Source organism: Chaetodon auriga, chromosome 8, assembly GCF_051107435.1.
Source record: "Chaetodon auriga isolate fChaAug3 chromosome 8, fChaAug3.hap1, whole genome shotgun sequence".
NCBI lineage: Eukaryota > Metazoa > Chordata > Actinopteri > Chaetodontiformes > Chaetodontidae > Chaetodon > Chaetodon auriga.
This window is the reverse complement of record NC_135081.1, coordinates 5033427-5610142: the sequence shown is the minus strand read 5'-3', so window position 1 is coordinate 5610142 and position 576716 is coordinate 5033427. Positions and strand designations below refer to the sequence as shown.

At 42.2% G+C, this 576716-nt stretch overlaps 15 protein-coding genes and 1 non-coding gene across 28 annotated transcripts; 8 read left to right on the top strand and 8 right to left on the bottom strand.

The window, feature by feature from the left end:
- Nucleotides 1-1629: 1629 nt before the first annotated feature.
- Nucleotides 1630-5232, bottom strand: id4 (inhibitor of DNA binding 4). Its single transcript, XM_076737350.1, has 3 exons — nt 4434-5232; nt 3817-3882; nt 1630-3098 (listed from the first exon to the last, which is right to left on the bottom strand). Exons 1-2 carry the CDS (start codon nt 4809-4811, stop codon nt 3835-3837), a joined length of 426 nt encoding a protein of 141 aa, XP_076593465.1. The 5' UTR covers nt 4812-5232; the 3' UTR covers nt 1630-3098; nt 3817-3834.
- A 109833-nt stretch (nt 5233-115065) lies between these two features.
- cep76 (centrosomal protein 76) lies at nt 115066-127639 on the bottom strand. Of its 2 annotated transcripts, XM_076736285.1 has the most exons (13): nt 127396-127639; nt 126831-126986; nt 126501-126585; nt 126186-126410; nt 125877-126062; nt 123616-123713; nt 123251-123379; nt 122717-122908; nt 119103-119269; nt 118449-118608; nt 117743-117916; nt 116715-116932; nt 115066-115499 (listed from the first exon to the last, which is right to left on the bottom strand). In XM_076736285.1, the coding sequence occupies exons 1-13, from the start codon at nt 127456-127458 to the stop codon at nt 115361-115363; spliced, it is 1992 nt and encodes a 663-aa protein (XP_076592400.1). In that variant the 5' UTR covers nt 127459-127639; the 3' UTR covers nt 115066-115360. The 2 variants fall into 2 exon arrangements, with proteins under 2 accessions (XP_076592400.1, XP_076592401.1); XM_076736286.1 differs by lacking the exon at nt 125877-126062 and having other exon boundaries at nt 115072-115499; nt 127396-127590.
- A 694-nt stretch (nt 127640-128333) lies between these two features.
- Nucleotides 128334-139108, bottom strand: ptpn2a (protein tyrosine phosphatase non-receptor type 2a). 2 transcript variants are annotated; one of them, XM_076738048.1, is made up of 9 exons: nt 138883-139108; nt 137483-137573; nt 137281-137381; nt 137026-137124; nt 134745-134882; nt 134159-134368; nt 132070-132234; nt 130463-130665; nt 128334-130141 (listed from the first exon to the last, which is right to left on the bottom strand). In XM_076738048.1, the coding sequence occupies exons 1-9, from the start codon at nt 138937-138939 to the stop codon at nt 129952-129954; spliced, it is 1254 nt and encodes a 417-aa protein (XP_076594163.1). In that variant the 5' UTR covers nt 138940-139108; the 3' UTR covers nt 128334-129951. The 2 variants fall into 2 exon arrangements, with proteins under 2 accessions (XP_076594163.1, XP_076594164.1); XM_076738049.1 differs by having other exon boundaries at nt 130463-130662; nt 138883-139104.
- A 618-nt stretch (nt 139109-139726) lies between these two features.
- Nucleotides 139727-146819, top strand: seh1l (SEH1-like (S. cerevisiae)). Its single transcript, XM_076737043.1, has 9 exons — nt 139727-139921; nt 140490-140540; nt 140787-140933; nt 141182-141393; nt 142820-142918; nt 143038-143178; nt 143265-143419; nt 144124-144277; nt 145612-146819. The coding sequence occupies exons 1-9, from the start codon at nt 139811-139813 to the stop codon at nt 145691-145693; spliced, it is 1152 nt and encodes a 383-aa protein (XP_076593158.1). The 5' UTR covers nt 139727-139810; the 3' UTR covers nt 145694-146819.
- A 1102-nt stretch (nt 146820-147921) lies between these two features.
- On the top strand, nt 147922-183620 carry cep192 (centrosomal protein 192). 2 transcript variants are annotated; one of them, XM_076737042.1, is made up of 52 exons: nt 147922-148049; nt 148630-148868; nt 149233-149343; nt 149738-149895; nt 150116-150177; nt 150444-150594; nt 151196-151311; nt 151443-151532; nt 151810-151962; nt 152160-152310; nt 153582-153784; nt 154031-154153; nt 158127-158276; nt 158410-158692; nt 158799-158948; nt 159069-159133; nt 159444-159668; nt 160004-160145; nt 160275-160357; nt 160467-160751; nt 161402-162248; nt 162450-162567; nt 162858-162990; nt 163207-163897; nt 164052-164222; nt 164638-164786; nt 164960-165190; nt 166774-166899; nt 167354-167494; nt 167692-167755; nt 167967-168106; nt 168998-169090; nt 169512-169630; nt 169923-170120; nt 170572-170662; nt 171173-171352; nt 171486-171746; nt 171888-172009; nt 172594-172703; nt 172949-173108; nt 173454-173544; nt 173709-173787; nt 173965-174088; nt 174460-174565; nt 174676-174904; nt 175142-175218; nt 175519-175614; nt 177641-177760; nt 178924-179036; nt 179395-179521; nt 179899-179957; nt 181677-183620. In XM_076737042.1, exons 2-52 carry the CDS (start codon nt 148696-148698, stop codon nt 181807-181809), a joined length of 8373 nt encoding a protein of 2790 aa, XP_076593157.1. In that variant the 5' UTR covers nt 147922-148049; nt 148630-148695; the 3' UTR covers nt 181810-183620. The 2 variants fall into 2 exon arrangements, with proteins under 2 accessions (XP_076593157.1, XP_076593156.1); XM_076737041.1 differs by having other exon boundaries at nt 164052-164243.
- An 887-nt stretch (nt 183621-184507) lies between these two features.
- LOC143324388 (low-density lipoprotein receptor class A domain-containing protein 4-like) lies at nt 184508-394348 on the top strand. 4 transcript variants are annotated; one of them, XM_076736784.1, is made up of 7 exons: nt 248928-250499; nt 262438-262570; nt 262774-263636; nt 289600-289740; nt 382158-382312; nt 383892-383942; nt 387233-394348. In XM_076736784.1, exons 3-7 carry the CDS (start codon nt 263597-263599, stop codon nt 387815-387817), a joined length of 972 nt encoding a protein of 323 aa, XP_076592899.1. In that variant the 5' UTR covers nt 248928-250499; nt 262438-262570; nt 262774-263596; the 3' UTR covers nt 387818-394348. The 4 variants fall into 4 exon arrangements, with proteins under 4 accessions (XP_076592898.1, XP_076592899.1, XP_076592900.1 ...); XM_076736783.1 differs by lacking the exons at nt 248928-250499; nt 262438-262570 and adding an exon at nt 184508-184623; XM_076736785.1 differs by lacking the exons at nt 248928-250499; nt 262438-262570; nt 262774-263636; nt 289600-289740 and adding an exon at nt 353480-354964.
- trnak-uuu (transfer RNA lysine (anticodon UUU)) lies at nt 343062-343134 on the bottom strand. The gene has a single exon. It is a non-coding gene; the product is annotated as a tRNA-Lys (tRNA).
- Nucleotides 394349-401417: 7069 nt separating the features above from the next.
- On the bottom strand, nt 401418-405457 carry fam210ab (family with sequence similarity 210 member Ab). Of its 2 annotated transcripts, none has more exons than XM_076738099.1 (5): nt 405306-405439; nt 404583-404617; nt 403312-403781; nt 402969-403080; nt 401418-402756 (listed from the first exon to the last, which is right to left on the bottom strand). In XM_076738099.1, the coding sequence occupies exons 3-5, from the start codon at nt 403734-403736 to the stop codon at nt 402442-402444; spliced, it is 852 nt and encodes a 283-aa protein (XP_076594214.1). In that variant the 5' UTR covers nt 403737-403781; nt 404583-404617; nt 405306-405439; the 3' UTR covers nt 401418-402441. The 2 variants fall into 2 exon arrangements, with proteins under 2 accessions (XP_076594214.1, XP_076594215.1); XM_076738100.1 differs by having other exon boundaries at nt 401424-402756; nt 403312-403761; nt 405306-405457.
- A 16956-nt stretch (nt 405458-422413) lies between these two features.
- LOC143324847 (melanocortin receptor 5-like) lies at nt 422414-448462 on the top strand. Its single transcript, XM_076737611.1, has 5 exons — nt 422414-422530; nt 434488-434717; nt 435118-435224; nt 440007-440195; nt 444399-448462. The coding sequence occupies exons 2-5, from the start codon at nt 434550-434552 to the stop codon at nt 444967-444969; spliced, it is 1035 nt and encodes a 344-aa protein (XP_076593726.1). The 5' UTR covers nt 422414-422530; nt 434488-434549; the 3' UTR covers nt 444970-448462.
- A 572-nt stretch (nt 448463-449034) lies between these two features.
- mc2r (melanocortin 2 receptor) lies at nt 449035-451827 on the bottom strand. Its single transcript, XM_076737540.1, has 2 exons — nt 451459-451827; nt 449035-449593 (listed from the first exon to the last, which is right to left on the bottom strand). The coding sequence occupies exons 1-2, from the start codon at nt 451809-451811 to the stop codon at nt 449035-449037; spliced, it is 912 nt and encodes a 303-aa protein (XP_076593655.1). The 5' UTR covers nt 451812-451827.
- A 12642-nt stretch (nt 451828-464469) lies between these two features.
- Nucleotides 464470-478310, top strand: zdhhc3a (zDHHC palmitoyltransferase 3a). 3 transcript variants are annotated; one of them, XM_076736497.1, is made up of 7 exons: nt 464470-464683; nt 466039-466480; nt 466710-466834; nt 467129-467225; nt 467568-467649; nt 469414-469544; nt 477177-477383. In XM_076736497.1, the coding sequence occupies exons 2-7, from the start codon at nt 466139-466141 to the stop codon at nt 477381-477383; spliced, it is 984 nt and encodes a 327-aa protein (XP_076592612.1). In that variant the 5' UTR covers nt 464470-464683; nt 466039-466138. The 3 variants fall into 3 exon arrangements, with proteins under 3 accessions (XP_076592612.1, XP_076592613.1, XP_076592614.1); XM_076736498.1 differs by lacking the exon at nt 477177-477383 and adding an exon at nt 471750-474560; XM_076736499.1 differs by lacking the exon at nt 469414-469544 and having other exon boundaries at nt 464504-464683; nt 477177-478310.
- On the bottom strand, nt 477268-481153 carry tmem42a (transmembrane protein 42a). Of its 3 annotated transcripts, none has more exons than XR_013077445.1 (4): nt 479965-480163; nt 479154-479300; nt 478512-479014; nt 477268-477396 (listed from the first exon to the last, which is right to left on the bottom strand). XR_013077445.1 is itself a non-coding variant. In XM_076736503.1 (4 exons), the coding sequence occupies exons 2-4, from the start codon at nt 480124-480126 to the stop codon at nt 478871-478873; spliced, it is 453 nt and encodes a 150-aa protein (XP_076592618.1). In that variant the 5' UTR covers nt 480127-480128; nt 481032-481153; the 3' UTR covers nt 478388-478870. The 3 variants fall into 3 exon arrangements, 2 of the variants coding, with proteins under 2 accessions (XP_076592617.1, XP_076592618.1); XM_076736503.1 differs by lacking the exon at nt 477268-477396 and adding an exon at nt 481032-481153 and having other exon boundaries at nt 478388-479014; nt 479965-480128; XM_076736502.1 differs by lacking the exon at nt 477268-477396 and having other exon boundaries at nt 478362-479014; nt 479965-480200.
- Nucleotides 480538-482964, top strand: kiaa1143 (KIAA1143 ortholog). The gene is made up of 3 exons (XM_076736501.1): nt 480538-480738; nt 481095-481245; nt 481450-482964. Exons 1-3 carry the CDS (start codon nt 480625-480627, stop codon nt 481665-481667), a joined length of 483 nt encoding a protein of 160 aa, XP_076592616.1. The 5' UTR covers nt 480538-480624; the 3' UTR covers nt 481668-482964.
- A 485-nt stretch (nt 482965-483449) lies between these two features.
- On the bottom strand, nt 483450-543831 carry LOC143324487 (dolichyl-diphosphooligosaccharide--protein glycosyltransferase subunit STT3B-like). Its single transcript, XM_076737029.1, has 16 exons — nt 543232-543831; nt 509070-509178; nt 507500-507787; nt 505448-505513; nt 504273-504372; nt 497641-497739; nt 496833-496979; nt 495074-495122; nt 493926-494080; nt 491310-491521; nt 490206-490393; nt 488802-488973; nt 487654-487827; nt 487263-487376; nt 486888-487097; nt 483450-486315 (listed from the first exon to the last, which is right to left on the bottom strand). The coding sequence occupies exons 1-16, from the start codon at nt 543507-543509 to the stop codon at nt 486235-486237; spliced, it is 2442 nt and encodes an 813-aa protein (XP_076593144.1). The 5' UTR covers nt 543510-543831; the 3' UTR covers nt 483450-486234.
- A 12578-nt stretch (nt 543832-556409) lies between these two features.
- LOC143325280 (acidic amino acid decarboxylase GADL1-like) lies at nt 556410-565395 on the top strand. Of its 2 annotated transcripts, none has more exons than XM_076738252.1 (15): nt 556410-556456; nt 558957-559147; nt 559321-559447; nt 559717-559807; nt 559916-560025; nt 560191-560306; nt 560765-560844; nt 561102-561156; nt 561248-561364; nt 561479-561543; nt 561674-561755; nt 563394-563593; nt 564047-564098; nt 564292-564381; nt 564486-565395. In XM_076738252.1, exons 1-15 carry the CDS (start codon nt 556426-556428, stop codon nt 564657-564659), a joined length of 1581 nt encoding a protein of 526 aa, XP_076594367.1. In that variant the 5' UTR covers nt 556410-556425; the 3' UTR covers nt 564660-565395. The 2 variants fall into 2 exon arrangements, with proteins under 2 accessions (XP_076594367.1, XP_076594366.1); XM_076738251.1 differs by having other exon boundaries at nt 556413-556456; nt 558954-559147.
- Nucleotides 565396-567327: 1932 nt separating this feature from the next.
- Nucleotides 567328-572752, top strand: LOC143325011 (voltage-gated potassium channel regulatory subunit KCNG4-like). Its single transcript, XM_076737861.1, has 3 exons — nt 567328-567404; nt 568622-569401; nt 571254-572752. The coding sequence occupies exons 2-3, from the start codon at nt 568673-568675 to the stop codon at nt 572046-572048; spliced, it is 1524 nt and encodes a 507-aa protein (XP_076593976.1). The 5' UTR covers nt 567328-567404; nt 568622-568672; the 3' UTR covers nt 572049-572752.
- Nucleotides 572753-576716: the final 3964 nt, after the last annotated feature.

Below are 576716 nucleotides of genomic sequence, written 5' to 3'. Positions count from 1 at the left end.
CACCTGTGCTCTAACAGTTTTTTTTTCATTCTATTTTTTTTTTTTTTTACCTTTTATCACTCACACAGACACACACACACACACACATTTCACATCACAAGGACAGTTCTCGTCAAGGGCAGCGAGGCCCGGCTCTCTTACTGTGGACTATAAACACACACAGGTGGCCTGCACGGCCTGCTTATCCTCAGATGGCCACAGAGGAGCAGGATGTCTGAAAGGTGTCTGGAGCACCCACATGGCATCTCTGTCGCTGGGCTTGTCGGTGTCAAACAGGTGCTTTAACCCGCATTCAGCAGGTTGATGTGGGGACAGCTAAACAAGGGTCAGCGTGTCCACAAGAAAAAGCTGCAGCTCCGTGGGAAAGAAGGATGAAAGGAAGGATATCACTGGAACTAATAACCGTAAGATGGATACATGTGTGGCTTAAGGACAGTAATTTCAGACAGCTGTGATTACAGTAATGGTACTTAGGGTAAATTTAATAATTATTTCAGTACTTTTAAATACTTTGCCTCAGAAAATCAGGATAATATTTGAAAAAGAATGAAGCCAAATGAAGACTGAATTTTACATTTAAGATATTTTTTTTTATAACTTTCCCGACCCTTCAAAATTATAATATAAATCACTCATTTCTCACATCTTTGAAACATTTGAAACATTAAACTTTTCCAGCCGTTTATGCTCCAATAAACCTGATGAGGCCTCGTACAGAAGCCCGCAAGTTTCTTTCAATTAGAAGTGTGAATATGATTTGCTGTCTTTCACCCCAGCGATTTCTTGGTGAGTTAGTATTTTTAATATCATACTTCCTTACCAGAATTCTTTTAAGGGAATGGAGAAATTTTTTTACCCATGAACTCTACTTATTGGCGATGCTGCTAATCTAGAAGGTTGTTCTAGTTGAAGCTAAATGCCAGACACCTAAAGTAAGAATATACATTTAGAGTTTACCTGAATACTGTAAATGTTATATTTGTGACTTCATATTCATTTATCTACAGTAATGTAATTCTATTCGTGGCTTATGCTACTTACAATGTACTTGCCACAGAGGCCTATATAGAGTCCATGAGATGAATGAAGGCAGTGATGTCTCTATACAGTGAAAATAGACAAACTGTTCATTGAGTGTTTTTATTTTACGTTTCTGCAAAACCATTCTTATTTAAAATATTACTGATAACTTTTTCATCACTGCTTTAAACATCTTAATGTCCGCACAGAGACATCATTTGCAGCTTGCATTATATTGCTTCTAGGCTTTCAGACGAACGACACTTGGTTCATAGTTTAATATGAATCGGACTTCTTGGCTGTCACTTGCGAAACTGCAATCCTGCTGAGGCTGTGGCCATGTTTGTGATGGAATTAATAAAAAGCCCACAAAACAAAAAGCTTTATCCCTAAATCCTGCAAAACAGGTTTACGGATTTAGATGACATCTGCAACATTTTAATATCTTTATCCACCCTTTATTTTCCGTGAGACTCACACACTGCGTTCTGTTTGGTTTATTTTACCCTGCACCTCCCTCTTTTTCCACATTATTTCATGCTGCAGCGTTGCCACTGAAAATAATGAACAGTAAAGATGCCCCTTGAGACAAAACTTGAGACGACACAATTCTTCCTGGAAACTTTAATTGTTTTGACAACTCCTCACAAGCCAGTGAAGGTCAAGTCCAACAGTGCAGCTGACAGAAATGTACAAGTGCCCTCTCACACTGGCAGGAGGGTGGTGAGGTAAATTCGGTGTTCAATGTCATGAAAAATAAAGGCTTTTTTCCCTCTTTACATTAACAATGGCTGCTGACTCTCCAAACAGGGAAATCATTTCATATTTATCTAAAGACATCCCCTGTCTGAATATAATTGGTTGTTGTTCAAAAGGAGTCTGTTAATGTTCGTATATTTCATCAATTCATAACCAGAGTTGAGTGATTTCATGGTGTCAATCATTCACTTCTCAAGGAGAAGCTCTGACTGCACAAATGTAATAGAGACATTATTTGCAGTGATTTTTTTTTTCTTAAGGTTTTACATTATAAACACTGTCAGAAGTGCTGTAACTCTCCGATTCAATTTTCAACAAGAGTGCAACGTAACAGAATCAAATCAGGCCTTTTTTTTAACAGATCAAACAGCAGACCAACCCTTCGCTCCGAGCGGGTCAGAGTTGTCATAGTTAATGAGTACAAAACAATTCAAGAGAAAGCTAAGCAGGGCAAATAAGAAAAGAACTCGTGTTGAACTCCACCACATATCTACAGAGGGAGGGCTGCTTCAGTGCACATTCAACATCTCTGCAATGAGCCTGACATGCTACATATTAAACTATTCCAAAAACACTGCAAAGAGTTAACCAATATCATCATGTGAGGACATTATTGGCAGAGCATAACCACGTAGACTTACTAAAGACTTAAAAGTGGAAACACAATATTTACAAACCAACAAAAAAAGGTTTTAATAAAAATATCTTATAATTACAATAGTCTATTTTAAGCATATAAGTCTTCTTTTCACATACTTTTATAGAACATTTGTGTCTCTATATGTACAATCTTAATTGTCTCGAATCAGAATTGTTCTTTTTTACAATATCAAACATTTTAAGATTCCAGGGATGACATCCCTGTTCAACACAAATCATCTATTTTAAACAATAGATGTCCAAAACATGTACAATGATTTTCGCAGTTTAGTAAAGCTTTAAACTGGAGTCATTTTTAGTTATTCTTTAAGCACAATTCACAAACAGGTTTCATAGCTGCTGACAGACAGCTTTCCAACAAAAATGTGTCAGCGAGGAGATTCCATATTTTCACTCTTTTAGAAAAATGTCAAATGACAAGAGGTGAAGTCAGAGCAACTTAAACAGGAGGAAGGAGAGGGATATGTCTACACACTGATTCCTTGTTCAATGGAACCAAAAAAAAAAAAAAAAAAGAAAAGCTGATATGAATTGTGATTTTATTTGGGTTGAATTCCTCCCAGCGGTTTTGAAATCCCCTTGTGATTGTGCCTCCAGTTGGGTGTGAGTCCCTGGCGAAGCTTTGCTGGCTTTGGAGTGGCTCTGTGCAGCCTGCACACCTGTGGAGGGGATGAATAGCAGCGGGGGGGTGAGCTACAGAGCTCCAGACTGACTGGCGCCACCGACAAAACAGAGGCCATGCTTGATCAACAACCCAAAACAAACCAGGTCAAACAACAACCACACAGCTCCTCAGGCTGTTGGGCAAGGCTGCCGAGAGGCAGCCGAGGATCTCAGCAAGACTGCAGAGAGTCTTACTGTAACACACACCAGGTTCCTGCTCTTAGCCTCTCCACGTGTGTTGCTGTAAATCTAACTTTAAAGCCAGAACAGCAGCTTGACTGGAATTGTGAGGGTCAGACCGAGAGTGAATGAGCGAGAGTGTGAGAGGGAGGAAGGAGTGTGTGTGTAAGAATGAAAGAGAGGGCAAGCTGAGGTTTTAACCCTCTCTTCTTGCCAGATTGCTTCACCAGTGACAGTTATTGCGCAAAGCACAGCTGCCTCTGAGGTTGGTGCCAATTTAATGTTCCTCAATCATTATTTTCCCTGACATCTACTGGCCTCCCCTGAGCACTCTAGAGATTGACAATTCACACCACATATAGGCTACAATAATCAAGCAAATGGGGATGCCTCAATGACCCCCACTTATGGTGTTTTATACTGGCCACATGTGTCTCTGTGGTAGAAAAAAAAGCATCAATCAAACTTCTAAGAGTAAACAAAAAATCCAAAAACATTTTAAATATTGACTCGTGATATTTTAAGTCAACTTACCGATGCAGTGCTTACATCTCAGCGGCATAAAATAGAGTCCTCCGGCTTTTTGACTATTGACGTCCTCTACAAAAAAAGAAGAAAAAGGAACATGTAAAACGATTTGGCTTCCATGAATAAGACTAAATAAAAGCAAGGCCTAAAGCCCTGCAAAATAAATGATATACAGCAGAGCAGCAGAAAATTAGCTGGCTATATCTCCCATAATAAATTCTCCTATAGCCTATTGAATAACAAATTGCCCTTATTGTGCGCAGTGGAGTGGGCTGCAGGCTGAGGTACTTCACCAATCCTAGGATAAGGTGGGCCTCTGACACACACTGTCATTATCATGCAAATCATAAAGCCCGCAATCAAGTGCGCAATCTAACCCACACCAAAAGCGCTTTTGCGCCTGATGTTTCCGGCTGTGATATGCGGTGTACAGCATTTTCATTTTTTGCTGTCTTCTTTTCCTAACATTGAAAGGACAATGACAGATAACGGGCATGACGCGCTTTGTCTGAGTCTGACTGGCGGAGGGCAGTCTGGCACGGGGAGGTACAGTAAATCGGGGTCCCCGGTATGTCCCGGTGGAAAAGAGGAATGGAGAGCCGTCTCCGCTCATTAAAGCTTACCTGATGGTGGTCAATGTTGAGCACCGTCAGCGGTGTCCGGCTGGGGTTGGAGGCTGGAGGAGGGCAGGTCCCGGTCTGTTGTGGCTGTTGTTTATGGAGAGAAGGGTGCGTCTCCAGGGCCAGCTGCAAGTCCAGGATGTAGTCTATGACATGCTGGAGGATCTCCACTTTGCTGACTTTCTTATCCTGTGGAATGGTGGGCACCAGGCGCTTCAGCCGGCTGTAGCAGTCGTTCATGTCGTACTGCAGGCAGTACAGGTCCTCCTCTTCCATCCTGCACCGGGCGATGTTGAGGCTCTGCTTCGACAGATAGTGCAGGGAGAGCTCGCTGCTGCTGGAGGAGGAGTCCTGGGGGCGGACTGGAGTAACAGCCTTCATCTTAGATAACCAACGGCTCAGAGAGAAGCAACAACAACAACAACACAAAAACCGAAATAATTACACTACTGGTAGCAGGAGGTATTTGAGATTACACCACGGCGCTGTAAACACAGCAAAAGCTACTCTAATACAGCCGCAAATTAGCGAGAGAATAAGATCAACTCAAAGGCGGAATTCTAGTCTGTCAACATATCCCGTAGAGCCTCACAGTTCTCCTTACTTCAGCAGGCTCGATGTGAAAGGAATGAATAGATTTCCTACATTTATAGAGGAGAGGGGAGGCGCCAAGCCAGCCGGCTGACAGATCAGGGAGAGAAGCTGGTCAATCACCGGCAGCCCGCTGCCCACCGACCCCACAACGGAGCCGAGAAAAAGGCGTGTCTCATTCTGTGTGCGCTGCGGTGGGCTGCCTGTTGGTAGGAGAGATGTTTGCATGTGTGTGTGTGTGTGTGTGTGTGTGTGTGTGTGTGTGTGTGTGTATGTATGAGAGAGAGAGGGAGGAAGAAAAAGAGAGGTATAGAGAGGCGATTTTAAGCAGTCAATTGCGCATTACCATCGCTGTACAAAGGAAAAAGTCTCAAGTATCTTAACGTCCAGCCATCAGGAGGCATATCTTGACAATTTTCTGATCGACCCAGACAGAGGTGGTGGCATATTTGCACAATTCACCACGCTGATTAGCGTCGGATTGCTTCGTTAGTGCCGTAGTCATTGATGCGTAATTACGCACAGCCTCGCTCGTATTGATCACCCCTGTGACAGATGATCCGGAGCCGAACCACGTGCTTAGCTGAGAGGAAGAAACCTGTCTTACCTCACTGAGGAAACGGGAATCAGATCGTAAACTGACAGCGGCCACAATATAATTCAAGTCGTCAATAAATAAAATAACCAACATGGCCTAATAATATTTTAGTTCGTTTTAGGACTTGGCTACACACGGCTGAAATGCTATTGGCTGTTAACTTGGTTAACTAACTAAGCCCTAACCTCATTGCAGTCTACTATTACAGTCTTATGTATGCAGCATTCCTTCATCGAATTGTAATTTTGCTTTGACACACATATATATATTTTATCAGATTTATTACTAGTACTTCATGAATGAAAATGGGATCTCAAGGACATATACTTCGAGCTTATCATCATCTCTGATTGAATAATTTGATATTAAGACTTCATATAATAAACATTTTCATTTTCACAACCCTGACTGCAGCTCTAGGGGAGCAGGGACAGGCCAATTTAGCGGCGCCTCCTTGCCATTCCTTACTCCAGCTGTGTGTTATTGTGCCCCCACATTCCTCCGCTCTCGGGGACGCGTCGCCGCTCCGCTCCCTCCCTCACAGCCGCCTATTGAGTTGCCCCGCCGGGTAGACTGCCTGGCGCCACACGTGGGGAGCTCATCCATTCACACCCAAATCCTCTCCTCTCCTCTCCTCTCCTCTCCTCTCCTCTCCTCTCTTGTCCTGTCCTGTCCTTTTCTTTCTTTCTTTCTTTCTTTCTTTCTTTCTTTCTTTCTTTCTTTCTTGTCAGGCAGGTTGCCAAGACAACATGGAAGGGGTGGGGTGGGTGGTGGTGGTGGTGGGGGTTCTCAGGTCTGAGTCGAGCAGGGATGACACCCACCTCATTGCTCCTTTGGAGGTTTAATGTCCCAAACTTTATGGGAACCACCACAGTCTCCTCTGTCATGAATGTTGAAAAGCTTAAATGGCTTTAAATGGCTATTTTCCTCTTCTCTCAGTCTCTCTGTCCTCCTCCCTCTGTCTCTCTCTTTCTGTTTTCTGTTGCCATGGGAAGTGACTGTTCTGCTCAGTAATGTGTGCAACAATGTTTGGTTCAGGGACAACTTCAAAGGGGTCAGTGGTATGAATCTTTGATTGTAGCCTTTCCACAAGCAACATGGTGCATGAACCCTGCCCATGACAAGCAGATGACGGACTAGTTCTGCGAGGAAAACACTGTCCAGTTTTGCCTTCGCAGTGACTCACTAATGCTTCCACTTTGACCATATATGTCCATAATAAAACAGAATGTTGGAGATTTTACACTGTGAATTTCAAGCTTTTGGCTCCCTCACTGAAGGCTAATGGGCTGAAAAAACTTGCTGCCAAGAATAGTTTTTCCATATAAAATAATTCATTTGCAGATTTCACAGAAATGTTTCAAACCAAATCAAAGACTGTACAAAGCTGAAACGAGGCGTGCCGTAAAGTGCATTTCCATCCACCTGTTTTTATGCAAATCTTCCAATTTGCACATAAAAACCTGAGTGGAAACACCGGAAATTCATCACTCAAGCTTCCACTGAACAGACGGAAGCATCAAATCTGTGTGGAGCGACTACAAGAGACTGCACCTTTCCTCAAAGTGGTACACAAATCACACATTAATGTCTTATTTCCATCACATTTTGCACGCGCGTCTCCATCCTGTAAGGTTCGACTGGCACTCTTAATTACGTCATCTGGTCGCGCCCTCCTCTCCTGCGCTTCTAACACTGACCGCGACACTCACGCAACTGACGCTTTTCACTGTCACATGCGCATTTTCTTACGCAGTGGAAAACATCTTCATAAAGAAAGAGGACAATGACAGAGAACAGAGGGCCGGGACAGAGCAGCAGCGTTCCTCGCGCTCCTCTCGCGCTGTGCGCACGCAGACAGGACTGACAGTGGGTTGCTATGGTTACAGGGACGCTCTGTCTCTGAAACTTCTCGCGAATAACAGGCGTTCAGGTTAGCATGTTGATGCTAAATCATGCATGCCAACGAATCCGACGCGTTCAGACGCCTCAAAGCCTCCTTCCTCTCCCCTCCTGCCTTCTCTGCGCGGTGTGGTTTAGTTGACAGGGCACACACAAAAACAAACACAAACAATAAAATAATGCCATGTAGGCTATACATAGAGTTTTGAGTACTTTTGCTCTTCAGTTTCACATCTATGACAAATGGAAACATTCACAAACATAAAACTTTTAATGTGATTAAGACAGGCTAAGTTAGACTCACTAACAATGTCTCCATCCTGAGTGTAACCTGGACTTGCCAAAACATGGATTGTACTGAAGTGGTGTTACAGTGGACTGTGTTTTATTTACATGTGTTTTGAATGTTTTGCTCACCCCAGTTACAATCACCAGCTCCAAAGATGGCCTCAATAATAAACACATAGTTGAGTTAATATCTCTGTCACAATGATAACAAAAACAACAAAATAACATTAAGAAAACATGATAAATCCAAAGAAAATGGTTCAGCTAAGAACTGTTTCCCTCTCTTCTATCAGTTGAGTGACTTTCTTCAATACAATCTAGTTTGTTTGCTTTCTAGACAATATTAACTTATCAGTTTTCAATGTCTCCTCTGCTCTTCTCCTGAATCCACATTTTGGCAACAAATTAAATCCATAAATTAACTACTTGGCAGGAAATTTCTCTCTGAAATTAGCTGGGATAGGATCCCCAGATAGATGTCCTGGTTAGGTTTGGTCACTCGATTTAAGCTATGATGTCTACAGGTTGGCAAGTCCGCTAATCAACCATATCTATTCACCATTAATCAGGATTATTGACTTGGCTTTTCATCTATAACTGCTTTAAAATTGGGAATTTAGCTGCTAACCTTTTGAAACCAAATTCCTGGTGGTTGAGGAGTGATGACCCTGACCCCAGCGGTGGGTCACAGCAAACCACTTCATAAAATTCACTGACTTGACCAATACCCAATCGCACTCAAAAGTAAGAGTTGGCAGCCCTGATTTGCACCACACAATCTTTTTCTCAGTGTGCGTAACTACTAATATGCACGTAACAGGGATTGAATGAAAACACAGTTTCATTTGCATTTTGGATTGCAGATTTTCTGGACATTTGGTTAAAATTTGCCCCACATTTATTCCCCCACAAACTCAAATTTTCCCAGAATTCTTCTCGTCAGGTGCTCATTCCAGACGTGTGAAAGCCTGCACAGCAGCTGCCAACATTTTGGGTACAAATCCATTTATTCCCAGTTTGTATATAATGTATTCAACTTCATTGAACTTTGATCCACAAATCAGCGGCATTTACCAGTGGCGAGCCATCGTGACAGGGCTGAACGGAGAGCTGGAGTCCATTATTAGCTGTGCTATGTTGCAACATCCACTTTTATTTAACCTCCTTTGTTGGAGTATGAACGGTTCCACAATAGAGGAATTGCTTGTTGACAGCTATGGAGAAACTAAACGAAAATAAATGTCATTTAGGAAGCTTTTTGCTTGGTCAGCTATTGTCCCCTTTTACTAACTCTTTTTCGGAAGAGCAGCTTTGACAGCTGCTGAGAGCGACTTGTGATGGACTGGATGGTTAGCGTGTTAGCTTCAGTAATTTACCTACTGACCCTACAAGTTGTCCCCTCCAGGACCACATATTTCCTGAGGACAGATCAGTTTTCCTGTGCCACTTGACCAGGCCATAATATAACCTCTTCCTCTTCTCTTGTTAAGGTATTTATGGTTTCTAAAGATCAAGGAATAACCTTGATAATGGATTGGTGTGTCCTGTGTATGTAAGCAGGAATGTCAACAAAACTCTCTGAGCTGAGTAACCTTGTAACATTCTGTTCTTCTTTGTCTTTAGCCCTGCGCCCAGTCAACGATGCACAGATCAAGATCACTTTTAACACAAGCAATACTTCAAATGTGGTCAGAGCAAAGGAGGAAACATGAGTGTGCATTATCTCTGTGCCCTTCTGTCGTTGTGTTTGCTTTCTTGTGCTTCCTCCACATGTACTTCTCTAATTGTGGCCCTTCTGGTGCTACTTCCCTAAAGGTTTATGGCAGTGCTGACTGGGGACTGGAGCTGGGTAACTAGAGACTCATTACTAGATAAGATGAAACTCACTGTTTGTTGTGGCTACACAATGTGGAGACAGATACCAGACTACTAACTTAACCAGTCTGCTCTTTCTAACACAACTCTGTGCTGTTCAGAGAAACTCAGAGTCAGGAGAGGAAGTCTGGCTTTAGTAGTATTTCAGCTGCTTTTTTTGGTGGTGGCCCAACAGCACGGCAACTATTTACAAAGTGGAAATTGCATGATGGCCACATCTGTGCATCAGGTTTCCCTGGATGTGGTTGAAGTTGTGAAAGGTGGTGACACACTTTTTCAGGTAACAGAAGTGGCCCAATGCCTCTTCTTCCCTCCTGGTCTTAAAACAAAACACAATATCATTTAATTCAGCATTTAATGATGGTAGCCAGTGGTAAGTACCACCTTTAAACCACCTTTTAAAAGAAAAAAGTTAGATTTTGGTTGAATGGAAATTTTTGTTTTTGCTACTCTGAGGATGACAATGGGGTTTTTGAGCATTCAAATCATCCAAAACTGAAAAGAATGAGATAAAACATAGAAAAGAAGCCCTAATTAATGCATAAACACATTCCAGAAACTTTTTAACTGAAGCCATCTATGATTCAGGATAGATTTTAAACTAATATTTAATTCCTTTGGCAAGCAAGGTTACATGGAAGGCTGACTCATAGCCACAAAGATAACATTTTTGATCCCAATGTACACATTTACACATGTTATATCCACAGTTAGGGGAGCAAGGTAACACAGTTAATAGTATTCCAAAGCTTAAAAAAACCTCAAAACACCATTTCATTTCAAACTGAACCCTGTCTTACTATCACGCTTTCCTAAACTACACGTGTCGACTTGGTCACAATATGTCCACAGCTTAATGAACAAAGAAGCCACATTCTCAGCCTGACCATCACACTTTATCAGGTTTATTCAGCAAGGCCTCACAAGGACTTTCATAAACACAAAGAACTCAAAGATGACCATGTAATCTTGAAACTATAATTTATTTGGAAAGTTCAGTTCTGTCGAATAGGCGTGACTCACAGCAGACATTTTGTCTTGTCATAGTAGGAAGAGCACAGGTGTTACTAGTAACATTAGAAACCTTTGAATGGAGGCTCTGATTCAAAGAAGGGGGTGTACATATGACACGAACAAAAACTGCTACGACTCACATTTAAAGGGCTGATTCTTGTCAATAATAAAATGTACACTGTCAATAGTTACATTGCTTATTTAGTGTAATGTAGGCATGCCCAGTTGACAACTTTAAATATTCTAATGTGAAATACTGTCAATTAAAAGCTGCTGTCTGTAACTCCAAACTGTCTGTAGCCATGGACACATTATGAGACAATGCACCCCTGGAAACTAACAGGTTAAGCCCCCCCACCCCTCCTCCACAGGAGCAACACACCCAGCCTGACAGAGACTGTAGTCACACAACATGCCTCTGTCCCCCATGACCCATCATGGCCACCTCTGAAACTCTGCTATCTCTTATCTCAACTCTCACATTCTCAGGAACTTTCACCATCACATGACTCCTGAACGCAACCCCAGCTGTGCAGGTGAGCTGTCTGGTTGTGGTTTTGATGGGTGACGGAAAAGTTTCCCCAGAGTGTAGCTTGTAAATAATACCCAACAGGTGGATTGGCTTTCTGTTGTGTGGTGTGTGTGATTGTGCTGGGTGGTGACACTCTCTCTGTGTCTCAGTGCACCAGCTTGCACAACAGCCCCTAATCTCTCAAAGTATGTCCAACATTTGCATGCACAGTATTTGCTATCTCTGTACTTATCTGTCTGTCTCGGGAGTAAGGAGAGCTGCTGGTATATCTTCTGAGCCCAGATTCGTCAATGTCAGCTGGCTCAGCTGTGGCTGTGATGGGCGGTGCCACACTTTTTCTTGTTCTCTCCAGGTGACACAGTTTGCACAACATGCCTTATTCCCTGATGGCTTCCCAGCTAAACACAACAGCTCTCCCTCTGTCATTTACACAGGTGCATTAGTGTTTACACTGTGCAACCTGAGTAACCATCCACACACACACACACACACAGACACACGCACACACACACACGCACACATGCACACACACTTACTTGCAAACACACACCAGTGCATCATGAGAGATACCTGAGAGACAGAAGTTACATTAGGTAGAAAGAAAAGAGTGATTGACGAAAAAAAAAAAAAACCCCCAACAGGATGGAAAATGTGCTTCAGGGTAAAAATAGAGTAAAAAGGAAAGAAACTCCATTTAGACAGTTCTCTCCACAGACAGGTGTACCGTGTGCCTGTCCACCTGTGCAGTTTGTGTTTAGTATCCATGATCTATTCTCACATTAACTGTGCTAAAAGTGGGAGCTGTGTTCTGGGCCACACTCATTTAGGTCAGAAGCAGTTCAGTCAAGTTTAAAAGCATTATTCTCTGCTTTCTTGTCATTGCCACTGGGAGTTTTTCATTATTCCCCCAGCTGCTACTTTCACTTCCCCATTTTCCACCGTGGTCACATCAAACACTCCTGACCTGGCGTTTTGGATGCTCGCTCAGTTTTGCCCTGTCGTGTTTGTACTCCAAACTGTGGAGAGACCCAGCGACATGTAGGTGCAGACAGGTATTTGTGTGACTGTGCTTGGGGTTCCCTTTGTGTTTGTGATGGCCTGTGTGTGCGTGTGTGTGTGTGTGTGTGTGTGTGTGTGTGTGTGAGTGACAACAGGTGCACCTTTGTTGCATCCTGTTGTGCAGCTGCTGCCCTGCTTGTTGTCTCTACTGCTACGATCAGAATCTAAATCCTCCTCTCTTTCAGGTTAAGCTTTGTACAGCATTTTACCAGGATGTTTTTTTTCTTTTTTCTTTTTTTTTTTTTTAAATATTTGGCTCATTTCCCAGACCTGAGCAGACAGTCAGCTGAACACTTGCTTCCTTTGCTGATGATGCAAGTTTGGTGACAAATTGTTGATGTGAGCCAAAAAGAGAGACAGAGGAGGGCACAAGGACAGAGGACACAACGTCAGGTCTTTGTGTTTACAAGCATGTCAAAGTGAGAACTGAAGAGCATCAGTACAGTTGGACTGTAGAATCATTTTAAATGTTTACATCACCTACGACTTTATTAACCCACAGCAACCCTCCATAACCATGCTCTCATGCATTTCTTCTCACCCTCACCTCATGTAACACACATATATATGAACTAATATTACACTGCATGATATAACAAATTCCCATTCTCAATCAGAAAAGAAAGAGAGAAAAGAGTGTTTCTGTATGCTGCAGTGCAGATTTGCAGATTAATACTGAATATAAATTAAACAGGGAAAAGTAATTAAGTATACTAGCTGGTTCAGTGTGTTTCTTTTGTAAGTACAGGACAGTTTATGTTTTGAAAAACAAAAAGAAGATGCACACGTGTATGTTGTTTTTCATTTACCTCTTCGTCACTAAGCCTAAAGAGCCTCATTGATGAGAAAGGAGAGATTTCAGTGCAGGGCAACAATCTTCCCTTCTCCATAAAAAGCTCTAATACAAGTAGCTTTGACTGCACAGTCTGATTTGAGTTTGTTCAGTCATCTCAGTCCCTCTGTTCAGGTGTATCAGCATTTCTTTGAGCTCTATCTGCAGCGATAAACCTTTCCATCAGTCCTTATATCTGACTGCTGTGCACATGGAAAGTGTGCATGCTGGAAAAGCATGCTGTGTTACTATGACAACCAGCAACTGTGAGCTGTGGTCACGAGTCTCAGTTATGGCATAACTTTGAGTTTTTAATAAAATGATTCCAGTGTTAATTGCTTACTTCTTAAACTTTAGTGTTAAAAATCTGATTAAAAAAATGTAGTTTGTAGTATGTTTTTGATGTGGTGATAGTAAATGTAGAGTAAAAAGGATGGAAACAAATATTGTGGCAGACTAGACCCTTAAAGCTGCAGCACACACTTTGGGAACCGCTGCTGTAGACTACTATGCTTCTTTTCCAACATGATACATTACTCTTGCAGATGTGGGCCAATCAAATGCATTCCTTGAGATTTATCTTTTCTCCAGTCACAGTCATGGAGGACAGAAGAGCACACCTGAACTGAGAAACTGCACAAAGTTTCCATGAGATTTGTTTTTTTTGGTGAACTTGTCAAAGTGCTGGGCACATAGAGTACACTCTAAAACTCAACCATGTGTGATAATAACACTTAAGCATACGGTATGTTAGAAATAGTAGGAGACTAACATTAGCTCAGCAGTGAAATATGGGCTCTAAATGAGCTCCATTTCGCTATTAAGCTAATTGTAAATGATGAGTAGCCCAGTCTTGTGGTTTTGGTGGAGAAATCTTGTTAAAAAACTAGAAGAAAATAAAAGAAATGACAAAATCTTTGAATGAGCAGCTCATATATTCTCTGAGGCTGGTGAGCAATCGGGTTGAGATTACTGTGTGTACAGCTAAAACTGAATGAGAGGATCATCACTGAATATTAGTATGCATCATTGTATGTTATTTTGTTTTTCAAAATGTGTTCATCTGCACGGCCTCATGTTGAACATTACTGAACACTCCCACAAGCTTAGGGGTAAATGCACAGTAGCGTGGAGGAAATGACTGACAAAGGACCTGAGGGTGATTTTAATGACTGTGCTCTTAATGTTAAGTTATATTGACCAACATCATAATCTCTTCAAATTTTTGGTGCAGGCTGTCAAGTTGGTCAGAATTCACTTCTTACTGCACTGTGATCGAAGAAATTAAGAATGACCCTGAATTACATTTAGAGAGGGCTTCTTCAGCTACTTTAGTTTCATACCAGAGCCACATTAGTCTTGGGTAAGCTCGGTCCTTAAAACGTAAAGCTGGTGATATTCTATCTTTTTCCCACAAAGAGACAAATACCAACAACAAATTCACCCTAATAACAAGCATTGTGTGTGTATCAGTTGTGTTCCTCTATGTCATAGAGCACATGTCCTTCATACCATGAACACACAAACACTGTAGTTTATTTGGAATCAATCCCACACACTTTGTCCTACTGCCCTAAACACTAGATAGTCAAATGTGTAATAATCCACAGCTGAAAATAGTGCCCAACAAATGCAGCAGTTTCTCTTGATTGAGTAACGTTTGCTAAGAACTACAGTGACCACTGAACCTTTTCTGAAAACTATTCATTTGGGACACATTTGTAAAGATTTATGTCTTCAGCAGGACCACGTGTAACACTGTACACATCATTCTGGTCAGACAATCTTTGGTCTTTGTAAGACTTCCTTATTCAGTCACCTTATGAAAAGTTAGTGCTGCCACTTGTACTCTGCAGTCATTTTCAAGTATCTTCAGACTAACCGTTATCCACAGACCGTCATCTGATCAGAGTGACCAGTCTGAGTGATGCTGTGAGCTGTACAGGAATATCCCCAATGTACTCTGGGGGTGGTGGTGAAGGGATGACAAGCAATGTTGTTGCAATGTTGTTGGACTTGTAATGGGCTCACTGGAAGAACCAACTGGGAGGACTGGTTGTGATGAAGACTGATGGTGTAAGGGGTGGGGGAGAGTTGCATCGTTCTGATGCTGAAATGACAGCTGACAGCAGCAGAGCGAGGGATAGTTTTTAAACTTTGACATCAATGAGCTGATTGGCTCACAGAGGGGAGATGAAATAATAAACAGAGGAAGCATTCATTAGATCACTGTACTCCAGGCCTTGAGACCTCTGAGCTGTTTCTCCTGCATCTTTTGTTCCACCAGTCCACACCAGGGATGTTTAATCCAAAGGAGTGCGAATGAGAGCAGTGGAGGAAATAGAAGAGTCTAATTCCTCAGAGAAAGTGTCCAGAGAAAGGACTGATGACGACACCAGTGTCAGAGTTAATGAGGGGCTCGACCCTGTGACCTGCAGGGTCATTAGGGGGTCTATGATGCAGTGTGCTGACAGATTACAGCCCTTATGTTACTGCTCGCCTACTTTGCACAACAGACTGTTAGACCTGAAAAGGCAGCAGTTGATGGACAGATTGACTGATATGTCGATTGATCGCTTTGGACAGCTAACCATTTGACAGACATGGTGATTGTTGATCATAATGGTGCGATGAAGACATTTTTATTTGTGATTTTCGTCTCATTGATAAAGTCTCCGTTATTATTTGCTGTGGAATGTGGAAATTCCAAAGTGGACCCTCGGTCCCTTTTCATTAAGAAAAGTTCCCATACTCGCTCTCATACTTTTCGTGCACTTTTCTTGCCTGGATAAAAACCCTCCCTTTCACTCTGTTCTTCCTGGAACCTCCCACCCCAGGCCCCCACCTCCCCACCCTTCTAAACTTTTTTTTTTCTTGGAGGGACTTTAAGGAAGAATGTCATTCAACACATTCAACCGCGCGCCCCAAATCTCTGCTGCAAACATGTTCCCACTGATTCTCTCAAAGAATTAATTGCTCCAAATAATCTCACCATCTGGTTGCGGAGGTCCATACCTACGAGGCTGCTTGCATTGCAGAGGTTGGGGCCCATTCAGACGCCTGCAATGCTGCTGTGGTGCAGAGAGAGAGAGAGAGAGAGAAAGAGAGAGAGAGAGAGAGAGAGAGGTGGTGAGGCTTGCCAGGAGGCTGAAAAGGAGAGGGAATGACAAAGACCACCATCTGCTCCTTGTCTTTCTTGTCAGCGACCCCGGACGCCAGCAGAGACCCTGAATCTCTATGATCCAACTGCAGACCACTGACTGGAATGTTATTGAGAGAGAGGATGGGGAGAAGGAGGAAGGCAGTAAGTGGGAAAGAAAGAAAAAAGAAAGAAAGACTGGGGTCTTGAGAGCAGGAGGATCCTACTTCTCTCATCATCGTTTCACTGTTTTTTGTTTTTTTTCCTCTCCTGGTATATCTTTCTTCCTCTTTTGCATTCCATTAAACCCCGTCATCCAAATGTTATGCAAACTTTTGAAACATTGCAAAAGATAAAATGCAAATATGCAGTGTTTTCACAAGCTGGGTTGAAGGTCGAGTCTCTCCTGATGTGAAAAAAATACACATCCACGAAAATGATGCTCACAGCTGGTATATATACATTTTCAGTATTTGATTTGACATACAATCAAAAAGATTTTCTTTTTTGTTTTTAATTTCTTTATCTTCCAGGGGTTGTGAACTTTGGGTTCTGACCAACTATGCCGGTTCTGTAATGTGATTGGTATAATATCTTTGTGAGTGGGCATGAAAAATAGTTTGTTTTAGGACATCAATTCCAATAGGCACACAGGCACTCAACCAGCTGAGGCTGAGGTCTTGTTAGCTGTTGCTTAGTCCCATCTGTGATTTAGCACTCCCTCCATTACTTTGTGACTCCATATGCTACAGTTTGGTTTTCTCCACAGCATGGTATGGCTCGGTTTGACTCGGCACTGTCTTCGTATCGTCTTTGTCGTCATCCTGCACAAAGCTGACATTTTTAAATAGTCAACCTGCCATCAAGAGCGACCGCAATTTTTACTCACCCAACCCAGATAAGCAAGCTGAGCCCATACTGAAAGGCGATGTACACCATTCCTTCAATATCCTCTGTTATAAGTAGCTTAGCTTAAGTACCATAGCTCATTTGTGTTCATAGTGAGTGTATGTTGAACAAGTGAGAGAGCGAGCAGCAGAGAGTGACGGTGAACGTGCGGACGAAAAGGTCAGCAGTGAAGTGCTCAGTTAGCAGTGAATGTGCAGTGTAGGCTACAGTTTGTCAAGAAGTCAGGCTCCTGTGTGGCGTTTCACCAACTGCTTGAAAAGTGCGTGACTATGACAATCAGCTGAGGATCAGCCACCTATGCTGAGGGAGCACTGGGAATTCTACCTGCAACAGAAAATGAAAGTAACGACCTAAGAAGAGAAAAGTACCTGGAAACAAAAGCGAGCAGAGTCAAGTCAAGCTGTACAGTGTAGTGTTATTTCTACGGAATGTCCCAAAAAAGTTTTATCTTCTTCTAAAACTGGGAAAATCTATTTCAGAGCCACAGTCTTGTTATTTGTCCTTACAGAAAGGTGAGCCAAATTCAAAGTTCCATTGAACTTGAAACAAATTTCCTCAATCATAATTTAAAGTCAATACAATTTGAAAAGAAGGTAGAGCACAGAGAGAACAGGAGGCCCATGCAGGTTGAGCGCCTCCTATCAGGAACCCATCCTCTCTTCACTCCTTCACATTTCTTTTTTCATCCCTTCGTCCCAGCACTCTATGGGATACGACTCATCTGACTTACCTTATTAAATCCCTGAATCAATCTGAATAATTCATTTCTTTTTTTCACTTTTTGACCTTGAGGACCAGGATTATCCCAGTGACATCTCTAAAATAGCTACATCATTTGTCACACCTATCCTACTCTCACCTCCTGCATGATTTTTTTCTCTTTTTCTTGTGTTCGCTTGGAAAATATAGATTTTCCTCTGTGTATCTCCACACAGTGAAGCATCCATCCCCCTTTCCCATTCAATTAAGACTTTACAAAAAGAAAAACAAGTGTGTGTGTGTGTGTGTGTTGTAGGGGGTGGAGGTTCAGATACACTTGTGGTGTAGGAATGTGCTGCGGTATGTGGTGGCAATGATAGAGGCTGAATGGAGGTTGCGTGCCCTATGGTGTGTGCTGTGTGGGCGGCGGCTGTTGCTGCCTTTCTTGTGTGAGCGGTGTGTGTATGTGTGTGTTCTTTGTGCTGCTGGGTGTTTGTGCCCTCTCCTCCTCCACACCCCTGGGAAAGTGTAACAGGTGTGCTTTGCAGCAGCAGCAGCAGCAGTAGGGTTGAGGGGCTAAAGGTGGGCACGCAGGGTGCTCTGACCCCCCTCTGGGTGCTGTGGCCTAGCATGCATTGTGTCCATGAAATCAGCCCTTGACCACCAGCCTCTGGCTCCACTGCCACTTCTGAGAAAGAAGGCAAAGAATGCGGTAGCTAATTACCAAATTAACATGTCAGTCAAATAGGCAGATCACACACAAACCAGATATAGTTTCACCGGAGCGCTGTGGGCATCTGGAGGCAAATTCACAACACACTTCATCCCTCTATACCTGCTCGATGTCAGACCTCGTTAGGGTCCTGTCAAAGCACCTACAGAACAAACCAAAAACCCAAATGATGGTCGAGAATCTTGCTTTTCTGGTGTAAGAATGTGCTGCCTCTTCTGTTTTCTATCACTGGAAACCACCATGTGGTGTAACTATGGCTTTGGGAGTGTTGGTGTGATGAAATTGTAGGACTGTGGGCCCAGGGAGCTTGCCAGTTTTCACATTTTATCAACTAAACAATTGTTACAATTGATCAGTTGTAAAAACAATCAAAAGATGAATCCATCATGAAAACAATGTTGTTGACAAAACCATTTCACCACAAGGTCAGTTTAGTGGCTTTCTGCTGCTTTCCATTGTGTTATTTGATCTCCCTCAGAAAATGGGTTTGCCCAGTTATCGCAGAGCTTCTAGATGAGCACTTTAAGTACATCATTCATATTGGTGAAACAGTCAACAAAACAGTGTACGTCCCCTCCCCCACCTTCTTCCAATGTTGGAACTGTAACTTTCTGAAATCAATAGTCCAACGAACACACCCACTTGTGTACGGAGGTGAGGAAGCAGGCGAAGTTATTCTGTTCTCTTTCAGGGTCTCTTTTTCAGTCATTCATTCCTCTCGTGTGTCTGCTCTGAACCACTCTGAATACTTCTCTGACTACAAACACAATTCAGACGAGGCTTCGTACGAACTAATTTGTTTCAAGCATGCCCCAGCCTTCAATCTCAAGTTTGTGTTACTGTTCCAGGGACAGAAAATGAACTTTCCAACTCAAAAAACTCTTAGTTGCTGCCCTAAATAGATGTTTTTACTGACTGCGTCTGCAGTAATTAATGACTGAAAATGTAACTCATATTATTATGAAAATGAAGCTGGTGCTATTAATTTTCTCCCACAGCCTACTTCAGGCTTTACACAATCTGCTTTATTGAGGTCTAATCCTAAAATTGTGAAATGTTAAGACAGTTTGATGTACTTTGGAAGGTGCAGCTTTCCTCCACACTCCTGTGTTTTATATCCCACCACACTAGTAGTTTGCTTTGGCAGAGCATCCACACATAATCACAAGAGAACCTAGAGATTTTCAAAAATGGACTTGTCATGGAAAATTGCCTGCTTGGTCTTGAGTCCAAACAGCTTTATTTGGATGGAGTGAAGCACTGGAGCCTATCTGAATTAAAAGATGTGGCATAAGAAAGGCTTATTTTCAGAGGCAGGGCTCAAAGTATGTGCCGTTAGTACCCTGAGCTCGGGGCGGCTCCTGAGTCGTGTTTGCAGTGCAGGGAGAGGAGCCAGCACAGATGGTTAGGTACCAAAGGCAGCGGACTTTTTCTCATGCCTTTAAATGGGAGCACTCTCTTTCTTAGCTAATATTTAGCTCCTTCAAATGCTAATGGAGTGGCTTCGCTCTCCAAGGTTAGCATAACAACTATGGGAAAGCCTTTAGATCTCAGACATTTGTTTACCAGATGAAAGAGCCTGCACATCGTAAGAGCAGAGAGGGAGAGAGTCAGGCCTCTCGGCAGTATATCTCCTGAACTACCCCGAGTCAATTTCAAGTTACAAGGCTCCACTATTTGGGCTGTTTTCTAACAGTTTATTTCCCCCAACTCTTATTTTCCTCTCTGATGATTTGGAGAGGAAACTGTTACCATGCTTTAATGCGATGTCACATTGCGTGTGTGTGGGAAGTGGGATTCTGTATCATAATAAATAAAGGCTGGGAGAATAGATAGCTGCATAACTTGAATGGACTGTTATGATCCCAAAAAGTTAGAAAAATAAAGCCGAAATGCTCTGTATGTTTTTGCATCACAGATTATTTTGATAGGAGCAGGAAACAGTGTGCTTGATATTGTGTCATTTTTGTAATTTGAGCTTTTCTTACATTTTTTTTTGAATGTACTGAGGTAAAAAATACATTTGCATTTTCAGTATAAACAAGGGAATCTGGGCTCCAGAACATTTCTTCTTATTTAAAGAAAAACACAGTTTGTGCTGTATCCACAAGCTGCTTTGATTCTGTTTTTAGCTCCATTTGATCCATTGTTAAGTGGAAGAAAAATGATTTATATCACCATGGAAACACCAATAGTGAGCACAAAAAAGAAAACCAAAATGCCCCATCCAGAAAAACAGCAGCTTTAGTTTTGATCAGAGCTCATTGACGTGTGCTAGTTCTATGACAATTCTCCTATGTGAGAGATAACTTGAATTATTAAATATGTATCAAAAGAGAAAAAAGATAGAATGGCCCATTAAAAGGTCCACTATAAGTAGCAGCATTTCCCCCACTGAACAGTTTCAGAGGCAAACAACTCATATTATACTTCAAAACTGTAATAAAGCACTATCTTTCCAACATCTCCATGATGCATTATTCACTTCCAGTTGCCAAGAGGAGACTCTAGAGGATGGTTAAGAACCCACTACAATATTTATGTAGTATGCTGCAGTGCTGCCACATACACACACACACACACACACACACACACACACACACACACACACACAAAACCCTATCAAACCCTAGTGTTTGCTGCCAAGAATCCATATGGATAGACTACCTACTGTATATCTCGGTGGATTAACGACATAAAACTCTTAACACCTATCTGATACTGTTAGTATTTTTTTTCTGTGTGTGTCGGACACTAGTTGGTGAAAGCAGAGAGTATTATGCCTTTAGGATTATTCCCTTTTATGTCACACTATCACTTTCTCCCTGGCGTTGGCCCACATACTGCAGATTGTTTATGTCTGTTTCAGGATCCAGGCCAGCCATGACTTCTTCTTTCACTTGGGATTCCTATACTAGGAGCATTCTCAGTGATGATCTATTTGAAAACAGGAGATAGAAAGCACATTCCTTGGAGATGCTAAATATATTTCTGAGAAGGCTCGGAAAGCATGTTTGATTAAAGAGTGCAGCCCTGCAGCCTATGTAGTGCATCAGACTCCTCAAAGTAACAGAGCAGAGTTCAACTTTGCGGATCATTAATGATAATGATGCATGCTGTATGGTAATGATGTAGACATTCCAGGTCATCAGATGATCATGATGATGGCTGCTCTACTTGTCTAATGAGATAGAAAGCTCGGGATCCTGTAAGTGCACGGAGAAAAGTCCTCACTGGGTTTTATCCTTCACTTGTGTCTGTGCAGCAGAGCATTTGTCTTGGGAAAATCGTGCCTGAACCCAGGTGTTCAGAACATCAATGAAATGTGGTGGATTCACTTTTAATAACAATTGTGCTTTTTTAATCAATGATAAAGAAAAAAAGGAAAATGATGAAAGGAAAAGCAAAAATCCTGCGGTGAACTGAAATGATTCGACCTTCCACACTCTTTGTGTGTAAAACCTCTTCCACAGCAGACTGCTGACCCGGTAAGTGTGCAGGTCCATCACTCGTGTGAAAGGGTCCATCTGGGTTAAATCGATCCCACAAAACAACTGTGGTCAAGATCAGGGTTGTGAGCTGGGTCAGGGTTTGCTCTGCTTAGTGTAAAAGTTCAGATTGTAGCTGTGACACTTCTTTTGCACACCCCAGCCAGTGTAAGAGGAATTTTACAGTTGAAGTCCTAATTTGAAACCATTAAAGGATCAGTTGTACCTTAATCTAATACTACATGTACATTATGAATACGATGTGGGTATGTACGTCTGATCAGACCCAGTTGATGGTGTTGACAGTTTGTGCAGATAAAGTCATACAGCGTGTGATATGTTACATTCTAATCTGAAGTCTTCAGATCCACTAGCTGCCAGTCGTTGTCAGAAAGATGTCTTTAAACATGGTTTTAAAAACACCTTTTTGGCGTAAATGTCACAGCATATTAGTGCAAGCTGCTGGTTGCTGCCCATGTTTGTTTTAGTACAAGAACACGCAACAGCTGTCGTTCCCGTGGGATTTGCAGAGTCGTCTGTTGCCAGAACTCCAGACCTGACTGACCACTGGGTCAGTCAGTTGTCTGGTGCATTTACCAGGTTTCAGCTAGTCTTCAGGTTTGTTCCGAGCTTAAGCAGGCATTCAGACAGAAAACAGCCCTGTGTTAAACATAAAAAATGTCTAACATTATAAGGAAGGATTCTCCTGCTCTGTAAAATGACCAAGTGACAGTCATGTTCTCATCATTGCTGATGGCCAGTAAAGAACAGAAATGCAGCAATTATATTACAAAGTGGTCTACTGTGTGATTGGCCAATGCAAGGCCTGGCTGGATGATGTTGATCAGGAGTCTGGTTGAACAGTTTTGCAGGATGAACCTGTGTTTTTTACCCACAGCCCTCTTTGAACCGGCCTCATTGTAAATGCCCATCTGAACAAAGCCTATGCGATTACACAATGTGCTTATGGAAGATATAACCATAGCATTTACCAAACATGTCATACAGATAAAAATATTTGGGCAATTCTCAGAGGGAATGAGATAAGATTTTCTGAAGAGGTTTTGAAGAGTTGGATAGATGCAGTGGTGTATCCTGATGAGGTGATGGTGCATCAACCAGCAATGACATTGCTTAAGATACAGGGGGGAAAAATGACCTATACACATCACCTGTCCTTTGTCCTTGTACTTCATGTAGCTTTATTCTCAGTATTTGGTTCTGCAAAAAGAAAAAAAATCCTCCAAGTATAACTAGATCATATCCCCCACCACAGCTCAGAATGGAAACCCAAAGTGAAGAGAATTTCATACAACAAAGACCCTAACTCGTAAAGATCCCCATTTGAATTGACTAACTGAGATTGCTGATGCTTCCATTAGCTCAGACTAAACCTTTAATTGTATTTTTGCACAAAACAAGGACTATGGATCTCTTATAATGTAGTCACAGCAATAAGGGAATGTTTTACAGCCCATGAGAAGAGGAGGAATTATTACAGCACCCAATGACTCTTTCAAACTTCATATGGCATGTTAGTATTGCATTAAGATGAATATGAACAAAACTCTACCTATTTTTTCAGTCAAACCAATGCTAATATCAATATTAAGACTAATATGGAATGAAACACTAATGGCAAATGTATAAAAATGGGCTGAGTTGAGACGACTTTAATAGGTGACTTGTTCAGTGCCCTCATCTAATGACGGGAGAGGTATATGATAAAGTTTTCTTCATGCTGTGGCTGTCTTTCATAACCCGACAGTCCACGAACCCAATCTAACAATGTGATCAGCTCTCTACACTCTCCACATCCTGATAAATAGAAGCTCTGAGTCACCGAGTCCAGATTGAGAGGCCTGATATTTTGTAGTCAGGGAGGCTATTGTGGCTATTTCAGCGCATTTGAGGTCAGGGCATTCAAGGAGCTGTCTGCTCATGGCTTGTAGAGTGAATGAATAAGAGAGAGTGACTGCGGCACAGACTGTGTGTGTGTGTGTGTGTGTGTGTGTGAGGGAGAGAGCTAGGCAGATAGAGAGAGTGCACACACTCACACACGGACAGAGAGCAGGAGATAGGGCTCTTTGTGCTGATGTGTTTGGTGACCTTGCGCTCTCAGTGATGGGCTCTATCTCCACTCACACAATAGAACAGCCAAAAAGGATCCTTAGATACATCAGCACACAGTAGAGCCAGAGACTGGATCTCACTGATGCAGTGGGCCCAACACCAAGCATGTGTGTGTTCTTGCGTTGGTGTGCATGCGTGTGTGTATGGTGCGATAGTGGAACAGCAGAAATAGAGAAAAAGGAATGCCATCTATCACAAAGGCTGAGAGGCCTTGGCAGAGCCTCGGGGTGCTTATTATTTTGCCCACAGTGTGTGGGCGAGCTGCAGCACACAGCCTGGTAAGACAGCACATAGATTTAGAGCCAAGGTGTTGTACTCCAGTCAAGGTGCAAATCGTGTGTACAATGGCAAGAAAAGCTTATTCCAAAACTAGCCATATAGAAAAGCCATTACTGTTCAGAACAGCTCCATGAAACTCAGTTGGAAGAGATTTCACCAGACAGTTTGTCTGCGTGCACTATGGAGAGTGACTGCTATGTCAGTGCTATGAAAATTTATATGATTTATATGATATGAGGATGCAATATATGTAATGATATATTAGATGCTCACCTGCTCAGTCGTAAAAATAATCCAGGTATGATGCTCAGCAATAGCTGAAATCTAAAAAATACACTGTCTCCCATACTTGAGAACTGACTGGCAGACCAAACATGCAATAAAACCTGTCAAACCTTTGTAAAAAAATCAGAAATATTAGACTTTCTTTTCATTTAGGCCTTAGCATATGGCATTTTAGACCGCTATTTTAAAGAATTAACCCATGAACCATTCAAATGTCCTGGCATACCTCAGCCTTTACTGTAAAGTGATGAATGATTCATTCAGATTATTTTTTTAAACCACAGAGACTGTCCTCCCCAGACGTTTACAGTCAAATGACAGTGAAACTGTAGGAATTAAGGTGGGAGCAAAGGTGGAGGTGAGGTGACGTTATTATAGAGCGTAGGGACACTGGACTGTAACACGTAAACTGCTGTTTGTTTTCCTGTTTCCTGTCTACAGTCAACATGTCACAGCATAAAACAGATTTATTGTTCATCTGTGATTTGTAACAGTTTTGGAAGACACAGACAAATGATGCTATCTTGCGGGTACAGGTGTCAGATCAGAAACTGCACCTATGTGTCCTCCCAGAGGACATGGACAAATGATGTGTTTTGCATTGCAAATGTTCAGTGCAAGTGCAATAAAAGTCCTGCATTAAAAATGGAACTCAGGTAAAAATGGAGTGTTATCAGTAGCAAGTATGAAATGCAGGTTCCTGTGTGCTGGATGGTCCCTTTTCAAAGCATTATGTTTTAGTATTATAGGATTAGTAGTATTTTGATACTGCAGGTGGGGGTGAAGCTTATTTTAAATACTTTGTAAATCTCTAATAATAAATTATTTTGTATGAGATCATATATTTGGCGGCTGTGGCTCAGGAGGCTCTGGAGGTAGAGCGGTCGTCCACTGACCAGGAAGTCGTGGTTCGATCCCTGACCTCGGCAGTCCACATGCCGAAGTATCCTTGGGCAAGATACAGAGCCCCAAGACTGCCCCCGATGCTGCGCCATCAGTGTGTGAATTTTATACATAAAATCTGAAGAGGTGAACTCCACTGATCCCGCTAACCCATCCTCTCAGTTTCATGTGTAATGGAATGTGCTCACCTATATTTAGTGATGTACATTCTACACATGATACCAGGACAGATGTTTTTATATGCTTTGGCACAAGAATAGACCTAGAAAAGCTTGAACTTTCAGGGCAGCTGTTATGTAAGAAAACAACAACCAAGGTTGAAAAATAGACTGATTCACCTAAAGCCTTGAATGAAACACAACACACAACATGGATTCATTCTCTCTTCACTGCTGTTCAATTTGTGTTGAATACAAGCAGCGTAACCCCATCCAACCCCCTCTCCTCTCCTCCCTCTGCGCCCCGTCTTCCTTCCATCATCTGTCCGTTTAGCCGTGATGCGATAAGACAGGTATGGCTACTCCCACGCCGGATACATCTTGATACATGGCTGACTCTGTGGCGCGTAAACCCCAAGGTCTTTGTGCTCCTCACGTTGCGCAGATCAATCTCTTAGGCAGGTTCCCAGGAGGAACACAAAGCCTTACAGCTGAGACACTACTGTCCCTCAGCAGCAGCAGCAGAGAGAGAGAGAGAGAGAGAGAGAGAGAGAGAGAGAGGGGCATGGGCAGCGAGAGGACGACTAGGATGGAGAGAAGGGAGATGGTAAATTGGGGGGGGGGTGATGGTGGTTAGGGATTAAGTCTTTTCTTCCAGGATAAGGACCTGTCTCTGTGAGAAAGACAGAGAGAGGCTCTATTGGAGGAGGAGAGGGTTTGATCCCTCAGTCTCCCCCTCCTCCTCTTCCTCCTCCACTATCCTCTTCCCTCCCTCGTTCTCTTCTTCTTCCCCCTTTTGTGTTTCTCTCCCGCTCACTGTAATCCAACGTGACACAGTTACAGATGGTCTATCAATGCCATAGCCCATCAGAGCCCTGTTGAGGGGCCTGCTGGGGGCCTGTGGGGGTCTGATAGGCTGTCCAGTACCCTGCCTGCCTACATGCCTGCATGTGTGTGTGTGTGCATGTCCATGTAGGCATCTGTGTGTGTGTGTGTGTGTGTGTGTGTGTGTGTGTGTGTGTGTGTGTGTGTGTGTGCCTTCTGCTGCTCCCCCTTTGCTCATCTGGGACCAACCAAGACGACCAACACATCAAACAGCCATGGCTTTGATGTCAGTCACAGGACGGATATATGTGATATATATATGCTACAGGGCTACAAGTCACTACAACTCACGACGGCAGGATTCTGCCCCCACAGAATGGATTTCTTGGGAGGCAGGAGGGAAGAAACCAGCCTGACACTTTGACGGATAGATGTGTAGTGGTGTGTTTGTGAATAAGGGCCTCCTGTGCCAAACCCGCCATGGTAATGGCATCCCAGAGGAAAGGCATTTGACTATATGTCTTGTCCCATACATCCACTCCAAGTCTCAGATCTCATCGCTATGTACCTGAATAGGTGCAGTCTCCTAATTGAACCTGAAGGTAGAAAACACATAGCTCTTTCTTATGTTAATCAACCATGGAGCACAAAGTATGCAGCTTATTAGACAGATGTTATATCAGAAGCATATAGAATACAACCTGTACAATGGGACATTTTAATATTCCTGAATATGGTAATGAAGATGGTAATATTCTTTAATAGAAATGTCCTTTTGTAGTCAAGAGCACGTGATGAGACATATGCTTGTTAGCATGGTAGTGAGAGTAAATACTGTAGCGTTTCATATTGATCATGTCACGATCCAGTGTGATTCCTGTTTTCTTTTGGTATTTCTATCATTAAATTTTCATTAGAAATTTTTGTGTAGTATTTTGAAATGGTACTCTATGCAATTCAATACTGCACTTCAGTGCAGCTGGGGCACGTGGTGAAGCTCCAGAAACACCTGATCCTACATTTCACATAAAAACTCAAAAGCCATGTTTCTATTAGAGCCTTTCATCAGGTAAACGTCCACATCTTTCAAACTCTATGACTCCAATTTACAATGCAGGCTTTCTGTTACAATTATTTAGTCTCCCAGCCCAAAGTGAAATTACCTTGATGACATCATCAGGGTTATTTTTAGGAATTCACAAAGGTCCTTCAGTGCAGCAGAAGATGTTGTAGAACAGAATAGCACACCACATGAAAATCATACTGCTCTTTATTTTCAAAATCAGTGTCCCTGCGAACATTATCTACTTTTCACATATCACACAGGTGATGAGGTGAGAAGAGGTTAGTCTACCCTTAACAGTGGCCACATAATCCACACTTTGTGCATGAACTTGAGACAAGTAAGAGTTCAAAACAGACCACATAGCTGGTCAGTTGCAAACAATGACAATGCATGTATATGAATGTGTTGAACATCACAATTTCTGATACCAAACACAGTTAAAAAGTTGTTGCATGAAGAGACGGTGGCAACAAGTTGCACCTCAACAGCAGATAGACAGACACCACACGCCAAAAAACTAAAAGTGACCACATTATTGAATCAACACCTCTGTGACACAGTCTCAACAAATACTGAACTTTGAGAGCTCACGAAGTTGCTATTTATAGCAGGGCTGCTACTTGGAACACGGAGCATAACCAGAAGACACACCAAGCCTGGATTCCTGCAACACTAACGGGAGGACGATCTCACACATCGTCCTCAGCTCTGTTCATATTGTACTATATGGGTGCATGCTTTCCTGAGCAACGTTAAATGTAACCTGAGTAAGCTCCACTGAGTGCTTCAAAAAGTGTGGGTGCATTTACATCTGTATTTTGATTATGCTGACAGGCATGTAGATGTTCATTCAGACTGATGATTGGCTCATATGGTTAAAGAACAATTAGTCAACACAAGAACGATAACATGCAATATAAATTATGGTTGGGTCATGATTTTAGAAATTCAAATACTCATTAAAAAAAAAACAAAAAACAGTTGAATAGTTGATGTGACTGATGTCTTGTCTTAAAAAATATATTTTCCTCTGTTTTTAACCTGTGTGGGTGTGACGTAGTTCATCAGATGTTGACGTGAAGTGTATTTGAAAGTGAAAAGTTATTGTTATTGCAGCCACTGTAAAGTACATGCTACAGGCGGTGTAAAAGTGTGCAGATGAGCTCAGATTGCAGCTGAGAAGAAGGCTGCAGTGGAAATAAAGTTCATGTTTATGAACGCCATTGTGAAGATTACAATGTTTTTGTTGACAGTGTCAGGGAGGTGTTAACTATGTGTTTATTACTGAGGTCATAGTTAGTGGTAGTGTAGTGCTGGACTGCGTCATATTGAAATTTGTTTCTAATGTTGGTCCCCGCCTCATGTTTGTAGATTACATTTGAACATTGAGAAACACGTCCCTCAACAATGCAGTCCATTTCAACACCGCTGCAAACTACAAACTGATAAACACATTGAATCAGTAACTTTCTAACAGTGTCAATCAATCTGTCACGTATGCAGTGAAGATGAGGTTAACCACAAATTTATAGGGAGCAAAGGGTAATGAGAGGGAAAGTGAGTGAGGAAGAAAGAAAAGAAGAAACTCACTGACACAGTCATGTGAACTTTGCATACTGTGTGTATGTGACCGAGTGTGTCTGTCTGCATTAGTGTGTGTGTCTCTCTGTGTGTGTGAGTGTGTGTGTGTGTGTGTGTGTGTGTGTGTGACACTGAGGCGTGGGGCGTTGTCTGCCACTCGGGGCCCCTGTTGTCGACTGCTGGCGTATCCCAGAATCCTATTAGGAGCAAGTCACACTTGGGTGGCACATTCATCATGGGCCCTGCACATTCAGATTGCTGTTATGAATATAATTAGAGAGGAGCACAGAGGAGATGTTCAGGGCACTCACTCACACACACACACACACACACACACACACACACACTCACACACGTCATATGTGAGTGCACAAACACATATGTCAGCACACACACAAACACACACGCAGTGTATGCAGGTTATTGTCATACATATGAAACATGATCACTCACACACATGGACCAACATGTACTGTGCAAATGACACTCAGGGGTGCACATCCTTTTCACACAAACACTTTCCCTCTGACTTGTATCACTCTCTTTTTCTAACCCTCAAACATTGACACACACATACATACGCATGCACACACACACACACACCTATCGGGATGCCAGACACTTCATTTTCACCCCAGCGTTCAGTGTGCCTTGTCTCACCACTTCAAGTACAGGCCAGCCAGCTCACTTGGGACCAGCCTCAACTACTCTGGTACCGTTGGATCAGACTGCCTGTGCAGTACTTTTGTATGACACACACACAGACACACAGACACACAGACACACACACACAGGCACACATAAAATAAAAAAATAAAACAGAATATAATAAAACAGGTGACAAACATGACTCTCTAGATGAGCTGGTCAGAGCCCACAGACATGCAACATATTGCTTTGTTTAAAGGAGTCACAAAGGGGCCACAAATGCTGGAAGTCTGGTGGTAGTCTATAATTTTCTCATTGTCACAAAATTCCAAAAAAGATTAAAACCAACAATGAATGTGTCTTAGTGCCAAAGTATTATATGTGAATCAAAGCCTGATATATCTTCGTCCTCTGTGCCATAACGTTACATTACTATTAAAAACACATGAATGAGCCACACTGTTGCACTGGCTGACATCTTCCTTCATTACTATGAAAACACACACACACACACACACACACACACACACACACACACACACAGTGTTTTATTTTGACTCAGTCCCACACACACCGTCCTGCTGCAGCACTAATTAAGCTACTTAAGCACTAATTGTATATAAATCTGCTGTTAAAAATAGTCCCCAACAAATTTCCTCCTGCTTCAGAAACACTGAAAACTACAGTGACCAGCTGCTGTTGGAAATTATTTAGATTTTTAAGAAATGAAAGAACATATTCTTGAGCTATTTTTACGTCTTCAATTCTGTTTCTTTCATTTTAGTTCTGATAGAAATGATCTGTTGAGTCTGTCGAGGCTTTATCTTATTTTGTTGTTGGATATTTTATTCTTTTTCACACTTTGTGTTTTCATTTTCATTAAGCTGTAATGGATTCAGTATATACAGGTTATTGTTCCACTCGTTTCTTATAAAATTGCATTCTCAGTTCTACGTAGGCTGTAAACACACTGTTTCTCCGCTCCAACCTTCAGCTGAAAGGTAACTATTTTATGCTCAGTATTTTTTCAGTAGCTATGCAGCAGTTTGAAGCACTGCAGGTCTTCAAGGCTACTAATGGATTTAAAGTGGGTGGTAATGCAAGGCCACACACAGAGCAACAGAGAGGTCCAGCATGGAGAAACTAAGCAGAACTACAGTGAAAAGCAATATTATCAAAACCCTATAACAGTTCCAATCTTTCAGCACCTCTGCGAGTGCGGCTCAGTTATCAGCTGCTTAACATATTATGTGTAAAATAAACACATGTTCTCCCCCGTACACTTAGAGGTGTGGTGAGAGGACAAAGCACTCTGATAACACTCTTCAAAAGACACTGACCTGCTCACTCACAAGAACAGCAAAAATGGAGGTGAAATCATCTTTGTGTATGTGACAGCACAGCAAAGCCTTCAAGCAGCTTAACAGGTCACAGAATAATCAGAAAATGACTCTAAACAGCCCTTGAAGTGTAATCCAAAACTTCTGAAGCCAAATGTTCACACTGTGGTTAGCACAGATTTGTCGGCTCTTGTTCTGCAGGGTGCCAACAGTCACATCAAGCAGATGCTGCCTGTTTGTTTCTGTGAACTACTCCTTTAAACATGAGCGGACCGTGATGGGGTCTTTTGAATATTACACATGCAAACTGCTGAGGATATAAAATAAGCCAATCAAACTGCCTGTTAAAACAATGCTGTTTAGACAACATCCACACCTGCTTTTACTTTATATGGAAGCGAGCAGGCTGGATTAGTTCATTAAATTGAAAAACAGAGACCGCTGGACTTGGATCAAACATATAAGCACCCGATTTGACATATTTTGTTGTTCCATTGGTTGAGGATAAATTATGGACAACTAAATCTACTACATGTCGACAGCTGGGGAGGTTTCCAAAAAAGCATTGCTCTGTATGATTTGATGGAAACATGGAGACAGTGACTGTCAGATGCTTTATAATGTTTTTAACGACATATACGGACGAGCATATATCTCTCCCTCTAAGAGATAACACGTCTGGGCTGACATCCAGACGTCTGAGGGCAAAAAGCTTCATTTGTCCACCTCTGACATTCCTCATGAGGACGATGCAAAGCTCTAATTAAATGCTGAAGGAACACTGGACCTCTGTGATGGCATGCTCTCTCTTTTCTTCCTTCACACACACACACACACACATACACACACCTTTCTCTCTCTCTCCCCCATCTGTCTCTAGCTCTCTCACCCCTTCGCTGAGTGTTAGCAGGAAGCTGGCCAAGACTCTCGGAAAGCCAGCATGTGTTTACCACCCTCTGAATGCGCGCCACGTCGAGAGCTCTGCCTGCCATCTGAATGCTCTGTAATATCAATAATTGATGCTCTTGAGGAGTAGTAATTAAATTAGTTAATTATGCCGGTAAAATTACATGTAATTATGAGACTGGAGGGTATGTTTAGTAAATTAGTCTCATCCACGCTTACTGTGTGTACTGCTGCCAAATTTTATTCCTTGATGATTAGGTAATTTTGATACCCTCTCTGTTTTTTGGAACAAATGCATCATTTACACGGAGACACTGTCTGATCTGGATTAGCTTTTATCACTGGAGGTATTTCCTCTTCATCCTGAAAAAATCTGCTGCTCGATAACAACATGATAAGTGCTTTTGGCAGCGGTTTCAGTATTTTACTGCACAGATTTAAACATTTGCTGTACAAGCCTAAGTAATTGTACATCTTACATGTTTGGAAGGTAAATGAATGGGACACTCCAGCAAAAACATCTTAGTGGTATGCAGCCATGTAGAACCAGGAACAAGGCTGGCCTATGAGGCAAGCCCAGGTCCTTTTTTCAGTCATCACGAGAGCAACGGCTCAGAAATTATTTGAGTATCGCAGACCCAGTGAAATCTCTTTGCATGATCAGAATTTGATCTATTAGATTCAATTAAAGAAAAAGGCTTGCAGGGCTGTATCAATATATGTGTGTGTATATATATATATATATATATATATGGTGATTGATGTGTACAGGGAATCAAGAGGTCAGCAGGGAATCAACTAATTTTAGGCGAATCAGCTGTTGTTTGAAATTCAGGGGGGTCACAATGCCTGATTAAATGTCTGAACAATCAACAATCTGGATTTTGGATGATTGGTTGGGTTTCTGCCGTGTTAAAAATTTTGGTGGTCTGTCTGTATGTAGTATGGTAGTCTGAGCAGTCTGATTTCCCACATGGCTTCTGTCAAAAGACCTGTTACATGGACTGTGCTTGTTTTCATATTATTGGAGTAGCACTTCATGTATTGTGGTTTGCTGTAGTCAACTGAACTCTGATGCAGAACAGTCAGACCATATTTTCTGCATCTTCCAGACATCTGTGGAACCATATTTTCCTTTTTTTTAATTCTTGCTTTCAGCTAAAACTAGAATCACACAAAGTAAGGAAATAGATACAAATAGACAAAACACACAAAGAGTGAAAACACAACCAAATACAGAAATCTTTCAAGTAACACTGGCGACAACAGAAACTGTTTCCAGGATGCACTAAAAAGTGATGCACAAGGCTGGGACGCACTTGCCATGGTGTTTTAGTTGCATTGCATTGAGCTCTCAGGGCCACTGTATGGCACAGAATCATGGGGGCCTGAGGAACCCTTTTCAGTGGATGCACCTGGTGAGGGACTTTCACCGGAATAATTGGAAAATGGTATCCAGCTTTCTTCATACACACACGAGCTGCACAAACAATCCCATTCAGCTCTGTTGTGTTGTGAATGTTGTGTGTGATGAAAGACAAACATTTAAAAATCTGTACTGGTTCATGGTTAAACCTCACTTCTGTAAATGTGTTTGTAATTTGGATGTGCAAGCTTTTTAATAAAACTGCAGGCAGAGTACACATTAAAACACTGTTTTGGTGAATGTAAGGCTGAATGGTTATTTATTATCTATTCATCTGCGTATTATTGTCCTGATTAAATACACAAAAAGTTAACAATAGTGAAAAATGACCATTGTCTTCTCCCAGAGCCCAAAAAAGGCACCTTAAAACAGACAATGACACAAAGAGAATCCATTTTCTATGACATAAAACAGAGAAAAGCAGCAAATCTTCATATTTGAAAAGCTAGAATCAAAAATGTTCTTTTTCCTTTTGCTTAAAAAAGATGGATGAGAATACAATTCTTTACAGCCCGCAAATTCATGGACATAATTCTCCATAATTCATGGGCTGCATGCTCGTTTCAGTGTAAGTTGCTGTTGAGTCCCATAAAAGGACATGGGAGGCACCCAGTCGAAATAGTAGCAATACCAATAAATCAAGTCTCACACAAATATACGCTCAGAAAATGAAACTTCATCTCAGCCATCTTTCTGTAAAAACTTGTCTAAATATGGCTGTGTGCAGGGTGGAGGCTCTGTGTCAATAACACCAGCGAACGCCTGCAGGCTGTGGACCAACTCTCTCTTGTTTGACTTTGTGCTATGGAGGGAGGCTTATCTGTAAGCCCTGCCATATTGCAGCATCGCATTTCCCCCAAGATCTCCTAAACAGCTTGTCGTGCTCCTACTTGTGAAATAGATGGCATATTGTCTAGACCAGGCTGAATGCACAGACAAATAACAAAGCTTAAAAACACTGTGTACTGTAGTTAATGAGATTAAACTCACTGCCAAGGAAGTTTTCCCCCAATTAATTGCTTGTGGATCATCCCAGAGTCGTGCGGAGGTTCCCAGAAGCGTGATCTGTGGTTCTCACCATAGGCCGAGATGTCACTTTAAAGTGACAGCTGATGCTTATTGATGATTACAATGCATAATATTACACGAGTGTTTTTTTCAGAAGTGCCACAACTGCAGATTTTAAAAGTGGGAGCTATGCAAATGCTCACACATCAACACACACGGAAAGCATATTAATGATTGGCAGAAATGCTGGTCCACTCGGCGTGATGGGAAGGCTGTGGAGGCTGTCAGGCCTAAGAGGCTGTCAGTGTCTAACTTTGCCTCAGGCTGGATCCATTTAATTTATGTTGGTAAAGAATCGCAAAGTGCTGCCGTCTCTCCAGAGATGCCCTGGCAAGTTAATTGCATTCTTCCACTTGTTACCGACTCAAACACTTCCAATCACACACATGCACACAAGCATGCACGCACGCACACACGCACATAACACAGAGAAGTACACTTTTCCTCTGGGATCATAAACACTTTTTGATTTATTCACTTAAAAAGGGTCTTCCCCGAGACAGCCAAGTTCACAGAATCAAACAGACATTGGAGTTGGAGAACAGATTCAGTTCGACTGCACAGGAACCATCACGCAAACACACACACACATGCTGTCGTATAGATGCACATGTGCTTTGACAGGCAGAATAACAGGCTGATTGAGCAATGAGGAAACAACTGACACAGAAATCCTTCTCTCTACCTCTTTCCCTCATCTCACCTTCCACCCACATGTCTCTCTCCGAGGTTCCTCATGATGTTCATTTTGGGTGACTGAGATGTGACCTCACCCATCATATGTGACACCAAAGAAAGCAGCTTTACTCCTATTTTCCTTCTTCCCTCGCATTTAGTCAGAGAACAGGTCTATAAGGCACGGACAGCTTTGTGTTCCTTCAGCCTTAATTTTGTCTGTTCCTTTATCGTCATTGCAACTGTTTTCTTCTATTTTTTTGGTCTGTTCTGTTGTTCTTGTATTCAGGACATTTACAAAATGCTTCTGATAGCTGGGACAATGACAGTGACAGTTTAAACCAGCAGATGTAAAAGCTTCCTGAACTAAAGATTGAATATTATTATGTTAGATGACTTGGTGACAGAAAAATGGAAGAGCAGACTTTGATTTAAGTCAAACTGTTGAAATGTAACGTGATACGATCCATTTTGAGAAGTCTGGCTCAGCCTTGTCTCTCGGTTAGCACCGATTTTTGTACTTCACGTGAAATCAAACCCAGCGATCACTGCTCTTCTCAAAGCCTTCAGTATGGTTCACTTAGCTCTAAAAACTGATATGCATTTTTCAAGGTTGCTTACAGTACACTGCTGTTATCGCAGGTGAGCTATGAGCTTTAGCTACTCCCCCATACATCTGTTCATCAGGGAGCAAAATTTACTGCTACGTTTCTGGAGATGTGGGCGAGGCATGCGACACGGTCCTGTGACTGCACATCACATGACTGTCTGAGTATACTTCAGTGTGAAGAGTCTGCTGGTAGCGTCATCTTGATTGTAAATTTAGTAGGCTGGATGCAGTACACTGGTGGAGTTTGTAGGATACAGTACATTAGTATGTGATTTCAAACAGCCATGGACACCTGCATGGACGTCCAGCAGAGCAGACAGACACAGACAAGAGAGGTCACGGCTGCACCAAAACACTCCACTGGTATGAAATGAGTGACAAATATTGATCAGAGAAGTGCTGGTTTTGGTACTGATGTTGGAAATGCTTGTTATGTAGTAATTTAAGTTGAAGCAGTATTAAATAATGAGCCGGAATGTTTAGCAGCAAACGTATCAGTCTGGCCTGCTTGATTTATGGTTGTACTTTGTAGCTCTGTTATGACCTGACTTCAGTTATGAGTGATGTGTAAACTACTGTTTCAGCGCAATGCTGCAGACTGACAGTTTACACAATTCAGTTTTTTCTATTTCAAGTATAATCAAATAAAGATACTATGAATGTATATTTCAAGGGAATAGATGAATAAGAAAATATCTCATTTGAGGAGTCTTTGTTCTGAAAGTGCTGTTTGTGTACATTCTCCCTTTGCTTTCTTTAAAGGTTATCATCCTTTCTCTACTGCCAATGTCACAAAGTAAAGACAGCAGAGTGGAAGTGGACTAAAGAAGAAATGAGGACAAGAAGAATCAATTGCCCTGTTTGTCCTTTTAAGTATTGATTTCATTTATTTAATATTCTAGTTTTTTTTTTTTTAGTTAATTTAACTATACTTTTAGTTGATGGTTCTGAACTTTTGCATGTTGCAAATGTTATAAACCAAAGATAGAAATGTTAAGTTGTTTACAGTAAATACATTTTCTACTCGTTTATTTTGTCACTTGTCAGATTACAATGTTCAGTTTGCCACTTCCTACTGTATCACAGCAGCAATGAATTTATCTTTCTCACAAGGACTGTCTGTGCATCCAAAGCCTGACGTGTCATTCCTCAGCTCCATTCAGGTCCACAGCTCGAATGGCACCTCCTCTAGCTACCACCGAGTACACTGTAGTGAAGTGATCAGTATTTTTCTCTTTTATTGGGGTCATTTAGGAAACTGCAGGCGGTTCTTTTTACAATGAAAAACGTAGGTAGAGAAGAGTTTGTCTGCAAACTGAAATATCAGTGTGTGGTCAAACTTTTCCTTTGGATGCTGTTTTTTTCTGCTCTGCTCTTTCACCAAACCACCATTCGATGTCCACACTACAAACGTTATGTTTTTGAAAATACATATAGGCTGATTCTAGTATTTGGCTTTATGAACTGAGTAATCATTTTCTGAGGGGTGTGGAAGGGCTTACATTTACAGCTTCCTTAATTCTGAAATTAATACGAGGACTCTGCTTCTATTGTATTGCTGTTCACAAGCACCATCCTGATGCTGGAAATACTCACAAAAGCATTAAATATGTATTCATCCACAGATGATAATAGTCCCAAATAGATACACTATTTCCCCTTGTTTGAGAAGGTTTTGATAAAAACTACAGCACCCAGATGTTTTAGCAAATAACTGAGCTTTTTCTGACATTAAGACAGATCTAGAATTGCACCAGCCTTATTCTTTAATAAGTGAGTGATCCTTCCATTCAGGCAAGGCAATATCCCATACAGAAGCAAATCATTATTTTCTGAAAATTGGTTTAACAACATTTTGCTTGTAAAACAGCTCTTCACTGTGTCTGCTGATGAAAGCATAGTAATGTAATTAAAGCACTGTCAGCTGGCATTATATGCTCATCGCGTGGCAGCTCAGATACATGTGACATTGTTATTTTAGCCAGTCGCAACATTACTGTTGATGTTACTTAACAATATCAAAGCACTGTTAAAATCATGCATAGAAATTACCCAATAAATTTCATTATTTGTAAATACATTCACAAGACAAATGCTCTTTTGTAATGATATGGATGAAATGACACAGACAGAAACCTGACAGTGACATGATATGGATGCAGGATGATAGAAAAGAATGGGCAAATGAATAAATAAAAATTTCTCAGTTTTAGAGCCATAATTGTGAAACTAGCACATTTTGTGCTGTGGCGTAGCTATTGCAGTAGTCCTAGGCAGTGTAAGTCTTTCCTACATACTTGAATTGAATGACAGCGCTGTCTAATTTGGAAAAAAAAAGAGAGAAGACAATAGACTCCTTATTAAAGCAAGCTGATGCTGCTGGCTTTAATAAATATTCTGAGCTTTATAAGCCGTGGTAATTATTCAAAATTGTCCAATAAAAATCATAGACATGTGGCTTAAATGCTTGCATATTACATTTATTAGATCCCTCTCGCTGCGATGCCCTGTTTATACATGTGTGTCCGTGCGTGTGCACAACTGTGTGCGCACACACACACACACCCAAACACGACTGTGTGTATTTGTGTGTGGTGTGTACATTAAAAATGAGCACATGCACACCATGTGCACATGCCTGCTGCACACACGTGTAATAATGTGCATGGATGTGCCTCGGCGACGACTGTCGCTTTTATTTTATGAAGACCTTCCCCTCACAAACGATGACAAACATTAAATAACCCTCTTAATTACATCCCATAATCCTCCCATGATCCGCCCTCATGGATCCTATCATGAGGCTGTGTGTTCACTGTGGTAAACCTCGCATCTCCAACTTTGCCTTTATGTGTCCTCATTTTTATCATCAAGCGGGGTATTATATGCCAAAGTATTGATCATAAAATCACAAAATGTCAAAATACATCACTTACCACAGTGATAAACAAGCAGCTTTCCTTGTTCCTTGATGGGATTACAGTTTACTGCATGACAGTATGAGTCATGAATCCCTGCTAAAGCTAAAATACAGACTGTGATCTTTGATGACACTTCACATCATTTCATCTTTTGCATACATTTGCTGCATCCCATTGAAAGGATTTATTTGACAGAAATATGCTTCTTCATTGAAGGACAGATGCAGTCTGTTTGTCTTGCATGTGTATGTATGTATCAGAGTGTATAATAGGGGCTAGCAGTCACTTCTTGTGTGTGATTGAGTAGGGCAAGGGCTGATGGAGTGTTAAGGGGGTTGAGTCCATCTTCACCGCTGTGTCCTGCTACCACAGCTGTCACTGTTTGTTGTAGTGCATGGCGAGAGGCGGAGGGTGCGTGTTTGACTGTGTGTGTGAAGAAAAGTGAGTAGACAGAGGCAGACGGAACAAAATAAAACAGAGACAGAGTAATGTTACCAAACCAAAATCCTGTCAATTTGTCAGAAGTGCCACCATGTTCTTCTCCAGCCAAGCAAAGAGCCACATGAACCAATAGACTGCTCTGCCATAAATTCACTGTGTGTGTGTGTGTGTGTGTGTGTGTGTGTGTGTGTGTGTGTGTGTGTGTTGTGGGGAGACAGCTGACAGAATCACAGGTGACAGACGATGAAAAGAAACATCACTCTCAGTAAAAAATGGAGGTCGCCCTGTGGAGGACAGGAGAGCTGCCTTAGCTCAGTTAACCTGCAGAGAGTGTGAGAATGAGTCAGAGAGGGAGGGAGAAACACAGAACAGAGAACAATGGAAATGCACAGGTATGAACACACAGGGAAAGAGGATACGTTGGAAAAATAGGAGGAAGAAAACAGAGAGTATGAGAGATTTTGTATTTGAAAGAGAGACTTCAGAGGAAAATATGATGCACTGGGATTCATGATTTTATCAAGGGCAATGATGCAAAGTGAAGCAATCCATCAAAAGGGGGAAAAGAAGAAGTGTCAAAGAGAAACACTGCAGGTTTACGATACCGCAGAGAAAAAAAACACAACTTCACTGAGAAACAGGAGAGGAAACTCCAGCATTTAGATGAAGAAGAAACACTTTGAGCAAGTCTGATGTAATGAGGAGAAATATGCGCTTGAAAAAGGTGAAAATGGACAAGGACAATTACAGACCACAAAGAATGGAGCTCTAAGGTTTTTAGTGGAGAAAAAAGTATATTTTGTATTTAAGGTCGAACCAATGAATATATTTCTGCTCTCATCTATTAGAAAGGCTTTGTGAGCAGTCATAACGTAACACACCTGGAGTTCACAAAGTATTCATATATGTTCAGGGCCAGTATCTCAGTCTGTTGGAGGGACTGAAAGAGAGGATGACAGACACAATGAGCAACTTGTTTAATATATTGAGGGCTTCAGAAACAGGATAGTTTCTAGTGTTAATTAACCTGTAGATCCTGTACTTATTCATTATACAGTTATACAACAATAACTGTCTCACATTTGAACACATGATATGAATCCTATGACTGTGTCGACAGACGGGTGGAGTATTAACACTCCTCCTAGAGTGTTAGAGGGTTTTCACCATGAATTATGTTTACTGTACATTTTGACCATGAAATTGACATGTGAGCTTCTCTTTAAATCATGAACTGAATAACTGCAAAACATGAGACATCTTGCATACTTCACATTCTTTCATTCAAGGTTATAGCTGAAAGTGGGAACTTTAACTAGAGATTTATCACTCTTAGTATCACAGCAGTAAATATAACATCATGGTCACATATCAGAAAGGAAAATCCAAGGTATTTGTGGCACCTCGTGTCAGCAGAAACACTGGCTGCTATGGTTAGCCCCAACTCACCCAGACCCTACCCAAAGTGTTAACTCTTAGTGTTCAGGGCCTTGAATAACCTCTTTCACTTCACATAAGGTATGCTTGACATTTTTAACAAAGTCATCCACTACAACTTGTTTTAGTTGAAGTAGATCTGAACTCGAGTAGCACTCGTTGTTTGTTTAATCAGTACTGCCAAACTTCTACCTGGCGGGAGTGGAGCTTATTTCCCCTCTCCAGTTGGAAGTCTGCATTGCCTGACAGAGCCAATAAGACTGATCTCTTTGCAAAAAAAAAAAAAAAAAAAATACTCCAACACACTGTTTAGCAAAAATAAAAATAATTAAAATAAAATTTTAGAGAGCCCAGATCCTGACCAGGTTACAATAACTAGCAGGCAGATGTAATTCAAACGTTGAAAATAATTTTCAGTCCTATAGCAAAAATAATGAGAAAGAAAAAGAAAAGTTTCTCTCCTGTGATTTTGCTAACCTGTATATATAGGAGACCCCAACAGATGAATATCAGGCATAGTGTCATTCATCTGAGACAGACAGAAGCTGTGTGGAACGAAGCGAATTTCAGAAAATGAAACGTCCAAATATTGCCCTGTGAGAAAGACTTATGAGCTGGGAGATGTGCTAATGTTGCATTCCCTAAAATCATTTAAATTAATGTGCCATGAAATAGGTCATTAATGAGGATGCATGGCCCATACATGGAGACAGACAGATGAGGAGGATGCTGCTGCTGCTGCTGCTGCCATCATATAGCAGACATCATTACACTAGACCAGGCACAGCCACAGTAATAACTTCAAGAGAAGAAGAACTGCATCGTGAAGGTGGAAGATATAATCTCATTCAGCTCCTTTAGGCCCTTTGATTTTATATATTTAAAAGCAGTCTGCAAAGAATACATAGATTTTTTTATACAGGGTGTACTGTTGAATACATGACAATAAAAGAAGAGATAGAATGTAATGGAGGTAATGCTGTCTCTGTGCATATATTCAGCATATGGCTGAAAAATACTCCCCATCACAACAGAATAGTGAGATAGACCCAGAAGAGATCATTAACACTGACGTTAGTGAAGGTGACAGTTGTAGCTTTTCTACAAACATTCAAATATGTCCCCACTACATAATGGAAGTCCGGGAAATGTCTCCTGGAAATAAAATGTTGTTTACTTCACTCGCCGCCCTGCAGTGTCTCCTGCAATCACCCAAATAACCAATTTCCGCCAGTTTTCAGCCTGTACAGTGAACCATGAGTGTGTTCCTTCTTCCTTCTGGTCTTCCTGTGGAGCCAGCATTAAAGTTTACCAGTTAAACGCCCTGCTTTTACTGCTGTCCAACCGGTGTTTTGTGGTGAGTAATCACCTTCCCACCTGCAGACAGGCTCGCTGTACGGAAAGGGAGTGTATGTGTGTGAGTGTGCATGCGTGTTGTTGTTCTGCATGCTTGTGTGTGTATGTTTGCATGTGATTTACGAGCACAGAGCTCAGAAAGGGCTCTGTTTTCCTACCTCACAGGCTGCCTGTTGCCCACGCTGCACCACTCAGAGTCTTTAACCCTGATGCCCAACAATTGCCATACTGTACGGATGGAAAGGTTTCTGTGGTAATAAAATATTGACTGTGCACCCACGTGCTGATGCATGCAAGTTATACTGTTGATATATGTGTGATTTAAGCATATTGAACATATTAAATGACATGCAGTGGAGTCAAATGAACCACATGAGCTTGTTGTTATGATGATATAAAAACATTAAATAATCACATATGCCTCATTATACCAGATATATTCTATATGGCCAAAAATATATTGGCTGCCTATATTACTTGTGCACAAAGCCAGCTCCATTAAGAAAATCACAGTTTCCTGTAGAAAAACTGGCCTTCACAGAGGCTTGACTTGATCTAAACTGGAACCCCGACGGTGAACCATGCAACATCAGCATTGGACCTCACAAATGTTCTGCTGTCTGAGTGGGAGGAAATCCCGACAGCCAGGTTCAATCATGTGGTGAAAAGCCTGAAACCAGAAGAGTGGAGCCTGTTATAGGTGGGTGTTAATTCCCATGACTTTGAAATTAGATGTTCAACAATCACATACTACACAGGTGTAATGTGTAAGGTGTTGGCGTACTTTTGGCGATAATGTGTATCTTTATTTATTTAAAAAAAAAAAAAAGGGTAACATTTAAAAGTACTCTAATTTTCTAAAACAGTGGCAACATAATTATGATGTTTTTGTTAAATACATGTCATTCATGTGTGAAATTGATTAGAAAATAGTGGAACTGAGTGTATGAAACAAAATTCAGCACTAGAATCTCTCATGTGGACACAATACCGTGTCTTTAATGCAGTGTGCTACATATCAACAGTGGCTGCAACTAATGATTATTTTTATTACTGATTAATCTGCTCATTAGCTTGTCGATTAGTCAATTAATCTTTAGGTCTACAAAATGTCAGAAAATAGAAAAAACAGTGATCCTCACGACTTTCCAAAGCCCAGTGTGACGTCCTGAAAACACTTCCCAGCATTCCCTCAGCCAGAGATATTCAGTTATATAGTGATGTAAATCAGAGAAAAGCAACACATTCTCAAAATTGAGAGGATGGATGGCTAATATTTTCTCTTGAAAACCGTCAATGTAGGCAATGAATTTTTTGTCAATGGTCCCGTTGATTAATAGATGAATACTGACAAAGAGCAGTAGAGTCAATTAACAAATATACACACATTCTGGCCCCTCTTCCTGTTTGCCTCTTTTGTATTAACCAGGATCAGTCTCAACAGCTGTGCTCTTCCGCTGTGTCTGCTAACAACCAGTCCAGGCTAAAGGAACACACACACACACACACACACACACACACACACACACACACACACACGCACACACATTTCCAAAGTTGTGAAAAGAGTCTTTTCACCAGTGGTAAAGAAGAGGTATGAAGAGGTATCTGTGATGACAGGACATGTGATGTGCTGTGACAGTGCTGTCGTGGAAGGTGTCGGTGGAGACAGAGTGTCATCCAACAGGAAGTGTAAATAAGACACACAACAGTGAGAACAATCATCATCCACCGAGGACATATAACTGTTCCACAGCTCTCACTATCATGTCACTAGTGATGGCAGTGGTTGAGGAGAATGAAACCTGGGTTAGTTTATTTATTATATTATATTATATTATATTATATTATATTATATTATATTATATTATATTATATTATATTATAGTTGACTAATTTCATAGGTTATACCACAATGACAAGTTTGCGACAAACACGTTTGACACGATCCTATTTGTGGTGCTGTGAATTGCAGATGGCGAGGGCGCTGACAGGGAATCTATTCTCTCTGGATCGGGGCTGACAAATTTCTAACAGTTGTGCCTGCTTTTCTGGTGCTTTGTGAAAAGAGCATTTTCAGGTAGGACACAACATGACACGACTGCCATGACACCCCTGTCAACTGATACTCTGAAAGCTGATGAAAACACTCATCTGAGCTGTAATTAACATCAAGCTAAGCTACTCACAGCCCTGTAGAGCTATACAGTCAGTTTGTGTCATCTCAAGCTTTGTCCTTAAATTATCAAATGAAGCACATGTGCTTTGCCCCTTTACAGCTCTTATTCGGAGCTGATATTGATATATGATGGCACAATATCAGCTATAAAGAGGGGTATAAATTACATACATTTTTGTATAAACATTCTGCAATTGCTGTTCAGGCCAGATTTTGGTGCTTCACTGTGCAATATGAGCCATTACGCGTCCTAATAACCACATAAATCACTAATCTGTTTGTAGCATGCAGTGTTAAAAATGAACAAACTGTTTCATTGTTGGAGACTCTTCAACGGCCCTAATTACATCAAGCTATCACACATGCATTGTTGGCAAAGCCATGGCAGAGGAGGCATTTGGGAGTGAGGAGGGTTGAAATGCAAAAGGATTACGTCAAACTGTTGCAAATCTTTTTCAGGGATTAGGAAGGCTTAAAGTCAGGAGAAAACCCAAGGGTGTCTTCTTGTGGTCTCTGTGTGTGATGTCTGCTTACTCTACAGATGACACACAACACAGGTGCACATGCACACACACATACACACACAAACATATGTGTTGTGCAACAAATCATTATTTTCACATGGTGTGTAGACCCGCTTCCCATCCTGCACACACACACACACACACACACACACACACACACACACACACACACACACACACACATATGTGATGTGATCAAATCCTACTGTATGTGCTGGTGTGTGTTTGTGTGTGTGGGGCTGTGTTATTGAGGTGTGAATAGGCTGTGAGTCTGACCCACGCTGTCTCCAACAGGCTTAATCTGCGAGATGACCCGCAGGGTCAAACCCATTCTCTCGGACGTGTCCCTTATTGTAGCAGGCAGTTTAGAGGCTCATCCACAGTCAAGCCCAGTTAAAGCGTGAAGGATCTGGGGGCTATCAGACAGTGTGGCCATCACATCACGTCTGCGTCTGTCTCAGTGTGTCTGACAGGGAAGGCAGAGAGGTTTCAGACAGAGAGAGAGAGAGAAAGCTAGCCTGACAGCTGTCAGACATGTAGTGTAAATGACAGGTGGGAGGACAGACAGGTAGATGGAAACACAGACAGGCTGATAGACTGATTAATGAACATCCGTGCAGGCAAAGATGGACGGATATACAGACAGGCAGGCAATACAGATGACACACACACACAGGGGCACAGGTGCATCAGTTGTAGCTGCAGTCCCGTCGGTTGTGTGCTGCATGAAAACAATAGAGATGACAGTGGAAATACAGTGGAGAAGGGAGCCATTACAATGAATGATAAGCTCTTAATATGGGCCCAGGCAGACAGGGAGTTTGCCCAGGTGCTGCTCTTTGTGAAAGTGTGTGTGTGTCTACGTTCAGAATTTGTTTGCACTGGGACAATATGACAAGTCATATCCATGTGAGAAATGTTTTGTGTCCCATAGGCTGCACCTCCGTACACTGTAAATACAACACTGAATCACAATCTCCATCCCTGGATATGCAGTCAGCAGTCAGATTTCATCCTCTCTCCTTTCCATCTACTTTTCCTGTCGCAGAAAAAGAAACATTTTTTTTTTCCTCTCTCTCAAATTTGTTTAGCAGTTTTTCTTTCTTTTCTCCTTCCAGAATAATGATGCCAGTTCATTTCGGTGGCCGGTGGTAAAAAGCATCTGAGCTGAAGCATTAGTTTTCCCAAAGCCTTCCCTGATAGAGACAGATGGTGTCCATTTAAAAGGTCCCATGGAAGTGTGTTATTTCTGGTGCTTACAACCCACACAGATACTGACACATGCTGGGAAACACACACTCACGCAGATGTAGACACCCAGTGGTGTCTGCATCTGCGTGTGTGCATGCAAACAGCCATAAACATGTACAATCCATGCACATACACACATAACATGCAGATCATAGATGTGTCTCTGTGTGCACAAACAGGGAGGTGGAGGGAAGCAGCAGGATATGGGGTATCTATCTATCTTTGCTGTGTGTGAAAGTACAATGTCACACCTTTCACGCTGCCCCATTTCAGGAGCTGGGCGTAAATATCAGCGTTTATGGTACCCCCCCACCACCCCCCCACCCCCCTCCTGTTTTCCAGCATTTGAGCTATGAAAATAAGGGCAAACGAAATTCTGCTGATGCATAAAATGAGGATGGGAAAGGCACACAGTAGCACCTGGTGGCATAGCATCAATTGGTGGCTGTTAAATAGCTCACTGTTTGTGCCAGCTGCTGCATTGTTGGACTGAGACAATATGAGAGTTCCAGTAGCAGGGCTCGCCACTGGTTTATCTGTGTGTGTGTGTGTGTGTGCGTGTGTATGTGTGTGCAGCCTGACCTCAGCCCCCCTCAGGGTATTTTCGTGTTTTCTAGAGCTCATTTGACCAGCGTGGGAGACTTTCTGGATTCAAGTAACAACAATTGCATTGAGATTCAAATAGTTTATACAAAACAGCAGGGTTTACCTCAGGGTACACAACATCAGGTGGTATCACCCCAGCTCCACACACACCGCACCAGACATCAGCTGAGTTCAGATCAGTAATTCACGACGCTTCTTATACGCAGGCGTGGTATGTGCGCTGGAGTTTCTCTGCAGGGGCTGTGGGAGGAGACGGTAATTGCTGTTTGGCAATGCATGCTTTCATGCTCCATTGGTTTGTCATTTTTCAAAATGTAATATTTTCCCTCTCATGATGTGATCCACACAAGGGCTTTCTCCACAGACAGTGTTTGTCTCAAACTCATTCTCCACAATATTACTGATGATGATGATGGTGATGATGATGATGCTATAAATGATAAATGTGAGGTCATTTGGGGGTCTGTCTCTCTCCTTTAGAGTGGTTTAGCTTTTTAAAATCAACTTAAGATTTGAAATCAAAGTCAAATTTTACTTCCATAGCACGTTATATAATAATGCAGCCCGCAGTTGTTTTGAAACCTAGTTGAAAACAATCCAGGGTCAGGAAGCAAACTCTAATATAGAAAAAATAAAACCAACCATCACATAACACAAAAGGAAGTATCAAGCATCGACCCTGTCTGCTTCAAATCATGCTGAAATACAATCATTTTCAACAGCAAATATGTTGTGAAGGAAGCACCCACATTACATTTTTTATCAACACAATGAGGAAATGTTAAGTAACGTGTCTGGTATCTGGCAAAAATGTTGATATTTAACGTGTCAGTAAATTGTTCATCGGCAACATGTTTCGTTTGCTTGCACTGCATTGGATATATTGCAGACGATCGCATTATTAAACTTTTTTTATGGCACTTGGTTTGATTTGGTCTGATGTAATACAGAGAAAGTCTGTGGTGACTTGAATCACAACAAAATAACAATGTGAATGTCAACACTTAGCCAAAACTACAGTCGTTCCCAAACCTTAACCAAAGTGTTTTTGTTGCGTAAACCAAACCCTGGACTCTGTGGTCAGGTCGAAGCCTCGCACTCCGTATGCCCATCTCACTGCTCCTCTGCTGCAGCATGTGGAAAAACATGCCTGTGAACATAATGCAGGCAGCTGTTACATTCGTAAAGTAGTAAGAGTGGATACTAAAAGCAGCATATAAAGGCAGTATTTAAAGATGGATGTTTGACACCGTTGTGGAAAGGATTTGTTTTTTCCAGAAAGGAAAACAATCTACAGAAAAATATAAAGGTAGAGACACACAACATGGCGGTCTAATGTTGTGTTGGTGACATCAGAAGCAGCTGTTTAAAGTGATATTTTAAAGCTTAGATTTTGGTTTACTTTTGGCCGCAAACAGTTACTGGAGCCACAAAATCAACATCTGGTGAATGGGGAAGTTGTCTGTGTGGTGCAAGTGCTACACACACACGCACGCACACACACACACACACACACAAACACATTAGAAGAAGTTAAATTAACATTTGAGACCACACAAGCAAAACATTGTTATTGTATCTAAAAGCTTCATTAATTCATCAGGATTTTTTTGGCCACTCAGCAGAATAAACTATGAACACTAACATATTCATGTCTTGTCGGTAATACGGTGAAGCTTGGAGATAATTCTTTGCAGGCTCATCATTACAATCAACCCTGATCACCTTATGAAGTCATCTGACCCATTGCTCATGTAAAAATATGGATTAGTGCAGCTTTAAAAGACAGCCTTTCTACATTTGAAGACATGTCGTAGGTGGTCTGTCACGTCAGGACGCCTCTGCTTGCCTGTGGCTGCTGGCTGTGGCCCTGTGTGCCTGGTTTGAAATGGACTCATTGAAATGGACTGAGAGCACAGTATGCACCTCCAGATTAAGTTTTATCAATGCGAAATCTCTGACCCCCGACACAGTCTCATATTCAGGCCCCCCCCCCCACCCCCCCACCCCCCCCCACACACACCTTCTCATTAGTGGTCCCCGCCAACCTTCCAACAACACAGACTCTTCCTCTGCCTGCTATTAATGAGGGAAGTGAGGATTCCTAATAAGCAGTTTTTCTTTTAATTAAAAAGTCTCCATAAATAATCACCTCATAATCCATCTGTCAGATTCCATCCAGCTCCTACTTAGTCAGACTCCAAGATTAGAGACCAGGGCAGGAGATGAGCCATGGAGGGAAAATCTATCTATCTATCAGTCAGTCTGCCTTTATGTTTGTCCATCCGTCTGTCTGTCTGTCTGTCTGTCTGTCTGTCTGTTTGTCCATCCGTCTGTCTGTCTGTCTGTTTGTCCATCCGTCTGTCTGTCTGTCTATTGACATCCACAGTGTGTCTCTCTGCAGCTGAGAAGAATATGCTAATAACGTTAGCGTGTGTTAATAATTGATGGTCATATAACACTTGGCCCTGCTTTGCTGATTTGGCAGTATTAGTGAAGGCGGCCAGCCGCGGTAAATGATTTATCGTGGCCAATATTCTTCCTGTAGGGATTTTGAATTTCTAATAAGGAAATATTCCTCCTGCGCCAGTGTGTATTTATCAAACAGTAAGCTGTTTTCTTATAGGCCCAGCAGGTCTCTTGGTTTCCACTGCGGAGACAATACACAGCTATAGTCAGTGCTTACTCAATATTTCTGGGACTCAATTTCCTTAAAACCAATTTTCTGTGATCCCTTTTGCATGTTTTTTTTTTGCAAACGGAGACCATTTACCAGCTGCTGAGCTTTTGTTTTAAGCAAACAAATCATCACTATAAACATTTTTAGCCCAAGCTGGCGTTGTCCGGTAACCTGATACCATCCCTGAATTACATTTTCAAGGCTTAATTTCATTATTCATTACCTCAGATATACATAAAAGCCCACAAATCTACAAAACTGAGTGGGAAGGACACACTGAAAGCTTGAACAAGATGCATCTGCCGCCGGTCCACAAGGCCTGCAGGTGCATTATGTGTATGTGTGCGTATTTACAGAAAAGGTTCTCCATTCTTCAAGCTTTCAAAGCAGAACAGCGCGCAGGTGTGTGGTGGAATGTGTGTGTTTAGCACTGTTACTGTAACACCTCGGCCTGGTAATGTTTGTTCACATGGGAGGGCGGGATGGAGAGAGAACACAATGTTAGATAAGGTCACACTCTGAAAAGAAAGTATGACTACACGAGCCATTATTTTCTCCTTGCCTGCGTTCTGCATGTATACGATAAGCTTGTTTGCACAGAGAACAAAGGCATGCGAGTGATATTTAATGATCGGAAAAAAGAAATGTTTGGTCAGCTAGAGCTCCTAGAATCCCTCTTTTGTGTTGCTGCATCCCTTAAAAACAATCATGTTAGCCAAAGGTGAAGTCCCACACTGCCTTTGACACTAACACACTGGTCGCTCTCACCTTTACTCACATTAGGTACCGAGTGAAGCTAATGACACCTTACTGTGTTGACCTGAGGATTAACTGATACTATAGCATGTGGCCGAAAATAAACCAGCTCAAAACAGCGGCTGACACAGGAAAGTGATGGATGTCGTGATCAGGACTTTGCCAACTACAATGAATTGTTTAATCTGTAGGATAAACTCCACCCATCTGCTCATTCAGCCATTTCTTAAAAACGATCGCTCAGTCAGGTCTGCTTGCATTTGATTGATACAAAGTTCAGAAGACTTATGTTGCGTTGAGCTAACCTGAAGAAAGCAAATGGCCTGTTTTTAAAGGGACACTCCACTAGTTTTGCACATCAAAGTCAGTTTACAAGTCATGAAGAGTCCAGCTCAGCCTGTGAAGCTGTCACTACCAGTAAGGTGATTAGTACAGCATCAGAGAGGACATTAGTGCTGCTCTCGTACATGTCTAATACACACCCGCGGCACAACAATATATGAAACCATAAGATAATGCTGATTTTAAAGGTCACATTTGCATTTAAAACAAAGTGATGATGATGATGTTTTATTTAAATGTCTTAAAGGTTTTTAAGTATAATTTCTGAATCACAACTCTCAGAAAAATAATTCTATTCATCACATCAGTTACATATTTAGACAGTTTACAGTTTCCTCTGTGTCGTTATGCAATCAGGGATGTGCTCTCGCTCATCTTATGGGTTGCTGTTACAACCACTACTGCAAGTGTACTTCTACTATTATAGTTATAGCTATTACTGTTGCTATTGCCAGTGTGGCTGTAGTACTATTGTTACCACTACTACTGCCATTTGTACTACTATTAGTGTTGCTGCTGTTACTAACACTACTGATGTTAGTACAGCAGGTTAAGTCATTTTATTTCAGATATTTCATTCTACCATCTAAGTTACTTTTCATTCCTCTCTCTCCCTCTCTCTTTTTCTGTGTGTGTGTGTGTGTGTGTGTGTGTGTGTGTGTGTGTGTTGTAGTGAAACCTGCTCAGCCTGCTGTGCAAACTCAGTTTGTAATAACAGAGAACATCCACTTCTCAAGCTTCACTGTGGGCTGTGTTGATTGAAACACAGCTGTGTAACAGTGAGCGTAACCCAACACTAGATACACTGTGCTCATTTCCACACTCCCACCTCTCACTTTGCACCACATATAAATAAGCTGGGTTACACCCTAGGCCACACACACTCTGCATGTTCTTATCTAGTGACATCAGCTGTTAACACTCTCAACACTGTGTCTTAAATTCAACACTGCGTTTAATCTGGTACATTAAAGCATGCATACATACATATCTATCTGCACACAGTGTGTATTTGCTTTTAAATGTACATACATGCAAATACACGCACACATGCTCACACACAGTTTATGACCAAGGTTACAGAGTCATGCCGGGCCCTCCCTCCACTCACACCTGTTCATCTCATCCTGACCGCACCCCAACCTGCCCCGACTCAGCACCAGTCTACGAGCTGACTGACAGGAGCTCCATCTGTGACCTCTAAAGGTCATCACACTCTACATGGACAACTTTTTACAGCAGCTCAGGGGGATCAATGTTACCTTCATCAGGGATGGAACTTGGTCTCATGGATAAAATCTGTGTGAAGACCGCAGGTCAACACAGGTGCATCGTTAAAATACAATTGTAACTTATACACATTATCTTGATTAAATTTTTTTCTAGGAATTGCTGACTGTATTTGAACAAGAATCAAAGTCTACAGTCTGCTAAAGTCAAGTCACCAGTATTTAGTATTAATATGCTACTCATCATTTCTGTATATTAGTTTAATATCATTAATGTCTGGAGACTGGAGTTGTGGCTGATGGGATTGTAATTGATTTGGATGTATCTGATCATAAACCAAAGTACTGGACAAACTTAAAGTTTGACCTGATGGTGCTGGAGGTAAATTCAAGGGAGCAGCAAGGTCATTAGGACACATATTTCAGGCACCATAGATCTGTAGCCATCTGTACAAATGGCTTGTACAGCTGGCTAAAGCACAGACTGGCAGATAGGCAGGCTGCTGCTCAAGAGCCAAGAAAAATGACACAATTGAAGACAATTCTTGAAAAAAGCCCATTTTCATCGGAAACTGGTTTATCCCTTATTTTGGGAAAACACGACTCTGCAGAAGCCGGCGTTATACTATAGCTGTCTCCCATCTCCTTCCAGCTCGTTTGGGAATTTCAACCAGCAACCTCCTAATAACTATAACGTTACCACATGTGTCTCACTGGTGCATGGGCTGGCTGTTGGAGAGTGACTCAATTAACAATCATGAACCAATAAGGAGAAACCCAACCCCTCATTAGATCTCTGATACCAATATTAGGCATTATTCTAACAGTGCTTAAGCAGAAGAGGCCCCACTTAATCCTGTGGCGTTACAAATGGTATTATTGAAGTGTGTGCACAGTTGCATCAATATTCATCTCTCAGAGGAATATAGGTTTCAAAGTTGCATAATGAAACGTAACAATAGCTTTTGCCAAAATATGCAAATACCTTCTGTTTCCCATTCGGATGTTAATTCATATCCAGTAACCTGGTATCTGCAGTATGCATAATGTACCAAACTCTGTCCTACAATATGTCCTATGGGTATGATATGGGAGGAGGCGTTATGAATGTGAATACAAATACAATGGCTGCTGTAAAAACAAAGTAGGGATTATGATTGGAGGAAAATAAACCTCGCCTGGACACAAAGGAATACAAACAGGGTCCATTTGCTGTCCTGAGAAGAATCTTCACACAGGCCCTGTTTAAACACTGGCTTTACTTCAGTTGGGAAGCTGATTTTAAGGTCAGGATTGAGAAAATATTTCATATTGGGATTTTCCATTCAACACTCGAGAGGCTGTGTATCATGGTACATCTGGTTTTCAGACAAAGTTTAAAATATGACATGATCCCCGATCTGAGAAAAATCTAATTTCTTATTTGCAGTGTGAACACGGCCAAAAAGAGAAAAAAAAGTCACGAGTAAGGATATCACAGCAAAGGCCATTTCAGTTCTCTTCACTAAAACTTAATCAAATAAATATAGGCACACTATAAACCAGCAGGATGTTTATTTGTATTTGAGATGAAAAGCCATTTCCCATCAATATAACGTCCAGTGTTTCCAGGCCTGGCCAAGAGGAAGTGCAGGGAGGAGTTCTGGACCAAAGTTCAGGACAGGACTCTCGATGAGCCATTTCACACTGGTGTGTGAAAATCTGACTGTATTCAAAATCAAAAAGGCCCAGAGGTAAAAAATAAAACCTAATCTTTACAGAAGTTGCTAAAAAGCACCTTTTCCCTAAGTTTTAATGGCACGCATGCAAGCTGTACATGCAGACGCACATGGCTGCACTGCATTGGCAGCGTGCTGAAATTTCCATTCTTAAACACGGCTCCATTTTCACATTTACACCTGCTCTTTCATGCCGCCTCCATAATGTGAAAAGATTGCATACAAGAGTAGAAAAAGAGAGCGGCATGCTGAACAGGCCCACTGGACCCAGCGATTACCAGGTTCTGAACAGCAACCAGAGTGCCCGGAGTCCCTCCTCTGATCCGAGCGCCATACACGCGGGATCTGCCGCTCGCTAATAGAGACATTTACACCTTAGTAAAAGTTGGCAGGTGTTACCCCGCCGTTGTCGAGAGCAGACGCATGCCGGGCATCATTAGGCCCCGTGCCAAGCCTATTTTGGCTGCCAGCCTCACTCGCTCATTCTGGTAGAGGCTGTGTGCGTCAGTGAGTGTTTGTGTGTTTATGTGTGTGTTTCAGCGGAGCAGCGGAGGAAAGTGTCCTCTGTTGTAGTGGCATACTAAGAATGGCTCCTTACTGTGATGGAGAGTGAATTACTGCTCTCAATGCAACATGTATCTGTTTGGACAGTTGGTCTGCAAGTGGAGCGAGAGGAGCGGGAGTTCACAGCGTCTGCATGAATACAGGAAACACTGAGAGATTATATGTGTCACATTTAATAAGCTTAACCTAAAAATCACGTTCATACTGTGTGCAACTAATGTGCACAAGCAAATCAATTTTATAGGACACATAATGCCACATTGTTTTTACATTAACAGAATGTGGACAATTTGGCAATGGAAATGTATTCTAAAGCTTTTTTTTCTTCTCATAGCTTAATAGAGGGTGAATTAACTGTTGGTCTGTGATGGGACTCTTTGGGCCACGTGAAAGGAGGATGTAATAAACAACCATCTACACTCTTACTTTCCACCTGCTACAAACAGGGCATTTCGTATAAAATGTATGAGGTGAATTAACAGTATATAAACATACCTGAGGAGGTAGGTTGAGCCATCATATGTATATGACAAAGCTACGATCAGAGACAGAGGTTTCTGACAAACTTCTTTTGATACTACGATCATTTGAGAATTTGCAAATTTTCTATATTGTTATTTTGATATTTACATGCAATGTTGTGCTTTTGCACTGCAGATCCTGACTGATCAGTTGTGATCAAAGCAATTATGAATCAAATGTGAGTGTGGAACTTGTACTGTGAGTCTTTTTTTGTCCCCTTTGTTCTCGTTCTTAGAGCAGGGGAGAAACAGTCTTTCTTTCTTTCATGGTTAACTAAACACATTTTCTTTCCTGCACACTTTCATTTTAGTTCTGTTCTCCTCTGTTATTTCTCTTCATTAACCATGACTCTTGACTCTTGGCTTGATCCTGCGCACGTCACAGTACAGTGAAGAGACTGATTTGATCAGCTGATCAGTAGTCAGACGCCCCGGTATGTTCTGCAGCCGCATGCACACACACACACACTGCACATACTCTGAGTAATGAAGTGTTGGTACTGCAGTCACCCTCCTCCATTTACATATAGAATACATTACTGAAAGGTTTATATACTGTACGGCTCCCATAGTTCGCAGTGTGATTTAATAAATTCTGTGGCCACGGAGCCGAGGCCTCTCCAACGGAGAGAGAAACGAAGACAGAGAACTAAAACATGAAGGCAGGAGGGGAAATGATGTTGCAGAGATCCAGACGCGTCTCCTCCACTCAAGGAGTGGGATGTAAATTGACTACAAACAGAAAAGCCATTAATAATGATAATGGCAATAATAATTTAGGAGCAGGGGATACACACATTTAGCCAGGCAATCAGAAATCCATCTGCAGAGGTGTTAATATTGAAGAGATGCTGATGGCACAGAAAAAAGTACACCAGCATCTGAATATGTAATGACAACCGGGAGGCCATAACAAACACTGCTTTTATGTAGAGAGTATTACTTATTAAAATTGCATCTTAAATATTTATCACTTTATAGATGGCCCCTGTCACTGTTTCCTTATTTGTCTCCCTGAAGATTACCGTCTGAGGCGAGGGGAATGTATCAGCTCCATTCAGATTATCACAACCCCCCTTTTCTTCAGAAATGGCCTGATTAAAATCAACTGCCACAGTAGATTGTGATGAATTATGCAGACTTTGGTAAGGAAACGAAACAAAAGGCGGTAGTTCATTTAAAAATTTAATCTTGGACCTCTTAGGTAGATGTTAGCGTGCTGGAGAACACTGCATATTGATAAGGTGTTGTTATTAGCAGCGTGTGAAGCATTGTTTTACAGGTGAGATGTTTGCACGTACAGATGTACCGCTGTGGCTGTTACCTCTGTGGTTTGTCTCTGTCAACCGTTTGGTGCAAAGTTGTTGGATTTCAACAGCAGAGAAGTTGCTGCAACAAATGATCATTTATCTCTGTGGTACTTTTTCATCAAGTCATAAACAAAATGAATACCTGCCTTCAGCTTACCTCACAGAAGAGATGAATCAACGCTGTAAACAGGTTAGCTATTCAAAATGGAAGCGTAATGATCTATCATTGTTACTTGCTGTAAATGAGATAAAGCAGTTGAGGAAACTTTGAGGAAGTACATGGAAGAAATATAACTGCTTTCTGGGTGTTCATCCTGTCTCTACGGCTCATGTGCTGTGCAGAGACATCCTATGAGTCTCACCAAAGAGACGGCCTCAGCAGTGAAGCTGTGTTTACAGTTGACACAGTACGACGTGCCCAAAAATGAAACTCTATTTTGATGATATGATGTCAGAAAAATCAGAAAAGGATAAAGACTCTGCAGGCTGGTCAAAAATGTCCAGAACAGGAGGCAAAAAAATTACAAGTAATTTTTAAAATTCTTATTACTACCCATTGATTTCTCATATTTACAAGTCAGAGAGACCACTGTAGGTGAGAAAATGTATTCACTGTATGTTTGTTTTTGCATTTTAGCCTTTACTGATAGATCGAAAAGACAGAAGGGAAACATGGAAAAACAGGACTCACTGCTGTCTCCTGGACGTTTCATTCATAAACTACTAATTTACTAATTTTCACTTTGGGAAAGATATCGGTTTTAATCAAGCATTAATAAAGTGAACATGCCTGTATAGTTCTTCAAAGCAGCAGAGGTCTCCCAGAATCAAACTGGGGACATCGCAGTTACATGTATGCATCGGGAAATCAGGACGCACTGAGAACATTTCTTTTGATCAGAAAACAGCTGTGCATGCAGCTTGACGGCGTCAGTGTATGATTCTAATTGTGTATATGAATTAAAATAAAACAAAACTATATGCCACACAGTGCAAATGTATTACTTCACAGCATCATTAATATTAGCCATGAAAAGGTCCAAAAGTAAACAGAGCATGGTGGCAAAAATACTACTCGGAAGAAAAATAAAAAGCTATTCATGTCTTACATGGCAGAGACTCTGGAAGACCACAGAAAATGTGGCTTTAGACTCAGACGACTTTTCAGCACTGGCATGATGAACAGTATTACAGTTTCTGCAGGGTGGTCAGAATAATATGACAAGTTTGAGATTCAAGGACCCTGTTGAAGTCAACAACAAAACACAGCAGCGGTGAACCTCTTAGCTCCAATAAATTGAATTCCTAGAAGCAGCAGAGCTCCTTTATTTCACAGGTGAGGCCGAGTTTTCTAAACTCTGCGTGTTCCTTTTTTCTCCATCTCTCTGTGTTTTGATCAGGCTATAATATCCTATGCAGCAGGGGTGACTGCTCCTGCCTCCTCTCTCTCCTCCTCTCCTCTCCCTGTCTCTGTCCTGCCTAAATAAAGGAACACAGAGGAAGAGGTTTTAATGAGATCAACACAGAGCGCCAGTTACATTGATAAGTAAATACTACAGCTTTAAATGCTTCTCGCACTCAATTGGCTCCCTGCTATTGTTGCCGAGCGTACGCCTCAGTGAACACTAAATTTTCACTGTCACACTTCAATAACCCTAATTGTCCAAAATAAATGAGCTAATTTCTGAAGTTCCATTTTCATATGCAGGAGATAAGGCAACTTTGCTGATTGATTGGATTCCTTTCTGTGCATGTGGGTATGAGTGTGTGTGTGTGTTTCTAAGCCTGTGTGTGTGTGCGTGAGTGAGCGTGTGTGGATATGTGTGGAAGTGCAGCTCTCATAATTTGAGTGAAGGCTTCTGTTTATTATGCCTCTGTTATTCACTGCAAGCATTTCTCTGACCCCTGCTGATATTCATCCGGCTTCCTCTCCCCATAGCAAGAAAGAGAGACGAGAGAGAGAATAGATGGAGAGAGAGAGAGAGAGAGAGAGAGAGAGAGAGAGAGAGAGAGAGAGGGAAAGTTAAAGATGGAGAGCGGAAGAGCAAGTGCATGAGACACAGTTTGTTTGCGTGGTTGTGTTTGTGTGTGCGTGTGTGTGTGTGTGTGTGTGCACGTCTAAGGGGTCCCTATGGATTTGGTGCTGGATCTAGCCTGATCATTTGCATTTTTTCATTTGAGCTGTTATTTGCAGCATTGCGTGCAGCACAAACCCCTAAGGGCCCGCCGAGTAATTCAGTAAAAAGGCAGGTAAGACATAAATTAATCATAAGACGTCTGAGAATTATCACACACACACACACTCACTCACACACACAAAGCATGCATGCACGTGCACAGATGTAAACAGACATATATAAATATATATATATATATATGCATACATACATAAGAACACACAAAAGCAACTGCACATACAAACAGGAAGAGAAAACACACCCACACACACATCACTGAGATTCAGACTGAATCTGAAAGGAGACCAAGGTCGAGTGAGAAAGTTTTCAACTCCATCAAGCAGAATTACTGAGCTGGATGGAGAGGAGTAACTTTTAATGGACCAATGTTTTAATACAAAAACTTTTTCAAACTCAAACATGACTTGCATATCAATGTGATAATTCACTTTTCAGTAATGTATATTGGATTCATTAGAAGGAAAACAGCAACTCATTTTTTTCTGTAGCTGTGAGTCGAGTAAAATGGGAGGATTTGAGAACACAGTTTTAAGAATGAATGCATGAGGATTTGGTGATTTATTAGCTTTGAATCTGCAGATTAAACGCTGTGTGGTTGCTTCTTCAACAAAACACATGATCAAATAATCCTTGTTAAACATTAGGCAATATAAGGTTTTTCAAGGTTTAAATTTCCTTCCTTAAAAAAGGAAGTTGGTTGAATTTAAACAAATCACTCTGTGAAAGCATCCATAGGTGACAAAATGTTTCAAAACACATTTGAGAGTACAGTACAGCAGTGCTTTGAGCTAAATGCTAACATCAGTATGCTACCATAATCACAATGACACTGCTCATGTCGATGTTTAGCAGGTGTACCATGTGCACCGTCTTATTTTTGCTTGTGAGCCTGCCAGTGTTTCCCTCTGAAAGGCAAAGTACAGCTGAGGCTGATGGGAATTTCACTAGTTTGGGCAATTATTCAGAAACCAGCTTTGTGATATTGGAAAAATTAAAATTTAGATCTGTTCATGGTGGTAGATGAGGAGTCAGGGGGAGCCTGCAGCTATGCCTCTGGCATGGCTTAAAATTTACTGGGTTTCTTTATGGTGCAAAGGGAAAGTGATTTATGGCACAACACAGGAAAACACTGTTGCCACAGAGGCAGATGGAGAAACGAGTAAAAGAAGAAAATGAAACAATTCTGGCATACAGCATTTCAGATTTGTTCAATGTGCCATTTCAGCGATGTAGGAAATGTTTTGTATTGCCTTTGTGATAACCACGCAATATATTGTTATGAAGGTGCAATCAGAAATTGGTCTTTTAAACATGGACTATTCACAACATAGCTGGCTATTCAAATGCAAAACCCTGACTTTATGTTACTCAGTGACTGGGTAACTAAAGGCTGGGCTCATGCATGGAAATAAATGTTACCTGACATCGTGTAGATATTTACATATTGTAATGTTAGATCTGATGTTTTCTTTTGGTTTTGTATGTGTGTGTCTCGTTATATCGCATATTCTGTTTGATCCACGTCACAAATGTTTGGTATGATACTATTGTGTTTTAAACTGAAAAACTGAAAATAAACGAGTGCAATGAAAAGTGACCATGAAACGAAGCGCTTTCTGAGAGATTCACTCACTCAGATTGATATGACATCTCAACCATGGTCTCATCTGTTTGTGGTGATTACAGTATTTTAAATGCCTGTGAGATTCCATTTATTATTTAAGCTCACAACACAGGATTACAGTGTCTTATTTCAATCCCTCAGCCGCCATCCAGCCAACCTAAAACCTTCCCTGTGTACCTTCACTGTTCTGCTTCTGTATCTGACGGTGAAGCAGAAAGTCCTGCGCTCTCATTTCACCTCTAACACTTGTTTTATTTGATGACACCCTGCATGTGACCCATAGTGACCCAAACACAGCAGCTTTGAATCATCTTCTCTGAGCTTTCTTTCTTTCATGCTGTAGCAACCATTCAGCTGTAGCCTCGTGTCTTAGACTTCTGCCTGGAGGTGAGCTCTATTATTTCACATCTCCAACCATTTACAACACAAATGCAGGAGTGAATTGGTTTTTTTTTTTTTTTTTTTAGTGCTTTAAATCCCCCGTAGTCCTCTGCACTCTCCTACCATACTTATCAGTGCCTTTGTTCCTGAATTCAGCAGTCTGAGGCAGATTGGCCCATCAATACACTATCAGAGAAGGTAGGCTAGATAAGAATTCTGCTGCTATCTGTCTGCTGTGAATAAGCTGTCTAGAGGTCTCCACAGTCCGGGTCAACGCACATATACTAACACATATATGGTGTGCCTGCACACACACACTCGCACACACGCACGTTCAAACTGAATAAGCTGTCTGGAGCCTCTATAGTGTAATCCAGCACATGCACAGACGCACAGCGTTATCAGTGAGAGAGGAGGGATTCAATGCAGCAAGGTAAGATATTACTACATCTAGTGTATCTCAGCTACAACATTATGTTACTCTAATAGTTTAACTTTGGCTGAAAGAAAAGTTGTCTTCAAGTAAGACAGTGAGCAGGATGAAACAAAAGCACCACCCAAGTGTACTAAACTAACCTACCCTGTAAAACTTCACAATCAACTTCATAAAATCAGCTCATCTGTGAGACGAGGAAGAAGGTTCTTTACTGTCACGTATTATTAACTCTGTGTGAAGCCAGGTGGTAGACCTCATCAACTGAACATCAAGCCCATCACCAGGGACATCTTCCTTCTCAATAAGAGAAGTTACCATTGCAAAAGGAGATGAGATGAGCAGATGACCTCACTTTGCATCGTTTTGCCTTGTGTGTAGGAGTTAATACTGGGAATAACTTGGTCCATTGCATACTGTCATCTTTGCTGTCAGTTTCTTGGTGCTATATTGCACCAAGAAACCGGCAGCTTTTTCCAGTGATGCACACTAAACAACCCAACTGAAGGAACTAGCATCGCCATGTTTCTTTTTGTCACGCTCGTCCCGTACCTAGCAACAGTTACTAAAAGGGGGGTGGGACTTTGGATCAGCCTGTGAGTTTGTCATTACAAGAGACATTTACATTAAAACAAACAATTAGCAAATCTAATGGAGTATGTAGTACTTGCCGAGTATTAAGACAGCCTGTAAACTCGTATTCTTATGTTGAATCAACTCAACAGTGTATGTAACCTCTGCGGCAAATATTAAGTCAAACAAAACACATCAGGTCACATTCTGCTCACCGTCGGGGTCACATTAAAACACTCCAGCTATGTTCTGTATCACTTTTGCCTACAGAAAATAACCGCCAGTGATTCAAGACAAACATATGACTTAAAGGTCGTTTTCATGAATTATTCTGGACCCATGCCCAGATGTTGAGAACGTCTTTTATTTTAGCAGGAAAATTTAAGCTTAGTCATCAACGTGTCCCATCTGTGCTGTGTTTAAACGAAGCATCCTGGGACTGTGAAGGTTAAAAGAGGATGAGCACAATGAGCACCTTCCTATTCGAGCCACAGATCAGAAAGAGCAGGACGGGGAAAGCGGTGAAACGGAGGCAGCGAGAGACTGATTAAAGACAGTCGGGTGGAGTGTCAAATGGGTGAGAGAGAGACTGAAAAGAAAAGAGGCAGAAATAAGGAGGCTTATCTTTGACTGTGACCTGAAACAGCTGTTTCTCTGCCGTGCGTTGAAGATGGATCCTCGCTCATTTCCTCTCCATCCTGCCACTCTATTTGTGTTGCTAGTTTACTGTCTTCAGAGGGACAGAGACCTACTTCTTCCCTGGAGAGAGAAAGAAAATCAATTTGACTTAGCGATCAATCACTGCGGTGAAGAATAGTGTTTTACAAAAGAATGCCATCATGCAAGCATCTCCTTGTGCTTTTATTTTGCAGGCCTTGACAGAAACGGGAGGTGCTTTTTCACATGATATTGCTTCTTCAAGATGACACTGTGGCAACCAGGATTCTGTTCTGACACTTCAGATTTGACATTGAGCCAAAAGTCTTTCCTGAGCCCGGTTTTAGTGGTGATGTGGAGGTTTTGGCCTGTCATCAGCTGCTGAAGACTCCCCCCTGCTCACCACAGCTGTCACCCAGAAAACACATGAGGAACAGAGGAGAGGAGAGGAGAGGAGAGGAGAGGAGAGGAGAGGGTGAAAAGAGGAGAGGAGAGGGTGAAAAGACGAGGAAGATGTTTCTCTTTCTTGATGTCAGAGGTCAGTGAGGGCAACTGTGCTAGAAGCGACAATCGCACAATCCTTCATTTTCTGTCTCTTTCTCACAAACACAAACACACACACACACACACACACACACACACACACACACACACACATACGAACACACACACACATGCCCTGCACTTCTTCAATTTCTAGCAGAGGAATTTTTACATGCAAGTACTTTCTGTGAGTGCAGTGGATGGCTGCGCAGGAGGAGAGCTGTAGGCTTGGACTGGAAATTGGCCAGAGGCGAGAAGGAGAATGAGGAGGCTGGAAAAAGGAGACATAGAAAAGTAGCAGCGCTTACATTCTTGATTTTAACAACAAGTAGATGTAAACAAGCAGCTTGAACATGCAAGGCTGTAGCCAGGACTTAAGAACTACTGAGATCAGGGGTCTGAAAAAAGAAGCAACCAGTAAACTTACTATTATATTATATATTAAGCAACTTAAGACCTTATTTTTTAATGTATATGCTACAAAAATATGTATGGAATTGAAGAAAGTAGAACCTTTAAAACAAAGCAGAAAGTAAATTATATTTAGTTTATATATACCACTCTTTATACCTTTAAACTCCAGGAGACTGTTAGGGAAATGGCTAGCCTGGCTCTGTCCACAGGTAACAAACCAGCACGTCTAAAGATGACTCATTAAAATCTGATATCTTGTTTGTTTGATTCACACAAAAAACTAAATGTGAATAGAATAAATTTCTTGGCTTTCTTCTAGCGAAGTCACTCCAGGAAATAGGCTGTGACTGAAATCACTCCGTTCATTCGTTCAGCGCGCCCCATACAACACATTGTTTACTCTTCAGTTTACAATGAATCGAGATTTCGGACATTTACGTATCACCGTTATTTTGTGTCATCGTTCACACTTGCAGAGTCACACAAATGTCTATCTATAGAATCTATAGATGGTGGAGCGTTGTGCTGTGGGATTGCAGAAAGTGGTGACCTTCATCTCATGGACAGTACTTTTTTGTTCTTTTGGAATTTTACTTTTCCACACTCAGAATTTGCACACCGAAATGAAATGGCAGAGTAAACAGTGCATAATAAAATAAATAGGGAGTAATTGCAGACATGGCCATGGCAGGACCGTAAAACCTCAACTTGATGTTTTTGCTTCTCCGCTTTTGTAGAGCTTAAGTGAGCTACAGAAAAATTTAGTTAACTTTGAACAGAGCCAGGCTGGCTGTTTCCCGCTGTTTCCAGTCATTATGCTAAGCTAAGCTAGCCATCTCCTGGCTGTAGCTTGTTTACTGTACTGACATAAAAGTGATATCAAACTTCTCATCTACCTCTCAGTAAGATTAAACGTATTTCCCAAGATTTTGAACCAGAAGGAGAAAGGCTGACGGAGAGGAGGAGAGACAGGGTACAGGAAAATAAAGCAAGGATGAATATGGGAGAGAAGAGGAGGTTTGGAGGAGAACCTGGAAGAGGAGAGTTAAAGGACAGGACTATAGAGAGGAGAGACGGAGCGGAGCGGCATATGACTGGTCGTCTATGGAGGTTGATGACCAGCCCCTGTCAGTCAAGCTCACACAGAGAGAGCAGGGCCCTGCCATCTGCTCCAAAGTTAATGGGAAGGAGACAAGGTGGGGAGGTGAGATGTGTCGACACAGCCCAGAGAGGCTGGATGGAGGGAGAGGGGACGGTGAGAGGATGGAGGTCTGAGTGAGACAGAGAGGAGAACGGAGGTGGATGGAGTAAAGCAAGGTGGAGACCAAGGACAGGGAAGATCATTTAATGAGATGGAGGGAGGAAGAGATGGCTGATGGAGGTGGAGAAGAGTCGATGATGGATTAAATGAAGGTGGAAGCCAATAGAGCGAAGAGGACTTTGAGTGTAGAGGGTATCCCATCTCAGCCATATGGTGTGGGTCTTACTATGGCTTTTAATGTGCTTTTACAATCCATACCGTCCAAATCACAATTAACTAATGGGTAAAAGCATTCACACAATGTCGTCAGTTAAAGGAATTGCCACCTTGATTCCGTTCAGTCACAAAGTTTATTTTCCAGGAAGTCTGACATGCTCACACTGCACAGAAATAATATGTAGAATGCTGTGGTTGATTGTTGGGAGTGTACCCTGTCAGAGTGGCGTTTAGGAGAAAAATGCTGTCCAAAATCTATATATTTCAATGGAATCACTGCAATCAGTAGATTGTTAAACCTTGTTGATCTTAAGTGTGCAAATGGTCATGCCACTGCTGTCCTTTGAAGGAAAATATCCTGTAATAGTCCAAAATGGAAAACGCTATCATATTAGTTGTGTCCTACCATCCAATTTCATTCAACCCTGCTCTGCTGGAACTGCTGCATAACAGGAGGTGCATCAGGTTTGGCAGTCAGTCATGATAGAGGTGTGGATGGATGGCATTCCTTTAAATTTACTGTTTTAGCATACTCTCAGGTTAGAAACCAAGAGTGCACATAGTCCCTACAACACCTTTTGCAAGAATGTACAAATGACTTCTGTTGTGTCACTTTATGGACTGACTACACACTAAAGCACAGGATTCTAGAGACTGGGGTTCATGTCCCACATGTTGACAAGTTTAGGCTGATAAAACACTTTGTTAAAGGAATAATTTAACATTTTGGGAAATACATTCATTTGATTTTCTACTGAGAATTAGATGAGAAGATTGATGCCACTATCATGTTTTTCAGGCAATATGAAGAAAGAGCCAGCAGATGATTAGCTTAGCTAAACATAACGACTGGAATCAGGGGACAAAAGCTAGCCTGGCTCTGTCCAAAGGTAACAAAATCCAACAACCAGCACTTCTGAAGCTCCCATAACCACAAATTGTTGTTTTTACACTAAGGTTTTTGTAGGCACATTTTATTTTTTAATCTTATTTTTTCAGTCTTCATGCTAAGCTAAGCTAACGGTCTCATGGTGGTATCTGCTTATTGAAATGAACAGATATCAGAGTGTTATCCATAGTCCCTTCCTGAGCTTCAAGTTAGCTCTGGCTTTTTTCAGTACTTTTCCATAATCTTAACAAATTGCTTTGAGCTGTCTAAACATAACAATAAAAGCATTAATCATGCTTTAGGTGCCAGGAGAGTATTATGTAGTAGTGCAGGAATGCAAACGTGTTCGGTATCAAAGTTTACTCATTACGTTGATCCAAAAAAATCCTTGTGGGATGGCGTTTCCTACAAAACATATTTAGTAATCCAAATTAGTTGTATATGAACATGACTTTTAAGAGTTAGTGTTCTTAAGACACCAGAAAGTTGTGGTGAACCTCCGCTAAAAACTGAAAACTGAAGAGCTGGTAACAAATAAAGACAAAGAGATGAATTTATTTACTGCGTGCAGGTGGTGCTTTATGCGACCATATTGTTTTTTGTAAAGGCAGAAGGGTGGAGCAAGGACCACCAGCCATTCTTGATCTTCAGCATAATGTCAGAGCTGGTGCCAGCCCTGCATTCCTCACATACTTTGGGGTTTTCAGTGTCCTGTAGTGAATGTGAGCTTAATGCCTAATCAATTGCTTTTGTGATCCTCTGAGAGCGTCATAATAGACCATGTAGTGACACCCTGCTGAGGTCACAGACCTTTAACAGTTCAATTACGCCTCCCCTTTCACAATGGGATAGATGGTGACACACAGCAGGATCAGAATAACTTTATCGGACAGGCGTCTGAAACATCTGCTCAGTATAATTTATGGAAGCACACATGAAGACGCAGTTTATCTCAACATTCACATAGGGTGCATGTTCTGGAGAAAGTCATCAGGTCACAGCAAGTGTGGACACTGATGGTCAGAGTGCCCCAGTGTGTGTGTGTGTGTGTGTGTGTGTGTGTGTGTTTCTAATTCTAATTTTGATCTATAAATAAACAAAATGAGAACGGGGTCAAGTTAAAAGTCTTTAAATTACTAAACATCACTGAGTTTGTGGGGTTGTTTGGCTGAGCATCACACCACCTGTTCAGGAAAGTAGGAACTAGGTCACAGCTAGCCAAAGTCACAACCTGGCAAAGTTAGCGAGGCCCGGGTTAGAATTCAGGTCTCGGTACAAGGCTTTCCTCTCAGTCTTCACACTCACTCCACCCCCTGCTGTTGGACATGAGCGATACTGGGAGTGTTTCCTCTGAGGTCCACCCCCCCCCCCCCACCAGGTTCACCTCCTGACTGGACAACAGATGGACTGTAGTGGAGCCCAGACAACAACACCTCCTGCTAGCGTGTGTGTGTGTTTGTGTGTGCGCCTGGCTGGCTGTGTGTTGTTAGGTCAACGTGGCTGCAGATGCAGGTGTGATCCTTCATGTCTCTTGTTGACACCGTTATCAGTCATTGTCCAAACATGGACGGTCTAGTTTGCCTTTGTTAGCGTACGTCTTATTCAGGGTCAGTTTAGCTGTAAGTCAGTCAAGCCGAACACCAAACCTGAAACCCACGAACAAGGATAGGTTTGCTGAGTTTATGAGCAACTTTTTCAAATATGCTTTTTAGGAGTTTAGAAATTTTTGCTTTTAATCTCAATGAAAATTTGTTTTCTTTGATAGCTTGAATGAAAAAATAATTGAAATCATCAATTTATATCGATGTTGATAAGACCAATGTATTAATGGATGATTCAGTTAAGAACACAATTTGCAGCTGACAAAAAGGAACAACAACAAAAAAAAAAAAGTGCAATGCTTTCAGAGGTACTGATCGATGTCCACCAGAATAAATCTGGATTTTTGTTCTTTTCTTCTTTCATCTTTCATTCTGTCAAAAATCAATGCTTATGTTAAGCTTATGTTAGACTGTATGTACATACGAAAGACACACAGCTAATGGGTGGAGTAGCAGCGCGCGCAGCTCATCAGGGTGAGGACGTCAGGGTTGGCTCCATTAAACCTGTGCTCACAGAAAGCATGTGGCAACCCCACGAATCGCTAGAGACAGAACTTACACTGCATAATTCCCCCTAAAAACACAACTTGGTGCTTTGCATTTAGATTAAGCAAGCATGATAAAATGTAAAAAGTAGCGAGCTTTGAAAGTGTTGGTGGGTGTATTTCTCTCTTTGTTCAGAGGCAGGCTTTGCTCCTGACTCAAGCTCCATTTAACACACAGTGGATTGATACTGATATTCAAATATTATGGTCAAATTTCCTAAACTATGATATACCGAGTCAACTCTATTTTCAGGCCCTGATTTATGGCGCTGTTCTTCTCTCATACAGTAATAATACATAGTTCCCTTTGATATGAGAACGCAGTACTGCAAAATAAGACAGCTCACCATGAAAAGCTATGGAACGTTTTACAGTTAAAGACAGATGACGGCTGTTGCGCATCATAAATGAAGACAGTGACTGTTTGATATTGTCACTGCTTCTCAGTGAAAACAATCAGACATGTGCCTCTTGGAGTCAAAGCAGCCGCTTATCAATCAATCACTGTCAGTAAGTTCATAGATTCCTGTTGTGTCGCTGCTAAAAGTTGAGAATATTTGGAGTTTGAGGGCTTTGTAATGACAGAGCACTGTCTTCCACAGTTTGTTGTTCACAATCATCACTCAGCCGCTGAAGACGTGCATATGTTATGGCAACAAATTAGACATTCAAAAGAACAACAAACATTTAGCGCCTCGTCAAACAGAGCAGCCCTGTCTGCACCGACTCCTGCTGCGTGGCGCTACTGTTCTCAAGCTGCTCCAAGGCTCTGCTTTATATAAACTGTACACACACACACACACACACACACACACACACACACACCCCAACTAATATAACTAATATGAGTGCACACACACAAACAGGCAGGAAAACATTTAAATAGCACAAAAATGTATCCACTTACACAATTAGACACACACACACACACACACACACACACACACACACACCAATACAAACACTCCCACACACACTGGTCTCCAACAGTGGTGAGAGTCTATCAACACTTAGTGACATCTGGCAGGGATGCTGCCTCGTGAAGACAGGCTTTACTGAGCCTGCTTGCTACACATGCTATTCACTATGTGTGTGTGTGTGTTCGCATTCATGTGTGTGTATGTAGGTGTGTGAGTGGGTGGGTGTGTGCTGGGTTATGTTCTGCCAACATCTGGAGTCTAGACTGAATGACTCTGAGCCAGTGGGCAATAGTCAGTCTCCCTATCACCCACTCTGTTGACTTAAGTGCTATGTTCCTGCACCTGTATGTGTGTGTCTGTCTTAGTGTGTGTGTGTGTGTGTGTGTGTCCTCTAGGTGCCTGCTTAATATTATTAATATTATTAGTTACACCTGTGCCTTTCCTGCTGTGTCAAAATAATAGGAATTGCTTATTAAAGGTGCAACCTTTTCTTCCTGAACCAAACTTCTAATTTAATTTGCTGCAGACATACTGCATGTTTGCAGCATGGGAGCAAACGGCTTACAGCATCAAACTGGTCTCTAAAACTACACCTGAGGGAAATCTATAAAGCACACACAGTCAGTTCCTGTGGAATTTTTGACTGACCTTTTTTGTGTTTTTTTGTGTCTTGTACGAACACTACACATTGTACGCATCGCATTTTAAGGCCATGTACAGGTAACGGCTGGTAGCTGCATGTTAGTGCAGTAGTTTCTCAACTTCACAGCTTGGTTAAATAAACAGGCTTTTTATTTCATTATCACATGCCACAGTTGAATTACAAAATTAATGACGGCTGAAGTTTGGTTTGTAAAGCTAAAGCTAAGACCAGACAACTTACTCAGGGAAAGTAACTTAGGTGCATTTATAACTTTAAAGAACATACTTAATAATCACATTACTCATGCAAATGCTTTTTAGGTAGGTCAGTCTTAGCTGGCTCATGTTTGTAGCGGATATTTAAACACACCAAACACACCACAGCAGGATTGCACGTGGTTATGTGGATTATTTTGTCTCATTGCCTTCTAACACTTCAGTTTACTGTGTAAATCCAGGTATTGAGAAGCACCCCAACTATTTGTCACCATCAAAGAGAGATTTTTTATTTTGTACTTATCCACACACACACACACACACACGCACACACACACACACACACACACACACATATATATATATAAAACACATTGTGTCATGTGCCTGAAGTTATTGTTTGTTAATATTTAACAAAGACCACATTCTTTCCCATTAACCGAGTGGTGTGCCTGAACATAGCCATAAATCTAGAGCTGCCACAAGCACATGCTGTAGGGAGAACAAAATAAAACATGTTGACAACGAATGATTTAGTTTAAACAGTTTGCAACTTTGCAGATGGAGGAGGGTGAAGGTGGAGGCTTCCTGTCACAGAGGATTGAACATATGCTGGACTGTGCTGTATGCCACCCTGCTGCATTAAATGCCCTAAATATTGGATTGTATTCATCAAGTGAACATTTAAACCAAGGACGGAGCAGCCCCTGTGTAGTGACCGGCACTCAGCGGCCAGGAGGAGCTCTCTGTCTCTGGTCTCTCCGTCCTCTTCTTCCAGTCAAGCACTTGAGTTAATTAAGTCTGTAATTATACAGCGTCGTGTTTGTTTACACCTCCAAATACCAGAACTAGACAAGTCATTTCAGGGGTGCTCTCTGAAATGTCATGTAATGAGCAGGGCAGCTGACATTTGGGCTTTAAATGTTTTGTTTCAGCTTGAATCTACGAAAGCGGTTTGGTAGTAGAGTGATCTTTGTCAGTTTTTCATAACTGGAGTGAAATGGTGAGGTTCATATTTCTGTCAACATCCAGTCAGTAGTATGTGAAATAATGATGATTTGGGATAAAGTGTTGCTGTGGTGAAATGCGCCATTATCCCAAGTTTCATCAAAATACGATCAGCAGTCGTGGATTTGTGTGTGACACATTTGACAAATAGAAGTGTGACTCGGGGGGGGTGTTTGCTCATTTGTTCCTCTGTTCTCCTTTGGATTTTTGTAGAGTATTCCTATGGCTTGGATGCCAGTTATTCATTAGCTTTATCCTCTGTCATTGGGGTTTCACCGTGGGGGAGAAAAGATGGTAATTTTTCAGGGGCAGATCATTAGAGCACAAGCCTGAAATGTGTGCATAAACCACATATGTGTAGAAAATTGCCAGAAAACGGCGCCTGACTCCAACAATCTGAGCTCTATTGTTTTAAACTCTCTTGTTTAACAAAAGCAGTGTTTCTCTCTATTTCCATGGGAACAATTTGCACTTGACAGAGAGCAAAGGCGCTGCAGTGGAGGAGGGCAGTGAGGGAGGCGGCGTGCCAGCAGGCAGCAGGTGATGTGTCTGCCTCCTGAATGCCTCCACATGCTCTGTGTCCGTGGATTTATGGTCGTGCCACTGTCGGCCCGGATCCCCCACCGGCCAGGGATCAGAGGGCACCGTGGTGCCCTGTACAGCTGGCCAGCTGGTCCTGCTCAGCCCTGCCACCCACCAGCTGAAAGGGAGAGCTACCCATGGACACACAGGCATACAGTGTACTTACAGACACACACACTGCACACACTCCTGGCCATATAACAGCACAGACGCCCATGCAGGACAACCGTGTCAGCATTGATGCATCCTTGAGCGAGTTTGAAAATGCAGTGGGGAGGAACAGGCTGGTAGCAGACGTACTCAACAGAAAACTGGAAACATAAGGCCTCACACTCGTATGAATTTAAAAATGAGTGGTATTTGATTTCTTCATGAGCACAGAAGTGTTGTTTCCACCTTCTTGCTGCACTGCAGTGTTTGTTTCCAGCTCGAGGATGTGTAAAGAAAATGCTGCATCACTAACAGAGTAGCAGAGTGGAAGGAGTTGTTTCAGGTGTACAGGGCTCCTTAAGTAAAAGTCCTGTCCGTGTTCTGCGTTGACAGTTCTAGGTGAATGACAGCTGGAGCTCTTCACAGGTCATAGTGGTCCCGTAAGAACCTTACCTGAATTCACACCTCTGACTGGCCTCCTCAGCACAGCTATGATGGCTGAGGCTCACGGATATCGTGTTTAGAGGCATCTGCCATATCAAGCTGGAGAAAACATGATTCATTTGAAACATTGCTGAAACATTTAAAGCTGATACCATTACATAAACCTATAGTATCATTAAATGATCTACATTGAGGTCACATTCCAGCTGTTGCAGCTGCTGGAGATGATCTGCTGTCATTGTAGCTGGTGTGTCCATGGGGTCAGTGTCCACAGCATCTTACATGCTGCTCTTTTCCCTGTTCTGCTGTCTTTACGCTGTAGGTTTATTTTGCCAGTGCAGCTTGCGTCCCTAAAATATAAAAATTCATTGGCAAATGTTTCAATGCTTGTATTTATTGCCAACTGTCTCAAATCTTTTTTTTTTTTTCATTTGTAGAGTCAAGGTTCAGCTTTATTGTCATTGCATATATTTACACATATAAAGACGTAAAATATGTGCAAAATCAGTGTAATATGCACATTATGGTTCCAAAATCTTGTCAGTTATGGGCATCAGAAGGAGAAGAGTGAGGGATAGAAAGATGAAGAGCTTGTTAATTCTGTCCAGTCTCCTCCTGCCTTCTGTCAATAAACACCTGGACGGTGTTTTACTGCAGTCAGAGTCATGATATTGTTCTCATTTACATGTTTCTTCTGTTTCTGTTGTCAGATAATGAAAGAAGTGTGAAATTTGATCACGCTTCATACACACTGTGTTGACCAGTAGTCATTCCCAAGCTGCTGAGCTGCACATAAAATCATTATTTCACAACCATGACAGCAACAGACAAAGCAAATATACAGGTTCATGAGAGCTGCTCTTGAAATCTAAACCGAGAGATGACTCAGAAAGTTAGAAGCAACAAAAGATTGTCATATATATCAGGTACAGCCAAAAAGCATCTGTTACCATCTAAATGACCTGCAAAGGTGTATTAATGTCTGCAAAACAACAACAAGCTATAAGACAAATGTGGCTGCTGAAGGCTTCTAAAACTTTCCAGTGGACATTGGACAAATGCTTGAGGATTTCTACTCATTACTGCTGTGTTTTTCTGCAAACTGAGGCACTGCACGCAAAGCATCTATTACCTAACCTTCTAGCTAACCTTCGGCCTGGCACATGCAAGGACAGATCCTTTCAGCTCAGGTCACATGCTGGATGATAGTAATATTGTGGTTCATATACAGGAACTGAACACCACTGTTGTCTTTTTCTTTCTGTGTCTCTTTCCCCTCTATTCTCTTGGTGTTATTCTAACCAAGTGGATGTACCCTCTCTCAATCAGCCAGAGTGATACTATCCTCACTCCTGACACAGTGCCACAATCAGCTCAAAGGCAGGCCTGCCAGAGACAGAGAGAGAAATTAAGATCTATCCGGAAATCAGAGGTGAATGTTAGGAAGGTGATACTGGAGTATTGTGGAGTCACTTTTTGACAGCAAAGATCCCTGCCAAGAACCGAGTCATTGCAGAAGGACACACACACACACACACACACACACACACACACAAAATGGAGAGAATGTGGAGGAGTCCAATTGTAGTTCAGGTCAGGGTGCATCGGTTAATAAATGAGTCTCTAGTGATCAATCTACTCAGATGGTGTGTGTTTGTGTGTGTGTGTGTGTGTGTGTGTGTGTGTGTGTGTGTGTGTGTGTGTTTGTGTGAGTTTTTACATCTGTATGAATTTGTATGTGCCAATTCATACAGATGACTCCCCCCCCACACACACACAGGTCAGTGTCTTAAACCCAGCATAATAAACAAGGCTGTATGTATCCACTTTATAACATGACATTCTCCATTCACAGCGCTGTCATCATGGAGGCAGTTACCGCCTCCCATAGCGTTTTGCTGACAGACATTTTAAATTACACTAATAAATTGCCTAGAGCTCTGCCTCGTGCTTTCTAAAAGCCCTGTTACCCGGAGACAAATTAGCACGCTGCAGGTATAAAGACTAGATTCTGCACAAAAGGCCAAGTTGTTTTTATGAGGCGAGGCCTAAATATCTGAATGTAGATGTGAGGGTCTTCGGAGGAGGTCAAACGAACAGAGAGGAGCGACGATAAGAAGCAAGAAAACAGGCTTTTATACATTAATGAGGCGTCGGTGCCTGTGTGTGGTGAGGTGAGGTGTGTGTGTCAGTATAATGCATCCTGCGCTGATAGGATGGCTGTGACATTTCAAAGCCAGTCAGAATAGGAGAAAATGTGTTTTGGTTTGATATGTGATCTGAGGTGGGAGAACAGGATATGTGTGGGTAAGCTGGCTAACACCCAGTCAAAGCAGTAAAACAGTGAGAAACAGTTTGAAGTCTCTTTCTATAGAGCAGATTCTGTTGTTGCAGCCGTAGTCTTTGTCAGTGCTCATTTAGTAGTATTCTTTCAACTCTCAGAGCAAGCCTTAACATCCTCTCCAGATGAATTGAGCTGCACTTAAGAAGAGAGTGGATGGAAATTAAGCTCCTACACAATGCGTAGGCAGCGCTGCCAAGCACATGACAAAGTGGAAAGTGTTGTATTTCAAACCATATAATGTTTCTCAAATGTGAGGCAATGCGGTCAAAGCGAAAAAGGGAAAGTGGAGAAAGAAAGGAAAAGCAGAGCGAGCTATATAGCCGGCCAGATAATTGACACTCTCAGAAAACAAGCCACCACTTCTCCTCTTCCTCTCGTCGGCTGAGTGCCGTGCTGTTGCTGAAGTTATTGTGCCCATTGTAAGTCACAAAGCAGGGAGGAATGTTTGGCCGGCTCTCTGGGAAACGCCACTTCAGGGCCCACAGCTGTCACAGCCTGGGGACTTGAATTCTGCCACAGAGAGTTCAATGGTGAGGAGCTGGCAGAGAGAGATATGTTTTTTACTTAAGGATGGCAAGCTGTGAGAGAACTTGATGTGAAACCAAAACTGGCTGCTCTGATATTCGCTTACTCACACACTCTCTGAGCTTCCCCCGCTTTCCCAAATCACACACTGTCGCTATCATTCGTCCCCATCGCTCTTACTCAAAAACCTTTCCCTTTCTCCTCTTTTTTTTTTCTCCATCTTTGTCCACCCTCGCTTATAACTCCTCTTCCTTCCTCTTTTCAAAAGCTCTGTCTCATTCTGTATTGGGCCTAAACTTGAATAAACAATCGTCTCTCTGTGGTGAGAGCTTCCCATCCCGCTTCCTAAAGGAATGCTGCTTCCCATCCTCCATCTCACCATGGTTACTGGGAATCTGCTGGAAATCACATTTTACACAGAGGTTAATATGGGCACTTACTTCAGAGAGGCGCCAACGACTGATCAATGTGCATTTTTTAATCCAGCATTCACTCATTTAAATTCAGGCTTTGATTAAATCAGAAAAACAATGTTTTTTCACGGCAGCAAAATTATGAGAAGACAAAATGCAGGTGCAGAGTTGATCCGCCATCAATTCACTGACATAATTGCCAACAGTGAAAATGAATTAAATCGAATCACTTTTATGACTCCTTCACATTAATAATGATTTTCAAACATCAGCCTTTTGAATTAAGTGATCAGAATTCCACAAGGAGTCTGCTGAAATAAACATGATCAAAATGCATTTGTTAGTCTGAGCTCTCACAATTATCCATTGACTATTTTTATAAAAAAAAAAAAATCAGACTTTCTGGATAAAACACTCCACAGGTCGTCTGGCTTTTATTCTGTGCTGGTGGAGTTGTGTTTTTAAAGGTTGCACCCTTCAAAACTTTCCAAAAAAAAAAAAAAAAAAAGCTTTTTAACAGATCACAGAGTGCTTCAGATCTCCCCTTTATTCCTTGTGATCACTCGAGGACCCATTTTTGTCCAAAAAGTGCCCGATGCCACAACCACAGCAGCAATTCAGCCTCCTATGTTGTTGCTGAAATAAAATGGTCCCTTTCTTCGAGCTGCCTTGAAATCTAATCAAAAACGTTGACTCAGTCATTGTGTTGATACTTGAAATACTTCTAGGACTGAAGCCTGGCTCTGGACCACATGTGTTTTGGTTGTAGTTTGTGTTGCAGAGCCTCTTCTTTCCCTGTTGTCTTATTATGATAATGACCAAACCCCCACATTCTTCAGCAGTGATCTCATTTTATAGCACAATACTGCGTGACACCGACGGTGTACTGGCACCCTGAAGGCCTTGGAGATCTGAAATGTCTTGCCCACTCAGAGGTTCCCAAACTTCAGGGATGGTGGGAGAATTGGAGGGAATGGAAACAATGTACTTTGCAATCTCCATCTATTTGTCTCTGAGCAGCCTTGGTCCTTTCTGCCAAAGTGACATTGTCTTTCTCTGCTTTAATAGCCTGGCAAGGTCGTCTCCCTCCACCTACCAACATTTACAGCTCTGCTGTGGGATGTGAGACATTGTACCAAAATTGTACCATTGTACCATTGTCTTACTGAGTCATAGAATTAATAATTAGGCTATGGCCATGATTATTAGGCAAGTGTATTTATGACAGAATCTTTACTCTGTGTAGAGAGAAAATATATACAATGTTTTCTAAAAAAAATGTTTTGTTGAATGTCATTATAACCAAGAGTAATTGCAGAATACAAAGTAACAAATTATAATGGAAATGATGAGAGACGTATTCAGATCCTTCACTAAAGTAAATGCAGCGCAAAAATCACTGTACGAGTCCTGTTTTCAAAATCACACAGAAGAAAAAGTGCAAACAGCAAAATGTACTCTAGGTATCAAAGATGGCCGATATGTTATTATATAAAATGTTATTAGGTTGTTAATGTTAATGCGTCAATATGGAAGCAGCATTTTACTACTGTAGCTGCTATGTGCAGTTATGTAGTTTAGTCCAGTGGGTCCCAGTCTCGGGGTCGGGCCTCTGAAGGACCGCAAGATAAACCTGAGAGGTGGTGAGATGAGTGCTGGGAGAAGAAAGAAGAAAAATCTGAAGGTTCTGATCTACAAATTTTTACTGGCTTTAAAAAAAAAAAAAAGCTTTTGTCTTTTCTGTGAACTTTCAAATCATTTCACCTTTTATTTATGCAGAACTGTTTAAAACAAAAAGTGCAAACACTTACTGCAGTAAATGTACTTACATTTCACCACTGTGTGACCATGTATTAAACTATATGTCATATTTGGATTATATACAAAATCCTCAACAGCATATTTTTAAAATGCTGTTAGATTTCAATAAAGGGTTTCGGATGGACAGTATAGAGACGTTTCACAGCCACTAATCCCAGAGTGAAACCGATTTTATTATTATTATCTATTTTTTTCAGTCTATCTAATGAACTGAAGGGAGTTCTGAAGTTTGGACTAAAGGGAAATATAAATGACTCAAGCAGACCCTGAGGAATCACACACACACACACACACACACACACACACAGAGAGAGAGAGAGAGAGAGAGAGAGGCTCAAAATAAAACATCCCCCTCCTCACACAAACACTTGCATATTTCTCTAACAAAAATGCAAATCTAATTTTGTGCACTTCCATCTCTCCTCTTTCCTGCCTTTACTCCCTCCCCTCCCCTCCCCTCCCCTCCCCTCCCTCTCTCCCCCAGCTCTAGCTTTGCCATTAGAGCTATTTGCATCTGACTGAGAGGCCATTAGAATAATAATTAGCCTGACACACCAGAGAGGGAAGGCCTTCGTCAGCTCTACACCAACCTGGAGGCACACACACTCGCAGGCACGCACACAAGTATACACACGCATGCGCGCGCACACACACACACACACACACACACACACACACACACACACACTTTATTGGCCGACCACATACATGTAATTCCATTAGCCAAATACGTCTCCACAATCAATCTGCACAAACGAGGTTTCTGGGTTTTTCATTTTTGCCCAGGTGGCCTTGAAAGTTTCTTCATTTTTTTCTTTTTGTGAGTGTTACAAGAAGAAGCGGCAAGCGTGAAACATTTTGGCAGTGCTGCAGTTTAGGAGGGGACTGAAGAGAATGTAAGAAAAGGTAGCATGACATCTAAAGAAATGAAATTACTCTCAAATTACTGAGCATGATTTTTTTTTTTTTTTTTTTTTTTTGTGAAATTGCTGAACTAATAGTACTCCATACTGGCAGAATACACTTCTGGCAAATGGGATGAAAAATGGGTGTCACATGCTTTTAGCAGATATGTGCTAATGTGCCCAATTTCCAGCCTCATTATGGCATTAATGTACAAATCTCTGGCCTGGATGGTGATTATTCACGTTGAAGGCAAAAATAATCACCAGTAATTAGCTGTGTTTGAGTATTGCAGTGACCAGATCCCTGTTTGTATTGTATGAACCAAAAGCTACACCTTCATCATAGTGAGCGAGTGAATATTCACTGCCTTTTCTGCAGCAGTAACACCACTGTATCTATTCTATTGACTATTTCCATGGTGGCAGTTTGAACGGATTTTGAGTTTGGAAAAACTTGCACTAATCAATATTATTTCTAACAGCAATGGATTGCATGAAATAACTGAATATAATGTGAAATTGGTCACTTAGAATGACAAACCAACAAGCTGCAACAACATACATCACTTGTCCTCTAGAAAACAGTGTATGTGTTTTCTGATCTGAAGCCTTTATCAGCACCATGACATTGCCAGTGTCCTAAACACTATGGTTATATTTTGGTCAGGCTCAAAACACAAAGCTTTGGTTGAGGGAAAGATCACAGTTTGAGTTAAGATTGCAATTTCACTCAGGTTAGGGTACCGTCAATATCATGGTTACTGTAACCACTTGATCAGAGTTAGGGAATGTTAATGGTTGTGAATCCGACGCTGACATCCGACATCTGTTAACATTTTGTTCCTGAAGGACCAGTCATAATTTTGAGTTGTCAGCTGAAGTAAATGAGTTATTGTCAAATCTTCATCATAAAAGTAAGTAATAGCTAAAGACGTCAAATGAATGTAGTAGAGTAGAAAGTACGATATTTCCCTCTGAAATATGATGGAGTGGAAGTATAAATTAACATAAAATGGAAATACTTAAATACCTCAAAATTGTGCTAAGTAGAGTACAGTGCTTGAAAAATGTAATGCCTCTGTGGATCTGAGGCCGCATTCATAAAGATTCCAAGTGTAAGGACGATATTCTTCGAAAACTCTCAGAATCATGACGTTTTCTAAGAATTTTCCCCAAGAGTTAAGACTAAAGACGAAGACTATAAAAGTTATTCACAAAGCATCTTGGCCCTTAAGAGAGCTCCTAAGGTGAAAAACTGTTAGGAGTAGGGAGGATGACTTTTAAGAGGCTTAAGAGTTTCTTAAGCAGAGGAGAAAATGGTGGAAAGAGAAAAAACTGTCCAAACCCTGAATGACAGTGAGTTAATGAAACCCTACAGATTAGATGGTGCAGAGATAATGTTTGTGGTCAATCTCATTAGAGATGCCCTCACATCTCCCGTCCGACGCAATAATTCTGTAAGGACAGAAATGAAAGTGATCACAACGCTAAGATGTTTGGCCACCGGGAAAATGCAGCAGTGCAGCAGTGAAGACTTGGGTCTGTCACAACCTTCATCAGCAGAGTGATCACACAAACAATTCCAGCGCTGTCACAGCTTCACATTGTGGTGCAGTTCATCTCATTTCCACTGGATGTCTGCACTTTGCAGGCTCACAAAAAGGCATTCATGGACGTAACAAGCTTCCTCGCTGTTGTTGGTGTAATTGATGGGCGGCTTATGTTTACGGTAGAGTTATGTCAACTAATGCAGCTACTTATAGAGGCTAGCCAACAATCAACATAAGCAAATAAATACAACTATCAGCATGTTAACAGGTTACTGCACAGGTCAGCCTGTGTTTTCAAACATTTTAAAGTATGGCTTACCATTTATTCACCAGAGATGTTCAGTACATTAAATAGAATTCATAATTCCACCATGTCTTAGCTGAGTCTTAGGCCTGTCGCTGTCACTGTCCATTACCACTAAGAATGCATGTGTTGTTATCAGCCAATCACACCTTTAAAAGAATGCGTCATACCTAGCAACAGGGTCAAACACACCTCCTCACTCAGGTAAAAGCTTCTGTCCCTTCCTTGCTCAGAGTTGCTCTGAGAGATGGGACTCTTTGCTATAAATTTTTAGTCAGGAGCTCTTTGAGAGGACTTCACTGTTTGTGAACATGGCCTATGGCGCTTAGGGTCTGTTCTTGTGCTGCCATGATCAGAGCCTGTGTGCTGTTGATCCAGCCGTCCTTTTCTAGGCACTGGTAGCTGTTCATCTTCTGGTACCATCTTCCTGATGTATTCAGCTTGATGGCCACCATGTGCAGGAGGAAGCATATGGTCACAAGAGCGAATCTTGTCCGGTCCTGCTGCAGTCCTTCATGCCTGTGTCTCGTTGTTGAATATCTGCCTTTGTGCTGTTGCCTGGTTCATGTTCTGGGATGCTGCTGTGGTTTGCTCTTAGGTTCACCAGCCACTTGGTATTGGTGTTGTATGATGCCTCCTATATGCCCTTCCAGCATTGCTTAGTCTCAGCTGGGTTGGCCTGTCCTTGTGCTGGTTTTCCCTTGCAGCTCAGAGTATATCCTGGAGGGATCTTTGGAGAACAGGTCTGTTATTCTCTGCTTCTCTGGTGTATCTCTTTAGCCTTGCACCTTGAGCTGTGAGTCAGGCTGCTTGGGTACCATGCATGCAATGTCTACCCTTGGGCCTGCTGTAGCATTCCATTAGTTCAGTATTCCCAGTCCTTGTCCATGTGTGTCTTGTTCCAGTAGCTCCCTTCTAATCAGTCCTGGTCCCCCATTATCTGACGCAGACCTTGTTAATCCAGGCAGTATCCGAGCCGGTATGGCTTTAGCAATATTTCTCTCTCTCGTGTTCCAAGGCAGGCTCATGTATGTGTGTATATGTATTAACTACTACAAGTGTTTGAATTTGGTTAGTCCACTACTTCTATCTCTGCAAGACTTTGTGAGTTTTGGTGGACTCTTGAGAAAACATACAAGACGTGCAAAACCCAACCTAAACCCTAATCATAACCTTCTTCACAGGACATGAGCTGCACTTTGATGGCCAGCCAGCCAATATTCATTTTGCCTAAAATACTGCACACGTATAAGGAGTATGGAAAAGCAGGACATGCTTCCGTTCAACCACTAAGTTAAAATCCCATGCACAGGTTATGGCCTCCGTGGTATCCTTAGATTAAAAGGACAGCAAACCAGGACATCCAGCAAAGCTGTCTGGTGTTGGAGGCACCAATCAGAGCGTCCCTAATAGGCCTACTCTAGAGTAATGTGTGTGAGCACATGTCTAAGTGTGTCATGTGAGCCTCCGTCTGTGTACTGTGGCTATGGTGTGCACAGTTTACACGCATGAAACCTTGCATATGTTTTTGTGTGTACAGGTAAGTCAGTCCTCAGGCTGGCTGGCTGATGTTTGCAAGTGCATGCATGCAATTATGAATAATTTTGTGTGTGTGTGTGTGTGTGTGTGTGTGTGTGTGTGTGTTGAAATATGTGCAGCAACATTTGCGGGCATGTGTGTATTTATTATGTACATGTACAAACATCTAGTCAGTATCATTTCTACTATACACATGCATGCCTGTGTGTAGCAGGCTGCTGAGCGGGTGTGTGTTTGTTTATGTGCGTGTGCGGTTGCTGCAGGCAGGTTGAAGATTGTCTCCCCCCTGAGGGCCTCTCTCTCCCTGCAGCATGTGGGAACCATGGCGCGTTGCCAGGATACAAGCCCCTCGTCTGTACTGACAAGAAGACATGAAGAGCAAAGATTAATTATTTACAAGCAGACCCCTGTACACCACGTCTGGCTTGGCACTTCTCCTGCATTAAATGTCACTATCTATGAAGCCATCCGTTTTATTGCTTATTCTATTTAAGCACTGTGGAAAATCTGTTGCATCGCCCCGCACACTTTCTCATATGGAATTCTTACATTTAGGGAAATTTTTCATTTTTAACAAGGCTGCTTTATATTAGAATAAACAGCTATGGCTGTGCATTTTTGAAGACATCGCTGTACAAAAGCCGCTTCTGAAAACTAGTTGTTAAACAGGCCAGAATGCTCCCTAATGGTCCCTGCACTCTCACAGCTATTTTCAGTGTGTTTGTAAGCTGGGATCACCAGTGTCCTCTGGGCAGCCTTCTCCCCAGCTTCATCTAATATTTATGGGGTCTATACGCCACTGACTGGCTAGCAGATCTGCTTTCTGAGCGCAAGCAGATATTTAGAAAATATATTAGAATGATTCATTTACCATCACATTCGTCTTCGGCTCTGCCTTCCCTCAGCCCCTGCCTCGCTAAATGACAAGAAATCCAGAGGCACTGGGGGGGGTGATTGAGTGAGCTGTGAGTTTATCGCTGTGATTGTTTTTTACTGTTCTGTATGAACGATATAAACATGCAGACTAAAACACACCATGCTGTATCAAAAGCACCAATAATGTCAGGTCCACATATATTACAGTAATATTAAGTCATTTATTGCGGCAGATATCCAGACATGTGCTTGCTGGTTCTGGCTGTGACAAAGCTGGAAGTGAAGGCATCTGTGCTGCTTCAACCCGGACTGGTCCTTTGTTCTCATTTCCTACCACCTCTTTGTTGTGCTGCTCACTGTCTGTCTGCTCGTCTGTCTGTCTCTCTGTAGCCGACCAGGGTTTATTTGCATTCTTCCAACACATCTATATTCATGATGGAAGCGGGTCACTCCACGTGGAGATGTGTGTGCGTGTCTGTGTGTGTAGGTGTGTGTGCGTGCAGGATTTAATTGGGCTGTGGTCAGAGGGGATCCTCCACACTGAGTCCCAGGTGGAGAGGGAGCAGGGATCCCACTGTTCTGAGCATTATGCATTTTCCATTGTTTCTTTCCCCCTCCTCCTGTAGACATCAGCGCTCCTGCGGCGACGGCACAAGACGCCTTTTCATCAGGCTAAATTCGGTCTGATCCAGCGCTAATTCTACTCATATCTGTCAAATTGATTTCAAGGACCACAGGCTGGGAAAGATATATCTTGCTGTGTTTTTCAAAGAGGAAAAAAACAATGGACTACAGATTTCAGCGTGACATTCAGTTGTTCTATTTTAGTAAACACTGTGGACTTTGGATGTTGCTTTTAAGAATTCCAATCTTGTTATTGTTGTGTTCAAGGTTATATGCAATTGTAGCCAAAATGTTTCTTTGTTCAGAAAGAGGAATAATGAATGCAAATCTTGGCCTTATCTGCTGTATATTTTTACATTTCCTACAGAAAATAACACTAATATTCAATATGTTACATTTGAAATGACATTGATGGCTGACTGAAAGATGTCTCATCATAAAAGCAAAGCCACCTTCCCCTACAGCAAGCGTTTGGCTTCGTGCAAGGGCTTTTATTATCATCAGAAATGTAATTGCACTGTTGTGTTTGAAGGACAGAGGACAGGGGGAAAAAGGATCAGGCTCAGAGATATAAAGTACGTGCCGAGCATTAATGGCGAGCCCACTTCTCTCCTTTATATTTCTCCGCCAGTCTCTGTGACTTCCTTACATGATGGAGCTATTGTATCCCCTTAACCCCCTGTATGTCACATGTCAGGAAGCACAATTCACTGCTGCAGCCTCCATCACCCTACAGTGGAAATGAGCATGAACACCAGTCTGGGGTTGTATAGCAGAACAAGCTTTATTACGGAGGTCAATAGCTCGGGATAACACTGTTTCAATGTGCATTCTCAGCAGTCTGTGGAACGCGCTGTAGAACAAAGCCTGGTTTTATTTTAAAACCAATTTTAATATTGATTTTAAATACAGAGGGAAATCAGGGTATATAAACTCTAAAATAAATGTGATCCTGCTGTATTTTTTGTATTGCTGCAGAATGGCTAAAGCGTTAGGGACTGTATGAAAATTATTAGGAAGGGAGGGGGCATCAAAAAGGTGGTGGGTTATGCTTTTTTTCCTCCCTGAAAAAAGTTTCGTATGAATTTTTCTGGAAAAGTAGGAGAGGCTCTTTTGTCACATTCACAATAACAGAGAATGCTTAGTGAGCAAAACAAGCTCAGTCTCCTCAATACAAATTGCTGCTCATGACCAAAACTTAGGCTGAGGATGACCATTCCTTCACAAACCCACCTAAGCTCCTTGCAACACTCTGACTCATGAGGAAAAATGTATTTATTACACCACATTAATGAAGAAGGTGGATGCATATCAAACCAAACACGCAGGATTGAGAGGTATGCAGCATACAACATGATTAACAATTTTCACTAACACCAATAATGCATATGTTTGGATCAGTTACTATTATAAAGCTTTAAATTATACAATTTTTTAATCTCTCTTTAAACTGCAGATCAAAACATTGTGATCAATAATGACCACCACAAATGAAAATAAGGGCCAGGTAGTTTTGGCCACTTTTGACACACTGGAGAACATGAATCATCATATTTAATACACGCAGGAGTCACATGCAGTTTATTAATTATCTGGTATTATGTTTCATGTTATTTATTTGATGTAGTGATATTTTTTGGGACGCTGTACAAAACTGTACACTGAGTCTGGTCATTTAGATTAACACCAAAATCCTGTTCCCAGCTATGTTTGGTATTCATTGCAGTCTTATCATTCATAATGTGAAAATATGAAACGTCTCAGAAATTTCAATGTATCACCCAAATATATATCGAGATGTTTTTGTAACTCTGGCAGTCTCCAGTCACTAAACCCCACATCTGTATATTCAAAGTGATTGATCGTGATTATTAGTAATAGGTTCTAGGAATGAATATTGGTTTATTTCAAAGTATTTTTGTATGGAAATCAAAACCTTGTATATGCTTCTAACTGTAAAAGTAGCTTTCATCTTAGCTCACAGCTCTGTGGAACATACAAAAGGAAGACCTAACACAGAGAGGATTTTCAGATGTTCTCATCTCAGACATGTATTCTGTTTCAGCCTTCTCATGAGCTTCAAGAGCTGCTGTCTGCGCTAACAACTGTTCGGTCAGTAGGTCTTTGTTTAAAAATAGACCTACTGACATGTTTTTCTATGTTGGTCATGATTTCTATTGGTCCATTTACATCTTAAGTTTACAGTTGTACAATTTTAAATTCCTTATTCAAGTTTCTTTATTTTTTGATGAAACAAACTATCAATTCATGTCTGCTGAGATTTTAGTGAGGAGAGTGTTGTAGCTTTGTCTGTTGAATGTTTGATAAAGCTGGGCATGGCCTCCCCACCCAATTCATTTTCATACAGTCCCTTATTATGAGCTAACTTTTTCCCAGAAACACAGCTATCCTCATCTCAATTTTTCCAACCTCAAACTTTCTCTAAGTAAACAATGAAACCAAATGGAAAAAAAAAAGAGAAATGCTGAAATCCATCTCGCCCGTCTCCTGCCAAACGCCCAAGCTGTGCATATTATGACACAGACTCTAGGTAATTTCACATGAAATGCTCACAGTCGGTCTTAAAACAATTAGCGGCTTTGTTTGATGGGAGAGAGAAAAGAGTCTATGAGAACTGATTATTGCGATGGGATTTTATATTGCTTTTTAAAAACCAATTAACTCCTGAGAGCTTAGTGGCTTTTCAACAAACGGCACATCGTTAAAGAATTGTTGAGAAACATTGTTGGGCAGGATAATTGGCATCCATTCAGAGCGGCCCTGGCAGACTCTTAGAAAAGGGTCTCGTTGAACAATCAGACACTCAGAGACAGAAGCCTGAGTTGGCATTTCTCTGGCCTTTTCCCCTCATCGTGGATTCTCCCTCACAGCCATTCCTCAATCCTTATCTCTGCTCCAGCACTGCAAACGCTCACATTTAACGGGAAACTGAAAGAATACTTTCAATGTAGTCGTTTGACACACGGTGCGAGGGACATTAGGTGCACGTATTGTCCATTCCCTCTCGACATTGAATTTAAAAGAGCAATTTGAATCAGCCTGCTGTTTCACACATTTCTTAACAAGCCCAGGAAATAATCTCAATGTCCAGCGAGAGTAGTGCAAATGTCAGCATTCTTATTCTTTTGATAAAAAATCCTGATATAATCTACTGTCCTGAAAACCTCAGCAGGAATTTATTGAAAGTCAGTTTATTTCAGCACAGAATGAAACAGATTTTGTGGATTGAATATGTAAGCACAGTCAGCGGCTGTGGTTTGGGCGCTTATGAAACAAAAGTCAATATGTTCTTTTTGCTTTTTAAAAAAATTCATGTTGATGGAAAAAAATGATTTTATTTATTTTGTTAGTTTATTTAACAGGGACAGCGCTCGTTGAACAACAGAGGAAAAAAGCCCAGCCTAGCCTTTTATGTGACTGGTTGACCTGGTCAGATCTTAAAGAGAAAACAGCACATCTAATAAACTACACAACATAATAAATACACACAAAATGACACACGCAGCACACATCCACAATACAATACTAAGTGAAGCAAAGGATCAGGAATAAGAGAGGACTGAGAGAGACAAGAGGAGGAAAACTAGTATCCTAATGTTGACATGTTTGATTATTAATGATCTGGCGACAGAACAGCGCTGACGTCTCTGATATGCACTGATAGTGACTTTTGTTCTTTTCACACTCTTATAGAAAATAGCGACTGACTGAAGGAGTGTCCTCAAATGAGAATGATACTCTGGTGACCTGCCTGCTTGTTCTGGATGTGATACGATGATATGAATTTCATGTGAATATGTGTACTTCATATATTTGACAATATAAGAAGTGAAGGTATGTGTCATCAGCACTACAGACAGCGACTAGCAAAGATCGCAAAGTTAACAACATTCTCTTGTTTATCTAAGTTTCCAGTGACAAATTCATAAATAACATATTACATATTATTGAAAAACACTGCAGTCATCCACTCTCCTTTTGAAAACATGTCATGTCATGGCATTACAACAATCAATATTAGAATCTGTTCACGCCGTATTGCTGTCTCTTTCTCCGAGGCATTCGCTCCTAAATGTAATTTTCCTGATCCTGTTACATCTACTCTTGTGGTTGAACATTTTACTGAGCTGTTCTAAGGAAATATCACACAGTTTACAGGAGGAAAACAACAGTCTGCGTCCAGTGGAACTTTTCTCACATAAACACTGGAACTGGACCGCTGTGAACTTGAAGGATGTCATAACAGGATATTACAGAAGATCCGTGAAGCTCTCATTTTGACTACAAAATAATCTACCTTTTTTTATGGGATATGTAAAAACTGGACAGGGTGTGACTGCTGGCTGGGATTGCATTATGATTAAATTTAACAGAGTAATCATTGAAACCCAGAACGTCCATTCAACTGGCTTGTATTCAGTCAAATACATCCAGTGCACAAAAGCTTAGCATAAGATGGTATTTTCTAATTTACTCTGTGTTGCACACTGTAAAGCAGTGAATGAAGACTCTGAGAGGGAACCATGAAGACAAACTCCCTTCGCTGGGGTTCACACAGAGGCTGAGGTGAGTAGATAATCACTAAAAGCTGCTTCATCGAACTGAAGCTGTTTGGTTGGATGGAGATTAGTCCTCGTATACCTTCACTCACAGACACAGACTCACACCTGCTGGGTTCCTCTCCCTCTAATCGAACAGCCATGTCGAGCTGCTCTCTGGGGTTTTCTGAGGCCTGGACTCTGCTTTCTGTATAGAGCATGCAACAGACACACAGACAGACGGTCTCCTGGGAGCTTGGAGACACATCAATTCCACAGACAAACCCACTCTTCTTCCATCTACACGTTGTGTACTTCACATTCTTTCAATCAATCCTGACCTCTGCGTGGAGACTTTGTATAGCTGATATAAACATCTACCCTGTCTTTGTAATTTGGATATGAAAGTCTTATGGACAGTGAGAGATCACATTTTCTCCTAATTTTTCTGACAAAATATGTTACTCATTTTTCCCAGAAATATACTCAAATGTAAATGTTCAACACTTGAGACATGGTTAAAAACTGTATTCATCACACAGTAAATACACATTTTACTACTTACTTACTGCCTTATTTAACTGCTGCCCCACAACTTCTACACAAAAGGAACATCCACAAACATGCACACAAACTTATGTCAATACAAACATAGACATGCCTGCACAAATACATCCACAAGAATCCACATATATGAACACACGCACATGCGCTCAGAAATTTAGTGTCTGCAGAAATACATCCAACATACTTTTCTTTGCATATGCACATACTTACATGCATGCATAAAAACACATGCAAACACATACATCGGAAGTCACAGTATCTGCACACGTTGTATATTCCAACCCATGAAACAGTACGTATCTATGCAGCATATTTTTCTATATATCTCCACCAATATGCATGTGTATATGACACGTGAAGGCCTTTCTTCTTCTCTCCTGCAGTAAGTTCGTGGTCTGCTCTAACATTTGCTCAGCTCTCATCAGTCTCTTGCTTCTTTTTTCTATTCTCCACAGCTCTGTTCCGCTGTGTTGACATATATAAGTAATATTTCTCCTCCGCAGATTGCATTAATATATGCTAATACATTTAACACTGAGTGCTTTGGCTTGCTTTCAGAGTTACGTTCATATACAAATGGACTGTATTTGAGGTGGAAGGATGAGATTTAATTGTGTTAGAATGGACTACCGTGCTCAGAGATGGATTCAACTTTAGTGTTTTTATTATAATATTGGACGTGTTTTATTCAAAATCACATTTGGATATATGCTAATTTTGGATGGAGAGGAGTGTATCGTTGCATGAATCACAGACAACTTTCTCTATCTCAAGTGTTGCAGAGGGAAGAAAACAATATTCCTTTGTGCTACAAGTACTGTGTAATGAACCCAAATGTTTTTGCTAGTGGCTGAACCTACTGAGAGAAAAGAGATGAATAAAAGATGAAGATACAATAACACGCAGAAGAAAAAAACAAAACTTTGAACACACCAAAAGTTTGCATTAAAGAGTCTTGCATTAAAAAGACATGAAAAATTCTGTTGTTTACTTGAAGAAATGGGCTTCTCTTTTCATCACGGCTTTGATCAGAGTGACACAAACGGATCCAGAGAGAGACAAACCGAAAAAAAAGAAAGGAGCTAGTCCCACTCCTGATTGACAGCTTTAATTAACAAAAGCAGAGCGGGCTCTGTGCATTTCCTCTCGCAGCCTCTGGGGGCCGAGCTGTGGTAACAGGGAAATGCCAGAAAACAATACCTGACTTTTCAAACAAATTATCTATTCTCCTAGCGGTTGTATTCATGTATGTTCATGTAGGATTTTTTAATGAGGATTTGAGCTAAATCAAACTGGAATCCAGCATGATTGTGTGGAGGTGCTGCCGTAACATATTGTCTTAAGGAAGTTAGTGAGATACCAAATGTTTCTCTCAGTAAAAGGTTCAGGTATACCGTGTTATTTATAATGGAATTTTCACCCTCAGCACCCGTCAGCCTGTCAATCAAGCAAGTTTACTTGTCACAGATAATCATATAAGGTAATTCCACCGCTTCCACCCTCTTCCTTCCTGCTGTTAAGATAGAGGGCGGAAGAGCTGAGTCTGGCCCACGTCAAGCACCTCGGCTCTTCCTGTTAGGAAGTCAAGGATCCACATGCACAGTGAGGTGTTTAATCCCAGGTCCTTGAGCTTTGTGATGAGCCTGCGGGGTACTGTGGTGTTAAATGCTGAACTGTAGTCAATGAACAGCATTCTCACGTAGCTCCCTTTCTTGTCCAGGTCAGGTAGGGTGGTATGGAGGATGCGTGCTATAGTGTCTTCTGTTGTTCAGTTGGGACACTGTTAGTAGTCATTCAGGCAGGCTGGTCTTGTTTTCTCGGGCACTGGAGTGAGGTGGTGCTCATGAGCAGGACATATTAAGCCAGTGGCAGGTTGACTGTCATTGCGTCACGCTTGAAATCTGTCCAGGCATCATGCTCAGACAGGATGATAGGATGTGTAGTTCCCACCATGACACATGGAGGAGGAGGTGTGATGGTGCATTGCTCGTGACACCACTGGCACTTTATTCATAATTCAAGGTACTCTTGACCAGCATGGCTACAACAACATTCTGCAGCCACATCCCATCTGGCTCTTATGACCCCTCGTCTCAAGTGGACAATTACAAGGACTCAGTTTTCAAGTAAAAAATGATGTTATCTTCTCAGATTGTTTCATTTAAATTATTCTTAGAGCCACCATAAGGTGAAAACACGCAAAGGAAAAAGTCAGAAACATTAAACACAGTTTTGCCAAACAGAAATGTGTGATTTTCTTTTTTGTTTCTTTCATGATCTTGTGACCCTACAGATTTATCTTGAGATCTCCTCTGAGATGATGACCTCCAGGTTAGGAGATACTGCATTATACTAAGGACCTTCTAAAATCCTGGCTACAGCCCAGAATACATTCATTTCTAAAATAATACACAGCTTGATCTAAAGTTTCATTTAAAGTTCCTCTTCAATGGAACTTCACTTCACTTTATTTGTATAGCACGTTTAGAATACAATAAGGCTGAAAATAAAGAGGATGCTAAGGCCCTAATTACGTTGTAATATAATAATACACTTGTTTTTTGGAGTAAAATCTTTCCTTCACATCAACACAAACCCTTTCATTTCTATTATTACTATTATTATTACTATTATTTAATCTGCTTCGATATATAGTCTGCCACTTATTTGTAAGACATACCATCTTTATATGGATGCTAAAACATTTTTTTTGATCATGTTTTAGCTTTCCTCCCCCACATTTGTTAAATGGTGTATAACACACCAGAGTATTCTATTTCAAACAGATCACATTTATCATGAATGCAGACCGGCTGCTGAAAGTGTCACATTATGCCCAAAGTATGCATCCCTTCAACATGCAGCAAAACACAATTCTTATCTAAAGACAAAGTGGCTCAGTGATCATGGTGAAGGGTGACACGTATTTCAGGCAATAGCATAGAAGACTTAGACTTAGACTTAGACAGAATATAGTGACACTGAACTCCCTGTCACTGTATGTACTTCCAGTGTATTCCCTGCATCTGAGTCATTATGTGCAGCGCAGGGAGGTGGGAAGCAGTCACTGATTGTGGTGTACGGGAGTGGAAATGGCAGGCATTAGCACACAGCAACATTACCGTTGTCCCAGACAGCTTGTTAGTTGAAGTGGGTTTTAATTAGCTATTTTCCAGTTAGTAAATGGAGGAATTATCAATGGCCCAAAAACAAGATTGAAACTGGGCAGGCAACCTACACACACCACACAAAAACACAGTCACACACAGAAAAATGTTGCATTCATCTCTGCTTGTGCACGATCATACACTCTACCTGACACACACACACACATACAAAGACTGCCAAGTACAAAGACAAACACTCCAAGTAAATGACAGAAACAGGCATATCATATTAGCATAATATGTGGCTCACAAATGGAAAAAAAAACCCATTATCTCGTTTTAGGGACAAAATGTTTTTTTTCCACCTGCTTCCAAACAAATCAGAGCCGGCTCACACAATGCTATGCTTTCTATAAGTGTTTACAAATAGAAGATTGCTCTCGATTTCAGTCGCTGCTGGCTTTCTGTTCCTCCTTTATGGACCTGCTCTGAGCCGTCACGGCCAAGGCCGTCACATCAGGATGATAACACAACACTGAACTTATTAGCCAGCTTTTTAATTAGATTCTGCCCTGCCACCCTGTCTTGTCCCCTCTTGATTTTTTTTTTCTTTTTATATGTGGGTGCACCACCGAGGCATTATTAATATTTAGATGAGAAGCCCATGCTCTTGCCTCAGAGGCTCTTAGTAAAAGCAGCCTCCCCCCAGTAGTGTTGTATAGATGGATGGTTGGATGGAGGGATGAATTCCCCTGATGGCTCTTCATCTCTGCTGCGGCTGCCACAGCCGTGCAACCTCTCTAATAGGGGAGATGAGGATTCTGGCTGTTTGTAGTGCAGTATAACATGTTGTGCTGGGCAGGTTTCTTTAAGGTCTACAGTACTGTTAAAAGCACTGCAAATGTATCTAGTATTTATGGTCTGACTTTGCTGTGTGGGTGGATTTGTTTTGATTCAGAGGATAATTGGCCCACAGCAGATGATGTGAGACCAAGTCGGCATATTTCTAATGAGAGAAAAAAAATGGGAATTTTCAACAATCAAAGGTTTGCATCATAAAAAGGGACGCATATGATATATTGATATGTAATCACTATCAGGCTCAGTATAAACGCAATATTTACATCCTTCACTGGAACAGTATAAACAAGTATACAGAATAAATCCTTTCAGAGTGTTAAATTATTTATATATGTTATATTATTTCACTATTGTTATGTTGTAGTATCATTGTTATGTATTATTGTGAAAGAAACTGCTGGGACTTTGATAGTTTCACTATTTTATGTAGTGTTGGGAATTCAATCTGTGACAACGTGTTTTATTTTAATAGTTTATTCATTAGAATTTCCCTCTGAAATCTTACCTTGGAATAGAAAAATGAAGTAGAATAAAGTGGAAATATTCAAGGAAATACATAACCTCCAGTACATGTAGTTGTGAGTTCTTCTTTCCACCACTGCTTAGGACTGAAATCAACATCAAAACCTTAATTATAATGATTTTTAATTTTTCATATTTGTCACATTATAAAATGAGTCAAACTGATAAGATACAACTTTTTTATCCTGAAGGAACGTGCTCTGCAGCAAAGTAGGAGGAGTGTGGACATACACAGTGCAAATATAAACTCAGTTTATTAAACTGTCGATAAGGTGCTAATTGTGTTCCAGCGTGATGTACTGGATCAGACGATATCTGATGAAGAACGTAAAACAACCTTGCCCTTTGTTGGGTTTGATTTATGATTTGCTTGAAATCACTACACTGGACAGCACAAAGTCATTATACAATAGTATTAAATTACTGCTGTACTAATACTGTTATTCTCTGCACTCTCAGGCGCAGTATAAACAACAGCTAGCTCTATGCATTGAACAGAAGATGATTAAAGTCTCAACGTGTCAATCCAATGGCTCAAGGGCAATTCAGTTCTATTAACACCGAGGTGTGGCTGTAAAATAGACAGACAATAGAATAAAAAACTGTTTCTCTTTGTGACTTTAATGCACTCTAAGTTCAAAGGAGGAAGTTTGCCACAGACAGCAGAAAGTCCTGAGGCTTTGTCAAATACTGTTGAGTAGACTTATTGGAGTGTAGGTAGTTGGAGGGAATTGAAGCTGAGCAAACATCTGAAGCCTTTTCAAAATGAATAACAATTAGGTGATTTAAAAAAGTGACCCTCTCCAAATGGTGTGTGGGAGAGACATCTGTTCCTGCAGGTTAGCTGAGGTGAACGGAGGATAGAGGCTAAACTCTGACGCAACAACGGAGCTGTCAGCGTCCTCGTTCCACAACCTTCCCAGGGCCTGGCCGTGAGCATGAGGCTGCTTTTACACTTATTGCACTGTTTTAAAGTATTAACAGTGTAACAACAGACTCATGATCGTGATGTTCCAGATGTTTGACCCCCACAATACCTTTCAATAACCGTGAGAAAAGAGACATGAACTTTCAGTGGTAACAAAGAAGTGATGTCATGTTCTTCACTTCAACACTTCAAGACAGCGTGTCAGTCAACAAGTCACCCTCACAGCTGTGCAGGGCAGTCCGTACCAAGGGGGAGGGAGTAAATTAACAGACAGTCTGCCGCACGCTCTCCACCTTCAGCAGGATACAGCCATCGCCATGGTTACTGATAGACGCCTCACTCGACCAGCTGCTGTGTCTTTTTTAAAACTGATGAGCGTATTCACAATCTAAATGGATGTAAATCTGGTGGCTTTAAGAACAAAGTGGTACTTTCCCTTCTTGTTTAATTTGAACTTTACTACATGTCTCTGACTTTGTCTAAAGCCGCCATGCAGGACTGTAGCCACCACTGAGGACACTGAGGTCCTCTGTATTGTTTCCGTCAATGGAGGAGCATTCTACAGTCACAAGCCTATGTATGCTGGTGGGCATTTTATAAGCTGATTCCATAAAAATGCTAAAAATTGGATTTCTTCTGGACCAAGAAGAGGAGAAAGAAAGACGAAAGATTCATTATCCAGAACTGTTTTCCTGGCAGGAAAGCATTAAAACAGCATAAAATCCAAATAACTAAAGACTTCTTTTTCTGTCACGGGTGTGGTGCAGTGGCGGGCTGAGCTTGCAAGCTCAGTATTTCTAAAATCCTGGCTGCTGCCCTGTAACATGACGACACAAATTTAAAGATGTAGCAAAGGTTTATGTGCATAAGCAAAATAGCATTTAAAATTGTTATGTAACATTACTGTTTTGCTTTGTTGTTCACATTCACTGCTCTCTTTCAGCTAAAAAGCTCCAAAAAATCCAGTGCAGCAAGTTGGTGGAGACCAAAACAAAGTGAATATTGGAGTTTTTGCACTCCAAACGAATGCTATTGTTACTCTGTGTCAGCTGGAAGGTTTGAATTAGCCACTAATCGCTCACACGTTAGGGTTCGGTTATGCTTAAAACAAACTGTTCATACTGGTTATCCAACCACATCGGAAATCCAAAGTGTTTACAGAAGGCACAGTGAAATTCTGGCTGCCATAAAGAAAATGTCAGACACAACCGCCCCAACTGACTGCATGAATATCATCTATTTGAAGCACATACTGACATCCGAAACATGAACAATAGCTGATTTGTCTTTTCATGTTAATGTGTCATCATTCTAGAAAGGTTTAGCAGCCTATATAATAACTCTGTGGTCTGGAAAACAGTGTAAATCCTGATCGACAGACTCTGAAAGTTAGAAAGCTCTGATCCATTCAATTAAACTGTAACTTTCTGCATAAATTAGATCTCTCCCTCACCAGCAGATGCCATGTAAACAAGCCCGCATCGCTCCCAAGTCACAACAGCCTTGAAAAAGTCATGTGTGGAGTCACAGTAATTCTCATTGACTGTGACATCTCTGTGATTTAAATGGAAGACCTGTGTAGCTCCAAAGTTTACCAGCATCAAATATAAAACAAAACAAAACCGCCTCATTCCAGTGAGACCGCTTCGCTGTTAAATATTTCAAAAAGCTTCCCCCTTTTTCCTCTCGTCGGCAATCAGGAAACAATCTTTCCTTGTCTCTCCCCGGCATCTTCAGGGACTCTGGGTACAGAGTGTGAGGGAAGACGTCTGAATGCAAGATGACTGCTCCAGATCCGATGGCGGATGGGTGTAGCTGGTGGAGGGCGGTTTAATTGGTGATGTGGCTGGCTTCTCCTGCAGAGGGAGAATAGGAATATGCGTGTCTCCCAGTGTCTCCCAGTGGCTCGGCGCATCGCATAACCAGTGACCTAGAAAAGGAACACTGATCACTCCCCGGAGTTGACGGCATAGGAGACGCACTCCTAACTAACGCACACGGCTGAGGTCTGCTGCTGATCACAGAAAACAGAGGCATTGTGGGTATTCAGGACAAGCTGCAGTGAATGTGACCTGGGAGATCTGAAGGGAATGAGATTCAGTGAGTTACTGTAGACCGCTCAGACAAAAGGATGTGGACAAAATGCAATCGTAAAAGACTGAAAATTCTGCTTCATGCACGGTGTAAGCTGACAGTGAAGCGCTGAGTCATCAGTAGTACAGAGGTGTACATTTAAGGACATCACCTGACAGGATGTGTCCGGGACAGGATGACATTATGACCTCTGACAGAGCTCAATTCAAACCAAAGACATGAAAATCAATCAAAGGCATCCCAGCTCCTGAATCAGTAACTCACACCATCTGTTACCTGAAGAGAATCTTTAACACTTTCATTTAGCATTTTCAAGGACTACTAAAAACATGTCATAAATGGTATCAATACACTATACTGATATGAGGATCTTAAGTGTTTGTTAGTGCACAGTTTCAGCAATTGTAACTCCTCCAGTGAAGGCATATTTAACATGACTACAACTGTGTTTTAGTATATTGTCGTTGTAGCTTCCACTTATTGGTACCCAAAAGAGGACTTAAAACTACAGTTAATACCAACTATATTATTGTGTGTTATAAACCATTATTAAGTGTTTATACACTGGTCATAAATACGCAGTGGTGGTTAATGTAAAGTCTTACCAGAAAACCTTGAAAAACACTTGACTCTGTCTGCTGCTCCTGCCTCATCATCACTGAGCTGTTTGTTTGAAACGAAAATACATAAATACATCCTATGCAAACAGAAGAAAGAGCAAAGCTTGACAGTTGATTATAGAAGCACACAGATTTTCAGACAGATCTCCATCCAAATGCACATTTTATTTTCTGCCATAACAGTACATTACACCTCTATGTTCCCTGATGCCATTTGCTGTAATCCTGATCAGTCTTTATCAAATGTTTGATAATTTAGCATTTTGACCATAGAATTTGCACATTGCACTATCCACAACAACCAAATATAGTGGGTAATTTAGTGCATTTATTTTACTTATTTCTGTGCAACCACAGTACTTCTTCAATGCGTAGTTTCTCACCTTTTTCCTTTGATTTCATTTTGGTCTCTGTTTAGTGTACAAGACTCAGAATTCAGCAGGATATTCACATCTCTCAACAGCTCAAGCTAGCACTCTGGGGAAGGGCCACTCGCTTCCTCCCCTGTAGCCTTGCTTGCAGCATAGGCAGTGTGTTTATTTGAATATGGAGACAGACTGAAAATGCATGAACAAGACCAGCCCACCGGGATGTTTCCCAGTCCTTACAATTGCCACATCGCTACTGGCATGTAATGTTGCTACATGAGCTGAATAGTCATCAGTACAACTGTCATTTACATTTGACTTATGTGAAGATTTCTTCCCTAAAAAAAAGCTGAAAAGGCTTCATTTGAAGCTCCCATTCCCTATCTAAAAGCAATTCGAGGGAAACAATAGTTCAGGTACCCGTATGAAACATTTCTCTTGAACTGCACACATTCTGTGCTTTATAATGAGGTGAATCAGACAGAGAAAGAGAGAGACTCCCATTAGAGGTGGGGGAGAGGACTCCTGTGTTTCCTCCATCAATTAGTACTGCAGCCAAGCCAGAGGAGCGCTGCTGATTACTGAAGGAGCTGCAGCCAGTTGTTCAGCCAGTCGATACGGCAGCTTAGCTACTGGATGACTTTGATTCAGCGGGCCCAGATGGGGCAACGAAAAGCCAATCCTGGGTTTGAAAACGAGCAAACCCAGTGCACTCACACACCTAACCGCAGTCATGAAGTATTCAGCTGGTCAGCCAGCAGGACAGTCCACTGCAGAGCCAGTTAGTTCATTAGCAAGACCTGTTATAAACCTACCAGCAATGCTATCAGCCAGACTGAGAGATGGTCAGCTAGTCTTCTGATGCAGCTCATAACCAGGGTTCTAAATTAACTTTTTTGATCACCAGCCAATGTGGCTGGTGACCTTCTAAAGTTACCAGCCAATCAGAATTTCCACTAGCCAAATTTTTTCCCGGTGAAAATAAGAGATTATGAGTGCCACTGAATACATTTGATCATTTTATTTACATTGTTGGCATGAAAAATGCACAGAAAGTACAACACATGAAACAAAATATACACAGAAAGTGCAAACATTTAATTTATACAAACAAAAAATGCTGTCAGATTAATTATTTTATAGAAGACATTTTTCTAGTAAGTATTTAGTATCATTACATTCCTAATAAAATGTATTTTTCCTTTCAACTTAAAGTGTTTCTGCTTTCCTTCTTTAATAAGAAATATATATAAGTAACAGCCATGACTTAAACACTTGCAAAAAATTGCATTGGTAATAAATTGAATTATGTATGTACAACTAGAAAACACAAATAGTGCAGCAGTCAGTATTGCAGACTCCTTAGGCTCTCCTGATGACTTCGGGCACTCTCATGGTCCTTTACTGCCTCGACTTTAAAAGTATTAGTCCCCACCACAAAATTATTCGTCTTGTTTTTTTCTTTCATGAACATGCGGCAGTCCTTACAAAACATGACGGCATTTTCGTGATCAAACACAAGCCATTCACGACCTGTCAGCCATTTAGCGTTAAACTTTCTTTTCTTCGTTTCGCACGCTTTGTCGACATTCTCATCCCCTGCCTCCTTCCTCTTCTCGCCCCCAGACGTCTGTCCCAACCACGCATTTAGTTTAACTTTACTTTTTACTTTTAGCTAGCTCAGTCTCCTTTTTTACAGTTCATACGCCGCCGTTCATTCTTCTTCTTCTTCTTTGTGTTTGCGTTTCCGTGGTTTCTCGCGCCGGTTGCACTACAGACTGTAGTGTGCCTGCGCACAGCCAATGGGCGTCTTGTACGTCATCACGTAGCATTACGACAGTGTTCATGGGAAATGTAGGACGGACTGTCAGGGGGACAAATGACCGAGAACTGTAGAGCGGCTCTGACTGACATGATTGCCTAATGCATTACCGGCCAAATTGGCTAGTAAGTTTTTATTTACACCCGCCAATATGAATTTTAACCCGCATTTGGCGGGTTGGCGGGTGTTAATTTAGAACCCTGCTCATAACACTGAAACATTTTAATTAGCCCTCCCTGCATGCTCTGGATGTTTCCTTAGATACTGGACTGTAAAGGAAAAGTACATATGAATAAATCAGGCCCAACAAAAGTCAGTGTGTTCTGATTGTAAATTTGGTTCTGTGGTTTGCAGAATGCTGTAAACTGCAAAATAGATCCTGTGGTTTAGAACAGTGGTTCCCAATCTGGGGGCTGGAACCCCTCCAAGTGGTCACAAGAAAAATGTGTTCACGTTGTTTTATTCATGAGATGAATAGCAGGATAAGAAAGCAGAAAAAATTAATGTTACACAAAATCCACATTATTTCTTGAAGTGTTCCTCTAGTCTTTGCCTTTATACTGGAGAATTTAACATTTTCAGGTTTCTAAAAAATATTCAGATGAAACGGGGGCAAAAATTGTCATAGCGCATAAACATATTAACCAATGGCAGGGTCACAAATAACCACTGGCAATGGACTACTTCTTCAAGATTAAGCCAATTCCCCCAGTAACTGATTTAAAAACTGAATATTGAAACAGAATTTTCAGCAGTTTTCAGCAAATGAAAAATAAATGCAGAACACCTACTGTGATATGTGCCTGATCTCAGTGATAACAGGACATTGTATATATGAGATTTGCGGCTGAAATGTTGCTAGATTGTGTCCTCTTTTCCGTTTCAAAGAAAATCTCTCCCATCCTTTCATTTCTGTTGACGTGCATCACAGCCTTCACATTAATCACCAGTCTGTCGCTCCTCTCTCTCCTCCTCCTGGTCTCAATTTATTCACATTCCTCTCTTTCCCCTTCCTTTACCGTGAATCACGCCTAATTAGGCGCTCTCTAGATCTGATTTTCATAAAAGGCTCGGGGGAAGGGGGGATTTGGTTATGACAATTATTTTTCATATATGGAACAGGGACAAAGGATAAATGGTTATTAGTATTCTGCACCTTAAAGAAAATCACCGAAAGATTCCACTTTGATTCTAAAATTACAAAGGGACACTGCTGGTTTTGAATATGTGGGACAATGTCGAGACATGGCAGATAACGCGCATGACCACATTACTGCACAGCTGAATGTGGCACTTGGGAAATTAAACATTAGATTTGATAAGAAAAACATACATGTGAAATACTGTTAACGAATTTTGGAAAATAGAAACATGAAGCTGAAGTTCATCAATAAAGAACTTGCGAAACATCCATATTGAATGAGAGCTAAGCAACATAGACTGGGTGTTTTTCCATGTACAAATGATTGAGTCTGCATCTGGCTCTCTTCAATGTTGGTCCTCTGCAGTCGGCTTCTTTTGTTCCAATTAGTGGCTACCATGGTTGCAAGTGCAGCACTCTTCAGTGGATCCACATCAGACATAAAAACAGACTGCAACAAACTCAGAAAAAGAGCAGAAATAAACAAAATATGCAACATATTTCAATTTATTGACACTTCAGAGGTGAAATGATCCTCATAAAATTATCATCAGTACACACTGTTCACAAACAAGCATGTTTCAAACACACACACACGCACACACACACACACACACACACACACACACACACACACACAGACATTGTCCAGATTTTAAGTATTGAATAAATGAGTTTCTACAGTACTCAGACTTGCTCTATTTAGAGCAGCAGTATGTACCGAACAGCCTCGGGGTGGATGCAGGGGGTGAGAAAACATTGGTTTAGGTGGGGAAGATCCGGTGACATCCACTGTTATATTAACAACACACACACACACACACACACACACACACATACTGTATATTCATGTACGCTGATGATGTCTTCTGCCACAATGAGTGGGCTCCATTGTTTGTGGCCCCCTGGACAGGGTCTCCAGATGGTAGGGTGCCTATTACTGCAGCCCCTACTGTGAGGGCCCCACTGTGCATGTGCGTGTGTGCGGTTGCACGTATTCATTTATGAATGTGTGTAGATGCAAATACAGAGAGAACGAGATGTTCACCTCCGTATTTGTGTGCATTACTGGCTATATGTCTGCAGGGCAGGCCATGTGTGTGTGTGTGTGTGTGTGTGTGTGTGTGTGTGGTTAGGGTGAGCCAGAGGCAACATACAGGGAGACACCAGTGTGACATTCCTTCAAAGGCCTCATCAGAGCCTTTCCCTTACAAAGGAGAGTGCACTGTGTGTCCCTCTGGGGGATTAGCTCGGCCTCGGTCATTAGGCCTCAGCCAAATGGCCCTGAGGAAATGCTGGCTGGATCTATAGCATGAAACACATACAACACTCACACAGCCGTATGGTGGGCCCAGCTCATGAATATCATTACATAGTAATGGAGGATAACTACCCAGGGATAAAGGCCAGCATCACACAATATGTTGTGCTGTGCAGTCAGGATGGGACTAAAGACAGAGTCATTAAATAAAATTTTTAACGATTGAACTGTGTAGGTAGCTTTCTCAGAATAGGTAGCTTTCAAAAGGGAATTTGGAAATCATGCTGAGCTTAAAGTATGCTATGTGCTGTCCTGTGTGAAGCTGAAGGGAAACGCACATAAACATAACACGTTCGCGAATGTTTGTACAGAAGAGAAGAGAAGAGAAGAGAAAAAGAAAAGAAAAGAAAAGAAAAGAAAACAAAACAAAACAAAAGAAAAAAGGTAAAGAAGAGTGTCAGGAGTGAAGATGTTTCTCCCTCTCTATCAGCTCAATTGATGACAATCCTCCACCTCTGACCTTTATCACTGATGGAGCCCACTGATCAACATTGCAACACATTGATCAGCAGAGAAGAGCCAGGCGTCAATACGGCAATCAATCCCCACAGGTCACGGAGGTTGACTGAGAAACACAGAGTACGTAACAGGATTATGGCAAATGAGATTAAAAAAAGATTGGGACTAAAATCAAGTAATTCTATAAAGGGAGTGGCTTTAACAACATTTTGTTATTAAAACAGTTTGATGGAATTTCATTTGAGCTTCTGATATACTTGTTTTGCATGGATGTATGTCAAAAATGAAGGAAAAGAATCGATTCATCTATTTTTGTTTTTAGTTTTCTTAAGTGAACACCTTTGGGCTTGGATGATGAGGTATTTTGTCATTTCATGACGAACATTTTCATCAGGTTGTCAGTAATGTGCGATGAAATTTGAATGGTGATACATCATTTATTAGTTGTTTTGTTAATCTCTTGACTTTTTTCAATATTCTTTCTGTACCTAAATATATTTTTAATATTCTCTTTTAATATTCTTATTTCAGTGTCTCTGATGAGCAAATCATCATGGCATTATTAAAAACAGTACTCTCCCTGCCTGAACCACACCCTGACAAACACCGCTTCAAGCAGAAATTGAACTTATTGTGTTGCCGAGTGTGAGGACGTCTGACATCCTTTTTTAATCCATCAACATGCCTCAAAGCCAAAGAAGTGACACAGTCAGGAAATAATAAGGAATAAGAGGGAAAAGACGACGATCAGATACACAGAAGAATAGAAACACCTATAGGAACGTCATGGTTCAGTATATCCTGCCACACAGTGACATATGACATATCTGAACTGTAGACACAATACATTACCTGCAGGACAGCTGACAGGACGTGCTGTGATGCTTCCTTTTGTACAGCACAGAGGTATTTCAGCATAATGGCGTCAATAATGCAATCGTCTGTTCACCGTTTATGGACCAGCAGTCGGGAGTGAAGTGATAGTCTGGAGTGACATCATCATATGTCGCTCAAGATGCTGCTGTGTTTTTGATGGGGGACATTTGACTTTTAGCATTTTGGTAAACGGAGGACTGAAAAGGGTAAAAGGAGACAAGGATATGGCTTTTATAGTCTGTTGCTGTGTCTTTTTACTAGTAGAAATTCAGCACTTCATTATCCTAATAACCATTTGGAAGTTAAAGTTCTGTACACTGAGATATTTTGACTTCATTGAAGTTTATGACACATTTTCTTTGTCACTAATCCTATAATCTTCTCGGTGACTTGTAGTAGTTTACTCTCTTCCACCTCCATCATCATCATCATCATTCTTTGCACAGCATTGCTCTCCCTCCTGTTCCCCTTTTCAGTCAGTGATGAATTATTTACACAGAGTATGGATCTAAAAGCTCTCAGTGCGTTGCAGTTGCTGAGCCACATCGCCCAGGGGCGGAGGAAGGGGGTGGGTGAGACGGGTGGCCGGGCATTTTACGAAAGAGCGAGCAAGCGAGGCAAAAATGCAGCGCTCTCCAAAGGTCATCGCCACCCACCGGGTCTCCTGTGATATTTTCATTACTGAGGTGAAAAACGCCCGCTCCGTCACACTCAGCTCTTTGTGTATGTGCACCACCTTCAGGCCTGCTGCAGCAATCCCCAGTGGCAATACTATGTGGTAGGAATGATGGAGGGGAAAGGAAGAGGGATGGTTTTAGAGGTGTGCTGATAGAGAAAGTAAAATAGAAGGAGAGGGAAAAGGAATCAGAGGAAACAGAAGAAGGGGTGAAGCAACTGAGAGTAAAGGGGAAAGGAAGCAAAAAAGAGTAAAAGAAAAGAAAAGGGGAAATGAAATCCAACACAGGGAGAAAGGATAGAGTGAGAAAGGGAGAGGCTACATAAGAGAGGAAAGGAGAGAGAGAGAGAGATGGAGGTAAGGAGATAAAGGGAGGAAGAGAGATGGGGGAGAAAGGGGAGAAATAAGAGAGTTCATTACAGGGACATGTCTCCTGCTAAAGCTGGGAATCAGATAGGCTCTGATTGTTTTTTCTTAGATACACTGTAATCTCGCTGATCTCCAAACAGTGCTGTAATTGGATTCTTCTGGGATGATCAGAAAAAAAAATGTCCTATTAGCCGCCGTCTTTTTTGTCTCCAAACAACAGGAGCGAGAGAAGGAAAGATGATAACCTAAAAGATAGACGAAGGTTTGGGTTTTAGTGAAGATTCCTGATTGAAAAAATCAGATTATTTTTGGAATAATTAAGCTTTGAATTGTTAGCTACAGCCTCACATACGCTGATGCTGAAATTTGTGACATTTTAAACATATGTCCAAATATTTAGATTATATTATATGTTCAAACAGATCCACATCTGCCTTCACTTAATAGTTTGAGAAACAAGAGTATTTGCTTTGTGGCAGAGTTGGATGAGATGATTAGTATCAAGTCTTGAGTCTGTTTCGCCAGTTAGCTAAGCTTTGCATAAACAGGCAGATTTTTACCTTTGGACTGAGCCAGACTCCCTATTTCCCCTACCAGTGCCTCTAAAGCTCATTACTTAACCCGTTATATCTTGTTTCCAAAATGTCAAACTAGTCCTTAATTCAGCTCTGACAGTGTAATCAGCAATACAGCCAAGAAGTGATACAGCAGAATTTGGGCGTTGAATCTTTACTTTGGTTAGAGTACTCTTCATTTTCTTTGTCAGGATTAGGAAGTTTTCCCTGTAAATGCTAGATGGACCCATACTTTAGGATAGCAATGTGTGTTGTTATTAAGGTACAGCTTTTCCAAATGAATCTTATCATGATCTTTCTATAATCTTTTTTCAGGAATCAATCCCAGTTTCCATGCCACTGCATCCATCCCATGCCAAGTTTCAAACAAGGCACAGTTCTTGAATTAAATGATAAGGACCACAGTTGTTTTGGCTCAAGACGCATGACTTGTGATCTGAGATTCTGAATTTTCAAGGTATAAAGCTGGTGAAATGACTAATGATATAGTGCAAAATGAACCATATGTGACTATTTAAATAGTCTAAAATCCAGAGGAGGTCTGCTCAGGGTGTCACCAACAAACGAATCGAATCCAAGAGGCGTACAGTAAATTATACAGCAGTCTGTTTCAATTCAGGTATAATTGTATTTGCAGTGATGGGTGATCCCATGTACTCCCTCTGGATGAATGTAACCTTTATTATAACAATATTGTTTCAAAGCATATATCTCTGGTGAAATTCTTCAGTGTATTTTTCCTAATGTTTGTTATTATCACATATAATAAATCATAAAAGACTCGTCATTGCCTGAGGAACAGTTTTAAAACGGGGCTGATTTTTCTGTGGTCAGGAACGAGAGGTCAGTGCTTTTCCACTGCAATACAGTACACACAGCGCTGCACACACAGAACAAACATCTGCCAACAAAACTGTTTGCATACCCGAATACTAAAATAGATTCCTTTTTAATTATATGACAGGATATTGTACTTTGAACATTTCTCATATAACCCTGAAGCAATTACTGTCACTGAAGGTGTGTGAAATTGGTGTAAAAATGCTAAAGCTGACTGTTAATTAATTCTTCCTTTGAAATGGCATTAAAACTCCCCTGAAAATATAAATCCCTAATTGCCATAGTAAACTCTTACAGGGATGGTGCGGAGGATATAAACCAGGGCGAGCAAAACAACTTTGCTGTAACAGGTTCATTTGAAAGCTTTCATCAATTACCGTTTTTTCATTTCTTCCCCGCTGCCACGGGGCGGGGAAGCGGGCTAGAGGAGGGAAGGCGGGCGGTACAGAACGCTTTTAAATTTCACTTTCCTCAACAATCCCAAGCTTTCTTATTTTTTTTTTTTTTTTTTTTTTTCTTAGCTTGACTGCTCCTTTCCTTTCCATCTATTTCTCCTGTGTCTCTTTCTCCGTCTGTCCCTTTATTCTGCAGCCAATCCTTTTAAGGCTTCTATTAGAGGTTCAAATCAACTGATGTTCCTCTGATGTCAGCGCCTGTTGGAACTTCTTTCAGGACATCTATTGATCTTCTGGGCCGGTACCCCTCTCTCTCTCTCTCTCTCTCTCTCTCTCTCTCTCTCTCCCTCAGTAAACGGGCCCACAGGGAGTTTTTCTGTCCCTGCTGGTTTGACCCTTTATTGAGGCTGGCACATCTCTGGCCCCTAACCAGCATCATCACCTGTTAGCAGCCTGATGCCACCGGTTTTCCATTTAAATTCCACACACATCCATCTCTCCTTTTCTCTTTCTTTGGGAGACATTCTGCCAACTTCTAAGCGGAGCATGTCATAGCCCTGCAGCCCCTCAAATGTAGATACAAGGCATTGTTCCCCTTTCACAACTCCACATAGTGTCAGCAATTTAAACCGTCTGCTCCTTCATAACATTAAAAATTTTGGGAGAACTCGGGATTAGCTTGCATTCCATAAAACATTAAAAAACAGAGTGCACTCATTTCGAAACCTTATGACAACAGTTGTACAGAGTGTTCCTGAGTCCATGTAGTAATACCTTTCACGTGTTCACAAAGTGGTGAACCTCTCTCCATCCTTGCTTGTGAACGACTGAGCCTTTCCAGGATGCCCCTTTCATACCCAATCCTGATACTATCACCTGTTACCAATCAGCTTGTTTACCTTGGTGTTGTATATCAGCACCTGCAAAGTCATCAGCAGGTCCTGCACAGTTGACCTTGTGTTCCTCCCATAGCTTTATCAGTCTCTCTCTGTCAGTTCATTGTGATGGCAAATGACCACGCTGTCAAAACTCACAGCAACAGGTAGTCCTGGAACCTCAGCACTCATTTGTTACCCTGTCACTCGAATCACAACATGGAGTAACGTAGGGGAGTGCTCAAATCACAGCTGAGATTCATGCCATGTTTCCATCACTCAGATCTTAATTACAAGAAGCCAAGTTGGAAAAACACTTCGCTCCAGCCTCCAAGCTGTAGAGGCTGGAAAAGCAACAGTCACTGGCAGTCACATCTAAATAAACTTTAACACTAAAACAACTGATTTAGCTCATTTCAAAGGAGCTATACACACTTTGTTTGGATCTGGTTTCACTTGTTGACATGATGCTGCAAATATGTAACACATCAAAAGCAGCCATTCGGCCATTTAAGTGACATGACTACAAAACCAGTAGTAGTGTAACTATCTAGGAATAACGAGTGAACACTTCCATGTCAGTCTCATGGCAGGGTTTCCTGTTCTTCTCACTCTGCTGACATGTTGTGAATGCAGCGTAGGTAAGTGCTAACCATGCTGTCAGCCCACAGCTGGTTCTGGTTCTGAGTCAAAGAACAGCAATCTCAGACAAAAGTTCGTCCCACCTGGTGAACGGTAATGTAAGGAGAGGAGTCAAGTCAAGAAAGATATTAGAATTTCTTCATGTTGGTAATTTTGTACAGAAGACAAAAGAAACCTCAATCATCTGCGTACTGAATACTTCATTTCAGTTTGACTATGAGGTTTTATGAAGAAGAGTTTGACCTGCCACCCTCCCTTAGATTTGCCTGTTTTTGTGATTATCAGACTTCATTCAATTCTCAGTTCATATACTGCTTTTCTGCTTTTATCTTAACCTTTTCCTTAAATTTCTAGTTCTTTCACCCTTGCCTTCCCCCCCTTTCATTTTTCTTTCTTTATTCCTCCTTCACCGTTGCATTGGCTCCCCTCTGCTGCTTCACAGCTTTCTCTCCCCTCGGATCTCTCCCTTTCTTTTGATTGACCACCATTTCAATAGCAGTGGCCAAGGTTATTTGGCAGCCGCCACAGAGCACATTTGTTTTTCCCTCTCTGCAACTGAAGAAGACACTCTGCTATTCTAATGGACTCCAGAAGAGAGAGTCCTTTGAATTGGTTTAAAAAGAAGGCCAGCAGAGTCCCTCTTTCTCTCTTTCCTCTCTCCTTCTCTGCCTTTGTAGACACTGACAAAGGAGTCTCTCTGTGTTTGCCATGGGACCAGATGTACCCAGGCAGTAGACAGGATGCTAACCCCTGGAAGCCCTTATGTTCCTCCTGCTATAGGACATTAAAGCTACACTCGGCAGCTTTGCATATTGGCAGCTCCAAATGGCAGTGAGAGGTGACAAAAAGCTGATCCTCAGTAAACACAGAGCATGTAAGGTGATGTCACTAAACAACACTTCACTGGATCACGCTTTCCAGAGAGGTTTGGCTGTGATACATGACAATAAAGGAAACCAAAAGAATGAAAGAGGCAAAGATTTGATGTTGCTGATTCCGAGCTAAATGACAAAATAGGTCCTAATCTTCGTCTGATCAGACAGCCCCAAAACCATGACAAATGGCCGCACTGAAACATTTCATATGACTGTTTGCTGATGCGCCACAGCTGTTGTTTCTTTTCCTGTGAGGACAATTGCGTTGAGACCTGCTTTCTGTCCACAGACAGCTCACACACTGCCGCATGTGGAGAAATGTCCATACAAAGACTGTTTGTACTGTTTATGGTCCCGTATTCCCAGAAAGTCCTCCAAATTTAATGAAAAAATATGCTGTTTGTCCATGCTGTCTAGAATGACACATGTTTTTCTGATCTGACGCCCCTATCAGCAGGACAATGTCATTTGTAAGACCTGTTTTATGTTGTCTGCTTCACGATGTGACACTCTGGTTAAAGTTCAGTTCAGTTTAGGCACAAAAAAGATTTCAGTTTGGGTGAAAATACTTTGTCAGTGTGTTTGTTCAGGAAACTTTGTGGTTTGGGGGAAAATGAGTAATTTGTTGAGGCAAGGGGACCTTGTAATAAAATAGTAACAAAACACATACACACACACAAAAAAAAACAGCGTTGAATGTAAGCTGGAAACAAGCAGCAGTCTCCCGTGTCAAACTCTGGTGATTTGTTGACCCATCCACCAACCTCGACCTCCTCCTTATGTAGACTTTGTTCATCCATGACCTCACCTGACTTCCTCCTTTGCTCCATAAAATCACGATGGCCATTAGAGGGCTTTGTCACTTGACAGTTATGTCAAACTCGGTAGATTTGATTTTGATGATGGTCTCTATGTTCCAAAACCCAAACGTAAATTGACTGAACCTCAAATACTGCAATTCATGGCAGCCACACTTGGTGGGTTTTAGGCTGATATGATGCATGGACGGAGTGGAATGAGGAAAAACTCAACAGCAATGTCTGTGTCCAAGTATAAACTGGGTTAATACTTTATTAGCTCAACCTGTATAATCTGAAGCAACCCAATACAAAATCCCTTTAAAACATCCTACTCCTCCTACTTGTGTGACAAAGAAGAGTTGAGTCAGCTGCATCGAGACTGTGTTTTGCAGTGCGGTTGTTTTTGATAATTTGTCCGCTGTGTTCTTAAACACAGAAGAACAGAACAGAGACACCTCATTAGTAAGAAGGGGAACCAACACCTCTCCAACAGAGAGCTGATCAACAGACAGAACCAGCGCAGGGCTGTTGTGCAGCGGTGGATTGCATTACTGCACAGGTGCACTTAGACTCACTGAGAAGCTCACTCAAGACAATGCACAGATCTCGTCATAAACCGCTGTAAAGGTGACAAACAGTGTCCATGCTGCAGAAGAACATGATGCTCTTGATACTCTCTTTAAGTATTATTTTTTCATGCACTGTGTTCAACAAACCAAATGCCACTCAGCTGAACCAAAAACTGACAAACACAGAGAATACATGGCTTGTTTCATTGCTCTCTATGAAAAGGGAAGAGTTCTTGTTTCTCTGTGTATTATTCCCCACCACGTCATCAAGGACGGGAAAGAGCACAGAGCCTTATGCATTCACAATAAGACCATTTCCTGAATGCTCTACAGACCGTGGACCTGAGACTCTGTGGCAGTGGCAGAAATACGTACAGTCTAATTAGCACCCTCATACATCTCCCTCCTTTCATAATTCTGCATTGCTTGAAACGATTCATATAACCTACTCAAGGCACATAATCACTGGTAATTGCTAAATGAGTCATGCAGAGATAAAAGACATGGAATAATCCCACTTTTTAAGGCATCATCGTTTGTCCCATTAAGAATCACTTTCTTCCTCACTTCTCACATGCAGTATAATCCAGCTCAGTGTTAAAGGCTTGACTCCTGACACCGGCTCACAGTGCAGCCCCGTATCCCCGCTGCTTGATGCACACAATAGAAAACAATCCAGAGTTGGATTGAAGTCATGCAGGGGTCAGCGGCTCCCTCGTGAGAGGAGTGTGAATGTTTCCTCTGATGGGCTGCCGCTCTGGCCAACATGGGAGCAGAAAATGATGATGGGTCTGCATGTAATAGAGATACAGCAGCACTGAGACGCTGCTGTGGAGGTTCGTTTCTAATGACTTAATTTGTTGACAGTGTTGAATCTGAGCTTTTCTCTGAACGTTAATCTACAGATGTAATGGCTATTTGTTTGTGTGTGAGCAACGCTCTTTGAGGCATATAGAAGTTAATCAAACGGCAGCACACCAAAGGCTAATTTTCACCTTACCTTCATTTTTCCAGAAGCCTCTTAATCTCGTTCATTGGTTTGGTTTGATTATATCTCTCTTTTGGTTATGTGCTGCACATTCGTTTTCTAAATTTTCGATCCAATTTGGTTGACGAATACATTTGCTGTATTTGGGTTTTCATTCAATAATGTTTCTTTCAGTTTGTTGCTTTGATTTCAGTGTATAATCTGAGATCCTCCTTCCTGTTTGAGGTTGGCGCTCTGATCAACTTGAACACCCATGCTCCACCAGGTGCTGGCTATCTGCACTGGGTTACACCAACTATGTGTAAGCGCAAAAACTGACTACATGAAAACTTATTGTCTCTAACTTGGTTGGGTCTTGTCTTCAGACCAGTGTAAACTAAGTCTGAATTTACTGTTACATAATTGTTCATGTATCATTTCATGTCATCAATTTTGTCCTCATCATTTAAAAGAATATAGTGTAAGAGTGGGGTTCACATGATTTGGTACGGCAGCAAAGGTGCACACACTGTAATTGGATGGCTGCAGTTTGATCAAATGTGTCGGTTACACTGGCAACCAAATCTGGGTTTACGCTGTAAACATCCAATCGTGAATAACAACTCTTTTCTTCTCCATCAGGCTATAACCCACAAACTGTGTGTGTGACTCAGTGACCTTTATGTTGACAAAGCGCCCCACAGTGGCTCACACCGGTTTCAGATCACCGCTGGGTCACAGGATTTTTGCAGTTGAAGTTCTGGTGCAGTGGTTTTGGACATCACTGCTTCAGAGTTTTGAAACAGGCCTTGGAACTCAGTGTCAGATACAATATCACAGAGCTCTGGTTTGTGTTTCTGACTGCTGACTCTCTAATGATTTCAGAACTGCTTGCTCACATCCTGATCCTGATTTACTTGCATCTTTCATCATCTTTATTAAATATAAATAAAATTCCATTGTATTCACAGTAATTCAAACATGACTGGAACGCACTCATCTAGCTGTCTACGAGTCTACTCATGTGCACAGATGGATGGTTTATACATTTCTATTCTACGTGGGTGTCACTAGGCTCATGTAACGTATACATGTTTGTGGAGCGGCCCCTCATAATAGCGTTTAAATAAGGACAGTAGCAAATACTGTATTTTCTTCCACTCATGTCCCACAGTTATAGAACATTACACCACAGTTTCACAAGGTGGTGGGGGCTGGTTGAGGATGCTGCCTGCATCTCCTGTTGCTCTTTTCTCTTGCATCCAACAACAAGCTCATTAAACTGCAAGCAAACTGACATTTCACCCTAACTTCTCCCTCTCTCTCTTGTTTTCACATCATTAAGTGGCACTGTCAGGCTCAAAGGTAGCCGGGCAAACTCTTTGAGAGAAATGGCTCGCCTGGCAAGCGGGCGTTTTGATGAGCTTGTCACTCCCTCACCCCAAACATGCCTCATTAGTAGTTCAGTCGAAACACCTATCTGCACCCCCTCCACCCCCCTCCTCCCTCCTATTCCACACACACACACACACACACACACACACACACACACACACACACACACACACACACACACACACACACACACACGCAAACAGTTTCTTTTCTTTCTGTCTCTCCCTCCATCTCCCTTTCTGGCCCCCCTCCTGTTTTTCAGCACTAATTAGCTGGCTTCTCCCTCTTCTGTGCTTCCCCAGTCACATCTCAAAGGGAGACGGATATGATTTTTCTTTAACCCAAAGGCCAACTTAATCAGCTGAATTAATGACTTTATTACCCGTTAGGCTCCAGGCCATGCAACACATTTCTCTCCAATGCCCAACGCTCCTCTCTCTATCTCTCTCGCACTCCTTCTTTTACCCCCTGCAGGAATTTTTACATTTCAAAAATAGAAATAGACAAGAGAAAGAGAGGCACAGAGACCAGGCGATGGGTGGCAGAGAGATATTATGAGAAATGTAATAATTGAACAGAAATGGAGTTACAGGTACACCCTAATGACTACTTTAACAATTAGCTTCAAGTCATTTATGTATAAGCAGTGTCTGTGTGGGTGTCTCCAGAAAAAGAAAAAGGTATACTTAATCAAATTGTCTTTCTTTAATAATCATGTACTCATCATATCTGGAGGTAAAACAAGGAATGTGTGGTTCTTACAATTTTTGTTACATCAGTAACATCCACTCTGCCATTTAAATACAGTGTGTTTAACCAATTAGCAATTGTGTCTGTCAAAGATGGCAAATGGCAACACACACACACACACACACACACACACACAGTACCCACAATGAAAATCACTGCACAGCTCAATGTCTAAACACTCCTTTTTAATGGTTAAAATACGGTAATTAGTTGATACATCAGTGTCTGTCAGTAGATATATTACCACAATTGAAAAACACCACTGATAAGGAGATGTGCCATTAGTCTTCTCATTTACTTGACAAACTCTAACAGAGCCCAAGGTCTATACATCGAATTAGGTTCATCCAGTGACAACAAAATAATGAGGTGGTTCTGCAACTGTAGGAGACAGGCCTTAAGAAGTCGCTTCGTATCGCTGCGACCACAGAAACCAGCAGCCTCTGTGTGTAGAGACAAGGCTTCTGTCTGCATCACTAAGGACAAGGAGGTCAGCAGTGATTAGCAGGCAGAGTGATGCTATATACATTTATATTTTATGTATACACACACACACACACACACACACAAACACACGTATATAGACATTAACAACAAACTACAGCTGAGGCTGGTGGGAATGTCAAATTTGCAGGTATTTGGTCATAAAACTTAAGTCAAGACGATTCATCAACTGAGTACAATGAATGTCTGCACAAAATTTCATGTAAAGGACACTATATTTATTTATTTTTACATTTCCTAATTGCCCTGAGGTTTCCTGTTAATATGCGCTACGTGTAAGGAAAATAAACACAAAGCCTCTTTTAGTTTAAATGGCTTGAGTGCATAAACGTGTTGATTTTCAGAGTGAATGTTGTGCATTTTAAATTCTTGACCTCCTGGCTGCACTCCTGACCAAAAGGTTTTTATTCTTTTAAAAAAGGCAGGTGGCTGCAGCTTGAAACTCTCTGTCCTGTGTACATGTATCATGAGGAGCCCCCCTTCATGTAATACATTAGCATGCATGTACAAATGACTGCATCAGCAGTTACACACATGCATCTGTGGTGGGTATTTGGGAAATGAGCACTAGACTGTTTACATTTGATGTTCCTCAAAAATCTTTGATTTACAGCATTACTGTGTTTTGTGCTTTAGTCGGTTGAAATCTCAGCACATTTCCGTCCTCTTTTCTCAACACACAGAACAATTACTGTGTCAAACGTTTGTTCTGAACATGTGCCAAATGGCCTTGGCATTGTCACCTCACAGCAATGCTTTGAAACATGCTGGTGGCGACTGGCTGTCCTTGCAAAATGAAGGTCATACATACTGTTATTTACCTTTTATATGTGTTTAACCAGGAAAAAGCTTCACTGAAGAGTGTCCTGACCAATACAGGCGGCATGAGTATAGAAAATAAGACAAGGTCATCGTGTCCTGGATCACACAAATAGCTCAGTCAGAGCCTCTACGGCATGATGTGACTTCTTACAAATCCTTCAACCTATTTTTGGAAAACACCTTACATGACAAGCTTGCGTTTATTAATTGCTAAGTTGTGGAAATAGTGGAAGTACAAAAACAGCATCCTCAAGGAATTTTTGGACATCAGAGAAAAGGTGCAAAAAGAGGCATCTCAAGCCTCTGCAGTACAAAGAGCTGCATGAATCACACACAGCAATTTTACAAAAACTTCAGTGGGGCTCCAGAGATGTTTCTCTAATAATAATCTCAGATTTTCAACTTATTAAAAGAATTTCAGATTTATTTTTCTTAGCATTAAATATTTCTCAATGAACAACAAAAATGTGTCTTTGGCTGTGAGGCATAATAAATAAACACGCCACAGTAATATGCTGAAGATGGCTGCAAGCTACAATATCTGTCTCCCAATCAACACCATTATAACGACTGATGATGCAGTTATTGACAATACTTGTGAACTGAGGGCGAATTGTCTATGGGTGGAAAATACTCATTAGCAGCGAATGCCACCTCAGAAGAGGAAGATGATTGTATGTGTGAAACATAAAGTGTATGCACGATAACTCAAACTCAGTTGGATCATAATTTACACCTGCAAGTTCAGAACGTATGTATCTAGTATATTACCATTGCAAATAAACAAGCCATTCATACGTTGAAAGTGACTTCTTAGTCATTTTACATTTTCAATCCAGGTTTGTTCATGATAGAAATGAACCTTTTCTTCAGGACTACACATGTGGCTAAGTACTAACGGTTGCACTAACACACATGGCACAGTTTTCACAGAAATGTTTAATTTGAAAGTCTCACCTGAATGCAAACACTACATGCGAGCAGCAGTGCTGCGATACAAGGTGTCAGTGACAGTTTAGTTACACTCGGTTTTGCTAGAAATCAGCATCCTCTCTCCTCTCTTCCTGTTTTATACAGTAGCTCCTGTCCCACAGGACCTATTAGTCAATTACACCTGAGCGCTGCTGTTTAATATGGGCTGAAAACATACCTGAGTTCCCAGCATCAAACACTTCCTTTGCTTTCCTGTGCTATACAGTAATGAGTGGAGTGGAGGTGTGCATGTGTGTGTGTCATTCAGGAAAAGGGAGGAATTATTCATTAGCTCTCTATTTCGCTCTTTCAGCCTCCCTCCTGATCCTCATGTTCAACAACTCTGGGGCAAATGCAGAATTGCAAATTAGCTCCCGGAAAAATCGAATTAATTGGCCATCCTCGCAGGCTTCTTGTCAAAGTTTGGGCTCATGTGTCAACGCTTCCCCCAGAACTCCAAATAGCACTGCGCAATATGGCACAGAGCAGAAAAAACAAAGAAGCAGAGCAAAGCACTCCATAAAAACAAAACTACCCACTGCGTGTCAATTAATGGAGCACTTCAATCAAGGCAAAACTTTCCGAGTTGACTTCTGCTAACCGCACAATAACTCACTCAACCAGGCAGCTGTCACTTCGCCGTCTCTGCAATTTCACAATCAGTCAGTCTCACACTAGAAGTCAACATTCGCCTGTGGGTCTTCAGCGGCCCTCCAGCCTGAATAACGGCTTTACTGCGGCTTCTCCTGCCGCACCGACAGTGAAAAAATATGCTATGTAAGACTGTGTAGCATATATGAAATTAAATTCATGATTTTAGCTTCAGTTATCGTGAAGATTTTGCCAATTATTTGGCCTCTTTTGCATGAAATGCTTGAAACATCTCTACTGATGACCCCTGATTTGATCATGCTGTCGGGCAGTGAGTGGACCAGTGAGGTGGCCACACTCACGTTATCCAATCTGTATCTGAAGATGCTCTTAAGAGCCGTGAGCATACACGTCTGCTGGATTGTAACTAACAGGCCAGAGTGAAACAGAGAGCTGCATCCAGTGAGCCAACATTTGTCCTAACACGCCATCTAGTGCTGTGTTATTGCATTACAAATGAATATACGGCTGTCCTCACCATGGCTTGGGATCCGTTTTGAGGCACGTCATATTAGGTGTATTTTTTCTTCTTTTTGTATCAGAAGTCAGTAAAACTAGATGTTTTACCGAGGTTTGATGTCTTGAATAACCCCAGACTGTGTGTTAGATACAGGACAGAAAGAGGAAAATGATGCAGTGAATCACAGTCATCATGTTGTCTTGTGTATATGTAGGCTTTCCTGTAAAGTCAGACTCTACACACTACATAAAATTAAAGCTTTCATTTCACTTTTTATTCTTTCTAATTGCCTTTTGTATAATCTTGAGGAATGCCTGTACACAGTCTTCTGATGAGAGTGAGCCACTGTTTGAATTAATTTGATAACGCAACAATGATTAAAATCCAGTGACAGACATATACGTTGTTATGATGCTGTGATAAACCTTCTGCAGGATGTAGGACATGAAATGATACAGATGATTTTATTCTGTGTGCTATGAGAGATATGGAGGCCAAAATGTTCTGAGTTTTGACATTTGGACGTGAAAACTGAGCAACAGCTACTGTAATCTGCACTACATTTTAAGAGGTATTACAGCAAGGAATTAATGCCATTTAAAAACATTCTTTAAAATGAATCTATAGGAAATTGTGTTCAATAAGGGCTCTACAAAGCACACGATGAGATGAACAAAGTTCCATTTATTTACAAAAATATATAAATACAGTTCTGTACAAATGAGGGGTCGACTGGACTACAATATAAAAGCCTGAGCATCACAGCCACAAACATGTCTGTGCACATGTCACTGAATACAACTTCATCTGACTGAGTTCAGGCATCCTTGTGGCAATGTAAACCCACAAATCTCTAAGAAGCAGCCCTGAAGTGTCCTTGTGTGAATGAAGATTTAAAATATTGTCTGCTAATCAGTGTGCAACACAGTTTTTGAGGACCACGTGTCCGCTGGTCAGAGCACAGAGCGGTATTTACATGCAAACATGAGCCACACCGCACACGCGTTCTCAGGGTAGGCAAACACCCGAACACGGACCGCAAGCCTCACGTGGTCACCACGGCAACACACTACCTCCTCACAGAACGGAGACCTGCACAGGAAGTGAGAAGAGACACAGAGCATGAAACATGAAGAACTGAAGGGGGGGGATCTGTTTACCTTAAAGCAATACTTTATAATCATTTATATCCTATTTTACTCATTTTATTGTACTTTATTATTATTTTTAATTCTTCTTAGTGGATTGAAAGTGATCTTTGTGCTAAGAACAGTTTCGTTGAAGTGATATTTGACAACTGTTTCATGTATAAACTAACAAAGTTTGTTAAATCAAGTCATTCTGTTAAGCTGAGATGGATCCCATATCCTGTTAGCATTCAGAGGCTGCTGGTGCAAACTCTCTCTGACAGCCAAACGATATTAGCTAGAGCAACAAAGTCAGTGAACACTGAAAGCTACAAAGCAAAGCTCTGAAAAAGCTCTCACTCTCTTGACATGAGATTTCAGATGGAGTATTGCTGGTCATCTTTCTTCAGTGCTCCACATTTTGCATTATGTTGAATGTGTTTATTAATTACAACAAGACTTCAGTGTGTTCCACCAGCACACACACACACACACACACACACACACACACACACACACACACACACACACACACACAGTTAATTCATATGTTTTAAGAAAGTAAACATTACAGTTTATTTTCTTCAAACATGTGCTCGGGTTTAATCTCAGGAAACAGGATTCCTGGGAAAGCCCCTCCAAACACCCACAGCACCTACAAAAACACACATTAGTCGGTCACTGTGGGGAGATTCTCCTCTCTCTTACACTCTCTCCAGGGAGGTCAGAGGTCGGGCTCTGCTACAATACACTGCAGCTGGTGGAGACCTGCTGTCATAAGTCTGAGGTGGAGCGCAAATAAAGTCTAACAGAAATACAAAATGGCGGGTGTGCAGTTCTGCCTTGGGCTTCACACACACACACAGCCTCTCCGTTACTCCACTCCCACAATGGGGTCAATAATCTTATCTGACTGGTTTCAGACATTATTTAACAGTACTTTCATACCTTCATACTATTAACAAGTCAGTTCACTTTGTGTTTTGAGGAACTTTTGAGCGTTGTGTGCTCTTGTCATGACTTGCAACCCTCTTTATCAGGCAAAACACAGCTGAAGCTGCACTGAGTCTGGAGCATGCTGCTGCCGCTGTACTCAAAGACTCAACATGGAGTTTACACCCTGAGCAACAGGCTGAGGGATTTTTAAACCACAACTTCACCATGTTGCCCACTAGCTCACCTGAGGCAGGTGGCGAAGGCTCTACGAGCATTGCGGTGCAGGAAGTGGATGGGGAAACCTTTGAAGGTGTGTCCGTCAGGCACCGCCCTCCTCACTGCGTCCTGAAACTCCTCGTTGCCACAGGAAACGCCGGTGCAGCGCTCCAGCTCGTAGGCCGACAGCGCCGAGGACAGCAGGTAGGACAGATGGTCGTCCCACACTGTCGCCAGCTCCAGGTCCTGGAGGAGAGAGGAGAGCAACACAGAGCACTTTGCTCAGTCATCACTACATTACATATCAAGATACAACACCTGACCTGTGATTGGTCAATGGCATTTACGGGTCACGTCATCCAAATCACACACAAAAAACACACTTTGTCACTCCCACACAGTGGTGTCCTACTGATAGTAAGTGAGTAAATGCATACATTAAGCCAATATATTGAAAATTTAAATAATAAATTGTTATTTTTAGTCAGTCTGTTAGTGCAATTTAAAGAATACAGTATTATATTATGTTAAATATTTATCTATTTCATATATATAAGTAACTGCCTAGCCCTGGTGTTTTGTCTTATGATGAAATTCTGAAGTACAGATTATGATCTTAATCAATTTAATCTTTAAACTTTATTTTAAAATCTTTTTTTTAAATAGGATATTTGGGAGATTAGTCAAGTTTCCATCCAACTGTAGGGCAAAACCAAATTTACTGAGAAACTGTCAGAAGAAAATGCAAATCAATCCATGTTTTCATCCACTGTGCAGCTCCTGTCAAAGCTCAAACGATGGGAAACTGTGTGGAAAACATAATGGCAATATGGCATTTTTGTTTGTTTTATGTATCCATTTCAGGAAGCTTACAGTCTTCTCATCCCTCCACACAGATCTGATGTTTTCACCTCTTCACTAAAGCGGTTTCCATTGCACTTTGTTGCATTCTATTTTTAGGAACACACCAACTTTGCACATATAAACAGGTAGACAGACAGTGAGTTACCTCACAAACTTAAAGGGAGGGTTATCTAGTCCAGCACTGTGTTTTACCTTCCTGTACTCAGAGACCAGGTAGCGCATCTCCAGCTCCAGCTGGTTGCTGGCAGCAGCAGGATCCAGAGATGGGGCACAGAGTGGAGGCAGAGGGGCCAGAGAGGTGGTGGAGCCTGGAGCACAAACAGACTTCAGAGCCTCCTCACTCATCGCCTTCCACCGCGACTGATTCTGAAGGGAAAGAAGGGGGGGGGGGGAGCATTTAACTGATGATACTTTTTCTGTTCACACAGGAGAACCACTGGAGTGCAGCCACTGGGGGTTTGCTGCCTTGCTTTAGGGTAACATGACAGGACAGGAGCTGCTGATGAATGGAACTGTTGCAGATTCAATTTCCTTTCCCATAAACCAGCCCCTGGTCTGATAAGTGAAACTGGCAACCATCCAGTCACAAGCCCACTGCTGCAGGCTCCCTCTGCCCTCTGCCTGACTTAAAATCAACACAGTCTACTGCATTAGATCGTCTCTGGACAATTTAATATGCAGCGGAAATGAAGATTTTCATATTGAAAGTCATCTCACCAAACCCTGACCCCGAGCAGTAAAAGCAATACCTGCCAACAAAACGAATGTGAACAATTTCAGTGGCACATTTTCACCACTAAAGCGTCTTAATAATTAATAAATACAACAATGGACCGTGAAACATGAATGAAAAATAAAAACCGGGGTGAAAGTAGTGATAGGAGACACTGTCTCTTACCTGGAAGTCAAAGACACAGAGCTCCACAGCATCAGAGGGCTGGCAGTTGGCCAGGAAGGTGTGGTGGTTGAAGACACAACCCACAGTCCGGTAGGGGGAGGAGGGTTTGGGCTGGGGGGCCAATGGCGGTGCATCAGGGTCTATGGCCCGGTGCAGGTATCTGAACATACATACGGGACACTGAGCATAATCAGTGTCATTACAAACATTCTGACAAAACTCTTAGCAAATTGTCTTGGTACAACGTAGACAGAAACATTTCAGAAAATATAGAAAACAAGATCCACGACTGCTTGCTTACACAGAGACCTAGTTTCTCACTGACTGAGATGAAATCAAGTCTATCTCCATTGCAAGATCAGTGAGTTATGGACAAAACAATAATTGATGGGCAAAAATCCCACAACTGGATAACCACCAAAATGTAATCAATTGTTCCCTGGCCCAGAGCCTGGCCACAAAATTTCATGGAAATGCCGTCATGGGAGTCTGAGATCCACACACAAAGACAAAACATGCAGAGTTGTTTCAATTACTCCTCAGACAATGTTTGGTTTTAGCAGTTACAGGAAAACTCAGAATGTTCAACAATGGAGGAGCATTTAAAAGTTTTCCTTTTAAAACAGGGGCGCAGTGAAAGCAGCTGTGTCACACCTGTGTGCCGTCACACTCTCCCAGAAGGTGACGCTCCCGTCAGTGCCGCGGGTCAGCACCCAGGCGTGGGCCGTTCCCTTGGCTTTGGTGCCCACACACACGTACGCATCCAGGCCAAAGCCCAGCAGGAGGCTGCACAGCAGGGTGGCGTGGTCCTCACAGTCCCCCTGAGGAGGACAGACAGTGGTGAGTTCAGGTCCTTTGTACAGTCGGAAATGTGGACAGTAGATCATCAACATGTTTTTGTGGTTGGAGGTCTCTAAACATTGATGACAGGCCAAACTTTTACTGTCAGCATTAAAGTGAGCAGGACTTTTTTCCAGATCAATCTAGTTCTGACAGATTCTTTAATCTCCTGGTGTGACAGTGAAGAGGAGATCAGAGAAGATCATGGGATGTGGTGGAAGACTACTCTGCTGCATGTCATGTTCTCTAAGGTCAAGAATGAACTTCCACACTCAAATAAGTACATACTCTTTGTTTTCTTGGAGGTAATGACGACAGAGTATTGAAGTATTGACAACTCCAAATATTAAATCTTTATTCACTAAATATTAGGATTTTACTCTCTTAAATATTCCCAAAATGTCACACCTTTATTCCAAAAAATAGCAACTTTCATCTTGAAATATTAATATTTTATCTCAAATATTACAAAAATATCAGAACTTTTGTTTACATATATTACAACAGAACTATATTCTTAAAATATTAAGACTTTACTGTCCAAATATTACAACTTTAACCTCAAATTATTATGACTGAATTCCCAATATCAATGTTAAAGTTTTATCTCTTAATATTAACCTTTTATTTCAAAATATTCAAAGTTTATTTGTGTTCTAGAAAAATTACAACTTCTATCTTTAAATCTTATTGTTATTATTATTAGTGGTGGCACTAGTATTATTATGAATAATAATACTAATGAGTGTTTTCTCCAAATCTCTGAGTATCACCTCCACTGTAAACATTCACTTGCAATGCTGTGCATTTAAATTCAGCTTTGGCCCCTGTGATGTGTGTCAGCAGGCGTCTTCATTTCCACCTTTACCGACACTCTCTCCTGGAATCTCTCTCAAAATTAGCCAAAATTGTTAAAAAATATCAGCGAGTGAAAAACGGTAAAGTTGTGAGTCCAGTTTGGAACAGATTCTTACACTGTGGCTGCACGGAGTTCAAGCTTCACGTGATCTAATTTTCTGTATTTAGACAGATTTGAACAGATTTCCATCCTGTTACTTGTCTAATTCGTCATGTCACTACTGTTTAAACAGAAATACAATATCCTGTTCTCACTGCGCTGTCAGCCTTTCTCAGAAGTCTTGAACACACACAAGCAAAGCCTGCTGGAGAGGAAATAAGCTCTGTAGTCATCAAATTGTCCATGACAGTAAGCAACTCTTATTTCACTTGTACAACTTTTCCGGTAAAGAGGCCTGGGTTGAGCTGGGGACTCGTGCTACTGCTGCTGCGTGCTGGCTCGAGCTTCGGGCAAGTCAGAATGATAGATGTTACCCAGAAGTGCTAATATGGACGGCAGCATCGGAACAGGCTGGGGACTGATGAGGCTAAATTAATTTTCCCTGGAATGAAACTCATAAATCACAGCTGACAAGGGCCACTTTGTGAGAGTTGTGTTGTGTCTGTCTTGCCAGCCGCTCACAGAGGAGAGGCAGGGAACATTTATCCTGCGGTACTCTGGGAAATTCCCCACTATCTAGCTGAGAGATGAAAATGCAGCAGTCAGTCGGACTCTGCACAATTCCTTCTCAGAAATGACCCAATCTGCCGTGCTGAGAAAAGGAGGAAACGTAAACGCAGAGGAACAAAGTTTCAGTGATGTTTTCCGACTGACGGAACAAAACTGAACAACAGGAATTCGGGACATTAACTCAAAACATACATTAAAGGCAGACTGAGGTCACATGATGATGTGGTCTGCTCAGGGAGGATGTAATTACAGTTGTCTTCCATTGATTTGATGCATTTTTTGTCAATTCGAGTCAACTGATAGCAACTCTTTCACACAGATCTCTTTACTTCCCACCGTCCGAGTGGAATGAATTACAGGAGATTTTAAACCGTGAATGTCTCGTCCCACTGGCCTTTTATCTTCCCGTCTGTTTGATGAAGTCTCTGGTGCTGTACGTGCTTTTGTTGCCTGGTTATGTTTGTTGTATGTATTTGTGTCTTCTGGAAGATCTAGGGGTCTGGATGGGAGTCAAATGCTCTGCACCCTGTGTAATGACAACCATGTGGGAGACGGGTATTGCATTATGTTGGAATGGAAGAATGTAAACATAACAGGAAACACAACTTGCCAAAGTATTATTCAAACCATCCATCTGTGTTCGAAGTGATTTTGTTCTCAAATTAGGTTCCCTGTCAAAGAATGTTCGAACTTTGATTAAGTCATGTATTTTGTAAGTCTTTTCATTGCCAGGTGTCATTGTTTTGTCATAACGGACGCATTTTGTATATTTTGTTTGTCCTCCGCATCACGTAGCCATGGCTTTGATTCAACTCATCTCAATCTGAATGTGAGGAGGTTTCATCAGACTGCAGTGCGGCTCCAAAGCAGTCCGAGAATAGGCCTCAGTGTTATGTTGGAAAAATGTCCTCGTCACACGCAGAGGTCACGGACTTGGTGGCCTGAGATCAGTGTAGACATCCCCAGGCTGGATTGTATTTCCTCTCTTTGGTCAGAGGAAAGTACTGCAGTAGGTGCGATGCGGATGGAAATCTATGATCTAATGTAAATGATGGGAAAGATATGGAGCAGTAAAGAGACTGCAGAAAATGTTTTCGTAACCTACTTTTCAGTTTGGCTTATCTCCACTAAATGGCTGCAGGTCTAAACTTCATCTGGTGCTCTTGTTGAAAGAGAAGTATTGTCCTTCCCAGACAGCAGCATGGGCTTTGGATGATGGTGTGAGGAGGTCTGAGAGCACCTTCTGGAGTGTGCAGCTGCTGGTTTTCTAATGAAGCACAGTTTGTGTCACCTTTTCTCAAAACACGACTCTTGTTTCGAACAATTCATCAAAACAATTGAGATGATGCGTAATAAAAATGTGGAGGATGGTTTCCCTTTTGATAATCACTGACTATAAACTTTGCCTTAATAATATTACCATCTCCAGACAGATTTACTCATCAGCCCTGTCAGATATGTCCAAACTGTTTATACAGTCTGACAGAGCAGGGGAGAAGTTACACTAATAATGACACGAAGACGGTCCTATTAAAGAGAGGCCAAATTGAGAGTTTGGACGACTGCCTTGCACTTACTCAAAGACAATACGTCACAAACAAGATACTAAATAACAAAACGTAATAGGATAGCTGACACATCCTGAAAAATGAAAGATGTGTCATCCTGAGATCTATGGAATTTATATTGAAAGTGGAAATATAGAGCGAGAGGTACTTTTCTTTCCACTTAGAAGAACTAATGAAACTCTGATCACCTGACAGGATCTTTTGAGGCCATAAATCTGCTATTGTCTCTGTCTGGGACAAGAAGCACCTCACAGTACAGTAAGTGCACTGTCATCTGAAAAATGAGTCCATCCCTGCTGTGGCTGCCAAGAAGCCGGCCACTTCTTCCTTACCTTCCCTCTGCACAGGAAAGCCATTAATGTGCACCACTGCTCCTGCTTGCCTCCTCCTCCTCCCACCACCGGGGCCTTCTCGTGGGCCAGCAGGCTGACGAAGCGGGCCGCCTGTCGAGGGCTCTCCAGCAGACGGCCCGCCCGGAGGACGCGGACGTAGGAACACACTGGCCTGTTGACGCCGTTCTCATCCTGCAGAGAGACACAGCCAGAGGTCGTGGGACAGCTCGGAGCCAGATATGAAGATGAAGAGGTCAGGATCCAATAATCCTCCCCCGAAACCACTAACAAACTAAACCAGTGCATGAGTTGCAAACAGCAAATCACATTGTTCTGAGGAACTCCCAGCTCAGTGTCCGCGTACACATGCTACCCATAAACCTGCCACTCACCCATAAGGTCTATTGTGGGTAAAAACGAGTGCAGAAACTGCTTGGTTAAAAAGGATTTAGGAATAAATGCCCTTAAAACTAAGCAAAATGACGTCACATAAAGGTTTCATGTTTTCCCCACAACACGTGAACACAGACGAACCTGCGCAAAGATCTTCACCATTTTGGACTGGTGTGACGGACGTATCTCAAGGAACTCCCTCCACCACTGTTTAGCATAAACCAGGAAGAGTCTCTCTTTCTCGGCCGTCCTCTGCCTCTCCAGTGATTGCTGAATGAGAAACACACAGTGACATCGCTTATTAAATGTAGAATATAGAGCTTTGATGTTTCTATTACACTGCTGCTTTTAGAGTCAACTCAGACTGAGTCTGAACAGCATTAATAGGATTCTGCTGAAATGATTCACAGTTGGTTCACAGCGTTACTTTAGTCATGAATAACCAAGCAGATGAATAAACAGAGGGATAAACAGACAGAGGGATAAAGAGACTCCAGTGTGCTGACCTGTGTGCTGATGATGTCAGTGCTCAGAGTTTCTGTGAGAGGAGGGTAGAGCTCCAGACCGACAGTCAAAACACCAGCTGGGACCTTACATTCACTTCCTGGTGAACACACACACACACAAACACACACATGTGTCACTGAAAGCTGTTGCCACACCACTTAGAACTGGGAAGAGACAGGAAAATTGCAGACGTTTTTCAAAAACCTCACATTTCATATGCTTGCTAATGAACTGTTAGCACACAGAAATAGGTTTAGATTTTACAGCAGGGGTTTCCAGAGCCCCTCCATGAAGTCACACGATCGTTTGGGACAGGAAAAAAGGAACATTTAGAACTTATTTCTTGTAAATACCACAGAATTCTGCATCTTCTGGCCCCTAACATATTCACTGTTATTCAAATGAAGAACTGTCAGAGGTTTAGAGAGGAAAGAAAGGGTCACCAGAGAGAAATGTTGGGAATTAATTGTGGGGCATTCAGTGTCGCCGGGATGATCAGCTACAAAGAGAATGTTTGGAGAAACAGCATCGACAATAAGTCAGAATATATGAAACTTATGGAGTGATTCAGAACGGTTTCTAAAAAGCAGCTTAGACGATGGAGGTGAATGAACACAACAAAGTCATTTATATTCTATAAGTTCCCTTGTAGGATGTTCTATGGACTGTTTGGACTAATTATTGCTTATTGTATGATAATTTGAGAGCTATTTTTAGGGGCAGAACCCTGTCGTGTTTGTGCAGGTTTATTATTATCGATATTATTATCATTAGTTGTCTTATGCCGTGGCTCAATCTGCTGTGAGCAGGAACGAGCCAGAAACATGATAACTGACCCAATAACTAGAAATTATGTGCAAGTTCTTCCCAAGAAATATGAGGGCAGATGGTGGCGCTGTAATTAAGGCTCAGAAATGCAATTTTTCAATGTGCTCTATCAAAAGGCCTCTTGGACCATACTTATCTGCTGTCTTGGATATTTTTTTTGCCATTTTGAATTAAAAAAAAAAAACAGTAATATGAATAGACTTGGATGGATTTTTGGATTATGACTGTACCTACAACCAAATGATACACTGTAGTGTGTGTCAGTCAGCAAGTGTTAGATATATGGTATGTGTGGGGTGCTGACATGAAACTGTAGCAGACAAACGCTGACGCTTCAGCTAGATTCCAAATTTATCGAAACAGCAGTAGGAGCTTCAGTCCCAAACTAGCAAGCTAACAAGCTAAGGGCCATACAGCCTCTAGTCATAAACAACAACCTCAGCAACACCTGAGCAGCTGACTGATGTATTCTGGGATGTATTTGGTGACATAGAAATGCTTTGTGTTTATTTATCCTTCACAATGAATCTGGATGTATTCCTTAAACTGATTCCATCAAACCACGAGACCAGACACTTTCTGCAAAGCTGCATTCTTAATCAGTCAACCTGTCTTTCATCAGATAATGATAAGAAAATCTTTTGTGAGATAAGTTTGACTAAAATAACAAAAGATGATTGGTTTTAGCCTAAACTGACTGAAATATCCAATATAATCTGATGACTACAAAACATTGAAATGTCCAGACTTCTAGTCAACTAAAACTTGACAAAACAAAACAAGAAAGAATAAAATAAAGAGAATAGAGTTGACTGAATATGATAACATCTAAAAAGAACATTTGACACCGGGACTATGACTAAATAAAAAAAATTGCTGGCAAAATTAAAGAAGCATTTTGAGCCTGACCCACAGGGGCTGCAGCCAATACCAAAAACATGTACCTTTAAAACTCAAAGGACACAATTTTACCAATTTCAGTGTTCATTCATGCTCTAGAGGCATTAAGAAAAAACTGAAGAGCCATGTTGATTGGTGATGATTGGCTTTGAGAGTGCAATGACTGGAAAGCTGCAGGCCTTGTGGTAATGAAATGAGTGTGTGACATGCCATGTACGATGACTTCTTCTGAGTGGATTATTAAAAAAACTTGAGTTGTGTTTTCAGACAGGAACCTTTTTGTGGCAAATTTTACTCATGTTGATGTAATGTTTTCTGACTGATGTTGTTTTACCACTGTAGCAATATTTTCTTGGTGACTCAAATATCAGCGTGGGAACTTGTTGGTCAAGACACAATAAACTACCCTTCTATGAAAACAATTTCTTCATTCTCAGCCTGAGAGATGTTAGTCTTTGAAAAATAAAGACATTAATAATTCAGGAAACAACATCGCTCTTGCATTCACTGCAGCAGAATCACCCTTCCTCACCAACTCCCATCAGCTCCACAGCAAAGCAGGTCTTCCCAGTGGGCGAGCTGAGGACTGTCCTCCAGTCCAGGAAGTAGGACGAAACCAGCGTCGTCTCACTGGAGGTGTCTGTCTTGATCAGCACCAACTGAACCGGGTCACACATAGAAAGCATGGTGGTCGCATCCACCATTTTACCGCCCTCTCCTGCAGCACCAAAGGTAATAACAAAATGACAAACTCAGTACTGATAATAGATTAAGCAGCATGTAGCAACAGCATAACAACCGCTGGCCCTGACTAACACCAGCAGTGTTCATTTCCACATACCTGTGCCATCCCTGTGGATCTCTAAGAGGAAGCCCTCCTTCAGGGCAGGTTCGCAGGCACAGGGCACTGGCTTAGAGCGAAACCTCTGGTTGCGGAAGTGCAGGTAGAGAGTAAATGTAGAACACACCTGACCAGGTAAAGGCTCTGGCTCCTGGAGGTGCTCCAGAAAGGCTTTACCACCAAGCACCTGGAGATACAGGTACCGCCTGGATGGGTCAATGTTGGCTGAGAGAGTGAAAAGAATGTCTTCACTTAACAAGGAGAAGCTGAGTGAAAGATGTCGGCTTATTTGGGTTTGTAAATGATATTTCTTACTTTTTTCCAGATGAGTAACGTTCTTGTCAACAAAGTGAGTAGCAGGCTTTGAAGGAGATCCCATTTCTGCATCTGCGGTCACTTCCTACCAAAGCAGGCCAACATGACAAGCAGCAAACAGACGGTGATTGAAGTCATACTGTTCATACGATTGAGGAGATCTGCTATCTGCATCTGGATTCAAATTAGTATCTAAACACTTAAATTATTCAGAGAGTTATTGACAGTCAGTTAGGAAGAATCCATTTTCAGCGCTGAATCAAGTGAATTAAAGTCAGCCTCATCATCAAGTATACAAATCTGAAAATTGCCTGCAAAGCTTTGGCCAACCTGGGTGAAGTGTAGGTCCTTCATCACATCATCTATGATGCCCCTGCGCTGCAGAGCACGCAGGAAATCGGCCTCAGACAGAGATCGATGTGCTGGACCTTGGTCATTCCGCACAGTCTCAGCCAGCACCTCTTGGATCTTCCCGTGGATATTCATCTGATCACCAGGGAAGACACAATAAACACTGCATTTGCATACACTTGACCCAAACAGGAGTCCCAGGGACAAACGAGACTAAATATTTCCCACCCACGTAAGTCTAAATGCACGACCAAAGCAGAATATGCTATTCAGACACACACACACACACACACACACACACACACACACACATATATTTCTTATTTCTTGCAAACAGAAAAAGTGCAGTTTCATGGCCAGTTTCCAGGGGAACATTTCTCATGTGTGCACGTTTGATTGGCAGCTGACTAACTGGTTTCCCATCAAGAAAACACGTATACGCACCTGTTAACCCACATATCTCAAGAGTTACAGCATCTATACAAAAGGACACCGTTTCATAACACAAGCATGTATGTAAATAAAAGCTAAGTGTTGTGCTCACCTTCAGCAGATGGTTGTGAATAATCTGCTTCAGCTCGGAAGCTTTCTCTGGAGGCAGAGACATCGCAGCTGACGACTTCTGGCCACTTTTGAGCGACAATAGCTAACTTCGTAGATAATAGGACGCTTTCAACAACAATAAACAACAGTAGTCCTCTTGTTTACGCAATATTTATTCCTTGTAAACATTTGTCGCCTGTAACAGAACCAGTCACTGCAGTTTAAACTGTGGCGGAAAAGCAAGCGGGAACGCGGCCCCGTCGATGCCCGACGCCGGCCTGCGGGTGAAGTTGTTATTTCACAATTCTGTCCAAGAATAAAATAACATTCGTCGAGTAGGATATCACCGACGAGATACTCCACTTTAAGAGGCATAATGTTAGCTTAATTTAATTTTTGTTGAATAAATATTTGCCATTTTGTTCAGGCATTATATTGATTGACCTAAACTCGTCACTGCCTGCGACACGAGTAAAGGACCTTTTTGTAGTCCAAATTGTAGTTTCTATTACTCTGCCTGTTGGATTTATGTTAAAATTGTTTTAAATCAACAAGTTTTATATTAATCTACGTTTTCATCTTCTCATCATTTACTTAACATATAACATTTACATGATTATTTTGTTTATAGAAATGAAAGAGCTCAGCATTGTTTCTTTTGGTAGACAGCTGAATACACTGCTTCCTCCTCCACAGACAAAATGAAATTACAACAGCAATCAATATGAGCAAGGCCTCTTCTTGAAATATTGAGTCAATTCCTGGAATCCACGGTGAGAGGCCTCCAGTCTGGCTGCATTGATTTAGCTCATGGTCAGAATGAAATTATGACTAGAACACAGCACAGCAGTGCAGGGGTGGGGCGAGCTGTGGGTGCACACTGAAGCTGCTTCACTGACACTACGCTGAGGAAGAAAAAACACAAGCAGACGAGCAGGGTTTGGTTAAAAAAAAAATGAATGTTTTATTTTAAGAAGTATTTTGTGTTTTGTCTGTTTTTTTTTGTTTTGTTTTGTTTTTTTCAAAACACCATCAGTCATATTCTCACTGCAACTCAGCAGTGTACAAAACTCCCCTGAAATCTTATGTGGAAAACAAGAATGAATGGAATGTTATGGTCCAACGAATCTCTTCTGGGTTAAATGAGAACTGAGTAAAAGCCATGTCCAACAGAGGTAACCAGCCAATCAGCAACACATCGCTTCATCTCAGGAGTCAGCACATGCTAATGACATTCGGGATGCAGTCGACTCTTGATACACTTTACCGCATCTCACCTCCAGTTACTCAAATGAGTCAATTCAGTCCTAACATGTTACTTGTGGTATGTTGGAAATGACACCTCACATAAACATTTGTCTGTCCTGATCATGCTAGGAAACCTTGGAGCACACTTTTGTCCATTTAATTCACTTAAAAGGCACATTAAAAGCTATCTCAACCAGCAAACAAACAGGTAAAGACGTGAATGTTATCAATCTCTCCTAACTGGGCTATAATTTAAAGATGCTCTGCTCCAACTGCTAAATTGCACTAATTATAGCTTTAGAGTGGTCCCAGTCAATTGAAAACCAATTTAGTGGTACTATGGGTTCAAAGCACAAAGTTACTACGACTTTCACTTTATAATGCAGGTGTCAGTTGTGCCAGAGATCCAACAGAAAATACATTCCACATAATGGGAGTACAGGGTTTTATGACTGAACAGCTTGTCTGGCTGTTACTTTCCAAAAACTGACAGTTTTGCTTTGGTTTCCTCAACAGTGGGATAACTGGAAAATACACACATGAACCCATCCAGTGGGTGAATAAACCTACCAAGCAATAAGGGACCTGACAGCTTGTACGATCCATGTGACAAACATATGAAAAAATGTGCTCATAGAACAGAAAATAAAAAGGTTAACATTCTAGCAGAGTTTGAAACATCAGCAAGGCAGCTCCCTATGAAGTGTCCGGTCACACAAAAATATATATCTGGCCGTGTTGGGATGCCCTGCTAAATGTGAACGGAAGAACAAGTGGTGCTCTGGAAAACTTCTAAATGCATGCATGAAATGCAGATTTCATTCCAGAAAACCAAACCAAACAAAACAAATGCCACGGCTGACGTGTAGGCTCTGGAGTCTTCCTACGCAACACAAGACATTTTGAAATGTAAAACGTGTCCAAAGATGAACAACACACATCTGACCATTACAAAGAAAGAATGCAAAAACAAACTTCTCAGATTTTTTTTTCTTTTTTGCTTCGTACTGCAACTTTAGTAAGTTTCTTTCAAAGCAATTTGCTATGATACAGTACATTCAACAGTGACAAGAAGGAAAGGAAATTAAATCATCGTGCTGGCACCAAGATCCTGAGATGTTACTATTTTTGTTAAGATCTTACATGAAAAATATACACACAATCATTTGATCTAGCGCTCCCGCATTTTGACCTTAAGAAATAAATACCCTCGGTTATGCACATATTACCATCTAAATCTACTCAGAGGAGTACCTAACCCCAGGTACTGGTGCAAAATAGGAGTCAGTTTTAAGTGACCCAGAGTGTTTCACTGGGAGTACATCCAGCACACCAGCAGGCCCACAGCCAAAGCTGCCCCGGCACCGACGTTGAGCAGAATGGGCCTCCAGTACAGCCACTTCTCTCGTTTCCTCTCTGAGTCGGTCAGTCTCTGTTTCATCTGCTGGACCTTCTGTGAGGTGCTGGCAATCCTCTCCTCCCGGTGTCGCTTTCTGACACTGAAATAAGAGTCAGTTAAGGGCAAGTGGTTAGCAAACAACAGTGTGAAAATCCCATCAAGCTCACACACGGTGCCAGTGAAATGCCAGAGAATTAAAGAATTATTACAGAATAAAGATGAATAAAACAGCGGGAGGGTGAGAGGGATAGAGATGACTTTGTTTGAATTACCTAAAAGTAATTTCAAGATGACCTTTTGGTGCGTTGATGGGGACAAAGTGAAAAGACTGAACTTGGGAAGCAAGCCTTTTCACAAAGCAAAGGCAGCATTTGAATTTTTCTACAACTGTGTCCTTTCTTCACAATGAGCCGTTACTTACTGCCCAGAGTTCTCTGCCACGTTGTGGTCTTGGCTGTCTGGCTCTCCTGCTAACAGGTGGTCTCCTGAGGTGGCCTGTGGCTCCAGGCAGGGTCCTAGCTGACCGTTGGGCCTGCTGTCATTAAGGTGAGGTCTGGGTGGAGGAGGAGGAGGGGGCAGATCTGGCTCCAAATCATCTCTGGACATCACTCTCTGCTTGTTCTGCTGTTGAGGATGAAACACAAAGATGCAACAGTCAAGGGAAAGGTCAGATTTCTCCCAATTCGTGAAAGTTTATTGTCACTATCCCTACACTTGTTAATGGTGATTCCCTTGATGACCAAATTCACATTTGTGTTTATACAGTTTTAGTTTACCAACTAAAAAAATACTAACCACTACTAAGTATAGAGCGTACATATAGAGTGTGAGCACTGTATTAACATAGACTTGAAAAAATCTGAACTGATCCTTTGAGAATAGCCAACTAACTATGACATACGCATATACTCCTCAACCAGGACACTGATGAGTACTCAACAGCGCTGTGTCTGCTGGAAGCCTTCAGGAGTGAAATTTATTTTTGGATTATGGTGAGTGCTTTCCATATTCTTTGAGGAGAACAGCTTTCAAATCTTCTGTCCAGTTTGCTTTTTCTTTTTATTCTCTTGTTGTCCAGAGAAGCTAGCAGCCAATAATGTTGTCAAGTAAAGGTAAAGGATGATGATGATGTGAGAGAAGTGTCACCATGATAACTGAAGTGCACATGTGCTGCATTTTGACAAGAACTTCTGTGAAAGCCTTAGTCTAAACACTTAGGCAAGAAGATAACATGAGAGGCTTTATGCAACGCTCCAAAATTAACCCCTTAGCTTAGGCGAATACTGTGCAAATGGGACAAAGTTAAGTTTGAGACTTAAGGTAGTTTGCCCCGGGGCACAGGACCTAAGAAGCCCAGCAGAGGATGTACTGCACTTCCTGCACCAGCTCAGGAAGTTCAACCTGCCCCAGGAGCAGCTGATCCAGTTCTACACTTCAATCATCAAGTGTGTTCTCTGCACATCCATCACTGTCTGGTTTGGATCGGCCACCAATCAGCACAGGAATAGACTACAAAGGACAGTCAGGACTGCAGGTTCAGAAAAAAACAAAAAAATCAACCTGCCCTCTATTCAGGACTCATAAATGTTCATGTGCAGAGTCAGGAAACAACCAGTCAAATTCCTTGTACGTGTTCATAAACTGGCCAATAAAGCAGATTCTGATCCACATTTTGCTGTCCAAAAACATACTATGATGCTGCGAGACACAGTAATTCCAAAAACGGACAGAGACACTTCTGCATTTTCAAGCTATCGGCGTTACTTTCTGAGACCTGACACCTCTAGATGCTCCTGATAAAGGTTTTTAAGTACAACCAAAGGCTTGAAACATTCACACACATTATTTAAATTCACTAAATCTGTATTCTACAGAATCAACTTACAGACTTTGGCAGTCACCTGTTCAGTCTCAGATGTCAGACGTTCACTGGCACTGGAGCTCATCAACAAGGTGAAAATCATCTCAACAGCCCAAACATGAGCCTGAGGCATTTTACAAGTACAGTCTCACCCTCCAGCCTTGTACCTGTGCTGCTGAGTTGTCTGTCAGGATGAGCTTAGCTCCCTCAATGACCGCCATATAGGAGAAGCGGAGCTGGTCGGGTGTCTGGATCAGACCCATGCGGTATTCCCTCATGTCCAGCAGCACCTTCTGTATGTCCACTGACGATGGGTTCTTCCTCCTGTCCATCTGCAACGCAGATTGACACGTTCAGAAGATAATGCTTTCACTAAACACTGAAACACATTCAGACATCTTAACCCAGGTTAATATCATATCTGTAATAATGCATGATATAGAGTTCAGCTTCAGGTTTTCACAAAGTTCACAGGGATCATGATACCTGAGACCTGATCAGGACTGAATCCAAAGGTTCAGTGTGACTGGGTATGGCTCAGGTCCCATTCAGTTTGGTAGGTCTGTGTAATCATGTGCAACAGAGGGGATCTGAGTGCATGTGCCATCTGCTATTATCTTGATGTCTACACATGTTGTATATAGTTTAGACAGTACTTGCTTTTAATTTTCATATGAGTCATATGAGTTGGACCAAATTAGGAAAATATTATGCTGCTTTTTAAAGCAGCGTACTGGCAGCTTTGGCTGTCTAAAAAGGGAACAAAGGCCTTAACCTGACATCAAGTTACATCAGAACTTTCACATAACAGTAATGAAACTGATTTCTCACATTCAATAGCCTCTTATAACCTGGCTTCAAATCTTTTTGTAGTATTTCTCGATTACATTAAATATTCATTACTAATAAATAAATAATAAAGTGCGTTGATAAAACATCTTTAGCTGTTATTAATAGTTTCAAACTGGAGAACTCAGATAATCAGGACCATGGGACTGGTGCGCTAAAGTACATGACATCACCTTTTTCGAAGGAAACCCCGCCCACTTCAAAAACATAAACGAGCTACAGAGAAATACAGAGATCTCTAGTGTAAGATAACACGAAGTGTCATCACTTTGGTAGAGAGTAGTGTGTTTGTTCAGGATTCCACCACTCATAGCTAGAAGCTGATTGAGAAAATAAGTTCTAAACTTGTATCTTGCTTCTGCCAAAGTGGTTTCAGATCAGGGCTCTTTTTCAGGGACCCCTTTCACAATGAGATTAAAATTCTGCATGTTAGAACATCTTCCTCTTTTAAATTCCACACTTCTGCTACACCTTGCCCCACCAACTGTTCAATATCACACTGTGGAGGAAGATTATTCCTCAGAGAAACAAATGTCAATACGGGTCTAACAACCACAGACAAAGGATGGCAAAAAGAGACATTTCCCAGGTATTCACTGACAAGTAAAACGCTTTACGCACTCAAGTATATCAGCATACCACAACTTGTCCCTTTGCAGCAGTCACAGAAAATCATAACATCTCATTTTACACTTGCCATAACTTGAATCTCTTATGTCATGTTTTGAAGGTGGAGTGAGTGATTCTGAAGAAACACTGTTCATATTTGAATTTAACAGCCAAATAAATACATCCCCACTATGCCCCCACAATTCATGGCTGTGCATTACCAAGGCAATGACACGAACAACTGGGCTAGTTGACGAAAAGAGAAATACGGTGGAACACAGAGCGTCTGCTGCCAGAGGGTACGTTAGCGTCAATAAGTAATGTTACACCGGCGAAGAAGAAAAGAATGTGAGGTCTGTTGTAGCAAGTAAAATACTTTTATACCAAGTTGGCAGGGTAATAGCCCCGCTGTTATTTACGTGTCTGTACTATTATGGTGCAGCTCCATTCCTTGTGGGTGAGGATATGGGACAGGGAGAGCAGCCGGCAGAAGCAGAGGAGGAGGCACAGGTAGGAGTGCAACTGGTTCACCCATTGCTGATTGGCTGAGAAAGTGTTGTGTGGCTCGGTTCGAGCCACTTTGTTTGCCACTTACAAAGCCAGGGCTGTTAATGAAACAGATGAACCAGAACCAGAATGGACACACACAGAATGGACAGCTAGCGGGCTGTGAGGAGATACTCACTGAATCTGACAAAGTGTACTGGATTAGAATTGCTGACTGCTTAACTAAATTAGGCAACATTTCCCTTTAGCACTGGTTGTATTTGGTGTGCACGTGTGTGTAAATGTTCCTACCAGGACAAGGCAGGTGTCCACCAAGGCGAACGTCCCCGAGCGTCCAATCCCAGCACTGCAGTGTACCACTGAGGGCCCGTGCTCTGCGCCCAATGAGCCTGACTCTCGAACCTTGAAGAGGAAGTTGAGGAAGGAGGCGGGAGATTCTGGGACACCAAAATCAGGCCACGTGGTGTAATGAAAGTGGTAGATCTCCCTTGACTCTCTCGTCTACAACAGAAAACACGATGTTGGCCATGATTACAGCATTGGACTATACAAAGAATTCTGCTGGAATGACTGTCACCAGGAAAACACCTCACACAGTATGACTTTGCAGCATCTTTTCATTTTCATACAATCAGACTTCCATTTTAGACTTTAAAATGGTTACGACCACTCAAGATACTACAAGACAGGTTAACAAATATTCAGAACCAGTAGCTGCCCTGAAAATTAAGTCTCAATGAAGAAACACAGGCAAAGCATTGGAAAGAATGTATTCTTTAACACAGACTGGACCATGGTTTTCCAGAACTAGACACATGGTTGTTTTCCCCTCACAAAATATCATCTCTCCACTTTGCAGTCTGCCTCTCATGCTCACCACTGTGTTTTGCAGTTCCAGGACTCGGGTTGTGTAATAGGAATGGTCCTCCTCAGAAAGTAGCCTGACAACAAAGCCTGTGTCTGTGAAAGACATCTGTAGTTCTTCTGTGGTGGGCCAGTACTGTGCACACTTTTCCTGTTAAGACAAAAATGAACTGACTTAGTCTTACAAGCCACATGTTCCCAGTGTTCAGGAGAATGAGTGGAGCAGACTTTGATTGGGTTTCTATCACTGGGTGCTCACAGACTATTTGTGAGACTCCCTGGATTGAGGGAACCCATCTTTATCAAGAATAACATTACTGATGTAAAGGCATGTGCTATGTAGAGGCAACACTTTTCATTATGTCACTTACCCTCTGGGTCAATATAGTTAAAAGTACAGTTTTTTCTTTCTTTCACCCCTTAGGTCAAAAGGTCAAGGTCAAATGTATTTATAGAGCACTTTTAAAAACAAAACTGGTTTATGCCATTTTCTTGATTTTTCATCAAGGGACAAGTAGATGTATGGCATGTTGGCCACACTTCCTCCCTTCATATTCTCAGCAAGATGTTGTGAAACACATAAAGTGACCCCTGAACCTGAACACACGAGATGAACAATGAAATAAAGTTAACCTTTTATGAACAATGCTAAGTGACGAGGTAAGTACACTAGGGAAGCAAGAGGATGCTACAATTTTGTTTGTTGGAATATAACATTTTACGGTGCAGAGGTATCTTAGTGATATATTCGACTTGGTAAGAAGCGATTTCTTCAATCTGCCCAGTGAACTAAATCCTCATAACATAATTATCAGCTTCTTAGCTATCCTGCGAATGTTAGCTACCTAAAAATCATGTAAAATATGCTTTGGGTTGCGAAAGTTTGTTTTTAAATGAATGTTTTGTAGTGCTAGCACTGCTTCAAACTACGCTCTGCATCTCACTTTTATAATGCTGAGTGGGAGACCACTCTCTTAGTCTCCTTCTAAACATGGAGAAGGCCAACAGTTTCACAGGGAAGGATTCACATGCACTAACATGCATGCGCAGCTGGTCCGGCTACCAAAACAAAGAACAGAGAAGCTCGGATTACAACATAGAAAGGGAGCGTGACTTCATTCTGTGCTCAGGGCGCCATTACTCCACTATATCTTTACATTCTGCTACTACATTAATGTTGAAAATCTTGTATATAGAACCTTTAAACCTTTGCAGGCAACACAAGCTAGCAATCACCCCTCCTTAAGCAACGCAATATTATTCAGCTGTTTAAATAAGTTGGGGGAAAGCAACATTAATCTATAAACCTGATTAAAAACTAACACAGTTACCAGCCAGCACCGACTAACATTTACATTTGAAGGACAATGTAAATAGTTTTGGCCTCCTAAGTTGTAATGTCATCCAACCTGCATTTCCTACTATGGGATGTGACTTGGGGGTGTGTTCACCAAATCAGAACACAAGTCACCTCAGGGCACTTTTCATGTAGAGCAGGTCTAGACTGTACCCTTTATTTCCAATGAAAAACCCAGCAACAACAGCCTCCTGAACATAGCTTTGCCCTTTCACACGGTAATGTTATCTGTTTTGGGGAACTCTGATAGATAGCCTAGTTGTTCATTTTCAGCTTAAAGAAAATAGGAGAATGTTTAAAGAATTTTGCATGACAACACAAGATTTTCTGTGGTTTCTGTCACTGGAAAATTGATCAACTGTTTTCCAGGTTTTCCAGGATGCGTGGGAACCCTGTCAGCTTACTATTCAAAGCAGAGCATTCTTATATGTCTGAAAACATGTCAGGACAGATGAAGTGAAATGATGAAAAGTATTGATGTGGAATGTTTATAGAACAGTAACACATGGCCAGATTAAACAAGTTCAAATGGCATTTTTTCTAAAAATGTATGATACAGTATATTCTTGGATGCAGTAATTGAGTGAAACTAGCCGCTTGCTCTCAGGTCCTGTAAACTGGTTATTTAAATGATTACACTGAAGGCCAAAACTGCCTTTTTTTTTTTTTTAACCAGTGTAAAGGGGACAAAAATGACATTTTACTTTGCCAGCAAATACATATGGCATTTGAATACAGAGAACTTCAGTCCCAGTGGACATACAGATAACAAAGTCAAACTAACCAGAATGAATGCAAAGTGTAGCAAGAACATCCACAGCTAATATTACTACTAAGCTATGACACCTTGACAGAGGTCTCCCAGAACTTATCAGCATAACAGACAACAAGGGAGGCTTAAGAAATCAATGATCAGCAGGTGCTGAAGTGTACTCACAGATCCCTTTTCAATGACTCTGTTGAGCATTATAACAGCTTTGGAACACTGCTCCCAAATCATCAGCCAGAAGTGACCACAGGTATTCCTCAAAGGCCCCTGTAGAAGCAAGAGAAAGAAAATCCTGACATTATCAAAAGCTCACAAATCATCAGAAAGAAATCCCACACGTTCTTCTTCTTCAAATGGTCCACAGATGTATTCAGTATATACTTATGCAGACACTGACATTTACATTGATGGTACTATCTGTACCTGAGAAAGAATGTAAGCTCTTTGGGCTTCTTCCACCATGACTAAACTTGCATTGATGTAGTCGTTTTCAGAGTTTTCAAGTTTTACCCGACTGTGATCATCTGAAACAAGAGGAGAGATCAAAGAGCAATTACAAGTCACAGAGGCTTCTTTTCCAATCACACAAGTATTCATTAATAACCTAATTTGTCATAAGACTCACAGGGGCTGACATCTCTGTAGCGGTTCAAATTCCGGTTCGCTGGAAGTTTTGCCACTTTGTAAGGATATTCACTGGCTTGGTTCCGGATCTCCTGTTGGAGACAAAAAGAGAAGTAGGAAGTTAAGAGTACCACATTAAGTTGATTAAGTCAACAACAGCAATGGGAGACACACTGTGAGACCAACTGGTGTAAACATATGATGTGTAGCTCCTGCCTGACTGATGTGCTGGTCAGTAATACTGACAGCATCGATGTAAATATGCCACAACCTTTGATACAGTATGGCTCTTGTGCTAGATCCATTGAACCTGTCATCTCTAACTGACATGTGCTGCTCTGCTTTGTTTTGATTGTCATTTGTCAAGTTACTATATTGTGTTGTTGTCTTCACTGCAAATAGTTTTCATTATAGATATGCAGCCAAAGATCATCTCCAAGCCTCTGGTGGAAAATAACTTTGCTATATCTTTCTTTTTAGGTGATGAAAAGAAACTGTTCTGCTAATGAAAATAAAAGCAACTAAAGAATAAAAACTGAACTCTGTCTGACAAAAGAATAGTTTCAACACTGAAGTACAAATTCTCAATATATGGAAATAACAGTCGTAACGTCAGAGATTTTTTCTTTCGTTTTCAGTAAAACTACAAGCTCGATATTGTAACTAGTTGCTGACTCAAAAACTGTTTCTCGTATTTAGTTATTTCTCTATGAACTCAAAAAATATATCATCCTTATAGAAGCACTGGACAATTTATGTAGCTCCTCAGACATGATCTTTAATCTTCTTCACTCTAAAAACGGTTGGTTAACGGTGAAACACCGGTATATAAGTTAGACTAAGTGTTCTCTATAACTTCCAAATAGGGTAACTGTTAGCTACAAAGCATTTCCAGTTACATGTTATCCTCCGGTTAGTAATTAGCCAAGTTACATATTACAGTCATGACCAAAGTTAAACTGGAACAGAAATATTATGAACAAAAAGCTGGAATCTATTAGTCAGCTGGTGGTGAAAAAAAAAACATGGGCTTTTCTCTCGAAGTCCTGATGAGTTCTCAGAAACTGCAGCTGACGTCTGCTAGCGTCAGTCAGCATTAGCTAACTGAGCTCAACTATGAAGACTGCCGCTGCACGTTTTCTAGCTACGGAAGTCGGCGACGCGTAGCGCGGACGGCCAGTTTCTCAATCGTCTTCACTGAGTACATAGCACTATATACAGTCTCTACACAACGTGGTGAAGTCTATCAGTTAACACAACTAAACGAGTCACACAAAAGGCTAAAAGTAATGAAATACTATGAACGGTGTCCAACGGGCTAGCTATCAAATTAGCTAGCTAGCTAAGTAAGTTAGCAACCGATCGTCATAGAAACACGAGAGGCCCAGTGTCCCGACTTACATTGTAAAGGTTTTGCCATCTCCCGGACGAATCAATGTCCTCAAATTCTTGCTCCATTGTATCGTAATTAGTGCCCTGAGACACTTGGACGATGATCACAGACTGTTTGAAGCACCGTTCACCAAGTTACTCCTTTCTATCAGCCATCTAAACAGCAGTCTGTGTAACCCTGGGGATCCCTGCGGGGAGTCTGCTGCTCCTGCACAATACTGCATGCACGCTGACTGACTTGGGTTGCCAGTTACGTGTTTATCTCAACCTACCCAATAAAAATTCGGCCAAGTATTGTACTATGAATGTTTTATTATGTATACATTTCTATCGGAACATATCCACATTGGTCCTTACAGTCAACTGAATTTGAATTTTTAATAATTTAATACTTGAAGTCAGCCAAAATTATTTTTTAATATTCAAAAATGTTTGTATTTATTTTTCCCCACATCATACAAGAGAAAAGAATAACAAATAAATTAGCATACTATATGAAATAAGAATTTTACAAACATGTCTGTCCCCAGTCCTCTAGTCTCAAAGTGTTAAATATGAGTGGAAATATAAATGTAGGTAAATACTGTACTACACCTGGCAACCCCCGTAACCGTAGGACGGCAGTTAAAGCTAAAGTTTAACAAGATGTTACTCACTAACTTGCCAGTAACTATGCGTTTTCACATCTTTTTAAAGTATATTATGGTTGCTGTTCGGTAAGACATGATTTTCTTTCAACATAAATGTTATCACAAAGTAACGTTAGCGCGAACATTATTTAAAATTGGTGAGAATGCGCCCCTCTGTGGTCGACACTGGTGCACGCACTCACTGCACGCGCTGCGAGGACCCGCGAAACATTCACACACAGTGGACACATGACAGGCCTGCTAGGTAACCAGTTAGCTAGTGTTGCTGACATATTGTAGTTGTAATCATGTTTGTAGCACGCAGCATAGCAGCAGACCATAAAGATCTAATTCACGATGTGTCGTATGATTTTCATGGACGGAGAATGGCGACTTGCTCCAGTGACCAAAGTGTCAAGGTAACGTAAATTAATGTTAAGTATACGTCAGTTGGCTAATGTTAGCGTTAGCTGTCAAAGCTAGGTTGTTAACAGTACCGGCATTATCAACACCCTTAACCTAGCCCACTGTTGAATTTACTGACTCTCATTCTCGACTAGCTATGAACAGACTTAACGTTTGATAATTTGCTGCTAGTTCTAATGATCGAAGCCAGCTTTAACGTTACCTTATTGAATTTAGCTAGTTTGCTAGCCACGGTTCCTGTAGCATACAAACTAGGGTAGCTGTAGATAAACTTGTGCGCCGCAGTTTAGAAGCAAAGACCCCAGAGTTGGCTGATAGCAACACAATAAATTTGAAATCCTCCTGTATAAGTATGGTACACCTGTGAGTTAGAATATATGAGTTAATTTACTGTTAGTAGTAAACCAGTTCAAGATTTCAAAGCCATCTCATTCATGAATGGCATCCAGTGTCGTATGTTACTTGCTTGATGAGTGTGTAACTTTTCATTGATGCTTTAATATCGGCAGTATTTGAGCAATGCCTCCTCACATTGTTTCACACGACGCTTGTTTCTGTAAGGTTTGGGACAAAAGTGAGAACGGAGAGTGGCACTGCACGGCCAGCTGGAAGGTAAACTACCTACTGCTGCTTGATCCGTTTTAACTGATAAAGGATTTCCTGGTAAAACAATTTATCAGCCAGCTTGCATAACAGCATGTTACATTAGCATAATTTCCTTTCCTATTTGTGTTCTACTCTGTTCTCTCTTCTGTGCGCTCACACTACTGTATCACTGACATGGATACAGCTTGAAATCTGACATATTAATGTTTTCAGTTTACTGACTTGACAAAAACTCTTTTCTCATCGATGCAGACACACAGTGGATCAGTGTGGAGAGTGACCTGGGCTCATCCAGAATTTGGACAGGTTCTGGCCTCCTGCTCCTTCGACAGGACAGCTGCTGTGTGGGAAGAGATTGTAGGAGAGTCCAATGACAAGCAGAGAGGACTGAGCCACTGGGTTAGTGCAACTCTGGCAGCCCACTGAACTATCAGAACAGACATCACAGACATTTATTTCTTGATCATAGGCAGCTTCTCAGTTCAGTATGGTGTGACTATGACAGTGAACCCCCTAACATGAAATCCTAACTTGTTCTGCTGTAGTTTCCCTTTTAGACATTGCAGTTGTCTGCTGATTGTGCCTTTGCCATAGTTGTCTGTTTGATGCAAGGTCTGACCCAAGTATTCCATGTTATTCTGTTTTAGATAAAGAGAACCACACTAGTGGACAGCAGGACCTCAGTGACTGATGTGAAGTTTGCTCCTAAACACATGGGCCTGATGTTGACCACCTGCTCTGCGGATGGAGTGGTGAGGATCTACGAGGCTCCTGATGTGATGAACCTGAGTCAGTGGTCCCTGCAGCATGAGATTTCCTGCAAACTCAGCTGCAGCTGCATCTCTTGGAACCCCTCAAGGTAAGACCATGGGCTTACTTTGTATCAAAAACTGTTGATGTTGTGATGTTGAAAGGCATAGAACATTTACAGCTGATGAAAAATCATTCCTCACAGGCCCAAGGTGCTGCTCCACAAATATGGAGCAGCATTAAAAAAAAGTAATAAAGTACAATAAAATGGGATGAAAATAGAATAAAATTATAAAAAAGAAATACTGCCAGTTGTAACACTGTAATAAATAGAAATGCGATGTTTACTTGCCCAAATCTAAACAGTGATGGTGATGGACAGGTATCAGTGTCAGTAGTAAATTATGTTATGTACATGCAAAAGAAACAATATAATATGGTCCAGAATAATGTAACACAGAACTATACAATTTACATGATAGTAAAAGATGCCTTGTGTGAAGATGCCTCCCTTCACACAAGGCAAAAAGTTATTATGTTTTTTTCTGCCTCACAGTTAATCCCTGCTGTGAGATTTTAGCAACAGAGGCTTGTGTTGTGGCCCAGATTAATTTTTGCTTGGTCCCAGCAACTACACAGTCTTACCAGAAGTTGCATCTTTAAACCTCTGTAACTCTTAAGATGCGTTACACACAAACTAGGGCTTAAAATAAAATACGATGGTATAAGCATGTAGAAAACATTGTTTATTGTCAGGTATACTTACTTTTAGTCACAGCTACACTCTTAGCGAGCAGCAGCACAACATGGGAGCAGGGAGAACACATGCAAAAAAAACCCCACTCATTCACTTTAGCTAGCCCCACTTTTCCAGTGTTGTTATACCACCAGCTTCACACATACCGCCGATAGTCTTTCTGCCTTCATGTGCTGTATCGCCGTACCACACTGCTGTGAAATCAGAGCATCTCTGTCGCCATTATTACACACAGCCTCATTCACTTTTTCTAATGCTGAAAACTAGGCTTTTTTCACAGAACACATTTTGACCTGGTAAGAAAGACACAGGTCTAAATAATAAAATGAATCATGGCTGTATTCCATGTACCTGCCTCAGCTTCAGCGTCCAGGTATTGGGCATGCTGTCTTGCTGTCATGGCCACAGCCATCATCAATGTTACTAGTATCAGTTGTGCTTTTCTTACAATAGCAAGTCAAAGTTTGAAAAAAGCCTCTACATCAGGTCTGAAATCTAATTATCTCCTAGATCTTTCCCCACTCACAAAGCTCCCATTGCCCTCCAGCAACGTGGTGGGAGAATGTTGCTGGCCTCTTGTGCTCCTCACACTCTTCTTTCCGAGTTGAAAGGTGTAATTACAACGTGTTTTGTACGCCTCAACTTCTTAGCTTACATTTTGAAACCACATTAAACTGCAAAAAATATACGGCAAAGCACATATCAAAATACAGATGCTATTAACCCCAGTTTGTGGGATGGAGTGTAATTGTGTGTTTTTTTGCTTCCCACCCCCCAGCTCTCGTGCACACCCACCCATGTTTGCAGTGGGGAGTGACGACAGTAACATAGCATACGGAGGGAAAGTTCAGATATATGAGTATAATGAAAACACAAGGTGAGTATTCCTGTAGTGTTGTGTGTGTCAGTCTTGTAAATCTATCTTTATAAATTATAAAAAACACAATCCAACAAGTTTTTAATCATTTTTAATTTTTTTAAATCAACGTTGAAAAGGAAATATGCTAAAGCAGAGACGCTGATGACCGTCACTGATGCAGTCCATGACATTGCATTTGCTCCAAACCTGGGAAGATCTTTCCACGTGCTCGCCATCGCGACAAAAGACGTCAGAATCTTTAAGCTTGTTCCCATGAGGTGAGTAATTCAGCTTTTTTTCCTTCTTCAAAGTTGTCATTTTTGCAGTTGCATGTTAAGTTGCATAACTTGGACCCATCTGACAGGAAGGAGAGCACATCTACGGGACCCACCAAGTTTGAGGTGCAGATTGTGGCCCAGTTTGACAACCATAACTCCCAGGTGTGGCGTGTGAGCTGGAACATCACCAGCACCCTCCTGGCCTCTTCTGGGGATGACGGCTGTGTGCGCCTCTGGAAAGGTGTGAGATGATTGTTATCGTTACATGTTTTAAAATGTTTTTACCGTGCTGGGTATACAGTGACACCAGGTAATTTAAAAGTGATTAATTGGGCAGTCTGATTTCACAAACAGAGCTGAAGTGCTTCAGCAGTGTTTAGATCGATTCACACCAATTCCAGAAAAGTTTTTCACCTCACTCTGTTAGTCAGTGGTTTGATCCCTGGCCTTGGCAGTCTACATGTTGAATTATCCCTGGGCAAGATATTGATCCCTACATTGTTCCCAATGCCATCAGGGTGTGTGTGTGTGTGTGTGTGTGTGTGTGTGTGTGTGTGTGTGTGTGTGTGTGTCTGTCTGTCTGTCTGTCTGTCTGTCTGTGTCTGTCTGTCTGTCTATCTATGTGTCTATGTGTGTGTGTGTGTGTGTGTGTGTGTGTGTGTGTGTGTGAATGTGAATGGTTAATGCTCATAATGACCAGGTGGACTGTGTTCATCCGTCTGCTGTTTGGTGCAAGGCACTTAGTGTACAGGGGACTTTAGTGATTTTCCATTAAACAAATGCCTGCTGCAGTCAAAAATTGTGAAGTTAGAAAATAACAAAACACTGAGCTGAAAGAAGCTTTTCCCCTTTGCTTAGGCGTGTAGGAGATGGTGGACTTTGAGTCACTTGTTGATCATGTTATAGGCAGCCTGAGCACTGAGTTTACCCCCTGTCCCTCTGCAGCTAACTACATGGACAACTGGAAGTGCACAGGCATCCTGAAGGGAGACGGCAGTCCACTCACTGGCTCCTCTGGTCAGCCCACAGCCATGAGCACCGTGGTGGGCTCCTCTGTTCACACCTCCCAGAATGCCCTGAACGGGATGTCTGCAGGAAGGTAGGTGGTGTGGTGTGTCTGACGCCACTCACCCAACCCAACCTGAGCCAGTCAGAACTGACAACTTATTATGCCTCACACTGACTGGGACTGCAGCTGCTCACTGACAAACTTTCTGGGCCCACAACGACCAAATGTTGCACTCATGCAAAGAGCTTGGCTTGCAGCATACAGGTTGTCGGCACCAAGCCTGAGGAGTTGGATGTGTTATCATGTTTTTTTTTTGTTAAATAACTGATTTCCTCTTGAGTTCTACTGATGCATAAGAGTGGTTTCATGTTTCCACTTTGCATTGTCAGTGTTAGGGCTAAACAGTTTCTTGGTATAAAAAGTAAAATAAACCTGTTTATATAAATTTGATATGTGACTATTATTTCAAATGCTAGAGCTATTTTGAGATATAGAGCATAACCATCGTGTTGTTGTTATTTTGGAAATACTGAGAAATTAGCTTCAGTCTACTGCATCTCAACATCCAACATCTCTGAGACTATTTGTATTTTAAGATGATCACTTAAATCAAAGCTCAGTAATTTTCTCCACATTTTTCCGCTGATTTTACTTTTCAATTTGAATGTATCTTTGAGCAAGTAATGCCAAACTCTTTGCTGAGCAGAAGGACGGCTTGAATAAACCTTATTAACCAACTGTAATAACATCAGAAAATGGTATGAATGCATACAGAATGGGTATGAATACAGTCAGTGACATTTGTGGCTTCAAAGTGAGACGATGTATGTAACCTTTGAAGGAAGAGATATCACGGTCTGTCTTTGACAAATGAAGCGTTTACTTCATAAGCAATAAAACTTACCCTTTCTCAATTGAGTAGCCTCAGGAGTTTTGTTGCACCAGCCTTACTTAGTCTGGTATGAGCAGTAGCCTTCAGTAGCTGATGTTACCAGAAATTTCTGTGTGAAAGCCATTCCTTAGACCTTAGACTCTTCTTCACATGTGCTACAGTTACACATTGTCACTTGAAGCCACAGTGGTTGCTGTTCAGCAAAAGGTACATAGGCTTACTTTAAAAATTGCATCATGAAAAAAGAGACAGAGGTTTGTGGCTGTATTTATGTTCAACTTAATAACCTCTAACTTAACAAAACCTCTGTATTTACTACTCTTGTGTTTCAGTTAAGTCTGGAGTCACCTCTAAACCGAGTAACAAAGTGCTCTGTATGACATTCTAGGTAGAATAATTAACTTGCAAAAGTGATGTGTTTTGTAAAATTACTTTGCATTAAAGTTTTCTTGCATTGCAATTTCTTGTTGACAAAAGTGAGTGAGAAGTGGCGTTGAAGTAATGTGGTTGTTGCACTGCTTGTTGCATGCAGGATTAGCAAGAGAGCCCCCTTTGCTCCTCCCCTGCGGCAGATGACCTCTCCAAAGTTATACCAGCATCCTGCGTATCACTAATGTCTCCTCAGTATCAGCTACCATTTGGCCCTGTGTAAATGCTTTTGAAATGTATGTGGGTCATGTCCTTCCTGAATACTTGTTTATTACTACTTAAGGGCTGTGTTTTGGCTTGTGAACTGCATGGTTCTGTCCTTCACAGTGTCCACTTTGTTTTGATTACAATACTTTTGCCTGTTTTTCCCCTCTTTTAATTGCATTGCACATATGCCTTTAAAGAAATAAGCCTGTCACTACTCTGTCCATCATTCCCATCATCCTTTTTTGTTTTTAGAGCATACGTGCATCCATTATCCTTTTAATCTCTCATTTCTACTTCCTTTTATGTGTTTTCCCTGTTTTTCATTGTCTTTGTCTTCTCCCTGTCCATGTATTTGTCGTCTGTTTTCATTTTTTCCGTCGCTTCAGGTATTTCTTTCCACCTCTGGATCCTCCCAGAGCAGGGACCAGGTATGGTCATCTGCTGCCTCCCTCCTCCCTCATAGAGCACTGTGATGCTGAGCCCATTCAGCCTCAGCAACAGGCTCTCCCCCACAGACTGTCCTCTAGAGCACTGTTGCCCTTACCAGAGGCTGAAGGGCAGTGATTTTGGGGTGTTTCAGTCAAAATGAGAAGGGACATGCTGGGGGATGGGCTTTGGCCACACAACTGCTATTCATTTCTAACAAGGACCTCTCAATTTTATTGCCTCTTTTCTCATGTTTTTTGTCCTGTGCAGAGATTAGAAAAAGGAATTGAGAGATGTCATGAAGATTTTGTGAGATTTGCATGTGGCCAGGAAACCCATTTTGAGAACTATTTACTATGTATTTTAGTCTGTGAATAATCCAACATTTCCAATATTTAGCCATGCATTCTGATGGTTTAGCTTCATGGGATGTCCAATAAAAACCACATCCATGTATTGTTTTGTTTTGCTCTGGGACTCATGAAACAATGTCAGTGTGTTTGCTGGTAAAGCAAACAAATGGAGAAGCGATGTTTTTTTTTTTTTTTTCTGAAGGACATTGGCAACCTCAGCCATCAGTGCCTGCAGAGGAAATGTTTGTAGTTATCAATCGGTGCTCATGGAGGATTAAAATTTCACATGGTGGAAGACAATAAATGCCATGAGATATTAAAAGAATGGTATTTTTGACTTTTTCCTTCACATGCACAAACTGACTATATCCATTCATGAATGACTAACTACCACATGGGACAGCTCCTCTGTGGAAATAGCACATGACTCATGTTCACATATTTCTTTTGTTGCAAATGGATACATTGTGTTTTTGAATCTTGGGTTGACTGAGATTTGATGAAATGGTATTCTAAAACTTATGAGCTGACATGGTTCTGTAAAAATTAGCAAATGGATGGGGTTTATTTTGTTAAACAGAAGAACAGCTCAGTTCATGATCCTTGCTTTGGGAATGATTTGCCTTGCTGAAGTGTCTGAGCCAGTAAGTGATCCCTACCAATTCAATGGCTTTTTTGTTGTTGCTGTGCCAGATTTCTGAAGGCAGATACAAGAGATTTCCCTGTGGGGATTATTTAAGAAATACAGTATGTGTGAATATCAGTTTTAAAATAGGGAAATGAACTCTCATCTGTTTTGACAGGGAGTATAAGATTTCTTTTCATTGCTCACTCTAAAAAACTGGAATGCATGTAATGGCAGTTCACTTAGCAGGCAGCTGTCTGCTAACCAAGGCATCCTTGCAGCTGCTGCACAGAACACATGATACAAAAAACTGCCCACTTGGCCATTAGCTATCATACTGTACATCTTTGGTTTATGACCTTGTTTAACTTCGACCATGGAGCTTATTGTAAAAAAAAAAAAAAAGAAGAAAACTTAATTCTGCATATTTAATTATATAAATGTATGCAGCTGAGGTTTTAGTTGTAATTTATATTACCATTATCACACACATTGTGGGTTAAGTCTGAAAATAAGCAACCCCTTCTTTCATTCATCTTGTAAGATTTGACGCCCGGTTGATGGATCAATGGGCTGTTTTCCAAACTTCCAATGTTTCTGTCCAGCAGATTGACATGAATTATATCCTATCATGGCTTACAATTTCCTCCCTCTAAGTGTTGCAATCCAATCAGAGTCGTTCAAGTTGGTTAAGATCCGCCCATGTGAGATGACGCTCACGCGGGCTTCCTGTGGTTTCTGGGCGCTGTTTGGTACTTCAAACTGGTGCACAGTTTGCTTAATTTCCAGCAATAATGAGAAACTTAGATGTTTGGAAAGCGACTTTTGGAACTTAACTCCACTTTGTAGCGTGTCTGCACCGCTTTCTGAAGCCAGAAGTCGAGTTGGAGAAGAATTCTGGTCTCTCGGCCCGCTTCTGGACTGTTGAATGTGAGTTGAAGTCCAACTAGCGTTAACGTTTAACGTTACGTTACGACTTAATTCTCTTGTTGAAATGGACTAAGTTAACGCTTGCTTTGAAAGAACTAGGTTAGGATATCAAGCAGGGTTATCTAGTTAACTTTTCTATGCTGTCTATAACTTGTCTTGCTGCGCTTTCGAAGAACGAAGACAGGAGTAGTTAACTCAAATTTGGAGCGTGCTGCCCATTTTGACAAACCCACTTGTTTTTAGCAAGTAGCTAGCCTTAAAAGTTAGCTGTCCTAGCCTAATGCGCTAACTAGTTTACTGCTCTGTATTTCTTTTGTATGTACGACAGACTGGAAACCGCGAAACAACAGCCATGAAAAATGTATATATATATATATGTTTTAAAGTATTAAGTCGTATTTGCAAACAAAGACCTTTCTTCACTGGTTTTCGCTATTCTAAGATGGAATGAATGAATTGATATTTTCTGTTCAAACGGTTCCGTCTCTGCAAGTGCACCGTAGAGTTAGTTACTCGACGTGTCTTGAGTTCTTAAGTAAGTAATACTATCTCTCTGCTATCTCTGTTTATTTTTCCCTAGACATTACAGATGGTCTTCACCTGAAGTAAAGCCACATTCGGCTGTCATCCCTTTCCATTCAAAAATATGGCAGATAATTTTTACAAGCTGGAAGATGAAGCCTTTCCCAGTTTCCTCTGCAAGTCCCTGGATAGCACCAGTGGCCGCGCCACACTGGGGAATGTGACATTGGGTTCAGGCCCTGGACTTCCAGTGGCTGCTTCTACAGTGGCTAAAATTAGACCGGGGTCTGACAACAGGTGGGAGCATGCTGCTGCTTTGGACAGATGTGACTTGCTGTAGAAGCACTTTCATGCATCATTCTGAGTCATCACACAGGCTTTTTGACCAGTGCAAGCTGAAATAGTCCTGTTTTGGAAAAGGAATTATTGATATGAAAGAAGTACATCATAATTAATTAGAACAAGAACATTGACACACCTGCCTATGGATAGTTTGGTTTCTGAAATTTACCACAAAAGTAGCAGAACAGCACTGAGAATGTTAGTACTGAGTCAGTATTCAATTGCTAAATTTAATTTTGGAGCTCTAACCATGATGCAGAGCTCTTTGTTAACAGTCAGTTGTTTTGTGAAAGCAGCGCTATGTGCTTTTGCTCTACAGAGCAGATGCTGTTGAAGCGTCATATCTGGAGGGCAAAGAGTTGCAGCAGGCCAACTTACAGTCATCTGTTGGAGAACAGCCCAAGTTTGCCCTCAGCTTCAAAGATGACTTGTGAGTATATACATGTGTCTTACAATGTTGTCTCTGAAGTCTTTAGGAAAAAGATGTTCAAGTTCCTAGAATTGTTTTAGAGTTGCTGATTTTTCTCTGTAACTGACATACTTGCAGTACATTTATCTTTTTGAGAGTCAGTCTATGTTGGTTGAATCATTTCGCTGAGCATTTTGACAGTGACGTACGTTCAACAGAGAAGAGTGAAATTACAGTTGATGTGTGACAGCCCAATTTTAATACATATATTTTATGTTGCGCTGTATTTCTGTGAGGGGATTCTATTTGTGTGGGCAGTCATAATGTCTAGTTATACTCATTTATTTTTCCCTCATTCTTTTTCTATGTAAAACTTGCGTGGCCCTAATTATTTACATGCCTATCTGCACCACAGGGACAATGCAGATGACTTCATTGCAGCCCACCGTCTTTCAAACATGCTGGTGAAGATTAATTTGGATGAGAGTGCATCAAGAAACCAAGGGTCCATGATGGGGCTTCCTCCCACACACATGGGCTCAGTCCACAGCCGGCCCACAGAACTTGGAACAGGTAAAAGCTCTTGGTCTTGTCTAGCTTTATAAGTAGAGCACTGCATACTCCCCAGCCCAAGACCCAGTAACTCCATTCTTGACTGCAATACTTGTTGAAGTTGTTTTCACCTAAAACTACATGGACCCATATTTTTGCTTTCTGATATACAGAGAATAAATAATTCTCATTATCAGAATGAAGACACCAAAGAACTTTGTTTTTCTGTCTCCTCTGACAGAGCTGTCATCGGGACTTCTGACGTTTGCCCAGTTTGGACATAAAGATATTACAGATGCAAAGGTAACAATTTTGGTGGCTCTTTGCTGCAGGTTGACCAGTTGGCTCTTGTACTTTTTATCTTGCCGCAGTCTATAGACCCAGAAAGGCCGAGCATGGCCTCTATATATTGTTTCCCCCATTTCCTTACAGTGTAGATATGAGGAAAAAGAAATCAAACCCTATTTCACCAGTTTGGGATTTTAAACAATGATTCCAGCGCAGAAAAGCCTTTTATCAGCATCAAAACTAATCTGGTAGCTTTTGTTACTTTCTCTTTTCCTGGACAGTCCATACAGGTTCAGTCCTTACCAGCTACAGCTGAGGAGGACAGTGTGCAGAGTGTGGGAGTGGACAGTGACCAATTCAGTGACAGTAACTCAAGCTTCCTGGCAAATGAGAAGCTCATGTCTGTGGACAGCATGAACAGCGATATCACAGGTATGACTTGCATTCATCTTTCTTTGTTTATGTCTCTGAACCACCATAACATACCATTACTCAGTGACAGAGGACCATATGTCACAGTTAGTCAGATACTGCGTTGGTGACACTGATCTTGGTCCACCTTGAAACTGTAGTGATTGTATAGGTCATCTGTACTGCCTGGTTGAAGATGTGTGTGAAGCATCCATGTTTTATGATTTGTTGCTTCTTTGTAGCAACACCCGTATTTGAAGTACTGCAGTCCACCACAAGCTCATTGGTTCTGCTGATATTGAGCTTCAGGTGATTGTTGTTGCTCCATGTGGGGAAGCTCTCTATCAGTTCTCTGTACTGCTCTGTAAGAATAGTCTCTGAGTGAAGACAACATGTTTCTTGCTGGAAATGATTCATTGAAATCATACATGTCAATATGGTGATAATTTCCATTTCACTTAATTCCTTTTATTAAATTCTGTCGATGTCTTCGCTACATACACTATATGAGTCTGGACAGACATGGATAGCTGTCGTGCATGCCTATTATACTTTTAGATTTCGTACATCCTTTTTTTTTTAATTACAGAAAATAAACCCAGAACATGTGTTTGATTCCCAGATGATGACATTGATTCAAACAACCTGCCTGATGATGAGCTGGAGCTATATTTCAATAAGCTGGTACCTCCTGCCATGCAGAGAGGCAGAGTGGAGGGCCAGGAAATTCCTGCCACAGTAAGACTCTCCTCTCCTTCAGAACACTTTGTACTTTACCAACTTGTTCTCTGGCACTTAACCAGCAGCAATCATCAGTCACTTTCTGTGTTTGTCTCAGTGTCCCCATTCATATATTTGGTTGTTCATAGGGACTGCCGGGTGCTGCTGATGACATATCAAATGCAAGTTCTTCTGAACCAGAACAGTATAGACACCACTTCCTTGATGGTTATGATCAGGTGAGCACACTTGGACGTTCATGTTGTTGTGCCAATGTGCTACTCTCAGCTCATATGAAGAGAAGTGTGTGTGTGTGTGTGTGTGCTTGAAAATGCTGTTCACTTTCGTAAATAATCACCTGGAATATTGGGGTTTAGCAAGAGACCCTTATGATCTGACTGAATTCTGAAGTTACTGTCAAACAACCATAAACGTCTTCCCCTACTTAGAACGTATGTTCTATTTCTTTGTATATATTGTAATGTCTCTCTGTGTCTTGTGTACCTCTGTCTTCAGCAGGACTTCCAGATGCCAGATGTGCGTCTGGCTGCTACAGGAATGGACTCTTGTCCTGCCAGTGATGAGGACACCGAGGATGAGCTGGAGTCTGCCAGAAGGAACAGCAATGCTACCAGGACACGGCTGCTGCCCAGCACCTCTAGACAACTGGTTAGAAAGGATATGATTTGTTATCAGATTTTTTTTTAAAACTCTCAAATGTAGTTGTCAGTATTGGCCTCAAAAATCCAGCTATTGAGTTGCTGCATCGTCCTTATCAGAACGCATTGTACTAACAAGTTTTGCTTTACGCAATATCTGTTTCTTTTTGTATTTTTTTGTGCATGTGTATCTACATGTTGGTACAGGTTGGAGAGAGTAATCGTCCCAGTTTCAGGCCGGGCTTAGAAGGAGGCAGTTCTGATGATGAGGCTTCCAGCGGCCGTGGCGGTCCATCTCTGTCTGGGATTGAACACAGGCGATCTGCTGAGGGACAAGTCATCAACCCTCCAGTCACAGGTAGGCTTGTTCGGTATACCGGTACTAAATTGGTACCGGGGTACTGAGGCATTTAAAACGGTACTATACTGCGCTTGGATGGGACCGGTACCTTTTTTTTTTTTTTTTTTTTAACGTCGCCGCGTGACGTCACCGCATTGTAATTTCAGCTGAGGCGAGCGATCCGGCGAGTGAGCGAGCGACCGAGTGAGCAGCGTGAAGCTGCAAATGGAGCAGGAGTCTGAAGACAGAGAGAGATTGAGACCCCGTTTATACGAAGACGATTGCGAATGAAAACGACAAAATATTTTATCGGAAGTGCCTTTCGTTTACACGGCGACGGCGCCGTCCAGGTCTGAAACCGCAAAAATCTGAAGACGCCTTCCAGAGTGCAGAGTTTTGAAGACGACTCGGGTTGCGTCTCCGTCTAAACGGCAAGAAGCGCAAAACCACGTCGCGTCACGTCGCATAGCAACTACACCTTATGTCACACTCAACGCGCCAAGCCGGTAAAACAACAACAAACAATATCTTTGGCTACGTGGATCCCACCGATGTTCAAGCTATGCTAGCAGCTGTAGTCAACATACAAGAGTCATTTCAACAATTGTATAGAATGTATACGGATACTATAGGCGAACAGAGACGTGTATACAATTACATGTGTCAAATTTTGGATGCCCCAACACGTCGTAGGCGCTCTATCACAGTACCACCTAGCGGCCTGGCATGCATATCCAATCGAATTCGCCCACTTTTGCGTCTTCGTATAAACAAACAATTCCTGCTGAGAACGCTCGTCTAAACGCGGATAAAAAATTGCATTGCATTAGAAAAGCATGTCTTTGTGGTATTTTATTTTATTTACTGATGCATAGTTAGATTTTCCAATAAAATAAAGTCAATAATGACGTTTATTGTGTTTTCTTTTTATTTGGAAAAGTATCGAAAAGTATCGAAATACATTTTGGTACCGGTATCGATACCAAAATGTTGGTATCGTGACAACACTAGTCACAGGTGCACTATGCAGCTTAGATGATTGCTTAAATGAAATGAAATGTCGTTCACTCCCTTATTAATTTGTTTTTGGTTCTCTTGCTGGTTTTCCTACATTGTTGATACTTCAACATGAATTCATATTAAGGCTTCGTTATGCATTTAACAAGGAGCTGTTTCTTTGTAGTTTTGGGGGGACAGTGAATCACTTAAGACAGATCTTTCTCCAGTCTAGTCAGTCTCCTCAAACCTTTATGTGACCACCCGTTTGTTGTGTCATTTTGGAACTCCAGGTGATGGAGGAGGCGGGGATGGGAGCAGTGGTAGTGAGGAAAGCGGAAATGATGGTGGAGTTTCAACCATCCCTCTCCCAGTGACTAACATCCAGACCACCTATGATGTCTTGCGTGGGCTGGGGATTGTTGGTGAAGATGAGGATGGTAATCTGAATAATTTCCCAGGCCATGGAAGGAACAATCTTTCCAGACATACTGAGGTAAGAATGAGGCTTTGTCAAACACATGTGTAACTAATAACATTGATTATGGCTGCATGTTAATGTTTGTTGTTTTTGGGATTTTTCTTGTATATTTTAAGACTGTCATTTTTCTACACCTTTACATTTTTGTAAATACATTTTATTTTATTGACACATATTCTTTGATTTTATTTATTTATGTATTTTAAATTTTATAACTAAATAGTTTAACATCTTTTGCTTTATTTCCATGATGCTTTTCAGATGGGTGACCGTGTGGGTCCGGTAGGAACAGGAGAGACCAGCTCCTCTCTGGGAGCGTCAGGGGGATCTCAGAAGCTTTCTCCTGTCAACTGGAGCATGGCACTGGACCGACAGGAGGTATTGGTGAGTACAGATGCATGAAGAGGGACCTAGTGTTTATTTGGAGCCTAACTGTGTGCAGACCTTTCTCCTTTGTGCATTACAATGTGTACTGATGCATGACAACTCTGATGTAGCTATTTTACCCTGCTTGTGGCTAATTTAATCATGCTATTCTTGTTATATTTATTTTATGATATAAATTACAAATATTTTTTGATTACTTCAAATGAATTTACATTTCCCTAAAAAGTCTATTTAGTATGAAACACCCACCGTTGCAAAAAGTTGATGTTAAACAGTTTAGTAGTAGTTGGCTTCTGTTCATCCACAGGCCAAACAATGAGTGAGCTAGATATTAGGGATGTCCCGATCCAGCTTTTTGCACTTCCGATCCGATACCGATATTGTATTTGCACTTCCGAGCCGATACTGATACTGGTGGCCGATACCGATACCGGCCTATCCGACCGAGCATGTATTAAAGTTTAAAGTTATTTAGCCTTCTTACTTAGTTATTAGACTCATATTGAAAAAGTACTCTTGATAACAACTAGCCAGCTGACTTAAGTGAGTTTGAATACACAATGGTTGGTAACAAGAAACTGACCTGTTTATTCAGGGATAAACAGAAAATAGACAACATTAAAAATAACAAACAGGGATGGCATCAGTGGTCAGTAAAAGTGCAAATCAGACTGTAAACTATGGAAAAAAAAGAAAAACACACAAATAACCTGTGTGTAAAATAGTCTATTAACTCAGCACCAGTACTCTGCTCTTGAGCAGGTGTAAACCAAGACTTTAAAAATCAGTGCAAATAATATCGTTAACTATTTAAAAACAAAAATGCCTTCTACTCCCCAATCTCCTCCACACTTTTTGCTCCATCTCTATCTACACACTCCCTTCAACTGTTTGCCCTGACTGCAGTCCGAGCATGGTGGGGAAATTCTTTTTTACAAAGACAAGCATTTCAAGATGCTCAGGTGTCAGCCTGCTCCTGTGTTCATCAATGATGAGTGAGACTGCGCTAAAAAGCCTCTCACTCTCAACACTGGTGCAAGGAGCACTGAGGAACTTGGCTGCTGTTGCTGCCAGGGTGGGTAGTCGAGCCTGATTGTCTCTCCAGTAGTGAAAAGGATTGTTCTTACGCCCAATTGGAGGCTCACTGAGGTAGCTCTCCAACTGAAACAGTGCCCCTTGGGTGATCTGCTGCTCAGACGGACCTGCTCTGCAGCTCTCCTCCAGTATCTTGTCAAAGTAGCTGCTCAGGCTGCTGGTGGAGCTTCCAGCCTCCATTCCTGGTGTTTGCATTACTGTCTCAGCCTCAGCAACACCTTCTCCAGAGTGCATGGTCTTCAGTTCTTGTTCCATTTTCATCACCTCTACCTTTAGTGCCTCCTTTGCCTGATCCAGGTTGGTAGCATTAGTGAAGAACCTTAATATTTGGATAAAATGTAATAAAGATGTATCTATTATTTTATATGGTTCCAGCCAGTCTCCACATATTAATGATCAATGACAACAAGTAACACACAAAATAGATCACAAATGATCAGCAAATGATCAACAGTGACATTAATGTCCTCATCAATCAGATAACTGAAGAAAAAAAAAACCATTATATACCTTATACCTAAAAAAGCCAATATGCTAACTGAAAAATATGCCAACTAAAATACTGACAAAAAATAAATGCCAGCTTTAGAGTAAAATATTTTCAATATTGTACTAAAGCTTATAGCATGTTCAACAATTATAAAACACTTACTTGTCTTTGTAGCGTGGATCTAGCATTGTTGCCACAGCGTAGAGGGGCTCAGTTTCCACTTCGTCAAAACGTGTGTGAACCGCATCGAGTAATGTGGCCTTCATGGTTTGAATCCCTCGGTGTTCTTCGCTCTCATTGTCCAGGAAGCGTGTCAGCGCACGGACAGAGGGGATAACATCGGCTGCTGTGGCGGAAGCTGCGGTTCAATATTCAACTCGTCCTCAACATCCTCGACTTCAGAGTAGGCCTTGGGGGAGTGTTTGAAGTGGGTCACTATTTTTCTCCCGTTGGCAATGGCATCACTTACAGCTCGCTGTGCCAATAGACCGTGTTGGACAACGAGCTGTAAGGTGTGCGCAAAACATCCCAGGCTGGGCACTCCAAGCTGATCCATTGCCTTTTGAATATTGGCCGCGTTATCTCTCAGAATTACATGGACCTTCTTTTTGTCAATCTTCCAAGCACATAGCATATGTTCCGTGGCGTCTGTGATGGCATTCGCTGAGTGTGTGCCTCTAAACTCACGTGCATGTAAAACAGCGCTCTTTGGGGAGAAGTCCGGCCCAATCCAGTGTGCAGTTAAACTTAGTAAAGCTAAAGGGCGGTGATCACAGCTCCACATGTCCGTTGTGAAACTAAGAGCATTTGTACTCTCTACTTGTTTGGCAATGTCATCTCTAACATCTTTGTGAATCTGGGGGATAGTCTTCTCAAGGATGTAATGACGGCTGGGCATGTTGTACCTTGGTTCCAGGTGTTGAGTGGTGCGTCTAAATCCCACTTTACTCACGAGAGATAATGGCTCGTCATCTAGAATGATTTCCTCGGCAATGACTCTTGTTATTCCCTGGGCTTTGGGACTGTTCAGTGCCAGTTTGTCACGCTTAGCAAAAGTTTCTGTTAGTGTTAGCTGTGTAGCTTTCTTTTTGTCTTCGGTTTTCTTAAGATACTCGTCATGTTGTTTATGGTGGTATTTCGCTAAATGCTTGATTAGATTGGTTGTATTAAAACTCCTTACAGCCTTACCACCACGCTTGACTTTGCTGTGGCATATGTTGCACTCCACCTCTTCGTCTTTGTCGTCATATTAAGTAAAATGATCCCACACAGCTGACATTTTTGCCGATAAACTTTACATAAAATGTAGGCGATGCTCAGGTAAACTGGGAGACGCTAATGCTGGTGTGCTGGAAAATGCGGACCGGATTTTAGGGAAACCACAGCAAAAAAACTGGAATGGATTATCTGAATCGGCGCGCTGGAAAACCCGGACCGGACTTTTTTTTTTTTTTTTTTTAACGGATCGGATTTTTTTCTGTGCCGCCGCGCCGATACCGATACGCATTTTTTTGCCAATATCGGCGGCCGATCCGATGCCGATATTGGATCGGGACAAGCCTACTAGATATTATTCAGATGTTATTGATATAGTGATTTGGGGTGAAGAATGACCTCTAAAAAACATGGATCTGTCTTGAAATATATGTCAGCTGGTGAGTCATATTTTGTGTGCCTCTTTCATAATGAGGACCATTAGCCCAAGAGGGTGTACGTACTATGAAGCAAGCAACAAAACATAAAGCCCCAGTCAGAGGCAAACGGGTGTCATGACGGTGGCTATCAAACTTCTTTCCGAACCTAGATTTTCTTCATCAGGCCCTGTGCACATTCCCATAAAAATGGGCCTTTGTTGTGTCATTTGAATTCTCTTCCTCACAAAATGGACTGATTGTGTGCCTACATCAGTCAAGAGGAACGCCAACTCTCTCCTGGTGCACCAAGCTCTAGTCCACTCCAGGCAGAGTCAGGTAGCTAAGCAGCTAACTGCTACAGTGGTTACTTTTGCGACACGTGAAGCTAGCTGTCCACAAGGAAACCCCATAAATTAGAGAGTTGAAGCAGAGCACCTGGAGGACATTAGTGGGAAAACCAGAAGATATTTTATCCATAAAATATGATCCACTATCACCAAAATCAGTGGCATAGTTGGTGGTGTGTGACACAGTGCTGTAAAATGTTACACACTTCTTTTGGGAGATCGTACCCACTCAACCCAAATTACATAGACCAGGCATCCAGCACACAGGGTGGGAATGAAAGAGGCACAGTTCTCTCTATTATAAGTTAGTGTACCATCAAAATGATTTTGAAGACGTTTATTTTAAGGAATATATTTACATAATGTTGCTTGTTCTCTAAATGTGGTCCTAACTTGAATGCCAGGATGCCATGGAGAGCACAGAGTCTGGGCCTACTGTTGACCGACTATTGGACTCAGTCTACCTGAGGAGTGGAGCTGGACTCAGAAGACCTCAAAACTCGGCAAATGTCTCCCACCTCGATGGCACTCAGGGGAGCTTCCACCTTTCCCAGGTACAACATGTAAAAGGGAAAATCAGGCAATTTTGACATTTTTAAAATAAAATGTAGAGGTCAGGCACAAATATTGAAACACATTTTCAATGTTACGCAGTCTTTATACCTTTGTCAACCAACCCACTCTCAGGTTCTGCTCCCAGAATGTGATGAGAATCATGATGATGATGATGATGATGAGGAAGGAACAGATGAGCCTGATGGTGCCAGGCCTTCCTTGGGCATAAGGGGTGGGCCTTGTGGTGATGTGACTGGGGCAGAGGCTTCAGGCAGCACCAGTGAAGATGACAACAATCCCCTCTCCACCTCCCTTGAACCCAAGTATTTCTCCCAGAGCTTCCACCAGGAGCAAGAAGATTCAGATGATGGCTGGAACCACTGCCCCGACAACATGGAGCTGGAGTTTCAACAAGGTTGGCTTTATCCTTGATGTGTATATCAGACATTTCCTGAGTTACTCAAACCTGATACATATTGGTCCATGGTGTAATATGTTAATGGAATAGCTTGTCTCTTCAGGTGCCAATGCCACTCGTAGTGTGGTGTACCAGAATGAAGAAGGGCAGTGGGTGACAGATCTGGCATACTACTCCTCCTTTGAGAAGGAGGTTGATGGGAAGACAACAGAGCAAGATGGCCAATTTCAGACTGAAGACTTCATTCCGCCCAGTATGTACCAGGGCCACAGCTCTGTTATAAAACTGTGAGATTGTTTTACTGCAGTGTTTTTGTTTGTACAAAATACTGTGAATAAATAGATGCTTTGGCCATTTTTTTCTTCCCTTGCAGGTGATGCTATGGAAATGATAGCTAAGGATCAAGAGGAATTTGAGAAAGAGCACAGATTCATGCAGGTATACAACAGTCCCATGTTTTGCTCCTGTCCAGAAAACAAAGTTCTAGCTTTGGCTGACTGTCTGAGTCACATCAAAAGACATTGTAGAATGAACATACTGTTAATCTGTTTATCTGTTACCACAAGCTAAACATAACCAACATCGACATTGATTACATTGTTTGTTATGATGACATTAGTATAAACAAAATAATCAACGAATGATTTAATATAGTGTGCTTCTGCTTTATTGTAAGAGAAGACCGTAACTTTTTTTTGTGTAAGGCACAGCCTCTTGTGTTTTAATGTGAGTATTGCTGTTCACACAGGAGGAGAAGATTGAACCAGCCAGCTGCAACAGCACCTTTCAAAGTGGCTCATCTTGGAAGATCCCCACCAGCAGCCACATCCTGATGAGGGCACCTCACGTCTCCTCAGACATTAAGCAGGGAGACCAAAGTTACCTGCGACTGTCTTTTGGGCAGTTTTTTGGACAACGCTCTGAAGCCCTGGGCTGTCTTGGCAGCACTGATGATGCCGACGGGGTTAAACGGGTCAGTAAGGCTGCTTTCTGAGTGGTTACAGAAATTAAAATGTTCTTTCTCTGAGTCTCTTTGGGTCTCACACAGAGGTTATTAAGAGTTCATTCAGACAAAATACAGTTGAAGGAATGCGCATCAATATTGATATGCATGTGTGTGTTGTGTTTTGTTATTTATTTATTTTTTTGGTGTTGTTGTTAAGAGAGACTCCAGAAACAATTATGCGGGAGCTGAGGAAGATTGTGTTTGTAGAATCTAATGATGTGAACTTTTAAGCCTTTAGCTTTTAAAGTCCTTTGGATAGGGAACTATAACACGTATTAAAAGCTTGTTCTTTTTTCCTCTAGCCATCCTTTGGCTACATCATTACATCTCCAGAGAAGAGGGAACCATTTGCCCTAATTCACCCTTCAGAGTTCTCAACTAGAGACAATTCCCCTCACAGTGATACCATGGAACTCAGTGAAGCAGACAAAACTCTCAACCCAGGTGTGTTGACATTATTTCTGAGGCTGAAGAATCATTTTCTAGGCTCATACAGCAGTACCTGATCTTTTCTGTGTTTCGTGTATCATTTACTGTGCTTTTTGACTGTTGCTCATCATCTTCTCCTTGCAGAGGACCTGGACAAAACTCTTGAGGCACCAGGTGAAAGGATGTCACCAAAAGGTGATACTGATCCAGAACCGTGTAAACAGGAGGTAAAGGCTTTTTTTTTTTTTTTTAAGATGTTGATGTTAGAATATCCTCATGTAGGATTACCTGTACATGTGTATGACTTTCAAACTTAAAATCCCTTCTCCTCTTTAGGACCTCGCTGTTAGAGCTGCACTGCAAAGTGAGGGCTCTGGCTCTGAGTCAGGCTTGGTTAACCAAAGCTGTGTGTCCCCCGACAATAACAGCAGCCACCTGATGCTCAGTATCAGCACAATCGCTTCAGCCATTGCTGATGCGTCCATCAGCACTGACCCATCTCAGCTGGCTGCCATGATCATGGAGCTGTCCAAGAGGAGTAGGGTGATCAATCAGCCTGGTTCTGCAGGACCTGTTGGAGCTTCTGATAACTGTGCAGAAGAACCACACTCAGTTGAACATGTAAGGCTTTGGGGTTTTTTCCTCACATAATTCCATAAAAGTTGGGACGCTGAGTAAAACATGAATAAAACAGAATGGGATAATTTGCTAATCCTTTTTGACATGTACTCAATTGAAAACACAGCAAAAGCAATATATTCTATGTTTGACCTCAGCATCTTCATTGATTTTTATGAATGATTGCATTCTATTTTTTTTTCATATTGTCCCAACTTTTGGAATTGGGGTTGTACATTTAATATTGTGTGTATTTTGAGTAGGTCATTATCAGGCACTGCAAAGTTATTTTCAATTTGAGTTCACATTTTATTTCCTGGGGTTATAACATAAACTTTTATAAATTAGTCCAACCATGACATTTCATATAATAAATTAAATATATTGTTTTTGTAAAAAAGGTCTCACCAGAATAAACTGAAAAAAAAAACCCCAACAACTAAGAATTCCTTGAATACAGTTGTCCTTCTGTAGAACCTTACAAAGAAAATGCACTTCTTTTGTACTGACTCAAGTAAACCCTTTGAATTATGATCTGATCTGATTGCTTGTCAACAGTGAAACTGTGATCTGAATTTGCACTTTAAATATTCACCCTGGAAAAAAAAAACCTTAATAAATAAATAATATGCAGTGTTCTGCCCTCTACACAGATCCTGCCGGAGCCATATCAGAGTGCCTTGTTGGATGCACTACAGAGAAGCACCTGTGTTGGAGACCTGAGTACCGTCGATATGGAGAAATACATTAAAAGGACTGACGTGTCAGACAGCAGCGATGCCTCTGTGGCACACACTACCTTTGACCTGACAGGCTGGGCTGACAACCTCAGCAGCTCTCAAAGGAACCAACAGGCACAGTATCCTGAGGAACAGGGGAGCTCAGCTCAGCGAGTGGATAGTGAGACTCACCAGAGGCCCACAAGTGCAACAACTGAGGAGAGTGTCAGAAGAGGAGAGACAACATTAAACGCTAACTCATCTGTGGTGTCCCTTTCAGATGCATTATCTCAAGGTCCAGGTCATAAGGCTGACTCAAAAAGAAGCTCTATTCCTCGTCCTCATATATCTTTCAGCTCTACCAGAAGGTCTATGGGCTCAGAGCATTCTTCCACTCCCAACCCACCGGCAGACAAAATGGCAACATATGGTAACTCTGTTTCGTCTTCCACCAAGACCTGTGCTTCCTCAGGCAGGACCCTCACAGAAAATGGAGTCAAGCCAGGAGAACTGAACCCTCAAGCATCCAACCCTATTAGGCCCTTCTTAGAAACATCACAAAAGAGTGAGAAATGTGCTGCTGCCTCACCTGGCCTGCCAAGAACTCCACCAGACTTGAGGAAAGGACAGTCTTGCTTGCCTTGCTTTCAGGGTTCCTCTCCTCCACCACAGAGGGTGAGGAGTGCAGGCCAGCAGCAGCAGGACAGATCCAGTAACTCCCCAGAGAAGAAACCACCACTGGTTGCTGGATTCTCCCAGCCACCACTAGACCCTACATCTGGTGAGTAATGAAATATGAAATATGGCCTCTGATTTAAACACTAAACATGCAACAGTTGTCTTTGCTCTGGTCGGTCATATTCAAACAACTTTAGAAATAAGCAGCCACCATACTGTACACAATGAGGAGGTATTGCCCATGTGACAATATTGAGATGAAGTGATGAACATGCATGTTAACAATACCTCCTGTGATTCTCAGAGCTGCTGAAGGGTTTTTCTGAGCCCTTTGTGGAGGAGACGCAGTGTAACTTCCGACCTTCCACGTCTCCACTTACTCACTCCTCTCCAAGTCAGACCTCCACTTCCAATGCTGATGGGTATTGTATTAAACTTTCAATATTAGTAATTATTATGAAAGTATTATCTTTTTGTGGCTTCAGATTTCCCAAATTTATAAAATGATTACCTGACATGAAAGGAACTGTCCTGATCTTAAATATTTACTCTCTTGTCTGCTCTGGTATAATTTACATTTCTGTTGTTTAGCTGATGCACATTACTACTGACACAGGGCATTTGCGTTTGAGTCGTAACTCATTTTTGCTTTGTTCCCATGTCGTCTTGTTTTCCTGGTATGGTGTCGCATATGTATATGTGTATCGCACAGTGGAAGTCTGGCGGACAAGCGTCCAGGTCTTGACCACTCTCCTCAGTCTACCTGCTCCAGCCCTAGTCTCAGCAGGCTCACGTACATCTCAATGAATGATGGCACTGTCATACCCACACCTGAGAGACACAAGGTATGAGAGGACTAAGTAAGCTATTACTAACATTGGCTGTAACAGCAGTAAAAGTTCCATTCTTTTTGTGAAATGAATGTCACATGACCAGGTCTCTGTCATGTGGACATTATTGTTGAAGTGCTGTCCTTGACAAGGGAAACTCCAATGTTAGAATTCACAGTGAGTGTCATGAGTGTGGTATTTTATTGTCTCGGGTTGTTTTGCCCTCCACAGAAAAACTGCACTGTGGCACTGAGCACCACCATCATCAGATTCAGTCCAACCCCACCAGTGGAGCCAGATGCACAGTCTAACCTTGATGTTCTTGGCCTGCCTAAAAGTCTGGACCAGGTGCAACCACAGCACTCTAAAAGTCTGGACCCATTACCAGCACAGGAGTGTCGAAACCCGGAGTCCTCGTGTGCTGGTTCTGCTTTGAGCTGTACTCGCAGCCAGAGTGCATGTAATTATCACTGCCCCGGGGACAGAACTGGTGATCTTTCAGCAGATTGTGGGAACCACAAGCAGCTATCCGTGTCCAATGTAAGACAGCTCACTAAAGTTGACTCTGGCTATTGCAGTAACATGAACATTCAGCAGGCTAGCAGCACTACAGCTCCTCAGAACTCTCAGCAGTGGGGAGCTGCTAGCTCAGTGTCATCGTCGGTGTATACCGGTGGCCATGGCATGCCTCCATCCTACTCGTCAGAGGGACTTCCGTATGTGCCCATCCCTAGCTTTAAGCCCCAATGTGCTGGCTTGATTGACCTTCCCCACCAAGGAGATATGCAATCCCTCCTTGCTGGACGCTCTCTCTTCAACTCGCAGCTGGCTCAGCAGTATTTGGGACCTCAAGCTCCATTACATCCAGGTGCTTATCATGTGGGAGCAACAGGAAATGGTCTCTTCAGTGTATCCTCTACAGGCATGTTTTTTCCCTCTGCTTTCATAAATATAGGTGCTGAGTTTTTTTGTCTGATGAAACACTAAAATACCATGAAAAATGTTGATGCAACATAATGGTTAAACCCCTAATTTACTTGTTGAAATAATTCTGCTTCCTCTTCCATTTTTTTCAGGCATACCCAACAGCGATCTAACAGTGAGACACGGCCTTCCCACATCAGGTCCTCTGGGGATTTCTGGGGCACCTGGGTCCCATTACGTCCCTCGACCCCATCAGAGCCAGCAGAACATGGAGATGATGGGGAAGCCCTACAGTCAGTATGATGCAGAGCCGCTGGTGGCAGGTGGGCTTGAGGAACTCAGAGGTGGGGTCTTGGTATTTATAGCAAAGTTCTTTTTCCCCCATAATATACTGTGTACACTCTTGAAATTGGAAACAATGATAAGACTTTTTGACTTTAGTGAGAAAAGACCATTAGTTTAGAGTGTAATTGTTTTGTTTATAATCTTCTTCATACCTTAACTAATCATATCTGTGGGCAACAGTCTGTCAGATACAGAGAGATAATCAATCTTGTGCAGAGCAGAAAATTGCTATAGGCAATTAAACTGTGAATTTTTAATTGCTGTAATCCATTATAGTGCTCAAGTCCTTGCGTCTGGTTGTCTTCAATTACAATGAGCACACTGCTCACCTCTTCTGCATGGAGGGGCAGTATTTCCCTGCGTCAGCTATCCCCATTCCACTGTCACCCTCAGGCCAAGTGGTGGTGCCAGAGGAACTGCGCTTCCCTCACGCCTGCTGTGTAGGCATCGCCTCACAGACCTCCCTCAGCCTCTTCAACCCCTCTGAGAGATGGCAGCAAGTGTCAATCACTGTCACCAGCCTGGCCATTGATGGAGAGAAGGTGAGCAGAAAGCACATAATAACTAAGTGGTGACATGTCACATTGTGAAGCAAGGGGCTCCTTGTAATTAGTTTCCTTTCAAACGCAGTTATTAAAATATGTCTGGCTAAACCAGCTGACAGTGCTCATTGAAAGATCACCTTTTCTGCTATCTTCAATGCCAATTCCCACAGGTGAAATGCTTGCCATACCAGTGGCTTATAGTGAAGAACAAGACTATCATTGGCCCTAAGACTACAGAGGAACAGAAGGTGTTGTTCATCCCTCCACAAGCTGGTGTCTACCAGTGTGTCCTCAGTGTTTGCTCCTGGCCTGCATCTGCCGAGACCGAAGTTGCTGCCAGGGCCAATATCTTTGCAAAAAGGGTGGTGCTGCTTGCCATCGCAGAGAATCCTGCACTAGAAGTGAGGACCTCCAATTCACAGATCACACTCAACCACACCTTAAAAACTTTACCAAAAATAATCTGCAACATAAGAAATAAGGCAAAGTAAAACTCTTGAGGTTCAAGACTCATGCACAGAGATGGTGTTTTGACAGATATGATATGGAAATAAAGTCGCTTATTCCCTTTACTGAATGGCTCAAACATAAAGTTAAATATGTTGCATTGTATGTAACACCCAGGACACACTGCCTACCTAACCAGTGCATACACGTAGCTCAACCTCTTGTTTTTCATTTCTGGTTCCATGTGACATACATGTTTTTTAGCAAAAATACAGTGAAAATGATCTGTTGCTAGTCATACTGACGTCCTACAGTTTCAATGTCTGTGTAGAATAAGTGACATAGGATGTCAGTTTCGCTTAATTTGGCTTTCAGTAGCCTGACAGCCATTAACCGGTAACTAACCCATTTTCTCATGTTTTGGTGTCTAAGTGACAAATAAGACACCAATTTTTGAAATTGGTCCAGTATTGAACGAGAGTGCTGCAGCCAGCAGCCGACACCGAGACAGACCTGTATGTGAAAGAGTAAGATGCTTTGTTTAACCACGAACAGACGCTGTATCACTGTCGCCAATGCCGTCAGACTCCATTTACAGAAATATTAACTTAACTCAAAATGAAACTCCCCCAAACCATGTTGGTCTGTCTTCCCACTGTCCCGCTGATCACCACCAGAGCTCAAAATAAGCTCTTAATTCACTGAATCGAGAGGGCAGATATCAGAGAAGCGGCGTGGGAAAATGGTGTAGAGCCAGATTATTTTCACATTTAACTCTGGAAATAGCTTCATCAGACATTATGACCAGAGATGTTGAACTTCAACAGATTTTCTTGGTTGAAAAATGGAAACCCTGCTCGCATTCAGCACTGATGAAGTAACAGATAGTTGTGATGTAGCTTTCATTTGTGAGAGCTGTCCAGAGCTAGCTTGTCTGCCCTGGTTAGCTTTACTTTTTGCTTATCCGTCTTCTCCTCAAAGTCTTTTTCAGTGCAGTTAGTCACAGTAGCTCTCAATGGCATAAAATACTTGGCCTGAGGCACCGAACTAGGGCTTTGAATCCCTCATCTTCTACCACACTGCTTGGCAGCATGTGAGTCTCAATCATGCGGCACACCAACTGAGTGATAGCCTCTGGTTGGCGTGCATCACATTCTGTGTGTATGAAAGTTAACCTGTAGACCAACATGCGAACCCAGCCAAAAATATCCCTGCTAGTTAACTGATTAAGGGTTAACCATTGATATCCATTGTCACAGCCATGGGAACAAATATATATATATCTTAAACTCAACACTTCAGTTAAGCACACACTTCTAAACTTTCCCTGCCTAAACTAAATATAACTGAAATTTCTAGTGAAATGAAACATTCTGTTATTGATGGGTGATTATCAAAGGCAGACTCAGTGTAGAAAGATGGGGTGCCTGCCTGTGTGGACACCACATGTGTGAAAGCGTGAGCCATCATGCTCAGGTAGACCTAGGCAGTAAATCCTGGGTGAAAGACTGGATCTCAAATTCAGTTTGATTTTCAGGTTGAAGTCGGCAAATCTGGCTGTCTGGATTTTGGAGACCTTCCAGGAGGCAGTGCCAGATCCATTCCTCTCAAACTGCTCAACAGGACACGTGCTACAGTGCCCATCCGTCTGGTCATCAGCGCAGTGAGTCAACATACTACATATGTATATATTCTTAGACACCTACATACACATATACAGATCCTCTACAGTGAAACAGTGACCTCCAGTGGTAGCTATGTGGTTTCTACATGATGCAACTGTGTGAGGTTAAAACACAGATGAACATTTAAATCATGTGTTATTACTGCTTTGACATTATGAAGAGTTAGTAAAATATATTTCAGTGTACATTTTGGTGGTCTCTTTGTAAAATGACTTAAACAAACATAAAGATTGGATGCAGCTGGCCCTAAATTCAGCATAACTCAAGTCTTTATGTTTCTGCACTAACTAAATTTGAGGGTGTCATAAGAGAAAAATGAAGCTGCCCTTTAGCAACTAATCCTTACTTTAATATGCAAAGCAGAAAAAAAACACAGCAGAGAGCATAATAAATGTATCTGAGTGGGTCAATTTTCACATCTCATTTCTCCAGAATGCTTCAGCGTGGCGATGCTTCACCTTTTCCAAGCACCCTGTTACCATGACATCTGATGCGACACAGCAAGCTGGACACATGACCCCAGTGTCCTCTCCATCGGTGATGAATCACGTGATGCATGCCAGCCACGACGAGGTTGGAATTGCCAAAATCATTTCAACCATATTCAGCATGTTTGTCACTTATATAATTATTTCATGCTGTGTGTTTTTGTTTCATGTAGCACAGTTTCACAGATCCAATGTGATTCTCTATCTCACCTATTGAGCAATGAAACTGATTTTATTGGTCACATGAAAACGTGTTTGTTTGTTTGTTTGTTTTCTCCTCAGAATCCACAGGCCTTCATGGTCTGGGTTCACTTCAAGGCCCCTCAGAAGTACACAGTTTCTTCAGGTAATCAACCTGGATCGAACATTCATGGATTTGCACTTTTTGGATTTTGCATCATTCGTGTTCAGGGCAGTGGGATGTGTTAACTAGTTCATGTCACTTAAGATGTATTCATCTGAGACAATAGATTTTCACATTTTGCAGAGAAAATACAATCATGAAACAAACTCTGTTATTTTCTGCTTACCTTTACTCTTTGTGGTTGTGCTGGCAGGAGAGCTGGGTCTGCCTGATGAGTACAGTGCTCGGGTGGACATTGAAGTGGACTCTCCTGGGCCAAGTCATGTGATCAGGAGTATTCCTCTCAGGGCCAGGTCTGGAACTGCAAGGGTCCATGCTCCTAAAGACCTGCAGGTGGTCCAGCTGCTGTTTGGCTTCTTTTCTTTTTTTTGTCTCATTATTTTGTTTATCTTGTCACAAGTAGGTCTTCATAGTAAGGAGATTGGCCAGCTCCTACAGAATTGGCCAAGCAAATGTAACTGAAAATCATTGTACCAGCACAAGTAGTACACAGAGGAATGATAATGTTAAAAAGAAAGTAGATAACACAAAAGTGGTCTAAGCACTTACAGGGACTGTTCTGATTATCAGTGACCAACTTGGACAGTTATACTAATCAATTGCTGCAGATTTCTGTGTTAAAAGCAGTCAGACTCTTACCTATCAAAAGGGATTTACAGGTTAGGTTTTCTCCTGCTGTATCTCGTTGTTGACACACAGCTGCATGAGTACATGCCTCCAACCAGCTAGTCGTATTTCATTCATAAAATTTCCAAGGTAGGTAGTTAGTTAAACTTGAAGGTGAGATGGCCCTGGCCGTAGAATATGGGCATATTGTAATTATAAAACAATTATTTGTCTTACAAATTTATGAAAAGCTCATTCTGAAATCTTCCAAGCCAGTCGTGTTGATCGTTTGAACATCTTACATAGCAGCAGGCAAATAAGGAGTGAGGCATGAATTTACAGAACACTTTAAAATGAACCTGATGGGATGCACAACTCCCCATTCTTGCTAAGTATACTATCAGACTGTCTGCACTGGATTAAAAAGTGATTTTGTTTCACATGTCAGAAGACTTTGAGAAATGAAATTGCCAGATTAATCATGAATACATCAAATTTAATTTGGCAGAAAGTTTGATGTCAAACTACCCTTTTTATCACGTTTCATTCCTCGTTTAACTTTTCTTGACCTTTCATAGAGTTGGCAGTCAACTGCTTTTTTGTGCTTCTTTTGTCTAGACTGTCAGCCTGTCCGCTCCACTGGGTAAATCCTGTCAACAGATGCTGCCATTAAAGAATGCAGGAAACATTGACGTGCAGCTGAAACTCAAGGTAATTCTGACCTTTACTTTTATTAGATCTGGGGTTTGGGTAAGCCTCTGTGACATTTTGGGCTCAGAATGTGGCACATACGGTGGGGATTCATTGATAGTTTTCTCCTGTTTGTCTCATTTTCTCAGTTTTTACCTTCTTTCTGTCTTCTTTGTCTCACTCCTCTTGTTCATTCTCTTTCTGACTTTGTTTCTCATTGCTCCTTCTCCAATTCTTCCTTTCTCTCCTGTTTCCCCCCTATCTTGCCTCACCCGTTCTATATTCTGTGCTCTATCTCTCCCTCCATTTCTTTCTTCTCCATCTCCTGCCCCTTGCCTCCCAGCATTCAACCCACAGTTTCTTTGCTGTTTCATCACTGAGTTTGACTTCCTCTTCTGACCTCTATTCCCATTAATTGTCTCCTTTTCATTTCTGTTTATAGCACAGTGATGCTGAAGACAGTTTCTCTGTGACACCTGATGAACTGTCCCTGAGAGTGGGAGAGGAGCAAGGCATTGTAGTTTCCTTCAAAGCACAGGGCAGCAGGAAATATCGAGAAAGGTATGCCAACATTTACTGCTTTTACATGTGATTAAGTAGTTACTGTGCAGTAAGCAGATTTTATAAAAGTGTGTAAATAGTAAAACCACTATTCCATCCATCCATTCTGTTATGGGAGTAGATAGATATTAGAGATTATGTAATAGATTTAGATGAAGTCTTAGTCTTGGGTTATATTCCTGAATAATCCAAAACATAACAATGTCACATGTTGAGTGGACATCTCAACTTCTTGATCTGGATTAACTTGTGCTTTAACTTGTGTTAACTGCTTGTGCTTGTTGTGTTGCAGCCTTCTCACCATCTTGGTGCTGCCATCAGGTCCTCAGTATGAGGTCACCCTGAAAGGAGAAGTTGTCCCAGAGGACTCTGGGAAATCTGCCATTCCCTCTGCTGCTGTCCTTGGTCCTGGTGTGGCCAGTGATGTTCCACCAATTCTCTCTAATAAACAGTTCGTAGCCTGGGGAGGGGTTACTCTGGGGCGAGCTGTGTAAGCAACTTTTCAGTTTTTCATTAATTTCACTATTACTTGGTTAGAGAAAAAACACTTTATAGGTATCAATTATTCATTGGAAAGTAATCAATAAAAAAACTGGAGGCCCAGTGGTCCACCTTATTCTATTAAGGCTTGTATAATGTTATTCATGAGAAGGGACAGAGGCTCTCTACAGGGAGTGTTATTCCTCAGAAGCTATTTCAACATAATGCACAATTTATTTACACTCATTGAAGGGAGGTAAAGCACAGACAGCAGTAAGAAAGCTAAATCCCCGTAGGATGGGTTCGTTCTTTAAAGGTTTAACTGGATCCAGGTTTGACTTGGCTCTTCTACACAAATTAGGACATTTAAATAATGACTCTCAATCTCAGAGAAAACATTGTCAAAGGTAGTCTGACACTCCTGCACACTGTCATAACCAACAGCTGCTATTGTTTTTCAGCCAACAGAAGCTGGTTTTAAGGAACAACTCCACCAACAGCACGCAGCAGCTACGGTTGCTTATTCGGGGTCAAGACCAGGACTGTTTTCAGGTAGATTGTAATATGTGTGTGTTTCCGAACTGAGGAAGAATAGAGATGAGATGTTTACCAGAGTATCCTTCCATCCTGTTTTTCTGTTATGACATCCTGCATGGTATCAACTGCAGAGTTTATTTTCATTATCATATGTCTCGTGTTTGTTCATCAGAAAGTATTTGTGACCAAAGGTTGTTTTTTTTTTTTTTTTTTTTTTTTTTTTTTTTCTCAATCAGTTTTCTTTGGACACCCAAGTGGATCACACAGATACATGTAGCTAAAGCCAGATAGAGAACAGACTTAAGATGAATACACTAGTGTGGCATTAAAGGACACTTCACTGATTATAGAATGCTACTATAGTTCCCCAATAAGACTTCAAATTTGTGACCATTTCTCTTGACATTCCTGTAATTTCTCACCCAACAAATGCTACAAAACCAAAAGTCATAATTGGAGTAATCCCTTCAGGAATGTCCACACTATTCAAATGTGAACTATACTATAAACTTGTGTGTCCCTCAGCTCCAGAGTATGTTCAGTCCTGAGGAGCGTCTGACCCGGCATGGGGAGCTGTCAATCCGTCCCAGAGAGGACGTGACCGTCCATCTGCTCTTTGCTCCCACCAGAGTGGCCTGCATGTTGGCCAAGCTGGAGATCAAACAGTCTGGAGTCCGGCCTTCACAGCCAGGAGTCAAATTCACTGTGAGGATGTGACCCTTTTTTCTGTGTAATCATCTGTTACTTTGCATTTCTCTTTTTTCCTGCCTCGTTTTCTTTTTTCTGTAGAAAGACTTGGGCTATAGTTTGAGTTGATACCTGTATGTCCCATCTTCAGATTCCACTGTCAGGCTATGGCGGGACCAGCAACATAATCCTGGAGGACCAGAGAAAACAGGCGGACGGCTATGTGGCAACAATGACGGACATCGCTGTCGGTCGCATCAGCAAAGTCTGTCTGTGCGTGAGGAACACAGGCTCCAGAGCAGCTTTTATCAAAGCCATGGCCTTCTCTGATGTGCAGACAAGATCAGTTATGGAACCCTCTGTCATCAGCCTCGCCCCGTCACAGTTTGTTCTGAAGGAACGGACACAAGAGGTAGGACAGAGAATACAACTCATGTCAGTCACACTCTAGTTCAGGAAAAAAACAAGATAGTGAAATTAATGATTTGCAGTAATACAGGGGGAAGAAATAATAATATGAATCCAGTATTAATTAATGTGTGTGTGTTTGCAGGTCATCACTGTGCTACTGAAGTCCACCCTAAGAGAACAGAACCTAAGTCAGTCGGCCAATGCACTGCTGGCTACTGTCTGTCTGTTTTGTGGAGATGAGGTCTCCAGGCAGCAGTATAGGAGGTGAGCGCTTCTAGCACTAGTTTATTTGTTTCACTGCTTTTTAAGTATTATGTTAGCAGGTATGGGAATTAGTAGTGGGAAATTGAATTAAATCTGTCCTTAGGAAAAGTTTAGTACGAAACTCTGATGTAGTGAAAAAATTCTGTTTTGAATAATGTGAATCTCTCTGGGTTGAAGTGATTGTATCACTCTGACTTTGCTTCAGCATGAATCTTTGTACTGTTCTGTGCAGTACAAATGTACATTAACTTCACTGCTGTGCTAAGTGTATACAGTATAAACAATACAGGGTATTTGTCAAATGAAATTGTTGACGTCTATTAGACGAGTAATTCCTTTATTTTCACACTTCCATGATGTGATCCAAAAGACGTATTGTCCATGTGCAGCTTTGTTATGCACAAAGCAATATTCGTGTGAAACTGCTGCCCATGATTTGTATGCTGTTATGTTTCAAATAAACATACATTGTTTCTGAATAATAGAAAGTGCTGACAGAGTTTATACATTAAATTCCAAATGGTTCTGCTTTTTCAAAAAAGTAGTTTTGTTCCCTACAGTGTGTTTGTGTTTTGTTCTGTCAGATTGCTTCAGAGCAAACCAGAGGCTGCGCGAAAGGCTCTGTCTGAGAACAGTCTGCTGAAAAACATCGACTTTAATGAGAAGTTCCTGGGAGAAGAACATATTACAGAGAGTAAGATGATACTATCATTTTGTAGGGTCTGAAAATTTAGTTCCATTTGACCTTTCACTAAATAATATTGAAAGTAATAATCTGTTGTGTTTTCACATTTCATTTTGCTGCTCTATTTACACCATAGTTGGTTTGATGGTATGGTTGGTATAATAGGTCTTAGAAGTAAATCATAGTCTAAAGGTTGTTGGAATAGGTGTCTTAAATTTTGGTGACCCTGACAAATTTTTGTACCTTTTCTGTAGCGTACGACCTGCCCCAACGGCCCAATGAAGCTCACATCTTCTATGGGAACATGAATAAGATATTGGTGTCGTTGCTGGGAAGTACGAAGAGCACCGACTGTGAGCAGAGAGACCACACTGAGCTGCTGCCCTCTGCTCGACACAGTTCAGAGACAGACAGGTACCGACAGACATATTTCTAACATGCTGTATTATACTAGGACCTGGTTGAACGTTGAAAATGGACAACGTAACAGATATAGTCGACACAAACAGGGATACAAAAATGAATTGCTTAACAGTGTTTATCAGTATTTCAGTTATATGTGAAAAATGAAAAAAATGGGTAAATGCATGGTTTTGGTGTACATTCTCTTCTGTCAAGCTATCAACATATGTGCTTTTTTTTATAATGTGGAATTCTCTGCTATGACTGTGTTGCAGCTCTTTGATAACTGTATTTTTTTACTTTAGTTTTTTCTGTAATTGAGCACAATGTAGTTTAATATTGTTGTGCAATTCTCAGTGGTTTGCCAAATGGCAATGTGTCTCTGGACGTGCTGCCAGTGAAAGGTCCCCAAGGTCCAGCACTGAGAGTGACAGAGCTCTCCTTAAAGGTACCATAAGCCCTCTTTAATGGCTTTAATGATTGCTTGTGAGGAGATATGTGTTGATTATTTTGGTGTTGTTTCAACTGGATGACAGTTCTTTCACTGGATTTGACATTTAAAAAAAAAAAAAGTATTCATTTTTCGATGCAGACTGTCTTCTTCTCCCTCAGGCCTCAGAGTCATTACACAGGCAGTCTGAGTCCTGGACCGTCCATCCAGAACAACTTGTCCTCGCAGCTCCCACCATCAGTGAGTAGAGTCAAGATTTCAGAAGCACATTATTATATGAACTTTTATCACCTTAGCTGTGAAATTCACTACAGATTTTGAGTCTCTGGTTCTCCAAACCATAGGTGAATGACTCTGCAATGACATCTTGCATAAATAGCCAGCAGTACATGTTTTTGTTGTTGTTGTTGTTTTTAGATGGTGTAACCACCACCAGCCAGGTTCAGGTTCGGAACAATACATCCAGAGAGCTGAGCTTTGATTTGTCCTGGCCTGCTCACTGCCTTACCATCACCCCTCAGCATGGAGTTATTGAGCCTCAGTAAGAATACACTTGCTCGTTCAATGAAATTTATTGGCTAAGGTGAATTTGAGGTTTTTGGGTTAGAACTAGACTCTATGGTGTTTGCCGCATGTCTTTGTGTATCTTTCTTGTTTTATTTGCATTTATCATACTGTGGGTGATTTTACCACAGCAAGTGTATTAGACATGCACAAAATGGTGACAGCTTATTTTTAAGATTACGCATGTAAAAGTGAGAGCTCAACCCTTTACGAGTAGTGTCATCATAGCTTCACTAAATGAACAATTACCGGAAGACTGTCCAGTCATAATTGATGTAAGTGTGTGTACCATGTATGTGATTTTAGTTGTTCCACCTGTGTCTCCTTTCTTCATTTTCTTTAACCAAGGTGCCACCTGCAGATTTTGGTCAGTCCCAACCCTTCACTAGCAACTAAACCTGCCCTGCTGCCATGGAGTGGACAGATTTATGTCCAGTGTGATGGTCAGCAGAAGGTATAGTCACTCTGGACACAGAGCTTTTCAAACCTCAACACAAATCAGTCATGAACGTTGTTTTGTGTTTATGAGAACTAAACAAGCGCGCTATGTTATTACTGGTTCAGTTCATTAAGGTCCAGATACGTCGTGACCTGGCTCTGGATGTGTCCGCCGCCCCAGCAGACACAACTCTGTCAGCCCTGCCTCCTCAGGCTGCCACCCCAGTGCTGCCTGTAGCCAGGCTGACCACCAAGACCATGCTCCCCCCACAGACCCCACAGGCACCTCAAGCCCTGGTGGAGATCAGCAACAAGACTGTCATCTTCCCCACCACTCCTTCAGGGGAAACATCAGGTAGGGAGGTGACTGACCAGAGGACAGAAGTTGATCTGTTCCCCTAAATTTGGGTTGGAAAATGTAGCAGCACATTGTGGTAAAGCTTTAAAACAACAATCTAGGAGACTAACAAAGTTTTAATAAAAGGTATTTTCCAGCTTCACACTGTTGGGGTTTGAAATCAGTCTGTAGGCAGCACATTGTGTGTGTATTCCTGTGGGAAGCTGAAATTCTCTTTTCTCTCGTCTACTTCAGAGGCCCAGCTGGAGGTACAGAATGGGGAAGTGGAAGTGAGGTGGTACCTGTCATCATTTGCTCCTCCATATGTCAAGGTTATTTTTTCTTCATTAGCTCTTTCTTCTGTCAGTTCTTTCATTCCTGTTTACTGTTTTTTCTGTTCCTTCTGTTTATTATCCCTCCTCTGGGAACACATGCATTTAGTTTTGTAGTTTATTTCTAATTTCTTTTGAGTTTAGTGAGATTTTATCTGTTGTCTTGTGACTCACTTTGATAATGAGTTGATTTTGTAGGTTCACACTCCTGATGTTGATTTAAGATTGTTTTCTCTTGTTACTGGCCATTGTGTGCTAGCAGTGATTCAGGTCAAACTGTGGCTCCTTCTCTCTCCTCAGGGAGTTGACAACACTGGAGATGTTTACAGGGCCACTTACACTGCTTTCAGATGCTCCAGGGTCTCAGGCACACTGGGAGCCCATGAGAATATTCAGGTAGGTACTGATATCTAACTAGACTTGTAGACATTGTAAAGAGATTTGACAAGATGTACTTCATTGCCTACTTTTCTTAATTAGACCACTTAACATATTGAAAATCATCATTGGTATATAAAAGCCTTAGTTTACTTGAACATATCTTATACAACATGTTACACTTTGCTGAATCACTTTAGTTGCAGTATTGCAATCAAATAGTTTTTTCCAAGATACTGTGACTCTCGTATTCCTCAGTGTAGTCACTTTGTTACAAATGGTTGGCCTACACATCAGTTTTAGAGCAAGCTTTTTAAAATGCAGCTAAGTGCAGCAGAGCAAGACGTTTATTTGAAGCAGGCTTATATTAGAGACAGGTCTTTATTTCAAATTCACTCTGTTTGACAAGTATATTTGGTCATATTTTAATCTGAAGCCTTCAGTATCAAACAAACTAGTTTCAACGTGTCATTTAATGTGGACTTTACGCCCTCATTTAAGAGTAGTGTAGTGGTATAATATGAACAAAAAAGACAATTAAATTGTCAATTGCAAACATTTGTATGATATTTAATTGTCAATCAAAATGTCATGTTTGTAACAGCTTTATCAGGACCCTGGAAGTGGTACATCTAAATAGAATGCAATTGTTATTATAAGTAATGAGTCTAAATGTTTACCATTAGAGAGCGTGATAGAATTGAGTGTTTTCTCCCAAAGGAACAGCGCTACAGCAGATCAGTCTTGTTTGTGCTACACTGCAAGCCTCATTAAACAGTACAGCACCTTCTTGCACCAATGCCTTGAAGAATTCAAGCAAAACAAACTTCTGTCTGTACCTGGGCTTTACTGTGAAAAAAGGCTGCTGTGAAACTTTACAGTAATCCTACAAGCTTCTGCCAGGGGTCAACGATAGGATCAAAATCTCTTATCACAGTACAGTATAGTAATTGTTATGATGATTCAATTAAGAAATGGTTTAAAGTAATCATACTGTACCATACTTCATCACATTTGATTATTTTCTTTTTTTATTTGAAACTTCCATACAAACAAAAACTACCTAAAAACAACTCAACCCTTGAGTTAAAACAGTAAAACGAACATGGTTTCAAAATGGAAGCTTTAAGGGTCCAAATGAGAAGAACAGGGATGCAACAGAGGTGCATCATCACCACCAACTGTTGCTCTTAGGTCACGTGAGAACATGGTAAGCAGTTTTGCTGTCCGAATCACGTCACCATGCGAGGCAGCTGGATTGGTACTTTTCCCTGTCTGCTCTGAATATACAGCAGAGACACTAAAGCTGTGTTCTCAAATGAACTCTGCACAATGTCTGCAGAATCAGATCTGAACATTGTTCAGAGTTGCCCTTTCACACATGCAGCACATTCGTCCGTGTCAGACAGGTCCTCACTTACAGGAAATAGTCTGCCTCATTTAGCCAAAGGGTGGTGTCTGGGTAGAGTGTGCAGGAGGAGGAGGAGCAGGAGGACTCATCCTTAATGATGACTGTTTTTGTGTGGATATCAATGCTACATGTATTTAAAGATGTCTACAATATGAATAAAGAGTGGAAAAGCATCATACAGGCAAGCAAATAATAAGAAGCAGCTACACATGCTACATCAACAACACGTCCCTTCACTCGCTGTGTGTAGCAGGTTAGCACTACAAACACTGTGAATGATATGTCTGTAAATACAGTTTAAGGGAGAGCTTCCACAGTGGAAACGGTATCGCCAAATCTCTACCAGTGGATATATTTCTACTGCTGTACGGTGTATACCGTCGTACCGCCCTGCTCTACTTGGCCCTCTTTGTTCTCTGTTTTCTCTCAGTTTTTGTTTGATGTGTAATTTCAAAATACGATTATTTATCTTTTAGAACATTTTCTTTGTTTACTGGTTTTATGTGCTTTAGTTATATTCAAGTAACACTTAGTGTATATTACACTTTAAAAGCTTGCAGTAGTAATGATGAGCATTTATATGGTTTAATACACTCTGATTACTTATTTCCTCTGTTTTTCTTGCTCTGCCAGGTGCCTATTACTTTCCTGCCCAGGGACAGAGGGGACTATGCCCAGTTCTGGGACTTGGAGTGCCACCCTGTGCTTGAGCCGCAGGAGAAAACAAGAATCCGCTTCCAACTCTGTGGCACCGTAAGGATTCATTTATTAGTTTTGTGGTCTGGGATTCAAACACCATACTGAGTGCAAATGTGCTACTGTAGTAAAGGAAGTACACTGAAAAAGACACTGAAATTTAAGTAATTTTTCTTTCATGTTAGAGGTTTCATTTTGCCCAAAATACAGTACAAAAGCACTGATTACTAAAGTCCTTTGCTTAGGAGTCCCTATAATTTTGAGTTTTGTTATACAGTTAAAACAGTCATCATATCATCACTGTTCTCATTTGCTCTCAGTTAATGTAATGAAGAGCATTGCTCCTACTTTGGCAGTGTTTCACAATTCTCTACCAGCAACAAAGCGGAAAAATGTCCAAATGTACATCAGCCAAACTTTTATCTACCGTCATCAGCAGACATTGTGTATAACAAGTAAAGATGTTCGTACTCTAATTAACTTGTTTCACTCTCAAACCAAACTATGTGTGCTTGTTTAAAGTATTATATTGTGTCATTATCTTCATTAGTTAAAAAAAAAAGAAAAAAAAAAAAGAAAAAAGGGCACGTATAGTAGTACCTCCACTATTGGCTTTGTAGTCCTAGTGACAGAATTAACAAATGAGAAAAGTGGGTTGAGGGATGGCAAGGAGAGCCACCCTGCTGAGATGGGCCTGCGGGCTTCGTGTGTGTGCCGCTTTAATGTGAAGTGTTATGACAGACCCAGTTAACTTAAGAGCATACATACACAGCAAGTGGGATGTCAGATAGATGGCTCCACATAAGTAGGTTAAGTGGCTATGATGGTGGTGCTTTTGTTGTTGTTGCCTTATTTCTTCGACACAGCGTTAAAGTGCCAAATCCTTCACTGGTGTTTAAATGTGAGTCTGTGACTGCAGCTTGTAAAAGTTTTGATTGAGATACATCCCTGGCAATCTGGTTGGAAGTAAATATGTGTGATGTTTCACATTTAGTTTTCATCATATCTCCATAAGATTAGTAACAGATGTAGAAGCAATGTGTATCATCACTAGAGTCAAATCTTTTGTGCACAATATACTTGAAAGATGTTGAAGGTGATTTCTTCTCAACTGTATTTCACTAACCAGCGGTTTTGAAGTAGTATGGAGATGGCAGCCTTGCTTTCTGCACTTTGTGAGCTTACTAGCTAACATCCTGACGTGCTGTCTGTGTCCAAAGGGTTTGAAGTCTGGACCAGTAGAAGGACCACAGGAAGGAGACTGCTCTCTGGTGAAGACAGAGGCCACAGTCAAGACCAGGAAGAGAGCTGATGCCTCAGCAGGCAAAACCAGGTGAGACCTGCTTAGCTAAGACTGAAACTGCGCATGATCCTCACCAGGATCTCTATGGCCAGTGGAAGAGATATCAGAATAACAGTGTAGGTGCCCTGGTGACCTAAGGATTTACATCACCGACCGTCCAGCCGGAGGTGTCATTGCACGTCGTTTCCAGCATTTGGTTCTCTACAGCAAAGTCATTTATGTTGGGATTTTCAAAATTTTCTCGATTTGAAATTAACATTTTTCCACGAGACTCAGGAATTCACTGACTGAGTTTAATGGGCTGTAGGTTTTTAGAGTAGGTGTCTCATCTTCAGGCAGTGATTGTGTTTTGCTTCCCGTTAAAAGTGGCACAATTTGTAATTCTCAGCCAGGAGGAGGCTGTGCGGAGGGGTGTGTATTCTCCACAGGACCTCTACACCTTCCCAGCCACACGGGTGGGTGAGTCCAGCACTCTGAAGGTCAACATCCGCAACAACTCGTCCGACACGCATGAGGTGAGGCATGCCTTATTTTCATGAAGACATGGGAAGGATTTTTTTTTTTCTTGCTTACTGCAGCAGAAACTGAAATACAGAATACAAATATACATCACAATCTATTCCAGAACAGATCAGAGTAAAAGCAAGGAAACCTATAAAAGATTGCTTTAAAATTACTCTTTAGTTTTAGTTGCTCCTGTAGGTGAGACCTTGTCATCGGTAAGAGTGTAGATGGTAGCTTATCTTGTGTTTACTGTTGTTTCATAATGCTACTAGAAATCGCATGACTGACTTCATTTATTTGTACTGATTGATAAATGTAATAACAACCCCTAACAATTGTCATTTGCATGGATTTGATTTGATGTGTGGCTTCTCTAATTGACTTGCAGCTGAAATTTGTAAACCCTAGGGAGCCCTTCCACATCAGGCATTCCAAATATTCCCTGAGGTGAGTCCAATGGTCATTATCCTGGAAAGAAACTCTCCTTTCTCCACTTTTGATAGGACCAGGGTGGGGCAATAAGTGCCTAACCCTGTTAGTGTTTATGTGTTATTGTACTTCCATTCTAGGGTTTTTGGTGTACTATAATAGAAATCTATGCAGAAGCATCTTTAAGTAGTTAGGCATTAAGGTTTAGTCAGGAATGGTGATGTAACATATAGTCTGTCTAATGTCATTTTACCACTGCAAATGCTATGGGAGGTGCTGTGAGATGTTGGGACCTGGAAGATGATGTTACCATATACGGTGCACATCTGAGGCCTCATTTTGCCTGACTAAGGCCTTAGGGAGGGATTGCCAGGCCACAGGTACCAGCTGTTCTGTGCTGTGCTGTGCTGTGCTGTGCTGTGCTGTGCTGACGTGGGACTGTGTTCAGAATGGGAACATGTGTTTTGTACTGTTCAAAAGGGAAAACAATGCAAGAGTGCTGTGGAAATAAAAATACAAATGGAATTGTATTGACTTCCACAGCACACAAAGCATTGTCTGTTGTATTTTTATCTCCAACATTGTATGTGTTACTGCAATGTGAACCTGCCTGAGGAGTAGATGTGTTGTGAGCCCTGCTGTGTGTGGATTTGTGGTGGCCTTGTGGTAGGGCTGTCAACAAATATTCTAAAATCAATTATATAATAGAAATGTTAAGAAATGCAGACATTAATTGTGAAAATCAACATTTGATTGTTGGTTAAGAAAAAAAAGCAGCACCACTGCATTAAGATAAAATGACTGTTTCTGTGAATGGAGTCTGGTGGCTTTGGTGACAGTGATGTAACAGCTGTTTCTGATTAAACAAAATGGATCTTACTCTTTAACAAAAAGGATTATCTCTGTAGGGATCTTTTCTGTAATGTTGTCAGATGCTTAAATTATCAATCTGAGTCTGTCTGTGGCAAAAACAAACACTTTTAGTGGACGTACATTGACAGTGTGCAAACACACAGAGGGTGTACATTGCAGCATGATTTGTGGCTACCGTCTGCAGCACTGGACCACTTTGAAAAATTAGTCATTAGTCACTTTAGATCCAAAAACGGGAAAATAATGTCTATAAACACAGACAATACTTGACCAGAACTTCCTCCATTTGCCCGGGACATTGAAATCTTCCAGGACACGTGGACAGGCACTAGTTGGAAAAATAGCGCACACAACATCACTTTCATTGATTGAAAATGAAATATAGGTCATGCTGGAATACTTCAGCAGCATTGTACAGGACATTATGTGTTTATTTTGTCTTGTCTAGGTACTTAGATCTTTTAGAAGTCATGTTTATGTTGAAATAATATAAAGTAGTATCTCTTGTTGTATTGGTTTGCCCTCTTATGGATTTTTAGTAATTGAGCATACTTTTTGACAGCCCAACCTTGTAATGGCTCCAGCATGTTGTGGCTCTTATCATGTACTCTCATTTCCACCACGTCCATACATATGTCCATAGAGTATAGTTTTCCTTTGTGACTACAGTGTTTTAAGGTTATTATTTTTGCCAGTGTGCCATGGTTCATATTATGTGATCCTAAACACGTGATTTTATTTTTCTGTAAACATACATGAAATTGTATGTATGTATGTATTTATTCATGCTTTCAATATATTGAAACAATTGTTTATTTATTTATGAACTATCCATTAACTGCCGTCCTTCTTCCCCCACATTAGATCACAGCACTATCTGAAGCTACCCGTCCAGTTCAAGCCCAGTACTGCAGGCAGACACGCTGGCTTGCTGCTCATCCAGTCAGAAACAAGTGGAAGTCTTGTTATTCAGCTGACCGGTGAGGCATTGCCTTGAATTCACCATCTACCATCCTACGCCACCTCTTCATGCTGGCTGGCTGGCTTTGGGTGGATGCTCTTCCCTGTACTATTCATCATGGGACAGATAAGAGTAACAGAGAGGAAAAGGAAAAACTGAAAACTGCTAAGAATCAAATAAAAGCAACCGTGGACTTAAAGCCACGGACTTAAAGCCTTCCTCTTATTGTATTTGGAGATGTAGACTGTAGCTGATTAACTGGAGATGACTGAGACTCTACTGCCAACAGCCCTGTCTGCCTCTGGATGTGGCACAGGTGTCCTCAGCTGGCCCATGAGAAATGATTGTGCCTGTTTGTGCCTGAAGTTGAATGATTTGGTCTGACTGGCTCACAATTAGTTTGCCCCATTCTAGCATTTCAAAGAGTTAATGATTTTTGTCACTTGACTCTGGATTTGGCTTATCCCTGAGTCATGTTACAATGCAGCATTGCTGTTGCCATGGCCCCTATTAGGCAGTGCCAGTTGGGATATGTTGGGGATTACTTTGAGTTGGTCACAGAGGAATGTCTTTGTCTCTTGTTTGCTTACATGGCTGTAGAGATTTTTTTCTCCCCAAAGCAAAATCATAAAAATCTGAAAAAGGGGCCTGGGCATTTTTTTTTTTTTTTTTTTTTTTGGGTCTTAAACCTTACGAAATAATTTCTGTCATTAACGTGTGACTGTATTAAGACTGCAGGTAATTTAAAGGTCCAGTGTGTAGGATTTAGGGTGATCTGTTAGCAGAAATGGACTACGGTATTCCTAATTATCTTTTCATTAGTATATAATCACTTGAAAATGAGAATCATTGTGTTTTCATTACTTTAGAATGAGCTCTTTATATCCACAAAGGGAGCGGGTCCTCTTTCACAGAGTCCACCATGTTGGACTGCCATGTCTCTACAGTAGCCCAGAACAGACAAACAAACACTGCCTCTAGAAAGGGCCTTTGGTGTTTTTAGCAGCCACCATATGTTCTCCTGCACGCTTGGACGACAGGTATTCCGCTTGATGACACTAAATTCTACACAGTGGACCTTTAAGGCTTCTGTTTGTTTTTTTTAACAAGTCACTTTAAAAAACTGATTTTCAAATGTAGGTCTGTCTGTATTTCGTGAAATGTTCCTAATTTTCTGTACTGGTGTGGTTTCTATGACAATGGCTCGTCATCATGCAGAGCCCACCTGAACAGCAACCTTCGTCAGCACCATGTGTTGATTTCCCAGCAACCTCCAAGACTCGTTCCAAACAGTCCAGATGTACTTAATTTAGTCATGATCAGGGCAGCTCGCAGCAGCATTAGGATGGTTAATGATTGTTATTACATGCTAAAAGAGTTTCCTCTGGTGGGGTTTTTGTTCGGCAGCTTGCCAGGCCTGCTTAGTATGGTTACCATGGCAAAACAGTGTTAATCACTGTTCCAGTCACAGAAAATTAGCTTCCCATTTCCTCTTTTGGCTCTGGGGCAAATGGCCAAAATTGCTTGGGGGTATTGGATTCACATCCATAATCAGTTTTGGAACTGGAATGGCATGGAGAGATGTATGTAAACTTCATCAAGATGAGTAGTTAAGCTGCTAGATGCTACATATTGAGACAGCATGAAAAAGAGCAGTGTTGAGCATCACTTTCCTGCTTGCAGAGCGAGCTTTAATATGAAGGGTTCACATTGTAACAGGCTGCTCTCAACATGCCGTGACAGCTATCCTGACTGATTTTGGTCTACAGTTTGCACATGCTTTAAATAGTACATAATGTAATATATTGTTGTATGTACACATTTTAAATAAAGTTTTGCGATAAATATATTGGCTCTCTTTAATCATTTGAAAAAGGAAATATGGTATGCTTATGTGACAACCAATGCTTTTATTTACCTCACTCTGATTATTTTTGATTTTTATCATTAAGCACAACTATTTTGGGGACAGTGAGTGTCCACCAACAGCTAATGATGTGTTTCTATTGGTCTTTTTTCATCCATTGAATCTTACTTTATACAGGGTGGTCTGATGAGAAGAGTTCTCTCTGGCACCAGTGTCCCGCGTACACAGTGCAATCAAAGCGTCATTAAAGACAATTCTGATGGCATGCATGAACCCATGCAGCATACAGTTGCTTGCAGTAATAAACGAACAATAAGAACCCACCTGTGCTGTCTCTTGTGAAGTCTGTCCAGCGTCAAAGCACGAACACAGTTTGGCTGGCACAGCAGGTGCGCATTGTGTTCAGTTTGTTCCACCCTATTCCTTTCAGATTAAAATCTTGCTTCACATTTCAGATCTTTTCAGTCCTTATTCTGCACAGAGAGCCTCAGATCTGACGTTCAGACTTCCACAGTCCAGGCTTTAGACAATGGGGGTCATGCTGTTCTGGCTCCAGCACTGGGGAACAAACTCCTCAGTATCACACCTAAAAAAAAGGTTTTTAAAAATATTTGTACAGACAGCCATTTTTATAATCTTTACTCAAAGTTGTTTCTTTTTATATTTAGTCTTGTTTGTCCTATAGAAATAAAGTTCACCTCCTTTAGTGAAGTTACTGAGCAGCACTGCTGGATGGAGCCCTGGATGTGACACTTGAGGCCGGCTGGCTGCTGTATGGAGTGGAGCCTGCAGGTGTCGTCAAAGCTTCACCATGAGCCCGGCTGTCAGCAGCATGTCCTGTACAGTGGGGCAGCTGGGCTTTATTTTGCTTCCCAGACTGGAAACCACTGTAGTGCAGTTGGACTTGACGTCTAGCAACACAACATCACAGACTTTAGACAAGCAGACACGGCGACTTAGCACGCTAGCGACTGCATTTACAGGTAGGAAGCCTGCGACATTTCCTTAGTTATTTCTGTTCACTGGTGTGTTTTTTAATGCATAATGTTGTAGTCGTAGGCGGCTAGAGGAATGTTGTGGTTATGCTAGCTGGTGTGGCTAAACGCTAGTCAGGCTGTCCGGTGTGGGGTCTGACTTTGGGCCAGACGGTGGAAGTTGCTGTTTAGAGTTGGAGCTGCTTTCCAAGCTGCGCCAGACAGCAGAGCTAAGCTAACGCGGCTAAGTTAGCAGCGAGCAGGCTAGCACTGGCTCCCATCCACCCGCCGGGGCCACACCAGCAGCCCGCTATGTCTCTGTCCCTGTAGGGGAACGCTGCCTCTCCCACTGACCGTGACCTCCGTGTTAATTATGGCATTTATTACCCTGAGTAAAGACACACAGATGAATTTGTTTCTGTCTGCATGGTGTGTCGTTAGCTGTCTTGCCCTGTTTGATTTGATGAACAAGCTAGCTGGGAAGCTAGATCAGAAATCTGATAGTCTGAGCTGTCACTCATGTTTTAGGCCAGGGGATACCAACTTTTTATGCAGATGAGGCAGGAGGTGAATATGATGAGGTGGTGTCACCAAGCAGTCTCATCTGGCATGAGTTGGTACAGAACTGTGTGTGGTGTTAAACACTGTAGGGTGGGGTGAGGACCACAGTGGGACTGTGAAACATCACCATGCATCCACACACACACACCCTCTCACCATGCTCACATACAAAGTGATACTTACTTTGGGGATGCCATAACCCCCCTCAACTCCCACACTACACATCTTCCTTCCTGTCCATGTTTTAAGAAGACATGGAGGGAGATCCCCTCCATCATCCTCCTGAAGATTAAAATGATGATGAGCGTTCCTGTGAGTGTGCACATCATCCATATGGATGCCCTGCTTGAGAAGTAACCCCCGACACTTCATATGGTTGTGGGCAAAATTATGTTAATCTGTGATTTGTAAATCATTCCAACATCGGAAACGTTTTACTACAACAGACCTGTTGGCCTGTGTTTTATTTAATTCTCCTTCTGTTGTAGATTAATCACTCTCAAGTTAGATTTGATTTAGCATCCACTACAACTTAGTGATGCCAGCTTGCAGACCCATGATCCAAAGTCTCAAACTGACGTGGATTTCTGTGTGACGCTGCACAGTCAGCGCTGGTCTCTGTCCGCTGTATTCCAGCCCACTGATCGGGTTTACATGAATTTAATTACTGAGCTCTGTTCTCTGGTTCTCTGTGTGAGCTGCATGAAGTGTTTTTTTTTTCTGTGAGGGTCTGGTAGAGAGAATTGAAGTACATGTGGAGGGTGTGTCTTGTTCCTTTCTTGCCTGGTTGGCTGTGCATAAGCCCCCTCCCTGCCTACCCTGCCTCTGCTGATCATGAAGGTTTCAGTCAGGGACCAATAGATGACAAAGAGTTCTCCAAGTTTTGAATCATTGTTCTTCATTTCTGTCTGCTCTGCCTTCTCTCTGTCTCTCACCTGTCTGTTTACCTGCCTGTGACCCCCCCCCCCCCCCCCCCCCACACACACACTAACTCTCTCTCTCTCAAGCTGTCTGTTGCATCTTTCCCCCTTTTTCCGGCTCATTTACACACTCTTTCTCCCATGCACATACTTAACACTTCATCCAGTGCTTTGTGGAGTTTGGATGCTTATGTCAGAGCCATTGCCTGTGGCAGTAGATGCTGCTGCTGTTGCATCTTTTTCTCTTACCTGTTTCCTCTGTTGGCTGCTGCAAGCTTGTTAAGTTGGGTTCAGTAAAAGGACACCTGTGGATAATGATGATGATGATGATGATGTGTGTACATGTAGAACTATGGAGACAGCTAAATATCGCCAACATGTCAGGGTGTCCTACTGTTTAAGACTTAAATCAAAGACCAGTATTATCCCATAATACTTTAACTCCATTAAGTGAGTCCAGTCATCTATTTGTTGACCTTTTTATGCACATTATTCGTGGTGGTGTTTGGACAGGCAGGACAGTCTACTCGCTGTCTTGTCTTTTTGGACAGCATGACAGCAAACATTTAAAAGTCACCTCAGCTTCAGATGTCATTATAGAAAAATCTAATCTTTATTTTGTTATAATGGAACAGAGGAAGTTTGTGATTTTTTCATTATGCTGAAGTCAAGTGCATTCATACGCAAGTCCTTTCAGACTGAGACAGTTCTCAGATATGTCTGATTGAGTCAGTTGGTGTGACACACGGTCAACAAGTTGCTGACAGGTTTTTATCAGCCACTGACATTTAAGGTGATGACATCACGCTCTGTTAACTGCCATTCAGAGACTATAAATATTAGTGGACAGTCTTCTGTGCCATCATTCTTCAGTTTATGACTGGTTATTTAAAGCTGCAGACAAAGTGGTTTCATGTTGTAGTTTTCAGCCTCTGACGAAAAAATATTTGTTTCAGGCCACTTCAGGAATATTTCATGTGAAATAACCAAAACTGTTTTCAAATATAGCGTTAATCATAGTATTAAACTGATGGAAAAATGTGTTTACAGTGTTTTTTAGGCATCTGAATCGCTGAACAAACACAGTTCCATGCCATGTTCTGTGACTTGCTCAGTTACTGTAACGCCACTATAAAAGGCATATTAGAATTGTTGAAATTAGCTATTGAGACCATAACTTCTTCTGTATGGATGTTCTATTCTTAAAGGTACCGCGTGGAGCTGCTGACCACTAATAGTGCCATAGAGCAATGTTTTCATGAGTGGGTCCCCATTTAAAATATTCAAAAAAGCTTTGGAAACGTTTTGGGTGGTGTCAAGGTGGGAGGTGTATCGTGTTTGCGAGGTGTCAAAGATCCACACAATATGATTTGGTAACAGCAAATCTAAGTATATCAGAAAAAAAAAAAAATCCTCCACGGGCCACCTTTAATATTAGCAAGAAGTTGAGCTATGGTTTATCTTCACAGATGTCAGCAGAGGTTTGATTGGTTGTCAGATTGCTTGCTTTACGGACGTTATTGTCTCATCTGGCTAGTAGGTTTGGATTAAATATGATTGAAATCAATACTATGATATGAGTAAAAGTGCTTTGTATGGTAAATATATGCAAAAATCACATGAAATAAACAGATTTATGTTCAATGCAATCTACCGTGTGTGACGTTTGTACAGAAAGCCAACTATTTCAACAGTTTTTTGGACCTTATCTCATGGTCTTCCTCAGCAGATGGAGTTGACTCACGCTGACCTGGAACTTTAGGTGTTCAGACTTTCCAATTTTGTGAGCACCCTGGGGACGTCTTATCCATGACATCACAACAGTGCAAAACAACTTGAATATTAAATGTCTACTAGATGTAGACACTGGTAAATAGAAGACACAGTCCTCTAATGCTTTCCATGTATACATCTTACTCTATCAATAGAGCAAATTTCATGGCCACCTCACGGACTGCAGTCTCTTCTTTGATTCAACCTTTATTCGAAGCGAAGACCACGCAGAGGGCGAGCCTTCTCTTTTTCAAGGCCTGTGTGCAAGCTAAACGCCAAAGGTTGAGTCTATTAATGTACTGTATACAAAAGTGAATAAAACCCATCAAGTCATGAAATAATAACTAAGTGAGAAAGTTGAGGAGAAAGTCAGCGCGAAGACTGTGTTTATTATTAGCTTCGGTAATGTGCTCTCGTCTACCAGGTTGAGCTGTGTGTCTGCTTCACACAGCTCACTGTACAACTGCTTCTCAGAGCCAGACGTCTGTGTCCATCTGTCTGTTTGTGTTTCTGTATGTCTCTTGTTTTACTGTGTGTGTGTGTGTGTACTGCGAGCGTGCACGCGTGTGTGTGTTTCACCCTCTGCCAATTAGCGACTTCTCACCTCCCAAGGCGAGAGGCTGAGTGTTTGTTAGACAGAGGAGGGAGACTTGAGGGGGCTTGTCTGCCTCTGACGGCTCAGCCTTAACCTTAACTCTCACAATACTTCTCACACACACACACACACCAGTCTGATCACTGAACTACAGCTCGCACACACGCACACACACACACACACACAGGACCTGAGCTCCAGCCAGTTGTTGATAATACAGCCTTGTCTGTCTCCGAGCCCATGTGACATGCCAAAATGTGACAGTATTGTGTTGGTGGAGCGAAGGCGCGAGACGGGCAAAGACGAGTGCCAGCCTGCACCAGAGTGTGTGTGTCTTTGTCTGGGTTGTGCTCATGGGAGTGTGTGTCTTTGTATGTACAAATACACTGTCTATTATTGCGCGCCTGCAGTAATTGGTGTGTGTGTGTGTGTGTGTGTGACTGTACAGAGTGAAAATGATGTAAAAAGCGTGACATTATGTGGAAGCAAAACAGACTGAAGAGCTGGAGCGGTAGCCTGGTCTGTCGTGTGCGCAGGAGACACACAAAATGTCTCATTCAGAGTTGGTTCAACTTCTTCCTCTTGGATCTGTTCGCTTTATGTAACCGTCCAAAATGGATTCTTCATGCTGCTTTATGATTAATCAAGAAAAGTTCATTATGTTTTTGCTACAAGCTCAGTTTTCTGAGTCTAATCTTCTCTACAACTTGAGAAGGTTTTGGAAAAAAAAAACGGCTTGATACAAGTAATTTGGCAACGTGTAAAAAAAACCAAAAGTCTGTGTGAGATGCAGCAAGTCTTTTGAAAAGCACTACAAGCAAGATGTTCACATTCTGGCCAGAGAAAGGAAAACATTTCTAACTCGCTGCTATTACAATTTCAGTATTTTTAACATTTCGTCTTGGCCAGAACCAATCGTCTCGCCGAGTTCTGATTGAATAAATCCAGAAATGTTGTGCTCGTCAAATGTAAGATCAAAGTGCTGCGTGAAACCCTCTGAGAAAAGCTGTGGTTTTATTTTTAACCCCAGTTGGCACACCACGATAAGTTGATCAAAGAACTTATTTACCAAAACATGGAAGATTCTTCTGTGCTACCCTGCAGAAAAACAGCACCGAGCTGTGTATCCTGTGTGAAAGTTAATCTCACTCATTCATTGAACACAGAACAGCTTTTCACAGATGTTTCTGTTCAGGTTTTCCACCACTGCAGCCTGTTTGATGCCGCAGTCCTGTTTATCTCTGCTGGAGATTGCATGGGTTGTGCAAATTGTTTGCTAGATTTAAGCATATTTATATAGCTTAGATGATTTTTTTCTTCTCTTTATAGAATTAAGGCAGGGTGGATAAGTCGTCAGTCATACTGTATTTCCAGCCCGTCTGTAAGGTCGAACTAGTAGGCTTATAAGAACTCCAGAATTAATGACGGATACTGATTTGATCTGTTTAAGATACTTAAACCAGGCCTTACTTTGAGAAATGTATGCTATTTTTCTAATTCAGCAAATAAAGAAAATCATGTTCTCAAATGTTAAATGTTGTCTAAACCTATCCTGGTACTTGACATTTTGTGATCCGTGGTGCTACAGTCATATTTCACTTGGTGCCAAAAGATGAATGTTAGAGGTGTAAAGTGTTCCACCCAAACAGGTGCAGCAAAGTGTCAATCAAACCCAGTCTGCACGTGCCAGCGCCGTCCTGAGGAGAGGTGTCATCAAGCAAAATGAGTGAAATCACCTGTCTGGGCGTACCGCGGGTGTGCAGGGCTTCAGACTATACTGTCAGAACTGGTGGTTGATAAGTGAACAAGGGCAAACATGAACGTAGCTGCAGGTGGAATTCATTATGATGGTTGTAGCAGTGCATGAAATTCACAGGCTAGGACATTTTGGCTACAGCAGGGGAAAAAAAAGTAACATTTTTGCCATTTGTTTGTAATGTTCCATTGTAAGACTGACCTGAGTGCAGCCTCTGCATGATTAAAATACACATGTGAAGGCACATTATAGCAGGGCTCGAACGCTTCAACCGTATGCTTAATCCTGCTTTCTCTATGACTGAATGTGGTCGCACATCCACAGCAATAAGCACTCGTGTACATTCGTTGATGCTGTGCTGTGAATGTGAGAGGCTGCCTGAACGCCGTGGACAGAAGGAGTCGCCTTCTCGTCTCTTCCTGTCCCGTTCCGGTCATTCACACGTTGAGTGAATGCTGTCGTAAATGACATGTTTGTTTCACTTTAACTGACCTGTCAGCACTTTCTTGATCATTTCATAAATAGACTGGTTTGACAGTAACTGTTTGGGCCACAGAGCTACTGAACCACGGAAGTCACATATTGAACCGAACGCCTTGTACGAAGTGCTTTGAGAAGAATACATGCACTGTTACACCACTTTAATGCCCCCAGAAGGCCAACTGAAATAATACTTGCACACTATTATCTTTTGCGCAGCCACCATGTCGATGAGAATCAGTCATCATCACATGGAGGTGAAAGACATTGAAATACTGTAATACCTAAAGTAGTTTCTTGCTGAGGGTTTAAAAAGTAATTTAACAACAGGCAGAAAAGCAGGGTTTCACTGCTCCCACCCCCCCCCGACCGAAAGTTTTATTTTTCATCTCTGACCACACCCAGTGTCCTGGACAGGTGGTGTGGTGCTCTGCTACACCTGTCGCTACACCCATACGGCATGCTGTGGTGTCCTGACACACCCTGGAGTACACCTGTACGTCACTGTGTAAGGTGACAGGTAACATTGGGGGTGTTTAGCTGCTCTCTAATGCAAAGCGTACAGTGTATGACTACACATGAATACAAGCTTACAGACCAAGGCTGGACCTACACTCATGTGTCCACGGCAGTGTTCTGGGGAGTGTGGTTAACAGTCTGTGGTTAGACATGTTACACATACTGTTTTTTAAGGCTTCATCAGACAGAACAGTGCAGAGTGGAAAGGGGGAGATGGAGCTTCCACTGCGGTAAGGACACCGCCTTAGCACACGGGCACATGCTCCACCAGGTGAGATACCTGTGCACCGCCATATTGGGTTTTTAAGGTTGATTCTTCCAGTTGATTTAGTTCTAGTCTGAAAGCGATTATGAGACACATAGAGCATGATGTATGGAACACTTAAAGACAATATTGTAAAATCAGAAAGAGGTGTGTGGGGATTTATTTAAGTTTTGTGTTTAATACTATTTTCTAAATAGTAGAAAAAATCTCACTGTGGCCATGTAGACCACAGTGACAAAGAAGAGGGTTTTTTGTGTCCCGTTCTCTGTTTGTGTCGGTCATATTTTGATTAAAGCGGTGGGGATTGATGCAGTTTACCTATTCGTTTGATCATTTTCAGTAATACACTGACCGGCCCGTGGGGGGAGCTGCATCGTTCATTTTGACATGTATCATGTGAAGTATCTCAGATACCAATAATTGGATTTTGACAAAAGCCGTGTGAATCATACATCTCTTCTTGTTCTCTCTTCTCACATTACGCAGACTGAGGCGGACGCCGCAGTTACAGGTCAAAACAAGGTTTACATTTGGTAATATTTGGTCACGATGAGGGGCTACACCATTCATGAAGGGAGGCACGTTTGCTGTTACTTTGCTGTCTTTTTCGATGGTTATCGTGAATAAACAGTTCTTTTTCCAGCAGGAGTAATTCCCCGCTCCTCATTTATCTTGCCTTTTGCTTCTTTGGGAACCCACTTGACAGATCTCACAGCCCTCAAGCTTTAGAGAAGAGAAACTCTCCAGCATTTGGCTAATGGCTCCACAGTTCCCACACTGATTAGGAGCAGTCCACAAACTGCAGTATTAAGTCGTTGATTAAGTAGTTAAGAAGCCCTAGAAACAACCAAAAAGTGCTGCAGACAGCAATTTGATATTGTTTTACTCTATAAACGAGTTTCACAGAGGACATTTAAACAGTTTTGTCAAACAGTGCATTCACTTACTGCTAGAGTGTTTTTAATACAGTTCCTTGTTTGCATAGCTTCATTTAACCACAAAGCCTAAGCAGCAATTTAATAATTCAGTAAAGTCCCTGCTGGGGAGAGAGACACACACATTTCAGAGTGACGCCGTTACCCCGAAAACCTCCACTTCTTAGGTTTTTCCATTTTACTCAAATTAAAGATTCACATGCTCTTTATGCGCGGCACTGCAGCCTATGAATCTCATTGAAAACTAGAAAAGTATAGTTGAACAGTAACGTCTCGGTCAGTGGGGAAAACGAGCCGGCGTCGTCCTCAATTCCTCAATAATTAGATATTTTCATCTGACAGCGGAGATGTTCCCCAGTAGCTTGATGAGATGAGATACAAGAGGCTGTGTATTCACTGTGTGTGTGTGTGTGTGTGTGTGTGTGTGTGTGTGTGTGTGTGTGTGAGAGGTGGGAGCACCCTTTCTGAGGAATGCTGTAGTGAGTGCTGCTCTGCTCCTGTGTGAAAATTCAATAGACTAGCTACAGAGGCTGTTAACATGAGCCACAAAGATTTAACACACACTACACACACACACACACACACACACTCTGTGCGTGTGTGTACATACTGCACACTATCCATTCATCTATGTGTGCTTACCTGAGAGTGTGTACAACCGAGTATTATACTGCTGCAGAGTCTGTTCATGTCTTCATCTGTACTTCCGTCTGCATGTCTGTGTCAGTTTTGTGTGTGTGTGTGTGTGTGTGTGTGTGCGCGGGTGTGTGTACGTACTTAAAATAGCCCCTGTGTTAGCGCTCTTGTTCTCATGGTGCTAGTCTGAGACGTCTTCAGCCTGCCTTTGTTTCCGCGGTGTGTTGTCGAGCAGACCTCTGGCTAAGGGCAGAGATGTTAGCAGGCTGTGGTCTCTGCATTATTGATGCAGACTGTGACTGGGCTCTGCAGACCATAGGCTACAACTTAAAAAAAAATCACAAGGTGGAGTGAACTCAGGCTGAACTCGCAGGGAATTTAGCGGGAGACAGTAGAGACGGGGCCTTCCTGGCTCCAGTCTAACACAGAGGTTGCTTAAACCCGGAGCTGAGAGACGACCTGATTCTGGTGACATGACAAGTTTACCAGTGCATTTTTAATGAGCCCGGGTCCCAGGGCGAGACTCAGATGATTAAATTTGGCTCATGGGCCGGAAAACTTTAAGACAGTCTGCCTCAGATAGGGGCTGAACTGCACTGGGTTTTTCTAAGTGGATACGAGGACTGCATGAAAGGATTTTTCACTTGTGAAAAGGAGATATTAAATAGGTTAACTTCACTCATCGGGTGGACTTACAGGAGCATTTAGTCGATAACATTTCCTCAAACCGTCTTTGTTAGGACTTCCCCTGAATAGCAAAAGCTTGACAAGGGCTTCAATTTGGATTTATGCTTCTCCTCGTTCATGTTGTGGGTCCATTATTGATTGTATTTACACACTTCCATGTACTTTATGACAGTAGTCCCTTTCAGACATGAACTATCAAGGTCCAAAATAAACACCCAGCACTCGCCAAATGCAAGTGAAAATCTATGTAGGCGAGAGAAATAAATGAGGTCAGCCACCATTGGCGTGTTCTTGAAATAGGCTTCACTACAAACTCTCAGCAGTACAACACGTCCGGTGATTGACCACATATTGTTTTGCACTGACTTACCGTCGCTGCAGTTAAGTTTACTCTGTCTATAGCTGCTCATCTGGCCTGGCAGAGGAGAGTTTCATGGTAAAACCACATAGAGGGACCATGTGGACGACACAGCATTGCCAGCTTCACTTATCTGTTAAAGTGACGGCTTTGTGTCATTCAGACTTGGTTGTCTTTTATGTTAATGTTCCTCCTGGTTTTATTGTCAGAGAGAGAACAGCGGTGAGATGAAAATGTTTCATTATGGTACTAAAGTTTTCTCAGGCTGCGTCACTGATGGACGTTTGTGCCTGCTTCTGACATCCTGACATTGAATCTGCTGATATTCCTGCATCAGTTTCATCATTCAGCGTTATTAGAGAGTGAACTCTGCTGCATGTTTCATGATATCCAAACTCTTCAATTCCTATTAGCTCACATGCTGTATGTAAACAAAAAAGAAAAGTTGCTGACTGTTGGTCTGAGTGTTACTGCAGGCTTTTTAACCCCTTTTCTTCAGGGGCTTTGCTAGCTGGTTGGAATGTCGGTGATTAACCGTTAATCGTTGAACCACCTAGAATATTTGTAACAGGTTACACATGTCGGTCTGTGGGTTCATTTGCATCGTTTTGTCACCTCACATGGGTGGGACGCAGAAGGTACCCTTCAGCGTCTGTATGAGACGGCTGCCCCGCCAAAAAGCCTTTCTGCCAGAAAGCCTTCTAACACGTGGTTAACCTGGTGGACCGTTCACACTTTGGTTGGCTTTAGGCACCAAAACTACTTGTTTAGGTTTAGGAAAAGATCTGACAACAACAAAAATCCGCGCTGTGACTGCATCCTTGTCAGTCTGATCTTCAGTATCAGCATCTGAAACACGGAGGAGAAAACATGAGCAGCTGACCGCTCTCAGCTCTCTTGGTCTGCATGTGGAGAGTTCAGCCTCAGTGGTTCTTCCAGCAGAGCTGTGGAGCCTCTACGCCAAGCTCCTCTGACTGCCTGAAGGTGGGCAAAAAAAGATTGTTCAAAAACCAAACCAGAAAAATAAATGCTGCTCCGGCTTCCGTTCGGGTGGCAGCTCCTGTGCTCGGATAGCTTTTTCCTCGGCTGTGCCTGGTATTTTGGCCACTTGCTGTGAGCTTTACTGCGACAGTGCGGGGAGGAGAGGCACAGTAGGGGATGCGTCTGAAGTAAATGGAGGCGCTTTGGTGTCAAGGATTTTCTGGTCATGTTTACTACTTTGAAGGTGTATGATGCAAAATATTATCATATTGCTGGTTTGGTGACTTATTGATGCTTTTTGTGGACATGTAGGCCAGATTGACAGAGTTTTACGTCATTCCCTCAAGCAGGAACAAATAACGTACATCGTTTTCCACTCTAACTTTAGATATTTGATGCGACTGGCCATCCTCTCTCGTGGTCTGGGACCCGCTGCCCCTGTCCCTGTAGGTAGCCACCACATCCATCGTTACCTGATGCCATTGAACTCTTAACTGCATTAGCCAGCAGTTTTCCTCACATCACAATCAACTGCTTTGTAAGGTGCTGAGGTTCTTCTAGCGAAAAGCTCACGGCTTTTAAAGGAAAGTGGAATATGTGATTTGGTTGGTCATGAGTGATTACCATCCATTACCATGCCTGGTATAATGTATTCCTTCTAATCCAACCCTGTTTCCAACTGTGCTGCAGGTTCACTGCCCGACTCCATCCACAAAATACCCCCAAATCAGTTGGCATGCCTTGTGTGTTCTCCTGTACCTCTGACTGCACTTTATTAAAGACCTTTGGATCATTTATGTGTTCAGCCATTTATTATTTATATAAGCAAGGACTTGGATTATGTTTAATACGGGCTTTGAGTCCTCAAATGTGGGTCTTCAACTTGATACTTCCTTGATACACAGGTTTTCTGGCCAGAATTCAGCCATCGTACAAATTTGGACTCTAAGAAGACTAATTTGTTCTAATTTGATTTTACGTCTCATATTTATTTCATACGAGCTGACACGAAGAAGTTCTTTCACTTGAAGAAACTTGCAGACACTCTGGAATTGGTACTGCTGATGCCACATAAATGGAAATGAGTAGATGACATCACTTTGCCCTCAGGACAGGAGCATCGTTTTCAAATCGGGAAAAATCCTGCTAGTTGGCGTTCTTTAATGAAGCCCACGCCCCTGTTTTAATAAGCCGTAGAAAAAAATGCCCCAAATTGAAAGAAGAGCGGACATGATGTTGCGCTATCCAGTTACTTGTAGTGAAACCAAGACGGGGAGAGTTGATGTAATGCAGTTTTACTCATCCCAAATACTGTGTTAACTTGTCATAAGAAGCCTGAATCTGCTGCTGCAAGCCTGCTGCCTTCTCCCTGCAAATCATTTGAATTTGTCTCCTGCCGCTCACTCTTTGGAAAGTGATGGCTGCCTCTGGTTGTCGTGTTTAGTGCGTGTGTGTGTGTGTGTGTGTGTGTTTGTGTGTGTGTGTGTCTCACTGGGAAGGAAGAAAACAACATCTGGTGAATTTCAGCTATTGTCCCTCGCCAGCCACTTAAACAGAAACTGATACTGATCATCCATCTTCCCCAAGTTTGTTTCTGTACTAAACGTTCATTTGTTGGTAAAATGATGAAATGTGTGGGAACTTTTGAAACCCTCAGTAGACAGCGAATGAAAAGGTTAGCGTATGACACAACTGGTATGTGTTACGCTTTAACTCGTGTGAGTGAGTGTGTGTCCCTGTGCGATGTTTAAGATGTGCCGCAAAGTCAGACGGGGTTGAAATGCAGAACGTGACTCGTCCTGAAGCAGCGGGGCTGTATGTTAACTTTTTTGCACGTAGCACTGCTGCTGCAGAGGTTGAACGTTTTATACCACAGGCCATAAAACTGTAGCCAGAGTATAAAACGTCTCTCACCATCTCTAAAAAAAGCAGTGCAGTTCATCACTTTAATAGGCATGTGACTGGCAAAGGACATTAATGTAGCATACAGGGCGCCATCCAAGCATCAGCATGCAAATAACTTTTTTTATTTGCACATGATGAATAAATGACAAATTACATATATTTCACCTCTTTCTACAAAAAAAAAAATCCATATATTTTGCTTCAGATGAGCAGTAGAAATCTCAGTAAATTACAACATCATGTATAAATTCCTATTTCTATCTATACATTCTCTCTCTTGCGGTGGTTGAATACTCAGCAGTTAGCTGTTGTCTAACAGTATGGGTTATCAAATATGTTGTTTTACCTTGAAATGTGGCCCCATGTGGAGACTGCGGCTCTTCCCTTGGAGCTGTGAGATTTGGTGTTGGATGTGTGGACTCCATGCAGCCAGGATATGATTTTTAATCAGACACCAGACAACAGCTACCAAGTGGCTACCAAGTGCCAAGTAGCACATTGCAGAGCTGCATGGCCTGGGTGGTAATTTCAGTCATCGTACAGGCAGATTTCATAGCACATGTCCTGTATGTGGCACTGTACAGCCCTGACCACCCCCCTGGTTCCCTGACTCAAACTCACACCGTTTCTCTTCACTTACAGAGCCCTCCATCACCAAACACACCAACCCTCTCCACTGCTACGCCACCCTCCAAGGTTCTAACGCCTACGTCTTGTCCACCATCCAGAGTCAAGTGTAGCTCTCCCTCCCTCAAGGCGACACCCCCCCACCCCAACACATCCAGTATAGCTGTTTTTGAAAAGTCCCTAAAACTCACCTGTTCAACAACAGCTTTTAATGTTTTGATAGTATGTCCTTCTTTACTTATCATTGCTTTTAATTTGTCCTCTAAATCATCTTATGAATACAAATATATTATTAATATTCCATTAATGGAAACACCTCAGTGTGTAAGACCTTTAAAACTCAATTAGTCAAGACATGTTGACTGTTGCCTCGTCCATTTGTAAGCGTAAAGTTAGTCTTCCTCGTTTATGAAGGGGTCAGAATGCACTGCGGAGGTCACTGCTCCGTCATCCAACACTCCCACAACACAGACCCCACCACCAGTGTTGCTGGAGGAGATCCGGTCAGACGTCTAGTTGCAAGTAGTCTCCCAGTAATAGTTTTTACAGGCTTGTGATTGGCCAGCGTGGCTGCAGGGTTGGGGATGTATCACCAGCATGCTCCTGACACGGTTTCACTTTTGTTTTATTTGAATGGAGATTTGTTTTAAAGCCATGCTTATGTGGATGGATTTTTTTTGGCAATTACGGAAGGTCAAAGCTGGCCTGCAGAACAGACATTTACATCAGACAGATCAGTTACAGATTTTAACATTGGCCCTAAGCCTCCTTTTGCAAATAAAGACGGTAAAAATAACAGTTTGCTCTCAGCTTGTCCAGTCATCTGTTTCCTGCCCTGACAGCAAAGGGATGTTGCTCTGTCTTGGAAATGAATTTGATGAGTAAAAGGCAGTAATAACAGGTCGGAAACATGGCCCAGGCTATTGAAACGTATGTGCTGCCGATTAACAAAAACCTGATTACTGCAGTCACATGATAGTTATAAAGAATTCAGTCATTAGTCTCAAAAGATTTTTCATTTTCAATTAACACGAACTGAAAAAAAAAAAGAAGAAATGTCTATATTTTGCAATTGTTATCTCAACTCAGCTGTGCCATTTTTCCCAACTCAAGGATGAACTGAGTGCTTCCAGTTTATTCCCATCAGCTTATTTTAAATCAGCGACTCATTCTGCCAGTGAATAATTAAGTAAATTGAATTAATATCTTGTGACTAAAATTAGTGAATTGAAAGTGCATTTTTTCAAATTTCACTTTGACTGTGAAATTCGATTAAAACCAAAACATGGCATGAAAATTAGCAGCACTAGCTGTTGATTGTGTCTCTCGCAGACTTCAGGCTGCTCTGGAGGCAAAAATATCCTACCTGTTACTAGGCAGCTGTACTAAATGAAGTGTGTGTTTCTGTCTGCTAACGGTGTGTAATGAGTCAGTGGTGTGGGTTAGCGTAGGCTGATGTAGGCTCGGGTAGGATTGCATGTGTGTTAATGTGAGATAACGCGGCTTGTTGCTGGCTGGTGGAAGCAGCTGGAGGTTAGTTCAGGTTACTGGTTGGTGTGGAGGAGGGATAGCCTCAGAGTCACTGCCAAGACCTTCAAGGAAGTTTCCCTGGCTCCGAATCCACAGCTTTAATTGCTGGGAGTCTTTGTGAATACCAAGGGACAGCTCTAACTCACCGCCTTTCTTCTAGTCTCTCACCCTGTCTCTCTCCCTCTCTCCTTCTTTTCATGCCCCCTTTTTCCTTTCTTGTCCTATCAAAGAGTCTGGGTGTGTTTACATCCTTAACTTGGTGGTGGCAGGTGGGTGGTGCGGTGAGCAGCACTCTGGAGTCATTATGGCAGCGGCTTGGAGGAGATTCACATTTCCAGGCAGCCTTTTGTGTACTTGGCTGAATTGTTCTTTTGCCTCATCAGCCAGCAGTCCACTCATTAAAGTCCTTAAAGTGGTGTACTTCCTGTAGTACTTCTCTCTTTAACCTAAGAGACAAAGTTGTACAATTTACTGTGGTGCATTGAACTTGATGCTCACACGTCTCGCTGAGCCTGTACGTCAGTGTGTGCTCACTGAGTTTGAAGCTGATTAGTCACTGGTGCATAGTTACTATGGACACAGTTTGTCTGTAGGTGTTTGGATTGCAGCTGTTTAAGCCAAGAAACAAAATAAAGAAGTCGGTCTTAATGTCCCGGTTGACTTGAAGTGGCTACAATCAAAAAGTTGATCTTAACAATGGGTCAGATGATCATTTGTAATGTGAACAGGATCACCTGTAGTGATGAGTCCACACGTGATTGTCACCAGACGGCAGTTTCCCTCAGCTCTACGGAGCATTTCAGCATCGTTCAGCTCACTGATTTCGTTTTACGTCCCACATCTTTGCTATTTTGGCTCAGTCCCCGCTCTCATCAGCATTGTTTCCAGCAACCAGGAACTGTTTTCAGTGAGTGCGTTCTAAAAACCTGCTCTACACCACGCAGCAGTAGCAGGCTAACTGCTAACATGCTAGCCAGCTGGAAAATGTCACAGTAGCTCTCTGAGCATTATGATCCTGGTTCACTTGCTTCTAGGGCTGTCAACACTGGCCAAAAATGAATATCCCTTGTAAAAAACATTACAAAATAAACAAATAAAATAACGTCCTGTACCATGCTGTTGAATTGTGCCCATTTTCAGTCAATGAAAGTGTGTGCAGAGTTTAGAACTGCTGCCTGTTCACGTGTCCTGGAAGATTTCAGTGTCATTTATTATCTGATTATGGACCCTATTTTCCCATGTTTTTGTGTCCAAGTGACTCATGGAGATAACAGTTTTTAAAAAGTTTTTTTATTATTATGGAACCATGAAACGTGCTGCAGTGTCCTCCCTCTGTGTGTTTGTGCACTGTCAGTGTGCGTCATCTGAAAGTGTTTGTTTTTGCCACAGACAGACTCAGATTATTAAGTGTCTGACATCATTTCAGAAAGGATCCCTCCAGAGAGAAACCTTTTTGTGACAATTGTTGTATCACCGTCAAAGCCACCAGACTCCATTCATAGAAACAGTGATTTTATTAGCGTGACGCACACTCCTTTCAAATGCGACAAAATCAAACTCACCAAAACTTTTTTGGTTTTCAGGAGAGGAGAGAGAGAGAGGGCAGACATCAGAGGAGCACATAGTCACATAGACCAGAGTCTGCCCACCATCCTTTGTGTAGCACTTTATACCCCATCAGAGGAAGGTTAAGTAAAATTGGATGGTGCAGCACAGCCAGTAAAGTATGATTCCTCTGTTTTTGCCTCAAAGCTAAACACTGTCAGGACAGTGTGCTATTGGTCATTGCATGAATCCAGTGGTTCCACCGAGCTGAACTTGTTGTTCCATGAAGTATTGTTGTAAATGCTGTTGTGAAAAGGCCTTTAGGGGGAGTTACATGCTGGAACAGTTTCTTGACAAACAACACACAACAAATCTGTTTTCTCAGTGCTTCTGCGTGTCGTCTCGAGCTACAGTGAGGGTTGCCAGATCCAGTGCGCGAGCAAGTGAGTGACTTGTGGTTTTTGTTGTGATCTCTGTATATCACAAAGGCACCAAACCTGGCAACCTCAAGACGGCCACACTACTAGCTGTTATCACCGTGCTTGGCTGTTTTTCACCCAGAAACACTTCTACCACCTAACATGCTCCAAAACCGCTCTTTGTACATTTCTATTTGAGACAAGTTAAACACATTGGAGTCATTATGAGACATTTGGCTTCCAGTCTTTATGCCAAGCTGGGCTAACCTTGTCCTGACCCTCAGAAGGAAAGCAAATAAATGAATTAGCCCAAAGGTTTAACTAATAATAAAGTCTTTGATATTGTGTGCATTCATTTCCATGTGTGGAGGTTTGAACGCAGCACTGACTCACTGTGTTGTAGATTAGACCTGAAAATAATAACAAACTTACTACAGGACTGGGGAACATCTACTGTATGCTTTAGCAAGGATCTTATCACCTCTGCATAGTGTGTGCGTGTGTGTGTGTGTGTGTGTGTGTGTGTGTGTGTGTGTGATGCCACTGCAGTCTTGTCTTGCCAACTGTTCTGAAGTTGGCACCTGGCCAACTGTGACAGTACTTTCTGGGGCGTCAAGTCGAACATCATACACACAGGCACACACACACACACACACACACACACACACACCCACTCCCACACCCACACCCACACACACACACACACACACACACACACACACACCCACTCCCACACCCACACACACACATCCAGACACATGAGGTGATGGAAATGCCATAAATCTGTCAGTGAGGCTGAAATGAGCTTAGTGCCACCAGCGGGGTGTGTGCTCTTCAGCGACGTGTGCACTATAAAATCCCATGGACTATAAAAGCCGATCTGTCGCGTGGAGCAGTGTGTGTACGTCTCTGTCTGCACATACAACAAGTTCTGGAAATATCCCTCACACACACACACACACACACACACACACACACACACACCATCTGACTTTCTCTCTGTCTTTGTTTTGCAGTTTCTTTTTCCCATCTTATCTTTCTATTTAGCTCTCAGTCTGTTTCTCTGTGTCTCCGTAGTCGGGTTTCCATCCAAGTATTATTATGTAAATCATTATGCATCAAATTGTAACAGCTGATAGGAAATGGCAAACTTCCTCTATGTTTTTCTGCCTCTTTAAATCAGAAAAGTTTTTGCTGATAAAGGAATCATGGTAATCAGCAGCATAGACAAAGATGTGGCTTTCCAACGATTTGCTTCTCAGAAATCTTAGCGCAGGTTTCAACAGTTTGCAGAGCGTAAAGTTTCCCTGGCTCTGACGTGACATGGCCCGTGTGTGCTGAACCTGTGGAGGTGGCCTGGCCGTTAGCTGGTGCATGTTGTTAGGCATGCTTAGTCATTTCATCCCAGCAGATGGAAGGTAATTCACATCCCCCCTCCACGGTGTCAGGATTAGGATCCGTTTGTCCATCCATCTGTCACACATCACTTTTCATACACGATTTAGGATTTGGACTAAATTTGAGCAAATGATCCAAGGCTACATCATTATTTGCTGAAGAATCATGTTAGGTAACATACTGCTACCCCAGAAAAAAACAGACTTCTCTCATGGTCTTAATGTTTCATGACAACATTAAAGACTTTTTACATTTCAAGAGCATAGGAGCTTTTTTTGGAGCCAGCATCTACTGGCCATAAGAGGAATGCTATTTAAAGGTGTTTCTCAGCAAAACGCACTGTGTGTGTCCTTGAGGCCTCAAAATCATTTTTACTGCATTTCCTACCCAGTAAAAACATTTGCAGAGCTGATCTGTCCCTCTCTGGATTGGAGGCATTTCTGCCTTTGTTCTGTTGTGTTTAGTTAACCTTTGCTGGTGCATTGCTCCACTTCTTGGTACATTATCTTGCGTTCATTTTACTGATGCTTCTCGCTATTACACCACCCCCTTTCTGCTGTAACACTGCAAATTTCCTTGCTGTGGTATTAATAAAGGATTATCTTATCTTATTATTGTCGGCAGCTGTCAATCAGTGGAATAACGGGAAACCACTGGCAGGAATGAGTGTCACGTCAGCATACGCTCATGTGTGAAAACGGGAGTCCACTGATAAAAACGTAGCTCTGTAGGATGTCAAAAACATTTCTAGAGCTGATTTGAAACTGAAAACATTTTCAGTGTCTCTTGCTTTCCTTTATCTTTGTTTTTCCTTTCACCATGAGAGAGTCTGAGTGTCTTTGCATGTCTTTGACAGTCTCACCATAGCAAATCATGCCCACTTGTCTCATGAATAGGTCCAACTGTTGCCTGTTAATCTTGAAGTGTGCAATACGTAAAGCTTTGTTCACTCCCCGCAGGCCTGCAGCAGTTTGCTTTAAGAACGGAAAAGAAAGATAAAGACAGTGGCTTGGAGAGAACATCTGTCCAATGAAACATGCCGATGCTCCTTTTAGACTAAGGTGAAATATTGCTGTTAGACTGAGGAGAGATCGTGTGGGAGTAAAACAAATAAGAGGTAAAAAAGGAGCTTAGTGTGTAGTACAAAGTGTGCATGCTAAATTCTAAATGGTATGTTATGAATGTCCTGTAGTTTAAAAAGTTCAACCGTCAAAGCACACTGACATCAGAAACATGAACCGCGAGCGCTGTGGGGGGACGGAGAGAGGCAGGTTTGTTATTGGGGTGTATGTCAGCAGTGGTTGAGCTGCAGAGCGGGCAAGTGGCAGTCTTCCTGTCTCACACTGGGAGTGACGTGAGCAGATCATAAGACCTGCAGTCTGGTTACCTGGCAGTCACCTTCCTGTTTGTCCACCTGATTCCAAAACTCTCCGTCCAGTCTAGCTGTCGGCGTGTCCATCTGTCCTTCTGTTAGCTGTCTGTTTGTCCAGTGCTGCTCAGTCACGTCTACCTGTTTTCACGAGCATATGTTCATGAGTCTGGCTGTCTGTCAATCGGCCTGTCAATCATTTCATCTTGAACATCTTCTTCACTCATATGATGTTTAGAAGAGATCTGGGCTTTGCTGTTGCTGTGTTGAAAGCTAAATCTTGGCTATTTGCACTCCTGCACATGTTTTTCCTCAAGGGTTTCTCTGCATTTGGCTCTGTTCATGTGTCCCTCAGCTGTTGATGGTCCAAAGCATGATGCTGCCATGCTTCATTGTATGGATTATAGTAGCCAAGGTGTTTTTTTTACTCATTCAGTGCTTAAAGTTTCCCTTTTGTATCATGAGACCAGATGATTCCTCTCCTAAATCAGACTGATTCATTGACACACTGCTTTGTGGGATCATTTGCTGTCCTGTTTTTTCTTCATTCTCTGCTTGCTTGTCACAACATCCACTGTTTGCTCTTGTGTTTTTGGTCTGAAACCAGGCAAAGTACTCAGAAGTGCCTCAGGGTTTTGTTGCTGTTGATGAGGATGCACACTTTCTTTGCGCTGACATTTATGCCGTTCTTCTTGTGGAGTATTAATGGTCTGAATTTGGTGAAGGGCAGCTCCTCTTTTGCGATGCAGTATGCAATGTTCATCTTTATTTTAATCTTTGTGGTACCGTGTTTAGAAACGTTGTCATGTTTAAATACGGTACTCCCTGTAATGTATGGCGTATTCCCTGCCATCCATTTGCCTGCCGCCATACAATACTTACAAAACATTGCCTTTTTGGTCTGGTCGTATGCAAGCCAGGTGAAATCTTTTAACCACTGAGGGTTGAATCCATTCATTTTTGTATCTGAGGAGACAGACTGGTCCAATGAAGCGACGAGTGACGAACATTCAGCGTCAGACTCCGTCAATGCTGTAGTAGTACTATTTTCCTCCAAACACCACGTTTTATCCTCGTTGTCGTGACCTACCTAGGTAGAAACTACAGAAAATTACCTCTTCATTTTGCTTGAGTCTTCTTGTTATTCTTAGTTGTCGCGGTCGGTTTGTCACTCAAATGATACAAAAGTCGCCGTTTCCCAGCACAGATCAGCAAGAGCGGGAACGTTTACCCAGAAATGTAGTTGTTTTGTATTCGGTTTGAGAAGGACAGTACACACTTAGAACTACAACTCCCATGAAGTCCCATGAACAACTGACGAATGGGACAAGAGACAGTAATATAGCCTAGTTTTCCCCACTATTTTTTTCGACATGATACCAGCACAACACCTTCGCACTTGTGCTCGTGGATGCATGTTTCTCTGCGCACAGAATGATTTTTCGTACTGTACTGTCGCACTGTACAGCCTTGGGTTGACAGTAAAAGTCCAGTCCCAGCATGGATCAAGCACAGCGCTCATTACATCAGTGGCGTTTTCTATCCTGCAGATCAGACCACACCAGATAAGGTCAGCTCAGTGTGGTGCAGACCAGACTATACCATCTCACGCCATTCTCAGCCATGCCAGTTTGTGCGTATGTGTACATGCTCCAGCAGCATATGGTGGTAACATGCTGTCAGGGGAGCTTGTCTCCTAGCCTGGCCTCCCCAGCCCTGGGACAGATGGCGGCTCACTGGGCCCTGAAGAGCAACTGTGCCGCTCAAGATACTCGGCGCGCTCTGTCCTCTTACCTTGGCTCTTCCTGTCTGCTTGGTGGCCTCCTTTCCTACAGCGCCTCTTCACATGCCAAGACTCCTCTGTGTGCCGGTGGACTCTGATTTAATTTGGTTTCCATCCAAGCTGAATGGGAAAGAAAACTCAATAAACAAAATGGGCCTATTATCACAGATTTATCACTCACCTGCAGCTGCAGAGATCTTGCAAATAATATAAAGAATTACAGTAACACAAGTATTAAAAGTAACTATATTGCACTGTCGTGTCTGGTCTTGTGAAGCCCAGCTGCTCATCAATGTAATTAGGTAAATATTGGATATGAAGATGTTTGATGTATAATGTTATTCATCTGTCATAAAAAAAAATCTTCTTAATAAGATCATGATACTAATTGCAGCCATATCTCCTGGCCCTACTGGCTGTTATACTGGTATGATATAACACCACGGTAAACATGTTGTTTGTCAGCTTGTGTGTTTTTGTTTACAATCCTTGCTTTTCCTGGTAACGGGCCAATGTGAACCTACTGCTGTGATCACACCCTCAGTATCTTCTGAGAATAGACAGGCCCGTCTGTGCTGCTCATATATTTAAGTCTGTCTTCTCAGTCACGCTTTATTGGAGCTGCGTTCTAAAGATCCCAGATGCTTTCTGAGAAACACAATCCATCTACGTAGCTGGTTGTGGTTCACCTGTTTGAAAAGGGTAGATGATCAGCCGGCAGTGGTTTCTACCTCAGCTGGAACTGTACGTCTTCATCTGCACCGGCACACAGCTCACGCTGTCGGAGCTGTCACCCGCGGCGCACAGTGTGGTGTGTATGTGTGGTGGCAGACATTCTATACTTTTGTTAATGCCGTCCCGTTCCCCCGAGGAGTAGGTTAACATATTTGGACAAGCTCAGAGGACAAGGCAGAGGTTAGATTTCTCTATTGTTCGTGTTTTCGTACAGTGTGTTTTGATGGCTTTGGGGATGAAAACTAGCCAGTGTCTTTGACAAAGGTAGCACTTTACCTCAAACTCTAAAACCTGCTCTGCCAAGTTTCGGTTGCTGAGATATGATTGGACAATGTGTGTGGGAGGGGTGTAGTGAATGGTCCTGGGTTTGGATCTGTCTGTGTTGCACTGGGTATTGATTGATCTTCACATTAGCATATCTACTCAATTATTCGTGTTGTTCATCCCGAGGAAGGGACTCCTCCAAACCTTTTTTCTAGAATTATCATTACAGCTGTATCGTTATTACTGTGACTAAATGAAGAGTTTTGTGGTACTGTCAGCATATTTCAGGATTCTGCTGCGTGTTCTGCAAATGCAGAGTTTGGCACAGGGGAACAGAGAGCGTCTGACAGCTGAGTGGATTTATGACAGAATTTGATTTTTATGTGTTCCATATCTGTATCGGCATGGGTGTCAGCTACATTTACATAATTATTACTACCTATGAAAAATGAGATTTCAGTATCTGCTCAGTTATTCTTGCCGCCCAGCCCCCCGAGGATGTGTACAGTCGCTACACTTACCAGGATTTTTAAACTTCAGAGCCTGAATCCAAATGCGGTTTGGTTCTAGGATTCAGGCTCATTGCAGCATAATCAGCAGTAAGGGTTCTCATGTCTTGTGGAGACACGGAAAGCACGTCCAATTTTGGTCTTGACACATTGTTCAGGACGGCAGCCAGCAGAAATACAGTCTTTTCAGCTGGTGTGGTTCCGTGGTGCAGCGTACAGATGAGCTCAGGTTCAAGGACTCCTCCACTGTAAAAAGACCTGAGTGCGTTCTGGGCACTGTCAAATCACTGCTCGCCTCTCTCGCTGTGTTGTTAGGCAGCAGCACTTTGTCTTTGCCCTCGACGGGGGAGCAGAATCAATCTTAAAGTTCCACACTCACCGGGTACACTCCGCACAGACATGCTGCATGCGTGCACACTCACACACACACACATACACACTTCTTGCTTTCTGAACTTGCTCCCATACACAGATACAAAGGTGTTTTTTCACACTGTAGCAGAACTGATCCATTTGATTCATGTGTGATTGAGCAGTGTAACCCGACTCTCCCGCTCTGTCTTCACCTCCTGCCCTCTATAAGAAATGTAATGTTTTGTCTCCCTCACTTCCCTTCTCCTTGTCTTTTTTTTCTTTCTGCTTGCCTTTGTAGCTTTATGTCTCCATGCTCACTTTCCCCCTCTCTCACCAGCATGGAGTAAATGAGCATACCGATAGCTGCCTGCTCTGTCTGTTGTTTCAATCCAGTCAGAGGGGGGAGTAAGATTCCTGAATCTTTTTCAGTCAGAATATTTCTGAATGTATGAGTGGAATCTCAATGCATTTATTTGGCATCGTGAATTGAAATTCAGATAGACACCAGTCAGCTCTGTTGCCCATCATCCACACACACACACACACTTTGCATACACACACACAGCTCCTTGCTCATTACCCTATCTCCATTGCTAGCCATCAGTAGCGCCACCTCTAGCAGCATACATACATCACTGGCATACAGCATACTCTGTCATGTGTGAAATGGGCTGTGGTTGATCCCTGCCCTGGGAGAGGAGAGGAGAGACGAGAGTGTTTCAGCAGCCGAGATGAGAGCGGCTCTCTGAAGAGGAGGGGAGGGGAGGAGAGCAAAAGAAAGAGGAGTTACAGAAGGGACATGGGAGTGGGTGAAGGGGGGGGCTGGAAAGACGAGGCGAGAGAGAGGACGAAATAACAGGGTATGAGGGACGAGCGGGCAAATGAGGAGTTTTTCAGAAGAAGAAATGTGAAGAGGAATGAAAGAGAGTAGTGGAGGGGAGATGAGATGAAAGTAAAGTAATGTGGGAAGAAGAGGAGAGGAGGTTTGAGGAGAGGGAAGAGGAAGATGATGGGATAAAGGAGGGAGAGGAGGTGGCAGAAGTGAGCCAAAAGAGCAGAGAAGAGAAAATGACAGGGGTGAAACAGAAGAGGAAGGAGAGGGCAGAAAAGGTAGGCTGGTTCCAGACCTCTCAGCCACGGCCCACACCTCTGTGTCACCGATTCTGCCACGACACAAAGTCAATTTTGGTAATTGATTAGTCATTTAAGTCATTTATCAAACGACGATGACAAACATTTTCTGTTCAGTTTCTCCAATGTGAGCATGTACTGCTTTTCTTTGTGCTCTGTCGTTTTAAGATGAATATCCTTCAGGTCATTTGAAGATGTAACTCTGTGCTCTGAGAAACTGATGGACCTTTCACCTAATGATGATCTTTCATTGATTAGATGATTAATTAACTCATCAAAAAGAATTGAGAGGTTTATTGGTGATGAATATAATCATTCGTTGCAGGCCTGGATTCAGCTCATTTCAGGTCGTTCCTTGATGGAAAAAGAAGAAAAGCAGTCAATCCGAGCTTTGTAGGTGGACTCAGACGGCCTATAGACCTTCAGCCTCTAATTCAAGTATTTCTATAAAGAAAATCCATGTTATTTAACATAGAAATGTGGGACTCTGCTCAGGAGGTTTGTGTTATGGCCAATAGTTTGAATTATTTCAACTTTAGTTGTGAGAAATCGTGTTTGCTCTGTCAGTTTAGCATGGCACATGGATCTGAATACGAGAGCTGGGCGATGAACCGAATTTTATTTTCAGTTAGGATTTTGGTTTCCAGTGATTATGAACACCAGATAATTGAAATAATTATCGCCACTTCTTGTGTTGTAACAAGGCTCTCATTGTGTGTGTGTCTCTCCTGTACGGCCGTGCACTTTCAGCCGCACTGGCTCGGCCGTCCTGTGGCGTGCTCCGTTCAGCTCGCTGTGGTCAAGTCAGCTGTCATCTGCAAAAACCTGCTCAAGCCATCCGCCGCTTGGATTTTGATGCACGACTGTCCCTTCTGTTATGGTGCCGGCACTCGGAGCATACAGACAGGATGATTTCCGAAATCCTTTCCCACATATTATATACCAAATAAAGATAACTAACTTTAGAGCTAATTTTAATAGACTTTTCAGGGAAATATGAGTAAATTACAAAAACAGGTGGATGGAAACGCTTCCTTATAGAAGCAGATATTTTCTCAAATACATATTTTGTGCTAATGCTTCAACTGGGAGCATTTCTTATCCATCCGAGCTAGGAGTCACTCATAGTTGTTGATGGATAAAATAAATGAAACCTTAAGTTTGGAATCAGATGCACCCAAAGTAGCTCCTCCCTGATGCCCAAACCTGAAAAATATTGCCACAGTAGTGGTGAATATCCTGGATGAATCTCACGTCTGGTTGTTGCATGTGGACTTACAGAAATACAAACTTTATATGCCAAATATCAAGTTGTGTGCCAAAACAGAAAAAGAAAAACTGCAAAAAGCAGTTCAGTCTGATTATCAGACCACAAGAAAGGCCGATAAATAAAAGGGCGTCGGAGAGGAGGAGTAGACGAGACAGGAGAAGATGAGGAGTTCTGACGGGAATGGAGAAGATGACGAAGACGGAATAGCAAAATGAGGCAAGGCGAGATGAAAGTAGATCTAAAGAGGAGAGGAGGAGAGCAGGACGAATGTGGGGAAAGCAGTGGAGATGAGAGGAGGTAGAGATGGGAGAGGAAACAAAAGGATGGGAACGTGCAGAAGTGAAGGACAGAAAAGGGAAGCACTGAGGACTTTTGAGAGGAAACGAGGGGATGAAGAGAGTTTGTCAGAGAGGACAGACGGCTACAGAGGAGGGATGGATGTTGAGGAAAGAGAGAGCGAGCACTGAGAGAACAGCACAGACAGAGAGAGAGAGAGTGTGGCACTGCGCCACTCTGCAGCAACAACATTGACTGACAGCCATAGCCTGACTACTGACTGTCTGTCTGTCTGGCTGGCTGACTGTCTGTACTGGCTGACTGAGCGACTGGCTGGCTGGCTGGCTGGCTGGCTGGCAGGCTGGATGCAGCAGCAGTCCCCACAGCTTTGCCCTTGTCTCCACCTCCCTCCCTGTCTCTGTCTGTCTCCCTCCCTCTCTGTCTCTCAGCAATGCAGCAAGTTGGTCTAGATTAGAGAGAATACTTCTGATTTGACTTTTTTCCCTTTATAAATAGCTGTTAGTGATGCTGTTTTTCAGGCCATGTGGTAGTAAACAACATCTCCCTGCTGAACGTCTCAGCGGTGCAGCATATGAATAAAAAAATATATATATATATATATCAGTGGTTGCCCAAATTCAAGCTGGAGACTCCCAGTATTGTCTCTTCTCAGTGTGTCCTCTTAAGAATTCAAAGTCCTTGTTGCAAACTGAAGTGCTGGTCTTTATTCCTCCCCGGTCTTTACTCGTCTAACCTTGAGTCTGTGTCCTGTCTTTCTCCCCATCCCGGCACTCCGTAAACTTTGTTTGTGGAAGAAGGCGATACAAATAAAGTTATCATTATCACCTCCAAAGCTCAAATCGCCCCTGACGAGATTAAAACACATTTCATCGCCGTTGAAAGCAACACGGTGCTTAGAGCGACAGATAGCCCATAAAGCACATAAACACTCGTCTCCTCGTCCCCCTTGGCTCGTGCATTATTATCCTCCGGAGTGAAGGCAAAGATAAATGACATGGAGATACAACGGCAGACTTATAGGCTGATAAAGAGGCCATAATGTGTCCGACCAAGTGTCCTCCTTCCTCCGCTGGGTCATACATGATTATCTTCAGAGGGAAGGGACCTTTAGATAACTCTCAGATAGGATCGTCACAGCAAACAGGGCCCCGGCTTCACAAAGTACTAACATTTGTTGGCTCTGCTACTGCAATGCAGCACTATTTTGTCCTCTCTGCTCCTCTGCTCCCCCCCTCTCTCTTTTCTCTCCGTCTCTCCCTCCCTCACTCTGTCTCTCACCCTTATCTCCCTACCATAACACACTACTACTGCTTTACTTTCCTTGCTTGAGGGCAGTCAGATGTAGAAATGACTCTAACATTAACCACAACCAGAACCTGTTGTGGTGTTTCATGTAAATAGGAGTGTAATGTTGTGTGTGCATGCGGGTGTGTGTGTGTGCGTGTGTGTGTGTGTGTCTGTAAGGGGGATGTCGGAGAGATGCAAAGCCTGCAGAGATAAGCCGGGTTAAATTGTGCGTACAAGCTATAAGCTGGCTTTCGTCTGGGAGCAAATGCACTTTTCTCCTCCTCTTTCTCTTTCGGCATATTTTCCATGCAGCCTGTCGCGTTAAATCAATGGACCTCCATCTCATCTCCTCTTTTTCTTTATGTGGGAGTTTATGAACTACAGTATAGTTAATCACAAATCTGTCACAGACAGGCTGCATTGAACTTTAATCAGGAAGAAAAAGCGCGTGCAGATGACTCCAAACAATGTTTCTACTTCATTATTTTGAGGCCATGGTTACACAGCTCCTCGATGAGGGTGAAGGCGTCATATCAACATCTACTGAATGCCAAAATGTTTGTCTGACAGTGACTGTGCGCCTCTCTACACCCCTCACTGTGTCTGACTGTATTTGGCTGATTCTCTGTCCGATTGTCTGTCTCATCTGTCCATCTGTCTGTCGTGGGGAAGAGTCGGCCCCCACAGCTGAGTGGTGGAGGCCACTAAAGCCACAGTTCCTCTAATGGCTGCTAAAAAGTCTCAGGCTTTATTGAATTCTAATCTTAATTGTCAACTTCTCTCTCATTAGAAAATGATGATTTTAATAATAATTAATAATTCCATGGCAGAACACAGGTAGGTTTGCTTGATTTGCTTGACTGATGCTGTGGTTGCATCTTGACACAAGCGTCCTAGACTTCGTCCAAATTAGATTTTTCTTCCTTTCAGTGTCTGACAGAGATGCTTTGCAGCAGTAATCCCAAATTCAGGCACCCAAACACCCCTTCAGAAGCTAAAATAGATAAGTGCATGTTTTCCTACAGCAAAGGAGAAACTGGAGAGACAGATATGAAAAAATATGAGGTAAAAATGCCTCATTGGACACGTTTTCTGAAAGCTGTGATTTGATTTTATTATTGTTGCTGCAGTTTGGACCTGGAGGAAGCTTTAAATGTTTATGACTGAAGGGGTTGTAAATGTTATTCAAGAAATTAGTGTTATTATTGTTCTATTGTGTCCAAATTCCCTGTATAGTGAACTGTATTTACCCTCCAACACTTTATTTGAGTGTCTGTACTCTGTGTGAATTTATGGCTCTATATATTATAGACTGTACTTTTTGCTTACATCCCACAATGCTCTCTAAGTGTCTGACAACATTATGGAACGGATCCCTACAGAGTCAGACCTTTTTTTTTTAAGAGTAAGATCCTTTTTGTTTAACCAGCCCGTGTATCACTTTCCCCAAGTCCACCAGACTCCATTTACACAAACGGTCATTTTATCATCAGAAATCACACTTCATTCAAACAACAAAGACAAAATAAAACTCACCAAAACCTTCTGGGCTCGTCGCTCACTGTTCCAACTATCACCAACTCTGGTTTGGTTGAAATAAAGCCTTAATTCACTGAATCAGGAGAGGAGCAAGAGACAACAAAAATGAGAAATTAATTGAAGATCATTTTTAAGTATTTAAGCCAATACACAAAATAATTATTTACACTAACAGGCCTTATATATACAGTCTAAAGTCTTGCTGTCTGTCTGCTGTGCGTCTTATGAAACAGTCATTGTTCTGTCGTGATCAATCCAGTGATCTACACAGGCAGCTCACCGTTCACTCACACTCTACTCACAACCAGAGACGTATTTCACACTGACACCAATCTCAAAGCGCTGTGACCTACACTCAGTGCTGTCACTGAACGCATCCTTTGTCGACACTGACTGAGGACTGAAGCTGCTGTTGCTCATGCTACACCTCCTGTGCAGACTTTGTGTAACAATCAGCCAAACTGCAGCGGTGAGTCAGCTCGAACTGTGTTTTGCGCAGAAGAAAGACTAAAAACGTCTTCTTGTCTGCTGCTGATCGCAGGCTTGTGTCTTCCAAACATGGAGGAATTGTCTCAGAAACGTCACTCCCTGACCTGCTGAGTTCAGTGGCTCATTTAAAGAACTGTTCTAATGCATCGTTTTTAACCTTCAGGCCTGGAAAGTTCTCAAGTTATTTCAAGTCAAAAAGCCAACGTACAGGTGAAAACACAAGTCAGAGGTGTTAAAGTTAGTTTTTAATTTATCAAGTTGAGTCTACACCTCTGCACACACACACACACACACACACACACACTCAGCATCTTCCTCACCAATAGCCGTAGGTCACGCTGGCTGTGAGAGCTCACCTTCTACCCTTTTTATCCATTCCCACCCACCTCTGTCTGCTCATTGCTCCTTGCCTCTCTGTTTGCCACTGTCTCACTCCTTTTTTATTCTCATTATCTCTGGCTCTGTCTCAGTCCCTCTTTTTCTCACTCTGTCACTTTCCCTCTGCCTCCCTCTGTCATTGTTCTGCCCACATGTCTAGACTGAAAAGAAAACTTTGCTGCTTGCATGTGTGATATGTGTGTGGCAGTGTTCATCTGACACTGTGTGCGTGTGTGTGTGTGTGTGTGTGTGTGTGTGTGTGTGCGCGCGCTTTGTTGAGTGCTTTAGGTCAAAGTTCAGTCTTCCTTTCGCTTTGAGAGAGGATTCAGATTCAGTCTGTATCGAGCTGAGAGGCCGACCTGGTGAATTGAAGACTCTCGCTATATGAAGGATTCTCATAATCTATGGCAGCTAAATGACCATCCGGGCTGATTCTATCACAGCACAAGAGGTCAATTAAGGCCCGTCAGTTAGTATGAGGTATGTGATGATCCTATAGCTGTATGTGAAACTACAACACTTAAAGAGCCATTCTCACAAATTATTTGTCATTTATGGAGATTGATTCTTTAGGAATTAGCAATATAAAAACGTCACTCAAGTTCTAAGTTTCATTTTCTTCCTTTGGAAAAGTGTAAACGACGATACAGTCTGAGGTTTGATGAGAGTCACAGAAGAGACTGGAATACCTTGACATTGCGTCCTTGATGTACCCTGTGCTGATGTATAATGATTAAACTTTTGAGTGGGATTCTGTTTGACATGTCCTCATGTTCAGTTTTAAGGGACTGCTGCAAGCCAATCACAAACGAGTATTGTCTGTGGCCACAGTCTGAAAGCCATTGATTGAGCCTGGTTTGACATACAGTCCCACTGCAGGTGATGAAGCTCAAACGAAATCAGTGTACTGTTACATCATGATCCGCTGTGTCCTCTGGTGAGCTGTCAGGTTTGTGTTGTCCTGTGAATTCAGATGGAAGGGCCACTGTTTGCTTCAGCCATATAAATGTAGTCAGAATTGTGTGAAAAGCCACTTTTGGGTTTTGTATAAGAGGCAAGTTTGGGGCGTCAGAGCGGTCTAGGGGTGTAAGGCGATGTGCCACAACACCGCAACATGGAGGGAGTGAAGGTAGTTAAAAGTGGAGCAAAAAATGCCTTTTTATCCAAAAGGGAAGATGTTTTATCTTGATTTTGGCCAATAAGTAACACAAAATTGTCTCAACAGAAAAATCCTAAATGATAATTTAGAAGCAGTGCTGCCATCATATAGTTTGTCCATCCCAGAGCATTGAGGTTATTTCTAAAGGTCACATACAGAGACATATCTCAGTTAAAGTTCTTAAAAAAAAAATCATAAATTCTGTAATGTATTCATGTAGAAAACCAATTTTATCCAATACATTGTTGTAACTCTCAAATACTATATGCGTATCAGCCCTGACAATCCAGTAACAATAAAACAAGTAAATTAAAATAAATTGAAATTCAGAAATAGAAAAAGATCAGTGTGGTCTTGGCAGTGACTGCATGGTCTTTTATTAACATTCGTGTTGCTGTTAGCAACACCTTTTGTTCTGTGGTATGCACAAAGCTTAATTCTTTTCTTTACAGAAATTAAAGTAAGTAAAACTATATGACAACTTTAATTAAGTGAAGTGTATATATAAAAATGCTGCCAATAAATAACCTGTTGCTGTGGTTTTAAAGCTCTGCGATGGCCTTCTGTACAACATGCCCAGTCATAACCTGATATTGGCTAATAAATCAGGCTGCTGATGTATTGGTCAAGTTCTATTTTCCAGCTGTTTACAGCAGGTTTTTAAAGACTTGTTTGACACAGGTGCAGTATCAGCTTGCCGTATGAGCAGGCTGACTGTAATAAATCCAGCTCATACAAAGGAGCTACACTGACCTGTGGGCTCTGATACATAACAATCTAAAACTTGTCTCTGTTGTCGTAACTTGTTACCAGCTGTGTAGGGCTCTGAGCATGTGTGTGTCCCTGTGTTTGCCTGGTGCAGGTGTGATAGTACAGCAGGTGATTCATTGCTGTTGCTCACAGGAAGAGCATTTTGAGGTAATGGATTGTTGTTGGTAATTACATGTTCCTGTCCTCTGGAGGGAGGCCTGTGTTTCCTCCAGCATCACAAAGCCCAAACTATGTGACCAAATGTGGAAGTGTGACACAGCTCACCAGGATAAAAGCCCAGCTGTAACATTAGGGACCTCTGTGGTATTTTCTCCAGCAAAGCATTCAAAATGGAATTTAAGCCTGAAATATAGTTGGTGAGTTGAGCTCTACAAGAGTCAGTTTATGGCGATACAGCCCAAATGCTGCTTTGGTTTGGGTAGCTGCTTGTTTGTGAAGAGATGCAAAGATCATGAGCACAGTGATTTTTGTGCATAGAAAATTAACTGGCAGGCGTGTTGTGTGCATTGCCATGTCCAACACAATACACCAAGGAGACAAAATGACAAACAAGAGTTGCATGTCAGGAAGCAGTGACATGCAGAAACTGAGCGAAGTTTGCTGGAATTTGATGACTTGTAGATGAGATGCGAAGTTTGCTGGAATTTGATGACTTGTAGATGAGATGCAAATGTGGCCAAATTTTCACCTCCTCCAGAAAATAGCAAAAACTTGTAAGGCCGTGTTCAGACAGATGACAGTACATTGTGAGGGAAAAAGACACCCCTCATTCATTTGAATGAGACTTCTTTATTGACACAGCAGTGGTGCAGGTGGACAGGGTTCCAGGATGAAAACACAGGTGCAGGATGTATGATGATTGTCTGATATTGATTGATCAGTCAATCAAGTTTATTTGTCATATGTGATCATATAATGTAAGTCGGTGAAGATTCTGATTCATCCAAGTCATGGTACTTCTAAGGGCTTCCAAAGGCAACTGGACTTGCTTATGCTTCTAGAACTGGACTTCCTTGTTACCTTATACTGTACAAGCACAGTGAAATGTAATCCCATCACTTCTTTCAGTTTGTGCATTGAAAAGAGTTTACGTAGAATAGAAATTCTCATAAATATTCACTCACCAGCCACTCTTTAGGTACACATGTTCAACTGCACATTAATCCAAATGTGGCAGCAACTCCATGCATGCAGGCATGTAGACAAGTTCAAGATGATCTGAGGAAGTTCAAACCAAGCATCAGAATGCAGACGAAAGGTGATTTAATTTAAGACTGTGAATGTGGCATGGTTGTTGGTGCCAGATTGGGCTGGTTTGAGTCTTTCAGAAACTGCTGATCTACTGAGAAATTCACACACAACCATCTCTAGGGTTTCCAGAGAGTGGTCAGAAAAAGAGAAAATATCCAGTGAGTGACAGTTCTCTGAGCAAAACTGCCATGTTGATGGCAGAGGTCAGAGGAGAATGGCCAGACTGGTCTGAGCTGGTACAAAGGCAACAGTAAGTCAAATAACCACTCGTTACAACCCAGGGATACAGAAGAGCATCTCTGAACACACAACATGCTGAAGCTTGAGGCAAATGGGCAACAGTTGGCACGGGCTCACCAAAGTGGACAATAGAAGATTGGTCTGATGAGTCTTGATTTCTGTTGCCACATTCAGATGGTAGAGTTTGCTGTAGACAACATGATGACAAGGACCAATCCTGCTTTGTAGCAGTGGTTCAGCCTAGTGGTAGGAGTATCATGGTGTGGGGGATATTTTTTGCCACACTTGGTGCTCCTTAGTACCAGCTGAGCATTGCTTAAATGCTACAGCCTACCTGAGTATTATTGCCGACCACGTCCATCCCTTCATGACCACATTGTACCCATCTTCTAATGGCTGCTTCCATGTCCCAAAGCCGAAATCCAACTGACTCAAGCCGGTTTCTTGAACATGACAGTGAGTTCACTGTACTCAAATGAATTCCACAGTCACCAGATCTCAATCCAATAAGAGCACCTTTGGGATGACCGGATGTCAAACACACTGAACTGTGTTGTTAAACACTAAACTGTAGTCAATGAACAGTAATCTTACATAGCTGCCTTCCTTGTCCATGTGAGATAGGGTGTGGACGAAGGCTTCATCCATTGATCGGTTGGGACTGTAGGAGAACTGTAGTCACTGGGTCCAGTGTGCTGAGTAATGAGCAGCACAAACCTTGACAAATCCCAGGGTCCATCAGTTATCGTGTGATGACGATATAGACTTTGGAGGAAGCACCGGTGTTTTTGGGTTTGCAGTGTAACCGGTGGATATCCAGGTAACAGATATCCAGACCAAGATTTCCCTTTCCATGCACCGGCCGTTGTTTACAGTCTGGTTAGCAACTTGGGACACAGAGATGACATTTTGGTGAATCTCTATAAATAGATATCTGCATATAATTGCAGATACATTTAAAAACCTTAATAAAAAGCTAAATCATCAGATCAGATCAATGGATAGCCGATTCGGTCCAGGGACTGCATATCTGCCAATGCGTTCTGCCTGTTTTACTCTCCATACAGACTGTTTACATGCATGCAGCACCAAAATCTTGTCCCTTGCCTACAGATTCTACATTTAAATGCAAAATCTGTTTATCAGGATTAGTCTTTGACCAGCCGCTCAAAGCGCTTCAACACTGCAGAGGTGAGCGCCACTGGGCGGTCGTCATTCAGACAGGCTGGTCTTGTTTTCTTGGGCACAGGAATGATGGTGGAGTTCTTGAAGCATGTGGGAGCCAGGGACAGGCTGAATATCAGTGTGAAAACCAACACTAGCTGGTCAGCACAAATAGTTTCAGGAACAGCAGCCTCTGTACCCACCTGTGGTGGGAGGTAGACTGTTGTGATAATGCTCATGTGAATTCAGTCTGACTGATTACAACTCCAGTTCAGGTGAGCAGGAACAGGATGGCACCTCAACATTCTTACTTTCACACAAACCTTTATTCACCATGAAGTATTCGCCTCCTCCAGAGTGGTCTGTTCTGTCAGATCGGTGTACAGAAAAAGAGTCTGTGGGTTGAATGGCACTGTCCACTATTACAGGATTTAGCCAAGTTTTGGTGAAAATAAGGACTTTACAGTTCCTGATATCCTGTTGGAAACTGATGCAGGCATGGAAACTGTCCAGTTTATTATCCAACGGCTGTACTTTGGCTAGCAAGATCCTTGGCAGAGAGGATCCATTTGGCCTGGACCACAGCTGGTGTTTAGCTTCTCCGCCTTTTGCTTGATGTTTACTCCAGTGTTTACTTTTGCAGACCTCAGCTGGCCAGGTAGCAGAGTGTTCACCTTTCCCCTGTCCTGATGAGTGACTCATACTCCTGTTGACTCATATTATTATCATATTACATTATATCATTGTCCAGTATTATTCACAAAAAGTTCAACGAACATATGTATAGATAAATGGAAAGAGCATAAATGTGCATAGATTTAGTGGAGCTAACAGACAGGTGATATCCTGGATTGGTCCACGCCCTCGAGAACTTTGATAAGTTATGTGTTAATAAAAAAGTTTAGGACAACAACAACAACAAAAAAATAGGAACGGAAAAGAAACAAGAAACCTAAAACTGAAAGTTAATACTGTTTTTCAAAATGAGGTGTGACATTTTGTTTAAAGCAATTTGCCGGGTGGAGTGGGCATTGTGTCGCTGATTAAAGGGTTTGAGTGACATTTTCAAGCAGTCATTTATTTGGGATTTGTTGCTTTGCTGAAACTGACATTTTTTGCTTAAAGGAATACCATGACATTTTGGATTTTGGCTTGTTTTATTTTTTCACTTTTCTGATTTCCGTTCCCAGCATACGGAGTGAAAGAAGTGTGTGCTTTGACGCTTTACTTAGGTCATTTCAGAGCTGCTTGCCTGCGGCTCGCAGCACATCATTGTTTCGAATGAGAAATGATAACAGTGCTAAACAGAGTGTTGTCAGGGCTGCTGAGGGATGGAGACCCCCTTTTCCCCAATTTATCAGAGATGCCTGGCAAAGCAAAATGTATAATAGGTTGCCTCCAGGTTAGCTGTCATTAAAAATTCAACTGAAGATGATCAATAAAGCACAAGGGAGTGAATCAGAGGACCACAGCAAATTAAACAAACTCATAACCATGTTACAGTTGAAATTGTGCTTGATCCAGTGCTTAAGAGTATCCAGCTTTCATAATTTCACCATATATTTACCTGCTAATCAAAGGGTAATTAATGGCAGCTTTTGTCATGGTTTCACTCGTGTGAGAATGTTTTTCTGCAGTTTGAACAGGATGGAGCAGGAATAATCAGGTTACTAAAGGCTTAATTAAAACAGACAAGTGATTGATTAAAGGTTAAAATAAAGATGAAATCTGTGTGTAACATTTTAAGTTGAAATCATTGAAAAATGAATTAGGATTATCAACAGAACTTCATTGCCAAGTTAACTCATCTTGTCTTGTTGGTCTTTCCAGTGTTCCTACAATCACAGCTCAGATTATAGTAAAATGTAGGGCTGGGTTCCAATAATCGCTTCTATTTTGAATCTGGTTCCTAGTTGGCAAAATGTCTGGATTTACTCTTATTGAACCTTTCATCTCTTCTTTCTCTTTTGTATTAGCATATAGCAGGTAGCTGACTCTCATTCATGGAGATGACTGCCACTTTCAAGGGTGACAATGATGAACATTCCTGGCATCAGATTATATCAAATAGTTGACATTAATTATGTTTTGGCTGAATGAAACCTTTGGCTGCTGCCTTGTTAAAGTCCCCTCTCTAAGTTGCTGTCAATCCTCAGCCAAACACTGTTTGTTTGGTGCAGTGAAGTCAATGCAAAGATGTGAACAGATGGCGAAGATGTGTGCACATCATTTTTGGGGCTACTGAATCGAAATTAACAGGTGTTTCTAATGTTTAGTCCTCATCAATGTAAAGTGGGTGGACAAAATATGAGGAACAGCTCTTTCAAACAGTTTCAACTTGAGATGTTAATAGGTATCTTTGACCAGCTATGCAGGACGGTGTGTAATTTAATTTGCACACACACTTCAGTTTACTGGTAGTTCTAGCACCATGCTTAACACGTCAAGAAGAAGCACAGGGCTGCCATATCTGAGGATGAATGCCAACCAAGATCACTTTGCTGCTGGCTCAGGGAGAATGGCACACACAACCTGAGTGCAAATGATTGAGGCCCGCCTATATGCTGCCAATCAGTGTGGCGGAGGGTGAGGGATTCAAAGGGCTAGTTCAGTACTTTGAGTATATTATGCCATTGAGAGCTCTTGTCACTAAACACATTGAAAAACACTTTGAGGACAAGAAGGATGAGCTAAAATTCAAGCTAGCTGGGGCAGACAAGCTAGCTCTGACCGTCAACTGCTGGACTGTTCTTACAATCACAGCGACCTGTCACTCCATCATGGAGATGCAGTCCTGCTCAGCTCAAAATGAACCAGTTAGTTACCAGTTAATGGTGTCAGGCTGTGGAAAGCAAAATTAACAGAACGCTCATTTTGCTATTCTCAGCAAAAAATGATTGAGGATTTATTGCAGGACTCGTCATATGATGCTCTAGTACTTCTTTATTTCTCAGTTTGTTATGTCATCTCATCAGTATAGTGCTGTACCTGCTGGTCCTTTCTTTCCTGCTGACAGCTTGTTTCCCTGCAGTGACATTGGCGAGCGCTGTCCCTCCAGCTGTACAGACAGGACAGTGTGTCCATGCTGTGTGGTTTTCACTCTAGTCTACATACTCAGACAGGACACTGATGAGAAACCTGACCTTCACTACATTAGAGGTGGTGTGTGTGTGTGTGTGTGTGTGTGTGTGTGTGTGTGTGTGTGTGTGTGTGTGTGTGTGTGTGTGTTGTACAGTAGGTGTGTCAGAGGTAAGATGACAGCACAGTGTGTTATAGTACTTACTTGTCAGATATAGGGTGAGGGTGGGAATGGACTTACAATAAGTCTGCACAGAGGGAGGATGAGGTGTTGTGTGTGTGCGTGTGCATGCACGTGTGTGTATTTGACTTTCTGCTTGCCTACACATCCGTAGTCTGTTCAGTGGTTTGGGTCTCTCACCAAAACCACCCTCCAGGCTGTCGTGCAGGCAGAGACTTGGCCTCGTGCTTTTGAAACCAGGCCATTTGATAAAGATTTTCTATGGATACATCTTATTTGCAAGCACGCGTGAGGACGCGCCTGCTGTGTGCTGCACATTTTAAATCATTTCCCAAGTCAACTGTTAAATTACTCCATTCAATTATAGTTACGGCATTAAAAACGATGTTACACTGTCAAAATGGAATGACTGAAAATTGTTCTGTGACGAATAACATCAACATTAAGTTGTAATAAAAAGATATTGCTGCATCACTAAACCCACTGTCGAGACAAGTGGAGCTCTGTATATTCATACAGTAAAATACTGTAGAGAGCGTTGGTGCAGTGTAAGCAGTTATTATAGAAAAAGTTGGACAATGACTCTGACTTGCAATGTCTTCTGAAAACCAAAATGAAGCTCAAAAGATCTGAAGTGGCTGACATGAGAACAGCACACAGATCAGTGACTGGACGATCAGCGTCAGATATATTCCATTCTGTCTAGCTCATTAGCCAGCTGGGTAGGTAGCATGAGCAGCCTGATGAAGCTAAATAAATAAAAAGAGATGAAGGTGAGAGGGCAGTGACAACACTGCTGTCATCAAATGGAAATACAAGTGTAATTGGGAGAAATGCTATTATGAAATAAAAATGGAAACAAAAAACTTAATTAGCGTTACTCTTTCATTCGTTCTCTGTCTTATTTTTATGTATTTCACATTCATTTAATATTGAATAAAAAAAATACATTTGTATGCCTGCCCACACTCCATCATTTTGTCCCTACACTGAAATACTATCTAGACTCGAAGTCATCATAGGAACAATATGAAGAGAAATCCATATGGCTCCCTCTTGTGTACATTTATATTACAGGCTACCTGATAATGGCAGGTAATTTTTACAGCTACAGTGATAAGATTTAATTTACCCTGATAACAGTGTGTGTGTGTGTGTGTGTGTGTGTGTGTGTGTGTGTGTGTGTGTGTGTGTGTGTGCGCTGTGCGCTGTGCATTCGCAGGCGTTTTTCTGTATTGATATTGCAGTCACATCCATCCTTTGGTGTGTTGCTGCCATTTATGAATAAATACGACAAGAGTGAATCTTCTGATCTGTTGCCTTTGTTATGGGAGGTAGTTAGACGACATGCTTAACTTAGATAACGCAGAATATGTGTACCCAGGTAAGGTAGATAAGGTAAATCTGATCTGTGTTAAGATAAAGAAATACCAGAAAAACATATGTATTCTTAAATACAAAAGAATCCTATAACAAATAGTTAAAAAAGGAAATTAATAGTAGAAATTGCTGATGTTTTTTAACTGGAAACAGCTGGAACTGGACCACTGAGCGACTCAGAGGTGGAGCCAGAACTTGAATTGTCCCTTTCTTACTCCTCCCAACCTCCACCCCTTTATTTCCAGTGCTTTTTTCAGTTAGCAGTTGTCAAAGCAGCACTCTTATGGCACTTTACTATTATAGGAAGATTTGTGATGGATACAGTCAGTCCTGGAGGGTTAAAAGAGACGCACACTTCATCATGGAAGAAATATTATCATTAACTGTTCTCCTCTTTGATTTGTTGGCTCGCCTTGTGTCTCCGTCTCTCAGCTTTCTAATGCTGACCAGCAACCTGTGACCACTCCTGAGAGAGTGTCTGTGTTGTACAGTAGATAAGATCTCCAGACACGTCTGACCGTGTATCCACCTGGTTCTGATTCTTTTCACATTATTTGAGGAAGAAAAGACAAAGTCAACAACGTGTATTTTCATCAGATTTATGCTGTATCAGTTTTGTGATTCTGTTTAATGGAGATGCTTCATAAACAAGTTCAGTTCTCTACTCTCTGTCTTGTTATGCGCAAGTTGGATTGGGTTAGCATTGGGTTAGCATTAGCTGTGACTGAAGGACTGTGACTGGGTCATCAGCCATGCTGCTTGTAAACCACTCTGCAGTAAACCCCAGTCAGGCTTCCTCCCGTGCATGTCATTTGCACAGTGATTACATTTCATGGTATCAATACTGGATTTTTTTTTTTTTTTTTCGTACGACTGTATTGCATTACACGTGTGACAAGAATTTGTTAGCATTCTAACATGCTGTGATGGTGATTATCATAAACATTATAGCTGTCAAACATCAGCATGTTAGCACCATTGTGAAGATGTTAGCATCCTGACGCTAGCGCTCAGCTCACAGCACAGCTGTGCCACAGTGCAGCCTCACAGCCTCTAGCATGGCTGTAGACTCTTACGGCACGTCCACACAGGAGACATTTCAGCCTCGTTTTTCATTCGTCCGTCAGGTCAGATGGAACAGATATGCTTTGACTTTGATCAGTCCAGCTAATGTCTATTTTCTTCTATTTTACGTGTGTCACTAAGGTGACTGTACACTGGGCTCTGTGCACTGCCGAAATGTGGGTGACCTACACTCCAAACTGTGCCTGAACACACTCTGGGCGTACAGTGGAGACGGAGGACTGAAGCTGCTGCTGCTCTGCTAACATGCTGCTCACGCTGCTACGCCTGTGTAGACACAGGGTTAGTCTTGTTAATACCTTACCTTAGTCAGTACCTTTGTTTAAATAAGAACAAATGGGACCAGTCAAACTTTAATTTATTCCATATTTTTAAGCTGATGCACTTGGTTTCTTAACTTCAAAGCAATGCATCATCTGATTAGAGATTGCCACTCATGGCCATACTCACACAGGACACCCTGTATGTCATAACTTGCTGATTGCTCTTTAATTCTCCTGATAAAAGTAAAAAAAATGTATATTTAGGTTGATAAACCAGCTGAAACCTGGCAGATAACGTCAGAACAGGACAATCCTACACAGGCAGTAAGCAGCCACAGAGACCTGAGGTACTGGAAGAAGGATGGAGACTTAGTGACTGGAGATTAAATGTGAGAGCTGTGAAAGTCTTTGTCGTTGTTTTGATCTCTTATTTCACTCAGCAACCGACCAACCCTCCCTACACCTTATGCACACACACACGCACCTCTTCCTCCTACCCTTGTCCTGTTGTCTGCTGATGAGCAGACAGGATCTCTATCAGTGTGTAATCAAACCCTCAGAAAATGAACCACATTCTGTCACATGGACACGCACATATATGCACATACTCAAACATAGTAACTGCATGCAAACCGCAGTTTATCGGACAATGGCTTTATTGTGGCAGTGGGTGTGTCTGTGTTGTCAGGTGTGCTCGGTAAGCAGGATCGCACACTCGTCTCCTACACGGTGTCATTTTGTATGGTTGGTCTGTGCAAAGTTGATAGCCTTACCTGTTTTTTTAACTTTGTTTTTTAGTCCTTTGTTCAGAAGAATAAGTGTACAGAGTGAAACATGCCATGTAAAGGTACAGCCACATTTCTCTGCTCTATACTTTACCTTTTCTCAAGCCCCACCCTGTTCTCCAACTGGCCTCAAACAGAGAGAGGGGAGGGTAAAGAGAAATGATTTGTAGCAAGAGGAGGGCAAGATGGAAGGAGAGAAGGAGCCACGCAGAGAGAGAAAACAGAGCAAAGCAGAGATATTAGATACAGAGGGAGCAGTAAAAGACAAATAGAGCCTGAGAGAAAGACACACACAGAGGTGGAGGTAGGTGTACAGACAGTCTTCTATAGCATCCAACAGATGGTTGGTGTTATTGGTGCCCCCCCCTCTGCTGTCCCCACTCGCACAGACAGCACTTCATGGCCTCACAACACATGGCCTGTAACTGGATTTCCATCCAACAGTCTTCACAGGAATCATTAGTTCATAATTAGTATCTAATTTGAAAAGCTACATGAAAGGAGCTCATCAGGATCAGTATGGCAGGAAAGGTTCTGTCACTCACTGGATGCAGATGGATGGATGGATGGATGGATGGATGGATGGATGGTGTTTCTCCATAGAAATCAATGGAGATTTGTTATTAATTATTCAAAGTAATATCGTTCTAAAATCAAGTTTCATACATGAATGAACATTGTTTGCTGGTGTAAGTCGTTAATTCTTCTTTGAGTCACCTTTGTGAGTCACAGTGTGTATCTCCTTTCAGACCAGTGTTTTCACTTGTAGTGCCCAGTGACACTTGGATGGCTGCGACAGCTCTGAGCTCAGTGCAAATGGAGCATCAGCTGATCAGTGTCAGCTCTTGCCCATGCTCAGTGTCATTGGCTCATTGGTGCGTCGTCTGTTCGGCTACCAGCTGACGAGTAACATCCAGTCACGCTCTGTGAATTGTCACTTTTCTGTATTACTCTGCTCGATTGCCACATGCAACACTGTGCAACTTCCTCCACCACCCTCACTATTATCAACTTGCTAAGCTCTGATGTTCATGGACATGTGTTTACAGCTATCTCTGATAGGGTAGATTTTACAGCCTGACCAATATTGGACACCGATACTGATATCAGGACCTGATTACGACATGTCGGCCAATATTAATTTGATGTAACATAAATACATAAATGATTTCAACATGAATCCCTTAGATTTTTATTTTATTTTAAAGAAATAGATCAAGATACATACTACACAGGACATTTTACAGTGTAAAAATCCGGTAGTCAGAGCTCCCTTATTGGCCATTATTTGTTGTTATTGGCCGACTAACACCTAAACACCTTTTATAACTGGCCTGGCTGATTTAACAGTCTAGTTCTGTTACCTTTACGTGTTAGCGGGCTAAACGCTATTCACGACAGACTTTTTGGCATTTCCTTGCCTTAAATGCACAGTTATCATAGATGACATGAACTGTTATGACTGTGTTCCAGTTAGATATACAGTATTGTTGCTGGCTCATGAGCATGGCTTACTGGACACGTGGCAGCCGTGAACTATCGTTAAAGAAATGAGTTTCACCTGCTCTTCTTCTGCTGTGACGAGTTAAAATGTCTCCTGTGAGTTAGTTCTGGGAAGAAATCAGAAAACAGGATGATTCTCAGTCAAGCTTCTGGTTTTGTCTTTGATTTAAAAGCAGATTTATGGATGTTTATTCACAATGGACCTCAGAAATAACTGTAAGTCAAACTGAATGTAAAAACATGTGCATCGTGTCTGTGTTCAGTTTTGACTGAGTTATGACTCAGAGGAGTACGATTTCTGGCACAAATTGCGGGAATTGAGCAGTAAAGGTATCGACGTGCCCGCGCTGCCTCCATGAGTGTGTCACAGCCTCTTCTGCAGCTCCAGCTACTGACTGTCGGTGAGCAGGTCAAACTACAATACGTGTTGTTTTTAGAACAAGACGAGCACGTGTCTCTGTCTGCTCACGCACTAGCTTTACCTCATGTGTCTCCCTCCTCGCCTCACAGTTTGAAAGCCTCTGATTCAGTCTCTCTCCAGACTTTGATCAACAACACAGAATATGGATCTGGTCCTCAGGGTGAATCCTACTATACATACCACATAGCTGTCATACACTCTTTATCCTGGCCTAAACCCACATGTCCCTCTCGGTTTCCTCAAGGTGATTATCGTGGCTGTCACTTTTTCCTGAACTCTTAATTTCTGCCTGCTCTCACTCATCTTTGAGACAACCCATTGTGTGTGTAGCAGTAGTTCTGCCCATTGTACTGTTTTCTCACCGATCCACCAATAACCGTGATTAATTCAACACTTATGGCAGTGTTATGTTGTGGGTCAGCTTCTCTTAACGTACAGTCACTCCCATTCACTGAGATTAAATTAGCGCGACGAGTTCCTTTCTTTCAAGTTGTTCACGTCCACAGATTGGGTCTGCACCAGCCAAGGTCGTTTGAATGACATGCATGAACTGTGGTTTGGGTTGGGGGGCTTTTTGTTCTTTCACATTCGTGTGGTTCACTTTTGCTCATCAGGGAGGTTTTGTTAAATAGGCCATTCATCAGCTCTTCTGATGCTGTTAAACACACAAAGCCTTGAAACTGGCATTCAGCCCTTGAGAACCACAGAAGTAAAATAGCTCCTCAATCCCCACCCAACATAGCTAATCAGTTTCATTCATTTTCATTTATTCAGGCAGGATCTCTCCTCCAGGCTGCGTCCCACGTCTTCCCCTCGCTCCAATGAACCTTATTGTCAGCGCTGTGGAAGATGTTTACCAGACAACAGATGGTCTTCAGGGGAACTCAACCTATATGATATGTCATAGCTCCTCACACTTAAACTGTTTAGGATCCTATCAATACCAGTAACGCTGTAGGGCTTCAAGCATGAATCCGTCCTTTGTGTTGAGCTTTTTTAATGAATCTCACGATAGCAACTGAAACAGAGTGCTAGACAAAGGTTTCGAGGCATAAAAATACTCCAGAGATACATCCTGTAGCATATAGCCGAGAGATGAAATGAATTTTGAATAATATCCGCTGGGAAATTGCACCATTGCAGAGAGCAGCTAAATCACAGTGAAGAATCAACAGATATCAACGGAGAGAGTAAAAAGAAGAGAATAATATGTTCATATCAATATATTAAACACATCAGGACAGATCAGTCTTGTCCTCTGAAACCAAGTGTTATGTTTGCAGTTTCCTGGATCACTGTGGATATTTGAAGGCCGAAGAAATCTTCCATTGGATCATGACCAACTGGTAGTGCTCTCTGGGTGCTTCATGTTGTATGACAGGAAACCTTATTTTAGGGTTACAGTGGCTGCAGTGTAATTCCAATGAACAGACTGAATTAGGACAAAGACCTTTGTAAAGAAAAAATGATCTCATGCTCCTCAATGGCTTGGAAAGAGTCAACTTAGAACAAATGGTGGAAGTCCAGTTGGGCAGCCTGCATGTGCATTGGCCAGCACTTCCTGTTTCTGTTCAGTCAGATGGCTCAGTGTCCAGTCTTTAGTTCACATGTAGCTTTCCTTCAGAGGTGGCATATTCTGAATTTTGTCTAATGTCACCAAACAGCTAGAGCCAGAGCTGGAGGTATACAGTCAGTGAATTAAGTGGCTGCTTGGGTTCATGCAACCAGTTAAACCAAGTGAACATGGAAGCTCCTGAAGGGTTGCTTTTCCTGTCAGAAATGGAAGTGCGGTGTGTAAAGATGCACTCCCTGCTTTTATTACAGGGCTCAGTTGGTCAGGATTTTGGCAGTGCTGTACCAAGTTTTGGGAATCATGAGCAGTATAATTCACGTATGCTGTGTTTATCTTACAGCAGTGTTTTTGTATTTCTATGGACGGCAGTGTCAGCCGGTCAGTAAGCTGGTTGTTCCAACGCTTTGGTACAGACAGAAATAGCTCAACAGCTATTGGATTGCCATTAAATTTTGTTCAAGGTCCCCAGAGGATGTATCCTGATGACTTTTGTGATCCTCTGACTTTTCCTCTCACACCATTATCAAGTCGGAAAGCTTCATTTGTCCAGTACTTTGTTTTATGACCGAGCACCTACAATACTGCTGACATCCCCATCAGCCTCAGCTCTACTTCATGTCTGGAGCTGATTTGTCTGTTAGCATGCTAACACACTAAGCATGACAGCTTACAGACTTACATGTCTCTTACTCCGTGTCCACACTGCAGGTGTTTCTGTCATGTTTTTCAGTTGTCTGTCTGATTGAACAACATACCTCCAATTTAATGAATCCAGCTGTCTGCACAGGCTGCTAAAACTATGTCTGTTTCCATGTGCTAAATGCACATAAACACGACCCAAAGCTCAAATGCGTTCCCTTTTACGCATCCATCGACAGTGACAGTGTATTGGGATCTACAGTAAGTGCTGCCAAATCAGGAATGACCTACACTCAATGCTGTGCCTGAACGCATCCTGTGCAGACTCAGACGGAGCACTGAAGCTGCTGCTCTGCTAACGTGCTGCTTTTGCTATGCAGGCTGTGTCGACATGGGGTTAGGCTTGTTTATATTGGCATGCATCATTTTTTGCCACAGTGTCGTTTTTAATACCTCTTGGAATTGGCAAAGTTAAATATTGTGAGATGCTACACATAGGAGCTTTAATTGTCCTCGTCAGCATTTGCACCTTGCAGATCCTGATAATATACAGGGTCTGGGGTTTTGATTCACTCCGGCATCCCATACTAGAATAGTGTTCATTGTCCTCGTAACATATCACGTAAATGTAAGCACAAAATGGTACATGTTCTCAGTGAAATGACTGATTTTAAGCAGACCATCACCTCAATTTTCAAACCTTTCAAACTGTTTTTAAGAGTTTTTTATTGTATCTTAGGAGCACACACACACTTTCTCTCTCTCTCTCTCTCTCTCTCTCTCTCACACACGCACACACACACACACACACACACACACACACACACACACACACACACTCATCCTGGCAGTGTGTCTGTTTTCTACCCAAGCCACGTTCTCCTGTGCTGCAGATCTGCCTGCCTGACAACTCTGATAACGCCAGGCTGCAAAACCTAGAGCAGCACAAATCATTTCACTACTCGTCCACACGCACAGGATTACTGTATGTACGCCCGTCTGTGTGTGCGTGCGTGTGTGTGTGTGTGTGTGTCTCATGATGACATTGATTGGCAAAAGCATCTCTGTGCTCTGGCTTCCTGTCTGGCCCTATCAGATCTACACTTGAACCTGCCTGCTGTCAATGCGTATGACTCCTGGAGAAGGAAACCAAACGTCTGATAGCGAGCCCGCTCTCCTCTCGTGCTGTTGGGTTATCTTTCATAAATATGATGCATTTCTGCACGGAGGAACAGATCAGCTCCTGTGCGGAAATGGCAGACGTCTCAGGAGCGTTCCTCCGTCCTAAACGTTATCGTTTTTAAAAAGGTGATTTATTCAGTCGCTCAGAACAGAGAGGGGTTGAGCTGCTCTTTACCGCAGCAGAACAGGAGTCCAGGGTTTGGCTGCAGATATGAGGCACGTCCTGTCCTGAACTCCTTGGTATTCAACGGCAGACACGGGGAGGGAGGAAGAGTGGAGTTGCAGATTGTGAAAAGCAGAAAAAAAATGCTACTTTGCTGTACTTCGTAGTTTGGGAAGGACAAGATGCGCTTATTGATTTCGAGACTGATTGGCTGTGCAAGCATGGAAATACTCCTTGACCACCCTCGCTGAGGATCAGAGCAGTTGCCACAAGCCCAAGGCTATATTAAACATTTTACTAGCATAGTTCAGAGCAAAACAGACAGTGTGACCAAAGCTTGTGATTCACTTGTCCATCAGGCATGAGAATTGGGATTTTAGCAGGGAAGCCAGTGTGTGTGATGCATGCATTTCAGAGGTCACGCTGCTTTCCATCACCGCATGGCTTCACACACACACCACAGCACAGAAAAGGTCAGACTGACCCAATGCTTTGTGACGCTCTGCTCGTGGTGTGGAGGTTACAAACACACGCTGCAGCTGCTCAAAAAGTCTAAGCGAGACACAGAAGCCCCTTCTAAAGAGACTTGTTTGAAGTTTTCAGATCTGAGATGAAACATAAAGAAAAAAAAGTGAGAGGTAGAGAAGAGACAACAAGGTTTGAGTGGGGTGAAAGGTGTGACAAGGTCAATGAGGCTTGTTTGAATCAGAGCAGGACGTGTTAGTTCTTCAGAGGAGAAGAGCAGGACGAGTGTGGGAGAGGAGCGGAGCGGGAAGAGAGGACCGCAGAAGACGAAATGCAGCTGACCGTCAGAGAGGTGAGCAGGCAGGGCTAGAGGAGGACCAGGGGGTGCTGGTGTTATGTGAGGAAGGAGGTGAGAGGAGGAGAAAAGTTAGGATGCAGGGCTGAGACAAGTTTCAAGTTTCTCATACAGGTCAGGCTGGTTGCAGATGTGGTTGGTCCTACAGACAAACCAGAGCTTGTTCATGATCCGTTACCATATAAACAATACGAACGTCTGCATTCTAGCTGTCCTAATGTAAAGACAAACACATTGTATACAACCTCTCTGTGAACTTGATGGAATAGAATGTGTGTATGACAAATGGAGTCACTTCATTAACAGAATGTTATCAGGATGCATACTGAAACGATAGTAGGAGGTCAGCACGCTAAACTCCATTGTTCTCTGCTATCCCCAGGTTGTAAGCTACATAATGCAAGGATGAGTGGTGCATTGATGGTTAGCCTAACTACACAACTACAGTATAACTACAACATTGAATGAATTATGTAACAGCTGATACAGTATTAGTCTGGATCAGGGCAGTGTGCAACATGTTCCTATAGGACATGTGTCAGTATCGTGACAGAGACACTGTTTCTAAATAGCCTCAAACATATCTAGTCAGTTTTTGTTTGATAAAGTCATCTTAGTTTCATCAATGTCTTGCTTTGGTTACAGTAAAAGAGGCTGCAGACAGATATATGTCATCACAGTTTTGGTTCATGAAAACCCACCACAGCTGAACCCTGTAATGTGGGAAAAATGCTGCAACGTAACTGGAGATGATTATATGCCTTTTTTGTTTGGTGCGACGGTTGTGGGAAACTCTGGGTACCTGTCACCAGCACTGGCTCAGGCTCCACCCTCGTGGTACGTGCTCACCTGGCAAAGAACCCTGACATGACTGTGGGAAAGGGTGGAACAGATTGTCTTTTCACAACAACCACAAACTGCCTCTCAGCTTCCTTGATGTCTTAGAAATGTGTTGAAAAGGAGGCAGAGAAGGGCAGAGCAAGCAGAGGGAAAGAGAGGAAGACAGGTGTTGCAGAGTAATCAGGACCCCTTAGGTAAGTCATGAAACAACTGCTTAATGCCAGATCTCAGGCAAATGTTCATGAATGTTTAATTCAACTCTCAGGTTAATTGAATTTATCAGGAAAGGCCAAGCATTTCTCCTTCACTCAAGTTTTGTAGGTTTAGCTCAAGGATCTTTGATCTGTTGTAAAAAATCAAGAGAGTTCTGCTGTCCTGGCTGATCAATAGCAATTAACAAGAAGAGAAAAAATAGTCAAGGTGACTTTCAGTTCACTTAAACACCGCTCACACACTCTTACACCACCACTCTCCTCAATAAAGTGGACTCAGTCAAATGGACTCTCATCCCCAGGAGGCAAAGTCATTTTTCATCCGGCCCACCCAGGGATGAAACATCTCTGATCTCAAGACGTACTGTGTGTGTCTGTGTGTGAACGTGTGCGTTCAGGGGGGTTGAGTCAGTTGTGGGTCTAGCAGACGACAGTGTGTCAGGTAGCAAGATTCAATATCGGACACCTGTCGGAAGCGGTAACGCATACACGCATACACACTCTGATGACAGGGTCACTGACAGGGCAGGACCACAGTGAAGTGTGAAAGAGCTCTCTAGTTGCTCCATTATACCCCCTTTACTCCTCTTTTCTATCTCTCTGCTCTGTTCCTCCTCTCTCTTCCCATTTCCTCTACATTCTCTCTCCTTTCTCACACTTGCCACCACTTTTTCGCCTTTCTTTTTTTCTTCCTGTCTGTTTCCCTCCACCCCTCCTCCCTCCACCAGGTGCTGTCTCCAGCTCGCTGCAGCCTGTGCTGTGCTGATAAAGCCCGGTTAGGTTATAGTTGTAGGAAGAGTCAGCGGGGCAGAAAGAAAACGCCGCTGCTGGGTTTTAAATCTGAGCGCTGTCACCCGGGCACCGCTGGGCCACTGCTGCTCTGGGATACACCGGCTGGCTGATGGGGAGGGTGGCTGTCAGGGCGACTGGCAGGCATGCCGAATGGGTGGCTCGCTGGCTGGGTGGGTGAACGGCTAACCTGAGGCACGCGGACAACAAAGAGCTCTGTCTCAAGTGCCTCATCATGGTAACATTTCTTTTGGAAGAAAACAATCGTTTAAGACCCGTTCCGCACAAAAACAGGTTTTTCTTCTCCTCTTCCTCCTCCTTCCTCTTGAACGTCGGAGCTTCACTGTGTATGTGCACGAGAAGGCTGTTTTCACATTCATCTGTAAAAGTGGAAAATTTCTCTGCTCATTGAAAATTCATTTTTAAAGAAGCGTACAAGCAGGATTTGTGACATCACAACTAGTGTGGAAGCCAATCCTGGTCCAATGTGCGACTTACACAAGTGTGATGTGGAAACTTGAAGCCTCCGGTGCACAAACACTGAGAATGGACTTTACAGCAGCTCAACTTCTGAAATAACACACATTTGAATGATCATAGATTCTGGATATTTTAATGACGGAGAAGGAATAGAGGTAATTCTAAGGATTCAACAAGATAACTGAACTTTTTTGTGGAAAAAACATCAGAAACACATTATTAGTCAGAGTACAGTGATTCTATATACGTGTGAAAGCATGTCAGGAGGGGATCTTTACTGTTGCAGCAGATAAAGCAAGTCCAACATTCTGCAGTGATGTTGTTGAGAAGTCAAGTGCTGTTTTTATTGTTGTGTCTCCTGCTCAGTTTCCATGGACACATCACAGCCCGTGTTTTTGACTTAACATGCATGGTAGCACAGACACCAAAGAAGGTTAATAGAAGATAAATGTTGTCAGGCTGCAGCTGATTCTAATTTCCCCCATTGATTAATATGTATGTGATAGTTAATGATATTTTTTCTTGAATCTAACCCTTCATGTAGAAAATGCCAACATTAGTGAAAAATGAGGTGCAAGTCCTGCTTGATTTGGTGACACTGGTGGTAATTGGTGGTAACAGCAAGTGTGTTTTAATGATGTAAGTCCCAGAGCACAGTTGTAAATGACGCATGTAGCGACCGCTGGGCTGCTGTAGAAACATGGCGGTGCAGCATGGCAGACTGCATGGAAGAGGACCTGCTCGCTCTGATTACATAAAGAGCTCATTGTAAAGTAAAGAAAACATGATTCTCATGTCCAGGTGATTATATATGGATGTAAGCAGAGCTATGAATTTTAGATTCCATTTCTGCCAATAAATCCGTCGAATCCAAATCACTGGACCTTTGCTAAAGGGGACAGTCAACACTGTCGTCCAACACGTCAATACTGAATTAAAGTTTCAATGCTGTCTTTGTCTTTCTAAATGGACACACCTGCAGCAGCTTTTGTCCTTTGCACCATGTCCAGTAGGTGTATGCTTTGTTTCCTATGAATCTCCTCTAGTAACAAATAATACAGCTATAAGAATGTAAACGCAGTTGATTATTTGATATACAGTAATAATGTGAGGGGTTATAACTTTAACTATATTAATGATTTTGCAATCAACATTGGAAATGCTGTCGGTAATGAAATTTAAAACAGTATATGTAAAATTCTATAAATTGTATATACATATAGATGAAGTTGGATATTATGTTTTAACTAAGCTATAAATTAGCATGAACCATGTATACTGGCATGTGTAGCAGCTAACACATTGTCTGGCTGTTTCGCTGCCGTGCTGTGTCACATGACCCGGCATATGTTGCCAGGAAGACGATCCCATATAGACAGACCCATTCACTGACAGTCAGTGTGTAGGATAGATGGGGAATGACAGACAGCTCCACACAGGCTGCAGTCTGAGACGTGACTTTCTTTGTTTGGGAGGAAAACGAGCAGACAAGAAGAAAAGAAAGGAGAAAGCAGACAGAAATGCATCGATGTAAAACGGACACCCTGTTGTAACAGGCAACCAGACAGAAAATGGGAAATTCAGACTACCTTCTCCACCCCCCCAACCCCCCAACCCCCCCAACTCTCTGTGTGCCCTCCCCTCTCTCGCAAATGCTAACTCGCTAAAGAAAACACAGACAAATGCTCGACCAGACAGTGTGTGTGCATGTTTACATACGTATACGTGTGTGTGCGTGGTGAGAGGCTTCAGATTTACACACACACACACACACACAAACAGGAGCCAGACAGTGTGTATGAAGTGCAGCTTCAGTGAGTCCATCAAGTGTAATAATTGCAATAAATTCCCTCCTGGCTGCTTCTCTCAGCATCCTCTCCTCTCCTCCCCTGCATCCCTTCATCACACTCTGCCTCCTTCCCCACATCAAACACTCCCTCCATCTCACTCTGCCTCCATCCATCAAGTCCTCCTTCCCTACATCATCAAACCATCCCTCCTTCCATCCCTTCTTTTCCTGTCTCCTTGCTTGGGTGTTCTGCGTGATGTCTGGTGTGTCTGGCAAGACTGGCCATTGTCTCAGTTTCCTGTCCTTTACTTCCCTCTTCCTTTTCTGTCCTCTCCTTTCTCCTCAACTTTCCTTTCCTTATCTCTTTTCCTTGCCTTCCCCTCTTTCCTCTCCTCTCCTAACTACTTCTCAGCTCTACCACTCTTAAAAAAACATGTGAGTAGCAGCAGATGTTTGATGCATGACGCTTTGCTGAAAGTTGGTCATGTTGACAATGACACATCCTCTGTAGAAGTGGAGAAAAGGCTGACAAAACCTTGCCACAGGTGCTGGGTAGAAAAAGTAATTCAAACTGGAGGAAAATAAAGTCTGATCTGTGTTCACAACATTCTTCTGGAAAATATTTAATTTATTAAAACGTCAGGGGTTCTTTGATGAATTAAATATTCGTCGGGAGCATTTTTCTTGACAGTCGACAGACTCTGTTTTCCTCCATTTGAAAGAGTACGATGCCAGCAGGTTAGCTGCCTCTCCCCCGTCTCCCCTCACCTTCCATCCTCCCCCCTTCCCTTCATCTTTCACTCCTTTTTCTTTAATGCCCCCCTCTCTCCGACTTACACACACACGTACCTCCATCATTCCCTTCCCTGCTTACTTGTGGGCAGATAAATCATCTGCAGCATGGCAAAAGCTGCAATGACTCATCAACCATCTAGACCAACTCAGCAACAGAGAGAGACAGGGGGAGAAACAGAGAGAGAGAAAGAGTGTGCCCGAATGGAAATTAATAGAGTGAGAGAGGAAAAGTCAAATGAGCAACAGCAGTTGTGCATACTTAAGTCGGCCAGAGAGACAGAAAGAGATAGAGGAAGAAGAACAGACGGAGGGCAGAAAATGCAAAAGAAGATGTAAAACTCACGGTCAGTGTGTGACAGATGAGGATCAGAATGAAAAGGAGGATGGCTGGAGAAAGGATGGAGAATGACAAATGCCTACAGAGGGATGATAGTGTGTGTGTGGGAGTCGGAGAGGCAGCGATGGACAGACAGAATGCAGGAGAGGCAGAAATTGATGGATGAGGGTGGAGGTATGGGGGAGCGGGGGTCACCTCCGAGACATGGAGAGGAAGGGCTGATTGACAGCTCTTCCACAACAGCTGTCTGCTGCCTTACCTGTGTGCTGAAGTCTGTGTGTGGTGGAAACTCTGAGACACACACACACACACACACACACACACACACACACACACACACACACACACACACACACACACCAGTGTACTTTCAGTCTTATGAGACCTGTCCATCGCCTCCCAGCTATTCCCTCAGATGTCCTAACCAAACAGTAGCACCTGGAAACAGTGGACAGGGGAGTCATAGTTAACATGTTACCTTCGCATTAACATCATCAGCCACTTCCTGCCGTGGAGACAAAATAGTTTGTTTCCAAATCCGGTACTTGAGCTGACACTGATCGCTCGAAACTCTAAGAGAACTTCCAGGAGTCACGACTTTTGAAAAAAGTGATGTAAGGCATCCAGAAGAGAAAAGAAACAGACAGAAATAGGACAGACAGCAGTCTAAGAGAAGACAGTGGATGTCAGCCATGCTGCCGGTTTGTCCCAATGGCCAACCACAATATCTGCAACTAAAAAATGGAACGTTGCAGCCCAAGACACATTTTGCCCATAGACTGTCATTATAAAAGAAACGGTGAACAAGATGGCTCATTTCTGTGTTTATCAGCAGCTCCTGGCCGTAGCTGTGGGAACAACAATGTCCGTCAGTGTCTGTTGTTTGGTCAATGTTTCTGTTTATCCATTACTTTGGTTTATGACCAAATACATGCAAAACCATTCTCACCAGCCTCAGCTCTGCTTTGAGTTTAATGCTAATTGGCAAATATTAGCATGTTAACACATTACATTAGGATGGTGAACATTATACCTGCAAACACAGAGCTGCAGTCATGGCTATAAACGCCATAGAGGTTTAATAATGTAATGTCAATGTATGGTGAGGTGGCGATGTGGCCCATTGCACACACACACTAATGAGCAAGCACAGTGGGCAGCACAGCACAGCACCAAGATGGGAGGAAGCTTTTTTCACACACACATTCGCTCTGAAAGTATCCGGGTGTCTCTACAATTTAAATAATAATTACAATATCACACTTGTTTTCAGTGCTTACATACATGTTTATCATGTCCTGTCCCACTCATTCCTAACCAACAGACAAACAATGCATCGCACGTCAGAATTCAACACTGATTTTTCTGTGTGTGTGTCAATCAATCAGTGTCGCTGTCAAGGCGAGCATCATGGGCTATGAGGCTTGCACGGCTAGCCGTCACGCTGAAGGCAAAGTCAGTCTTTTCTAAAGAGCCCTAGGAGCCTTATTACTTCCTACCTAAAGTTTGTGGCAATGAAAATGCTGTGTTCACGGTGTGTGAGGGTAGATGTGCCATTGTCCCCATCCTGAGGGTCCCGGTTTGGGGGTTTGAAGACATGATCATACTAATGGTTTATGTTGATCGAATCTAGCCAGTAAATATGTTAGCTCGCTGATGAATTACACAGAATACACCTTTTTAACATGTCACATTAAAAGCACACTCGTAAATAATAAATCTCCATCTCTAGCTGCTTCAGTTTTGTGGTCGTTGTACGCACAATTCTCACATGCATGCTAATGTACAGTATTATGAGGCCAGAAAATGAGATGACTTTCTGTACTGTTGTCGAGGGTGTAATAATGATCTAAACAACAATGGAGGAAATCAGAATTGTTCACCAGGAGAAGGGACGTATATGTGCAGATATTTCAGACTGCACACAGAGAAGCACATATAGTATTACAGATTTTTTGGGGGGGTAACATTAGATATGGCATGAATGGATGATTGCTGATTTCCTAATAAGCATTTCAGATGCAGGTGTTTAGTTGTTGATTCAATTATTCGTACACGTATGAGAATGGATGTATTAAAGAGGCGTGGGGCCCACTGAGACTGCACACGAGCAGGGCCCAGATTTTTGTGCGACTCTCCCGGGAGTATAACTCGCAAAAAATGACCTGCCTGTGTAATAAGCATCCCCACTTCAAAGGTATAAAACTCAAGAAGGATTAAACTACAAGAAGAACACGCACACACACGTAGAAGCACTCACTGAGTATATCGCGTATGTGTTTGTGTGAGAGATAGAAAGTGGGGGTGTATCGACTCGTGAAAGTTGTAGAGAAGATGAAAAAGCGACACAGCTGCCTCGGCTATTGCTCTGGAAGACATTTTTAGTCTGTTTTTCAATTTACAGTTAATGAGATTTTCAGCAGCCTCTCTCTATTCTGTTGTTAGTGTTTATCCTATCCTGTCTCCACAGCCCCATCTTTTATACTTCTGCAGTTCACCCTGTCTGAGCTGGATTGGCTTGTTTGTATAAATAGCTTACCGCCGCAAACCCTGTATGTGTGCCTCAGTGTGGATACGTTGTGTGTATATACTCTTGTCTATACATGTGTGTAAATGTATATACATATTGTATACCGAAGGGGCTGCAGTCCTGCATGTGTAACTGTGAATGTGTCTTGTAGCAGCATGCACTGAGGCGTTCACTGTCTCCTCCTTGTTGTTCTCTTCTCCACAGCAGCCTGATATCTCTAGACTCTTATACAGCAGCTTCCTGCCGGTGGCTCTGATTGAAGTGGAATTTTCTACATTTATTCGACCCCTGGCCGCTGATTTGCTTCCTTTGTAACAACTTGTTACCCTCTCAGTTTAAACTAACAGATGAGAATGACAAGTTGTTGTGTATTGGTACAAAAAAACCGTCAAAACTCAGTACAGAAGATGTTTCAATTTGAGCTGACGAGAACAAGCAAAAGAGCAGTCAACTGCATTTGTAGTTCATGAATTAAAGAATCTAGGATATTTGTAATAAAGTTAATTCAGGTGCGTAGATTCTTGGCTTTACCTGCCTGCTGAGCTGCAGTATGACGCTCCTCCGATCATTCAGACAGAACTAAACACACGTTAGAAGTAACTCTTCAGTCTGATATTTAATGGAGGAAAGAGTTCAGCTTTACAAAGGAAATGTCTGCAGGGAGACTGATATTCGGGTGATGTAGTGATGGAGTCTTTGGAGTATCCTGTTGATGTGTTTGTGCATGTTAATATCATATGCTTGGATCATAATAACTGGGGTGTTGTACCATGTCAGATATATTAATATTGGCCTTCATGTCAGCCTTTAAGTAACTGGAAATTGCATTTCAGAAATGTCAAAGATATCTCTTTGTCAGCATATTTAGAGATTGTGTAAACTTTTGTGTTTTTTTAAATTTATTTCTGAAGTTAAATAATCTCATTATGGCAAAATGAGATGTTTTTACCTTGATGAAGTCCAAAATCTAGACGTGAAATAATGAACTAACAGCTCCTCCCCTGATGTCTGACAACCCCCGCATGCTGTTTGAGAAGTTTCGCTATGAGTGGAGTTATATATGAGATGTTGAATATCATCACAAAAGTATCCTCAAGTTTTGAGCAGAAATGTTGGCGTGTTCCTTTTTAAGGAACATGTCTGCCATTGTAATTCTGTCTCGCACACACTGTGTTCCTTCAGTGTTCCTGTGTTCAAACAAACCTGCTCTCCCCTCTCACTTTCTTCCCCCACTCTCCGGTGTGTGTTATCTCACAAAGCAGAAATGGCCTGAAAACAACAGTGTAAAAATCTATAGCTACACACACAGATCCCATAGCCCCGAGCTCTGGGATCTCTGTGAGAATTTGTCTGTGTAGGTACACATTATCACTAATAACACATCTCTGAACCTTTCTGATTTCCATACGCTGGCTGGGGTTGGTTAGAGTTTAATGACACTCTATGGATATGTTCTCTCTGTGTGTGTGTGTGTGTGTGTGTGTGTGTGTGTGTGTGTGTGCGTGCGTGTGAGAATGTGTTTTCCTCCACGAGCATACAACATGAATTCACACACACTGCCACACTGAGTCCCACTGAGGTGTTTGTTACCGAGCAAACATTCTGTATCTTTAGTGGGGTCCTGAGAAGGTAATAGGAAACAGAATGAGTCATCATATAGAATGTGATAGTAGTGTGATACATTATGACTGGAGCCTCAGGCCAGGCGGCAGTTTGGTAGCTCCTTTTCCCTCGTCTCCCTTTGTTTTCTTCCTTTCTCCATACTGTATGTGGATTGTACTCACAGGGAGAATGGTAACAAAGGAAATGACTGCATTGAAGTTGAACAGAAATTTAAATTGACGTTATCCAGCGGGACTTTTTTGATTCCAGATTTGATCCTAGTAATTTGATTGGTGCAATGTCTCACAGGCGAGCATGAACAATAGTTCATAATATCACTTAAGTATGGCGACACAGACCAGCTGGGGGCAGCCCATCGCTTAGCCATCGCTTAGTCCCGTTTGTAAGCTGAGCTCTCCGTGTGTCAGTTCTTGACTCCATACTTGAGTCAGTCTATGTTGTCATTTGGATCATGTGTCATTGTACAGCGACTGCTAACGCTAGCTAGACACCCTCCTTTCTGTAAGGTGGGACAAACACGACACTGAGCATTCAGAAGCTATCAATAAATGACTGAGCCGGTGAAAGAACATCTAGTGACAATCAGTACTAATGTTAGCAAGCTAGGCTCATTAGCTTCCACTTTCCAAGACATGCTGAATGAGGATATTCAACTCATAAAGCTGAAGCTAGCTAGCTAGCTAGGCTCTATAGCTTTGTTAGCTCAGTATGGCTAGCCAGCTAGCTCCAGCTTTATGAGCTGAATACAAACGTCACAGCCTGATGGATCCTCCCAGATGTTTAATGCTGTAGGGGCTGACATCGTAAATAGCTAATGCTAGCTATGTAACCAGTGCTAAATGTGCTTGTTGATAAAGGCAAAAAAAACGTCTTGCATCAGCGTGTGGAGGCCTATACAGAGCTATGATGTGCTCCACCATATCCTCCTTTGAGAAGTAGCCACAGTAATGTTATCCTATACAAATATTGTAATCCTGATGCTAAAAGTGAGGAGAATCCAAATCTTCTGTTTGACTTTGGAGAAGGAAAGAAAAAGAAGAAGGAGAGAAACATAAAGGAAGGGGAAAAAACTGAAAGTAGCCTGGCAAACAGAAAGAAGCAGCAGGTAGATTGACAGATGAATGCAGACAATCAGGCTGAGACAAGTCTGTACAATTAGCCCGTGTGATTAGATTAGACTACTGCGCTGAATAAAGCCTAGGGATATACTGGCCTAGTTGGCACACATACACACAATCTCTCTCTCACACACACACACACACACACACACACACACACACACACACAAAGTACTACCGCAGCTTTTAATACATGACAAGTAATCCAGACTTATGTAATTGTGTGCTTGTCACCACAGACAGACAGGTTGTCTAGCTGTCAGCTGTGTAATTATGATGACAACAGTAAACTGCAGCCAATCAGGACGCTGATGTTCCACAACAATCACCCTCATTAGTCATTAGACTGTATTGTCATCCTAGATTAAACAATGAGAGAAGCTAAAATGCTTGTCTAAAAAACTTCTTTCAGATAAACGAAGCCTGAATGATAAATTCCTCTGAGGATTAGACGCTAGGTGCTAATCTGCAGCTGAAATTTTTGGAAACATTTGAACATTGCTCGAGAAATCAGGCCTGATGACCTTGTCTCTGTTTTGATTGATGCGTGCTGGTATTTTATGAGGCTGTTGTTGTTTTTTTCCCTCAAGATATTATCCACTCTTTGGAATTTGACTTGAGGATTACTGCATCTGTGACATTTTCACAATGTGATTTGATTGATTGATTTTCCCAAGGGAGACGCTCCAATCACAGGTCACAACAAGGTGTCTTCCTGTTGCTGATTGTTTTTAAAGTCTTGATGAACTTATCCTAGGGCCAAAACTAAGCATTATTGTCATTACCTATTAATATGTTAATTGTTTTTTGACTGATTGGAATTAAAGTTCTTCTTCTGGCATTCTTTAAACCCTAAACACTAATCTCTGCTCATTAAAATTACATGTAGAGACATTTCTTCAATGACAAATTCATTCATGCTTTAAAATGTCCATACCTCCGCCTTCATTTAGTGTGCGTGGATCTAAATAGTGACCGCCTATATCTCCACCCCTGCCACCCTCTGCGCTGCTCATCAAACACACAAACGTTGGCTAACATATTTAGCACACCTCAGTTATATTTGGACACAGTGAACGGATAAAACACAAGAAAAATACATTTAGCAGTTGAACATGTTGGCTCACACTCGCTGTGTCCCCAGGATAAATGGATAGAACAGTGTTGGGCTTCAATATAAGTTCTACTGAATGGACCATGAATTCATTGTTTGTTAATACATACACTGTAAACCCCAACTTGTTGTTTCAGCTTAAATATTTGAGTCACCGGGCTGCCTTAAAATTGTATGTCAAGACAACAAAGACAATAAGTTAACTTAACTAAATTTGGCTACGTATTATGTAAATTCATTAGTTGATTTAACTTCAACATCATTACAAATTGTTTCCATTTCTCAGCTGATTTAACTGCAATTCTAGTCAGTTGTATTTAGATTTACCGGTTGCTTAAATTTAAAACCCTATCAGGATCACTTACATTTTCTAGTTGATTTAATTTTTATTTTAGTTCTTCTCTTCTAACCCCTAGATTTCAGATTTGCTCAGTACCTACAATCTGGATGCTTACATCAAATGTCATACTGGCTAAGCAATTTTCGACAGAATAACTGACAAGTCTTCACCCCAGACATTTAATATAATCTAACAACTATCACTGACCAACATTTACATTTTTTTTACTGAAGATGAGCAAAGAACCACAAACACTCTCATCCAACTCCAACCTGTTTAATAACATTCAGACATGTGTCCAACTCCATTACCACGCATTACATTCTCATTGATACACAAAAAAAGTCCAATAGGTCCATGCTGTGAAACTCCATGTTCTCTTAAGTGGTTCTTAAGGGATTGTTGTGATAGGAGAACTAGTGGACAGTCACTGTAAATTCATGGCAGTGGACAGTTTCTTCCTTAATGTCCATGAACGGATCTGTAATGTTCAATAATTCTTCTGCCATTTCCTGAGAAGTAGGTACAAAACTTACAAAGCCACCGCATTCAGGTTTAAATTTTGGTCACGTAGACCTGGAAAATGAAGAAAAGAATGTTCAGTGGCGTCCTTTTCATCTCAGCGTTTTCTTCATGACAAATGACAGTCCAGTTATTTTAGTAGTCGTAGACCAAAAACAGCACAAGTACCACGGCGTGGACCTTGTGCATAATTAAGACACAGAGATGTAACTTGGTAGTTCAGTAAGCACTTCACATTTTCCACAAAGCTATTTACACAAAATGGTACAAAAATTTCTATCAGCAGTTTGAGAACAGTTGAGTGCAAAAGGCAGTTAGACTGATCTCTACTTGATATTCAGCTAAGTTAAACTGGTTGAAGTGATAACAACAATGGTCTGTATTTATCCCTTTCATACATAGCTTTAAGTGCTGAAGTGAATCATGAAGAACCAGAGACTGTACATGGACTGGTCTTGTTCTGCAAACTCCCATTCATGGAAAATGATTAGTTTGCTAAACATAGAGGTGAGCAGAGTAAGACAGAACTGTCACAGACAGAAACTGCTTGTCAGTTGTTGTAACATCTGACAGCAGAGACATCCCGGTGCAGAGAGAGAGACGGTTGGACAGACTGACACACGCTCCTCCATAACGTGTCCAATAACTCATTCAGAACTCTGCACTGCTCAGCAGATTATCCCTGCTGTAATCAGAACACTTTGATCTCGTTGAGGCAACAGATCTCATTGTCTTTTAAACTGAAACACTTTCATGTAGTCAAGATGTTATTCAAATATACAGTGTGTTCACAATTTACTAGATGCTTATTAGCATGCATATAGTAGCATATTGGCTCTATTAGTCATCATAAAGCACTTAGTAATTCCTTATTCTGCATGACCAAATTCTACAACCACTATTAACTAAGAGCGTTCCATCGGTTACCTCATGATGGCTGCTTATTGATAGTAAATGGGGAGGCTGTCATACCTGAATTACGATATTAAAAAGCTAACTTCATAACACGAACCTACAGAATAAGTGCTTCAAAATGAAAAAAGCCAGTATGCTAATATGCATGCTAATAAGCAAATAGTTAAAGGTGAAAATGGGTGCGTCACACCACCTCCATCTGCTCCATCTGCACCTCTCGCTCTCACTCGCCCTCGCTCCAGCAGTTGCGGTGTGGTGTGTACTTGTGTGCACTGTGTACCTTACGTAGACTTGGTGCTTGTTTGATTAGCTTTAATGATTGTATAATATTAGTATTGTAATTGGAATATTTTTGAATAACAGTTTTTCTCAGGTGGAGTTGAGCCACACCCAAAATAAATATTGTGTAATCAAGATCACTAAATTATTATTTCTTTTCTGAGCACATAGAACAGTTGTGCAAAGCCATTTTCTTCGAAAACATGGCCCAAAATGCTATGAGCTACTCCACAAAATATTATTAGAAACCATTAGGAAAGCTTGTGTTGCTTAAAAAACAAGAAGAAAAAAAAAAGAAAAAAAAAGAAAGAGAAAGACGTTTTGGGAGGCAGCTTTTTAACAGACTGACAGTACAAATGTGGTGTATGGAGTGTGAGACGGTATTCATCAGGCACAGAGAGAAAGAAATCATGGAGTTGTATTATGGGATGTATAGGATCCTTTGGCACTTGGCCTATAATTGGAGGTAAATGTCAGGATATGTCGGTCTCTGCTGCTTCATTTTCATCATTATGTTTTTTTATCTGTCTCTTGCAAGTCTCCCAAATTTATGGAAATGCTAATGAAATCACTTGTGTACACCTGACAGTTCTTCCACTGTCCAGGTGTCTCTGAGTAGCTTTCATGACTATTGTGACACAGATCACATTCTGTTTTTCTAATGCTTTGAATCTGCTTGGGAGGTAAGGTAGGCGGTAACTTGGCCGAAGATTTGAGGCACTTCAGGTAGTTTATTTAGGTTTCTAATAATCAGGAAGGAAGTTTAATGTGTGTGATACCAAGTTATCGAAAAGATGCAGCAACAGGGATGGACAGAAGACATCGAGTGAACTTAACCCTGATAAACTTTCCCAAGATCCTTTCCTGAGACGCTGTTCGTCCAACAGCGGAGATATTTGAGCATTATTCAAGATGCCAGACATGATCTCAGTCTGTTCTCAGTACACTGGGGGTTGGATTAGCACATTTAATTTTCACTTGGCACATTGGTAAAGGCTCCAAACATGATACAGACATTCAGCACGGTTTCATAGTGTGCCTGAATGTGTAGACCAGTTTCTCTTTAATGTGTGAAAATGTTAAACTGTGTCTTATCCCTTGTGGTGTGGTGCTGATGTCAACATATGGTCAAAAGTGGTCATATGTTTAATGAGCCTGGGCCTCAGAGGAAGAGAGAATCACCCGGCTCATTAAATCCTGAGCAAAAAAAAAAAAAGTTTTTCCAAATGTATAGTAACAGTGACCTTTGACTGATTAATGCAGAATGAGATCAGCACACTGGCTGGGAAGCTCCAAAAGGAGTCCGAGCTGCAGTACTTTAACTGCATTATTATCACACTCATTTTCCTTAGTCAGCGTCTTGTCTCACTGCAGTTTTATGGCTGCTGAGAGACTGAACTGAGAGATTAAGGACTCATAACAAGTTGCTTCATGTAGAGTGTCACCTCTAATGTCCTTTTAGCACAGAATGGAATGAGCCATTAGGCCTGACCTATCTACCCCGGTCTCTGTTAAGATTCCGTTGAAGTGTCATTGTGGTCCGGTGCAGCTTGTGGCGTCAAGCAGTGGCTCCCAGAATGAGGTCAGGGACCAGGAGACTGTGTGGGGGATCCGCAGGGTCCCCCCAAAATGGGGACTACTTACATCTGGTGCTGATTTTCCTCATATAAAGAGGAACTTACATCATGTTTTAGCTTGACTAAACGTGTTATAGCCACATTTTTCAGTTGTCCACCTCAGTTATAAGCACAGCAGTCGTCTCCTCTGGTGGGGTAATGGCTCGTCTTTCGCTTGTTCATGATTTTAACCCGTCAGTCCCACCCTCCACCTTTAATCAAAGTACAACTTAAAACAAGACTTATGTCCTGGATGAGTGCTGGAGGCCGTGTCTTCCACTGTCTGCGGCTGCCGGGAATCTATTGTGTGACAAAAAAAACGAATAAGCGCATTTCTCAAAATGTACAACTGTTCTTTTAAAGTTGTTTTGTAAGGAGTTGTGGCCAAGATGGGACATTTTACAGTTGTTAAATGAAAGTGGGGGTCTTGGTTGACAAACTAGAACTACTACTACTACTTTGACAGTTCTGTTCTGTAATTTCTTGTTGTGTTGTAGCTGCTAAATAGAGACAGATTTATCTGTTAATTAGATTTTGTGGATCAAATCACCTTAAAGGTTTAAAACTATGATAAAAACCCGTTGCAAAGCTCCTGTTTGGTCTGTTTGTGAGGTCCAGTAATCGTGACAGTCGTTGGCTTTATCCCATCTTCCTGTCACTGTTAAACGTGGAGTCAGCGATTCTGGAGAAAGATTGCTGATATTTGAACTCAGCAGCCAAACAAATACACCCCTCCCTTCAGTGCTCCTTCAGAAGCTCAGCACTGACCTGTTGCTTCTGTGAAACATAGCCAAACTATTACCCACCTGTCGAGCAGAAACAGAGCGACCTCCACATCCGTCTTCATGCCGTTCTCCACTGTTGGAAAGTCTCACTGATGTCTGTGCGTCTCTTTGCTGCTGCCTCATCATAAAACTTCATTTTCAGTTTTTGTTCTTCTGACCTGCTCTTCTTTTGGGTCATCTCTCCTTCTTGATCATGTTGTTGAGTTCATGTTAGCATGTGCCAGATGTACTGTCCCCCCCCCCCCCCCCCATCTCCCCTTCCCTCCCCTTCTCCCTGTCCTGTGCACAGGTTTCACCTGTTGCTGATTGGCTGGAATAGTGTTGTGTAGCTCTTCCGGAGCCACTTTGTGTGTTTCCTGTTCACAGAGCCGGTGCTGTGTATGTACACCAGCTTTTTGTCAGCGCACACACAGAACAGACAGGTAGCAGACCGTGAGGAGAAATCTGCTGAATTTGACAAGAAGTGTATTAGATCAGAATTGCTGGCTGCACCTTTAAGCGTACGTCGTCTAATTATGTCCACTGAAGGCTGTACGTGATCAGATTACGTGCTGTTGATAGCAAGAGATGCTGAACATTTGCTGTTGATTCTGTGAGTTACCATGACCTAAAACCAAAAATTGCATCATCATCATTCAAACGCCCGACAGCTCTTCCTTGTTTTTGAATGTGTGTGCGTGTGTGTGTGTTTGTGTTTGCATTTTAATGTGCATCTAAGTGTGTGCATGTTTCAGCATCCTCTTTTATGTGTGTGTTTGGTCTGAGGAATTCATTTCCTTCCAGACAGTCAGTCAGCGCTCTCTCTGGGGAGGCGGGTCGCTCTGTTTGGCTGTGCTGTGCTGTCTGATTTTCTTCTTACTTTTTTTTTTTTTTTTTTTTTTATTTTCCCTAGTCAGAGGGAACGAAATGGATTTTTGCTGCGTGACTGCAGCCTGTAATGTCTCTGCTGCCTCTAGCTGCTTTGGCACATGCTGTGCCTCATTGTGTGATCTTTTTTTTTATGTGTGTGTCTTTGTATTCAAACATACCTGCATATTTCCATGTTTACATACGTCTTTGAATGGCATGCCAGGTTGGATTCATGTGTTCATCTGTGTACTTTGTGTGTCTTCATGGTAGAAGAAGCTGAAGTGCTTTCAGAGAGGCCTTTAAAGGCAGGAGTGTTTTATTGAATGTAAATCGTGAGATCCAAGCCTGATCTCAGTGCTTTGTTTTTTCTTGATCAGAGCCTCTTCAAAGCACAGTAGTTCCCCTGTATTTGACCTTTTCATTATTTTCCACATTCCTCAATGTTTCATGTCATCGTAAAGTTATTTTGTGGTGCTTTATCATAGCATTAGCTGTGTTACGATGTGATTCTTGTCAAGACAAGCTTTATTTCCCATTTAATTTCATGGAATAGGACTGAATGGTTTGTGCTTGATTGTAGGAGAATTAGAAAATGCAGTAACCTTTGAGAATCGAAAGGAGCTGGTTGAAAAAGTGTGAACCCACACAGAAAACACCAGCCCGAGTTTAACACCTCCTGCCATCTCCTTTCAACTTTTTATGTGTTCAGAAATGAGCATAAAAGTCAATGAAAGTTCAAAAGTTCAGAAGTTGAAAGTTTCTGACCTGATATTAACTTTCTTTGCAACAAATGTTTGTCGGCTTCTTCTTATTCTTAGCGGTGCATTCCCTTTAGCTGTACAATGTGAAGAAACCGGTGTTGATTCTAGAGCATTCAAAGGGAAATTTGGAGTAAATGAGCACAAGACATGTTCACAGAACCAATTTGTAAAAGCCTTCAATCACAGTCCATGAATGTATGAACTGTGAGAATAAACATTAAATCCATGGGAAACATAGAAAAATAGAAAATTCTCCAATATTTTCTTCCCTTGGCACCACACACTAACTGTTGGAAAAATGTTCAAAATTCAGTGCCCAGATATCATGTGAAAGGCCGTAAACTGCACACAGTATGTTCCTGTTTACCAACCCATCTGCTCAGTGGAGCTTTATACCAAAGAAACGAGAGAGACGACACACCTAATATTTCGTCTGCACAGCGAGAGCAGTCCAGCCGCCTCTTCACACACAGATCCTGTAATACTGCCGGAAAAAGGACCCGTCGTTGTGCCGGCTTTGCTTTTTTACACTGAACCGGGCCACAGCAGCATAACGCTGCCCCAGTGTGTCATCTCAGATAGCATGCCGGCATTCCGGAAGCAAAGGAGGCACAAGGTCGGGTCCAGAGCGCCAAGTACCACGATGTGTCAGCTCTCACATGGGCTGAACTCTGAAAGGAGCGTTCAGCGGTTTTCTGCCTCTGAACGTGGTTGTATCTCATTGATGTCAAATGTGAGGGGCTTTAAAGCCATAACTGTAGGGTTTTTTAATTCCTTACTTTGCCCAGCCTGTTGATACGACCAAGAATGATGCAGTGTCAGTGGAGAAGGAGGCAAAGGAGGTTAGTGTGACAACTTCTCCTCTGACAGGAATCTGTCTCCACATTCAAAGTTTTCAAAAGTGTATTGACACACACACACACACACACACACACTTGTAGGCACTTTGTCTTAGGCTGTACCTCATCCACACTACAAGCTTCCTTGTTCCTGGTGAGAAAGCCCAGTAACAGTGGCAAGGTGAGGGATACACTTTATATTCCCTCTTCACTTTCAGGTAGTTATTCTCTTACTTTTCGCAGGCCGTCCTTCTCTTTTGCAGTCTCACTTTGTCATTTAAAATAATAAGACAGATTACCATAAAAACCCTGTTGTGTGTTGCTATAGCAGCCAGTCCACTGGAATTAATGGTGTCACCAGAAGTGGGCCTGTGCTGTTGGCCATGGAACAGACTCTGATGGTAAGCAGTCCCTACGCAGCTCGCCACTTAATGTCCACTTTGCATCTATTGTTTTGCTCAATAAAATGACATCATGTGTACGAGCAGTGTTTATGCCTGCAGACAATCTCTGCTTTGATTTCTCCTCTAATCCATCCAGTCTTTTCCCATCTTTTGTCTGGGTTTGATGCTCAGGACAGCTAGCCAATCAGCCGCCCTGCTAAACAGCACATCAGGAGACATTTTAAGCAAATCCTCGGAGAGGCCTTGAGGAAAGGCGTTTGATCAGTTGTCTCTTTATGGAAGTGTAGGCTAATTTTGCCCGATGGCTCTTCTCTCTTTATAGTCTTTGTGTTGAGCCTGTCTGTCAGTATGGATTGTCACGTTGTATTGCCTTTCGCTTTTAAGCACATCTGCAGTCGTCCATAGCACACAGCACACACACGCGTTTAAGCTTTGTTTACTGCCATGCTTATTTCGTTTTTTCTCCGTTGCCTAATGTGTGTGTCTGTTCTGTGTGCTCGTCTTCTCTGCAGCCTTGTCTTTGTTCTTCTTTGTTGTGACTGTTAAAAGTTAAATGTCTAGATTGGAGCAGCCACCTGTCAGATTTAAAGTAGCCTGTGTCCATCATCACAGCTGTCGAGACAACCCTCCATGTTCCTGACATCATACCTGTCTGCCTCATTTCCACTGCCTCTGTGGTGTGTGTGTGTGTGTCTGTCTGTGAGTCACCATCGCTGCCCCACATCCTGTCTGTCTGTCTGTCTGTGCATCCAGCCCCTTGATACTGGAGTTGATGCATAGCCAGATTAAGCCTGTCAGATTTGTCACACTCGGCTGGCAGTCAGCGTGACACAGAGCCAGATCAGACAAGGATGTGACGAATGACGCCTTCAGCCTACCTTTGTTTGATTTTGCTTTGCCAGTCATTTTGTGCATCATTTCACACTTTCAGATGTTTTTTTTTTTTTCCTGAGGCAAATAGATAATTCCTCCAAAAGGAGAAAAATAGAGGTTATTTTTTTTATTACCTAAGAAAGGTAGAGGATGATATTCACCAGTGATGTTCTGAGTGCATGAAAGCTCCGTAAGTTACAAGGAAAAGAGACATTTTTGGAATGAGACCAACACACAATAACCAGCTTTATTCAGTTCAAACTAAGTGTTGTTAGTCTACGAGCAGCTAAATCGAGGGCAGTTAAGTACAATAAGGGAAAAAACACAGACGAGGTATGTTTCATTGTCACTGAGAACAACTCAATGCAAAGCATCCTTAGAACCTGCACCACAGACATTATTGTCCTCCTAATGCTATAGCCTCGACCAGCAAACTGTCACATGTCATTGACTTGAACGTTGCTGAACTCCACAACATAATCACATTGTCAAGAAGGAGAAATGGAGAAATCTATTACAAACTTTTGATCTTGCTTTTTTGTTAGATACATCATGAAACTAGATAACATTCAGCCGATTTTTGTCAAAAGGGGCTTGCTTTTGCTACACAGAGAGGTGGTTTAGCCCCTCGCTCAAGGACACTTAGACCTGTGAATAACAGGGGCCAGGGATCGAAACACAAACGCCACAATTACAGTTTTATTGTTCCTATCTTACAGTTCCAACAATGCAAAAAATGAGGACAGGAAAGGAGTCGTGAAATGCCGACAGTGAAGCAGGTGCAGCCTGCAGGTTTGAAAGACAGATGGAGGGCAAAGGCATGTGGAACTGTAGCCAAAACTGCTGTGTACACAAACCCACAACTCTTTAGCGAAACCATTAGGCGCTGAAGCTTTGTTACTGCTGCTCTTGCTACCTACAGTTAAATTGTAGTGTGTTTGTTCAGAACTGAAATTAGACACCTGTGTTGGAGGTGTCTAGTTAATCACTTACAAGAATATAACTGACACCTGCCAGCTAGTCACAAGTGAAAATTCAATAGCCACTATATGTATGTATAGCAGGTGGTAGCAGCAGGTTCAAATGCACAGTCTGCAAATAGCATTTAGACCAAACGAGCAATAAAAGCACGATTGTTACGCAGTGTATTATTAGTACTATGAAAAATACCAGTTTATTTAACAAAACCTTGGGATACATCAGGAAACCTTGTAGTATTCTGGAAAGGTTCAATCAACCCAAAATATGAGTACAAAACATCTTTGTGTTTTATTGCCCAGGTTTGGATGTATCTGTGTCTGAGATGTCTGCTGTCTTCCAGAAACAGTTTGTCCGTAACACTGGTTAATCCACATAACACACTGTTTTTCTGAAAAGACATGTTTCCAAAGCTATCTCCATGGTTACATACCACAAGAGAAATGTGAGATTTTTTTCCCCCTTTATTTGTGTGAGCTGACCCTTTAACTAAGTTTCAGGTCCCAAAATGATCAAGAATTTCATGAAGCTGCCTGTGGAGGGATATCATCATCCATTTCAAATCTCGATGTGCCCACATGCTGTATTCTGCCTAACTGTTACAGAGCTGTTACACAGCCCGTATATGTTTGTGCCCTACAATGAGTTGAGCAGTTCAGGTAAATGAAGACATGAAACAAACCATAATGAAGTGTCAAAATGCTGATTGCTGGCTGATTTATCCATCTACACGCAGCTACTTAAGTGTTGTCCTTGTTTTCCGTCCTTGTAAGACAAACATAGGCTGGGTCGTCGCTGAGGTGTGGGACAGTAGCTGCTGGGTTCAGCCTTTAAAAGCCTCTCTTAACTGCAGCCTGGCCACAAGCCAGGCTCGTCTAACTGGAGTACAGTATGGATGGGACTAATGAAGCAGACTAAAGTGGATCTTCCATTAATCATTTGGGGTCTTGTATAATCTTCATCTATTCATGTGTGACACAGTGGTTGTGTCCTTAAACGACCTCTCATCTGCCACCAGCATACACATATGCTATCAAAAGAGTCTCACGAGCAGAGAACATTTGCACTTCACATAATGACATAGATCAGATGTCACTTTGGTAAAGTGTAAGATCATCAAGTATACTGAAATTGTATAAACCATAGACTATACTACATTATAAATGCTTTATGAATTGCTATCTTATCAGTGCCCTAAAGTTTTAATCCTACTCGATTTCCTTAATAGAGATGTAACACTTTATCACAGATGATACTGTATTTCTGTCTTTTCTGTCATCTTTCTGGGAGAATATAAGCCATATATAAGGACTCTTGATTAAGTTTTTTACCCATTAAACCTGCAGTGTATATTCAATAATTTTTTCACAGGACTTATGTGTTCATGTGTGTATTTTGTGTGTACAATACACACATTTAGTAGTGTAGTGTTGTGTAGTGCCTACAGGCAGCATATGACCCCCAAAACTTCAATGGTGAAGATGGGGTCAACTGTATATAACCTGAGAGGCTAAAAAAAAACAGGTGATAGTACTCCCTGCTGCTCAGAATTCTTGACTGCTGTGAGTCCACAGCAACAATTGAAGCAATTGAGTTTGGCATATCAACATTTTTACCAACTCCTGCCATCTGGATATTGACAGCTGGACAGTAAAAGAACACTGTTTGGAGGCTGTAAAACTGGGGTAATAGGATTTTTTAAAGTAAGGGTGACATGTTTCCTAATTTTGAGCTCACAACCACAGCGTTTCATATTTAAGAAGGGTCAAATCTGTTGATCTTGAAAGGCCTACAGACTGTAGTCCATGCGTCATTCGGTTCAAGTTTTACTCTTTTTGAAAGAGGAGGATCAAGATATTTTTTGAGCATCCAAACCAGATGGCAACGCCTGTGGGGCTGATTCAGCAGTGCGTGTGTGTGGGGGGGTTTCAGCCTACTGTGAGTCCACAGTTGCCCTCGTGTTTGAATCCAAAGAAATAAAACTGAATATCACCCTCAGCTGTTTATAATCCCTGAGACATCCACGTAGTTTTATTGTCCAGCAGTGAGACATTTTATTTCCTCTAGCCGATACTATTAGATAAGAGTCAGACCAAATATAAACAGTCCGTGAGAGCTACATTTTTAAGTGACTCTTTTTCTCCACAGCAGATCTGTGATTCACCTCAGTAGCCCCAGTTCTTGGTTTGTTATGCAATTGCATTCTTAGCATGCTTAAATTTTCAGTGTAACAGATGAGACCGGCCCCATGGTTTTAAAGTCTGTTCCCCAATCCATGTTTGTCTGTTTGACTGTTGTCTCACTGATAAGCACATGTCCCTGTGTGACCCAGTGTTGGTCCTGGCTGTTAGAGTTACTAGTTATCCTCTCTTGTTCCAATGGCAAGCAGAAACATGCTCAAATAATACTTAATGCTATAATGGAAACTCTCCTTACTTTACCCACTGCCGGGAGGTTAGAGGTCATCTACAACTCCATAACAGCAAAGCTGGAGCTTGTACAGCTTCAATGTCTGCCTCAAGAACAGTTGTACAGACTGTATATTTGTCAGTGTGAAGGTCTCTGTCTGGATCTCTTCAAATACAGTCTTTCGAGGCCACCTTGCAGGGGTTTGTGTTATTGTAGTTCATTTAAAGGAAGACAGCAGGTTGTCCACTTGTCAGAAGGTCAGTGGTTCAATCCTGGGCTCCTAAAGTCTGCAAGTGTGTTCTTGGGCAAAATACTGAACCCCAAATTGCTCCCGATGGCTGTGCCATCAGTGTGTGAGCAAATAGGGGAACGTGGAATGTGTTGTAAAGCGCTTTGATTGGAGGTAGACTGCAAAAGTGCTATATAAATGCAGTCCGTTTACCATTTATCCCTCCCTTGTGTTTCTTGTTGGTCCCCTGTTTGTTCTCTGTCTCTCTGTGTGAGTTGGGTATGGCTCTCAGTTGCCTGTGGCTGCCAATCACCTGCCTCCAGCTGCCAATCTACTGGAACACCTGCGACCAATTCTCATCAAACTCAAGCAGTATATGTACCCTAGCTCTTCACTCCATTCTCCACCAGATTGTTTGGTTTGCTGATGTGGTACTAATGCTAGGCCAATTTAAGCTCCAAATCAGTATTTTTCTCTGATTTATGTGTCCTTGTGCCTCAGGTTCATTTTCCTCTGGTGATCTTTGTCTGCTTTCCTCATTCAGAGCCTGGCCAGTGTGCCTTCCATTCGACAACTCAGGCCTCTCACTTGCCCTGCTCCACCATCTACTCTGGCCCATCTCCTCAAGCACCATCTCACCAAGTTCCAAATATAACTGCCTTCAAACTGTTCCTGCTTTCACATCCTTAATTAACACAACATCACGGAATGATCTTACTAGCATGGACCCAGCAGTCTGCCATTGTAACGGCAAACATCCATTAAACAAGGAAAATTGTCAGTTGGAGGTCGGCGTTGCTTCTCCAAGTCCTTAGCCTGCAGATTTGTCCACCATCCCCACTGCATATCATGATATGGGTGTATTTTTCAGAAGACAGGGCTCTCTATACCTGCCCGTTGTCCCTATGATTGTGCTGTGAACTTCTTCCCAGGGCCCCTCTTCCCTCTAAACTTTACAACCTGTCTTGTGAAAAAGGCCATAAAGAAATGAATCAGTGACTCATGAGCAGCATTACTCAATCTTCTTCCTCCCCTATTGGTGCTGGGGGTCTTTGGTCTCTAAGAAGGATCATTCACTACAACCCTGCAATGACTGGTCTGGTCTGACTAACATCACTGTAAAGAACAAGTAACCTCTGCCATTAATCAACTCTGCTTTTTAGCCAGGCAATATTGCCACAGTCCTCACAACACTGTCACAACACAACATAGACAACCTTTGAGGATACTTTGAATATCTGGTAATGTCTTTTGGACTTGCGCATGTTCCTGCAGCTTTATGTTTGTGTACACTCATCTTCTCCTAGAACATGTCTGACCACATCTCCCAGTCCACCAGATCCTCCAAAGGCTTTTGCAGAACAAGCTCTTCATGAGGCAGGGAAGTGTGAGTTCCACACCAGTAAAGTTAGTTTCCTGGGTTACATCATTGAGAGCAGGCAGATGAAGACTGATCCAAAAAAAAAAAAAAAAAAAAAAAAAAAAAAAACCAACCTGGTGGCAGAGTGGCCGAAATGCATCACCTGTGAACATTTTCAGTGGTTCATAGGCTTTGGTAATTTCTCCCACTGTTTCAGTAAGGATTACAATACAGTGGCATCACCTCTTGCCAGACTCACTTCCTCCTGCATTCCTTTTTCCTGGACCCCAGAGACTGTAAAAACTTTTTTCAAATTAAAGTCTCCACACTTCTGCCCCCTTACTGGTCCAACCTGATCCCTCTTGCCAGGTCACTGTGGAGGTTGATGCTTCAGACATCAGTTAAATGGCTCCATCCCTGTTTCTTTTTCTCCTGTCATATCTCTCCAGCTGAAAACCATTTGACATTGGTAATAGGGAGTATCTCTCTGTCAAACATGTGTTAGAAGAATGAAGGCACTGGCTGGAGGGGGCAGCGCGATCATTTGTGGTATGGATTGTCCATAAGAACTTGGCCAACATTCGCTTAACAACTTAACCTCCACGACGTGTGCTGGTTGTTTTTTTTGGAAGTTTAACTTCACTCTGACATGTCTACTGGATTCCAGACTTATCAAACTGGTGCTCTCTCCCACCAGCTTGTCTCTGAAGAGTCTCTCCACCCTAGACACCATCCTCCCTGTCACCTGTGTGGTGGCTGAGGTTTTCTTGAAGATGGACTTGATAGTAAGGGAGGCTCAGCAGACACAGCCTCACCCAAGTACTAGTCCACCTAACTGCCTACTCGTACCTAATTCTATACATTCTCAGGTCCTCCAGTGGGTGACCACTTCCTCTTTTACCTGCCATTCAGGAATAAGCCATACCCTCCTCAAATGACACTTCTGGTGGCCTACTATGGGGGCATATACCCAACCTTTGTCTCAGCTTGCACTATCTGTGCTCGGGGAAAGTCCTCATCATCTACCCACTGGTGTGTTATGTCCTGTCCTGTTCCAAGATGCCCTTTGGTCACACATTGTGGTCAGCTTTGTCACAGATGTACCCTTTCACAGGGTACCAGTCATACTGACTGTTGCTGATCAGTTCTCTAAAGCAGTTCACTTTGTGGCTCTTCCCAAACTCCCCACAGACTGTGAAACATCTGACTGCCTGGTATACCATGTCCTCCATCTCCATCGTATTCCATGGGATATAGTCTCTGACCAGATTCATACCCCAGTTTGGAGGGCATTTTACCAGACTCTTGGTGTTACTGTTCATCTTTCCTCTGGTTTCCACCAACTGACCAATTGCCAGATGGAAATGGCTAATTAGGACCTAAAAGCTGCACTGCAGGGTATGACCAAGACCAATCTGTTCCTTTTAAGGCCTCTTTGGGTCATAAGCTACTTGTTTCTCTCCGAGGAGAGTGATCTAGGGTGAACTCTCGTAAACTCCAGCTCTTCACTCCATTCTTCACTAGATTGTTCCGTTTGCCAGCCTGGTACTAATGCCAAGAAAAATCTGAAGCTCCAAGTCAGTATTTTTCTCTAGTTTGCCACAAAACTGAGTCACTCTGTTTCCTTGTGCCTCAGATTCATTTTCCTCCAGTGATCTCTGTCGACCTGCCTCACTCACCACCTCGCCAGTCTACAGGTCAGCCCTCGCTACCTGCCCCACTCCACCATCTACTCTCACCAGCTTCTAAATAAAACAGTCTTTGAAAAGTTTCAAGCCTCTTGTCCTAGTCCTGTCTTTGGCTCTGAAATGGAATACAACCTCAGAAACACAAATGTACTGCTGTTTATTGCAGGAATTCTCAAAAATGTCACAAGAACCAGATCAGGTTACTCTACTTTTGTGGCCTTGAAAATTACTTTTGTAACAATTTGTTCAGAAATGTATTATTTTTATTTTTACTCATTTTTATTTACCCTAAGTGCACATGCTTGACTCCCTTTGTCCGAACATTTGATCTTTGAATGATGTTTCACAAGTTTTAAGGCATTATTCAGTTGCTGTGTATGCATCAAAGTCCTACCATCACAATAGATAAAATGGAGCTTTGTCCAAATAAGGAATGCAAAGAAATGTGAGAAATGTACCTCCTTGTTGTGTATGGCAGTGTTTCCCAACCACTGTGCTACGGCACGTAAGTGTGCTATGAGAAATCATCAGGTATGCCGTGGAAGATTATCCAATATCACCTGATTGGTGCTCTAAGGCTTAGAGCACCAATCAGATGAAATCTTCCTGTGTGTCTTTTTTCAATTCCTGCAAAAATATCAGCTTTGTGTTCAACTAAACAGGCCCAGGTTTCACACTGAGTAAGTAAATTGAGACTAGATTGTCATTATATTTCAATAAATACACTTTTTGTGACATTTTTGTTTGGTGGTGTGCCTGATTTTTCTAATGTAAAATATGTGCCGTGGCTCCAAAAGGTTGGGAAACACAACCCTGGTGTCAGAGCTTTCAGCATGCTCATGATTTTACAATGCTTGAACAAATGACACATCTTTTTAAGTCTGTGTCTTCTGTTTCCATTATTTCTGTGACAAACCTAAACAAAAGTTGATAGAGAATGAACAGTATAGTGCTTAATTTTCACTTTTCTGTTTGTTTCATTTGTAAGTGTGACTTTCTGCATTGCTCAGACTTTGAAGTCTCACAGCCAGATAAATCCAGACATAAGACAGGAGAAGCTGTCCTCAAATGACCAGAGCACAAACAACGTCCACCTGGCGCCTCAAATCCCATTGTCAAACAGCAAACAGTGTGTTCCACAGCCCGTCATGACAACTAGCTGTCCTCAGATGACCCAGCAGACAGACACACAGACAGCAGTGGTAGTAGTGGTAGTACTAGTAGTATTTGTCCTCAGATGACCCTGTGGACAGACAGTCAACGGGGTCAGGCTGGACTGACTCACAGGCAGTCAGCAGAAAGAGCTTGTGTGTCGTGTTAGAGGAAATTGGCCATTTTTTACAGGAACAATCTGTCCACCTGATAAGTCATTGAAGGTTTCTGCAGTGCAGTGGTTTTATATGAAATATAGCAAATAATATAACATTTATAATATAATGGGATCAGATATAAGTCTGTGCTCCAGGACTCCTGAATAGAGCACATATGATGTTTTAATTTCTCCACCAGAATACAGTGGAAGTGTGATTGAATTCACACTATACAATAATGTTCTTATCAACTAATGGAATATGCGCACGTTGTAGAAATCTTACTTTTTAATTTATGTTTCTTGCTGTACCGTTGCTCTGAAAAGAATAAATTAGATAATGCTCTTCCATTAGATTAAAAAAAGCTGAAGAGATTCTGTGACTTTTGCCCTTTTTTCCTGTAAAGTTTCATAAATCAGTTGTCTGCTTTTCCAGTTTTGCTCCAGTTGTTTAGCATCTGGTTTGTTAGTTTGTCCAAATACCCTGCCCCTAAAGAGTCTTTTGTTGAGGATGGATGTTTTAATTGCAATGTGACAGAATATACTGTGAGACTATATAAGTGTTTGAAGTCAAAGATTTTGCCATATTGTTTATACTGCAATAGGAATCCTTTTTATAACTCTGGTTGTAGGACTGCTTTATGATAACATTGGATTTTATATGATCTTTCCATCAATGTAATGACAGACATACCTGTCAAATTGTCCAGAAACTATTTTCCAACTGATCCTGCAGAAAATGTGCTATTTGTAAAATGTCACATTATGTAAAAATTACATATACTGTGATAGAGGATTTTATCCAGATCTCCCATCATTAAACCCTAATATTTTACTGTCCCCCCACAATCCTATCTTCATCTCCATAATTCTGTACTGAATTTAGAAGGTAATCATGGACAGTAAACCAGTTCAATTGCAGTTCCTGAGGACAAAACCTTATGAATGTGAGTCCGGGGCTCACTATCCAATGAAATGGGTCTGGGTCTGTTGTTAGGCAAAATATCCCCTAAAACCCTCTGTATGATCTAAAACATCATTAAGTTTCAACAAGTTGAAACAGTTGAAACTGTTTAATACCCTTACCCTAATAAAGTGAATTCTACCTTAAACTATCAGCTAATAGCTTTAAGTTTTTTTATGTTCTCTCTGTATGTTCCAGACTCCACTTAAGAAAATGTACCTTTCATTGCAAACATTTGGCAAATCAAACAGACCTGACAGGAAAAGAAAATGATTCCTAGTTGAAGTTTAAAACAAATGTTCAACTTCATGAAAAGTTGACAGCTTTTAACTGCACAGTACTGATGAGGACTTTGGAAGCCCACTGCAGTCTGTCTGTGCCATTACAACTGTACTGCTGACATGAGTACAAGCAGAGTCTGCCGATTGTAAGATCACATGCAGCAAATGTTTGCTCGGCAGCCAAACTCGGCTTCATGAACTAAAATCACTTGGAAAACAGACTTAATTAATGTTATGACTCTTTGAAGATCGTTAGCTCTGATAGCACCATACTTACGTCACATTTCAGACTGTGAAACAGTGAACTTCATAGGCCTCAACAGGGATAAACTGAAGATTACCAGAATAACACACACACACACACACACACACACACACACACACACACATACACACACACACACACACAAAACTTATCTCTGCACGGATACACAGGCTGCTCTTCTCAATATCAAACACGGGATTACTGTGTGATAATTCTGCTCTAACGCTGTAATCAATTAGTCCAGCGTGGCAGCCTCCTCTCCTTTTCTCTCCTCTCTTCTCCTTTCCTGGACTTCCTTGTCTTTCATCTCCTGTCCTGTCCTCTTTGGCCTTCTCCTTTTTTGCCTCTTCTCTCTTTTTCTCTCACGTTCTCTCCTGTCGTTTCCTCTTATTCTTTCCTCTGCCTCCTTTTCCTTTCTTTTCAGCTCACTTCCCCTAATCTTTTCTCCTCTACTTTTCTTTCATCTCCCCTTTCCTTTCCTCTCTTCTCTCCTCCTCTCTGCTCCCCTCCTTTCCTTTCCTCTTCTCTTCTCTCTCTCCTTGTCTCCTGTCTGCTCCTTTCCTCTCTACCAAAGCAGCTCTTTGATTTGCTAACCTCTAGAAAACCAAAGTGGCTAATTTCAGCCCATCTGATGATCTGAAACTGCTGCTCAAGCAAAAAAAAAAAAGTCTTATAACTTCACCCAGACTAATTTCAGTCGATTTGAAACACCATGAACATTGAAGTGCTCTGGACACCCATTTGGCTTAGTCACGAACAGACAAAATGATGAATCACTGGTAAGGCACGTAATGAGGTAAATATCCCTCGACATCATGGCAGCCCAGTTTTCTCCTTTACTTCTGTGTTTGTCAGGGCACCAGCTGCTGTGTGTATCCTTACTGCAGTAAGACTCGATAAGAACAGGCAAACAGAGCCGAGATAAGACTAGCTAACTGAGATCTGTCGAGCCTTTCCAAACCTCAGACAGGGCGTGTGTTTGTTTACCGTCTGTCTGCTTTTCTCACCAACAAATTCCTCCCTGCTCTCGTCCCGCTTCGTTTCTCTTCATGAACTTTTTTTAAACCTGCATCTCTTTACTTTGTTTGATTTCTGTCTCTCTCGCCCACCTCTCCTTGTCTTCTTTTTTTCATGTTTCTTATCTCTCTTATTCTCTTTTTTGTTGCTTTTCCTCGCCCTACCTGTTTTTCCCTCCTCTATTCTTTTGTTTTGAACGTCGGCCTCTCTCCTCTGTCATTCCCTTTCTTCCCCCGTCATACTCCATGTGATCTATCTCTCCGACACACTCATTTTAACTTGTTCATTCTCGGCGACAACAAAAAGAGTAGTTGTTGTTACTCTTTCACCAAAACCGGTCTTCCTCCGATCCCCCCGCCCTCGCTCTCCTCTTCCCCCTCCTCTTTTTTTAGATTTTATTCTGTTTCCCAGACACACAAAAAAGCGGCACTTGGCACTTTTGAAATGTAAATAAAGTTTTGTTGTTTCCTTAGCCGTAGCCTCCTCCAGCCCTGTTTATCAGGCAGACTTCAAAGTGGCACACTGACATGTGGCTCTATCTCTCCCCTGCTCTGTGAAATAGGGTCACAGGCGGTGTTTGGCTTTCAGAAAAACTTTCCCTTTCATGTAAGAACCTAGTGGGTGAGAGGAACTAAAGGGGGCCATGCCAGCCAGCCAGCCACCCACCTGCTATCCAGACTGAGACACACACTGAGGTTCGTCCTCTGCTGTGTGCGTGGGTGTGTGTGTGGGTGGATGTGGATGAGTGTTGTTTTTGTGCACTTTTCTCAACTGGTCATTGCAGGCCAGCAGTTAGCCCTGCCCATGTTTTGCTTGGGTGTATCTGTTTCGCCTGTTGTTTTAGCTATCTCGTGGTTGTATTCACAGAGTTTTCTGTCTTCTTCTCTCTTCTCTCTAGCTGTGGTGCCAGTGTGTGAACGCCTCAGTACCTTGTGCTGGGTTCGGGACTGCAGCAACGGGACAAAAGGCATAAGAGGAGACAGAGAGGACGGGAGGCAGAAAAACACGGGAACAAGCCAGCAAAAGAGCTGGGAGAATCGGAGGAGACAGCATGTTGGTTAGAGCTGAGTTTAAGAGACAAACCTGACTGCGGAGGAGACAGAGGCAGACAGATAGACTGAGAGATATATAGATTTATAGCTCACAGGCAGAGAAGAGGCTGAGACACTCACCTGCAGCCAGGCAGGTTGAAAAACAGAGACAGCCAAGAGTTCAGTGCACTGGCTATGGCTGTAGGCCTGCTGCTGGGAGGATAGAGTTCAGTGCACTGCAACTTCCAAACCTTCATCCATCCTCTTCTAACCTGACCCTTACCTCAAATCAGAGTCTCCACCCTAAAAAGACCCCTCCATCTCCTCCTTTTGTACTCCTCTTCCCCTAAGCCATCACTTGATTCCCCATGTCCTGTGTAGTCAGCAGTAGCAATACTGTGAAAAGACAGTTAAAGCATCACGCAGACTAGTTAAGCGGCCAGCTGTGTCCTCAGAGAACTAGAGTGACTGTACAGCAGTCGCCCGCTGCAGAGTTTGACAGACAGCGGCCTTTTATTCCCGCACATGGACTGTTGATGAAGAAAGATGGCAGTGAGACTGGCAGGCGCCGCCCCTTCCTCTCGGCCACCCTCCCTCCCACCAGCGGCCGCGGCTCGGACCGGTTAAGGTTTGTCTATTGGCATCCATCGCAGCATCGGCAACAGCTGGCAGAGCGTGGGAAGGAGCAGTATGCAGGAAACTGACTTACCGGCCACAAATGCCTTTAAAGGTACACACTGAGAATGCACGTGTGTGTGTGTGTACGTGTGTGTGCACGTGTGCATTATGAATTAACATTATGATATTAAGTTGTATCACATATGGTTCTTATGGCCACACGTTGGTCATCTTCTCATATTCTCTATTCCACTTAGCCCAACAATTAAATGAAATAAAACAGGTGATTTCAATTCGGAGGTGATACATGAGATGTCACCAACTTTACTCAGCTGCAGCTAATTCATATTAATGCTGTGAGTTGGCCAAAGAACGACTGTGTCTGAAATCGCTCCCTATTAACTACTTAGTAGTGCACTATATTTACCCTCTGCCATTTAGCATGTTCAGATTCTGAGTGTGACATTTTTTGCTCTACGTAGTGCCCTTAAAGGTTGTTTTAACACTCACAATGCACTGAGGCACATTTTAGAAAGGCAAAAATTTCAGTTGGGCGACACTACACCTGTTGATAATGAGCCAAAGTGATGCTGATTACTAAGTGTCCAACATATCAGCTTTCTTCTCATTATAGTGGAGACTTTTGAGTGTGTGTCATGTAGATAGTAGTGAATGAGCGAATGAGGGAGTGAATTTTGCAAACATTTTGACTTGCCGTAATAGGAAAAGCACAGTTGTTGCTAATAACAGAAATGGTGGTTCTGTTCTTTTCAAGTGAGCCAGCATGCACAATACCAGGACCCTCAAACCGCTGCAGCTAAATGGACTTCAGCCATCATTTATTTTGTTATTTACACTTGTGCTTTTCCTACTGTGACATGTCAGAGTGTCTTCTGTGAAAAAGGTACGTCGTCTAATTATGTGCTCCCGGCATGACAGTGCCTGTACTCTGAAGATAGTTTTCTAAAGAAAGAAGCACCACTTTGTATAATTTAGATGCTTGAAAAGAATGAGTGGAGTGTGTCTTTTTGCTCTTCAAAAAGACCAGTGGAGTGGTAAGTCTTCACCCAGGTACACTATTTAGTTGCTGTCATCACAGCATTTTCAGACAGGCATTTAGCAGCTAGCTCATCAGTAGAAGGCGAGTGGAAATGACCAGCAGCTGGCAGGTAGTGAACAGTAGTTGGAATCTCGCACTTAAAGCCTGTGTGCAGCCACAAGGTGTTTCCATTCATTCGAGCTTATTAATACCCTGCTCAGGTTCAAGTTGAGTGGAGCTATGTTGGAATTACACAAGGTCAAACTTCATAAACCAATGAGAATGACTGAAAAGGTGTAACTTCTCTCGCCCAAACAGGTGCTATAAAACAAGAAGGTCAGTGAGATGTTAATTAAACAGTCTTTTATTTAGTGATGTCAAGTAGTGTCCTATCACCAGTAACCAACTGCATCATTTCACCTGATTCTTTTCATGTAGAAACAAGAGAAGTTAGTCTGATACAAACCTGCCTTTTTCAGTACTATGTAGGTGATAAATACAAGCCTGGAGTGTATTCAACAGAAAATTAATATGATTTCAATATGATAAATAACATTTACAGTATTTGTTAAAAAAAATGATTCTTTCAATGCTTTGTATGTTACAGTATTAGTGACAGTTAAAAGAGAATTCAAGCATAGCTTCAACAGCCCAGCATGCACTGCAGTGCAGTCGTAGCATCTCTCCAGAAGTGATGTCAAAAATGTGAAAAAGCCGGGCGCAACTAATTTTCTGTAATGAAACCTTTTGTAACTTGCCAACTCATCTATGCATCCCTCTGTATGCAAGCATGTATATGTGAGTGTCAACAATGTCTGCGTGTAATGACATTTATGAGGGAATCAGACTCTGAGTCATCGCACTCTTTGAGGTGAAAAGTTCACAGCGCTGCGGAGAGAAAAGCAGTCCTCAGTGGAAATAAAAGGCACTGCTCTGCCCACAGTGTTAGCCTCTGTAAACTCGAGCTTAACGGTTTCTCATTAAAACATAATCACTTACTCTAATAATGATTGTTGTAATTGAAGTCGTATGCAGGCGTACAGAGGAGGGCCTTGAACCACATCCAGCAGCGCTCCAATGAACAGGTTCAGACCTGTGACACGCTGACCAGCCTCACATGATGAGATCAAATCTGTGTATCTTCAGTCAAATCGTGGCGTTTAAAGATGATGTTCAGAGACTAAACACACAGAAATACTCTGAAATTAAGTTAATTGCTGTTAATCCGGTTATGAAGAAGAAGATGGTTCTAAGAATGAAAATCTCATTTTAATTAAATCTACCAGAGAACAGTGTTAGCAGAAGTATCACAGACAGTAGATTACAGAGAATAAATAATGGAAGAATGAGAAACTAGAGTACTGAGTCACACGCGCGTGCACGCACGCACACACACACACACACACACACACACACACACACACACACACTCACAGTTGTCTTTGTTCTTTCCATATGTTGAGCTTTCAGTAATATCTTTTTTACTCCAGTTCTCTTCTGTGTGTTTCCACTTTTTTCATCTTTTATTTCAGTTATGATACCCTGTAACTTTATATTTTTAGCAGAAAACGTTTTGATGAATTGAATAGATGCACTGATAGGATGGAGCAGTAGTCAGTGTTATTAGTAACACCTGGGCTTTTCCTGCTGTGCTGACTCAAAATGCCTGCTGTGAAAAAGGCCCACTGGCCTGTACCCACATTGATTGACAGGTCTCTTTAAGGCCCGCACAGGTGTTTTCAGGTACGCTCATTCGACCACTGATCACTCTGAAGGTGAGATACACAGGAATTATGCAATGTCGCCAGATCCCATGTACTAACAGGGATGTTAAAGGTGTTATATGTGGCTGCATAACAGGTGAAATAAAGCTCGCAGGGAAGTGAAGAAGTCAGTCAAACACCAATTCAAATCAACAGTCACCTCTGTGACTACACCGCCTTTAGAAGTGCAATAAGAAAGAAATGGCCACCTGTCCAATTCACAGTCAAACAAATGGGGGCAGCATATCACCAGAGTAACTAACTGCTGCTGACTGCTGCCATTAACTAGTTAGCTCAGTTTGCTGTCCAGCTGTAGCGGTCCTATTATCCTAGCTGACTCTGCCCAGACTGGGATCTCAGAGAACCTGTGGAGTGTTTACACTGCTAGCACAGGAGCATTGAACTGAGGGGAGGAGGAGGTTTCCAGGTGCCGCAATGGGTACCAGAACCAGAGCAGCCAATGGCTCAGCAGCCTCCCAGTGAACACAGGACTGAACACACCTCAGAGACCGACAGAGGCCAGTTTGACAACAGGGAATATACTATAGAGGTGATTTACAGGACTCTGACTGCTTAGGTAGGGGCAGGGGAGGCGAGATGGAAGTCTATCAGTGCCCAGCCGCCAACCTCAGAGGTCTGAGCTATACTGTTGGACTATCACCTCTTGAGGTACAAAGTGGTATTATGAGACTGGATGGGCTGGGGCTAGCTGGTTAGCATGCTAACTAAAGTCGATATCTCTGCAACACAATACATAGATGTCTTTGACTTAACATCACAACTGTTACTTCTTCAAATTCTGTTGATAACTTTAGTGAATTTTTGTATGTCTTAATGTAAATTTGTGACATATTGCACCTTTAATGGTTGGTTCAACTCATTAAAACATTTCAGATATTTTTTTCTTTTGTCACTTACTTCTAGTATTATGTGGCCATTAAGTTTGATTTTATAGTTGAAATTAAACTATTTGCATGGGAATGTACCACTGGGTGTCAGTGAAAACATAACCAGCCTCAACAAGTTCACCCAGGAAGAAAGAAGCCGTCCTCTCTGTGTTTTCCATCATATGAGCAAACAGCTCCCTCAGACAGACTTACCCAGATAATACACCCGTGAAGGTGACTGATAACGTTTTCAACAGCATTCTCTCATGTTGCCTCCCAGTCTGAATTTTTAAGCTGCTGCAGTGAATTTCACATTCTGACATTTTCTCTTTGATTGCTGATAGTTTGGAGTCCCGCTGTGATGTTTCCATTGGCAATGTTAACCAGAGCATACATAGGAATGTGCCTCCACCACTCAACACTGATTTGTCAAAGCAATTTGACTTGCAGCTGAAGCTCGCTCAATTGGTTAAACAACCAAGAGCGCGGAGCGGTTGACGGAACCTTTATTCTGAGGAAGATGGGATCTCCAAGACAGACATCTCACTCTGTGAGCTTGTAGAGAGCCGCACTGATGGACTGACTTAGTCACTGACAGATTGAATAACTTAGCTGCTCTCTGTTGTTTCCGAGGAGTTAATTAAACCGAACATAAAGCCTTGTGGCGCTGGCATGCAGTGTGTGTGTGCTGCGTGGTTAAGAATTCGATTAATGTGCCTCAAATCTTGACACACACACACACACGCACATTATCTGTGAATTTATGTATGCATCCTGCTGTTTCTATTAGTGTGGTCAACCACTGCAGATATGGAGAAATCACTCCAGAGCTGACCTTCCCTCTGTTCTCAAAGCACATGTATTACATAATTCATCAGCCGCGTGTGTGTGTCTGAGTTAGCTTTGGTCAGCCTCCGCTGTGGCCCTGCTCGGTTGAAGAGGGGAATGAAGTCATTGAGCGGTAGTAAACAAATGTGCCACGTTCAGATAGGTAGATATTCGTGGTCGATGGCTGCAAGGTTAACGTAAGGTTTTGTTTACTGGACGGAGTTCATGTCAGGTTAAACGCACAAACACACATGCACATGTTTGTGCTTCTGTACTTGTAAGGACACTCATTGACATAATGCAGTTCCCAGCCCCTTATCCTAACCAGCCGTGTCTGTGTGTCTGTCTGCATCTGTGTTCAGTGCATTTGAGTCGGCAGGCTTGTTATTGTGTGTATTGTGTTCTCAGGTGATGTGTGGAGGGAAGAGAGTGTTTAGCTGCTCAGGCAGATGCAGACCAAGGCCATGTTACCAACACTTGAAAATAACTTCTCACCGGCATCACACACTTTCACCGTAACAGTTTTCTCCCCTTCAGTACTGTTTTTCCTTGCACCTCATCATAATTGCTTCATCCATCCGTCTGTCCTTCCTTCACATATTCCCTCTGTAAATTCCTTACTCACATTGGCAGTTAGCAAAACAACAGTAGTTTCTTCCTTCCTCCTCTTTCCCTGTTAATTTTCACAGTTCTTTTATCCATTCTTTCCCCTCTCCATTTCATCTTCAAGTTCTTTATTGTCAAATGCACAACAATTTCAGTGAAACAGCCGTTGGCAATGAAATTCTTGTTCTCAGGCTTCCTCCGACTGGGCTCTTACAGATATGTATGAAAAATATATTTATATGTTTAAAGAAAAATCACTAATCAAGTGGAGCAAAATCTAATTAGAATGTAAGACATAAGCAGCTAAAATATTGCAATATAATATAAAATAAAACATGATTATGTGGTAGCCGGGTCAGCAATAGTAAAATGTATAAACCAGTAACAGTCATCTAGTGGACCACAGACCACATCCGGCCCACCAAACCCTCTCACCGGGCCAGAAGAATATGAATGAATTTGATCACTTGGCTTCATTTTCATTGGCCAACTGTTGCATTGAGTCTCAAATTGAGTCTTTGTATTTGCTTTCTGGGATCCTGGAGAGGAGTTTTTGTTGAGATTAGGACTCATTCTTTGGTAATTGAACTATGAGCAATGACTGCCTCCTTGGTGGAGCTCTGAGAGCTTTTTCTAGTTCAATATCTACTTATCATTATGGATTTTCTATGTTTTTAGGAGTCTGTTCACACTGATAGACTCATTAAAATAATACTTATTTTTTAAGAAAGTGAAAATATTACACAATAATAGGCTAATTAGGGTTAAATAAATGTGTTTTTATTTAATTTAACAGTGTGTGCTTAGAAAAATTCTGGTCCTAGGACACATGTAATTGAGGACCCCTGGTATAAACTTTGATGTAAACAGGTTGAGTAGCAATGTAGTTAATGTATATATATACTGAGAGCAGGGTGTAGAGAGGTATGCATATACATATATACTGTGACGAATAAACGGCTTATAAACAGGCCATAAGATAAACATATGTACTGTAGCAGGTAAGTGGAGCTGGTGCAGTACGGAGGAAGAAGAGCCATCGTCTTGCTGTTCTTGGGATTGTGTCGGTGTGGTGGGTCCAGGTCAAGTCCTCGCTGATGTCACTCCATAGCAACCTGAAGCTGCTGACTCTCACCGCCATAGTCCCACTGATGGTGATGGAGGCCTGACCTTCTCCAGACCAATCAAAATCATGTCTAGCTTTTTATTTTCTTCACAAAAGAAGAAGAGAATCAATGTCCTCCCTCGAGGAACTCAAAAAAAGAGAGACAGAGAGAGAGAGAGAGCTACAGTAGTGGTGCCTTCTAAATGTGAGAAAGTTAGGTTCCCTCTAAATCTAACCAGTATCCTCCTCTGTGCCCTCACATTTCCTAACACCTCCCTTGAGGCACTTCACACACAGAGAGACAATACTGCAGAGTCACTCTCAATCCCAGTCTGTCTCCCTCTTTCTCCTGTCCTCTCTTTTTCTGCGACTGACACATTTTATCACTCTGCCTCTCCCTCGGTGGTCACCTTTTTCTGTCCATCTCCATTTATCTCACTCTGTCTGTCATCCTCTCCTCCTCCCCACTCTGCTCCGTCTCGCACAGTGTGGTCTCCCACCACAGTCAATCCATATTGAGCTGTACTAATGTGGAGCCATCGCACATCCATAAAGAGACTGACAGCTCAGGGTTATTAGATGAGGACCTCCTGCCCCTCTGCCTGCCTGCTGCCTCGGGTGGAGGCCTCAGACACATTGGATGTCTGTCTGTCTCCCCCTGTACTTGTCTATGTGTTGGTGAAATTATACATATTTCATGCTGAACAAGCCCGAATGGAGGATTGATTTTTAAGATTGACTTTTGAAGGTGTATGATGGACAGAGTTGCAACTGTGTAACTAAAGTGAGATAAAAAACATGACTTTTCTTAAAGGATGATTGCAGTTAATCTCTTTCAAACTAAGTCTAATCATCTGACTGCCAGTCTGTTTTCTCTCCTTCGAGCTTTGTTATTGGCATGTTGTCATGTGCCCAGAACTCAGCAATTACTTTGGTGGGTAAATTATTATTAAAACCAACAGACAGTGTGGGCCAGTAATACATTACAGTAATTAGCATGTTTGCAGCTAGCTACCGTGGAACCAGTTAACTCACCAGCAACAGTAGTTTGCTAACCAGCTCTGCATGCAGTTACTACGTCAGGGAGAACAAACAGATAAATGTAGCTTTGCCATGGATTAAAAACTGTAATTCGGTATTCACTATAGAATTACTGATCACAGGAACGCTTCATTGTTTGGGCCTCCACAGGATGGGCTGTGTCCCAGCTTGTCAGGGGTTGGTTATGGTGCTTCATATCAGTTCCATCTCTGTTTTCACTGGACAGACTGGTGTCAACATATTAGTTTGGCACAGGACCTTGAGGTTTTGGTGCGTCTTTAGGATGAATATGTCTTGTGTCATCTTATTTACATCTTGTGTTCTCCTGGCTGGCTACCAAGCCACCGATAAACCTACATTCAACAATCACCTGGTTTTGTCCAGGTGAAAAGGTGAACTCTGCAGCGTCATTGTGAGGACCAGACCTCTGCAGTGCCACAGCCTGAATTAGCTGTTGTACCTCCAAACTGTAGGCTGGCTTTGTGAAAAACCACAATGCGTTCAGTTTTTACACATTAGATACATAAGATGCACATGTTGGAAAGCACCTTTGTTCGAGCTATCTTGAAGCTAGCTTTAATTCAGAAGATGTTATACAGAATAATGTTAAATAAATACAACAGCATAGCACTTTTGATGTTTTTCAACAGTAAATTAAGAGACTTTTCCCAGTGTCTTACTTCAGGTTCAGCAAGCCTCTGTCATTTTAAATGGGAATTATAACTGAGCATTCTGCATAACTCTACAAAGAAAGCTTATTTCAGAGTGTGAGCAGGTGGCTGAGCCCTGTGGGACCCTACAGGTGATGAGTGCTCAGGAAGAGGATATGTTGTGTATCATGAATAAAGCCATAGTGTTAAAAGACGATCAAGAGACAACCCTCAGACATCACTCATGCAAACACACACATGCTTACGGCAATCAGTTTAAATTACATGATATGCTGTGTAGGATTTCTGCACTGAAGTGCAAAAGAAAAGGCAAACCTTCTCCAGCATCTGCTGTTGACACGACTAGTCTTAACCCCAGATTCTCAGAAATCAGTTGGAAACGACATCTAAGCAGGAAACACTTACATAAAAATTCAAGTTTAGAGAGGAGCATTGTTCCTTTGGGAGAAAGAATCAGGCTGTTTTCTCCTCTAAACTTGTGCATGTGTAATAGTAGAGAATGATAGCATAGCACTGGTCAGAGGGCTGCTTCTAATAGATACAGTGGTGGAATCTGTATCAAAGATACCTTTGAGGAATTTTGCGGGAACACTGTCTATTGAACAAGTAGAGCACCTCATGTGGGACACAGTTAGCTGTAAAAACAACAGGGAAAAGGGTTCAGAGTAGCAGAGCAGAGTTTTCTGACATCACAGATGAGTCCCAGTTAAGAGGAAAATCTGGAGTTTTATGTTTTGGTTTCTTTTATTTTTTCCCTTTTAGGCAAACAAGAACGCCCAAAACTCCCCCCTGCCCTCTCTGAACATGGCTGCGTTTTATTCTGCATTCAAGAGATGTGAGAATAATTTCTGGAGCATGTTAGCAGTGACAGAGCATTCAAGCTCATCTTCCTTAACCACTGTGTTTGGGGTTACTCATCCACAATCAAGTGATAAGATGATTAAGTTTGAACATTTTCTATCTCTTTTTAGATCTGACACACTTGCACTTGGTAAATGAGTCACTGGAGTTCGTTTGCAGCAAACCAAACACCGCAGCATCAACAGCAAACAAAACAAAAGCAGTTGTGTCCTGCACTTTCGTTTCATGCTGGTAAATTACAGTAAAGGGCAACACGCACTGTTACATTCATCAAAACAACTGCACCCATTGTTTTATGTACAGGCTCAAGAACCAGTGGTGTCGACACTGGAAAATACACGTCTGCTCTACCTCTGTGTCTAACCTATATACATAATTATCATGCTTCTCCAAACCTTTCTGCTTCATCGCTGGATGACACCGAAAACTAGCCCCAGCCTGACTCAGGATGAGTGGGCCAACCTCTAAAGTGCTCTTTATGACAGCAGCCAGGACAGGATCTGATGGTGGTGTCACATCTGCAGCAGAACTACTCCATGATACTGGGTAGTGGTCAGGACCTCTTTGTGTGTGTGTGTGTGTGTGTGTGTGTGTGTGTGTGTGTGTGTCTGGGTGTTTGCAGGATGTATGCAGATGATGTATCCATATTAGTCTGTTATAATTGCAAGATGTATGACAATATAATTGCATGTGTGCATGTGTCTGTGAATGTGGGAGTGTGTGTGCACGTGTGTACGTCCATGCATGTGTGTATTTATGTTCAGCCAATATAATTACAGGATTTACGACATGATAATTGCATGCATGTGTCTGTGAATGTGCGCATATGTGCATTCATATTTATTCATTATAATTACAGGGTTTGAGACAAAATGTGTGCGTGCGTGTTGGTGTCAATGGCAGAAACACACTAAATTAGACAGACCCAGTGAGTCATCATCCCCGCCTAATTTCTTCTTCGGTGTGAGTGAGTGTGGCTTAGTATGCAAATGCTTATTGATGTTTCAAGTTTATGAAGCAAAAGTGTGTGTATGTGCTGTTTGCGTGTGTGCGTGTCTGTGCGTGTGTGTGTGTGTGTGTGTGTGTGTGTGTGTGTGTGTGTGTGTGTTTACCTTGTCTCTCTGTGCATGGCTGCCTGCTGTCTGATTTTGTCTCCTTTATTTACTTCCAATCCAGCTTATTTACTAGTCTCTCAGACATCCACCCAGCCCACGTTTACACTGACCTAAATAGGCACATCATCTGTGTGTGTGTGTGTGTGTGTGTGTGTGTGTGTGTGTGTGTGTGTGTGTGTGTGTGTGTGCACGTGTGTGTGGTCGTCTGTGACCATGTCTATTTGTATCTGTGTCTACAAGTGTGAATGTATGTGTGGGTCCGAGTGTACATGTAGGCATGATTATGGGTGTGTGTGTGTGTGTGTGTGTGTGTGTGTGTGTGTGTGTGCACAGCTCAGTGCAGTCAATAGCTGTATTGAGGCTGCTGTCATTGTGTAGCAGCCGTCACATTAATGCTTCAGTCTCCACTCCCTAAATTCCTCTGATTCCTCAGATAGCTGCAGACGTCCACCCAGCTGTGTTCAGCCTCCTCACTCACACACTCATTTACTTTTACTGCTGTTTGTGACATGACACCGTGGCACAGTGCCACTATAAACATCTGAGCAAGAATTAGTTCACTTCCAGGTTCGTCAAAATGCGCGGCTCTTTTTGTAGTCCCGACACCGCTAAAGTTCTGAGTGATGGGTTTTAAACTTCTTTTGAAGTTACATGCCCATCTTTAGTACATTGCTAATCACATAAAGAAGTACCTCCTATGAGATCAAGCACTGCACTTCCTGAAAGTTAGGGGCACAAATGAGACGACTGAAGAAGAAAGGTTCAAAATGAAGCAGCAGAGGCTGAGAAAAGTAGTCTCCACTATTATTGCATCATCGTAATCCCATAACTTGAACTTGTCAGCATCTTTCGTGAGGCACTCATGTTTTTCTGCTTGCATTACTCCAATTTGTAACGCGGGCCTTTTCTCTTGCCTTAATGCGTCGGACGGATGATTGAGCAAACTGGATGATGACGGACAGCAGTCTCTGAAAATGACTTACGACAATTTCTAAACATTTTCTGAACAAACTGCCGTCTCCTCGGCGTGGCAAGGACACGTCTCTTTCATTGCATGTTCATTTAACCAGCCTTGATTTGTTTAGCTGAGCAGCCAGCCAGCCGTTCTGCCTATCTGCTCTGATTCAGTTGATGATGGCTGAGGTTACTGAGTTTGAGACGTTATTTTGGCTCAGCCTGTCGGCGCTGCCAGCCTGCTGAGATTCTCCGCTAGGTTGGCTAGGTAGCGTGTGGGCGTGTGTGCGAGCATGTGTGTGCGTTGATACTTCTTTGTGTGTGCATTTGCGTGAGTGCGTGTGTCTTTCATGTGTGTTTGCGTAGCGTCCGCGTGTGCGTGCGTCCGTGTGTGTGTGCGTGTACCTTATTCATGTGTGTGGGTGTATGCGTGGGCAGAGCGTTAAAGCTGACAGTGAGCAGGCAACCTGAGGACATATTTATGAGGTTTCTCACTGTCGACGTTAACCAGTGAATATTAACCTGATGCTCTCTCAGCACCTTAAGCTGCAAAACAAACAGAGGCAACATTTTCACATTTTCTTTCTCATCTGAGTAATGCACTGATAAGTCTGTTATGGAGGAAAGTGCACGGAGGAAATGGGAAGAGGGCCGGGTCAGACTGCACCATTATTGCTGTCAGGTGATTTCATCATGATAAAGATATCATCCATCTTGTATCTAAATAGATGGAGGTCCATGTAAGCCTTATTATGTATTAGCTCAAGGCTCGAGAAAGTGCAGAGTGGGGCCATAAACTCATCAGAACTGTGGGTTTAACTCACCCTGTCGGAACTTATTCCCATCTAATTACATCTGCTGCACATTAAAATGTACTTCAGATAAATGAATATGTATTAAAAAGTGGTGTTTTCTGAGTGCTGACTGGTGATGGACCTCAGTATGTGAGACTAAAAGCACACAACAAACGTTCAGCCTCTTGGAGGAAAAGAGCAGACGAGAAATTTGATTTGATCCGTGGCAGTAATGACAAACCGACGCTGGAAATACACAGAGACGTTTGAGAAGCCTGGACACAATCCTCCCTGTCCCTTTGAAAGCAAGAAAAAATGAGCCTGACATGATGCTGCAGTGTTGTTAGAGCGTATTTCTGAGCTGAGACAGAGAGGAGCGATGACAGACTGCACCTGCATGCTGCTTAACCCCCCGTGAAAGCCTGAAAGAGACAAAATTACCAAAATGTTTTTAACTTTAAATCTGCCCGGAGAGTTTTTTTTTAAATCCCTTGAAAGCCATTTTCTTTAAATCATAGTTGCACAAACACAACTGTGTGCTGCTATCAATCTGGGTTTACCCTGTTGCTTATTCTTACATTCATTTCTAATAAGAAAAGAGGATGGAGGTAATGACTGAAGCATTTTACGTCGTTCCATGTAGTTTGAGACGTTTCTGTTCATCGCAGCTGCTTGTCTCTGCTTCCTTTAAAAGTCGGACTCTCAGAAGGCCTACTTAAAGGAACTTTTCATGGAGAACAGATGTGTTTTCTTCACACTCAGCGTTTCTCACTAAATGGCATTGTGTCCCTTGTCAAAGATGCATTCACACAGGGAACGGATAGCGCTACCGGCTGCATTGTTTCTGAAGAAACATGATGACAGACATGTAGTACCGCTGAGAAACGTGGCAGTGGCCAGCAGTCTTGTGAATGCGCTCACCTGTTTGCTGCTGCTGACTCTTTTAACTCTTTCAGCCTGCCAGAAACCAACCTGAGTTAAATGTAGGCGCTAATTTCCCTGGTGTCAGCAGCAGGTCTTCAAGATACAAAGCAACAACGTTTTTGGGCAACAGACGCAGCAATAGCAGCTCACCGTCTTAAAGCGCATTGACTGGGTCAGTATGGAGCTATGTCACATGACGCCGACCAACAATGTCTAAATGCAAAGGTGTTTGAAGGTTCCTCTGACGGGCCACACTTGAAGGTCATAGCCACCTCCCGGATGCATCACATCTCTCTCTGAGAACTCTGTGTCTTCATGCGTCTTTGTAGGGCAACGAGGATGGCTGAGGATATGCTTACTTCTGTGTAGAGAATAATCATGCTATGAGTTATGGAATTACAGTTCCCATAATGCTTTGGGGGATGTAAACAGAAAGTCTAGCGTTGCCATTGATTCGGTGAGTCACGCTGCGAGCTACAACCTGAGGGCCGTTTTTCAGCCAATATTTACATTTGGGCAAACTGACAACGTTAGAAGTATGTTGAATCAGCTATTAGAAGTTCCTGTTTGCAGTGTGCTCATGGATGTGCAGGCAGCTTTCTCTGGATTACTTTGAGACTGAAGAAAACTTCTGATGATTTCCACTCAAGTTCTGGAGTTCTCTCTGTCTGTCTTTTTCCGCTATGATTCATGGGCATTTATTTGCGATGCATATCAGAAATCATGAATAATTGTCAGAAAGTGTAAGTCACACTGAATCTATATCCATATTATCTTAATTGTGTCCATGAGATGTGTGTCACAGGCACTGCTGCTGTTCACACCGCTCACTGTATTGATAAGCAGGACCAACGATAATAACTAATCCTGTTGTTTTCAGACAGCTCGCATCTCTCCCCACACAGTTCGAAAACCTCTGCTCTGCAGCACCATTACTGATCAGAGACTCCACAGGGTCCCTTTAATGGGACTTAATAAACATAATGAATTATTGCATAACAGTGCAGGACAATGAAAACTGAAATTCATGGAACATGATGTCAGTGAATAGACAGCATACTTGAGCTCTGATGACTAAGACCACGCATACTCATGCATTGTTCAAACATTGCCTTCATATATGTTGCTTGTATGCCATGACTACAGCACGATACATCGGTTTTTCTGGTATTTTCTACTTAGCGTCAAAGTGATAGGGAAGATGAGAGTGTCGTGGCCGTCCTCCCTTCCACTCCTGGCTTCACATGGAGGGACATTTTCACATGAAGTGTCCAGTGTGTACTGCCAGGCCAGCGGGAGGCCCCGAGACAAAGTAGACAGAGAGGGTTAAAACACAGTGTAACTTTGCTGCCATATAGCGTGACTGCATCTCCCTGAGGCATACACAGGTACATTGACTTCCTGCCCAGAACACACACACACACACACACACACACACACACACACACACACACACACACACACACACATAGAAGAGCGGTAGTGATGCACTGTCTGGTCTGCAAAAAGGAGACACAGCCTGAAGGTCTCTCTCTCTACTTCTCTCCCTCGTTCTGTCACTGTTTCTCTCTCTCTCTCTCTCTCCCCTTCACTATGGGTGTCAATTGTGCCAAGTCAGCACAACTCTGACATGCTTAATTATCCTGGTAGAGCCACAGAGAGGAGAGGGGGAGAGGAGGAGATGAGAGGGGTGAAGGGAGACAGGGGGAAGATGAAATTTGGGAAAAGAAAAGGAGACAAGAGGATGGAAAAATAGGAGGGAGAGGAGAGGACACGAAAGAAGAAGAGGCGAAGAGAGAAGAGGACGAGAGAGGCAGTATAGAGGAGAGGAGTGAGGATAGGAGGTAAACGAAAAAGAGGAGTGAAGCAGAGAGAGAGTTGGAAAGATGCCCCGATCCGTCATGGCTCACAGACGCATCTGCAACACATTTATTACCTTACTGCCCTGCAAAGCTGCCGCTCGCCTCATATCAAGGATGCAGGCTGGAGGGCAGAGAGAGAGCAGGCAGGAGGAGAAAAGACTGAAATACAGAGAGTGATGGAGACCAAGGGGACATTAAACAGCCTGACACAGACAATCCACTGTTACCATGGAAAATACTGGACCCCACTACCTTGCTAATCTGCAGTGTGTGGCAGTATCTGAATGCATGTGCATTATACTCAAAGTAATAAAAAAAAAAAAACCTGCATTAAACAATGAATTGATATTTCAAGGCACATGGGGATTGTAGACCAACCTTATTTAAAGGGGTACCACACAGATTTGTCCATAGTGTGCTTCAACTTAAAAATGGAGTTTTCTGAGTTAACTGAACTTAAAATGAATAAGTTCAGAGTCATCTCATGAGTTTTTTAAATGTCAAACAAGCAGAGATAAGTCAACTGAACCATGAATAGACTCAAGGTTTTAAGTTGACTCAGCAACTGTTTAACGTTAACAAACGTTACAGATATGCTTTCCATTTGCATTTTTTTCCAGTGTTGACTCAAAGACTCAAAGGCCCGTCAGCTGTGGCTGCTGCCGTTGAAACCAGCAGTTAGTACAAATACAACATGTAAGGCTTACCCTACACTGCAAAAAACAAGTTCTCAAAAACAAACAAAAAATAAGAGCTGTAAAATGACTTAAAATAAGCAAAATGATATGCCAGCAGAACCAGAGAATCTCACTGATGAAGAGCTGCCTAGTCTCAAAGAACCCACAGTCATTGTAAAAGTCGTGCATCCAGACTAAAAACAAGGGCATTTGTCTGGATACAAAGACGTTCTGACTTCAGCAACGAACGTCTTGTTTTGTTTTTGTCTGCTGCTCAAACAGCTTTATAGTTCTGTAAGTTCTAGAGTCTCAGTAAGAAGTTCTAACACTTTTAAAGACAAGTATTAACGACAAAGCTTGTGAAAACTACTGTGACTTACTTTGACATGTATTAAAGACACACAGCAAGTTTCCGTCATACATGTTTTCATTAAACTAGGAAAAAAAAAAGAGATTTAACTTCCAAACAGTGCATGCTGGGAAGTCTACTAATAAGCTGATCATCATTCATTCAACCCATCGTTTCCAGTCATGTTTGTCAGACCCTGTTTGCACCTGGCATTAACACAGGTCGTGGGTGATTTGATCTCAAGTGAACAGCTGAGACACATTGCTGCTTACACCTGTGTCCGTCGTGCGTCTCCAAGGTGTCCAGCTGACCACCTGGTCTTCATTTCTGCTAGAAGGTCAAAGGGCCCCACGGCAAGCTAACAGCTAGCTAAGAAAACAAACCTGTGTCAAAAAGTGACAGACATGCACGGACTATTCCAGCTGTTTGATTGACAGGACAAAGTCATTTATGACTTGCAGATGAACTTGTCCTCCTCATAGGTCAGTGCTCCGATATTTTTTAAAGCGCTGGTGCACTGTAAACAAGACAACCACCACTTTCTGCATTGATGACATATATTACGTCCTCTTCGGCGACGCATCATTGTTTACACTACAAATAAAGTGTGATCACATGCGTCCCAACCCACCTCGATAAGAAGTTTGAGTGATCAGATCACAACGTGTCTTGGTGGTCGTTTACACTTGTGTTTAGTGCTGTCCAGGTGTAAACAGGGTGTAAGTTGTCTAAAAGTGAAAATGGATACAACTTCTAGATGTATATTAGTAGCTAAAGAGTCGTTGATTCCATTGATTTCCTGTTTGAGTCTGTACAGTGTTCTGAGGAGTCAGGATATCTGGGCATCTGTTGACGCGATTTTGACCTTTTTCTTATTTGTCTCGTACAAGTCATCCACCTCAGATCACTTGAGTAGCACTTTAAAACAAGGCTAAAGCTCTGTCCGGCATCACCTCCTATTTGCCACTCAGTGGGTTATAGCTCTCTGCCATTTTCTGCCACAAAAACGGACACATGGACACTACTACTCAGTTCTGTTACTCTTCAGCTGTCAGTGACTGTGATTCATCAGTGTATGAAATCTCAGTTTACTGCTCCTGTACAGAGTAGCTGAACAGCTGGTGAAGTAAGTGTGGAGATGGTAGTGGTCAGTCTGGTGGTTGTCGTGCTCACAGGTGACAATGTTAACTTGTCGATGCTTCCCAGGTTCATCATCTTGGCATGCTGAATTTGATGACACGCAAATTAGCACCAAACACAGGATACGTTTGACCTGCTGCTGGCATAAGATGAAAAATCAGGGGATCACCAAGCCAGTAGAGTCCATCCTCTGAGAACTGTGAGTGTGCAGACCACAGACCTGCTCCTCCATCCATAGAACCACACTGCTAGCTAAAGCTCTGTTTAAGATTGAGCTTAAATGACTCGAGGATGTCTCATGAAAAATATTGAACAAGTCTTGGTGAGAGGAGGATAATGTAAAAATATTCATCCCCAGTCCCTGTAAAATACCACTTTGAGTCTTAGTACCAACATTAATGCCAGCACTTCATTGGAATGATAAAATGACTCCGTGTAATCAGTTTTCTCCACATAGAAAATCAATACTTGGAGTCTTGCAGCATGTCTGCTGTGATGCTGAAATAGACCGACTTGAGCATTACCAGTGGAGGACATGGAGGGGTCCACGTTTCCTTTGATGGCCCTCCTTATTGCCTTCGTACATGCTGTATTGTATTAGCAGAGTGCCACAGCATGTTACGCCATAAACAGTCTCTTTTTTAATGTGTTATAATGCTGCTGCTCTGAGAGCTGGACTGCAGCAGCAGCAGCCCACTGACTCTCATTTACTCACACACACACACACACACACACACACACCCAAACGGACGCCCAAGGACACTTTGGTAGCCACATACCCAGAAACACACACACGCACACACACTGCAAAAAACGAGTATCCGGCCCCCAGTCTGTCGCTGGCAAGCGACGACTACAACACTTTGTTATATCACAGGCACAACCACACACACACACACACACACACACACACACACACACACACACACTCGTCAAAGTGCAATTCACGTCACATATTTTCTGTCTGAGTCTGCATGAGCAGTTTTCTTCTCCACTGCGGGATTTGATTTCTCCTTGTTAGAGAACAGTGCAGGAGTTGAAAGTAACAGGAAATAATAAAAAAGCCGCTCTGTCTCTCAGCAATCATTCCTTTGAAAAGAAAGATTCCCTTTGGAGACCTTTGATGGGAAACGTTAGTTCTGCAGAGAATGAGGCGTCTGAAAGTCAGTATCGCGCCTCCTGTTATACTCCACTGGTGTCATGATAGAGAGGTCAGTGTGGTTTCACTAGTCGTTTTACTCTTCCTCTCATGTTCTACTACCTAATAAACATCCTCTTCCTATCGCCTCCTGCGTTTTCCTCTCCCACTCCTTATCATAATGTCATTATCACCTTCATCCTCAGAGCTCGAATCACCCACAATCTTATCATCATCACCACAGTCCTCCTCATCACCCTTCTCCGTTCTCCTCCTCTCTTCCTCCTCCTCGCTGCCACTTCCCTTTCTTCCCTCTCTTCCTCTTCCTGTCTATTGTTGCTGCTGCCATCTGTGCTGTTTTCTGTCTGCTCTTCGGATCCTCTCCTCCTTCTCCTCCTCCTCCTCCTCATCCAGCCTGGTTTCCTCCATGGAGCAGACTGTTTCCTTGCTCGCCTGTCGAGGCAGACAGGCCTACAGCTCATCTGACTGACAGACTGACATCAGAGGAGATGATGGACAGACAGAGAGACAGACAGAGAGGAGAGGCAGAGGAGATGATGAAGAGCGTGAGAGAAGAAAGGAGATGATGGGAGAGTGCTTATGCAAATGATTATGTTCAGTAATTGGATTAGCTAAGTTTGACAGCACACGTTGCTCAAATCTCATCTGCTTACTTTAGGCGGAAAAGTTTTCATGAAGATCCGATGTATGCTGTGAGAAAAAATAATGCAATAAATCACCATGTTTGACCAATGTCAGACAGGGTTACTGTGATCAGTTACACTGCTCTCAGATTTGACTGTTTATGGTGCGGTTGAAATGCCGCTCGCTATCAATCCCGTGTTTGACCAGAAAGTGCCGAGTTAGTTATTATGTGCCCAGACAGCATGAAATATGAAAAACTCCGGCTGACAGTGAACACTTTGTTTTTGCTGGATTGCGGAATAAATGAATTTCTCATAGAAATAAGTAGGGCTTGCAAAACTTGTATGTAATCCCTTTCAATCTCACACCAACATCGTTTGCCCGGCGGAGAGCACATGAAGTCACAAGGGTCCGTTTATTCGTTCCAGTTTGGGAGAGAGAGCGAGCAAACTTTTAACACTGGTTATGTTGTTTACTTAACTGCATGGCAACATATGTAAGAGAAGAAGGGATGCTGCCTCGATTACAGTAAAATTTCATAGTGTAATCACTTCATTTGAATGGAATCGCTGCAATCGGCATATCCGGTAAATTCATGTGAATCTTGGTTATTGAATGCGGTGACACGCGTTAGCAAAGTGTCGTTGACAGTGCTAACCTTTGAGCTCTGTCACACCATTCAGTATCATATCAGCCTGCTCTGCTGGGTCAGAAACTGCTTCGCAATTATGGTTTGCAGACATCTTATGAATAAACGGTGGGGGGCAAGTGCAGAGTCTCAGTGGACCGCTACGGCCTGCAGACCGGCTGCCTGAGACAGCGCAAAGCTAGTAATGTTTACTTCCTGCTGACCACTGCTGGCTGTGCGAGCTGTTATGATGTTATCGTACAGACCGCGTCGGCTGTGGGTTTGACGTTGTTGTTTTGTGAGTTTTTCACGTGGGAAAAATGGTACAATAGACATTTTAGAAGGAACTGGTTAATGAAAAATGTTGGGGGCTGATAATGATAATACAGTGGCATTGAGGTGTGTCTTCATCATTATCTCCTAAGATTTCACTCTGAGCAGAGCTGCTCGAAATCAGACCCAGATCAGATTTGAGGGAGAGTCCTGTGATAATAGATCTGTAAGACATTCAGATATTTTAAGGGATAGTTCAGTTTGGTTTTTGTGGTTCTGATTGAAGGGACAGTTCACCCCAGAATCAAAGCTCTGTTTTTCCTCTTACCTGCAGTGCTGTTCATCTAGATTGTTTTGGTGTGAGCTGCTGCGTCTGGAGATATTGGCTGTAGAGATGTCTGAATTCTCTCAGATGTGGTGGAACTAGATGATACTCATCTTCAGTTGTGAGCAGTTTCATGTACAAGCTATTTTCTTTCTACTACTACTTTCTACTTTCCTGCACCGAGTCTGACATCGCTGACTTGTACAGATTAGTCTGCCAACAACAGAGGTGGCTAAATGCCATCTCTTAAAAAAGACTTATTAGCACTATGAAGTTTGGTGACGTCATGTAATTTCCAACGCAGCTTCACCCAAACTGACTTGACATCTAGTCCATCAGAGCAGTTGCAAATCCTTTGTGGGTCCCTACATCAACTTGTTACATGATGCTTAAACTGACTGAAACATGTCCATCATTTTTGTTTTTATTCCATCAAATGGAAATATCTGTGTATAAAAATGTAACCCAAAATCAGTCATGTTTCTTCTCTTTGGGACCTGCAATAAAATATGAAATACAGTGTTATGGTTCATTAATACGTATTTGGGATTATTAGATGAAACATTTTGGATCATAGGTTTGAAAACGTCTTCTATGCTCTTTTGCTTCAGTATGTTTGTGAAGCCCTTTGCTCTGGATCACATTCTGTGATTGTGACTTATGAATTCTCATGAATGAAACTGAAAGAAATGGCAGATTTCAAAAGACAGCCTCAGTTGTGCCTGTGAGGCTTTGCACTGTGGAGGTTTTATATTGTCATGAAGAAATAATGTTTTACAGCAGTAGCTCTATCACTGTAAGCAATGATATTTCTGTCTATAGAATATGCGTCTGAGACCTCTGGTATCATTTCATTTGAGCTGACATATTCTGTAGACTGGTTCTTGTTTAATGGTGTTCTTATGAGTGCTTTTGTTTGCCTCCTGCTCATTTTATAATCCTTCACATTTAAGTATGTGCTGATCAGATCCTGGCAGAACTGGGGGGGGAATCATTCATCTCACCACTCTGTCTGGCATTTTCAAATCACACTAATTAACCTGTATGTGTCTGTGTTTGTAAAGGCGGCTGGGGGTGGGGGCTGCATAATTCACGAGGGAAGATTCCAGAGACAGGTTTACTGTTGCCTCACATTTTCCGACATTTCCAAGCTTTGCTTCAAATTCATGTGACAGCTGAATGGGAGTGCTGCTGAAGAGGAAGAAAAAGAAGAGCAGTGGAGGAGACAGAAGATGGCCAGAAGATGGGAGAGTGAACGCAAAGGCACAAAGTGAGAGGATGGACGGGGGGAAGACGACAAGATGGGAGAGTAATAGAGAGTAATAGAGCTGGAAAGGACAGGATAGACAGAAGAGGAGATGAGACTGAGAGAGGAGTCTAGACGGACCAGAGTAATAGATGAGACAAAATGAAAGACAGAGCGAGGAGAGGAGAGGCTGGGCAAGTCACTGAGGCTTCACTAATTGCCACTCAGAAGAAGGGGAGAGGGTTTGTTCCAAAGAACGGTCATGCTGGTCTGTTCTTTGAATCGGATCTCTGTTCCTGCCTTTTTTCCCCCCCGCCACCGTCTAGACAAGAGCAGAACAAGCTGTTCTTGTTATGGGAGGAAGAGGAGAAAATGTGCAGTGTCATTAGGTCGCTCACTGCCAGCCGGGCAAATCGGAAGGACTCGCACCAGGAACGGGCCTCAAGGTGTTTGTTGGCGTGTGCGTGTGTGTCTCCTGTGTAGTACGTGCAGGTACGAGGCGCCAGGCTCTGTGTGCGTTGTGTGTTAACTACAACAAAACACAACAGATGCCCCCGACACACACACACACACACACACGCAGACGCTATAATGAATTTCTTTCAAACATTTCCTTCCACTTATTTTTGCCTCCATCTTCCGTCTATGACATCGGTGAGCACAAGAAAAGGGAAGAATACCGACCAGAAGTGTGAAGAATCTTGCTGAGACTTGATTACAGCAGTCGATTAGACCTTCGTAATCACAATAAGTAATGAGTTTGGCACGGAGGAGTCAAACCTGATTTGTTACTATGGCAAAGACATCATTTGACTGAATATTTCAGTGGGAGTTGTGGAAGTCAGTCCAGCTTTCTCAGCCTCACATACTGACCACATATGAAGCGGCACTCATTTGTGACACTAAACATGTGAAAAGAGTCCAAAATAAATCCCTGTGCAACATTGTCAGTGTTTCTATTCTTGAATGCAGCCCGGCCCCATCTTAGCTGTTCGCTTAAAAACAAATTGAAAGGTCCAGTTTTGTTTGCTCTTGTGCACGTGCACAAGGACACACATGCACATGCACGTGCGTGCGTCCAGATGACGTGATACGCAGTCCTGCCGTGGGGTTTCACATTGGTCCACTGATCAACAGGTGGCAGTAATGTGCTTAGAGATGCTGCAGTGCACCAACACAAGCAAGAAAGAAGAAAACTGTTAGCATGCTAACACGCTGCTAAACCAGTGGAAACAGTTGGAGAGAATCTGAACTCAAACTGGGCGCCTGGAGTCTCAAAGACGTGACCGTTTACCATTCAGGAAGAGTCTAACAAAAGACTTTCCCTCTCAAGTTTTACCCACACGCTGACAGCATGTTAACCTCGACTCAACTTCCCTCAAAATAGAGGTAATAACTGAAGTATTTACAGGCTGATTCAGCTGAATTCTATTCGTCTTCTACACATTACACATCAGGGCGAACCATTTTCGCAGAGCTGGGAGTTCAATTTTTTTAACAGCATTTCTTAATTTTGTCAAAAACTGCAATATTCTGTTTGGTTATCACCATGTTTTGGAAGTGGTTCTGTGTCCTGACAAACAGGTAACTTGCAGCTTGTGAACAGGCAAGGCAGGCAACAGCTTGAGGCCCCCTGCCCTTAGGGGGCCCCGAATGCTGGTTTTTGGTGTAGCTTTAACTTTGTAGAGTTTTTCGAGTGTTAAAATGAATATCCTCAACAGTCCGCTGTTAAATCAGGTCTATATAGATGCCGTGTCTGGACAGGAGGGCAGTATCCGTCTCTCAGTGCTCTCCTCCTCTCGGTCATGCCTGTGATGCTGTCGCTCCTCCTCAGTTGCTAACATGCTCAGCTGTTGAGCGTCTGATGTGAGGACATAGTGGCAGCATTAGCACAGTCAGGGCTTTATGCTTTAATGAGCGTTGGCTTTACAGTGTGGGTTATTTTTTAATGTGACAACGTTGAAGTTATTTTGTTATTTTGCTTTTTATCACTTTGGGTTTTGTTGTTCTCTGTGTTTATATTGTGATATGTTTAATGTTCCTTAGTTTTATGTTTGAAGATTCTACTAATGTGAACCTTTGAAATAAAAAAGTGCTACATTTCGCATCAGTGCCAGAATATTTCGAGCATAATGAGGATGAACGCTGGTTTGAAGGACCCCCCGGGAGTTTTTGCCTCGGGCCTCTACAGACTCTAGAGACACCACTGCATATCAGCACATGCTTAAACGGCCAACTCCCTTTATAAACAAGCCACCCCACTGCAGGGCACTGAGGAGAGTGACGCCGTCATGGACACATCACCCAACACCATTCTTAGTAACTAATTGTATGACAGCCGCTGGAAACTGTGGAAACATTAAAGAACATAATGTACTGAGCGTGTTCCCCTGTGTTGCATGCTGGGAGGTCTCCCTACATGCCTATGACACTACAATATTAACGATTTTATTTCTAACACTTTTCCTCTGCTGGCAGTGTATTTAAATCCCAATAAGAAATAATGCTTCGTTTAAAACAACAGCGTTCTTTCAGCACGACGGTCTAAACAGCTGCTTCCTTTTGGACCAGTGAAGTTTTAGTCTGTTTCTTATGAGACCTCCAGTATTACAGAAGTGCAACACTAAATCTCTGTGCTCCTCTAGGCCAGCGTGTCAGCTGATTTTTTTGCTTTTGTGGAGCATACTCCTAAACAAATCCCCCACCCCTCCACCCCTCCCGTCCCGTTCGGTCCCTGGTTTCTTGGTTTTTCATGGCACTCATGCATCTTTTTTTTCTTCATGATGGATTTTCCTTTGTTGTAGGCGGATGTGTTTAGTGCTCTCTGCATCATGGACGAAACAAAACTAAAAACACAACAGGTTTATCTCTCCTCTGGATGGATTATCTTGGAAAAAGAAAAATGTTATTTTGATTCAATTTAAGAAAAAAAGGTCTTTTATTTCAACTCGTGAAAAATGGGAGCAAAAATGAGTGTCAGTGTTATAATTTTGTTCAGTGTAAATCTGAAAAAACAATTTTTGTCTCTCAGAAAAACTGCATGGTATCCATGGAGATGACATGCAGTGTTTTCAACAACACTGTTATGAACCCGCCTCCACCACTCAATTATTATTTGTTAAAGTTTGTGTGAATTTAATTACAGTAATAATTGTGCTGGCAGTGATGAATTGGAGCCCTCTTTAACTTTGTGACTGTGCGTGGTTGTAGATGCAGTTGTAGAAGTACAGTTAGTGAAGGGTAGGTTCTGTTCAGGAAGGAATGAAGGCCTCCAGAATACCAAGTATTAAAGTAAATACACATCACACCTAATGGGTTGCTGTTCACGCTCTATTATAATTGTCTAATTCACACACAGTTCATAAACTTAATTATTAATTAGTGCTCCACTCAGATTGGTATTCACTCGCTGTTCGACTGGAAGTGTTGAAAACTAAAAACTAAAAAACAAATGTCTCCTTCCTGAAACAGTCATGTGGTTACGGTGGATAATCCACACACCGGCCAACAGTTTCATCTGCAGTGATTATTTAAAGGTAAGAGAAGCAGTTCAGACTGCAGACAGTGAGCTCTGTGGATTATCCAGAGTAACCAAAGTGTCCGCAGCAGATACTGAGCAAACTAACTCCACAGCTTAGTTTACTCGTAGTCGTGCATATTTGGAAAAGGTCGAGGGAGCTGTGTGAAGTCTGATGAATGTCCTCAGGTGATGTCACCTGAGTCAGCATTGGTCGAGGCTGAAGACGACAGAAAGAGTGAGCAGTCTGCTCCTCAGCACTGTTTGTGGGGAGGAGATCAAGTCTGTATTAGCCTCTACTAGCATAATGTTCCTGAATCTGCAACTGAACGTTCAGTGGCCGGGGTGCATTGTGGGTGATGTAGGCGCCTATAAAAAGACAATATCTCTGATTTTGTTGCATCATTTTTAACTGTCTGTCATATAGAGTCTGACAGGAGTCAGTTCCAAAAGTTCACATTTCAGACATCTCTCCAAAACCCTTTTCCTTCCTCAGAGTAAAGCACAGCAATAGTTTACAAAATAAGTTTTCCACTGCTGGAAATGACTTTTGTGATTTCAGCTGAAGTATAAAGAGCCAACATACATTCAGTACACTGAGCGTGCACGCCGTCATAAAGCCAAACAAAGATGGCTTTTTCTCCAGCTTTCTTTGGAGAATATATCACTGTGTGTGTCAGTCTTTATCATTCGAGTTCCGTTTATTTTCCCCTCTGACTTTGCGGAGGGAGTGGCGGCGGGCTCAGCGTGAGTGGAGCTCTCAGAGAACGGCTGCTCTAAACCGCACACATCACACTCCGGGGCATTCTGACGTGGCCTTGCTTTCCAGTGCATCAAACACTTTGTTGTTGTTATTTTCACTTATTGTGATTAAAGTTCAGCACGATTATTCATTCCCTCCGGAATATACAGTATATATTTTTCATTTTCACATTTGTAGGTTCGAGGTGTTTTTTTTTTTTTTTTTCTTTTCACCAGATAGTGCTAATCAGGCGTATTAATATTTCGGGGGAAAGAAGCGTTTTGGTAAAAACCGTGACAGAACATTATGGTTCGGGGCTTCGGCACATCAAAGGCCTGTTTGAAAAGCTGTTTATTTATTTGTTGTTTTGAACGGGAGACCACTTTTTGCCTGACCTTGTTTCTGCGTGAACTCAACACATTAACTCTGCTTTGTGTTTGAGCTCACAGGTAAAAAAAAAAGAAGAAAAAAATCATTTCACATGACCTTGCACATTCTGAGGCGTAGATAACAGACCTGCACATAACAGCCCGCCGAATTTTGTCGTCCATACAGTTTATCAGTGCTTTTACACATTTCAGAGCGTGCCTGCGTGCACTACTACTAGCGACACTGCTGTGTGGGTGTGGGCGTACTTTTTTTAACTTGTTTTTTTGCATGAACGGCTCCTGAAAACATGTATTTTTATCTGCTGTACTTATTTATTTATTTATTATCGGATGAATGCAGAAAAAGGAGCGGATCAATCAGTTTTATCATTCCTTAACAGCAATAAAGACGAAATAAACAAAACATTTTACTTCTCTTAGGATGCAAAGTGGATCCTGGCGTTGAGACTGTGAACGCAGCTCTATTCAGAGAACGAAACGTTTGAAATGGCTGTGCTAAGAGATGTTTCTTCTCTTTCTGCTTGTCCCCTTCACCCTCCCCTCCCTGACTGTACAGAGTGCAAGTTCCACTGCACCAATGGGAATTGTTTGCGTCTGGGCTCGCTGATCTGCAACCAGCTGAATAACTGTGGGGACAACAGCGATGAGGAGAACTGCCCCGTGGTCACCCAGCACCCTCCACCAGGCATCTTCAACTGTGAGTGCTGCAGGATGCTGCTCCACCTCTGTGCCTTCCTCTCTGTACCTCACACCATCAAACAACACAAACAGATACAGACTCACGTCTTCAGCTTCCTCTCTTTCCTCTCTGCTGTTTCAGTTCTGCTCCCTCTGGGGTCTCTTTGTCGATCCCAGTGAGCAGATATGAGGTGGATGCTCAGGTGCAACATGAGGGTTGCACAGCCTTTTTTGGTCGTGGTACTGCAAACCACCTTTCCATGGAATATAGAGAGTTTCCTTGGCTTGATTTTGTACAATAACAGTTTTGTGCCACGCAGATCCAAAAGGAGGTGAACGCCTGCACGTCATCTCAGCACAAAGATCATAAACCTTCATCAGGCATTAAACAAACAACATGATAACCATTAACTTTATAACAGAGCCACAGGCTATGGAGTCACATAGAGTCAAATCACAGCATCATCTGAGACAATAAGACATTCAATAATTAATCCAAATGCATACAGAAGTCAAAATACACACGCAATAAACCTATCAACACTGCTCATATAGAAAATGGAATGCAATAAAATTCTATGATGAGGAAAATGTTGGGGAAAGGCACTGATGAGAAATATTAAGAAGAAAGATGTTTTCAGCACTCACAGGCGTCACAGAAGAGAAAGACGTTGATTTTTTATCAAACATGACCACTGACTGAGAGAGACGGACGTGTGACACACGCTCTGATACGGTGGGCAGAGGCCATGAATGAACTCATCAATAAAAACAATGACGTGTTGGTCTAATGAAGTTTACGACCACTACAATCTGTTTTTGTCCATTGAATGTCAAATATTACTCAGCGTGGTGAAGACAGTTTGTCCACCTTCTGTCCTGATAGCACCTCAGGAGCTTTGCTGCTGAATGGACAGCTGGTCCTGAGGACAGAGACATGTTCCACAGGTCACATGTTGTGATCATGGAACAAATGAAGGCTTCAGTTGTGCCCACCTGACACTGATGTGTTTCCCAGCTAAGCCCAAATTATACCTTCAGAATCTGCACGTCCATGCATGCATGACATCATCGAATATTCTCGCTGTGCAAAATTCCCAATCAGCTGAAGCTCATTACCGTTGCTCATGGTGCAGGTAAATAAGCTGCATCCCTGATTTATTCATATCCATCTAAAACATCCTCTCACAACTCCTCTACCTTTCCATTTCCATGCAGTTTTTGTTCGAATCTCTTTGCTGCTCTCATAAGCACCCCCCAACACACACACACCACCACCACCCCCACCGAGCCCTCCACCAACCACCTCCTTCTACCTCCCGCTGAGCAGCACTGTCCAGGGAACGAGATGAGAGTGTTCCCTCGACTCGTCGCGATCAATGGAAACAGAGAGAGAGAGAGAGAGAGACACAGAGGGAAGGAGACGGAGGGAGAGATACACAGAGAGAGAGGGTGAAGGACACCAATGGGCTACGATGGCTGTCTGCCAGGCCACTTTGATGTGCTGCAGCGTTCTCTTTCAACAACTTTTAGGAGGAGAGGGAAAACTTTTTGCAGCAGAACTTTCATCCTCAGCTCTGTGTGTGTGTGTGTGTGTGTGTGTGTGTGTGAGTCTGGCAGGTTCCTTACCTTCCCCTCCGTCTCTTTCTCTCACCCCTCCCTCCCTCATTCACTCCCTACCTCATATGCGCTCCCCCTCTCAAACCTGCCAGCCTTGTTGTTTTGTAAATGTATCCACTTTTTCTCTTTCTGTCTACCCTTCTTTTCCTCCACAAGGCACTAGAAGCAACCTTTTTTTTTATTTTGGGAGGGAGGGGTTGGGGGTGGGGGTGGGGGGTGCACTCATTTCCAATGGATAGAATCCTGAGCCGGGTACTTAAAATATTTAGCTGTCTAGAGCGAATGTTAATGTAAGTGTCTGTGGCCGGCGTTATGGGAAAGCTGTACAATGATTGTAATTTTCTGAGCCGGTGCACATTTTCTGGTGATGCCTGAGAGACACAAGAGGGAGAGAGGGAGGGAGGGAGGGAGAAAGAGAGGGATGCTTGGAGGGAGACAAGGAGAGAGAAAAAGAAAAAGGAAAGGAGAGATTGCCAAAAAGAGTGGCAGGGGATTGAAAAGAGTACAGACAGACTACTCAGAGGGAGAGGAGAGAAAAGGGGGAGCTGGAAGTAAGACAGAGGGCCAGACAGAGATATGGAGGTAGATGGGGGGGGAGGGAGGGGGGGAGAGGGACATAGAAAATGTTTCTGTGGTAATGGAGTTTGCCATCTTGTTGTAGCCGCTGGCTGTTGCCGTGGCAGTGGCAGACAGATGGATCATGAATACTGTCTAGACACACTGCAGCCTGACGCCCTGCACCTCCTCTCCTCTCCTCTCCTCTCCTCTCCTCTCCTCATTCCTCCTCTCCTCTAGTCCTCCTCTTCTCTTCTCTCCCCTCCCCTCCTCTCTTCTGTCCTCCCCTCCTCTCCTCTCCTCTCCTCCACCTCCTCTCTTCTCCTCTTCGCTCCCCCTCTCTTCTCCTCTCCTCTCCTCTCCTCTCCTGTAGGGGCTTCTATGTTAAACACAGATCATTTACTCAGCTCACCACTGATGATATTCTGTTTTATTCTGAGAAAAAAATCTAATAAAAATTGGTTTTAAATAGCATCTGTTTGTCTGATGGGAGACAGAGGCTTAGTCATATTGGTGCAGTTTCCACTTGTAAGCGTTAGACCTTTTCCCTGGCAAACATTTGGACTTATCAAAGCATGAAAAGCACAGGTGTAACTCTTAACATTAACATTAGCTCCATCCCATTTAGGTGTCCCAGTAAGCGACTCCAGTGAGTCAGCAGGAACAATAGCAAGGCCCCGGGAACTCCCTGAAAGCGCTGCAGTCATTATTAATGCTGTTCATTACACCTGTGAATTTCCTGGAAAGACTGGTCAAATGTCCTCTGTGAAAAATGTCTGTGTTGAATCAATGGAAGCACAGTTAGCATCACCCACAGCGGCTGTGGCTGTGTGGATGAGGAAATTGGAGCATTGGCAGTTATTGAGAAATCAGAAGAAAATCAACAGAGGAAAATGTGGATGAATGCACGTTTTCATGCACGAGTGTGATGTGAATGTTAAGAGGTGAGTGCATTGAGATTAACACTTGTGGCACTAATTCTTGGCTTTAATTACACCATGGCAGAAGAAGAGGACACAATGAAATGAATAGTTCATGCAGGACTGCTTTGATATATACGTGTCAATATACAATATTCAAACAGGACATAGGACTCATGTAGAAGTCTAAGTGATCTTTGAAAGAGTGAGACCCTTAATCTCATGAAGAACATCTGAGGAAGAGTGTGTGTGTGTGTGTGTGTGTGTGTGTGTGTGTGTGTGTGTGTGTTTTCCACAGTGTGTTCCGCTGCAGGTAAAAAGAGTGAAGCCCACATGCTGCCGTCTCACTTTAGCCAGGCTTGTCTTGGCTCTCACCTTGTTAGTCTCAGCTGAAGTGTGAGGAGGGGACAGGGAAGGAGAGCACAGGATGGTTTGGATCAATGGTCAACTCTAGCTCAGCCATTGATCCCAGTCCAGTGTGAACGGCACTTCAATAGCATCTCGCAAGCCTTCAGGCTCATTGATTGATTCCGTTTGTGTTGGAGAGTCATAACTCTGCGAAGGCTCATTATTGACTGCTCTTCTATTCCAGACTGTCTGAGTGCCTTAGACAGGCCTGTTGTGTACCACTGATAGCTGCAACATTTTTTTTATGATGCAATAAAGTTGCTTTTTTGTCTTGAGTCACACCATTTCTGAGAAAGAAAGGTCACTACAGTGTTGGCGGCAAATCACCCAACTCTGTGGTAGGAGGGAAGGTTAGCCCTGCTTCCTTCTTCCCTTCTGGGTTTTAGTGGAGATTCTGTCCAATGATTTTTGTTTATTTGTTTATCTGTGTATAGATTCAGTCTGCCAACAGTGATTTATTCGTGCAGTGATCATGGTGAGTCTGCATTACGTCTTCATGTCAGTGTTTCAAATGTGGACCAGTTGAAGTGTTTTCTTTCTGCCAGCACATTAGTCCAATGCAATGTCTGATTGAGTCCATGTAAGAGTAGAGCAGGTCACTGGGCGTGTCGATGATGTTTCTATCGTGTGTCTGCCGTGTCACTGGGAGGACTCAAACATCGTGCCTGTATATTTCAATCTTTCATTGATACATCATTAGGAATGAGTCGGTAGCTTCTCCTGCCATCTCCAGTGTGCTGTAAACAGAACAGCACGTTTAGCATCATGTCCTGGCTCCTTCACACTCCTCTCTGGCTCCACCCTCACCTCAACCAAAGCGAGTTTCCAGCAGGTGAGAACGTGTCAGACGTGGACACTCTCCTGTTGTGTGTTTGAGTGTGCAGACCTGGTCCTCCTTGTCCAGAGTTTGCTGACATAATGACTTTTCTATAATTGAGATGCTGTGATCCCATGTTTCAGCATGTCACTGATGAACAGTGGTTCTATCATAAAGGTTAAACAAGTGAACACACTGCATGTCAACATGACAGATTTGTTGTTTCCTTGTGGTCTCATTCCACTTTACCAAGTGATGAGGACTTTACTTATGTAAAGTGTCTTTGAGTACGTTGAACAGTGCCATATAAAACTGATTACTATTGGAATTATTACTTCAAGGCTGTAGTCACTGATTTTTGGCCACTTTGGGGCCACAGAACAAACTGAAAAAACACAACACTGACATATGAGCACCTCAGAAAGTTGTTTTGGCAAATGGGTTAGCAAACAAATACCTATTTACACATTGAGAAACAATATTTCCCAGTTACCAGTATTCACTCTGCTTAGCTCCTCTGCTGAAAGAAGTGCTGAACATCAAAGAGAACTTTAATATGTTTACAAGAGCATGGTAGCTTTATGAGATGACACAGCTGACAGTATGAAACTCCCTAATGACCTCTGTTCACTTCATGTAACCACAGTGTAGCTGGCTCTCCAGAGCAGTGCTGCACCAAATCAAATGCCTCTTTCACCATTTCTTGTATTATCGTTGAGCAGTGAGGAAGTTTGAAGTGACTGACTTTTATCACAGTAAAGAAGGCATTCAATGAGGGCTGGACCCATGTTTCTAACCTTGTACTGGAGGAGCAGGTTTGGTCTCTTGATGAGCATTTAGCGGCGTCTCCAGATTCTCTTTATTTCTGAAGTCCAAATCAAACTTTGATGAAAGAAACCAAAATCAGTGCAACATCACAGCAGAGCAATTTCATGTTTTTATGTATCATCATTGAAGTTTCTGTTAAGTGCTTTTTATTGTCTGGCTTTGTGGTATGGCCACCAGATTAGATTAGTTTGCTTTATGTTTTTCAAGAGCTGGACTGATGTTATCCTTTATACAGCTGACATGTCCAGACACCCACGTTAATTTAATGTTTTAACCTCAAGCAGGCTCAGCCGTATGCTGTGACTGAAGCTGAAACTATTTATCAGTCCTCATTATTAGATCCAGCCCAGTGGCTGTTCCTGTCCCAGTGCTGGCTATCGTAGAACTGCATTATCTTGATTTCTGCTCTCACCCAGACTTAAAAGCATCTGAAAAGCATTTTTCATCCGTCTTCTGTGTTTTTTCCCCACCCGAGGCGCTCCAATTGTCTCTGTCTCTATTTCCTCCCTGCTTTTCATCACTTAGCCTAATCTCATGGTTGAACAAGCCTCTGGTCAGCTGTCGTCTTTCCTCCTCCTCTTTTTTTTTTTTTTCCATCTTCCCTTTCCTCCTTTTTCCCCCTCATTTATTTCTTATTCTCTCAGCCTCTGTGCCTCCTTTTCTTTTGCCTCCTTATCTTTCTTTTCACTCAGTTTTGACCGTACGGCCCATGTTGGAGGACTTGCTGTGTAATTATGGTGTCAACATGGCTGAGTCTCACTCTGTGCAGCTGTTGTCATTGCCAGGACTTGATCTCCACTGTGACTCAGAGGTCAATTAGGCAGCAAATGAATGTAGCTGCAGGATGCTGCTAATTGAATGGTACCGTTGGGTTTAGGAATTGATGGTGGAGCGACGGATGATGAGATGATCATCACTGTGATTAGATGGTAGTGACCTCCAGACCACAGGCATGCCTGGGAAATATTCGCCTGTGTGTGTGTTTGTCTACCTGTCTGTGTGATTTGAGTCCCACAACACATTTACTAAATACACATGGTCTTGAAATGTCTCCAATGTGCGCATTTTTTAAGGATAACATAGAATCATTATCTTACAGTACATATTTTTCCTCCAGCAACACTGTTTTTGGACCAAATTCAAATTCAGTGGCTAAAGGAATGTTGTATAATTGGACATGCAGGCAGCACATGTGGATGTGTGGATGTGTAAATCCAATGCTGGTGAGTATGATAAACCTACATCGTATTTATTTATGACACAAACATGGAGAAAAACTCAAAGACTGAACAATTGAAACCTGAAACGATTGTAATGTGAAAATATTCATTGTGCAAACTGATGTGAAGTAAAAGATGTGAGGCTAGATGAGTGAAACTCAGCCTGGCGATAAGACGACAGAATCAACCGAAGATCTTCTTTTCTTCATTAGGACTAAAATGTTAAGTTTTTATTATTACATTTTTTTCAGTTTAGCTTTAGGATTAGAGTCGCAAGAGGAGGAAAAGAGAACTTGAGAAACAGTTGTAATAAAGAGGTGGGTTTATTAAAACATCAGAAGAAGAGAAAATCTAGAAGTATACAGAAAGACATTACCACCAACTTTTTCAAAATACTCCTCATGAAATACAATATTTAACCCATCTGTTTTATCCTATAAGCTCGTCAGTATATTCAAACACACAGTGTATTAAATCTCTTTCTTCTCTCCTAATTCCTAAGTCCATCACACTATTCCCATTTTTGAGAACAAATGTGATCAAATGTATTCTACAAAATGGCTTCAAGTGTAGTTCCTCAGTTTACTCTGTCTCGATGGCTCGATGGGCCCAAATTTAAGACTTTTCCTGTGAAACATCTGCAGTTATGAATACACAGTGAACTGAAGCCCAGTATGAATGTTAGCTGATGTTTTGACCAATCACGAGGCCCTGCAGTGGATGTCAGACTGCCGACATTTAAAAAAACTGTGCGTCTGAGTCTCTAACCATGGCAACGATGACGTTGAGTGATGGATATAATTAATTCTGATTTAATACTTGTCTGCTATGTCTCATGAAACTCTTCTGGTTTTATTATTTCTCATATCATGAGAAAACAGAGTAGGGTGTCCATGAAAAGACAGGACAAATCGTGCTGCATGTTGATTCAGGAAGGGACAGTGTTTTATTTTTCAATGCAGGACAATCCCATATTATACAAGACTGTGTAGCATGCTATATTCACACCGTCAGCTAACAGCATCGGCTAACACCAGCAGCTAATACAAACCAGCTAACAGCATGTGAAGCTAACCAGCAACACGCTGCTTAACCCGCAAACAACAGAGCAAGCAACCCTCCTCAGCTAACATCTGTTTTTGATATTATCAGCCGACACAGTCGGGTAACAACCAGCCAGGCGACAACATCCATTAAAGCACATTTTAAGCTAACAAGCATGTTGTCAGCGGCATGAGGACCCAAGCCACCAAACAAACCATCAATCCTCATATCACTCTCGGATGTGTGTCGTGTCCAACCTTCATCGGGAAGGCTTGACTTCTACAGACAGTAGCTTAACACCGAACAAAGAGGACGGCGCCTGGCTGCGTGCACGTTCTCAAAGTTCGAAATTGATCCACGGGTTTTATGTCCAAACTGTCTCCCTCTGACTGACCTGATTGTGATTCATGTATAAAATCTGCATCTCAATGTTAGAAGTTGCATTGATACAGAAAATGTAAACATAATTCTTCACACCTTAGTTGTGATTTTTCACACAACTCTCTTTACCTTTCTGCTGCCACACACGGTGATTGATGCGTGATATTTATATTGCTTTACATTTTTGTACTCACAGGACAGCACGTACTCTGGCATTTCGGAGCAAATCACAGTGTGTTGGAAGTAGCTCTTCTCCACATGCATGTGGTATAGGGTTTTGTCGCAAATCTATTATCTGGCAGGTCGAGTCAACTAACTTTATTGTATTGTCCATGGTAAGATGTGAAGGGAGAGAGAGAGAGAGAGAGAGAGAGAGAGAGAGAGAGAGAGAGAGAGAGATTGGAGGGATTTCCAGCTCATTGAGAATCAGATTAGTGAACTTGTCCAGTTGTTGTCCTCAGGCTCTCTGTAGAGCAGCCTGGTTTCTGTGTGGTTAAAGGATTCAGTCGGAGCAGACACAACATGACTAACACTAGGTAAAGCACTAGATAAACACGTTCGCACGGACCTCCCTCTCCCCGTCGCGTCCCTCTCTCAGTCTTACTTTCTGTGCTTGCTGCTTCTCTCTGCATTTCTGTTGTCTCTCAGTCTCTTTCTCTGTCCCCTTCTAAACCCGGCGGCAGTCTTGGAAGCCTGTTTAATATTTTTTCCGGCAGCGCTCAGGTCAGAAATGAGTGGCGCCTGGCTGTAAGTCTGCCGGGCCAATTAAAGCTGACAGCAGCTGCAGATGCTTAAGACCGCCATCGCCCTGGTCACACCGCTGCTTAACGATGACAACTTGAACTCCTGTCCTTCCATATGGTCAACTCCAAAGGCAACCCGCCTGTTGAGTCAGAGAGGGGCGAGCTGGCAGAGGTGACTGAAGCGATTGTTCAGTCCTTTCTGGATATTCATGAAGGTTTAACATGCGAGACGTGTTTGCTTTAGTTTGTGCTGTGAGAGACTGGTCAGTGTTTGACGCTGCTAGAGTGTCTAGTGGACTGAGTTCACTCCAAAATGATGTACATCTCCAAAAAGCCAACTCAGAAGAAATAGGCTTACGTTGCTTGAATGCCACTCATTGTTGAGATTACTGAAGGGTTTTGACTGCATTTCATAAGTGTCATAGAATGTTTCTCAATATTTGAGCATGTGTTCTCTAAACTGAAGGTAGGACTTTTTTTTTTCTTCCCAGAAAAACAGCTTTAAAGGGGCACTCCACCAATTTTACCCATGACGATCAGTTCACTTGTCAAGTACTAGACAGCCTGTGAATACAGCCGTATACAGTCCTCTGTGACTGTGAATAAAGCTTTCTAAAAATGTGAGTTTTTACCTGCCACAGAGGGTCAGATCACTGAGCTGCATCATGGGAGTTCTGCAGTACTGAGGCAGTGTTTTTGGAGCTTGGGTCACACTGTTGACAAAAAGAATATTAGATCTCAGCCACTGCTGCTTTGATTTTTACCAATCATTCAAATACCTGACTCTTGTGAGTCCTCCAGCTTCATGAAACTGCACAACTAAAACACTGGAGTGCCCCTTAAATGTGTTATATTTCATCATCCAAACAGAACTTTAGTGTCAACAAATGAAATCAATGCAATAAAATCATTCGATCATACGTTTAGGTTAACATCAAAACACACTGTCTGGCTGTAATTAATGTATAACTCATGTACATATTATCCTTCATAATGTCAGAGTGCTTTTGAAACTCTGAATACAAACATGAATAATGACCAGCAAACAATGAGCTCTGTGTGATTTTTCATGTCTTGTCACCTCGGAAAAGTTCAACAGATTGGGGCTGGTTGCCTGTGGGGGTTGTTGTTTTTTCCTTCCTCTTTCATGTGAAGCATCATGTGGTGATACTTGCTGATTGGATGACATCCTCTGTGGCTGTAGCCTCACTGGAGCCACGATTCCTTACGCTTCAGTCATGTACATTTTCAGCTCTGGGTGATCAGAATATTCTATTCGTTGTACTTAAATGTGGATGTATGGCTGTCGAGGAAGGCGAACACAAAAGGTAGAAGTAAAGAGTCGCAGGTGGGGCTGAAGCTGTTAGCCAGTGGCACAAATGACGGATCAAGTCACACTTTTGAAAGAACTCTGCCTCATAACCTCTCAGTCCTCTCTCTGCTGTGGGCTCGCTCTAGTGCTGATTGTGTTCTTTGCTTCCAGCGTCGGGAATTCAAATATTCTTTTCAGATATTGGAAGAAAGAGTAGTCTCCAGTGGCGGCTGCTGCAGACTCTATCTGGTATGTGGGTCTACTTCAGTGAAAACACACTCCTCTCCAGTGTTTTCCTTTCAGCATAGTTTACATTCCAGCGTAGATGTAGGATGGAGGATTTCATCTCCAGCTACGACTGTAAGAAAACAAAATGTGTTGTGATGTTACTGTCCGGCTGGCCCCTCCTGAGTCATTAGTATGCATAACAGGCACACTCCGGTGAACAGGTCGAGGTTGGAGGTCAAGGGTGAGTGGAGCTAATGCTTTCATGCTCTTGATTCAGCTCCTCTCGGGTGTAATACCCGCCTGTCAATTTGTTTGAGCTGCGGATTTACATAATGAATTTATATTAGCCAGTGTTCTCCACACACTCCCTCCTTCACTCCCCTCTCTCTCTTCAGTTCCTCTCTCTCTCTCTCTTAGTGTTGCAATTACTCCCCTTGCTCTCTCCCTCTCTCTCTCTCCACTTCTCCTCGTTCTCTCCACCTCCCCTCATCCTCCTCTCATCAAGTTTACCAAGTGCCCAGAGAGCAGAGTGTTTAAATGCAAACGAGCCTCATTTCCAAACTGACGCCACAGCCCAAGTATGCTTCGCATACAACAGCCCGAGCCCCGCTGAGAGGCTCCGACAAGAGATGGATGGATGGAGATGATGGAAAGAGAGAGAGTGACTGATGGAAATGGAGAGAGGAGTGGGGATTCTTGGAAGTAATGTGTGAGCATAAAATAGGATGCAGAGCAGCAGGGCGGCGGAGCTCGTAGATGTCGGGCGCTGTTGACATTCCTGCCAGAGAATAGGTGATGAACAAGCCACTGTCTTATTAGTCATAAGATTCCTTTCACCGCACAATGAGGCATTTTTAATTCATGCGGCATGTGACCAAGTTCAACGTGAGTGTTGAATGTTTTGTTTTTGGCAAAGGAGAACATCGAGACTGTTGCGTACAGTTGCTCCTCTTGTCGTCGTTTCTGAGTAGAGTGCTGCTTTGTGATATGAATGTGTGTAGTACCATTTGTGTGTATTACACTCATTTATATTATTTTTTTTAAATGAAAAACAGTACTTAAATAGCTCACATGCTAAATTTGACATAATGTACACTTCCATATAACTTTTCTAATTCTCTTATTAATTCCACTACTACCTACTTTGATGTTTTTTCAGCAGTTTGAGTTCAACTCTTCTGACTTTGGAAAGACAGAAGAACACTCTTCTTCTTACAAATGAAAAGCTGAACTCATAAGCAATAAAATGTACCTTTGCTCAAATCAGTAGTTCAGAGGTTTTGCTGCTACAGCCTTCTTTGATATGTTATGCCTTGTATGGTGGTTAATGTGATTGCTGACTTAATGACTCTTTTCTGCTCTTCTACTGACATTACATCTGTACGTTTAACATAAGTAATCATCACTTGTGTTTAGCAAAAGTAATGTCGGCCCACTTGACAACTTGTCAGCACTTCTTCCAGGTCTTTCACAATAGAACCTTAACATTTGGCACTTGAAATCTAAGAAAATTAAATGAAGAAGTAGATTTGAATCTATTTTTGTTGAAATAAAATACCCATCTCACCACAAGGTCAGCTAAGTTGGTGTTCGGAAGCTTTGAATTACATCACGTCTCAATCAGCAGATGGCATTGGCCCAGCTGTCATGGAACTGTAGATGCTCAAGGTTTAAACATTTTGTTTCGGTGCATAAAAGGTCAGGTTTAAAGGTCATTCCTGACCTCGAAAAAACTCATCTCAAGCTTTGGTTAGTAGATCATTTGATATGACCAAAGCTCTTAAACAACCACCTTTATGAGACTAATTTGAATTTCCTTTAAAGGTGGGTTTTGTGCGCCGTGTGAAGTGTGTAGAGCTTAACAGCAGATTGACTGAGTAATACGCTCATGCATAATTGAAAGCCTATGTATGAAAAAATGCAAATAATCTCAGATACCACCCTGATGAAGGCAATATTGTTGAAAACATCTGGGGACTAATGTATTTAATTTTAATGGACTATCAGTAAAGGGAGACATTATGCCCTTTGAGCTGTTGATAGGCTTTTAATGCGAAAGGTTTAACAGTGAAAAAACAAGCAAACGCCAAAAGAGTAGCAGCTGCATTCAATTACTGAGAACAGCATGTTTGTTAAAAAGAGAAACTTTTTAACAAACATGATGCGAGCTGTTTATTTTAATGATCGATCATTGCAAATATGCTACGTGGGAAAAAAAAATCACAGATTGAAGTCAAATATGTTGATTCATCGTAGCTCTTTGAAACAGAATCGATTCATGAAGAGATGCCCTGTTCACCATCTTAGTCTGGCAAGTAAGAATGCTAACGTTTGCTGATATCAAACACAAAGTACAGCTGAAGTTGATGGAAAGAAAATTGAGACCTGTCAATGGCAGATCAATGGCATTAGATAAAATGTCAGATCAATGGTTATTACAATTACTCCTGAGGGGAACTTGATCCATCCAGTAGCTGTCGAGACATTTACCTAAAATCCACAAATATCAGCCTGCTGGCAGCTCTACGGGAAACGTCAGAGGACCCCCGAATGAATGTCTGTACAAAATACCATGCCAATCCATCCAATAGTTATTGAGCTACCTCAGTCTAGACCGAAGTGGTGGGCCTATCACACCAGTGACAGACAGACAGACAGACAGACAACACCAGAACCACGTTGCTGCTTAGAAATATTCTAACTAGAAATTAGAAAGAAGGCCTGGGTTTCTGCGCACCCCGGCCACTATTTGAGAGTTTACGTTGTATGTATAGCCCAACACAGCCCCTGAGGTCTCTCTCACACACATCATGGTCGCAGCACACCGTCTTCTGCTACGGAGATGTGTGGCCATTCACCTCATTCCATACACACACACACACACCTGACAGCGATAGGGGCCTTACATCACTGTTCATGACAGAGAGCTGCTGTAAAACTTCCCTGGAGGCCCTGTGTGTGTGTGTGTGTGTGTGTGAGTGTGTGAGTGTGGTTCACTAAAATGCCTTGTACTGTGGTTAGCTGCTTGTCTGTCCCCTCCCTCTCCCCTTCCTCCCCCTCTTCCTTTTTCTTTCAGTTCCTTCGACTCCAGCAGTGTATGCTAGGTAATGATGAGTGCCCCCCTCCTCTCCTCATACTTAGTTTGATAGACTTGTCTATCCTCCTCCTCCTCCTCCCTCAGTCTATTTGGGCCCAGTGTGTGTGCAAGGTAATGGTGCAGCTGGGCCATTAAAAGCGGGGGGCTATTTGACAGCACCCCACGCCTTTCATTCCCTGCACCCCCCTCCCTCCCACTCACACACATACACATATGCACGTACGCACACACACAGGGCCTGAAAGGACCCAAATGAACCCCCACAGGAGTAAATGGAGCCATAGCCCTAACACTGAGTATTTCTCTCTAGATGAGGATTGTGCATTTGTTTTGAAAAAGGAGCGAGGGAGGGAGGGTGAGGAGAGAGAGAGAGCTGAAGTTAGGTCTCTCCCTCTCTGTCTCTCTGGTAAACCACCGACCGCCTTTCTCTTCTCTCTCAGCCGCCCTCCCACTCGGTCTTTCGGAGGTTGTGTATGTATGTGTTTGAAGTTTGTCCATTTGTCTTAAGGGATTGTGCGGAGCTTGTATTGACTATTGAGTGTGTGTGTGTGTGTGTGTGTGTGTGTGTGTCTGTGTGTGTGTGTGTGTGAGTGCGTGTGTGTGTTGGTGTAGCGGGGGAGCTGAAGGTGTTAAAGGCTTGATGTGAATAGCCTTCATCTGTCAGCCACGGAGGTCGACAGGGTGATACTGAAAGTCCTGGGTGGTCCAGCGTTTTCATTTAAAACACCTGCCATTCATACCCACATTTGTCTACTGTAGAGATGGGTGGGCGGTTGGGTGTGTACACACACACACACACACACACACACACACACACACACACACACACCTCCATGTATTGTGCTTCAGATTTAACTCTACATCTGAGGTTACAGGTACAGATATACTTTTGCTGTTTCTCAAAGTGTGAAGAAGCTTTTCTTAACGTTGGGACTAAACTAAGGTTTAGACCTCCAGTCTGTGGTTAGACTGAGATATCATCAGACTACATACAGAAAACTGTCTCCACTGAGGATACTGGGTTATCGTGGCAGCTAGGAATGTAATATAGACGTGAATAAGGCAAATGGAGACAAGTGCATGACACAACTGAATGGCTAAGATATTGAAACTGATTGTGGACATTTACATTTCCAATTTCCATGTTATGGAGAATGTGCGAGTGTTCATCATTTCATCTACTGAAATGATTATTGTATTATCCAGTATATAGTCTATGCTATGGGGCTGAAGATGTGAGTTGAAATAAGGGCAGGTTAAGGTTAGAGTTTAGTAAGTAAGTAAACTGTCTTTATACACTTCATACTTTTGAAAACAGCAGTTACAAAGTGCTTCACAGTTTCTAATAAAAATGCATTAGCACAGAGCATGAAAACAGCAAGTAAAAATACAGTTCATAAAACAGATACTCAACAATAAAAGCAATATAACAAACAAAATGGAATTTAAAAGACAAATTTAAAACCAACAGGAATTCCAAACAGCAACTTATAAAAGCACCAGCGTATACAAATGAGTTTTCAAAGGTTTTTTTGAAATGTGGTGCAGACTGACTGAATGATGGACCATGGGGCAGTTAATAACAATTTATCAGAAGGTCTGAGTAATCTTGGTGTGGAGTATTGTGCTCTAAGTTCATAAATATAGGAGGATGCCATGCCGTGGAGAGTTTCAAATGATACCAGGAGGACTTTGAACTGAATAATGAAGCATACAGGAAGCCAATAGACGTGTACCAGAATGGGGGTCATATGTTGTCTTCATTGTTTGTCAGAAGCCTGGCTGCCATGTTCTGAACCAACTGAAGTGAGTGAAGCTACAACTGAAGGACAGTGGCGGTTCTACACGGAGGCCTAGGGAGGCCCGTGCCTCTGTAGACATGTCCCTGGCCACCCCTGTGTTTAGAAACTTAATCATATCTAAGCAAACTCATTGAAGCGATGCGAATATCCAAATGTCAGTATCCTTGCTAGGTCTACACAATGTTGTGATGTTAACCATGTAACTTCATCTGTCTTGGCTGTTGCATTGCGATAACCAACACATTTGAATAAAGTAATCAACAGTAGGCTGTCTGCCTGTGTTAAGTAGGGAGGGATGGTTAGGCAACGAAATGTAATGCATGCCCCTATGTTTTTTTTCTTCTAATTAAAATTCAATTGATCCAGCATTGTGCCATTTCAAATATTATAATGTGGACTCAACTGTCTGTCCACAGTAGTGGAGCTTCCATAAATAGGAAATGGCACATTGTTGTACCCTGGAGTTTTATTCACATTGAATTGACACCCTGTATTTGTACCCTGTACTGTATTTTTCATTTCTTATGGCCCTACCTCTCTTACACCTGCACTCACTCTTGAACAAAATAAATGTTTATATGATTTCAAAGAAAAATAAAGTTTGTTATCTTTAAATATCATTTGTTGCCATTTTTTAATGTGCCCCTCTGGCCCCTCCTTGGCCTCCCTAGTAAAATTTGTCTAGAACCGCCACTACCGAAGGAGTTACAGTAATCCAGGCAGAAAGAGACAAAAGCATAGATTACAATGTTCTTAGGCAATGCTGAAAAAATTTTGGCACTATTTCTGAGTTGCAAAACATGACTGAACCAATTCAGTGACATGCAGTCTTTAATAGCAGTAAGTCAACAGTGTAGAGCATCCAGATTTTTAAACTTGTCAGATTTAAATGATACATAAGGGAGCTGGTGGGTGGGTGTCATCTGAATAACAATGGTTGGCAAGAATCTGAAACTGCCAAATATTATTACCAAGGGGGAGCTGAACAAGATGGGACCAAGGATTGAACCTTGAGGAACCCCACACGACAAATGAGACGATGAGACAGGATCATTAATCACCCTGATGTTCTCTTTGTAAGATATGAGGAAAACCACCTGACAGCAGTTCCATGTATGACAGCAAACTGCTTTATTCTGTCCAGCAAGATATAATGACCGACTGTGTCGAGGGCTGCAGACGAGTCTAACAGTACGAGAATGGAGTCATGGCCAGAGTCAGCATTCATAAGAATATCTTAAGACTGACTGTTAGCAGAACAGTTTCAGTATTATACTGCTGGTGAAAACCGGATTGAAATTGGTTGAGAATGTTATTTGTTTAATTTAATTAGTTTAGTTTAATTTTTAATTTATTTATTTATTCCATTATTAATTTCCAGTAGTTATTTAGCCTTTTCAGTGATTTTTGAGACAAAGGGTAATTTAGAGATCAGTCTGTAATTATGAGGGAGCACTGGATCAAGGCCAGGTTTTTTAAAAAAAAGTGTCAAGACCACAAGAGGATCTGTGCATGTGCCGATTCAGGGAAATCAGGCTAAATTTATTCAACAATTTGTGGAGGCATCTGGAGAAGTTATTAAATGAAGAAGGAGCTGTTATAGGGGCTTTAATACTCTTAACCTTCTCATCAGAGTCAGTTAAAAACTTATCACAATCTTCAGCAGAAGAGGCTAAAGCAGTGGCTCAAGCAACATTTACAAGACAATCAGTGGTTTTAAACAGACCTCTGGAGTTATGCTTGTTTGCAGTGTTGAGGTTTGTAAAATACTTTAGTCTTTTCTTTAGCCTTTATAAATAAATAATAAGCAGACAATATCTCACTCACGTGAAGGAGGTGCACTTGTAGGTTAGTCTTCCTCCACCCTCACTCTGCTCTTCTACAGTCCTTTTTGTTAGTTTGCGAGTATCACCTGAGGTCCTGGATTTGACTGGCGCCTTGCCCTAATGGGAGCAATGTCATCTAAAACTGATGAACATAAAACCTTAAACTGATGAACCGGGTTGTTGACATCATGAAACTGTATTTATTCTACTTGAAGGGCGATATTGAACATGACAGTTTTGTGATCAGAAGCAAAATCTTTCAAGATGAGGAGATAACAGAACTAGATCAAGAGTGTGGCCTTGTTTATGTGGGCCGTGTTGTTTCACAGCCTTTGTATTGAGAGGCCACAGACGCAGGCTAACATTTCTGCTAAAATTCTCACTGGATTCCTCCTTGTAGGAATTTGACCAGTAAAAAATGCATATTTTTCCAAAGCTCTCAATCATTTCTGCCAGTGTCTCGAAGTCCTGCAGTACTTTAACAGACTGTCGGAGCCTGATGTCATTCATACCAACATGTACAATAACAGTGAGGGCAGTCGAGTGGTTTTTAATGACAGTGGGGGCAATGTCCAGGATTTTCGCACCTGGAAGACAGGAGGTGATTCCACTTGGGACTTCAACAAATCTAATTATGGTAAAATGGTAATGGTCATTTATATTGAGCTTTTCTACTCTTACTGGTCTTTCAAAGCTCTTTACAACATGAGTCAGCATTCATCCATTTTAACACACATTCATACGCTGGTGGCAGAGGCTACTATTCAAGGTGCCACCTGTTCATCAGGAGCAATAACCATTCACACACACCATTGGCATAAATAGGAGGCTCAGAATCTTGTCGCAATCCTGTGGACACAAAGGCAGAAACCCCAAACACTTTATTTTATTTCATAAAAATGTCTTAACACATGTAGTGCATGTCTGTGTGTGTGTACAGCTGAGGGTTTTGAGGGTTTTAAAATTATACATTTGAGTGTGTTCATTACAGCACCTGCATGTGTGTGTGATTTGATGTTTAGCGGCTATTTGCATGCAGTTAGGTAAGTTTATATACGGAATTACCTGAGCATGCCTCAGTGTATAGTTGGATACCAAACAGTGTGAATAAGAAGTCTCTCTGGAGGCTAATCTTGTCATTACACAAACCATTATGTTCAAATGAAGAGTGACTCCTTACAGTGAATTACTCAATCCATACATTTACATACATTACTGTTTGTTTGTCTCGCCTATAATATGAGGGGAAAGTGTTGCGTGCTCACAGTGAGCATTCTTCTGCAGGCATAAATGCCTCTTTCTCCGTCAGCTCGGACATTCAGTCTGCCGGTTGCCTGCTGAGGCCTCATTGTACAGAAGTTTTTATTATTTTCAAAATGACCTGACACATTCACTGCATCACAACATGCTGCTCTTTATCCCCTTTTCCAACCTTTTCAGCTTAAGAAACCCACGAGTTTAGGATAAAGACATTTGCATCCAACTATAGAAATGTCCCTATTGTCTCCATAATAATTACAGTGGTAATCATTAGCGTGCTTGGTTCAACGTGCAGCTGAAGGACACGGTTTGCCTTTTCAAAGGCTTTTTTTTTTTTTTTTTGATTGATGCACACTCCACCATCATCATTAGCAGAAAATATCTCTGATGTTTTTGATATGAAGATGACTAAAAAATTTGTGTGTGTATGTGTGTGCGTGTGTGTGTACACAGTACATATTATTATATTGAGGAATTTGAAACTAATGAGGCTTTTCTCTTAGATGATTAATATAGTTCAAAAATCCATTAATGCTCTTGAAAGCAGTCTTTCATATTGAAAGTATTTGAAATATGGATAAATGTTTTACACTTTCAGTAAATTATGGTTGGAGTGTCATTCATTTGCCAAGACATGATGCTGCAGGGGAATAAAAGACTCAGAATCAAGAGGCCTTCTTTCCATGAATATACTAAGTTTTTTCCTGGTTCACTCTCTGCAGTCCTAACAGTGGATTTTTATGGATGGAGTAAAAAAACTAAAAGCCTCACACTGGAACATTACATATGAATTATTTATGGCCCAAAAATGTGATAACAGAAGTTGAAAATTAGGAATGCTGGAAACTGACATCCTTTTACGCCAGCGAAGGAAAACAAGCCTTCCAGGGTGCTTCTCTTCTTTTTTACTTCAGACTGGTGCACAGGCCTAGATTTTAACTGGATGCCATTCAACACTGGAACTGCATGTGTGTGTGTGTGTGTGTGTGTGTGTGTGTGTGTGTGTGTGTGTGTGTGTGTGGAAGCAGAGTGATAATTAGAACTGTCTGACACCTCTGGGTTCCCAGACTGGGAGGCCTCACAGAACAGCAGTCAGTCAGTCAGTCAGTCGTGTGTGGGAGTTGTATATGTGTATGTGTGTGTATGTGTGTGCTTGTGTGTTTTCATGCGTATGTATGTGTGTACGTGTGTGGCAGGTTTCCATCTGCATCCTCCAGTGTCACACTGCCATAGAGAGAGACAGAGACAGAGATAGAGAGAGAGAGAGAGTCCCCATGGACACCTCTCAGCCGCTCAGTGTCATTTTTCCTCTCTCCTCCTTACCACCTAGGACGGCCCAACAAACACTTGTGATGCTAAAAATGTGCGTGCGGTATGCGAATCAAAAGCTACTTTCGCTGGATCTCGGGGGGTCTACAATGACATTGTGTGAGTTTGTGTGTGTGTGTGTGTGTGTGTGTGTGTGTGAGAGAGAGAGAGAGAGAGAGAGTGAGTGTGAGGGGAAGACAGAGAGATATGACACTGTGTTGCCATGTTTTTGTATCAAGCAGTGAACCCCTAGTGTTAAAAACTCATTTGTCATACATGCCATGGCTGGTTTCTACACTCTGCAGTGTGTTTGTCTGTGTGAGTGTGTGTCCTTTCATTGACAATCCACAGTCTATCAGATCAGAATGTGGAGATGTGTGATGTATGATTGGCTTCTGTGTCAGTGAACTGTCACTTCCATGTAGGAAGCGAACCCGCAGTTCTCTGCTGACCAACAGGGTTCAGTCTTTGATTCAGCAGCATGTCCTGCTTTATATTCACCTTCTGCTGACTTTAAGCGAAAGTTTTCTTCTGTTTGCCACTGAGCAGCTCCACTGCAGCAGAGTTGAAGGATAATTCCAGTTTATTACAGCTGGAGTGGTATTTTCATGGTTTGGCCATCATCTCAAACAATAATAATGACGTTTTAAGTAAGTAATGTTGGCGTATGGGAACATGACCGAGTCTGACAGGGATAATACCCACGTTTTATCAACCTGAAATCCTCTTAAGGAATATTTGTTTGGAAAATGCGTCATTTCTTGTCCAGAATTAGGTGAGATGATTGATACCACTCTCTGAACTGTGGGTTAGATATGAAGCCACCGGCAGCAGCCAGCCTGACTAAATGTACCAAAATCAGCCTTTCACATCTTAAGCATGAGAAATGACTTTCTGCCACTGCTCCCAGCCAACAAATAGTGCCACGAAATAACTCTATGTTAAACCAAGACTTTTCATTTCAGCACTTCAGTTTTTCTGTGGGATAAACAGTATATTGTGTTGATTAGTGAACTCTAGAGGTGGTAGGTGGATTGTGTTACCTTCGGACAGAGCCCGGCTAGCTGTTTCCTCTCAGGGCTGTACATTCACTTTTTTTGCACGTAGCACTGCTGCTGCAGAGGTTGAAAGTTTTGTAGCACAGGCCATAGAATTTTAGTCTGAGTATAAAACATCTCTCACCATCTCTAAAAACTACCATAAGCAGTGCAGTTCATCACTTTAACAGGCATGTGACTGGCAAAGGACACTAATGTAGCATACAGGCCACCATCCAAACATCAACAAGGAATATTTTCATACAAACATTTAATTTATTTGCGCATAATGGTAAATTACCAGGGACCTATCACCTCTTTCTATACAAACATCCATAAATTATGCTTCAGATGAGCAGTAGAAATCTCAGTAATGCATAACATCATACATAAATATAACTTATATTAAATTAGCATTGATCAAACAGTATAAATCTTTCAAGGGTTCTTGTGCTCTTATTAGTAATTGACACCAATGTGAGAGGGTGAATGTGGTGAAGCAGTGAATTCAACAGATTGAAGTCACTGAACACAGCTAGGATCTGTGAGCAAACACTGCTCAACAAAAAGGACTCATTATTTAAGGTTTTTCCACTGTGTGTTATATCGATACATTTTCCATCTCATTAGTAAGTTATCCTTATTTTAAGCAAACATAAAGTTAAGTGACTGACTTGATACTAAGCTTAGCTAGCTTATGTCAGGTAAAGAAAAAAAAAAGATGAACATTCTATTTATTTTTTATTAATTTATTTCTCTTGCAGCAGCCATCAGTCATTTACTTTCACTCTTACAAAACAGCCCTGCCTACTGTTTGAAGTATTAACTGAGTCCAATCAAAGTCCTCCAAATTAAAAGACAAAAGACGTCATCTGTCCATCGTCTCTGGAACGACACAGAGAAACATTTCCGATCTGACTCCCCTATCAGCAGGATCAGGTCAAACCAGCTGGTGATGGTGAACATGGGGTAGACACAATAATACAAGAATTCAACCTATTTAGCCCAACTTTCATCATTTTACTGACATCACTCTAAGACTTAATCTCTAAGACTAACCTCTGCCTGAACATGGCTTCAAAATCCAATAGAAATTTCAGAAAAGTCGATGCTAAAGACAGCTCACTTGCTAGCTGTGTTGACATGGAAGCCTTAGTTATTTTGGTGTAGGCACCCGGAGAGGCCCTGTCATCCAAATTAAGAACCCCATTCTCAACCCTGGACCTGATCCATTTTAAACTGGAAGAGAACAACAAATTCAATTCCTCAGATCAAACAGCCAGTGAGCTGCTCAGCCCTACCAAACAACAATGTTCAACCGAAGGCTAAGGCTACGGACCGAGGGACGGAGCCACAGGAGCAACATCTCATAGGTTTAGCTATTGAAAGCAACCAACCCGTGGAATTCTCTTCTGGGCTCTTTGTCAAGCTTTCATTGCCTTGGAATTAGACTGCACCCATTATGCCCTCTCTTCCAAGTGGAAACCTGAAGAGGAACCCACATCAGTTGTTATTTGCTTTTGTAAGTTCAGACCAAAGGATGCATGAATTGCACAAGGTGAGGGGAAAATTTCATTTCAAGTCTTCAATTATGAAGATTACAGCCCTGACATCCTGGTACAATGGATAGCATACAGAGACATGAAGAGGCACTGGTACAACCTTGGCTTTACCTGCTATTCACTAATCAGCCAGATTGTTTGTCACAACCAAGAATGTCGGCAAGAAGCTGTTATACTCATCCCAAGAGGCTTGTGTCATCTCTTAGACGGCCGACAGTACAACATCTTGTTGTTTTCCACCAACCAATGTAAAGAAAAAGTATAATGTGCTTTGTTGAAAACACATAGTACATAAACTTAAGTGCACGCCAGAAGTTCTAACATCTTGAGCTGGAATGTGAGAGGATTACGTCATGTTATGAAGAGAGCCTGATTGTTTGCAAAACAGAAATCCAAATATAATGGTCTTTAAGAAATCTGCACAGAAATTCACATTAAGTGTAATACTAGAGGGAGATTACGGTCACCTGGGTAGACCAGCTATATCGAGCTAATTTTGTACTTAAGCGAGGGGGGGTGACAATTTTATTTCGTAAAAATTTCCCTTTTATCCACTGTACAATTAGTGATCCTGATGATCTCATGATGATCTCATCGCAACAGCCACTAGATTCTGTTCCAGTAACATTTGTCAAATGTTATATGCCCTCAAATTTGGTGACCCCTTCTCCTTTCAGATGGTTTTTGGTGCGATGACAAATATTTCAGATACGAACATTGTAATCTGGTGTGGCTTTAATTGCACACTAGATCCCCTTCTAGATAAATAGTCTTTGAAATCTCTCCAGCGATCCAACCCCAGCGCTCATCTGACCTCATTGATAGACATTTGGTAGACATATAGAGACTAACTCATCCTCACTTCACTCACTCTTCTCTTCGTCAGTCCATAAGTCTTACTCTTGCATCAACTGTTTTGTGCTAGATTCCTAATTGTTGTCACCTAACGAAACTGCAACATATCACCACATCGTAACATCTGATCTTTCGATACTGTCCATGGATTTGAAATTTGGGGGGCTCAGAGCTGGGAGCTGCCAGTGGCACTTTGATCCCACGCATTTAACTGCTGAGCAGTTCACCAAATACTTCCAAGAACAAATTTCCATCTTTTTCAGTGAGAATGACACCGGCAAGGTTAGCAAGTCCATTTTATGGGAATCTCTGAAGGCAGTCATCAGAGGTCATATCATAGCCTTGTCTCTAGTCAAAGGAAAATGGAGAACAGCAGACTGAAAGAATGTGATCTTTTCACTCCAGAAAACGTTCTTTAAGAGCAGTCCTAACAATGCCACCCCTTGAGTATATCACCAAATTAAAGTATGAATTCCACACTCTCCTTTCACAAAGATATTTTTGTTGCTAAAACACAACAAAAATTTCTGAACTGGGGGATGAACCCCACAGACTACTCACGAGACAGCAGCAGCGCTCACAGACCACTTGTCAATGAGAAACAGGCAAGGTCAATTTCTAAGTCTGATTGATATCAATAAATGTTTTGTTCAGTTCTATGAGGAGTTTTAGTCCAAAAACCACTGATTCACAGATCATGAACCAATTTCTAGACAACAGTCAGCTCCCTGCTTTAGATGAAGGAGCAGCAAAGGCGATGGATGCTGATACGATGCTAGATGAGATTGAAATTGCTGTATCTCAGTTTCTAAATAACAAAGCTCCTGGCTTCAAGAAGTTTGTCACTGAATTCAGAGAACATACTTAGCGTGTCTTGCCTCATTGCTTTTACATATGCTTAACCTCCCTCTTGCTTTGAAAGGCAAACATAGCTCTGATGTTGAAAAACGACTGAGACCTGTTGGAAATGCCATCATACCCTCCAATATCACTCCTCCAAATGGAAATGAAAATTTCAAGTGTTGACAGACTATGTAAATATATAGCCAGTATAATACATCCTGATCAAACAGGTTTGTCCTGGTCCAACACATGTACTTCACCTCTTCAACATTATGTATCATAACCATACAGAGGAGTCTGTGGTTATTGCCTTGGACACAGAAAAGTATATTGAGGATATGTTGTCCACTTTTAAACACTCGTAAAGGGTTGGACTGGTATTATTTATGTCCACACTCAAGCATCTAATAGTGAGAGGCTTTCGTCAGGGTTGTTCCAGTTCAAAATATTAGGCACAATTACTACATGAGAGTACTGGAAACTTTTGAAAAGTACCTGGGAACGCAAGATGCAACTCTGGAATACATGTCCATCTCTATGTTTAGTTGTATTAAGGCCATGGAGATGGTCATCTGCCCTTGATTTTTAGAGATTAATGTATCCCGGAGTTTATTCCCCTTTTATTATTTTAAGAAGTTTGACTTAATCATATTATCTTTTATTTGGAACAACAAAACTGAAAATCCAATAATCACCTATGTAAGAAGGCAGAAGGTGGCTTTGGTCTGTTGCACTTTAAACTACATCACTGGACATCTAATCTGAATGCACCAACCTTTTGGCGCAGTTGTCTGCTGGCTGACCGCAATCACAAGAGCAGACTCTGATGCTTCAGATTGAGCGGCCGTACTTCCCGCCTGGCATTACATAATACCAACCTACTGAAACAATCAAGTCATATTTTCATATTCAAGTATTATATTCAAGTCATATGCCTAAAGTCCACATAGACAGCCCAGTCTGCCACGACTGTGCCTTTCTTTCTGCCTTGGGTAGGACCAGTCTGTTCAATCTGGAAGAACAAAAATATTGTTACAATAATGGACTTGTTTGCTGAGGGAAACCTTGTGTTTTTCCACCCATTACAATAAACCCATGGTCCACCATCAGCACATTTCTATTAGTATCTCCAGATTGGACATTTTATTGGGACTCATATTCCTCACTATGAACATATGCCCAAGCGCAACATATTGGACAGCATTCTTTGTTATTATCTGACACAAAGGGGTCAGTTTCTTTCTTCTATGATATTGTATTGGCTGGTGTAGTAGTGTCCAGTGACAAATTGAAAAATCATTTGCAATATATGTGTGTTGTTTTTGTTTTTTGTTTTTTTTTAACCTGCACATTTACCCATCAGTTTTGGGCCTGCTCAAAGTTAAATTCCTTTCTGGACTCCTATATTTGACTATATAGCCAAAGCCTTTAATAAAACTATCGCACCGGATCCTCAGCTTGCTGTCTTTGAAGTAGTGGCAGTTAATCCCTCCATTAATAAATATGAGGGGCCAGCCATTTCCTTTTGCACACTGTTGGCCAAACGCCTTTCCTGCAACAGTGGAAGTCAGAGGCTAGGCCTCTGTTCCAGCAGTAGCTCAATGTGGTTTTATGTTTACTAACTAGGATAATACCTTAATATATTTATCAAATATGGCAACAGTTATTTGATAAATGGACGGCACCTGTGACAAGGCTCATTGGACTGGCATCCCATGCACTTGAAAACAAGATTTTATCATTGAATCCGTTATATAGTATATTACAAATATATATATGTAACACAACATATGTAACCCTCACTTCTAATATGGAACCAGTGTTACACTATGTTGAACTTAGGGACCTTTAAGGTGAGGATGGGAGGGGTGGGTGGGAGGTGGGGAGGATGGCGGTGTTCATGTTTTAAAAACAATGATTTGGACTCCCATGTTCAATAGTTTGTTCATCCCGCCATCATCTTCTCATCTATCTCTCAGCAAGAAAGCAAATTTCTCAAACTGTTGAACTATTCCTTTATATCATTTTGTCAGATACTTTTTTTTTTTGCTCATGTTTTCCTCAGGATTTCAAACTATCAGCCCTACAGTCACATGGCGGCTTCCTCAGCCTCTAAGCTGTGCTTCCGAAAGAGATCTGCTGCATTGCACCACATAATTATCGTCCTGGTGTGCAGGTTGCCAAATGATTCCTTATGTTTTCTGGCAGCTGAAAGACAATAAAATGTTGAATTTCCAAACAGGTTCAGCAGCAGTGGAGCCAATGTCAAGTGCAGAACGGAAGGATTAGCATGACCTCTAGATCAGTATGCCTGAAAAAGTGATGATGAATGACATTATGAAATTAAACAGTAACTTTGCCTTGAGCATTCTAGCAGACATTTACTGTATTTGAGCATTTGTACTTTTTTTCACTTCTGTGCCAATGACTGGGAAAGTTAAAGTCAGTATGGAAATGTTCTGACTATTGACCAGTTTAGTTCTGTAAGCTATTAAAGCTGCAATAGATACAAGAGATAGAATTTCAGTCTGGCTCTTGACATTGGACAGCAGTATAATGAACAAAATGAAGCATAAAGCGTGATAAAGCCTCTTTACTGTACCTGCCTAGCACCAAACAGCGGAGAGAACGTTAGCAACTTAGAAGTTAGTGACTATCTGGTGAACATAGTGGAATATTTAGCAGCTTAACAGCCAAATATTTCCCTCAGCAGTTGGTGGAGACCAAAACAGAACTAAGAGAGGAGTGAATATTGAGTTCAGTTTGCCGTGTGGGTCGAAGCATGACTCCAAATAAACGCTAGAATTACTGCTGGATGTGCAAATAGATCATTATTTAGGAACAGTTAGCAAACAGCAGCCATTGTTTTTCACACACAGGGCTGTGCTCAAATTTTTGATAATAAGTCGAGTAAATCCTTTTTAAATGTAAATGTTGAAGGTCAGAAGTGTGTTTTGACACCACAGACTGTTGGGAGCTCTGGGTGTGGCTGACACTGAACGCTTTCTTTGCATAAACAGATAGAGAGAAAAAGAGCTGAAGAAAGTAAAGAGGGGAGTGTGGATGATACGTGTGTGGATGTGGTTGTGCTGTAAACTGGTGTGGTTGGCTTCTAATTATAGACTGTGGATAAGGTTTAAAGAGCAAGCATGCCATCATCAACTGCTCCTGCTGCTACTGTGCAGGGTTCAACCCCACACTTCTGTAAAGTATAGGCTGCAGCTCTGACACACACATCCTCACACACATGCAGTAGTGCCATAGATACACATAAACATGACAACACAAGTGCTTAAGCTCATATAGATAGTCATGGAAATTGTGCTGAGTCTGATCCTCTCTCTCTCTCTCTCTCTCTCTCTCTCTCTCTCTCTCTCTCTCTCTCTCTCTCTCTCACACACACACACACACACACACACACACACACACACACACACTTCCTGACAAATACCATTCATCATCGTAATTAAAAAGAACAGGATGTCCAAGTAAGAAATGAGACAAACTCTCCTCTAATCTCTTTGTGGAGAGAGAAGGGAGTTCCACCAAACATGCCTATAATACTGTCACCTCCCTTTGTCTCTCTCTCTCTGTCTCTCTTCAGCTCACACACACACACACACACACACACACACACACACATCTATCTCCCTTGCTCCAGTCCTCTTCCTTAGTCTCCCCCCCTCTCTTTCCCTTTCTCTCTGAGTTGTCCTTTTTTGGACAGAGTTGCGCTGCCCTTTTCAAAGTTATTTCGAACGCCTCAGGCTCCCATTAGTATTCAGCTTAACAGTGGCTCTCTTTGTTTCAAGGAGAAATTGCCAACTCTTAGCGTAAATTTTGCAATAAGACACTGGCAAATGGTCTACAGCCCAGACAAAAACGATATGATTCACCTGGGTACCTCTTTCGGTTTTCTTCCTTCCTTCCTTCCTTTCTTTCTTTCTTTCTCTTTCTTTCTGTCTCTTTTTCAAAGAGAGAGAGAGTCCTCAGTGGGTGCTGTTATGAATCGATTTGGTGGAGGTTATTGCTGTCGTGAGCTGCTTTTAGAATTTGTTTTCTTCTTAAATTGGATTTTGGCCTCCCCCTATTTTTCACATGCAGGCAATATTCTGCTCCGCATCTACCTGCAATTAGTCTAATCCATGGGCTGTTTCATCATCTGTAATATTTAATACACACACACCCACACACACAGATATGCACACACTCAGGAATGTGTCCATGTGTGTCTGTGTTTGTGTGAGAGTGCAAGAAAAAGACAGATAGATAGACAGAGATCTAGCCAACTCTTGTTTGGAGACTGTCTCATCACCTTCCCTTATGCCCATCCATCACATATACACATGTATACACACATGCATGCACACACACACACACACACACACACACACACACACACACACACACACAAACACTATTATTTGTCTGTCCATCACACTTGATCAGTCAGTAAACCTGCTGAATTTTTCATGTCCTGATTCCTTCACCTGTTGAGAACCAACTGTCTGTAGTCAGAAAAATATCCAATATTTACTCAGTTTAGTGGTCTCTGTGTGTGTGTGTGTGTGTGTGTGTGTGTGTGTGTGTGTGCGTGCACGTGTAACCTTCTGCTGTCTCTAGCAGACAGTCTATGTGAAGTCTTCTGTCTTCAAAGGCAGCAGGGAGTTCAGCACACACACACACACACACACACACACACACACACACACACACACACACTCTTTCCTACCTGATTTGGAGCTGGAGAATTGATGTGAGGGCAGGTCCAGCCTGTGATGCTCTCAGATATTCACTGAGATGTGTGTCTGCCTGAGGTGGTATCTGTATCTGTAAATGTTTTGATGGATTTGCAGCATCCTGTAACTGCTGTTCCAGTTTTTTAAGCACACAGACAGACAGACAGACAGACAGACAGACAGACAGACAGACAGACAGGCAGACAGCACAGACAGACACAAGACAGCACAGTATTGATGATGACTCAGCTCTGTCTGCAGGATCTTTAAACAAGGGGAACAGCAGGTCCATGGAAATGTTTAGGAAAGTTTTCATTTATCTACGTCAAAACCCAAAATTTATATTAAAATGTCTTTAATAATGTTGTCATATATCTTATTTTTCAGCACAGACTGACTGATTTAAGTCAAAGTTCAAATCCAGGGAGCTTAATCCCTCTTTCAAATCTCCAGATTTGGCTCTGGAATCTGCAGATTTGTTATTAACACTTACCATCATTTTAAGTTTTTGAATTATGCCACATTTCTATCTGGAACAGTGCTCTCGGAGATCTCCATCCGGCTTCAACTCAAGATGGTGGCAAAATAACAACAGAATTTCGGTTCAAGATGAGACCTAACTTTTCTGTGGATGTCAGTTTTTGAGCTATGACACAGGCCAAAATGTGGCGTGCAAGATGAACTGTAGCAGTCAATAAAATAGGTGAACTGAGAAACTGAGAATCACTGCAAAGGGAATCATTATAAATTCCACTGCTGCTGCGGTCACCTTCCTTGACGTTACTTCAGTTAGCGAGGGAAACGTGCTGAGATGGAAAGAGTTGGTCTACTAGAAGGTTATACTCAAGTAATATGAGGGGCTACAGCTGCATTCAGTGTCAGTCCAACACCACCAGTGGAACAACATCACACCACCGAGCCCTGATGGCCAAACAACAACGCGTTTCATTAGATAGACAGCATTAAATCAGTTATTAATTAAGGCGATTAGGGCGACCTCTTTATGCCTCCACGCCGGCGATAGCCGTGGCTGTTTGTACGTATGTATGGCTGTCTCATTGTTGTGAACACAATATCTCAGAAAGGCCTTGAGGGAATTTCTTCAAATTTGGCACACACATTCATTTGTACTCAGAGATAAACTGATTAGATTTTGGTGGTCAAAGGTCACTGTGACAGCACATAACACATTTTGACCATAACACAAGAATTCATGCTCATTATCACAACATTTCACACAAATGTCTAATGAATGATGCTCTGCAGAAACACCTTTCTGGCCGTTATTCAACACCGTAACTCAGGAACACAAGGCTTAAATTGTGACCATATTTCACATTTGGTTGGTTACTGAATTGATGACACTAATTTTGGATGGGACTTCCATTGCATTATTTGTACTTTCCTGAATAATGGATTTGGATTTGGGTCCATCCCTAACAGACGCACACAGACAGACACATATGTGCACACACACAACCAAATCCATGACACCCTCCAGGCTTACGGCTGGTGAAAATAAATATGAAGTTGACTTTTTCCGTACGGCTATATAGACGGAAAATGGTCCTAATTAAGTCATTTCAAAGTCTGTGACATATCAGTCTTTGAAGGAGATAGCTGTCATGTGTTCTCTTGTATCACAAATATCACCATCTGCATGGTGGAGCATCACAAAACATTTAAAACCCCCAAATTTACTAAAACCAGAGACTTTTTCCATTCTCTGATAAATGTTGAGCTCATGCTTGTGTTCTGGGCCCGAGTCTTCAATATGGCAGTTAAAATGACCGCCATTGTTAATCATGGAGGAAGTTATCTTGAATAATAATAACACACTCTTATTTTTGAATAAAGGCACTTTGAGTGAAATGTCACAGCTGTGATGAGGACTCGTCATAGTCTTCATCATAGTGCCAATCATGTGATTGAACCCATGATTGGCCTGATTGGCACCATAGCTACACAGAGCACATTCGATAGCATTAAATAGTCATGATTAACAATCAGATTCAAAGTTAGGAACAAAACATTCTTGGTTATTATTTATTTAGAGTTAATCACACAAGAACGGGGCGGGTGTGGCTTGATCAGATTTGATTGACAGTGGCCTGTCAACACAAGAACCCATCCATAACATTACAACCCACAAACTGTCATTATTCTGAGTCAAACGTTGCTAAATCCTGATTGGTGTATGGAAGTATGTGACATGTTTTTCCAACTTCAAGCTCATTAATATAGAAATGCAAATTAAAACTGTTCCAACAGGAAACATGTTCATATGTATTAAGACGATGATAAAAAAGAAAATAAAGACCTTCCTGGCCTTTAGTTTAGAAATGTGTTGCTTATGTAATTTACCCGTAATATATGAAACTGACTCAGGTATGACTAATATTTAATAACTGTTGTAACTGACCCTGTATTTTCTGTTTCCATTAATTTTATAATAGTAACAAACTTTGTTTTCTTTTGCTCAGTGCAAAGTTTACTTATTTTCCATCATTGTAAAGCCCATCTTTTGTTAATATCCTGTTCGTCATGATCCAGCTAACTGCTCCAGAGTGTAGCTCCAGCGTCATCCTTCTCTTAATATATCCATGGCAGCGTCAAAAAAATTCACAAAGCATTTCATTAGATGCAAAATTAGTATACGCCCCCAAGTACAGGATCAGTCACTAACATGTTTTTATCATTTTCCAGGAAATGGCCATCTCTAAAATACCTTTGATAACACCTATAAAACGACTCTTTTTGCCATTGTTGGGTCAGACACTGTGTAGGTGAGATATAGTGTAAAACACATGTGGTGAAAACACTTCCACATTGATTTTACCTTCATGGTAACATAAAGCCAGTTCTGAAGAAGAGAAAAATCCAGGCTTGTGTCAAATTATCAGCAATCAAAGCGAGCTAACTGCACAGTATGTAGAGCGAAAAAGGTCAGAGCTGTGTTTCACAGCATCTTTCACACATCAAGATCAGCAGCATCAGCCCAGAAGTGTCAGACTTGACTAACTGAAACATTTGACTGATTTGAATTGATGGCAGGACTCCACCATCTTTGCTGATCAGCGTCATTGCAGTGATAATGCACAGGAAGTTACAGATGTTGGCTGCAGTAGAGCTCTGTGGTGGTATGAGATGCTTTAACTGAAGATAGCCCAATTAAATACACACAGCAACCATCAAGAACGACTAGATAGACTTCATGTCTTTGTTCTTACACACCTCTGAACAAATTTCTAATTTAATGTGTTATTAACATCACCAGCGAGACTGCCGCTAATTGACTAAAAGATAGTGTTACACGATTCTTTTTCTCGAACAAACAAACAACCTGAAGCCGGTGCTAAAGAAGCAAAAGGCTCAATGTGGGGAACTTTGTGCTGTTTGTTTATTGGTACGCCATGTTCCTCCGTCTCCCTGAGTATCACACCTTGGCGACAGTGGCGTGGGCAGCGACAGTGTGCAGTTTCCACGGTGACAGACTGATCATTATGGGCTGTGGGACGCCATCATCTCCTCTTTACGGTCCAGATGTTCGTCAGAGAGCCTGACTGAGATGGGAAGGACATGAGGGCGTGTGTGTGTGTCTCTGCGGGAATGTTCTCGCTTGTTTGACTTTGTATGTGTTTTATGTCTCTGTGACTGCTTGTGTGTGCGCCTTCCTTTTTCTGTATGTGCATGTAGATCCCTCTCTCTGCATATGTGTGTGTGTGTGTGTGTGTGTGTGTGTGTGTGCGTGTGTGTGTATGTGTGGCAGCAGCTGCATAGGGGATGCCAAAAAGAGTGCTGATGAGCAGGGAAAGAGTTGCTGACTGAGAAGCAGAGCTGAGCTTCATGGTTGGAGGACGAAACACAGCGTGATGCAAATACACACCTACACATGCACAATTTGTGGCACACACAGGACTAGACACTTCAGAGACACGGTCAGTCTGACATACAACAGAGTTCGCATATACCATCATCATCATGAGACATATAATGCAGTCACACACACACACACACACACATATGGAAAATATACTGTACCTGCACTCGCTCTGTTTATCGACATATTTAGCATAAGCATGATAGTTGACCCTGACCTTTGGTGTGCCTGTGGAGTTGTAGAGGTAAGGCAAAGACATACACCCCAATCCACCCCCCACCCCCCACTGATGACCCCTCTACGTTAGTACTGTCCAGCTGTAGAAATCCAGAGGAGAGATGTGAGGAGTTGATAAAAATGTTCACCTTTCTCTTCAATTATCACTATGCATTAACAGTAATTAGGCTTTACTACCAGCACCGAGTAATGTGTGGACTGCTTTTGCCCCAGGTTTCACCTCTCAGGCTACATAGATGCTACTGCTCTATGCTCTGAACTGTGTAATTATACCTGCATCCTGAGAACAAGACCTACAGGCACAACTCAGGGCTGTAAAAACACTGCAAACTCTTCTGCAAGTTTTTCAGGTTTAAAAAAAAGGCAATTTTTAGTCAGTATTATCCTCCAAAGACAATATTGAACTTCTGAACTTGTGATATTCAGCACACCTCTGAAACCACACCTCCACCCTTGTTGTGACAGATCACTCCTGCTGAAACTCCAGAAGCAATTTACTGCTCGCTCTTACTGTTGTTGCAGTTACAGTAAAACAGTCATCTGCAGTCCTCATTTATCTGCATTAAATGCACAATGGATGTCAGGTATGATTGGTTATCATGCCATGATTCATTTATTTGAACTTTGGCCTCTGCACTGTCTGTCTGCCTCTCTGTCTCACCACCTGTTATTCCATTGTGCTCTTCATGAGGGACACGCCACTCCTCAGTGAATGAGTGAAAGGCTCTGCCTAGGCAGCTGTATCTGGTCTGACTGTACGTTAAGAGGGAGAAGCTGTTATGTATTCAGCAATAAGCTAACATCAGGTGGAAGTGTTGAGTGTTGAATCTTGCGCTGCAGTTGGTGATTATTTTCATTAACTGGTTGACTATTTCTATAATTATTTATTATTACAAGGAGATTTCTTCAAATTGCTTGTTCTGTCTGACCAACAGTCAAAGAGCCAAAAACAAGAGACAATATTTATAATAGAGAAGAGCTGCAACTGCTTATGTTTGAGAAGCTGGAACCGGCAAATGCTTTGTGTTTTCAGGCAGACTAGCAGCATGTTGCTCGGAATGGAAATGTCAGCTGGTCGCTCCACAACTTGGTAGTAATACTTTGCAATAACTCATCTTACTTTTCACTGAATTTTAACTTGCCTAATACTGGTTTTGTGACCAGCTACCAACAGCATGTTATACCAGTCTGATGGAGTAGCTGTGGTGCCATCGCAGAGGGCTCTGAGAAAACAACGCAGCATCGTCTGGCAAAAAAATTGAACCAGGTTCAGCTTTTGCTGCAATGCAACACTTCATCCAGCAAGGTGCTGCATTGGCCAATCACATACATGCTAGTGTTGTAATTTTACTGTTGACTTCATAATTGTCCTGATGATCATTTTTGGTCTGAATCCCTGCTCAGCATGTTGTTTGTGTTTAGCTCAAAGCAGCATTGGGCCTTAGTTCATCCTCTCAGATCCGCCAGCGTGGCTGAAGACTTTTAGCTTTTCCTTTTTTAAGATTTTCCAGTTCATTCATTATCGAATTTGCTGTTGATTATTTTTCTTTAGGCCGACAAATTGACATTTTTGTAGTAGCTTAAGTTTTTCAGATGCCGCAAGAACATCTTTGTCCTTGCCGTAACGCGGTCTGTCACACAGCGGACTCACAGCTCTGTAGCACCCTCTTGATTTTCAGTGTACGGCCATTTCAGATCAGCACAATCAATTCCCTCATAGAGGAACATCTCAGTGTGGTTTTTTGATGTGGTTGAAGTTTATCCAGTACCATCCGCATCCTTCCTGCCTAGAGGAGATCATGGGTTTTGTCATGAGTGTCCTCAGCTAATCTTGCTTAATACTGGACCCATTAGCCTAATATTTTCTGTGTATTTTATGACTGTTTGCTCAAAGACCTCTTGTGGTTGCAGTGATTCACAATTATTGAGAAAAATATTATTGACTGTTTTGTAGCGCCATTTCAGCAGTATTCCCCATTTCACTGTACGATTACAAGATAGTAAAATGCATATCGACTGGGCTAAAAACAAGACTTATGTAGTCTGCCGTAGACCACATTTTGACCTTTTTTGTGGCTCAAAAACTGACTGAAATATTTGGTCTCATCTTGAACTGGAGCATCTGCAGATTAATTCCATACCTGGTATGTTATGATCCATAGACGTTCGGCACAATACAACATGAAAAAATCCCCATTTTTGTTATCTTTGCTGCCGTTTTGACTGCAAGGGAGCATTTGAATGAGTTTCAACTCTTCTTTGTTTGGGAGAGGAGAGGTCTGGCAGAGATCTGCTCTTGACTGAGTGCACTCTTCTACTTTTGTGCTTTGTTTTGAGATTGTGTTCCGGTTCACACTTAATTTCTGAATTCCTTGTTATCCTTGAATGTTTGTTTTTTTTTCCCCTTTTAATGTCAAAGCATTTGACTGGCTTTCCTATCAAAAAATGAATCCGACACAGAAGATTTTTATCTATGCTCACCAGCCTGCGAGAATGCTTCATCTGTATTTTTCTTAAGCATAAGAAAGAGACACCATAAGATCCCATGCGTGCTGCTGCCAAGCTCAACTTTGATCAGGATAACAACTCAAATGTCATTTATCAGAACATGCTTACTGCTGTAATGAGCATAAATGTCACCCTTCAACAATCAGTCCTGTTCCAATTGAGTTATACTTCTAACAAATCCACTGTAATTACGGTGCATTGAATTATCAGAGCTGCATCTCTGTCATAGAAGGGTGGTTTGTGCTGTACGTCGTTAGGAAACCAAACAGATAATGAAGGCACAACACAACGACCACATGTTCATGGGAAACAAAGTTTTGTGGGGTTTTTCAGTCAGAGCATTAACCACCTGATTGCTTGTCTTCCACTGTAAGTGCCTATTATTCAGCTCAACAAAATGCATATCAGGAAAATTGCAGCCTGACCAGCTTATTTGCCTCAAGTGCTGCTGCTGCGATACGCTGAGAGCAAAGTGAGAGAAAATGGCTAGTGCTCGTAGTTTGAAATAATACAGAAAAAGGAAGGGAAAAAAGTCTTGCACTCCCTCTCTCTGAATGCAGTTTTGTTTTATTGTGAATTAAATTGAAGTGGAACACAAGAGGAGGAAGAGTTTGAAATGCAGAGAGCCGAGGAAGGGCATGGAGAAGGGAGAGATAAGGGTTGAGAGGCTTAGAGACAGGAAGAGAGCAGAATGAGGAGGAAGCATGGAGGCAGAGAAAGTAGTGGGGGGGGGGGGGTGCTGAATCAGAGAGGAGAGAGAGATGCTGTGATAAGTACTGCAGAGAGGAAGTGGGGCTGTCAAGATAAAGACAAACTCAGACAGAGGGAGAAGGAGATTAGAGGCAGCCTCGACATTTCGAAGAACGATGGAGGAGAGCAGGAGAGCCAGTAGAAAAGGCGAAGAAAAAGAGTGATGGAAAGAGGGAAAGACAGACAGAGAAAGAGAGAGAGAAGCCAAGGAAGTGTCTCCAGGGTGCCAGCCAGGAGGAAGTGCCAGTGGCTGTAACCACGGCAGTAGCACTGGTCGCTATGGGAACCAGCACGGCCTAAAAAACAGAGTCCGGTCAACAAGGCCAAACTGACTCTGTCCTACCTTTTCCCAGAGAAGGAAACGCAAAGGAAAGATATCTGAAGCAACCTTCACTATTTGTAACCTTTTGGTATTTTAACCGGATCCATGATGTGTTTTTCCTCTGTGAGTCCCACTTGTGAGAGAGATGCATTAGTCGTGTGAGAAAAAAATAACATGTAGGACATACAACCTGCAGCACATGTCCACACTTATGGGATGATTGCTGTGACATTTTAAGGACAGATGGCGGAAGCTGCTGCTGTAGCTGCAGGTCAACAACTAGAGAGTTAGAGGGTCAGTTCACTCCACTACTTACTGAAACTGTGGCACTTAGGCTGCAGAGGGATCCACTGTGAAAATCCTCCGAGCCTGCATGTATACTGCAACACTGCTGCTCGTCAGGGAGCGGAGCGCTGTGGTGCAACTCTGTAGCTCCACAGCGGTGCTTTGGTGGAGAGTGCTTAGAACACCAAGATGATGTTATCAATCGATATTTTTTCATGACAAAGCAAATCATAACTCATTAAAGTCATTGCTGGAACACAACAACATCATACAACCCTGATCCCAATAAATTGAGACGCTGTGTAAGAATGTGATAATTGCTAATCCTTTTTGATGAATTTTCAGTTGAAAGCACTAAGGTGATGTATTTAATGTTTGACCTCATCAACTTGAGTTTTGTAAATATATGTTTATTCTGAATTTGATGGCAGGTTTCAAATAAGTTGGGACAGGAGCCACCCAGCTTAACACAAGTAAGCTCTAGCAAAGAGAACCATAAGTTTTAAAGTGCACATTGTCACCTCTGGGTATTCCCCTCTGGCTCCAGACAAAAACAATAACAAAAATGCTGTCCTTGTAGCGTCAGACTGAGAGTCATATGCATAACAATGGTGGGACACATCGTGGCTTTGATAGATAGATAGATAGATACTTTATTCATCCCTGAGGAGAAATTCGGGTGTAGCACATATGAACAGATAAAAAACACACATTACCAATAAAATAGTAAATAAGATAATAAATTAATGAATTAATGACGTGTACAGTTTAACAGTTGAACAGGAGCTGTTATACAGTCTTATGGCAGCAGGAATGAATGATCTCCTGAACCTCTCAGTTCGACAGCGCAGGGAGAGGAGCCTGTTACTGCGGCTGCTTCTCTGAGCTTCCAGAGCCATGAATAGGATGACTTTTGTTGTTGGAGATGGCGTGCACCATACTCCTCATCCTCCTTTCCACCATAGACCCCACTGATTCCACCCTCCCACCCATCACAGAGGCACACCTACTGATCAGCTTATCCAGCCTGTTACTGTCTCTAACAGTCATACTGTTCCCCCAACAGACAGCACCACAGAGGAGAACACTAGCAACCACAGACTGGTAAAAAAAAAATATGCAGCATTTTCATTACATAAGTCAAAGGACTTTGGTTTCTTTAGAAAGAAAAATCTGTTCTGTCCTTTTTTGTACAGCGCACTCGAGTGTACGGACCTGTCCAGTTTGCTGTCAAGGTGCACTCCTAGATACCTGTAAGACTGAACAACCTCAGTGAACTCTCCATCAATTGTGACAGGAAGATGGGGAAGTTTCTTCCTGCCGAAGTCCACAATCATCTCCTTGGTCTTTGATGTGTTCAAAATTAGACCATTCCTCTTACTCCAGTCAGTGAATGCAGTGATGAGTCCCCTGTATTCCCCTTCATCCTCCCCTTTCACACATGCCACAACTGCTGTATCATCAGAATATTTCTGAATGTGACACGATGCAGACTTGTAGGCCAAGTCAGCAGTGTACAGGGTAGAGAGGAACAGGGATAACACCGTTCCCTGCGGGGCCCCAATGTTGCTCACCAAAGTCCTGGAGACACTGTCACCCAGTCTCACATATTGTGGTCGCCTTGTCAAATAGTTGTGAATCCAGGAGATCTGGTCTGATCTGACTAAGAAGAAGCATGTATACTGAAAATAACAGAGGGCCAAGAATGAGCCCAAGAGGAACCCCCATGGCGAAGGCAGCACTCAAATCTAAAAACATGACAACTGAGTGTCACCTTTATCTACTGTTAAAAGTTAGGCTGTTAGAGACCTTCACAAGGGCCGTCTCAGTCCTGTGGAGAATTGGAGACTAACTTGGTAGATTTCCATTTTCGTTCATATATTCTCCACTATGTGTCAGGGATCGGGTGTGTTTATCAAGCCAGGGAAAGGTGTTTGATTTTGGCTTTCTGATTTTGACTGCAGCAATATGATCAAGAATGGAGAGACAGTGAGTGTTAAAAGAGGTTAATAGTTCATCCATTTGAGTAAGTGTTGTAATGGTGATAAAACAATTACTGAATTGGTTACAGTGTCAGCAGTAAAGATGCAGGGACCACTGTGCTGTTCTGAGCGGTATGGATGTTAGAACTAAGCTGTCCATGTTGCAACTGGACCAGGTGGTATTTGCAAGAGCCTTTTGAAAGTCCAGGGCATAAATAGCAATGTCAGGATTTGAAGAATTACTCGGCTTGCTAGAGGGCTCTGGTTCCACATGACCAGCAGAAGAGAGGCATTAGGAACCTGTGGTGGAAGGACCCTGGGGACGTCAACAGTAGTGGGACTCGTTGGAGAGTGGATGTCAGGAAACTGCTTTGGCTGTGTGATAGCATGTGTGGATGACGCTGTTTGAAATGTTTCCAGACAGTAGTTTTGCCCCTGACCAGTTTGGATCAATGCCACCGTTTCTTAACAACTGCTTGCATTCCCGGAAGAGGCTAAAATTGTCCATATAGGAGACACCATGAGCAGCACAGGTTGATGAGAGCCAGGTGGTCACAGGGGTGGAGGGAATGGACACATAAATTTGGGTCACAGATCTGTTCAGTGTGCTGAACAGGTTGACAAAGTCAGTTTTCAATATTTCAGGTTTAAGAACTTCATTTGTGCCACTGTGGACAATGACCTTTGTGATGTCAGGATCATTTGTGATTTATCAGCCACATCATGGGCAGTGACACCCAGGAAGCAAGTTTGCAAGTTGCTCTGACATTCCTGATAACAAAGTCAGGGTTGTGAGCTGATGCGGGCCCTCACCTGTGAGCTCTTGAGCTGATATAGTGCCGGAGCAGTTCACAGGGTCCTGGAGCTGAAGCCCGAGGGGCTCCCCATGATCTTGAAGGTGGCTGCAGCTTCACTGGGACAGCCAACACCTCAAACCTGTTTCCCAGCTGAATAGACCCAGATGGACGATGTAAGGGGTCACTTACTACCCCTTTTCCCATCACCCAGTTAACTAAATTGATGAGTCCAATATTATCATTAATTATAGGAATGATTGCTGAAAATACGTTGGAATACACCAAAATGATCAGGCTGTTACACTGCAGCAGGTGCTCAGTGGTCAGGACACCACTGTGTAGCTATAGAAAACTGTCCCAGTGCAGTGCTAACTAAGCTAGATGAGGCAGAGGAAGGGTCAAGTGTTGATTACCATATGGACCAAAGTGGCTAGACAGTACACCCAGGACATAAGACAGGTCATCAGTTATGTGTATTCATCCTGTGCAGTCTCCATTAATTACCAGTGACATCCAACAGTGACATCAACACGAATCAATTGTACTGGTCCACAAAATAGACCTGTAAACGCAAGAAGTGAAAAGTGACAATAGAGTCAATAATCAGATTCAATAAGATCAAGTCCATGTAAGGTGTCATATTATACTTCATCATGTTACATTATGGTCTGTCGCTCACATCATCCGGCGCACAGGCAGCTCTCACTTCAGCAGACGAATGTGTTGCTAAGGCACATGAGCATCTTCCCACTGATTGCAAAATGAAGGGACTTCTCAATGTGACCAAGCGCACCTCCTGTCTGTAGGGCCAACGGGTCAGTTAGCTCCAGTTAGCTGGTGTTTATGCCTGTGTGCGTGTGCGTGTGTGTGTGTGTGTGTGTGTGTGTGTGTGTGTGTGTGTGAGTGATAGAGGAGTGCAGAAAGAGAGAGAACGAGGGGTTCGTGCATGCTGTGACTTGTCCTGTTCAAATTCAGACAGCAGTCAGGGACCCTGTGGCCTCCCAGCAGTGCAACGTGACACAGCTACCAACTCTCTGCACGCACACACACACACATGCGCAACCGCACGGTCATGCTCTCACACACACACACACACACACACACGTACACACACACAGACTTGTGCCCAACCAGTCCAGTGCCTTCTAGCCGGAAGTAGGCCAGTTGAAAGAGGAAGAGAGTAAGAAAGTGAGAAACAAAAAGTAAAGAACAGTAAGGCAAGAACGGGAGATGACAGATGGAGAAATGAGAGAATGAAGGAGTGAAGAAAACAGAAATGCATGCAAACAGAAAAAGACACACATACACAGATTTGATAGAGGCAGTACATTGCGTGATCTGTTCTCCAGTGCGCTCATGGTGCCGGTGGAGTTGCCGAGTGTTTTTTGGAAACTAGGTCATTGTTCCTCCCACTCAGCCTGTCTGATCCAGCACATAGCCTGGCTTTTTTTTTTTTTTTTTTTTTTTTTTACCAACTAAGCACCTCTCTCGTCTCGTCTTTTTTGGGTGGGGGAAAGCAGAGAAGTGGGATTGTTAAAAGTCAAGCACTTTTTAAATGTGGCTGCACACACATACAAACATGTAGACACACGCACACAAATCGCTGAAACAAATACTGTCACAGTGACTGAAAACACTCATGCACTCACGCACAGATGGCCAAAGCGGCTGACTACATTAGGAGGAGAGTTCTCCCGAGGTATGTCCAGCAGGGCTCTCCTCTCCTCCTCTGCTAATGGCTCTGCCCTGACAGATGAGCTTAGAGGCTTTTAAATATTCAGCCTCTGCATATTGACCGGGCTCAGATTGAATTTTACAGTCATTTATTCATCACTCATTTCACACGAGAAGGCGTGACGCACTGCCCTGGTACCAATCTGTGAGACATGCATATGCAGAAACATGACCACACACACGCTTACACACACACACTCATACTGCGGGTAGAGCAGACAGGAAGGGCAGAGAGGCTGAGGCTCTGCTATCCAGGATGAGTAATCATTGCTAACAGTGCCAGCAGAGAAGCAGCACGAGGAGAAAGATGGGAGGGGGCTGGATTGGTAGAAAAGAGTGGAAGAGGGAGAAAGAGCAAGAGAGGATGTCGAGAGTGGCAGAGAAGAAGAGAGAAAAAGCAGCATGGAAAGGAATGCAGGAAATGATGGAGGAGGAGAGGAGGAGGGCTCTGGACGGGAGTGGTGGGAATATAAAGACAGAGACACGAGTGGAACAAGGAGATGAAGTTGTGTGACTCACATTGTAGAGTCATTCAGGCTGACGGGGGGTCCAGTCTGTCGACTGCCCAGCCAACACCAGTCTGCACTCTGTATTAAAAGGTTGAGTCAACTTACGTAGAAGCCAACAACTCAGTGGGCTGAACTGTTTTCCCCAGACGCCTCCCAGCAGCTTTTACCCACACTAACAAGGCCAGTCCAACCCTGTCTTTGAGCACACAAAGCCATCAGAGACGTCCAGATCTGTCTCATTAAGTCAGATCACAAGTCCTGCCTTGAACGCTTCAAGGCTCAGTCATAACAACATTTAGAAGATCGACTTAAAGCAATTCATTTCAATGGAATCAGTCTATTCACTCGCTGAGATGAAGGAAACCTGTGTATTGCTTTCCCATAGAGTTCAACTTTGGTGAACTTTGACATGATTTTCTTGTTGAATTGAAGTGGATACTATTCACTCTTGGTGTTGTGTACTTCTTACACGTGCCTTTCAGGTTATGTGCCACGCATAGAATGTAATTTAATTCAGCCAGCTATTTAAAATGTAATCATTACTTCTTACATTCTTTCATCTATTTTAACAAAAGAGCATGTAGCAAATTTAACCCAAATTTCACTTATTTTCAAGACTTGAAGTCAACTAAATCTGATACTTTAACCAAATAAAATTACCTTCCACCTTTGCAACCATAGATGTGGGACTGAAATGAGACCATGAACTACCAAAGCTGAACCTAAAGAAAACACAGAGGCTGTGTGGTGATGCTGCTTTATGACTTTCTTTGCTTATCGTGGTTTAACTGTGGCAAGTGAAAATCAAACTTTACATCGGAATTGAAATCAGATCAGACAAGACCAGAGGAATTTTATATATATACATATACTTATTTATTTATTTATTTATTTATTTATTTATTTATTTACTATTGAGGCCACAAGCCCTTAGTAAGGCCTTCAGGCCTGAAATACATTTGGATGGAGTAACCACAGAGATGTATTAAGTGTCTAGTTAACTGGGGATTGGGACAAATTTTGCACATTTTGAAACATATGAGTGAGCATATTTTGGAGTTCCCGCGTTCAGTTCTCCTTGGTGGAACAGACCCAGAAGTTACAGTATATCAGCCGAGCTCTTTGACTCAGCCCCCAACGTGCTGCAGTCTGCTGTGTGCCAGCCCACATTATTGGCTGATGAAGTGCCTGGATGGTGGTCTCCATACTAACCTGGACCTGCACCAACCGATCTCCATCCCGCTCTGTCCTACCCCCACTGAGGCGGGTGATAAAAGAGCTCTGTGTCACTGGGCTCCAGAGGAGGGAGAGATTCATTACCTGACCTGTGCTGCTGACTGGGACACCATTGACTCTGACGGCTCTGTAATGCTCCGACACACAGAAGTAGATAGATGACTGAGTGGAGAAAGAGGGGGGCGATAGATAAAAGAGGAAAGAAAGAGGTGCAAGAGAGGGATAGAAAAGTAAAGAAAGAGGGGGAAAGGATGAAAAGGGGAGCAGATAGATGAGAAGAAAACAGAGAGAGAAAGTAGGGGACAGATACATAAGAAAAGTGAAAACGGGGGGACTAATAGAAGGCAAGAGAGCAACCCAAGATATTTTTTCATTTAACTGTCAAGCTAATTTTACGCAAACCTTTGAAATACCACAAAAAATGTGAATTAGGTGCGTTTCCATCAACCAGTTTGAAATGGATCAATAGTGTCCCTTAATGTGAGGCTTAACACAGTCGCTAAAAAAATGGAAGGCTTTCAGTAGTTGTTTAGTGGGCTACTGGGCAAGTTGTTGTTGTCCCTTCGCTTGGACTAATGCTGGCCATATTTCATGCTTTCATCTAAAGATGAAAATAAAGAAGTGCACCCAGCACTTTTGTACTCTAACCAACTAATGGACATAAAACCTCAGTAGGAGCCTCATATGCAGGAGTCAAAAGGGGTTTAGCATTTCTGGGAAGATGTGGTGGGCAGATACTTCCAGAAATACCTTTAAACTTTTCAACTGTTTGTTGCACCAGTAATGCCAAGGTTACAGTATTGTTTGTTTAACAAATGTGTTTTTCTATCAATATATATCCCAGATTTTTCTGCTTCAGGGTGCTAGTCTTCCATTGTGGTTTATTTAGGTTAACACAGTGTTAGCCAGCTAAAGTGGTCCCATTAATTCTCACCCAGCTAATTTGGTTCCTCACATGGAAGCTTGGATTGAGTTATTGCTAACCACAGTGCACTGTTTTTTCTAGAGACATGAAAATGAAATCATGATTTGCACTTATATAATTGACTGATTCCATGATTTTACTCATTATCAGCTGCTGTGGCACTGTGGCTATAGTGTAGAGGGTACATTTGTATTGCAGCTGCACAGCAGTTAATTTAAGACCACCAATTATTCAGTGAAAACTGGCAAATTATCTCATAAAGCAGATTAAACATAGATTAAACTGTATGATCAATATCCATCAAACAAGCTCAGTGTTCTGTCATATCAATAGAACTGTTCTTGAAAATTACTCAAATTAATACAAATGAATCGAATGCCCAAGTCCAGCTGGATAAAATGCTTACTTATTTGAAACATTTTATATATTTCAGAGTTTAAATGAAAACCCACCAACATGCCTTCATTTTCTGGTTCCTTTAGTCCGATAACAATATAATCCTCTCATTGTGTCCGTGATATAAAGAAGGCCTTTTCTATCTGAGAGTGATGTTATGTATAGGATTCAACCTTGAAGGTCTTGGTCATGATCCAACTAATAAAACTGTACTTTTGCAGGTTTGGAAACTGGAAAGGAAAATGGATATAATTCTCATGATAGCGTCCATTATGATTGGGCCAGGCTAACTTTGCACTTGCTCCCTTCCTTGGTAGAGATTTGGGGAATGGGGGAGTCAAACAACACAAGCATCCTAAAGCTACGCATTGTTTTCCCACAGTCTGCATTTCTTGAATCTCAGCAACAGACATGGCAAGTGCAAAGTTATGCTGCACGGCTCACCGTCAGAATGGAAAGTACCAAAAATTCCATTCAAGGCCTTGTTGCTCTGATGACAATTGCAGATAAAATTTGAAGAACTGAAAAAGCAAGGGGACAGTCAGACTGTCAGCAGTCAAGTCAAGCTAACTATCCAGATCTGAACAGCATGGCATGCATAAAAGCGTCTGTGGCATAATGGTGAAAGCTTTCTGAGCTTTTTCCATTCCAATATCAAGGTGCAATGTGTAAGATATGACCAGAATTTTGGTTTAAAGCATTCAAAAATGTAACTAGCATTATCAAAAGAATGTGAAGAAGTTCTGACATTATGTCAAAGGTGTACTGTGTAGAAATATCTACTGGAGTTAGCATGCTAAACAGCTAGCCCCAGCCCATCCTGTCTCATAATGCCACTTTGTGATAGTCCAATAGTATAGTCCCCCATAGTTTTAGCTGGGAGATGTATGCAAGTTTCACAAGTGCTCTTAGCTTTTTAGTCTAATAAAAAACTAAATAAACTCTTGCACACGTTTTCTTATTAAACTGAAAAATAAAAAAGAAAAATACAGCCGTACCACTTCTACATTCAAGTTTCTCTCTTTTGCCAAACTAAGACAAGTTTAAGTGCCAAGTTAACTCCTTGTAAAACACACATCATTCAAACTCCACAGAAACAAATTAAAACTAACCTTAACCGTCTCATCTTTCCAATGTTACAACAATCACCAACTGTGGTTTGGTTCTCTGCTTAAACATTCCGGCTCTAGATTCAGCCGATGCCCGACCGACTCACTCCTCTCCCACTTCACGCCTCCTGTCCCACCCTGCCATGTCTTCATTGGCCCTGCAGTCTGAGTTGTGGTTAGAGCTGCTGTAAATCACACCCATACTGTATTTCCTGTCATCAGACTAGGCTCCATGGGTTTTGGAGGCTGTATTTGGTTCCAGTCCGGCCATGTTCATTGGGAGGATGCTGAGTCTAGCCCATGATGTAAACACCAACAATTCCCCAATGCTCCAAGGTGCAAGTTGGGGAAAATCCAGGCAGCTAATAGGGCCAATAGTGGCACAGCTAACTGAGCTTACTAGCTAATGGCAACTAGTAGCGACAGCCATAGATAGCTACAGCAAAGAGTATAGTGAGCAGCAGTTCCTCTGGTGATATGCTGCCCCCTATTTGTTTGGAATGACCAATTCTTCCACAATGTTCCTTTAACAGTTCAGTACATCATCATTGGAAAAACATATAAACCAGGCAACCAAAAATGTATGGATGCTGAGCCAGTGAAATGTGATGGATGAGGAAAATGACAAAAAATAAGAGATGATTGTAGGCAGATGGAAACAAATAAAGATCGAGATGTACAAGATATTTCTCCTCGCACTCTGTTGGTTACTGGAAGAGGACAAAAAAAACAAGATAAAATGGAGAAAAGCAGTGCTCCGTACGCGTCACATTCACCTACACAAACACGCACACACTCTCACTAATCTGTCAAAGCAACAAAGGGAGGCAAGCCAGGGCCACATTTGCATGACAAACTGGCCCCGCTAGGTTGATTGAAGAGAAAACAATTTTAGGAGACAGGCTGACTGTGTGGTACGGTGCCTGCCACCTCTGGGTGGGCCTCAGGACCCATAATCGGAGTGTGTGTGCGTGTAGGTGGCTGGTTGATTTGTGTGTGTGTGTGTGTGTGTGTGTGTGTGTGTGTGTGTGTGTGTGTGTGTGTGTGAGTGAGAGGCTGTGTGAGGCATGAGGTGGTAGTTAGGGGATATGGGATTTAGTTAGATAGCAGGAAAACAAAGAAGCAGAATTCATCAGGTTATTGTGTCTTGCTGCAGCTGCGTGTGTGTGTTTGTGTGTGTGTGTGTGTGTGTGTGTGTGTGTGTGTGTGTGTATGAGTGTGTGTTAAAGAGGGTTCCTTTAGAAAGAGAAGGGGTTTGTGTGTGCATGTCCATGCCTGTATGTAATGTCTGGGTACGTAGGAGTGTGTGTGTGGTTGTGAAAGACAGTGTGTATACAAAGTCTACTGCGCTGTGTGTCGTTTTTGTGTACATATTTGGGTGAAAAAAAACAAGTGTGTGTGTGTGTGTGTGTGTGTGTGTGTGTGTGTGTGTGTGAATCTCTGTTCTACCTTAATCCCCAGATTGCCAGAGCTGAGGATTCAGACATACGCTGGCCTTGTTGCTACTGTCAGCCTAATCTAATCCTATCATCACTCTAAAACCTTGTCTGGGTGAATACACACACAAACACACGCCCTCGCACACACACACACACACGTTTTCTCTCTGTGCTTTTGCATTCATATACAGTAGATGCCCATACACTCAACCACAGACTCACACACACATGCTCCCTGGCATTCCCTCATGCACAAACACACACAAACAGATGAACAGTCACACAGATGCCTGACACGGCTTGCAGTAGCTCTCTGCACACACAGGGCTTTGGAGTGTGACAGATGTAGGTTGACTGCGATTTCTCTGACTTGCTGTACAGTGTGTAGGGGCTTACGGTGTTTGTGTAACCCACAGTGTGTGTGTGACATCAGTTCTTACCCAACATGCAGACGTTTATGACTGAGACGCATTGCGGACCCCAAAGCATCAAGTGTCACTGACTCCTGATTGAAATTCCAGAGCTGTCCCCTTCTATGCTGACTTGCTACTTGAAGCTAAAAATAGAACCAAGTCCTATTTTTACGCACTGGCGAAAGCCGTGGCCGGAGGCATTATGTTTTCAGGTCTGTCCCATTCTCGTGAACGCGATATCTCAGGAACGCCTTCAGGGAATTTCTCGCTCCACTCGGACTCGAGGCTCAACTGATTTGATTTTTGTGGTCAGAGGTCAGAGGTCAGCCTGACCTCTCATCCATCCCATTCTTGTGAATGCGATATCACAGGAACGGCAGGAAGGAACTTCATTACATCTGTCACAAACGTGCACTTGGACTCATGGAGCTGAACTGATTAGAATTTGCCGCTCAAAGGTCAAAGGTCAGTGCGACCTCACAAAATGCTTTTTTGGCCATAACTCAAGAATTCGTCTGCTAATTATGACAATATTCCACACACACCTTCATGAATAGATCGGCAGTCTTACTATATCCCAGTTTCATTGTTGAGTAGTTCTTGTTCTTTTCATTTTCTTTGATGAGTTTTTGGCTTGAGATTCAATCTTTGCATCAGATAGGAGACACATAAACAACTGGGGGTGTAATGGTACACACAATTCAAAGATTGGGATGTTTTTGGTCCAGCAGGGGAAACAAAAAAAAAATGTTGAAATGAATATTTTTGTTTTGAACATTCAAAAGTGGCTCACTGGGCAGAACTCTTACTGTTGAGGCACTCAAACAGTGGCATATTGAAGTTTCCAAAAAAAGAAAAAGCATAAATGTCAGTAATGCTCCATTGCAAGACTCACTGTCGCACAGCGATAAACACTATACCATTAGCAATAAACACTGTAGCGTTACTTATTGCTTTGCTGTGAATCTGTCTGAATAGAAAGGACTTGCCTTCCAGTCTGTTTTTCCTGATGGACATCAGAAATAACCATCCAAACCCACAGACGTACCCGACTTCAGTTGCTACATTTGACACTAATCTTTGTCCCTTTTCACTGTGGCTAACCAGGAAACCATACTGCTCCCATACAGTGGATGTAAGTGTCATTGGAGGATCCTCCAGCTCTGGTTTCTCATTTTTAGTTTCCATTTGTATGGCAGCAACACTCCATGAGCTTGGCTAACCAGGCTAAATGAGCTAAACTGACTAGCATGATACAGCTGATGGACATCAACTGGTGCACTGCCAAGACTTCACTTGTAACACGGGAAACAGTGGCATGCTAAGTAATCTTAAATAGTCAGAACACATTAAATCATAATAAGTGAATCAGCAGCAGTTGTGTTGTGTGCAAACGTGAAACACATCATTGTTGCCTGTGTGACACTTATTCATTTAGCATCTAGCATGTAACAGGATAGCCAGGTTTTTAGCTCATGCCTTCATCTAAAGTGACTTGTGGTGAATCACCGTGTAAGAGCAGAGTACTGCTTTTCAGTTTTGAAATGCCATTTTACAGTTTTTAAATAGTCTTCCCTGCAGCTGGGTGAAACTGCAGACACCTGGTTTCCAAGATTAGGACTGTTAGGATGAACTGAGATTGTCTGACATTGTGGCATCACTCCAGCTTTCAGTTCAGCTGCAAGTGGCCAACCCCTGTGACCTGACTTCCATTCCATATATGTGTGTGTGTGTGTGTGTGTGTGTGTGTGTGTGTGTGTGTGTGTGTGTGTGTGTGTGTGCGCGTGTTGTGGTTGTGTGTCTCATTAGCTCTGGGTTAAGGCAGGGAGTCCTGGCGGTGACAGGTTTATTAAATATCTCAGGGCCCACAGTGGACATGGCAGGGAGGGAAACCCCCACTGCTCATGTAATTAATGTGGCCACTCAATGCTCATGTTTGAAGCTTCTGTGTGTGTCAGAGAGTGTGTATGTGGGCAAGCCTGTATGCTTTTCACTTTACCAGCATGGGTTTATTTGTTAATGAGTGTCTGTGTGCCTGGATGGTTGTTTTCCTTGTGCTGTGGAGGGACACGGAGCTGTTCTTGGACTGTGACTGGGCAGAGCTTTCCTGCTGAGAGAGAGAAAGAGAGAGCAAGATAAATGACAGATGAAGATGATGATGGAAAGTGAGGAGGAGGAGGAGGAGGAGGAGGAGGAGGATCTGTGATAAAAATACTTGTAAGACTCAAAAACAATTCTGTCGTGATTGAGTACTGAAATGGTTTTTAAATGTTCACTCACCCAGATTGGTCTTTTCACACTGATGGTTGAGTCTGCTGAGCAAAAACAAACTGAGCGAGAAAAGAGAAAACCTCATGGGTATTTTTAAAGAGCGACAGTTTTAACAGCAGGAACTTTTCCAGGAACCCAGGAACCTTTCAGGGGCTCAGGAACCTCACTTTGACTGGAGCCAGGGTGGAACTTTAGTTGCTCTGCCAGAAAAGTTTCTGCTTTGGGGGTCTTACTTTTGAACAGCCCAGGAACTACTGCTGAGGAGATTTCAGTGCTGAACATCGCCCATTGGCTGCTACAACGTCTGTGTAGCTTCATTTACCGAGTCAGCAAGCACTGACTGCCTCTAAAGTCATCAGAATGAGGGGCAGATATTTCTTCTAAACTTTCGTCTTCCTCTTTGCAGTTATGGTTATTGGCATTTAAGCACAGCATATGTGGTTCAGGTTCCCGTATGGTCTAAAAAAAATTAGATAAAGGAAGAGTTTCCCAACAAGGGAGAGAACATGGCACTAAACGCTGAGTAGATTGTTATTGCTTTGGAGCCACTCTGGAGTCTCCCTTTCCACCGCTGCACATCCTTTGCATCCATTCACTACATCCATTCCAACATCCACAAACCAAATTACGACAAACAACACAAAGGCTCTGCGTCGTTGTTTCCTTGAGTGTCAAAATTGTGTCTCTAACAGTATATTTTTTCCTTAAATCTGTTACTTGACTAAATTGGCCAGTCTTTGTGGTTAAATGTGGTAGCGAAAAAAAGGAAAACACAATAGGGACTTAGCTCCGGAGTTTATTTCCTGAGGTGCTCAGTAGCTGGAATTCTTTGGTCAAAAGGGGGAAAAGGACCTCTAAATATAAGGCCTAAATTAAGATATGTTATATGGTGTGTATTTCCAAACAGGCAATTGTGATTGGAGGAGAGAATTCCACGGTTGTTTAATCTATAATGCCTCCTTGAATTTTGGCCTTGCTTTGTTTGTGCAAATTGGACCGCTGCTGTTTGTGCACCCCCTTGTTTATTCGTTACAAACAGCCAATGAATGTGACAAATAATACAGTATAGCTGTAGCTAAGGCCAACGGACAGAAATAGAAGCAAAGAGAGATATCGAGTGGGTGGTCAACAAAGAAAACTACACAGAAACTGAAACCTTGCTTTATTTGGTCCGTGTTTCTCTGGGTTTGGTAAAAACACCAGCATGTCAAGTACGTTCACAGCCAGTGAACACAGTGACACACGGCTGAAATGTCACTGTTCAGAGTGACATGCAGCACTTCACAGGGCTCTTGCAAATACAAAGCCAGTTTGATACAGATGGGATTTTTTTCGAGGTGCAGATGTCAGGACCAGTGAGGGCAATCTAGCAGGGCAGTGATGTATGTTTGGAGAATGTGACTCTCTGTGAGCTGGATTAAACCAGATGCATCTGTGATCTGTGTACAGCTCAAGGTAAGCTTACAATTTATACTCAAAACTTTAAAAATAGCTTCAATTTGCACCATCTAGAATGAATTTGGACTTTCTGAATGGCTGATCAGCATCAGCTGTTTGCAATGCGCTCCAGTGATTGGTTTAGTCACAGCCGTCTCGCTAGTAAGGTCCAGTCATATTCATGCAGGTGTACAGTGCAGACATTAGAACCTGGCACTCTGCTGATTACACTTATGCCAAACCTTTCGCTGCTGCAGCTCCCTCCACCACCCCCAGCATCCTCCATGTGCCATTTTGTATTGCTGATTTCCTCACTAAGATTTAATGTTCATGTAAGGGGGATGAGCTCTCTCAGCAGACATGAGTAACGTTTTACAAAGCAGCTCAAATGACAACAGATTCCAGTGTAATCTGTACAGCCTCAGACGTTGGGTTATTTTGTTTGCACCTGTAACTGAAAAGTGTTTCTTCTTACCTTTTTATATCTTATACATTCATATTTGATATTTTGTTACATGATGGAAATTTTGAACAAAGGTTCTGAATAAAAGGAGAAAAATACTTTTTATTTGTTGAATATATCTTTCAAAATATAATAAGAAGCAAACCTTTCCATGTGGTCATTTCATATAAACTATTTATTCACTGAATTTACAGAAAATGTGCTTTATCGTGACATGTATCATTACATGGGTATGAAATGACTTGTATCAGGATTTGAGCTTTTTCCTTTAACTAAACAGCTTCTTTCAGGAAACCAAGATGGTCTGTGTCAGGTTACTGGCTGCTAAACAACATGGATTACAGGTGAATTTCTCTTCGTTTGGCCCTTGCAACAACCAACAGCTGGATAGGAAATCTAACAGAAGAGGAGAAACCGAAAGCAGAAGAGGCTCTTTGAAAACTGCTATACGTGGACATTAGATTAGCTGGACACACAGTGCTGTGACAGCTGGAAGTGTTTGAAAATGAATGCTTTCAGTGTTACAGTAGGTCAGACTGAACTGGGTTTAACACTCCCTCTTCCCATTACTTAATGAAAGAAAGGATTTATGTTTTTTCAACAGGCTCATGTCCCATAATGAGTGCGCAAGTATGCAAAAATATTCAGTGTATGTCCTACGCTGTGTACTTTTACATGCTGCCCATTGCCCTTACTTCTCACACAGGTGCCTATGTGTAGTTTAAGAACTTTCATTAGTTGAGTTCAGTGTAACAGAGTGAATCTGACAGATGTATTTCAGTATTTTGGTTCTAAATTGAAATCAATCTGGAGTTTAATTGAACACATCTTCACACGTTTTAAACCTGCCTTTCTAAACCCTGAAAATGCTCTGTTGAAAGAAGGTTTAAAAAAAAAAAAGAGGCATGGATCTGAGTGAAAACAGGGAAAACATAAAACATGAAACATGGAGGTGACAGAGAGGAGAGCTTGATTAGCTACTTGGAAAATCGTGAATGACAGGAATTGGATGGTAGTGAAAGCAGACAGAAAATGAAATGATGACATGGGCAGCTCTCCCACCTGCACAGACAGACTGTCTCGCCAGCAAACCAATCACTCTCTGAGGAAGCAGCCTCTCACTGGGTGTCACTGGGCAGACAACAAGCACACACACGCACACACACACACACACACACACACACACACACACACACACACACACACACACAAAATCAGAGAACTTTGACTAAATCAGCGCTGAAATCATTTTCCAGACCATTGCCAAATATCTCCAGCTCTGTTACTGACCGTCTGGATCGTGTCACGCGTTTCTTCCTGCTCAGAGATCAGATTCGTTTTACGTGTTCTGTGTCTACGGATGAAAACGCAGCTGTCAGACATGATTTAAGCAGGAGCAGTGACTGAAATTCTTCAGAGCAGAAAACCAGAGGAAGAAGACATTGTAGTTTTTAGAGCATCCTTGGAGGGCCATACTCAGCGCCACCCCCGGAAATATTTCATCGGGGTGCCACACAGTGGGACGGTGGGGTGAGGTGGGGGAGAACTCTCGATTGAGTAGCACCTGAGAAGCTTATTATGCTTATGCGATGGGGGGGAGGAGGGGGCTCACTCGGGTTTGAGGGGACGGCAGCAATTGTATCATAGTAGCCTTGGCCTCCTCTGGGCCCCCCCTTGGCAGTGCCCCTCACCATACTAAGTTATTTAACACTTACATCACACTAACCTGGAACTGCTTCTCTTTGACAAGGCGTCTGATGTCACATGGTAGAGATGATGATGATGATGAGGATGAGGATGAGGATGATGATGATGATGATGATGATGATGATGATGACGCTACTCACAGCTGGTTTTCCAGGTTTGGGTCAGTCAGTCTTAAGCAGAACTGAGTCTTTGCAAGAGTCAGTTTTGAGTAGTAGCAGGTTGTGGCTTTGCAGCTTAATGATTGTTGTTGGTTGTCAGCTGGTTGCTAATTAATTGCCTGAGTTTCCCTGGTGTGGGATAAATAAAGTCTCATCTTGTTTTATCTTAAACAGCAAATATGTTCAGTTCCTTTTGTTTACTTTCCGTGTCCTGAAAGCTCTCACCAAATGCCTGAAGGAGTTTTCACACTCAGATGTCAAAGCAGAGACTTTCTAACATGGAGTTTCCACATCAGGTTTTCCTTCATCTCTATGAGTTTACTTTGTCTGGTGCTGATAGGACTTTATTGATCCCTCACCGGAAAATATAGTATACTATACACCTGAACAGGGACTTGAACCCTGGACCTTCAGATTAAAAATCCGATGTTTTGCCAACTGAGCTATCCAGGCTCAGACCAGCTGCTTGTTGGGCATCCAAACTCCACCAAGGAGTGTTTATCCAAGCACATTTGTCCTTTCAGATCATCCAGTTTAACATGCTAACATTGGCTCTTCCATCACTGTGAGCTCGTCCTCACAAACTAACTGAAGCGCACTCGCTCTTCTTTTACATCAACAACAAATAATTGTTTGTCCCTTTTTCTTGGAAAACACAACACTCCACATCTACTGTTGTTTTCTTGACAGTCACGATGATGCGTTGATGTGATATCAACAGTTCTGTGTGTGTTGCATTCAGGAACCGCTCAGAAGAATGTGTTAGCCTTCTATTTTATGTTAATTTCTTTATTGCTGAAAAAATGTGTGTGTGTGTGTGTGTGTGTGTGTGTGTGTGTGTGTGTGTGTTTCTGAATTGCCTCACAGGCCTGATCAAACACTCTTGATGATGTATTATTTACATTTATATAATTTCTAATAATGATTTATTCTGAAGCAGGATCCAGACTGAAAACAGCACTGGGATGAACAAATGCAAAGGGCTGTGTTAGTGTGGGTGTGATGCTACAGGTGAAGATGAAGTACCGGCCTAATTTGATAATACAGCCAAGAGTTTCAAGTATCCTCCGATACACCTGGCTGTGACGCAATTCTGGTGTTGTGGCCACAGAACAGAGTTGATGCACATTGATGCAGTGGACTGGACAGTGGCATATCCAGACAGGCCCAGGCGCCACCCTGCAGTGACATGCCTCAGGACCCCGCCAGTCCGTGGTCTAACATAGAAAACAATGCATGTGGGTGTTTTGACATAATGTTCCACACAACGGTTGTGTGACAAACAGCAATCTTATCGGCACCACAGGCTTAAATGCCGTAATTGCTTATTTCTCTCTCATGCCCAATCACCACTACAGGATTTAGGCACAAAAATAAACGAATAAATGTGGGAAATTCATAAAATATTCAGGATATCTGCATATTTCTGCTGTGAATCAGACATTACAGAGTCTTCAGGTTATGGCCCGGCATGACAACATCTGTCAGTATTCCTCACATATGGAGATATGGATCAGATGATCACCATTTCTGCTGCTAATTCCACCCTGTCAGACATTTTATCCACCACAAATGATGCCGCTGCTGACTGATGCAGTGTTAATGTTGTTGTGTAGCCTTGCCTTTGGTTTTAGCACCTCAGCAGTGAACGCTGCGGTTACAAGCTGTTGTGGGGTGATCTGTTGACTCCCTGTAGTCCTGCTTACTACTACTGTAAAAGGAAGCTGGGGGGGCTCTGCTAGCAATGCAAGCTGTGAGCAGGGACGCTCGCTGGCCTGGTACAAGCTGTTAACTCCCTGGTCCTGCTACAGAGCTACGGATGGCAATGAGGCAGACTGTGGGGAACGCTGGCTGGGCTGGTACAAGCTGTCACGGGCCGTGCTGTTTACAAGCTGTACGGTGGGAGTGAGTCAACCTGAGAGCTAACAAAGCTATGCAGCACGATAACATATATGGATGTAAAACGCAAGCAGTGCAGGCAGAAGCAGCTGTGTTAGTGTAGGCAGCATTAGCTCGCCAGTCGTGCTAACCTGCGTGTCACTAAGTTCTGCCAGGGTGGTAGCAGGTCTGGGGTGCTGCAACATGTTCCCACCACCATCCATCTGTCAGCCCTTGCTCCGAGCGCAGCATCTCTCACCTAATGTAATGTTTTCATTATATTCCTCAATATGGGAGCTATAGCATTTTGTGTGGCGTGGCCAGGCAGGCAGAGAGGAGGAGTGCTTGGAGTGTTTGGATTGCTGCAACTTGTTCATATGAGCATCCATCTGTTCCAAACCTGCTGCCCTCACAGCCGGCAGCTTATGTTTTGACATTCTCAAATGTATGTAAGAGATGATATATGAAACCCATAATGCCTCAGCTGAGATGGATGCTCAAGTTGTTCTTCTAGAGATTTCTTAATATGGAAATGGTAAACAAACAGCCAGGGCAGAGATTAAACTTGATAATCATCCGGTGAATCTTAAATTCACTCCGTGGAGGAATTTGGCTACGTTCTGTTCCACCTAACAAAAGCAAAAGGGAACAAAAAAAGAAAAAACAGAAGTAGGGCCAACGATCCTAATTAGTCCTTTCAATCAAAGTTAAATTAGTCTTTACAGAAGATTCAAATAACTTTGGATCAGGCAGTGTTTCAACAAATTTAATGGCATGAAATCTAAAGGCTGAACACAGCTAATTATTTTGTTTTTGGGTGTCAGTGCAGCATTTGGTTTGCTGGAAAACAAACTCCAATGCATCACCCACAAAGCGAGAGTGTTTAAGTGAGAAAAGCTGAAAATAATTAGCCTTTTTTAAGTAGGGAGAATATGATAAAACAAATTAGTAGTGGAACTGGACATCACAACATATCCCGTATATGTGTGGCTAATGACAAGAGAGGGTAAGGGAGGGGCAGAGGCACAGGGGTGAAGGTGAAGGGGAAGAAACTGATCAACACGCGACTGATGATGAACACGTGAACAGACAAGAACATTTGAATGAGATTATTGGCTGTGTAAACTTGAAACTGTCAGTTGATGCTGTTGTTGGTTAACAATGTGTTTCTCAGTTCCTGTCTTTTACTCTGAGTCACTCCCCGTTCTTAAAGCAGCTATGGCTGACAGAAATTCATTCAAGCTAAGACCGTGAACTGGTGGAAAGTGATCTGCATCTGAGGCGTCAGGATTGTCACAGATAGCAGATGATACTTCTCGTAAAAACTTCAAGGATTATTCCAGTTTATTCTGTGGTGAGACACACAATAAACTGCAGTTTTTGTCATCATACCTACTCGTAACATTACCATTGTTCTCATCGAGCAGCAACTTGAGTATAGAAAAGACAAGGTCAAAAAACATGAGTGATTATGATCTCACAGGTGTGGAAGAGAAAACAGAGAAGAATGGTAAATTTATCACCCAAACAGTGTCTTGGAAACATCCATCACGGGTGCAGCCACTTTGTTTTACTTTCAAGTATAATGGTTTAGATAATCTGGATAAATTGTTGGCTTGTTAACAACCTGTCTGATCATCTGAATTCTCATGTTTTTTGCCCTTTGTTGCAGTGATGTCGCCTTGTTCTCAGATCTCAGCATTTACTTTGGTGAAAACAATGTTGTCATAAATGATATAACTGATCTCCACAACTATGAAAGAAAGACCCGAGTTGGAAGGAAAAGGATTTTTTCTTAAAATAATGACTTCTACTGGCTTCAATTAGATTGAGTTTGAGCCACCAAGTCATCTATTTAATTACTCACACATCACAGAACATACTGTATTTAGCAGCTGTCACAGTATCACACAGGTAAAACCAAAGGCTGTTTCCATCTTGTGCTTTCAGCTACACGCTAATGTCAGCAGGCTAACGTGCTCACAATGATGCTGATTTTTAGCATGTTTAATGTTTAAAATATTGGCTGTTGCGAGTGAGCATGCTAACATTTGCTAATTAGCACTGATCACAAAGCACAGCTGAGGCTTTGCAAGTATTTCATAAACACATTGGACAGTGAACGTGAGATTTTAAACCCATGGTGGTGCCAAACAAACAGTTACTGGATCCCCATAATTCTTACAGTTCATCCCCAGAGGAACATGAACGTCTGAACCAAATGTCATGACAATCCATCCAATAGGGTTCAAGGTATGCAACTCAAAACCACAAAGGCCGACCTCAGGATGACCCCAGAGGAAGGGTCCGGGGCTCACTAAAGTGAGTAGGATTCATCCTCTGGGGCTTCAACCCATTTTCATTGTATGTATTTGAATCAGTGAAAATTTAAGTTGTATCTGTTAAAGCTGGCCCTAACTGGCCAACTGCAACTGGATTGGAATTAATGTATTCCATCACCGTCTAGTCAGTCGCTACTTGTAACTCTGTAGCAGGTCCTTAACACTGACTTTTAAACAGTGCTAAAGGGGATATTCATGCTTTCATTTTCCCTCCTCCATCTTTTACTTGCATCGTTGTTTTAGATGCAGATTGAATTCAGCACGGTTGTGTTGTGAGGCTATGGTTTACACAGTGTGCAGTGATCACTGTCTGAGCAGAAAACCTGGGGATAAGAGAGCCATGTATAATGCTTGCTGTGAAATGCCTGCAGTGAGAACAGCCGTCACATCGAGTAAAGGCAAACACTTTTATTGTAATAATGACAATGTGTCTGTATGTTTTAAAGAAAAAAGAAAAGAGGCAAACCACTGAAACACTGTGGCCCAATCCTGAATATTTACTTTTTGAGCAAGTTAGCTGTCTGTACTTTTCCATATGTTGAGTGTATGTGTGGATGTATGCTTGCATAGGTATGCATATATATATATAGGTATATATTCTGGTATATACAGTATGTGTGTGTCCTTTGATTTCATGCTCGAGCAATAAGTGTGTTTCAGTGTGTGTGTGTGTGTGTGTGTGTGTGTGTGTGTGTGTGTGTGTGTGTGTGTGTGTGTGTGTGTGTGTGTGCGCCTCCGCCTCTAACTATATGTATGGACTCTTAACAGCAAGAGGCTGTAACCTGCACCGTCCACACTTTGTAATCACTGCTGTTTATGACTGCATAAAACAACACACACACACACACACACACACACACACACACTCTCTCTCTCTCTCTCTCTCCTCTTCTCCCTCATTCTATCTCTCCTTTCCTCATTTTTACACACTCTCTCACACACACACACACATTTATAGCTGCTGTCTGTCTCACTGGCTATGTGATTATTGCCGTCTGGTTCGGGGCTCTTATCAGTGTTGTGACGGAAGTGGCTGACGGGACACACACACACACACACACCCAGACACACGAACACACCTTCGCCCTCCCTGACTCTCTCGTCACTTTTCTTTCTCTTTTCCTCGTCTTTCTTTCCCTCTCTCAGCTGTGCCCTGTCCTTCTTCTGGCGGCAGTAGTCGAGAGGCAGCGTTGCGGCGTTGCGTCTGCGCTCGCCCCGCCGAGCCGTGTGCCAGTTGAGGAGATTGGCATTAAAGCCAGACATGAGCTCATCGGCCCAGCTGGGCAGACAGCCCATTACAATGCTCAGCAGGGCCCTACCGCAGGGGTGAAAAGAGCTCAATACCTGCTGATTATCTACTCTTTCTCTCTGTCTGTCTCTGGGTCCCTCTCTCCCCGACTCACTGGCTTTTGCTTTCACTCTGTTTCTTCTCTTCTCTTCTCTTCTCTTCTCTTCTCTTCTCTTCTCTTCTCTTCTCTTCTTCTTTTTGCTTGTCCTCTCTGCTCTTCTCTCCTGTTTTCTCCTTCCCTTCTCCTCTCGTCATTTATTCATTCACTCAGTCAAGTATCCTCCACCTCAGGCTCCGTCTATCTCTTTCTTGATCTGTCGTAGTCAATCTGTCTTTCTCTCATTCAAACCCAAACTTAGACACACACCCTCTCTATCTCTCTGTCTGTCATCCTCTTTTCTCTTTCTCTTTTTCTCTCTGTCTCCGGCACACACACACACACACACAACTTTTCAGTGAGCGCTGTGGTGTCATTGCAGTGGTGCCTGCGGCAGTAAGAGAGGCAGGGAGGGGTGGTTTTTGAAATGACAGGGGTGGAAGTGAGGTGTGTGTGTATGTGTGTATAGAAATGACAGGGGTGGGAAACCAGACAGCTGGTGCACCTGTGCGGACAGGATATGACACGGCACTGCAGCCAGACAAGGGCAGGAAGCAGCAAATATGATGTGGCATGCCAGACGCTTTTATTGAATGCAACTCGCTACTCTGCAATCTGACTGTCTGGAGTGGCCTTTCTGTTACTTAGCGCTCCGCTGAAGACGCCGAGCTACAGTCGATGCCTAAGCAAACTCACACTTTCACTTGCTCACTCTCTCTCTCTCTCTCGCTCTCTCTCCCTCTCCAGCTTTGTCAGCTGGTGAGATGCATTGCGGTTAATTCATGAATCCCATTCAGCCTTGGTATTAAGGCTGAGTCATATCCATCTTTTGTTCTGACATTTGGGATGGCGTTCAGTAATACTGACTCCACACAGAAGTCACGGGGTGTTTCGAGTTATTAGTCTGACTGAAAATGTTATGCCAGAGTCAGAATGGATCATCATCATGTGCAAGTGCTTTCATCACACGAGTCCCACGAGAGAGGCTGCACCCACAGGAGGAATTTTTTGGATAAACAGGCATTAGTGATGCAGGTTAGAAACTGCTTTACTGGAGTGTATACACTGGCTTTAAGTGCATTGTGTAGATGTAGAGTGTTGCACATTGTTTCTTGTGCTTGGTGCTCATGAAACATTTGTAATCTGTCAGTTTGTGCTAATCTTCTCTCCTTTTATCTTAAACCTCAGTAAACTAGAAGACCAAAAGTATGTGGACACTCAAGACCTTACAGCCATGTGTGACTGCTGAGCATCTCATTCCTCTGGGAAGGCCTGGCTGCACGATTTGTCTCAGTCATTGCCATGAACACTGGAAGTTCACCATCAGCCGTGTGACACAACATATTAGCGTTTTCATGTAAAATGGGAGGACAGAGCACTGGTGATTGACCTATGTAGGAAAGAAACCCATAAATTCTCTTTCATACATTGTGAAATGTTTCACCCACTCCGCTTTTAAATTAAACCTCTCCATTAGTCAGTTTAGCAGTATTAAAGAAGTATGCAGGAACCAAACAGACTGTGAGAACCATATATTGAGAAACATTGCTTGAATGAATCATTTTGTGGTTTGGAGTCGGTGTGCTGGCGTCAGTCTTTTCATAAATGCTGATGATTTTCAATAGCCTTGCACCTCCATGTAACGTCAGCCATAGGAGCATTAGTGAGGGGCAGCACTGATGTAGGCTGACAAGGCCCGACTTGCAGTTGGTGCTCCAATTCACCCCAGAGGTGTTGGATGGGGTTCAGGTCATGGCTCTGTGCAGGCCAGTCAAGTTTTCCCACACTGAACTGGGTAAGCTCTTTTACTCTCATGGTTTGATTCATTTGTGTCTGGATGAAGAGAAAAAAGAGACACATTGTCGGCTTTCTGTTCTGGTCTGGTTCATTTTCACACTGATTTATTACATACGGATCAAGAGGAGTAAACATGAAGTTATATGGACTGACGCCGATGTCATTCTTTGGACAGTTTTGGTGATGTCATCCTGCATCATCAGCATTGCTACAAGGAACCACATGGGGAAATGACATCCCTGTGACTGACAGCAGGTCATGCAGCACGTCTCCTCTTCATATGTGTTGCTCTTTTTACTGTCACAAGTGAAGGCCACCAAGAAATGGTTTATTTTAAGCATCCTTAGTGGACTTCATATCTCAGAAATCATGTCCCACAGGCAGAAACAGGACAAAAAGGAGACATCAGGGTCAATATGTACTTTTGGTTAAACTTCTTTTGACTTTCTGATTGATCAGGGAAAAAGCTCTACACTCGTGCTAATGACCATACGTGTCACTAATAAATGATCTTGCACAATTGCATAGATAACTTATACAGATCACTTCCTCTACAGCTGACAGTTCCCATGACCAGTAAATGGACTTCATGTGTAAAATCAGTGGAGTTCCCCTTTAAAACAAAATGTTGCTACTCAGTTGGAGGTGCACTATTGTCTAACATATCATTGTGTGCTGTAGCATTAAGATTTCCTGAACTGGATTGCAGGGGTTAAGCCCAAACTTTGAAACAGCTGTAGACCAATAGAACACAAATGTTCACAGCCAGAGGTGTCCACATACTTTCAGCTGTTTAAGCGTCCTTTCCACACAAGAAAACTGTTATATTTAGAATTTTTGTCTGTGCTTTCCTTTTCAAACTACGCTCTATGATTCACATCAAACTTGTGCTCAGTGTGAATTTAAAATACTCTCTGAGTCTCTGGGCAAGAACAGAGCACATCTCTATAAAGTGAGCTTTAGGAATGGACTCTTTCATTTTCCCCGTGTCCTCCTCCGTGTTCCCTTGTGGTTTCTGATGAAGACGACTCGTAATTGATTCAAAGCTTAAACCTGTGCCCAGGAGACGGCTTTGGTTTCAGAAGTAATGGAGTGACAGAGAAGAGACTCGAGGAGGACTGAAGCAGACACCAGAGAAGTGGAGCAGTTTTTCCAGTCCATGTTTGGGATGATGCACAAACCAGACCTTTTCCTATCTTGGCCACAAGATGGCGCTATGAAGTAGTGTCTCTGTGAGCTTCATACAAGCTCAGATGGAGAAGTTGCTCTGGGTATCATGTTTTTTTTTTAGGGAGGAGAGGGATGGACCTCTGCCACTGAGGCTTTTACTGTGCTGCTTCTTTCAGTATCAGCCTGATCACATCTGTGATGCGTTCATAGTCTCATCACAAACATCTAAACTTCCAAGCATCTGTGGCTGAATACTTGAGTGAAACTGTTTTTTTTTTTTCTATCATGCTGCATATGGTGAAAATACAGAAACGTCTTGTTCAAATACACTGTACATCTGAACACACACACACACACACACACACACACACACACACACACACACACACACAGGCACTACAGGCTTCCCAAGGCCTCAGATGAGGCTGGAGTGGTAATGTCATCAGTATTGTTGGTTGTGCGCAGACACACGGTGGTGGTGTTTTACTCTCATGCCTGCATTTAATATCTTTTAGGCATAACGTGAACACGTCATGCTTTGATTCAAACGGTCACAAACAACAGCAGCAGTAACACTCAGTGAACTCCTGAATAAGCATGAAACCCCTGTGTAAGCAGGAAATCCCCATGCAAAGTTCCTAAAATAGACACATGCACACGCGCCGAGCGTGATAAACCTATCAACCTAAAGTTGGTATTCCTCAAATACACGATGAGACAGACGTTTCCCGAGAGAGACACAGAGAGGCTATGTGTGCAGTGTGTGTGTGTGTGTGTGTGTGTGTGTGGGTGTGTGTGCACACAGACTGCAGTCAGGGGGGATGGTAGGGGAGCTGGTAGACTAGAGTGCATTTGGTATTCAGCCGTGCCTAGTATTTATCTGTCTGCTGGCTGTCTAGTCTGGTCTGGCCTGTTAGTGGTGTCACCCTGCGTGCTCCCCGGGGGACTAAATTGACGCTCCAGACAGACTGTGTGTGTGTGTGTGTGTGTGTGTCTGAGTGTGTGTGACTGTTGTTTGGTGGTGGGGTGTTTGTGAGTGGATAGAGGTGGGCTGCAAGAGCGAGAATCGATGTGTGTCTGAGTCTGTCTGTATAAGAGAGCTTGTCTGGGGTGTGCGTACATGTCTCGAGCGTGTTTTTATATGTGTGTGTGTCTGAGGACACGAGGATGACCTCACGTCAAGGCAGAAAAGAACTCTCTTCAGTGTCTCGATTGATATTGAGGCTTTAGCTGACAAGACAGCAGCGCCTCGATTTGTTGCTTCAATAAAATTATGACAGCTGCCAGGCGTTTGTAAATTACGTCAGGGTCACGCGTCTATTTTTTCCTCCCCTTACAAAAGTGTCACTTCGCTCATTGAGCAGTGTGGAATTCATTGGAAGCCGTCAAGGAACATATTTTTGCATGATTGGATATAGAACTTGGCTAGTGATGCGGCACTTAATGCCGAACATCTGTTGGAGGTCTTTGCTTTTCCCATTTACTTATTTTCCTTCACAGAGGGCCATTTTTATTGCCTTTGGTTACTGGTGTTTTCAGAATTGAAATGGTAAACCCCCCCAGAGCAGGCATTTCCCAAACAGTTTTCAGTCTATATATGATGAGATGTTCTCTCATGTATCAGAACGAAATGTTACTTTTATGATTTGCTGCGGAAGTGGACTGCGAGAGAGAGAGCAGGCCTCTGATTAGAGGAGTCATTTCTGGATTGTTCTCTCTTTGTCCTGTGCACAGATCGAGTAAAAATCAGATCACACCTGCTTTGTTAGAGGACCACCTGAAAGCTCTTCACTGACCTCTTATGGTCCCTAGACCATAGTTTGGGAGCCTGCTGGTCAAGAGTGGCATTCAGAGCTTCTCTCAGGTTTGAACAGCCTGGTTTATTTATAGACTGCAGACGGTCCTGTGCTAGACTGTGTTTGTGTGTGTTGGGTGGGAGGGTTGCACTGTTGGTTAGCTTCAGAGGGGGTGTGTTGGGGTGGAAGGGGAGGTGGGGGAAATGCTTCTCTGCTGCACATGTGCCCCTGAACCACAAGACTGGCGCGGGGGGTCACCTCAAGGTTAGCCCCTTCAAAGAGCCGTCTCCATTGGCTGCGGCCCGCCGTAACAAGGGAGTGAAACTCGAAGCGCTCTCCCCACCCTCCCCAAATAACACACCAGACCGACCAGTCCCGGCCCTGCCTCCCCCTTCCCTCTCCCCCTCCTCCTCTCCCCTGCTCCGCTCTCCACAGCCATTGTCAACCACGACCCGGCCGTCTGCTAGCATTCTGAGTCAGGTCAGCCCCCCCACCCCCTCCAACACACACACACACACACACACACACACACACACACACACACACACACACACACACACACCCTTGTAACCCAGACACACGCACACAACCCCTGTCCCATCCCCTCTCCATTGCTACCTTCAAGTCCTCCTCGTACAGTTCTCCATCCTAATGGTGAATATGTATGTCAGTGCACTTCCAGGTGCTTTTGTTGAGAAATAATAGCATGGACCTTGCAGTAACAGTAGTGTTATTTTGAACTCAAGTGGCATAACTTGTCCTGCAGGATACAAATAATAATTCAAGGATATGGCTGATGAGCTGGCTGGTTTTTTTGGTGCTTAAAGCAATAGCTTCAGACTTAACTATAAAGGCTAAACAAGTGCAGCACTCTCAGCTGTATGAATCATTTATAAAACATTTCTGAATAGCCAAGCAGCACGATAGCCAATTAATGTAATTCTGTAGCTAATATGTACAAAGGCCTTTGTGAATATTAACTACTGGCACTAGACAGCACCACACCATGCATGACTGAAGTAGGGCCCCTGCATTATCAAAACAGTATTTTACTCATAATGACAGCAGCTTGCAGAGACCTTTAATATGTTTTTTGGTTGTCAAGTCAATAAAAGAAATGATAACAGAACAGATATAAGGACAAAATATGCATAAACGTATATTGCTTTGAGTGTCTGAAAGTTTGGATGTCAGATTTGCATCATATAACCTGCTTTTTCGTATTATCAGCACAAAAAGTGGTTGAGTGGGATCACTGTTTCACTCAGAAAACCTAAACGCGCCCTCACTGGTGTGTCATAGTAAATCCAGGCTTTGTATTTTACCGGGAGGATTAAGAGTATATGACATTATATTACGTTTTTGGTCGGTTGAGGGCGAATTGTGATTTTTTCTGTGTGCTCTTGAAGGCAGCACCTCTCTTTCCCTCTGTCTGTACCTCCTCTGGAGCCCTGTGATTGGCCGGAGCGCCAGTCTGTCAGTTTATGGGCGGGGCTTGAGCACGCTGGGTCTGCTCTGCTCTAGTAGAGGAAGGACAGCTGCTCTCAGTGGCGAAGGAAGGAACGGAAAAAAACTATAGAATGCGTTGGCCACGGGCAATGGCTCGTCCCCAAATGTCCTCCTGATTGACTGTCCGAGCCGCTCCGACTCAAATATGGCGTGAGAAAAACCGTGGAAAATAAGTGCGAAACTGTCGGGAGTTACTCGTAGCGGCGCACTCAGCTGCCGCTGCCTGGAAGTTTTTTGTTGTTTTCCCGTCGCGGGGCCCCGACGGTGGCGGCGGCTCTCTCCCCGGAGCGGTGTCCCGGTCTGCCCAGCCCCATGCAAAACCTAACGGCCCCTGGCGGCCCCGGCAACTCCAATGTCACCTGCTCCTGCAACTGCACCGCTTCCCAGCCACAGGGAATGGAGATATGTGAGTAACATTAGTTACGTTTCTTACCTTCAGATCCCACCAGCAGCCCTTGGTGTCTAATCCGTTTTATGTGTACGTGTTTTAGCAGCAACAGAACGACAACAAATCGGACCAAGTGTCCCTCTAAGACGGTCCACCAGCCTGCTGTTAGCCCGCTGTCGACCGTGTCCTCCCGCTCGGCTCTTTTTCACAGTGGTCCTTCTAATGTTCGCCCTGTCTCATAGAAAGTTTGCGGTGACCTCTCAGCACTCACTCGTATCCAGAATGTTTGTTGTTTCCTTAATTGGACTCAAAGTTTGTGTGTAGAGAACAGTATTGAGCTGATGGTTCTTCTGTCACACTTTGGGTTGTGTTTGAGCTCTTATAGCATCCATTAACAGCCCACGAGCACATGATACTCAACAGTTAGCTTACAGGGAAAATCATAGAGTCACTTATAATTTAGCTTTTGAATGTATTATAGATTTACTGTTTTTCTTTTTCTCAAGAACTCCTCTTCTGAGAGTTTTCCTCAACTGTTTCCTCTCACTTTGTTTCCTACTTTATTTTTCCTACATGTTTTCTGCCATAGAGGGTGTTTTATTTTATGAATACTTAGAGATTTGTTCTTAAAGGCCTGTGCATATGCTCAGAGGGATCACCACAGAGGGTTAAATAGTTTGCCTGTCAGCACAGACAGGAAACGCTCGAATGGTATGTTATGTCTGTCTGCCTTCTGAGCAGCCCAGAGAGAAACTATCATTATCAGCTCTGCCCTAATGCTGCTGCCTGCTAGATCCACTGCAGATGTTCCTCTTTATGACTGAAGCAGAGAGACGCACAGAAGAGCAGACACATGCAGGCAGGCAAGTAGAAATGCAGTGGACAGCCAGACAGTGTGTGTATCCAGTCTGACACATCTGCAGACAGACACACAAAGACAAATAAACGGGACACGGGCACATAGCAGACATGCAGACAGGCGGGTAGATTCACAACCAGGCAGCCAGACAAGTACCGACAGAGATATAAACAGAAATGCGGACAGACACATCCGAAGCTAGACAGACAGACAGACAGACATTGACAGACAGACATGTGGACACACAGACAAGCTACAGACGGACGGACAGAGTTACAGTGTAATTTCCATTTGCGGCCGAGGCCAGGCCCGGGCAACGTGAGGTGAACGCGAGATATTAGATTCAGATTTGGCAGCAGAGCGTGGCTGTGCTGACGCCACGCTGTAACCAAGAAGTGTGTGTATGTGTGTGCGTTTGTCTGGCAGACGGACTGGTGTTCCACCATTTGTTTTCTGTGGCATCATTGTACTGCTAGCCAGCAAGAACACACATAGTCAGGCATCAACTGGTGCGTCCACAGGCACACTGATACAGCAGAGAGAGCCTAATTAGATAATCCAGTAAAACTGCCTCAGACTTGTGCACCGAGCAGACAAGCAGAGCTGCAAAAAAAAAAAAAGTCAGAGCGCTGTGATACTTGCAGCATATCTCACGATGTGCGTGCATCTGAATTTGGTGCTAAATAGCTGCTGACCTGGTATTTTCAGTGCATTTCTCATCTGAACGTCTCACCAGTTGGAGGGAGCTCCATTCATAAGTGGTTTGAAATAGCTGTGTCCTACTGTAGTGGCCGTCTGGTTTGAAAAGAGCTCTTGTTTGTCGGCTGTGTTGTCATGCAGACTCGGCAAGGCTGAATAATGTAGCCCATGCTTTGATGATTTCTCTGGCTGAAGAAAAGAGCTACAGTCTGCCTTTTTTTTTTCCTTCTTCTTCTTCTTCTTTTTTTTTTTTTAAGCGGAGCGGGCGGTCTCACTGGTGTGTTTCCTCTTTATTCAGACAAGGAGGAAAATTGAAAGGGACTGCGAACATAGAGGGATCACAGCGCAGACAGTGTGTCACAGACAGGAATCGAACCTCTGCCTACACACTGGGATTCGCATGTAGGATTTGAAAGGCAGAGACCTTTAACAAGTGTTAGTCTCTGGCTGTTGCTGTGCTTGGATTCAACGTGTGGTGCAGTTATCTGGAATTGTAGGTGTGGTATTATAAAGTCCTGAGGTCAAACAGCGCAGCCTCATGCAGACTTGCCATGCATGTGTGGATCCTTAAACTACAGCTCAGTCACTTTTTTCAGGTGACATCTTTAACCTAATGCAATGGGAGCTATTATCCCCACAAATCTAATTTCATAGAGTCAGATTTCTGTGTGAGGGTATAGTCCCTGCAGGGTGACACCATAGGAAGGTCCTCTGCAAACATTTTCCACTCTTAAGTCATTTAATCTAGTATTGACTCTTACTCCTATCAGCCCTGTCTTTCTTAAACAAGTAAGGAAGTGCTGTATGCCCACTGCCTGAGGTCATTTCACTTGTATCTAATGCAAACACAGCTTTCTTTCTTCAATCAAGAGACATCATCTTGATAGTGGTGCAGCGGTTTGTTTTGGAATATGGAATCTTGAGCAAAGTGAAAGTGCACCGGCAATCAGGAGAATTCCATGAAAAGATAGGATTTTATGATGCAAATCAAGATTAAATTACTTAGCAGCCTTTCTCGGTGCAGGGAAGTAACTCACAGTGCTGGACAAACACAAGCAGTGGGGAAAAAAAAAAGAAGTAGTCTGTGGTTGTAAGGCTTTTGTGCCTGATAGATTATCCAAGCGAGAAATAGATGAATAGAGCTGGGGTTTGAACCTAAGACCCAAATGTGTCCAAAGCACCGAGTACCCCAAAGTCGTGTTTCGTCTTTGATCAGATAGATGAAGTTTAAATCATACCTTTGCCAATTTTTGGTCCTACAGTTACAGTTATATGTATCTGTAAGGTATCTGAATCATCTTGGCACTGGTACCAAAACTGAGCCATCGTACAGGCCCTGGTACAAGCTTTCAGATCATGCCCAGCCCCTGATACAGGACGAGGAAAGCCTTGTGTGGAATATTCCTGGAACATCTTTATCATCATCCTGGTCCTTTTAGGTACATGCATAGCAGCATACATGCGCTTGCCTCTCGGGAAAGGCCTGGGTCCATGTGTCAGAGACTTAAGTGGCCGTCTGCGTCTCTGTGTATGTAACAGTTAGCCTGCAGCAGGGGCCAGCCAGCCAGACGGATGTAAACGGCCTGATCTGTAATCCTGTGTATGAGTGGTGTTAGTGTGTAGGTGGCAGCGGGTCATCTGTCAACTACCTCAGGCCAAACACGCACACGGCTACTTGTTGACTCTCCCTCAGACACATACACGAAGATGTACACATAGGCACAAGCACACACATTTACACCTAGATATATGCACACACACACACACACACACACAAACACACACAGACAGGCACTCTCAGGCTCAGCCAATATTTACCCTGCAGTCTCCCGCCAGACAGCCAATCCAATCTCTCACTAAGCTCTTTGTTGTTTGTTTGGGGTTTGTTTTTTGCCTCTTTTTTTCCTTTGGTTTGTTTGTGGAGGTGTTGTTGATTTGGAATTAGTTTGGTTTTTATTTAGTTTTATTATTAATGAATTTTAGTAATGAGCCCTGGAAAAAAGACTTCAAACTCTTGAGTCTGAATAGAAATTCTGGGACCTTTGGGAGGGGAGTGGCAAAGACAACTGAACAACAGTATTAAAAAAAAAAAAAAATCTTTTTTTTTTTTTTTTTTTTCCCCCTCCCAGACAGACTTCTTCTGCGATCACTGCTCCTGTAATTAATTTCACAGGGAATTTCTACACTTGGTTAGTGTCTCTCAGTGGAGCCTTATTTAGTCTGCCACCTCTCCTGAGCTGACGGGTTATAGCTGTGAACAGCGGTGCTCAACTTGCGGGGGTTAAGAAAGAGCTCCTTGTTTTATGTAAGTCAGACGGGTCCCCAGACCCTCTTTTTACACCATGGAGTTGACCTGCGGATGCATGCTGCTGGCTGAGGTAACTTTCGCACATATTCTGGTAGAGAGCACGCTGCAGAAATGTCGACATTGTGAAGTTATGAGGAGAGGATGTTGGTTTTTCTCAATGACATCGATGTAGCAGATTACTACTACAGCTCAGGATGCTGAAATATTTGTCTGAACTTGCCATTTGGTCTTTAGCTTTGGGTGTTTTAACCCCATAAAGCCCTTTATGGCCTTAAGTTTTATGGTAATTGTAGTCTGTCTGGCAGAATCACATATACAGTACACCCCATACTCCATTGTTACAGGTCATTATTGAAGACATATGAAGTCAACAAGGAGGGTAATAGGCCTGAAAGTGTTCAATGATTTTAAATCTAGATAATTCAGCAAGAAGTGAAATATCTGCCTGTCTCAAGTCACTAGAGTCAACAGTGACGTTTTCACATGTCCAACTAACAGCTCAAACCCCAAAGATAATCAACTTACTATCATAGACAGCCCAACAAAACCCAGTAAATGCTCGGTTTGGAGAACATGTGACTAGAGAGTTTTTGTCATTTTCCATTAAAAACTGACTTATTAGTCATTTATAATTAGCGATGGACAGTCAGTTTGTCTGTAGTGTTTGTCAAAGATCCCCTCCAGACCTGCTTTTTCTGTCTATAAAATACTCTATGTTGAATAATAATTTGTGTCTGATTAAAACAGTTCAGTTATGTTGTTAAAAAACATTACATCTCCTCCTTCTCCTTCCTAAAACACCCTGAATCCATAAATATGTAATTATTTTTAAAGTAAAGTCCATTCTCAGTGTTTGTGCCCTGGAGGCTTCAAGTTTCCACATCACACTTGTAGAAGTTGAATACTGGACCAGGATTGGCTTGTTGTGATGTCACAAATCCTGCTCTTAGGCCCGCCTCTGTAAAACTGGATTTCAATGAGCAGAGAAAGTTTCCACTTTACAGATGAAATTGAAAGCAGCCTTCTAGTGTCAGACTCTGCACATGCATCATCCTGCACAGGGAAGGTTTGTCATGATTCTGGTACTGTCATCATCCTTTAAGATATGAAGTTAAATGTCTGTTATTTAATCAGAAAGATAACTTCACTGACAGTTTCAAAGACGCTCCTGTGGTATTCTGCCCATATTCAGTGCTACACAGCATCATTTTTCTGAGTGGGTCCCCGTTTTGTCTGTATGCACTCATCACATATTCTGATCATATGCATACATCATGTTTGTTAGATTTGCTGGACACACTCGGTGCGTTTTGTTGAGTGAATGTAAAGCTAACGTTTGTTTACCAGAAAACTCCTCAGGGCGCCTTTTTAAAATGAGTGTTTTTTGTAGTGCAGAGCAGCAGTGTGGATAGAGCTGTGTGGATGACGTGTGACTGCCCGTGTTTGACTGGGCTGAATGCACCTCCGTGTTACTGAGCCTCATACTAGTGTCCGGGATGTTTAACTATATATTATGTCATGTGAGCGCAGCAGGGCTAGGATTTGTCATGGCTGGTTTGGTCTGATGTCTCCTCACAGGTATTTTTTGCTTTAAATCAGCTTGACCACCAGTCAGTGTTTTGTTTTTTGTTTTTTTTTTCCACCAGCGTTCTAATCTGTGCAGCCCTGTGTTTGTGGAATCAAACTGACAAACCTCGAAGCTACAAACACTGTGGACAAGGCAGCCCGGAGCAGCTCGGCTCACTTCAGCCGAGCAGGTCAAGTTCAGGCAGCGACTTCCGAAGTCCGAAGCAGTGAAAAGGTCAATCCTTGCTCCTTACACTTGTCCCGGGAGCACCTCCACCGCTCAGTGCTCCAGCCCCGGCACTCACAACCTCGTCACTGGCTGCTGGGACTCCCTTTGTGTCTAGAATCTGCACCCCCAACCCCACGCACACACACCCCAGACCTCCTCCCTTAGTTCCCAAAATGCCCTTGGGACCAGGGCAGATTTGTAGTCCTAGTGTGTTTGAAGACAGGCCATCCGTCAAGTGTGTGTGTGTGTGTGTGTGTGTGTGTGTGTGTGTGGGTGATGGTGATGGTGATGGTGGGGGGTGGCTAGTAGTCTGCTGTCTTGGTCAACATCTATTTACACACAGTTGGACTGTCTGAGATGCTAAAGAGTCCTTGTGAATGAATGAGCCCCGCTGTCTGCTGCGTGTCACATGACTCCAGGTCTGTGGACATGGACGGGACATATTACAGACACACGTCTGCAGACAGTACACAAGGATGCTATGCCTTTTTGTGTGCGTGTGTGTTGTAGCAGATTTGTTTTTTTTCCCAGCATTCACGCAAATGAAATGGCTGGCATGTTTATTACCCTTTGTGAACCCAGTCTCACTGCGTGTCTTGTTTCTTTCCTTACATGAAACAAAGCAGCGATTATTGCTTTGAAATTACAAATGCTGTTGCGCATCGTATGAAACAAAACAGGAAGAAAAAAAAAAAAGAATCTAGCAGAAATGCTGTGCCGCCTGCTGTTTGTCAGATTTTGGGTAATCCGTTTGTTTATGTGTGCAGGAACACCCAGACAGTGGAATAATGACATGTCTCTTCAAGTGGTTTGCAGGATTTTCCTTGGATTTTGAAGAGGCTTACGTGGTAAAGTTTCCAAAGGGGTGTCACTGGTGTGTGGGTGGTTTAGAGGACTACGCAGGATCACTTCAGTTAGGACTTTAGTGCCCATGTAGCATTTAAAAGCAGGAAAAATGCACATGGTCAGCCATGCCATCACCATGTCACATACAAAATCAATCCTTTGATTCTGTTATATTCAAATTATATCTCTCACAAACAGAAGAAGAAGACTGACATCTGACATTTAAGCTCGAAGTTACAAGAATGGTGTACTTCATATCGAGAAATAAATGAGCTGGGAGCTGTGTGACGTGGGGATTATTATTCAGTATACAATTCAAATTGTTGTGACACATTATTTCATCTGTCACCTGTGATAAATGCAGTTGAAGGAAATGATGCTCGAAGCAGCAGTTTGCTTCCTGTCCCCTACTGTTAGGGGTGAACACATCACCAAGGACCCCTATGTATCAGCAGTCACATGGACTTTGTTGGAATATGATTAGCGTACCTTTGTTGGGTCATGGAAGTAACCGTAAGACATGCAGTGGAGAAATGATTTTTTTTCTATCATTAAAGGGGAACCTGTGAACACATCAGTCTGTTTGCATGTGTTGGGGAGTGCTACTGCATATGTGAAAATGGCCTGAAACGCATTCAGTGTCTCCAGAGGGAGCTGTGTGAAGTCTGATGAGTGTCCTCAAGTGATGCCACTTGAGTCAGCGGCGGTTGGGGCTGAAGACTTGTGAGCTTACCAGACCTCTGTAGCCCACTCATCTCCGCTGGTGGACTTGAGGCTACATTAGCCGCTGCTAGCATAATACACCCAAATCTCTGACTGAGCCTTGTGGGTCATGTAGGCACTAGGTGTTGACAAAGAAGGAGAGTGTGTGATGTCAAAAAGATGACATTTTTGTTCCTGCTGCATTGGTTTCATCCATTGTGAGTCCATTTGGTCAATCAGGCTGCAGGTGAGACGGCTCCCAACAGCGCTAATGATCACATAGCAAACCATGTCAGAGGTTTGTCAGAGCCAAGAGGGACCTCATAGGGCGACAAATCTAAAGGTATAGTGTCTCCAGGCAACATATAGACATTGCATACAGGTGAATGCTACTTACAGACATCAGGCAAGTCATTTAGTAGCGTATGCCACAGTGCTAGCTGTAAGGCTTGTTGCTATGTACAGTTTGGGTGTCTGAACTATGTCCGACTTGTCAGATGTTACAATCGTGCTGCGTTTGATTGTGACCCAGCAGATAGTGGTGCAGTATTTTGGTGTTTCGTTTCAGATTTGTAAAAGTGGCAGATCAGGTTAAAGATCGGCCTCCATACGATGTTCTCATTTACCCAGAAGTTGTTTCCTTCTGCGAGACGACACCGATCATGTGTGAATGTGTGAACGAGCTCCTACTGGAACCATAAGTGGTTCTTGTTGCTGTTTTTAATTGCCTGAATGTAACTGCTTTTATGTGTAGTGATTGACAAGCGATTGCGTGTTGCCTAGCACCACAAAGACGCCTCTCACTGCAAAAAAAAAAGAAAAACAAAAAACCCCCAAGCACCTCAGTTTGAGTGGAATCTAAGCTACGAAAAGAAGAAAACATTGTGGTCTCAGGTTTTCATAGAAAACATAGTTTTTGAATGTTGTGTAATTTTAGCATCCTGTAAGCACCCGTGTTTTATTAGTTTCATCTGAATTCAGTGTTGAATTGTCTGAACTTAACACTGCAAGTCTTCTTTGCATAACTGAGCTGAACGCTCCCTCTGTCCTGCATCCCGTTCCCCCTCATCACCCCAGCGCTACCTTGTCAGAACTGGGGTAAATCCTCAGCCCCTGCCAGCTGGGCCGTTGGCTGCGCCCTAACAAGGCCCCGCTCCGGATCTGACCTTATCACAGGAAATTAGAAGGAGTACACCAGAGGCAGAGAAAGAGAGACGGAGATAGAGATAAACATAGAAAGAGGTAGAAAGAAGTAGCCGTTGTGTTTTCAATGAGAAACAGCTTAACGACACTGGATCTTTCTCCTGAGTTGCATTATCATACCTGTGCACTAGTAGGATTAAATATAGCATTCCTTAAGTATATCTGTGTTGGGAGGAGGTAATGGATGTAACCCAGATGGTAGCTGATGTATCCATAGGGAAGACAGTGCTCTGCCAAACCTTACACAGCTGTAGATTCCTGTTACTGAACATTCTGTAGTGAGCAAGTGATGTCTGTGGGGTATTTTATTATTTTTTTACATTTTAACCCAGTTTAACCTCCCAGCCTGGAGTCAAGTAGTAAAGGATGTGTGTGGGAGTCAGAAAAAGAAGCCTCTGGTTGCCCAGATCCTCCTCCTTGTCCTCCTCTCCTCTCTTCCCTCACTGCTCCCTGTTCTTCAGTGGTGATTCAGACGGCTGCCTGATTTTTGGTCCCTCTCTCTTCCCATCCAGACACACAAGTCAGACAGCGGTGTCTGATACCTACCACCCCCAGTTCTCCCCCTCCTCCTCCTCCTCCTCCTCCTCCTCCTCCTCGTCCTCCTCCTCCTCCTCCCCCCCGGCAGCCACCAGCTGACCCCAATCAGGCACAGGGCCTGCTCTATTGTCTGGCTGGGGAGAGGGGACACTCACTCGCGCACACTCACACACACACGCACATAGACTCAGACAGGGGGTCAGAAGGAGATAGAGGCTGTCTGGGCCGGTCTGGCCTGCCTCTTTGACTCCCAACCCCCAACCATAACACAGCATTTCTCCTCCGCTCTCCTCTCGTCTCCTTTTCCTCCTCTCCGCCTCCCCTGCCTTCATGCAGACTCATTAAGTCCCAGATGTATCTGAAGTTTGTTATGCAAAGTGTTTTGGACTAGCAGTGTCTTGCTAAGTTAGAAAGCATCATCGTTTAAAGGAACTGGTGTTCTTGTCTGCGCCGTTAACTCAGCAGACATTTGTTTTTGTCGAGGAAAGAGCGCCTTCCAACGTGAAACAGTAAAAGGGTGTTAAGAGATCCGGAAATCATTAGAAAACAACATGTTTGTTCATCTGCTGTTGAAACTATTCCCCCACAAATGCACCATTTACTCTTATTTGAGTAAAACCGCAGTGCCCAGCTGTTTCAGGAAACTATTGAACCTTTTGTTGTTTTTTTTAAATGACACCATTTACATTTGTGACTGCTTTTAAAGATTTACATCTTCAGCAGGATGGGCCTGCTCCTGGATCTCACAGGCAGAGGTGGAGGTAGGGAAGCCTCAGAAAAATGCCCTGTCCTCTGATGTGATTTGATCAAATTTCGGGAGATTTCTTTTATGTGCAGGTCTCTGCAGACATGATAACACGATTTTGACTCGTGTACCACGCTGGAATATGAAGTCTGTATCTGTGCATTTGGTCTCTCCATAAGCTTCCTCTCCTCACCCGTGAATATCAATGCATTTCAACTCACAGAATCAACATTGTTGAGCATTATTCTCCAATATCAGAGATTGATCCCATTAAGCCTTAGATAATGTGGAAATATGCAGTAGGCGTTCAGAGAATAGCTGTTATGGGAATAATAGATTAATGTTAGGGTAAGAGAAGAATGCATCATGTAGGCTAACTGAAAGCACATTACTCAGATTACTCAAGTTTGCACACTGACCACACACACACACACACACACACACACACACACACACACACACACACACAACTTTTTAGTTGCAATTTAGATGCATGGAAAATAGAGAGGCGGACAGGGATGGCATACTTTCTATCTTCCCTCTCTTATCTTCACGTTTGGCATTCTGTTGGAAGCTAACGTGGCTCCTGGCTAGCGTTGCTAATGATGATTAGGGCTCCTGCTCCGTGCAGCATGGAGATCCTGTGTGAATTATTAATATAGGTCATAGTCACAGCATCCGGCTTGGCCCAGCCCAGTGCCGTCCCAGCGCTATCGCAATACACGGTCCCTGCTTACCCACAGCCTGCCCCATCTGTCGGCCAGATTAACCCAGCAGATCACCTACACTGATGTCTGCACCAGGTTAGGCTTCATGAAGGGGCTCCACCAAGAATCGCCCACATCTGTGCCATCGTGTGAGAGACGCGTTTATCTATGAATTACAAATCCTTAAAAGTTACGCTCTCTGAAGTCTTAAATTGTCAGAAATTCTGTACGTTTGCGATTGGAATAATGATTCTTTCCATAAACACTTAGTCCCCTACCAGTTTTGCAGCACCCCAGGCTGCTCAATTACAGCAATTATATTTTCATGAGACAGGAATCTTAATGGGAAGAGTTTATGGTCCCTCATAAGAAAGTTGCTTCCCATGATGAATTGCATCCGTATATGTGTGAGTAGGCGGGTGGGACTGTTAGGGAGTCCCATCTCAAGAGCAAAATTGCTTTCCCTCAGTTTAATATGTGACTGTTGCTGCATTGAATGTCTACTCGTCTGGCTGAATGTCTAGGAGCCAGAGCTGTACGAGTGTGTGTGCGTGCATGTGTGTATGTGTGTGTGTGTGTCAGCCCTAAACAGAGGCAGACATGCCCTCTCAGCTGTTTTTTGTCTGCAGAAGCACACAGAGAGCGAGTCAGACTGCAGCTCCATGCAGTGTTGAATGGCAGTGGACCAGCCTCAATCCAATATCCTAATTTTTAGCTAGAGCAAAAGTCCAAATTGGAAAAACACCTCACGTAAAAACATGAGAAGGTGAAATGGTGTTTAAAAAGCTTTCCAGTGAATTGGACAAAGTAGAAACTCGCCGTGATCTTGACCTGACTCCTGCGCTCTAACACGAGAGAGCCACTACCATCAGCACAAGAAGTACTGAAAAGACTAAAAAGATGTAAAAGTGTGTGTCTATGTGTAGGTGTAGCGAAGTTGTTGATATCTCTGGTTACACACGGTCTTTGTCTCGCCCAAAAGAGTTTTACCTCGTCGAGTCAGGAGCTTCTTTTCATTTCGCAATATTCGCCGTGAGCTGAACTCCCCAAGTGGTACTTCTACAGAGAATCAGAGAGAGGAGAGAAGGAAGGAAGAGGGTGGTGTGGGTGGGAAGAAGGAGTGTGAGAGAGAAGGCATGAAAGATATGACAAGATGGAGGAAGAAAAGAGACACGGAGGAAAAAAGAGAAGGAAGGCGATGTCAAGTCCGTGTTGTTGTGCTACTCTCCGTGTCACCTCCAGAAACTGAATTTCAGAAAGATTTCATAAGAGATTCTTAATTCAGGAGAGAAACGCTTCATTTAATATCTTGTACCTGAGCTCGGCTGAATCAACCCATTCTCTCATCAGCAGCGTGCATTTGATTTTTTTTTTTTCTGAATAAAAACACAACAAAAGAATCTGAGCACATTAAATGGTCAGTTCACCCAAAGCACCAAGAAGTACAAGAAATATTTTTTTCATTTCCCTCCAGAGCCATGCAGACAAGTTTGGTTTAATTTGCCCGGGGTTGGAGTTCAAGAACACTTCATTGAATCAGAATTCAGTATTTAATAAGCTTTTGAGAACCTTTCCATTGCCTTATCAAATCTTATTCACTTTTGTTTTCCAAACTTCCAAATCGCTTAACTAATAAATGACTAAAGCTCAAAGAACTGCTCTCACCTTTCATTGGCTGAGAAGACAGACACAGACTCATGTTTACAACCTGCAGCTACTACCTGAAAATGAGATGAAGGACATTAGATATTCAGTTTTCCTTTATTATGGATAGAGCTGAAAGGGTCAGAGATTGACGGACAAGTTGATCAACAGAAAATGAATTGGCAGCTTCACTGATTAATCGTGAGTAGTGACTAGATTCACCTTCTCCAGTTTGAGGATTTGATGCCTTCTTTGTCTGATGTCAAATGCAAAGAGTAAAGTCACTGTTTGGGGTTTTTTGGACAAAGAGACATGGAGAGCTATCTGCACGGCTGCACCCCACTCGAGCACAGGTGGGCCTTGACCCCCAGGCTCAGTCCAGCCCTTCAAAATCAAGTGTTATAAATATGTTTTATTCTTAAAAATCTTTAAATCCTCTAAGAACAATTGACAGCATGTATGGCAGCCTCTGCACCGCACCTATAAACCTGTGTTTGCCCTCCTTTGAACAAAGCTGGGAAACAAAATGCCCGTGGTTGAAGCTCACTGCTGACACCTGCACAAACGGCTCATAAGAGAAAGAGCTTTCAGTAATTTGCTCGAGCCGACCCTTGAAATTCTCGACCTGGCTGCTGCAGCTGAGGGAAGCGCTGGGTTGCGGGGGTATGGAGATACTGTATTACTGCAGCGTCTGGCTTGGTCTTTTGCCCAGAGGACTGGAGTTTTATTTCTTTTTGGTAAGACACGAGCTGCTCTCCACACTTAACTATCCTCTCCGCTGTATGAACCCCTTCAGTCCCTGCTCCACCCCTGTCGCCTTAGGTCTATTTATACCTCCCTCAGCCAGCCTGAAACATCCTGGCCATCTCCAAACCACCACTATTACTTAGAGAATAGCCAACCGAACCCCCTCAACACACACACACACGCGCGCACACACACATGCACACACACACCTCTCGCCTGCCTGCCTGCTTCTTCCTCTTCAGCAGCTTCTCTTCTTTTTTTGTACTTTCCTCTGTTGTCGGCAGCTGTTGCTCAGCACCGCACCGAAGTTCAGCCTGCGGTCACGGCCAAGTGTTCCAGTGAGGAAAAAAAAGTTTTCTGATAGGACTTTTTTCTTTTTTTCCCCACACGTACTTCCCTTTATCTTGCATTTTTCTCCTCGTATACATGCACAACTCCCCCCCCCCTCCTTTGCACAGACGTTGCTTCCCTCTCAGTCTCTCGCTTTTCTTTATCCCTGTCTCACTTTCACTGTCTTTATCTTTCTTTTTGGTCTCTCTCTTCCTTCCTCTCTGTTCTGTCTCTGTCTCTCTCTCTTGCCTAATCCTGCCTGCCAGGCATTGCTTCATGGTTGTTAAGCATCTCAACCCGAAGGGGGGAAAAAGAGCGAATACGGGGAGGAGGGAGGAGGCGCTAGTCATCTGGTGAAGCCTATTGAGCAACTTAAGCGTGGTTGTTTTGCTCTGTTGGCTTGGCACAATGAGACCGCATGTGGAAGACATGTTTACACCCCTTCATCTGAGAGTCGGAGGGAGTGGGAGAGGAAGAAAAAGTGGGAGGGAAGGTAGGAGACAGAGAGGAGGTGGGATAAGAGAGAGGGAGGCAGAAATGACAAAAAGTGTGTATATATAGTGAAGTGAAAGAGAAGAGGTGGAATACAGCGAGGAGGCTGAAAGAGACAGAGGAGGAGGAGGGCAAGAAATGAGAAAGAAGAAGGATAGATGCATTAAAAATGAGAAACAGATGGATGAGCAAAGACTGAGGGAGAGTGAGAGGAGTGTGACAGAAAGAGTAGAGGAGACAGACATAATGAGAGAGGAAGAGGAGAAACACAGAGTAGAATAGAGACAGTCCGGCTCAGTGGAGAGACAGTGAGTGTGACAGTGAGTCATAGCAGAATAAAACGCCACGCAAGCATATGCTGCTGTTGAGGAGCCATCTTTTTCCAAAATGGAAACCAGTTATGATTTGTGGGGAGAGGTGGGAAAAAAAAAAAAAAAGGCGAGCAGATTAAACTGAGTTATTACAAACAGACGGGGCGTAATTACACACAAGAGGAGGAGGCCATTTGTCTTGTGTTTTTTTTTTTTTTTTTGAACACAGCTCCTTGTTTCCTGTGTGTTTTAGCTGTTTTTGTGCACGTAAAGTTTTTTCTCAAATTACCTCAGAATTTGTTTCTTGTTGAGGCGTGAAATTAGGCTGCAAACACTGTCGCTAATGTGTCCATTACCAGTTGATCTTCTGACTATTTCTGATAATTATTCAGCATGTAATTTGTCAAAAAAAAAAGAAAAAAAGAAAAATGGCCGTAACAGTTTCCCAGAGTTCAGAGTGACGTCCTTACATTGTTTGCTTTGTCAGCCCCGCAGTTTGAAACCTGAGATATTCAATTTACACAGATAGAAAACAGAAAAGCAGCAAATCTTGTCATGTAGAAGCCAAGATTACAGAATACTGGCTTGATAGATGACTTGTAATAATATCTTATCAAAATGGTTAATTAATCCCCTGTTGATTGACTAATTGATTCATGAGTGTGTATGTGTTGAAGCCGTTGAAAGCACCAGGCTCTACGTGCCTCACTGCACTTCTGCTCTGTGGCTGTTTTTCATGGTTTGGCTTCACTGAAATGATTCTGAAAATTGCCAGTGAATTTTTCATCGATGCTTTCCCGCTTGTTTTGTGGAAGTACCTGACTTGAATGCACACAGACCTGACCTCATCAGGAGCCCGTGCTTATCTGTGAACACCAGTGTTTGGGGGCCTCACTGATGCTCTCCAGAAGCGTGGAGGAGTATGCTCAGTAATCACCCATGGGGGTAGTGATCAGGTGTCCGCATACTTCTGGCCATATAGTGTTCAAGCAGATAGTTCGTTAGTCAGACTCTGAACAAACACGCACACACAAACAGCCTGTCATACTGGAGGTGGGTGAAACTGACACATGCATGTGCCCAGTATGTCTGTGTAACCCCACAGACCAAGCAACGCTCCGTTTTGGATGTGTCCCACGTCTCCCAGAGCTTCCTGTGTTCCACCCACAGTATCCCCTGCTGTCTCTGTTTGGCTGATCACAGCAGCCTCAGAGGCTTTGCGGCACATATGCAGCACACAGCCTACGTCTGGGAGGCGTCTGCTGCCCCGACTGATGCTGAAAACCCACTTTAGAGTTGCATGGTAAAATCACCTCTCCTGTGGGGGTGAGGGGTGAGGTGTGTGGTGATGGCGGGGTGGTGGTGGTGGTGGTGGTGGGGGGGGGGGGTTGCCAGGAAGCACGCAGACAGACAGACAAAAGGCCACTGGTTTCTTCCTCCTCCCCTCTCTCATCTCTTATGTTTTGTTCTTTTTTCCGCCGCACTGCTGTTTTGTTGTTCAGTCTCAGAGATGAGATACAAGGCGCCACGCTTTGTTGTTTGTCTGCCTTTAACATCTGTCTGCCTTTACCACATTCTCCCCGCACCTCTATCTCTTCCTCTGCTGACTTTTTCCCCCTCATCTGTCCTTTACCCGCTCTTATCTTTGTTCCTGTCTCCTCTCTGTCCAATCTCTCTGTTTTTCTTCAGCCTGAGCTCGATGCTGTTTTTCTCTCTGACTCGTTCCCTCTGTGCCAGTCTGGCAGCTATATGCTACTTATTTCTTTATCTTTTCTTTTCTGCTCTGCTCTGTTTCCCTTGCTCTGTTTGGTCAGACTTTAGCGTGATTTTCCCCTGGTCTGCCTTCAGCTGCAGCCAACCTGTGACCTGTACAGAAATGAACACTGCAGGATAATTGTCAGAACCCCCCTGCTGAGTTGACAAAGATCTATGTGTCTGGATGGCTGGCTGAGTTGTCTTTGGCTGATAGGAGTCAGCAAGGTGAGAAAGTGTGTGTGTGTGTGTGTGTGTGTGTGTGTGTGTGTGTGTGTGTGTGTGTGTGTGTGTGTGTGTGTGTGTGTGTGTGTGCGCGTGTGCATGCGCGCAATCTCACATCTTTTCAATTTGGGAACTTGCAGTACTTTTCTAAAGTGCTAGAGAAGTTCATCAATATCAACATCATGTTAAATGAAAGGATTTCATTGGTAATATTCTTTTTCTTGCTGTCAACAGATTCCATGACCCAGAGGGTCCTCACAAACATATAGATTCACAGCAATTTCCTAAAACAGTTGTGCACTGCAGTTTTTATCAGACCTCACTCAAACAGGAAGTAATGCATTTGCTGGGGACTATGTTCAGTGGCGGATAAAGACACACTTAGTGCTCTACTCCTGAGTATTTACGACAGCAGGGTGGTGTGTGTGTGTGTGGGATTGAGTCAAAATAATGACAGTGCGTGTGCGTGTGTTCACGGTAATGAAGGAAGATGTCAGCCAGTGCAACAGTGTGGCTCATTCATGTGTTTTTAATAGTTTTTGGACGACAATGGAGCGCTATGGCACAGAGGAAGAAGATATATCAGGCTTTGATACAGACACAATGCTTGCGTTAGTAGGATCAACTCATTGTTGGTTTTGGTCTTTTCATGGTATTTTGACAATAGGAGAAACATATGATGTCGCCCGACTTATCCTTCAAGATTGTTTAGCCTGTCTTTGTCTGCCGATGTGATCTGCATATGAGTGGAGCAGAATATCAGTTTCAGCTCTGTCCATCTGTCTGCCTGTTAGTCCTTATTTACCTTGGGTTATATTTGTGCTTTGTGCATCCTGTTGGCTAATATCCTCCCCCTGATGCTGTCACAACAGCCCACTACCGTGTGTCTGTCTCCTCTGACTGTTGTTGACGAGGATGATGACGGTGATTATGTGTATGTTAGCGATGAGGCAAACGAAGCCCGTCGTCGCCAGTCACTGTCAAAGCTCTGCTTCCAGGTTAAAACACATCACCACCCACCCCTCGTACCCTCCCAATCTTGCTCCAGGTTATTACGGTCTGTCGGACAACACTGTCTGGCCCCCCGCGCCCCACCCTGCCTCTCTGCGGTACCCTTCCACTGTCATCACAGTGTTGCTATCATTTATTGCCATGCTCCTTTTCCTTGTTGAGGTGCTTGTATGGCTTTGGGTCCAGGCTATTGTTGTTTGTTCAGACTGATCGCCTTCATTTTCTGTCTTTCATTTGCCGCTAGCATGCATAGAAATAGAGGAAAGGACTGCCCAATGTCCTTTAGAATAATAGTTGTAAGTATCATCATCAAGCAACTGGACAGGCACGAAGCTGCTGGAAAGCTTCATACTTCTCACATAGGTGATTAAGGATTCTGGATTTCCATTCAGTAGGATTGCCACTTAAAAAGAAATACCCACCCAACTACACACACACACACGCACACACACACACACGCACACACACACAGACATACATGCATTTCTGGCCAAACCCTGTTGAAGCATTGAGCAACATGCCAAAGCAGGCTGAGCTCTAATCGTACGAAATGTACCTCCACCCCCACTCACACACTGACCCTGGCTCACCCCGGTCACCGCTCCTCACACACACACACACACACACACACACACACACACACACACACACGCACACTTACTATAACCCTGACATTATTCTGACCTACCAGTCTGGTTCAATCACTCAGAGAGAGTGTAGTCAGTCTGGCCACTGACTGGCGTGGGAGGGGGGGTCTAGACGCTATCCTGTCTGTCTGGCTCTGATAATGTGCACACACCTGAGAGACTGCAGGCCAGCTCTGACTGCAGGGGAGTGTGTGTGTGTGTGTGTGTGTGTGTGTGTGTGTGTGTGTGTGTGTGTGTGTGTGTGTGTGTGTGAAGTGACATGTTGAGCCAGCCGTGCACCATCGCACCGACTGGATGAATACTTTAACACCGCTCCCCTCTCTGCTTTACTGCTGTTCATGAATATTACAGCATTGGAATATTGATAATATTAGACCACATTGTAATATTCATGATATGTTATCACAGGGCCCTGCGTTTTTCGGATCTTTGTTCATGTTATATTCATGCAGATGGAGATGATATGGCTACATTGGTCCTTTTCAGGAGCCAAAGTGGGGATTTATTGCCGGCTCAGCATTGGCTCTCATTATTATGGCCTACCTCAGCAATCATCGAACTTAGTCCACGCTGAAAGAAAATGCAGAGGAATGATGAAGTGGTGACGCAAATGCACGTTGAGTCAGAGTCAGAGTGTGAAGTATATGTGATGTACACAAGAGAAGGAAACTAGTCTGATGCTATAAAGCTGAAGTGTGTTGGCAGCAAGCGTGACTGTCCCCTAACCTCCAGCTTGTCTTTCATGTATTATCTTTACTCTGGAGTCACAGAGCTAAACAAACCCCCGGTGAACACTTCTGTGAGGTGAAGACTCTTCTGTCCATCTGGATCACACACACTCAGTTGTGGGTACCGTGTGTATGCCAGCTTTGTTTGAATTTGGAAATGGACTTGGTTTAAGGTCTTTGTGGAGTCTCATTCCCAAGTACTCGACCTGCTGGATTTGGAAAAATTGCCAGCGATGTGTTCTTCAGACAAACAAACGCAGCTCTGTGTTTGAATGTGATTATAGTAAATGAGTGGACGGTCTGGGCCTACACGAAAACCATGCACTGCTAAATGTCTCCCTTCACCTAATAGCAGCATTTTCTTTGTATGGTCTGATGGAACTTGCCCGGGCTGTATTCCATTCAGAATTTTCCAAAATGGCTTTCAGTTGCTCTGCAGTCGGGTGATTTTGAGACAGGAATAGCTTTGTGAGGGTTTGTAGCCTGTAGTGCTGTTGTCTTGTGTTGCATTGTGTGCAGTGACGCATTTGCAAGAAATGCAGTGATTCAGATGACACACTGAGGTTTCTTTGGTCTTTGGGGCGTTGGGATTATTGACACTTAGGTAGCGGGTTAGTGACTTATTTTAGATAATGCAGTTGCTAAAAATGACTTACTGTAGCTGTGCGTACAGCTTTCCACTGCACCGAAGGATTATTAGCAAAACTTTCTGTTTATCTGCAAGCGAAGTAGTTTAGATAACTTTTAGCTTGCTTGCTACCAGCTGCCTTTTGCCATATCGATTTTGTTAATACAGTGTTACCATAACCAATAGAAGTGTTTGCAAAAACTATTAAAATGGGACCTAAGTTGTAATAAATCATTATTATCCTCCAAGCTTGTTTGCATATCCTGATCCTAGTTTTGCTGCTCGTTGGTCAAGTTCCTGAATGAAAATGATGTGTGCATGTAAGCACGGCATGATGTTTCCTGTCCCAATGCACAACTTAGAAATAGTCATCATGTATGAGAGCTGCTGTTTAATCCCATCGAGTCTCTGTGGCGAAGCAGAGACAGGCTGTCTGATTCTGCTGTGCTGTGTGAGCGAGAGAAGAAGGGATAGAGAGACGGAGAGAAAGAGACCAGGGAGAGTGGGGAAGAGACAGAGCTGTAATTGTTTGTTCTCTTGTTGCCCTCAGTCCCCATAGCATGTCTGGCACCTTCCTCTCTCCGTCTCTTTTTCTGTCTGTGTGAGTGTCTCTTTCTCTCTCTCTCTCTCTGCGTCTCCCTCCATCTCTGACACACTCATTACATCCTCCTGTTCCCTCTTCCCTCCTTTATCAGTCTTCTTTCCTCTTCCTCTCTGTCCCTCTGCCTCATTGTCTCCTCCATCTCTCCCCTGACCCCAAGATACCTGTCTAATGGGCTTAGTAGCCTACACACACACACATGCACATGTACACAAGCACACGCACATAAACAGGCCCCCTCTCCTCAGGGTTAAGCAGCACTAAACTAGTTCATTTATTTCCATGGAGAGAATGACTGACTGTAGTAGAGGAGGGGAGGCTGTAACTAGGCTGATATCTACTACATGCTGTGTCATACACACACACACACACACACACACACAGTGCTTGAGAGAGACTGTTGCTGCCAGGCTGATACCAGCCGTCTAGACGTTACAGTGCACATCTCCCCAAGGGAGGTAGAGCGTGTGTGTGCGTGCGTGCGCACATGTGTGCACACCTCATTTTCTCTCTCGCTCCATCCCCCCTAACTCTTTCTGTCCCTTCGTTGCTGAACTCTCTCCTTCCCTCTAACTGTGCCAGTCTTTGTACGTGTGTGAGTGTGTGCACGCACTCACTTCCTCTCCCTCCATGTCTCCTTCTATATCTCTCTGTGCCACCGTGTGTGTGTGTGTGCGCGCGCGTGCGTGTGTGCGCCAGCCAGGTCGCTGCCATGGCACCCCAGCAGCTCCGGGCCTTGTTGATCACGGCACCGTGCCCAAGGGTTACCATAGCAACGGCAGTGGCAGCAGACATGGCTGTGTGAGTCTGTGTGCGTGTGTGTGTGTGTGTGTGTGTGTGTGTGTGTGTGGGCCCAGTGTGGTGGGCAGCAGGCTGTGAACTCAGCAGGCCTCTAGCTGGGCCGGAGCTCTCTGGGCAGCAGGACAAGGACGAGCAAGTTGGAGCGAAGAAAGAGTCCTTTATTTTGGTCTTTCTGTCTCTCTTCTCACTTTATGTGTTTATTCTGATACAGGTTTATAGTTCATGAATATACATGGTGGACTGAGTTCAGCCAGACAAGTAAACCCACAGATTGAGTACTTGGGGAGCAGCATAATTGCACAGCACTTGCAGCACTTCCTCTATCAGTCATGGAGGAAGTGCTGCATTTCACAGTGAAGTGCAGTTTTGATTGCCAGGTGAGACTGTGAGAGTGAGCATTTTGTTCATGGCTGGGATGTACCTCAGGAGTGCGGCAGGAAACAGGAAATGGCTGCAGAGGAAGTACGCCAGCTGGAGGGTTTGTTGAGCTACACTTTGGTCAGGTAAAATGAAATAAACCTTACTTGCTGCCACCATGTTTTGCCAAGATGTTAGTTCTTAGGTGAACGTGCAAATCCCAGTCAGCTCAGATGAAGATTTTACTGTCATTCCCGTCTGTTTTCGGCTGTCCTGTCATCTCCCAGAACAGCACCGAGCCAGGCCATGTTTTTACTGACGGGTTGCCTTTTGCAGCAGCTCCATAAACTGCTGCTTTAGCTCTGGGCCTGTGTGCTGCGTGGCTCCAAGATAGGATTCATGAGAGCTGAAGCTTGGCCTCTCCAGTCTGAGAGAGGAGGCATTTCCTTTGCTGGTGGGAGTCTCTCTCCTACTCTGAATTAGGAAGCAGCTAGCGAGCCGTTCCCTGCACGCTCAGCCTCTACTGTCAGCATACATCCATTTTCAGACTGAATCATGGAATACGTTCTCATGGTTTTGAACAAAAGGCTGCTCCTTTGTGCAAACTGAACCAGCCAGGCCTGGTTTTCTCACAGTGTGAGGTCACCTGAGCTCAAATGTTAAGTTTATTGAGCAGTAACAATGTTAGGGCGTGGGTGTGCTAACCCACTTTAACATTCTTTCTACCACCGACCTCCACACAAGGTCCCGTACTGAAATGATATGCTTTAAACTCTCTTCAGACATTTAATTTTCCAAATATTTCTCACTTTTTGAAATCCACATGAACCACTCTTACCATCAGCATCAATTCCATCCATCGCCCAACACAACGCGTCACTTTTAAAGCTGGGATGCCTGTCACTTCTATTATTTCCTCCCAGGAGTTAAATTTTCATTCAAACAAAATCACGACTGGCATGTTAGCTGCACGCCAAATTAATCGGAGCACACCAGCCCATATTGCCTCCGAGGTCACCATATGATGGGTCGCTGACAAGCAATGTAGCCTTTAAAGGGGCAGTGCTCACTCAGCATAAAACACACCGGGGCTACGTTACGTCACTTCCAGCAAACGTCACAGAAAACAATGAGGGCAAACGGCATCACAGATCTGTTCTAACCTAAAATTTTCTGGTCTAGTTCTGCTAAAAATACACACTGTACGCTGACACACCGAATCCATCAGCACGTTAGCATGTTGCTCACTGCCGGGCCTGCCTGTAACAGGTACAGACAGCATTATCTTCACCTGTCTCTCCTCTGCTCCGCGCCGCGTGTGAGTGTGTGTGTGTGTGTGTGTGTGTGTGTGGAGGGGCTCACCCCACCCTCGGTGAAACACCGGAGCAGAGGATATTAATGATTGTGTGAAATTTTAGCGGCGACTCACGCTGCTGCAGATTGAGTGTGGGGTTAACACGGGCAGTGGCGCTCGCATCACATCAAGAGTTTCCCTTGACGTTGACTCGACACAGAGGTTGACTCGTGTTTTTGTCTGCGCTGCACCGAGGCCCCCCCATGTAAATCATTGATTTCCCAAAGAATGGATATTTGGTTTTATTTTTGGCAACAAAAAGGCTTGTTTTGGGGTTTTTTTTTTTTGGCTTGTCAGGGGTCCCCATTGGCCCGGCGGCCTGCTAGGTCTGTTCACTTACAGAGGAAACAATACAGTATTGTATTTTACTCCTTTTAGTGGTACAGCTTACATGTTATAAAATACCACAGACTATGGATTAGACAGTCTACTGCATGTCCTAAGTGTAGGTCTTTAACCGACCACAAGCCAAGCCAAAAAGAAAGCCTTTGGGTTTTCTCTGGGTTTTGCTCAGATCTGGATGTCAAAGGGTCGTTTTGCTCATATTAAAAAACACATTTTCCTCTTTTCTCTCGTCATATCTGTCTATGCAGACACTTTGAGACTGCTGCTGCATCCTCAGTAATGGAGGTGCTTGGAATTTAGTTTGTATTGCTCACAGCATTGAAAAAGGTGTCCTGGTTCGTACGGATTGTCCACCGTCAGCAGTTTTCAGAGGGACTTTTTCTAATTTCAGTGAAAACCGTCTGCGGCGAAATACCAGAGATGAATATCTCAAAACCTCGACAAACAAAACCGAGACGAGCTGAACCACAGGGGCAAGTGAGAAAACGTGTCTGATTGTAATTTGGCTGAACTGACCCTTTAAGGTTCATGTCATTAATGATCCACCACAGAATGATGAAGTCTCATGTGTTTGAACGTCCCGACGTGTCTTCAGACTGTGACGTGCTCTGATAGCAGCTGCTGTTGTCTGTTTGCTGTGTGTCTGACAGCTTCTTTTCACTGGCAGGTCAGCTGAACTGTCTGACCTCCCATCGGCCTCTCACACACACACACACACACACACACACACACACACACACACTCACACACACAGATACAAAGGTTAAAAGGCCACCGTTGGGTCACTGTGTGTGTGTGTGTGCGTGTGCGCTCTCTCCATGCTGTTTACTCTCTGTTTCAGTGTCTGGCTTGTTGAATGGACACTGGGACAAGCTGCTGCTGTGACTGTTGTTTGTGTGTGATGGAGCTGATATCAGGCCTCAGTATTTTTCACTGCTGACCAACTATCAAACCGTCAAGTAGTGAAAGCTGGTGTTCAAGCTTTGCTGTCACCTCCTTTCTATTGACTATTAAGATAATTGTAATAATGCCAAATCCACAATTTTAAAAGGTCAAAAAGAGGGTAGATAGGTGTGTGTTTCCAAATTGTAACCAGTGTGAGCAGATGTTTGAAGGAGTTGTGGTGTGATGGTCTTCTCTTTCAGGTGATTTCAGTAAACTCGGTGGCCTCTGTTAATGGGACTGCTGGCCTGCAGTGCAGATGATTCAGCCTGCTGAAGGAATAAGGGTGCTGCAGACGCCGGGCTGATATTGTTTTGACAAGTGGATTACTGTTGTAATAACATCAGACTGGTGCTGGTAATGCAGACTGCTTGCACACACTGATCTCTGGCCTGTGCGAGAGTCACTGCTGTACACTGTGTTCTGGAGCCTCTGAACTGGGTGGATACTGTGGTTCAGGCAGGACAGGCTTCCCCTCTTCCCTGCCTCTTATTGAATCTCTCCTACTCCCCACACTTCCTTCCTCCCTTCTCAGCTCCTCCTCTGGCTTCCTTCCTCCCCGACGTTGAGGGGAGAGGCCATTAACTGCAGCCGCTTTACTTTTATTTAGCTGGAACTGTAAAAACACCCCCGCCTGTTCTTCAGAAGACAGCTTTGAGTTGAGCGTCTGGTTTGTGTGGCTTTTACAACAGTAGAAAGCAGAGCATGTGATATTTATCCAGCAGGCTTACAGAAGGGCCTGGTTGACTTGGTTTCCCAGAAGGCTGTTCTGTGAATGGAGCCCTCCCTCAGTCCCCTCCCTGTGGCTGCTGTGGTGAGCACACAGGCCCGGGCTGGTAGTGGCTCAAGCTCCCAAATGAGACAGCCAAGCAACGGAACATCTTTCCAATGCTTTTCCCCTCTTCAAAGAGGGCAGTGGCCTCTAAGGGTTGCAAAACAAACCTCAGCGGTCACATTATGATAAGCAAGATGGAGAAGAAAGAGAATTGTGTTTGTTTTTTCGGACTGGTCTCAGATCAGTGCGTTTCGGCCACACGGGCAGCGTGGCTCTTTGGGTGTCGATGCCAGTCTGACGGTCAGACTGAGATATCTCATCAGCTATTGGATGGATTGTCATGAAAGCTTGTACAGACATTCATGGGCCAGAGAAGATGGAGCCTGTTCATTTAGTGCTGCCAGCAGGTCAAAATAATTGTCTCTCATCCAGTAAAATATTGCAGATATTTGTCCAGATATTCACCGTCCTCAGATGGAGTTGGATGGATTACCATGAGCACCACTGTCCCTAAGTCCAGCCTCACATGGCTGTGAAGGCTCTACGTCTTCTATTTATCTTGTCAAATTGTAAAATGAAGCAATCTGATGTGGAAACTTCTCGTTTTGGTTCATCTGCTCACAGCTCACACACAGAAGGCACTGCTTGACTTTAAAGCTTCACAAGCCTAAAAGACTGAGAAGCAGCGATACTCCAGATGTGAGGAGAGAAGGTATCAGGCGTTCTGTCGGTTGTCAGAGTGCTGGGTCCTCGAATGTAACTTTACCTCGGCCCCTCTCCCTCATGGCTTGTTAAAGAGAATTTGGCTCGGCCGTTGGTTTTTTTCCACTCCACCTCTTCCCTCTGGTGTGCATTTGATGACGTTACCAGAGGGTCATTTAGTTCTGCTTCTTCATCGTCCTGCTCAGCTTTTTGTTCCCTCAGTGCTGCTTGTTCCACATTCATGACTCATGTTGTGACAAATAGCTTAAAAGCTCAAAAGTTTCATAAGTGTTTTAAATTGATTGGGTTGGGCCATCATTTCCACCTCAGGTGATAAGTGCTGAATTGAGTGTGTGTGTGTGTGTGTGTGTGTGTGTGTGTGTGTGTGTGTGTGTGTGTGTGTGTGTGTCTTTGTTCTCGGTGCCTGTGTGCTGAGCACCTCATACCTTCGCTCTTTGGTGGTTAATGTCGGTTGGTTTTACTGGCTTAGGTTTTGTTCTTCACAGCGTCCCCCACCCCTCTCTGTCTCTTCCATGTGGTTTGCGCTGGTTGGCCTTCTTCCTTCAGTCTTACTCCACCCGTCCCCTGTGGCTGCTGTGGTGGGGCAGAGGCAGGTTTGGGTGGGTTTACATTTCAGCCCAGGCTCGACACTAACCCACCCTAATGCAGACAAATAAGCCCGGGAGGATTACTGAGGCTGGGATAGGTTGGGTTTTCCTGGACTGGGCTAGTTCCTGCTTTAAGCTTTGCAGTGTTCCTTGCACGTTTCCACATTTTTAATTAGAATATATCGGTTATTTTGTGATTGAATGTACTCTGTTTGTCCAGTGGCAATCAAAGCTCTGACAGTTTCTTCATGTTTTTATTTTTCACAGTTTTTTTTGTATTTTTTTATTTTGTTTTCACCTGATCTCACCCATGCTGTGTCATGAACTGGCCAGGTGGATTGTCGGGGATACACTCCAAAAATTGTGCAGAGCTTTGTGGAGAAAGTGTCAGTGTTAAGGCCCTGCAGCTCAAATAGCTGAGTGTACATTGTGTCACTGCTCTTACAGAGCTGCACACACACACACACACACACACACACACAGACACCGCACACACATAAAGTGAGTGAGTGTCCAGCAGTGAGTCGAGTGTGAGTCAGAGGTCAGACTGTGTGCCAAGACTAGACAAGGTCAAGACTTCTGCTCAGAACAAACAGACAACACACAACAAAAGAGTCTCAGACTGCAGAGAGGCAGTGAGAGGAGGAGAGAGAGAAACTGAAAATGAGAAGCGATGGAAAAAATAAGAAACGCAGAGGAAGAATGATGGCGGGCGACAGAGGAATGCAAGAGGAGAGAGACTGATAAAGGCCGGAAGACTCGGGAGAACACAAGGAGAGACTTGTGGGACAGAAAGAGGAGGATGGAGGGATTGTTTGAGGAAAAATGGATAGAGAGATAGGAGGCAAGTGGAGATACAGGAAGGGCTCAGAGTGACAGAGTGGGAGGAGGAGAAGAAAAGGACCAAACCATGAAACAATGAACAAGAGACGAGAGGCGGACGTGACTATAAGGCAGTGATCATTGTGTCTCCCAGTGGTGCCCTGATCCGGGAGGTCAGCCCAGATCAGCTCTGATGCTTGTGTGTCTGTGTGTCTGTGTGTGTGTGTGTGTGTGTGTGTGTGTGTGTGTGTGTGTGTGTGTGTGTGTGTGTGTGTGCGTGCGTGGGACTGACTGTTGTTTGTTGAGGACAGAAACACCACAGTTATTCAGCGTGTCCACAAAGAGACCACTGTACGCCGGGACAGACACCACAGTCCCAACACTTGTCTTTCCTGTGATTTGAAGCTTTTCTGCGTCCAATCCTGAGACACACGCTCCAGCATGTAACCCATACATACAGTATCATCACTGTGTGCCACGCTGACTTGGGAGTTTGACCTGTGCTACCCCCTGCTGGTTGACTGTAGCCATAACAGCCCGCTGGAGCAGTGCTGGATCAGAGAACACATGGCTCCGTCAGACCCTTTAAGACACTGTTTCCCAGCTGAGAAAACAATCTGAGCATAAGTTGCATTCAGAAGCTGTTCTGGATCCCTCCCTGATCACATCACAGGGTCTGCCTCAGCTCAGACGCCTGGCTGTCGTGGATTTGTCACGTTTAAATTTTACATTTAAAGAAAAGTTACTGTGACAGTCGAATAATTACCTCTTCATCAGGATCCTGTCCTCACGCTGACAGCTAGCCTCACATCAGACCCTCTGAAATCGTGCAGATGTATTAGTTTTCCAATGAACGTCATGATGTTGCTTGAAATGTGCAGCTTTGTGTTCGTTTAATGACTGAAGTTATTTTGTGCCTACTTTACATCTCTTGTAAATGTTTGATGCTAACCCCCTCCCCCCCCTCTCCTTTTGTGTGTTTGTGCAGCTGAACTGGAGTTTGTTCAGATCATCATCATCATCGTGGTGATGACAGTGATGGTGGTGGTGATCATCTGCCTGCTCAACCACTACAAGCTCTCCACCTGGTCCTTCATAACAAGGCAGAGCCAGGCCCGCAGACACGACCATGCCCTGCAGCAGGTCAGTAACTCGGCGCGCGTGGACGAGAGACAAAAAGATACTGTTTGTGTTGGGTTGTGTTTAGTTGCTCTGGCAGTGTTGTTCTTTCAGCAGCCGTGCCAATAACATTTTGATCTAAACCGATAGTGAGCGAAGAACTGTGCGCCTGCCTGTTCATCTGTTCTCACTGAATGTCCCTGCGTACTCATTGTGACAGTACATTTCTTTATTTCTGAAGCAGGACAAACATAGCTTACCAGTTTGTTCCCAGTAAAGCTGCGCTGAGCTAAATGAATCCTTTTATCCCAGTCGGAGTCTCTGTCCCAGTTTCACTGAGGTAACAGCTTTGCTCCAGTCTGTTAGGTGAACTTGCCGAATTGGTTTCTTCAGAGCCAGACTCTGTCAGGCCTTGATGTTTAATTCAATACAGCGCCGTCTAGACAGCAGCGACTCTGCCCCCATACTGACATGTCGACACTCTGGGACAAACACACACACACACACACACACACACACGCAGTCAGACAAACTTGCATACGCGTACACAGCAAGATTGCATCCACTGACATAGGATCAGTACAGAATGTGATCCACGATGCAAAAATATTGGTCCATTGATATGTTCAGCTTCCAGACCAGCATCTGAAAAACAGATAAAAGCTTTTGTATGCTCGGTTGTCCCATTATGGATCATTTAAATTCAGCTAATAACCTCTCATCTTGTCTTTTTCATCCCTCCTCTCGCTCTCTTCCCCGTGCAGTCCTATCCAAACACAAATTATGCAAACAGACGCAGACACATAATAAAAAAAAAATGCCACAAATGCAACATCACAAAGCAACAAGCCAACAAAGGCCCAAAGCAGAGAAAGTGCAATTTGAAAGAATAGCCAGTGGCCTTTGGCCCCGACAGACACATAAACAACCAGCGTTTCTGCGTGTTTGTCCTGCTTTTCATCTTCCTTTTTTCGCACTAAATACTGTTGACTGTGCCATCTTAGAAAAGATCCTCAAGTCAAACGCAGACGAAGGGAACCTGGAGTTATTTGATAGTTGTGTTTCTTTGTTGTAGCTTTTATCCTGCCTATTTTTTAAGATGGGAGCCGTCTGCCTTTTGTTGTCCCCCCTCCCGAACAGGGCAGGATTTGGGGTTTGAAGCCATCCGGCGTTTCTCAGCGTTGTTGTTTCATCTTTCGCGTCCTCATTAAGTTGTTACTTTTTGGATGTTTTTTTTTTTTCCCCCTGCTTCATCTTTTTTTTTTTGTAAAGGAAGAAAGTTGTTTTTTATTTATCGTCAGCGTAATGGACTCACATCAAAAACCATCCCAGACAAAAGCAAACAGTAAAGTAGTGATCATTGTTGATTTCTAAAGCTTTATCCGTAGCAGGAAATCTAACATGAATTTAATTTGTCAGATAAATGTTAAATGTTCAAAAAGATTGAATTGGCACTTTGTCAGCATATAAAAAGTAAAGCTGCAGTAACTTTTGGTATTTGTTAGTTACAGTCTGCACTACAAACTGCAGCCATGTTCAAAGCGCCTTTGAAGACCTGAGCCTTGTTCTTTCCTGTTTTTGTCCTGTCTGTCTCGATGTGCAGGACGGGTGTCTGTGGCCGTCAGACAGCGGTTCTCGACAAGGTGCCTCAGAGGTAAGACCACCCCCACATTGACCCCTGTCATACCCACAGCCCAGAAGTCTGAAGACCCTGAAGTAACCTAACTATGGGGTTACCCTCCAGGGACGCCGTCGTCCTCTTCAGGCTGTAGTTTGGAGTGTCATCCATGTTGGTTAAATCAGCCAACATTTTCTCCAACTTTGCAAAAAACGTTGGATATGTCTCGGGCAAATTGTGTCCCCCATACTGTTGCTGTCACGATAAGACAGTCTAGATAAGATATTTATGGCTCCTGCGTATTCAGGTGTTTCTAACTGCGAAGTGCTTCATTTGACCATTTTACACTACAAAAGCTGGAAAAGTTCAATGATGCTAATCGCAGCTTTTTGCTCACCAGCCGCGTCACGTGACTCCCGCTTTAAGCTTTATTTTAAAGATGCCATATGTCAGTTTTCAGTGTTAATAAATTGCTCAGCGTTGGGATGGTTACCATCAACAAATGACATTATAGGCAAGACCTTTGTAGCCTCTGCTTTGTGCTAATTGTGTTGTTAGCTCGAGTCACATAATGTTACCATGACCTCATGGATTTCTTCCTCGTGTGTCTTTTCCGTTGCATCTGTGGCTTCATTGAAATGCTTCAACATGTAGGAGGACTCTTCCTGCTTTGCACCATAAAGCAAACTGCTTTGGCAGAATCCAGCAGAATTCCTGCGTTTCTGCGGCTTTGTTTCTTGCGTGGAAAGAAAATCTAACTATACAGTATGTGGAAATGACTTATCGATTCAGTGCTACAAGTCGCATATTTAACTGTTTGACATTCAGAGGCGGCGTAGAGAGAAAGTGGAGGCTATAAAGATGATAATTAAGCTGCGAGAAAGAAGACCTGAACCCACTCATTGATCTCTTTTGTCTCATCTTTACTTGCTGCGTTACAAAAGAAACGTGTCCTGTCTCAGCTTTTCTTTGTTTCGGAGTCGGCTTATTTTCCCAATACTCGCCCTTGTACAATGCTTCTGTGGTTACAGGAATACTGTCACGGCACAGAGATCCTGACATTTGCATTTGGTTGCTTGTCAATATTTGATCATTCAGGAATTGTAGCTTGTAAGTCGCGCCGGGTACGGCTGGCACTATACTCCAAACAAGATCAAATCTGGCATGTTTTCAAAGCCTCTTGAATACAGAACTGCAAACAAATGCCAGTATACTCACTGTGACTGGTGATCTGTTTGCTTAATGGTGTCCATGCCAGATGGAGGAGCTTACGAGTCGCGGTGGGAGGAGATGCAGCAGGGAAAACTAGAAACACAGAGCTCAAAGAACACCTGAAAACGCAACCGATTACATGATAGTATTGATTTCTTGCAGACAATAGTATGGTGAGGCTGTGTGGGAAGTTCAGCCGGTCTGTGCACGCTTAGGCACTCAAAGCCAATTGTGGCACTTTGTGTTGGCAAAAGGGCAAATTTGCAGCAAAACAAATTTGCTTTCATTCGGAGTACCCTGCCAGCTCGAAGCCTTATGTGTAAACCAAAATAAAGGAGGAGAAGACGGAGAACCAGACACGAAGGGCGGATGGGGAGAGAAACGAGCAGAAGGCAGGTGATGGCAGTCAGGGAAGAAGAGGTGGAGGAGGATGAGGGGAGGAAAAAACAGTGTCAACGTTAAAGCACCCAGTGAGACCCGGAAAAAAAGGAAAAGGCCATGGAGAGACAAACACAGAGGGAGATGCAGCCAATGAGTGTGGGTGGCTGATAGATGCAGGGAAGGGGGCTGTGTGTGTGTGGCAGGGGGGTGGATGGTTTTTGGTGCGTCATTAATCAGCAACACCTCCCCTGACACTGTCTAGACAGCCGTCTGAGAGCTGCCCTGCTCTGCTGCGCTCTGCTCCCTCTATCAGCTCCACACCTTTCTCTCCCCCTCCCTCCCTCTGTCTGTCTGACTGTCTGTCACTCTACTTTTTCTCTTTTCTCTCTCCTCTGTTTCTTTCTGTCTTTATCGTTCCCTCTCTCCTTCCTCTCTGTATCGTCGTGGCTCTTTCTTCCTCTTCCTCTCTCTCCCTCTCTCCCCTTATCTCAGTCGCCTTTCTTTTTAATCCTTTCCGTTCCACTCTTTCTCTCTCTGTCTCTCCATTTCAATTGCACTGATCCTCTATCCCCTCCAGTTTTTTTTTTTTTTTTTTTTTCCAGGCTGTTGTTCTCTCCATCCAGACTGCTTTGTCAGTGGGGGTTGACTATTAGAGCCACAGTCACTAATTGAAATGGGTTCCCTCTGATAATGACTCGCCACAGTAGAAATGTGTTGAATTGGACAGAAATGTGAGAAATGAAGAACTGGATCATGCAGGCACAGTCTGAAGAGCTAATTGAGGTGAAGATCTCTGACAAAAGCTGGAGGATGAGGCGATGTGTTGAACGTTGTCGAAGGCACTGAGGATCTTTTCTGCGCTTTACTGTAATTACACCGTTGTGTCTTTAATAACTAATTGGTGATACATTGATGGCTGCGTCAGAATCAAGTGTTTACCCTGAGCCCACTTATGCTTGCATAGAAAGACGGTTTTCTGAGCAGTTAACAGTAACTCCACTGTAATAAATGTCATGAGGGCTGATTTTGAGACCTGGGGGTCAGCACCATGGATGTACTGAGAAACTTGAGATACCATGTTCCAACACGGCATCCCCTACATCCCGTAATGTCCCCATCTCTGAGAATACAAAGAGTCCTCTGTGTGTGTGTGTGTGTGACACAAAAACAAGTGAAAAATGTTTTTTTGCCCGCGGAGCGCCGTGTGACCTGCGGTCCCATACGTTACCAAATTCAAAAAGTACGGGCTCAGCACAAGTCAACTGCAAGACACAAGCAGTAAACAGTGGACATTTAAGCCTCATTTCAGTATTATGACTGACCTGTCACTGGTGGCATCGTGTATGATGATATTATGTTTTTCATTTTACAAAATTCTTTGGTCTGAATTGGTCATTGTAGTCAAGTAGTTTTTGAACTTGTAGTGTTTCTGATGTGACCCACAGTTCACTGCACTGAACATCACTTTGTTTTGTCTGTATACTTTTTCCATATTGTACTATTTATCAGAAAAATTAGAATATTGTGATGTCGATTTTAACCGTATTGCCTGTTGATGCTAGTTAGCCATCTGTACTGACATTCTTCTCTGTATTCTCCTCCTCTTCTCTTTTCCTCCTTCCTTCATCCTCCTCCTCTCTCCCCCACTCTCCTCCTTCTCTCTTACTCCTCTTTCCTCCTCTCTCTCCCCCTCCTTTTCTCCCTCCCCTTCCCTCTCTCTCTGTCCTCCTCAGGTATTATACGCTCCCCAGGCCAGGGATCGCTTCACTGCTCCCTCCTTCATGCAGCGTGACCGCTTCAGCCGCTTCCAGCCCACTTACCCCTACCTGCAGCATCAGATCGACCTGCCGCCCACCATCTCGCTGTCAGACGGTGAGGAGCCCCCGCCGTACCAGGGGCCGTGTACTCTGCAGCTCCGCGACCCCGAGCAACAGATGGAGCTCAACCGTGAGTCGGTGAGGGCGCCGCCTAACCGGACCATCTACGACAGTGACTTGATCGACATGGGAGGAGGCGGGAGCCTGGGAGGGGTCGTGGGAGGAGGGGGAGGGATGGGAGGAGGCGGCCCAAGGCCGCCCAGCAGTAACTCGGGCATCAGTGCGGCCAACTCCAGCAGCCACGGGCGCATGGAGGGCCCCCCGCCAGCATACAGCGAGGTGATGGGTCACTACCCCGGCTCAGCGTTCTTTCTACACCAGCACAGCAATAACCAGAGGGTGGGGGGGCCAGGAAGTAGGACGATCCAGCAGCAGAGCCAATCAGAAAGCACAATAGTACCTGCCAAGGCCAAGGACGGCCAACCGGAGGACCTGGTGTGAAGAAAAGGGTAGGAGGGCAGGTGGGGCCACCCACCCCAGACTGGATACTGTCTCTCCTCTTCACCCCTGATCACCTGTAAGCAGTGGTCTCTCTATCGCTCTCTCTCTTTCTCTCTGTCTCTCTCATGTCCTCTCTCCACACTCCCATGCACAAATAAATATCAACCTTAGCTACAACAAAACTAGGAAAGAGAAAACCAAGAGTTGATTTCCTTTGAGTTTCTTTCTGATGTTAGTAATTCAAACAGCTAGCACTGCTGGGGCAGGATGTATGCACTGCGTGGAGAGATTCTTTTCCCTCTACATGAGAAAGAAACATACTGCTAGCACAGATTGAAACTATTTGCGTTTCGTCCCCTCGGGTGGCGACTCTGTCCCCGGGAAGTGAGGATGAAGTTTTTCTTTTTGGTTTCATTTTTGGACCGGGATCTGTGCACAAAGCGAGAACTGAGAATCAAGGACTTACAGAGAACACAACAAAACAAGAGACTCACAAACCCAAATCTTAGTGCCAAGGTTCACGAGGAAGCAAAGCAAAGGGGGGAAAATGACTCGTTCTAACATTCACAACACAAAAAAGAAACGTTATCTAAAAGTTGCACTATCTTTTTGTTGTAAAAGAGAAGAGGGAAATAATGCTATGTGATGATGATAATAATGATGATGATGTGTTTGTTTTTCTTTCTTTATTTTTCGTCCTTTTCATGAATGGACTGACTGACTGACTGGACTTTGGCTCCAAAGTTATTCAAACAGTTGGGAGCAAAAAAGAAAAAAAAACAAAAAACAAGTATTATAAGCTTATGTCCTTCCTTTTTTGAAAACCGCAAGAAATACTCGTACCCAGCCTACAACATCTGTCTGCTTACAACACAGGCACAGTGAGACTTAGTAAGAGAATAACCTTGCTCACGTCTGTGTACACTTCAGCCTCGTGGGGAAGACATCGGCCTGGTGACCGGCCGCTGGGTGAACCAAACATCGCTCACTTTCTCTGGTTTGTTTGTTTAGTTGTTACAAGATTTGGAGATGCTTTCTCAAACCAGAGCAGTTGCTAAACTCTTAGAAAGATGCTAGCTGCTCGGCAAGATCCGACGTTCACCGTACTAACATTTTCTGGGAAATCTGGCCAGCTGGTTGGATACCGAGTTAACCGAGAATAACACGACCCCATAACAAGAAAAACATATCTGATAGTCCACCCAGTGGCCTGGTCGCAGCAGATTCTTCATTTTTCAACTCTGTCCCAACCTCTGAGCACCTGACACTTCCTCTTTCCTGTTTCCTGCGTCCATACCCACCCCCCACCCCGCACCCCCCACCCCCACCGCTCATCTCGACATGCACAGTGCATTCTGCCAACAGCCACACTGAACACGAACCCCGCTGCCATGACAACGAAAACACAAAACAAAAACAACAACAACAACAACAACAAAAACAGAAGGCTCGGCTCTCCGTCTTCACGTCTCTAAAGCCACAAAAACAAACCAAGACGACACAAAATGAAGATTCCTGTCTGCATCTGCCAGCACAGCGATCAGGTTTAAACGAAACTGTCTGTGGTCGAAGTCAAAGGGCTATGGGAGGGTCCTTTTTGTAAAAGACAACCTTTTTGAAAATCGAGCCTTTTTCTCTGCTCATCGTTGCCTTCTCCTCTGCTCTTGCGCTTTCTCTGTGTCTCTATCTTGTTTGCGTTCAACGCCAGTGCCCCCCTTCCTCCACCCCACCCCCCCCCCCACCCCCCCATCCCAGCTTTTTAACAGTGTCTCTGGTAAACACTGTTCATCATCCCTCCCTCCATCTGTGTGCAGAAAAAGTGCGTTCAAATGATGCAGAGTCCGCCAAGCCCTTTAAAGTGGAGACTGGAGTGGAGCCCTTGTTTGGCAGTGTGCTAGTGCAGTCCTCTCCTCCCTGTGTGTGTGTGTGTGTGTGTGTGTGTGTGTGTGTGTGTGTGTGTGTGTGCGCGTGTGTGTGCATATGTGTGCATATGTGTGTGTTTGTTGGTAAGACCTTTTAAAAACACAGAAAAGCACTTAATGCTCCTGCAGGAGCATTGTGTGTGTGTGTGTGTGTGTGTGTGTGTGTGTGTGTGTGTGTGTGTGTGTGTGTGCGCGCGCATGTGTGTGTGAATGTCTGTGTTTATCTGAGTGATTTATTAGCCGACTGCTTTGTCTGAGTTTAGAGATTCAAGGACATACTGTATTACTTATTTGGCACTGTCCATATTAACACATTAATTAGCTTTCATTAAATCCAGAGAAGCATGATGGTTATTATCGTGGTGTAGACTCTGAAAGAAGGTGCACGCCACAGTTGACCCCATAGGCTCCATTAAAGCTGCACAAGGACAGCTCCACCTTTCTTGATAATAGTGAGACAATGTGTCCCAGTTTCATATTACATACTGATTCTCAGAGGGTGCTGAGTATGTAGCGTGTTCATGCTAAAAAAAAAAAAGTCGAGTAAAAAAAGTGCACACTTGTTGTGACTGGAGTGTAGATGGACAGACGCTTGTCCCTCGCTGCAGTGCACAAAGGAAGTGGAGGAGCTGCTCGCTGCTGCAAAATATTAAACCAAATAGTTGATGGTGGTGAGACAGGGAAGGTGCGGGAGATCTGAGCAAATAAAATATCAAGCACTAAATCTTTGAAAAACAATTTTGCTTCTCTTTGAGGAGATTAAAGGATAAGGCTGGTGTTATTCTATATTTTTCTTATTGTCAACATATCCAGTGTGTTACTGTGTCTCTCCATACTTTCAGACTTCCCTACCTCAGCCCAAGCCCACTGGTTCCTCCTGAAGGCATTCCTCTTTCCAAACAGCTCACAGTTACACGGTTTGACAGAAACGTCTTGACTCGTTGTCCACTTGCTGCTGTTTTTCTAAAGCTCGCTCCGTCACAACAGCTGAGCTAAATGTGTGAGGAGCTGAGGAAGCCATTTGCTTGGAAGAACATGGTAGTAAGTGGACATTGAGTTCAATTATTTTCCCAAAGCACTGTTTCCAGTGTCAAGAACAAACTGTCAGGATCACTAAAAGGTGGATTCAGTTTTTAAGAAATGCTCAGCAGTGTCACTGTAGTTCACTATGTATTAGTATGTATTATGGAATTGGGACACAGGAACCTTTTATGCTCTAGATCATTTGGTTCATGATTTCTCCGCATTTAAGTCGCTCACACTCTGAAACGTTCAGTCATCCTCTGCTGGTGCTAGTTGCAACCGGAGTGTGAAGTTGCTTAATGCAGCATTAATGAGTATTTGAAGGCGTCACGTAGTACTAATGCAGCAGGGAGGCCTTATGCTGAGCTGAATTCCAGCTGAAGCATCAAACCAGGGACCTGGAAATGTTCCTGTTGGTGCGCGTGAACTAAGTGAACGGGCTCCTCCTTGTGCACTAAGAGCTCACATTTGACTTTACAGCATTCAGATGTCAAGATGATGGAGAAAGAGAGTCAGTTTGAAGACAAGCCTTCTGATTCCATTAGCCTCTGTGTGTTTGAATGTATGCATGTGTCCCAGTTGTGTTTCCGGTCAGTGTGTCCATTTGGAGCTACTGTTGTGTGTGCGTGTGCGTGCGTGCGTGTGTGTGTGTGTGTTACTACATCGCTGCTGCTATTGCTGTTGCTGCTGCTGCTGCTACTATTGTTGCTACTGCTGCTTCTCATGCCCCCACCTCCCGCCCTCTCAGTCCTCTGTCCCTCTGTCCATCCTGTCCCCTCAACTCATGCAAAACTAGAAGGAGAGAAATCTGACCCTCTGCAGTCAAAAGCACAAGTATTGAGACAAAGCCGGGTCTCGTTTCTCGCGAGACCCGAATGAAAACATTTTCATGTTGTTACACAGAAACCCGGGTCAGTCCGAGGTGAAAAGATTGTCCGAACGCTTCTGCCTTTGACTGTACGGACCTGCTTCAAACCCGCATTTCTTTCCTCTTTTTCTTCCTTTCTGTTTTTTTTTTTTTTTCTCGCCTTGTTCTGTCTGCACAGTCATAGCTTGTAAATCGAGGATATAAAGATGAATTTTATGTTTTCTACAAGGAGGTTTGCATGTTACTATTATGTGAGTAAATAAGGTGCCTAATGTTCATGTTTGAGCAGACCACACCTCAGTCAAACTGCTGCTTGGAATCTTTACGGGTGCTTTTTCTGGGACTGAGCGCCTGTCTGGCAGAGTGGAGCAGAGAGATGAGAGGAAAGGTTAGCCAGGTTTGCCAAAAATGATCATTTCTTTTCTTTTTGTACAGTGGTGGACACATGTTACAGTGGTGAGTCTGGTCTGGGTCTCTGATTCAGCTCCTGACCTCCTGTTTGATTACAGACTGAATGTGATCCTGCAGTGAAGTGGACAAAAACCACATTTGATTGAAGGTCCACATGAAACTATACATTTGGTGACCACAGGAGCAGCAGTGTAGCAACACACCAGCTGCCTCTCCGAGCTGCAGCTCAACCCTGACCATTTTTTAGCTCTGAGGTCCGTTCACGACCCGCGCGCCGACGTTGGCGAGCGTGCTCACCGGCCTGCTCATTTCCATTATGCCAGACAGGAGCCGTCACTCCCAGCGAAGCAGCCGAAGCCATTTCAACCAGTAATCTGACCAGCGTGTGGAGCAGACATAGGAACCCACTTGCACTCAAAAAGCTCCCACCTTCGTTGTGCCTCACTTCCAACGGTGCTTTTTTCAGTAGTCTGTCTTTCTTTATGTTTGTTTGTAAGGTGCTGTATATAACTTGAATATATTATGCACATATCCTACCCAATGGGTAGACACCACAAAAAAATGTTGTGTATAATGTAATATAATGTATAGACAATATAAGAATTTTAAGAAGGCAGCATCAAATTTGTAAATGCCTACAGTTAAAAACGTGCTTTGTCTTTTTTTTATGAGAAAACATGGTTTGCAAAGTATGCTTAGAAAATGGTTGCAACACAAATACAAATTACTACTTATAATATTTTGCTATAAATAATAGTCTGTTATGATAAGGATGAGGACGTTGTTGAGAAAGGATATTATTCACTTGTTTATTGGATCATCTAAAAACAAGCTTTCACAGTGGTTGCCATCATTTGGGTACTGGCTGGTGGGTTTATTTTCACCGCGGTCATCTCACAGATGTATAGCTCTATTAGATCTTTTAAGACAACAGGAGTCACACACGCATCAGCTGGTGTTAATGCCACAACTTCAGCCGAGCCCCAGTTGAATTTCAACTCGCTTTGTAAATTGTTGATCAAAAAGAAGCCGAAGCTTTCTAGTTTTGGGAGACGTGTCACATGACCACTGCACACGAGAGCCGTCAGCACTTCCAAATAAGGAAGAATATGTGTCTGTACTCATAGATCTTAATCTTTTAGTTCATTTCAGCTGTAATTTTGTATATCTGCCAAAGTATAAATCTGTGGAGCACACTCAGCACTGCTATCCATCCGGCTGGATGCTGGGCTCTGGTCAAAGCATTTCAGCTCTGTTACAGGAGGATCACTGACTTTTGATCACACTCATGTTGAACAGGAAGAGTGGAAAAACATGAAAGGAAAAATGCTCATTCCCTTTTTGGTCAAGATTGGAAAGTTGCACCAGCGTGAAACGAGTGAAAATTGCCGTTAAAACTGTCATTTAACTCTTTTCTCTCTTTATTATTATGATTTTCCTTTGTTTGTTTTCTACATTACAATGTTATATGTGGCACAGTATATTGAAGCAAAAGTCATGTTTAATCTGCAGTCATTTATTTACAGTATGTACTGAAAATAACTCATAACACTGTACAATAACCGCAGAGCATGTTCATTCTTATCTATAGACGATGTACATAGCAGCGCGCCATTTTCTCTTCAAAGCACCAAATAAGTGGCAGTTGTGTAGTTTTAATTTGGAAAAGTCTCTATTGTAACTTTGGCTGGAGCGCCGCTCGGCTCTCCTTCTTCTTAATAGACCTTTTGTTTTTTCGTTTCCTGCACTAGCTTGAAGAACTATCTTGGGCTCAGACTGATTTTTATTTGATTTCTGCCCCCGCAGCGCGCTCCCTCTTTCCACTTATCAGAAGTCTGTACTCAACTGCTGACAACAAGTAGCTGTTTTTATCGTTCCAGATTTTAATAATAACAATGATAACGTCTCAACAGTTTGGTATTCTCTCTGTCTTGACAGTTACCATAGGACTGCTTCCATCATGGGTTTTGTAACATCGGTTTGCTTTATTTACAAAATGAATCCTTCTCGTTCCCCCCTCCCCCCTCTGTGCTGAAATCTAGATATATATATGACTGTATCCAGTGACCGTACAGTATATATATATCCAAAACACAGAGGTAAAATTGTTGTGTGTTTTTGCCTCTTTTTATTTAAGCAATTGTGATGTAATAGGTTTTAGGCCTAAGGTCTGTTATTGCAATACTTTTACAGAAAAGAAGAAAAAAATCAAAAAATGTTGCTTAAGTGCTGTTGTAGTCAAAGATTTTATGCTTGTACTTATGCTGTAGTCAAACTGCAGCGTAATGAATAAAACTTTAAAAGTGATGACTCTGGTGTTCTCCCTGTATTTTTTCCACCTCACTCTTATATAGTTCATGAGGTTTTGTGATGTGATTACTGGAGTCGGTGCGAGTGGCGGTGCCACTCGGGGCTTTATCTGTCCTCACTGATGCAGCCAAATAACCTGAGAAGGATTTAAGGCACATCAGCAACTTGCTTGCCTGATTTCTAGTGTGGTTGCTTGGGGATGCAGGTTGAGGTCTGACATGCAGAGCACAGCCTGATTGGGTTAATTGGCTGCTATGATACTATTATATAAGGTGATTTTATTTATAAAACTCATTTCAGTGCAGCTAAACCTAATGTGCTTTACAGCTTAGTTCTTCTCCATGTTAGGCATGCTGACTACAAGTAGCAGAGTGTTTCATGTAAGCTCTGAATACATTTTATGTTCAATGTGTTGCCTATTTTATGTTGTGTAAACTCAGTGGCATTGTTAGGGTCTCTTGGGGCTCCAAGCAAGAAATCCCTGGGGCCTGCAACCCCACCCATGCACGCCGCAAACGTTTGGTTTTTGCACACGTAAATGCACAATTTCTGGGACATTTGAGATGAATACTGAAAAAATAGATTAGTGGTTATCAAAGTGAGGTCCAGGGACCAACAGAGGTCCCTGAAAGCCAAGTTCTATCAATAATCGTTGTTGTAAATAAGTGGCTGCGGCCCCCCTAGTGGCCGGGGGCTCCAAGCAACTGTCTGGCTTGCCTGTCTGCAAGCCCGGCCCCTGCGTAAACTGCCCCAAACTCCCTGAAAATACTTACAACAGAAGTTCTCAAAGTTTCAATGACCAAGTGCCAATTTAGGAAGCCAAACGACTGATGGCCACGTTGGAAAACCATGACCTTTTCGTGCGATTTGAGATTGGTCTCATAACAGCATTTAGCATTAAATTCCTTGAGGACTGGATTCACCTGTTTGCAGATAAGGCAGATCACTTTCTGTCCCCCGAGGTCTGACGTAGTAAGAGTTGATTCATTTTTGCTGAAACTGCCTCTCAGTTTTTATCCAAGGTGGCCTTTCCATCCCACTTCCACATTAAACTGCTGAGTCGTCCATTGAAATCACTGACTTTAGCAAAAACTGATGACAGAACGTTATTCTTCAAAAGCTGTGACAGATATCAGTTTGTTTCGCATGAACAGGAGCCGAGGACTCCGACTACTGAGACCCCGCAGTGCTTTCAGCCAAGTGCTAACATGATCACAATGGCAACGCTGATGTTAAGCATCTATAATGTTTACCATGTTCACCATGTTAGCCTGTTAGCATGCTGTGCAGTTTAGGACTATCCACAGTAAGTACAGCTGAGGCTGATGGGAATGCCATCATTAGTTTCACATGTATTTGATCATAAATCAGAGTCAGGTTTACACTGATATTTTGAGCTGATGATGGAGCTGGAGGAATTTACAGGATTACAGTTCATCCTGAGGGGAACATAAATGTCTGAACCAGCAGATGCAGAGACATCCTAACTTCTATGCTGTGTTCACATCATTTGGGAAAGATACACTTGTTTATCTGCAAATGTTTGTTTCACTGGACAACTTAGTATGTTGTCTGAACTCTGAAACTACTAATTACATTTACTTCATCATGACATGAACCTACATTAGTCCCTAGTGTGAATCACGCTCCAAAAACATTTCCCAGAATGCAGCTTATGCTAATGCTACTGCTGCTAATGCACCCAGTTCTCAGACTTGAAGAAACCCCTCTCCAGCTACTGGAGGCATTATAAACAGATTGTTTGTGTTAAATCTGTGGAGTGCTCCTGTAATCAAACCAAACAGTGCCATTTGAAGAGTTCAGCTGCTGTGAAGGAGAAAACAGGTCCTGACTTTTCTCTCAGGGGAGCAGAAAAATAGGAAGCAGCCACTTCATCCAGCAGCTGCATCGCTGCCACAGCCAGCAGCTCTGGAGAAGATGACCACATAATAAAAAGATAGCTCTGCAAAAACACATCCGCACTTGCCTCCTTTCATGTGCTGGAGGAAGCACAGCCTCTGGTGAGCTTCTCATGTTGTTTTGACCCCCATCATCCAAATCTGCTGAATCTTCCTCATTGTCGAGGCAGCGCAGTGTAGGTCAGATCCAGGTCACAGTCAAACTCTTCCTCCGTCACTGTTTCCTGTTGAACAGTTGTTGGCAAAGTTTCTCTTGAGCCACAAGCGAATGACTCACTCAGCCCCGTAAAGTAATGAAATGCATTAAACATACATTTCTGTATATTTCAGCAAGACCAGTTTATTTATAGACAGACCCCATCTGGTGACTTGCCATAGCGTTCACAGGAGTGAAACAAAGCTAATGTTCAAAGCACTTAGCCTCACTTACAAGTACAGAGGGAGCGTGGGCCCCCGCCTCTTGTCCTCTCTGTGAACCTCCTGCTGCAAAACGCTGCAAGGAGCACAACCGCCCCGATGCTGTTCTCATTTCCTCCTGACTCACTTTCTTCAGACTACACTCACACACATCTTGAGAGCTGGCAGACCAGTGAAGGCCATGCAGAGGAAATCATGCATACATCAACTGCAGTTTGTTCAGAGATGAGACATGATGCAGCTTCGGAGTCTGAATCTCTCCCAGGCTTTTAGCATCCGACAGGAAACGGAGGAGGAGGAAACTGCTTTCTAGTACCAAGTATTTCACTTCCATATTTTATCAGGAAGCAGTGCCTAAATGTTCACTCTTGTTTGGAAACTGGTTTGAGGGAAATACTAACAGAGAACAGAGTGAGCTTTAACTGGGGCAATATTGCTTAATTTGAAATCAGATCTAACAGATTTATATTGATATGGTCACTGAGTGAGTGAGCTACGTAACAATCTGACGTACAGAGCTTTACGTTTAGTCCCTGCTTTACTAGCTGAAAAACTCAAACCTGCTGTGGCCAAGGTATTTTAAACATAGCCATACTGGCTTTGAACATCTCATAAACAGTGCCCCTCCACCTGTCAAACAGCTGTATAGTGTCCTTCGTGGCTCTGGAGGACATTGTGCTGGTGACATCATCATCAGGACTTGGATGACAGCATTTCGAGCAGGAAGCTGTGATAACCAGGAGTCAAATTCACCAACACAATGACAGTCCTCTCAGAGCAACTCTGAGCAAGGAAGGGACAAGCTTTTACCTGAGTGAGGAGGTGTGTTTGACCCTGTCGCTCAGTATGACGCATTCTTTTAAAGATGTGATTGGCTGATAACAACACATGCATTCTTAGTGGTATTGGACAGTGACAGCGACAGGCCTAAGACTCAGCTAAGACATGGTGTAATTATGAATTCTATTTAATGTACTGAACATCTCTGGTGAATAAATGGTAAGCCATTCTTTAAAATGTTTGAAAACACAGGCTGACCTGTGCAGTAACCTGTTAACATACTGATAGCTCTATTTAGTTCTGTTTATTTGGTGAAGGTTATTTACCATGATGGTAATTTTAGCACTGAATCTAATGATGGGCCTATTAACAAGGAAAAATGGTTCAGCTTTCATCAATTTCCGTGACTGCTGGTGTTACAGCATTATTGTGTTGGGTGGGAGATGAGATGTGAGCACATCTCTATGAGATAATCTAATATAATCCCTGAACTAATCTGTAGCGTTTCATTAACTCTCTGTCATTCAATGTTTGCAGAATTTTTCTCCTGTCTCTTTGTCTTTCCACCATTTTCTGCTCTGCAGCAGAAACTCTTAAGCCTCTTAAAAGTCCTCCTCTGTGCAGTGTTTCACCTTGTTTGTGGTGCATGCAGCTGTAGGAAATGACATTTAAAAATGAGTCCCAGTGAAAGTAGTCCCAGTTGGACGCCCTTCTTTGGCTGGACTGTCAGAATCTTCAGCCAACATGGAGTCACAACCCATTCAAGACCACCCGCTCCCCCATATACAACCATCTGTTATCGACCAGAGAGCTAGATTCAAGTCACACGGTGACAACTGAGTCGTCGCTGTGACCTGACAAATTCCATCCATTGAGGAATACCATGAGATGTGGTTGAAAGTCATGTGGAAAAAGATTTTTTTGTTGTTATTGTTTGTTTTGTTAAATGTTTGTTCCCAAGGTCACAGATGACCTTTAACGCTTGACATTTGAAATGCTCAACAGGAACGTTGCTTCCAGGAGACAGTGTCCACATTAATCTGGACAATCACTTTTAATTCAGACTACTTTCTGCTGCAGAAATAGTCCTGAAGAAAACTGTTGACAGTCCGGGTTGTGATCGATCAATAGTAACTGGGACACTATTTCTGGAAAGACATGTTGCTGCTGAACTTTTAAAATGTCATTTTTCAATGCTGTGAGCACCACATGATGGTGCCTCCATTGTACTGGGGTGGAGGCCCCCCCATCTCTGAATCTCTGAGACACATATCTGAAAACACAGACATATAAAACCCAAACTATCTGCCTGCCCGGGTACTGCTGAGGCTGATTGAGGACATATGTCTTGTTTTATTTGGGTAAACTGACCTTTTACTGGATTCCATATGGATTTTTGGTCATTTCTGTGTGATCGTGCCCTTTAAATATTACAAGATCTAGAATAAAACTTGAAATCTGTAACATTTAACTTATCCCACTCCAAGACTATATAGAAAACTTTCTGGCCAAAATATTTCAACAAATATGACCTCAGCTGCAACTTCGTAATGTACTCACAGTCTGTCAGCGACAGCAAAGACGATTCCGCTGACCTTTTGTAAGAAAGGATGTAAAGCAGAGAAAATCAAGACACTTCAGGCAGATTGGACAGTTTTTTTTGCCTGCTGACCTGTGCTTCACCTCAGGCTTCCCAGAGGCATCTTGACACTTGAGTCATGTTTAGCCACTGACTCACACCTGAGGAACACAGATTGTCTTTACACTGAAATGATTTCAGGAATCGCAGCGCCGCTCTGTCTTCTGTGTCATACTCCCTGTGGGAGAACAGACAGGTGTTTGTGTGAGGGGCCGTGGACTGCATAAACAGTTGTTCATTAGTTTGGACAGCAGAGGTCATTGCAACTCAAACACACTTCCCATCAGCTCAGAGCAATGCTATTATATTTACATATAGATAAGATTCATAATGAAGGAGGCAGGCTGGAGCATGTCCAGGGTCTGACTGCATGATGTTTAAATCTGTTTAGCATTTCTGGACACTGACAGCTAAGAAACTAAGTGTCAGACCATACTTCCTCTTCCGTAAGTGGTGTGTACCTTGACCTTAACCCACTGAGCACTTCCCCGCCTGCCATGCTCGTCAGTGCATACCTGTGCTTTTATCTCTGGGGAACAAACATCCAGCACTGTGACTGAAAATCTATTATGAATTCACTAAGAGCAGGTGCTCTTTTACTACATCTGAATGTAAAACATTTGATAAGGGGGAGCTTTCAGTTGTACGTTCAAACAGAAGCAGAGGAGGGTTGAAAGTACATTTCCTTGAGTGCTGTTCTTAAAGCTGCACTTACCAATGTTTCATGTCGCTGTGATGAACTCACAGAAAATCGAGTTCATTGCTTTGGTTTTTACATCTCACAGATTTACTGTTTTGATTCACTATCACTGCTTTCATCAACCTTATATTCAGCTGAAGCTGTTTTTCTGTCCCAAGCTGCTTTATGCTTCTACTCCACTATAGATTTCAGGGACATTTATGGATGGAGTACCGAAGTCGTGAACACTAGAACATTTGAGGGCACAAGGATCAGGGCCAAGGGGCCTCTAAGTCACAGCCTGTGTGAAGTGACTGTTATTAAGAGATCTTATGCCAAAGTGAAAGAGAAAAGATCCATCTGAGAAAATGAAGGAATAGCCTGAGCATTTACTTTGAGGCCTTCACAAGCTATCAAAGGGTTTTATGAAGCATGTTTAGGTCTAGTTCGCTGAGGGTATTGACATCATGCACTGAGGCCTCTCTAATTCTGGTGGAAGACATCATAAAACTACACAAATATGAGGCCAGCTGGCTTGGTCACTTGGTCGGATGGCCCTTGAGGTGTCTGTGTTCATAAAGTATAATAAATCTTATAAAATCTAATACATTGTTAGAACTACTACTACACAGCAATAGTTATAAGCAGCTCCACCTTAACAAGCTGCAACAGTTAAGTGCTACTCTTACACTGATGATGCAGGAATAATAATCCAGTTACTACATATAGAAAGTGTTTAGTGATGAATCATTCACAGGGACTGCTTCTGCATGAGTACAGTTCATGCTTTCAAGCTGCAGTGATCATTTTTGGCCACTTGGGGGCAGAAGTCTGCAACAAAATGTGTGTGTGATTACACATCCAGCAGACATTTGGAGTCTTGTTTGTGGACACCTGGTGAATGAACGTCCAAACGTCAGTGTGTTGGCAGCTGGTTTCCAGTGGGTTTTTCTCTAAAAACAACCACAGCTGGAAATTATATTGATGACAGTGGTAAGAGTGAACCAAAACTAACTCTGTGGGCCATGACGCCACAACACTGAGCTGAAAGACACTAAAAGGTTGAGGCTGCAGTCCTCTAGTTTGTCACTATTGCAAGCCTTTTTTTTTTTGTCACATCTGACCCATTGTTCATGAAAAAATATGAATTGTTGCTTTCAGTTCATTTACCTGGTTTATAAACTTAAGTTTACTCAAGATTTTGAATGCAGGAGTGTAAGATGTCTGGATTGAATATAACTTTTAACTAAAGGATCTGAATATTAATTCCACACCTGTATAAGAGGCTGGTTACAGCTGAGTACAGTGGAGTGAGGCCTGGACGTCTGAGCACTGTCAGACATAATCACTGGTGATTCACAGTGATGGCTTTAAGTGCAGCTGTGAAACTTACTGAACAGCAACCATCATCCTCACAAATGACTTGGGGTATAATTGTGAACGTTAAAACGTAGTGTAATAGAAGACCAGAGGGAGTCAAAAAGTCAGTGAGCTGACTGACAATATCTAACTTATGTGTACTATCCTAACATTAGCCACCATCAGCATCTGGTCATATCAGACCAAGTCAGGCAGTAACAGGAAAACCTGACTTTTACTGATCATGAGGTACTTTTCTTTTTTACGTGGAATAATCTGTTACTTCTGCTTTTAATAGTAAAAATCTCACTTGCAGTACAAGAAGTGTCACACACAGCCTATAAACGCATCATGCAAACTTTGATGATTAACATTTTGCTTTATTGAGTTGTGGTTTTAAACCAACATGTTTGAATTTGTGACAGGAACATGTGTATTTACCAAAGTGCCCGACATTTCATTTGGCACACTGCCCGTGTATCAGTGTGTCTCCTGTTCATCCACACTGAACCCGCTGCACGTTCACATGTAAACTGATATGTACTGTGCTCTGACTTTATCTGCTCCAAGAACATCTTTCAGTCAGCTTTCGATCAGTGCATTCAGTGGTACAGTAATGAAATATATTAGCTTGGACTATTGGATAAAAATTCTTTAGAAAAACGTTCTTTCTTCCTCACTACATTATAAAAGACACAAGGTGATACTCAGCCTTCAACAAGGCTTTGATGGACTTGTACACACAGGTAACCATGAGCTTCAAGTTTTATTTTCCTAACAACCACAAGGATTAGCATCATGCTCTCCCATACAGTCAGAAATGGATGCTGCTTTCACACAGGCAGGTTGATTTTTTTTCATCCCATAGAAGCTCAGACCTCTTTTTATTTCTCGTGTATGTATGTGAAGAGAAATGAGAAGACAGCTTCTCTTTAATCAGCCAACTTACAGTCAACCATGAGTTAAAGTCCACATCGCTTGAGCCTGTGTAAATCCAGTCTGAGATGACTGAGCCAGGATGTAGCAATTCCAGGAGTCTGCTAAGCTGCTGTCTAGTCTATACTTACAGTGCATCGTGGTAGATTTGGGCAATTAGGGACTGAATTTGACACTTAAATAGACAACAGTTGATATCTGAAATTTGTGAGGCAAAAATTTAGGACAAGGATAGTGCAATGTCTCTATGTTCTTAACAAATAGTCTTAGAAGTGCTGTTACTTTCCCCAAACTCACTGATTATTCATCAAGATCAAAATAGGATCATGTCTTCAGAGGCCCCATCTGTAAAAGGGACTCGCTAATCGTTTTTCTTTCTAAAAAATGCTTTTCCCTCTGAGACTCTGTCTTTGGTTTCCTGCAGTTTCTCAGAAAACTTGTCTTTAGTCTCTTCCATTTTCTCAGAGAAACGTTCTTTTGTTTCCTCCATCTTCTCTGAAAATCTCTCCTTTGTCTCCTCCATCTTTTCTGTCAGTTTCTCCTTCGTCTCCTCCATTTTGTCCTGAAAGTATTCCTTAACTGGTGGCGGTGTGGAAAGGTAGCCGTGCTTCCGGAGATACTGAACAGACAGTGACGTGCCGCCCAGAGTCACCGTGTATCTAGCAGGGGTTGCAATCTGATGGGAAACAGAGAAAAACACACTGACTGGTCAAGAGAGCAGAAGGCAGGTCTGAGTCCATCACTCATACATCACTTGTTAGATTTGCTGTGTCTGCTTTTCAAATGTACAGTGTGACTGTTTTATTCAAGTGTTTTGATGTTGATCATTGAGCTGAAACATTTAATGTTCACTTCAACAAAAACTCAGAGGGTCTTGGATGAAATTACCTTGTACATGGCGTATGCAGTCAGAGCGTAGCCACTTGAGGAGTCTCTCAAAAGGCCAACTAGTGACTCTGGTAGACCAACCATCTCCAGGAATGGCACTACATTCACTCCTCTGGGGGGAAGAAAAACATGAAGAGGGGGAAGTAGCAAGTAGTAGTAGCTGCCAAAACTGGTGCAGCTGCTGTGCTGACAGTGTGTTGCATCAGAGTTACTTTTAATAACAGTATTTGTTAACTTTCAGAATAGAAACAGTGAAATGAAATACAGTGTTTGTCATTTTTCAAACAGATATAAAATAAATTAATGTCAATCTGATCTCTGAGGGGATCACAACAAGACTTACTTCATAGCAGCGTAATAGAAGGTTCCAAACCAGACGGACGATGTCAAGAGATGCACAGGGATCAACACCTTCCCATACTGTTTGAAGGTCTTCTTAAACCTCTGGACCAGACCAATGGACTTGTCCTGCAGGGGGTCCACCTCTGCAACATTAAGCTCAGCTTCCTCTTTCTGGACCTCCTGTGTTTGAGGCGGCAAGCTGGGCCGTGGCTCCTCCTGCGGCGGCTGGTGTTTTGGCTGATGTGCTGCCTTGCTAGAGGCTGACGTAGACAGCCAGCGCTGTACTGTGGGTGGTGGCAGTGACAGGCGGAGGGCACAGCAACAAAATGCGACTGGCAGCTCGGGGACGGTGACACCTACCAGAAATGGGCGCACTGCTGCCACCCGCCGCAGTGTCCCATGATTTAGGATGCGCTGCATTATCATCCTCTTCCTCTCCTCCTCTGTTCTGCTGTGACGATTAACCACAGACTATGATAAGACAAAAAGACACTCCAGTGACATACTGAAAGGATTACATGCTTCTTTAGTGTGGCAGCTCACAAGTACATTCATTATCAATCAGCTAATTATTTTCTAGATTAATCATTGAATGTAAAACGTCAAAGAATAATGTGAGTCCAAGGTAACATCGTTGAGCTGCTTAGAATATTTCATTTATTATCATGAACTTATCATCATATTATCAGTATTGACATTCGAGGAGTACAAATCACAGTGATAACTGTGACACACTGAACGCTGCATGACCTCACTGAAAATCTATGGAGCACAGACATTTTGGCACTCCAAGTTCAAGTTAAAATTCAGGTTGTGAAGACAAACATGGATGAAATTAACCAGAATTCACAAAAAGTGTTGTGCATCTGTGGCTCCCTGTGGACCATATTTCAATAGCTTTCCGTTATTCCTACAGTGACATCACTTTGCTTACCATTAAGAAGCCTGAGTGCAACCTTACAATTTCTGTTATGCCTAAACACAGAGTGCAGATTTCAGGTCTGCTTCATTTTTTTCTGCTAAGCCTTATTCCTATGACTTCATTCTCTTTAATTGCATTTTGTGTTACTTTTACACAGTTTACACAGTAAAGTTAGCTTCTGCATTATATAATATAAATAGTGCGGAAACTACCGCAGCAACTGTCATCTTTAACAGCTCACTGAGGAAACCAGCCATGACCCATGACACTCCTGCACCAGCTATAACTTCATCTCCTTTGCATTCACTGATCACACAGATTATATGGCAGATTAAAACTCCTCAACATACCTTGTGTTATGACAGCACAGTCATATATCCAGCACCTGAAGCAAAACAAACGGGTTGGTGAGTTTCACGAAGGAAGTTCAACTGATTTTCACGTTTCAAACTGGGAGCGTACACATTAACGGTACAGTAAGGGTAAAGAGCAGGGCAGTCCTTTCTCTTATGACTCAAAACTTCTGGTAAACGGACTAGCAGCTAGCCAAACTACTGTAAGGGCTGCGAAACCACCACAATGACACAGGAAGTCATTACATTTAACTTCAAAATAAAAGTACCCAAATAGACTGTAGGAAAAATCGACTGCAGGAATCTATTCTATCTTATTTCAGAAGTTACAACCGGAACCGGAGTAACGCTAAATTTATGGTAACTTTACATAGCCACTATTTTAGGCTAGCTGACATTGGCCAGTTTTGTCTGGAGGACAAGGAGGAGGCAGCTTTTGGCTAGTTCTTATGTTGCTGGAGTACTGTCCAGCGGGAGATGAAGTAAGGACACTTTCATCTTATTACAGCAGACAGTGGTTGTACTTCACACTGACTGGCAGACGGGCCTGTTAAGGCCAGACTCTGAACTGTTGCCAACTTTGGCTTCTGACAGCTGACGTTAGCTAGTTGGCTGCTAGCTAAGTTAGCTGCACTGCTAAACCTCACAGGCAGGAAAACCAGTAGTCACTAATGAAATAAAACATACTACACCAGAGGACAAAAATCAAAGTACACTTACGTTGGTAGTTACGTGCTGAGTTCAAGACAAAATCGTACCCATTAATTGGAGGGCCATGCGAAAAGTGCCCGGACTAGCAGTCCTTTAGAGACCACATTTATCGCTGCCGCAGCGCGGACTGCGTGGAAAGCAGCATGTAAACCCAACCGTGCAGAGAGCCACGGAAAATGTAGTTCACATACGCCCATGTGTTAAACCCTCCTAGACGTTTACGAAATCCATTTCCCAGCGTGCCTAGCGCAAAGTCAACCTCTTGGACAGCAATATTAGCCAACGGTTTGTTTTCGCCCTGTTATACTGTGGCACTGACGACCTTCAACCGTATCCCTGCACGAACTATTTACAGCAAAGTATCTGCGGACCACACACACACACACACACACACACACACACACACACACACACACACACACACACACACGTTTTAATATGTTTGATTTTACCTTTTCAATTTAATTGGCAATTAATGAATGGCCCCCACGTGCAAGAAACAGCACAACAAATAGTGCTAGTTATAAAAACATTTTTTTTTAAAAACAATCGCTCCTAAAATTACAGTACTCTTTTTGGCATCAACACCACTCTCAACACACCCATACACAGGGAAGTGTGACGCATGGCGCATACTATCCATGCGCGCCGTTACCTGCAGCACATGAGTTCTACCAGCAGAGGGTGGTCTGCTCACATTTTTGGTGCTAGACTACTTAATCTGAAGGAGGTTTTCAGTCAGTCATATATAATGGAGAAAGATGTTGAACATATTATCATGTATTGTGGGAAACATAATTCAGAGAGGGAGACATTAAGGCATATAGTACATAAGAGAGGGCAGGAATGGAGTTTCAAATCACTCATGAGCACAGGATGGGACTTCATGGAGGCTGGTTTGCAATCTGAGCTTTTGCACATAAAAAAAAATCTTTTTTTCAAAGATATGGCTGGCAATAAATTAGCACAGTCTGTCACAAGTGAAGGTCCTTGATTCAAAATCTTACTTAAGTAAAAGTACAAAAGTAGAAGCATCAAAATATACTTACATTACCAAAAGTGCAGAATGGTCCGTTTCAGAAAAATATATGTTATATTACTGGGCTATTATTATGCATTAATGTGTGTTGCAGCTGGTAAAGGTGGAGCTCATTTTTTTAATTACTTTATATTCTGCTGGGTAGCCTAATCTGTAATAGTACATCAGTTTATTGGTTGATTTTTATTTCATATTAATAAAGTTGAGTCTGCAAAGTCAGAATACTAGTACCTCTACTGTAACACAAACAAAAGTATAAATCCCCGACTTCTTTCTGTTTGTCTACATAGAGACACGTATGGCAAACTATATGTATACTGAATATTGTTGCAAGGTGTACTATTCATTTATTGGCCTTTAGCCTGGCATATACAGTAGACCATCAGCAAGACTTTCAAAGCCACAAAGTCACTTTTGTTTTGGAATGAACTGTAAAATCTGCTGCAGGCATGTTAAATGTAGAACACACAAGCCAGTCTGGACAGAGTCTAAACACGTCATCGTGTAAGGAGGATTGCCTTTTCGTGTAGATAGATTGCACATGCATACATTTTATGTACAATAAATGTCATGCCATCTTAAAATGGACGAGTTGTTTTCTGATTCACTCACAAGCAGGGAAACAATCAGGTGTTGAGGTGTAGCGCTGAATCTCAGCCACACATTTAGAAGGTTGAAGAAGCCAGCTTGTGACTGTTGCCAGGGTGAATGTTTTAGACCAGCTGGGGTGGAAGCAGTAGATGGGATGATGTAGACTTGGTGGAGGGTTGGCAGTAATAGAAGAAATCTGTGATTGGACTGCTGGTCAGATCCCAACTGTTAATGTACAGTGTGGAGAGTTCCGTCAACCCTTCTTAAGCAATTAAAGCTTTTCAGAGACATCTACCATTTATCCTGATTTAATCTTTGTGCTAAGAGAGAATATGTTGGTTTCCTTCTGCCATGCAATAGATACTGTCCCCATCTGCAAGGCTTTAGGGGGTCACTGAATGGTCTGACAAGTAGGAAATCGATGTGAATCATATGCCGTGGCCTTCACAGTCATCATATAGACTCAGCTGAATACCTGAGATTGTGGACCGGTTATATCATTTGGAAAAATGGTGTTCATACGTCCAGTGAAGTTTCAGAGACTTGGCAAATCTGAAGTAGCTGCAGTGTATCAAAGATAGTGAGCCAGTGAGAAAAGTAGTGGTCTAATGACAAAATAACTCGTGTTGGCCATTTCCTGTCTTTCGCTATGTAATGCTACAATAAACCATTCGCTGTCACTTCCAAAGGGAGGCTATGGTTAAACACATAACATTCTTCTATTAGAGAGAAGGAGACTGCATGTTTTTGCATCAGCGTATTGAAGTGACTGAAAGGCTTTCATATTTTCAAGCTGTTTAAACCTACATTAGCTGATTTCTTTGACCAGAAGAAAGCAAGAAGCTGTAAAAACAACATTAACATATCATTGCCTTATAAAGTTGCAATGGCGCACAATTACCTATTTACACATCCAGCAGACACACAGCAACATTATCTTTCATTTGGAGTTGTGTTACCATTCTGTTCATCTGGTGAATGGAAGTCAAATATTAACTCTTCTTTTAGCTCTGTTCTGTCTCCACCAACTCTATCTGGTCATATCTGGCTCTTTACCCACTAAATGTTCACCAGCTAGTCTCTAACCTTGTCTGTCTGCTGTTTGGTGATGGACAGGTAGTTTACTGTGGGTTTAATTGAGCCTTTTCACTGCAAACACATGCCTGCTGTGGTTGGAAACCAGTTGGTGACAGTCATTAAACCAAAGCAGTAAAGTTGCAGGCCGTGACACCAAAGCAGTAAGCTGAAAGATGCTTAAAAAGCTAAAAGGGAACTGGAAAGTCAGGTCATAATTCACCCCGTTTCTCTTTGTCATGAGCTTTGCCTGTGAGCAGATTCTTTCACATTACACATAGCCATTTCATCCACTGTTAAAGAGCTATTGATTACTGCAGATCTCTTTGTAGTGTAAAAGCTAATTTGGCATTTATTTGCACATCAGTGAAATACACACATACACAGAATTTTTAGGAATGAAACAAATGTTTCTCAGACCTTCACTCCTCAATTCACACTCAACTGTGTCAATTTCTAAAACTAGAAAGTCCTATTCCTAAGAAGACAAAGCCAAGGTGGAGTTGAAATGCAGCAAACAAGCAATAGCTATTCTAGCTGACAGCTTTATGCCTGCAAATTAAGCAAACGCACCCCAAAATAGACTTTTATATCCACAGTTAAGTCATCGTTGGGGCTGCTTCACCTGCTTGGAACGTTCCACAGGTAAACAGGTTGATTGGTAACAGGTGACAGTATCATGATTGGGTATAAAGGGGCATCCTGGAAATGCTCAGTCGTTCCCAAGCAAGGATGGAGAGAGGTTCACCACTTTGTGAACACATGAATGGATAAAGGATATTAATACATGGGTCTGTGAATGGGAGAACGTTGTCATGGATGGATGGATGGATGGACAAATTGTGGGGGGCAGGCATCCAGATCCATTTGGGCTACTCCATCTTCAATGTTTGCTTTGGCTTTGGGATCAGAAGCACATTCAGACTGTTGGCACTGCTGACAGCCAGCTCTCGTCTTTCAGGAAGGTAATTGGCAGAAAAAGTGAACATGTTAGATCAGTGTTGCTTGTATTAAAAGGGGCAGGGAAAAAACTCCATTAACACTTTATGTGTTGATGATTGCAACGTTTTCAGTTTGCGCTTTTGATCTTTTTCAGATTTTGTCTGCAGTGACTAAGCTGCTGCAGCTATTTCGAACAAGCACGGGGAAAAAGGGAGCTGGTGCAGCAGTGGTGTTTGCTGGAGCAGTCAGTGAGGTGATGGCCGAGGATCTCACAGAGCGATGTGCAATCTAAAACATGAAAATGTCAGTCAAAACAATGTCAGACTACTTTACAGAGTTTGAGGAGCAATTGGTGTGCAGATGTGATATTTTTGTCGAGGTCATTCAGGCGTCTGTCACGTACTCTAAAGCAGGGAGCAGCAGGCTTTAGAGTCTGCCTCTCAGGTTTATCAACAGCTGTGAAGTGGTTGTATTCGTCAGTTGAGGTGGATTGTCAGCTGGTATGAACCTTTACAATTCGAGTGTGTTCGTGGCATTTTCTGCAGCGCCCAACAGCAGCGCGTGAATAAAATGTTAACCTTTTTGTTTTGTTCAGTTTCCTTTATTTCCTTCGGCACTGGGCTTCTGCCTTCAGGCAGTTCACAGTTATTAGTAACCACCAAGTCATAGCAACAGGATGTTCTGAGCTGCAGCGAGACACAAGGTGCTACAACCTGTTTTCATTCCCACGTCACGCCCCTCGCGCCTCATACAGATGCTCGCCTTTCTAACTCGTGGTAAATGATTGAAGTGTTTCACAGTTTGGTTGGGTTAAGGCACCAGTTTAGGAAAAGATGTTTGGGTTAAAATAAGAAATCTAAAAAGAGCGATCTCCTGGGTGAAAGTCCTGTGTTTTATCCATTCACCGTTACCTACTGCCTGTGTGCTAAACATACGCTAACATATTGTTGTACTTTGACCCCTTGCGGGAGTGATACTCCTTCGTCTGGATGTGCGTAGGTGGGAAATATTTCACACAACAAGGAAGATCCGTTCAGGAACTTTACTGAAGTTGCTTGGTAAGTACAGAACATACAGCTGTAAACAATAGCATTGGTGAGTGTTGCTGAGGTGGGTCGTGGTCCCTAGCTCGGGCACAGGACAGCGAGTCTGCCTGTCCATGCAGTGAGCCGCGGGCACCATTCAACAACAACTTCTTCAAACTGGAGACTCCAGTAGGGAGACCTCAACACACATCCCATGCGCGTGCACGCTATGCTTACTGACCAATAGAGACGCTACATCTAGCAACACGCAATACATCCTGCACGGGAACAAAGGAGGGTCAACATAGTCACTGTAGCCTGTCCTACAATATGCTAACCTAACTTGCTCTGAGTCATGATGGGTGTACAGTGGAGTTAGCTGAAAGCCTGGTGCATCTCACACAGTTTACCTTGTGTGTCTGAGTGTCAGGATGTGCAGGTTCCCTCCCTTTTGCCTATTGTGCTCCTGTGTCCTTGTGTCTCCTCTCTCTCTCTTCCCTGTCTGTCCTGTGTGTGTATGTGCGTGAGTGCAGGTTGTGGCCGACAGGTCTGGCCAGGCCTCCTCCTCTCCTGAGCACACGTGACTTGAATCATTCAATTAAGCCTGCTGTCAGGTGGGACAAGGAAAGAGAGGAAAAGTTTGTTGAGCTGTGGCAATCTGTGGCAATCTGTGACATAAGACGTGTTCTGATTGGTTGGGGTCATATGTGTAGTCTTGCCAATCACCTGACCAACACATGGCACAAGAGTTTATGGCACTATGATCTTTAGATCTGACACGGTAACCATCGTTAAATACAGAAAAAATCGTATATTCATTGGTATTTTTTTTGGTCACTTGCCAGCATAACATGTTGTAAACACAAGACTGACATATTAAGTTTTTATTACAGATGTGAGAACACACATAAAGTGCACATTAATGCATCAGAAATAATAAAGCATATAACAATGTACAGCTTAAAGGGACCAAGATTTTTATTCTTTAAAGCTGCATTAATTAGATCTTTTGGCCACTTGGATGCAGAACAAGCTGCAAATCTCAGGCATTATTAGCATGATCTGAAGTCATGATTCTGTCCACCTGATGAATATGTGTTCAATATTCACTCTCCTTTTAGCTCTGTGTTAATCGCACCAAGAGGTTAGAGTGATCCTCAAAGCTGAGGGGAACTGCAGAGTCACTTTATCACATTACACATACTCGTTAATATGAAGATATTGAATAGTGCAGCTTTAAAAACAGTGCTTGAGTAAATGTACTTAGTTACTCACATCATCTACTTTTATACCAATATGCAAATAAAGGTGAGCTTTATCAAATGTACATTCAGATGCAGTATAAGAGCACCTGCTCTTTGTGAATTCAGAATAGATTTTCAGTCACGGTGCTGGATGTTTGTTCCCCAGAGATAAAAGCACAGGTTTGCCCCGGCTAGCACAACAGACATGTTCTGGTGACTCAGTGTGTTGAAGTGAACGTGCACATCATTGACTGAAGAGTCAGTACTGTCTGACACTTTTTTTTGTAGCTGTCAGTATCCAGAAATAATTCATCCGATTAGCCTAACAACAAGCAACAGTGTGTGAGCAGTGAAAAGGAATCCAGACCGACAAACAAGCAGAAAGCAGGTCGTCAGTTGGACAGCTTTTCTTGTTTGATCACTGAATTAAGGATTCACAGCGTGAACACTCTATTTTCTACTTCTTTCTGCTAAAATGATGCATTTGAAGTTAAAGGTAGGACCCAAATGATGCTGGATTTTTGAGGCTAATGGTAATGTTGATATTTGAAAGTTAAAAAAAAATCAAAAATTCAGAAAACAGTCTGTTTTGCACACAGCATCTCACAGTCTGTTCTGTCAGTTTGATTGACAGCCGCTTCACCCACCTCCCTGCTGGCATCTGATGTCGTGCGTGATCGTGACATTTCTGTACTGTAATATTTTCTGACTTAGACAGATACAATATATCTATAAGTCATATTGTTTGTATATATATACAGTTACTGTATATATTTCTAGAGCAACTGACAAAACACAAGTCTGAAAGGAAGTATGCACAAAGTCAAAAGCCTTGTGATATGTGCGTGACTGCTGTTTTTTTCACAGCAGAAAATGGGCTTCACATCATGAGAGCATAATTTCCATTTCATGTGTATTAGTGTCTCAAGCTGAACACGGATGAGGTCTTTTATGTTGTCCTGTGAATGCAACACTCAATGCCTCCTTGTTTTAGCTCCGGCGTCTGTTTAGTCTCACAAGAGATTGGCATTTAGTGAAGAAACATATTTTCTGTGCTGCTGATGCAAGTAATGAAACTGGCTCCCTCCTCTGTTGTGCTTTAATTTGAAGATATGATCATTTTTTTGGCTTTAGTTTTTGGTGTCTGCTGTAGAAGAAAACCAAAACTCCAGGTCTAATGCGGTTCAGGTGAGTTTTATTCACTGCGCAGTGGAGACGGACGTAGGCTGTAGGATTCAGTTCGCCAGAGTGAGGTTCTGATCAGGATTTAATACAGGAAACAATAGGTTTGGCCTCACCCCAGGGGGAGGGTGTCTGAGACACCCTACTGCCAGTCAATTTACACAAGTTCAATACATAGTTGTTTTCAAAGGAAGACCAAAAGGTAGAGTGGCTGAGGAGCAAGCAAGCTTCCTGTGATCATAGAGGTATGACTCCTCACAGGGCTGACCTGGGCTCAAATGTAAAATTGTTTGTTTTGATGCAGAGCACACTGTCATATTGAAGGGCACACGCTTCAAATAATAGAAATAGTGCAGGGTTCGATAGTAGTTGCCCAAAGGTGTGCTGGGCTCAAATAAGGCACAAACAGTCACGAGCTGTTTTAACCCTTCTGCTGTGTCCTCTGAGGCTGTGCTCCAACCATGTTGTGTTTCTTTTAGAAATCACCTAAATGCCACCAGTTAACCAGATCAAAGGTTGAATGGTGTGAGATGAACCTGTTGCTCACCAAACTTAAGGTCATGGAGGCAGTAAGTAACCATATCTGGAATATATCAGCACAGTAAAGTAGCTGATGTACCACATGTCCAGTACATGCAAAAAGGACCAGAGTTCTTTTAAGCTTGCCAGTAAAATAGGCAGGTGAGCAACATGTGAATTATTGTTTTATTGTATTATTGCATTACAGTATGTGCATCTCTGCTGATCATATGAACGATCAGCAGTGATGCACATACTGTTGCAGCAGTGCTTTGAGAAGTTTACTAATGGCAGGATCAGACCAGATGTCAGAATTTTTTTGTTTTGATACACTTAGTGAGACATCTCCCACACATGTTCCTGAGCGCTAACCAACAGAAAGGGAAGAGAGAAAAACAAATGATTTAGCTAATTACCATCAAGCTGTCAATAGTTTCATCCCCACAATTGGTTTAACTAGGATGAATGAAAGACACACCATTAAAGTGACCATTCAGGCAGGCCTGACGGGAATGAAGCATTGCTTTCATTAATGTGAGAAGTGCTGTAGAGTGCAGACACACCTAATTATTTTTCCCACTCATTGCCCCCTCCACTCTTCTTTCTGCCTTAACTCTGCCACCAGTACAAAACAGGTAGTGGCTGCGGCTATTAGGACTTTTCGTCTTGTAGTGAAAGTCTGTGAATGCAAAGGACTTTTGTAGATTACCAGAAATATTTATTTGAATGATACATGAAGGATTTTTCCCACTGAAAGCCTCTTCGGTTTGGAGGGGACATGGAACAGGGTGAGTTTCCCTCTCCAGCTACTTCCTCTGTCTGTCTCCTTCTCACTAGACTAGCCTCATAGAGACCAAAACAAGTGATGAGGACAAGAACTAAATGCAGCATCATGCAACTGAGCAACCAGCATGGACTGCATTCAGGGATGCTGACAGCTGTGAAGGATACACACTGCTTGTTTCCTCCACCCTTGAAATGTTGACTTCGGAGGATGCAGTAGGGTGAACTGGTGACCTAAGCCGAACTCACCCCAAACCTCATAAACTTTGACTTCAACAAATGATGTTCTGGAGCATCTGAGCCCTCAATACTGTCTTGAAGACAAAGACCACTGTTGCTGACTCCCACACGAGGCTGGACTGACCATCTGTCGCTGTATAATTTGGGCCCTGAAATAAAAATAAATTTAAAAAAACATGCGCTCATACACAATAGGTTGTACATTGGTACAGTGTGGATGTGGTTGGATGTCATCTCCTTCACATCTATCTCCTGGTGTCCCCTCACAGCCAATCACATTTGTTTACCAGGCTGCTTCCTGTGGCTGTGCCCAGTGCTTTTCATTTCTATAGAAGCATCTTATAATATTGTTTGATCACTTACTCAGCTAGTGCTTGGCTGTAGCAGTACTCACTTTAGATAAAAAAAAAAAACAAAGCAAAGAGTGTTTGCCTAACAATAATCACAGCATTCACTATATTCTCACATCACTCCCACAATTCCCACATTTTACAGGAATTCATAGGAATACACCCTATATTGTGAAGTGGAAAGTTTGGGTCTTGACTAGACTTAGACTTCACTTTATTGATCCCAATTTGGGAAATTCCAGTGCTCTTCTCCTCCCCTCTACAGTGCTGTTGCTTCCCTCTGGAACCACACATTTACAGCGGCATTTGTAGGAACATGCTGGTTCTCCTCCTTACCTTGATTTGCCTGTTAATGACAAATTAAATGTCAACAAGAAACACAGTGTCAGATAAACAGCACAGTCCGTAAGTCACAGAGCGCCTTCATTAGTGATTACCACCATATTTAATCTAATTGCAGTGAGGCTTCAAGAAGAAAAGCAGCCCAAGTTACTGATGGATCTTTGTGATTTGGTATTCCACACTGATCAGTGTTTAGGACTGCATTTTTTCTTGTACTAGAGGATAGTCAATGTGATCATTTAAAGCCAAACACTGGAGGAACAAGTGCTCTGCCAAAGGAAGTCCGGGGGGCTTTAAGTGCTATAAGAGTCACAATGAATGGCCAGAGAAGTGAGTGTGTGAGACATGAGACCACTAGAAAACCAATGAAGGGAAGCAAAGTTTGGCCTCAACTGGACAAGGTTGAGCACATCCAACACTAAGCCAAGGTCTTTCTTTGCCTCAGGTGGTAACTATCAAAGATGGGGTCATCACTTTTCACAGAGACACGTTTCTCAAAAGCACTCCTGTGAAGTGGACTTTGAGAGGGCTTTCATAGGAGCTCAGGAACATCTGTGTTCATTCATCTGCTGTGCTGCAGACACCTAATTTCAAGCACCACTTGTTGGCCCACAAGAATGACCTTATAGCGGGCATAGATGTCGTGCTTGGGAGACAGACCCTGATGAAGAGTGTCCTGTATTTAGCCTCAGTGGGAAACAGTGATACCAGGTGCTTCTTCTATTTTCCAGAGTAGATCCCAGGAGGCAAACATGAACACTCAGGTGGAGACTCAGTACAACAGTTGGCCAATGAAAATAAACTCAAGTGACTCCTCGTGTGTCTGATATTCAATCTTACCTCCCACAGTCCGGTCAGGGCCCTGCTGTCGGTTCCTGGGAATGTTCAGCCTGGGAGTCAAGTGTTGGATGGTGGATCTACGAGTAGAGAGGATGGAGTTGGAAAATAATCTGATTCTGTAGAATGCAAGAACTAAATTACGGACTTTTTGGCTCGTTGCCAGGCGTTGGCAAGCAAATGCACAATCACTCTCAGGATGGACTGTGCCTCTTCCACTGGTGAGTAACATTAGATGCATCTTCTGAATTCGCTGACATTCTGAAAGTGGACGGGAAGCTTTGGTGGGCCGGATGTTGCCCATCATCTGAAGTGCTTCTCAGCAAGATTTTTTCTGAAAATCTAACCAATGATGCATATTTTATTGCTAACTTGAGAACGATGTTCTTCTTTTCTGACCTTGATGGGGCAAAACGTGACACTGACAAGGTGTACGAGAGGGTCTATTACTCTTTGCCTGTGACTGTGAGTCTACAGCCATGCTAGCAGCTCTGTGAGACTGTATTTATGCCCGTCAGTGCATGCTAATGAAATGACAATGTTGCTGTTAAGCAGGTGTAATGTTTACCGTGTTCACCGTCTTTGTTTAGCATCTTAGCATGCTAACATTTCTGAATGTTCCACAAAAATCAAAATTCTTTCTGACTTGTGTAATTTCCAATACAGATGGCAACATACATCTGCCAAATGAGGAAGACTCATCTCTCACCTCTGGACACAGGTCTGCAGAAATGCATTTGAAATGACTACGAAAAAAATCAATAATTACTCCAGTATGAAAGTCTCCATAGAACACACGCCACACAATACAGTATGCTCCCACTGCACTGTGGGAGCCACAGATGCCTATCTTCACTCATTATGGCTCTGTCCATTTACACAGCACTTCTGGTCAAAGGTAGCACAAAAGCTCTCTGTAGTATGGGGTTGCAGGGTTCCTCTCTCTCTGTCACTGTGTATAATTGGTGATCTATCCTCAGCTGAACTTCCACCACACAAGCTGCCCTAGCTATAACCAAGAAGACCATGCTTACAACCTGGAAATTCAAACAAATAATAAGTATCCTTCATTGGGCAAATCTCTCACAGAACATATAATAATGGAAAAAATAACTGCCTCTCAGAGAAAGAAAACATTAAAAAAAAAAAAAAAAGGACTCCATTTGAAACAGCATTTCAAGAGTATCTAGTGTCCATGCTGTGACATATTTCTCAGTGACAGGTTTCTGTTTCAGTGTCCCAGTAGTGCCTATATAACCAGCTGGAATTAACAGGTGTGTTGTTTTAGCAAAGCTATTCTGAAGACTAAATAAATCGCAATAAATGTGTGAATAAATTACAAGTGGTTAGAAAGGTTCCCAGTCTTCTGGCTCTACCTTTGTGTTTAACACAGAGATGTGACAGTCTCCTCATCTAACTCTGGGAAAGAAAGACAAATAAGTCTGTTTTACAAAATGCTGAGCTCTTTCTTTAAAGTCATAATCATGATCGTGATCTTTTGATCAGTCGAAGCAACAATCCTCCATAAGCTTGGAAGCTGCCATTATAAAATTTTGTAGTTTGCTTCTTCACAGAAGGCTGTGAGCTCTGATTCACAACAGAAGAAGAGAACTGCCAGCATGAACCTTTTCTCTGCATTCATTCACTGCATGTTCCATACAGCCATTGTTTCCACAAATGCGGTGATGATGAAATGAGAGAACATACATGTCTATGAACATTTTTCTTTTTTCTGCCATGAAAGCTTGTCACCACTGGGATGCTGTATAATGAATTCCAGCATGAATTTGCTCTCAAGTTGTTGACATTGTTTCGTGGGAATTAAGGCAGATTAAAATGTTCTTTTCATAGAAGAGAGGCAAGAAGAGCATTTCAAGGACCAAAGCGAAGTAAAGAAAAAAGGACAAGACTGAGCTTTTCATTACTGATGAACTGCAACATATGGTGGAGGTTCTGACGTTCGCTTTGTTGCTGCGATACAAATTGCAAAGAGAAGACGACCAGGTATGACTCACCAACTGAACTGAAACATGAAAGCGCCTCCTCCATTCTTAGATAATTAAATTGCTGCAGTAACTCTTTGAAACTTCATGATTAAAAAGACAACAACAACAACAACAACAAAAAAAAAACAGATTAGTGGGAGCTCTGGCTGGAGATTGCAGATCTAATTGCCACTCAGGATGCTCAAATGTGGCAAATGTAGCCTCCCATAAGGAGGTCTTAAATGCATCTTTCAGTTGGTGTAACGCATTTCTCAGAATTTACGGAGGAATCACACAGAGTATGCAGATGGGTTATCCAAGTGTCCTGACGGCTGTGGCGTCGATGTGTGAGTGAATATGGAATGTGTTGTAAAATGCTTTAAATGGACTAGATAGGCTAGAAAAGTGTTATGGAACACTACAATCACTGCTTCTCTCTGAATCAAATTTAATTCCCGTTTGTTGTCACTGGAAGGTTTTAATCTAAAAACTATCCCACTGTGGACAATCATTTTGATCAATCATCACTGACTCATGGTTATGATCTAACCTTGTCCAACCTGCTGACATACTGTTTGATAATGTGAATGATTAAGAAATGAATGCAACAGTACTGTTATTCAACAGACCGTTCTTGAGGTGGAAAGGGCTTTGTGGTTGCATATTCTTGATAGATGACAGCACATAAAATGTGTTTTGTGCTTTGACAACAAAATGAAGTAAAACTTGAACAGTGTTGAGCTAAATGAAATACCCCACGAATTATGACAAAGATGAAGAAAATGCTTAATTGATCAAAGCATTTAAGGAGCATGCACTTTCGTAACAGTGAATGTTCTCCTTTGTCATTATGATTGCCGGCATTGTGCAAGCCACCAGGAAAATATTTTCTTGGTATTTTGGTCAAGAGGCTTTTTGTTGAAGGAAATAAGGCCATGTAGTCTGACTGAGCGACAACCTCAGGCTGTGATTTCAATTCTTTTTAAAGATCTACATATTCGTGTGTAGGAACTGCCTCCACACTGAACACAGATAGCATTTTCATCTGGCTATAATGTTTGTGCTGTGTCAAACTGGTTGTCCTCTGGGGAATGCAAAGATTTACAAATATAGCTAGTACAAACAGCACTAACCTTTAATGAAATTAAGCGGAAGGAAGAGCAGAAAATGCATGAATATTGAGATACTGAAGGAACTCAGTGTTCTGGATTGATATAGAACAAACAAACGGAACACACACTAACAAGCAAACAGAGAAATTTATAATTTTGTTTCACAACTTTCAGTAACCTAGTTAGAGATTATGTGCTACTCGAAAAGCACTAACAAAATATGACAAGTTGTGCAGTGTACTTGTCCATAATTAACATTATTGCTTCTTTGTGCTTGAACCCTCCTTTGCTGCATGTCCTGCAGAAGATGAAAAATAAGCAACCTGTTCAGCAGATGTGGAGGACAAAAGAACAAACACATTCAAGCCAACTGCCTCGCAGACATTCTTTTAAACTGCCAGTTTGTCAGGTAATAGGCTCATGGTGGAAAAAACTTTCATTTAGGCACTGACTGTATCACCTGGTAGATTACTTTTGGAGGTGAGCTATTACTGTTGTGAATTACAACACGTTTGGCGTTGGCTCTCATTGTTCCACCATCCAAAAGGTGAACAGGTCTTGCATATTGTGTATTTAGATAAGGAACATATAGCAGACCTATATTTTCACCACCTTGTCTCAGTGTGTTTGAGGTATGACCTTTTCCTGTTGATCATTCACTGACTCATTAGGAAGCTGGAAAAACAAAGCAACAGCCAACCAAAACATGAGAAAAATGAAGGTTATGTAAAGTGTTGGACCATGTTAGAACAAAACCCCTGGAATCCTTTTAAAGACGCACTGGTGCTCCTCCAGTTTTGCTCATCGCAGTTAGCTCAGCTTATGAAAACAGTCACATAATGTCCTCTGTGGTTGTGAAGGAGCTTCGCCAAGTCATAGTGATGTCATTCCAGTTATTTCTGCTTGGTCTTGGAGGCTACAAATTAATACGGTAAGACGTGTAATGAACTGGTGGAGTGGAGTTTGACAAACAGGTTGGAGGGAAAGTTGAATGGAAAGATGCTATCAAATTGTCAGGGTCTGCAGTCTCCTCTTCCTCTTCCTATGGTGTTCTTGGATTCTCCCTCCCCTCTGTCTCCTGTCTGTCTCTCCCATGTCTGTTGTGTATGTGTGTGTGTCCCTGCAGGGCGTGGCTGACAGCCCAGCTGCCCAGCCTCAGCCTCCTCCTCTCCTGAGCACACATGAACTCAATCATTCAATCAAGACTCACATGCTGCCACAGTATTTAAGCACCGTCTTCCACGCAGTATTTGTTGAATCGTCTGTTCATCCTCGTGGTGTCCGGCCTCACCTCCTGTCCACACCTTGTCTGTCTGTCCTTTGTGAGCACTCTGGATGTACAGGTGCATCTCAAAAAACTAGAATATCATGGAAAAGTTCATGTTTTCCCCTAATTTAATTCAAACAGTGAAAATGTCATATATTTTAGACTTATTACACATAAACTGAAATATTTATAGCCTTTTTTTGTTTTAATTTTGGTAATTATGGCTTAAAACTCATGAAAACCAAAAATCTCAAAATATTAGAATATTTTATAGATCAATCCAAAAAAAGGATTTATAACACAAAAAAAGTCAAACTTTTGAAAAGTATGTTGATTTATGCACTCAATACTTGGTCGGGGCTCTTTTTTGCACAAAGTACTGCATCTTCAGACTTCGGACCACTGAGCTATGGTCCAGTTCTTCTTCTCCTTACTCCAGGTAAGACGCTTCTGACATCGCCTCTGGTTCAGGAGTGGCTTGAGACGAGGAATGCGACACTTGTAGCCCATTTCGAGGACACGTCTGTATGTGGTGGCTCTCGACGCACTGACTCCAGCCTCAGTCTACTTCTTGTGAAGCTCCTCCACATTCTTGAATCGGTTTTGCTCGACAATCTTCTCAAGGCTGCGATTGTCCCTATTGCTTGTGCACATTTTCCTACCACACTTCGCCCTTCCAGTCAACTTTCCATGAATATGCTTTGACACAGCACTCTCTGAACGGCCTGCCCTTTCAGCAATCATCTTCTGTGGCTTACCCTCCTTGTGGAGGGTGTCAATGAGTCTCTTCTGGATAACTGTGAAATCAGCAGTCTTTCCCATGATTGCAGTCGTGTGACTGAACCTGACTGAGAGATTGAGGGTAATTATATTGCAGAAATAGACATGAAATATTCTATTCTGAAATACGTTTTTTCTCTTTTTTGTCAATTATCAATCAACAAAAATCAACAAATGCTTGTAACATTTTAGTTTACATGTAATGAGTCTACAACATATACAGCTTTCACTCTCTGAAATAACTGACAAAAAATATTGAACTTTTCCATCATATTCTAATTTTTTGAGATGCACCTGTAGATTCCTCTCCTGCATGTTCACTCTCAATCATCTTGTCAACTTCTTTGCATGTAGATCTACAAGATTCATCTGCTGCACATCTTGAAGATTCATTAAACTGTTACTTTTTACTCTACTCCTGTTTTCATGTTTTGAGTTTCAGCATTTAGGTCCAGCTTCTCTGTCTGCTAAACTTAACACAAATTGAATCATGGGAACTGTCGGCTGGATTGTATGGGTCAAAAGTCAGGGTATTTTGGCCTGCGCTGCATCAGCTTTGAGCATTTATTCAAACATCTCTCTCATGAATCCCTGAACGTTATGATATTAAATCAGTGGAGTACTTTTCTAGAATCACACACACACACACACACACACACACACACACACACACACACACACACGTACCAGTGCAGTATTGTTTTTTCATGTTGTTCATTCTGACATGCTCATTGAGAGCAATTTGAGTTTTAGTATGCTGATTGTGGCCAATTGGAAGAGCCAAGATTTCTGCCACCATTGCTTGGAGCAATGACCAAGCCTGCTTTGTTGTGAAGAATTGAAGACCTACTGTTTCAAATATTACTGCAAATGTCAACAGTAAATGTGCCACTGTCATTACTCTACTGTCTGTATGTACAGAGCAGGAATGAAAGCTTGACAGGTAGCAACAGGAACTAAGGAGAGCGAGGCTTAGCGAATGGTCAGTTTTTAATATTTATTCTCCTGCTTCATTCAGTCCAAATCAAATATAACTCTTTGATCAAACTCTAAAATAACTACAGTTAAAAAACAGCATTTGGCGCAAATGTCCTTTGTTTAAAAGCTTGATTTGACAAAGATGCATTTAGTAGGTTTTACTTGTCAGTTTTGATGCCAGTGATAATACTGCAAAGTAATTTGTCATGATATCCTCAGTCCTGTAGCTGCAGTGTTGGTGTGTTGCTACAGGATATCAGGAGAAGGGAGCTGTGTGTGTACATAGACAGAATTACAGTAATAACAGCTTGTTCACTAACTGTGTATTTCCACTTGTCCAAATGCGTTATGTTGTAGAGTTTAACCCACCAAACAAGTGAAGTCAAAATATCTGTTCGTCCTCTTTCTATCCACTACATGTTTCACTATAGTGCAGGTTGAATTCTGCACTAAGTTACACCTCAGAGCTAAATTCAGTAGGAGGGAGCTCCTCACTGACAGAATATTTACAGCATGGAGGAAGCTCTGCGCTTCTGGCTGCTGCTGCCTTCAACTGTGAGGGAGATGACTAAAAACTGCTGGCAGTAACTGCAGGTTGTGTCCATGCTATGAGATCTGAAGGGGGAGTCCCTCTCTCCCCTCCCACTCTCCCTCTCTCTTTCTCTCTCTCTCTCTCCCACCCCCTATCTCTCTGTCTCTCTCGCTCTGTCTCTCTGTCTCTCTCTCTCTCTCTCTCCCACCCTCTCCCACTCTCTTACCCTCCCTCCTACTCTCTCTCTCTCTCTCTCTCTCTCTCTCTCTCTCTCTCTCTCTCTCTCTCTCTCTCAGCTCAGCATCTTTAGTCTTACGATGCATAAATCCACCAGTCTGATGCTCCACAGAGGCACCATCCAGTCCATCTGAGCCATTTGTGGAACGGATTTGAGTCACTGCTCCTGCGAGAGGTGAGTCATTCTTTATCTCTGTCTCACCACTCATGATGGATTCAAAAGACATCTTTGCATTTTTACATTCATTTTTGTCAAATCTGTCACTTGTAAAATAGTTGGTATGTTGGACATCATCATACTTGATTATTATTTTTAATAATGAGGTGTCTCTGTGATATTTGCATGTTAACTTCGTGTTTGTCTGTGCTACAAAGTACAGAGTTCAGAGTGAAATACATTATATTCAGGGTTACATCTTGCAGCTGCATGATTTTGGATGTTTTTGTGATTGGATGAAATTTTCTCCTTTTTGTTGGAAGCATCTTTGTGAAGACAAACTATGAATACATACAGTAAACTTAAAAATTATATTTTTATCATATGAATTTTATTAGAAACTTATAAATCCCCAAAACAACTGTTGTGGATTATGGACATCCACCTGCTCATCTTTAACTCCGCATCCTAACCAACACTGCTCACACACAGTACATGAAACAGTTGGATAGTTAACATGAGGTATAAAACTGTTTTAACAGCTTTTGTCTTTAATGCACTCAAAGCTCTGCAGCATGTGTGGCCAAAATGAAAAACTGCAAGAGACTTGAACCTGGTATGTCATCCTTCAAGCAACTTTGTCACAAGCACTGTCCTGATGTCTGCCATGAGAAATTGTTACATCCATTGATTCTATCTGCCGTGGCTATGATTTGTGGTGAAAATGTGTGGGATTGATTTCACTGCACAGATAGAGCCTCCCTATGAACTGCCCTGCTACTTCAAACACAGAGAGGTGCACAGTCTCATGGCATCCTGCCAGATGTGCATTTGCTTCAGCTGAACACATCCAATGTATGGCAGAGACCTACTGTAAGTTTGTCAACATAGAGCTGTCTGTTAGCTGGTGGCAGTAAAAGCATATTTTATGTCAGCACTGTGTGTCACACTGCGTGGCACAAATGAGCGACACTCACCGAAAGCTGAGAGACGACATTAGCATGACGAAAACTTAATAGCTGCCACCTGCACTGTGCAGGACATGCTCTGCTTGTTCTAATTGTTGCTGAAACCATTGTTAGAAGAAAATATCATTTTGTCACAAAGTCACCACAGTCAGCCTCACTCAGTGTGAGACATTTTTTGAGAGAGAGCTTTTTACTGACCTGAATCTGGGTCTTGATAAACACATCTCCTGCTGGGGGAACAAAAACTCACCTCCGCGTACATTTCTTTTCAGTGCTATTTTTTTGGTTTGCATAATAACAAGCTCACGTCGTCTTCTCTGCGTGTTTCTCTCTGCAGAGGGAGAGATGTGTGGCGAGCCACTTTATTAAAGCTTGTGTAAACAGTGTCTGGATTTAACAGAACACAACTGGAAAAACACTGCGCAGTAATACATGCATGTAGCACACAGAGAGGCATCAGTTCTAAATTTGGGTCCCTAGCAATGACTGTTTGGTAACTCTCCCTCCATGCGCTCTGGGTGTATTACATCATTTTGGCCAATTGTGAAAATCAGTGAGCAGCGCAGCTTTATGGCAAGATGGGATTTTTGTTATTTTTGCATTAATGTGAGGAGTCTAGTGGCTTTGAAGACAGTGATAGAATAGCTTTGGATCCCTGTCTGAAAAGGCTGTCTGACGGCAACGTAAAGTGGTGAAAATATTGTAAATATAGCACACACTTGAATTGATTTTGATTTTTTATGGCGGGTCTTTTATTAGGTGGCTAAAATAAGTTTTGATGGTGCCTCCACCCACAACAATACATTGCTCAGCTTCCGTTTCAGTGTGGGTGTGCTGACTGCCATTTCCTGCAGGTAATACACTGACTATGGATAACCACCTCACACAATCCCACTTCAAAAAACCCAAACTAATCTTTTAATTTGTCAGGTATTCATTTCAGTGGATTAGCCAGAAACAGACATTACCATGTGGTTTAACAATTGGGTTTCAAGAAAATGTACTATATCAAAATATATGTCAATAGTGCAAAGTGCATAAATTGCATCCATATAGTACACTCCTTGTCCCCTGTAAATAGTAATAGTCACACTCACATCAAAAGACTGACTGTGATAATGTTCATAATCTACATGTCATATACCTACAAGTGTATAAATCAATATATGTGCCAACCACCAACAGCTGATTAGCATTTGACTTGCTGTGACCACAAGCCAAGAAAGGCTTGATCATGACTTGAATATGATGTTGTTATTTTGGGGGGCGTCTGAGAGAAAAAGAAAATGCCATTAACACCGTGTTTGTGATAGTGTAGCCATGGCAACTGTTGAAGAAGCGGTCATGACCATTGCGTTTTGCTATCATCCATGTCATTGTCATTGGAGTCAGTCGTATCATGAGATCAGCTGCAGATTGAGAACTAATCTTTGTCTGTGCTCAGTTAGTTGTGGTGGATCAGCCTGTGTTGGTGCTGTCTATGCAGATACAAAGGGAGAGCAGGCCCAGTGGCACCAGCTTGCTGTGGTACACCGTGAGCTATTAAACCTAACAGACGAAAGGCATTCGGCGTGGCTGTCCTTTTGTGCATATTGTAGAACATAAATATATGTGTGTGTGTGTATATATATATACACACACACACACACACACACGTATGTACATATACATATATACATATACAGCACAATGTGTGTGTACGTATACATATATGTATATGTATGTATGTATGTGTGTGTGTGTATGTATGTATGTGTGTGTGTGTGTGTGTGTATATATATATACACATACACACACATACACATACACATACACACACACACACACACACACACACACACACACACGTACATATATTCATCAATTAAGCAAAACATTGGTCCCCCTTTTGCTGCCAAAACAGCCCTGACCCATCAAGGCATGGACTCCAATAGACCCCTGGAGGTGTGCTGTAGTATCTGGCACCAAGATGTGAGCAGCAGATCCTTACAGTCCTGTAAAATGCGGTGGCCTCCATGGATCTAACTTTTTTTGTCCAGCACATCCCACAGATGCTCGATTGGATTGAGATCTGGGGAATTTGGACACCAAGTCAACACCTCAATTCATTGTTGTGCTCCTCAAACCATTCCTGAACCATTTTTAGTTTGTTACATGGTGCATTATCCTGCTGAAAGAGGTCACAGCCATCAGGAAATAAAGTTTCCATGAAAGGGTGTACATGGTCTGCAACAATGCTTAGGTAGGTGGTATGTGTCGAAGTAACATCCACATGGATGGCAGGACCCAAGATTTCCCACCAGAACATTGCTCAAAACATTGCACTGCCTCCGCCTGCTTGCCCTCTTCCCATAGTGCATCCTGGTGCCATGTGTTCCCTTGGTAAGCAATACACATGCACCCCGCCATCCACGTGATGCAAAAGAAAACTTGATTCATCAGACCAGGCCGCCTTCTTCCATTGCTCCATGGTCCAGTTCTGATGCTCACATGCCCATTGCTGCTGTTTTCGGTGGTGGACAGGGGTCAGCATGGGCACCCTGACTGGTCTGCAGCTATGCAGGCCCATACACAACAAACTGCGATGCACTGTGTATTCTGACGCCTTTCTATCAGAACCAGCATTAACTTTTTTGGCAGTTTGAGCAACAGTAGCTCTTGTTGGATCGGACCACATGGGCCAGCCTTTCCTCCTCACGTGCATCAATGAGCCTTGCCTGGCCATGACCCTGTCACTGGTTCACCACGGTTCCTTCCTTGGACCACTTTTGATAGATGGTCTGACCCAGACATCTAGCCATCACAATTTGGCCCTTGTCAAACTTGCTCAAATCCTTACTCTTGCCTGTGCAGTGTACGTGTTGATGACATCAATGGAGCATTTGAGAAGACTGTGACTAGTTCACATCAATATATTGATAGATAAAGAAGTGGAGCACCAACCTTGTCACCATATTGGACATTGCTTACCTTGACAGGCAGTTGGATGCATGATATTACGCGAGCCAAGAATACATCTTGCCAGGTTCAAACCATAGCTTTTCAGACCAATCAGCATCCTACACGGAACTACTGGCACTTACGGGCGTGGATTAGGTGTAACAACAGAACAACTGTTCACTGGAAATCAACAATGGCAGCTCTGAAAGTGATTAGCGTAGATGCTACTATAACAAGAGCATTTTTTCATTGAAAGCTGAAAAAATAAAAGCACTGAAAGTATTTCTCAACGGAAACAATGTTTTTGCTCTTCTCCCAAATGGCTTCAGCAAGAGTCTTACTACATCATATGTTTTGTTGTTCTGATTGGTTGAAGTTATCCCATGATAGATGGTGATAAACAGATCATTCAATCACCTGCCAAGTAGGCATATTGCTGTTTTAGCCTGCCCTTTTTCAAACAGCTTCCAAGGATCACTTCTCACATGGTTCTGTGTAACAAATCACCTGGCCCAACAGGTTGGAATATTAGCACAGTAGCAAAACTATTTTAGCCAGGAAGCTAATGCTAACACAGTGAGTGAGTTCACACTATGCTGTAGAAGTTCACAGACACCATATGCCTCTATCTTCAAAGCATTATTTTAACTCTCTAGTGCTTGTCCTCATGAAGGTCCATAACAGATATAACACTTGGACTTTATTGTTCCTGACATTTTGTTCTCTTGTTTTTTAATGTCTCCTTTCTCACAATGTCAAACAATAGTAAACTAAAAAGTTCCAAGTGGCGTAGCTAGGTGACTTTTTTAGCGTTAGCTTGCTGGCTAATTAAGCCATTTCACACAAGAGTGAGTGCTGCTGCACTGAGTATCAGCAGAGCTGTGATTCGTTCAGAGGCAGGAGGCGACAGGTCTGGTGCCAGAGATAACAGTTCTACATACACCATTTATTTAAAGAGTGAACAGTATTAAGTGACAACACATTATGATTTGTTTGTTTATTTAAACATTTATTTCACAAATAGTTCCACAAATGGACTGGGACTGGACTGTTGCCAAGCAACACGTTTCCCTGCACACTGGCTTGCTACTTTGTGTAGGGCTCCATGTTACTGCGGGCCAGCTACTTTCTATCACATGCATTTATCTGTATGATTTCATTCACTGTGCAACCAGTGTACTAGTACTCTGCTGACACTTACTTTGGCGGCATGTGTATTCCAATGACTTAACAGCTTTATCAGACAGTACGTTGCTCCATCATTTGCTGCTCTTAATGGATTGTCTCTAGTAACTTTTCAGCGAGCTTTCAGACGTGCAAGGCAAAACGTTCTTTGTTTATATCTTTTATGTTCCATTACTCATTATGAATTACAATTCACATCATAATGTCTGTACGTTTATATAAAGGATCTTACCTATGCCCACTCATTGTCACGATCTCCCTCTCTGCTTGAATTCCCCATCAGACAGCTTCTGTATGGCAGTGGCTCTCAGACTGTGTTTGGTCTAAGATGTGTGTGTCCTGCCTCTGCACATCCTCCTAACGCCTGTGACAGCTGGTTTACTCCCTGCTGTCACAGATATATCAGACGCTGCTGGTGGCAGCTGTTATCTTCCTGGGCTGCAGATAGAGGGGCTTCGAGAGATCCAACTGAGCAGAAGGGATTTCCTTGCTCCTCATGCAAAGCACTCCTCTGATTTTCTCTGTCTCTCTCTAGTAGATCTTCATATTTTTTTGTTTCCTCATTGAATGTCATGGTGAAATACTTTGCTCCATTCTCACCAAGCTTTAGGATGAATGAGTCCGGTTTGAGGTCCCAATTCCCCTCTCTTCCTCTGCATCCAAAACGCAACCAAATACTGTACCAGATCTCACTCTGTAAACCTTTTGGATTGTCTAGACTTCAGGTAAAATTTGGAGGATGATGTGTTGTTTTGTCTTTAACTGCTTGTCTAATCTTCTTTACAACACCTTTGAAAACAAGCATTATTAGCTGATATGAATTCTGGGTCCTACATTAAATTCCACCAACAGCTAACCGGAGGCTCGTTGGCGAAATGATTTAAACCAGCTGAAGCCCAAAGTAGCTACTGATGCTGTGAAGCTTACCTTTAGTTGTCCAGAGGGATCCGTAAAACTGCCTTAGTAAGACTGTATTGAGCCCAGTCTTCTTAACGGACTGAATATCTACATTTATATCTAAGTCTGGAAGCAGTTCAAAGCCCATGCTGTTTGATAAAGACAAGGCACTTTCATGACATTGTTATATCATGAGAAGGAGCACTCAGGATATGTAACAGTGGTTAACCAACAACACCCTGACAACTGCAGATCACACAGACAACTGCTAGATGATTTACTCTTTGTAGTTGTGTTTCACTGTGGTGGACTATATGCAAAGAGTGCAGGCTCACATGTTGCTGTTTTGATGTGATTAACATTTCCACGTGATTAGATTTAATTACATTTGTTGCACGATGCATAATTGATTTTGTCCTGAATATGAATGAATAATGTAGAAAACATCTAAAGGTACATAAACTTCCACCTGAGGGAAGCCTGTTCTCAATTGTTTTTATTTCCATTTCATGTCAGGAATATTGAAATAACCTTCAACCCCAAAATATGTTCAGAAATATAATGGCTGTCCATGCATTCTATTCTATCCCAAAATGCAAGCCTTTCCATTCACATAAGGTCTGCATGTGTGGGCTGTTAACATAAGCTCTTATATCCAAATAAGCTTTATTTGGTTTCATATTTCCTTCTAGAATCATTTCCATGGTGGAATTTTGAAGAGACAATCATTAGCAGTCAGCAAAGAAGCTTCAAGATGTCTCTCTTGATGTTGTGATGAAGGCAGTGTGGGTTGTGCTTTCTGTTTTGTGACAATGGCACAAGATCCCTGTCAATAGTTGACCCCCTGGGACTGTCTTTGCAGAGGGGAGGGGTGGACCGGAGGAAAAACAAAAGTGAAAGACAGGAGGACAAACTAGAACGAATAGCCGTGGATGCAGGGGTGCCTATGTACAGGGTTCACACAGGGAGCGAATCATCAGAGCAGCTGAATTCACAAGGGAGAAGTGATTATAGCACCTGAACACAAACTCAGTCACACAATCACAAAAATTGCTCCTTAAAGGACTAGAAACTGTGAGTGGGGGGGAGTTACTGCAAGAGTGCAGGGTGGTTAGGCATGTTATTATGCACTGATTATAAGGGAAAGCATAATTTATACAGTACTTACATCTTCACATCACATGCTGCACGTGGCTCACATTTTCAAACAGTAACACAAGTCAGGTCACAGCAGCAAACACATATTTGCATGTAAACAGTGCAGCAGAGCACAGGTGGCTACTACCTGCACATGAATGGAATGTGGAGTTTATCATGATGTGTTTTTGGTTTTTAAACAGATGAAAGCTCCTCCAGGCGTTCCCCCTTTTGTTAATGAGTCACTCTGGGCCAAGGATGTTGACTCCTCAGGAAATGTAAAAATGCCCACTGATTGGTTTTCAAGTAGTTTGAGGCTTTCATTAAAATTGAAAGCCCTTTCTTCTGCAGCCTGATGCAACATTTAAGACAAAACAGGAAATCCAATGTTGGTTTGTTAAAGATTAAGGAAAAAAGACAGGAATGATGCTGTATTAAGTCATGTGAAAGCAAAATCTTACTGGAAGGGATAAAAAAAAGCAGTCCATTTAAGAGAAAATGGTCCGTGTCTGTCTTCTTTTGAGTTGAGGTCAGTTTGTCATATTAGGACTTCAAAGAGTGGGCTTCATTGTGTCATTGCTTGCTTTCTGCTCCTGTACTTTGCATTTGTTATATCATCTAAGCATGGATGGATTATAAAATAAAGAACAACAAAGCCATTCTATAGAAAAAAGGGGCTCTGACTAAGGGGTCCTCTGACTTCTTAGACCCCTGAAATCAAGGGCTGCCTTCTATCACAGAGCTCCCCTCAGGCCTGTTCTGTGATACATGCATATAGAAATTCTCATCCAGTGCTGTTGCACCAATTTCTCTCTGCTGTGTTCATAGCTCTCTCTCAAGCTGACGGGTTGTCTTTGATATGATGTTTTGAAGGATATCTTGAAAGGTTAAAAAACGGAACTGAAAGGAGATGCACTGATTAAAATCCCACTTGTTTCATGAGGGCTAAACAAGTCTGCTGTGCCTATTGGCCAAAACTTTGAACAAATTTTGAGTTAATCCTTTTAATCAAAGAGAAATTCAGGTTGTCCCTGAATCCACACAGAAGCAGCTGCTCTCACTTTTTCATAGCATCTTGGGCTTGATGTCACGCAGGTATGTAATGCATTAGGAACCACTGCAAAATGTCTTTTTAATTTTAGTTTTTCTTCTTCATTTTGACAGAAAGTATCAAATGATTGTTATGTCTGTGCTTGTTGTTTGAAATGTTAGATCTCAAGCACCTTGCATGCAATGCCAATGCTGTGTGTGTGGGTTTGACAGATGGTCAATAACGTTCTCTCCTGCTATCATGCAGGATCCAATATGGGAAACATCTACAAGCAGGCACTTATCAGTCATTGCAACTGGCTGGAGAGATCTTATTAACATTTCTGGATATTTGGAATGAATATCGTATGATACTGATACGAATAGATCATAAACTGATGTGAGAAAATGTAAACTGTTAATACTCTCTGAAAAGACTCACCATATAAAATAAATAATTGAAACTAAATTGCTCCAGCCACTGGTATTTGAATGACAATGGCACTTTGAGTTTAAATGTAATGAAACTGTAAATAGTTCCAGCATGAATTATACTTTTTAGCCACAGTAATTGCTTCTCGTGTTTGAACAGCTTAAGATACCTGCTGTGTCAATTAGTTCTGGAAAAATTAATTTTAATTATGTTGATATCATTCATATTTCCTGCAAGTGTTGTCTTCATAGTGAATACAAGAGAGCAATAAAATGTCTTAACTACTCAAACATAACTGGCATGGCTTTTTCATCTGGCCCTGCAGCAGCAAGGTTAATTATGGCAACTGCTAAACTCATAATGTCATTTTGTAATGGGATTTGGATAATGGCATTCTGAGACGAGACAGACTGCAGTCCACACAGGCATTTTGTGGCCACAGTGGAGAATTAAGTCTATTGCTTAGCGTTGTTTAAATGCTTTTCTTTTGTCCTCAGTGTGTTTGTGTGCCTCTTTATCCAGTCAATGTCTTTACATTGCTTTTATCAGCGTTTGGCAGCAGCTTTCATCCCGTTAACGCCTCATATACCACATGACTCTGTGGAATTTCTGAGATAGAGTGAAAGACTTTATATTAGCTCTGTCCAAATGTATAAGCAATGCAAACAGTGTCATTTGGCATAACTGGAGGGTTCATCAACCAGGTCATGAGTTGAGATGAGAAACAGGGGAGGCACTTGTCTACAGGGAAGACTTAAAGCTACTCTGTCAGGTCTCATCACGTCTCATCAGCTGAGGCCAGGATCCGAACACTGAGATGTTTATGTCCCATTCCCCTGCTGTTTGAGTGTCATGTCAGACCCTGCGTCTCTTCTCTTCCATAACCAAAGGGTTTGTTCACAACAAACTTCAACTCCCTTTCATTTTGTCTTCCGCTGAGACTAATCCCCCTGACATGTAGGTCATCTTTGATGATTTTGACTATTTGTATCATTTTATGCATTTCTATCATTTTTATTTCCCCAGAAACTCCTCATTTTAACAACAGACCACTGCTGACAAAACTCAACCAGCGTAATCCATTGCAACAGTCTGACTAATTTTAGGCTGAGTGATTTGTATCGTCAGTTAACATGAAAATCAATCAATATCAACTTAAAAAGGGGAACATATGTCGCAGAAGCCGCCAAGAGAGGTGTAATATATAGTAAATATGTAGCTACCACCAGCAATAGGTTATCTTAGTTCAAAATATAGAATAAAAGCAAGGGAAAATACCACGCCTGATTCTACGTAACAAAATGATCTTCCTAGTACCTCTCAAGCACAATAATTAACACATTACATCAAGACATTACAGTGTTAATGGAAGGTTTTCAGGTTTTTCAGGTTATGTCCAGACTCATCTTAAAATGGATTTGTTTCCTTCTCATCAGTCTACACACAATGTACCACAGTGACAAAGCAAAAACAGGTTTTTGGGGTGTTTTGTAAATCTATTAAAAGTGAACTGACTGAAATACATTTCATTTACATTTAGTTCTTGGTTAATGCACCTTTGGCAGCAGTGACAGCTTCAAGTCTTCTTGGAAATGATCCTGCAAGCTTGGCACGCCTTTGTTTTGGAGGTTTCTTCCATTCTTCCCAGCAGAAACCTTAAAGCTTAACCAGGTTGGATGGGAGTATCGCTGCACTGCCATTCTAAAGATCTCTCCAGAGATGCACTGTTGGGTTCAGGTCTGGACTCTGGCTGGGTCGCTCCAGGACTTTCAGAGTTTTCCCACAGCCGCTCCTATGCCTTCTTGGCCCCATGCTTTTGTTCGTTGTTGAAATATAAACCTTCGCCCCCGTCTGAGAGCCTGAGCACTCAAAAAGAAATCTGATGGATTAACATGGAAAAAACATATGCAATGGTTGCACATATTAAAATCACGTTTACTGAATAGGAATTATTCATGCTGAGTACACCACACTCTTACTTGTTAAACTTGTTAAAGATGACCTTTCATGTCAACTTAAAGATCTTTTATTGTGTTCAGTAAATTCATTCACTGTCAGCTGAAGAAACATGATTTCTTTTCTTTATGTATTGTATACACAGTGTTTTCATGTTCAGTCAACCTAATGTGCTCAAGCTGTTCTCACACCATTGAGTTATAAAGCTCTGACATGCTTTATTTATCAGTTCTACATTTAGAATGTATGGAATCTCATTTCTCAAGTATTTTGTATGTTATTATACATGGTCTTGCAATGTCTTTTGCATATAAAATCAACAGTTAATGACACAGTAATGCAGTGCAAACTTACTTCCTGTCATTTTATTATGTCACTGGACTGTTAAATGTCTCTCTTGATAAAAACACTTTAATCAAAGGCACTTTGGGTCCCGGAGGCTCGTGTTAAAATGTGTCAAAAGCAGTCAGTAAAGCAGGACAATATCAGGAGAGAAAAGTTAACATCGTCATTGACAACTTACTGCAGTGCTTTAAAGTGGACTCGAGATCAGGACTTAGTCTGCCTCACCATCTTGACCTCGAGGACAGTCCCAGTGTCTGCTGGTTTATACACTGGCACCCCTGTCTTTGATAACTTAAGAGAGCATCTCAATCTGTGACTGGTTTGATGCGTTTGAATTGTCTTCACTGTGTACAACGAATCCTGTGACTGGTGGGGGTGGGGGGTGGGGGGGGGGGGGGTTGTAAACTTCACATGCCTCGGGGTAAATGAATTCTTGAATTCTTTAAGACTGACATTGTTTCACTCTATCCTGGCTAGTCTCCCAGTCTCTGTTGCAGAAAAACATGTACAGCCTGATTCCACTGACGCCATATTTGCCTCTATGAGGTGATGCTAAAGTGAGGACCTTCATCCCTGATTGCTCAGTTTGGCTGGGCAGTCAGATCTGGTGGTTCCAAGTTCTCTCATTTGAAAATGATGGTGGCTTGCCTGCTGTTGGCCATTTTCATTGCTGCAGAAATGTTCATGCATCCTTTCCCAGATTTGTGCCTTCACACAATCCTGTCTCACAGGTCTGTGCATAATTCTGTCGACCTCATGGCTTATTTTTCACACAGCATCAATTGTCAGACCTTATATAGACTGATTATGTCCAGTGTAGAAGCATCTCAAGGACCACTGATAGAGGTAGAATGCACCAGAGCTCTATTATGAGAGTCATGACAAAACATTATTTTTGATAAATGTACAAAACACTCATAAAAGCTGTTTTTGTTTTGACCTTGCGTAGTATTGTGCATAGATTGATGAGAAAAACTAAATGTAATCCATTTTAAGATGAATTTGAAACATAACAAAATGTGAATCCTGAAAGTTTTCACATAATGAACCTAATGTCTGACCTTGGTAGCTGTTTTCCTTTGCAGCCTGTTGGAAAAATGATGTCCACAATAGAGCAGCAGTGATCTGCACCAAAGCCACAGCAGGCATGAATGCGTCTAATGGGTCCTCCTACCAAGAGGACGTTATGCTCAGTAACTCCACCTGGGCTTACTCCTACAATCACCAAAACTACACCCTCTCAACGCCGCTGCTACCAGACAAGACCAGCACTTCCAAACCTGCAGCATGCGAGCAGGTCCACATTGCTGTAGAGGTATGTACAATATGGTACTGAACACCAAAATGCATACTAACTACCATTCTGTTTATAAATACTCTATTGTGCTCTACTGCTCTCTGTCATGTTCTGCAACATGCAATTCACCTCTCACTATTACTACACTATTCTACTTAACCTCTTACCATCATACTATACTCCACTGGTTCCCAACCTTTTTTTGACGTGAGATCGGATTCATTTTAATATGAATAATTGTACTAAAAGTCCCAAGGAGGTAACATGCTCCAGTATTTCTCGGAATAAGCAAAAAAATTTGAGAGCAGCCTGAAAAAATTAACAAGTTTTATTGTTTGAATGGGAGCCATACTTTACCCGATTTTTGACCACCCTACTATTGCACTGCTCTGATTACACTGCATTCTACTGTCCTCAGGTCTTTCTGATCCTGGGTATCATCTCACTGCTGGAGAACATACTGGTCATCACAGCCATAGTAAAGAACAAGAACCTCCACTCACCCATGTACTTCTTCGTCTGCAGGTGAATAGTTGACACAACATAAGATGGAATAGAACAATGGAATAGGGCCCTTCCCCTGTGTTTGTCCAGACTGTAGGATTAGCAAAGTAGTTTACTCAACTCAAAGCATCATTCTTCAGTGTTTATCCTCCACAATTATGTAACACATCCAGGCCCAGATTGGGACCCCAGGGCAAAAATGAGCTGTGGGCTCCTAGTGAACTACCTGTTTCTCCCAGTCTTTAAGCACTGTGTATGTAATACTGTAATTTGATTAACTACAAGCTAATTTAAGATTATGCACCATGTAAGAACAACATAAAGTGAAATAATAAAGGCCTTAAAGGTAGATTCTAACTTGTGCCCATTTGGAGCATAAGTAATTAAGACTTGTAAAAGTGTAATGTTTACTAGCAGCATGTTAACATGCAATGTTATTGTCAGCATATTAGCATGCCGACAGTAGCATTTAGCTCAAAGCACTGCTGCGTGTAGGTACAGCCTCACAGAGCTGCTGTCATGGCTGTCAACTTGCTAGTGAGCAAAATGTGAACAGAACTGTGGGGGCTTTGCTAACTGGTTGATTCTTGGACTAACCTGTGTTGATTTGTGAAAGGAATAGAGCTGCATGGATTGTTGAAAGAAAGAAAAACAGAAAGAAAGAAAAAAAACGGGGGATGTTGGTTTCCTAAAAAATGGGATCTTTATTTATTATAGGAAACCCGAGTTAGCAACAAATTTCAGTCGTGGAGGCAACACATTCTGAAGTAAAAAATCATATATATGTAAACTTGTTGTAAGGGAAATACTCCATGTTGATCATTGAGAGTTGCTAATTGTCTGGAGAATTACAGACTCGGTGTGATGAATCAGGTCTGTTTAATACATACAGCATGGAGGAAAGACTCATGCAGAGTGTTCTCTGCAGATCTCCACAATGTCTTGGCTTTTATACTGTCCAGCAACAAAACGACAACTGGTTGTCACATGCACCTGGTGTTGGTAAATACCTCCCCCAAAACAATGACCATGTGAGGAGCACACTAATCCTTTTTTAGGTTTTTATACTATACCATAAACTCCTCAGGCACAACACATTTCACCCTAAACTGCCCCCTCATCCTATTTCCCTCATCAAATGTCCTTTTGTCCCTCACCTTAGGGAGAAAGGGCCACAAAAACTTGTACAATTCATAGACTGATTCTTGGGATTAGTAAGTCATCTAATTCCTACAATGTATGTGTCAGAGTGTGTTGTTTTTTTGCATTATAAAGATTTGTGTTGGACCACTTTTAATTAACTTTCTTATTTTGCTGTTGTGAAAGTGTCAAGGTGATGATTGAAGAGTTTGTTTTTATGTGTGGATGTGGAGCTTAAAACCAACTCTTCATGCACATTTAGAACAGCAGACAACTTGAATGAAAGCATCACTTATTTTCTTCACATTCAGAAATAGGCCCACTTTGCCTGAGGTGGCACATCTTGAGCTTGAATCAACCTCCTCTTGGGCCCTGCTCGACCATGCATGGAAATCTGATTTTTGATCCTCATTGATTTGGCTTTGGTTTTGCTATGCTGGATGCCTGTGATGACGCAACCCTCCCCATTTATCTGATTGAACCACCAACCCTGTGATCAGTAGATGTCTTGCTCTACCTCCTGAACCACAGTCTGCCTTTAAACTTGTCATAACACACTTTTTAATTAAACATGCAAGGTCTGTCTCCTTATCCTTTCCCCCTACAAAAACATCTCACAGTATGTTGCCAGAGGAGAAACATCAATGAAACTGATTGCATGTACATATAAAGGAGATGATTGAAGCGCCAGCGAGTTACAAAAGAGCATGACATTCTTTTCATTTCATTATCTTGTGTACTGCTCAGAGTGAGTTCATAGAATCAAGACATTACTGCTCAGTTTTCACAATACCAAAAACTTGACTTCATTTGAATCTGAGCCTTGTGACTTGAAAGACTATTCCCCACCTCAGAAGCAAAGTAAACAAGTCTGAGTTGATGCCAGAAGCGTGTTCAGAGACAGAGCAGACATTCAGGTTGAACTTTTGATATGGTTTTGAAAGATAGTCACCTCGCTACAGACTGATGGAGATGGTTACTGTGGGATGAAAGCATTCTTTTATTTGTATCATAAAGGGTGAGCTTGCATGACCCAAAAGCAGAACAGTAGACAGATTAGTGCAAGCAGTTTATTAGTGACGGTACAAAATGTTCAGAATGTGCAAGTGAATGGAGCTTGAGCGATTTGGGCTGGCATACGAATGCAGAGAGAGTTTGGCTGACTTACGACTGGAGATCCAGGTGGAGAATGGCTTGGAGGTTTCAAGGCAGAGGAGACAACACAGATGTGAGGTCAGGAGCAAAGAGCACGGAGTAGATTAGCAAGAACAAAAACAGGAGCCGAGACAAAGTACCACATTGGACAACTGATGATCTGGTGAATACTTGATTGAATGAGTGAAGTAGATGACTGTGTTTTGAGTTCAGACATGGAGAGTTGGACGCACTCTCATGACCAGGGCAGTTTTAGTTTCACTGCTGATGGGTATATGACAGAGTCAATCTCAAACAGACCGAGTTAACAGGGAGATAACTTTCTAGCATCAATCTTTAATGGAATATTAACTTTCTGACCTGGGTGGTACAATGGAGCAGGGATCTGATGTTTGTTGGCATATGTTTTGTTCTAATCCACAAAGTAGGGCTGCATGGCTGTTCTTGCACCTGACAACAACAGCATAGGTGATGTCATACTGATAGGACAGCAATCTCCCCCTCCTGTCTGGTTAACAGTGGTGGTTGGTACTCAGCCACGCCCACCTGCCCAATCACCTGAGCGTATGCCTGAGACTCATCATTCATCAGTGCAGTGCTCTCGCCCATTGGGAAAGTGTTCTTCGCTCTCATGCAAGACTCATTTACCATTGGACTGCCTTCTCTATTTCTATTTGATGAACCTTGGGTGTGCAGGTGGGCTGGCAGCAGGAAGGGAGCAGTTGAATCACGCCCAGTTCAGCTCAGGCACAGACACACTGACAGGGAGACAGAGAACACACACAAAACTCAAGGGGAAACTAGAGAAGCACAAAGAAACAGGCAGGAGGGTACTCTCAATCCTGACAATTCGATCTAATGGGAAACTGCTAAATATCCATTTACATAGTTATTGTTAGCCACGCTAGGAGTGAGGTTCTATAGGTAGTGTATGACATCACTGGTTAGTCAGTCTATTACATGGGTTCAGAGTAAAAACTGTTAATATGTATTTGACGAATTTGAACAAAATTTCAATGTATCATGTATTTAGCTGTTAGCGCTGATTATCAAATGTTGGCATTCTAAAAGAGATGGTGATGGTGGTGACATGGTGGTGCACTGCAAAAAGACTCAAGATTCCTGCCTAGCAGCCTATGGCCTATCTGCATGGACTCTTCTTGTGTGGACATCAGTAGTGGAGGAAGAATTCAGATCTTTTACTTAAGTAAAAGTACTAATACCACACTGTCAAAATACTGTCAAAAAAAAAAAAAAAAAAAAGGAAATACTGCTAAAAGGTCTAAGTATTTATGTATAATCAGGAAAATGTACTTAAAGTCTTAAAAGTAATAGATATGTCCCCTCTGACTGTTGCTATTATATTTTATATTGTTAGATTATTATGTGCATCAATATAAAAGCGGGATTTTACTGTTGTCCTTGGTTGAGATGGAGCTCATTTTGAACTGGTTTGTATAGGACTGTAACTAATGATTATTTTCAGAATGGATGAATCTGCTGATTATTTTCTCCATGACTTGAGAAATGCTGTAACAATTAAACAGAGCCCAAAGTGACACCTTCACAATGCTTGACTTGTCCAACCATCAGTTTGAACCTTAAAATCATATCAAATCAAAATATCAAACCACTTGTTTGGGCCCAGATGTTTAGGACTCGTGTCTTGACTTTTCTGTCAAGAAAAGGGTGAAATAATATCTGGGACTCACTTCTGCCTGCTGGTTTCTCAAAAAGAGAATAATAATTGTTGTAGATTGCCTAATGGACCTTCAGTAGTCAAATTATTTAATTGTTGTTTTCTACTCTGACGAGTATGTCATCATGCAGGACAAGGTCTAGCACAGCTGCTCTGTGGGCTCCTGGGTTCGTGGGGAGAAAGCACATAAACAGAAACATGTTGTTGTAAGTGTGCCATGGATGAACAGGGATTGAACCCAAATGCAGATCAAATGGCAGAGCTGGTGCAATTCAATAAATTTATTGAGAAAGATGACAACAAACAAAGACTTTCAGGAAAGTGCGGCAGGTGAGGGTCAAAACCAAAGTAAAAAGTCCAATGCGGTAAACCAAATAAAAAAAAGGGAACAGTAGTCCAAAAATTGAGAAAACCAGTAAAGTCCACTTAAAACATAGCAAAAGCTGAATATGGCAAAGAAAATCCACAACAAAGGGAGTCCAGCAATGAAAAAACAAGTCCAAAATCACAGAATCACTGGGGAAACACTTACAATAATAGAAGCATTTGACACAAAAGATACAAAGATGAAGTGACTCAGGGAAACACACAGACTTAAATGCACTGGGAGGAAGATTAATGAAGGACAGGTGACACAAATCAAACAATCACAAGGACGGGGAAACACAGGAAGTAATGCAAAAGCTGACAGGAGGAAAACTTTCAACATAAAACAGGAAATAACAAATCCAAACAAACCAGATCATGACACATATACAGATTTGTGAATTTATGATCAAAGCTTAACCTAATTTGTTTGGTTGTTGCAGTCTAGCAGTAGCGGACATGCTGGTGAGTGTGTCCAATGCCTGGGAGACCATCATCATTTACCTCCTCAACAACAGACAGCTGGTGGTGGAGGACCACTTCATCAGGCAGATGGACAACGTGTTTGACTCCATGATCTGCATCTCTGTCGTTGCGTCAATGTGTAGCCTGCTGGCCATCGCTGTGGACAGGTAATGATGGAGGGAGTTGTGTATGGACTGACACAAGCACTTTCGTCTGTCGGAAATCCATTTCAGTACACAGATGCACACTCTTGTGCTTGTTACTTACTATTCCTCCAGGAGAAGCAAATTTAAAGCTTTTTAATGAAACTGACTTTTTAAGTAAATGCACTCACAATACTTAGTGTGCATAAAAACATAACTCTGTTTTATTCTGAAACAAGGTGCGAGGTCACTCTTTTTCAGCTAATGAAAATGTTGCATGTTAACAGTAACTCACATAAGGTTGTCTAACAACAGAAGCATCATGTAATTAGTTAAGAACAGCAACATCCTGGTGCCCGCAATAACAATTTTTTCAGGTCTCCCAGTTTCCTAATATTGGGCTAGAACAGAATTCTTGTATGATAATAATTTATTAAGAAAGGTCCTGGAAAGGACAGTGTAATTTGGTTTGAAGTACAGAGAAAGGGAAGGCAATGTTCAGTGATGTTCTTTCAGTTAATTCCAGTGAATGAATACTGTAGCAAAACATTCTGATGTTAAAGTGACCATCTTTGAGCCAGTGCACAGCAGGTCAGCAGAACTTGCAAAAATGTACAAGGGCGTAACGGTTGGTTTAGGACCCAATTGCAGTACCACCAGAACACAGAAGTTGCTTTCACTGACTTTGATCTTGAGAGTGACACAAACAGGTAAGCCATAGTACTTAGCAATGTTCCGTTCTGAACTGTTGTCTCTCAGAGTATAAGGTGTGGCAAGATCAATGTTCTGTTCGGAACTATTGAGAGTTTTTTTTAAATGTTTGGCAAACCAAACATCTAACAGTCACTGACAGGCAGAGATCCAGGAAGTGCAGGACGAAACTTTGAGTCAGATACTGAAAGCAGAGGTGTTTACTAGAGAACCGAAGATCAGGTGAAGTCAAAGGCAAGCAGAGAATACCATGTCCTCTTCATCTTCAGCTGGGTGGGTGGAGGGGGTCTGAAGAAGGGATTCATCCTCATCAGAGTCAGACCCTTCCTCTTCCAAGGACAGCTCCTCTTTCTTCGAGGTGTCAGATGAAGGTGCCACAGTGGTTATCAGGTGGTTGCTCTCAAGAGGTGTAGAAGTCATAGATGGCTGTTCAGGCTGCTGCTGGTGGAACCCAGAGATGAGCTGGGGGTCGAGGATGTGGTGAGCAGGAACCCAGAACCTGGAACCTGTATGCACACTGGAATGGTGACAGTACCATGGCGGAACTGGTCAGAGTATTGGCCCCAAGCAGACTGCAGAACTCTCTCCAGAAGACAGATGTAAATTGGGGGCCTCGATCAGACACCACGTCGACTGGCAGACCATGGAGGCGGAAGACATGGAGCAGAACCAGTTTGGCGGTTTCTTTGGGCAGCTTGGTCAGGGGCATGAGGTGAGTCATCTTAATGAACTGGTCCACCACAGTCAAGATAATTGTGTTCCCTTGAGACGGTTGAAGGTCAGTGACGAAGTCCAGGGAGATGTGAGACCATGGGTGATGAGGTCCAGGGAGATGTGAGACCATGGGTGATGAGGAACCGGGAGAGGTTGTAGGAATCCAACAGGGGAGTGTTGACATGGCTTGTGCCAGTGGCACACTGGGCAGGCATTGATGATGTGATTCCATACTTGGAAGGGTGTCTTATTTCTCTCCGGCCAGTGCCGCCACTTCTCCAGGGCTATTATGACCGCCAGTAGCTCCCGGTTGCCGATGTCATAGTTCTTCTCAACTGAGGACAGTCATTGTGAGAGGAAGAGGCAGGGGTGGAGCTTCTGGTCTGTGGCTAAGCATGGGGGCAGGACAGCTCCAACTCCTACTACATCAGATGGTCCACCTCCACAATGAACCGATGGTCAGGGTTGGGCAGCTGGAGGATGGGAGCAGATGTGAACCGGGAGTTGAAAGTCTGGGAGGCCTCTTCCACCACCATGGACCACTGAAAAGCCACTTTGGAGGATGTGAGAGGACTACGTAAGGGGAGCAGTTATGGAGTTACAATTGCGGACAATAAAATGTCTGTAGAAGTTTGCAAACCCCAGGAACTGCTGCAGATGCCTGATGGTGTCGGCAACGGAAGCGGTTTAACATATCACATCATTAACCAGGGCCTAGAACACAACCAGGGATTAGTAAGTCCAAACGGCATCACCAGGTATTCATAGTGGCCTGTGGGAGTGTTGAAGGCTCAGAATATGAACCAGGAGATAGGCATTGCGAAGGTCTGGCTTTGTGAAGATGGTGGCCTCCTAGAGAAGCTCTAAGGTGGAGGAGGTAAGGGGAAGTGGGTAGCGGTTCTTGTTGGCGATGTCATTGAGACCCCAGTAGTTGATGCAAGGCCTCAGAGTCCCGTCCTTATTACCCACAAAGAAAAACCTTGGTCCAGCAGGCGAACTTGAAGGGCGGATGATGGCGGCCACCAGAGAGTCATTTATGTAAGTCTCCATGACCTCTGTCAGGAGCTGACAGCAATTACAGCTGTCTCTTGGGTGGAGATGGGCCAGGCTGCAGGTCAATGGTACAGTAATAAGGGCGGTGAGGAGGCAGAGAGGTGGACTTTGCCTTACTGAAAACCTCCCAGTTGTCATGGCACTCTGGCGGAACTGCTGACAGGTCAAGAATGAAGCTAGTAGGGGAATGCTGTGGGACTGTGGTTTCTTTTGAGGTGGACTTGGTGACATGAAGCACTCCATCCAAGGATGACCCCCGTAGTCCAGTCAATGTGGGGGTTATGACGATGTAACCAGGGGTACCTCAGGATGAGAGGGATGCGAAGTGATCTCAGGATATGGAACTGGATGGTCTCGTGGTGGTTTCCAGACAGCAGGACGTGAACAGTTGTGATCTGGTGGGTTACAGTTCCTAGCAGGTAGCGATTGAGTGCACTGGCAGAGATGGATCTTGAGAATGACCTGATCTATCACCAGCTGGCAAGCAAGCTCCTCATCCATGATGCTAGCATCTGACCCAGAGTATATGAAAATTGGCAGAGTGTGAGAGCCTTCTGGGAGGAGGGGCTTGGACTGAATATGTAGATCCACTTTGTTGGCCAGTTCAGTCACTCCATCCAACGACGAAGGCAGTTCATAGGATGCCAGTTCATCTTTATGTACTCGGCCAGTCTGTGTAAAAGGGCATCATGAAGGGCGACTTGATTTCCAGTCACTCTGGTGTGCCTTTGCGCTGAAGTCAATAGAGTAGTCCACCACACACACACACACACACACACACACACACACACACACACACACACACACACACATTCAGTAGTCACTGAAAGGCAGGGATCCAGGAAGTGCAGGACAACACACTGAGTGAGATGATGAAAGCAGAGGTGTTCAGTAGATCAGGCAAAGTCAAAGGCAGGCAAGTCCAGTGACGAGAGATCAGTCCGAATATGAATGCTGTGAGAGCAGCTTAAATACTTGACTGATTGGGAATGAATCAGAAAGTGAGTGATCAGGTGTGTGGGGAGATGAGCGTGGCTGGCAGGGAAGTGAGAGTGGAAAAGTATTGACAGTACAGGTGAACAGATGAAACAACAAGACAGCAGGAGACTGGAAGGTACTGTGACACAAGTGGTCTTTCTGTCTGGTTTTACATTTCAGGCAAATATGCAATTCAGCAAACACAAAGTGTATAAATGAACAAATAAATGAACATCTACCTGGGTTTAAATGGATCTCATTCAGTTTTTCCAGTCTTTAATATTTTAGGAATTCTTTTACCGGAATTAGTCAGGAAATCACAATGTAACTGTGTAACTACCAAATTATTTCCTGTTTCTTCCTGGCAGTCCATACACATGAAGTTTCATTTACTCCTCATTAAGAGAACTATTCAGCTTGTGGAAACTGTTGTCAAATGTCCTCTGTGACTCTGAAAGAGCTTTGTCACATCTGAGAAAATAACCTGATGATTACTTATTCTGAAAAACCAGGTGTTTACCAGGAAATGATGCCATAATGAGAGATGCGGTTGAGTTGTTATGAAAATGTAGGATCCACTGTTTAGAGTTTGCCCCATACTAGCAAGTAAAATTCAGAATATCTTGACCTCTGCTGCTTCAATTTCAACCATTCTATTTTTTTTTTCAAAGGTCTGTGGCATCATTGGTTTGTGCAAATTTTCAGTTGCTAGTAAAAGTTGCTAGAAAATCATAGATTACTTCAGAAATCAACATTTGTTATTATCTACAGGTATGTCACTATCTTCTATGCACTGAGGTATCACAACATCATGACAGTGAGGAGAGCTGGCTGCATCATCGGAGGAATCTGGACATTTTGCACAGGCTGCGGCATCGTCTTCATCATCTACTCAGACACCACCCCTGTCATCATCTGCCTGGTCTCCATGTTTTTCGCCATGCTGCTCATTATGGCCTCCCTCTACAGCCACATGTTCATGCTGGCACGTTCACATGTCAAGCGCATTGCCGCCCTGCCCGGCTACAACTCCATTCACCAGCGGGCCAGCATGAAGGGGGCTATCACACTGACCATCCTGCTCGGGATCTTCATCGTCTGCTGGGCTCCCTTCTTCCTCCACCTGATCCTGATGATCTCCTGTCCGCGGAACCTCTATTGCGTATGCTTCATGTCCCACTTCAACATGTACCTCATCCTCATCATGTGCAACTCTGTGATTGACCCACTGATCTATGCCTTCAGGAGTCAGGAGATGAGGAAGACTTTTAAAGAAATCATCTGTTGTTACAGCCTGAGAAACGCTTGCACCAACATCTGTGCTCTGACGGGTAAGTGTTGAGAGACACAGACCAATGACAGGAAGGGTAGGATAAACTGACTGGAGCTGACACTGGAGCATAACCATGATATTTTATCAAAATACACTGTTTGAGAACTGGTTCATTGCACTTCTCAGCGACACAGTATATAATCAAGCACATTCTCATCTTATGTCCAGTATGAACTGCAAAGATCACCCATGTAAAAGTGGCTAATTTATTAGGTACTCTCTGAACACACAGGGAGGACCATTTGAAATCATGATTGATCTGAAAGTGCATCACACTCTGTTCATTCTAGCTGACATATCTTTTATCCTTCTGCTTTGACACTTCTTTGAATCAGTGAGCTGTTATCCCTTGGCTCACAGGATTTTTCTTTTTCACATTAGTACACCTTTAATGCTGCTGACATATATTTGCTTTCATCTAGACTAGATGATGGGTACTCTATATACCTAGTGTTGCTTGGAGCAGCGGTTGTGGTCCTCCCTGAAAATCAACACTACAAAGTCAACAACAATAACTGGGCAATGTTTTGAAGGGCACCTAATGGGGCTTGTTTTTATTACCCATATTTATATGAAGTCTCTTCCTTTTTGTGCTTTACAGTAAAGGGGAACTCCACTGATTTTACACATTAAAGTTTGTTTACAGGTGTTGGGGAGTGCTACTAAGTATGTGATATGATTATGTGATGAAAATTGTATAAAGCCTTTTGTGGTTCCAAAGGTCTGATAAATTACGTCAAGTGATGTCACTTGTCACTTGTGTCAGCTGGGTGTGTGGAATTACAAAGCCGTGATCTTACCAGACTTCTGTAGCCTGCTCCTCATCTCTGCTTGAGGCTAGCGGCTCCAGGCTACATTAGCCACTACTACTGCTGCACAGTCAAATCTCTGCGTAAACTGTTGACAGAGTTACATTGTGGGTTATATAAGCACTGGGTTTTGACAAGGAAAATGAATACTTGGAATAAAAATAACAATATCTCTGGTTCTGCTGCATTGATTTTAATACTTTGTATTCTAAACTGTCCACCGTGAGTTTGACAGTGTTAATTGATGGAGTATGCTTACTTCTTTAACTATACATTAATAGTTTAGTCTCCACCTCATTGTCAATACATTTAGTAACCTGTTGTTGTGTAAAATCTCAAGTTCTCAAGGAAGATCATTTCTGTTCTGATCTGTCTAGTGGATATGATTTTTCTACAAGTGCACAGGAAGTATGCCACAAAGTGTATAAACTTAAGAGACAAACTCACAAGAAAAGCAGCAGTATTAGAACAACTGCATCAGGTTGCATTCAGACAGACAACAGCACTTTGTGCGAAAACGTAATTTAAATTTGGCCACAGGGTTGACCCTTTTGGTGGTGGCATTATCACAGAGGGATCTGGCAAAACATGCAGGTTCATCGATCAAAAAAGCTGAACCTTTTGAACTTTTCAGAGTAAAATTCTTCCGTATCATATGACTTCAGAATCCTTCCCGGACTATATATATCATTGTCTCATTATCTAACCTGAAGCAGCATACCCTCACCAACACAGCCCACTGCATTTTTTAACACAGGGCTGTTTTCAGTCTAAAAGCCCATTTAGCTGTTTGTGCAAATTGATAAAAAAAAAAACAAAAAAACAAAAAAACAGGTTTATTCAACTATGAACTGGTGGTGGTTTCAAATTATCCCCATTTCACTTCAGGAAAAAAAGCAGAAGTAGTTTGGCATTATTTGTGACACATTAGCTATTAAGGAGGAGGTGGAATGTTCAGTATGGTCGAGTTTCCGCTGTTTCCCATTTTCTACCAGCAGTCAATGTTGGTCACTTGTAACCATGACCACAGTCTGTTCTGCCAACATGAAGTTAGTCTTTAAGTCTGAACTTAACCCAAATTGAGGCAGATATTACTGTACTGCCAATTAGAGCATCAGATGATAAAATGCTCTCACATGTCATTTTGAAAGACAATGACAAACTTCCTTGTCATTTAATACAGAGGACATTGCAGTCATCTACATGAGTGCATTGTTAAAAAGCAAGTGTATATAAACACTCTAAACAAGGAAGTACCACAAAGGCAATCACATGTTTAATGAAACAGAGGAAAGGGAGCACAACACCAATTTCACACTCTGTCAAAGGGTTTTAAACTGATATTCAATCCAACTACATAAAGTTAGGATTCACTTTTGAGCAGATCATAATCCTCCTAATATACTTAATAGACAGACTGTTCCTTTGGTGGAATATGTGTTTACACCTCTAGAAACCTCAGAAACCACAAGCTAACACATCCGAGACCATAGATGATTTGTCTATGGCCTCAGATATGTGCACCTTGTTGCTTCTCCCTGCTGCTTCATTACTGCTATAGCTTACAAGCTGCTTCCTCAACTCTGCTAGTGCTCAGTGGCAAAGCCGTTTCTGCTTTGATTAGAATGAATTGAGTCCCTCTCCTGCCTATACCTTCATGTTAATCATAGCTGCTCTACTACAGTGTGCCCCCTATGATCTTTTCAGACTGCCTCTGTGGCCCGGGGTCTGTATAACATGATAGAAATATGCTCTACGGTTATACTTGAAATGTAAAAATGAATGTACAAATAGCTTCACAGTGCTCTCTGTGTGTTAGGGACACCTACCTCCCTACCGAGAAGCTTGACAGAACTTTATCACAACCATCTGCTGAAACTGCTTTTCATGACAAACGTTATGCATCATTTGTTGGTGGTAGACACAAAACATTTGTAACACAGTTATGTTTATTGCAAAAAAGAACAAGCTATTTGTATTATTTGTACAATCAGACTAATCGTAAGATATTTTCTGCATACAGACTGTAAAATAAGAGATGTTTTTGGAGCAAATATAACATCAACAGAGTTATTATTCAGTATTAAAAAGATGTTTCTTCTGAACTGTATTGTAATAGCCTTGCTGTAGCTTCCATTAATGTTTAATATAAGTGCTTTGCAATTATGGAGAAGAGCATATCAATATGCATTCAAATGTACATCATGCTCCTACATAGACAAGTGCTTTTATTAAGACCCACTGATATAAAGTTTTTTTTATTTTTTTTATTTTTATTTGTATTTTTTTTTTGCTTTTCTTCATAGGTTTATTTAATTAAGAGAAACAGTAGTACTATTTTGCTTCTTGTGCATTCACTTCCAACATGACATATCTGTGATTCGTTGTTATTGTTTGTGAAATGCTCAGTTCTTGTTCCCACAGAGACAGCAGCAAAAACACTGACTGTGATATGATGCTGGGCAAAGGTAAAGCCCACATGCTAACTGCATGCTCAGTCCTAGGTTTATGTACAGTGAGACATAGTAATAGCTGTTGGGACATCTTTCATGTTTGTTTATGTTCAAGTGATGGCATGCAAAAACATGAATGTGAGCTTCAATTGAAATGCCTTATGTCACTGTTGGCCGTATTTGAATAAAAATAATCCTTTTATTTATGGTTCTGAATAAAAGCAAAAGGTAAAATGGTGAGCTGCTTTTGTATTATTGTTTGCATCAGTAACTGTTTTAACACCGTGGTCCTGCGAGTGATGGGAATCCTGTCATGATCCATGCATAATAATAACATGTCCTTTGAGAAAAACAGGTTCTTGTAAGTATGTGTGTCATGTGAATGTGATTCAGATGTGTCCTACAGGATTTAAGGAGACTGACACTAGGAGTGAAAACACATTACATCCAAGTCCTGAGGGAAAAGGATGTTGGACGAGGGATGGAAAGTTAGATAGCCAGCAAGGCAGAGAAAAGATGGACAGATGCCAGTTGATTAATAAAAAAGAACAGAAACGCTGAGATTTGCAGAGGTGCATGCTAACACACATGAACAGTTACACGTGCCCATTCAAACACAAAGGAAATGACATGCTGCAGGATGCCCTGGGCCATCCACAGCTGTTCAGAGGCAGTACAGTATCTCTGTATTGTTGCTTCTGAGGTGTAAATAATATGTACCGCCCAACTGTAAAGCAGACTGCAGATAAAGAGCAACTTCATGCTTCTGTGTTTAAACAAAGGCTAAAATAAAAAGTTCAAACACATTTTCTCTATGAGCACAGCCTACAATCAGAACAAAGCAGCATCCTACTGAAGGTGTGTCTGAGCTCAGCGCTGCGGAAGGCATAGATGGCTGGGTCGATGAGGGCGTGGCTCATCAGCAGCACCATGTGCAGCTGGAATAGTGATCGGTAACATTCACAGTATGGGTTCATGGGACACACCATAATGATGATGAGGTGGACAAAAAATGGCGCCCAACACACCACGAATGCCCCAAACAGAATGGTGAGAGTCAGGGCCCCTCTCATACTGTTGCCCCGCCACCGCTGATGCCGATCCCTGCCGCTGCTGCTGGTGGGCAGAGCAGCGATCTTCCTGGCGTGGATGCGAGCCAGCATGAACATGTAGACATACAGGAAACAGATAATCACCAGGGAGACGATGAAGAAGACAATGAAGCAGGTCATGATGAACTTGGAGGCGAAGAACCTCACCATGAGCACAGCTGACAACCCACATGTCGTCCAAATGACACCCAAGATGGCCCCTGTGCGCTGCATTGTCATGATGTTATGGTATCGCAGTGCATGGAAGATGGTGATGTAACTGAAAGTGAAAACAAATTATTTCATCATCTGCTCACATTATCTTTAGTCCTCTCAGTTTACATTTTTCAACCACTTGTGGCCAGTGGAAACAAATTGTGAACACAACATTGACAAGTCATCTTTTAAAGGTCCAGTATGTAGGATTTAGGCACTTAGTATGTAGGATTGGCACAAATGTAAGATAATATTCTAAGTTATGATTATATTTATGTACAATTACCTGAAATAAGTATCATTATGCTTTCTGCAACTTAGAATGAGCTCTTCATTGCTAAAGAGGGTGGGGGTCCTCTCCTAGAGAATCTGCCATGCTGCACCACCATGTTTCAACAGTAGCCCAGAACAGACAAGCCAAATACTGACTTTAGAGAGAGCCTTTCACGAGGGGGCATTCAGTTGGGTGCAATCTGCAACCTCACCACTAGATGTCGCTAAATACTACACACTGGTCCTTTAAGCTAATATGGCATCCAGCAGACGCTAAACAATGCTACCAATATTTACAGTCGTTTTAGCTCTGTTTTTGGTCTCTACCAACTCCTGAGGGAAACATCTGGCTCTTTTACAGCTAAATGCTCCACTGTGTTCATCAGCTAGTCCCCAACCGTGTCTGTCTGCTGGGCGGTTTTTAGAGATTTTTCCTTGAAAATAGTACCATCATTTCGAGTGACACCCATTACACATTTTCATTTGATCAATTGTTAAAAAAAATGCTCAATATAAAGCTTATAAAGTCAAGCAGAGCTGCAGATTCAGGTGTCAGTTTTCTATAGGTTCATCACTACAAGGGACCCCTTTCACACTGACACACTGTTTTCAGGATTAACTAGTATGTGTACTGTGACAAACCCACAGAGAATTATCCCCTGACTCTGCAGCTCATCTCAGCTCAATGACGCTAGAACTAGAGGCTGAACTACAGTCTGTACAGGCCATCTTCAATTCATGACCCAACTGAACCTCACTAGTATTTGAAAAACTCAAGACCCAAACACCCAACCAAAGATCCACAGTTACATTTTTTGCTTTGTTTCATTCACTATCTACTGAGGATAGATAGATATATAGATATATATAGATATTTCAGTTCCCTTGGTTCTCTCACGTTTGTTGACAGCTACATTTCAGCTGTCAAAGGCCTGATATCCCCAGGCTTAAAGGCGCAAGTTCAATTTAAGGCCATTTACAAAAATGTCAAAGCTTCCCAAGAGCATTTGAACACCCCCACATGGAAGGTCCTTGCTCTCATCTACATACAAAAAGTGAATTTTCACTGTGATGGATTACAGGCATGCTTTGAGTCACTACATGTCAACATACCACACTGACATGATCTGAAATGAGTGGCTGCCTGGAAGGTGGGAAAAACGTGGTGAACAGTAACATGACAGTAATGTAAAGTGTGCATGACTTGAGGTAAAACATGCAGAAGCACTGCCTTATATAAGCTGTGAATGTATGAATTAGAGCCCAGAGAGAAGTTCACACTCTTTCAAATTCTCCCCAAGTACTAGTTAGTGAGACCTGACGCTTCGGATTTAAATATGAGCAGATGCTAATTGGTTATAAGGCCCACAATCCACAGAGAAACAGTTCAAAACAGCCAGCAGTAAACAGATTACTTAAATCACTTGACTCATTGTTTTACAATCTATAACATGCCAGCCATGGCTCGGGTTTCCTTTACCATCACTGAAGCCAGTTTTTCTTTGAAATGGAACAAAATAGCTTTCAGCATCATGATGCCTTTGAAATGGGGATTCATACCATTGCACATTCAAGTCTATCCTTCACTCTCTTAAATATATGGTTTAAAAGTATTTTAAACATTTCTGTGTGCAAATCCAAGCCCTGCATACATACCGGTCCACTGCTATAGCCAGGAAACTGGAAATGGAGCCCACAAATGACATACACAGCAGGGAGTCCATCACATCATCCAGCTTTGTCTCTGAGGAACCTTTCTTCTCCAGCTGTCCCACATCAGCAAACCCAATCATTACGGTCTCGCAGGTTTTGGACAGGCTGGCGATGGTGTTGAAGCCTGCCAGGCTGCAGATGAAGCAGTACATGGGCAGGTGGAGGTTCCTATTCCGTATGACGGCCACCACAACCAGCAGGTTCTCAGCCAGGCTCACTACACCGATGGCAAAGAAGAGAGGAATGGGGACCTTCACCTCAGGGCAGTCCGACCGGTTCACCATGGAAGCATTCATAATTAGCCCAGATAGCGTTCTGTCAATATCAAACAGCTGATTAACATGGAAACTACAGCGACCTAGACATTAATGTTAATGTTAAGTACTCAAGGTGTCGAGACTTGAGGAAAAAGTTTCACATGGGATCTTATCTTTAGCGTTGGACCATATTAAAATGATGCTAACATAAGTTTGTGTTAAGGTTAGCTTCAGTTAGGCTAGCACAGTGTTTCAGTTTTTCATTCTTGCCTTAGTCTTCTTCTCTGTGCACGGTGTAGAGGAGTATATAGTCTGACAATGACCAGAAGTTCAATCTGGCCTCAGCTGATACAGCGTGACTGCTTCCTCAGCAAATAAATAAGGTCAAAAGCTAAGGTCAAATTGAAGGAAACACGACAGGCAAAAGGCTGCTCCCTGCATACGGTTTGTCACTTGTCACAAAATGTCCTTTTCACATATTACCCTATTTTCAGCGTGCGGGAGGGGGTTGGTGGACTTGATGATTTACAGCCTTGCAGGCACATCTGGAACTTGCAAGCAATTTTTTCTGTAAGTGTTTTTGTCAGACAGAGGATGTCTGTCCAGGGCTTCCAGACACTCAATTATTGCCAGAGTGATTTACAAGAAATTGCAGCGCAGTGGTCTGGATTGGTGTTTGTATGTCTATTCAAGCTTGTCTATTTTCTCTTCAAGCAAGGTAAGAATGTTTGCTTGATGCGTCACCTATGGAAAGACAAGCTATTCAAATCTGTAACTATAGTCCTCCTGCTTCTGCTGAATGTGTTGCATAGACTCAGTCACCTTCCTTCCAATGTTTCAAGTATTGAATTCAGTATGAATCATGTAGCATTTGGAGTTCATCATTTCCAGCACAACTGTATTTTTTTCTTTGATGAGTCATGAGACCTTTCATTAAAGGTTTAACAGCCCATCTAATATTTTGCCCTTCAACTTGAAAATAGTTATATCAACCTTTATAATAGAATAGTGTTCTTATAGTTATGAAAGCACTTTAGAAAACAAAAATTCTGATCATAATTAAATGAAGGAAATACTCTGTGATCTGGGCTTTGAGTGTAAATTCCTGCCAAGTTGCAGACTGAAGATGATTGTAAGTAGTATACCAAGCTTTTATCCAAAACCCTCTGATCCCTTTTTTTCTTGTTGGTCCCAAAGTGGATCCCAAATACTGTCAAATAGACCCTCTTCACAGCAGACATTTTGGCATGTCATAGCAGGAAAAGAAAAGTTGTAATAATTCTAACATTGAAAAGGACTGCATTCCATTTAGGTGAGCTAGTTCGAGGGTCCTTGTGTTGTGCATTAAGGGTCTCACCCTGAGACCAAGATGCTGCTGCTTAGTGGGCTTATATAGAAAGGCGGGCTTATGTAGAACACAATGTTCGCAGGTGTATTGACTCTGTGTTGCCCTTTAGATTCTACAGTACACTATCAGGTCTGTGAAGCTGTACTTAGGGAAACAGTGCTTTGAGCTACGTGCTAACATCAGCATGGCAACATGCTAATAATAACAATGTTGATATGCTGATTCAGAGCTATAATGTTTATCATGGTCATCATCATTGTTTAGCATGTTAGCAGTCTAACATTTACTAGTTTGCACTAAACACAATGAACATCAGTGGCTGATGGGAATATAATTAGATTTACAGGTTTTTGGTTGAAGAAAAAAATTTAGCCCTGGTGGTGGTGCTACAGGAAAAGTTAAGATATCACCAAATGTATCAAAATTTACCCTTTCATGGCAGTCCATTTAATATATGTCAAGACATTTCAGTCTGGAAAGAGGTTGACAGAACAACTGACCAACATTGCCATTCCCCTGCCGCCAGCTTTAATAAAATTTAGCCTTTTTCATAATTCAAGATGCAAATGCACTACATGTTCCTCAGCTTCCACCTCACTTTCACTTAAGAAAGAGTCCGCCTGATCCATGAGCTGCAGCCACAGGTCCAACCTACTTCTCAGCTTTTTAGTACAACATGAAAAATAACAAGTAATAATAACCCCAATAGCAGTCTGGACATACAAACCTGTGAAAAGGCATGTTCATATTGTCATCTGTGTTGTTCACAGTCAGGGATTTATTGACCAGTTAATGACAGAGTGTGGGATTATCTCCACAGGTGGTGTTCAGGAAATCATTTCATTGTGTTTGGTGTGGCTCTCTTTCTGTGTATGTGTGTGCGCACGTGTGTTCTTCTTTTAAAGGGAAGTACATATAAGAAGAGCCCAAAGTGTGACATGTTGCCAGTTTTTACTTTTTTCATAGTCCTGGTGCTTCTGTTTGGGGTGTTGGTAAATAAATAAGGTAGCAATTTACGTCATTTAAGTCTCCAGGAAATGAACGTAAGTCTATGTAATTTCCCCATAAATGATGTACACACAACTGTGTGTGTGTGTGTGTGTGTGTGTTTTTTTTAATAGATCCCCTCTGGCACATGATCAATATTCAGATGTCATCAGACTTAAGGACAAATCAACCTTTGGGGTAAAACATGCAGGGCCCTGGCAGGTTATTGATTAAATGACAAAATGAAATTGATTTACACTCATCAAGCATTTTCAATCCCATTGTAAAGATAAAGAGCATCTCTATGGCGGCATTCCTGTTTTTTCAGGCAGTTAACCCAGGAAAACAACCGCATGCATTTCTCTCCATATACGTGCACAGTTTGCTCCACATTCACCTCTAACCTGTCTTTTACCACATTTGCATTCTGTGTGTATCCTTTGCTGCTGCACTGGCACATTTTGCCTCAGGAATCATTAAAGTTTCATCTTTATCCCCTCATTGACTCACGTCTGTTTTGTTCAAAAATCAACACTAAACTCTTCAACCTCAAAAGGGAGCAGAAAAGCTACAAATTCTCGAAACAAAGAAGCTTCATGTGCCAAACTCCTCCTACAAAGTTTGAGCACACTATTGTCTAAAACATCATTGTATGCTTTAACACTGAGAATTCCCCTCAAAGGAAACAAAGGCAGAGGTATGCTTGATATGAACTAGCTCATATGACGTGTCCTAGCTGTTCAGAATGAGAGTTGTTCAAATTTGGTTTACAGCCCACACTTTTTCAAGTCTCGTCTCAAAAGCACTCATTGTGTTGTACTCGATTGTTGACATAACACTCGTTGAAAGGAGTTGTGAGAGATGTCCGATGATCCAACAAGCTCTTTCTTTTAAGCACGCTGAAGCCTTTAGTTAGCCACTCATCTTTGGCTGTCTTGCACTTTGCTGCGATGTTGGATGAGGTTGAGGACAAGGCTCTGTCCAGGACACTCAAGTTCTTCCACACCAAACTGGGAAATTCATGCCTTTATGGACCTGGCTTTGGACACAGGGGCACTGTCATGTTGAAACAGGAAAGGAGAAGACCTTCCCCAAACTGATGCCACAGAGTTAGAAAAACTCATTGTCTAAAATATTATTTTATGCTCCAACTTCTAAGTGCTTCCAAAGCATTAGGTTTTCCCGTCACTGGAACTAAGCCCATACCATTCAATTCAGTTCAATTTTATTTGTATAACATCAAAGCACAACAGACATTGCCTCAGGACACTTTCCATATAGAGCAGGTCAGGACCATTTTCTTAATCTACAGCAACCCAACAGTTCTCCCTTGATCAAGCATTTGGCAACAAAAGTAGTATGTGCACAAAAGTGTCCTTGCCTGATTGGGTGTGTAGACAAATTTGACCACATACTGTAACTCTCCCTGCTTTATAACATTGGCCTACCGGGTCACAGCTTGTAGTAATTAATCAGGCATGATGTAAGAAAGGACTACACATCACATGAAACACATCAGCAGCTCAATCAAGGATTCACCATCAGAGCTACTTTGCACACATTTTCTTTCCACTCTGGCCTTTTCTCTCTCTGCCCTCCTCCTTTCCAATGCTAAAACTCACACACATCTTATTGCATTGCCTCCCTCCCTGCGTTATCTTGTGCATCTTTTTTCATGTCCTGAAGAACAAACAGCTGGCTTTGCAAATGCTGACAAAGGGTCTCTATACAGTCGTAGCACCTACGTCATATCACTAAATGTCATTAGCTAGAAAGAGAAAGAATGTTTGTGCATATATTGCACAAGGCATACAGCTGGAGACTACGAATGTGTCACTGATGGATGTTTTTGGAAGAAATATGATTGTAAACTTGTACAGTTCACAGAAATGGGGTGGAGGATACATAAAAGTCTATTTTGCTGCCATTTTCTATTTTGTTGCCATTTCATGACGAAGGAAGAACCATCGCTCAACAGTGAGCTTCCATTGAAAGGTGATCAAAGAGATATGATTCAGCCCCGAACTGCACAAAGTGGGAGCAGGAATGGTAATGAATGGAGATCTAGACAGCGTGAGCCTATCCACCTCTGCATGCTGTCTCTTCATTACACAGCAGCCTCAGATCTAAGTGGTTCTTTCAGCATGTATTTTAAGGTAAAAGGTTTCTCAGCAATACATTCTCCTATGTAACCTTTATTGGTTTGTTCTTGTCTTCCGGGTTTGCCATGGTCAGACAAACTAATGTGAACAACTTTATTATGTAGCTACAAAATACTTTAAAAACTCTGTCACTGTCTGGATGCTTACACTTATTTGAGCATCCACTTACAGTAATGTACTCCTATATTCTGTATTCATAGAACAAATATAGATTCACTTTTAGTTTGAGTGTCGCTGCCTTGATAAGATATTTCACATGTAAAAGCTTGAATTAAAGAATATAAAAGCCTTACTTGTTCCTCACTCCGCTGGATTAAACAACCGTCTTGTTCAAAAGCCTTTCAGAAGACGATTTGTCTTTTTTTTTGTAATTTTTCTCCAGCATTTCCACAAAAGGCACTGATGTAAGAGATGAGGTGAACCTGTATTCAAAAGGATTTATGCAGTGGGTTGAGTGTAGGCTACTGTTGTTGTAGCCTTGAAGGGCTGCCTCACCAAGGCTGTGACGCATGTTATTTCATCCATTCTGGTGTTTTTCTTTTTCATCAGTAGGTCCATTTCTGATATCAGCACAAGGACGGTCAGTGTACTGACATACTCTTTGCCTTTTTTTTTCTCTCTGTCTGTCAGACAATATCTCATTTAGTTACATTTTAATAATAACACTTGGTAATATTACAAGCTTATTGAACCAAATGTGGAAAATAAGATCCAACATCTAATAATCCATTTAACAATTTCGCTGGTGCTGCAGAATAGTTGCGTGTGGATTGTGGCCATAAATTTAAATGTGGTATGCATACAGTGTGTGTTTGTGTGTGTGTGTGTGTGTGTGTGTGCGTGTGTGCGTACAGCAAATGTTTTCAATTTTGCTCCGGTATTATGAATTCTAAACTAATCTCCAGGTCTGTCAGGCTTTGAGTTTGCTCTCTTGCCACAGTAGTGTGCATGGGTACTAGCAAGAGCAACTTCATGCAACTTTGCATTTAATGAGTTTTCAGGGTGCTGTTACTTTTTCTGCTGTAATGTAACCTCTGATTGGATGATTTATTTAAAGAAATACCAAACAAAACAACAGGGAATAAGATTAAGAATATGATTGTACTGTTACTGTTACTGATATATCACAAAAAATAACCCTAACCCTTCTTTTAAGCTGACATAATGCTAACTGTCCTGATACTAAATAAGATGACTTAGATCAGGTAGAGTCAAAAAGATGAACATTTTTATCAAATTAATATAATGTATCAGTAAGATGCCGAAAATGGTATTTGTTTTTTTGTGTTAAGTAGTCCTAAATTATCTACTTTAAAGTCTTGAAGCTATTTCATGGCACAAACGTGACTTACTGTATTTTCCAGTATTGTAGAAGCATGTAAAACTGCATATATAAATAAATGTGAGCCACTATAACTGTAATAAAAACCAAATTGTGAAGACTGAGAGAACTATACGACTTGATCTTGTAACTTTAGTTTTTATGTCTATCCAAGCTTAGGCTAACATTACTGGCCCGGTGATGCTTTCTATTGAACCTTGACACTCCAACAAGTCCAGCCAACCCCAGTCTCATCCTAAAATCCTTTTGTCTTGTAACATAAAAAGTGAAACAGAGGTTACTGTAGGGTTTTGATGGTAGTAGACCTCTACAAACAGGATGAGAGCCAGAGGGATTGAAGTGTAGAGCGTGGTGTGAAAATAAGCAGCATCGGACAAACAGATTTTTTTCTTCAGAGCTCTGATTCTTTTTTCTTTAATGGTCACTGCAAACATATAACAGGAAAAATCCACAGTCTCACCCCAAAAGCTGGCAAAATGCTGAACAAGGAGGGTTCCCATGATCAGCAGATCACAATAGCAGAGAGTACCAGCCTACCTCCTCTCACTATCAAACAAAAGACTCTCCCTCACCTGCAAGCTATCCTCATTACTTGGTTTTTGCCCATACCATTACCCGTGTGAAGGGGCCCCCCAGACAAAAACTTCTTTAAAAGCATACATTTATCATTTAATGTTGTCAAATATTACTTTGTACAAAATGTAAAAAACTCTAGTCTAATACAGGGTAACGCAAAGTACATAATAAACTGAAGAAACAACAAACAAAAGCCCAACTCAACAACTCCCCTGCTACTTGCTCTCCTCTTTCTATACTCCACCTTGGTATGACCTAGGTGATTTCGAACTGCTCTTCAAAGTTCTGTTGTACCTCTCCACTAAGCCATCGGTCTGGGGGTGGTAAGGGGTGGTCCGAATACCCTTGATGCCTAATAGCCTGTACACCTGCCTAAGCATGTTTGACAGGAAATTTGTCCCCTGATCTGTCAAAATTTGTGATGGAATGCCAACTCTGGAAACAGCTGTAATAATGCATACAGTAGGTTATTTGTTTAGCAGTGATGTCTCTCAGGGGACATGCTTCAGGATATCTGGTACTGTAATCACAAACCACCAGTATGTAGCGGTATCCTGAATGTGTTCGCTGTAATGGGCCAATAATATCCATTGTTATGAGTTGAAATGGAACATCCAGGATGGGAAGTGGTTGCAGTGGAAATTTTGGAACTTTCTTTTCCCCTGCTAGCTGGCACACTGAACGGGATTCACAATTACGCTGTACCTCTGTGCTCAGACCTGGCCAGTAAAACCTGCTGGCAATCCTGTCCAAGGTCTTTTTAAATCCTAAATGACCAGCCCAGGGAAAATTGTGGCCCAACTCTAGCACCTGTTCATGGAGCCCCCTTGGCACCACCAGTCTTTCCCTGTCATCTGGATTTGCCTATAGTACAGCACCTGGTCTCTAAAGGAATAGCCCCCCCTGCAACTTGACCCTGTTGCACTACTACTGCGTGTTTAAAGCAGCCCTGCAGTGATTCATCCTGTCTTCGACACTGAAAAAAATCACAGCTGCTGTCAGCATCACAACCTTCTGACTCTGAGTGAGTTTAACTGGGAACTGGGAAACTAGCTCTTCTAGACCCTGAACCTCTTCAGCTGGCACTGCCTGGCCCCTGCTTGCTCCCTCCCCCTCCTCCTCAAACCCCTGTTTCTGACTTTGCAGACTAGTGACAATGTTGACTGCCTTACAAGACTGGATCAACTCCTTAAGCATGGGGATATCCTGTCCTAATACCACCTGGTGGGTTAAGCTGTCTGCCACCCCAACTTCAAGAAGGTAAGTCTGCCCTGCTACCCCCAGGTACACCGCTGTCACAAGATATAACTTACTGTCACCATGTACACAGGAAATATCTAGGACTGGCTTACGCAGGGGAGATTCCTTCTGGAGTAGAGAGGGGTGTATTAGTGTCTGGTCACTGCCACTATCAAGTAGAGCTCGGGCTGGTTTACCGTTGATCTTAACTGAAGTAATTTGCCGTTTTACTCCTGAACAACCAAAACCTTCACAGTTACTGTTTGAAAAGATGTAGAAGAAAAGAAGTAAGCAGCCAGACAGAGTGATGTTAAAATAAGTCTGATCTCACACTTTTCCTGATCATACTTACTGGTAGACCAGTGCAGAATATAGTAGTGCTACACATCATTGCATTTTATTTTCATGTGTTCCAATGTTACATGGATCATCAACTAGGGAGGATGTTGACTTTTTGCCTGAAACATGCAGCTGTAGCCTCTTTTAGCATAACATTGTGTATGTGGATATTGTGTAATATTGTGTATATGCAGGCCTACGTATTCAGGAGCAATTTTGCGAGATTCTAGTTTGAAACATCAGCTGAAGACGTTTAAACCCAACTCGTGGAGCAAACATTAGCTTAATTAGCTACCCACAAATCTGCTGGCAACAGTTGTCGTTCTAGCCAGCAAAACTGATGGTCACTGTTTAACAATAAGAAGCTGCTATTGTCTTCCTCTGTCTGAAATCAAGACCCAGTGCTTCAAAAACTACTAATGTTCAGGGTAGATCTGTTAATATTGTAAACTGCATAAGTGCCTTGCATTAGCTGTTTCTTTGCAAGGAGTCAAGTGCTGGCAGAAATCAATGAAGATAAGAAATGTAGTACATGGAAAATAATTTTCTGCTGCAGCATTACTTGTCATAATGACAGCCTATTGAATAGGCTGTCAAACCGCACCTTAGGAATAGGCCCTATTCCTAAGGTGCTTCTTTCATATACTCCTGCTGTGATATCAATCTATGATTAAAACATTTCACACTTGTAATGAAACAAGTGCGTGGACATGAATGTCCAAGCACTTGTTGCACAGAACCTTCTTCTGTGAAGTAAATCTTTATCATTGATCAAGCCAGCCTCATCCTTTTTTCTCTTCCAAGTCCTTTCGAGAGAGGACCTGACCTTCTGAAAATAGCTCCACTAGGGTGATGTGCTGAGAGAGAGGGGCATTACAGATATGGCAGTGTGAGTGAAAACGTGAGCAGAGTATATCCTTGTGTGGTAGGTTGGATTGGAAGGCTGAGAGACAGGTAGCGAGGGACAGATGTACAAAAAGGTGGAGGCAGACAGGCAGAGACAGCAGCAGATATGAGAGTCTTAATGGGAGCATGTGTCAGGAGGAGGTGACAGGCAGACAAGGTCAGAAAGTGGAAAAGAGTATGATCTTTGGTGAGTCACCACCAAGGCATCTTGATTCATTAGATGTACACTCTGCCTCCATCCCCCAATGCCTCCGTCACCCTGAATCTGTGCATGTCCAGAGTTCACACAGCTCTCACTTGAGTTAAGCTGCCATACCACATGTAACATCACGGGTAAATGCAAAACACCCATTGGTATGTGAGTATTTTGCACCCCTGTTTGTCTGAGTGGATCATATAGAAACCCACAGACCGAAAGGTGAACTTAAATTGCCCAATGTCATGATTCTGCATTGAGTAGCAGTTTGACTCTGCAGAGACAGCTGCATGTAGGTGTTGTAAAGGTTTTCTTCTTGGCAGGGGATATAACAAACATATGCTCAGTTTCTCTCATTTGATGTTCATTCAGAGAACAAAGATGACACCTGGCTCATCAAGCCAATAGAACCAAAATCGCAACTGATTTCTTTTAGTGCCATGGGGTACAGGAATTAAGTTTGTTTAAGGTGGTGCAGGTGCATTTCAACATCTCATATTATATTACACACACACACACACACACACGCAACATAAAGACATCTTATTTAGTGTAAGAGGAATGCACGACACAAATCAGACAGCCGACAGTATGTCAAATCATGCTATAATTAATGAATAGATAGACTAAACTAAAAACTAGTACAGAGTGTGTTGAATATAAACTGTACAGTGACAGTGCCTCAGTTATATACTGCATATTAGTACTAGGTGCTTTTAACTACATTTTTAGTTCATTTAAGAAAAAAAAGATAACATGTTTGGCTGCTTTCAAGTCTGTAAATGAGTAATGTGCGGCAGCTGGGTCATATGAAATAAGTGGATACGCTGAGTACTGCTTTACACATCTACTCGTACAATCAAGGAGTTTCAATCACATGTTAGATTTCCACATACTGTGTTAATGCCATATTACGGAAGGAATAGTTCATAGAGTACACAGAATCTGAGAATGTACATACAGTACTAACTACTTGCATTAAGGGTGAAGCTATTTTTATTGTTGTCAGTAAAGACAATGTTCTTGAGGCTAAAGTAAAGTGAGGCTTAGGCTTTACTGATATAACCTTTTGAGCCAGCAGTTGATATCTGCCATTTTCATATGGTGGGAAAGCCTCTGAAGCATCTTTTAGGCCAGAGCAAGACATTACACTCTGCACTGAAACAAACAGGATTTCCTTCTATGATTGCTTTATATGGTGACTATTCAGGCCATATTTGGGAGGATATTAAGTAAGAAATCAGGAGTACTTTGTAAGAGACTGAACAAATCTTTGGAGAATATTTTGGAATTGCACTTGAAAGACTGAGAGACCGTCCTAATGCTTCTTCATAAGAAACTGATTAATGTAAGAGCACTTATTTGAATCACCCGCTGATCTTAATGGGTCAGTGGAACTCCCAGGAGGAAAAATATTTGGACAAGAGGGAATAGGCAGAAGAGGACTGCACTATGATGGAAATTTGACAGGATGCAATTCAGTAGATTTTAACGGGGATTTGATGTTTGGTACAGAGATTTCTTATTTCCTGCAGACAGAACATCCTTTGATGATTCAGCTGAAGTTCCCATTGAACTCCTGTACGGGTGAAAGGTGAATCCAGCTGTATGCAGATGGTGTTGAAGATAAGAAGTCAATTTTTTATTTTTAGCAAAATTGATACATACAAATAAAATAGATATACAGGTCCTTAATTCATATGCTAGACTGGCAAAGTTATGTAATAGAGGCTGACACTGTCTCATGGGGTTGTAAAGAAATGCTCTCTCTGATGGAAACTGACTGTCAGGTGTGTCTTTTCATTTCCACTTGTTGTGATGAGGGAGATGTGTTTCAGCACATCATTGGGGACCAAAGCTGAGAACATCTATTCATTTCTGTGTGTTTAAGTCCATTTGAATCAGGATGAATTAGAACATTTCTGACCTGAGTAATCCAGTGCAGGCACAGGTGCAAGGCGATGATGAAGAATAATTACTTTGTGTGAAACCTCAGACCTTACAGCAAAGGTATTAGAGTCAGTAATCTTGTTAAACATGCACACCACCTTGGGTTAACATTTCATTACATACTTAAACCCCAGCATGTAAAACGCTGCTGTGTGGAAAGGGGGAAACCGACTGAGTATTCTTCATATGTTTATTAAATTGTGGTGCAACTACATTTTCTTCACATGGTGTATTTGTAAAATGTCTTTCCCTAGCCCTTGGGGTGTTACTTTTGGCAGAAGAAGAGATTTTCTATTTTCCTCAAGGCAGATTTAAGAATCCTTATACAGACTCCTACACGAGATTCCACTCTCTATATACTCCTTCCAAATTTCAGTATTACATGACAACTTTATGTTAACAGAGCTTGTACTAAAGGTGTAGTACTCTGCCTTAATATTTTTCAGTACAAATGCTTCAGATGAATGTGAATATGTTGTCAATCTCAAACCACAGCATCTCGAGACGTAATCAGCGTAGGCTGCTGTGAGCAAAGCGGTGAGTCATACAGTCATGCAGTCGTCTTGATGGTGCTGCCCTCTAGTGCTGACTATGAAGTCTAAGAGGTCTGGAGTAATGGAGCCCTCTTCCTTTTTCAGGTTCTTTTTTAGATGTTTTTTTTTTTTTTTTTTTTTTTTTTTTTAACAATGTCAGGATTTATGAACAATAACACCTTAGGACTGTCCGTCGACATATGACTGAGCAAAACAGCATGAACTTTAAGCCTTTGCAGCTTTAGTAGCAGAACACCATCTTTTACTGTGGAAATCTTAATAAAAGAGTTATCAGTTCACAGATATTCTACTTTCTTTTTTTATTTAGAAATTTCAGGGACCTACTGTACAAATGGAATGAATGATAAAAAAACAGTAAAAGGTGACGGTTTGGTCATGAATCTGAACACTGTTTTGTTTTTTTTTTATTTGTTTTTTTTTATGTGCATTCATCAGTGCATTCGCGGTGTCAGTACCAGTTCATATGCGATTGGAGTGCAACAGATTCGGACTTTTACATGGCACAGTATTCATTATTTCCCTGACATGAAGTTTCTTTTTTTTTTTTTTTTTTTTCTACTTTTTATAAAACTCGTACGTTCTGGGATAGCCTGGCCAAATAATCTCTATGACCATTTAGCATTTTTTTTTTTTTGTTACTTTTTTTTAATGTCTAATATTTAAACATATGAAATAAATGAAGCAATACATACCACCTCATGTGATTCCTCACAGGATTCTTCAACTTCCCTATAAATGTTTTACAGATAAAATCTGATAATTGATACAATATGTGATATAATAAAGATAATTTAAGATAAGCTTTATTGTATATACACCCCACGCCGGGGAAATGTAATGTTACTGACAGCAAGAATAAAAAGGAGACGTGTAAAAAGAACACATAGACAATAAAAAACGATCCAAAATAAAATCAACCCAATATATGTACATTATATAAAAGAAGTGTATAAATATAATATTGCCTTAAAAGACACCGTCCAGGTACCTTTAACATATCGATCGATAGATCTGGAAATGGGTGTGTCTGGACGTGTCCTCTGACGCGGAAAAGGCTTGAAACCTTTCTGGTGATCTCATTGGCTCGCTTCTTGCGTCATGACGTATGTTGTTGGTAGAGGGGTAGCAGCAGCGCATCGAAGGGGAGCTATCAGCCCGCAGCATTAGTGAGAGCGTTCGAAGGATGTCCGTATTCCAGTGAGGTTCCGCGGGGTATAATGATAATTAAGCAAAAGGGAGGGCAGACAGACGTACCCGGGCTTCTTCCGCTTTACAGCTTAAGGGAAGGACGCTGTCAGGAATATACACACAGGTTAGTAAATGGTCATTCTTAAACGTTAGCTAAGCGACTAGCGTAAGCTAAATGCACTGACATTAGCCAATGTAACTATGTCGGCTCGTGTTATAGTCAGTCAGGTTTCAGTAACGTTAGCCGACCTTATAGGCCTATAAACTGCTTAACCCAACAGAAAGCAGTCTTAGGCCGGTTTTACTGATATGACATTACTACCTGTTATATTATTACCTTACCTGGCTAAAGATAACGCTGATAGCTTGTTTACCTAGCAGTGAGATAGAAACTTTCACCTACTGAACGGGATGAGCTGGAAAACAGTGACCTACATTTTTGCCAGGAAAGGCAATCAGTCCTCACTTTTTAAATCGCACCTGTCATTGCTGTTAAGGTAACATTAACTTATATGAGTTAGTCTCGTAGGGTTAAAGAAGTCGTCATTTTTGTGGTTGCGCTTGGTAGTGATGAACAGAGACACTGGGTCGCAGTTCGGTGACCTGTGAGTGGCCTCTCCATTCACACAGTGATGTCTCATACAGCTCCAGGTGGTGTGACACTGCAGAGGCTCCCTGCTGTGTTTGACCTTATCGTGAGGTGTCTGTATTCGGACTGTATTAGTACTTTGATCGATTGATTTCACGTGTAAAATATTCTAGTATATTTCTACACTTGTAAAGAACAATAGCATATCACTACATGTGTTGTCAAATGCATATTATTTGAACTTTTTGAATAATCTGTAACTGGACCCCTAATTTTGAGAGATGCAGATGTATGAAAAGAACATTTATAATATATGTATGTATTTCATTTGTCCATTTACACAGACTTGTGTTACTATAGAGCAGCAATGTTCTGTTGCAGTTGGTATTTCCCTATGGAAATGATTTTGTCCTCATAAACAACTATTCTAGGTCACTACTTCATTTCAGTTCTGGCACTTTGCACATTCAAAGCTCACAATTAATTGCAGTTCATTGCTCCAAGTTATGCTTATTGTCCAGGCACATAGCTCTATGCTGCTCACTGCTGTGTTTGACCAAAGAGTGACAGACCAACTAGAACCTCAGTGATTGGTTGATTGACAGAAAATTAATTGGCAACAATTTTGATAATCAGTTGATTGTTTATATATATTGTTTATATATTTTTAAGCAAAAATACGAAAATTCTCTGCTTCCAGCTTTTCAGACGTAAGTAAGTTTCCTTAGTCCTCAGTGGTTGTAAATGGGATTTTAAGGGTGTTTGAACTGTTGGTAGGGCAAAACAAGACACCTGAAGGAGTCACTTTAGTCTCTGGGAAACTGGGATGGACTTATAGATATGTAGAGAACCAAACCTTTGACTTGCCTCCTCGTCCTCCTCTCCTCCAGCATGCAGTGACTGAGACTGAAGCCTGAAGGCTCAGTGGGTCTGGTGGCGGCAGCAGCAGCAGCAGCAGCAGCAGGAGCAGGCATCTAGCTTAGATGAAGGATGAAGAGCCCGGTGCACCGATGCAGGGATGTGGAGCATGGGCGTGGACAGGGTGGGGCCACGGCAGGAACCAACTGCCTACAGGCCGAGCAGCGCATCCCTATCTCCAAAGACGTCATCACTTCCTCCTCTGCCTCCGCCATGTGGTTCATCAGGGACGCCTGTGGCATCGTGTGTGCCGTCATCACCTGGCTGCTGGTGTTTTATGCAGAGTTTGTGGTGTTGTTTGTGATGCTGTTGCCTTCCAAGAATCTGACGTACAGCATTGTGAACGGGACCCTGTTCAACACCCTGGCCTTCCTTGCCCTTGCCTCACACCTCAGGGCCATGTGCACCGACCCTGTAAGAGGCTTGCTTCGCATTATTTGTACACACAAACTAAAAATGGGATGACAGGCTGTCATGCAATAACTCTCAATGTTATAGAGTTTAGGGTCTTAATCTTATATAATCCTGATTAATGAAGCCGAACTTTCATAAAGTTATAAAAACATGTTTAGCTTCTGTCTAATAATTATTGAGCTGCAAATTACGCTGAAGTCATCTACTGTGCGATCATGTGTCTTGTTAGGGGGCGGTGCCAAAAGGGAATGCTACTAAGGAATACATAGAAAGCCTTCAGCTGAAACCAGGGCAGGTGGTCTACAAATGTCCCAAGTGCTGCAGCATCAAGCCTGACCGAGCACACCACTGCAGGTAGGGCAAAAAGGACATGAAATTCTCACTGCTGCGTTGGCATTCTCAAACCCAATCCCACACTTAACAGCTGCAGTGTTTTGGTGCACTGAAGAAGTCAGACTGTTATCATAAATTCTGACTTTGGTTAATGTGTCAAATAGAAATTCTCAGAATGTAGCGCTCCTCACTTTCTACTCATGTTATCTTTGTGCAGCGTTATTGTTGTTCATGCCTTGGAGGGTTGAAATAGTATTTGTTTTATTGTGATCTATTCCCTTTTCCTTTACACTTAACTTGCGGTCTCTCTCTCAGTGTTTGCAAACGCTGCATACGGAAGATGGACCACCACTGCCCCTGGGTCAATAACTGTGTAGGGGAGAACAACCAAAAGTACTTTGTGCTTTTCACGGTAAGTTCACTGCAGGAGTGAGTCTCTCATAATGTGGGCTGACCCAAACCCAAACTAAATTATAATCTGAAGAAGGTTGCCAAAGACCAGTGTTCAGCCTTTGATTAAAAACCAAAAAAAGAAGCTGCCATTAGATTGTAGCTGCCTTTGAGGTTGCGGTTTTACCCGGATGTTTTGATGGTGTGCAATAGTGTGTCCTCTTAACGAGATGTCATTTGGGAAATCAGTAGTTACTGTTTTAATGCAGTACAGACGAGAATGATTCCTCGGTAAATGCCACTCTGTTTAGGTTAGTGTATGTTTTGAATGGTTCTTCACATATATATTTTTTTTTAAACCTAGATGTACATTGCACTCATCTCTCTCCACGCTCTGGTCATGGTGGTCTTCCATTTCCTCAACTGCTTTGAAGATGATTGGACAAGTGAGTGTTTTTGTTTTTTTTTTCTTTTTTTTGAGAAAACCCTTTCTTCAAGTTCTCAATAGTGGAGATCTAAAGCGACAATCTTCCTTTGAAATGTTTGTAATAGGATGATCATTTTCTATCAGTAAAATAACAGTATATTGTGCTTCTTTTAATATAGATTTTATACAGTATAAGTTTATTTGTATATAGCCAGTTTGTATTATTGTCAACATTGCTTCATTTTTATTTATACTATTTTCATTTATATGCCTTTGAAAAACAAGTGTTTACATCATGCTAATGAAGCAAATTGAAAAGGATAAAATTAATAAACACAGAGAATCATCGTGGAAAAATGCCCCAGCCACCAGTCACCTTCATCTCCCTGGCCATGTTGAATGGAGTGAAGCTGTATGTCACCAAATGACCAGTATGTGTTTATTTGATTGTTTTTGGGTTTTGAGCTCTTTGGCACAACAGCATAAGCTCTATCAGACATTGACTGCACAGGCAATACTTTTGAGTAGTTGGATTTGGCTCCTTTGGACAGTTTGTGCATGATAACAAAATACAAACAATAATTTGACCTTACAGCACTGTGGTAATACTGTAGTATTTTCCCGTAGGTTCCCTCCACAGCTATCAAAAATACAGTAATCACAGGTATGAATTCAATTTTGTGTAAACATTTACATTCCTGCTGATGTCGGGATGCTTCCGTTTCCTTCTGCACTTTGAAAGAACCGGGGTGCATAGCACACTGAGAACCTTCCTGAGTTGCTTGTGGTCAGCACATCAGCAGACTGAGGGACAGGCTGGGTCGGTATGCAAGCCACATTTTCATCACTGTGTCTCGTGGTAATGTGCAACAAACATTCAGAGGCCTTCACACTCCCTAAACCTGTTCCGTTTGTGATCCTGTTTGCAATGTACCACGCTGTGAGTTGCAGCTCAGTCATAGACTGTTGTGTTGGATTTCTTCCAAGGTGTCAGTCACATTTAGATTTTGCTCAGTTAAAGCTGAGGCACGGAAGCATCAAAGCAGTCTACAGGACCGACATTCAATGACAGGTTACAGGGTAAGACAGAGAACCATGACTTGCAGTCTCTCAAACAATGTTTTCATTTCATAATGAGAATATGTGTCTGGACAAAACTAGTAGAAATTGTGGTTGAATATGGAAACAAAATCTCATAAAGCCGTGACCTCAGACTTGCCTGGCATTACATTTGCATTGTAATTGACAGTTTGATTTAGTGGCCTTACTCTGAGCCCTACATTCAAAAGGCAAGAGAAATCGTGTATAGTTTCGAAGTTCCTAGAAAAAAATTTAAGTGGTTGGAAACTTACATACCTATACCCCACCTGCTGTCCACAGCTGCCCTCTCAGTGCAGTGGTTCTCAAACAGTTTATCAGCTTTATTAAATAACCTGGTCTTGACTTCAGTTCTGAGATGGTGACTGATTGGCCCGGCTTTTCCAGAGGGCTTCAGTAGTATTCAAGGCTTTTCCGCAGCCAACATCTGGCTGTTTAACAATCCAACCTAAACATCCCAATCCTGAACACTCTGTAGCCTTCCTCGTTTCCTAAAGTACCCTCAGCAGGTGACGGACGGACATACCTGTTGAAAGTGTTGCTTCAGCACTTCCTCGCTGTAGTTGCCCAGACGAGCTACCAATAGGATGCAGTAGTTTCTTTCATCGTAGTGTATAGCAGCTCTTCATATAGCCCTCTTTTTTGCCCCTTCACTTCTCTTCCTCCATGTCCCTCCATCCCCCAGAGTGCAGTTCCTTCTCTCCTCCAGCAACAGTCATCCTCCTCATACTCCTGTGCTTTGAGGGTCTCCTCTTCCTCATCTTCACCTCTGTGATGTTCGGCACCCAAGTCCACTCCATCTGTACCGACGAGACCGTAAGTGATCCATTTAGCGACCAGCAACCCCCTCCCCTCCTCTTATGTCACGGCTTCCTTCTGCTGTTCTCCCTGCTGCTTTTTAACATGAGCGTCTATGACCGCCTATCTCTAATCCAAACTGTTAACGGTGAACAAGTGACTCTCTCATTCTGCAGCCTGATGTAGAATAAGGTGCAGCAAATTCCCTGCAAGTCTTTACTTTGTCTGAAAAGCGAGTAACTGCCAAAAAGAAAGAAACTTCAGCATTGAGTGTAGGGCTGCATCAGTTATTGAACAGTTATTTTCATTGTTGATTAGTCTGTCAATTATTTTCTCGATCGACTAGTTGTTTGGTCTGTAAAATGTCAGAAAATGTTGATCAGTGTTTCCCAAAGCCCAAGATAACGTCCTCAAATGTCTTGTTTTGTCTACAAACCAAAGATATTCAGTTTACTGTCATAGAGGAGTAAAGAAACCAGAGAATATCCACATTTAAAACGCTGGAATCAGGGAATTTAAAAAATTACTCAAACTGCTTTATCGATTGTCAAAATAGCTGGCGATGAGTTTAATACTTAACAACTAATGGATTAATCATTGCTGCTCTAATTCAGTGCTTTAAAGGTAAATTTGTGGTGCCTCTGGAGCATTCACAATGCTGATGGTAAGAACACCTCTGCAGAGTAAGAAAGTGTTACAAGTGTGGATGGCCGCACCACAGTGGTTGTGAAATCACATTTCAGCCAAATCGATGGTCTCCAGCTAAAAATAAGAAGCTGCTTCTGTCTGCCTCTATCTAATATCAAGGATCCTTTACATATGGCAAATGATGTCATTGTAAACTTGGTACTTCCTGCTTTCGGATTCGAACCTTGACAGGCTTAGCAACAGTAACGAATGCCCCCTTTCATACAGGAGACTGAACTCTGCTGAGCACACAATCAGTGCGTCTTGGAGTTGGACCCATTCACACGAGACAGCCTTCACAGGTTTATCTCTGGCTGTCAATCCACTCTGCAGTATGGTTCCATAAAGCACACACCAACCAGAATATAGTAGTTCAATTTCTATTTCACCTCCCTCTAACTGTTCATACATGCACCCTCCCTCTTCCTCTTGTCCAGATGTGCAAGCTTTGTGTGTCTCTCTCAGTCTTTCTTCGACAAGTAGGTTAAAAATATATCCGTACTTCTTAGACACGTCGGGTCATCAAAGCCAGACAGTGCCTGACCCAGGTCTGAAGGAGGACCAGCTGATTCACGTCGAGCAATCCAGATAGACCACAGATGAGGGCTTGACCTGTGCGTTACTGTGTCCGTTTAAGAGTAATCTGAGTGTAAGGGCTTAGCAAGCATTCAGTTCAGCTTCCTCCAGGTTTTTCCATTCTTTGCCTACCAAAGCATTTAGGCCTCAGCTGTTTCCCTCATTTTGGCAGTTATCTCAAAAGCACAGTCTGATCCCAATATGAAAAAAAAGAAGAAGTTGCCCCTAACCAAAATATGAAACACTTAGGAACCTGCTGTCACTCCCAATTAGATTTCCTGCTATTTAATGCAAAACTACTCATAAGTTATTCATGTTTTCTTATTCTGATTATAACGTTTTTACATCAGTCATGTTTGACAGAAACAGTCAAGCAGGTCTCAGATGAGTTAAGTGCAAGGGGGTCTTACTGTATCTTGGCAAAGCTTGAACAATCTGCTCATGAAACCACTGAGTGTTTACGTTTTGCTGCAGCCTCAGAGGCAGCGGTGAGTGTTTGAAAGATGCCAGTGTGTTTTTACAGGAAGGTAGATTTGTCCATGTATCGGTGGAAGAAGGAATCAGCATCCCCTCTGTGTAGTTTGGTGCCATCCTAAAATCATTCTCGTGGTGTGCCTGTGTATCAGAGCTCACCAAACCAAACCCCTTTTCCTGCTTTGAACTTCTTTTTGTCTGCAACTCAAGGTCAGGTTCATGGGAGACATTTGATCTTTTCATCAAGGAGACACATAGGGGACTACACAGAGGGACAGGCAACGGGACGCAAGCAGCTACATTATGCTTGTAGATCACAAGAAATACAGGCGAAACCGCTCGAGATTATTTTCCTTTCTTTCGTTTTTTTGATATTTAGTTGGTGTTTTTTTTTTTTTTTTAAATCAGTATTTGGAAATTGTTTTGTGATTACTGACTGGGTCACAAAAGTCCACCAACTGAAGTTTGGTTGTCTCTCATTTTCAGGGCATAGAGCAGTTGAAAAAGGAAGAGAGAAGATGGGCTAAAAAAACTAAATGGATGAACATGAGGGCGGTATTCGGACACCCTTTCTCCTTTTTGTGGTTTAGTCCCTTCTCTACCCCTGACCACGGGAAGGCTGAGACTTACCAGTATGTGGTGTGAGAGCGCAGCACAGGGAACGAGGCGGCCGGGTCAAAGCTAAAGTGGGAAGCCCTGCCCACTGTGCCCAGTGCTGAACATGACTTACACTGTATCGCCCACGCTAGTTATGGACAGCTTTCCATCTGCTTTTTGTGTTGCCAACTAAGTGCGCTATCCATTTCTTTTTGTGTTGCCTTGAGCGAGTGGAGTTGCAGAGAAAAAGAAAAACACTTTGAGTTTGTGAATCCTGTTTGCAAACACTGTGAATGTGTTTTTTTCTGAGTTGTTTCTATTTCCGTTGTTGTATCAGAAGCCTTCTCTTTTCTTGCTCTGTGTTTACTCTTGCTTTCCCGTTTGGGTCATTTCAGCTTCATTCCAGAAAAACACATTTTCTCACTTGTCCCTAGCGGTGTCTGGCCATGCTGGCAGTTTTCATTTTAGGTGTTGAGGTTTTCAGGAAGCCAATACAGTGAAGAGAATGGAATTTAATTTAGGGCTGCCACTAATGGTTATTTTCATTGTCGATAAATCTGCCAAATGTTTTCTTGATGAAGCTCTAAAATGTCAGAATACTATAAGAGTGCCCATCACATGTCCAGACCCCAAGTTTTTTTTGCTTATTCAGCTAACAGTCCAAATCCCAAAGACATTCAATTTACTATCACAGGAGACCAAGAAAACCACCAAATATTCACATCAGATGAGCCGGAACTTCTGAAATATCACTTTTGATTAGGTGACTTAAAGGATTATCAATGTAGCTTCCAGTGAATTTTCTGTTGATTGACTAAGATCTGTCAATTATTCAGAGTAACCACGACATTGTTTCTGGATATACAATGTGCTGAATTTCAGGTGAAGGCTCCTGCATGGCTACTCACTGCTAGAGGCAAGTGTAGAAATGTCTTTTGTGATTTGGATGAATTGAACCTTTGAATCTTCCTCGTCAGACAGTAATCAGCTGTGTGTTCCAGATGTGGACAAAACAGAGCTTTTAAGGAGGTCCAGAGTAGAAAGGATGAGATCAGTAACAGCAGGTTCAGTCTCTGCAAACAGATCCCATGATCCTTTTTTAAATGCCGCCAAATACATCACATAAAGGAACACTTTGCCATCATTACTGTGGATTTGTGGTCAGTTATGATTGTGAAAATATTCTAAATGCACCCTGTTGGTGTTCTGCTAAAAGTCAAGGCTTCTTTTACCTATTCTTCATTTAGAAATGCACTGATCCCATTTTTTTTTCCTCCTGATTACAATTCTGATGCATCAACTCAGGGCATCTGCTAATAGCCATTCCCAGTGTAATACCAGTGCTCTGTTTTTCCCTTATTTCAAACCTGTACACCACACTGTGAGGAAGGCTAAGCTGCAGTCCTACTGACAGGACCCAGTATTTACTGTAAATACTGAGTGCTGAGATTATCAAATCACTTTGATGTTATTGGTGGGTAAATTGATGGGTGGTATTCAAGCTCTCCACAGCTCACCTGTGACTCACAGGTCAAGTCGACAATATCTCACCACAGAAGAAAACAAGTGATCCTTTAAAATGCTGTATTTGAGCGTCACATGACAGACCAAAAAAAAGTCACACTGCAGTTTAATCTTGTCTTTTAAATGACTTGAACAGCTACATGTCGCCCAAGTGTGGAACATTCTCCCTGATTCCTCTCTGATACATGCTTGACATGAACAAAGCCTTTGCTGGGGGGCAGAGATGTTTTTTTTTCTTCACAAGCCAGGAAGTTTCTGTTTGCTCCACCAAACAGAATCAGTCCAGATTCAGAATGCCAGCTCTTTTTGGTCTTTTTTGGCGGGTCTTGCCGAAACATCCTTGCAATGCTTAGTGAGGGAATGAAATGGTTACATGTCAGCCAGCCTCAGCTTGTCTGTCAGCAGTAAAACACAGCTGTTTGAATGTTGTCAGAGTTAACAGACTGTCAACATCCATATTGTAACATGCTTATTCTCCCTTTTTTGAGGAAAGGTTTGACCACCCACAGTGACACCAACGCTGAACACTTGCCAGTGAAAGAGCCCCTGTGCTCTCAGCCCATGTGGTGTTTTGATGTTGTGAGCGTGTGCCAAATCCAATGATTTCCACAACGACGTGATTATTCGGGAAAGCTTTTAAATGAAATTCCTCAAAAAAATGACGCTGGCTTAGCTTTGAAATTGTCTTTGCTGGAGAAAAGTCTTTAAATCCTGTGTGGACTCAAAGGGAAACACTGTATGGAAATGTATAACTCTGCATACATCTTATGATGCAGCAGCAGGATTTTAGCTGGACTGTATTTCTGCACTATTCCAGATTACTTCAAAGTGGTTAACAAAGTATTAACTTTCATCATGTACTAAAAAGGCTAATTCGCACTTTGTATTTCTCATTTAAGACTTCTGTGTGAACTGCTCTGTTCTACAGTGTGCATTTTATTCCTCTATTCTTTGTTTACATGATATTGTATGCATCCTTTGTTATCTGAATGCATGGTACAAGTGAAGGCTAGTTTAGTGATGTATGTGAAACACTGCTGGTATGAAGGTGCCAAGCCTCGCTGGTGAGAGTGATGCTGGAGATGATTTGTTTTTTACAGAAATTCTTTCTAAATATTCTGAAGATATTTCAGCACATGCGCAGAGAATAAATACTTCTCAGTTGCAATGCAAAAACTGTGTTTGCTTGCTTTTTTGAATGTATTTATTTCCCTCTGATTGTGTGTGTGTGGGGTGCTGTTAGGACCAAATATGGGCTCTGCACTCTGTATTTTTTCTGTTCAGATATCACTGAAGAGGTCTCTACTTTCTCTGCATACAGTCTTCTCGCTCCCTGCATTGTTAAAAATGTTCACTCTGTCCTTGTCTTTCATTCTTTTCCCACTTTACTGCCTGTAACCTGCCTCTCTCCCATGCAATGTTTTCTCCACACTCATGCATTTGCTTTGGTTGATGACTCATTCTGCCAAAGGCTTTCTGAAGCAGACAACTCTTTAGAATTTCGAGGAGAGGTAAGCTTGTAACAGAGGTGACATTAGCCGTCCCATCAAGCTTAACACATCACGAGCATGCGGATTTCAATCTGAAGGCCAGTGTGCACTTCATGTCTTGTTTTTTTGATGTTTCAGATTCAACCAAACATTATGAATGAATGAGTGAGTTCCATGTGTGACAGGATGCATGCTCTGTTTTGACCGTTTGACATGTTCTTCTTCCACAGGGGTTCTTCATTTTTTTTTTAAGCGCATGTGAGTCATTCTGTATAGTGTTTTATGACATTTTGGGCATGTTTCTGAGAAAACAAATGAATCAGAAAGCATTTAAATGACAGATGTTAAAAGTGTTGAACTCAACGCTCACGCTCCTTATGTACAGTGAGAGAGTTGTTGGTTACTGTGACCACTCCTGTCTGAACTGACCATGAAGCCATGGACAGAAGTCCACTGTGCAAACATATTTCAGCCATCTGAGTCAGACAAATTCATTCAGATGCACCCGACATCGCCTAACCTTAAAATATGTTGCAGAATTGACACTGTGTTCATTCACATTGTTTCCGCAGCCTTGTTGACTGAAAAGCTAGCAGGTGACTTTAGTTTGTTTTCAAGGTAAAGTGACTGCAGGCAGTTGCATTTTCAAAAGGCAGCCAACAGTCTTACCTTTTTATGTTATTTTTCTGTTCATGGTGTTGAATCCTAAATGCTCCTACACGTTTCCCGTCAGGTAGTTTGATCTCTTGATTAGCCATCTAGCATGGCAAAGAGCTCAACAAAGGCCTTATTTGCTGAGGGTCATGCAACAGAGCATAGATCAGACTGCACTCTGATCCTAGCATACAAACAAACTTATAGACTGATTTCTAAGCTGCTTTTTGCATCTAAGATTTCTGCAACTGGTTGAAGAAAATTACATGTTTGATGAAAATCCCTCAGGCTTTCATCAGAAACACAGCACAGAGACAGCGCTGTCGAGACTTGGGCAGATAGACCACGGTGAAATAGCCATTTTAGTTCTTACAGGTTTGTCTGTGGCCTTTGATGCCAGGGCTCCTCTTACTTATCCAGAGGGATGTTTTTTGTATCCACTGATGTACCTGTGCTCCTTTAACTTGTGGGGTGCCTCAGGGATCAATTCTCAGACCCCGTTTATTTTTAGATTATATGTGCTCCCATTAGGTCACTTGATACATTCATTTGGTTGTGTTTTATCATTGCTATGCTGATGATACACAACTCTACTTATGCGTTAGCCCGATGACCTTTCAGATTTCACTGCTTTGCTCAAGTGTCAGTTTGAGATTAGTAGTAATTGTCCAACATCTCAGTTCATTGGCCTCAAACAGAAAATCCTCTGCCAAAAACCCAAGCGTCACTGTTGTCTACCAGCTGATATTTGATAAACACGTCAGGACGTATTCAGTCCTGCTGCATTCGCATGTCCACTGTTATCTGTCCAGCAGTTGGAAATGGTTATCCATCCATGCTCCCAGTTAGACTGCGGTGATGATCTTTATTCCTGCATAAACCAAGACGCTGTTACCTGGGTTACAGTTAGTCCAAAACTCTACAGCAAAACCACTCACTGAGACCTCCGATCAGTCTCACCCCGGTTCTGATGTCATTTCACTGGCTTCTGATTAAATTCAGGATGCTCCTCCTCATCTGTCAGTCGTGCTCCAGAGTATATTAGCGAACTAATATTGCTGCTTACCTCTGTGAGACCCCTCAGGTCCTCTGAACAGGCCTAATATTACCTCTGGGACTGAGGGGACTGTGCAGGCTGTCCTGGGTCCCAGGCTGTGGAACAGTCTCCTCCTGGGAGTCAGATCAGCAGACTCTGGAAATTTTAGGTCACAGCTGAAGACCAATCTTTTCTCTAAGCCATTTTGTGTGTAAACCCACAGCCGACTGCCAGAGTGAAGAAAACCCGCTCACTTTCTGAGACGTTTAATTTCTTACAGTGTAGTCAAATTAGGGAGGGATGTTTGATGGTGAGTGTGGACAGGAGGAAGGATTACAGTGACCAATAACTCTTTCAGCATACATACAGCCAGTGACTGTTCTATTAAGATAGTCTTGAAAAAATCTGAAGCCATCCTTTAAATGAAACCTGAGGGCTCTTTGTCAGGATATCTTTCTGTCTGAGAAACAAGAGCGAAATCATAGTGTCGTCGCAGTTTTACTCATCACCTCTGTGTCTGTGATTGATGGTGCATGTAGAAAGCCACAGACCTCCAGTCCTTTTTGGCTCGGCTCCTTTCACCTCAGACCCTCCTTGTTGTGTCTTCTCCAGGGAATCGAGCGTCTGAAGGGGGAGGCGGGGAAGTGGGGGAAGGTGCCGTGTTGGGAGGCCATGCAGATGGCTTTCGGTGGCCCGTTCTCTCTGTCCTGGTGCAGCCCCTTTGCAGGGCTGAGCTGCAAGAAGAGCGCCCAAGAGCACGTCACCATTCCACAGGGGGAGATCATCGAGGAGGACGTCATAGAGATACCACTCGAGTAGCGCTGCCTGCAGCCTGGAAGACATTTTTTTCTCAGCCTGGCAGCTTTTCTCTATAAACAGATAAAGGTCTCGTTCGAAGACTATCAGGGCTTTCTGAATGGTGAGAACCCACTAGTAATTAGAATTTTTATTTATATTTTTTTATCTACGACTTCATCTACGTGACTTTCTCTCCCACTGTCACTGCAGCCATTTGCAGGGTGCACAGGGCTCTAAGCTTAGATTATGTCAATACATTTACCAATCTTTAGCACCTTGGCCCTTTATAATCTGCCATTGCACATACAGTAAAATGAAGTCTAATAGCATGTGGAAGTGATCTTTTACTATGTAACTCATGCTGCCAAACCTGCAGTATTCTCCTGAAATCATTGTGTAGTAAAAGTAGCTGTGGAGCTGGAAGGACTCAGAACTCCTGTTAACGTGACCAAAGTGTTTCTGACTGGAGGTGAGAAGATGATGGATTTTACTGCGTCTCACTGAGCTCTCAGGCAAACACCACTAACAGTAGCACTAATGTGACACATGGAGCATGAGCAGTCCGCTTTTAACCACTTAGCTGTCTCTGATGCCTTTTGTGAGGGTCTGAATTCACTGTGTGCCTTATCTGTCCTGACAAGCAAACGTTTCAGCGTGACAGCGAGGGGAAAAACACTTTGTATGATTAATTGTTCGGCTCATCCGTCTCATTCTGGTGTCTGCCGTTACCATTTTCATCTTTGTGACTGTCTTGTACATGTGGAAGTGTGGAAGGGTTTTTTTTGTGTTGAGTAAGCTGTTGGATAAGGGCTTTTACTGTTTGATGGGTGCTGGTTGTCATGGGAACACTCATGTTTTATCATGTTTACATTATTTTAACAAACTGTTTTGTCATTTTGTGGCTTCCATTTTTAAATTCTGAAATAAATGGAAATGTTTCATTATCTGTACTCTGAGCTGTACTGTCTAAGATTTTTACTGTTAATAATCATCAAAGAAACGGTATGAGTAATCATTTATTTTTACAGTCACCTGCAGATTTACATGCCATACAAAATGTATAACATTTTTGTACATCATACATTGCCCTGAATTAAGTCTGACATTCCTAGTTACTTAGACTATACCAAGTTAGATGCCTTAACTCACCTCAGTACAAAAATACTCCAGCATCTGTGTGTCCATCCAGAGTCTTTTGATACACCATCCAAACACTCCTGAAAACAGCTCCAAGTCGCATCTTCTTAATTCAGTGAGTTGGTACGTAATATGTACATCAAAAAAATAATATGGAACTCATCATGACCACTTTCAGCATTTCTGATTCCTGATGCCTTGAATGAAGGTGGTGCAACACAGTCCGCTGTTTTAATTGCACTTAAGACATGATGAGCAACATTTCCCCTTTAAGTGCCTGAGATGTTCCACGATGTGTCTCCAAAGAGTCCTGCCACAGGCTGCTGTGACTGAGGAGCAAGGCCGCCTGCTTGTGACGAGCCAAAGCTACATCACTTATCTTTTTTGTCCTCCTCCTGTGGGAGCGCCTGAGGTGAGGATCCATGAAGCACCAGCAGTCCACAGAGAGTGAGAGAGATGCCCACCCACCACAGAGCTGCATGGGTCTCTCCAAAAATCACCCTCCCCAGGACGGCCTGGACACACAAACAGACTCATTGCAGCACACAGACACAACGGAAGTGTGAACGCTTCCACTGAAACTTTTGCTTCTAAGTGCATGTCTTTCCACAGACTCGATGAAAGGTGCATTGTAGGGGAATGCTGAGAGCTTACGGAGGAGATGAAGTTGGATGCAGTGGTAGTGACGGTGGCCCTGGCTGAGGAGGAGCAGTGTCGGAGAGCCTTGGAAAAGAAGGTCCACATGACAGCATTACAGGTGAACAGCAGGCCTCCACACAGCAACCGCAGGGGGACGTGGAGCTGCACACACACACACACACACAGACATGGACAGACAGACAGACAGACAGACAGACAGATGAAATGAGAAAGCAGCAGGGTGCTACGTAGCTACACATGGGTGACAAATTTAAGGACAAACCAAGGATTTATTTTTATTCTACACAATACAATGAAAACAAGTGACAAGTTTAAGTAAAAGCTATTTATTTCCAACATGTTCCTAACATGACATTCACAAAACATGAACCATGCAATTTCTAAATAAAAAAAATACACATCAGTATAGTGTACCAAAAAATTTATAAAATGAAATAAATAACAATAATAAAAAAAACAATCAATAAACACAGCGAGGGACTTAAATAAACAAAAACAATAACAGAAAAAAACGTATTAATAACCTGTCATTTCCGGTCCGGACCTGACTGCTGACCGTCCTTCTTACCTTGGACTACTTTATTTCAGTGAGAGCTTATCCTCAGTGCGGAAGTAGCTTCTGGATTCACAGCTTTCATACATTCATTGTACTTGAACACTGGCCCGAGAGGTAACGACACAAAGAACCACAAAAACGGAACTTGCAAAACTTCGACCAGGAACCAAGCGAAGGGAAAAAAAATTTGACAGAGAGACACAGAGACAAACACTGAGGAATATCTGAGTATACTGACATTAGTCTCACCCAGTCACAGGCTCGAATCCCACCGTGTGCTTCAGTCCAGCTGCTGAGCCCTGACTCACACATGTCTCTCAGGTAGTCTGCACCGAGGGACAGCTTGGCTGACAAGGAGGCAGCGGCCCCCAAAAACCCCGCAACCAGCGCATAAAAAGACCCTGAAATCATATCTGAAGAGAAAGAAACACATTACAGTTCAGGAGTCTTCTACTAACAGCAGTGTCAGTTGTGAATTAAAGGATATAGACCGAGGTGTAAAGTTTCAAAACAATACGCCCTGGGAAAATCCTGAAGTGCTTAAAGATGTCACATCATTATAGCTACTGCCAAAAATACCTGGTCAAAATTAGTTAACCTTTACTGATGGTGTATATTATTTACATAGAAGTATTTTTGATTTTTCGGTAATTCTTTTGTTTATTTATTTCTTTATTTTGCCTCCAATTAATTACCGGATTTTATTTTGAAGGCAAAAATCGTTTTTACGATCACATTTTCGCTATCTTGACATCGATTTCATCCATCCCCCAATCACAGTCGCTCCTGAAGTCATGTGACTCTCGGCGGCACATCTTAATGACGTATGTTTTGGTGAAACCCTGTGCTTATCGAGTGTCTGTCTAGGCCTGTAATTCATGTGAGTTTATTTTGTATTACTCGTTTGCAATGAACAAAAATAAGGCCAGCGGCGTGTCATGGGTGAAACCAGCCGAACCGTCCTTTCTGAAGAAGTTTAAAAACGATGTTGGTTACAAAGAAGGACCGACTGTTGACACTAAGGTAAGTGGTGGTTTGGCTCGTCGTGTTAGCTAGCAGCCCGGACCCCGTCAACGTTAGCTCATTTGAGTGTATGGAATATTACCGTTAGCTAAGCAAACCTTATCTGTTTCTGTATTGAGTTTTAATGACCCTCTGCTGATGAAACAATTCACTATCACTGAAACAAGCTTCAATCTCCGCATCTTCCCGTTTCTTGAGATCACATAACACCCCCTTCCCTTGACTACTCTCAAGGGGAGGGGGTGTCGATGCTCATCCCGCGCGGACAACGGAGCCGTATTAAACGGCCTTACCTCTTTAATAGGCTGCGTGTGTGGTAAAGGCAAACCGTTGTCTGTCTTGTCTTCCGCGCTCAGCGCCAGGTGATGCCAACACTGGACGATGACAGCGGGAGTGATCGAGAGGATGAGTTACCTCAGGTTGTGGTCCTAAAAGATGGAGATCTGACCGCAGAGGAGGTGAAGAAGGTCAAGGACGGTGCACGCGGTGGAAATGGCGCAGAGAAAGGTAAGACTGAATGAGCGTGAACCGTCATGTCCAGAGGACCGTTTATTTCACTTGGCATTGGGGATGGTGCAGTCCGGGTAGATGTTTTAACTTTGGCTCACTGCGACCATTTTACACAAATGTAACTGTGTTTTGTCAAAGCGAGCATCTAAGATGAAAACCGCAGCCTTTTCATTGAATCCTTTACATCCGTCTTGTCCACAGATGAGGAACCTCCTCCTGATGGTAAAATCCTGTTCAAGAAACCAGCCAAGCGCTCTTCATCAGACAAATTCCAGGGCATCACCGCCAGCTCCAGCAAAAAGAAGAAGAGTGATGGAGAGGAGAAGGAGAAGAAAGAGAAAGAGGTGAAGTCTGGGAAGCAAGTCAAAAATAACAGCCTCCTGTCATTTGGAGGGGATGAGGAGGAAGAGGAGGACTGAAGGTCTGTGACAGGAGGGAATCATAATGACATTTAAACATTAACGGTAACGTGTTTCATAATGGGAGCAGGGGAGGTCGCTCTGGATTTCTTCCACAGTGTGCAGCCTGTCCACTCTAGCTTTTTTAAAGGACAGTGCCAGTGTTTTGCATGTCTTAGCCCACTGACGATTTTACAGACGACTGTTCCATTCATTTCAGCGCACTGTAGAAGTCAACTTTTTGTCTAAGTTCACTCATGGTTGTATAGAAGTACAGTTGGCTGACATCAGACGGAGCTTCCAGCTTTGTTTCCATCTTACCATTGTCGTCGTCATCTCATAACATCATCACTGGCCTCCATGCTGTTTTCTGCTGTTCCCTGTTTTCCAGCATGTTGTGATTCTATGTGTAGTTCTTTTTCATTAAACATACGAAAACATGGGCAGTGAAACAGAGTTTTGAAGTCACAGTGCACATCGTCCAGAGCTTTCTGCAGTCAAACACAGGAGTGAGGCTGAAGCTGTTTGAAGGTGCTCCTCAAATCATTTGGTCGCCACACAAACTATGCAACTTCTGGAAACACCAGGTGCAAAATACGATTGATTATTGGTCATGAAACTAATGGTTTTGATTGTTTTTTGCCTAATTTTACACTGAACAGTCGTCAATCACTCGGATATTTGGAATTAGTTCAGCTACTGTTAAAAAATTGTCAGGAACTGGAAAAAGTTTTTCCTTCTTTTTACATTTGATGAATATGTTCAATAAGAAATCTCGTGATGGAATCCAGACTCTTACTGAGAGTTTGTCCTGTGTTCTTGGTGCCTTCCACTTTAGGAAACAGTAATCTTTTCCATCAGAATTTGAACCTTAAGACCACAGTTCAGGTCACTGACCCCCCTAGTCCCAGTGGCTTCTGGTGTCTGGACACTGCCACAGACTCTTCACCTCCTGATATATGGACTCAGAACTCATTTGAAGGTGAAACACCTGCCTGTCATACATTTTAAGATCCTTTTGTTGCTTTGTGTGTGAATCCCCAACTCGGGTTCATTTGTATCTCTATGCTGTCATCAGAACTGTCATGTGTTCGTGTGGAAGTGCTCGCTGTAGAATTTTGAATACATTCAATGATGTGTTGGATGTATGAATATATTTTAGCTTCGGCAAAGGAGCTATTAATGTTTTATGTACAAACGATGCATTCTTGTCAATGCAGGTGGTGCAATTTTAAAATTTGGGATTTGTTTTTATGTTGTGCATTTTTAGAGAATGGTTAACATTTGAAATATAAAACATTAAATCAGCTGTACAACATCCTCTATTGTAAGCTCGCTGTTTTCACTGTGTGTGTGTGTGTGTGTGTGAGACTCTAATCAGTCTATGCTGTACTTTGTGTTCAGTACTAACAGGCAAATGTTAGCATGCTGCTAGGATACTTTCCCACAGGATGATCACAGAATGAAATTAGCACCTGCCAAATGGAGCATAAACATTTGTGGCAGGCAAACATTTCAGGTCACCTGTCACCATGGCAGATAGGGTTTTTCTTATTATTATTTTTTTTTAAAAAGCTATTAAGAATAGTCAGGAAATTAACTTTAATCTCAATCTCATATTTTAAACCACACAGCTGCACATGTTGTAGTCAAGGGACTAATCGGGCATCCAGAGGCTGCTTCTGAAGCTGCACTTCCATAAAGCTCATTATATGGCACTGCAAAACAACGGACAGGAAGAAGATGCATGTTAAGTACACAGTAAGCAGATGTGAATACGAGCTAAAAGAAGCGAAAACAGTGTTATTTCAACCTCTTTATTCAAAAAGGCATGTTTCATTCTTACACCTGCATCCAGATCATTACAATTGATGGAAGAAACCTTGACTTAGAAAATCAAAACAAAATAAAATTCTTGCATTTCGTGATAGGACGCTACGCCCACTTTCGTCATCGCAGCCTCCATCGTCCAAGTAATAAATACACTCATCGACTCTGTCGAGTTTGGGAAACCATGATTTCTTTTGTCTGTTAAGGCCAGTGCTATCCTCTCCACCTGGATTTAAGTTGATGTTCTTCTGACAAAAACCTCACCACGGAATCAAAGTCGGCTCACGCAGGATGGATATATTTCTCGGAATATCTTCAAGAAACAAGAATAAGGCGGATTAAATCATAGGAAATTTTGGCTCACGGAGGGAACAAATTACACTCTCAAATCACACTTAATCACACATGTAAGAAACAGCCATTTTTATGCCACTGGCTGCGTGACAGAACAAGTGACTGAAGAAATAGTGGAAATTCAGCCAATTAGAGAGAATGGGGAGAGTGTAATGGTGTTTTGACCCTTACTTTGTGTGGAAGCACAAAGCCACCTCCTGCTGACAGCTCAGAGGACATTCATGCTCTCTAAATTCATGAGGGAATAAGCAGCGGGAGCACAGACTGTTTGATGCTGTACCTGTGAAGGCAGAAGCAGTCTGCTATCTACAGACAGCAGCGGAACATTTGACAGAGAGATCAAAGGGGATCAGCTGGACACATGTCAGTCCGTCAGGTGTCCGCTGATCAAAGGGGATCAGGTGGACACCTGACGGACTGGCAGCAGGTTGTGTGGAGGAACTCGCAGCCGCGTGTTCACCACAGGGAGCTGCTTTCCATTCACACTGTTTTCAACCCGGAGAGTTTTTGAAACGCTCCCGGCCACAGACGGCTGAAAGGCTTTCAAATTTGAGCGAATGAGGGCTCCACTTCTAATGGCTTTTTAATGATCACACTGGTAGACATGACAGACGTCCCCTGTTAGCATATGCTACAAGCAACAAAAAGCAAGGACATGGGTTCCATTACTTTCAAGTGGTAGTGACTCCCCCAACGATTTCCAGTCACACTCACATCCAGTGGCACTCGATCTGACTCGGTCCAATTTACCCTCAGGAGACCAGGCTGCTTAGTAAACCTGCAGCCACAGTTATCAATAAAAAGAAACACACACATGCTTTTCACTGCTTCTTGTCTCTACATTCACTTTCTCACCCTGAAGCTCAGAAATACATGTGCATGCACCCCGCCGGGGACAGTGTGAGCAACACATTCATTCATTCATCATCATCGAGCGATAAAATGTGGACCTGGCTTCCCTAAAGCATCTTAAACAAAGATATGCTATACCCACTGAAGTGCAACTGAAAACTGATCTGGGTTCAGCGTGGGTCAACTGTGTGTGAATGTTACAGATAAGAATAGTGCACACAGCGTGAAGGATAACTCCAGTTTATTACAACCTGGCTCTTATGTTCGTAGTTTTCGTCGTCAGTTCTGATAATACTGAACTCACTGAAGTCGCTGCTGAGATGTGGGAACACGGTGACATCACTAAAACACAGTCTCAACGTGCAGAGAAGGAACTCAAGTATTCTGACTATCAGACAGCTTGGAAACTTTGAAGGTGCACTCAGCCGATTTTACACATCAACTTCAGTTCACTCATCGCTCTCACTCTCTTCAGTCTCAACTTTGTGGAAGTGCAGTACGAAATTGCTGGAAGACCCCTTTAATTAGAGGGAAAACAGGTGAGTGCACCTGAAATGGAAACATTCCCTCAGTCTAGAGGAAAGCTGTGTTGGCAGGTGGAGTAGATCACAGCTGAACCGGGAAGTAAACTGTGATTGATTGATGACTGAGGTTGTTTGAACTGGTCTGATCACCTGACTGCTTGTGTTTCTTGGCTGGCCTGGACCTCTTTTTACTGATGTCACTGTGGTGATCCTGCTGAATAAAATGAGATTATTACTGATAGAAACTAGCTGTAATAAATGTGAATTCTCCTTGAAGTAGCCTGTGCGGTCTGGTTCTGAGATGATATGTGAGGCTGTATGAAGAGTGATGGCCTCTCCCTGTTGGCACATGCGTACTCTAAGCAGAACGTAAAGGAAATGAAACACATAAAAACTGACTGCTGAGTGTGTTCCAACACCTGCACAAACACACACCTCTGAAAGGTGCTTTAACTGGTTAAGACTAAAGAAGCAGGTACGTGTGTGTGTGTTTGTCTCGCCTGTCCAGTGTGAGCAGGTCTGGGGTTTCAGCGCTGAATTGGGGACATGGCAGAACAGTGGTGGACTATCTGTAGGCTCCTCTACAGGGTGGTGTTTCTATCTGAATGATGCAATGCATAGAGCCGTCCCAAGCTGAGTCCCTGGATTAAGGACAGCTTATCTCTCGCTCTCCTATCACGTTCAAGTACAAAAAGAAAAGCGGGTCAAAGGTCACAGTTCCTCAGGTTAAAACCAGTGTGGGGAGGATCTCGGACTTGCCAACATGTCCTGGTCTCCGCCTCCCTGACCCCACTTATCAGGTCAGCGGTCAGCTGGGGTTCAACGCATTCTCCTAGGTGATGGTAACATTTCCAGCCTGGACCTCCAGGTGAGGACGTGCGGGATGACGGGGGTCTGGAGAACCTCTGGTGTTCCTTATTCATCTTGATTGGTGGATTTACTGTTGCTGCTTGATTTTGTTGAAAGTTTTGTGTTTAAGATTTTTCCTCTCTCCTGTCCACAATGTGCGTCTGTCGTTGGTAGACGTTCTATAAAGATTTCTTGGTCAGTTTCTTGCCCTTCTTGAGGGAAAGCTTGTTCTTGATGTATCCCCGCTTCCTCTTGGCTGTCTGCAGAGGAGGACAAGGACCAAAAACACAACACTGTTGAGGAACCACTTCAGCTTCAGAAGGCGAATAAAGGTTCTTCATTGCTGGATCAAACTGTTTTTTCAGTTCAGTTAAACTAAAGTTAAACTGCAGGAGACTGTAAGACTGTATCAGGGAGAGGGAGTTCAGCAATGTTCCTGTAAGAACTGGGATGATGTTAACACCTGGTACACGCTCATCTAATCATATCTGAAGAATGCATTTGTTGTTGTTTACACATTACACACGGTTAACTTGGCAGTATACTCCAAATGGAATCTAATTCAGTGTGTTCTCACGTGTAAAAGGGCAGGTTATGGCTGAAAGAAGCACCACGTTACATCATTACAGAGCTGTCAGCCGATTGGTCTCAGGCCGCTGAATTTCTGAGTCACTCTCATCATGACTGCTAAGATCCTTCAGCATAAAACAAAGAGTTGCTGTGAGTTTACTGCTGTTTGCCCACAGAGAACACTCTGAATCCAGTTTTCTCAGAGTCTACTGCCACAGTTAGACCAGACATAGTCCAGAGGTTGGAGCGGATCCCAGCTTACCTTTTTGGAGGTGTACTTCTGCTTAGTGGTGTCAGTGCCTCGCAGTTTGTGCTCTACGCGGTCTCTGTTCTCCAGCTTTTTGACCTTATAAATCCGGACCAACCAGTGCTCTGAAGTGAAGGCCTCCTCCAGGTGCTTCAGCTTTATGTCCTTGTTGCCGATCTCAGCATTGCGTGTTCGGTCAAATCCCGGCGGTGTCCTGAAGTCCAGCTTAACAGAAAATGAAGACACATGAAGTCCTTTATGTCTAAATCCTATTTGCCCATTTGAAAAGGTTTTGTCAAACTCAGCGGAATAACACAGTGGTCTTTGCAATCAATTGTTTTGTCAGTTAGCTAAGCACACGCTGCAGAATGGTTATTAATGAGGACATACTTGCATTTCTCCAAAGCGGTAGTAAGACATTTTGTACATAAGGCAGTTGAGGAGGGTGGGGGAACCAGCTTTGTCCACTCTGAACTCTCCCTGCGGGGTGAAGTAGTCACTTTCCTGGGTTGACAGGCAAGACAGGGAGACAGATGGAGGGAGGAATAAGTGAGTCACACACGCTTTGATCCATGACTTCAATTCATTTTGCGGGGAAACAACTTAAAGCAGACTTGGTTACTGATCCTTCCCTCAGCACTCCCCTCAGAGGGCACATCAAACATTCATATGAATTCCACTTTGCAGGCATTCCACCATCTCTGCACTAAATATTCAACAGCCGCAGCGAGCTCGCCTTTGATTGGTTTCTCCTAATAGAAGTAAGCATGTGTGACCTCACCCTGATGTCCCTGGGGTGCTCTCCCTCGGCGATGCGCACCATCCAGAGGAACTTGTTGATGTCATCGCCTGAGTAGCCAATCACCCCTCCAAAGATGATCAGGACATAGTCAACATCCAATGACCTCATGATTTCATAGGCTGCACTCTCATTGGATGACATGGCTTTGCCCACCTGTAGGAACACAAAGACAATTCACCTATAAAACTACATGAAGATTAAAGGGCCAATCCACTGACTTCACACACCAACAGTGGCTTCATCAACATAGGAAAATAACCCTGATGATGTCACCATGATGGTGTTATTTCCATTTAGGTTGTCTTCACCTGGCAGGAAAGGGTCTTGCAAAGAGATGCTATTGAGTTGCATTATGGGAACACTGGAGTGCTAAAGACGTATATCCTAACACACCAAGTGTCCGCTGTCATGTTTATGAGACCTCACTCGTGTGCAGTGCAGTGATACAACATTATGTCCACTTGGTGGTGCAACACACCAAGGCCACAAACCAACACCCTGAGTTCCACATAGCGATTGGAAAAAACTCAACTAAGAGCAGTTAAGCTGAGTAACTATGGAGAACGGAGGCAAAGAAAAGTCAGAAGTAGTTAAAACACAAAGAGACAAACAAGGCCATAACAATAACAGTCACTGATTTCCATGGGGATATTTGCAAAGTTAGATCTGAAACGGCTACAATTGATATTTCTAAAATAACTACGAATCCAATGACAATGTGAAAACAACATTAAAGAGTGGCAGTGATGAAGGTACAGAGCACTACCAGCTCAATCTGCAGCTCTCCTCAGCTTTATACTGACTTTAATCTCCCAGTGTACTCTAGGTGTCCAGCAGGCAGATACAGTTAGAGACAAGCTTGTGAACATAGTGGTGCATTTACCAGCTAAAGGCCAGATATTTCCCTCAGGAGTCAGTGCAGGAGAAAAACAGAGCTAATAGGGAGTGAACGTCACACTGACATTCATCAGGTGGACGGAAATTCCACTTACTTTACACAAGCAGCTGTTTGCTAATGAGTTCAGCATATCAACTTCAAAAGCGATAATATGTCAGTGTTGTGTGAGTAAATCTTTAAATCTCTTTCATGAAACGGAGGATAAGTTTAAGGGTGTCACAGCTCTCACCAGTGCTATGTGACTGTTGTTCCACGTGTTGTTGTCGACCAGCGTGGTTCTGTTTGCCATGCCTGCTATCTGGTAGCCGTAGTCCCACCAGGACATCACTCTGGCATGCTCGTCTGTGTTCTGCCTCAGCCAATAGTAGGCCTCCCTGAAGTCGTCCAGGATGTTGCGGGAGCTGGATCAGAAAGTCACAAATGAGTAGGGTGATCAAATAATAATAATAACAATAATGATAATAATAAAAAGATGTGCATTTATGTTATGCACAGGTAGTCACACTTACTATACCTCTATGCAGATAGCCCCTGTTTTATGTGACCAGGCCTTGTGACTACGCTCTGAGATGTCTGCCTGCACCCCCTGCAGATGATGACCAGCCTCTGTTTGTAGTGATACTAAAAACATCTCTTATTGGAAAGGTCCAGGGCTGACTCAAAATAATGAAGTCCCCATCACGTTTTTTAAATCCTGATCCTTTAATAGATCATATCTGCTGATGCCAAGTCCCATCTGATGATTACTGTTATTATATTTATATACACATTTCTCTCTAATACTATTGTACAGTGTATAGAGAAGCATACGTTCACATTTGTAAAGCAGTTCAAATATGTTTGACAGTGGAATAGCTCTGCTTGAATGAAACAAAACCTGCATTACAGTTTCTGTTTGATGGCGTCAGTGTAGATATACTGTTGCAAGACGCCTTTAGACATTTATACAGCAGAACAAAATAGTTTAAACCAACAGCAGAACTTTAGAGATCACTTTAAACTGCAGAATATCACAGAAAAAAATACAAAACCATGCGCCAGGTGGAGAAGAGGCCTTCTATGCATCTATGACCAGGGGCCCAAAGTCCTCTAATCCGTCCAAGCTCACAGTACTGAAAGAGACTATTGCTTCAGTAGAAAGTAATTCCACTGGAAAGTGATGACAACACAGTCTGTGGATTAATGGGAACATCGTTTCTGGAAATGCTACCGTTGAATTTTTTTAATGTAATTTTTCATTGCTGTGAGTACTGCAAAGAAAATCCATTGTATTAAAGACGAAGAGGCAGAAATCTCAGAGGTGGGCTCAGTTTGTCCAAACCTGGCCAAAGAAAACAAAACCATCTGCATGGCTACATAGCACAAGCATAATTTGGGTGAAGTGACCCTCTACAGAGCGGCTAACCCTACAAGAATCCAATTAGTATGGCTGTCAGTGGGTTTCGTGTACTGTGCCCCTGTGACCAATACAACCAGCAAACAAGAATCCACATAATCTGCTGGCATGAAACAGTGAAAATGTCTTCCTGTCACTTTTCACCCAGATCACACTGGTACTGTGAAAACTCCACACTGGTCAAACCTCAGTTTATATGATATCTGAGAAATGCACATGTGGTTGCGTTCCTCTCACCCATCGTGGTTGTATGAAGCCAGTACGACACTGGGGCTGGAGTAGGCGTTGCTGGTGACCCAGGTGCAGTGGACCGCAAACATCATGAGCAGCATCAGCATCAGCATGGTGACAATGGACTTGATGTTGGGGCCCAGGCCCTCCTCGGCTTTCTCCTGTTCTGATACGTGTTTGCGCACCTTACCAGCCTGCAGGGGGCAGCACACACCGACATGACACCAGCTGCAAAGGTTACTGAAATCTAACAAGACAGTATGGCGGTAAAACTGAGCCGATAATGTGCTAGAAGACTGTTAACTGTGCCCGTTGAGAGAATTCTCAGACAGACAGTTAACTGTTGTAGCTGTTTCGTGGAGACCATTCAGAGACCCGTGATAGGTGGGATATAGGTTATTCCCACTGAATCAGTGGGGAAGAAAAACAACAAAAAGAGAGCAAACACACTGGACATCAGTGCTATTTGGTTTCCCCAAAAAGGAGGAGAGTGACGGGGACACAGCTTGATTTTTCGCTCTATCAGATACCAGAGCACGTTACTTTCAATCCAGTTGTTTTACCATAAGATCCACCCAACAGGAAAAGTGCTGTTCAGATGGTCTACAAAAATCACAAGACAAACAGAAATATTTGACTTATGATGAAGTTTGTCACTTCTATTCAATGCTCTGTGTACCAGTGGCTGGAAAAATCATTTTTGATGTGACCAGGAAAGAAAGTGTGAAAGTTGTGGCTTTGTATTTGTTTGATGAGAAATATTTTATCAGAGAAGAGATAACAGCAAATAGACAACAGAAGCTAAATATTTACATTTAAATAGATAAACTGGCTCGGTATATAAGACCACTACTGGAATAATGATGATAATAATAATTGAATTTTTTGGCCACTTGGGGGCAGAGGAACAAGTTGTAAATGCAACATTGACATACTATTATGTTATCAAGTTGCTGTGGCTAATGTGGTAGCAAGCAATATTATGTTTTTGAATGACTTATTTAGATTGTATATTGTGCATTTGTTTAAAAGTTTTTTTTTTTTTTTTTATTAATGAAAAAACCCTTGTGTATTTTTTGGAATGTAACACACATCGTGATGACTGCTAACCTTGTCATAGAGGTTTCCAGCGTTCTTCCTGTCGTCCTCATCGCTGCTGTCCTCTGCAGGCGGGCTCTGCCTCTTCATGTCGTCTCCCAAATAGTGTTCAAAGACGCTGGAGAAGGCCACCGCCGACAGCATGCACACCACCGGAGTCAGAGTCAGCATCAAACGCACCATTACGCCGGCAAAATATACAGCACTGATGGCATACAAGGCCACTGGTGTGAGAGAAGACAGAGATAAGGAGGTTACAGGTGAGCCTGGTGAGTTTCATTTCATTTGAACTATATCTTCATTTATTCAATTTTAATGCTGTCTGGTCATATTACGGGTATGCTGCCTCTCTTCTTTGTTGTCTGACAGCGACCTGAAAATTCATGCATTCCTTTCCTCTGAACTAACACTGTATCACTGCTGAGGGTTGATCTCACTGGCAGATGGAAAAGACTGGAAACAGAAAATATAAGAGCAGAGAGAAAAGTACACATAATCAAACACAAAGCCAAATGTTCGTCTGTGCATTTGTGGCTGTATTAATGGAGTGTTTTCAGCTGAACTGAGATCAAAGAGCCTCAGTGAAATGATGAGTAGGAGGCAACAGGTAGAGAGCAAAAGGAGATGAGCACAAAAAACCGACTGAGATAAAGTAGAGAAGGAAAAGCAAGCAAACAAGACAGCAGTGCAAGGCGGAGGAGGAGGAGGGCAGGGAGAGGGTTCATTCAGCCGAGGCAGGGCAGCAGAAGACTGGACCTAATGTTGGCAAAGACCCAAGATATCACTGGCCAATTCTTTATATAAATATATATATCAGTGTATATGTGTGCTTTGAAACTGCAGTACTGAAAGGTCACAGATACGTTTGCAAGAGGTGTTTTTGGTTGAGTTAAAAAAAAAAACTCTGCGGCTTGCATCAAACAGACAGAACCAAAAAGTACGATCAGTTACACCATAGAGATGAAATACTCAGTGATAAAATCCAGTCAAACTTCATCTAATGCTCAGAATACAGGCTTGCCCACACTATACTACTTGTTGAACCTGGTTCAAATCAATTTAGCCAATGCACGACAGGACACACATACACATTTACTGTAGAAACAAAGCATATGCGTGACAAGGAAAGCAGCATCAGTAAATACGAGACAAAGCTGACAATGTCAGACAAACATAATGCAGCAATTGAAACACAGAAAATGAAATGCAGGAGATGGAAACAATATGAGACTCTGTGTGAAACCTGAGGAGATAAAGAAACAGACACACCACTGCTGCAGCTCACTGCTGCGGACGCAAAATAAATCTGTGATGGATGCTGCTGACAAATACATTACGAACAAATCCAGCACTCTCTAGTCTGTCACAACAGTTATTATACTGCACAATGAGGCTCATACACTCACAGAGATGTTTCTAGTCAAGGGGCAGGAGTTGTTTTGGGAGATTTTATATTATACAGGTCTACGGGGGCCAATTTGCCCATTCTGAGATTCTTTTTCTTTGTCAAGTTCCAATAACTTTGAGTGAGTAGTACTTTATTTCATCACAACAAAATCTTTTGAGAAAAACTAAGATGGCAAACACAACACTGTGAGTTTATTTCACTATTAGAAATGATATAAGATACAGCACACTGTAATAAATCTTTAAAAAAATCTAATAAAGTACTATGTGGTGTGGGCAAGCTGCAGTTTTTGAATGATTCTCTAAATTACCTTGACCAACATGTACGCCAACACCAATAAACAGCATATGCCATCTGTCACATCTGGCAGGTAATATGGGCTGTGCTGATGTATTAGTCAGGCTCTACAATGTGTACGCATAATAATGCTCTCTCAAGGGTGCCCTCTCTTACGCACAAAAAAACATGAATTTCTTAACACATTTCTAAAGAACCACCACGAAAGGAGAGTTTTTTACTCTCAGGTGGCATAATGGAAAAAGTTCTACCGGGACTGTCTCTGAGTATGCACACAATCAGCTTGTGTGAGCAGACACAAAAGACTAATTTGACACTGTTGCTTCTCTTTCCTGTGTCGACCTCTGTCACAGTGCAGCGTTATTGGACAGTGAGTCGCACGCTGTGTCAAAATAAGGCGCAGCCTAAATGAGATGGCTGAGGTCTCGACTGCTTTCACAAACTGGAACAAGACAAACAAACAGAGAAGGAAAGAGCAGCAGAAGGAGGCTGCGAGCCGGGCTCCCTTCACTGGGCTGATGTGATATTCACACACTCGCTGACACAAAAATCCTTTCCCCGCACATGTCTCACAATGACATTCTGTCAGTGATATCTTTAGACTCACAAAGTGGTGTTTGGACATCAGTTATCTGACTTAAGTGCCAGGCTGTATCACAGCTATCACAGGAAGAAAATAACTCCTGAAATACACTGACAAATACTACTCAACACAATGTGCGGAAACCTATCGACCACACAAGATGAGCACTCTATTGTTTGTGAGGACCAGTACTTCAACATCACACTAAAGAGAGAGTTTGCTCATTGATTGATTTTTTTCATCCCTCGGAACTCTTCTGAAAACACGTTTGTTTTAGTAATTCAATGCAGAACCAGACTAGGAAAAGGAAAAAGAACGTATTCCATGATATGGCTCTTACCAAAGACACGTTCATCGTTGATGTTCTTAATGCAGAACCAGAGGCCTGCTGGGAAGGTGCAGACGAGGATGTGCAAGTCAAAGAAGAAGGACACCCAGGTGGTGGGCTGGTGCTCAGACACTGATGCGATAATGGGAATGTGGATCTTCGCATAGCTGTGGATGAAAGACAGAGAGAAATGAGACACCACAGAAAAAGCACAGTGAGGCAAAGGAGGAGGACAAACGAGATCTTTATTATGACAGTCTTCAATTGTGAATGTATTATTAATGCCAAACAACTCTCTTCTTTAAGATAAAAGCCATAATAGTCCATTTCATTCCCTTTAACTTCCACTTGACTCATTCTGAAATGAACTGCTCTTCCTGATAATAAAGCTGTGAGATCTTATTCAGAGAGGGATGAGGATCACGTTTGGCTGATGTCAGTTATCTTGGGTCTGAAGATGACCTCATTACTTTTACTGCACTGCAGCAATTCTTAACTACTTAAAAAAAAAATGTACTCAAGCGTGTACACAAACACACAAACATATGTGCACATGCACTCAGTGAGAGTTTTGGAGTTTTACAGCTGATGCTGCAGTCTGGCAGTTCTCTGTAAGCCCAGATCTGGGAGGGGAGAATGGGAGCATTATCTGTTCAGGATTTTATGATGGGCCTCAGTGACGGGCTGACTGACTCACTGTTTGACCATAAAAACATTTTGATGGCTACACAGAAGCCAAGGCAAAGCCACAGTACTTGGTATGCATTTGACTTGCCTGTTAAATCTGGCTAAAGTGTGAGAATGTTGAGAGAGGAATTAAAGGAAAAGTTATCTCCTCTTGCAAAAATAGGTAACAAGTTTCACCCGTGCACAAGGAAAAGCCATTATCTCCTTGATCTTTTATTAAACACATGCTCTGAGATGGACTAAAGCTGAATAAATTAAAAGTTGGACTTCATAGTAAATCAACCAGTAGACAAGGTGGAATAAATCTTTGATGAAACTTACTCTCACCCTGCCACTTTCTGTCTGGTACCGTTGAACAGATTTATCGGTAAATGTGCTACTGTACATAATTTAAATCTAATTAATAATCAGCACTACGGTCGGGTACTTTAAATCCAGTGCACAAGTACAACACATCGATTGTGATGACTTACCCAGTGTCCCAGAGGGAGTAGAAGCGCCCACTCCATGGAGCAATGTACCCTGAAGGTGAAACACAGGGACAAACCATATGGACCCAGTTAGACTGCACTTACACGGCCATTTAACCAAACACACTTCCAACCCCCACGAGCTGTGCCCACACACTGCTCTGAACCGTCAATGACGTGTGAGTTCTGTCACGCCTCAGTGGAACATGTTATTGGTTTGCAACGTTCCTCCTGCTTGTATCGATCCCATAATTTCTGTGGAATCTGCGCGTGTTGTTGTGTGTTGCCGTGCTGCACACATGGTGAGTGGCTGTAATGAGCTCTCTCTGGCCTGCTGTCCGCTCAGCTCAGCAGCACAATGATAAATGAGAACACAGGAACTAATCACCGCTGTCAGATAGCCAGCAGGTGGTCCTGTCATACATAGATGATAGATGTGATATCATTGGATGGCTGATTCTAATCATAGCATAGCTTTACACGTAGCACTTCAGGACCCTTCATTACTGTGTCCACACTCATCACAGCAGGTCGAACGTCTCTTGTAATGCGGAGACCCAATAATATTATGGCTTCAGGACATCGTGGATGAAACGTAGGAAAGCACAGTGTAAATAATAAAACTGCAGACTCATATTCGATAAAAAAAAAGAACAATTTTGGAGGCGCAGATGGAAGATGCAGATAATACGCTGTCTGCCCTGCAATGAAGTTCAGTTTTATATCTGTGACATTAAAACAAACTCACTACAGTTTCTGACAGATGTTTTGACAGCAGCCATGTGGGGCTGCTCAAACTGCAGACAGTCGACCAAAATGTCAGATCTGACAGAAATCAACCCAGTGGTCCTTCAGCCAGACCACTGATGGTTCAGGTAATTAATCATGCATTGTAACCCCCCTAAAACGGCACGTCAACAACAACAGATGTGCAGAAGGTTGGCTCGATTCTAAAAACAGTCGCGTCTGCTGGCTTTATTTTACCTGCCTCAGTCGCTGTATGTGTGTTAGTCACCTCTTCAGTTTCATTCCGTTGCTGATTAAAGCTCATTTGTACAAAACAGGCTCATTATCTCTGATGAAGCAACAGTTCCATCATGAAAATGCTATTATCGATGATTGTGAATGTTTCAACGTCTTTCTAAAATCAGCTTCATATTATAGACAAATCCCAGCCAATCATACAGTCATTCCACTCTCCTTTTCCCCACAGCACTCATTTTTCATAGCGGCTATGTATAACATGATAGTAATCATGGCTCTTCCACAGAAAATGAAAGCCCTCCATCTAAGTCTGTTCCAGCATTCTTCTCCTCCTGGGAAATATGCAAAATGCTGTTTAAATGTGGCCACTCGGAGCACTTGTTTTTAATCGAGTACGACCAGCCAATAAACGGAAACTCAAACAATCTGACATACATCCCACAAAACCAAGGTAAGGCTGTTATGTATGTACACAGCAGCTTTGTATGAAAGTTTCTTTTCTCCTTTGACGCCAAAATAAAAATGCAAATCCATATAAGCTATCATGTTTGAACAATACATTCTTCTACTGGCTAAATGTGAAGTGACTGGTCAGCTTCACTGCAGCCCGTGTGCACAGTGACAGTGTCGTATGCACGTCCAGCTTTTTATCGGGTAACTGTACAAAGACACAAAAAAGCTTCATTTTCAGGTTCAAATGAATTGTTTTTCCTGGTGCAGAAAATGGATTTGAGAGCTTTCTAGTTGACCTGCCTCCTCATAAACAACGTGAACCAACCTGTGTATGTCAGATAGATGACTGAGAGAAAAACCACTCCAGCAGCTACAGAGACTCCCAGGAAGAACAGAGTCTGGAACTCCTGCCTGGTCAGTCTGTCCTTCAGGTACAGCAGGAACGCATAGACCTGAAGCAGCACAAACACACCTGCAGATATACAGCACAAATATGATTTGCAATAGACATAAAAAAAGAGCATTTAACAACAGGAAAAGGCATCATATTCACTTAACCTGCAGTGTTTCAGTACTATGCATGTCTGCTTGGATTAAAGCGTCTGTGCAGTTAATAACTGAGTCAGCACTTTGCCTTCATTTCCACTGTACTCTCATTGTCCTCCACAGATACACCGGCACAGCCAATCTGCCGTGGGCAATGACATTATGAAAATAGTTTCAGGTAAATGGTCCAAGATGAACTCATCATCATGACATACTCTGGTTTCAGGGCTCACAAACAGATTGAATTTATGGATCTAATATGGTAGCAGACATCCATATGTTAAAGGGTAAATTTAAGAAATGATACAGTGGACAGGCTCACATTTTAAGTCTATCTTAAAACAATACTCACACGCATGTATGTAATAACAATTCCAATGTACATATGGGCATGTGAGTACTCTATGAGGACAGATATGAAAAATCTGTCCTTAATCCTCAGTGACAGAGCAGTGCAGGTTAAATGTTGTCTGAAGTATAAAAGAGAGACATTTTTGCACTGAGGAGTTGCTGCAGTAAAAACACGTTACTGGCTCCCAATGCTATTTTCCACTTTCCACTGAGACCACAGGTTATTGTTTACTGACCTGCTGCGGCCATGTGTTCACTGGTCCTGATTGGCTGAAAGCCCACGAAGGGGATCTGCATGGACAAGACCAGGCCGATGATGTAGAAGGTGCTGTAGGCTGGAGGGAGAAAGAAAAGGGTGAGACCAGTTAAGCCACCATGTAAAAATGAGCAAACAAGCAATTAATGTATCCTAATAACAAGTATTGTGTGTATCAAAGCCTGATTTATTTTTCTGTGCCGCATGCACATTAGACACACAACACATTAGAAAAGGTTGATGGAAACAGCAATATTCAAAAAAGCCTCAAACTCCTTTTTATGTTCTTTTGAGGTGATTTGAATAAGTTCTGATGTAACTAACATTTAATTCACATGACCAGTCAGCTGTTTCAATGCCTCATCGCTCCACACAGATCTGATCTAACCTTCCCCACATTAACACACAAAACAAACTGAAATTCAGATTTCCATTGTGCTTTCTACATTATTTTTTTTTTTGTTTGACTGGTGCTCTTTCAATTACGTCACCTTGTCATGTCCTCTTCTTCTACAGTGGTTTACTGGTTTTCTGACTGTCTGACTGGAGAATTGATGCCACCTACTGCTTACCTCGATGAACACAACTCCTTATAATTGCATAGTGGTAGTGGATGGAAACAGACATTCATTTGCACTTTTTTTCCCCCTAGAAATTCAGTTAAAATTTGCAATACATCTGGACAGAAATGCGGCTAGTGTTGCACTCGGTGGCGTGTCTCATTATTGCGATGAACGATTATATGCATAAACTCAGAATATGACGTAGTCAGCACATTACCCAGAACACAGTCTGTCTTTCAACAAAAGTGGATATGAGACGTTTTTAGCTGGATGATGTTTTTTAATTCAACACGGTTGAAATTTAAGACTGATGATATGCATAGTAGAAGATTTAAAGGCCCAACACATTATGCCTATCTTGCATAAATGTAACAATTACTTTCACACAATCACACTAAGTTGAGAGCGTTTTACACTACAGAAGACAGCACACTTGAAAGCAAACTGTGTGTCAAAGCAGCCACATCAACCACACAGTTAACAACACAGAAAGCTAGCTGGAGATGGCTCGAGATGTGACCCACGACCATCTCATCATAATTTATAAGAATGCAGTGCAGTGAGGATACAGATGTTTCATCTGTCTGTCACTGACAGAGTGAAGACTGCAGTGTAGTTGATACACTTCACTGATAAACCACAGAACTGCAGAGTAACTTCAGGCTTCATGATCAAAGAAAAGTTAGCATATCACACTTCTGTCCACATTCTCACTCTCTCTCTCTCTCCCTCTCTCTGCTGAGACTGCATCACATTTCTATCAACTGATGTTTTGATATTGCCTGGATTTAGTGGGTGCTGCAGTCCCCTCAGCAGCCCTGCTTCCCACATCCATATCTACATTCCTTTTATTATTTATATTCCAACCTTGCCAATGAAATAATATTTTCTAATATCACCTGGTTGTCCACGTTTATATAGTCTGCATGAAATGGTGAGAAGACGTGCTTTTAGTAGTTCGGTTTCATCACAGCCGACCCTCGTCAATAACAGCAGTCGGATTCTCTTAGCACCACAATTGTCCTCAACCTCGTGACCTTTTGTTTGAAGGTCAAGGAAAAGTGCTTAGGAATAGACACAGGACATCATCTTTTTGACTATTACACTGGACCCTTGGTCTTTTCTCGGGATTTGTGACAATAACAAAACAATGTCATTTTTCCAGCCTTTTCCTTTGCTCTGCAGGTAAAATACCAACTTGTGCTCAGATGGATTAGAGAAGTAGATCATACACACATAAAATACATAAGACAAAAAAGGTTATGGCTAAACAATATGTTCTAAAACCTACATCATGATAAATTGTCAAAAGCTATTCTCTGTTTAATTATGTGGGATTTGGGTCATTCTTGGGTCAGCAATAGGTTGTTTGCAGTTAAATTCAGACGAACGGCCGGAAGTGAAAACTGCAATGGACAAGATGAAGGAAAGTTCTTCCTGGGCTAGTTTAGATGAAATTATGAAGAGAATGGTACAAACAGAAAATCAGAACATATGTTGGATGTTACCCTTACGTTAGCAGTTGGATCCACAACCTCGGTACCAAAGTGCTCTGAGATGACGTTGTTTTGTTTTTTCAAGGGTGCGTACCTTATTCCCCTGTGGATTAACCGAGCAACAAGCTTTCAGCCCTGTGGTGCTGAATGTTGACGTTTACGTTATGGTTTGCTTGGCTAACCACTTGCAAAGGTCCGGTGAAACGCCACGAAACAAGACAGGGTACGTTATTTATGTTCAGCTGTCTGATGTGAAACTGTTAATGCTGATTTACAAGTGTTAGTTGTGTTGTGTTGCCTGTAGCTATTACTTTAAATCTATCACCATACCATAACAATAGCTAATGTTACACCATTTCCACCATTAGCCGACTCGGCTCCTCCCAACTGCAGACAGTTAACAAGCCATTTTTTTCCAGCTTTTTTTGGTCAACTTCTTGCATTTTTTACCCTTATGAACAATGTCTTGGTACTCAATAAAAGCTCCTCCTGGTTTCTTGGTTTTATCGACCTGAGCAACCGTAAATGATGAAAAACATCTGCATTTTGAGTGTGTGTTGTAGTGTTTCCTATACAGAAAATCACTCCTGGCCCTCCATCTGCAGTTCATGCCACAACAAAAGAGTGACGTGACATTGTCTGCAAACAACCTATTTGCTGAATTCTACAAAACATTTAATAAGGATGAGAAAGATGACACATACAAACATACAGGCTTAGCATATATCGTCTCCTGCACATAAAACCTCACAAAGTCCTTGACATGATACACAAGAACAAATGCCTTTTTCGACTAAATCATGACTGACGGTCTAAGAATGATTAAGCATCAGAGTTCAAATGATTTACACACTTGGGAGCAGCACAACCAAACAGGCACACTGTGAATACTCCAACTAAACCTGAAAGCTGTTTCAAACAAGCCCTCAAGGCTCAGAAACCCTGAAACAAAGCTTCAGTAACAAAAAGCCCCAAACAAGCTCTGCTAGTCCGACACTACCATAGCACAGCCAATGAGATGAAAGTTTTTGTACTCAAGAGCTGAAATATCCTCAAAATGTACAGTTAATCCCGACATTTTTAGTGCTGAAAATCAGATTTTTAAGTTACTGAACATTTAATGGAATTATCATTCCATGTTGAGAAAGGGGATGGATGATGATGATGTGGTCGTCACTCTTGAGCGAAGACTCTAATCTTCACTCTTTGCTCTTCATCTGTGGCTGCGCTTAAAATAAATCTGTAAGGCTGAAGCCTCATCAGATCACACTGAAGGGAATTGTGTGTGGGGGAAAAAGCCTACGCCAATTTGTGTCTGGGCATAGAATCAAACCTCAATTCTCTCCACTGCACTACTCCTCACAAGCAGACATGATTATTATTGGTATTACACCAAAAAGATGTGTGCCTTGCTGTGAAAATAGCCTGCTGATCTGCTGGAGCAACACATACTTTCGAATGATTTTGGATCATGATTAGCTCATCGCCTTGACAAGACTGGAGGGAACAAAGGGGAAAACATTCAGTTCAAATATTATGTTATCCAACCAGAGTCAGTGCACTTTCCTGCAATCCTTTAGAGAAGACAGTCATGAATCCCTACAGACCAGACTTTTATTCCCTTTTAAAAGCAGCAGATCCAAGGTTGTGCTTTTTCTGACTCCCATCACATTCTTTCTTTAGGATTGTCCTCTCACGATGGCAACATTATTAGGCATGCCACAGCGAAGAAAATGGAAATGGAGGATTGTTGTTGACCCAGCCAGTGTCACAAACTGCTCAGTAAAAGACAGCTCCGGTAAAACAAACACCTTTCTTCACTAGCCCGAATGCACTGAGTTGCCAATTTAGATACCCCTGCACAACAGTATGTGATCAAATTCAATTAGCCTGCAGTAAAACTTAAAAAAGTCATCTTATGTTGACATTACGTCAGAGAGATTTTGATTCATCTGTGTTGCATCATGCTGACAGGATGTGCACTGAAAACTGAAGGTAGGATTTAATGCAAAGCTGCTGTATTGTAATCATATTAAATAATGTAGTAACTACCAGTGGAATAACAAACAAACTGAAACTGCATTTATATGAACATTTACGCTAGTAAAAGCAGTTACGGAAGAAGTATTTAGATCCTGTATCTCAATATTGTGTTGTTATATTATAAACAAACAAACAATCAAATCATGGTCGTCATCATCCTGTACAGTATAACAAGGTCAACTGTACGTTCCAGTTGAAGTAATTCTTGGCAGAGCCTGACAGTGAGTTGCTTCTGCAGCAGTGTTCCTGCACTGCACCTCTCAGAGGTTACTCTGCAGTCAAACAGTGTCCGAACGTGATGAAGCTGGAGGTGCTCTACTTAAACGGCAGACAAACGAGTGAAATTCTGAGGCTCAACAGTCAAAACAGCCAATACACACAAAAAATACAATCATATAAGCTACGAATTACAACTTTTAACAATGTAGCTTTAACAACTTAAGCATTTTTTTTCCAGGCCTGAGTTACATCAAATAGCAGATGAACAACACACTAAAACTAAAAACAATTACCTTTAGAAGTTGAACTCTTAAAGAAATCTGCAAAGATTTGAATGAAATTAAAAGTTTAATACGTGAGTGTTAAGGATCCATCTCCGTGACAACTGACTAAACTCAATCTGATGATACTGACTGTGAGTTGTTGCTGAGGTTCACACTGAAAATGAAGATCTTCAAAATGGGTCATTTTTTAGAGAGGCTCAGTATTTTCCTAAAGCTGCTGGTCACTGTAGTTTTTAATCGTACGTTACTCTAACATGAGGAAATAATTAGTTGTGGACTATTTTCAGCGGCGGACGAATCCACATTGAACATCCACATTTGTTCATTGGTTCTATTCATGGGATTTGTTGACAATAAAGAATATATACAGGAAAAAATATGTTATGCTTTTATCTCTGGTTTGGGTATTAATGGACTTTGTGACAATAACAAAGCGCTGCCTTTGGTGATCCAAAGCAGCAGCTTTACCAACTTTGATTTGTTGGAAAGTGAAAGCTGGCATAAACAAAATGTGGCCTCGTCTACAATTTAAGAAGGTGCCTAAAGATGCCTGCATTTTCTGTTGGAACAGCATCCAAAGTCAAAAATGATGTGGAGTCTACCTCTCCAAAAACCTTTCATAAAGTCTAATCAAATCATTTAGTCCTGCTACTGGATGCCAAGCAGCACAATTCTGTAATGGATGAGGGCCCAGCGCTGCCCTGGTCGAGTGCCCCAGCAGGCCACACGTATGGCGCCTGCTCTCTAGACCCTGAGCGATGCGATGGCCCGGAACAGTACCAGGAACTAGCAACCAAGCTGATGCCTGTTAGAAAGTAGAGGCATCCATCATAGGAGTTGCTATTCTAAGTTTTCTATTCAGCTGCAGAGGAGACGCTGCTCATGAGATAATGAAATTCCAATTGGATTTCATTACGGTATTTCTGCTTTATTAGACAGGGGAGATGGAGGGAGAGGGGCCCGGTGTGTGACAGCAGGTCACAGAGTGGGCCTCAAATCACAGTGCAAGGTATGCGTCACAGAACACAGTGAACTATTACAACTTTGAACTAACTCAATTACTGCGTTGCTGCAGGCATAATCTACAGTCCTGGACTTGAGAAAGAGACAGATGCAGGAGATGAGACAAAAGAGCAATGCTGGTGGGCACACTGATGGGGGTGGGATCTTCTCTGTACTTGTCCTAAGTTCTAGCAGCCCTCAAAATAGGTTGCCTTTGATTAAACATTACACAGTTTTCTTGTCAAGTTAATCGTGCCCAGTTGTGCACTTTTTCAGTCTTGTTAGGTCATTATCTCCACAGCATTATGACCTGGTATGGTATATATGGCATGTTGATTTGAATATGAAACAATGGTGTGGTGTTGCAGCTGTGAGCCCGGGGTCAGGACTTGATTCATGATCACTGAGGCAAGTTCTGGTTGAGCAACGAGGCGAGCTCTTTGAAGGGAAGGCAGCTTTCATCTTTTTTCCTTCCCTTTTTTTTTTCCCTTGCCTGCATTTCCACTTTCAATCTCTCTTTTATCACACATCTCTTCTGCCAGTCTTGGGGGAATTTGTGTAAACCTGATATCTGTCTAATTACAGACATGGTGTCAACTGCTAGTGGTTTGTATTAATCATTAGTGACCATGTTTGTACCATGCAGACATGACAAAGGATAACAAGCCACTCCCCCGCATCAAAGTGCATGGCTTTAAGTCTTCTTAAAGTAGAAAAAATACAGCTTTGTGTGTGTGTGTGTGTGTGTGTGTGTGTGTGTGTGTGTGTGTGTGTGTGTGTGTGTGTGTGCGTGTGTGTGTGTGTGTGCGTGCAGCTGATGACTGTACAGTTGCTGTACCTTACCCTTTATGTTGTCTGTTTATCCTGGATGTGTCACACAGAATGTCAAATGGGCATGATTGTAAACTCCCAAGTCATTTGTTTATGCCCTTGAATTAATGTGAATATAAATAAAGCATTTGTGTGTGTGTGTGTGTGTGTGTGTGTGTGTGTGTATCATCTCACCTATGTAGACTCTCCTACTGAAGCGCTGCATGAGAAGCAGGACAAATACATGAAGAGGAATAAGGTTGATGATGAACACGTAACCACCCCAAGCTGAAACCTGTGAAACACACAAAAACACAACGTATTTAATGAGAGCATTTTTGTATTCATTTACAGCTTTAGAAATAATAACCATTAATGGAGAAGTGTAACTATTTGGATTATGCATGCACACATGCTCACCTGCACTCAGATGTATGCACGCACAACTACGCACAACTACACACTCACAGTAACTTTACTGCTTCTTGTCATAATGGGATTTTGATCCCTGCTGAATCCTTGCAATGCTTTCAACTGCAGTGGATAATCAGTATTGTAACCAGCCCACGAGTCCCTGTAGGCTGAAGGGTGGCTGTGTTTTCTCTCTTATTCACAATACACATACACACACACACACACTCTTCCATAATGAGATGGGTAGCAATAAGAGGGAGAGTGCAAAGCTACACAGCCCAGCTGAGAGCTGTGAAATCATTATGAGCTTCAGTGTTAAGACTGCCATTCAGATTATGCTGTCGGCCCCCAAATCCTCAAAGGTACACACTCTCTCTCTGTCTCTCACACACACACACACACACACACACACACACACACACACACACACACACACACACACACACACACACACACACACACACACACAGGTCTACACATGTTCAGAAAAATGGACACACATATGCACCTCTTCTCAAGCTTTGTGACTATTGTCTCTGAGTGCCATGTAACTCCCGGGCAGTGAGTAGGTGCCAGAGAGGAGACGTCACATCTTGCAGCGTGAGACATTTACGTGATTCATCACAGTCTTACTGAATGATACGTGGGTAAGGGAATAGCTTCCACAAACAATCTGTTTTTGTCTGATGAAAATGGCTTTCAGTGATGTGATGCAAACAAAGGTTGGCCTTATCTGCAGAGGACCTGTGAGTGAGTGGCAGGGTGATAACTTTTAGGTGCATGTGTTTGAGAGTTAGCATGTGATCTCAATGTTGCTCTCCCTCTAGGTCACGATGTGACTTTAGCATTAGGGTTAGATTTGAAGGTGTCAGATTAGGATGTGAATGTGGGTCAATACAAGACCTCACCTAAATGAATACAAACAGCATAAAACAAACATTTTTGCGTGTTCTCACCATGTAGAAATAGGACAGGCAGCATCCAATGGTCCAGAAGACTGATCCCGTCTTCACCGACTTCACCTGCAGTTTGCATAGCAGAGCATTAACACACACACGCACACGCGCGCGCACATGCACACGCGCACACACACCAACTTCCATTAAGCTGAGCGCTGCTCTGCTCACTATTTTTTCCTGGAGAATTCGCTCTGTTGCTGCTTACCCAACATGTCTGCTGAATTATTCATCATGTTTCCCTCTTTAATGACCTGCACAAAGCAGAGCACTGTGTTCTACACATCTTTACCTTACCCTGTGCCGCACATGAGAGCTGCTAACGAGGCCCTAACAAGGCTAACGAGCCCTGACTTAACGAAGGCATGGTTGGGAGGCTCTGCTATTGGCTGGATGAGATTGGATAAATGGAGGAGCTGAGCCAGTGATATGTGGTGGATGGAGGGAGGCAAGGGACTGAATGAAAGTACAGGGAGAACGAATTAGATGGGGAGGGAGATTATGAGAAGGAGAAAGTAAACAGGGGCGAAGCTTTCACTGAACACTTTCATTTAAGTTACTCTGTTCTTCAGTCCAAACATATCCCAGATGTAGTAAGAGCTTTAAAGTCCAGCGTGTCTGCAAATGTGTATCATTTATTTTCGATCTGTGTAAAATCCAGAGTACAGAAACAAGACTAACTGTTCATCTTTACCCCATGTTATGCTATTCCCCATCTATTCATACCACCAATTAACAGTGACTTCAGGGCTTCGTAACAGGGATAGCAGATTCCTTCTTTAAATCTCAGAGGTATGCATGAAATGTCATGGTTGATCATGTTAACTAAGAATAGCATTAGCCCACATAGTCACATGCCCAAACCACTGAGGACCAGTGTGATGAATAAATCTGTACAAGCAGATAAAGAAACTTACATATGTGGTTAAAGGAAAAAAGCAGCTTGGATTATCTGCAGCTATAATTAGGAAACATCTTAAATGATCACTTTACACAGCTTTACAGGATCACATGAATGAATATGAAGATAGTGCTGTAGGGTAGTCTAGCCTAACATTGCCTTTATGTAGTTCTACATAAAGCTTTACGTCATACTTGCTACACTAAAAATCAATTGTGCTCCACTCTAAGTTTGCACTTGTCGCTAATGTTGTCCGTCTGCCATTTGGTGCTGAGCAGGTCGTCTACAGTGGATTTATCGGAGCTCTTGTGCAGAAAACTGCTGCCTGCTGTGGATGAAGATAAGGTTAATGAGAGAAAAAATTTGTGAAGTGGAAAAAGCAAAACAGCTAATGCTTTAACAGGCTAAATGGCCCCATGCAGTTGGGGGACACTGCCGGTGTGGCTCCACATCTCTGAACCTCTACACTACCTCCCAGATTTGTTCATCTTATTGTTCACTTTCATCTTATTGAAAGATGTTTGCACATTTGATTAAAAGAAAAAAAAAGCACTGTGCCAATTATAACTTTGTAGGCGTGAACAAGAAAGGAGACCTTAGATCTTCCTGTTCCCAAAAAAAATTGCAAAATAATCGCACCTACTGTGACTGAGATCAAAGCAGCTATACGGGTTGCTGTAAGTCAACTACTAGAAACTACCTAAAAGTTAGCTCTGTCTAAAACTGGCATATTTCTTACATCAGCATGAAAAGCAAACATTATGGCTCCACTGCTGCAGCTTCTGTGTCGACTGAAAATGAGTGTGGAGGGACAGACGTGTTGCTTGCTACTAACTGGTTATGGCAAAAATAAGCCATCTGAAGCACAGCACTGCAAACATCAACACAATTTCAGGCTCAATAATGACTTGAAACAAAGTACCAATTCAATCTGATTATCGGATGAGGACAGAGAAATGATTGGAATTGTTGCTTGCAGCTTTATGTCATTGTAGGAAAAAGACATGAGTTTAGTATTGCAGCCTGACTAACTTCATCCCTCCACTTCAAACAAAGAGCAGCCGGCCGAAGCAGCAATGACGACTGTTATTAATAGCTTCATTGTGGAGGGTCAGGACTATGGAAGGCCTATAAAGTATGTATAGGAGTACCCAGAGGTAGTAGGTGAACTGCAGGGCAAAGATGGCGATGCCTTCATTGTCGAAGGAGCCAGCAACAGAGCGGGAGATGTAACCGGGGACGATGGCGATGAAGCAGGCCGCAAGCAGCCCTGCACCCTGGTTCCACAGCTCCCTCGTCAGCAGAAAGGTGGAGATGGAGGTCAGGCCACTGAACACCGGAGCCAGAAACACACACACGTCCCGGATGTGGACGGTAACATGCAGCAGGTTGAGCACATAGTGGATGAGGCCCGCTGTGACCATCAGACCTGGGTACACCTGGAGGAAGAGGGGGGAACAGAGAAGAAGATAAAGGCTGAGTGATTATTCAGGCTCTGGTCAGACAGGTAAGCCACAGCTAACTGACTAGTAAGTGTTATTAATAAAGTCTGAATAGCCAAAAAAGATTATATTTTTGTCTCTCCCTCATGTTGTTGTGATGAGAAGAGCACCAACACTGACAGGCCAGCAAGAGCTCTGAACAACTACAAATGCATTGTTCACTATGGCGACTGCAAAATACCATCATTGACAGTCTGACTGAGACAGTGGAGAAAAAAGAAAAAAAAAAAATCACATTACAAGCTTGTTGCGAGCTCACAGAGCTACTGGACAGAAAATCTGCTCTTGCATCATTACCTCACAACCTCAAACACCAAAGTTGTGATGACAGAAAATGCAACTGAAGTACCTACAGACGAAACAAACTGCTAACTTGAGCATAATCGAGTTTCCTTCATCTGGAGGATGACAGCTAAGCAGAGTTAAAGAAAGTCCCAACTGAAGCCTACAGTAACCAGAATGAAAAGGGAATAATAATCTTTACAATTTAAAACTGTTACTGTTAACTCTACCTGTCAGCTACAACTTACACCCCCCCAAGTGGCAGTATGATAGTAAAGCTCCTTAAGTAGAGAATCATCTTTGTCCTTTCTTTCTTTCCACTGTCATGTGCAAACAGATGGCATCAAAGTCAAAACAATATGCTCCAAGCTGTTGTTTACTCAGCTAGTCTGAATGTCCGAAAGTGCACACTGGAGAACAGATAAGCGCAGAACAGTTAGCTCTGTCTTCATCAACCCTTATAGAGAGATCACACAGAGGGGTATAAATATACAGAGGAGCAGAGGAGTTGTAGTGTAATGATGGCGTGTTAAAAGTGAGGCCCGTCTGTCTGTTCCTTAACTGTTATTAAGACAGATCTACTATGTCTTATATGAGTGCGTATGAGTCCCCGCCTCCCCCAGGAGCTGTTTAGCCACCCAGCTACGCTTACTAAGTGTGTGTGTATAGTGTGAGCGTGTGTGTGTGTGTGTGTGTGTGTGTGTATAAGGAGGGAGAGAGAGAGAGAGAGAGAGAGAGTGAGTTCAAGAGGATGATTGAGGATTCATCACAGTAATGTGACTCTTGAGAAATAAGGACAAAGAAAGAATAGGCTGAGGCAGAAAGTACACCTACTCGCACAATCTCCCCAACCTCTCGAGTCACCCCACACACCCCCGCCCCCGCCCCCGCCCACACCCACACCCAAACCAACACATAGCATGAAAAACACACTCACCGTGCCCCCTACTATCCTTCCCAGAGGGTACCAGGCTCTTTCATCAAACCAGTTGAGGAACTCGTAGAAGCCATTGGTGGTGAGATGGTGAGTCGACCTGTAGTTGAACCTGCAACATAGAGTGGGGCGTCAGACAAGGCACAGCACCAAAACCACAGCAGCTACAGAAGCCATTAGTGTCTCACTGAAGAGAGGAAGCACAGGTCTGGCTTTAGGTTTCACCAGAACCAGAAAGCAAATCTGTCCAAACGCAGCGTTCTTGGATATTTAGAATCTGCACATTTTTTGTGCTTTACCTAACTATACTGGTGTGTCTCAAGCAAACTTGTGTGTTTGCCCATTTGGTTTGGTTCATTTATTCAAAAGCTGTTGATGAAACTCTGGAGCAGACCAAAACTACCACAACAAGACTGCTTGAAAAAGAGGGTTCTGGTACGGTTCCAAGAGGACTCTGGGGCTGTTTGTTTGTTGTGTGGAAGATTACAGGGGACTGCAGATTATTTGGAAAAACTTTTAGGTTTATTTAAATGTACTTTTTTGTGGAAACACATATTAATCTTGGGTTTCAACGTAATCAATTTGAGGTCAGGTCAGCTGCCCTGGGTTGGGACACATTACTGCAGCTGTGCCAGACAGGCAGAAGTGAAAAGTATGAAAAGTAAAAACTTTGTGCACTGAGAGGAAGTTGGGAAAATGTTGACATCAAACATCAAACTTCAACTGAGAGCATTTAACAGAATTTAAAAGTTGCGGAACTGAAAAGAAACAACCAAAGAAACTTCAAAGTTGCAGCAATCAACAAGGTCAGAAGTTATGACTGAGTCACAACAAAGTCACAGCATGGAAAAGATTTCAAAGTTTCAATACCATAGAGGTAAACTGATGAAACAATATCAACATGAAGAACTGCAGAGTAGCATCTAACTGCAAGCTGCAGCTGAGGCTGAAGTTATACCAGGCATGACAAGAGAAGAGATACAGATGTGCCCTGAAAAATCCTGGCAGCATCAGTGCCACAGCGAGCGAGCAGCTGCCAGCTGGAGGTACTAAAAATGTGAGAGAGATGTTTAAAATTGAGAACGGTTAATAGCATTGGGATGTTTGATCTGCATGTGGGAACTTGATTTAACCACAGTGTCTAATACTTGGAGTTCAGAGTCTTGATGGAGTAAAGAGAACAAAGGAAGCCACACACTTGCAGGCGAGTAAACTGGGGTTCAAGCACCCGAAGCAATTCAGAAAAGCTGACAGGTTAATATTGCAGTGAGGGAAGATCACAAACACATTTAGATCTTTACATTGAAGTTAGTTCAGGCTCTGAAAAACTAATCACTGTTAACTGACAGACTGTTGGGAAACTGGCACAAACTTCACTCTTGAACACCTACACAAACGACTCTGATCTCAAATAACTGCACAGTACACCAAAGGTTTTATTAACATTTTCTCTGAGACAGGTGGAAAGAAATGAAGAACAAAAATCAGCAGGAGAAAATTCTCAAGTGGCTCTATTAGCCCTTTCTTCATGACACCGTAGCCTCTCATTCTAACTCAGCCTTCTGTCAGTCTTTCATTTCTCAAGTTGTTTACAGCCACCAAGGATTTAAGAGGAACAACCCAACTACAGCCTCGTCTATAATTAGTTGGGCCTGGCAGATAGAGAGCTGCTATTGTGCAAATCCTGCATCTAACGCCTAGCCTGCAGACAGACACTGTGCTGCTGATACACAGCAGCTAGTCTGCTTGTCCCCCGAGCTTTTCCACAAGTATTTAAGTGTTCAATAGAAACTGTCCCTCCATGAAAAACAGGAATTTGATGGAGGGATTGCAGCATATGGCTCACTCAGCCCCCTTAGGAGACAGTACTAGATTGAGGGTACGGGCGTTCATGTTCACTCTTGAGGCTCAGTCATTTGATTTAAAAAGGAGGGGAGAGAAAAAGTGCCTGTGTGCGCACACACACACACACACACACACACACATACACACAATCCATTGGGTCTCCGGTGTTCTGATTATCGCCTGGATTGACAGAATGCTTCTATTTTTTCCCCTCTTACAATTACAGTCCCAGAAAACCAGCGGTATCCTAAAGCGTTCAGCCAGCGGACAGAAGAAACACTCACCGCCCACACTTGACTCTCTGGATGACGGGCTCTTAAACCTTTTCCAGGCTGGTTCTCTGACAAAGCAAAATTCTGTCTCACCCATGGGGATCCGGGCTCATGAAAGCACAAGAAAGCTTTTTTCATGTGCAGACTCACCAAAAATACGTTAAATCGCCATCCTTGCAAAGGCATGAAAGGAACTCGAACCTCCAAACAAACATATGTACATAGAAAAATACATTTCAGCTGTGGCTGGTGAGGCTGTCTGTCCAACCAGTCCTCATTTATGAATCTTTTTCTACTCTGAAACTCTATTTAGCTGGTAAAAGAGAAGAGGTTGGTGAAATACCGGACGCTGTAGCCAGTCCAAATAATATTGGCAAGTTGGATTGATGACAAGTATAAGAGATGTTCAGATAAAGCTCATATTTTTTTATCTTTAGCATGTCAGCTGAGGAAAACTGATTACCACCAAATTAAATGCAAATAAATAAAAGTTCCTAAAACAGTGGTCTGACTGCCTGACCTTCACCACACAGGCATCCGAGGCAGGTTGCAGTCCTGGATGGGCCCCTGTGGTCTCCAGGTCGTGCTTTTAATCACTGCAGGACTCTTGATGCATTCAGTCAAACTGGCAGGTGGTATGTTTGGGCTCCTAGCGTCCAAATGCTCAAACTGATGGGGCTAACAGTTTGGAGAATTATTTGCATTATTGTGCATCAAAGCTTTACATATTGAAAGTGCAATCCAACCAATTAGTCCCTGAGCTGGAGCTTCAATTTCTTGCTTCATGGCCCCTGATCAAGGTTTGCGACTTACAACTAAAAGCCTTTGGGATTCAAAGTCTACGTTGTGGTCTTAAAGGCATTTATGGCAACAACAAAGTATTCTTCTGTTTTTCCAGGAGTGTAAAAGAGGTATTAGAATGGCCATTTGTGGAGTAGAGGGGGACCAAGAAACAATGGGTCTTAATTGAGCCTATTGTAATTACATTAAATCAGTATCGACTCTACAAAACCTGATCAAAGCATTCCTATAGGGGAAGAAACCAAGTGAGGGGTTCAGAACATGATATAATACTCAGCCAGGGACAGCAAATAGTGTCCTACTTATGCCAGGCACAACCCTATACTTGGAAGATAAATGAATAAAACAAAAATAAAGTGTAAGATGTACAGCACCGCGATTAGCGGGATTCATTATTCACTCTTAGTTAATAGCTTTAGCGTGCAGAGTATATTTAGAGGACCATTTGTTAAAATCCACTGAGAGAAAACAAAGTTTTCCTCACAGTTTTTCCACTTAGATATATTGTTCAAAATCCAGCACATCCATTAACAGCAGCTTTCTAAATATGAATATGTCCTGGAAAGCAAAGCACTGCAGAAAAACACCAATATCCTCTTACCTAAAGTCAATTGTCATTAGGTAAGTAAATGGTAGCTAGATAAATGAAAGCCTGGAAATAATTCAGGCACACAGATGACGGCTTTCAGGTAAATCTACTGTACCACAGGCCCCATGTGGGCTCATTGTAACACCTTCCCTGGTCCCCAGGGGGCAGACACTGAAGCACTGAACTAAAACAAAAATAAAAGCACCATTTGGACAAATCACCATGGCAACACTGGCAGCCTGCCGCTGCATATACAAAATTATTCATAATGTGATGCATCGATCTCAGCTGAACTTAAACACATTCATACATACAGAAAGCAAACTAACTCAGTTTCCTCTTCTTCACATTTGGCTTAAATTCCTGAAGGCCAATTCATCATTTTATTGAGACAGTAGCTGTAGTGTCCCCTGTCAACCACCCTTTGGTGTTTTAAAATGCTGCAGTGCAGCGGTGAGGTTGGGGGTGTAAATGATTATCAGTGATGTCTCAATAAGGCAAAAGAAAAACAAAACCAGTGTTCATTCATATATCTATTTATCAGTACAGATTCACAATGGGTCCATTTTGCATGAAAATCTCCCTTTAGATTTGCTGACGTCGTTGGTCATTTGCTGAGGACAGGCTGATGTCAGATTTGGCATTTGCCACCCTGCTTTATCACTTCTGATTACAAGCCCTTTGCCAACCCTTTCTCTTCCCTGTGTGCACACCGACAATTGCTCTGCTGCATCTTTAAACATGGCAGATGGCCAAAGAGCAGCCAAACCGAGGGCAGCATCACCTTTTAATGACCTGTACTAATATCTGTTCCAAGGACAGGCAGGGCAGCAGCAGCCTCTGCAGGGTGATCGTGCTCCCTGCTGGTTTCAGATGGCATGTGTGGGAGCCTGACACAGAACTGAAAAACACACAGCTCTGAGGAGATGACAGGAGGTGGCATCAAAGAGACTAACTGCACACATTTCTCTCTCTCTCTCACTGACACACACACACACACACACACACACACACACACACACACACCTATATGGTTTGAACACAGGGGTTGATGTGTACACAAATAAAAGCATGAAAAGATATTTACACAAATATTTCCCAAAAGAAATAAAGAAATAAAACATTGTGCATCCTGACAGGCAAATTTAAGAACTGGGAGACGCATGCAGAGGGCACAAATCAACATTAAACAGGGCAACAATGAATGTCTATTGCATACAAACAGTGCAGCCTCCCACATAAATACCCTGCCCTGTACTGACTCATTCTCCTTACTCCATCCCATCCCTCAAACGCCTAATTTCATTGCCATGAATGATGGAGCAGATAGTGACTATGTGATACCAAAGAGCAAACACAAAGATGCAGCTACACATGCCGTCACCAACTCCCATCCCAGAAAGATATTTCCTGTATAACAGTTATGGTGTCCTTTTTTAACTATAGACAGTGCTCCAACATCAAACAGGCAATTCATAGAGCTGCCGCATTGTCATGCAAGCCAGCATGACTCGAGTGTTTTATTTCATATATTGTTTCATGTAATAACACTGCTTCTGAAAAAAGAGCATGTTTGGGCATATTCTTATGATTTCTAGATTCTTCAGGACACTGGGACAGTTCTGCTTCAAGCAGGAAGCCGTCACCCCATCTATCAGGATTGCCTGTGTCAGACAACTGGAACTGTAAATCCACCCTGTCGTACTCAACATATACAGCAAATGACTACCATGACTGCTCTAATGTCTCATCTGAAGAAGGAGCAAAGTGTGTCTGTGATGCTAACGTTTTCCCAAATTCTGATGACATGAGGTTAACAAAAACACTGATTCTCACTTGATCCACGAACAAGAGACTCTGAACATGACAATAACTGAATTTGACGTACTGGTCATAACCATACAGCGTCCTCTCTTTTCATTGACTTGATAATCTTAGAGTGACAACATATGAAGCTCTAGTGAAAATTCGGTCAGTAAGACTGTTCTTTTGCATGCTTAGGCCTGTAGCTCATTTCTCATATTATCCTGCATTAACTCCTCTCAAACATGATCACTCTATAATTTTCTTGCTGTTATTGTCTGGGTCTGTCAGTCGAGATATCAGCTGTTCTCATCAGCTGTTCACATCTATCCAATAGCACAGCAGCACACCGTCTTTGCTAGTCTATCATCTCGCTGCTGTCTTTTTAAATATGACTCTCTCTCTCTGCCTTAGTTCGTTCGTGCTGCTGTTATGCGCACCCCTCCACCTCCTCATCACCGCCCAGTCTTTGCAGATTCATCAGCTTCATCATTTCATCATCCTCATCAGCCCATTAGTCTCAGCAGAATCATCAGCCGCCACCTCCAGTGTCTGGACTCCAGGGGGGGATTTATCCGGCTGCCGTTCAGGGTAGATGCCCCTTGATTACAGTCTGAGCACTGAAGACTCTGTGACAAGACTTAATTATCACATATCATCTGTTATAATAAACAATTATACCTGTAAAATATTCAACATGAAACAGCAGTGGGTGATTAGGTGGCAATAACTTCGGCAGACGAGGTTCATTTTGTGATAGCCTGTTGTAGCCATCATTGTCAAACAGGTCGCTGTCACACATACACGCAATTTCTGTGTCCTTGTGTCAATACAGGGAAGCAAAATGACAACTAATGGGAGCTAACATACCCTTAGCAGCCAATTTACTAATAAGTATGACACCTGTCACCTGCGTGTAGGACTTCACATCACACCAAAATACTAACAACAAACTCAACAGTCAGCCTGGGCTGCTGAGAAAAGTATCTAATTCACTTCTTTTAAAACAGAGGTGTAAAACATAGAACACTGCATTGCTACAAGCTCTGATGAGAACCACGCAGCACAGCATGGGGTCAGGGTGAGCCATAAACAGTGAGGGCAGACAAAGCACTGTTCAAAGTCAGGTTTTCAGCATTTCCCTGAGAGGGAAACTGAGCTGGCACAGGCAGCCACAGTCTCATGCCATCACAGGACCAGAGGCAGGGGTCACAGGGGCAGCAGGCTCAAACATACTGAGCTTCATACCATGCTGGAGAGAGCTAGCCACATGTTCAGAGGAGTGGGCCGAGGTCAGAGGCCTGGGGTAAAATAGATAGAAACTAGCCGACAATAGCATTTTTTTTGTTCAACTATTTGGCCTGTGCTGGTGCGTAAGGAGGCAAGTTGTGTCACTATCAGGGCTCGCTGAATGCTTGAGGAGACGAGAGCAGGCATACATGGAAAAAACGAGGCTCTTTTCTCTTGCCTCTCCATCTGTTCGTAACTGCAAACAACAATCCCCTAAATCATTCCCATCATCTCTAAAGTCCACTGGGCTCATTTTAGGTAACACCTAATTTCACAGTCCATGAAGACACTGGATGGGCAGCTCCTCTTCTCTGTTTGTGAACTGTTGCATTGTTCTGAGGCTCAGTGAGATATGATCTACTGAGAGAGAGAAGAAGGGAGGAGGAGAGAGGAGGTAAGTTAAAATGGACGCAGAGGGGAGAAGGGGGAAGACGAGGAATGGGGGCAAAGGGAAAAAGGAGCAAAAGAATAGGGAGTAGAAGTGGGAGGTTTTCTCCATGACATGAGTCCTTTTTTTGGACAATAAATTATGGAAAATGTGGTGACAAGGTGACAAATTTGTTATTTTGTTCTTCCGACAAACCAAATTCACAAAGACAGAAATGCAGGAATTCATCCCGAGAGAGAATCTGGAATTTCGGAATGTCTGGATTTTACTTAAAACGTATTATTAATCATGACCAAAAAAAACAAACAAAAAAAAAAAAAGTTGTCGACCAAGCTTTGATCTTGGCTCCAGGAAGAATAGCTTCTACTTGGAGGAACCCAATAGATCAGTCAACTTTCTATCATTTGTACTTAGGCTAAAAGAAACACGACAGCCTGAAATTCAAAAGGCACTTACGACACACTGCAGCCTAGGTTGGTGCTTTTTCAGTCTTGGTAATAGAAAAATCATAAATAACTGAGTTCACAGTTAAGCAATTAATAAAAAAAAGTGTTTTCAATATCAAAATCACCATGGCTTAGAAACAGAGCCTGTGCACTGAGGCTATGGAGTATCAGAAGGACAGCAGCAAGACACAAAATAACCCACAGCAAGAAAAATGGAAATGCAATAAAAACATGCAATCTGGCTGTGCTGCTTATTAAAAAATATCAATTAAAGCACAAGTGTTTGCACCTGTGTATCATTAAAGAAACAACAGCACAGTACCATTTAATGGTACTGATCTTGAAACTGACACAGGAGCCAAAGCGGTTCTCAAGACTTTAGTTAAAGCCAGTTGGATGGAGAGAACGACTGATCAGAGCAGAGGAACACGTGCATAGGGATGTGAGCGAGCAGAGACTGGTCTTATTTTGACGTGATGTTCTCGTCTCCCCGTGCAGAGGGCTGGGGAAGCTCAACAGAAGATGCAACAACACGTCAAATGGAAAACATGGCAACAAAACCAGAGTAAACATGTGTAACAGCCTGGCCCAAGTTTAAGCCAAGCAAACAGGTTTGGCATTCATTAGCATTTGAACCCACCTGTAATGTCTTAATGCTAATTAGTCAAAATGAAAGAAATGAAAATCCTTGATAATAATTAGTGCTGGGAGAAGTTATGTGTACGTGTATGAGAGAGACAGAAAGAAGCTGAGAGAATGCGCTCAGAGGGCAAAGCAGTGTTTGATTAGACAGATCCAAGGTGTTGTGTGGAAGTCAGAGTCAGAGAGTGAAAACTAAGCCGGTTTAGAGCCCAGGGGCGGAGCGAGGCCGCACACAAAAGCATTTATTAAAATCTGATGATGTCTCATCAAATTCCAACAAATCCTATATGGCTGTAAGCGGGGCCAGACGATGGGACACAGTGAGATGACTGCACCAGAGTATGACTGGCTGATTAAAAACAAATAGCCAAGGGTGAGTGAAGGTACGAACCACCAACTGCACAACTCGCCCACAACTTTCCCCTCACTTTCCATAAGCCAGATAAATCAGATCAAACAATTTCCAAATTAAACCAACCTCAAAACCTTCAGTTCGATCTGCACTGAGGAGGCTGCAGACAAGATAAGAGATCGTAACTGTGAAAAAGTTACCACAGGAGGTGGTGACCCTCATTCATTCTCTAAATCACCTACAACAGGAAAGGGGAGGTAGCAGCAGGGGACAAGGGGGACAGAGACGATACTTTATCACACCTGGCAAGAAACAGAAGCAAATTAGAGAATGTATATTTTACCCCAAGGCCAGCTCTAATAAAAACTTACTTCAGTTATCTGGGGAGCCAGAAAAGTTGGCCAATCAGGGATGTAAGGCTCACACCAGTGTCATGGATACAGAATAGATCCCTTCAGTATTTTGTAAAGCAAAGCCAACATACCAGCTGCTCCCTGGCGGAGAGCACTCAAAATCTAGTCCTATATACAGGCTTGTAGAATGGACTAAAAGACAGGCAGGGCTTACTATCAGCAGCTAACAGGTTCAACTCTAGAACCAACTGAAAAACAGAGAAGCCAGTGAATAATGTTTATTTTGTGAGAGCTGCCATGTGGCCCTTTTTTTATTTTTGGCTAAAACCAAGCACGCCTAAAAAATCCTATTCAAAAAAGTCATTTGAGTTGGAAGCCTATTTCATGGTCTGATTCTCTGCACTTCAAGTCCATTTCAGAAACTGATGAGATGAGAAGAAAACCTTTAAAAAGGAGCATAGTCGCATCTCATCATGTTAGTCTGATCCCTTACATCAGTCTGTAGTGCTCGCTGTTCCAGCCCATATGGCTTTGTTCAATTTTGCATCAGTGTTGTAATTTCCTTATAGAAAAGCAGCCCAGTATAGCCTTGAAGTGGATTTACACCCCAATAAAAAGTCACCAGTTTGTATCTGCATGATGTCTAGCAGTGTCTCAGGAGAAAGCGGCCCACAACTTGAAGTTGCTCTGATCAATTTCTCACCACTAGGGACGGAATAATTCACTAACCATTTCAAATCACATGCAGTCATTTTATTTAATATTAACCTTCAAAATATTGAGGAATGCAGCTTTAAAAAGATATTTCATTACGGAAATCAATGCTGAGTTCACCCTGTATTCAGAATTAGAGGCTGAAAGAAATGGTTGTTCAGCTGATTGACATTTTAATAAAACCAAACCGTTTTAATAATTAATTAATGGTAAGTCATTTTTCAAGCAAAAAACGCACATAATTTTGACTTATTTGACTATAAAAATAAATATCTGGGTTTTGGACTGTTGGTTGGACAAAACAAACCTCCTAATTATTATTACTTTTTTCATTATTTTGTGACATTTTAAAGACCAAACAATTAATCAAGAAAATAGGGCAGGTTATACAGTAATACAATTCCTTGTAGCCCTCCTTGGAATTGCTTCACATGGGCCCTAGACTCTGTGCCTTATTTGCAGTCTGCATTCATTAGAAACTAATTTTCAAATGCTTGAGGCAACTGACAATTCTACAACAAGCATTCCCCTTGAATAGAGATGGAAATCCATTTACACGCACACAGAAGAACAGGCCTGTGCTAATATGTGTAAGAGAGTTTGGGAGTCTGAGTGAGGAGAAATTACAGATATCACAGAGGACACAATGAAGCAGAGCTCGTCTTATGATCTGAGCAGGCGCTCCCTTTCAGATCTGGAAAAAGTATCCCAAACCCAACCAAACAGAGGAAAACTTTTTTTTTTCTTTTTTTTTTTTTACACAGTGTAGATGGGGTTTGACAAGTAGCCTTACAGACCAGTCAGATTGCTGTAGTATCTGGTTGCTCTCTCTCTCATTTTTGTATTCTGCTCAGTGAAGCGACATTGAAGAAAAATGATTCAGTCAAGTTTAAGTTAACGGGGCATAGATTTGGCCCAGATGATCTTTGACAGAAACGGGGAGGGAACCACATTAGCTTCCCAGAAGTGCTTGCCTTGCTGACTGGTTAGCTTAGAGGCCTGACACAACACAGTGAAAAAGCCTCTCCTCTGGACGGGAGACACTATCAAATATGCATTAAGGAAACATATCTTTTTGGAGTTAGTCAAAAAAGATCCTGAGGCAGCAGTCTGAGGGGGATGAGTGTACGTGATGGTGCAGCGAGGATGTGGAGCAGCTGAAAGTTCTGCACTGTATTGATTCTTTTTTGACCTTTGACCATTTCAAGGGATGTCCAGTCTTTGGCATGCATGTACAGAGTGCTCCAACAAAACTGTACATCTTTCTTTCTTTTTTAGGGATGTCAGACTTACATTTGCAGGCACATTTACAGAATCAGATTCTCAACCTGACACCACAAAGTCACAGACAACAGAATTTTCACGATCACTATGTCTTCATGAAAGCTGCGTTCTCAGGGCTGGTTTGGGCTCTTTTTCAGCAGCGCTGGTTGGTCAGTCAGAAGCACTAACAGCCTAACAACAACACTGTCTCAGCCCATTGCAGTCATGATGATTATTTAATGAGGAGTTGCTTTGCTTCTCCAACCAGCTGCTCAACACATCTGAGTGCCTTAGGAGCAGATCATAAGAGATGAGCCAGCTTTGCGAACTATCATTTACTGCACACTGACGAAGCATGAGCTATTCACACAGCCCCTGGAAAAACAATACGAGCCTGTTGACCACACCACGAGCATAGAACAGTGTGGGTCTACCAGCTTTCCTCAGGTTGCTATAACAAAATATAGTTTAACCACATAAACACACACACACAGCACATTAGCATTGCAGTTTTTCAAGACAGTGAAAACAAAACTGTGCTTGTGCTCCAGTTGCTGACTGTTATTTCACCTAGAGAAGAGCTTGTGCTTCCTCATGAGCAGCCTGCAGGGCTCTCATAGCAGCTTACACCTACTGTAGAGCAACGGTTCTCAAAGTGAGTACCTTAAGGACAGGCCGAGAGTACCACAAGATTCATGTTTATCTATTTTCTTTACTGTACATTTACCATAGGCCTGCATTTCTGTTCAGTAATTCACACATCAAAAAACAAGGAGACACTCACATTAAAGAATAACTCAACACTTGTTTTGCTTGGTAAGTTACAGCTAATCAATCGACCTACAGTCAGTTTATTACACTATCAGCTGCTCCTGGTCCACTGCACTAATGTCATTGGTACATGTTCTTGTAAGCTAACTTTACTTTTTAACAGAGTAAAGGAAACACATTTAACCAATTAGAATATATATTTTTCTTCATTCTCATCTTCTTTCTTTCAATCATAACACTGTCAAGTTAATTATAAAGCACGTTTGGAAACATCACATGTTGACTAAAGTGCTGTGCAGACCAGAGCAGGTAGCAGTGTTTTGTTACTTTAGTGTGAAATCATGAAGCAATTAAAAAAAATTTTTTATTTTTATTTTTTTATGAGACCCACTGAAGACTAGCTTAGCATATGCACCCCAGCGGTATCAGTGTAGCCTAAGGTTCTTAGTCTGAGTGACTGTTTGAAGGACTCTGAAAAAAAATCGGAAACAGTTATATGCTTGGGAAAAAAAAGTCTAGTCATTGTCCCAAAAAAAATGAAAAACAAGAAAAACATATTTAATTTATGAAGTGGGTGTTATGATGCCGTAGGAAAAGCAGCACGATATTCCCAATTATTTTTGTTTTTCTAATTCATCAGGGATTTTATTCAGTCTCCTCTGATTGCCCATCAACAGGCACATGCTCTGATATTATATCTCCTAGATAGCCTAAATTCATCAAATGTTAGCATTTGTATACATTATGGAAAGCACTTTGAAGTTGACATGAAACGTGCTGTATACTCTAAATAAGCTGACAATATCGCCTGACAGCTTATTGCTATTACTTGGAGCAGATTCTACAGGGCGAGGGTCTTAGGAGAGACAATCATCTCGTATGACAAAGCTGATAAATGCCATTCCAGTCAATGAGTGCATCAACAATAAACACAATTAAAACAGACAAAAAAGAAACCATTTAACTACCATTTAACCAAATAAACACAACCTGAGCAAGTCAACAAGCTTCAGCAGGCAAAACACGCCGGTGGGATTGAAGATGCATGGAGGACGGAGCAAATATGAGCGGCATACCTGACATCACAGATCCATGCCTGGTGGAAATCTCAGGTAAGAAATACATTTTTTTGCGGTGGAAAAAAGTTTGCTAACAAACCACAGAGATGCTGAGCTACTGATTTGCATACCTCTCACAAGACATCAAATACTTGTTTGATGTGGATATAATCATCATTGCAGAAATAAAAACGAAATTAGTTGAATTGGTTTCAAGAGTCCCTATTTTCAATCAAATATGGGGTTTCAGTTTTTTTTTCTAAATCATCACCTTCTGTTTCTAATTACATTTTACACGGTGCCCAAACTTTTTTGGAAGCAGGGTTGTAGCTTATAATAAAGATAACTTATTGTGATAAGAAACAAATGAAACACTGTCAAATGAGAATAATGGTGTCAGGGCAAGGAAAATGTATCGAAATAACGCGGGTAGAAAATTGATTTCCCTTAGCTTCATATAAATTACACTGTATGCATGAAGACATAAATTTACTTAGATTTCTCCTGCTCATTTGAAACACAATATATGGATGTTTTGTATAGCAAGAGGAATTATGGCCCTGCAATTTGCCATTATGGGTAAATCAAGAAAACATGTCTTGTTAAAGTCTGGATGGTGTCCTGTATGCAACAATAATGCCTATTCCAGTCACATGTGTGTTTAAGTGATGAACTGCACTACTTGTGGCTGCTTTAAGATGTTCAAAAAGATGATTTATACTTGTGGTACAATTTTATGGCCTGTGATACAAAACTTCCAACCTCTGTAGCACCAGTGAACACAGCCTTGTGCAGGAGTTAGCATCCCTAAATCAGAATCACAATCAGAAATACTTTACTGATCCCAGAAGGGAAATTGTTTTTGTTACAGGTGCCCCTTAAAAGAATAGAAGAGATAGAGAGATTTACATGTATTTACAAAAACAAGTTATATAACAGTGTCAAAAATAAATAAATGTATGACAGAATAAATGTATGACAGTAGATATTACACAAGCTGATTTTTTGCACAGAGTAATTACACTGTTGGTTATTGCACATGATTATTATATTAAGTCAGTAATGAACTGCAGTATAGATATGAATGATCTGACCAAAAGTCCAAGGGCCATAAGTACTTCATTTTGACATCTAGCCCTACTACTTCTGTTTGCAAAACAGAGAGCTTCATTGTATATATTAATCTATCACAATAACATTAAAGGAAACTGACAGCTTTAAAAAAAAAAAAAAAAAACAGACTGGAAATATGTCAATCGAGACATTTCAATGTGAATAAGAAAAATCAATAACTAATATTGCACATTATTGCACAGTCCACTCTCACACCGAGAAGTCTGTCTGAATCAGAAGCAGCTTTGGAATTTAGTAGGTGCAGCTCCCTTTGACGGTTTGGGCATCGGTGCAATGTTCGGTGCAGGCTGGGGCAGTGCAAGTGATGGTGCTGGTGTGGGGTGGTTTGATCTGGAGGCTCAAGTCATGCCTATCGAATAGGAATGGCCTGGGAGTGGCCTTTGGAAGGAAAAGAGTGCAATGCATTCTGGCTGTTCTAGGTTTTGAACCTTTTGAGCAAAGGGGAAAAACAGGCCCCTTTCCTCTGTTTTCTCTGGTCATGGATCATCAATTTCAAAAATGTTTGAAAGACCAGTTATATTTTTTTGAATTGTTTGTCAAACTTAAAAGGCAGAATCAAATATCCCAGTAAGAGTTCTTGACATGGGGTTTGACAAGGGTGGCCAGATTGATAAGACTGTTGGTAAATAGGGAAATTTAAGAGCTGCCTTCATTCAGCCATAGAAGGTTTTGTGCCATCCTATACTTTATGTCCTCAAGGCACTTCATGAGACTGACTAGATCTGACTCGTCGTTTACTTTCAGGGGGAGATGAAGTTGTGTGTCAACAGCATAAGAGTGGAAAGAAATGTTGTATTTTTGAACTATTTGGCCCATGGGAAGTATATACATAGTCCATGACAGAGACTCAAACATTCAGTGGACAATAACGGCTTGTACATCATGCATACAGAGACACAAAAAGATGTAGGAAGAACAGGAGCAGAACTAGGCGACAACAAGGATCTAAACACAGCAGCACAGCTATCTTGGATGGCAGGCATTTGGGTCATTCAATTACTGAATACACTGTACAAGTGTAGAGTAGAAACATGCAAACACACCACCAGATACTTCATTATCCCTTCTAAGGAAATAATTTTTTAAGAATTTAACAATTTACCAAATCTCACAATATCCTAATAGAAATATGGCACGATATCATTGTGGGACTGTGACACTATCTACCAGGACATTATGTAGATTACTGTCTGCAAGAAGAGAGACTCCCGTCATCCTTTGTGTGCAAGCTAAGTGCTACAAATAATAAACCCAACGAGAAAATTACAGATGAACATGCCAATAAGGAAAAAGAGATTGAGGATGCTCCATCGACTTTTACAGCTGATGTGTGGCAGCATTTAAGTTTTCCCGTTTCAACCGAACTGACAATGGCAAAAGGAAACTGACAAACACAAAACAACCTGCCTATATTGCTGGACGACGGTCAACTACACCACGGGAAACACATGAAACATGAGAAGCCATTTGGCAAATCGCCACCCAGAAAAGCTCAAATCACAACAACAAAGCTTCGAGGCCAAAGGAGCCCGAAAGAAGAACAGTATCAGATCTAAAGAAACAACAAGATGCATCGGTGAATATATAGTCAAAGACTTGAAGCCATTTTCTGTGGTTGACAACGATGGATTTTAGAGGTTAGTAAACACTTTGGAGCCAAAGTATACAATTCCATCAAGGCACTTAAGTCACACAGTGATACCAGCTCTGGACCAAGAGACAAACGCTCAAGTGACACAGAGCCTCAAAGAAGCAGAGTACATCTGAATAACCACAGATGGGAAGACAAACCAAGAAGGTTTTGGTGAGTTTTATCTTGTTCTTGTTAAGTTTGAATAAAGTCTGTTTCACAATGATAAAATTACCATTTCTGTAATTGAAGTCTGTCGGCACTGGCAAGAGTGATACAAAAGCTGTTTCTGGTTTCTCGGTCAATACTGGACCAATTTCAAAAACTGCTGTCCCTATTAGTCTCTTGGACACAAAACATGGAAAAATACTGTCCATATACACAGATAACATTTGATGGCATTTCTTCGGGTCTGGGCATTGAAATCTTCCTGGAGAAGTGGACCAGCACAGTGCCTGCAAACCCTGGTGCATGGTGCAAAGTGCCACATACTTCACTGGCATTTAAAATACGCTTTGGTTACTGAAGAACGTGATTAACGGTTTCAAATGGCTCTTACGATACACGCAATGTATTTTTAACAATGTTTAATACTACAGATTAAATTATGCTCAAATATTCTCAGTGTTTTCTTACTTATAGACTAGTCAACTCCCTTTAATTGTCAGGGAAATTAGTTGTTAGTAATATCCCAAATTAACATAATGTGCAGTAACCAACCAACAACACAGCAAAATATTATCACCTTTCAGAGTGTGCACAACAGCATCCTCTTAAAGTTTTCAAATCTATCAGTGTTGTAGCTTGAGGGCAGAAGGCAGACTTCTGTGTGCACTGCCCATGGTGTCTGGCAGCTATCAGAGTTCACTGGCGGTTTCCACTTTACTAAACAGTCAAAACAGACTCTTGGTACTGAACAAAATCTCCAGGTGATGGCTAATTACTTGCAAACATGGCTGACAGGAGACAAACTGACCAGCCACAGCAAAAATTGACCTCCATTTAGCTGGTGGCTTGGTGCCATTACTCACCTTGCATGTCAGAGCAAGTTAATAAGTGCTTAGTACACAGCATGGACCCACAAGTGATATGGTCACACTTCTAAAAGGCCTCAACAGTGGAACAAAGATGTGTATTAGCTGACATCTTTCAAAATTAAATATACTTTAAGTTTGCTACATGTGAACATTTATCTTTTTTTACATTTAAGAGGAAACTCTCAAGGACTCTTAAAACCAGGCTGAAAAACCATGTTTTGCTGCTGTCTCTGGTTAAAAGTTTCAAGTCTGTTTTACTTCTAACTACAACCAGTGGTCCTGTCCTGAGTGTGGTTGGGTGTTATCAGGAGGTATGCTCTATTGAACCTGTAACCATGGCAAACAGGAATCTCACCAGGTCCTACAGTACACCTGTACATCACTGCAGCAGGGTGAAAAGGTAAACCACTGGGGCTCAGCAAAAACAAGATTTTCAGGGAGTGTTGATTGACTCTTTAAAGTTCACTTCAAGTCTTTCTCTGAGCGGTGAGCTGGATTCCTACAAATGACAAGATATCATCATAACCAATTTAATTTGGTAAACAAAATCATTCTGGCCATTCTGTGAACCACAAAATCTGATACAAGTACAATTAGTCATTTGGACGCTTTTATCCAAAGCGACATACATGTGAATTCTCACACCGATGGCGCAGCATCAGGAACAGTTTTGGGTTTTTGTATCTTGCCCAAGGATACTCTGGCATGTGGACTGCCGAGGCCAGGGCTTGAACCATGACCTCCTGATTGCCAGACGACCGCTGTACCTCCTGAGCCACAACCATCCATGTTCATGATGAGCATGACTGTGTTTGCTCTGTTTGCAGACAGGCTTTGAAGTCTTTGAAGCGTCTTCTTCGGTCTTATTTTCCACTGAGTGCTGAGTCCATTTCCTTTCATTTTACTGCAGGTCCAGCCTTAGGACTGCTGTTTTGTGACTACTGTGTATCGGCTCCTTTGCGATACCACCACAAAATCATGAGGTTTATTAGGAATACAAATGATACAGGAGGTCTGTCTATGTTTTTGTGTGTACATGTGAGGCTATTTAATGCAGACCATGAAATCTAGCTCCCAGGAATACGGAGGTGGACTCGTCCATCCACAGTTATTACAAATTATGGACAGAGGGGATGGCTGACTGGCCTTGATTTGCTTGTCAACTGTATTACTGATGTAACTGATCATTCCTTTGAGTAGTTTTAATTTCATGATTGAAAACTACTGGTGTAAAATTCTGTAGATATATTGAAGCAACCTATCAAGACATCAGCCAGGACTTTAAAGCTTGGTCACAAATGGGTCTTGCAAATGGACAATGACACCATGTATACTTTCAAAGTTGCAGCAAAATGGCATCAGGACAACAAAAGATACCGGAGTGGCCATCACAAAGCTCTGACCTCAATCCGATCGAACATTTGTGGGCAGAGCTGCAGAAGTGTGTGCGAGCAATGAGGCCTAAAAATCTAACAAGGTACACCGGTTCTGTCACACGGAACAGCCAGAATGTCTTGTGAGAAGCTTGTGGTGGGCTACACAAAACATTTGACCCAAGTTTAACAATGTAAAAGCAATGGTACCAAGTACTACCTAAGTGTATGTAAACTTCTGACTGACTGGGGACGCAAGAAATAAAAGCTGAAATAAATCATTAGTCTCCACTATTATTTTGGCATTTCACATTCTTAAAATGAAGTTATGATCCCAAGTGACCAAAGACAGAATTAAATGCTAGAAATTGTAAAAATAAATAAATAAATAAATAGATAAGTTTACATGTATTTGGCTGAGGTGTGCATAAACTTCTGACTTGATGCCAAGATGGCGGGAACATAAGTAAACACTAACCATGACTAAATCAATATGTAATATCGTTGAGAGACTAAAGTGCAGTTTTAAAAAATATATATATAAAAATATATTTTTTTATCTTTATTTCTTTGACAAAAAAGAGGATGCCAGTTGGTCAATGTTATAGATTTTTTTTCAATGCAGCAGTTCTGTTTCCTGTGTTGCATCATATCAAGACTACACCAGTTACCAGTACAGACAGAGAGAGAGAGCGAGTCAGTAAACACAGGTGTTGGTTATGCACTGGAGTGTGTGTGTGTGTGTGTGTGTGTGTGTGTGTGTGTGTGTGTGTGTGTGTGTGTGACCGTCTATTTGTGTTTGCATGCACGTGTTGGTTGGTCTCAAGTGTCGGTTTTATGTGGCCAGGTGCCAATGTGAGACTGTAGCGGGCAAAAATGTACTGTGGCAAAAATGTACTGTAAGGAAAATGCTGAAGTTTCAAATAGATTGAAAGTTTACTGAAAGTAGCAGTGGACTGGTCTAAAACTAGCAAGCTAACAAGCTAAGGGCCATACAGCCTCTAGTCATAAACAACAACCTCAACAACACCTGAGCAGCTGACTGAACTGATGTATTCTGGGATGTATTTGGTGACATAAAAATGCTTTGTGTTTATTTATCCTTCACAATGAATCTGGATGTATTCCTTAAACTGCTTCAATCAAACCACGAGACCAGACACTTTCTGCAAAGCTGCATTCTTAATCAGTCAACCTGTCTTTCATCAGATAATGATAAGAAAATCTTTTGTGAGATAAGTTTGACTAAAACAACAAAAGATGATTGGTTTTAGCCTAAACTGACTGTAATATTCAATAGAATCTGATGACTAAAAAAAAAGACTAAAATGCCAACAGTTACTTATTCTTTGAGCAAGATAAGACAAAAATGATTTTAGCCTTGGTTTTAGCCTAAACTGACTGTAACTGACTGACTGACTGACTGACTGTAATATTCAATAGAATCTGTTGACTAAAAAAAAGACTAAAATGCCAACAGTTACTTATTTTTTGAGCAAGATAAGATAAAAATGACCAGAGTTTTAGTCAACTAAAACTTGACCAAAACAAAATAAATAAATTTAAAAAATAAAATAAAAAAGGAGGACAAGGTTGACAAAATATGGTAAAATTTTAAATGGACATTTAAGATTAAATTACAAAAAAAACAACGCTGACAACATTAACATTCCTTTGAGAATATATGCTTTCTCTTTAACTTTTGCTGAGACTCTTAAAATCTCGCAGCATAAGCAGGCCACTCATCCACTCACTTTCTCTTGGCCTATATACTGACTCTACTACACTCAGCCTCCACTCAGACGAAGGTCAAATTACTAATAATAAATGACACCGAGCTATAGCAGTGGAAATTATATTGAAAGCAGGCCATCGATACCAACACAAGGTTGCTGTGCGACAGCCTTGCCATCAGTCATCGGAGTGTAAAGCAAAGCATAGCCACTGCCATTATGAAACTCACAGGAACATGTAGGTCAATGTGGCCACACTGGGTCTAACTGTGGAAAAAACAATGCAAATGCATTTAGAGTAACTAGAGCAATTACAATTTGTCATTGTGAGGCCCGGAGCTTTGTTTCTTAAATTAGAGGTCATGGGCCTACAGTATCTGTGGTGGGTGGCTGCCCACATGATGAAGTAGGCAATATGTTTCCATGAGTCTGGCTTGTGGGGCAAGACTGTCCTATTTGTCATTCGGCTCTCAGGCTGAAAAGAGAAATTCACAGCCAGCTCCTGACAAAGGTTCTCCAGTACTGGGGCTCAATGAAACACTTTCTATTTGGGTTTTAAAAAGCTGGGAAACTATAAGGGGACTGGGATTTACTAAGATGGGCAGCTAAAATGTTTTAGACACATTTGACATGGTATGGATTTGACTATGTTTGTTTTGATATATAAAGGATTTCAAAGGGCAAGGCCACATTAAGTCACATTAAGAGCAAACTCTTTGGTGGTCTCTGTGGACTGAACGGTTCAAGTTTGATGCACGTCTGAACACTTCCAATTTCCCACTTAGGAATGTTCCATATCAGCACACCAAGGAGTGTGTTACACACGGGGCCTTTTACCAAAGGAAGAACAAGAGTGGCTATATTTAAATACAGTTACTACACTTACCCACAGTCACATTCTTACAGAACACCGATCAAACTGATGAGCAGATTTTTGTGTCTTGGACAATTTTAACAGTCACTTGTCAGGCAATTACAAATAAGTATTTTCTATGGCCATGACATAAGTGAAAGAATCTGTGATATCGTATTACAGCTCAGCACTACGTAGGCTGTGGCCTTGTTGAGCTGACCCGCCATAAATGTGCACTTTTTCCACTGAAAAGCCAAATGGAAATGTTATGTCTGTAACACTTCTTTAAGATTTCATTAGGTGAATGTACTGCAGTATTTGCGCTCTTTGTGGAGCGCTTCGAGTGGCTATCGGTCCTGAGGTATTACAGCTTGCTCTCCTGTAGTCACTCAGGTCACCCGCCAGGATTCAGCAGCATCCAATCCGTAGCACAGATCAATCTCCTTATTTAAATCCCTCTAATCTCCTTATCAGAGGAAAATACCACAACCAATGCTACCTCCTTTGCTAACGTCACCATATGTTCGCTTTGCCATTCATGTCACTGCCAGGCTGATGTGTAAGTGCCTGTCGCTCTGCTGGCAGTCAAGACACATGACAGGGAGCACAAGCAAAACAGGGGAAAAGGGAGCAGATAGAAATATGTAAGCCTTGAGACAGGAAGATTAGAGATGGAGGGAAAGAGCAACAACAAAAGAGTAAAAGTGAGAGTGCAGGGACTGGCTGGGTTACATCAAAGAGGAATGTTGCCCTGGGCTAATTTAACTGGCAACCAGCAGCAACCTGCAGGCTGGTACCAGTGACACAGTGAAGACCACGGAAAGAGATGAACAACAGGGAAAAGAAGGAGAGAGGGGAGGACAAAAGGAAGGAGGAGAAATGCAAGTGAAGCCGAGCCTGGAGTTAAATAGAGAGATAAAGTGACATTTTTCAATTAAATTCTCCCATTTCATGACTATCTTGTGCAGCAAATGGTAATGTTACGTAACACAAGGCAGACAAGCTCCTTTGTCTTTTGTCAGTTATCAAACTGGGACAAAGAACACGTAATTCTGCTAAATATTTATCTGTGATGGCCACAGAGACTCTGTTGTCACATTAAAAGATTAATCAGCTGTGAAAAGAAGGCAAGGCCATTATGATAATTTCTAGCTTTGTTTGTAGGTTTAATCAGGGTAACAACATTTCTTTGATGGGAAGTAAGCTGTGCAGTCATTTCCTTTAATGTGCTGCTCCTGTGGATCCTCGGAGAGTAACAGTGGGGAGGAATATCAAGGACGCACAGAGGAGGGGGAGGAAATCATGTGTTGTTTTCCACTGCAGCACTGACCACAGCTTTCTCACCTCGCTTTTTGGGTTGTGTTTCAAGTTGACCTAACCTGTAACGTCACACTCTTTGTCATGGGCATTTCATCATCACTCGGCAGAGTCCCACTAAGGCCATGTTGAGAAAAACGGCTGTTGTTATCACCATTAGGGCTGCAGCTAAAGATTATTTTGATAAGTTGGCGATTATTATTCAGTTAATTATTAATTGGATGAAAAGAAAAAAGCTACATTAATTAATTCCAGCATTTCAAAACACAAAACTTATTCCTCCTCTGACTGTACGATTCTCTTTCAAACAACTCATCACAGCAAACACACACAAGCTACTACAATAAAAAAAATTAGGTTAAATAAATGGAAATTGGGAATAAAGCCATACAGCAAGAATAAAGAGAAATGTAACTAACATATAATTTGATCAGATGCTGTTTTGTCTCCATTATGTGATGGATCAAGCTTTATCTAGCTTGATCAAGCGCTAGCTCTAAAATAGCAAAATGGAGAGAAAACAGACAGATGGCATTTCTGTGCGTTACATTTGTCTTTAAATTAGAAACTGTAATCATACATTTCCCCGCTGTATCATTAGTGTCTGACTCTGCTGTTTTTCAAATGCGTACCCTGGAGACAAAGCAGACGGTGTCACTTCCTGTAATCCATCAGGTGAGCTACAATGGCTGCCTTACTGCCCACACCTTAGAACACGCTGCCACAGCATGTGCTGTAAATCAAAACTCAGACTCAAGAAATCAATGATGACATTCATCACAAACTATTTTTATGGTTGTTTTCAAATGCTTTAATCGCTTAGTTGTTTCAGCCCTAATTGCCACAATCTGCGCAATGCTCATTCAACACTTACTGCCATGGAATCAAAGGGATATAAAATAGCAAAGTAAAAACACCTGCTGGGATTTCCCCACCCACAGCACAAATGCTCAGTTTGACTGCAGACACAACTTTGTAACATTCTGTGTACAAATACTGCACAAAAGAAATGCTGAAAAATGTTTTTTTTATCATGTTGTCTGTGTACTTGGATGTTCTTTTTGGTAAACATGCTGAATTTCCAATCAAAGCTTTTGCATGCACTTAACAACGTGGAGTCCTGCTGGTTTTCTGCAGTAAGCACATTTCTTCTGTGTCAAGAAACTTAGTTTCCATACTCCAGGTAAGGGTTTAGAGAAAGACGATTTTCATAACTAGAGTTCCCCTGAGAGAGCAGATTTCTTGGTTATGCATATGCTTATCCGGTTTTCTAATTGGCTTAGTATGCACATGTAAGACTTTAGTCAAGGAGGGTATCACTGTGGCAGCAGGGTAGTGAGACGAAAGCCCCTAACCCATAGCAGTGGATCCTTGTTTTCAAAATGATTTCATTCTGTCTAAAACTAAGACTTAAGCAGCTAAGCAGCCTCTGTTAGTCTACATAAGTTGGTTTCCGCTGCCTGATGTTTGCCAATAGGCCTTTTTCATGGGGGACATTTTGACATTTTACATTAGGAAAAGCGAAGGTGTTAATGAAATGAATGTTGGTGGAATTCCATTAAGCTGCTTCAATGTCAGTGTCAGAATGGAGCCATTGTTAATGTTATTAGTACCACCTATGCTTCTCCTTTCACGGTGACAAGTCAAAATGGCTGCTGTGAAAAAGGTTCATGTGTAAAATTCAGATAAAAAAATTCAGTTCACATGGAAAAAAAAAAAGGTAAAGGTAAAGGTAGCTGTACAGGAAGCATTATTTCTAATCACCTTTGTTCCATTTCTGTCTGTAGAAATAGATGTGACCATTTGAAGTTACAGAACACTAGCAATAAAGCAAAAATGACCATAGTTTATTCTCATGTTTTTGTGTGCAGTTGCCAGGATGGTGTGACCGTTTCCATTAGATCCAAAAAAAAAAAAAATCTGAGAGCGTGGAAAGAAAAAAAATCCATGTTTGTTATGGCAACACATGCATACTGTAACAGGGAAACCCCACTCTCAAATTGCATTTTTCATCGAGATGACCCTTAATGAGCACGAGAGAAATTAGAATGAGCACATACTTAGACACAAATTCATGATTTATATTGAAGCATATCACGATAAATCCTGAAATGCCAATGAACAAATGTGAACTTGTTTCGTTCATATAATAGAGCAGGTAGGGACAGAGCGGGGACTCCATCAGAAGCACAGGGAATGAACAAGTGAGCAACAGAGGGGCCTGTAGCCAGACTGCATCTGTTTACTCATCAAATGAACCATGGCAAATCCTCACTGCTTATGCACACAAGGACCAACAACACTCGTCCAATCCCCAACAGATACCGAACGGACTGAAATGGTTATAGATGACTTTCTTCAATGTATGGAACAATCTGCAAGCTCAGCACATTCAAATTAAACTGACGCAGTTGGAAAAACTTGCAGTGAAATAAGTCAGACACACAGTGTGATTTCCTGCCTGCCCGTGTAAAGCTTGCAGTGAGCTCATCTACTTCAGAGGTGGAGGACTGATTTACATGAGCAGATGTTTGAGGAAAAGGAAACTGGCAACAGTGCCTTCAGCAGGAAGGACGGCAGGTAAAAGCGGACTGAAGGAGACTGATGTGTGTCAAAAAAAGGAATGCTTCTGATAATCATCTGAGAAACTGCAATTTGAATCAAACCAAACAAGTTTCACAAAATAGGACAGCAGTCATGCCAAGTGTCCAACAAACAAATTACTCAGTGTTAACGACCAAATCATGTGCTGGTACAACCAACTGAGAAAATACCAGTGGAAAAGTTAGCCTGGGCCCTGTCAGGATATTTAATCTGATGGGCTTGATGCTGTTTGGGCTATGAACCTAAGCAACCTATCAGAATGGAGCAGGCAGCCAATTACAAAAGCATCAGCAAAGAGCACTAACGTTATGACAGTGAAGAACCAAATCAGTAGGGTATCATCTGCAGTAAAACCCCTCGTCAGGTTCAATGCAAATTTTGTTAAACCATGATCACAGTGAAGCGTCTATGCTTCTCCTCATTAAATCACCATCAAGATCCACATTAAAAAGCCCTTGTGATATCAGTGTTATATGGTATGTACAGGTAAGACTACAGCATGAACTTTTCATCTGTATCTTTTCTGTTGTACAGCCCCTGTACGGCAGCTTTTTTCTACAATGGCACCGAGTGTGACTTTCAGTTTCTGAGAAATCTATTTAGAAACTGTGTGACAAAAAATGAACAAAATAACCATACAGTACTTGCTGTTTTGGACTAATCCTGTCAAAGAAATACCTAACGATAAGACGAAAAATCTTACAAATTCTATCTTTCCAAAAAAACAGCTATATCAGTGCAAGTATAAGTAACACATTAAAGCAAACAAATTTAATTCCCTGCTTTTCTCTACATTTTCAGGATGCTAGATAGAGCAGATACTGTTGGGTGGAGGGAATGAATTGGACTGGTGCTCTGCAGAAAAACAGTTTATATTTTTAACACTTGAAAGAAATCTGTCAATAACAAGTTGGGAAGTTGACAAATTCATTCATCACAAGATCCATACAGCTACTGTCAATTCAACACCTGGTAAAGAATTGTGTAAAAAAAAAAAAAACAGGCACAGACAAAAAGGTGTTCAATAGACAAGTTACAACCATTACCTGTAAATACAGAAATAAAGAGATTCAATTCTTTGTACACACAGGCTGTGTTACTCTTCATACAAGTCATCCACATAATTCCTTCACAACCACTGAAAGGCAGACCATGGGACAGTACAAAGTGTAGTCTAGTCTAATCACTGTGGGCGGACGTAAATATACAGCATATGGCACTCTGTATTTTGAATGTGTCTGTGATGTTTGAATAAAGAGAGAGTCTGCAAGGAAAAACAGTGCATGTAGTCTCCATAATGTGATCAGAAGAGACTACATAGACTAATGCGTCAGCAGTATGGAAGCACGCTGCCAGAAGTACCAGTGCAAAGCATGGTGGAAATCAAAGCAGAAAAATGTTGTTACTCAACAACAAGGACATGTTAAAGTGGCCATTCACACGATTTTAAGATTCATATTCAAATCATCTGAAGTATTGGCAAGAGCTCAAAAAAGCTCTAACACAGTGAGAGTCTTTTCTCCATGTTACGTCTTACTGTAGATGCTACCGATCTTTGCCTAAAGCAACAAAAAGGATGCTTTAATGTGTACAAGCCTACATTAGTGAGTCCCCCAACCTTGTGGAAGTGATGCTAAATAGTAATAGGCAGACATATCTTGTATAGGTTAAGTTCCAAAGATGTTGAATCCTACGCTTCCCATAATCCAACTCAATAGCATCTTTCATGACACCCTCTCTGCCTCTTAAATGCCCACCTCTTTCATAAACCACAACTCCACTTTGTAACGCAGCCTTTTTTGTTCAAAGTCTCAAGGCCAAACTGAGGTAACCCTGATGACATCATCAGGGTCATTTTTATCGAAGCACAGAAAGTATTCTGACGTGTACAACTTTTCCATGACTGAAAGTTACATTTGCTCGTTCAAGGAAGCACATCAGTCAGATCCACTGGGCTGATAAGCAGGACAGCACAGCTTCAAAAATAATGTGAAGAGGATCTGCACTACAGCAAGGGCTGATGGACACAGCCATTCAGAGTAACTACAGCTCAGCATCCAGCTATTCTGGAAACATTCACCATGGCTTATACATGTCCGATTGAAGACTGATTTCAGCCACGTGCTGCAACTCACAAGTCACATGGCTTTTTCATATCCTGTGCCTTATTGCTGATAACACTTTATATATTATTAATATACAGGACCTTCATGACACAACTGTAAACAAAGTGTGCAACTATTTTGTCCAAGCTGACAACTATTCCTTGCTTTGCTTTACAAGGTCATGAAGGTTGGCTTCGCTCTGAGAATAGTTCATGGAGAAGCAACTACTGCCTTAGTCTCTTTGATGCCAGCGGGGTCAGACCAACATACCTCCCCACACTGAGACAATTCCCGGAGAGACGTAAAGAGAAGCCAATTAGCTGCTGACAGGGGAAAACACAACAGAGCAGGAGGAGAGAAGGGAGCTCAAAGAGGTGAGACTGGTGGGATGAATGGAAAACAGGATAACTGAGAGGTGTGTGTGTGTGTGTGTGTGTGTGTGTGTGTGTGTGTGTGTGTGACAAAGCTGGAGCTCCATCCACACAGTTACTGCTGAGTATTTTCTGACACTTTATAGACTGAAAGATTACCGATTTGATCAAAAAACAACTGACAGCTGAGCCAATAATCAAAACAATTGTTAAAGCCCTAATTCCTTTATAGTGTCAAATGTATATCCAAAGCTTGAGAGTCTAAAGCGATCTTAAAATTCACATATTACCTCTGAATGTCTTATCTCATATGAAGCACTCATATGCTAAAGAGGTTGAAACTAAAGCCCGGTTTATGCTTCTGCGTCGCGTCGACGCATCGTGACGTGAACGTCGAGGACTGTGATTGGTCCGCTCAGAACGTAATTTCCTGTTCAGTCGCAGCCCTATGGTCGCAGCACAACAACACCGCCATTTTCAAAGTTTCTGTGGTGAGAGCTACAAGAAAAAATGGACCAAGCCGAAGAAAGAATTATCGAGGAGGTACGCAAGTACGACCACCTCTACAACTCCTCTTCGCGGCACTATAAAGACTGCCAAATGGCCAACAATTCATGGAGGGACAGCAACACCCCCCTAGCGGCTTGGCAGTGAATTGCGGAGCGACGCGTTCCCTCGACGCAGAACTATGAATGCTCAGTGACGGCGTCGGGTGTACACCGTAGGTACGGCGCCGCCGCAACGCAGAAGCATAAACCAGGCTTAAGAAAAAAACACATGATTAGGGAGAGCACTTTAAGCTTTAGGCAAGTCTGCACTACAGCAAAGAGCATATCAGGTATCACTAAAACTGGGCTGACTTCACATAAAGCAATACGACAAAAAATACTGAACAGAAAACAAACACTAAAAAGCAAAAGACATGATCAGGAGATGTACAACAACAACACAAGGGTTTATTGCACAGCTGTTTCATCATCACAATCTGTCAGTATTCTTATATAGTACTGGTATTGTGGGACAAAGAAATCTAGCTCTAGGGTTAATATCCTCCACAGAAGTGCCACAGCAGATCACAGCCCTACTGCAAATGTGCACATGCCACACAAACACACACAGATTGTACAGAGAAAAAGAAGTGGCCATAGTGGGAGTCACAGATCAAAAAGGAGTGCTGGAACAGGAACTGCCAGGTTGCGGTGTGTGATAAAGCTCCAGAAGCAGCCATGTGCAAATGGTCCAGTATTGACAGTATGACTCCACTGAATATACAGAGAAGCACTTCCTGTCACCTTCCTCTGATAAAAGGAGTGAAGTGGTGTGGTCAAATTGTTAAGTTTACATGAGTGCTGGGCTATTTCACCCTCCCATCTGAGTGATAGCCTAAAATGACTCATCCCCATTCTGGACGTTGCATTATGAAACACCAGAATTATTATTATGTAAGATAAATAAAGGGGATATTCCACATGTACACGGTGGGGAGGATTTCCTGGTAAAAACAAATTACTGTGACAGAATGGGGCTTCAAAGCTCAAAAGTGTTATTAATGACATCTTTCCAGTGTTCATGCCCTCCTGGTGCACCTTGCCAGCTTGTACCTAGACCCCAGTGGTGCTGTGCTGCAGCAGCTGAGTTAGGTCTTGGGGGGAAGTTATTTCGATATGCAAAGGGAGGCAGTGACACTGAAAGAAATGACTTATCTGTCAACTTCCTGAAGGTGCCAGCAGCTCTACAATCATCGACTATCAGTCACTACATCTATGTCAGTATAATTTTAAGTTTCCTTACGAAAACCTAAAGATATGAAGAGAGTATCATGTGTATCTGTTCAAATTACAGGGTATGTGAGATTTAACATCTTGCTACTCACTATCCCACAACACCCTGTTCACTGCTACTATACACTGTTTGAGATCACTATTACACTGAGTCCGATACTGAGCCATACCATGCACCAAAGGATCATTCAAGGGAAAACACATTCCACTGCACATAATTTAGTTTACATACAGGACGGCAAACAGGCTTTAGACACAGATCAGTGTGTTATGTTGAGTAAGTGAGCAGCATAGCTGTATATAAATATGTTGTACACTCCAGAGACATAGAAAGCCCTCTATATTGTAATGCAAACCAACAAAACATACCTGCAATAAATCTAATTTTCAAATTCAGTGTACAGATTTTTATTCGGAGCAGATGATTTAAAACTAATTGTCAAGATATTTGTGTCCTGTCTCACACAAGGGTTGTCCTTGGTCATTCTCTAACAAGATGATCTTCACTGCAGTTCACAGTAAACAGGAGTCTGGTGTAGCAAACACAGCTCAAAATACACTTCCAGTAATACACAGTGAACAGGAACAATGGTGCAAATGCAATTAAACTGCTGATCGAGACAGATGCCAGAAACAAAAACACTGTGTGATAAACCAATAAGGTTACATTTCTGTTGACACCGTGTCAGAGAGGAGTTGGCTCAACTCTCTGTAAAAGGTAAGGGCAACTGTTTGTGGTGGAGGATACTAGTGTATAATGAAAGAAGGAAATTATTAGCAACACCTTTCATTTTCATGCAATCCAATTCAACAGCATCACTTACTGCTGTTGTAAAATTTACCATTAAGTTTAGTCAACTCCTCTGCTGAAACAATGACATGTGGGACTGTAATTTTTCACATAATGGTGGCAGGGCAGCACATCCCAGGGCTAAACAGGCACTCAAGCCGTGTGAATTTGTTAAAATAACTCCACAAACATTCAGTATTATTATACCATAAACTGTGTAATGGTACATGATTGAATTTCTCTGTATGGGAGTTTCTGTTTTTTTGGGTCAATGTGTGTCAGCCCCAAAACTAACTCATTGCCAGGAACTGGAAAAATGTCATCAATTTGGCAGTAAATGAAATATCTGCACTGTGTGTGGAGTAAAGTCCAAACTGCACAATTTCGCAGCCACCCACTGGCACTGCGGGTGTGTCAGCCTGTCGGTGTGTTAGTCAGCCAGTCTATCTGGCCCTTCATCTGCTTGCCTGTTACTGGCAGCCAGCAGGCCAGCACATGCTCCGCTGTCCAGTGAAAGCACTGGTGTTTGGCAGAGTCATTGCCACTAAAGAATCAGGTTTCAGGTCTGTCATCAGAGCTGGCCAGCACCACAAAGTGTCACGACCCCTGTGATCAAGTAGAGTGCACTGCTGAAGGCACCTAATAAGAGACAGCAGGACTATACTTGCTATAATGAATCATCAGCCAAAATCTAGATAATGCCTCGCAGTGCGCTGCTGACTTGAACCCAGTTTTAGTTTTACACAGTGTTTCTGGGGCAAGTACTTTTTTACTATGGTCTAAACCTGGGAATAAAAAAGAAAATGAAGGAATCTAACGTACTTCATCATTTAACTTCAACAGCAGTGAAGAGATGAGATGATTAAGCAGAAACAAGTGAGAAAAGAATCAGATCTGAAGAGGCAAGTAAATGAAGCCAACAGGGCTAAATGTAGGATCTGCTTTCCGATTCTGTTTCAAGCAGGTATTTTTCATTTCTCCTCCCAAGCCTGCCTCCCTTTTCATTTTAAACCTTCAAAGCAACCTTTTCCTCTCAAGAAAACACAGAGGAAGAACTAGATCTTTTCAGACAGAGGTACAACAGCAATACAGCCTGGGTCTAATACCTGTTCATTACAGAACACAAAACCTCTTGCTCTCATTCTCTGACTGCCTTGTAATGTGGCACAACTGATAACCCATTCTGCAGCCTGGGCACAATAACAGCGTACACATCATCAACTCCATCCTCAATAAACACCAGGTCATTTCCTATTATCTTCCAATGGTGCAAGTGAGAACACAGAGAATTGAACAAATTTAAATTCTGATGATGGCGGCACTACATGAAAAGTCAGGGGATCAACAAAGTAATTACAGTTTATCCTGAGGGGGACATGAATGTGTGTGCCACAATCCATCCAACAGTTGTTGAGATATTTCAGTAGGACCACCCAACAGACCAACAGATCCATCCCTCCATCCAAACCACTGACATGTCTAACGACCACCCCAGCTGACATCTGCACTTTTTGTTGGCTAAGAAGGCAGAAACACTACAGTTTTGAGTGTCAACCTACTTAATGTTCACAGCCTGCAGCTGAACAGCAGAAGATGTGAACTGCTGATTAAATGACACTTAGGAATAATCGCTGCAGCCTGTTGACCTTTGCACAAGATATATTTCACCAGCTACTTGCTCAAAATACTAAATTCAAATTTATCAAAGTCACTAAGCTTGAAATATTGCTATGACATGAAAGAAAATTTAAGAAGGATATTCCTACAGCTGAAATTAACATGATGTGATCAGTCAGATCATTTCTCCAGATAAGACTCATGCTGAACTAAAACAAAAACACACAATCTTCTTGCCATTGTAGAGGGATGTGTCAGAGTGGTGCATTTCTTAATCACAAATGATGTTTGACAAAGCCCGATCACGAGCTTACAGAAAGCAGCAGAAAACAGCTACGTTTCATTTTGCATCAGGTATTACAATTAGGAAAACGGATAAATTTCACCTGACATTAATTGCACTCTTTCAGTAGTTTATAGTTTCAATGTTCAGATTCCACTCACATTGAGGTCAGTAACAAAGTGCTGTTAACAATACTAACGTCCAGGCCGAGATACCACGTCAGTCAACGACTTGACTTGTGAGGCAGATATGATGACAGTGCTTACAACCAGAAGACTGGTTTGGTTTGATTGGATCCCCTCTTTCTGAGTGGTGGAATGGTTTCATGTCTGCACTGATATCAAACATGTCACTCTTCACAAGAGAACTGGAGACCAAGTGACACTAATCAAACTCAAATTTGCGATGAGGCATTATTCATAGAGCTGGAGCTTTGAGCACAAGATGACAGGTGGATCAGATGCCGTCTCCTTGTCAGACCTTTCTCTGAGGGAGGTCCAACACACTAGCAAGCAAACTTTAGTACATCAGACAGAGACATAAGCTCTAATGAAGCTGGGCTTTTTTTCTGATGCTGTTCTGTCCATGATTAACACAGGCCAAACTCAAAGCATAACTAACCATCTACCGGCTGGCTGCCTAATGCCAGCCTCGACCCGCTTTACTGTCAGATCTAATAGCACGATCTAGCACTTCTGAAGGAAAAGGACTATTAACTAGCCACATCAAAAGGACACATAAGAGAGACTGTATGAAGGGGGAGAGAGAGGGATAGAAGGAGAACAAACGGGGTAGCAGAGGGGTGATATTACTGTTGGCTCTCCTGCGATCCTCTTTTAGAGATAAGCTACAGTATGACGGCAACCTTGCAGTCAGGTCGTGGTGTTGTACATGAGGGAATTGTCATCAAACAGTGATCAGATGAGGCTGTATACCCTGCTGCTTTTATCCTCCGGAATGGTTGACAACCTTGAAGTTTCTTCTCTATGACCTCTGAATACCAGACTCCTTGCACACATTTAAAATGTCTATTTGACAGACAAACAGCAGGTTCAAACTCCAGCCTGTTGTACATTTACAACAGTTAGGCAAAGACAAGCTACTTCCCCTTGACAGATGCACACAGAGACACGCATGCGCATGCGCACAGACACACACACACACACACACACACAGAGGGATTCCCAAATTTCATTAGCTGATAAATATACAACAAATATTACCTGACTTTTACCATCTTGTATCATCTGATAATTTCCTGCATGAAACACACACACACACACACACACACACACACACACACACACACACACACACACACGCCTCCTCAGCCATCCAAACATCTAGTTTACATAATGCTGCCAGTTTGATTGCAAAGGGAGAATGATAGAACAATGAAGCACTGTATGAATAAATTTCACTCCATGTCATGCCATATTAGACATTCAGACAGTGACAGACAGAAACTGAAGGTTTCTCGTCCAGCCAAAGCTCTCAAGCCTCCTCTTGTATTCAGGAGACAGACATGAAGCTGGCATTTTAATCCACACCGCTGGTCTCAGAATAATCATTAAATGCTTTCAGTGATGCAATGCAGGCTTGGGCCAGGCAACCGTCCTTAGGAGTACAAATAAAAAAAAAAAAGAAGCACACAAAAAAGCTTGGACAGTTTCTGGCAGAAGCCAACCTGGTCGAGTTTTTGAATCTCAGCACAAACAATATGATGGCTTGTGGGAAAAAAAGAGCATCGGGTCCAGTTAGGCAAAGAGCTAGCCTGTTTAATCTGATGTGCTTCACTATTTCAGAGCTTATCTTTGAAAATCATATTTCTGGAATAGCGCACACACATGGAAAAAGTACAAAATCTGACTGTTACACCCTGCCTTGTGGCAAAGTCTGCCAACCTCACTGTCCAGCTGTCAGCTGCTGCCTGGCTGCACTATTGTCTGAGACAGTGTGAGGAAATCATTTTCGTAGTTACAGTAAAACCAGAGGCATGGATCGCGACACTGCCAAAGTATTCAGGACTCTGGTGGAAGCGCTCCTATTGCATGGGTTAAATGAAACTTGTCTTGCAGAAGAGAACAGTACATTTCAATCTAAGGACAAAAAAGGGTTTTATAAACTTCAGGAAGATACTATGCAATTACCACACCAAATCCTGTAGGATTAATATGCAGGATCAGGTATGATCACTGTCAAATCACACACACGATGTGTTCCTACTGAAATATGTGCATGACACATGGTTGGCACAGACTATATCAGCGCTGTTATCAGTGCTAGTGCTGCTGCAAGACAACAAATCAGAGCAGAGGTGATCCGCGGCGAAACAAAGGAGAAATCTGTGTCAGGAGGACCTCAACCTCGCGGCTCCTTCTTTCCGGGTTCAACTCGCGTCACATGAAGCTGTCACCATTGTCCTCATCTACTCTGCTGTGGCAACCCCCACCCCCCGTCTCCACTGGCTGTTACAATGTTGCACTTTATACTGAACTACAATAGATAACGCAGGCGTCACTTGGTAATGCAAAAGGTGGGTTCAAATGAAGTCGTGTATTTTTGATCAGTATAATGGACAGGAGAAACACAGAAAAGCCACAAGACGTGTGTTTGGACATATGTGCGAGTTGATTGGCGGCTCAAATCGAATTACTAATCACAATAAGTATATAAAAGCTTTGCAACTATTGGTCCAATTCGTCCCCATAATGTGAGTCGATACACGCAGGTTTTAAAGTTACCGGTGACCGAGCCAAAAAGCAAGGACGTCATTAGTGTAAATTTAGCCGTGTGACAAGATAAGATACACACCGTTCACTTTACATGTTAATAAAAAAAAAACTTCCCCACTGTGCAGCCGCGGCTCGCCGTTCGTCTGTTAGCAGCCTTTCTTGACAAACAGGTCGAACCACCTCGGTGTGTGTGTGTGGGAGGGGGGCAAACTCACCAGGGGTCAAACTCGTGAATGATGCTCTCGAAGCGAATGACAGCAAAAAGCCTGGAGCTGAAACCGGCCAGCCAGGCCAGGAACAGGATGGTAAAAGACAACAAGGACTGCCACCCGGCCGGCTGCGACAGGCCGCCGGACAGACCTCCTCCTCCTGCCCCGGCGTTGCTGCTTCTCTCTGCGACCGCCGTGCTGCTGCGCCCGTTCCCCGAGTACGACACTCCGGAGTTCAGTGAGGATTTGTGTTTGCTGTCGGAAACCGGGTGATGCTCCGCCATATTCTTCGTCAGTCCCGTCGCGGCAAGCAAGCGAAACGAGCTATCTTCTATCACACAGGAAAGAAAAGCCCCCCTTCTTCCTTTTCGCTGCCACGCTCCACTTCCGAATCCACTTGCACCACCTTCCCTGCGCGCCCCGCACCCCTAAAAACACTGGGTGTAGTTCCAAACGTTCTAACCTTACTACCCACCAACCTGAAGACCAGCTAAATAATCCCAGGGAGTCACATAGCAGCACGGTTTTGTAGCATACTAGAAGTGACACATGCGGCTCGTGCAGTTCCTCCTTCCTTCCTTGGAGGTGGATAAATGGGCGGGAACTGATCATGGAGCAGGAAGAGCTGTCAGCCTCTCACAGCGAGACAGGTACCGCCAAGAGGCACGTAGTTCAGGAAGAAGCCCAATCCCACGGTAGAGCGCGCCTGACAGACAACCAAAGCGACCAATGACAATAGCAGAGCCTGATCGATGATGCCGCTCCAGTGCGAGAGAAGAGTGATAGACGGCGGATGACAGACAGTGGGAAGAGCGTATAGCATATGAACAGCACAAGGGCGCTGGAGTCTCAAGAGCCAATGAAATAAATGAATTTCACAGGACCTATTGAGGATTTTGACAGAGCAAGAGGTAGTATGACAGGACCGGGGCTCTATGCCAACTTTAGGCCCTAGTTGAAGCCAGTAGTTCCTTATTCACAGCGGAATGAGCTGTAAATCCTGACGGATATAGAGATCAACATTTAGACATTTGTTGAAACATGCAGCAAGTTCATGCTGCTGTGAATAATGTTTGGTTCCACTTTGTGATGGTCCACTGGAGTTTGTCAGTTGTAAGTGGTGTTTTTATTCATGGCCAATAAACCATTTACTAATTGAACAATTATATGCCATTAAAGAGGAGGCTATTTAAGCCGTTTTGTATGCGCTTCCTTAAGTTGGGGGACTCCCAAGAGACACACAAAAAGCAGTCAAAACTGAAGCACCAGAGGTTGAGATATTCTGTCATACAGTCTCTAGTATGGGTTAAGCTCCAAAAACACTGGATCCCACATTTCCCATCTTTGCATTCTGTGTTTCTCCTCCTACAGGACTCTAGAATAGTCTTTTTAGCTTTTTAGTTCTACAGAAAAACTCAAACTCACTCACTAACTTCCAGAAAAGTGCGTCAGAGCATCTGGATCAAAATTCACTAATAAACAACTCCTTAACAGTTACAACTGCAGACATGAATATTGTGCTGAATATTATATGAAATGTCATTGATTTCTGTTAACATTTATAATGGCTTATTAAAAAGTGAGAAACGCTTGACCCTGTATTTACTGCAAACTTGACATTTTCACAACCCGGCATCCCAGAAATTATGATTAATGTTTTTGATGTATTAGTATCAGTGTTCTAGAATTTTCTATTCTATCACTGTGCTTGTACTCAAACAAGTCGTGTGTCGTGGTGGAGCAATGAGTTAACAGATTTACAATACTTTATTTCCCAACCAGGAAACATTGTCACTGAGCCATAAAACAAAGCTGGATTCCTCCAGCAGTTTGGGGAATCTGAGACCGTTAGATCTATGTTTCTTGGATATGAGCAGACAGACAGAGGTTCTGTTAAAACCCATCCTCACAAACAGAAGCAAGGAGAGGGATAGTGCTGAGATGAAAGAGCTGAGCTGCTTGGGGAGGAAGTCCAGAGCTTGATAATCCATCAAATATCTGTTGAAGCAAAGGGGAGGCTTTCTGAGCAAAGAGAAGTTTTTGGAGACTGTAATGAGGTTCACCTCCAGCCTGAACAGAGTCAGCCCTCTCGAGAAGAATGAGATAAAAGTTAATAAATGAACCTAGAGGATCTAAATATTTGAATAATATCTTTATCTATGTCAATTTCTGACAAGAAATGATTCATCATTCCGCTAATTTTTCAAGATGCATTCTTTCAAAATGTTTCTCTCACTGGAACAGTGAGTGAGAGGGAGGAGCAAATATGGTTCACTGGTTTCCTTTCTACAAAAGCAGTTTTGTACTTTGCATAGTAAGGTCTGACACCACCACCATTTTTTGCCAAGTCACAACTGTTCTGCTTATTCAAAATGGGAGATATTCTGTTCTAGAGTTTTTGTCTGTGCTCCTCTCACCAGTTTGATGTGGGTAGGATTCAGTTAAACAAAAACTGTATCACTGGTCAGTTCTTGGAACGCTGCTTTTTAAATGAACCTCCTGCTCGGTAAAACACTAAGAACAATTTCACAGTTGAATAAAGATAGGTATGTGGAGTCACAGTCTCTGAAATACGGTGGGCAAATCAGGACTTTTTGAGTTATTTTCTGATCTTTAAAATTCATGTCAGTAACATGCGCACTTTGTGCAGCCTTTAGTACTATCACTTGGCTCAGCTGTTTCTGTAGTTTATCCAGTATCTGTGGAGTGTGTGTTGGTACTTTACTGTCTTTCAGATTGGTGGGTGATTGCACAAACTAAATGTGAATGAAATGAAATGTGTTATGTATATGTGTTATGTAAAACTGACACGCCTCTGTATGTAAAACAGTGATGCATGCCCATAAGTGTGGAATAGAAAGAGACTGAGGACAAGGCATTTTTATCAAAGCAAAATTTCACTTTCCTTCCATAGATTGCCATCCTTTCCTCAGCGGTGTCTGCACAACACACACAATCATGCACATGCAAACACACTGCCGCATACTCCAGGAGAGATGAGGTAGTAATTTCAAGGTTGATCTGTATCTTCTCGTGTCATCTCATACAACAAACACACGTCTACAGATGATATGCAAGTTAGCAGTTAAAGTTATTCATAGGCTTTAACAGAAGTCAAAAAAAAAAAAAAAAAACTAATGAAAGTGAGGTAAATATGTCACAGCAATGATCTAGCGGTTAAGTAATCTAGCTGCAAATGTCCTACAGTATCTTTGTGTCGTTCACATCTACATATAGAACTACATGTATAACACAGAGTTCTGCATAAAACAAGATAAAAGTTATGGCTCATAGACTGTGTTTAAAGGAGCCATAGACTGAGACAGTAACCCAGTACGTCCCCGCTTATTTTGCGCTAAACGCGGTATATGTGAAAATAACACCAAAGCCAGATTGGTTTCATTTCTCGCATCTGGTTGACCAGTCTTCTTGGTTTACAAACCTTTAACATTAACATGCAGGCCTGAGTCTTAACTTATAACAGCTTTATAATCTACGTATCATCATCAAACCTATCGAAACTAGCCAGATAACTGTAGCTGTCAGTTTGTTTATGAAAATGTGATCCATGTCCCCTGTGGATTAAATGTAACTTCAGCATTCGTGCTCTGAAGACTCTGTGGTTAAATATCTGAATAAACTATTGATGTAAAAAGAAACGGCACTGGACCTTAAAATGACATTGATATATCAGTCCATCAGAAGCAGGCCCACTTCTGGTAGAGTCCATATGACAGCAGTGATAATATGCTTAAATAAGCATGCCATGAATCACCATTGTACTAACACTGCATTACATATTTTAACAGTGGCAGCTATTAGAGTAATGAATGAAGTGGAGAGAGTGACTTTTGCAGCTAGTGAGACAAATTCATTCATTTATCACATCTCTGCGCTGTACACCCCGATGCTGCAGAATCAGCGCCTGTTGTGCCATCGGACACACAGGAAGCAGTTTGTGGTGAGCTGTGTTCCTGCTCTGAGCGCAGTGGTAAACCATGAGTGTGTACACTCAAGTGAAGGTGTGATACAGCTTTCATGGTTTCAGTTCCGTGAGATCTCATATCCTGTAGAGTTGCAGCAGTTTGGGTCAGATTTTAGCACCTGCTCATGTCTCTCATTTGCTTTTAGATATTTTTCTCTTGCCGCAGGGCAACAATGTGCCGTGCGGGTATAAAAACATCAAGAATCACAGAGAAAATAATTGGATTTCTGTAGAACATTTATCATGTGAAAAAAGCCACATATGCATTAGAAAGTTGTACTGGAACATGCATATGGTTCCATGTTTCTTTATGTAATAATTCAGTATTTTTCTTCCCATTCTTGTTTCTTGTGGTGTAGAGCCTCAGGAAGCAGTTGCTTTTGGTCATGAAACATGAAACTCCTTTGCATAAGAAATACAATGTTTTTATCAGGCTGAATGTTACTCTGCCCTGTTCCTTCCTGTTTCTGCAAATGTGGATCATTTTTGGTTTAACAAATATCCAATCCTATTAGGACTAAGAATACATGGTTTTTGTATGGACCTCTATGCTCCAGACTGAACATTGCATTACTATGACATGTAGGATAAGTACACAACATTTCAGTATTTTTGAGGCATTTGTTAAGGGTAAGTGGCCTCTGCAAAAAGTTGAGGTGTGGAAGATGCACAGATGATTTGGACTCATAAACAGGCATGGATTTGCATACATGATGTCTGTGTTTTCTTGCTCCTTTCAGTGAACATTCATTGTCACACCCAAAAACTGCAGCTGGACAAAATGCAAACGTACACATGTAATAAACAGACACTGAAAACGAGAATTCATGGGTGGCCAGCTTTGCTCAAATGCAATGCCATTTAGCAGATAATGCAGCCTGTTGATCTGAACCCAATCCTATAATCTATATTAACCCATGTTTCTTTGTCTCTATAGTGTAAAGTCAGCTGTACTGGCTATATTGCCTCGTTAGACAAAATATGCTGGATAAGATTGGAGCATCTGTACGCTTAAAGATAATTAACAGACACCAGCTGGAAATTATTTGGCCTTTTTCTGCAACCACACTTGATGTTTACAGTGAAAAAGACTTTTATTGGCATGTAGTTGCATGGAGCATAAGTCAAGATAACCATGGGATGTGGGATTGCATGTCAGCTTTTTCCTATTGTGCCTGTTTTATGATAAACATATATAAAGTGTATGAGATACCCTCTTTATGCAAAAGACACGAGTTTTGAGCAATGTTTTGAGTGATAATGGTGTGGAAAATTTTGTGTGTCTCAAATGTTAAGCAATGAATTCTTCCACATGAAAAGACATACTTCACCATTCTTACATTTAACTCATTCCTCTCAATCTTCTCACATCTTGTTCTTAACCTCAGCAGGAAGATGAGTCATATAACCTGTCACACTCATCAGCTTCTTACCTGCTGTCACTGTGCCTCTTATCTGTTCACATGCTCAGTCTGCAGTCTTCACCCTTCACCACGCTGCACTTGGGTCCTAAACCAATTTGTGACAGTACAGTCTGGCCAGTCATGGACCAAGCACGCTCTTCTTCTCTGACTCGAGGAGGTTCTTCAGCAATGCGACACCATGAGGCCGGACATCGCAGCGACAGTCCATCAAGCCGCAGCTGCTCAGGAGCAGGGACTAGCAGCATTAGCCACCCAGATAGCGGATGGCCAGCGGCTGTCTCCAGTTTCCTAGGCTGCTACATGTTCAGACACTACCCGTCATTGTCCCTCATCCCGTCAGAGAACCCTGGGTGGGCACCCCAGAGCATTATAACGGAGATCCGGAGACATTGCAATGACTTTCTGACAAACTGCTCCATCCTGTTCGCCCTCCAACCACACACCTCCGAGAGAGTGAAAGTAGCCTTCGCCATCAACCACCTGACATGAAGGGCTCACCTGTGGGGGGCGGCCGAATGGGAGAGCCAGACCTGCCAGCGGGACTTTCCAGGCATTTGCAACTGAGCTCCGCAAAGTCTTCAGCCAGGGAGTGCAAGGGGCCACTGCAGCCCAACGTCTTCTGATTCTCCAACAGGGGGAGCAGTCGGTGGTGGACTCCATTGACTTCTGGACTTTGGCTCGCCAGAGCGACTGGAACTTTGTTGCCTTCCATGACACCTTCCTGCACGGTCTGGTGGACTACATAAAAGACAAACTGGTGTCGTATGATCTTCCATCATCCCTGGATGCCGTCATCTAGCCACCTGAGTGGTTCTCTGCATCCAAGCCCGTCGACAGGAGAGACGTCAGGGGACACTGGCTCACCCTTGAGCAACCCACAGCGTCCACATCATCCATCTCAACTCTGCCCCAGCAGGAAGGACGAGAACCCATGCAACTCAGGCGCACCAACCTATCCACTGAGGAGAGAGAGAGAAACGACATCAGGCAAATCTTTGCATGTACTGTGGCCAGCCTGGTTTTGTCTCCCGCTGCCCAGCAAAAAGCAGTAGTTGGGGAGATACTGGAAAGCCACACCACCACTCCACCCTCCTCTCTCTCTCTCTCTTTCGCTCTCTCAACGCCCAGTTTTCCACTAGAAGCTCCTCCTCCTGGAGGGCTCTCACACACTGGCAACATTTATTGACTCTGGGGCAGACGCCAGTATAATAGATGAGGAGCAGGCTCTCCAGCTGGACGTTCCACAAGTCCCTCTGTCTCATCCTGTGTCAGCCAGCGCCCTCGACGGCCATCTTCTGAGTACTTGGTGATGCCCTTCGTATTAACCAACGTGCCAGCAGTTTTCCAGGCGTTGGTTAATGACATGCTCACATGCTGATACCTGAACCTGCAGAGACTTCCTGAAGGAAGTCTCTGGGCCAGGAGGAGACAGCCCTGGCCTGTTCCTGGGAACTGGAAACAGCTGCAATGTTTCCTGGGGTTAACCAACTTCTATAGTCAATTTATTTTGAACTATAGTTCTGTTGTGGCACCCCTCACCAGCTTGACATCCTCGAAAGTTCCATTTCAATGGACCCCATCGACGGGAGGGCCTTCAAAACACTCAAGACCTGGTTCTTCTCAGCACCCATCTTCCAAATACTCAACCTGGACTGCCAGTTCGTTGTAGAGGTTGACACCTCGGATGTTGGGATAGGAACCATTCTGTCCCAACCGACCAGAAACTTAATCCCTGCATATCCTAGTCCTGACGCCTGTTTCCTGTGGAGCGAAACTACGATATTGGTAAGTTTTGGCTGTCAAGATGGCATTGGAGGAATGGCGCCACTGGGTTGAGGGAGCGAAGACGCCTTTCCAGGTCTAGATGGACCACAAGAATCTAGAGTATATCCAGACTGCTCAGAAGCTCAACTCCAGACAGGCTCCGCCGTCCCTATTCCTCATCCGTTTTAACCTCTCGGAACATCAAGCCTGACACTCTCTCATGTCAGTTTCAGGAGAAGGAGGACAGAGTGACCTAAGCCACACCCATCTTGCCCACCTCCTGTGTTCCAGCCCCGGTCACCTGGGAGATTGAGGAGAGGGTGAGAGCAGCTACAGAGGACCTGCACCAGCCCAGCGTCTGCCCGCAGGATCGGTTGTTCGTTCCTCCAAACCTGCACTCTGACGTTCTCCAGTGGGTACATGCCTCCAAACTCACCTGCCACCCCGGAATCCAACAGACTTGGGACGTCCTCCGCCAATGGTTTTGGTGGCCCACCTTGGAAGAGGACGTTGGGGAATTAGTCAACGCCTGTGCCGTGTGCAACCAACCCCCCCCCCCAGAGACTTCTGTGTTCTGTTTGCACTGCACTTGGGTCCTAAACCACTTTGTTACAATTTAAGGCTATTGCACATGTCAGATTACAAAACACTAGAAACTCCACTAGATACACGCACGTGCGCGCAAGCACACACGTGTGCGCACACACCACAAACATACACACACACACAAAATTTTTCAGTGTGAATTATTGAAAACTGTATCAAAACATCCAAGAGTGGCCCTGTACTGGTAACAATGTATGATTATACACATAATGCAGGTGACTGTATATTATGAAAAACTCACTTTTGGGGATTTGGGGTGTTATTTTGGGTCTCTGGTGCTGCCACATGCATACAAAGTGTGAAATAAGGCCATCCGTGCTTTGAGTGAGATACAGATTTTTGAAAGTACCCTGCCTGCAATTTCCAAACGAGCCAATCAAATTCGGCAGAATGATATGCAAGTTAGCAGTTAAAGTTATTCATATGCTTTTACAGAAGTCAAAAAAAACCCCAAAAAACTAATGAAAGTGAGGTAAATATGTAACAGCAATGATCTAGCGGTTAAGTAATCTAACTGCAAATGTCCTATACAGTATCTTTGTGTCGTTCACATCTACACATAGAACTACATGTATAACACAGAGTTCTGCATAAAACGAGATAAAACTTATGGCTCATAGACTGTGTTTAAAGGAGCCATAGACTGAGACAGTAACCCAGTATGTCCCCACTTATTTTGCATTAGACGCGGTATATGTGAAAATAACACCAAAGCCAGATTGGTTTCATTTTTCGCATTTGGTTGACCAGTCTTCTTGGTTTAGAAACCTTTAACATTAACATGCAGACCTAAGTCTTAACTTACAACAGCTTTATAATCTACGTATCATCATCAAACCTATCGAAACTAGCCAGATAACTGTAGCTGTCAGTTTGTTTATGAAAATGTGATCCATGTCCCCTGTGGATTAAATGTAACTTCAGCATTCGTGCTCTGAAGACTCTGTGGTTAAATATCTGAATAAACTATTGATGTAAAAAGAAACGGCACTGGACCTTAAAATGACATTGATATATCAGTCCATCACAGCAGGCCCACTTCTGGTAGAGTCCATATGACAACAGTGATAATATGCTTAAAGAAGCATGCCATGAATCACCATTGTACTAATACTAATAGACAAATTCAATCATTTATCACCACATTTATCATGGTGCAATTTGAACTTGAGAGAGTACAGAGCACAGTATGCCAACACAAAGAAGAGGGTTTAATGATAAACCAAAACGACCAGCAGGTGGTGATGCTAGCGAGGGAAATATTCCCTTTTACACCCAATTAGCTGCATTTTAATTAAAAACCAAAAAAAAAAAAAAGAAGTGCGCGCACACACACACACACACACACACACACACACAAGGTAATACAACATACATAACAATTCAGTAACTTCAGCCTTTTTAAACAGACTCGACAGTGCTTTCATGCACAAACATGAAGTAAAAAAGTCCAACTACTGAGAAGTACTTTCAAAAAGACTCAAATTATGTAGCTTTAGCGGAGAATACTCACTCACTGACTCTGACAACCAACACTGCACTGTGGAAAAAAATCATTGTCTTGAGTAGTATTTTTTATCCACAAAGCTAAAATTAAATTAAACAAAAAGTGCAATTAAAAAAGATTCAAGTATACAAAATTAACTTTTCTTCTTATTACCTTATCAGTAGGTAAATACTGAAAACCATTGTGCTTTGAAGAAAATAAAGCAGCACTCACTTCAACCTTAGGTATAAGACTGACATCACAGACCTGAGTTTGGAGGGATGGGGATGTTTTTTGCTCCTGACAAGAGTCTCAAATCTGGAGTTATAGTAGTAGACAAGGCAACTCTGAGGTCAATGTCCAGTCCGTTTCTGTGTTTTGTCTTCAGTTGAACCAGAGCTGAGCAGCCACACTCACAGAGGTAGGTAGTGCTGAATGGCAGCAGGATTTTTAATGCTCGAGTGGCAAGGAAAGAACACTCACTCATCACAGTGCTGCACCAGAACTGGGAGAGACTTACCTTTGTGATTTTCTTTTTCATCATGTGGTCACATTACAGTGACCACACCAGCTGACTCATTTCGTTGCTTGGCAACGTAACGCTTTCCATGTTGATTCCAAAGGGGTCACGTATACAGTCGTCATCCCTCTGTTTCTCGGGAAAGTAGTCACTAAACCGCTCCTGAAGTTTATTCACATGTGTCGTCATTGTTTTCTTCATTACATTTGTTCCTGCCATGTCCAGTTGCTGTCCCTCCTGACAGGTATTAGGGAACATGTCGACTCGGTTTTTAGAAACATGACTTACCCACAGGGAGATCTTTTTTTTCTGAACGCATCAATTTTGTCATATGGTTCAAAGTGTTGTGCCTTTGAAAATAAAAGCACATGTTTTTTTTTTTTCTTAACATTCTTTTTTTTTGCCCAGGTCTAGCTGGTGTGGTCTAACACTCTCTCTCTCGTTGCTACAAAAACCCTGCGTTGTGTGGGATGAGAAAGGAGGCAAGGACAATTTCTCTCTTGCCAACCAGGAGCGGGGGGATAATATTCTCTCAACGGGTCCCGTTTCCGACTGTGTGAAACACATATATTATGTACAGCAAACTTCATGTGATGCTTCTCTATACACATTTTCACTCTCCTCAGCAGGTCCTGCTCCTGACTGAGTATAACTCATGTGCCATTAAACTACATTCAATATTCCATTGAATCAGTAAAACAAAACACATCACACTCTGATCTATAATTACAATGTCAACATTCCTTTAAAAATTATTGGGGTGTGTGTGTGTGTGTGTGTGTGTGTGTGTGTGAAGGCTTGTTTAACACATAAATGAGGAATTTGTAGAATTTCACCTCTCCTCAGTGTGTCCTGCCCCCAACTAAGGAGAAGGGTGCAAAAACAGAGGAAGTGACATCATCGAAGTGCATAAGGTCACTCATCAAAATAAAGTTAATTAACAAAACAAAAGCTCCCTAAATAAACACAGAAAAATAGGTGTACAAAATGTGAACAGAAATGGGTTTTTGATGAAATATAACATATGACAAGTAGGATAACTACACAACATTTCCTTGAGGATGAACAATACAAAATCACATTTTAGGAATATATATAATAATATAATAAACCATTAATTATGCCCCCTACACACGGGTGTGTTTTTATTTTTTCTTTTGAAATCCAAATGTATCATCATTTACTGATTGTGACATATGTAGCTCTGCTTCCTGAATATGGCGAGCCAATCCCAAAATGCATCATTATATCCACTTTGTCATCAGATACAACACAAAAGGGTGTGGTGATCAGAGAGGCTTTCTCTTACCTCAGCCCAATGATATACAGCACAAGGTTAATATACTTATGTGGGCCAAACTTTTTCCTCAGGCTGTAATGCAGTGCCATTTTCAGCCACCTAATGGCGACCCCAATTTGTTTTGGTGTTTTCAGAATAGTCAAAGCAAGAATGTTATATGAATGGTAAGTGTGCAAAGAAAGGCAAGATATACAGTACCTGTATGCTATGTAGTAGAAATGTGTTTTTGAAACATTCTTTTACGCAGAATTGTATCTGAGGTGAAACCACCTGTTGGTTATTGAGTCTGTATAAGTTAGCTGAAGTGCTCTGAGAGATTATTTTTAAAATACTTTTTCAGGAAGCAGTTGCTTTTGGTCATGAAACATGAAACTCCTTTGCATAAGAAATACAATGTATTTGTCGGGCTGAATGTTACTCTGCCCTGTTCCTTCCTGTTCCTGCAAACGTGGATCATTTTTGGTTTAACAAATATCCAATCCTATTTGGACTAAGAATACATGGTTTTTGTATGGACCTCTATGCTCCAGACTGAACATTGCATTACTATGACATGTAGGATAAGTACACAACATTTCAGTATTTTTGAGGCATTTGTTAAGGGTAAGAGGCCTCTGCAAAAAGTTGAGGTGTGGAAGATGCACAGATAATTTGGACTCTTATACAGGCATGGATTTGCATACATGATGTCTGTGTTTTCTTGCTCCTTTCAGTGAACATTCATTGTCACACCCAAAAACTGCAGCTGGACAAAATGCAAACGTACACATGTAATAAACAGACACTGAAAACGAGAATTCATGGGTGGCCAGCTTTGCTCAAATGCAATGCCATTTAGCAGATAATGCAAGGAGAATTATGTTAAGGCCTGATTCATTCCTGTGGAACCATATGGTCTTAATGAGCCTGTTGATCTGAACCCAATCCTATAATCTATATTAACCCATGTTTCTTTGTCTCTATGGTGTAAAGTCAGCTGTACTGGCTATATTGGCTCGTTATGCTGAATAAGATTGCTGGATAAGATTGGAGCATCTGTACGCTTAAAGACAATTAACAGACACCAGCTGGAAATTATTTGGCCTTTTTTCTGCAGCCACACTTGATGTTTACAGTAAAAAAGACTTTTATTGGCCTGTAGTTGCTATGCATGTCAACAGTTTCCTGTTGTGCCTGTTTTGCTGTTAAATATATATAAAGTGTGTGAGATACCCTCTTTATGTAAAAGACACGAATAACAATGGTGTGGAAAAATTTGTGTGTCTCAAATGTTAAGCAATGGATTCTTCCACATGACAGTGTGACAGTGACAAACGCATACTTCACCATTCTTACGTTTCATCCTTCTCAATGTTCTCACATCTTGTTCTTAACCTCAGCAGGATGATGAGTCATATAACTTAAGGCTATTGCACGTCAGATTACAGAACAACAGAAATTCACCTCTGCTAAGTAAACGCACACACACCCACACACACACACCCACACCCCCCCCACACACACAAACATTAGGTTTTAATCACTTGTGGGGACATTACATAGACTTACATTCATTTCCTGGAGACTTACCTAAACCACAACCTGCCTAACCCTAACCTTATTCCTAGTCTTTAGCCTAAAATGTAATGATTTACATACACTTCTTCAGTGTGAATTATTAAAAACTCTGTCAAAACATCCAAAAGTGGCCCTGTACTGGAAACCATGTATGATTATACACATATTGCAGACTGTGGGGGGGTTCAACAAGTAAAAAAATGTGCCAGTTAGTCATTTAGTTCCAAAAATGCTCATGTACAACGGTGGCTGTACTCAAAGAGAACTTACTTTTGAAGAGCACAATGAGAACAGAAAATAAATGAAGAGAAAGAAAATAGGCTGTCTGTCAGTTAGAGAATATTAGTTTGTACATGATGGGGCCAGCTTTGTGAACAGGTTCAGTCACATTTAGCTCAAATTGTTCTCATTCCCAGTCTGATGGAAATTTACTGAACTGAAGTCGATGGCGCAACATGTTGAAAGGATGGAGCGTCATCAGGAGGACAGGAGGTGTATAAATTCAGACATCCTGCCACAATGAATTACACAATAATAAAGCAGCATCAAGGCAAAGAAATGGCACCAAGCAAAGAGAGTCACTTGAAAGGTAAGCACTACTGGAAAGCTTTTTTTTACTGTCTAAATGTATTTTAATTTAGAAAAGAACATTATGCACTTATTTAATTACAGTTCATTTTAAAAATTCAATTTTTGCAATCATTTCTATAATGAATAATTACAATAATGAATAAATATTTTAGAAAATCTTGTTATCAAGTGAAAAAGAAATGACTATAGATGCAGCGAGTCTGGCTGTGAACTCAAACTTGTTTCTGATTTTTTGTTCTGGCAAGTTTGCGTACACACTTACATACAAACTACTGCTGACGATGCATTTTTGAGAGCATTTTAGATATCTTAGAAATACATCAAATACAGCACACCATCCAAATGTCATAGCAGTCCTCTGTGTCCCTGGAGGATAGTTAATAAAAAACTAAAATAGCCCTAAAGATGCTACTAAAGCTCATGTCTGAATCCAGCTGGAATACTAGAACTGAAGTACCAGTCATATATTTTATATCAGATTATGTGAAGTTATATTTCTATTTATTATGTCCACCATGACGTTATTTTTTCGGTTCAGTTGACTTGTGTGTTTTGTCAGCAGGATTAGGATTAAAACTTGGTGGAAGGGTGTAGCATGGACCAAAGAGGAAGTCAGTAGATTTATGATTTATCATCCGAATCATGGGGCAGATTTGGTTAACATTGTGAGACAGAGCATTGGGCCTTGGCGGAATAAATGTTGTACATCTTTAAAACCAGTCCATAGGTGAAATATAGTGACAAAACATAGCCAAGTGTAGAAATACAATCACTCCATATCGCAGTTCAAAGTCAGGGTACCTAAGTGTACCAGTGGAACTGGAAATTCACACATACCATGCAAAAAGCCCAGACGTGGCACAGTGTACAACGTGCAGTTGCAGTGTTGTTATCTTAACCAGCACCTATTAAGGCCTATATGCCATGACTTCTAAAATGAATAATTGTTTGTTACTGAACTGGTGTGAGCTGCTGCGCTGCAATGTACAGTAGGTTATAAATCAGTGAATGTGGCCTAGCTCGGGTCCATGTTAGAGCTGGCTGGACATTAATTAAGAGACAGCGAGTGCCATATGATTGCTAAGAGTGCCTCAGCAACTGTCTCATTCATGTCCACTGTGTGGTACATGCAGTGATCCAATCACTGTCAGTCACAGTGAAAGGATCTGAGACAGCCTCTCCTGCTTTCCCTTTATACATCCATGTTTTTGTCATATTGCAGGTTTCACCATGCATTTCTAACTATGATACAATGCTTGTTTCAGTAAGAGTATCCTTATAGCTGTCCTCTTTTCAAACGCTTCAAGTGTATCTGTGCATGTGGTGCAAGACCAATGCTGTTCAATCATTGCAGCTACATGTGAGCAACCAAAATCAGCTGTGTGTTCCTGTGTGTGTTCCTCCTGCCAACCAAAATCTTGAATCACCTGAATCACTGCATGTTCACTCATCTGAACTGAACTGAACTGAACTGAATGAGCAAATCTTTTCCTGACGTGACTCCGTTCACCCAGAAAGAACAGAATGTTCACATCTGGCACAACACAAGTGCATGGTTTGTTGTCGCGACAGGTCAGCGGCTGCAAGTGGGCTTTTTTGTTTTTCATTCATTTCATGTAATTATTTCTACCAGCTAGGTTATGATTACACCCACTCTAAAATAACACAGAACAAAAATACACTTTTTACTCAGATTACTTAGCCGTGCATAACAATCAGCTACAGTAATGAAAAAAAAGAAATGCTCTAAACTTTTATTCTTAAAAAATGTATAAATATCATGTGGCAACTTGAAAAAGGCTGGCAGGCAAGCTTGATGCTTGAAGTTTATTTTACTGCCTCGACTAATGTAAAACACAAAATATCAACTTGCAAAGTAAAGCTAGGACTTTGAGTCCCACACTGTCACACTGGCGAAAAATTGAGAATGAAAATGTAATCCTGGAAGTATGATTATCTGGTCTCGGTGAGAATTAAGTGTACAGAATTGAGGGAGAAAAGAAGAACAGAAACACAACAACAGGTACAATCAAAGCCAAAAAACAGGGAGAATTTTGGGCAGGTGCAACACAGGAAACTGTTCCGTCTGGGAACAGGGAAACTTTCATGTGCTAAAGCAGTCTAAACTGAGATAGTGGACTTAGCCTGCAGACAGACTGACAAACAACTCTTTCTGTAGGAAATAAACCTTTAATCCAGTGCCCAACAGAAGAGAAGATATGAAAATTAAGATCTTGAATATGTGAATATGTGTGTATGAAACAGTGAAAATACCAGGAGAAGTCATGGAGTCAGCATGTTGCAGTAACCACTAAATCAGCAGCACAAGTCCTTATAAAACAATCTAGTCTGCCAGCCCGGGGGACAATGTTGCATTTTATCTTCAGCCCACATAGCAGGCTGGATCATGCTGGGATTACTTTATATATTATCTACCTAGACACAGCTGTTCATTCATTGATGTCAGAACTCAAATAATGTTGTTTTTCCGTCAGAAGAGCAGTGCAGTGAAAGGCAGACCCCCAGTGCAGATCCTGGACATTCAGTGAAATGCTGCCCGGATACCATAGATGCTGAGTCCCTGAACAGCCCGGGTCTGAACGTCCTTGAAGCAGAGGACTTCATTCACCAGTCCATGGGCATCATTATGGAAGATGCAGTGAAAAAGGCCACTGACATCAGAGAAAAGGTAAATTCTCAACAGCAGTTATAAGCTGTAAGTAAAGAAAGAGGAAATGGTCTACAGTCTTATGACAATGACAATAGATTTCTGAGACAGCACCAACACACCTTTAGAGGATTATTAAGACGTCTGTTCCTACAATTGACCTTGACAGTGAGATGTTTGTTCATTTTGACCAGGTCTGCGAGTGGCATTCCCCCGTGCAGCTGAAGGAGTTGTTGGACCTTGAGCTGAGAGACGGAGGGGAGTCTGATTCTGAGATCCTGCAGCGCTGCAGAGATGCCATCAGATACAGCGTCAAGACCAGTAAGTGTTCAAAACTTTCATGAATTAGGCTCAAACTCAGTTCAGGGAGTCATACTCAAGACATGTTTCCTTTGCACAACATTGCTTAAACTGTTTTGTGTTTGAGGACCCTCACCCTCAGAGGCAAACAACAATTCACGCTCGTCTCAGCTTCTTGCAGAAAATGATTCAATACTGCAACCATCTTTTGTAAACTAGTTCGACTGCAGCACCTCAAACTGACATTCGCCTGATTAACTGTTCTGAATCTGTTTCTGTCATGTCTGCAGCTCATCCTCGTTTCTTCAACCAGCTGTACGCAGGCATGGAGCCCTATTCCATGGTGGCAAGCTTCATCGTGGAGGCCCTCAAACCCAGCCTGTGAGTCACGATTTGTTGTAACATACAGTTAGTCACACTTAAATTTGTCAAACCAAAGTTTAAAATCATGCAAATGGAGTAATGCTGTGAATATGTGGTTTTCCTCAGTTACACGTATGAGGTGGCTCCAGTCTTTACACTGACTGAAGACGCTGTGCTGAAGAAGATGATGGAGATGGTCGGCTGGGAGGAAGGAGGAGATGGAATCTTCAATGCAGGTACAATCACAGACTAAAACTGATATTTACACCTCTGTTACTATGACACCCTCTATTTTGTGTTATTTTATTTCATCCACCACACACTGTGATATGTGCAGGGTCCTTATGCATCAATGCACCTCCGTTTTAACACGTGACACCTGCGCACTGTTTTCCCTCCAGGTGGATCAATGTCCAACATGTACGCTGTGAACTTAGCCAGGTACCATCACTGCCCTGACCTCAAAGAGGCCGGCCTCTCTGCTGCTCCCCGGCTGGTCATGTTCACATCACAGGAGGTAGGATTTGCAGGAAACAATCAAAGTTAAGACAACATGTATTTTAGAATAAATAACTGCAAAAGTGAGTTAAACATGCCATGACTAACAAATCTTGTTTTCATTTTAGAATTTTATGAATTATTTTCTTGATACAACTTGCGTGTGTTGAAGGTTTCCTTCACTCTTAATGAGAGAAAAATGGTTTGCAAACTATTTTTTTTAACAGAAAAACACAGAATGATCTACTTGCTTGATGAAACAGATGAAATCTGTCTCCTTGTGAGGGACGTTTAACTTAAAAATCAACCAGACTGTAACAGTTTAAATAGGTATTCATATGGTCACGGTAGAAATGAGATCTATTATTTGGACTTATCTTGAGCTAGTGTTTGGGTAAATGAATACAGCACTCACTCAGGCATACAGTATGTATACAGTATATTGTTACTGACAGACTCTTGTTTAATCTCTTTCAGTGTCATTACTCCATTTCCAAAGCAGCGGCTTTACTGGGCATCGGCACTAAGAATGTTTATGTGGTTCCATCTGATAAGAGGTAAACTGCTTCTCACACACACTTTATAATCTTATCTGATGTACAGGTTCCTCCTCTGAAACAGAGGCCTGACTCGTGCCACTTTGACAACTGGCAGTGGAATGATTCCCATTCCTCAGCTGTTTCTGTGTAAATGAAAACTCTAAAACTAAAGAAATCGACGAGTTAAAACTATTCATTGTCTGAGTCATAGTGAATGAATTCACTCAGTCATTCGTTCTTTTATCACAAACTGAATTACTTTGTGTGTTTGTCAGAGGGAAGATGATTGCCTCGGCTCTGGAGGAGCAAATTAAGACAGCTAAAAGTGAGGTGAGGAGGCGTCTAACTTGTTCAGGTCTTCATTTGAAAAGACACATTGTTATGAGATTGCAACAAACTCTTTGTGTGCATGTATGTTCAGGGTGCAGTTCCCTTCATGGTAAATGCCACAGCGGGGACCACGGTGCTCGGAGCTTTTGACCCCATCCAGGAAATCGCAGACATCTGTGAGAAGTACAATCTGTGGCTGCATGTGGATGTGAGCTCATTCATTCACTCATTACTTTCTCTCTATTAATGCTGTTGTACTATAAATCACTTGCTGTAATCATAAGTCACTATAAATACTTTTTTTTCCCCTCCTCTTTCTCAGGCCTGCTGGGGAGGAGCAGCTCTGATGTCTAAGAAGCATAAACACTTGTTAAAGGGCATCCACAGGTAACTGATCAAATCAAAGCAACATCATATACACACCTAATACGGTGAAATTCCAGCAAGTGTCCTGATATCTTCAATGACAACACACTGACTGTAAATGATCTCTGCTGTGCTGCTTGTGTCTGATTAGAGCCAACTCAGTTGCCTGGAACCCCCACAAGATGCTGATGGCATGTCTGCAGTGCTGTGCTTTCCTGGTCAGAGACAAAACGGTAAGACAAACTCACTTATCATCTAATATATAATATCAAATATCCCCTCCACATAAACTTTGTGACTTAACTTTGTTTGGCCGTCTGCAGCCCCAAGAAGAGGCTATACTTTTGCAGAATTAACCTTTTCAGATTGTTCAAATTGATTAATTGCCAGAAAACAAGTGCAGTCTTAAATAAATTACAATAGTCACGTAGACCAGCAAGCATATGTGGACATGACAAATTTTTACTTGAATCTTTGCATGCTTAATTAAGGGAGAAAGAGAGCTAGAGAACCAGAAACAAGACACACTTGATCGAGGCAGACTCCAGTCAGCTAATAGGGCCACTAGCTGCATGGCTAGTCACAGATAGCTATGGCCAGGAGGAGTACAGGAAACATCATCAACAGCAAATCTGCCATTTTTGGAGGATACCAATCGTCACCTACATCATCACCACCCATCTAGCTAGGTAGCCTCAGTTGATCTCAGGTAAATTTGAGTTTCAACATGATCAGAACACACTGTCACTGTGGGCCGCAACAGCCAATCGCACAACCAACAACCAAAAAGAAAAAAAAGAAAAAGAAATTTAGAGCCTGTTTTGAGACCCTCTCTCTGTCCAGGTCTTTCATTTCACTTTGTCTTTATACATCTTTGATGATGAATGATTGACAGATGACAAATGACCTGTGACAGTAGGTAATGACAGATAGGATGCTGCCTATAGTGAGCAGCATTTTGTAGCTGCTCTGGTAATATGCTACCCTCTATTTGTTTGGAGCGACCTTGGACAGTTCTTACACATTGTACCTTTAAATGTTAATAAAATTCTAACATGCTGATGTTCAGCAGCTATAATGTTTACCACGTTAACCATCTAGTTTGGCATGCTAACATTTGCTAATTAGCACTACACACAGCTGAGGCTGATGGGAAAGTCATAAGTTGTGGAGGTATTTGCTCATAAAGTGGCGGACAAATTCAAACACTGACTTGATGATAGAGGAAAGTCAGAGGATCACCAAGCTGCATGAGGACCATGGACACGCTACACAGCTAGCGCGGCTTAAAATACAGGCCTAAGATATAGGCTAAAGTATGTGTGTTTGCACTTCTGCCAGATGGAGGACAGATACCCTCATTCTGGGCCTGGGGCAGACCTGCCAGGCACAGTTCACCACAGTGTCCATCTTGCAGTCTGTCATTACCAGGCTGCAGGTGAGCTGACTGAGCAGTTTGGTCAGTCAGAGCTAGAGAGAGAGAGATTTGTCAGAGGCAGTTAGCATCAAGTCGGAGGCACAGCAGACAGATATACAACTGACATATTCTGTACAATACTAATGGCAAAACAACCACCTTTAAAGGAATAGTTCAACACTTTGGGAAAATTGGTGCCTGCTTTCTTGCCAAGAGACAGATGAGAAGATTGAAACCGCTTTTTTGAAAGGAGAGTCGAGTCACATCATAACCTGAATATATGCTATGATATATAATATATGCACTGAATGCTTAGTTGTACAGTTGTTTTCATTTGGGGTATCAATAATTAAAACACATGCCTTTCTGAGTGTTATTGCAATATTCTGAGAAGTTATGCCCTGTGAAGTGAGTATGTGCTGTTTAAACCTTCCTTGTCATTCTGCTCCCTCAGGGTCTCCTCCAGCGCTGCTACTCTGCTCAGGCTTCCTACCTCTTCCAGCAGGATAAGTTCTATGATGTCAGCTATGATAAAGGGGACAAGTCCATCCAGTGCAGCAGGAAGCCAGATGCCTTCAAGTTCTGGCTCATGTGGAAGGCTTTGGGAACTGGAGAGCTGGAGCAGAGGGTGGACAGGGCCCTTGCCATGGCCAGGTTAGAACAGACACATTGCCCAGCTGCAGCTAACGCTCAGTGACTGGATGGCCATCTTTGTTTAGAACAGGTCAGCATAGAAGACCTGATTCTGACATGATGACTACACACAAATTAAATGCTTCCTTTACAGTGACATTACATTTATTCTTATCATACATGCAGACTGAGGAGGAGGCTGAAATGAATTATTTTATTTACTTATTTCACAGCAAGCTTTAATAATGCTATATAATCCATTACATGTTGACTCATGCAGAAGCCATTGTTGGACCTCACATCACTTGCCGGGGTAGATTTACAGAAGTCAGTTTGTGGACAGTGCACTCTAGTGGTGATTTTGTGAATAACCACTGTTAGGGAAGCACTTGCCAAAGCTGACTAGCAAATAAACCTAAACACAACATGTGCTCAAGGTAAACGTGATTTTCTTTTTTTTTTTTTTTTCTTCAGGTATCTCGCACAAGAGATCAAGAAAAGAGAAGGGTTCCGTCTGTTGATGGAGGTAAGTTTTTGCAAGTTGAGCCACAATTTCACAGAAAAGCAATACATTTCACTGTTTGCTATTTTGCTAGTTTTACTGGTACTCTGTAAAAATACTGTAAATGCATTTAATTAAGGTTTGTATGTATTTGTATAATCATTTTTATCTGGAGTAGATTCCCCATTTTGAACTCAGCTCTTTTCTCCATCTACAGCCTGAATATACAAATGTTTGCTTCTGGTACATTCCACCTAGTCTGAGAAGCCTTACGGATGGCCCTGAGCTCTGGAAAAAACTCCACACTGTAAGCATCTAATCTCATTTTAGCATGTTCACAAGGAGATGACCAAATCCTCCTAAGTTGTCAGTGCTCTCAGTCATTACAGCGTCCCATCCCTTGTCCTGCAGGTGGCCCCGGTGGTGAAAGAGCGCATGATGAAGAATGGCAGTATGATGGTGGGCTACCAGCCACACGGAGACAAGGCCAACTTTTTCAGGATGATCATCATCAGCCCTCAGGCCAGCAGACAGGACATGGACTTTGTCCTGGATGAGATACACAATCTGGGAAAAGATTTGTGATGAAGTGTCAGTGTCAGTGAAGAGTCTCTCTAACGCACTTTATTCATCTTTCTTTTTTGCACATGTAGCACTGGTGCTACAGAGGTTGAAAGTTTTGTAGGACAGACCACAAAACTGTAGCATGGATAATGTCTGCTACTGTCTCTGAAAACATCGTAGCACGGATCATCAGTTCAGGCGTGTGACTGGTAAAGGGCATTCATATATATCTAAACGGGTATATATTTAACGGGGTTCTTCCTCAGTTGGACTAAACTTAAACCTCTGTCTATATAAAATGCAAAACACAAGTGAAGAGCATGCTAAGTGGAAGGTGGCAATATAAACCTAAACCTCAAAACCATGTTGACCAATCAGAAGTCCTGAAAAAACAGGCAGGTAGCCTATTTCTGGTAAGCTACCTGCAACTAGAAGTTATGAAACGAGATTCCACTGATCGTAATGCTGATTTACAACATATACTTACAGCTGTGTTTTACATATTCCTTATATCTATGCAAATGTAACACAGGAAAGTAATGTAAGCTTTAGGGACAGGTTTGGGAAGTCTTTCATGTTTACTTATTTCCATGTTACACTCATGAATCACATGTCAGTGTTTCAAAATGTTACTGTGTGTTACCTGATTCTCACCTGCTGATTTTTTTTATTGAAGTGAGTCCTGTTTTTTTTGTTGATAGGTGCAGTTCTCCTCTGAATAACTATTTACAAGACTCTTAAATAAAACAACAACAGCAGAAATCTACCGAACCTGGTCTCAAATTTATCATTTATTTTATTTAATACTATTTATTTATTCAAACTTCAAAGAAACTTTATTCATCAGTTTGCCATGTTCTGTGAGTGTTCAATGTGTGTGTCAGTATGGATCTGAGAAACACAGAGGGGTGGATTACTGAGTTGGGATGTTCAATACAGACCTTGTAAACTCATTTGGACAGACATCAAACATGGATCAATAGTTGAGGACCAATTCACAAGTCACAGCATGCCTTTGTATTAATCCATCTAAGTGAGTATATAACAGGTGTCAATAACCTAAAACTGGAGAGCAGCCATACAGATGGACTAAACTTCTATTTAATAAAGACCATTAAAAGTTTCATGAAAGACATATGTGCCAGGTGAAACAGTGTCAAATCATGAGACATATCCACGATCTTTCCAAACATATACTGAATAAGAGCTGAAAAAAAGAGCTGGTCCCACTTCAGAGGGAACCATCTCAGCCTAAAGTCGAGGCAGACAAGCTAACATATGCACTGTACATCCTAGATTTGGATCATTATTTGGAAATCGGTTTATTACCATGTAGATTTTCCTCATACAAAAATATATAAAAACAACAAAAACAGTATATATAATATCTTACCATTATTATCTAAATGAAAGAGCTATATGATTTTGTGCAGGAATATGCAATGTATACACCAGGGAATGTACAAGCCTACCTACCTGTTAACAGTTCACAGTTAAGACCCACAATCTTTTCTTTTGTCGTGGCTGGTAATAAAATCATCAAAGGATGATAAAGTTCATATGTAAACCTGCCTGAGGCTTAAGATTACACAGCGTAAAACACAGATGCCATGAAGTACAGAACCTCTTGTGCTATGAGGTTCATGCTGCTGCAGACCCACAAGCATTCTCCATCCCTGAGTTATGTCATCAATTACAGGGCTTTGGATCTACTTCTTGCAAAGCAGCAGGTGAAAGCTGGTATAACCTCACTGGCAGAAATCTGCACAATCACAGCAAGACTAACCTTTATACCAACTATTTCCATTTAGTGACATACTGATGAGTCTATTGTTTGTCTTTCACATTTCCACTTCCTGTTTCTATGCTACTGAGGTCAATTTTAATTCCCGAAAATTTAATAAACCAAGCTCTGGGAGAACAAAATGTTTGGGGAAGCTCTGAGCTCTGGCAAATGCCCCACTTATTATTAATTAATGCTACTTTTATCCCGTTACATAAGAGTTATGAGAAGGAAAATCTGCTGTGGTGCTTGAATCAAGGACAGCCAGTAAACCAGTGAGTAGAACACGACCTTATGGCACTACTATGGCAAGGTTTAAGCCACAGTCGTAAAAATGATGTGAGCAGCATGTTGCAGAAATAATGAGTGTATAGGAGAGGAAGAGTCTAAAACACCATCCATGTTTTCTTTCTTTTTTTCTTTTTTTTTCTTTTTTTAGTGCTCAGATGCTTTTTGGGGACCTATATGATGAGACAAATGTATTCAAGATTGTATATGCTGATATGTTTTGAATACTTTATACAGTTTTCTCTAAAATTTGCCATATATGTGCTTGTCTTTGGCTCTTTATCCTCTCAATATTAATCTCATTAATCCTCCCCTCAGTGGATGAGTCAGACATTGTCTGTCAGGCTTTTGATGCATTAAAGCCAAAAGCTTTGGGTGTGACAAAGGTAATGGATAATGTTTTAGACCAACCTAGACCCAGAATGTCCTGATTATGTTCAGACTGACTGCAGGGTCATCCACCAGTCACCCAGACACTCGAGTTAAGAGAGGAAAAATGAATGGGCAGAGCATCTAGGAGAGTTTTGTTGAGTTTCTCTTTTACTTCAAATTCATAACTCTGTAGATATGATGACACATTTCATTGCTTTTTTACTGCACAGCACATTTTCTGATTTCTAATGAGACAAGAGGAGGATCTGGAATCTTCTGACCATCATTTTGAATGGATTTGTAAACCCTAACAACAACTCAAGGTGAGTTAAACTTCTATGAGAGCAGCACACAAGTCAACATTTTGTCATGAATGATACTGTAACCTGCATGATATTTCATTTTAAACTGCTATTCACTGACAGCCAGTGTTGGCTCCAGTGGAGGACACCCCCCTCCATTGACTGTGCCCTTCACTCATATAAAAGCATGTCAGGGTTTTCTCTGTCGTCAGTGTCAGTGTGGTGATGACTGTGATAAATGGAAATCCATTGTAAAGCTTTTAGAATGGACAGCACACTGTGAGATTATTTGGATATTTTATCTTTGTTGTCATTTTGCTTGTTGACCTCGTCATGTATGTGTGAGAGAGGTTCGGTCTGTACAGTGACATCACACTGAATGGTGTGCAATATTCATGTCTTTGTATTCATTGACTAGGACCAGGAAAACATATCTAATAGTTATTAAGAACAATTTACAACAATTTGAGAAAAATTTACACCACATAAGATAGCAAACTTGAACGGCAACATGCTGTATGTCTCCCTGCTGTAAGCCTCATATCTTCCTTGGAAATCTGGTCTGATCAGTTGTAGGTGTCAGTTTTCAGTCATCACAGAGTCTAATGATCTTTAAATAGTAAAGTGTACTCATACAATGACTGTTATATAAAGGTTATTTACTGAAACTGGGCTATGTCTAGAATTGGTATGTTTATTTATGCTAATTTTATGATTAACGTATCAGCAAATAATTTGACCAGATACAGAGCAGTAGTATTCATTTGGAGTTGTGTCTCTAGCTACATGGTGAATTGAGTACAATATTCACTCTCCATTTTACCACCAACTGTGTCTGCCTGCCATTTGGTGTTGGACAAGTTGTGTACAGTAGGTTTATTGGAGCATGTTTGCCTGCTGCTGCTGCTGCTGCTGCTGGGAATGGGCTTGCTGGGAATTTGCAGAATTTTCAGGTAAAAAAAAAAGAAAGAAAAAAACAATGAGCTAAATGATGGTAAAGTGCTCCATAAAGCTGAGGGGATGATAATGTCTCTGGGTTTGTCTATACAATTGACCCTTTTCACGTTACACTAAGTAATTGGTCCATTGTTTACATAGAAAATACAGATTAGTGCCGCTCTGAGTAAAAAAAGAAGTGTAATACATACAGTAAAAATGAGACAAAATTTTCACCTGGAACCTTGCACGAATTACCAACATATTCCATCATTTCATTGTTTCCTTCAAATCTCCAACAGGACACAACACTGTAACTACGGCGCAAACCTGCCAGAAACCAACCTCCCACCATGGCCATCACTGATAATGGCTTTGATGACCAGTCCTTTAGTAGTGAAGACACTTGCAGCCATGTCTTCACAGAGACTATCCCAGTCAAAGGCTCGTACTTCCAACGTGCTCAGCTGCTCCGTGAACCAGAAGCATCCTGCTGGAACCTCGATCCCTCAAAGCAGGCCCTCATCAATGTGGGGGGCATCCGCTATGCCTTCCCCTGGTGCACCCTGGAGGATATCCCCCAGAGCCGCCTGAGTCGTCTGCGCTTGTGCACCACCCTGAGGGAGATAGCAGAGGTTTGTGACGACTATGATGAGATGCAACATGAATTCTTCTTTGACCGTGACCCTTTAGCCTTTCGGGCCATCCTCAATTTCCTGGCAAAAGGGAAGCTGCATCTGCTGCAGGAGGTCTGCAATGTGGCCCTGCATGGTGAGCTGTTGTATTGGGGCATTGATATACGATCGATGGAGCCCTGCTGCCGGCATCAAATGATGTCTGCTGTGGAGGAGGTGACTGCGCACCAGCTCAAGGAGGACGAGTGGCGGCAGACAAGAAGGAGGCTGACAGCTCTTGTGGTACAGGATAGCCTGTTCCACATGCTGGGAGAAGCAATGGAGAACCCTCATTCAGGTTTAGCAGGGAAAGTGTTTGCCTTCCTGTCTGTCACCATGGTGGTGATCACTGTGGTCAGCCTGTGCATCAGCACTATGCCAGCACCATGCCAGCTGGAAGAGGCCACGGTATGTATGAACCAAAGAAAGAAGAAGAAGAGGAGAACTTTTGTTAAGTTATTGTAAAACAAAGCAAGTCCTTTAAGCCCTACAAAGCAAGGAGCAAAAAGAAAATGGGACATAAATGGCAGGTAGTCTGTCTGCTCAGCAAAGCTACGATTTGGTTTAACTTATATCCCAGCATGGCAAACCATTTGCAAATTGTGTCATTATAAGCGAATGTCTCACTAAAATTGTAGCTTTAATCCGCCTAGAAAGAAAGAATTTAACATTGTCAATCTTGCAAGCAACACAGTTGTGTGGTGAATAAAAAATTTGTAAGGAAATCTGAAGGATCAAATTTCAGGCAAAGCATGTACTTTGACTTGTTTTCAATTGTCTGTGATGACAGCACCAATATTACAGGCACTGCTGAAGTGTAAAATGTTTTTGAAGCTGGAGCTCAAGTTGATTTTTCCATTTCAGAAGAGCTCTTTGATCTAGAACACCTCACAGGCAAGACAACAGGAAAGCATTATTAAGCATTAAATGATCTGTCAGGGAAACAATGGAAGTGGGTCTTTATATATTCTGCTGAGTTGATGGGGAAGTGGGAAAAGGTGTGCAGGTGGTGGGGATCAGGTGTTAGTTAGTAAGCTGACATTGTGACAACAGGTGTGTTTGGTGCAGTTGCAACTATAGTTTGGCTGGCTACCAGATTTGCCAAGGTTTTGGAGGTAGAGATTTGGACTGATTCACGCTGAGAGTAAATTCTTGTTTTCTGCTCTTGAACCCTCTTTTGTCCACTGTTGTCCACCAAATACACCTGAATTGATTTGAAGCTTGGAAAGAGTCTGCAAGTTAACGTACACTGTTCTGAGAAGCCATTTTGGCTAGCTAGGCAAGTGCTGTAGATGTATTTCCAACCCTCCAATTTGGCAGTGGTTTCCATTTGTTTTAATAAATCATGAAAATCTGACCTGCAGACTTGCTCAAGATAGGCACTCCATCACAGCAAGTTAGTTGCATTATTATTGTAATACCATCATAGTTTTCAGCAGCAACTATTTCTGTCTCTTTTTCGAAAAAATCAAGTTTGAGTTCATTTGAGCACTTAATTTGTTTGAATTCATTCAAATGCAGGAAACGTAGACTAATCCTAAACTATAATGTAGAATTTATGTTGTTCCGTTCATTTGCAGTACCTTTGCTGCTTCACTTGAGTGACAACCATCGACAAGCTATGCTGTCAATATATCAAATAAAGAACCAATAAGCAATCATGGATGTTGTGAAAAGATTAGAGTACTGAAGTGATTTAGTGTTGCAATTCAATGGTTTGGGAACTCACAAGAAAATACAGATGATTAGATATCCTGACTTTTGGTCCTTACAGTGGGTCAAGCCAATAGCATTTTTGTCAAATGCATCCTACTCGGTAAATACTCAGATAATTGATAGGTTTTCTGTTACAAATTTCTATTCTCCAAGCTCACACTGAGACAATGTCACCAGGGTTATTTTCTCGGACTGGACAAAGCTTATCGAGAGCCACAAAACTATTACACAACTGTTTTCACAAGTAGCAAACTGACCTACATGTGGAAAATCCATGGAGCTCCAAGTTAATGTTAGGCAGCTGTTTGTAAAAATAGAATCTTCTCGCAAAATTATCACCATACGCATTGTGTTGACAATGATAACATAACTTCAGGAAAAACAAAAGTTATGAATTGTTTATTTTAATGCATCTCCCCACAGTATCTCAAGTAAGGCACAACAAGTTGACTTCCATACTTAACTAAAAATAACTGCAATGAAAGTTAAGTTGCTGAAACATGTAAAACTTTCTCAGTACCTTTGTCTTTTGTTGTCTCTACAGGGTGAATGCTCCCAAAGATGCTGCAACTTGTTCGTGGTGGAGTCTGTTTGTGTTGCTTGGTTCTCCTTTGAGTTTCTGGTGCGGTTTTTCCATGCAAGGAGTAAGCTGGAGTTTGTCCGTGGCCCTCTGAACATCATTGATGCTGCTGCCATCTTGCCCTACTATGTCTCACTGTTTCTGGAGCTTGGGGGTGAGTCTGTGCAGCTTATTGTGGCTGGTGCAGGAAAGGGCACCCTGGATAAATTGGGTCTAATCCTGCGTGTGATGAGGGCCTTGCGTATCCTGTATGTGATGAGGCTGGCCCGCCACTCCATGGGTCTGCAAACCTTGGGAGTGACTATCCAGCGCAGTATGACTGACTTTGGCCTGCTGCTGCTCTTTGTTTGTGTCGCGGTGACCCTCTTCTCCCCACTGGTACATCTCGCTGAGAGTGAGCTTGCTCCAAATGCTGCCACATCTCCCCAGCTCAGCTTCAGCAGCATCCCAGCATCATACTGGTGGTCCATCATCTCTGTGACCACCGTGGGATACGGTGACATGGTGCCCCACAGCATCCCTGGCCAACTGGTGGCACTGATCAGCATCTTATCAGGGATCCTAATTCTGTCTTTCCCTTCTACATCTATCTTCCACACATTTCATCGCACATACATTGAGCTCAAGGAGGAGCACAGGAGGCTGTGGAAAGAGCAAAGGGGGGCCGAGCTCGCCAGTGAGACTGAGGATAGCATGAAAGAAAGAGAAACTTGGTCTGATAACTGGCCAGAATCAGATTTTTTTACCTGGTCTAAATGATCCTTGTTACCTTTTCCTGAAAGACATGTGCCAGTGCCAGTTTAGAGGAAGAGTCATCATCTTTTTTCTCCTGTTACTTATTGAGTCCATTGAAATACATTACATACTGAAGGCAACCATATCTCTCTGGTCTCTGTTTCTGAGATGGAAGCTGCAGATTTGGGTTTTTCCAGGGTTTGGACATAGGTGGTTTTCCAGATAGTACACTGACATATCTGAGAGGCCTCGTTCCAAGGTTGACTCAATTTCTGGGAAGTTATGCTGCTGCGTTCGTTGCTATGGCTAGGTCATCTGAATCCAGCTTGATCTTTGATTAGCTTAGTGTCTATCTGAGGGGACAGACAGCTAAGGAGTAGTCTCTGGAACAGCTTGTAGGTGATACATAGCAGGGAGATGGGCTGTACCTTTTAAAACGGAGGTTGGGATCTTCTCTAGGTCTTAGTAGATCTGGGTCTGGTGGCATGTGTTGTACATGTTCATAAGCCATTGTTTGGCGACTGGGTCTAGGTGAGTAATCAATTGGGTCAGTATGTCATCGGGACCCACAGCTTTTCCCAGCGTCATGGTGCTAAGTCCTGCTTCAGACTCTTACAAGGTGATGGGCTTGATTAGTATGGACATGTTTGGTGATTGCCTGGAATGATTATGGAATGATATTTTCCTTTAGCCTCGTGCCTTTCTGCTCTTCTCCCATTGGCCACCAGTTGGCTATGTTGGATATAGTCAGTGGTGTGATCTTATCACCATTTAGTTTCCAAATAGTGAACCAGTTTTTTTTTTTTTTTTTTTTTTTTTTGCTGTTCTGAATCATGTTGATGTTCTCTATGAGATCCTGCCGGGCATCTGCCTCTCCTTCCCCAGGGATTCCATGAGTGCATCATCAAGCTTGCTAGTGGTGTCTGAAAACGTGTTATTTCCAAACTCTGTTCACATGAGAACATTTTGACTTCACTATTATCAAGAAGTGAAATTAAAATGTTCTGCGGGTATAGCTAATGATATACCTGCAGAACATTATTCAATCCTATATCCACATAAAATTGATAATTACCCTCATCATGACTTCATGAGTTTTGTTTTACCAGGCATATCATTAGATGGTACTGAGAACACTTTGATTTCACACCCTGACAATAAATCCATAGGGTACGATCTTATTGATGACAAATTGTTGAAATCTGCAGCCCCATATATGTATTGGTGGACCTGTTTTCTGTTTTATCTTTCTTTACAACAAGGACAGTTGCCTGCAGAATGGAAACATGCAAAACCTGGAAATATATGGAAGCTAATAACCTTCTATCCCATACTCAACATGCATATCCTAAAAATCATTCTACTGAATGTAGAGTGACTCAATACGGTGAACATCTGGTATCTTTTACGCATAAAGAATTAGCCCTCCCTGAAGTAGTGTCTACGTGACTTCTAGGTCAAGGGACAGGCCTGTAAAATTTACCGAGGATGACCACAGGAATGCTGAGTACCAGTGGGGGGAAAGAACCTATTAATTTCTGACCTGCTTTCACAGATCAGTCTTGGCAATGACCTGCAACTGATCCTTTTAAGAGCCAATATTCCATGATCTGGACTTCATCAAGGACACACACAGGGAACTAATACAGTAATGCAAACCTAAATGAATACAATCAATTGATTCATTATGTTTCATTAAGTATATAAAGGAAAGTACAAGTTTTGATTTAACATGCTGATTTCAGGTGAAGGGACAACACACCGAGAGCTAACAGGAAGTGTTTCCTTATGTGAAGAACTGAAGTGAATGACATTTTGCTAAAACATGGATCACCATTCTGTAGTTGACACAAACCTGTTTTTCAGTGACATTTTAGGTAAAAACTTGGGACACACAGTTCTGTTTATGTAGGTTGTGGCTTTCAACCTTAATGACATATTTCAAAGAATTTTAAATTGATGTCTGGTTGCCCTTTCCCTCAAACATCTAAAGCTTACTTGTTTTTATGATGTGTATAGATTCATTATGTCCTCACTCCAATTACTGCAGCTTAGATTGTGTGTTTAGACCTTTTAAGTAGATAATGATGCGAAGAATGTTGTATATCTTTAACCAAAAATTGATCACAGCTTGAAATGAAAGGAAAGGTAAGAGTCCCTAAGGATGTATAGACACTGACATGTAATGATGTTATTTTACTTATTTAGCTTGCTGCATATACTGGAGGTGTACCAATGCATATGTACACATATTTACTATCTAATCGTAGAAAAGAGGTAGTGACATGATTACCATTATGACACGTAGAGCAGAGTTAATACATGTCTACTACTCATTCATTATTAAAGGACAGCCTTTTGTCATTCATAAAGGTGTTTTAGTATCCTTCAGCAACTGAAGAGGCTGACCTTTTAAACATGGAAGCATTAAACCTGTAATTAACTTCATTAATTCTTTAGGAAAGAAGTCAGAACAGGAGACAAGGTCCACATGAAAGTGGCACTAAGTTGTACTTACAGGGTTGAGAGGTGGCCTGGACCTGACGAATTCCAGGATGATTTCATGAGCGCTCTTCTTTAACCATTTAACACCAGAACAGGAATAACATATAGGAAAAGGTCAACACAGATGTGATGACAGAAATGTCCTGATTCCTTAATGGTTTTTAATTATTTTTGTCTGGTTTTATTTCTAATGTTTGAGATTTGATTTCCTTTTTTTTTTTTTTTTTTGATCTTTTGTCTTTACTGTAAAGCACTGTGTTTTCCTGAGATTCCTCTGTTTAATAAAGAAATTTTCTTTCTTTCTTTCTTGACATTTTGCAAGTCTATTTTGTTTACTTGTTTGACTAAAAAAGCTAAGAGAGCCCATCTGAAACTCTGGGGGGAGGCTTGAGTGAGTTAGACTAAAATCTCTGTTGATAATGTGAGCTCATTTTTTGAATGTTTGAAACAGAAAGTCTTCCACATTGATCAAGTCAACGGAGTAGACAGGCAAGCTGGAATAAGGTTTGGATGGCAGCCGCATCTGTTAGAGAGAAGACATGGAATGGAAATAAAGAAAAGCCTGATGATTACACTGAAACAATACTGATGACAATTGTAGGCCTACATTTGTATAAAACACAACTCACTTTTTTGGGCGAAATTTTGAATGCAAGGATTTAAAATCTTGGTTAAACCACTATTTAATACTGCAAAACAGTAACGCTGCAAATAGGAAAGATTTCTTTGAGAGCATCTGACATGAATATGAAGGAAATAATGTTTTAACTGACCTGAAGTCAGACAGACAGTTCGCCTGACCAAAGGTTTACCTTTAACAGTATTTGACCTTCATTGAATTCAGCTGCACATTCTTGTCAGGCTAAGGCCAGGTAGTGATTAGCTTAGCTTAGCATAAAGACTGGAAGCAGAGGGAAGCAGCTAGCCTGGCTCTGTCCTGCATGACAAAAATCTGCAAAAAAAACACACTTCCAGGCTCACTAATTAACTTATTGTATAAGTTACTTATTAAATATTTGTATATATTCTTCCAACTATGCATTTTATCTTTTGTAGCCTGAAGTGAACTGCTGTCTTTAATGGTAACAGGCTGACACCTGTTTGATGCTGTGTGAGCGTACCCTTGAACACAACAGTGTCTTGTACCTGAGAGTGTGGGAGTGTGTTTGATATCTGCTTCAGTGATTTGACAGTCACTTGTTGGGGTGGACAGACACCAATATAGTTCAGAAGGCAGAGGAAAGCACCGAAACTGAAACAATAGTGTCAGGCCAAAAATAAGTTTTGATGGGAATGGCCTTGGATTGAACCTCCACATTAGGAGGAGTGAGAAGCATTTCTGTTTCAGATTCAGTTGCTCCCTGGGACCAGCTGGCTTTCTTGTACCAGCTTTAAGGCTATAAAACCTATTTTACATTGAACTCTGCAGACTGTTATTGCATTTACGAATTGTGTGGCTATGAATCTGAACTCTGGCCCTGATGAAGATTTCTATTCCACAGCAGTTCATACACACACAGGTTATCAGACAGCATGAATAAAATAAGTGCGAGGTGATAAAGCTTGTGTGGTGTGATGAGAGACAGTAGCTTCAGTGGGAGGGACGTGGAGCACAGAATTAATGTGATTCACCTGCCTCAGCAGCATTTCCTCATCACCTCAATCAAAACTGTCTCATTAAGTTGGTTAACTTGGAATTTCCCCCCGCGGAAATAATAACGGAATATTGAATTGAATTGATTATGCATTCCAAGCTATACTCATGCCACTACTGAGAGAACACATCTCAATATACTGAGTGTCCAGTGCTGTGCAGAGCATGAGGCTGCACACTGATCCATCTGCACCCTGATTCAATTCTGCAAGTCAGCAAGGACTCTTTCGTATGAAGTCTTTGTTTCTTGAAGACACAGAGGTGGCAGGGACTCTTTCAGCTCATCCACTTCACTCCTTGATGAGACAGCTGGCTGTACACACTTCCACTTCCAGTACAATTCACATCACAGCAGTGTATCTGACAGATGATGTCTTCAGCAAAGGTGAGACTTTGAGCAGCAACAACAGGAACACTTTCAGGACTGACATGATTCTGTCCATTTGTTTCACACGAATTGTAGATAAAGACTGAGTTTATGAGCTGTACTCAGGTCTGTCATTCAGTAAGATTATATCATCAAATGATGCCCT

Coding starts and splice junctions, on each gene's coding strand:
- fam210ab (XM_076738100.1), bottom strand. CDS start 403,736: ATGATAATGCAGCGCATCCTAAATCATGGGACACTGCGGCGGGTGGCA. Junction 403,081..403,311: donor TTCTATTACGCTGCTATGAA/GTAAGTCTTGTT, acceptor TCTTCCCCCCAG/AGGAGTGAATGTAGTGCCAT. Junction 402,757..402,968: donor CTGCATACGCCATGTACAAG/GTAATTTCATCC, acceptor GTTTCCCATCAG/ATTGCAACCCCTGCTAGATA.
- cep76 (XM_076736285.1), bottom strand. CDS start 127,458: ATGTCTCTGCCTCCAGAGAAAGCTTCCGAGCTGAAGCAGATTATTCAC. Junction 126,987..127,395: donor TTCACAACCATCTGCTGAAG/GTGAGCACAACA, acceptor CCTGGTGATCAG/ATGAATATCCACGGGAAGAT. Junction 123,380..123,615: donor CTGACATCATCAGCACACAG/GTCAGCACACTG, acceptor TTTCTCATTCAG/CAATCACTGGAGAGGCAGAG.
- LOC143324847 (XM_076737611.1), top strand. CDS start 434,550: ATGAATGCGTCTAATGGGTCCTCCTACCAAGAGGACGTTATGCTCAGT. Junction 435,225..440,006: donor ATGTACTTCTTCGTCTGCAG/GTGAATAGTTGA, acceptor TGGTTGTTGCAG/TCTAGCAGTAGCGGACATGC. Junction 440,196..444,398: donor CTGGCCATCGCTGTGGACAG/GTAATGATGGAG, acceptor TATTATCTACAG/GTATGTCACTATCTTCTATG.
- zdhhc3a (XM_076736497.1), top strand. CDS start 466,139: ATGAAGAGCCCGGTGCACCGATGCAGGGATGTGGAGCATGGGCGTGGA. Junction 466,481..466,709: donor GGGCCATGTGCACCGACCCT/GTAAGAGGCTTG, acceptor GTGTCTTGTTAG/GGGGCGGTGCCAAAAGGGAA. Junction 467,650..469,413: donor CTTTGAAGATGATTGGACAA/GTGAGTGTTTTT, acceptor TCCATCCCCCAG/AGTGCAGTTCCTTCTCTCCT.
- kiaa1143 (XM_076736501.1), top strand. CDS start 480,625: ATGAACAAAAATAAGGCCAGCGGCGTGTCATGGGTGAAACCAGCCGAA. Junction 480,739..481,094: donor GACCGACTGTTGACACTAAG/GTAAGTGGTGGT, acceptor TTCCGCGCTCAG/CGCCAGGTGATGCCAACACT. Junction 481,246..481,449: donor TGGAAATGGCGCAGAGAAAG/GTAAGACTGAAT, acceptor TCTTGTCCACAG/ATGAGGAACCTCCTCCTGAT.
- LOC143324487 (XM_076737029.1), bottom strand. CDS start 543,509: ATGGCGGAGCATCACCCGGTTTCCGACAGCAAACACAAATCCTCACTG. Junction 494,081..495,073: donor TACTCCCTCTGGGACACTGG/GTAAGTCATCAC, acceptor TTTCATCCACAG/CTATGCGAAGATCCACATTC. Junction 487,098..487,262: donor ACCGCTTTGGAGAAATGCAA/GTATGTCCTCAT, acceptor TTTTCTGTTAAG/CTGGACTTCAGGACACCGCC.
- mc2r (XM_076737540.1), bottom strand. CDS start 451,811: ATGAATGCTTCCATGGTGAACCGGTCGGACTGCCCTGAGGTGAAGGTC. Junction 449,594..451,458: donor CTGGCTATAGCAGTGGACCG/GTATGTATGCAG, acceptor TTTCACTTTCAG/TTACATCACCATCTTCCATG.
- tmem42a (XM_076736503.1), bottom strand. CDS start 480,126: ATGATTTCAGGGTCTTTTTATGCGCTGGTTGCGGGGTTTTTGGGGGCC. Junction 479,301..479,964: donor GGATTCGAGCCTGTGACTGG/GTGAGACTAATG, acceptor GTGTGTGTGCAG/CTCCACGTCCCCCTGCGGTT. Junction 479,015..479,153: donor CATCCAACTTCATCTCCTCC/GTAAGCTCTCAG, acceptor TTGTGTGTCCAG/GCCGTCCTGGGGAGGGTGAT.
- LOC143325280 (XM_076738251.1), top strand. CDS start 556,426: ATGGCACCAAGCAAAGAGAGTCACTTGAAAG. Junction 556,457..558,953: donor CAAAGAGAGTCACTTGAAAG/GTAAGCACTACT, acceptor TTTTTCCGTCAG/AAGAGCAGTGCAGTGAAAGG. Junction 564,382..564,485: donor TCTGGAAAAAACTCCACACT/GTAAGCATCTAA, acceptor CTTGTCCTGCAG/GTGGCCCCGGTGGTGAAAGA.
- cep192 (XM_076737041.1), top strand. CDS start 148,696: ATGGCAGATAATTTTTACAAGCTGGAAGATGAAGCCTTTCCCAGTTTC. Junction 166,900..167,353: donor TCCGTCTGGTCATCAGCGCA/GTGAGTCAACAT, acceptor TCATTTCTCCAG/AATGCTTCAGCGTGGCGATG. Junction 174,905..175,141: donor TCCTTCAGGGGAAACATCAG/GTAGGGAGGTGA, acceptor CGTCTACTTCAG/AGGCCCAGCTGGAGGTACAG.
- seh1l (XM_076737043.1), top strand. CDS start 139,811: ATGTTTGTAGCACGCAGCATAGCAGCAGACCATAAAGATCTAATTCAC. Junction 141,394..142,819: donor ATCTCTTGGAACCCCTCAAG/GTAAGACCATGG, acceptor CCCACCCCCCAG/CTCTCGTGCACACCCACCCA. Junction 144,278..145,611: donor AACGGGATGTCTGCAGGAAG/GTAGGTGGTGTG, acceptor TGTTGCATGCAG/GATTAGCAAGAGAGCCCCCT.
- LOC143325011 (XM_076737861.1), top strand. CDS start 568,673: ATGGCCATCACTGATAATGGCTTTGATGACCAGTCCTTTAGTAGTGAA. Junction 569,402..571,253: donor GCCAGCTGGAAGAGGCCACG/GTATGTATGAAC, acceptor TTGTCTCTACAG/GGTGAATGCTCCCAAAGATG.
- LOC143324388 (XM_076736783.1), top strand. CDS start 263,597: ATGCAGGAAACTGACTTACCGGCCACAAATGCCTTTAAAG. Junction 263,637..289,599: donor GGCCACAAATGCCTTTAAAG/GTACACACTGAG, acceptor CTGACTGTACAG/AGTGCAAGTTCCACTGCACC. Junction 382,313..383,891: donor ACGACCATGCCCTGCAGCAG/GTCAGTAACTCG, acceptor CTCGATGTGCAG/GACGGGTGTCTGTGGCCGTC.
- id4 (XM_076737350.1), bottom strand. CDS start 4,811: ATGAAGGCTGTTACTCCAGTCCGCCCCCAGGACTCCTCCTCCAGCAGC. Junction 3,883..4,433: donor TCAACATTGACCACCATCAG/GTAAGCTTTAAT, acceptor CTTTTTTTGTAG/AGGACGTCAATAGTCAAAAA.
- ptpn2a (XM_076738048.1), bottom strand. CDS start 138,939: ATGGAGCAAGAATTTGAGGACATTGATTCGTCCGGGAGATGGCAAAAC. Junction 137,574..138,882: donor GATGGCAAAACCTTTACAAT/GTAAGTCGGGAC, acceptor TGTCTCCAACAG/GAGATCCGGAACCAAGCCAG. Junction 134,369..134,744: donor TGGAACTGCAAAACACAGTG/GTGAGCATGAGA, acceptor TTTCTGTTGTAG/ACGAGAGAGTCAAGGGAGAT.